Source organism: Bubalus kerabau, chromosome X (assembly GCF_029407905.1).
Source record: "Bubalus kerabau isolate K-KA32 ecotype Philippines breed swamp buffalo chromosome X, PCC_UOA_SB_1v2, whole genome shotgun sequence".
In the NCBI taxonomy this organism is placed as follows: Eukaryota; Metazoa; Chordata; class Mammalia; order Artiodactyla; family Bovidae; genus Bubalus; species Bubalus kerabau.
This window is the reverse complement of record NC_073647.1, coordinates 42,814,083-43,390,798: the sequence shown is the minus strand read 5'-3', so window position 1 is coordinate 43,390,798 and position 576,716 is coordinate 42,814,083. Positions and strand designations below refer to the sequence as shown.

The 576,716-nt window shown below is 45.0% G+C and overlaps 8 protein-coding genes, 3 long non-coding RNA genes and 4 pseudogenes across 16 annotated transcripts; 6 read left to right on the top strand and 9 right to left on the bottom strand.

Annotated features, from left to right (window-relative positions):
* Positions 1-129,958: 129,958 nt before the first annotated feature.
* Positions 129,959-134,346, bottom strand: LOC129639968 (melanoma-associated antigen 8-like). Its single transcript, XM_055565261.1, has 4 exons — positions 133,720-134,346; positions 132,457-132,501; positions 131,115-131,311; positions 129,959-130,160 (listed from the first exon to the last, which is right to left on the bottom strand). The coding sequence occupies exons 1-4, from the start codon at positions 134,344-134,346 to the stop codon at positions 129,959-129,961; spliced, it is 1,071 nt and encodes a 356-aa protein (XP_055421236.1).
* A 4,024-nt stretch (positions 134,347-138,370) lies between these two features.
* LOC129639665 (melanoma-associated antigen 9-like) lies at positions 138,371-139,591 on the top strand. Its single transcript, XM_055564814.1, has one exon. The coding sequence runs from the start codon at positions 138,371-138,373 to the stop codon at positions 139,154-139,156; it is 786 nt and encodes a 261-aa protein (XP_055420789.1). The 3' UTR covers positions 139,157-139,591.
* A 2,821-nt stretch (positions 139,592-142,412) lies between these two features.
* Positions 142,413-143,952, top strand: LOC129638965 (heat shock transcription factor, X-linked member 3-like; annotated as a pseudogene).
* Positions 143,953-144,984: 1,032 nt separating this feature from the next.
* On the bottom strand, positions 144,985-160,084 carry LOC129639967 (putative MAGE domain-containing protein MAGEA13P). The gene is made up of 4 exons (XM_055565260.1): positions 159,371-160,084; positions 157,908-158,094; positions 146,909-147,067; positions 144,985-145,190 (listed from the first exon to the last, which is right to left on the bottom strand). Exons 1-4 carry the CDS (start codon positions 160,010-160,012, stop codon positions 144,985-144,987), a joined length of 1,194 nt encoding a protein of 397 aa, XP_055421235.1. The 5' UTR covers positions 160,013-160,084.
* Positions 160,085-162,745: 2,661 nt separating this feature from the next.
* On the top strand, positions 162,746-165,340 carry LOC129639053 (melanoma-associated antigen 9-like). 3 transcript variants are annotated; one of them, XM_055563912.1, is made up of 3 exons: positions 162,746-162,807; positions 163,556-163,648; positions 163,998-165,340. In XM_055563912.1, exon 3 carries the CDS (start codon positions 164,018-164,020, stop codon positions 164,801-164,803), a length of 786 nt encoding a protein of 261 aa, XP_055419887.1. In that variant the 5' UTR covers positions 162,746-162,807; positions 163,556-163,648; positions 163,998-164,017; the 3' UTR covers positions 164,804-165,340. The 3 variants fall into 3 exon arrangements, with proteins under 3 accessions (XP_055419887.1, XP_055419888.1, XP_055419889.1); XM_055563913.1 differs by lacking the exon at positions 162,746-162,807 and adding an exon at positions 163,005-163,126; XM_055563914.1 differs by lacking the exon at positions 162,746-162,807 and having other exon boundaries at positions 163,455-163,648.
* A 71,422-nt stretch (positions 165,341-236,762) lies between these two features.
* LOC129640427 (uncharacterized) lies at positions 236,763-238,766 on the bottom strand. Its single transcript, XR_008708796.1, has 2 exons — positions 238,604-238,766; positions 236,763-237,138 (listed from the first exon to the last, which is right to left on the bottom strand). It is a non-coding gene; the product is annotated as an uncharacterized LOC129640427 (long non-coding RNA).
* A 9,813-nt stretch (positions 238,767-248,579) lies between these two features.
* Positions 248,580-264,514, bottom strand: LOC129640426 (uncharacterized). The gene is made up of 2 exons (XR_008708795.1): positions 264,319-264,514; positions 248,580-248,871 (listed from the first exon to the last, which is right to left on the bottom strand). It is a non-coding gene; the product is annotated as an uncharacterized LOC129640426 (long non-coding RNA).
* A 22,800-nt stretch (positions 264,515-287,314) lies between these two features.
* Positions 287,315-485,799, bottom strand: LOC129639966 (spidroin-1-like). Its single transcript, XM_055565259.1, has 5 exons — positions 485,712-485,799; positions 401,248-401,880; positions 321,089-321,176; positions 320,548-320,643; positions 287,315-289,009 (listed from the first exon to the last, which is right to left on the bottom strand). Exons 1-4 carry the CDS (start codon positions 485,797-485,799, stop codon positions 320,562-320,564), a joined length of 891 nt encoding a protein of 296 aa, XP_055421234.1. The 3' UTR covers positions 287,315-289,009; positions 320,548-320,561.
* LOC129640424 (pyruvate dehydrogenase E1 component subunit alpha, somatic form, mitochondrial-like) lies at positions 297,017-298,185 on the bottom strand (annotated as a pseudogene).
* On the bottom strand, positions 324,407-359,106 carry LOC129640425 (uncharacterized). Of its 4 annotated transcripts, none has more exons than XR_008708792.1 (4): positions 358,891-359,105; positions 347,389-347,510; positions 339,284-339,359; positions 324,407-324,928 (listed from the first exon to the last, which is right to left on the bottom strand). It is a non-coding gene; the product is annotated as an uncharacterized LOC129640425 (long non-coding RNA). The 4 variants fall into 4 exon arrangements; XR_008708793.1 differs by lacking the exon at positions 324,407-324,928 and adding an exon at positions 324,952-326,849 and having other exon boundaries at positions 358,891-359,106; XR_008708794.1 differs by lacking the exon at positions 324,407-324,928 and adding an exon at positions 327,864-328,668 and having other exon boundaries at positions 358,891-359,106.
* A 681-nt stretch (positions 485,800-486,480) lies between the features above and the next one.
* On the top strand, positions 486,481-488,186 carry LOC129639234 (melanoma-associated antigen 10-like). Its single transcript, XM_055564262.1, has 3 exons — positions 486,481-486,563; positions 486,710-486,771; positions 486,846-488,186. Exon 3 carries the CDS (start codon positions 486,905-486,907, stop codon positions 487,697-487,699), a length of 795 nt encoding a protein of 264 aa, XP_055420237.1. The 5' UTR covers positions 486,481-486,563; positions 486,710-486,771; positions 486,846-486,904; the 3' UTR covers positions 487,700-488,186.
* A 19,743-nt stretch (positions 488,187-507,929) lies between these two features.
* LOC129638694 (heat shock transcription factor, X-linked member 3-like) lies at positions 507,930-509,382 on the bottom strand (annotated as a pseudogene).
* A 33,715-nt stretch (positions 509,383-543,097) lies between these two features.
* LOC129638908 (melanoma-associated antigen 10-like) lies at positions 543,098-543,892 on the bottom strand. Its single transcript, XM_055563644.1, has one exon. The coding sequence runs from the start codon at positions 543,890-543,892 to the stop codon at positions 543,098-543,100; it is 795 nt and encodes a 264-aa protein (XP_055419619.1).
* A 5,507-nt stretch (positions 543,893-549,399) lies between these two features.
* On the top strand, positions 549,400-553,977 carry LOC129639965 (protein EOLA1-like; annotated as a pseudogene).
* Positions 553,978-554,356: 379 nt separating this feature from the next.
* LOC129639964 (melanoma-associated antigen 10-like) lies at positions 554,357-555,151 on the top strand. Its single transcript, XM_055565257.1, has one exon. The coding sequence runs from the start codon at positions 554,357-554,359 to the stop codon at positions 555,149-555,151; it is 795 nt and encodes a 264-aa protein (XP_055421232.1).
* The last annotated feature ends 21,565 nt before the right edge of the window (positions 555,152-576,716 follow it).

Sequence of the window (576,716 nt, the reverse complement as noted above, 5' to 3'; positions counted from 1 at the left end):
CCAATGGGTATTCACTAGAAAGTATGGTGGGACAATTGAGAATAGCAGATGAAACTGGGAGGGGTTGTACATTCTCTGATACCAAGTGAGTTCAAGGAACCTGTGGCAAAAAGGACTGAAGGGGCTGAAAAAACCTAGTCCTTATGCATTCTTAAAGTTGACCTGCCAAGGTTCCCTTCTAAGACAGAATCCCACTTTAAGGACAAACTGGTGAGAGTGAAACAAAAATTGAGCATTATAGTTTTCTTCTCCTGATGCAGCTGAGTAAACACCTCTTGATCCTGATCCTCCTGTAGGCAGCAACTATATACTCTGGGAAAAAAACATAAAGAAACCACATTATGAAGAGACTGGAGGGTGAACAGAAGCAAGCATATTCTGAAAGGCAGTTTACACAGTGTAAGTTACCCATTTTTACAGCTTTTAGACTGAGGGCAAATTAAAACTGCCAGTGGCTAAGACACCAATAGTAAACTCACAATATTGCTGATATGAGGAACCACAGGACAGAGCTCAAGACCACAACCATTGGAAAGGAAAGGGTGGATCCTGTAAAAAGAGACCAGACAGAGAGAACCCCAATTTCTGTCTATAGACTCTCCTAAATTCAGCTGACTCCCGAACTATACATACATGGGGAAGAACTAAATTCTTCCCCTAAAGCCCTGAATTAAGTTTATAATTTAAACCTAACCACATTGTCTGTCCACCAAAACAATAAAATCAATATTTTTGAAAGAATAAATCAGAATCCAGAGCATCCATAAAATAATATTCAAAATATCCAGGATACATTCCAAAGTTATTCAACATATAAAGAAACAGAAAACTTTGATCCACTTGAGAGTGATAAAGCAATCAACAGAAAGCAAACCTGGGATGACACAGATGCTGGGATTAATATAGAGTGATAATTATAACTATGCTCAAGGGAGTAAGAGAAAATATGCTCACAATGAATGAAAAGATAAAAATCACAGAGCAATAGGAACCATTTTTAGAAGAAAACCAAATAAAAGTTTCAAAATTGGAAATATATATCTGAAAAAAAAATCACGGGATGGGCTCAACAGCAGAATGGAAATAAAAGAGACAAAGTTTCAGTAATCTTAAGATCGAACAATGGAAATATCCAATCTTAAGAACAGAGAGAAAAATATTTTAGGCTACAAAAACATGAACGGAGCTTCTAGCACATATGGAACAATATCCCAAAGCCTATCATACTTGAAATTAGAATTCTAGAGGGAGAGGTAGGGCAGAATGAGGTAGAAAAAAATAATGAATGTGTAACAGCTTAAGTTTCCATCAATTTTAAAGACAGACATATATTTAAAGATTCAAGAAGCTCAGCAAACCCCAACAGGGCAGAAAACAAAACTCTGGAAATATCACTGTCAAACCACTGAAAACTAAATGTAACTAGAAAATCATAAAAACAGTTAGAGAAAAATAATCCTTTATATAAAGAGGGGGAAAAGTTTCAAATATGGTTGACATCTGAAACAATGAAGGCCAAAAGAAAGAAGAGCAACATCTTTAAAGTGATGGAAAAAAAAACCAACCCAGAATTCTATACTCAGCAAATATATTCTTCAAGAATAAAGCCAAAACAAAGACATTTTCAGATAAAACAAAAGGAAAAAAAAAAATCTTTGCCAGCAGGCCTCAACTGCAAGAAACACTACAGGTATAGGAGAACAGCTCCACCACATGACACCTCAATGACCTTTTGGTCTCTATATGGACCACTTAGTCAAGGCTTGACCACAATCTGATCTGGGTCTTGTACGAACACCCTGCAATTCCTCCTGGAGAGAGGCTGGGTATAAAAATAATCTTATTTAAGAGATATTGAGAAATGGACTTTAGCATATATGGAAATTTAGCATAAAACTGGCATTTAAAATCATCAATCTCAATGATGAGGATGGCATTTCAAGTCACTTTTTAAACAAACAGTGTAGGGACAAGTGGAAAACTATAAAATAAGATCCATACCTCACACCATACAGGAAAAACTAAAAATGGGGGATCTAAATGCAAAAAAAAGTGAAACAATGCAAGTACTAGAAGAAAACATATATACATTTCTCTTTATCTATGATGCAGGAACGTAGAAGGCAGTGGCACCCCACTCCAGTACTCTTGCCTGGAAAATCCCATGGATGGAAGAGCCTGCTGGGCTGCAGTCCATGGGGTCGCTAAGAGTCGGACATGACTGAGCAACTTCACTTTCATGTATTGGAGAAGGAAATGGCAACCCACTCCAGTGTTCTTGCCTGGAGAATCCCAGGGATGGGGGAGCCTGGTGGGCTGCTGTCTATGGGGTTGCACAGAGTCGGACATGACTGAAGTGACTTAGCAGCAGCATGATGCAGGAAAAGACTTTATAACTGTAACTAAAAATCCAGTGAAAAGAAAACAACCAATTACACTACATAAAAGCAAATAATCTTTGCATAACAGAAAACACTAAAAATAAATTAAAATTGATAAACTGTATTAGATGCATGCATGCTCAGTCATGTCTGACTCTTTGCAACCCCACAGCCTGCCAGGCTGCTCTGTCCATGGAATTTTTCAGGCAAGAATACTGGAGTGGGTTGCCATTACCTACTCCAGGGAATCTTCTTAACACAGGGATCGAACTCCCATATTGCATATCTCCTCCACTGGCAGGCAGATTGTTTATCACTATGCCATAAACTAGGAGAAGATATTTATATCATGTATCACAAAGGCTAGTTTCATAAAATATGAAGAATATTCAACAACTGAGGGACAAAGGACCAAAACCTGGCAGTTAAAGGGGGTGTGGCATGAACAGATAATTCACAAATATACACATATATCCCTTAACATATGAAAAGATGCTTCAACTCATTCAAAATTAGAAAAATGCAAATTAAAACAACACCATTTGAACTGTGGTGTTGGAGTAGACTCTTGAGAGTCCCTTGGACTGCAAGGAGATCCAACTAGTCCATTCTGAAGGAGATCAGCCCTGGGATTTCTTTGGAGGGAATGATGTTGAAGCTGAAACTCCAGTACTTTGGCCACCTCATGCGAAGAGTTGACTCATTGGAAAAGACTCTGATGCTGGGAGGGATTGGGGGCACGAGGAGAAGGGGACGACAGAGGATGAGATGGCTGGATGGCATCACTGACTCAATGGACGTGAGTCTGAGTGAACTCCAGGAGTTGGTGATGGACAGGTAGGCCTGGCATGCTGCGATTCATGGGGTCGCGAAGCGTCAGACACGACTGAGCGACTGAACTGAACTGAACTGAACTGAAGTTACCATTTCTCACCGATCAGATTGATGATAATTCAAAACGGTGAGAACACATTTGCGGGACTTCAGAGAAACATCAAACATTGCTGATGGAAATGCACATTGCTACATTTCTCATGGAGGAGAATTTGTCAATAGCTAACCAAACAAAACTAACATGCACCTACTTTTTGACCCAGCAATCCTACTTCTAAGAATTAACTATGGGGCGGAGGACTAGGATGGGGAGACCACTTTATCCCCCACAAATTCATCAAAAGAACATTTGAACACTGAGCAGACTCCACAAAACAACTTCTGAATGCTGGCAGAGGACATCAGGCGCCCAGAAAAGCAGCCCATTGTCTTTGAAAGGCGGTAGGACAAAATATAAAAGAAAAAAAGAGAGAGTCAGGGATGGAGATCCATCCTGGGAAGGGAGTCTTAATAGAGGAGAAGTTTCCAAACACGAGGAAACCCTCTCACCGGCCGGTCTGGGGGAAGTTTTCGAATCTCGGAGGGCGACATAACCGGGAGAAAAAAATAAATAAATAAAACCCACAGATTACGTGCCTAAGGGCAGCTCCCAGCAGAGAAGTACCCCAGACGCTCACATCCACCACGAGCAAGCGGGGACTGAATGGAGAGGAGCGGGCTGAATTGCTTAGCATAAGGACTGGGCCTGAATGCCCTGAGGGCAATCAGAGGGAGCTAACGTGAGATAGCAACCTAAACTGTGGGATAGCCAGAGAGAGAGAGAGAGGAAAAAAGAGAGAGAGAACTATCCCGCGAAAAACCCTAACCCAAGGCACTGCTGGCCCACTCACAGAACAAAGGACTGAACAAATACCAGAGAAGAGCTAGCTGGCTGCGGACTGGCCCATCCCCCGCCAGACACAGGGGACAGGCGGGTGCCAGTCAGAGCCGGAAAGGGGCAAACTCAGCCCCAGAGAGAGCATCCCCTACCAAACTGCAAACAGGCTTCCAGTTTCTAACCAAAGACTTCCTGAGATTCTGGACAGTTGACATTCGCCAGGAGGGTCGCAGCCAGAGATCAGCTCCCCAGAAGAAACACATGGCACACTGGAGGCGGGCACGCCCGGGAAACCGAGCGGCTGCAACCAGGGAGGTGATAAGATGCACTGCACCTGGGGAGAGTGTGCTCGCCAAGCACATGGTCGCCTGAGCTGCTGGGACCAGGGAAGGGCACAAAATGCAGGCCCAACCGAGTCTGTGCCTCTGAGGACTACCCGAGTACCTGAACCTGAGCAGCTTAGACCTGGGAAGTGCATACAACCCAGGGCCAGCCTCAGACAGTTCCCAGCAGAGCAACCTAGAGCCTAAGCAGTGTAGACAGGAAAGCACACATGCCGTGAGCAGGGCAAACCCAGTGTGGCTGAGATACTGTGAGCACACGCCAGTGTTATTTGTTTGCAGTGTCCCTCCCTCCCCACAGCACGACTGAACAAGTGAGCATAAAAAAGTGTCCACCACCGCCCCCTTGAGTCAGGGCAGAAATTAGACACTGAAGAGACCAGCAAACAAAAGAAGCTAAAATAGAGAGAACTTCCTTGGATGTTACAGGTGCAATAGATTAAAACCCTGTAGTTAGTACCGACTACATAGGAAGGGGCCTATAGATCTTGAGAAATGTAAGCCAGATCAAGGAACTATGTGAAATGAACTGACCCCACACTGCCCACAACAACACCAGAGAAAGTCCGAGATATATTTTTACTATTTTTACTATCATTCTTAAATTAAAAATTTTTTAAAATTTTAAGTCCTCTATTACTCCTTTAATTGTCATTTTTATAACCTACTATTATTTTGCAAAAAAAGAGACCCTATTTTTTAAAGCAAACTTCATATATATATATTTTATAATTTTTGTGACTTTGTTTTTTTTGTTTGTTTGTTTATTTAATATTATATATTTGAAAATCCAAACTTTACTGTAGATTTTTAATCTTTGCTTTTTGGTATTTGTTATCAATTTTGTACCTTTAAAGACCCAATCTTAAGTACCCATTTTTACTTGGGAGCAAGATTACTGGCCTGACTGCTCTCTCCAACTTTGGATTCTCCTTTTTCTCCACCAGGTCGCCTCTATCTCCTCCCTCCCCCTTCTCTTCTCTACCCAACTCTGTGAATCTCTTTGTGTGTTCTGGATGGTGGAGAACACTTAGGGAACTGATTACTGGCTGGATCTGTCTCTCTCCTTTTGATTCCCCCCTTTATCCTCCTGGCCACCTCTGTCTCCTTCCTCCCTCTTCTCTTCTATGTATAACTCCCTGAACATCTCTGAGCAGTCCAGACTGTGGAGCGCACATAAGAAAGTGATTACTGGCTAGCTTTCTTTCTCCTCTTTTGATTCCACCTCATTTCATCCTGGTCACCTCTATTTCCCTCCTTCCTCTTCTCTTCTCCATGTAACTCTGTGAACCTCTCTGGGTGTCCCTCACTGTGGAGAAACTTTTCATCGTTAACCTAGATGTTTTATCATCAGTGCTGTATAGATGGAGAAGTCTTGAGGCTACTGTAAAAATAAGACTGAAAACCAGAAGCAGGAGGCTTAAGTCCAAATCCTGAGACCACCAGAGAACTCTTGACTCCATGGAACATTAATCGACAGGAGCTCATCAAACGCCTCCATACCTACACTGAAACCAAGCACCACCCAAGGGCCAACAAGTCCAAGGGCAAGACATACCATGCAAATTCTCCAGCAACACAGGTACATAGCCCTGAGCTTCAATATACAGGCTGCCCAAAGTCACTCCAAACCCATTGACATCTCATAATTCATTACTGGACACTTCATTGCACTCCAGAGAGAATAAATCCAGCTCCACCCACCAGAACACTGACACAATCTTCCCTAACCAGGAAACTTTGACAAGCCACCCATACAACCCCACCCACAGTGAGGAAACTCCACAATAAAGAGGAGCCACAAACTGCCAGAATACAGCACCCCAAACATAGCAATATAAACAAGATGAAGAGACAGAGGAATACCCAGCAGGTAAAGGAAAAGGATAAATGCCCACCAAACCAAACAAAAGAGGAAGAGATAAGGAATCTACCTGATAAAGAATTCTGAATAATGATAGTGACAATGATCCAAAATCTTGAAAACAAAATGGAATCACAGATAAATAGCCTGGAGACAAGAATTGAGAAGATGCAAGAAAGGTTTAACAAGGACCTAGAAGAAATAAAAAATAGTCAATATATAATGAATAATGCAATATCAAAAACACTCTGGAGGCAATAAATAGAATAACAGAGGCAGAAGATAGGATTAGTGAGGTAGAAGATAGAATGGTAGAAATAAATGAATCAGAGAAGAAAAAAGAAAAAAATTAAAAGAAATGAGGACAATCTCAGAGACCTATGGGACAATGTTAAACTCCCCAACATTCAAATCATAGAAGTCCCAGCAGAAGAAGACAAAAAGAAAGACCAGGAGAAAATACTTGAGGAGATAATAGTTGAAAATTTCCCTGAAATGGGGAAGGAAATAATCACCCAAGTCCAAGAAACCCAGAGAGTCCCAAACAGGATAAACCCAAGGTGAAACACCCCAAGACACATAATAATCAAATTAACAAAGATCAAGCACAAAGAAAAAATTTTAAAAGCAGCAAGGGAAAAACAACAAATAACACACAAGGGGATTCCCATAAGGATAACAGCTGATCTTTCAATAGAAACTCTTCAGGCCAGGAGGGAATAGCAGGACATACTTAAAGTGATGAAAGAAAATAACCTACAGCCCGATTACTGTACCAAGCAAGGATCTCATTCAAATATGAAGGAGAAATCAAAAGCTTTACAGACAAGCAAAAGCTGAGAGAATTCAGCATCACCAAACCAGCTCTCCAACAAGTGCTAAAGGATCTTCTCTAGACAGGAAACACAAAAAGGATGTATAAACTCGAACCCAAAACAATAAAGTAAATGGCAACGGGATCATATTTATCAATAATTACCTTAAACGTAAATGGGTTGAATGCCCCAACCAAAAGACAAAGACTGGCTGAATGGATACAAAAACAAAACCCCTATATATGTTGTCTACAAGAGACCCACGTCAAAACAAGGGACACATACAAACTGAAAGTGAAGGGCTGGAAAAAGACATTTCATGCAAATGAAGACCAAAAGAAAGGAGGAGTAGCAATACTCATATCAGATAAAATAAACTTTAAAACAAGGACTGTGAAAAGAGACAAAGAAGGACACTACATAATGATCAAAGGATCAATCCAAGAAGACGATATAACAATTATGAATATATATGCACTCAACATAGGAGTACCGCAATATGTAAGACAAATGCTAACAAGTATGAAAGGGGAAATTAACAATAACACAATAATAGTGGAATACTTTAATACCCCACTCACACCTATGGATAGATCACCTAAACAGAAAATTAACAAGGAAACACAAACTTTAAATGATACAATAGACTAGTTAGACCTAATTGATATCTATAGGACATTTCACCCCAAAACAATGAATTTCACCTTTTCCTCAAGTGCACACGGAACCTTCTCCAGGATAGAGCAAATCCTGGGCCATAAATCTAGCCTTGGTAAATTCAAAAAAATTGAAATCATTCCAAGCATCTTTTCTGACCACAATGCAATAAGATTAGATCTCAATTACAAGAGAAAAACTATTAAAAATTCCAACATATGGAAGCTAAAGAACACCCTTCTGAATAACCAACAAATCATAGAAGAAATAAAAAAAGAAATCAAAATATGCATATAAACAAATGAAAATGAAAACACAACCCCAAACCTATGGGACACTGTAAAAGCAGTACTATGGGGAAGGTTCATAGTAGTACAGGCTTACCTCAAGAAACAAGAAAAACGTCAAATAAATAACCTAACTCTACACCTAAAGCAACTAGAAAAGGAAGAAATGAAGAACCTCAGGGTTAGTAGAAGGAAAGAAATCTTAAAAGTTAGGGCAGAAATAAATGCAAAAGAAAGAAAAGAGACCATAGCAAAAATCAACACAGCCAAAACCTGGTTCTTTGAGAAGATAAATGAAATTGGCAAACCATTAGCCAGACTCATCAAGAAACAAAGGGTGAAGAATTAAATGAACAAAATTAGAAATGAAAATGGAGAAATTACAACAGATAACATAGAAATACAAAGGATCATAAGAGACTACTATCAGCAACTATATGCCAATAAAATGGATAACTTGGAAGAAATGGACAATTTCTTAGAAAAGTACAACTTTCCAAAACTCGATCAGGAAGAAATAGAAAATGTTAACAGACCCATCACAAGCATGGAAATTGAAACTGTAATCAGAAAACTTCCAGCAAACAAAAGCCCAGGACCAGATGGCTTCACAGCTGAATTCTACCAAAAATTCAGAGAAGAGCTAACACCTATCCTGCTCAAACTCTTCCAGAAAATTGCAGAGGAAGGTAAACTTCCAAACACATTCTATGAGGCCACCATCACCCTAATACCAAAACCAGAAAAAGACACTACAAAAAAGAAAACTACAGGCCAATATCACTGATGAGCATAGATGCAAAAATCCTTAAGAAAATTGTAGCAAACAGAATCCAACAACATGTTAAAAAGATCATACATCATGACCAAGTGAGTTTTATCCCAGGGATGCAAGGATTCTTCAGTATCCACAAATCAATCAATGTAATACACCACATTAACAAATTGAAAGATAAAAACCATATGATTATCTCAATAGAGGCAGGGAAAGCCTTTGACAAAATTCAACATTCATTTATGATGAAAACCCTCCAGAAAGCAGGAATAGAAGGAACAAACCTCAACATAATAAAAGCTATATATGACAAACCCACAGCAAACATTATCCTCAATGGATAAAAAATGAAAGCATTTCCCCTAAGTCAGAAACAAGGCAAGGGTGCCCACACTCACCACTACTATTCAACATAGTTTTGGAAGTTTTGGCCACAGCAATAAGAGCAGAAAAAGAAATAAAAGGAATCCAGATCAGAAAAGAAGAAATAAAACTCTCACTGTTTGCAGATGACTTGATCCTCTACATAGAAACCCTAAAGACTCCACCAGAAAATTACTACAGCTAATTAATGAATATAGTAAAGTTGTAGGATATAAAAACACACAGAAATCCCTTGCATTCCTATACAGTATCAATGAGAAAACAGAGAAATTAAGTAAACAATTCCATTCACAATTGCAATGAAAAGAATAAAATACTTAAGAATATATCTACCTAAAGAAACAAAAGACCTATATATAGAAAACTATAAAACACTAATGAAAGAAATCAAAGAGGAGACAAATAGGCGGAGAAATATACCATGTTCATGGATCGGAAGAATCAATATATTGAAAATGAGTATACTACCCAAAGCAATCTATAGATTCTATGCAATCCCTATCAAGCTGCTGCTGCTGCTGCTAAGTCACTTCAGTCATGTCTGACTCTGTGAGACCCCATAGACGGCAGCCCACCAGGCTTCCCCGTCCCTGGGATTCTCCAGGCAAGAACACTGGAGTGGGTTGCCATTTCCTTCTCCAATGCATGAAAGTAAAAAGTGAAAGTGAAGTCGCTTAGTCTTGTCCGACTCTTAGCGACCCCATGGACTGCAGCCTATCAGGCTCCTCCATCCATGGATTTTCCAGGCAAGAGTACTGGAGTGGGGTGCCATTGCCTTCTCCCCCTATCAAGCTACCAACGGTATTTTTCACAGAACTAGAACAAGTAATTTCACAATTTGTATGGAAATACAAAAAACCTCGAATAGCCAAAGCAATCTTGAGAAAGAAGAATGGAACTGGAGGAATCAATCTGCCTGACTTCAGGCTATACTACAGAGCTACCATCATCAAGACAGTATGGTACTGGCACAAAGACAGAAATATAGATCAATGGAACAAAATAGAAAGCCCAGAGATAAATCCATGCACCTATGGACACCTTATCTTTGACAAAGGAGACAAGAATATACAATAGAGTAAAGACAATCTCTTTAACGAGTAGTGCTGGGAAAACTGGTCAACCACTTGTAAAAGAATGAAACTAGAACACTTTCTACCCCATACACAAAAATAAACTCAAAATGGATTAAAGATCTAAATGTAAGACCAGAAACTATAAAACTCCTAGGGGAAAACATAGGCAAAACACTATCCGACATAAATCACAGCAGGATCCTTTACGACCCACCTCCCAGAGTATTGGAAATAAAAGGTAAAATAAACAAATAGGATCTTAAATGCTTTTGCAGAATGAAGGAAACTATAAGCAAAGTGAAAAGACAGCCTTTAGAATGGGAGAAAATAATAGCAAACGAAGCAACTGACAAAGAATTAATCTTAAAAGTATACAAGCAACTCCTGCATCTCAATTCCAGAAAAATACACAACCCAATCAAAAAATGGGCCAAAGAACTAAACAGACAGTTCTCCAAAGAAGACATACAGATGGCTAACAAACACATGAAAAGGTGCTCAACATCACCCATTATCAGAGAAATGCAAATCAAAACCACAATGAGGTACCATCTCATGCTGGTCAGAATGGCTGCTCTCCAAAAATCTACAAACAATAAATGTTGGAGAGGGTGTGGAGAAAAGAGAACCCTCTTACACTGTTGGTGGGAATGCAAACTAGTACAGCCACTATGGAGAACAGTGTGGAGATTCCTTAAAAAACTGGAAATAAAACTGCCATGTGACCCAGCAATCCCACTGCTGGGCATACACACCGAGGAAACCAGGATTGAAAGGACAAGTGTACCCCAATGTTCATCACAGCACTGTTTATAATAGAGAGGATATGGAAGCAACCTAGATATCCATCAGCAGATAAGTGGGTAAGAAAGCAGTGGTACATATACACAATGGAATGTTACTCAGCCATTAAAAAGAATGCATTTGAAGCTGTCCTAATGAGGTGGATGAAACTGGAGTTTATTATACAGAGTGAAGTAAGCCAGAAAGAAAAACACCAATTCAGTATACTAACGCATATATATGGAATTTAGAAAGATGATAACGATAACCCTGTATGCGAGACAGCAAAAGAGACACAGATGTATAGAACAGTCTTTTGGATTCTGGGAGAAGGTGAGGGTGGGATGATCTGAGAGAATAGCATTGAAACATGTATGGCATCATATGTGAAACAGATCTCCAGTCCAGGTTCGATGCATGAGACAGGGTGCTCAGGGCGGTGCACTGGGATGACCCAGTGGGATGGGATGGGGGGAAGGTGGGAGGGGGTTTCAGGAAGGGGAACACATGTAAACCCATGGCTGATTCATGTCAATGTATGGCAAAAAACACTACAATATTGTAAAGTAATTAGCCTGCAATTAAAATAAATAAATTTAAAAAAGAATTATCTATGAAGATACGCTTCTAACAATACAAAAACACATATGTACCAGATATTTTTTTACTGCAGCATTATTATTTTAAAATGTGTAAAAAGACCCCGATGCCCATACCTAGAAGAATGTTTGAGTAAGCTATGCTGTATCCACACAAAAGTTCTAATGCTGCTGTAATAAAAGAATAAGGATTCCTATGAATTGAAATAGAGTGATTTCAGGATAAGTGATAAAAAGCTAATTATAAGAGTTTCTAATTAAAAGAGTTAATAGCATGTTACCTTTCATGAAAGAAAGTATAAGATATAAGAAAATTTACACATATCTGCTCATTTGCTCAAAAATACAGAAATGATAAACTGGAAGTGGATGAGCTTACTTACCTACAGGGGGTGGGCAGGAACAGGGTGAAAAGAAGGGAGGTGAGAACACTATATATTAAGATTAAGGGAAGAAGGGAGATTAGAATGAGCCCTGTGCTGTTAGGCTGGATTTAGAGAAATTAACATGAACTCATGGTGTTTAAAACAGATGGAGAGATGCAAAACTTAGTGGGCAAAAGCATAATGATAAGTAGAATATTTGACTAGTCTTAAAGTCTCTCCCCACAAGATTCTTATTAGCTACAAAGGGAAAAATAGTAACTTTAGGATGGAAAAACCTGGCAGACACAAAGTTAATATTACCAATAACGAGATACATAGATATCATGAACACCTAGATATGATGTCCTGAGAAGGGCACACATACTTCTGTGGTATTCTGACCAAAAAAAAGCATAAACTTAATAGAATCATAAGATAACATCAGACAAACTCAAATTGAAGGACAAAATAACTGATGAGCACTTTTCGAAAGTGTCAAAGGCATGAGAGCAAAGAAAGACTGGGGAACTCCTCCCAGATTAGAGTGGGACCATGAATTAGATCTCCAAACAGAAAAAGGAGAGTAGTAGGACAACTGATGAAATTTGAATAAGGTCTGTAAATTAGTTAATAATATTTTATTAGTGCCAATTTCCTGGCTTTGAAGTTTTACTATGATTATATAAGATCTTAACATTTGGTGAAACTGAATGAAGTGAACTCTATGTACTATTTTTGTAAGTTTTTAGAAGTCTAAAATTATTTCAAAATAAAATTTTTTGTTTAAGATTCTGTCTGAACCAGCACCCAAATCATTAAGGGTTCCTCAGGTTATTGTTCATGTGGAAGGTCAAAAATTGGACTGCAGCTTGGAAGATCTAAGGACCCCAAGACCTTTGCCTTTAGGATCTCAAACCAAGGGTGGTAAAAGAGGTAACTAATTACAAAGTGAGGGCCAGAGACCCTTCTAGTTTCTGGATGAGACTGAAAAGGAAGATTATAATTAATGAATCCTCTTTTAATGACTTTGGATAAATTACATAAAATACCCAAACCAATCTTAGTAAATAATAGAAAAAAATATGGGGGGCTTCCAAGAAAACACAATAGGAACTGAAATTTAAGCAATCCAATATTCCAGTTAGACAAGATTCTGACTTTCCTTTCTCAGAGGTGAGACTGTGCTGTGGCAAAAATTTGGGCAGAACAAAGGGAGTCAAAAATAAAAATTAAGAAAAAGGAAATTCTATGCAAGCACCCTAAGAGGAAGAGAAGTTTCTTTCCTACTTAGCCCATTCTCCTCCCAGGAAGGCAAAGAACAAATGAGAAAAGAAATGAGATTTTGGAGCTATTCATTGGTCTCTAAGCTACTGATCCTTTACTGACCATTCACTTCTTGTTATAGAAAACCCCCTTTCTCTTTAATTTTACAATCTGACACCTTAAGGTCAGGATCCTTCACTTACCATCTAAAGATCTCCACAACATGGTCCTAACATTTCTCTCCAGTCACTTGTTTATTTCTGAGGCACAAAGTTTAGTGGTGAAATGATGGATGTTAACTAAAATTATTCTGGTAATCATTTTGCAATATATACATAGATCAAATCACCATGTTGTACACCTTAACTTAATGCAATGCTATATACCAATTATATCTCAATAAAACTTGAAAACTGAAGGAAGCAGAAAAAGAACTTAGGCTTGGGAGCCCAACAGACCTGGTCTGAATTTCTGTTCTGCTATCTCTTAGCTAGTGACCAAGTTACTTAACTGCTGTGAGCCTAAGTCTCTGGATTTGTACAGTCGGGGTGATACTGCCTATAACCAAGGTGACTACTGTGAGTGGCAACTGTTGTTGTTGTTCAGTTGCTAAGTCATGTCCAACTCTTTGTGACCCCATGGACTCTAGCATGCCAGGCTTCCTTCTCTTCACTATCTCCCAGAGTTTGCTCAAATTCATGTCCATTGAGTCGGTGATGCCATCCAACCATCTCATTCTCTGCTGCCCACTTCACCTCCTGCCCTCAATCTTTCCCAGCATCAGGATCTTTTCCAATGAGCCAGCTCTTTGTACCAGGTGGCCAAAGTATTGGAGCTTCAGCTTTAGCATCAGTCCTTCCAGTGAGTATTCAGGGTTGATTTCCTTTAGGATTGACTGGTTTGATCTCCTTGTAGTCCAAGGGCAATTAAACATGACTCAATATATGGAGACTACTACTAGCCATAAATGGATCCTATAATTCTCACCTTGTTACTTTACCTAAGCTGTTCTTGCCTCCTGGAACACTTCCTGTAGCAATCCTATCTGCTGTTTAAGGCCAGCCTCCAAGGCCACCTTTTCAGGAAGTCTTTCCTTTTGTTCCACCAGGACATATTCTACCCTGTTTTGAATGTCTAGTTCATTTGCACTCCCACCCTAGCACTGCCTTCACTTGATAAGTGTATCCAGGCACTGCCCAAGCCTGAGGCTGAACTGAGAAGGTGCCCCATGACTGCTTACTGAATTATAGACAGAATGCCTGAAGAACTATGGACGGAAGTTTGTGACATTGTACAGGAGGCAGTGATCAAGATCATCCCCAAGAAAAAGAAATCCAAAAAGGTAAAATGGTTGTCCGAGGAGGCCTTACAAATAGCTATCAAAAGAAGAGATACAAAAGGCAAAGGAGAAAAGGAAAGCTATACCTATCTGAATGAAGCCTTCCAAAGAATAGCAAGGAGAGATAAGAAAGTCTTCCTCAGTGATCAATGCAAAGAAAGAGAGGAAAACAACAGAATGGGAAAGACTAGAGATCTCTTCAAGAAAATTAGAGATAGCAAGGGAACATTTCATGCAAAGATGGGCTCAATAAAGGACAGACATGATATGGACCTAATAGAAGCAGAAGATATTAAGAAGAGGTGGCAAGAATACACAAAACTGTACAAAAAAGATCTTCACGACCCAAATAATCATGATGGTGTGATCAATCATCTAGAGCCAGACATCCTGGAATGTGAAGTCAAGTGGGCCTTAGGAAGCATTACTATGAATAAAGCTAGTCGAGGTGATGGAAATTCAGTTGAGCTATTTCAAATCCTTAAAGATGATGCTGTGAAAGTGCTACACTCAAGATGCCAGCAAATTTGGAAAACTCAGCAGTGGCCACAAGACTGGAAAGGGCAGTTTTCATTCGAATCCCAAAGAAAGGCAATGCCAAAGAATGCTCAAACTACCGCACAATTGCACTCATCTCACACACTAGCAAAGTAATGTTCAAAATTCTCCAAGCCAGGCTGCAACAGTACTTGAACCGTGAACTTCCAAGATGTTCAAGCTGCATTTAGAAAAGGCAGAAGAACCAGAGATCAAATTGCCAACATCCGTTGGATCATCAAAAAAGCAAGAACATGTTCCAGAAAAACATGTACTTCTGCTTTATTGACTATGCCAAAGCCTTTGACTGTGTGAATCACCACAAACTGTGGAAAATTCTTCAAGAGATGGGAATACCAGACAACCTCACCTGCCTCCTGAGAAATCTGTATGCAGGTCAGGAAGCAACAGTTAGAACTGGACATGGAACAACATGGGGATTTCCCTATTTCCAAATCGGAAAAGGAGTACATCAAGGCTGTATATTGTCACCCTGCTTATTTAACTTGTATGCAGAGTACATCATGAGAAATGCTGTTCTGGATGAAGCACAAGCTGGAATCACAATTGCAGGGAGAAATATCAATAACTTCAGATATGCAGATGACACCACCCTTATGGCAGAAAGCGAAGAACTAAAGAGCCTTTTGATGAAAGTGAAAGAGGAGAGTGAAAAAGTTGGCTTAAAACTCATCATTCAGAAAACGAAGATCATGGCATCCGGTCCCATCACTTCATGGCAAGTAGGTGGGGGAACAGTGGAAACAGTGACAGATTTTCTTTTCTTGGGCTCCAAAATCACTGCAAATGGTGACTGCAGCCATTAAATTAAAAGATGCTCCTTGGAAGAAAAGTTATGACCAACCTAGACAGCATATTTAAAGCAGAGCCATTATTTTGCCAACAAAAGTCCATCTAGTCAAAGCTACATTTTTCCCCCTAGTCATGTATATAAGTGAGAGTTGAACTATAAAGAAAGCTGAGCGCTGAAGAATTGATGCTTTTGAACTGTGGTGTTGGAGAAGACTCTTGAGAGTCCCTTGGACTACAAGGAGATCCAACCAGTCCATCCTAAAGGAAATCAGTCTTGAATATTCATTAGAAGGACTGATGCTGAAGCAGAAACTCCAATACTTTGGCCACCTGATGCAAAGAACTGACTCCTTGGAAAAGACCCTGATGTTGGAAAAGATTGAAGGTGTGAGGAGAAGGGGACGACAGAGGATGAGATGGTTGGATGGCATCACTGACTCTATGAACATGAGTTTGAGTAAATTCTGGGAGTGGGTGATGGACAGGGAAGCCTGGCATGCTGCAGTCCATGGGGTCGCAAAGAGTCAGACACAACTGAGCAACTGAACTGAACTGAGCTGAACTGAATGCCCAAACTACTTTCTAGAATTTTTAGTAAGAATTCCAAATACCTGAGCTATAACTCAGTTAATTCCAGGAGTCAAGATTCTGCTAACAACTGCAACTTAACATTACCAAGAACTAAACTGAGGGTAAGAAAGCACAGAGCAGAGGATGGTGGAGGAACTATGCTGACATTTGCTGTTAAAGACAAAGTTAACCTCCAAGATGTGCATGTGTCATATATGTATTTTGGGGGCCTGCTACTGTCATGTTCTGTCTGTCCAGATCCCTTTCTGTTATTTTTTGATACATTTTCTGATACATAGCTGATATTTCTAAATAATTCTTCTTTATAACTTTATTCTTGCTTCATGTTACCAATATGCTCCCTTATCTCTTCAATGAGTCTCTAGTTTGTTTTTAATTATTGTTTTGAGTAGTTTATTAAGTTTGCTTTGTCTGGTAAGTTCTGTTAAGTTTACTGTCTTTCTTTTGGAATAGTTGCACTCCTCAAAAGTTATGCTAGTTAGGACTATCAATGCTCAGCAACTCCTAAGATTACCACAGCAATTTTTTTGATTGAGCAGATCACCTTGGTTATAACTTTCAATCAGATTTCTCAGATTAATGTTAGCGACTCCACTCTCATTCTATTATGTTTCAGTTATGCATTCATCTTTCCAGAGGTTTATTCATATCCATCCAAAGAGACAAACTTGCAACTAAGACAAGATATCACCAAATGGTAGTGACTGCCATGTTTGCATAGCTTGAAGTTTAAATATCACTTTTGTGTGTGGTTGCTTAAAACAGACAACAGAACTATGTATTGCCAGATATTGTTCTTTAAACTTGAAAATAACAGTGTTTTAAGAACTTTTAAACAGAACAACACCAGAATATTTAAGGATGGCACATAGAGAAAACAGATTTGATAAAATAAATTCCAAACAAAGTATATCTTGGTATTTTGCTTTTCATTGCAATTTTCTGTATCATGCTTAATATGTTAAGGTTTCTGAAAAAATTCCTCAGAGGCAGTTTGATTCATCCAAGGGGCTCTGCTCTTCATCTATGATAACCATTGACAGTCACGAGGGATAATATAGGGATAGAAGTTCGGACTCTCTTTGGGCATGGCTACACTAAGTAAAAAAGGTGGGGGTGAAAACAGCACTTTCCTGAGGAATGGTAGTCCTAAGCTCCAACCACAAGTCTGTCACATAAGAGCTGTGTGATCTGGGACACTTCATCTAACTCTCTAGGCTTCAGTTCCTTCATTTGTAAAATTAGGGTTGAACTACATCATCTCTAAGGTTTCTTTAAGCTGTACAAGTCTATCATTTAGTTTCACACAAATACACCATTCCAAAGGAACATCATATTTTATGTAGAAGATGCTTTAGAAACAACAAGCAAAAAAGTAAATAAATTTACTTTTTAAAAAAGACAACCAAAAGACAGGTCTTTTATTTCAAACTATTGATTGAACACTCCCCACCCCCGTTGTGCCCTTAAATCTTTGTTTGGAAATGTTTGAATCACATAAATATGAGAATCAGAATTACTCTAATAATCAGTTGTGAAGGTATAAGGTATTTTTAAAAATTTTCTACTTTTTATACAATTTTTAAAGGTTCCTTTCCACTTATCGGAGAAGGCAATGGCACCCCACTCCAGTACTCTTGCCTGGAAAATCCCATGGACGGAGGAGCCTGTTAGGCTGCAATCCATGGGGTCGCTAAGAGTTGGACACGACTGAGCGACTTCACTTTCCCTTTCCACTTTCATGCATTGGAGAAGGAAATGGCAACCCACTCCAGTGTTCTTGCCTGGAGAATCCCAGGGATGGGGGAGCCTGGTGGGCTGCTGTCTATGGGGTCGCACAGAGTTGGACATGACTGAAGTGACTTAGCATAGCATTCCACTTATAGTTAATACAAAATATTGGCTATATTCCCTGTGTTGAACAATACATCCTTGTAGCCTATCTTAACCCAATAGTTTGTACCTGTTAATCCCCTATCCCTTTGTTGCCCCTCCCCTCCCCTCACTGGTAACCAATAGTTTGTTCCCTATATCTGTGAGTCTGCTTCTTTTTTGTTATATTCACTATTTTGTTGTATTTTTAGATTTCACATATGATTGATATCATACAGTATTTGTCTTTGTCTGACATTTCACTTAGCATAATACCCTCCAAGCCCATTGATACTGCTGCAGATAGCATTACTGTGTTCTTTTTATGACAGAGTAATACTCCATTGTATATATGTACCACATCTTCATTATCTATTTATTTGTTGATTGACACTTAGGTAGCTTCCACACCTTGGCAAGTGTATATAATGCTGCTATAGGCAAATGGCCAACAGGCATGGTCAACATCGCGAATCATCAGAGAAATGTAAATCAGAACCATGATGTGATATCACCTCACACCTATTAGAATGGCAAGCATCAAAAAGAACACAAATAACAAATGCTAGAGGGGGTGTGGAGAAAAGGAAACCCTCCTACACTGTTGTCAGGAATGTAAATTGGTGCAGCCACCATGGAAAACAGTATGGACCTTTTTCAAAAAATTAAAAATAGAGTTACCACATGACCCAGAAATTCCACTCCTGGGTATATATCCAAAAAAATCCCCACCAATCTGAAAAGATATGGGCACCCAAATGAATTTGCTTTTATGTGTAAACCATGCATTCCCCCATAGAATAATCGAGAAAAGAAGAAAGTCTATATGCAAAGGATCCAATTTGCAACTCACTCTGCAATAAAGCTCAGTTTCTAACCATTTGAATTTTCCCTCATAGTTCAGTTGGTAAATAATCCACCTGCAATGCAGGAGACCCTGGTTTGATTCCTTGGTTGGGAAGATCCCCTGGAGAAGGGATAGGCTACCCATTCCAGCATTCTTGGGCTTCCCTTGTGGTTCAGCTGGTGAAGAATCCGCCTTCAATGTGGGAGGCCTGGGTTCAGTCCCTAGATTGGGAAGATCCTCTGGAGAATGGAAGGCAACCCACTCCAATTTTCTGGCCTGGATAATTCCATGGACTGTATAGTCTAACCATTTCCTTTGTCACTCTTACTCCTAACCATAGGCTGCTTCAGGGCATCTTCACAGCTTTCACCAATCTGTCCTCATTTATTTGTAGCTGCTAAATCTATAGACTTCATGTTAAATACTAGTTTAATAGGTCTTTCCTAAGACTTCCAATAGCTGAACTAGCTCTTGTGCTCCCAGCTTGATCTCTCTTGTCTTCCCAGTAATCAGCCTTTGCATAGTTCCCACATCTCAGCCCCTTTCTCCACGTCCCATTATTTTTGTTTCCTTCTTGAATCAGAGTTTGTGAGCTGCTTTTTATGCTAGAGGCATATGATGTCATTGTGTCTACCCCCAGCTGTTCTTAATTTTCTCTCAGATCAGGTCTCTTGAAGGACTCTCAGCAGGCACAAAGACACAAGCCCTCCCTTCTAGGGTGCAGATGAAAAGTTGGGATGGAGGAGGGGAAAGGGCAGTTCAGCAACCCATAATGCTAATCCTAGTGAAATAAAGGGCAGGGCCCTTTTAATAAACAGAACACTCCAGGAGAGGGTGGAACCAAATGAATAAGCCCCAGACTCTGAAGAGACAAGTGTGCTCCTGGAAGCTGTCAAAGCAACAGGAGTTTGATGTCCAAGATGTTGACCATCTCTATCTGAGGCAGTTCTCTTAGACCTGAGAATCGTGCTCTGAGGCCACCCTTGTTTCTCGTAATGCCATCTTGAATCACCTGGCTCTAACCATCCACAACGCCTGCCTCCTGCCTCCAACCAAGGACTGGCCTTTTCTGTTTAGAAAGAGACTTGAAATGGATTATGGGGAACTCTAGACAAATTTAGCTCTCTCCTCCACAGGCTGTTTTGTGGTATTGTAGAAAATGCCCTGTTACACCAAATTTCATGATTTATAATTCTTATTGAATTCATGTTCTAACAACCATAAGTGCTGCTTGAAAAATGATGATATAATGATGCTCTACACAAAGGAATGAATCTCTGAGGTGGAAATTCATACCATACAATGGGACCTGGCTAGAGCAGATAGAATACTATCCATACTAGTAACTTTGAAATGAGTTTCCCACTGGAATAGTGGTAGAAATATTTTCCCCTCATTCTGTCTAGGCCAGAGTCAGTTAAGAACAAATCCTTCCAGAGCCAGGGTAACTATGATGGAGGAGAGTGGAAACTCACAAGGTAGGACCAAATGGATGAGATAGCAGTGGTTCTCACTCCTGGCTACATGTTAAAATCTCCAGGCATGGGAGGTGGGGTTAGTTTTTATCTTGAAATAATTTTGAAATTACAGAAAATTTGTAAAAACAGCACAGACAGTTGCTACCCAAACTTCATTCAGCACTTCTCATGTCAAAATTTTACATAACCATAGTGCATTTATCAAAACTAAGAAGTGGGGGCTTCCCTGATGGTCCAGCGGCTAAGACTCTACACTCCAATGCCAGGGGCCCAAGTTCAACCCCTGGTTGGGAACTAGATCCCACATGCCACAGCTAAAGATCCTGCCTGCTGCCACTAAGACTCAGTGAAGTCAAATAAAGATTTAAAAAACTAAGAAATCACCTTAGGTACAATACTATTAACTGAACTGTGGATTTTATTTGGATTTAACTAGCAGTACTCCTGCCTGGAAAATCCCATGGATGGAGGAGCCTGGTAGGCTGCAGTCCATGGGGTCGCTGGGAGTCAGACACGACTGAGCAACTTCCCTTTCACTTTTCACTTTCATGTATTGGAGAAGGAAATGGCAACCCACTCCAGTGTTCTTGCCTGGAGAATCCCAGGGACGGGGGAGCCTGGTGGGCTGTCGTCTATGGGGTCACACACAGTCGGACATGACTGAAGTGACTTAGCAGCAGCAGCAGTTTTTCCACTAATGTCCAATTTCAGTTCCAGGATCAAACTCATGATATCATGTTACATTAAGTTGTCATCTCTTTAGTTTCCTCCAATCTATGACAGTTTATCAGTACTTTCACGTCTTTCATGATCTTGACACTTTGAAGAGCACTAAACAGTTATTTTGTATAATGTGCCTCACAAATTTTCCCACTAATGTCCTTTTCTGTTCCAGGATTGAATCTAAAATACTATGCTGCATTTAGTCATACTATCTTCCTAGTTGCCTCCAATTTATGGCAATTTCTCAGAGATTTTTTTTCATGACCTTGACAATTGAAATTAAAGCTTGTCATGTACTTTGTAGAATGTCCCCCAATTCGGGTTTGTCTGATGTTTTCTCACAATTAAATTGGGATTATGTATCTTGGGGAAGTAGAGCTCAGAGGTGAACTGACTTTCTCATCACATAGTAAGATCACGGCATCTTGTCCCATCACTTCATGGGAAATAGATGGGGAAACAGTGGAAACAGTGTCAGACTTTATTTTTGGGGGCTCCAAAACCACTGCAGATGGTGACTGCAGCCATGAAATTAAAAGACGCTTACTCCTTGGAAGGAAAGTTATGACCAACCTAGACAGCATATTGAAAAGCAGCGACATTGCTTTGCCAACAAAGGTCCATCTAGTCAAGGCTATGGTTTTTCCAGTGGTCATGTATGGATGTGAGAGTTGGACTGTGAAGAAAGCTGAGCACCGAAGAATTGATGCTTTTGAACTGTAGTGTTGGAGAAGACTGTTAAGAGTCCCTTGGACTGCAAGGAGATCCAACCAGTCCATTCTGAAGGAGATCAGCAGGACATAGCATAGTTTGTTTAACCAGTCGCATATTGAGAGACATTTGGGTTGTTACCACTTTTTTCATTACTGCAAATAGCTCTGCTATAAACTTCATGTTCAGGTTTTTGTATAGATGCAAGTTTTCATTTCTCTGGCATACATGTCCAGGAGTGCAATTGCTGAGTGGTATGATAAGCTATGCTTAGTCTTGTAATAAACCACTAAACTATTTTCCAGGATGGCTGTATTATTTTTACTTTCCCACTAGCAATGTATGAGAGATCTAGTTTCTTCATATCTTCACCAGCATTTGGTATTATCACTATGTTCATTCTAGCTGTTTGAATAGAGGTATTGTTGTTGTTCAGTTTCTCAGTCGTGTCTGACTCTTTGTGACCCCATGGACTGCAGCAGGCCAGGCTTCCCTGTCCTTCACTATCTCCCAGAGTTTGCTCAAATTCATGTCCATTGAGTAGGCAAAATAGTGATATCAAATCATGGTATTAATTTGCATTTCTTTATGGCTAGGGCTGTTAAACATCTTCTCATATGCCTGTCATCTACATATCCTTTTCAGTGAAATATCCATTGCTGTTTTCTGCTTATTTTCTAAATGGATTATTTTTTATTCTGTTTAGTTTTGAGAGTTCTTTATTCTCTGTTGGATATGTGGCTTACAAATATCTCATCCCAGTCTACAGCTTGTATTTTCTTCCTCTTTAACAGGGTTTTTCACGAGGCAAAAGTGTTTAACTTTGGTGAGTTCCAAGTTATGCATTTTTTTCTTTATATGGATCATGCTTTCAGTGTCAAGTCTAAGAACTCTTTGCCTGGCCCTAGATCCAAAATATTTTCTCCTATGTCTGTTTTCTGAAAGATTTGTAGTTTACATTTTGCAAACTTACATGGTCCATTTTTGGATAGTGTCTGCATAAGGTGTGAGGTTTCAGTTCTTTTTTTTCCCTGTGGATGTTCAGTTACTCCCATACCATTTGTTTAAAAGGATATCCTTCCTCCACTGACTTGTTTTTGCAACTTAGCCAAAAATCAGTTAAACATATTTAAATGTGTGGGTTTATTTCTGGGTTATCTATTCTGTTCCATTGATCTGTGTGTTTATCCTCTGCCAAACCCCACTGTCTTGATTAATGTAACCATATAATGTCTTCAGAGAGCCCCTTGGACTACAAGGAAATCCAACCAGTCCATCCTAAAGGAAATCAGTCTTGAATATTCATTGGAAGGACTGATGCTGAAGTTGAAACTCCAATACTTTGGCCACCTGATGTGAAGAACTGACTCATTGGAAAAGACCCTGATGCTGGGAAAGATTGAAGGCAGGAGGAGAAGGGGACAACAGAAGATGAGATGGTTGGATGGCATCATCGACTCGATGGACATGAGTTTGAGCAAGCTCCAGAAGTTGGTGATGGACAGGGAAGTCTGGCGTGCTGCAGTCCATGGGGTCACAAAGAGTTGGATACCACCGAGCAACTGAACTGAAGTCATAATGTCTTGAAACCAGGTAGACTGATTCCTTCCTTTTCCTTCTTTTTCAAACTTGTTTAGCTATTCCACAAATTGTGCCTTTTCATATACATTTTGAAATAGTTTTCTGATTTTAGCTCTGACAGGAACTTGAAAGTGATCGTGATCACTCCCATCCTTTCAAGAAAACTGGACAGGCCAGTTTCATCCAAAAAATCAATGACTTTTCTTGGACCTATCAAAGAACTGAGGTTGTAGCACAAACCACCACCCCAAAGTCTGAAACTTTAGGAACGTCCAGAGAGATACAGATGTAAATTTACTTACCTGGAGAAGACTCTGGAATCAAACTGGTAGGAACACCAAAAGTGATACTTTTGACAAATTGCTAGAGGATGAGTGTGGACTACTGGAAGAGTGGAAACTTCTGAGGACTGAAGGCACCGGGCTACACCCACCCCAATTTCAAGAAATTCACCAAATCCTCACAACAAAGATCTGAGTAAGATCCTGTTGTGAATCTGGAAGGGGGAGGAAAAGAAGAATCATTGTGAGATATGCCTAGAGTCTTCTCCACAACTCTACAAGGAAAAAGAGTTTGCTGGAATCTTATCCCAACTGGGGAAGGGCGTTTTTCTCACTCCAGCGTCCCTCTCACCAACTTTAGAAAACCAAATACAAAGACAGCATCTTTAAGGAAAACAGAGTTGGGGGAATACCTTACATAGGTGCAAGCATAAGAGTTATATCAGACTTCTTGTCAGAAACCATGCAGACAAGAAGAGAGTGAAGTGAAAGATTTGAAGTGTTGAAAGAATGATTGATTATCCATTTTAAATATAGCACTGTGGACACATCCATCCCGAACTCCCTAACTATCCCTTCCCCTCATCCTTTCTCTGCCAGCAACCATAAGCTCATTTTTCAAAGTCTCTAAGTCTGTTTCTCTTTTCTAAGTAAGTTCATTTGTATCATTTCATTTTAGATTCCACACATAAGGGATGTCATAGGATATCTCAGGAGAAGAGATCTTCCTAAGTTTGTTTCAGATTAAGAGATGAAAGAGAATGAGGAAAGTAAAAACAGAGAGGTCCAAGAAAGAAAATATATCTAAAATGCCATTTCTTCTGTCTTAGCAAGTTCAGTTCAACAGGTTCTCATGCCTTCCCTCTTGCCTCCTTTCTATTTTCTTTCTTTAAATCACAAAGTATATAGCTTCATTACTTTCATTAGATACAATCATTAATGTTAATCATAGGATCAAAAACCCAAGTGCCTATTGGGAAATACAACTTGACCAGGTTTTTTGTTCTGCACTCTCATAATATGAACACTAATGTGGTGATGGATAATTAGTCTATCCAAGATCATCAACCCCCATTGCACCTTTTAAACACCTATCAGAACTAGTGTTGATGAATGGAAGTATTGTCTTCAATTTTAAATAGACATTATGGCATAAATAATCTAACACTAGACATCATTCTAGTAAGCAGAGGCCAAGCCAAATGGGCTACACAAGTATAAAAGCGAGCCCTGTATTAGGGAGAGTTTGAATCACATCTCATTTGTGTGAAGGTTTTCCATTTGACAGAAATAGATTTAACACAGTCCATTCAAAATGGTCTCATTGCAATTCACTGGGGGCTTTAAGAAAGGGGAAAAACTTTTTTTTTTTTTTTTACCTTTACAATATTGTATTGGTTTTGCCATATATCAACATGAATCCGCCACAGGTATACATGTGTTCCCCATCCTGAACCCTCCTCCCTCCTCCCTCCCCGTACCATCCCTCTGGGTCGTCCCAGTGCACCAGCCCCAAGCATCCAGTACCGTGCATCGAACCTGGACTGGCGACTCGTTTCATATATGATATTATACATGTTTCAATGCCATTCTCCCAAATCTTCCCACCCTCTCCTCTCCCACAGAGTCCAAAAGACTGTTCTATACATGTGTGTCTCTTTTGCTGTCTCGTATACAGGGTTATTGTTACCATCTTTCTAAATTCCATATATATGCGTTAGTATACTGTATTGGTGTTTTTCTTTCTGGCTTACTTCACTCTGAATAATAGGCTCCAGTTTCATCCACCTCATTAGAACTGATTCAAATGTATTCTTTTTAATGGCTGAGTAATACTCCATTGTGTATATGTACCAAAGCTTTCTTATCCATTCATCTGCTGATGGACATCTAGGTTGCTTCCATGTCCTGGCTATTATAAACAGTGCTGCGATGAACATTGGGGTACACATGTCTCTTTCCCTTCTGGTTTCCTCAGTGTGTATGCCCAGTAGTGGGATTGCTGGGTCATAAGGCAGTTCTATTTCCAGTTTTTTAAGGAATCTCCACACTGTTCTCCATAGTGGCTGTACCAGTTTGCATTCCCACCAACAGTGTAAGAGGGTTCCCTTTTCTCCACACCCTCTCTGGCACTTATTGCTTGTAGACTTTTGGATCGCAGCCAGTCTGACTGGCATGAAATGGTACCTCATGGTGGTTTTGATTTGCACTTCTATGATAATGAGTGATGTTGAGCACTTTAAACAGGCACACTTTATTCTAAAATCCCTTTGCTGGATTCCTGTACACATATAAAGGCAACAGTCAATAACAAGAACAAAGGTTTTATCTCATTTCCACAGTACATTTTCCTTAATATGCCTCCAATCAGCAATGCTCTACCTCTGGAATTCCAAGCTCAACTTGCATCTAAGCACTGTCAAATGAAAAGGAGATAATAAAATTACTAGTGTGTTGCAAGGTAAGATTAAATTTACATAATGACACTGGATTTGATTAAATGCCGGATTCCCCCTCCAAAAAATTACCTATAGAGGCATTAAATCTTACAGCCACACACACACACTTCACTGCATTTACATTGCATCCATAGAAGCTCCAGTTTATCTAGCAGAGATTATTGCCATCCTTCCATAGGAACACAGCATGGAGGTAATGCCTGGGAGCTTATTCAGGGGCTCATGCAGCTGATTTGCAGAATAAATATCAGAAAAATGTGAGAGAGGTCGTTGTAGTACTCCTCCAGAGAAAAGACCATACATAGCACAGACTCAGAGGCAGACTCTTCTACTCCACTGAAAATGGAAAGACTTCTTTTTTTTTTTTTTTTTTTTTTTAAGATTTCTCCATTTTTCCAAACTATTTTAAAGTAGGTTTTAGGCATCATGACATTGTTCTCTCAAAACACTTTAGCATAAATTCAAGAATAATGACATTCTCCTGTGTAATCATAATACTATTATCACACCTAAGACAATCAACATGAATATAATAACATCTAAGAAAAAACTATATGAAAATTTTCCCATTGTTTCAAAATATAGTTTATCTTTTCCAGTCTGGGACCCAATCAACATTTACACTTCGGATTGGGTTATTGAATCACCTTTAACTTCTTAAAATGTTATACAAACACTTTCTCCCCAGACCCAAGGCTTTCCTCCCATTCACAAACTCTAAGGAGCTCACCATGGGCTTGTCCTTCCAGGAATACACTGATGAGGACTGAGGCCACCATGTGCCAGATTTGAAACCATTCCTGTCAAATTGGTAAATTATGCATGTTCTCGCCCCTTAAAGATTATCCCACACCAAAATTGCTTAATGGGGTATTTTCTCATTGCTCAGTTGCTGCACGACTCTGAGGATGGCAGTCTTTGAAATAAAAATATTCACACAAACAAGCAAAAAGCCAAAAAACAAACAAACAAAAAAAAAAACTCGAAACAATCATTACAGTTCTAAGAGGCACCAAAGCATAAGACACTATGATACAGATTTCAGAATATCTGCCATACCTGTGGATTACACACCAAAGTGCTCTTAAACATCATTTGCCCATAGACCAAGCCATTGGAAAGGGACTGGTACTGGCTCAGAAAAGAATGTGCCTTACCACTTTTCAGTGGAACATTAAGAAAAGGGACTATAGCATCAGCATATTCAGCATGTTTGCTGGGTCCAAACTCCTTCAGTCAGAGAAAATTGATTACTTCTCTACCATGACTGATGTGAACTAGTTGTTTCTCATATTTTTAGCTTCAGTTAATTGAGTCTTGGCTAGGGAAGTATAGACATCTAAAGTCTACCAAAACTCTTGGTGTTGCTAACTGTTCTACACATCCATCCCTCTCAAGGGATCCTACTGTTTGCTACCACGTGTGCATCAATCCCTTGTTAGTCATTTACCAAGATTTACAGATAGGCTTCCTCCATGGCTCAACAGTAAATAATCTGTCTGCAATGCAGAAGACACAGGATCCGTGGGTTCGATCCCTGTGTCAGTAAGAGCCCCTGGAGGAGGAAGTGGCAAGCACTCCAGTATTCTTGCCTGGAGAATCCCATGGACAGAGGAGTCTGGTGGGCTTCCAGTCCATGGTGTTACAAAGAGTCGGGCATGACTGAGCAACTAAGCATCGTGGTCTACCTACAGCTTACCTACAGTGTACCTGCACTACATTCAGTGAAGGTAAGATTCAGGTTTCAGGTCAATGCATTATTTTTAAGTTGTAAATAGTTAACCACAATTGTGGCAAGCAGGTTGCCTCAGCAACCTGAAATAGTAATTTAACATATGTCTGACCGACAGTACTTACAAAATAACCTTTTAAAAAGTGCCATTATTGGGCTATTTTTCAAGAGTACAACAATTTGAATATTAAAAGACCAAATTTCCAATTTTCAGCACAAAGTATGGTCTATAAACTAGTGGACAAACATTTTCTAGGCGTCTGTTATGGCCCCTAAAAATAGGCGTGAGCACAGTAAATAAATAGTTTTAAAGGACACCGGATGTCTTTTAGTATTTCAAAAAATCATATTTGTTAGTTTTATAATAATCACTTGGAAGGCTAAAACTAAAATTTGTTTTCCTGCAAAATGTTTTTTCTTTGTCACACCGGTTTATTATGAAAGAGTTGCTATGAGTCATGAAACTGCCTTGTTACATTTTTCTTAAAAAATAATCCCCAGGGAACTAGGGAATTAAATTCATAAATTTAATTTCAATATCTGGTAAGCTGTAAGGACAATTATTAAGGCAGTCATTTATGAGTATCTAGGGGAAATTCAAGTGATAAACAGTAGTCAATATGGATTCTTCAAACACAAATCATACCAAACAAAGCTAATTCCTGTTCATGATAGGATGACAAGCTGAGTAGGGAAAGAAGATGGAACAAAGTTAACATATCTTAGAGAGAGGCATCTGATATAATTTAAGCTGACATTCTTATAGGAATACCAGAGAAAGACAATAAATAGAGCTAGTAAAAGAGAAATTTGATGGAAAAACTAGAACAGGTTTAGGATAAACTTAAAGTGAATGGAGCCAATGACAGAGAAGGATAAATTTTAAACACAGTACCGCCCAGATCATGAGCAACCACTCTTGGGTTATATCAATGTGAATTGTAATCTTAGTCAATATAATCAAAGTATATGTAGCTACATACACTATCGGGGAGAGAAATAAATTAAATGCATTATTGATATAGTGGAGCTGTTTAAATCAATTACATGCGGTGTGTTTTATAAAGTCAAGTACTTCCCATATAGGGAATCTTCATCAAATGAATATGACTGTAACTGGAAGGTATCTGTCTGTACAAAGAGGCCACTGAGAAACACAGAGACTGTGATGATAGGGAAGAGATTCCTCTTTGTTTAGGGGAAGGTAGTAATTCAAAAATTCTTTAGTCTACAGAGCAAGTTCAAGCCCTTAGCCCAGTATCAAGGCTCTTCATAAATCATCAGACTCAGCTCTCCACTTGTATCTCCAGACCAATTACCATTCCCCTAGGTTTTCACACCCCAAAGGGTGTGTGGTTCCTCAGCCTAAGCTATCTTTTTAAAGTACCATTAAAATATCTTCCTGTAACAGCCTCATCAACCCTTTAAGACCAAGTTTATTTGAAACATAATATTTCCAGATTCCCTAATTAAATTTAGTTTTCACTCCTCTAAAACGCCCATAGCACCTTGTTTAAACCTCTGTATATACCTTTATCATTGCCTTCCTTGTATGAGAATTAACAGTGTACCTGTTGATTCCCCTGTTAGACTGTGAACTCCTGGAGGGTGAAAGCCATGACTTAGTCATTCTTTATCTTTTTCACAACAGGCATTTAACAAGTATCTGTTGAATAGAATTGGATTGGAACTGGAATAAACGCATCATCTAGTTATTTATTATTGAGAAAGTCCCACAATTCCAGAACAATTACTAACAGTGTTACACAGGAAGAACTGTGGGGCTTCATAACTCCTTTTCAGCTTGAATTGTAAGTGGGAAGTTCTTCCTCCCATCCAAAATCCCTCCCATGGTTTAACTCTTAAGACTATGTTATTCCAACATGAGGGAATTCAGCATCACCCTCTTGCACATAGCCTGGCATGCACATCTTTAGAAAGTGTCTGCTGTGGCCTGTCCTGAAAGAATCACAGGCTCACAGATAAACTAGGGTTGCTCTGCAATGACTGGCTAGCCAAGAAGTACTTGCTGACTTAAGGGAGACATTACATGTGCTGGATAAAAGCACTGCTTATAGGGTCAGATAAACCTGGGTTCAAATACCAGCTCTTCCACCTACTAGCTGTGTGACCTTGGACCATGTCCTTAACCTTTCTGTGCTTCATCTGTCATTTGGTAATAATTATTGCACATCACTCAAGAGTTTGTTATGAGGATTAGAGGAAATGAGACATATACGTATGATGTACAATAAGTGTATAAATAAGGGTGAGCTAGAATTAGAAATTCTTTGATTGAGTACTCAAGTTGCACATAAGCAAATGAAAACTAGTAAGGATCAGTTCAGTTCAGTTCAGTCGTTCAGTCATGTCTGACTGTTTGCAACCCCATGAACTGCAGCACGCCAGGCCTCCCTGTCCATCACCAACTCCCGGAGTTTACTTAGACTCATGTCCATCGAGTTGGTGATGCCATCTAGCCATCTCATCTTCTGTCGTCCCCTTCTCCTCCTGCCCCCAATCCCTTCCAGCATCAGGGTCTTTTCCAATGAGTCAGCTCTTCGCATGAGGTGGCCAAAGCATTGGAGTTTCAGCTTTAGCATCAGTCCTTCCAACGAACATCCAGGACTGATCTCCTTTAGGATGGACTGGTTGGATCTCTTTGCAGTCCAAGGGACTCTCAAGAGTCTTCTCCAACACCACAGTTCAAAAGCATCAATTCTTTGGTGCTCAGCTTTCTTCACAGTCCAACTCTCACATCTATACATGACCACTGGAAAAACCATAGCCTTGACTAGATGGACCTTTGTTGGCAAAGTAATGTCTCTGCTTTTCAATATGCTATCTAGGTTGGTCATAACTTTCCTTCCAAGGAGTAAGCGTCTTTTAATTTCATGGCTGCAGTCACCATCTGCAGTGATTTTATAGCCCCCAAAAATAGTCTGACACTGTTTCCACTGTTTCCCCATCTATTTCCCATGAAGTGATGGGACCAAATGTCATGATCTTCGTTTTCTGAATGTTGAGCTTTAAGCCAACTTTTTCACTCTCCTCTTTCACTTTCATCAAGAGGCTTTTTAGATCCTGTTCACTTTCTGCCATAAGGGTAGTGTCATCTGCATATCTGAGGTTCTTGATATTTCTCCCAGCAATCTTGATTCCAGCTTGTGCTTCTTCCAGTCCAGCGTTTCTCATGATGTACTCTGCATAGAAGTTAAATAAGCGGGGTGACAATATACAGCCTTGACATACTCCTTTTCCTATTTGGAACCAGTCTGTTGTTCCATGTCTAGTTCTAACTGTTGCTTCCTGACCTGCATATAGGTTTCTCAGGAGGCAGGTCAGGTGGTCTGGTATTCCCATCTCTTGAAGAATTTTCCACAGTTTATTGTGATCCACACAGTCAAAGGCTTTGGCATAGTCAGTAAAGCAGAAGTACATGTTTTTCTGGAACTCTCTTGCTTTTTCAATGATCCAGCAGATGTTGGCAATTTGATCTCTGGTTCCTCTGCCTTTTCTAAATCCAGCTTGAATATCTGGAAGTTCATGGTTCACGTATTGCTGAAGCCTGGCTTGGAGAATTTTGAGCATTACCTTACTAGTGTGTGAGATGAGTGCAATTGTGCGGTAGTTTGAGCATTCTTTGGCATTGCCTTTCTTTGGGATTGGAATGAAAACTGACCTTTTCAGTCCTGTGGCCACTGCTGAGTTTTCCAAATTTGCTGGCATATTGAGTGCAGCACTTTCACAGCATCATCTTTCAAGGATTTGAAATAGCTCAACTGGAGTTCCATCCACTACCTTTGTTTGTAGTGATGCTTTCTAAGGCCCACTTGACTTCACATTCCAGGATGTCTGGCTCTAGGTGAGTGATCATACCATCGTGATTATCTTTTTTGCTGTACAGTTCTTCTGTGTATTCTTGCCACCTCTTCTTAATATCTTCTGCTTCTTTTAGGTCCATACCATTTCTGTCCTTTATCGAGGCCATCTTTGCATGCAATGCTCCCTTGGTATCTCTAATTTTCTTGAAGAGTTATGTCCAAATAAGCAAGAACTTTATAGTCGATGAGGCCAGACCAGAAAACACTGGCTGAAGCTGAAGAAGAAACTCTCATGAAAAGGAGGAAAGGAACTGTCATCAAGTGTTGGGAAAAGTCCTGGAGACTGGTTTGGCAGTTTCCTAGGCCAGAGTGGATAAATGGTGTGTGGGCAGGGAAACTGATCAAGCTAATTTTGATTTCCCTGAAGCATTTTCAGGCCACTGGAATCCTTTAAGTATCAGAATGCATAACTGGGTAACACCCTCAATACAGAGAAGAGGTAAAAGAAACCTGAGGACAGTGAATGAAAACTGAGTTTATACATTCAAACTGGCCATCTTTAGTGCCCTCTATAGTAAACTCATCAAAACCCCAGGGCTTTCCTAAAGTCATGCTTCAGCCATGCAGCCTTAAAGGGAATCAGCAGGACTGCATGTGCTGACATGGCAGGCACACCAAGATATACATAGAAGTGAATTGACAAAACTGTTTCTAGCTCCAGTCAGTGTTTCCTGAAAAAGCATATATGTTATATATGAACCTATATGTATATAGATGCATAAATGTATGCCTACATACACTTTTATATGCATAGAAAAGTTCTGGAAGGATACACAAGAAATTGTTACTGATGAATATGCTTAAGGAGTGAGACTAGTGGCTTGAGGGGGCTCTTCATTTCACAACCTTTTGTACTGTTTGCATTTTTACCATGAATACGTATAACATTCATAATTTAAGAAATAACAAGACCAGAAAAGAATAACTAAAAACTCAGACAATTGTATGACGCTTTGCATGAAGTAGAACCCAGTAAATGCTTGAATGAATGGATGAAAGTCACTCAATTGTCCCATCAGTTGGTAGATGAGAAGGGAGAAAATGATCTAAAAAGAAAAGAAATAAAAGGGGAGAATATAGAGATCACAGAAGCAGCCTGGGGCAGAGGAGGAAAACTTGAAGGAAAGCTACCAAAGGAAAGAGCTGACAAGTACCTGCCCTACCCTAGGGGCACCTGTTGGCCAAGATTCCAATGTACTTGGCAAATACTGTCCACAGATCTATGCAAGGATGTAAACAGATGGCTCTTTAAGTAGCTGATCAAAGCTAAGCTGTGTTCCAAACAGGGACAGAGCAGATCAGAGGTTAAAGCCCTTCTTGGTAGCCATGAACAATGCTTTGCCATGAGGATGAGTCTCAATAAGGAGCCCAGGGACTCTGTGGAAAATGCATTAAAACATCCCATATTGGTAATAATATTAATATATGCTGTTTGCAGAACACTACATTCCCAAATATGAGGTTTTATTTTTAAATGCCATCCCACAAAGAATAGTACAAATTAAAGGTAGAAAATCCTACTAGGGGCTTACTTTGTGGTCCAGTGGTTAAGAATCCATCTGCCAATGCATGGGTTTGATCCCTGATCTGAGAAGATCCCACATGCCGTGGAGCAACTAAGCCCATATGCACCACAGCTGTTGAGCCTGCACCCTAGAGCCCGGGAGCCATAACTATTGAACCCATGCTCCACAACTACTGAAGCCCATGTGCCCTAGAATCCATGCTCTGCAACAAGAGAAGCCACTGCAATAAGAAGCCTTCGAACCGCTACTAGAGTGTAGCCCCCACTCGCTGAAACTAGAGAAAAGCCCCATGCAGCAACAAAGATCCAGCACAGCCAAAAAATCAATGAATAAAATTTTAAAAAGGAAAAGAAAACCCTATTAGGTCATCTGCTCTCTCCTAAAGGCCTAAAGCATACTATATTCTGCCATATAAATCTTAATGCTTTCAGTGATGTGTAAGGAGGATTTACACTTAACAAATCCCAAATGGAAAACACAAGCACAAAGTAGCAATCCTGAATGCAAAGGAAAGACAGTTATCTTTACTGACTCATCCTGAATTGCAGGCATGTTATTTCATTAATATTTTTTCAAGGAATTACAACTTCATTGTAGATTTAATGGATGGAGCTATCAGTCAAGTTAAAACAAATGAACACATATGCCATTTTCATTGATCAATTCAATTAAGTATACTCATGGGAGACAACTAAATTCCTCAGCAAATATAGGGAGAAACAGGGAGATCTGCTGAACTGTGATCCAAGTGTGCCTTTATTTTAACAAGGGCAAATACTCGGGTCAAGATGGTGAGGCGGTTGGACAGGGCCATGGTTTTCTTGTCATTAGGGAAGCCCCTAGAAAAGTTAATTTGCTCTTTAATGAAACTCATTTACACTCATTGTCTTCAGCTTTGTGATTGATCAGTGAGGGCTCTTATAAATGTGTTTTTCTATTTTATTTTCTTTTACTTTACCACTCAGACTCTTCTCTTTTCCTTCCTTCTTATCCAGCTGGGAAAAACATTTCCTAACGTTGGGACAATGACTGAACAAATGACCCATAGAAAAAGCACAAGGGGAATCTGGGCTTCTCTCTCCTTCTCCTTTCTTCCTTACGTGTGACAATCTGAACGCTCAGCCTGACTGCACCACCAGCTTGCTGTGTGGCCTGGAGAAGGGCTTCTCCTTTCCAGGGCTCATCTGTACCATGGCAAGCTAAACCAAATGAGTGGTAACTGTTGATGGCATTGACTCTGGTAAGTCTGAGTGAGAGGACCCTCAGAAGTCCCCTGACTCCCTTATCAGCCTGAAAGAGCTGGAAGCCCTCTCTAGTCAGATCCCTAACCCCTGGTAGAGGATGCCTGGCCTTCGGTGTTCTCCTCAGGGGAGTAAAACTTCTTGGGTGCAAACGTGAGAGCCTTTCAGTCAAGCTCTGGGTTGACCTGTCAGGGATCTGAGTTGATCACGGTGGTGCTGGCCATCCTCCAAGGCACAGTAGATACTCACTCAGCAGACACAGCAGAGACTCAATACTTTGTGACTCACTGACAAATTTGGTAAAAGAACTCACAATGGCAACTCACTTAAGGCTCTCAACGATCTTGCAACTGCTCTGCTCTAAGCTACTCTGCCATCTTTATGTGTCTGTTTCAGTCAGGATTCTCCAGAGAAAACAAACCGACAGGATAGGTAGATATTGATGTGTATATACACATAAATAAATATACACATGGAAACATATATATACATGTATTTGGCTTTATATGTGTGTATATGTATATTTATGTACATAGGGGGGTGATTTTAAGGAATTGGCTCATGTAATTGCAGGGGCTAGAAACCTGAAATTCATAGTGCAGGTCAACAGGTTAGAAATTCAGGTAAGAACTGATGCTGTGGTCCTGAGCTCAAAATCTGCAGGGCAGGCCAGGCATGTTAGAAACTCAGGAAATGTTTCTATGTTACAGTCTTGAAGCTGAATTTCTTTTTCTTTGGGAAACCTTTCTTTCATCTTAAGGCCTTCAACTAATTGAATGAGGCCCACTCACATTAAGTAAGGCAATTTGCTTTACTCGAAGTCAATCGACTCAAATTTAAATCACATATAAAAAATACTTTCATAGCAACAACCAGATTAGTGTTTGACCAAACAACTGGGCAGCACCAAGTTGACACATAAAGTTAATCATCACAGTGTTGAAATGCAGCCCACCTTTGTTGTTCACCTAGGACACTTACCATTCTCCTCTGAATTGGTTTACCTTGGGCTAGCTGATACCGGCCTTGTACCTTTCCCTGATCCCTAAATCCTGTCAAACCTTATAAGAATAATCCCTCACTTTTGGTCTGCTCTTCTTCTACCCTATCAACTGCTTACAAAATAGCTTCAGTCCAAGCTGCTAGACCAGCAACAGCAAGTGTTAAACAAAAAGAAGGCCGTTGGCCCTGTATTCTAGCTCAGGAAATTCCTCTCTTTCAAACTTCCCTGTGCATCAGCTCTTATGGCTCCTCAAAGCCCTCAGCTCTATATTGCCTCCTTAGTCTCCTCTGGCTCCACGTCAGGCCATTTGCCTTATTTCTGACCTGCTCTTCCCTCAGAACACTGATCTCAAGCTTTGCTGGCCACCAATGCTGGGCAAGAGGTTCCGTGTCTATGGCCCCCACCCATCTAGGAAGGAGGACCAAAAATCTGTAAGATGCATCATTGGTTCTTAAAACACTTTAACATCCACTGTCCACTAACTGATATTCTTGATGCCACCCTGAGAGCTTATGAATGAGCAAAGATATTAATATGATCTCCATGAAGCATCATTTGGTAGATGAGGAAACTGAGGTTCAGAAAGAATAAGTTCTCATAAGTAGCTAGCCAGTATGCATGTGCCTGCTATGGCAGCTGGGATTCTGGGCTATTTCATCAAGCCAGTTGTACCTTTGCAAGGAGTTGAATACTACTAGGCTGACTACTAATAACAATAACAGCCTCACCTTAAATTCACATGCAACTTTGCTTCTCAACAGATCACAAGGACATTTTCCACTTTTTACCTAATTATCTCTTCCTGGCTCAAAAATTCCCAATAGCATCTCTTTTCCCTACCATAGGCTACAGAGATTTCGAAATTCTCCCTCATTGTCCATCTCATAATTTTAACTTCAATTTATCCTACCAAGTCATTGACTGAAAAGTTTTATAAGGCTGTTTTTTAACTGGCACATACTGGTTGAATCTGGACACAATAGTTTCCATCCTGAGGGATGAGCCCATGTAGGAAAACCTGGCCCAAGAAATGCCCACACAGACTTTATAGGTTCTAACTGGACATCAACTGAGGTTGGGATAGACCAGTGTGGGGAGGTCCAAGACCTAGAGACCAGATGGGCCCAGGAAGGCTCTGAGGGTAGGGTCTCCAGTGACAAATGAGAAGTAAAGGCTAATAGTATCAGAAAGGCCCAGAAGTGGGTGAGTAACAGGGTGATATCCCCACAAAGCAAATGGAGACACCTTATGAGGGTCTTGTAATAAGCAGTAGTCAGAGGACCAGTCAACGCAAGTAGCAAGCAGCCTCAGTGAGGGCCAGTAGCAGGCAACCAGGGGCTGTGTGAACAGTAGGGAGGAGGCACAAGCTATAATCTCTGCAGGCGAATATCAAATCCAGAGAGTTCTGGCAGTGGCCAAGCTCAGACCTGAAGACTGAAAAAAGAACAACAGAATTATTTTAGGCAATGGCACCCCACTCCAGTACTCTTGCCTGGAAAATCCCATAGACGGAGGAGCCTGGTAGGCTGCAGTCCATGGGGTCGCTAAGAGTCAGACATGACTGAGCGACTTCACTTTCACTTTTCACTTTCATGCATTGGAGGAGGAAATGGCAACCCACTCCAGTGTTTTTGCCTGGAGAATCCCAGGGACAGTAGGGCCTGGTGGGCTGCCATCTATGGGGTCGCACAGAGTCAGACACGACTGAAATGACTTAGCAGCAGCAGCAGTGCATAGATATGGGAGAAGGCAATGGCACCCCACTCCAGTACTCTTGCCTGGAAAATCCCATGGACAGAGGAGCCTGGTAGGCTGCAGTCCATGGGGTCACTAAGAGTCAGACACGACTGAGCGACTTCACTTTCACTTTCAAAGGAAAAGGACACCAAGTATGAAGCTAAGACAGAGACCTCAGCTCTCTGATAAAAGAAGGGTGGATAACAGACAAGGAATGAGCTCTTGGGTGTGGAGAAGAAGCCAAGGGGTTAGTCATAGGAAGACACCAAGAATCTGTTTATTGTGACTAAGGCACGGGGTCTGAGAAGAACTTACAACTACACTGCCTCAGTAACCCGAGATCCTTTACATTTCCCTTGAATACAGACAGGATAGGGCTCAGGGCCTTACTCAGTGCAGTGACAGCAGTTCCCTGACCAGAGGAAAGCCTATAAGGAGAGCCCCAGTCATACATGCCACCACCTCATTGATCCAGGGATCTCACAGTGTGACTCGCTCTCATTCCACAGGATCTCGTCAGTACCCTCCAGAGCCAAAGTGGGGATAAACTTAACCCTAAATATCCCAGAAGCCTAGAATGGGAGAGCTGGAACAGTTCAGCCTTCCAGCACTAAAAATATGCAGAATCTGAGACCCAGAATCCCTTTTAAGACCTGACTACGATCACATCATGATTTTAATAACAGAGGCTGCGACTCTGGTCTCCTAATTCAGCTCGATATTCCAACAGCTGTGCAAATCTGAAGATAGCATTATGATAGCCCAATTTCCATCCATTCGGTGGACAATCAAGCTGATTTAGCTCATTTGATTTCATAACACACATTTATAGATGTAGATCAAGGGAGTAGCAGCCATTATATACAATAAATTAACTTTCTTTCCATTGCCTGACTTACATTGCCATTTAAAAAATAAAGGAAATACCTACAATATGCAACTCCCCACAAAGTGTGCTACATTCAGTAAATTTCAGTAGCATGTTAATCTCAAAATTCTAATATTTCCCTGTTGCTATAGTTATGGCATCTGGTTAAATCAAAGTTGAGGTGCTGTGGGCAATGCAAACCCTGATCCCAGCCAACTTTATGCTTTGTTTCTAATGTACTATGAGGAAAATGGGAGCAAAACAGTCACTTTCTCTCCTTACCCCTTTCCAGGAGCAAAGTACCTTGGCTTGTCTGGGTTAAACAACATGTTGACTCCGCAAGTAGCACCGATACAACTAGAGCCGGTGAGTCCAATGTACTGACTTAGGGATGGAGGCAGCTTCAGGTCTATAGCTGGGAGTTACTGGGCTAATATGCCAAAGCTGTACTTTGCTCAACTAGAGAATTTTTATGGCTAAGTGTATAATTGTCCCCCAGTATCCAGGTGGGTTGTTTCTAGGACTACTACCCCCACCTGTAGACACCCAAATTCAGGGATGCTCAAGTCTGTTATGTAAAATGGCAAAGTACAATTGGCCACTTGCATCCATGGGATCCACAGCCTCAGCAGATATGGAGGACTGACTGTGGCTGGATTTTTACAAACATGTACCATTTGAGGACACTGGGCTTCCCCAGTGTCTCAGCAGTAAAGAATCCACATGCAATACAGGAGACATAAGAGACACGGGTTCGATCCTTGGGTCAGGAAGATCCCCTGGAGGAGGGCATGGCAACCTACTCCGGTATTATTGTCTGGGAAATCCCACGGAGGGAGGAGCCTGGTGGGCTATAGTCCATGGGATCGCAAAGAGTCAGACATGCCTAAAGAGTCTGACAGAACAAGTGGGATTTTAAAACAGAGTCATCACTTTGAGCTACACAGCCTGCCATTTTTGAATTTTCATTTTGAACTATTATTTGAGAGCTTGTTTTGCTTTCCCTGGTGGCTCAGATGGTAAAGTGTCTGCCTACAATGCGGGAGGCCTGGGTTCGATCCCTGGGTCGGGAAGATCCCCTGAAGAAGGCAATGGCAACCCACTCCAGTATTCTTGCCTGGAAAATCCCATGGATGGAGGAGCTTGGTTGGCTACCGTCCATGGGGTCTCAAAGAGTCGGACACGACTGAGCGACTTCACTATCACTATCACTTTGCTTGCTTTACAAGAGAGTTGTCTTACAAAGGTTTCTTAGGTCTCAACACTGGGCCCATTAATGGGTGCTAACCTCTCTATGTAGACCTCTATTTCCCTTACTCTGATTAGTGACTTGGTCTCCAAATGTTATTCTGAACATTTACAGGCCATGATAAACATATGTGAGAGAGTATTTTCAAAGTGTGACAATAAAATCAGTATCGAATAATTTATGGCATGGATTGGTAAGGGTAGGCTCTCCTTTAAGATTGGAACAAAGAGGTAGGCCCATTTTTTTAAAGGCATTTAACAGGATTTAAAAAATTTTTTTTTCTCTCAAATGTTAATTTTATCTTAAAATTAGGTATGTTTCATGAGTACATGTTTTTCTGTAAAATAGAATCTATATCTATGTCCTCAAAATGGTCTCTCCATTCTCCTTCTTTGAGAAGGATGCCCTCTTGATGAACCAACATGCACTGCTTTCTGGTAAAATGATTACAGAGCTTCTGCACTACATTCATTCCTTCTGGGCTGGCAAACAGAACTATGATAAGTAACTCTGCCTTTAAGATTGAAGACTCTGGTCACGCTGCTAAGTCCTCACTTCGTCTTCAGGCTGCTAAATGGCTCTGAAGCCTATCACAGAGACAGAGCCAGGGGCTGGACCTCTTGACACAAGGCAGGTGGCTCCTCTCAGTTACTGTAGTTTCCACCAGGAAGCCCCTCAGCTTGATAGGGACCTAGCTTCATGGGAGGTCTGCTCCTGTGGCCTCTGGGGGACTACTAAGTATGAAATCTGGATATTGGCATGCTTTAACTTTTTTGAAAAAAAAAAAAAAAAAACCCACAGAATGCCTTCAGAGTGTGTGCCACATCTCCAATAGCCTAGACTCTTTGCAATAGCTCCCAATTTTGAACACTCGAAAATTCAGGTACCCTGCTCACGTGTCAGGAGGAATTCGACCATTTTGAATTTCTGTTTATACTGATACTGTAATAGTATGATTACATCAGTAGGTTCATCACACAATAATATGCATTATTGGCCAATATTTCCATTCTTACTTTAAATGTCTTATCAACACTCCCAATGTTATTAAAACATTCAGTGTACAAACTCTTGCCATAAAGGGGACTTATCCTCACTGATATTCACATCAATTCAAAACTAAAAGTGATGTGAACTTCTGAGTCTTTGGTGAATGTGGCAGGAATGCTTCGGAAAGCAATACAAGAATCTTCAAAACTTTCTCATATAATTCTATACCATTTGAATATATTTCAGAGTGAAATATAATTTGTTGACAGTGGTTAGCAAGAAGGTCATAAAAGAGCATCCTTTACTAGCTGGCCGTTGCTTGTGTCCCAAGTTAAGGGAACATGTGGTACAGTAGAAAAGCACTGAATTAGAAGCCGGAAGTCTGGGGTTAGTCTTTGCTCTGTTAGTGACCCACTGTGGAACACTGGGCATGTCTCTCACCTCTTCAAACCTCACTCTTTCCACCTGTAAAACAATGGACTTGGAATAGCTCATCTCTAATGGCCTTTCCTACTCCAGAGTCTGTGGTTTCCTAACATCTTCACTCCGCCCATCATAATGAGAGTGATCTCTAGTTTTCTAATAGCCCATGTTAATGGTATCACTACCACCCTTAAGTGGTTCAAGGCTTAAGCTTCTGAAATTATGTTACCAGACTGGTTCTCACTATTTCTTCCTCAAATACTTTCATATTATTCCTTTCCAAGTTGCTTTTAATATGAGATTCCTTTCGTTTAGCTTATCTGGACCAGTAAACGGAGAAGGCAATGGCACCCCACTCCAGTACTCTTGCCTGGAAAATCCCATGGACGGAGGAGCCTGGTATGCTGCAGTCCATGGGGTCGCTGAGGGTCAGACACGACTGAGCGACTTCACTTTGACTTTTCACTTTCATGCATTGGAGAAGGAAATGGCAACCCACTCCAGTGTTCTTGCCTGGAGAATCCCAGGGACAGGGAAGCCTGGTGGGCTGCCGTCTATGGGGTCGCACAGAGTCGGACACGACTGAAGTGACTTAGCAGTAGCGGGACCAGTAAAAAATCATGAGGGAAGAAATGGACACATTTTACTCCACCGGTAGCCTTTTGTGCCCTCACAGATAATAGATGGATAGAAAACGGTGTCATTTGATGGCCAGCAGAAGAAAATTTTAATGTTTACTCTAGACAAGAGAAGACATAGCAGTTTGTGAAATGAAAACTGTTTGGAAGTATGTGAAGAGCTTTCACATTGGCCTTTCACAGGATTGGCCTTGGCCCATGTGGCCCCAAGGAGTTTAATCTAGGATCAAGTAGTAGAAGATACAAACTGATAATTTCGGTGCAGCCTAAAGAACTTTCTCATAGAGCAACCTGTAGATGAAGTAAGCTGCCTTGGGCTCTAACTGGCGCCCTGTCACTGGAGGTGTTCAGAGAAGAGCCAGACTATCACCTGTTGGGATGAAACTGAAGGTACTTAGTTAGCTGAGGATAGTCTCTGTGGTGTCTTCCAGCTCTGAAAATCTGTGGCCTCATTTCCCACCTCCCTCCACTCCCCTTCCTCCATCAACCATCCTCTCATTTCTTCCACTTACCCTCCCCACCTACCCCAAGTAGTCACCCATCAGACAGGCCATCTAAATGCCCCCTCCTCTCTGCCTGCACTGTCCCTGCCTGGGCTCAAGTCCCCATCTTTTCTCACTTGGGACCCACAAAGGCAACAGCTGGTAACTGGTCTCCCACTTTGCACTGGTCTCCCACTTTACTGGTCTCCCTCTATCAAATTTCCACACTGCTGCTTCTACAAATTATTCAAAAATTTGAAAACTGGCACTTCCTTAGTGGTCCAGTGGTTAAGACTCCATGCTTCCACTGCAGGGGGCATGGGTTCAATCCCTGGATGGAGAACTAAGATCCCACATGTCACATGGGGCAGCCAATAAAAGTCTATGATAAGTTAATAAAATTTTAAAAATTGCCAACATCACTTCTATACTTAAAGCTCTCCAGGGCCCACCTGTTATTTTACAGGAAAAACAATCCAAATTTCTTAGCTTAGAATATGTTTTCCAAAGCTTGTGTTTCAGCTATTTTTCCAGCCATATACTTCATGCCTCAGTCAAAATGGACTCTTCAGCTTTTCAGAAAATGCCAGGGCAGTTCTGCAATTCTGCACTTTCTGATATTTTCCCTCTGCTTTAAATGCCTTTCACCTTCTTGTCCATCTGAGAAACTCCCAAACTCCCAATCATCATAGTCTAGCCCAATGTTCTATTGCAATTGATCACCTCCTCAGATAGAATTAGTTGTTCCTTTACCTGTATGATGCTATCATTTTCTAAATACCTCAAGACACCTTACTCTGTGAAGATGCATTTGGTGGACTGTGTATGTGGCCACGTGTAGGAACACAGAATTCAGATGGGCCCTAAATGAATTCCCAATCAACTAGATTTAATCTTCAACATGGCATTGCTCAGTTTATAAACTATTTAGTTTCTTTCATAATACTTCTCTGTGCTTTGGTTTCGATTCAATTTCTGGATGCTTAGGATGGAAAGGCTTTGATATTATGACTTTTTCTAAGAATTTTAAAACATTAGTTGCCAGAGCATCCTGAGGAGAAAGATGTTGTTGTGAAGAAAAATGCAAATGGCTTGCTCATGGAATACAGTGAGTCAGTAGCAGATGAACAGATGTAATTTAATTTTGCAGGGTTAGACAACATACAGTGGAAGCAGAAACTAAAAATGCTTTTCTTTTTCTTTCTTTCTAAATGATGACTCCTACTTCTTCCTGTTCCAGATCAGGATCTTACCAGTTCTGGGCAGCAGGTTGAGAGCAGATAAGAAGTAGGGAATGATGAAGCCACAACAGGGTGGGAGAGCTGGTTCCAGAGAAAAGAAGAGAAAGCAAAAGGACATAGCTGGCGAGCAGAATTAGAGGATAAGCCCCAAGTATATGCAGATATCTACATTTATGTTTATGCATGTACAGACTCACTCTGGAGGGAACCCCAAGAAGGTGGTTGTAGCACTTGCCTCTGGAGGAGGGACCTGGGTGACAGAGGATCACTAGGAGAAGGGGACTTACATTTCACTGAATATGCTTATTGTATTTGAATTTTTATCATGTGTTTCCTTTTACAACAAAAAAGCACATAATAAGTACCGTGTGTGCTAAGTTGCATCCTAGTCTTTGTGACCCCATGAACAATAGCCAACCAGGCTCCTCCAAGCAAGAATACTGGAGTGGGTTGCCATGCCCTCCTGCAAGGGATCTTCCTGACCCAGGGATTGAACCTGAATCTCTCTGTCTCCTTCACTGGCAGGCAGGTTCTTTACCACTAGTGCCACCTGGGAAGCTATAATAGCAATACAAGTCAACAACTATGAATAGTGAAAATGTTGAAGGAAAAGCCCAAGATGCTCACAGGCCAGAAAATCAGCAAGGTTGTCCTAGCTAAGCAAACAAGGCAGCCAGAGAACAAGTCAAGACCCTTGCCCTTGACCCTGATCATAAATAAATACCTGTGTTTATTCCCTTCCTTGTTGTTGTTGTTTAGTTGCTCAGTCCTGTCTGACTCTTTTGTGACCCCGTGGACTGTAGCCCACCAGGCTCATCTGTCCATGGGATTCCCTTCCTACCTTGTTGCAAATTAATTTCAAGCAAGCCTGATCTAGATGCCTACAGGTCTAACCGAAAATATCAGGCTAGGCAGAATATGAGGCAGGGAGAAAAATAGGGTTTCCTGGCAGTGTGATAGTTAATTTTATGTGTTAAATTGACTGGGCCATCAGATGATATCTGATTAAACGTGATTTCTGGGCTGGGTGTATCTGTCGAGGATGTATTGGGAAGAGATTAGCATCTGAATGGGTAGACTGAGTAAAGAAGATGGCCCTCCCCAATGTGGGTGGGCATCAACTGAGCCAATGAAGGCCTGACTAGAACAAAAAAAGTAGAGGGGCATTGAATTCAATCTTTGCTTGACTGATTGAACTGGGGCCTCAATCTTCTCCTGCCTTCAGTGTCCCTGGATCTCAAGACTTCAGACCCGAACTGAAATCTACACCACTGATGTTCTGGTTCTCAGGCCTTCAAACTACACCTCCAGCTTTATGCACATCTCTGACATGAATGCAGAAGATCATGGGACTCCTCCTATTGGTTCCATTTCTCTGAAGAGCCATACTACAGAATGCTTTGATAATTGGGTTCCTTGGTGTACATTATGTTCTTGCATATGCTATGGCAAAAGGTCTGATAAAATTTTCTAAAAATTTATTATTGTGACAATGCTGGCTTAAACAGTGATGGTTACTTATGCCCTATGTGTTAACTGAATCCCATCTTAGTGACAGATACATGTCATGTGACCAGAGGCCAGAGGCCCTGGTGGTGTGGCCAGGCCAGCCCTAGAAGCAAATCACCATCACCATCTACAGAAACACGTTAAACAAATGATGTGTTGAAAGGAAAGGCCTAAGTGTTTGCTTTGAATACAAAAGTCAACACACCATTATGGAAAATGGGAGGGAACTGCCTTTTTCTCGGCAAATACATGGCAGGCACTATGCTTAAAACAACTCTACCAGGTTGTGATTATTATTCTCATCTTTACAGCTGAGAAAATTAGACTCAGAGGGATAAAACTAGCAAGTATAATAGAAGACTCCCTTCAAAGCCAATTATTCCTGATTCCAAAGACTATTCCTTTTTTGTTCTGAGAACCTAGATCTAGAAATCAAATTCTGTGCAGGAAAATTCAATACTAGATGGAGAATGTAACAGAAAGGATCAATAGAGCTGTCAGCTAGATCCACCAGAAGATGGTAGAGGGCCAGGTGTGTCTGCCCAGGACAGGACTAGGTTACATGGTCCCTAGTTAAGGGCTGCCAAAAATAATTCCAAAGAACAGGACATGGGTAGCAGAACACTGAGGTTCATTCATCAACAGGGTCATGATAGCTGAAGTCAAAGGTTAACAAGGGAGAAGACCAAACCCTGATGTGAGAGGTACCTCCTTGCAGCTGCAGACATCAGACTGACCCAGGGATGAGCAGAGGCAAATATAGTCTGGCTGGCTCTGCCCCCATTGTTCCTCAAGGAACAAGATCATGGCCCAGCTTGGTAGAAATGGAGGGAAGACTCTAACAATAAGCAAAATGACATTCTGGTAACATAAGTTTATCCACATATTTAATACACCACCATCATTCATTCATGTACTTAATAAACATTTATGGAGGTGCTAGTATATACTGGAGAAGGCAATGGCAACCCACTCCAGTACTCTTGCCTGGCAAATCCCATGGACAGAGAGGCCTGGTGGGCTGCGGTCCATGGGGTCACTGGGAGTCGGACACGACTGAGCGACTTCACTTTATTTTTTCACTTTCATGCATAGGAGAAGGAAATGGCAACCCACTCCAGTGTTCTTGCCTGGAGAATCCCAGGGACGGGGGAGCCTGGTGGGCTGCTGTCTCTGGGGTCACACAGAGTCAGACATGACTGAAGCGACTTGGCAGCAGCAGCAGTATATATAACTAGGCATTGTGGCAGCAACAGGGACATTGGCACTGTCCCTGTGGACACATGTGTGGCTCAGAGTTGGGTATTTTTGGAACACTCAGTGCATTTGTAATGATTCTTTCAACAGTTGCCTTCACCTGGGAGAACATGTATGTAGGGAGAGACCATCTGGGAGTGGAGAGGCGGTTGAAAAGTCTGTCAACCAAATCAAAGAGTACAGTAAAATACAATGTGTCACAAGGATGGAGATAAGCCAGGGGGAGAGGTGGCTGAGGGGGTTCAGAAGAAGGCATCTAAATCCAACTGGGATAAGGATGATCAAGAAAAGTTTTCCAGGAAGGAGGGGTTCTTCACACTGAATTCAAAAGAGTAAGTAGAAGTTAGCTGTCCCAGTGGTCTGAACAGCAATGCCACTATTTTTACTGCATGTGCTCAGTTGCTTCAGTCATGTCTGGCTCTGGGCGACCCCATGGACTGTGACCTGCCAGGCTCCTTTGTCCATAGGATTCTCCAGGCACGAATACTGGGGTGGGTTGCCATTTCCTCCTCCAGGGGATCTCCCCAACCCAGGGATCGAACCCACATCTCTCATGTCTCCTGTAGTGGCAGGCAGGTTCTATACCACCTCTAGTACATATTCGTTACCAAAGGAATGAGGGACAGAGAGATGAATAAGAGAAAGCACTACCAGAAAAAGATAAACATGACTTACAAGAGGCAGTTGTTACACGTTTAGAGAACTTCAGATAAATGAGTATACTTTTCTAAATAGGACAGTACCTTCCATGGAAAGCTAAGCAGAATTGACCATTATTAATAACCATCCTGGGGTAGCAACAGGTGGTGATCAGAAAGTAACAGTGGAGTCTAACCATGTTCTCTATCATAAAGTCCAGCTGTCCAATGGCTTTCCCTTTATCCAAGATCTCTGATTTTTCGAGCTCTCATGATATGGCCCTAGTCCAGTGCAATTAATATGTTTTTCTATTTCTTCACTTATAAGATCTTTGCCCTTTCCTGGAAGTGATTAACTCCAAAAAGACAAGCTAGAAACTTGGAGCAAGAGATTAATTACCAACACGAACCACTTCCAAGTTTGGCTTTAGAACTAGACCCACCTTGCAAAGGATACACACAGACTCTGCCTCCCAGTGGAGAGATGTGGACTTTGATTTTAAATGTAAGTAGGTTTGACTTCCCTTACTTTTAATTGCCTAAAATTTAGCCAGAAATCCAATCAGGAGACTATTGCTTTCTGCTTCCTAGAAATCAAGTCACAACTGAAAGAACTGCTGGGGGAGGACTGGGTGGGGTTAGAAATCAGAATCTCGGCATGACTTTAATGAATCTTCTTGCCCATTTTACTCACCTCCTTCTGGCTCTGATATTATCAATAATTTCCTGAGGCAGAGAAAACCTAGACTTCCTCAAAGCGTTGGACTATATGCTTCAGCAAAATCCAAAATGGGGGGAGACTAGCTGAATGGGAAAGACTGGAGATCTCTTCAAGAAAATTAGAGATACCAAGGGAACATTTCATGCGAAGATGGGCACAATAAAGGACAGAAATGGTATGGACCTAACAAAAGCAGAAGATATTACAAAGAGGTGGCAAGAATAATACACAGAAGAACTATAAAAAAAAATCTTAATAACCCAGATAATCATGATGTTGTGATCACTCACCTAGAGCCAGACATCTTGGAGTGTGGAGTCAAGTGGGCCTTCGGAAGTATCACTATGAACAAAGCTAGTGGAGGTGATGGAATTGCAGCTGAGCTATTTTAAATCCTAAAAGATGATGCTGTGAAAGTGCTGCACTCAATATGCCAGCAACTTTGGAAAACTCAGCAGTGGCCACAGGACTGGAAAAAATCAGTTTTCATTCCAATCTGAAAGAAAAGCAATGCCAAAGAATGTTCAAACTACTGCACAATTGCACTCATCTCACATGCTAGCAAAGTAATGCTGAAAATTCCCAAAGCCAGGCTTCAATAGTATGTGAATCGAGAACTTCCAGATGTTCAAGCTGGATTTAGAAAAGGCAGAGGAACCAGAGATCAAATTGCCAACATCCGTTGGATCATTGAAGAAGTGAAAGAGTTCCAGAAAAATATCTACTTCTGCTTTATTGGCTACACCAAAGCCTTTGACTGTGTGGATCACAACAAACTGTGGAAAATTCTTAAAGAGATGGGAATACCAGACCACCCGACCTGCCTCCTGAGAAACCTGTATGCAGGTCAAGAAACAACAGTTAGAACTGGACATGGAACAATGGACTGGTTCCACGTTGGGAAAGGAGTATGCCAAGGCTGTATATTGTCACCCTGTTTAACTTATATGCAGGGTACATCTTGTGAAATGACAGGCTGGATGAAGCACAAGTTGGAATCAAGATTGCTGGGAGAAATATCAATAACCTCAGATATGCAGATGACACCGCCCTTATTGTAGAATGTGAAGAGGAACAAAAGAGCCTCTTGATGAAAGTGAAAGAGGAGAATGTAAAAGCTGGCTTAAAACTCAACATTCAAAAAACAAAGATCATGGCATCTGGTCCCATCACTTCATGGCAAATAGATGGGAAACAATGGAAACAGTGACCAACTTTATTTTCTTGGGCTCCAAAGTCACTGCAGATGGTGACTGCAGCCATGAAATTAAACTAGGCTTGCTCCTTGGAAGAAAAATTATGACCAACCTAGACAGCATGTTAAAAAGCAGAGACATTACTTTACCAACAAAGCTCCATCTAGTCAAAGCTATGGTTTTTCCAGTTGGCATGTATGAATGTGAGTTGGACTATAAGGAAGGCTGAGCATCATAGAATTGATGCTTTTGAAATGTGGTGTTGGAGAAGATTCTTGAGAGTCCCTTGGAGATCAAACCATCAAGGAGATCAAACCAGTCCATCCTAAAGGAAATCAGTCCTGAATATTCATTGGAAGGACTGATGCTGAAGCTGAAACTCCAATACTTTGGCCACCTGATGCGAAGAACTAACTCATTGCAAAAGACCCTGATGCTGGAAAAGATTGAAGGTGGGAGGAAAAGGGGACGGCAGAGGATAAGATGGTTGGATTGCATCACTGACTCAAAGGACATGAATTTGAGTAAACTCTGGGAGTTGGTGATGGACAGGGAAGCCTGGCATGCTGCAGTCCATGGGGTCACAAAGAGTTGGACACAACTGAGCAACTGAACTGAACTGAACTGAGCTGATCCACAGAAAGCCCCTCCTATATTTGTGTGAAAGGAGAGGCACACAAAGGCAGCACACTTGCTGAGTGCTTTCATATCTGCCTTCCTCTCATTGGCTAAGAAGCAAAGCCTGTGGTGATTCTGGGCAGCCCATCCAAAAACTGGAATGGACAGCACGTTCTTCCAGCCAATGAATACATCGCACAGGAGAGAGAATGCTAAGCTACTTCTGATGTTGTCAAGGCATGAGCTCTCCAGCAGCAACAAAACTCATGAGGTGCTATGCACAAGGCAGAGGAGAAAGCAAAGGAGCCTTATCTAAGGCTTTATTTCCAAATGGCACATGTGTTCAACAACCAAGCCTAGCTTTTTTTACCTAGCAGTGAACTTGGAGTCAAGAATCTTGGGTTCTAGTCCTGCCTAGGCTGTGAACTGATTCTGTTATTCCAGACCAGCCCCTTCCCCTCTCTGTGCTTAAGTGCCCTCATCTGCAAAACAGACAGCACAGACAGTGTTTAAGGACCAGAAATTACAAATGCAGTCAAAGGTTCATTACCCAGGAGTAGATTCTCCTGACTACAGGTTCTCTGTGGGTTGCTTTGCCTTCCACCTATGAACAGTGCCATTTCTGAGGAGTACCTTCCCTACTTAATTAAGGTTCTGCTGCCAGGTCAATGGGATTCCCAGGTGACACTAGTGGTAAAGAACCTGCCTGCCACTGTTTACAATAGCCAGGACATGGAAGCAACCTAGATGACCATCGGCAGACAAATGGATGAGGAAGCTGTAGTACATACACACAATGGAATATTACTCAGCTATTAAAAGAATGCATTTAAATTGGTTCTAATGAGGTGGATGAAACTGGAGCCTATTATACAGAGTGAAGTAAGTCAGAAAGAAAAACACCAATACAGTATATTGATGCATATATATGGAATTTAGAAAGATGATAATGATGGCCCTATATGCGAGACAGCAACAGAGACACAGATATAAAGAACAGACTTTTGGACTCTGTGGGAGAAAGCGAGGGTGGGATAATTCGAGAGAATAGCATTGAAACATGTATATTACCATATGTGAAATAGATCACCAGTCCAGGTTTGCTGCATGAAACAGGGTGCTCAGGGCTGGTGCACTGGGATGACCCTGAGGATTGGGATGGGGAGGAGGAGGGTTCAGGATGGGGGACACATGTACACCCATGGCCGATTCATGTCAATGTATGGCAAAAACCACTACAATATTGTAAAGTAATTAACATCCAATTAAAATAAATAAATTAATTTTAAAAAAAGAACCTGCCTGCCAATTCAGGAGATCTTTACTTTGTATTCATAAATGTCCTTTGAAATCCACACACTTAAGGACTCCTATGTTGTAGAAGTCTTAGAGAGCAATTCTTCTCACTTCAAAAGAACTAACAGATGAGGAGTATATATTCAAATGTAAGCACAAAAGCACAATCACCAAATAAGAGGGGCTGCATATTAAAATGACAAGACTTTACATGGCTCATTCTAGTCCTTACAATATCAATAAAGGTACCAGCTACAGTTGGTGATGAGAGTCACATGCTGTGCTGGACACTCTGAAATATATACTCTGTGACAGCAAAGCACATACTGCCTGCCAGGCCCTATTAAGTGCTCCATGTATATTAATTTCTTCAATACTCACACTAACTCCACAAAGGAAGAGATATTACTAACACTGGGCTACAGATGAGGAAACCAAGGCACAGAAAGTTTAGATAACTTGCCCAAAGTCATAAAAGTTAATATATAACAGAAAGTAAAAGTGTTAGTCGCTCAGCCGTCCCCAACTGTTTGTGACCCCATGGACTGTAGCCTGCCAGGCTCCTCTCTCCAAGGAGTTCTCCAGGCAAGAATACTGGAGTGGGTTGTTATTCCCTTCTCCTAGGGATCTTCCTGACCCAGGGATTGAACCTGGGTCTCTCGCATCGTGGGCAAATTCTTTCCTGTCTGAGCCACTAGGGAATCTCTAATAAATAACAGAGCTAGAAACAAAATCCAGAAAGTCTAATCCAAACAGCCTTTCACAGAAGATGATGTCCTATGCCCATAGGAAGGCTTTTAGCTGTCAATTAAATGACAAATGAACCTCAAAACTCCATTGGCTTCACGTGATAACAGTTCACGTCTCGCTAATGCTACATGTTCACTGCACTTTGATGAGGTTCTGTGCTCTGCATGGTCTCCTGGGGACCCTGACTCATAAAAGTTTACCATGAGGAGTGCTGCCTTCTGCCACAACAGGTGTGGAGAGCACATGGAGATGGCACTCGTGTTCCTCTCTGCTTCAGCCCAGAAGTGACACAGGTCATTTTCCCTCATAGCTCCTTGACCAGACCTAACCACACAGGCCTGCCTCACCACAAGAGGGCTTGGAAGTTAGTCTTTTGCATTCCCAGAAGGGGATAAACAGATGTTAGTAAACAGTAGTGACCACCACAAGCTGCAAGTATCAAAACACCCAGCTAAAATGTCCTCTCCATACCTTATGGAAATCAGCATTCTTGTAACAGAAGAAGAGAATGGCTATTGGACAGGTAACTAAAAGTATTCATAATATACCCTCATCTTAAGATGAAGAACCTGAGACTCAGAGAGGTTTAATAAATGCACTCAAGTGAAAGTGAAAGTGTTAGTTGCTCAGTCGTGTCCAACTTTTTGTGACCCCATGGGCTGTCCATGGTCCAGCCTCCTCTGTTCATGGGATTTCCCAGGCAAGAACACTGGAGTGGGTTGACATATCCTCCTCCAGGGGATCTTCTGACCCAGGGATTGAACCAGGTCTCCCGCATTGCAGGCAGATTCTTTACTATCAGGGAGCCACCAGGGAAGCCACTCAAGGTCATCCAATAAGAAAGTAACAGAGCCCGAATTTGGACCCTGTTTGACTCCAAAATCTGTACTGTTTTTACTCCAGCAAACTGTCTCACAAAGGAAGAAAGAAAATGTTTCACAATCATCCACTACTCAGGATTATCCACAGTGGGCCACAAAGTCAGAAGAGAGAACCAGAGCTGGAGCTGACTATGCACCAGCCACCACTGCATCAGGTAGAAGTGCAGATATCAGCACTGGAAGGGGCTCTTGGGCAGGAGACTAGACCACCTTCACCACCTAAGCACTTTTTCAGATACAGAAACAGTGACCCCTCAAGTGAAGTACTTTGTCCAGCAGTACCTGGATGACAATGAGATAGCTCTCCTCTAACATCTGTGTCAGCCAGGCTCCAGGCAGGAATCAGAGGACAAGTTTGAAAAGTACAGCTGAATGTCTGGGCAGGGTGAAGGGGACCAAGGCCTGAACCAGCAGCAGGGAGAAGCTGCTACCATCCTAGTCCTAAAGGGGGAAGGGGAACAGAATCTGGTCAAAACCTAGGCTGTCAGAACAGGACAACCCAGCAGGCGTGGCACACTATAGAGGAACATCATTGTTGCCAGATGTGACCTGACAGAGAAGAAGCTGGAGAAATAAATACCCAGAGCTCTCTCTCTCTCTCTCTCTCCTCCTGACTCTCTGATCCTCCTCCTTCCCCCCACCACCACTCGCAATGGATACCTCCCATTAGCCAAACCCCCTGGAAGCCAGAGGACAAGGGAACCTGGGTGATAACAGTCCATAGAAGTCCATTACCAGGGGCCCAGAGTAGGGGAAGTAAGGGTAAAAAGAGGATCTCAAGTGTTAAACTGAGACTATACATTAGAGCATATCCCCTTTTTGTTCATTGACTCATTCATTTACTTATTTACCATGTTCAAAACCAGAAAATGCTAAATACAATTCAATTTCCATCCAAATTCAAGACTGTCCTTGAAATTTGGTAGTGAAAGTATGTCACCTATCCAAGTATAATGCTATTTTCATTTAGAAGATCTCAGGTATATTTTAAGGTTATGGCTAGTTCAGCATGAGTTAAAGAAAATCGCATTTTAAGGCCATGTTTGGTTCAACACGAGTTACAGAAAACCACATTTTAGCACAGCTTGACCTCTGGTTAAACTCGGCAGATTGGCCACGTGTGATTCTTTCTCTCTCTGTATCTCCCCTGAAGCCCTATTAAAACAATGGTAAATGAGTTAAAACAATAAGAGAGAGAGAAAAGAGAGAGGTGTAAAAGTCCACACAAACTAAGAAATGGGAAAGGAGACCTTAGTGGATGAGAAGTGTCAACACATTTTTTGAAGATGGGAAGTCAGTGGAGGAATGTGTATCAGTTTAGAAGAGTGAAGAAAATGAAAAAGAAAAGTGAGCCAATTATCCTGAGAAAGTTCTAAGAAGGCTTAGGACTTAAAAACACCAGGTGCCCTAGAATTAGGGGTAAGATACAGGAAAACAGGGATTGAAGGTATGAACATGAAAGAGATTTCCACATTTCCCTCATTCCATGCTGCTAACCAGGCCACTGTTCCATTCACCCCTTTTGCACCCAGGACACAAAAGACATGGTCTCTAAAGACACAGCATGAGACACACTCAGGGCACTAGACACTGGGTATAGAAGAGGGTGGGGTGAGGCACGTGACAGAGAATGGAGGGATTAAGTGCAAGTCTATAATATGGATTGGCAGGAACCCATCCACATATCCCCCATCCCAAAATATCTGGAGGCAGACTAAAGGAAAACTTGACAAATAAAAATTAAGCAATTATTAACCCTGGGGAAAACACAATTTTAAAAAGGACATGTACATTTAATTGCATTGGCTTGCAGGGAACAATATTTACAAAGCTATAATAAACCACTAGACCATTCATGTATGATCTAAATCAAACCCCTTATGATTATATAGTGGAAGTGAGAAATAGATTTAAGGGCCTAGATCTGATAGATAGAGTGCCTGATGAACTATGGAATGAGGTTTGTGACATTGTATAGGAGACAGGGATCAAGACCATCCCCATGGAAAAGAAATGCAAAAAAGTAAAATGGCTGTCGGGGGAGGCCTTACAAATAGCTGTGAAAAGAAGAAAGTGAAAAGCAAAGGAGAAAAGGAAAGATATAAGCATCTGAATGGAGAGTTCCAAAGAATAGCAAGGAGAGAGATAAGAAAGCCTTCCTCAGTGATCAGTGCAAAGACATAGAGGAAAACAACAGAATGGGAAAGACTAGAGATCTCTTCAAGAAAATTAGAGATACCAAGGGAACATTGCATGCAAAGATGGGCTCGATAAAGGACAGAAATGGTATGAACCTAACAGAAGCAGAAGATATTAAGAAGAGGTGGCAAGAGTGCACACAAGAACTGTACAACAAAAAAGATAATCACGATGGTATGATCACTCACCTAGAGCCAGACATCCTGGAATGTGAAGTCAAGTAGGCCTTTGAAAGCATCACTACGAACAAAGCTAGTGGAGGTGATGGAATTCCAGTTGAGCTATTCCAATCCTGAAAGATGATGCTGTGAAAGTGCTGCACTCAATATGCCAGCAAACTTAGAAAACTCAGCAGTGGCCACAGGACTGGAAAAGGTCAGTTTTCATTCCAATCCCAAAGAAAGGCAATGCCAGAGAATACTCAAACTACTGCACAATTGCACTCATCTCATATGCTAGTAAAGTAATGCTCAAAATTCTCCAAGCCAGGCTTCAGCAATACATGAACCGTGAACTTCCTGATGTTCAAGCTGGTTTTAGAAAAGGCAGAGGAACCAGAGATCAAATTGCCAACATCCATTGGATCATCGAAAAAGCAAGAGAGTTCCAGAAAAACATCTATTTCTGCTTTATTGACTATGCCAAAGCCTTGGACTGTGTGGATCACAATAAACTGTGGGAAATTCTGAAAGAGATGGGAATACCAGACCACCTGACCTGCCTCTTGAGAAATCTGTATGCAAGTCAGGAAGCAACAGTTAGAACTGGACATGGAACAACAGACTGGTTCCAAATAAGAAAAGGAGTATGTCAAGGCTGTATATTGTCACCCTGCTTATTTAACTTCTATGCAGAGTACATCATGAGAAACACTGGACTGGAAGAAACACAAGCTGGAATCAAGATTGCCGGGAGAAATATCAATAACCTCAGATATGCAGATGACACCACCCTTATGGCAGAAAGTGAAGATGAACTAAAAAGCCTCTTGATGAAAGTGAAAGTGGAGAGTGAAAATGTTGGCTTAAAGCTCAACATTCAGAAAACGAAGATCATGGCATCCGGTCCCATCACTTCATGGGAAATAGATGGGGAAACAGTGTCAGACTTTGTTTTTTTGGGCTCCAAAATCACTGCAGATGGTGACTGCAGCCATGAAATTAAAAGACACTTACTCCTTGGAAGGAAAGTTATGTCCAACCTAGATAGCATATTCAAAAGCAGAGACATTACTTTGCCAACAAAGGTACGTCTAGTCAAGGCTATGGTTTTTCCCGTGGTCATGTATGGATGTAAGAGTTGGACTGTGAAGAAGGCTGATAGCCAAAGAATTGATGCTTTTGAATTGTGGAGTTGGATAAGACTCTTGACTTTTGAGAGTCCCTTGGACTGCAAGGAGATCCAACCAGTCCATTCTGAAGGAGATCAGCCCTAGGATTTCTTTGGAAGGAATGATGCTAAAGCTGAAACTCCAGTACTTTGGCCACCTCATGCAAAGAGTTGACTCATTGGAAAAGACTCTGATGCTGGGAGGGATTGGGGGCAGGAGGAGAAGGTGACGACAGAGGATGAGATGACTGGATGGCATCACTGACTCAATGGATGTGAGTCTGAGTAAACTCCGGAAGATGGTGATGGACAGGGAGGCCTGGCATGCTGTGATTCATGGGGTCGCAAAGAGTTGGACACGACTGAGCGACTGAACTGAACTGAACTGAATAGGGATGGGAAAATTGAGGGATTCTGGGGCAGACATGAGGGCCGGTTACAAATATTCCAGGGCACCTTCTTCCAGGAGGTGTCTTGTTAAGACTGCACTTTGTGGCCTTTAAAATTCACCGTGGCCCTACAATTTCCTTCAGTCAATAAAACAAGAGGGAGACTAACTTGTGACATGACTGGGCAGAAGCTTTGAGAATCAGTGTATAGTGACCCTGTTACTCGCCCCTATTGCAGAGATCATGGAATCAGGTGTTGTGATGGCACCTCCATCAGCCTTGAGGAGCAACATAAGCCAGAGGTTCCCTAACTACATAGGGTGAACATGTAGCAGGAGCAAGAAATAAACTTTTGTTGTACAAATCCACTGGTAATTAGGAATGGTTTGTTGGCAGCATAAACTAGCCAAGTATGACTTCGAAACAGCTGGATTGTCATCTACCATTACAAGAAGTCCACAAACAATTGAAAATAATGAGTCAAGTAATAGCAGTAAAAAATATAAAATATGAAAGTCAATGCCAAAGGCAAGAACTAAAACAGTTGAAAAGTGACTGTTCCAGAGGAATAAGCTGAAGAGGGAGCAGTGCTGGCCTGATTGTTTTTGTTGTCTGTGTTGTTATAAGCCTGCTTTAAAAACAAAAAATTGTACTAGTACATTGATAAAAAATAATTTTAAACCATTCTATGTATCTAGTGGGGATCCAGTATAAGAAACAAGATACTGGTGGCAGCAGGGTTGTATGTGAATTTCCTCTCCAGAGCTTCGAATTCCCAAGGAAGAAAATAGGGTCTAGTCTACATTGTTTTGAATAGAGAAACTCAGTTACCATGTGACCTTTAAGACATGTTCCTCTAGAGTAAACACTAACTCTACATATTTTGTAGGACTTTTACCTCCAAGATCATAATTCCAAAAGATGCAATGAAAAAAAAAAAGTAGATATGGATAAATGAAGAGTTTTGATTCTAACTAATCAGGCACACTTAGAACACGTTCAGAAGAACTGGGAGATTGTATTTTAAGACCATCGTGAAAGTGTGTATTTCTCCAAGGGCTGAGGAGCAAAGGGCTCTAGTTAGGAGCATCTCTGTCACAACAGGACACCAGCCCAAGTGGACCTTGATACCTCCTTCTAGGGACTTTTCTTCCTTAGACAGTTTCTTTGCTCATGTTTGGAGGAATTTGTACTGTACTTCCTTAAAGAAGTAATACCTCCTATACCCCAATAATGAATGAGGCAGAGCAGCCTAGAAAAGACCTGTGCATCTCACAGCAAAGTAACACAGAGATGAAGCAAAACAAATGAAGGCTCATGGTGACACCCATTTCATCATCTAGAAGAGACAGGAGACACATCCAAAACATTTAACTCATCCAAACATCAGGAGAGAGAAACCTCTAGTGAAAGCTGTGTTTCCATGTGTGCTGCCACATTAATCAGCCATACCGCCTGTTATAATATGATGCCCCCTTGGAAGAGGGTGTGTTGGGAATAGGGATAGTGCTTGTGTCTTTGGACCAGAGGGTTAGCTATGTATGCTTGGATCTGGGTGTACTGTGAACAATAGCTCCTATCCCTTAACCCCAAAGCCCACTGCATTCCTAAATGGCTCTATTGTTGGTTGTTCTGGCAAGCCCAGTCATTTGCTTATGGCTTCATTTGATCATGGCTGCTTGTGAAGTGGAATCATATAAATGAAACAAATTTGTCCTTTACATCTGAAGTGGATTGAAGTTTTCATGCTCACTTTTAAATATAGACTTCTGCATATTCTGGGGCATGACAATATTTCAAGATAATAATGAAATTAAACTATAAGTTTCTGACTGGAGATAGGTGTAAAAGTACCCAGCTCTACTGTCCTTCCTTCACAATCCTTCTTCTAAGACCAACTCTTCTCTCCCTTCCCCAAAAATACAGCACATACCTCTCTGACTGATGCAGAGCTGTACCTCCAAGCCATACTGGATGCTCTAACCTCTGTTTAACATGGTCCCTAGAGCTTAGGAGAAGGCAATGGCACCCCACTACAGTACTCTTGCCTGGAAAATCCCATGGACAGAGGAGCCTGGTAGGCTGCAGTCCATGGGGTTGCTAAGAGTCGGATATGACTGAGCGACTTCACTTTCACTTTTCACTTTCATGCATTGGAGAAGGAAATGGCAACCCACTCCAGTGTTCTTGCCTGGAGAATCCCAGGGACAGGGGAGCCTGGTGGGCTGCTGTCTATGGGGCCGCACAGAGTTGGACACAACTGAAATGACTTAGCCTAGCCTCTAGAGCTTAGGATCACTTTTTCAGCTTTAATAGCTTTCTCTTTCACCTCTTGCTAAACTAAGCAAAAGTTCTAAGAATGTCGATAGAATCATTACTTTGATCCAACATCTTGAGTTCAAAGGATACTAACATGTTCTGAAAGCCAAAAATCTCAACTCTTAAAAATCTGACCTAAATTTACTTTACCTTCCAGTCTTTTTTTCCAGTAGCTTCTTGCCAACAACCACACCACATTCCACTATTGTACATTACTTGTAACTCTGTGAACAGCACATGTTTCCCTTCATGTACAATAAATACATGTAATTAAGGACTTTTAAATTATGTGCTGTGGGTAATCTACATAAAATGGAGAGCTGGTTACTGTATAGACAAAATGCCCTTCGACTTTGGATGTTCACCAAAAAGTTTGCTGATATGTTACTTTTAGACATATTTTTTAACCCCAAACCTGGGGTTCTGAAAGAAAAATGACAGCTCCAACTCTAAATGGAAAGCAATGGGAGTCAGGGGTAGGAAAAGAAGTATAGGAGAGAGGGGCAGCACATTGGCAGCAGTCAACAATGATTTGTGCAACTGAAACTTTCTGCCTTCCTAAAAACCTTGACATAAACCCAGGCACCAGCTGATAGAAGAAATAGCAGTTCGAGTCCATTTGTCAGAAGGGCAAGGACAAATTCTATGGGTAAAGAAAGAAACATCACCTTTGGGCTGTCAAGAAGGACTCAGGCACAGTGACTGTTATGAAAACAAAAAGGAGAAAAAATTTTTAAAAAGATATATGACAGTACCTCTTTAATTATCATAATACTCTATGATGAAGGTGGAAGGTATTTGGAAAATAATCAATAACCTTCTCTCACAGTTTTTTCAGGGGAAATGGTAATAATCCTTTTGCTGTCTTCTCTTCAGCCACACACAAGTGACATACAGCACCTTCAAATTCCTCCCAATGAGAATTCACCCTGGAGAGTCTATATCACCTTGGACACAGAGGAAAGAGAAAATTGTCAAAAAGCTGGGGCAGCCAGATTTTGCTAATAAATCTGGACAGTTCGATGTTTGGTATTGAATAGCATTTTATTTCATGGGAGGCTGGCAAATCCTCTTGTGGCCACTTTGGTTAATACCTCTGGAGAGAGAAGGAGGAACTGTGGGTGGGTTCAGTTCCAAGTGAACTGTGAGTGGTGCAGAGTGTCCCGTGGATATATAACTGCATTACAGGATAAAGTAAGGTATTTCCCATATTTTACAGCAAAACTTTTCTAGTGATAATGGGGACTCCAAAGACTTCAGTGTCAGGAGAGCAGGAGAAGGTGAGTGAGCACAGGTCAAATGGAGGCAGAACTTGGAGAAGCGCAGAGTTGTCCCCAAGGGGCTGAGCAGCCCCCCATGTTACAAAGATCAGAAAACTACAATAAACACAAGTTGGGTATTTCGATAGCAATCTGGTTAGGAGAGATTGGGCAGCAGTGGCAATGCTAGTCATCAGGCAGGTGAAAGCGCTGTGTTCCCATAAGATTGTGTTTGAATTGGACCCTAGCTGGCATCCAGGTAGAGAGACAGAGCCAAGTACCCCAGGGAAAGGCCAAACCAAGCCTAGGATGGATGTCAGAGCCTCAACTAGGCAGGATAGGCTTCGGTGGGTTCCTGGAGCACGTGCTTGCCTCAGCCACACCCTAATGTCAAAAGGTTGTCAAAATGGTTGTCTGAGGAGGCCTTACAAATAGCTGCGAATGGAAGAGACATGAAAGGCAAAGGAGAAAAGGAAAGATATACCCATTTGAATGCCGAGTTCCAAAGAATAGCAAGGAGAGATAAGAAAGCCTTCCACAGCAATCAATGCAAAGAAATAGAGGAAAACAATAGAACGGGAAAGCCTAGAGATCTCTTCAAGAAAATGAGAGATACCAAGGGAATATTTCATGCAAAGATGGGCACAATAAAGGACAGACATGGTATGGACCTAATAGAAGCAGAAGATATTAAGAAGAGATGGCAAGCAGACACAGAAGAACTGTACAAAAAAGAGCTTCATGACCCAGATAATCACAAAGGTGTGATCACTCACCTAGAGTCAGACATCCTGGATTGCAAAGACAAGTGGGCCTTAGGAAGCATTACTATGGACAAAGCTAGTTGAGGTGATGGAATTCCAGTTGAGCTACTTCAAATCCTAGAAGATAATGCTATGAAAGTGCTGCACTCCATATGCCAGTAAATTTGGAAAACTCAGCAGTGGCCACAGGACTGAAAAGGTCAGTTTTCATTTGAATCCCAAATAAAGGCAATGCCAAAGAAAGTTCAAACTACTGCACAGTTGCACTCATCCCACACACTAGCAAAGTAATGCTCAAAATTCTCCAAGCCAGGCTTCACAGTACGTGAACCAAGAACTTCCAGATGTTCAAGCTGGTTTTAGGAAAGGCAGAGGAACCAGAGATCAAATTGCCAACATCCACTGGATCATAGAAAAAGCAAGAGAGTTCCAGAAAAACATCTAAGTCTGCTTTATTGATTATGCCAAAGCATTTGACTGTGTGGACCACAACAAACTGGAAAATTCCTCAAGATATGGGAATGCCAGACCACCTGACCTGCCTCTTGAGAAATCTGTATGCAGGTCAGGAAGCAACAGTTAGAACTGGACATGGACAATTTAAAATCAGGAAAGGAGTACCTCAATGCTGTATATTGTCACCCTGCTTATTTAACTTATATGCAGAGTACATCATGAGAAATGCTGGGCTGGATGAAGCATAAGCTGGAATCAAGATTGCTGGGAGAAATATCAATAACCTCAGATATGCAGATGAAACCACCCTTATGGCAGAAAGTGAAGAAGAACTGAAGAGCCTCTTGATGGAAGTGAAAGAGAAGAGTGAAAATGTTGGCTTAAAACTCCACATTCAGAAAACTAAGATCATGGCATTCAGTCCCATCACTTCATGGCAAATAGATAGGAAACAATGGAAACAGTGAAAAACTTTATTTTCTTGGGCTCCAAGATCACTGCAGATGGTGACTGCAGCCATGAAATTAAAAGATGCTTGCTCCTTGGAAGAAAAGCTATGACCAACCTAGACAGCATGTTAAAAAGCAGAGACATTACTTTACCAACAAAGCTCCATCTAGTCAAAGCTATGGTGTTTCCAGTAGTCATGTATGGGTGTGAGAGTTGGACTATAAAGAAGGCTGAGCATCAAAGAATTGATGCTTTTGAACAGTGGTGTTGGAGAAGACTCTTGAGAGTCCCTTGGAATGCAAGGAGATCCAACCAGTCCATCCTAAAGGAAATCAGTCCTGAATATTCATTGGAAGGACTGATGCTGAAGCTGAAACTCCAATAATTCGGCCACCTGATGGGAAGAGCTGACTAATTTGAAAAGACCTGGATGCTGGGAAAGATTGAAGGTGGGAGGAGAAGGGGACGACAGAGGATGAGATGGTTGGATGGCATCACTGAGTCAATGAACATGAATATGAGTAAACTCCGGGATTTGGTGATGGACAGGGAGTCCTGGCATGCTGCAGTCCATGGGTTAGCAAAGAGTCGGACATGGCTGAGTGACTGAACTGAACTGGGCTGAATGCCAAAAGCACAAGTGCAGAGTAATTAGTGCTCATGGGCCTCAGGTGGTGTTCCCAGGGGAACTTTGTTGTTCCATTGCTATGTCTTACTCTTTGTGACCCCATGGACTGTAGCATACCAGGCTTCCCTGACCTTCACTACCTCAGAATTTGCTCAAACTCATGTGATTGAGCAAGTGATGCCATACAACCATCCAATCCTCTGTCATCCCTTTCTCCCACCTTCAATCTCTCCTAGCATCAAGGTCTTTTCAAATGAGTTAGCTCTCTGCATCAGGTGGCCAAAGTGTTGGAGTTTCAACTTCAGCATCAGTCCTTCCAATGAATATTCAGGACTGATTTCCTTTAGGATTGACTGATTTGACCTCCTTGCTCTCCAAGGGACTCTCAATAGTTTTCTCCAGCACCACGGTTCGAAAGCATCAATTCTTTGATGCTCAGCCTTCTTTATAGTCCAACTCTCACATTTGTACATGACTACTGGAAAAACCATACCTTTAGTGTATGGACCTTTGTTGGCAAAGTGAGGTGTCTGCTTTTCAATACGTTGTCTAGGTTTGTCATAACTTTCTTCCAAGGAGCAGGGGAACTTAGTACTTGGGATGTCAGACTAATTGCAGATGTTATCTACTGGGCAGTGGTGGGGGTGGGTGGACTTCTCCTATCTGCTCAGTTCTTCATGCTGCAGGTCCAGAAGGTACTGAGTCTCCTGGCTGCTGATCACTAGTCCCCACCCATGATCGGGACTGGGGCAACTCAAGTCTGACAATCAGATGGCAGGCCTGGAACACAAGGTCTCTTTTACTGCTGTGCTCTGCCAAGGTCATCAATCTACTGTGCAGGGCTTCCAGTGCTGTGGAAGGGGATGAAATTCAGCCTCTGATTCAGCAGCTCAGAGCATTAGCTCCCATTATATCAATATCTAAAATGACACCAGCAGATAAAAATCTAGCATTAACATTTCAGTGTCAGTGGCCTCAGAGAGAGCATCAACATATGTACCAGATGGATTCACTCTTTTGGATTTAGTTCCCTTCTCTCAGTAAACTCCAACAACAGCAAAGGAATAGTTACTGCTCAGTGGAATACCATTCAGTGCTGGCCAAAAAATAAAGCCACATAAATTTAAACCAGTAAACATGAGTTTTTGGAAAGGAAAAGAAGGCTACTTCCAGAGGCAGTTATTTGTCTTTTCAAAAATGTTTGCCAATATGAAACCCCCTGCTCCCACCTGTGAAACTAAAGAACTGAGAACCACAGCAGTGCTTCTTCACTGCTCGCAGCTGCTGGAAGGCACTGGGTAGAGATGGCTTTGCACAGAGCCTTGTGCATTGCTAAGGGGAGGGCAGCTTACATCTAAACTCAGATGCCATGAAAAACACACTCACAGAGGAAAGACAGCAAATGGCAGGATGCTCAGCTATGCATGTTACACTTGACAGATGAATGATCACACTTTCACATCATTATCTCACTAGAGCCATCCAACACTGCTGCACAGCAAGCAGGCAAGAACTGTTAGTTCCATTAGACAGATGAAGAAGTTGAAGCATGATGGCAATTTAACGGACTTCACCTCAGACCTGCTTCTGTCCCATAACCATGGTACTATGCAGGGGGTGTGGATGCAAAATGGCATACTCTTCTCTTCACTGGCCACCTCACCCCAACCATGCCAGTCACTGCTGTTTATTCACAGAGGAAACTGGCTGTATCCTAGGTGTGGAGGCAGGTGTTCAAAACCCTTTACAAACACATCCAACTGTCTCCCACTGGAGACCGACAGCTGGTCTGGTGTCATTATGCACTAGAGGTGGCACCTCCACCATACATCTTCTGTAGAGAAGTCAACAGCTGTGTCTCCCCGGCTACTGAAGAGTGTGCTTGGAACAGTGTGCTCTGATTCCCTCTTCAAACAGTAATGGCCCCACCACTACTACTCCCCAGCACCACAAAGAGCCACCAAGGAACTGGCAGCCACTTAGTACCTCAAAAACTCATGAAGGACTCCCACCCTACCCCATTCACATGGATATTTAGAAAACAGCATCACACTTACACTGAGACAACAAGGTCACTGCCCATAGAGCAAGGAATCTATGGGGCTAAGGGGACCTGCCCACCCAAAGACTATGCTTCCCTCCTCTATGCCACTCTTAGACTAACCAAGACCTTGAAATTTCCTGCCCAGGTGCCCCAACTCTGTGTTCATGGCCTGGCAATCCTCTTCCCTAGTTTTGCCTTCCTAAGAATGGACAAAACCACAGATGGGCACAACGCTAGGCCTGAGTGGTGAATGAGGGGAGGGGTGGTCACTGAGCAGTGGTCACCCTTTCACCTGGTGATGATGAAGCTTGACCTGGTGGGCTATGACAGTACTTCTCAAACTTTAATGTGACTGTGAATCACCTGGGATCTTATTAAAGTCCAGACATTGGTTAAGGAGGCCTAGAGTAGGCTCTGTGGAGAAGGCAATGGCACCCCACTCCAGCACTCTTGCCTGGAAAATCCCATGGATGGAGGAGCCTGGTGAACTGCAGTCCATGGGGTTGCTAAGAGTTGGACATGACTGAGCAACTTCACTTTCACTTTTCACTTTCATGCATTGGAGAAGGAAATGGCAACCCACTCCAGTGTTCTTGCCTGGAGAATCCCAGGGACAGGGGAGCCTGGTGGGCTGCCATCTATGGGATCGCACAGAGTTGGACACAACTGAAGTGACTTACCAGCAGCAGCAGAGTAGGCTCTGAAAGTCGGTAGTTCTAACAAGTGCTTCGGTAATGCTGATGCTCTGAACTGGGGGGGCCCACAATTTGAGGAGCAAAGCTGGTGTCTATAGGCCTGTGTGGAGGGCCCCTCAGGGTAAAGGACAGAGCCAAGAGGTTGGAGAGAAGGGAGAGTTTACAGTAAGCCTGTATTTTGTGCCCTTACCCAGGCTCACCAAAGTTAGGGGTGCCTTTTATCATGTCAAGAAGTATCAAGAGTACATCAATGCATCTGAGCTCAAATTGTCAACATCCGTTGGATCATGGAAAAAGCAAGAGAGTTCCAGAAAAACATGTACTTCTGCTTCATTGACTATGCCAAAACCTTTGACTGTGTGAACCACAACAAACTCTGGAAAATTCTGCAAGAGATGGGAATACCAAACCACCTGACCTGCCTCTTGAGAAATCTGTATGCAGGTCAGGAAGCAACAGTTAGAACTGGACATGGAACAATAGATTGGTTCCAAACAGGAAAAGGAGTACGTCAAGGCTGTATATTGTCACACTGCTTATTTAATTTATATGCAGAGTACATCATGAGAAATGCTGGGCTGGAGGAAGCACAAGCTGGAATCAAGATTGCCAGGAGAAATATCAATAACCTCAGATATGCAGATGACACCACCCTTATGGCAGAAAGTGGACAGGATCTAAAAAGCCTCTTGATGAAAGTGAAAGAGGAGAGTGAAAAAGTTGGCTTAAAGCTCAACATTCAGCAAACTAAGATCATGGCATCTGGTCCCATCACTTCATGGCAAATAGGTGGGGAAACAGTGGAAACAGTGACAGACTTTATTTTGGGGGGCTCCAAAATCACTGCAAATGGTGACTGCAGTCATGAAATTAAAAGATGCTTGCTCCTTGGAAGAAAAGTTATGACCAACTTAGACAGCATATTAAAAAGCAGAGACATTACTTCGCCAACAAAGCTCCATCTAGTCAAAGCTATGGTTTTTCCAGTAGTCACGTATGGATGTGAGAGCTGGAATATAAAGAAAGCTGAGGGCCAAAGAATTGATGCTTTTGAATTGTGGAGTTGGAGAAGACTCTTGAGAGTCCCTTGGACTGCAAGGAGATCAACCAGTCCATCCTAAAGGAGATCAGTTCTGGGTGTTCATTGGAAGGACTGATGCTGATGCTGAAACTCCAATACTTTGGCCACCTGATGAAAAGAACTGACTCGTTGGAAAAGACCCTGATGCTGGGAAAGATTGAAGGCAGGAGGAGAAGGAGACAACAGAGGATGAGATGGTTGGATGGCATCACCGATTCGATGGACATGAGTTTGAGCATGTCCAACTCCGGGAGTTGGCAATGGACAGGGAGGCCTGGTGTGCTGCAGTCGATGGTGTCGCAGAGTTGGATACAACTGAGTGATTGAATTGAACTGAGCTGAGCACCAAAGGAAAACAATCAAGAGAGACATTCATACCATTTATCCCTCCTCCAAAGCCCCTATTCATCATCACCATCATCATGTCCCTCCCACCATCACCTTCCATGCTGGAAGCTGGAAGGTCACTTCCTGGGACCCATCATAATGATGCATGTCATCAGTTTGCAATATCAGTCACCCACTTCCGTGGACGGTCACCAGTGTTTTACTATGCCACTATAATATCTGGCTCTCAGAAGCTACCCATTCTACCTCGCTTACCACTGAAAGAAAGTGAAAGTGACTCAGTCATATTCAACTCTTTGTGACCCCACGGACTGTAGCTTGCCAGGCTCCTCTGTCCATGGAGTTCTCTAGGCCAGAATACTGGTGTGGGTAGCTGTTCCCTTCTCCAAGGCATCTTCCCAATCCAGGGATTGAACCAAGGTCTCCTGCATTGCAGGCAGATTCTTTACTGTCTGAGCTACCAGGGAAGTCCAAGAATACTGGAGTGGATAGTCTATCCCTTCTCCAGGGGATCTTCCCAACCCAGCAATAGAACTGGGGTCTCCTGCATTGCAGGCGGATTCTTTACCAGTTAAGCTACCAGGGAAGCTACCACTGGTCGCTTACCACTGGCCGCTTACCACTGGTCGGTGTCAAAGACTAGAGGTGTGGAATTCAAGTAAGCTGGAGAAAAGATACTAGATTCTTAAAACCAACACACCTTCCACCAGGAGGAACCATGTCCTCCCTGGCCTGAGAGGAGGGCAGGACCCTTTAGGTTGCCCTGATCCATCCACACTAACACACAGCCAAGAAATCATAAAAACCCCAGCATTGGGCACTGGTCCACCAACAAGTTACAATCTATGTTCATATTACCTACCACACCCATGGGAGCAAGCCTGGAGTTTTCTCTGTCCTTTATCATTGGAAAGAGATAGATAAAAACAAAAATAAACACAAAACCACAGAAATAGTTTAGCTGGAATATTCAAATGAGGGAGCAAACCACCAGTGCATTCCTGAGGCACAGTTTTCAAAACTTTCTTAACATGAAGTTATTTCAATTCAATGGTAGTGGTAGCCTGTATAAAACAGATGAAAACACAACTTCATATTGGGATGGGTATCCCAGAGCCCTGTTTACCTGGGACTCCATTGACTGATATATACAGAGGCCCCCAGGGCAGCTTCTAGAACCCTCTAGTGCTCACAAATGCCTCCCCTCTATGGCAATCACCACTGAAGCATAAGTCACCTTATTAAGATTAGACTTTCTTTCTAATCTCACTAATTAGCACTCAGGCATAAGAGAAGAAGAAGAAGAAGAAAAAAGAAGAAAAAAATAATGCCCTTCCCTTTCCTGGGCCTCAGACGTAGGACCCAGATGGCCTTTGTCCAGCTCTGACACTCTGGGATTTTATGATTATTGCAGGATCCCATATTTAAGTGAAGATTCATGGTCATATCATCCATCACAGATAGATGCTGCTGCTGCTGCTAAGTCACTTCAGTCATGTCCGACTCTGTGCGACTCCATAGACGGCAGCCCACCAGGCTCCCCTGTCCCTGGGATTGTCCAGGCAAGAACACTGGAGTGGGTTGCCATTTCCTTCTCCAACGCATGAAAGTGAAAAGTGAAAGTGAAGTTGCTCAGTTGTGTCCAACCCTCAGTGAACCCATGGATTACAGCCTTCCAGGCTCCTCTGTCCATGGGATTTTCCAGGCAGGAGTACTGGAGTGGGGTGCCATTGCCTCCTCTGAGATAGATGCTAGTGGAAAATAAAGAAAGGAAACCTTTATGGTGTTCTGCTGGCATACTTCTGTGCTTTCGTTAGGAAGCTCAAAACATTTTAATAGCTTATTCTCTTGGAACCATAGCAGAAAAACAAAATGAAATTAATCTGGAAGAAATCATAGATCTACAATCTTAGACTATCTCTTAGTTAGGTTCTAGCTACTTCTGTACACTGCCAGTTCTTCTTGACTTTTGGGAACAGAGAGGAAAGATAGTGTTTGACTTTTTTCAGGGAGAGAGGTAGTCTTCAGGCTACAATACCAGAGAGGCAGTGTGCCCAACAGGAAGCATTTGCAGGAGCCTAAATAAGGATTTTTACCGTCTGAGCCTGTGATGGTGATGAATCTGCCTGCAATGCAGGAGACCCAGGTTTGATCCCTGGGTTTGGAAGATTCCCTGGAGAAGGGAATGGCTACCCACTCTAGTATTCTTGCTTGGAGAATTTCATGGACAGAGTAGCCTGGTGGGCTACAGTCCATGGGGTTGCAGAGTTGGACACAACTGAGTGACATTTTCACTTCATTTTTTCAAATAAGTGATAGTGGGACCTGAATCAAAGTCATGTCAGCAGAAGTGGAAAGGACAGGACTGGGTGCTGGGGTTGAGAAGAGAAGGGGAAGAGTGAACACCAGGCGTTATTCTTGGATGATGACATACATGACAGTACCACTATCCAAGCTAAGACTCTGAGTAGGAAAAAGAGATTTGAGGGGCAAGCAGATGAGTCAAAAGGTTGGAATGTTGACTGGAGATGCCTGTGGATCATCAGGAGGAGACGTCCAGTATGCCCATGATTAGTCTGCTGTACAGTCCCACAGGTCTCCGCAGGATCGAACACGACCACGAGGTTGTTCTGGAAGTCCTCAGCATAGGAGATCCCCGCCCCTATATAATGTTTCCACATTACCTAGCTTACTCATTAAAATGTTTAAAGTCCCCTCCCTAAATATTCAAAGTCCCTACTTACTTGGGCAACAGGATAGATGGGTGAATAAAAATAGACTTGATCTCTGCCTTCATCTATCTTTGTAGTCTCTTTTAATACCTTGTCTTGCAGGAGAGAGAATAAACAAGAAAAAATAGTTATCATTTTACATTGTGATAAATATTATGAAGGAAACAAATGGGTGCAGTGATCAAGAATACCAGAGGGAAGAGGGGTACCTCTCGAAAAGGCCTTTTAACCAAGACTTGAAGAACATTCCTGGACAAGGTAAGAGCACCTGCCAAGACCTAGAAGTTAGGTCTTGAATTTAGTCAAAAAGCTAAGACACCCACCACCTTGGGTTCTGTGGTGTGCCTGGAATATTTGCTGCTGTTACTGATCTCTCAACAATAGTAATAACATAATATAATAAGGCATGCTCATAAAATTATACCAAAGCCGAAGCACTTGATGCATGTGACATGGTGTTTAACGATTTTATGTTGTCATTGATGGGACTGGCTGGATACAGTTGGCTACATTAGTCAGATGTAATATTACCTTAAACAAAACTTTAAATAAAATTGCCACAGAGCTCTGTATTCCATTACTAACAGCTCTGATTGCCTCAAATCATGCCAGCATATGGAAGTCACACCCTGGGCAAAGTCACCATTCTGTACAATTTCAGTCAAATACTGTTATTGAGGAAGCAATACTTAAAATAACATTCCTTTTAATGATTAAATAAAGGGTTGGCGCAAACTAAAGAATGCAAAAAAAATAGAAAAAAAAAATTGATGTAGCCACTGGAGAAAGGTTGTGTTTTGCAGTTCCTTCCTCGTGGGTACAATTATTCCACAGCATGATAGCTGAAATGCCTAAGAAATCGCTTACCTGAATCTCAATAATAATTACTTTTCTATCCTTTGTATGTTCACCATGAGCTCTGTTGACCTCGCCACATGGAAAGTCTGAGTTTACCTGTTTACAGTTCTAAGTATTCATGCCTGCGGCCAAACAAAAATGTGCTGGGCGGTGGGGGGATGAACAGTTCCTGGCCTACAGTGTGTGTTATAACTAGGATGTTTAAGATGCATCAGTTGAATAATTAATGCATAAATCTTAGCTGGCTGGGTAAGAAAATGAGAACAAGCTTTATTGGGTATAGACATAGATTTAGCTAGATTAAAGTCTTTCTGCTTTTAAGATGAGATGTCAAAAAAGGCAAAAGACAGAAAGACTCTTCTTTGTAGTGCAATTAAAAGGGAAATGAACAAACTGTGCTCATGTGTTTTACTTGTGATTGGGCTGAAAACTGTGGGGTTGCCATATTACAATTTATGTGCAGGACAGCATGAAAATGAGGAATTGGGCCTCACTTATCAACTACTCACTTATTTCTTCATTTGCAAAACTATTCAGAAATGTGTGGTCTGCCTGTGGTAAGCTATAACTAAGGCTACTCTTTTTGTAATTAAGGGCTGTTTTTAAACTAACATTTTAAAGTTCACTGGCAGCCCTTATGTCTTTTGTCTCCCATGGGTGGGACCCATGCGGGGGTGGCATTCAGAAAAGGTCCTCAGTCTTACCTCAGCCCTGAGCAAAGGAGCATGTGTGATTCTGGCAAAGGACTAAAGGTCTCCCGCTTGCCAGGGTGGGGGTGGGGGGTGTTTACGTCACTAGGAGCTGTCAGCCCCAGGGAGTCTCTGGAACATGGTGGCCCTCAGCTATAACACAGCATGTAAGCTTTTGCATCTGCAGAACTCTGGGCACTTTGCTTTGTTTATTTCCACAAATGCTAAACAGCCCAACAGAAAGACTTTCTTCAACAGCCCTGGCTCTGGCAAACAAGTTGGGGAAAGGATTTGACTATCTAGAGTTTGATTTTACTTTGGTAGTGCTGAGAGTTCATTTCTTTTTTTCAGCTCAAACAAGCCAAATGGCAAAGGCCACAAAATTCTTTCCTATGATTTAAAACTCACAACTGATGGATAAACTGTAGGTCTCTATACCAGTGAAGTCGCTCAGTCCTGTCCAACTCTTTGCACGCCATGGACCGTAGCCTACCAGTTCCTCCATTCATGGAATTTTCCAGGCAAGAGTACTGGAGTGGGTTGCCATTTCCTTCTCCAGGGTATCTTCTTGACCCAGGGATCCAACCCAGGTCTCCTGCATTATAGGCAGGTGCTTTACCATCTGAGACACCAGGGAAGACCCTACCTCAATGAGCCTCACTTCATATTAATATACAAGGAAACAGAGGCTCTGAAAGATTCGATGACTCACCGAAGGTTTCCTGGCCAATTACCAGTGGAGTTTAGTCCTTTCCTGGCAGGGCTTTTTCCGCATACTCCATCACCCCCAAAGCCAGCCTGCTAGAAAATGTAAGGCAAAGTGTCATATGGAGTGACTTATTGATATAGAGGTATCTATGAGGTGCAAGTGAATATAAACCCCAAGGCCCTTGCAGAATAGTCTGGTTAGTGAGCTGATCAGCGTGCATCTATAGTCAAACCAAAGCTTAACAACTTGCTGGGTCACCATGGCCCAAGCAGGGTTTGACAGGCTTAGACTTGAACTATATTCCATCATTCCCTCTATCTGTTACTCCTAACTCTGATCCATCTTCTGTAATTTGGCTTGTGACCTAATACTCCTTGGCTCCCCATTTTGACTTGTTAATAGATTTTCTCTCCTTTTTCCTTCCTACTAACTTCCACTACACCATATTCACTGTTCTTGAATTTTCCACCCCTACTGGTGCCCCACCTGGCCCTCTCACCTGAGGTTCAGGCCATCCCAGAGTCCTCACTCTCTGTTGGCCCAATGGTCCCTGTGGATGAGGACCTGGGGCAGGGAGTGAGGTGGGGGAGGTAAGGGTATTTAAACAGGTACTATTTAAAAAGATCAATTAGAAGCTTCTCTCCACCACCCCTTGGCATACCTACAGTGCAACGAAAAAGGATAATTAAAAGCTGACCCAGGGAGGACCTTACAAATTTCATGAAGGTCCTGCCAAAAAAAAAAAAAAAAAGACGAGATTCGGGTCTACTCACAATTAGGACTGAATGCATTTTCTTATATTATTGGCTTTTCAAAATTGTTCATCTACTTTTTACATAGCTATAATATTTGCTAGGTATGAAATTACTTTTATTTGGGAAAACTGTTTTGCCGATGTTTTTAAAAGAGCCAGGAAATCACTTAAACTATCAGAAAGATGATTCCTCATCAAACAGCATAACTGGAGACTTTCATTTAAAGAATCTCTGTGTAGAGAAAGTTAGACAGAAAATTTGGCCTCATTTAGAATATGTGTGTTACACTAGTGATTGGCAAAAAAAAAAAAAAAAAAATATATATATATATATATATACACACACACATATATATACATAAAATATAATTCAATTTGGTTCAGTTCAGCCCAATTCAATCACTCAGTCATGTCTGACACTTTGCAACCCTATGGAAACATGCCAGGCTTCCCTGTCCATCACCAACTCCCAGAGCTTGCTCAAACTCATGTCCATTGAGTCAGTGATGACATCCAACCATCTCATCATCCATCATCCCCTTTTGCTGCTGCCGTCAATCTTTCCCAGCATCAGGGTCTTTTCAAATGAGTTAGTTCTTTGAATCAGGTGGCCAAAGTATTGGAGTTTCAGCTTTAGCATCAGTCCTTCCAGTGAATATTCAGGACTGATTTCCTTTAGGATGGACTGTTTGGATTTCCTTGTAGTCCAAGGGACTCTCAAGAGTCTTCTCCAATTCCACAGTTGAAAAGCATCAATTCTTCAGCACTCAGCTTTTTTATAGTCCAACTCTCACATCCATACATGACTACTGGAAACACCATAGCTTTGACTAGATGGAGCTTTGTTGGTAAAGTAATATCTCTGCTTTTTAATATGCTGTCTAGGTTGGTCATAGCTTTTCATCCAGGGAGCAAGCGTCTTTTAATTTCATGGCTGCAGTCACCATCTGCAGTGATTTTGGAGCCCAAGAAAATAAAGTTTGTCACTGTTTCCATTGTTTCCCCATCTATTTGCATGAAACGATGGGACCAGATGCCATGATCTTAGTTTGCTGAATGTGAAGTTTTAAGCCAACATTTTCACTCTCCTCTTTCACTTCCATCAAGAGGCTCTTCAGTACTTTGCTTTGTGCCATATAGCGATGGTGTCATCTGCATATCTGAGATTATTGATATTTCTCCCAGCAATCTTGATTCCAGCTTGTGCTTCCTCCAGCCCAGAGTTCCTCATGATGTACTCTGCATATAAGTTAAATAAGCAGGGTGACAATATACAGTGTTGATGTACCCCTTTCCCGATTTGGAACCAGTCTGTTGTTCTATGTCCAGTTCTCACTGTTGCTTCCTGACCTGCATACAGATTTCTCAGGAGGCAAGTAATATGGTCTGGTATTCCCATCTCTTGAAGAATTTTCCACAGTTTATTGTGATCCACACAGTCAAATGCTTTGGCATAGTCAATAAAGCAGAAATAGATGTTTTTCTGGAACTCTCTTGCTTTTTCTATGATTCAATGGATGTTGGCGATTTGATCCCTAGTTCCTCGGCCCTTTCTAAATTCAGCTTGAACATCCAGAATTTTATAGTTCATGTACTGTTGAAGCCTGGCTTGGAAAGTTTTGAGCGTTACTTTGCTAGCATGTGACCTGAGTGCAATTGTGCAGTAGTTTGAGCATTCTTTGGCATTGTTTTTCTTTAGGATTTGAATGAAAACTGACCTTTTCAGTCCTGTGGCCACTGCTGAGTTTTCCAAATTTGCTGGCATGTTGAGTGCAGCACTTTCACAGCATCATCTTTTAGGATTTTAAATAGCTCAATTGGAATTCCATCACCTCCACTAGCTTTGTTCATAGTGATGCTTCCTAAGGCCCACTTGACTCACATTCCAGGATGTCTGGCTCTAGGTCAGTGATCACACCACTGTGGTTATCTGGGTCATGAATATCTTTTTATATAGTTCTTCTGTGTATTTTTGCTACATCTTCTTAATATATTCTGCTTCTGTTAAGTCCATACCATTTCTGCCCTTTATTGTGCCCATATTTGCATGAAATGTTCCCTTGATATCTCTAATTTTCTTAAGAGATCTCTAGTCTTTCCCATTCTACTCTTTTCCTCTATTTTTTTGCATTGATAACTGAGGAAGGCCTTCTTATCTCTCATTGCTATTCTTTGGAACTCTGCATTCAAATAGGTATATCTTTCCTTTTTCCCTCTGCCTTAGCTTCTCTTCTTTCCTCCAGTGTTTGTAAGTCATCCCCAGATAACCATTTTGCCTTTTTGCATTTCTTTTTCTTGGAAATGGTCTTGATCACTGCCTCCTGTACAATGTCACAAACCTCTATTCATAGTTCATCAGGCACTCTGTCTATCAGATCTAATCCCTTGAATCTATTTGTCACTTCTACTGTATAATTGTAAAGGAATTGATTTAGGTCATACCTGAATGGTCTAATGGTTTCCCCTACTTTCTTCAATTTAAGTCTGAGATTTTTAATAAGGAGTTCATGGTCTGAGCCACAGTTGGCTCCTGTTCTTGTTTTTACTGACTGTATAGAGTTCCTCCTTCTTTGGCTGCAAAGAATATAATCAATCTGATTTTGGTATTGACCATCTGGTGATGTCCATGTGTAGAGTTGTCTCTTGTGTTATTTGAAGAGGGTGTTTGCTATGACCAGTGCATTCTCTTGGCAATCTGTTAGCCTTTGCCCTTCTTCATTTTGTATTCCAAGGCCAAACTTACCTGTTATTCCAGATATCTCTTGACTTCCTACTTTTGCATTCCAGTCCCCTATGATGAAAAGGACATTTTTGGGGGATGTTAGTTCTAGAAGGTCTTGTAGGTTTTCATAGAACCATTCAACTTCAGCTTCTTCAGCATTACTGGTTGAGGCATAGACTTGGATTACTGTGAAATTGAATGGTTTGCCTCATAGACGAACAGAGATCATTTTGTTGTTTTTGAGATTGCACGCAAGTACTGCATTTCAGACTCTTTTGTTGACTATGAGGGCTGCTCCATTTCTTCTAAGGGATTCTTGCCCACAGTAGTAGATATAATTCAATTCAAACCATTGCTAAATTTGTGATAATTTAATCATGGGTTGGCATATTTACCTTTCCTTAATCTATTTAAGAAAACAACAACAACTGGTTTCTGAGTAAAATTTAAGAGTATAAATATGAGCTCTTAGGGGATGTTTTACCCAGTTCAGAAAACAGCCTGTTTCCAAGCTCTCTGACAACATACATTTGTATATAAATAATTAGCATACTGATTCAAATGATCTTTACCTACTCATCAGAGCATACTGTATCAAGACCTCTACTAGGTAATATTTTGTTTGTTGTTTCTAATACCATTTGTGTTTGTAAGTAATAAAGATCAGTCATTTTATTTTATTTATTTATTTATTTTTTTAAGATCAGTCATTTTAAAAGAAGGTATAATTTGGAATTGTCAAGACATCAGAATGCCCCACCACACCAAGTCTATTTTAGAGAGGCCTAACCAGTCCATCCTAAAGGAGATCAGTCCTGGGTGTTCATTAGAAGGACTGATGCTGAAGCTGAAATTACAATATTTTGGCCACCTCATGGGAAGAGTTGACTCATTGGAAAAGACCCTGATGCTGGGAGGGACTGGGGGCAGGAGGATAAGGGGATGACAGAAGATGAGATGGCTGGATGGCATCACCGACTCAATGGACATGAGTTTGAGTGAACTCCAGGAGTTGGTGATGGACAGGGAGGCCTGGCATGCTGTGATTCATGGGGTTGCAAAGAGTTGGACACGACTGAGCGACTGAACTGAACTGAACTATACTTGAGCAACTCAACTGAACTGAACTATACTACACAGATACATTTCAACATCTACAAAATCCTCATTAAAGAGCATTAGAATAGAACAGTCTTTTGGACTCTGTGGGAGAGGGAGAGGGTGGGATGACTTGGGGGAATGGCATTGAAACATGTATAATATCATATAAGAAATGAATCGCCAGTCCAGGTTCGATACAGGATGCTTGGGGCTGGTGCACTGGGATGACCCAGAGGGATGGTAGGGGAGGGAGGTGGGAGGGGGGTTCAGGATGGGGAACACGTGTACACCCATGGTGGATTCATGTTGATGTGTGGCAGGACCAATAAAATATTGTAAAGTAATTAGCCTTCAATTAAAATAAATAAATTTAAATTTTAAAAAATGTTGAAAAATGCCCCCATGCAATAAGACCTGAATCTGTTTACCTAGTTGTTGGGTATATAAACCAAGACTCCACTTAGGAACCAAAGCACCCAGGGCTTTAAGAGATTATTAAGAAAAAGAAATAACCATGTGTCTGTGTTATTTTTACAGTTAGAACAAAATCTAAGTAGTGTAAAAGTTTTCAAAGGAAAGGTAAAGAAATTTCCTAGTAACTCAAACACTATTTGAGTCAGGAAAGGGAGCACAGAGGTCATCCAAGGCAACTCCACTCTGACAACAAAACTCTCAACAGAAGCCCTAGGAATCCAGCCTCCACTTAAAGACTTCCAGAGCCTCAGAGCTTCTGGTCTCCCAGAGCTCCTCCCATCATCCAACAGCTCAAGGCATGGACAGTTTCCTTACATGGGGTCAAGTTTCCTTACATCTGCCTCCCTGTAATTCCTACGCATTGGTTCAAGCATCTGGGGAGTGGGGGAAGCTAATGTTTTTTATGGTTCTCTACATGGCATTTTTCACATCTGTGTTCTCAGTGGACCTCAATAACTCTGTGAGACAGAGGTTCTATGACTCTTGTCTTATCAGTGAAGACATAGAGGCTAGACAGACTCAGTTCTGTGCAGGGTGGTGAAGTGACAGAGGCAGGGCTTCAACTCAGCTTCCTTAAATCCACCTTTTATGTCATTTTCATTACTCTGTCTTGTTGAAACATTAAAAAAAAAAAAAAAAAAAAACCTTCTGCTTCCCCATGAGAACAAACCTTGAAGATAGAAAGGGGTAGAATAATTGAAGGTACACTTTTCACCAGTGTCCCAGAAAGATCTCTGCTACCCACGTGGCTTTAAATCCCCCAGACTGAGGGACCCGGTTCTGTGTTTCCAGCCATGAGCTGTGAACACACTAGCCAACTTCCCATCTGGATGTCCCACATGACCTCAAATTCAGCAGGTTCCAAGCTGAACTGATCACTTGCTCCTCAATCTCTCTCCACCTTCCACTCCTGATGTTGGTCAGAAATAGCACATTCTACCCAGGCAGCTATGCTAGAAACCCAGAGAATTATGCTAGACACTTCTCTCTCCCTTGCCACCACCCCCAAACATCATAAGGATTCCATGACTTTGAAATCGCTTTTGATCTGCCTCTCCCCTCCATCCCCACTGCTACACCCCTATTCCATTCACCATGGAATTTCACTTAGACAAATTCAGCTGCCTCCTAAATGGTCTCTGTGCCTCCAGAAGCAGCCTTCTCACACCCACCTGCCTCCATGTGGACCACCACCAACAGGGTGCAGTATGACATCCCATGTCCCTCCCCTGATACCCACCTGTAAGTGGCTTCCTGTTTGCCTCCAGAAAGTGAAAGTGAAAGTTGCTCAGTCGTGTCCAACTCTTTGCAACCCCATGGACTATAGAGTCCATGGAATTCTTCAGGCCAGAATACTGAAGTGGGTAGCCTTTCCCTTCTCCAGGGGATCTTCCCAACCCAGGGATCAAACCCAGGTCTCCTGCATTGCAGGCAGATTCTTTATCAGCTGAGCCACAAGGTAAGCACAAGAATACCCCAGAAGGCATCGTCAATGCCACCTGATCAAGAAATTCACTGGGACACAGATGTGATATCTTTATATTTTTTAACTTTCCCAAGTGATTTGAATGAGTCCGAAAAGTTGGAAAGTAATTCGTGTGAGGCCAAGTTGTTACCTTCAATGATCTGATTCCTCTCTAATCATCATTCCTGCCTCTTCCCCCTCAGCAAAGACCATTGCAGAGAATACATAGCATGCCAGCTCACACCTCTGTGCCCCTATTGAAACAGATCTCTCAGCCTATACTGTTTTTCTCCTCTTGGCCTACCTCTACTGAATCTTCAAAACCTAACCAAGATGTCAATTCTTCAAGAAGTATTCTGTGACCAAATCAGACTGGATTAGCCACCCCTCCCCATCACATCACACAGAGTTCTCTATCATAGTGCTTAGGACTTTGTTCTGAATCGATTTCTTTATGGGTCTGACTCCCTGGCAAGCCCATAAACTCCTCAAAACCAAGGACTGTGCTTGTCTATCACTGGCAAATGTCTCACATGATAGGTGCTCAGTAAATGTCAATCTGCATTGAGCCTGATTTCAAGCCAAGCCCCCACAGTGACTAACAAGACATTTGCGTTTTAGGAAATTCAGTTCACCTGCTTGGGCCTCAATTCACACATCTGTAAGTTAGGATAACAAATCCCAGGTTCATTCATACGCCAAACATGGGAATATCCACTAAGTGCCAGGTACTGGGTTATATGAAGAGTGAACCAATCAGATGGGTTTTGTAAACTGTTACACAACATTCCAAAAATATTTCTGCAATTTTAACTTCTGCTTAGTCTCTCTGGACCAGAAATAGCAATTTCCTTCAATAAAACAAAAGTCTACTAAGCTTTAGTTTCCATTAGGCTCACCAAGGCATCAGGGTAAAGTCACTCGGCCCAAAGGGAAGACACTGGCCTAACTGGGGGTGGAGGTGCACCCTAGAAAATCACATCATACAGAGAAGAATATGTCCCTGTCTCTGGCAGGGACAGTGCTAACCCCCCCAGAGATGGGACTCACAGCTGAGCACCCCTGAAGAAAGGTCACTGAGCCCGTCTTTCTCCCTGCTGACTTCAGTTTCACACTTGCTCAGGGTTCCATGGGAAAGGGTGTGGAGCCTGACCCCACAAGTTACACTGGGCTCAACCACCTGGCTTCTTGAGGCTCATCCAGGACTTCCTGAAGCTTGTCCACTCAAATTAATGCCGAGTCCCCTGAGATGTTCCTGGCAATGTCACTCTTAGGAACAACAGTCTCAACGTTCAGTCTCACAAAGCCCAGGGAAACCAAATTGATTTGCTGGACCTGAAGAATTTGATGCTAGAGCAGCGCTGGGCTATTCTCCACCAAGTTACACCCCTGTTCTTAAAAGCTTGTATCCTGCTGGCCCAGAGGGGAACATAAACTCACTCAAGTCCTTGGACTAGAGATTCTTGGACCTGTTCTAATCGCTCACTCTCTCCCATATAGTTTGTTCATCCTCAAGGGGGAAATTCCAGTCACCAATTGCTTCTTAGAACTCACAGCTCTGCAGGCATTTAGCAATGACAGAATGCGATACAATGTCCATCCCTTTAATGTGATCTAATCTCTCAATGGCTCAGAAGTAACTCCTAGCATGGCAGAGCTCTCAGAAGTTATGCCAAGAGCCAGGCAAAGAGGAGTCAGAAGCATTTCCATTATGAACAGAGCCCCCAGAAAGCATTTAAGTCCTCTTTCACTGAATCAGGTTCTTACCAAGCATTCCCTTTGGATACCAGCCAGGTGATCTTGCCTACCTCCAAGAAATCAAACAATTTGAGCTCTTGGACAAAGGAAGAGAATAAAAGATGAAACTTGTGTTATCTTTGTTATTGCACACTTGATGACACATGGAATTAGACTTTCAGGATCACATGAAGCCCAGGAACCATCTCAATCATTCATTCAATGAATATTTACTAAGCATCTACTCTGTATCTGGAAAATCAGCCAAAATCTGTCTTTGGAGACTCACTGTCTAGTAGTTCACTGATTCCTAACATGCTGATGTTCACTGGAATGGGCAAATTTAATTTAGATGACCATTATACTACTGTGGGCAAGAATCCCTTAGAAGAAATGAGGTAACCCTCATAGTCAACAAAGGAGTTCAAAATGCAATATTTGGGTGCAATCTCAAAAATGACAGAATGATCTCTGTTCATCTATAAGGCAAACCATTCAATTTCACAGTAATCCAAGTCTATGCCCCAACCACTAATGTTGAAGAAGTTGAAGCCGAACAGTTCTGTGATGACCTACAAGATCTTCTAGAACTAATACCCCTCACCAAACATCCTTTTCATCATAGAGGACTGGAATGTGAAAGTAGGAAGTCAAGAGACACCTGTAATAATTGGCAAGTTTGGCCTTTGAGTACAAAATGAAGCAGGGCAAAGGCTAACAGATTGCCAAGAGAATGCACTGGTCATAGCAAACACTCTCTTCAAATAACACAAGAGACAACTCTACACATGGACATCACCAGATGGTCAATACCGAAATCAGATTGATTATATTCTTTGCAGCCAAAGATGGAGGAACTCTATACAGTCAGTAAAAACAAGAACAGGAGCCAACTGTGGCTCAGACCATGAACTCCTTATTATAAATTTCAGATTTAAATTGAAGAAAGTAGGGGAAACCATTAGACCATTAGGTATGACCTAAATCAAATCCTTTACGATTACACAGTAGAAGTGACAAATAGATTCAAGGGATTAGATCTGATAGACAGAGTGCCTGAAGAACTATGAATAGAGCTTTGTGACATTGTACAGGAGGCAGTGATCAAGACCATCTCTAAGAAAAAGAAAAGTAGAAAGGCAAAATGGTTGTCTGAGGACATCTTACAAACACCTGAGGAAAGAAGAGAAGCTAAAGGCAAAGGGAAAAGGAAAGATATACCTATTTGAATGCAGCGTTCCAAAGAATAGCAATGAGAGATAAGAAAGCCTTATTCAGTTATCAAAGCAAAGAAATAGAGGAAAGCAATAAAATGGGAAAAACTAAAGATCTCTTAAGAAAATTAGAGATACCAAGGGGATATTTCATGCAAAGATGGGCACAATAAAGAGCAGAAATGATATGGACTTATGAGAGGGTAACAGGCAGGAAGGCCAGGGGTCTCCAAATGGAGGAAATAGCCTGCAAGTGTCAGACATTTTTATCTCTCTTAAGCGGCAGGAGGAAACAAACTAGCAATATTTTTTTCCTTCTCTATACAAATTTAAAGAGAGGTTTCTCTTAAAATACTGTGTTGCCATAATGACAGCTGGTTTCACCTGAAGTTAGCTATTCTTGAGCCTAGAGATAACCAATGCCTTTTTCTTATGGAAATGTTTGTCTTAAGCTATGCTAATGTACTACGCCTTTACCCCAAACTCGGTCTCCAAGTCGGTTCCGCCTCTGGGCCCAGAACCTACTTGACAAACCAGTATGTTATACTCAGAAATTGCTCCCCTAATCTATGTAAATGAAACTATTTGTATGGTGGTCTGCCCTTCTTTAATATTCAAGTTAATTATTTTATGGCCCAAGATAAACCCTTTGGTGCCAAGATTATCCCAAAATGCATCTTATGGGCGAGGGGCCTGGTGCTATTCTGAATTATAAGACATTCCTTTCTTTCATTAACAGACTGCTAGTGACTATATAACATCCAGCTGAAGACTAGCAGGGGGGTGCTCTTTCTGCCCCCTTCTGATGCCTATGTCAGAAGCTTTCTCTATCTCCTTTATACTTTAATAAAACTTTATTACACAAAAGCTCTGAGCGATCAAGCCTCGTCTCTGGCCCCGGATTGAATTCTTCTCCTCCGGGGGCCAAGAATCCCGGTGTATTCGCGTGATTCAACAACAACCTTTCACTTAACAGAAGCAGAAGATATTTTTAAAAGGTGGCAAGAATACACAGAACTGTACAAAAAATATATTCACGACCCAGATAACCACAGTGGTGTGATCACTGACCTAGAGCCAGACATCCTGGAATGTGAAGTGAAGTGGGCCTTAGAAACATCAGTACAAACAAAGCTAGTGGAGACAATGGAATTCCACTTGAGCTATTTCATATCCTGAAAGATGATGCTGTTAAAGTGTTGCACTCAAGATGCCATCAAACCTGAAAAACAGCAGTGGCCACAGGACTGGAAAAAGGTCAGTTTTAATTCGAATCCCAAAGAAAGGCAATGCCAAAGAATGTTCACACTACCACACAATTGCACTCATGTCACACTCTAGCAAAGTAATGCTCAAAATTCTCCAAACCAGGCTTCAACAGTACATGAACCGAGAACTTATAGATGTTCAAGCAGGATTCAGATAAGGCAGAAGAACCAGATATCAAATTTCCAACATTCACTGGATCATAGAAAAAGCAAGAGAGTTCCAAAAATACATCTACTTCTGCTTTATTGATTATGCCAAAAGCTTTGACTGTGTGGATCACAGTAAACTGTGGAAAATTCTGCAAGAGATGGGAATACCAGAGCACCTTACTTGCTTCCTGAGAAATCTGTGTGCAGTTCAAGAAGCAACAGTTAGAACTGGACATGGAACAAGAGACTGATTCCAAATCGGGAAAGGAGTACGTCAAGGCTGTATATTATCACCCTGCTTATTTAAATTATATGCAGTGTACATTATGGAAAATGCCTGGCTGGATGAAGCACAAGTTGGAATCAAGATTGCTGGGAGAAATATCAATAACCTCAGATATGCAGATGACACCAGCCTTATGACAGAAAGCGAAGAACTGAAGAGCCTCTTGATGAATGTGAAAGAAGAGAGTAGAAAAGCTGGCTTAAAACTCAACATTCAAAAGCAAAGATCATGGCATCCAGTCCCCTCACTTCAGGCAAATAGATTGGGAAACAATGGAAAAAGTGACAAACTTTATTTTTGTGGGCTTCATAATCATTGCAGATGGTGACTGCAGCCATGAAATTAAAAGACGCTTGCTCCTGCTATGACCAACATAGACAGCATAATAAAAAGCAGAGACATTACTTTGTTAACAAAATACATCTAGTCAAAGCTATGGTTTTTCCAGTTGGCATGTATGGATGTGAGAGTTGGGCTATAAAGAAAGCTGAGCGCCAAGGATTTGATGCTTTTGAACTGCGGTGTTGGAGAAGACTCTTGAGATTCCCTTGGACTGCAAGGAGATCTGACCTGTCAATCCTAAAAGAAATCCATTCTGGGCATTCATTGGAAGGACTGATGCTGCAGCTGAAACGCCAATACTTTGGCCACCTGTTGTGAAGAAGTAATTCATGTGATTTTTGTTTTTGTATTTTTTAAAATATAAATTTATTTTAATTGGAGGCTAATTACTTAACAATATTGTATTGGTTTTGCCATACATTGACATGAATCTGCCACGGGTGTACACGTGTTCCCCATCCTGAACCCCCCTCCCACCTTCCTCCCCATCCCATCCCTCTGGGTCATCTCAATGCATCAGCCCCGAGCACCCTGTCTCATGCATCAAACCTGGACTGGCGATTCATTTCACATATGATAATAGACATGTTTCAATGCCATTCTCCCAAATCTTCCCACCCTCACCTCTCCCACAGAGTCCAAAAGACTGTTCTATACATCTGTGTCTCTTTTGCTATCTCGCATATAGGGTTATCATTACCATTTTTCTAAATTCCATATATATGCATTAGTATACTGTATTGGTGTTTTTCATTCTGGCTTACTTCACTCTGTATAATAGGCTCCAGTTTCATCCACCTCATTAGGACTGATTCAAATGTATTCTTTTTAATGGCTGAGTAATATTCCATTGTGTATATGTACCACTGCTTTCTTATCCATTCACCTGCTGATGGACATCTAGGTTGCTTCCATGTCCTGGCTATTATAAACAGTGCTGCGATGAATATTGGGGTACACATGTCTCTTTCAATTCTGGTTTCCTGGGTGTGTATGCCCAGTAGTAGGATTGCGAGGTCATATGACAGTTCTATTTCCAGTTTTGTAAGGAATCTCCACACTGTTCTCCATAGTGGCTGTACTAGTTTGCATTCCTACCAACAGTGTAAGAGGGTTTCTTTTTCTCTGCACCCTCTCCAACATTTCTTGTTTGTAGGCTTTTTGATAGCAGCCATTCTGACTGGCATGAAATGGTACCTCATTGTGGTTTTTATTTGCATTTCTCTGATAGTGAGTGATGTTGAGCATCTTTTCATGTGTTTGTTAGCCATCTGTATGTCTTATTTGGAGAAATGCCTGTTTAGTTCTTTGGCTCATTTTTTGATTGGGTAGTTTATTTTTCTGGAATTGAGCTGCAGGAGTTGCTTGTATATTTTTGAAATTAATTATTTGTCAGTTGCTTTGTTTGCTATTATTTTCTCCCATTCTAAAGGTTGTCTTTTCACCTTGCTTATAGTTTTCTTTGTTGTGCAAAAGCTTTTAAGTTTAATTAGGTCCCATTTGTTTATTTTTGCTTTTATTTCCAATATTCTGGGAGGTGGGTCATAGAGGATCCTGCTGTGATGTATGTCAGAGAGTGTTTTGCCTATGTTTTCCTCTAGGAGTTTTATAGTTTCTGGTCTTACATTTAGATCTTTAATCCATTTTGAGTTTCTTTTTGTGTATGGTGTTATAAAGTGTTCTAGTTTCATTCTTGTACAAGTGGTTGACCAGTTTTCCAGCACCAGTTGTTAAAGAGATTGTCTTTTTTCCATTGTATATTCTTGCCTCCTTTGTCAAAGATAAGGTGTCCATAGGTGTGTGGATTTATCTCTGGGCTTTCTATTTTGTTCCATTGACCTATATTTCTGTCTTTGTGCCAGTACCATACTGTCTTGATGACTGTGGCTTTGTAGTAGAGTCTGAAGTCAGGCAGGTTGATTCCTCCAGTTCCATTCTTCTTTCTCAAGATAGCTTTGGCTATTCGAAGTTTTTTGTATTTCCATACAAATTGTGAAATTATTTGTTTTAGTTCTGTGAAAAATACCATTGGTAGCTTGATAGGGATTGCATTGACTCTATAGATTGCTTTGGGTAGTATACTCATTTTCACTATAATTCTTCCAATCCATGAACATGGTATATTTCTCCATCTATTTGTGTCCTCTTTGATTCCTTTCACCAGTGTTTTATAGTTTTCTATATATAGGTCTTTTGTTTCTTTATGTAGACGTATTCCTAAGTATTTTATTCTTTCCATTGCAATTGTGAATGGAATTGTTTCCTTAATTTCTCTTTCTGTTTTCTCATTGATAATGTATAGGAATGCAAGGGATTTCTGAGTGTTAATTTTATATCCTTCAACTTTACTATATTCATTGATTAGCTCTAGTAATTTTCTGGTGGAGTCTTTAGGGTTTTCTATGTAGAGGATCATGTCATCTGCAAACAGTGAGAGTTTTACTTCTTCTTTTCCAATCTGGATTCCTTTTATTTCTTTTTCTGCTCTGATTGCTGTGGCCAAAACTTCCAAAACTATGTTGAATAGTAGTGGTGAGTGTGGGCATCCTTGTCTTGTACTTGACTTTAGGGGAAATGCTTTCAATTTTTCTCCATTGAGGATAATGTTTGCTGTGGGTTTGTCATATATAGCTTTTATTATGTTGAGGCTTGTTCCTTCTATTCCTGCTTTCTGGAGGGTTTTTTTTTTTTATCATAAATGAATGTTGAATTTTGTCAAAGGCTTTCCCTGCCTCTATTGAGATAATCATATGGTTTTTATCTTTCAATTTGTTAATGTGGTGTATTACATTGATTGATTTGTGGATACTGAAGAATCCTTGCATCCCTGGGATAAAGCCCACTTGGTCATAATGTATGACCTTTTTAATGTGTTGTTGAATTCTGTTTGCTAGAATTTTCTTAAGGATTTTTGCATTTATATTCATCAGTGATATTGTCCTGTAGTTTTCTTTTTGGGGGGCATCTTTTTCTGGTTTTGGTATTAGAGTGATGGTGGCCTAATAGAATGAGTTTGGAAGTTTACCTTCCTCTGCAATTTTCTGGAAGAGTTTGAGTAGGATAGGTGTTAGCTCTTTTCTGAATTTTTGGTAGAATTCAGCTGTGAAGCCATCTGGTACTGGACTTTTGTTTGCTGGAAGTATTCTGATTACAGTTTTGATTTCCTTGCTTGTGATGGGTCTGTTAAGATTTTCTATTTCTTCATGGTTCAGTTTTGGAAAGTTGTACTTTTCTAAGATTTTGTCCATTTCTTCCAAGTTGTCCATTTTATTGGCATATAGTTGCTAATAGTAATCTTTTATGATCCTTTGTATTTCTGTGTTGTCTGCTGTGATCTCTCCATTTTAATTTCTAATTTTGTTGATTTGATTCTTCACCCTTTGTTTCTTGATGAGTCTGGATAATGGTTTGTCAATTTTATTTATCTTCTCAAAGAACCAGTTTTGGTTTTGTTGATTTCTGCTATGGTCTCTCTCTCTCTCTTTTTTTTTTTTTTTTGCATTTATTTCTGCCCTAATTTTTAAGATTTCTTTCCTTCTACTAACCCTGTGGTTCTTCATTTGTTCCTTTTCTAGTTGCTTTAGGTGTAGAGTTAGGTTATTTATTTGACTTTTTTCTTGTTTCTTGAGGTAAGCCTGTATTGCTATGAACCTTCTCCTTAGCACTGCTTTTACAGTGTCCCATAGTTTTTGGGTTGTTGTGTTTTCATTTTCATTTTTTTCTATGCATATTTTGATTTTTTAAATTTCTTCTGTGATTTGTTGGTTATTAAGCAGCGTGTTGTTTAGCCTCAGTATGTTGGAATTTTTAATAGATTTTCTCCTTTAATTGAGATCTAATCTTACTGTATTGTGGTCAGAAAAGATGCTTGAAATGATTTCAGTTTTTTGAATATGCCAAGGCTAGATTTATGGCCCAGGATGTGATCTATCCTGGAGAAGTTTCCATGTGCACCTGAGAAAAAGGTGAAATCCATTGTTTTGGGGTGAAATGTCCTATAGATATCGATTAGGTCTAACTGGTCTATTGTATTATCTACAGTTTGTGTTTCCTTGTTAATTTTCTGTTTATTTGATCTATCCATAGTTGTGAGTGGGGTATTAAAGTCTCCCACTATTATTGTGCTATTGTTACTTTCCCCTTTCATACTTGTTAGCATTTTCCTTACATATTGTGGTGCTCCTATGTTGGGTGCATATATATTTATAATTGTTATATCTTCTTCTTGGATTGATCCTTTGATCATTATGTAGTGTCCTTCTTTGTCTCTTTTCACAGCCTTTATTTTAAAGTCTATTTTATCTGATATGAGTATTACTACTCCTGCTTTGTTTTGGTCTCTATGTGCATGGAATATCTTTTTCCAGCCCTTCACTTTCAGTCTGTATGTGTCCCTTGTTTTGAGGTAGGTCTCTTGTAGACAGCATATATAGGGGTCTTGTTTTTGATCCATTCAGCCAGTCTTTGTCTTTTGGTTGGGGCATTCAACCCATTTACATTTAAGGTAATTATTGATAAGTATGATCCCATTGCCATTTACTTTATTGTTTTGGGTTCGAGTTTATACACCCTTTTGTGTTTCCTGTCTAGAGAAGATCCTTCAGCATTTGTTGGAGCACTGGTTTGGTGGTGCTGAATTATCTCAGCTTGTGCTTGTCTGTAAAGCTTTTGATTTCTCCTTCATATTTGAATGAGATCCTTGCTGGGTACAGCAACGTGGGCTGTAGGTTATTTTCTTTCATCATTTTATGTTGTCCTGCCATTCCCTCCTGGCCTGAAGAGTTTCTATTGAAAGATCAGCTGTTATCCTTATGGGGATCCCCTTGTGTGTTATTTGTTGTTTTTCCCTTGCTGCTTTTAATGTTTGTTCTTTGTGTTTGACCTTTGTTAATTTGATTAATATGTGTCTTGGGGTGTTTCGCCTTGAGTTTATCCTGTTTGGGGCTCTCTGGGTTTCTTGGACTTGGGTGATTATTTCCTTCCCCATTTTAGGGAAGTTTTCAACTATTATCTCCTCAAGTATTTTCTCCTGGTCTTTCTTTTTGTCTTCTTCTTCTGGGACTCCTATGATTCAAATGCTGGGGTGTTTCACATTGTCCCAGAGGTCTCAGAGGTTGTCCTCATTTCTTTTAATTCTTTTTTCTTTTTTTGTCTCTGCTTCATTTATTTCTACCATTCTATCTTCTACCTCACTTATCCTATCTTCTGCCTCTGTTATTCTACTGTTGGTTCCCTCCAGAGTGTTTTTGATCTCATTTATTGCATTATCCATTATATACTGACTCTTTTTTATTTATTCTAGGTCCTTATTAAACATTTCTTGCATCTTCTTAATCCTTGTCTCCAGGCTATTTATCTATAACTCCACTTTGTTTTCAAGATTTTGGATCATTGTCACTATCATTATTTGGAATTTTTCATCAGGTAGATTCTCTCTCTATTCCTCTTTTGTTTGGTTTGGTGGGCATTTATCCTGTTCTTTTACCTGCTGAGCATTTCTCTGCCTTTTCATCTTGTTTAGATTGCTGTGTTTGGGGTGGCCTTTCTGTATTCTGGAAGTTTGTGGTTCCTCTTTACAGTGGAGTTTCCTTGCTGTGGGTGGGGTTGGACGGGTGGCTTGTCAAGGTTTCCTGGTTAGGGAAGCTTGTGTCTGTGTTCTGGTGGGTGGAGCTGGATTTCTTCTCTCTGGAGTGCAATGAAATGTCCAGTAATGAGTTTTGAGATGTCAATGGGTTTGGTGTGAGTTTGCGCATCCTGTATATTGAAGCTCAGGGCTATGTTCCTGTGTTGCTGGAGAATTTGCATGGTATGTCTTGCTCTGGAACCTGTTGGCCCTTGGGTTGTGCTTGGTTTCAGTGTAGGTATGGAGGCTTTTGATGAGCTTCTATCGATTAATGTTCCCTGAAATGAGGAGTTCTCTGGTGTTCTCAGAATTTGGACTTAAGCCTCCTGCCTCTGGTTTTCAGTCTTATTCTTACAGTAGCCTCAAGACTTCTGCATCTATACAGCATCGATGATAAAACATCTAGGTTAATAATGAAAAGTTTCCCCACAGTGAGGGACACCCGGAAAGGTACACAGAGTAACATGGAGAAGAGAAGAGGGAGGAAGGAGATATAGGTGACCAGGAGGAGAAGAGGGGGAGTCAAAAGAGGAGAGAGCAAGCTAGCCAGTATTCACTTCCCTATATGCTCTCCACAGTATGGATCCCTCAGAGATGTTCACGGAGTTACACAGAGAAGAGGGAGGAAGGAGACAGAGGTGGCCAGGAGGATAAAAGGGGGAATCATAAGAAGAGAGACGTATCTAGCCAATAATCAGTTCCCTAATTGTTCTCCACAGCCCGGAACACACAAAGAGATTCACAGAGTTGGGTAGAGAAGAGAAAGGGGAGGGAGGAGATAGAGGCGATCTGGTGGAGAAAAAGGAGAGTCAAAAGGGGGAGAGAGCAATCAAGCCAGTAATCTCGCTCTCAAGTAAAAATGGGTACCGAAGATTGGGAGAACTAATTCATTTGAAAAGACCCTGATGCTGAAAAAGATTGAAGTCAGCAGGAGAAGGGGACGATGAAGGATGAGATGGTTGATGGCATCACCAACTCGATTGACATGAGTTTGAGCATGCTCCGGGAATTGGTGATGGACAGGGAAGCCTGGCGTGCTGCAGTCCATGGGAGTCGCAAAGAGTTGGACACAACTGAGCAACTGAACTGAACCGAACAGTCTAGTACGGAAGACAGATGTATAAACAGAAGAGTTGCAACAAGACACTGTATGAAGTACAGAAGAATTTCAGAGCTGGAAGCCTTAGAAAATGCTCTCCAGAGAGGGGACACCCGGACAGGGTTTTTGAAGGATGAAATGAGACAAGGCAGGAAGAATAATCTGAGCCAAGGTAACTTTTTAAACGTCCCAGAAGAATCTTGCTGGAGCCTGAGATAAGATGGGAGTGGGATGCAATGACAAATGACACTTAAAAAGTAGGCAGGAAGCACATGCTAGGTTGAAGACCTTGAATTACATGCTTTAGAAAAGTGACAGGCTACCAGGGAGACTCTAAACATTTTCATGTTTTAATTTTGTTGTTAGTATTGATGTTCTTGTTTTTGTTTGTTCTCTGTAATGAAATGAAAGTGAAAAGTGAAAGTTTCTCAGTCGTATCCAACTCTTTGCTATCCCATGGACTATACAGTCCATGGAATTCTCCAGGCCAGTATACTGGAGTGGGTAGCATTTCCCTTCTCCAGGGGATCTTCCTGACCCAGGAACTGAACACTGGGGTCTCCTGCATTGCAGGCAGATTCTTTACCATTGAAGTACCAGGGAAGTTCCCATGGTAATGAAATGACTGTGACTAAATTTTCAGTTTGGAAAGAACTTTGTGTTGGTGGACTGTGTAGAGACAGTTGTGGGGCCACGGTGAGAGATCAGAGACAGGAAGACAAGATTTAGAGTCACTGAAATCATCTCAATGAGAGGTGATAAAAACTCGAATGAAGAAGTAGCATGGAGACGCGAACAGCAGATTCAGGGGAATTTTATGATTCCCAGGTGGCACTAGTGGTAAGGAACTCATCTGCCAATGCAGGAGACCTAAAAGATGCAAGTTCAACCCCTGAGTCAGGAAGATGCCCTAGAGGAGGGCACAGCAACCTACTCTAGTATTCTTGCCCAGAGAATCCTATGGACAGAGGAGCCTGGTGGGCTCTGGTCCATAGCATTGCAAAGAGTCAGACACGATGGAAGTGACTTAGCACAGCACATTATTGAATAGATTTGGTGAATGTTTGGCTCTTGCAGAGAGGGAAAGAAAAGGAATGATGGCCAGGATTCTGTTCCATGAGCCCCAGCTGAGTGGTATTGTTATTGACTAAAAGTGGAGCAAGTTTGGGAGCAGCTGGGAGGAGACTAGTTCAGTTTAACCACACAGTCAGCCCTCTATATCTACAGGTTCCACATCTGCAGATTTAACCAAGTGCAAATTAACAATATTTGAAAAAAAAAAAAAAAGAGTCCAGAAACTTCCACAAAGCAAAACTTGAATTTGCCATACTTTGGTAACTATTTACATAGAATTTACATTATACTTACAAGCATTTCCATAGCATTTACACTGTATTAGATATTGTAACTAATCTAGAGCTTATTTAAAGTACACAGGAGGATGTGCAAATACTATGTCACTTGATATAAGGGACTTCAGCATCCTCAGATTTTGGTATCTGTGGGGGTCCTGGAGCCAATTCCCTGTAGATACCAAATGATGACTGTATTAAGTTTGAGAAGTCCATGAAATAGAAATGTCATACAGATAGTTGGATATACGTGTCTGAAGTTCTCAGGATATTTCAGAACTAGGAACATATATTTGGGAATTATGTGTGTACATTACAGGTCACACTTTGGAATTACATAAAAATAACCAAGACAGATTTACGATGATTAAACGTCAAACAATGATTGACGTCAAATGTCAAACAATGATTACGGTCAGAAAGGGGCAGTTCACTTAAGGTAAAAATAATATTTAAGGTAAAAATTAAGGTCACTTAAGGTAAAAAATAACCTGAGATAAAATAATAAGAGATAAGAGAACCAGGAGAATAAGAGACTGAGAAAGTTCAAAAGAGGTTAGAGATCAAGAAGGAGAGAATAAAGAGAAAAGAGATGCAAAATATTACAAAAGTAACAGAGAACTTGGTAATGAATCAACTCTTTCCTATCCCATTTCTCTTACATCTAGATATGATGCCATGTTTCAAGTTCAGGTGATTAGAAAAATAATAGTAAAATTAACAGAATTAGGAATACAGAAAGAATTAATAGCTTGGGAAGAAAGCAGATGAGTTTCACTTGGGATATACTAATTCTAAAATGCAATCAGGACACTAATCTGTGAGAAAATCTCAGAAGAAAGATCAGATTGTTCTCTATACAGATTTTCAAACTTTTATTTATACATGCTAAGTGTAATACTTATTTATACATGCTAAGCATAATTATGGTATACACATAATATAACAGTATCTGAAGTCTTTTGGTTTTATTTCTAATATCTTTATTCTTGCTGCTTCTCACTCATGGTACCTTGTTTCCCTGTGTGTTGAATGGTATTTTGCTGTGAGCTGTTCATTTCCCTTGAAATTTTTTTTTTCAATGAATTCTTTGAGAACTGGGGGAAAAAGTTTCCTGTAGAGAAGATTGGCCTTTGCTTCTGCCAGATTCCTGTATATCTAAGGCTACTTTGAATTCCTGGTATCATTTTGTATATTTGGTCTGTAATTTTTCATTTAACAGTATATCATGAAATTTGTGTTACTCTAGATAAATTCACCTACTCATTATGTTTAGGGCATTCTATAAAAATGTTATATTATAATTTATTTAATCCTTTGACTGTGTGGAACACAACAGACTGTGGAATATTCTTATATGGGAATACCAGACCACATTACCTGCCTCCTGAGAAACAAGAAGCAGCAGTTAGAACTGGACTTGGAATAATGGACTGGCTCAAAATTGGGAAAGGAGTATCTCAAGGCTGTATTTTGTCACCCTGCTTATTTAACTTATATGCAGAGTTCATCATATGAAATGCTGGGCTGGATGACTCACAAGCTGGAATCAAGATTGCTGGGAGAAATATCAGCAATCTCAAATATGCAGGTGATACCACTTTAATGGCAGAAAGTGAAGAGGAACTAAAGAGCCTCTTAATGAAGGTGAAAGAGGAGAGTGAAAAAGCTGGCTTAAAACTCAACATTCAAAAAATGAAGATCATGGCATCCAGTTCTATCATTTTATGGCAAATAGGGGAAAAAGTGCAAACTGTCAGATTTCATTTTCTTGGCTCCAGAATCAATGTGGATGGTGACTACAGCTAACAAAATTAAAAGATGCTTGCTCCTTGGAAGAATACCTGTGACAAACCTAGACAGTGTATTTTAAAAAGCAGAGAAATCACTTTGCTAACAAAGGTCCGTAAAGTCACAAAAGTAAAAGACGCTTGCTCCTTGGAAGAATACCTGTGACAAACCTAGACAGTGTATTTTAAAAAGCAGAGAAATCACTTTGCTAACAAAGATCTGTAAAGTCAAAACTATGGTTTTTCCAGTAGTTTTGGAAACTAACCATACATAACTAACGGAAAAACTAACCATAGTTTTGTATGGTTGTGAGAGCTGAACCATAAAGAAGGCTGAGCGCCAAACAATTGATGCTTTCAGACTGGTGCTGGAGAAGACTCTCAAGAGTCCCTTGGACAGCATAGAAATCAAACCAGTCAATCCTAAAGGTAATCAACCCTGAATATTCATTGAATATTTGAAAGGACTGTTGCTGAAGCTGAAGCTCCAATATTTTGGCCACCTGATGTGAAGAACCAACTTATTGGAAAAGACCTTGATGCTGGGAAGGATTTAGGGCAAGAGGAGAAGGGGGCCACAGAGGATGAGATGGTTGGATAGCATCACTGACTCAATGGACATGAGTTTGAGAAACTCAGGGAGATAGTGAAGGACAGGGATGCCTAGTGTGCTGCAGTTCATGGGGTCACAAGGAGTCAGACACAACTTAGCAACTGAACAGACCAACAATTTATCCTTCAACTGTTCACTTTTTAGGAGATATCACTAAAAATGTGTATCTTTATATACATAACTTTACATGCTTGCATAATCATCTCTAATTTTTATATACATATAAAATATATATACCCTCTAATCATATACATTCATTATTCAGTAACATATATTGAATGTATTCATTTACACATTCAAATATATGTAATACATACATTATGATATATACGTATATATATGTTCCAGAAAGTTGGACTGCTATGGCCAAAGAAAATGTGTACTTTAAAAATGTTTAAAACATGCTGCCCATGACCTTCTAGAAAGATTCTGTCAATTTGCAGCCCACCAGTGTATACCCATGCCCTTGACAATGCTAGATATTATCAGTCTTTGAATTTTGCTGATCTGCTGAGAATATTATTATTTTAATCTGCTGATATCTCACTACTAATGAGGCTGAACATATTTGCTTATATATTTGATGGCTTTTCTCTTCTATGTGATTGCTGTTTATTTATTTTGCCCATCTTTATAGTTTTTTTCTGAGTCGTTTCTTATAGATAGTCCTTGAACCTTACAAATTTTAACACCTTTCTTTTAAACATTTGATCCAGAAACAACTTTTACAATGTAAATATGAACTAGTATGAATTGGAATGGAAATGCTTTCATGATAGATACTGTTCTTGGGACAAAGCTGTGCAGTGAATAATTGTAAACGGTGTACGTGGTGATGGTCTGCTCCATCAGCTCTTTCATAGTCTCGGGTTTTACACCATGAATATTATAGTGCTCTTTGTAACTGCTTTTAGAATCTGTATTTTCTCATTTCCTGTTTTTGATCATTACCTAAAGTGAGTGCGTTACTTGACTAAATGGATATTTGAATTGAGGAAAAAGAAGCTACCAGTAGTGATTGTATATTTTATTGTTGAGAAAATTAAGCCTAATTGTTTCCTGAATCTTTGAAAAAGGTATTCGGCATTCATGTACTAATAGTCATACTTAGGGAGCTATTTCTGGTCAGATTTCTGATGGTTTACTAAAGATAAACTTATTTTCAGAGACCTTAATTTTTTTTAAATTTCAAGTGTTTTAACATGTAGCCAGTTTTCACCAGATGTTTCCATCATCATTGTTTATCTAAAGCAGTAATATTTATATTTAACAACTATTGTTGGAGGGAGATTACAGCATTGTTGTAATTTGAAGTTTTATTAATGCATATCTTACTGTTTTGGAAAATGTCTAGTATTTCTAATGACTGTTCAAATCTGTGTTTCTTATGAAATTCTTACTTGGTTTCTATAGTGAATTCTTTTGAGCTATGAATTTTTTGTAAAGTTATTGGAAAAGCCATTTTCTGACAATTATAAGGCATTGGCTCTAGCCAATGATGATTTTTATAAATGTTTATAGTGTGAGAGAAATTTGACTTTGCATAGTGAAATAAACTGAAAATTATGGAAAAAAAAAGAAAGATCAGCTATGGAAGTTAATATTTGAAAATCATCTATATCAAGGTGTTAGTAAAATCAGTGAAATTCTCATGGAAGAGAATATAAAAAGTGAGGAGGAAAAGAAGGTATGCAAAAGTAAAGAGGAAAAGAAGGTATGCAAATGGTCAATAAGCATATGAAAATGTGCTCAACATAGAGTCATTGGAGAAATGCAAATCAAAACACAGAGATACTACTTCATATCCACTACAACAGCTATATTCAAAAAGACTGACAATAGCAAGTGTCGGTGAGGATATGGGACAAAATGGAACCCCCTCCTCCCACATTGCAAGTGGGAATGTAAAATGGTACAGTTGCTTTGGAGAAGCCAGGCAGTATCTATGGAAAACAGTTTGGCAGTTCCTCAAAAAGTTAAATATAAAGTAGCCATACGACCCAGCAGTTCTACTCCTAGGTATCTATCCAAGAGAAATGAAAATGTATGTCCAACAAAATTTTTTACACAAATGTTCATAGTAGCACTATTTATAATAGCCAAAAGGGGACAACTCAAGTGTCCACCAACTAGTGAATGAATAAAAAAAATCTGGAATAGCCATTCAGTGAAATATTATTTAGCTGTAAAAATATATTTTATTCTTAAAAATTGTTTTGTGAAGGACATTGTCAGAAGAATGAAAAGAGAAATCACAGACTAGGAGAAATATTTGCAATATAGCTTGGATAAAAGACTTGTACCTTAAATATACAAAGATAACTTAAAACTCCATAAAAAGTAAACAATCCAATTTAAGAATGGGCAAAGAGTCTGAAGACTTTACCAAAAAAAGACATATAGATGGCAAATAAGTATATGAAAAGATGCTCCACATCATGTATAACTAAGGAATTACAAATTAAAACAATAATGAAATATTACTATGTATCATCTGTTGTTGTTATTCACTAATTCGTGCCTGACTCTTTGTGACTCCATGGGCTGCAGCATGCCTGGCTCCTCTGTCCTCCACTGTCTCCCAGAGTTTGCTCAAACTCATATCCGTTTAGTCAGTGATGCCATCCAACCATCTCATCCTCTGTCATCCCCTTCTCCTGCCCTCCGTACTTCCCAGCATCAGGGTCTTTGCAATGAGTTGGTTCTTTGCATCAAGTGGCCAAAGTATTGGAGCTTCAGCTTCAGCTTCAGCATCAGTCCTTCCAATGAATATTCAGGGTCGATTTCATTTAGGACTGACTGGTTGGATCTCCTTGCAGTCCAAGGGACTCTCAAGAGTCTTCTCCAGCACCACAGTTCAAAAGCATCAACTCTTCACACTCAGCCTTCTTCATGGTCCAACTCTCACATGCATACATGACTACTGGAAAAACCATAGCTTTGACTATGCATTACCAGGATGGCTAAAATTTAAACAGCTGAGAACAGCAAATGTTAGGAAGTATGTAGAGCAACTAGAACTCCCATTCATCACTTATGGGAATACAATATGGAACAGCCAATTTGAAGGAGAATTTGGCATTTTCTTACAAAACCAAGCATACACTTACTATATGACCCAGCAATTATGCTCCTTGGTATTTACCCAAACATGTTGAAAGCATGTCCACACAAAAACCTCCACACAGATGTTTACAGCAGCTTTATTCATAATTTCCCTAACTTGGAAACAAGTAAGATGTCCTTCAGTTAGTGTATGTATAAATAAACTGTGGTCTATCCAGACAAATGAATATTCGGTTCAGTTGCTCAGTTGTGTCTGACTCTCTGCGATCCCATGGACCGCAGCACACCAGGCTTCCCTGTCCATCACCAATTCCTGGATGTGGCTCAAACTCATGTCTATCAAGTCAGTGATGCCATCCATATATCTCATCCTCTGTCATCCCCTTCTTCTCCTGCCTTCAATCTTTCCCAACATCAGGGTCTTTTCCAATGAATCAATTCTTCACATCATGTGATCAAAGTTATTGGAGCTTCAGCTTCAGCATCAGTCCTTCCAATGAATATTCAGGACTGATTTCCTTTAGGGACTGACTGGCTTGATCTCCTTGCAGTCCAAGGGACTCTCAAGAGTCTTTTCCAAAGCACAGTTTAAAAGCTCAATTCTTCAGCACTCAGCTTTCTTTATGGTCCAACTCTCACATCCATACATGACAACTGGAAACCATAGCTTTGACTAGATGGACCTTTGTCGGCAAAGTAATGTCTCTGCTTTTTAATATGTTGTCTAGGTTTCTCATAGCTTTTTTTCCCAAGGAGCAAGCATCTTTTACTATTTAGTCCTAAAAGAGAAATGAGCTATCGAGGCATGAAAAGACATAGAGGAACCTTAAATGCATATTACTAAGTAAGAGAAAACAATCTGAAAAGGCTGCATACTGTATGATTCCAACTACATGACATTGTGGAAAAGATAAAACCATGGAAACAGTACAAAAAAAAATCAGTGGTTGCCAGAGGTTCTGGGGGAGAGAAGCACGGTATCAAAAATCCCCTGTGCTCCAACTACTCATCAAAACTTTTCCATACAATATTGTAATTGTGGACACAGTAGTGGCTCAGATGGTAAAGTGTCTGCCTGCAAAGCTGGAGGCCCGGGGTTCAATCCCTGGGTCGGGAAGACCCCTTGGAGAAGGAAATGGCAACCCATTCCAGTATTCTTGCCTGCAAAATTCCATGGATGGAGGAGACTGGTAGGCTACAGTCCATGAGGTTGCAAAGAGTCTGACACGACTGAGCAACTTCACTTTATGTATTTGTGAAAACACACAGAACTATACAACACACAGAGTGAACCCTCATGTAAATTGTGAACTTTAGTTAACAAATGAACCACACCAATGCAAGATGTTAGTGGAGAAAACTATGGTCAGAGGAGTCAGAAGAGAGGAGTATATGGGAACTCTGTACTATCTGCTCACTTTCTGTAAAACTAAAACTGTTCTAAAAATAAAAGTCTACTAATTTTACAAAAGTTAAAGAAAGACTGACATACTAGTCCATGTTAAAACAGAGTGAGCCTTGTAAACATTACCTTAACTGTGAGTCACAAAAGACTACATATCATATGATTTCATTTATTAATATAAGAAAAGTCCAGAGTAGGCAAATCTATGGTGACAAAAAGCAGATTAGTAGTTGCCTAGGACTTAGGCAGAATAAAGGGGACATGCAGAGTGACTGCTAATGGCTATAGAGTTTCGTTTGGGGATTTTGAAATTGTTCTAAATTTTTTGGTGATGATTCTGGTGATGGCTGTGAATATACAGCTCCGTGAACATACTACAACCACGTTAAATGGATGAATTGTATAGTATATGTACTAAATTTCAATAAATCTTGATACTGTTAATGAATTTGAAAATCTCAATAAAATGGATGATTTCCTAGGTAACTTAGCAAAGTAGAATCACAAAGATGTAGAAAACATGGGGGGAAAACTGTGCTGTTTAAAAACTTTCCTCCAGTGATTTTATAGTGTCCAGGTAGTTTCATGAACAACTTCTTTATAGTTTACAAGGGATAGGTAATTTCCATCCTCTAAAAGTAGTTTCCAGCATAGAGGAAAAGAAGAAACTAAGCCCCATTCATTTTATAAAGCTAAAGTTATCCTGCCCACAAAACATAATTAATACATGTACTAAACACAGAGAAAACTAATGTCAGTTAAGAACATAGATGCAAAAATCCTAAACAAAATACCAGCAAATCAAATTCATCAAGACAAAAACATACATAAGCATAGGATTATTTTAGGAGTGCAATTTAATATTAGAATATATAGATATATAATATAGCCCAACACTTAGCCAAAGGAGAAAACCTCCATGTATGATAAAGAATATCTTAAATTTCTGTATCAGAACAGAAAATTGGACAAGAGTTCAGTTCAATTCAGTCTCTCAGTCGTGTCCAACTCTTTGTGACCCCATGAACTGCAGGACGCCAGGCCTCCCTGTCCATCACCAACTCCCGGAGTCCACCCAAACCCATGTCCATCGAGTCGGTGTTGCCATCCAACCATCTCATCCTCTGTCATCCCCTTCTCCTCCTGCCCTCAATCTTTCCCAACATCAGAGGCTTTTCAAATGAGTCAGCTCTTCACATCAGATGGACAAAATATTGGAGTTTCAGCTTCAATATCAGTCCTTCCAATGAACACCCAGGACTGATCTCCTTTAGGATGGACTGGTTGGATCTCCTTGCAGTCCAAGGGACTCTCAAAAGTCTTCTCCAACACCACAGTTCAAAAGCACCAATTCTTCAGCATTCAGCTTTCTTTATGGTCCAACTCTCACATCCATACATGGCAACTGGAAAAACCATAGCCTTGACTAGATGGACCTTTGTTGAGAAAGGAATGTCTCCGATTTTTAATATGCTATCTAGGTTGGTCATAACTTTCCTTCCAAGGAGTAAGTGTCTTTTAATTTCATGGCTGTAATTACCATCTGCAGTGATTTTGGAGCCCGAAAAAATAAAGTCAGCCACTGTTCCCACTGTCTCCCCATCTATTTGCCATGAAGTGATGGGACCGGATGCCATGATCTTCGTTTTCTGAATGTTGAGCTTTAAGCCAACTTTTTCACTCTCCTCTCTCACTTTCATCAAGAGGCTCTTTAGTTCTTCTTTTTCACTTTCTGCCATAAGGGTGGTGTCATCTGCATATCTGAGGTTATTGGTATTTCTCCCAGCAATCCTGATTCCAGCTTGTGCTTCTTCCAGCCCAGTGTTTCTCATGAGGTACTCTGCATATAAGTTAAATAAGCAGGGTGACAATATACAGCCTTGGCGTACTCCTTTTCCTATTTGGATCCAGTCTGTTGTTCCATGTCTAGTTCTAACCGTTGCTTCCTGACCTGCATATAGGTTTTTCAAGAGGCAGGTCAGGTAGTCTGGTATTCCCATCTCTTGAAGAATTTTCCACAGTTTATTGTGATCCACACAGTCAAAGGCTCTGGCATAGTCAATAAAGCAGAAATAGATGTTTTTCTGGAACTCTCTTGCTTTTTCGATGATCCAATGGATGTTGGCAATTTGATCTCTGGTTACTCTGCCTCTTCTAAAACCAGTTTGAACATCTGGAAGTTCACAGTTCACGTATTGCTAAAGCCTGGCTTGGAGAATTTTGAGCTTTACTTTACTAGCATGTGAGATGAGTGCAATTGTGCGGTAGTTTGAACATTCTTTGGCATTGCCTTTCTTTGGGATTGGAATGAAAACTGACCTTTTCCAGTCCTGTGACCACTGCTGAGTTTTCTAAATTTGCTGACATATTGAGTGCAGCACTTTCACAGCATCATCTTTTAGGAGTTGAAATAGCTCAACTGGAATTCCATTACCTCCACTAGCTTTGTTCATAGTGATGCTTTCTAAGGCCCACTTGACTTCACATTCCAGGATGTCTGGCTCTAAGTGAGTGTGAGTGATCACACCATCGTGATTATCTGGACAAAGGTCTTCACCACCCAGATAATCACTTTGGTGTGGACAAGAATAAAAAGTAGAAAAAAGTTCAATTTTAATAGCAACCAAATAAATGTACATTTTAAAATAAGATGTTAATTCTTTGCAAATTGGGAAAAAATTCAGTGATATCAAGAATTCAGATAAATAAGGCATATTCTGCCTCTAATATGAGAATTATTATAGGGCAATTTAGCTATATTCATCAAAAGCCTGAAAAATGTGCCTATGTATGGAACAATTGCACATCTAGGTATTTATTCAAAAGAAGCAATCGGGGATTTTTGCAAAGATTTAGCCACAGAATGCTCATCTCTACATTTTTATATTAGGGAAAAATAATCTAAATGTCTAACAATAGCGAGTTAGTCAAATAAATTTTAGTTTCACACAATGAAATGCTATGTAAGCACTGAAGGTGTAGAATAATAAACTTTAAAGAAAATTCAGAATACATTAAGTAAAAAGCTTTATGAAAGAAAATGCAGAGTACAGAGAAAAGAGTGAAGGATTTTAATAAAACGTTAATAATGATTACCTCTGAGAGGTAAAAGTATGGGTGACATTTATGTCCTTTTTCATTCTCCTTTTTATGTACCTGTGATTTCTACATGGTCTATAAAAAATATATTACTTTGATAAAGAAAAATTCAATAAAAGAATAACTTTTAATGTTATACTGTTTAACTGTTTAACTGTTCCACTTCTAGAAATTTATTCTGATAGTCATACTGTCACCGAAAGATTCATGTACAAGAACATACATTATGATAATAACCAAAGAAGAAAAGGAGACCAATCAAATGTCTAGCAATAGTAATTATAAAGTATGACATAACTCTAGTTGTAGTTATAGAATAAAATACTGGGCACCTATTACAAATCATGAGGCAGAAGAATATTTAAATCATAAAAATTCAGTGAAGAGGGCTGATTATAAAACATTAAATACAATATGAAGCAAATTTGTTTAAAAACTATGTAGAAAAAAGACTGGAAAGAAATATACCCGAAATGAACATCAATTCTGGTTCTCTCCAAGTGATAGGACCACAGGTAATTTGTTTATTTTCATCTTCCTGCATTTTGTACTTTTGCGACAATGTAATTTTATTTTTATTTTTTAAATACTTCTTTATTTGGCTGTGCTGGGTCTTAGTTGTGTCATGTGGGATCTCCAATCGTCATTGTAGCATGAGAGATCTTTAGTTGTAGCATTCGAACTCTTAGTTGCTGCATGTGGGATCTAGTTCCCTGACCAGGGATTGAACCTGGGCTCCTTGCATTGGGAGCGTGGAATCCTAGCCGCTGGACCACCAGGGAAGTCCCTACAATATACTTTTAAACTCCAGAAAATAATTTAAATTTGCAGTTAAGTAGCAAGGAGAGAGAAAATGTAAAACAACGTAACTATTCTCTCTGCTGCCGTCATGCTGTGAGGCATTTAAGTTTAAGCATGTTGGTATTCCATAACTGAGTCCAAGAACTGGTCCTGTTATGAGTGGGAAAGAGATAGATTAAAATAAGTTAGAAAAGGGGTAATATATTAATGTGATATCTATGTAATTAAAAAAATTTAGAAAAATTACATATGACCCTTCATGAATCACAGCCTTGTTATGATGAAGGGGCTTGCATAATTTTTTAAAAGTATAAACACAGAAAACTTCAGAAACCAATATATGAACACATTGTTCAGTAGTGTACACCTTTGTGACCCTATGGACTGTAGCCTGCCAGACTCCTCTGTCCATGGGGTTTCTCAGGCAACAATACTGGAGTGGGTTGCCATTGCCTCCTCCAGGGGATATTCCAAACCCAGGGATCAAACCCGCAACTCCTGTGTCTCTTGCATTGCAGGCAGATTCTTTACCTGCTGAGTCAATATCAACACACTAAGAATAGTTAATTTCTGTTGGTATGAACATAGGTGGTTTCTTTTGTGGGTATGATTTTCTATTTTTTTATTTTTCAAAAATAAAACATAAGATAAAACCAAATGATAGAGCTACAGATATTTGAATTCGCTGGTTCGGGAACAGTGGGGACTCATCTGATCTGTTTTTGAGACTGTGGGAGAGCCCAGTCAGTTCTGGGACAGGAGGAAGCATCTGTGACCATTGCTTTCCTTTACGGTCTGTGGGGCTGAACCAAGGGGCACTGCTGGTGAAATAATGCAGTGACGCTAGCCTCTCCATTCCATTATCTGCCAGGGAACCCCTCACCCTGTGCCAACAGCCACACAAATCAGTCTCAGATCTCCAGGCCTTTAGAACCTCTAGTCACGCAGAGCTTCAAGTCAGAAGCATTTCCTTCCCTGCCATGGCCCCCTTCTCTAGCTCTTCTGCAGTCTGCCCCCTGTCCTGGCCCTGGCATCATTGACTGCAAACTCTGGGAGGGTTGGGACTGTGGCTTAGCTCAAATCTTGCCCCGTGCCTGCCATAGCACCAATTAACATTTATGAGACTTTGAAGGGCAGGCAGGTATGAAACAGCATCTTGGTGCCCAGTTTGTGAGTAGAGGGACAAGGATACCCGCACCGCATCCCAGAAGTCTTTCCTCCTCATAGAAAAGCACAATGCAGCCCACTACTGGTGATGGTATGGAAGTGAAAGTGAAGTCGTTCAGTCGTGTCCGACTCTTTGCGACCCCTTGGACTGTAGCCCACCAGGCTCCTCCATCCATGGGATTCTCCAGGCAAGAATACTGGAGTGGGCTGCCATTTCCTTCTCCAGAGGATCTTCCTGACCCAGGGATCGAACCCAGGTCTCCTGCATTGCAGGCAGACACTTTAACCTCTGAGCCACCAGGGAAGCTCGGTGATGGTATGGCTACAGTAATTTCATGGGTAAGTGTGCCACCTAGTGGAATGGGGCAGACATGGGCAGTGATAAAAGTAGGTCAAAATAGAAATTAAATGATTCAAACAGATCTCTGAAATAAAAATACACAACTCATCATAATAACTAGAGCAGTGGGGACCAGATATCTGTGTAAGGACAGGGTAGCAACAAAGTCAATATGGCATCAATACACAAACTTACCTGTGACGTGATAGGTTTCCTTTGATTCACAGTGAAGGAACACATCCCAAGGGCTTATAAATTAACCATAGGGGTCAAGATTCATGGTACTTGCTCAAGGTTTCTATGGATGCTATGTCACTCCCATAACTTAAGGATTATTCTACCATTTTCAGCATTGTTTCTGTTAGCGAGGAGATGATGGAATTAGTCTATCATAAGAAGTATATAAAGGGAGAAACCTCCTTGGCCAAAAGTTCATATAACAAAAGATATGCAAACAATAATTTATTCAATGAAACAAATCTAAATATTTTCTGGGTATCCCAAGCCACTGTGTCTTTAGTAAAAAAACTTCTAGGGGCAGAAAAACAAGTCAAAATTGCACAGCCTTTATATTTTCCTCTTCAAATATAAGTCAAATCATGGCTGTCAAATATCACAGAAAAATCCTCCATTTCCCCCCACATGAGAATGGACTGAGGCCCTACTTCTCAAGCTCACACATAGCACATCTGAGAGCATGCATGGAGGAAACTGCTCAGAGCTGGCCTGTGTGAAGTGATGCCCTCTCTTTCAAGGCAATAAACTGGAGATGGCCAAGCTGGACGTAGAGCTCCACAGAACTTCATAGACTTCATGACGCCAAAAGTACTATACACAGCTTGAGAAGCACATTCTGAACAAGTGCTTTTGAACCTCTGAAAGGTGAGGCAAAGCATTTTTTTTTAATTGAGCCAGGCAAAATCTAAGCCAGAAGGGCAAGAAAATCTGAGGAATTGAAGAGGCAACACCTCATATGTTTTTTTTTAATTATTATTATTTATTTAGTCTGTACCAAGTGGCTTACAGGATCTTAGTTCTCTGACCAGGGATTGAACCCAGGTCACAGCGCTGAAAGCTCTGAGTCAATCACTAGATCTCCGGTGAAGTCCCTGCTTTTAAACATCAGCACAATGACAAAGCCCACAGTCAAGTTGGACAACCTCCATAACAACTTTCATCGAGATCATTGCAAGACTGCTGATTGATCTCTCAGTCTTCCTTTGTTTCAAACTGGCCAAACCTACACATTCTAGCCATATTAATAGTCGTAGAATCTAACTCTGGCCATTTTAAGTGGCCATTTCTTCTCCAGCTGCTGTTCAAAAACTTCCAGTGCTTCCAAACTTCCTGTCAAAAACGTGGGAGCATCTCAGTATGTATTCAGTTCAGTTCAGTCGCTCAGTCATGTCTGACTCTTTGCGACCCCATGAACTGCAGCACACCAGGCCTCTCTGTCCATCACCAACTCCCGGAGTCCACCCAAACCCATGTCCATCGAGTCGGTGATGCCATCCAACCATCTCATCCTCTGTCATCCCCTTCTCCTACTGCCCTCAATCTTTCCCAGCATCAGGGGCTTTTCAAATGAGTCAGCTCTTTGCATCAGGTGGACAAAATATTGGAGTTTCAGCTTCAACATCAGTCCTTTCAATGAACACCCAGGACTAATCTCCTTTAGAATGGACTGGTTGGATCTCCTTGCAGTCCAAGGGACTCTTAACAGTCTTCTCCAACACCATGGTTCAAAAGCATCCATTCTTCGGTGCTCAGCTTTCTTTATAGTCCAACTCTCACATCCATACATGACCACAGGAAAAACCATAGCCTTGACTAGATGAACCTTTGTTGGCAAAGTAATGTCTCTGCTTTTTAATATGCTGTCTAGGTTGGTCATAACTTTCCTTCCAAGGAGTAAGCATCTTTTAATTTCATGGCTGCAATCAGCATCTGCAGTGATTTTGGAACCCAGAAAAATAAAGTCAGCCACTGTTTCCACTGTCTCCCCATCTATTTGCCATGAGGTGATGGGACCGGATGCTATGATCTTCGTTTTCTGAATGTTGAGCTTTAAGCCAACTTTTTCACTTTCATCAAGTGGCTCTTTAGTTCTTCTTCACTTTCTGCCATAAGGGTGGTGTCATCTGCATATCTGAGGTTATTGATATTTCTCCCAGCAATCTTGATTCCAGCTTGTGCTTCCTCCAACCCAGTGTTTCTCATGATGTATTCCGCATATAAGTTAAATCAGCAGGGTGACAATATACAGCCTTGACGTACTCCTTTTCCTTTTTAGAACCAGTCCGTTGTTCCATGTCCAGTTCTAACTGTTGCTTCCTGACCTGCGTACATGTTTCTCAAGAGGCAGGTCAAGTGGTCTGGTATTTCCATCTCTTGAAGAATTTTCCACAGTTTATTGTGATCCACACAGTCAAAGGCTTTGGCATAGTCAATAAAGCAGAAATAGATGTTTTTTCTGGAACTCTCTTGCTTTGCCATGAGGTAATGGGACCGGATCAAGACTAAAGACTTAAGAGCCTCTTGATGGAAGTGAAAGAGTAGAGTGAAAAAGTTGGCTTAAAACTCAACATTCAGAAAACTAAGATCATGGCATCTGGTCCCATCATCTCATGGCAAAGCAAGAGAGTTCCAGAAAAACATCTATTTCTGTTTTATTTATATCTAGATGATCCAGCAGATGTTGGCATTTGATCTCTGGTTTCTCTGCTTTTTCTAAAACCAGTTTGAACATCTGGAAGTTCACAGTTCATGTATTGCTAAAGCCTGGCTTGGAGAATTTTAAGCATCACTTTCCTAGCGTGTGAGATGAGTGCAATTGTGCAGTAGATTGAGCATTCTTTGGCATTGCCTTTCTTTGGGATTGGAATGAAAACTGACCTTTTCCGGTATGTATTCAAGATCCTTCAAAACGTGGTCCCAACCTAACTTCCCAAGTGTATTTGACATAATCACCCCATGAGTCTGTGCTCCAGCCAAATTAAAATGTTCACTGTTCAAGTGTACATATATTTTCTCACTTCTCTAACAGAGAAAAAATCAGGTCACCATAAAAGGCCATTAGGATAATTCCCAAGTGCTATGAAAAGCATGCCCAGAAGAGAAGCATCTTCAGATGTAACATCACATAACGCATTGCCTTCGGAAATAAAGAGTCAAGAATTTATACATCTCAATACCTGACCTGGATTATTTTCATTCTTCTTCTGGTACTCACTTCTTCCAAACCTCCCAGAGGTTTTGTACTTTTGATGTTTCATTGAAAGTGAAAGTCACTCAGTCATGTATGACTCTTTGTGATCCCATGGACTATGCAGTCCATGGAATTCTCCAGGCCAGAATACTGGAATGGGTAGCCTTTTCCCTTCTCCAGGGATCATCTTCCCAACCCAGGAATTGAACCCAGGTCTCCCACATTGAAGGTGGAATCTTTACCAGCTGAGCCACAAGGGAAGCCCAAGAATACTGGAGTGGGTAGCCTATCCCTTCTCCAGTGGATCTTTCAGAATCGAACTAGGGTCTCCTTTATCAAGGATAAAGGGGATTTATCAAGGATAACTGGGGATTCTTTATCAACTGAGCTATGATGTTTCATTGGTCCTACTTAAAAAAAAAAAATTGTTTTGTAAAACTCACTGACCCTAAACCTAAAATGCTGTTGTTTTTTTTTAATTAAAGCCAATTAAGATGGATTTGGTTTTGAGAATTTTAGAGCAATTTTGGGAGATCCCATGATACATCCTGGAACACCCCCAAAATGGAGTGGAGAATCTTGGTCTTGGCAAATATGTTTGCCTCTCCATACTGTATTATTTCCATATATAGAATGAGAACTAACGATGTCCCTACTCTCTACCAAGTCTCTCAGACTGGAAATTATGAGAATGTATACTGTATATAAAGAACTTTGTTTTCGCAGAATGAAGGAGTCATATATTATCCAGATAAAACAATTTAACTATAACTCCCAAATCCCCTTATGATAGTAAGCGTTCTAAATGTTATCAATAAAATATGAGACACTATCCCATTGTTTGATAACACAAAAGTATAAAATACTTTCCAACTGTGGAAAGACATTCATGTTACTGAACTTTCTGAATTTGGAACCCACAGTGCTTGTGAAGGTGGGCACCCAACATCCAAACAGAATTGTTCTGGGAAGGAAGCAGGCTATGGACAGCTTTAGCTTGTGAACAGAGGAGTTCCTTCTGAGGTACGGATGGGAGTTCAGGAACTTAAAATAACTTGTCTCAGTTTCAACTTGTTTCCCTGTTGAAATGTTTCTTTCTGCAGAGAGATTAGAAGTGAAACCCTGGGAGGAGACGCTGGAAAACAAACATAAGTTTCCCTTGACAGGAGCACATTTTGTCCCCACAAAGCTAGTTTTGTTTGTAGTCACAATTCAGCAAAATTTTTTGGATAGAATTCTTGTATTGCAACTGTCTCAAAGAGTTTGAATTTCTGCAAGTAGCACACTGTGGAGAATTCCAATATTAGACTATAACTGCGGCTATAAGAGTCCTACAAGTCACCAGTGAATCTCAGACCAAAGGAAGGTGACAGATCCTGCAAGCTACTGTCCTGCCTTCAGGCTGTACAAGAAGCCAGCCCCAAGTACACTGGAGAAGAGTCCAAGTCATTCTAAAAGGGTTACAAGAAGGAATCCAAAGACTGTAGACCTATCTTAAAGCCAAGAAAGAACTTTAGAGATCATTTCCTGTAGCCTTTTTGCAGATAGCAGAGGTTTCTGCTAATTTTATGTAGGCCAAATGTTAAGAAGAAATTACTTGGTAGCCTCAGATGAAAATAACTAATGTGAAATAAATAATACATGTGTATAATCTCAATAGGATTAAATAACTTTCAATGATTTTATAATATTTTTTACATATAAAAAAGTCAGCATAAATTAGTCAGCTCATCCGACAGCGCCAAACAGTCCCTCCTTCTGCTTCCCCATTCCTTACAGCAAGTGCTTAGGTGATTAGATGCTTCCAGCTCTTACCAGAATCACAAGTGATTTTGACCTTTCAGGGGAAGAAGCATCCCAAAGACCCAAAGAAGCCGTGAGGGGTGGACAAGCACTTGGTTTCCCTTAGGAATTCCCATGTGTTTAGAGAAGGGGGTCTAGTTTAAACCAAGCCCCTTTTCAGAGCTGACTGGACATCCAAACAGGAAGTTGCACATTTCCCAGACTGGAAGCAGGTCAGAACTAAATGCACAACAGAGCTCTGTGTTTCTGAAGACTTCATTGCTCTTCCCTCTTCGGTAATAGGAGAGCAGAAGTTCCAGGTATCCTGGGCCTCTGTGTATGGGCTGGCAGACAAGCATAAGGGAAACCTATCCCATCTCTGAAAGATCTCTGAATGCAGAAGCTCAAAGGCCATCTGTCTGGGACACTGAAAAGATTACTGTATTAGATGAAATGTGGGATTAGATCTCTTCCTGTCCCGGCACTTGAGACTAAAAGGGGGTGAAAAAATAGGGCTCACACCCATTTCTGATATGCTACATTTTGAAATTTACAAATGACTTTCTCTCCCACTATTAGAGTTGATCTTCACAACAGCCTTATGAAGCCAATGTTGTTAGGATGAGTGTAGAGATGAGGAAATTTATGCAGAGGTGAGTAGGTGGCCCAAGGTCATGTGGCTGGTGAATCATAGAGCTAAAATCCAAACACATCTTTTATGGAAACACATGGCCTGGGAACAGAAGATAGTCTTTTGTTTTTCTGAAGCCCTATCACACTTTCTGGAGAGCCTCTAGAGTGGAGACCTTGCAGAATACACAATTTAATTTTCTCTTGAAACATTCTGCACAGCTGTGCAAGATACACACAAGGGTGTCTGTGGCACTGTGACAGAAAGCATGATAATTAGCAGAGGAAATTATTCTCGAAGGGGTTCCTCTTCCCTGGTAGATTCCTAAGCATAAAGCCCTCTATCACCAAAGGACATGGTGCCTATGATTTATTGCGAGTGTCTATGTCTGAGTCCTTGAGAACAACACAAAGGATTATTTATGTTTTACTAGAAGAATGAATGGAGAAGGCAATGACACCCCACTCCAGTACTCTTGCCTGGAAAATCCCATGGATGGAGGAGCCTGGTGGGCTGCAGTCAATGGGGTCGCTGGGGGTCAGACACAACTGAGCGACTTCACTTTCACTTTTCACTTTTCACTTTCATGCATTGGAGAAGGAAATGGCAACCCACTCCAGTGTTCTTGCCTTGAGAATCCCAGGGATGCAGGAACCTGGTGGGCTGCCGTCTATGGGGTCACACAGAGTCGGACACGACTGAAGTGACTTAGCAGCAGCAGAAGAAGAATGAATATACCAAGGGGAAAGGATTTTGAGTAGCAGCTCTACGCTACTGCTACTGCTGCTAAGTCGCTTCAGTCGTGTCCGACTCTGTGCAACCCTGTAGATGGCACCCCACCAGGCTCCCCCATCCCTGGGATTCTCCAAGCAAGAGCACTGAAGTGGGTTGCCATTTTCTTCTCCAATGCATGAAAGTGAAAAGTGAAAGTGAAGTCGTGTCTGACTCTTAGCAGCCCCATGGATTGAAGCCCACCAGGCTCCTCCGTCCATGGGATTTTCCAGGCAAGAGTACTGGAGAGCAGCTCTATAGTAGGCTTCTAAAGTCCAGAAAGCAGTAGTGCCTCACTCATTCAGAGCCCAAATTACAGAAGTTAGGATTCATATTTGTCTTTGCACTATCTGTAAACAACTAGTTTCTAACCTAATTAGTCTGGTACTCACTTAAATAACTCCTTACCTTTGCCACCCAAAAACAGAGGTCGGGGAAATGATGTAATCATGTAACAGTTTCCCTGAATCTCAGTCATATATATTTATTTTCCTTTAAGAGAGTTTCTTCTTGAAAAGCAGTGATGAATCTATGTGAAAAGAAATCTCCTAAAATGCCTCCCTTCAGCAATTATTGCAGTTCATGAAAAAGTTTCATTTGAAAACACTTAGGGAACAGGTGGGCTTTGATTACAAATGTGATGGACTAGCTAGTAGTACACTAACACTCCCAACAAAAATAACTAAGAATTCCAGATAAAATTTAAAAACGTCTATTTGAAGACACCAGAGCATGATGAGGCAACTAGGGCTTGGGGGAAGAGAGGCAATGACACACTGTAGCAAATTTTCCCTCAGAGTATTTGCTGATTCTGGGCGTGAGGTAAGTGAGTATTGATCTGAGGAAGAACAAGGACTAAGGGCTCTCTGGTAAGAGGAGGGAATCCAGCAAAGCACTGGGTAGAAAGAAAGAGGGGGAACTGAGCCCACTATTCTGCCAGATTTTCCCTCCCATATATTTACTGAACTCTGAAACTGAAAGCCTTTGACTCTGTGGATCACAATAAACTGGAAAATTCTTAAAGAGATGGGAATACCAGATCACCTGGCCTGCCTCATGAGAAACCTGTATGCAGGTCAGGAAGCAACAGTTAGAACTGGACATGGAACAACAGACTGGTTCCAAATAGGAAAAGGAGTACCTCAAGGCTGTATATTGTCACCCTGCTTATTTAACTTATATGCAGAGTACATCATGAGAAACGCTGGACTGGAAGAAGCACAAGCTGGAATCAAGATTGCTGGGAGAAATATCAATAACCTTAGATATGCAGATGACACCACCCTTATGGCAGAAAGTGAAGAGGAATTAAAAGCCTCTTGATGAAAGTGAAAGAGGAGAGTGAAAAAGTTGGCTTAAATTTCAACATTCAGAAAACAAAGATCATGGCATTTGGTCCCATCACTTCATGGGAAATAGATGGGGAAACAGTGGAAACAGTGTCAGACTTTATCTTTTAGGGCTCCAAAATCACTGCAGATGGTGACTGCAGCCATGAAATTAAAAGATGCTTACTCCTTGGAAGAAAAGTTATGACCAACCTAGACAGCATATTGAAAAGCAGAGACATTACTTTGCCAACAAAGGTCCATTTAGTCAAGGTAGAAGGCAATGGCACCCCACTCCAGTACTGTTGCTTGGAAAATCCCATAGATGGAGGAGCCTGGGGGGCTGCAGTCCATGGGGTCGCTAAGAGTCGGATAGGACTGAGCGACTTCACTTTCACTTTTTACTTTCATGCATTGGAGAAGGAAATGGCAACCCACTCCAGTGTTCTTGCCTGGAGAATCCCAGGGATGGGGGAGCCTGGTGGGCTGCCGTCTATGGGGTCACACAGAGTTGGACACGACTGAAGTGACTTAGCATAGCATAGCATGGTTTTTCCAGTGGTCATGTACGGATGCGAGAGTTGGACTGTGAAGAAAGCTGAGCACCAAAGAACTGATGCTTTTGAACTGTGGTGTTGGAGAAGATGCTTGAGAGTCCCTTGGACTGCAAGGAGATCCAACCAGTCCATCCTAAAGGAGATCAGCCCTGGGTGTTCTTTGGAAGGAATGATGCTAAAGCTGAAACTCCAGTACTTTGGCCACCTCATGCGAAGAGTTGACTCATTGGAAAAAACTCTGATGCTGGGAGGGATTGGGGGCAGGAGGAGAAGGGGAAGACAGAGGATGAGATGGCTGGATGGCATCACTGACTCAATGGACATGAGTCTCAGTGAACTCCGGGAGTTGGTGATAGACAGGGAGGCCTGGCGTGCTGCGATTCATGGGGTCACAAAGAGTCAGACACGACTGAGCAACTGAACTGAACTGAACTGAACTAGGTTGGTCATAACTTTCCTTCCAAGGAGTAAGCGTCTTTTAATTTCATGGCTGCAAACAGCATCTGCAGTGATTTTGGAGCCTCTCAAAATACAGTAAGACATTGTTTCCACTGTTTCCCCATCTATTTCCCATGAAGTGATGGGACTGGATGCCATGATCTTAGTTTGCTGAATGTTGAGCTTTTAGCCAACATTTTCACTCTCCTCTTTCACTTTCATCAAGAGCCTCTTTAGTTCTTCTTCACTTTCTGCCATAAGGGTGGTGTCATCTGCATATCTGAGGTTATTGATATTTCTCCTGGCAATCTTGATTCCAGCTTGTGCTTCTTCCAGCCCTGCGTTGCTCATGATGTACTCTGCATATAAATTAAATAAGCAGGGTGACAATATACAGCCTTGAGGTACTCCTTTTCCTATTTGGAACCAGTCTGTTGTTCCATGTCCAGTTCTAACTGTTGCTTCCTGACCTGCATACAGATTTCTCAAGAGGCAGGTCAGGTGGTCTGGTATTCGCATCTCTTGAAGAATTTTCCACAGTTTATTGTGATCCACACAGTCAAAGGCTTTGGCATAGTCAATAAAGCAGAAATAGATGATTTTCTGGAATTCTCTTGCTTTTTTGATGATCCAGCAGATGTTAACAATTTGAACTCTGGTTCCTCTGCCTTTTCTAAAACCAGCTTGAACATCTGGAAGTTCATGGTTCACATGTTGCTGAAGCCTGGCTTGGAGAATTTTGAGCATTACTTTACTAGCATGTGAGATGAGTGCAATTGTGTGGTAGTTTGAGCATCCTTTGGCATTGCCTTTCTTTTGGATTGGAATGAAAACTGACCTTTTCCAGTCCTGTGGCCACTGCTGAGTTTTCCAAATTAGCTGGCATATTGAGTGCAGCACTTTCACAGCATCATCTTTCAGGATTTGGAATAGCTCAAGTGGAATTCCATCACCTCCACTACCTTTGTTCGTAGTGATGCTTTCTAAGGCCCACTTGGCTTCACATTCCAGGATGTCTGGAATGTGAGTGATCACACCATCATGATTATCTGGGTTGTGAAGCTCTTTTCTGTACAGTTCTTCTGGGTATTCTTGCCACCTCTTCTTAATATCTTCTGCTTCTGTTAGGTCCATACCATTTCTGTCCTTTATGGAGCCCATCTTTGCATGAAATGTTCCCTTGGTATCTCTAATTTCCTTGAAGAGATCTCTAGTCTTTCCCATTCTGTTGTTTTCCTCTGTTTCTGTGCATTGATCGCTGAGTAAGGCTTTCTTATCTATCCTTGCTATTCTTTGGAACTCTGCATTCAGATGCTTATATCTTTCCTTTTCTCCTTTGCTTTTCGCTTCTCTTCTTTTCACAGCTATTTGTAAGGTCTCTCCAGACAGCCATTTTGCTTTTTTGCATTTCTTTTCCATGGGGATGGTCTTGATCACTGTCTCCTGTACAATGTCACGAACCTCCATCCATAGTTCATCAGGCACTCTATCTATCTGATCTAGTCCCTTAAATCTATTTCTCACTTCCACTATATAATCATAAGGGATTTGATTTAGGTCATACCTGAATGTTCTACTGGTTTTCCCCATTTTCTTCAATTTAAGTCTGATTTTGGCAATAAGGATTTCATGATCTGAGCCACAGTCAGCTCCCAGTCTTGTTTTTGCTGACTGTATAGAGCTTCTGCATCTTTGGCTGCAAAGAATATAATCAATCTGATTTCGGTGTTGACCATCTGGTGATGTCCATGTGTAGAGTCTTCTCTTGTGTTGTTGGAAGAAGGTGTTTGCTACGAACAGTACATTCTCTTGGCAAAACTCTATTAGCCTTTGCCCTGCTTCATTCCGTATTCCAAGGCCAAATTTGCCTGTTATCCCAGGTGTTTCTTGACTTCCTACTTTTGCATCATAGTTTTGAATCTCCCTAAATTTGAATATCCCATGTAAAACATATAAAGTGTGAGAATAATACAACAAAACCCATATGCAATATGTACAACAAAGCTAGGTAGAATGTACCCCAATGAAACCCAAAATATAACCAGGTAGAGATAACCCATTAATAGCTACAAAAGTATAGTATTAATATCTGCTGAGAGGAAGCAGAAGCAGAAGGGATTTTTAAATACCTGAAAATAGGAACAGCCCAAAATGGTCAAGCACAGCAGAACATTTTAGGAGCAAAAGTCACAAGAAGGAGGCGTTCTGTGCAGTCCAATACATAAGTAACTCTAAGCGGTTTAAGGGGCTGAGCAGTTTGGTCTTAAGCAAATCTAAAATTTCATCTTCCACTCTGATATTAAATAAGGTGGAAGAAACATCATTTCCAGAGTTAAGATTAAAAAAAAAAAAGCCAAATTAACCAAATTCAAGAATTTTTCAATTGCATTGGAGAGTTGTCTGCAGAGAAGCACACTTGCCCAAAATTTAAGGAGATACAGTGCTTACTAGAGGAGAGGAGATGTGAGCACTCACTTACCTGGGTTATGCTTACCAGTAAGAAGAGTTCCATTAGAAACACTGATGAATTGGTGAAGGCAGATTATGGATGGGCCGGATAGTATGAAGCCTCTGAGGGTCTCAGAGACTGGGGGAGTCAGCACTTTATTGCAAGCTCTTTTTCCATGGATTCCACTGGGGGCTTTCAGAAAAGCTCAGAATGAGCCCTAAAAATGGACCACTGAGAGGCATATCTTGGAGAGAGGAACGTTAGCCATGCAGGAGGGATAAGAATCCACCCCATGCTGTTCCCCTATCTTGCCTAGAGGGAAAGATGCCTTTTTCCTGGGAAAAGGACAACACACTCTAGGGCAATTACAGAAATTCATTGTAGCTGGAAGAAGGAAACTCCTGGGGGAAGGGCAGAAATCTGTTGGGCACAGAATCACACAAGAGGCCAAAGACTTGAGAAGGCCATAACCCTGAGGCAATATCTCAGATTTAGCACCAAAGACCGAGGCTTAAGCAGAACAACAGAAAATATCACCCTCTCAATTCCCCATATCACTAACCAAACAAATCCAAGTAACTAGCAACAGCAGAATAGTACTGGGAAAGGGACAGAGGAGAGACAAGAGTATGCAAAGAGACTATCTGAGGCACAGTGTAAAGGGAAGACAAAGCTCAGTGTTGAAAAGTCATTGTTCTGAAAAACTAACTCTCATGTTAAGACAAGGAATCACTACAGGAATCTGAAGTCTGTCACAAACTGAGGGTGGACAGAACAACAACCCCAAACCCAACCCAACTCCTAACCAGGTTCACTCAAAACCCTAAAGACACAGCAAAAGGAAATGTGTGCACATTTTCTTACCTCAGTCTCCACTGTCCTACACAATATGTTTGGCTTCAAACAAAGTAAAAACACACAAAAAGACAAGAAAAATCACTCTCCCAAGAAACAAAGTGATCACCAGTACTGGAATCTGATACAACAGATATTGGAGCTATCAGACAAGGAATTTTAAATAATTATGGTTAACATGTTAAAGGCTCAAGTGGAAATGATGAAGGATTTCCCTGGTGGTCCAGTGGTGGGGACTTCATCTTCCAGTACCAGAGGAGTTGTGAGTTCAATCTCTGGTTGTTGAGCTATCATCTCACATGCTGCATGGCCAAAGACCCCAAACATAAAAGAAGCAATATTGTAACAAATTCAATAAGGACTTAAAAATGGTCCACATCAAAAAATCTTTTAAAAAATGAAAATGGTAGACCTTATGCAAGATAAACAGGTAGCTACAGTAGAAAAACAAACTAAGAAAGAACAAAACAGAAATGCTAGAAGTGAAAAGCACAGTAGAAGAAATAAAGAATACCTTCAATGGGCTCATCACTAATCTCAGCACAGACAAAGAAGGGATCAGTGAACTCAAGGATCCATCAACAAAAATTACCCAAACTGAAAGTGAAGTAAAAGTCACTCAGTCATGCCTGACTCTTTGCGATCCATGGAATTCTCTAGGCCAGAATACTGGAGTGGGTAGCCTTTCCCTTATCCAGGGGATCCTCTCAAACCAGGGATCGAACCGAGGTCCCCCGCACTACAGGCAGATTCTTTACCAGCTAAGCCACAAGGGAAGCCCACCCAAACTGAAACACAAAGAAAATTTAGAAGAATATCCAAGATAATATAAGACAGTTTAACATGAATGTAATTGGAATCTAAGAGGACTGAGGGATGAGAGATTAATTTTTTAATTTTTTATTTTATGACAGCATAATGGGTGAGAATTCCCCCAAATTAAATGACAGACAACAAACCACAAATACAGAGGTTAAGAGCCCCCAGTAAACCTCCCCTTGGCATATCACATTCAAACTAGTGAAAACAAAAGATAAGAGAAAAATCTTGAAAGCAACCAGAGAAAAAAGAAACTTTACATGGAAAGAAAAAAATAAGAATTACATCAAATTTCTCATCAGAAACTATGCAACTCAGAAGTCTATACCCAGAAAATATCTTTAAAAATATTTAAGGTTCCATTGCTGGTGCCAGTGTAAACTAGTATAGCTACTTTGGAAAACACTTTGTTAGATAGTTCCTTAAAATATAAAACATAGTGCACTTTACTTCTGTTCTAAAAGGTACAGTAATCTAATGAGTAGTTTCACATTTTAAAAAATCATCACCTTGAACAAAAATATATTCAATAATTATAAATAAGCACAGGAAAAGATATTTACTCAAGAGAAATAAAAACAAAACAACTTCTAATAAATATATACATGTAACAATTTTATTCATAAGATATAAAAACTAGAAAGAAACCAAATGTCCCTCAGTTGGTGAATGGATAAAGAAAATGTGGTACATCTACACCCAACAATATAAAGGAGTGACCTGCTGGTATATATAACCATATGGTCAAATCTCAAATACATTTAGTTAAGTGAGAGGAGCCAGAACCAAAAGACTACATACCATATGTTTCTACTTACTTGACAATCTGGAAATGGTAAAACTATAGGGATAGAGATCAGACCAGTGGCTACCAAGGCTTAGGAATGGGGGAAGGGTGAAATACAAAGAAGCAGACCAGGAAATCTGGGCAGATGAGGGAACCCTTCTGTACCTAGATTGTGGTGATGGATCCATAGCTCTGTGCTTAAGTCCAAACTCATGAAATTGTATAGCATAGAAGTGTGCTCTATGTAAGTAAATAGATAAACAAACCAAAATAAGATCCCCCTGCACATCATCCTAAGTGACAGCATGTGCTACCAAGGATGGTGAGTAACTGGAACTCATGCTGCTGGTGGTTATATAAACTGTTACAGGCACTATGGAAAGCTACTTGGCAATATCTGCTAAGGAAACATATGTACATCCTACAAATCATCAATTCCACCTCTAGACATATATGCAACAAAAGCATATATTTACCAATGAAATTCAATACCAGGCTATTCTTAGCAGCTTTATTTGTATTAGCAAAAACCTGGACACTATGCCAATATCCACAAACAGTGGAATGGATAATCAACCACACTGTAGTAATAAATGGAATACTATATGGCAATGAAAATAAGGGAAATACTGCTCACATGACACCCTCCATGAATCTCACAAGCAATAAGAGTATGTAATGTAGGATTACATTTACATAATCAAAGATGGTACAAGTCAGAACAGTGGGGTCTCAAAGAGTTGGAGACGACTGAGAGATGTTCACTTTCACGTTTAGGCAGAAGTAAAGACTTGGAAAAGATCACAGGGATTCTAGCAATGTTCTATTACTTTACATACGTGCTGGTTATTGGTGGGTCAACTTTGTGAAAAACCATTAATCTGTTACTTAATATTTGTGCATTTTTCCTGTTTGCAAAGTATACTTCCATTTTAAAAGTTTTAAAAGCAGAGTATATATATGTATCTTTTTCTTTCCTTTTTAAAGTTTAAGTTTGCTGATCAAAGATTCTTTGATTCCAGAGGAGAGGAGTGAGAATCGTACTGAAAACTTTTGTTCCTGATTGGATAGAAGGATTGAAGCAGCTTTTGACTACTTGCTTGATCATGAATGGTGCCAGAGGCTACACAACAAACAGTGGAGGTAGGAACTGTATTTCCATTTTTTAGAGGTGGGGAAGACCCAAGGACAAGAAGGTGAGTGGTTTCAACTATGACCTGTGATTCGGCATTTCTAGAATGACAATCTTTGGGAACATCAGAGAGGAAAAAGGCTTCTAAAGAGCATCCAGTCCAGCCTCTTTAGTTTACTAAAGGGAAAAATGTGCTCCAGAAGAGAAAGGGATCATTCAAGATTATCCATCTACTGAAAGAAAGGGGACTAGAGCTTCAGACTCCTCAGTATCATCCAGCGGATGCCCAACCTGTGTCATGACCAGCATTTACAGACAGATCATCAAAACTCTTTAAGGAAGGGAGGGAAAAGAGCATTAAACTGGGAGTTGAAAGACCTGGATCCTAGCCCGGTTTTGCCAAGTAAGCTTATCTTCACCTTTGGGTTTTAACGTCTCCACCTGTGAAATACAGGGTGACAATACAAAATCAACAAGAGATAGCAAGTTTGGGGTCCATGACAGAGGCAGATCCAGGTTGTGTGGGACCTGAAGCTTTATAATACTTGAGGCCCTCTTTGAGGATAAGAATACAAAATTACCAATGCAAAATTAGGAACAAAAGTGAATAATTAAATGAGAGAAGAAATATAATAGAGCACACATTTGAAAAACGTTGACAAATGCTAGACATATCTCAAAATTAAGGAAAAATGACATAATAAATATAAGCATAAATACCCGACACACCTCTGTAATAGTGCCACTTTTCTGTTATGGTTGGAGACTCAGTTCAGTTCAATTCAGTCGCTCAGTTTTGTCCAACTATTTGCGGCTCCATGAACCACAGCACACCAGGCCTCCCTGTCCATCACCAGCTCCCGGAGTTTACCCAAACTCATGTCCATTGAGTTGGCGATGCCATCCAACCATCTCATCCTCTGTTGTACCCTTCTCCTCCTGCCCTCAATCTTTCCCAACATCAGGGGATTTTCAAACGAGTCAGCTTTTCACATCAGGTGGCAAAGTATTGGAGTTTCACCTTCTACATCAGTCCTTCCAATGAACACCCAGGACTGATCTCCTTTAGGATGGTCTGGTTGGATCTCCTTGCAGTCCAAGGGACTCTCAAGAGTCTTCCCCAACACCACAGTTCAAAAGCATCAATTCTTCAGCACTCAGCTGTCTTTATGGTTCAACTCTCACAGCCATACATGACCACTGGGAAAACCATAGCCTTGACTAGATGTACCTTTGCTGACAATGTAATGTCTCTGCTTTTTAATATGCTATCTAGGTTGGTCATAACTTTCCTTCTAAGGAGTAAGCATCTTTTCATTTCATGGCTGTAATCACCATCTGCAGTGATTTTGGAGACTCAGAGGACTCAGCATACAGTCGCACTCACAACTAAGATGTAAGTACAGCAATGCAGTAAGGATGCAAAGGTGGATCACAGGGAGAAAGACAGGCAGAGCCTGGAAGAATCCATGTGCAGACTTCCTTATGCCCTCTCCCTCCCATGTGGGGCTACAGAGAGGATCCCCTTCCCTCAGCAAGGAAAATGCACTGGCAGGTGTGCAATGTTTCTGCCCAGGGCAGCCCAGATTCGGAGCCCACAGCTTTTCTTCAGGGCTGGTCACATAGACAGCACCTGCCTACTGTGCACCAGAATCCCAGACTCCCAGAAGGAAAATGGAGTTTGGCATAAAGCACACTGTATAAATGGTCTGAGCACAGTTTTCTGTTAACTGGGGACATTCTGAGAGCCACGATGCTAGACGCCAGCAGAAGGCCACTCTTATAAGCAGCCCTTTCTATGAACAGCAGTCTCAGGCCTGCTACATTAATTCATCTGCACACCCCCCTCAATGTTTCGGGTCTTGTTTCATGTCTGTGCCCACAATGTCAGGAATTCTGAAGAACATCTTTTCACACAAGCCCCATCCAAAGGGGAATATAAATATATCTTGTGTTTATAATTGCATCCACTGCACACTGAGTATATTCCTGACAGGACAGAACTGATGTTCATTGGCTTTACATATCTGATTCATGACTGAAAGACTTTCCCATAGACTAGCTTCTAGCTCCATATCGTGTGACCTGTGATGCTCCCTCACTGTCAGCGTTCTTCTGGTACCTAGTGCTGTGAAGCACAGTAACATCACAATGTTCCCTTCAGCCTCTCACCTCTTGTCCTGATACCGCACAGAGGCATGGTAAGTTTGAGTATTCCTGGAAGCTATTTCAATACAGGATGGCTAGGAATAACTTGAATGTGTACAGCATTTGTTGGGAGCCCCTAAAATATGTTTCTCGAAATCCAAACTACTTTCTCCTGATTTAATCTCCCCTTAGCCAGATTCCAATGTGCCCATGGTCACTGTATAGCCACCCAATACAAGAGCAAGAGGGATGCAGGCAGCAGAATGGACACAGAGGTGCCCTGAGCCAACAGTGGCTAAACCACCTTTCGTTGATTTTACAAACCAGACTCTGGCATATATCATAATGCTAGGGCCCCTTCCAGGCCTGGAAATTCCAATGACTCTGAAACTTAATCAACTTCATTAGCTTCGCTGTTCATCTCTGTCTGGTCCAGAGACTTACAGAAGGGAAACCAAACACAGAAAAGGCTTGTGACTCAGATAACAAGGCAGAGGGGAGGAGGGTGTCTAACCAAAAGCAAGGATAAGACAATCAGGACAAATTCCAGGTAACCAGAATGCAAAAGTACCTGGGAGTGGGACTTCCCTGGTGGTCTAGTGGTTAAGACTCCTTGCTTCCACTGCAGGGAAATGGGTTCGATCCCTGGCCAGGGAACTAAGATTCCACATGCCTCAGAGCAAGGCCAAAGTAAATAAATAAAAATTAAAAAGACATCTACATTTACTGAGGGCTCAAAAAATAAAAAAATAAAAAGTACCTGGGAGTGAGTGACTAGCATGTGACCTAAAGAATGGATAGCTTGAGAGGGGACATCATACAAGGACCCACACTACAGAGCTGTCTTTCCTCCATGGCTGAGGTGAGAAACGTGGCATGATGTTGGGTAGACACTGAGTGGTAGGAGGAAGAAGCAGTTCAGGGGAGGCGGGCTTCTTGAGCCAGCATCAGAGAAGAACCATGCCAGGCCAGCACAGAATCAAGTCAAGTAAGGCAGAAACCAAAAAGGGACAAAGACAAAGACAACCTTCAGAGTCTATCAAGACTGAATTCCCAGATGGTACAGCCATAGCATCCAATGTGTGCCGAGCTTGAAAGGACCTCCTATGTCCCATGTTCCAGGCCCCACCCTCTATGGGGAGAGGGAGCAGGTCACTAGTGTAGGGGTCAGGACTGGCCCCTGGGAGTGGACTCCTGTTTCTCTACCATCCACACCCCACCTACTCTGCAGTGTGCCACTCAGAGCCCGCCTCCCTCTTCTCACAGGGAGAGGCATCCTCGCACTTCAGATGTTTCTACAGAGAGTGGTCCTGCGTCCAATGAGATTACTGACATACTTGCCTTGTTTACCCGCCTCACACACACTGATGCCTGGGCAGGGCCCATCTCATCACCTGCTGAATCCAGAGTGGTACAGCGGAGTTGATGAGTGCCAAGTGACTTGAATATAAAGAAAGCTGAATGCAGAAGAATTGATGTTCTTGAACTGTGGTGTTGGAGAAGACTCTTGAGAGTCCCTTGAACTGCAAGGAGATCCAGCCAGTCCATCCTAAAGGAGATCAGTCCTGGCTGTTCATTGAAAGGACTGATGTTGAAGCTGAAACTCCAATACTTTGGCCATCTGATGTGAAAAGCTGATTCATTTGAAAAGCCCCTGATGCTGGGAAAGATTGAGGGCAGGAAGAGAAGGGGATGACAGAGGATGAGATGGTTGGATGGTATCACTGACTCAATGGACATGGGTTTGGGTGGACTCTGGGAGTTGGTGATGGACAGGGAGGCCTGGCGTGCTGCGGTTCATGGGGGTCACAGTCAGACACGACTTGAGCGACTGAACTGAACTGAAGTAACTCGAAGCCAACAGTCAGCATCTAGTCTGTGTCTCCTCTGGCAGAAGCATCTCTGGGGATAGTACCAAAGTAAACTGGGCGGGGTCTTTATCCTCAGAGGGATTGCAGTCTAGCTGGGGTAACAGTGCATGCATGCACATGTGCACACGCACACACACAGAAACAGAAACAGAAACCACCCAAGGTAACCTTGCACAAAAAGAGTACTATACAGAGGGTTCTGGAAGGTTGCACACACATGCACACACATGCACACAAACATATACACACAGAAACCACCCAAGGTAACCTTGCACAAAAAGAGTACTATAGAGAGGGTTCTGGAAGGTTTCACACACATGCACACACACACACAAACACATACAGACAGAAACCGCCCAAGGTATCCTTTCACAAAAAGAGTACTATAGAGAGGGTTCTGGAAGCTGTGGGGAGGAAGGAACAGTCCTGAAGTTAGCCTCGGAGGCTTCAGAAGGACATGGGAAGTGAGGAGGGAGGAATCTGCTGTGAGCAGCAGTGTGGAGGGCTGGGCACACTGGGAGCAGGCTGCGGGAGTGGAGGCGAGTCCATGACCATTGGGGAGACAGGGGGAAGTGCTGCTTCGAAGAAGGGAGGAAGGCCCGTGGTGGGGGTCAGAGCCCCGAGAAGCATGGAGAGCGATGGCTGATCCTGGGCCCAGAACTGTTTTCATTGACCTCATTTGACAGACGGGCAAGATGAGGCCAGAGAGCTGCAGGAACTCGAACACCAAGTTGTGGGAGTCAAGGGTTGCCTCGGGGAAAGCTGTGTTTTAAGATTTGTGCTTATGCTACCAGGGTGGCCTGGGTGGGAGGGGCTGGAGAAGGATTAGTAGTCTGCCTATGTCGTGTCAGCACAGGCCCCAGGTTAAGAGAGCTCAGGAAGCACTGGACAGACAGGGTATTCTTCCAGAAACTTCTTCTTAAGGATTCTATCTGAGACTCCTCTACTCCTAACTGCTGATTTTATGCCAGGGGGAACTGAGTGGGAGAGAGGTGGCTGGAAAAAAAGACTCTCATGCTTCATCAAAGGTGTGCAAGGAAGGCTCAGGCACAGGCCCTCCACATGTACCTGCGGTGACCCAAACGCTCTGGGGATGTGACGGGAAGGCAACGCACTCTGGATCGGTACCCCAGACACACACTGAGCTCCATGGCCCCCGGCAACCATCCCTGGCATCCCTCCTCAGAGATTCCAGATTCTAGGAGCTGCGCCTTTCTGTCTGCCTGTCTGGGGCTTGTCAGCAAGTTCCCCATCTTTCCCACCCTTGTAGACTCAATGCCAGGCACCAAGGAGGTGCTCACACACCAGAGAGTGAGGGGATTAATGAAGGAAAGAAGGTGACTGGTGGCCACTGACAGAGCTATTGATGGGCCAGTGTCGCCAGACTGTCAGCGTCTGGAGGAGGGGGCAGTTGGGCACACTCCATCTGGGCTTCCCAGGTGCCTGATGCTAAAGAAGCCCTTTGACAAGTCCTGGGAACACACATTCCCTAGACTGTTCTCTTCACTGACTGACCACCAAAAGAACACCTCTGTGCTTGGATCCAGCCTCCCTGGTGTTCAGTCTCATCTCACTTCCTCAGATGGTGCACATGCCACCTCCACCCCCATGGGAAAGTGGTCATCCTTCTTAATGAAGGGCTCGGGCAATGCCACCGAGCACACACTGTTCTCCTGCCATATTCCACAAAGGATACATGACATTTCAACACACTGGCTACTCTAGCAACTGGGCTTTTGTCTCCTTGCTAAGGTGAGTTCCCCACTTTAGCCATGATGTTACCGAATTGAAACAAAGACTGACAAGCAAAGCCCTACGGTCTGTCAAAGCAGCTGGTCTTCTGGACACACACCAGAGGAGTCCCAACAGAGTGCTAAAGACAGAACACTCTACCAACTCTGAACCTGGAGCACTCAACTCAGCAATGGACAGAAAGGGTGGAGGCCACTTACATGAAGGTATCTTTCTAGATGCCATGTCATTATGAGTATCAAGAAATCACATGGATACCAGACACACCAACAGCTGTCCACAATTCTGAGCCTTCACTTAGACATACAGTGTGGAGACAGGCCTCAGCCAGAGTCTGAAAGCAGATCACTTGTTTCTGTCAGAAATTCCCTTAGAAAAGTGTCCATTAGCTTACCTTGTGGCTCAGATGGTAAAGAATCTGCCTGCAATGCAGAAGACCCAGGTTCAATCCCTGGGTTGGAAAGATCCCCTGGAGAAAGGAATGGCTACCCACTCCAGTATTCTTGCCTGGGAAATTACATGGTCAGAGAAGCCTGGTGGATTACAATCCATGGGGTTGCAAAGTTGGACACAACTCATTGACTAACACTTTCGCTATGATCCAGACTACAACCAAACCAAAGTGGAACTCTTCTTGACAAAGTTGAACAGCTTCTTAAGCCAAATTGTGTTCTTCAGAAAATATTTTACAGATGTTTCAGACACTTGCAGTTGAGAAACAAATACTTTCTGTCTCCTTCATATCCCAGGTCAGTTTCCAGATCTGTATACTTGAGGATGTTGCCCATAATAGAAACATCCATTCAACACAGATTTTTATTTTATGACACAATCAGAATAACAGTAAGAACTCTGAATCAAAGGATGTGAAAGGTCAAAGGCAGTCTGTGATCAGACCCTTGCTTTTCAAAATGCTATCCATGGACCAGGCACTTAGGCATCAATTGAGATCTGTTCAGAAGCACAGAATCTCAGGTCCACCTCAGAACATGTGAATCAGAAGCCACATTTGACAAGATCACTGAGGGATCTGAATGCACACTGAAATCTCAGATCTAGTTTTCAAACTGTGCTCTCTGGCACATTTTGGGGGCCTCTATGAGGAGTGGGCCAGGAAGAGATTAGGAAGAAGTGGGATGGGGAGCAGGCCTCGCTTCAGCTGAGCAGCCTGCCTCTGATCTGTTTGGGAGGCTGAACCCCACACCACCTGCCAGCCAGATATCCCATGGACACAAAGGTTGGAGAATCCCTGTTCTGGACCAACCATCTCATTTTCTACATGCACAACTGACAACTTCCAGATAGTATAAGGGAATTTCACCAAGGTCACATTAGAGTCCCTTGAACACTGTTAGAGGATTCTGAAATTTACCAAGTCTGGGAATCAAGAAAAATCTTCATAGGCAGTGTGGCTGGACTAACCTCCCAACTGCAGAAGTAGAAGCAAAGACAGACCCTGAGCCCCAGTGGGAGACAACATGACGTCCAAGGCTGTGCCCTGGAAAAGCCCTGTGTCACGAGCATCATCTTGTGCTACCTGGTTTTCAACAGAGGAGAGACACCCAGAGATAGCAAGTGCCAAGGCTACACAGCAGGAGAAGAGCTGATGTCCAAACCCAGGTCCCTGGATCCAAAAGCCAGGTTCTGGATCATGTCATTCACATCATGAGAACAAATAGGCAGCCCCTCTGTGTGCCCTATGCACTGGCCCAGCCTATGAGCTACATGGACACACATCCACTCAAAAAAGGAGCCATCCACCCTCACGCACCCATGGGATACAAACAATGGGCTTCTGTGCCAATGCCTGAGCTCAAGGCACGGAACATGCAAATTCAGTTGTTATATCTTTGTGGTAATGAGAGTTAAGAATCCATTTTAATATCCGTTGCTATGTATCTGACATCTCCAAGGCTTGGGAAAGTTAAAAGGATTAAGATGGCAGAAATGGTCAGAGGAGGAAAAGGAAACAAAATACTTTACAATGTATTACATATTAGGTTTAGCACCTCATTTTTATATTCACACCCTCCAAGCACTTCCTGGAACTTTCTGCCATGGAAGCTCTTATTGCTAACCATGTTTAATTAAAACTGAAGCTGAAAAAAAAAAAAAAAGACAATCCAATCAAAAAATGGTCAGAACACCTGAATCGACATTTCTCCAAAGAAGACACAGATGGCCAAAAGGTACATGAAAAGATGCTCAATGTTCTTAATTATCAGACAAATGCAAATAAAAACTCCAGTGAAGTATGACCTTACACTGGACACAATGGCCATAATTGAAAAACCTACTAAGAATAAATGCTGGGGAGGGTGTAGAGAAAAGGGAACCCTTGTACACTGTTGGTTGAAAAGTAAATTGGTATACTCAATGTGAAGAACAGTATGGAGGTTCCTTAAACAATTATAAACAGAACTACCATATGATCCAGCAATCCCACTCCTGAATATATACCAGGAAAAGACAAAAACTCTAGTTTGAGAAGATACATGCATCCCAATGTTCATTGCAGCACTATTTATAATAGCCAAGATATGGAAGCAATGTAAATGTCCATCAACAGATAAACAAGATAAAGAAGATGTGGTGAAAACACACACACACACACACACACACACACAGGAATACTACTCAGCAATGAAAAATAATGAAGTAATACCTTTTGCAGAAACATGAGTGGACCTAGAGATTATCATACCGAGTGGAGTATGTCAGAAAGAGAAAGACAAATGTCCTATGATATTAATTATATATGGAATCTAAAAAGATGATACAAATGAAATTATTTGCAAAGCAGAAACAGACTCAGAGAATAAACTTTTGGTTACCAAAACAGAAAACAAGGGAAGGGATTAATTAGGAGTTTGGGATTAACAGATACACTCTACTATGTATGAAATAGTAGTACTGTGGTGCTGGAGAAGAGTCTTGAGAGTCCCCCGGACAGCAAGGAGACCAAGTCAGTCAGTTCTACAGAAATCAACCCTGAATATCCATTGGAAGGACTGAAGCTCCAATATTTTGGCCACCTGATGTGAAGAGGCAACTTACTGGAAAAGACCCTGATGCTGGGAAAGACTGAAGACAGAAGGAGAAGAGGGTGCTAGAGGATGAGATGATCAGATGGCATCACTGACTCAATGGACATGAGTTTGAGCAAACTCTGGGGGGGAGTGAAAGACAGGGAAGCCTGGTGTGCTTCAGTCCATGGGGTCACAAAGTTGAACATGACTGAGTGACTGAACAAAAATGTATAAAATACATAATTAAGGTCCTACTGTATAGAACAGGGAACTATAGTCAATGTCTACAATAACCTATAATGGAAAAGAATCTGCAAGTATTTATATAGTGAATCACCTTGATGTACACCAGAAACGATGGACACAGCATTGTTAATCAACTATGTGAAAGTGAGTGAAAGTCACTCAGTCATGTCCAACTGTTTGTGACGCCATGAACTCTACAGTATACAGTTCATGGAATTCTCCAGGCCAGAACACTGGAGTGGGTAGCCTTTGCCTTCTCCAGGGGATCTTTCCGACCCAGGAATCGAACTGGGGTCTCTTGCATTGCAGGCGGATTCTTTACCAACTGAGTTATGAGGGAAGTCCTGACTATACTTCCATTAAAAAAAAAAAAAAAAAAAAAGTGAAGCTGGACGAGCTGGCCAGCAGATGGCACAATGAGCAAGCAGCATATAACTGTCAAACTCTACTTTCATTTCAGACGCGAAGCTGGCCCCTTTCCTAAAGCCTCCTCCAAGTGCCATTTGGGAACACTAGGTGGGCAATACAACAGGCCAAGGCCAGCCTCCCATCTCATTTTGTCTTCACTGCCTGCACTACTCCTTCAAAGGCAGTAAGCGAGGGGCCCACACTGCCAAACTCCTCCTGGCGCTTGAAGCTGCCACAGCTCAGGCCACTGGGGAGCTGGTCTGGGCAAACCTGCACCACATCTTCCTTCTCTGCACAATGCATCAGCAGCAGCCACTCTGCTCAGCCTGGGGGACACTGGGTGCCACAGGGGGCAAATCAACCTTCTGCTGGGAGCCAGGAGAACCTGGGCCCAACGCCCTCACCTCTGTGTGTGTTTGGTCACTAAGTTGTGTCCTACTCTTTGTGACCCCATGGACTGCAGCACGCCAGGCTTCCCTGTCCTTCACCATCTCCCAGTTTGCTCAAATTCACGCACTCACCTGTGCGCCCCTCTTGTCTATCTGCTGCCTGACCCTGTGCATGGGAGGCACACAAAGCTTTGTCCAATCACTGTCTAACCAAATGACTGAATCAATGAATTCTTCTCAGGCAGAGAGGCAATGGCTTGCCTTTAAAACTGCAAGTGAGAGCATTGATCAACTGTACGCAGGGCAAAGGCCAGATGACTTAGAGTCGCCCCTGAGTGGGACCCAGGCTAGTCTCTCAGGCCCTTTCCCATGACCTTGATCCAGCTACACACCTGGGCTCAGTTCCCTCCATGGGTCTGACCCTTCTGGGGGCCCTTCCCCCATTTCCCAGCCAAGGAGACCCTCTTCACTATGAGACCCAGCCCAGATGACACTCCCATCTAAAAAGCCCTTGATGTGAGTCATTGTTTGGTTCCCCACTCTTCATGCTCCCCAACCTCTGCCTCATTTCAGGCTCTGCACTTTACAGATCTGCCTGGAAGATGTGCTCCAGCATCCCCACCCCCAAGCCCTGAGTGATGCAGGGGTGAGTGGAGACCTGACGCCCTGCACAGTGGAGGAGCCTCTTGCAGGACGGGTGTCTTGGAATTGAATGTGCTTTGCCTCGTGAGGTCTGGCACACAGACCTGCCCTCTCCCATCAGGCTGTGCTTACACCAGGTCTAGCTGATGGCCAGGTGGCCAATGCACTGGAAGCAGTTCTCCTGCCCAACCCAGTCTGATGAGAAAGATGCCAAGAGCCCCTCCCACCAGGCTGCAAGCAGGGCAGAGCGTGGTGCCACCCAGCCAAAGGCACTTGGTGTCCTGTGTGTACACACGGCCACAGCTCAGGCACCAATTCCTTTTGTCAGTTCTCCTGCTCAGTCAGTAGCGATCATGAGCCTCAGGCACTGTGAGGGCCCGACCACCGGGGCCCACTGTGGACACCTCCAATGCCTGTCTGTGCTCTGCACCTCCCGACCGGCTGGCAGGAACAGTTAGGTCAACACTGCAGGTGAAGGGATGCCATGCCCACCTCTGCCTGCTCCCTGTCCCCTTTGTGGTGAGTCCCCAGCCAGCCTCCGGCACCAACTCCCCCCCACCACCCCCCACCCCCGGGAATAGCCTCACGAAGAACCCATCCCGAGGAGGCTGGCCCTGGAGACGTCTGAGGAGAGGTGGCGAGATGGGGCCTTGGTATGAGGTTCACATTCCCTGCCCCACGGGTTATGAGGACCCATCCTGTGCATTCAGCCCTGGGCTCAAGGCCACAGCCCAGCTGCTAGAACTTTCACTGGGCTGGCAGTGGGAGAGGAATTCCCTGGCAAGTGAGAAGATCCAGAAGTGTGGGACAAGGGGGAAATAGAGGGAAGTGACTTCTTTGCTCTGCTGTCCACAGGGGGCTGAGCAGCTCAGGGTGAAGAACAATGAGAACTGGGGGCGGGAGAGCTAGAGTCTCCCCGGTATCTGACAAAGCTTCAGGCAGTGGACAAACATCAGCCCAGGATTCAACAGGATTGGCTGAACTTCAAAGACACTGAATGTTCCGCTAAGGCAGGCCTGACCCGCTGGCATCGGAGGTCCTCTTGGGAAAACCTGCATCTCTGACATGAAGGCCAGGGAGACTGGGAGGCAGGCCCCTGAAGACCAGGACTACCCAGACATCTCTGAACTTCTGAGCCTGCAGCAGCAGCCCATCCCCCCACCGGATAAAGAGTTGGTGCCCTCCCACCCCCACCCCCAAGGGAGCAAATGGGACTGGAGCCCTCCCTCCCAGGAAGCAGGGGAGCTCGCCACTCCAAGTTGTGGCAGGACCCACAGCACTACCAGCAGGAGAACCAAGGAACCATGAGAAGAGGTGGTCACCTACTGCTCGGCCACCAAGCAGAGCGAAGTCACCACACAACAGAGGCCAGGCTCGCCGGGCCTCATGATGGAGGAGACGGACGACATGCCCCACTCCCTGTCCCCACTGCCCGGGGATTGCAGCAGAGTTTGCAGGGTCGCACTGAGTGGCCAGGAGCCAGGGGCTATGATGAGGGCTGCCGCCACCCAGAAGACCGGACCCACAGAGCGGGGCAGGTGGTCAGTACAACACGGCCTCCTTGGGGCTCAATGGATGGGCAACGGATTAAGGTAGGCTCCACAATGACACTGAGGCCAAGGGCAGCCACCCCAGTAAACAGGTCAAGATTCCTCATCCAGGTTCGGCCCCCAAGCCAATTCTCAGATCTGGAACCGAGGAACAGGGATAGGGTGGGCCTCCGGGGGAAGGATGCTGCAGCACCACAGCAGACAAACAAGGGAATGACCCCAGCCCTTCAGGGACCTCAGGCTCTTGGTCAGTGACCCCATGTAGGGAGGTGGGACCTTCAGAGGGGTGGATGTTGCCAGACACAGGGTCAACTTGACACTGACGTGACAGACTAGTTAACTCTGACTCTGCAGTCACTTTGGGAGGACCCCCTGGGCTGGGCTTTCTGAGCAGAGAGGGTCAAAGGGCAAGGGACACAAGGCCAGTTCCAAGGAATCATCAGTTGGTCTTGAGCTGGGAGAGCCTGGAATGCAGTATCCCCCAGAACCACATGCAGGGCTTAGTGAGACCTGGGCGAACATGTGATATGAGTGAAAGATGGTAAGGCCAAACGGAAACCCTGTGTAAATTCCAGTGAGTAAAAGAAATGCACAGAAAAAGAGGAGGGGATACACGTCCCACTGATGAACTGGAGAACCTTCTCACCTCTGGTGGCGCCTCATGGGCATTCTCTGCTCCTGACTCCTCACACCCTCTCTGTGCTTAGCCAAGTTACCATGGTGTGCATGCAAGTACATAAAGGGTAGCCAAATGGGGCTCCTGCCCAGAGCACAAGAGTCCATTCACTGAAGTCTTCCCACCATGGGTATGGGATGGCAATGTGCCCTCCAGACCGCCCTCCCTGCTCCTTGATCTCAGAAACAAAACAGCTGGACCCATTCAGTGGGCTGCAACCTGGTGTCCAGAAGTCCCATCCAGTGCTGGGGGGCCTGGCACCCAGGTCATGGCCAACCTGTCCAGATAGAGGACAGTGAAGAGCACATAGTCCCCGGAGTGATGGAGACACGCAAACCAGCATCTCCCGCTCCCAGGTCAGGTGCAATAAAAAGGCCTGTGATGTGAATGTGAGCGGGGCAGTGCCAGAGGCTCACATAAACTCCCGAGGTCCCCCTGGGCGGTGCCCCATCCCCTGGGCAGGCAGCACCTCAAGCAGCAGCAGCAAAGTGGACACCTGTGTCCTCTCAAGGAACTGCAGTGAAACTGAGATGAAATCAGAAATGCGGTCAGTTCTCAGGCTGGCCCCTCGATCTGGGCTGCATGGAGAGGGGAAGAGCCAAGAGGAGCTGCCCTGGGGACAGAGGGGAAGGCTGGTTGATGTCCCAGAGCTACACGGCTGCTCCTGGGCTTGTCCTGTGGGAGTCCAAGGCCTGGAACTGAAGCTAGGCAGGGACCAAGGGACTGACATGGACGTGAAGGAGCCCTCTCTCACAGGCAGAGTGCTGGATGCCAGGGCAGTGTCTCCTTGAGGAGTGCTCACCCCAGGTGCCAAGCCTGGGGGTGGATGGCGGCCCCCAGCGGGAGGGCCTGAGGGACACGCACCGACCTCTGGGGCACTTACAGCTCCAAGAGACCAGGTGAATACTGAGTCTGCCACTAGCCTGCAAACAGAAGAGGATGAATCTGAAACACAACCAACCAGGGCAGGATGGGCACCCAGACCCAAAAGAAGTGCCCAAAACTCAGCACACAGAGGACACACAGCTCAGTGGAGAGATGGGCAACAGGCATTTCAGAGACCACATCAGCCAAGGAGGACACGAGGGAACCCAAGAATCTGGGTCGAGCCTGTTCCAGATCAGTGCTGCCCTCAAACACACAGCAGGAGCAATGTGGAACCCTCACCAAGCCTCAGAGACCCAGGTGGGGTGGGAGGCAGCACTCCCTGTGGCTCAGTCCCACATCTGGGCACGTGAGGAGAGCTGGGGTCAGCAGCAGGGAAGGAACTGCTGCTGCTACTGCTAAGTCACTTCAGTCGTGTCCGACTCTGTGCGACCCCATAGACAGGGAAGGGACAGGTGCAGAGAAATGCCACGGAGCAGGTCCTCACAGCTGCCCCATCAGCAGCCACACGTCATAGGTCTCCAGTTCACTGGGCAAGGTGTACTTCAAAACCAGGATTTGGGAGGAACAGCAGCAGCCCACCAACCATTCACAGGACCCTCCCTCATTATCTGAAACCACTACCAGGAGATTCTGGGGGTGTCTGGAGGCTGCTGGAGCAGGGCGCCAGCATGAGGGAGTTGGATCTGGTGACCACTCCGGATCCTGGCAGTGCTGAGGCCTCAAATCCAGGAGGCAGCCTCTGCCCCTCAACTTGTGGCTGGGAGGCTTCTGCAAGGAGAGAGCAGGCTGCACACTGGAAGGGAAAGCACTGCTCTGCTGACTCAACATTCCCACAGCACCCCGATCCTGCCTTCCTGGGATTCAGCTAACCTCGGAGGTGGGGGGCGGTCCAGACTTGTGCACAGCAGCCACAGCCTGGGAGGAAGAGGGGGGCAAAGGCAGGCTTCAGGAAGATGCAGGGCACCCCAGAACTCCCAGATGAGAGCACCTGACACTCGGGTGGATGGAGAAAGGGATGTTATGGTCCTGCCTGGAAGGAGGACAGTAGGTGGTCAGGACAAGAGGAGCCAGTGGTCCAGGGGCAGAACTGCATGAGAAAGTGTTGGGTCCTGGATGAGCTCTGAGCAGAGTGCAGGGCCAGCAGAGCCACCCAGAGTGCTGGGCGACGAGGGAGGAGACCTAGGACCACCGGAAGCCCCACCAGGGCACCATGGACACGTTGGGGCTGAAACAGGAGAGGGCTCGGCTGTGCTTTCCATCTGGGGCTGATGAGGACAGATGTGCATGCAGGGTGACACAGAACCATGGTATGTGAAACACCGGTGGGAGGAGGAGAGACAGGAGGGGTTCAGGCTGGTGGGGGCGCCTAGGCTGACAGCACCAGCCCCGGGCCAAGCAGTCTGAGCTCAGATAGTAGCATCGGGGACAGGAAGAGGAGCATTTACTCTGATCAGGCAGTTGGGAGGCAGGGACACAGCAGGGAGGGTGGCAGTCAGGAGCAGAATTAGGTGGCTGTCCTGGGTGGGCTGAGCCCCCAGACGAGAGGAAGAGGTTCGGGCCCTGTGGGGCGGGTTGTCTTGGGGGCCCGGATCTGGGTTCTCAGGTTGGTCCCACCACTTCTCCAAAGCCTCCTCTGAATCCACATTTGGATCTGGGTGACATCAGGGGGGTGCCCTGCTGTGGGCTCTCCATCAGTGGACAGGGCGAGCAGGGCTGCACATGGCTTGTTGGAACTCTGACTATCCATGGAGCCAGTCTAGTTCAGGAGCATTCTCTACCCAAGCAGTGAATGGTCAGGGCAGAAGGGCCTCAGAGCAGGGTGGTAGTGCCCAATAAATACTGTCTGGAGATTCTAGAATCTGGATCTTGGGCCAGGCAGCCAGTTAAGTGGTCCGCTTCCTTACTTGTCTCATGATATCACAGTGGTGATGTGGAGAGGCAGCCCTGGCCCAGTGTGGGGGAGGGGGTCTGGGGACAGAGATGTGATCCCCAGCTTGTCTCTTGTCTGAAAGTACAGAAAAGTATGTTTCAGGTTGCCTGCAAAGGCTCCCATCTGCTGCCATGCACCTTGTTTCAGGGGGCCAGGCCCTAGATGGGTTGACAAACACACCCCTGGCTCCACCCCTACCCTACCAAATACCAAGGCTCCAGGTATTCCTCTTGCATCCACACTTGGGTCAGCAGCTCCCTGGGCTCCCCAAAGACACAGTGTGCACTCCCAATATACACCCCCATCCTGCTGAGTGCTCCCAAGACTGCCTCCTCAGGGGCCAGGTCTTCATTCTGCATGATCAGGCTGAGGACCAGCACCAGGAGGCTGGCCTTGGGCAGGCTCTGCCCACTGCTCAGCATCTCATCACAGGTGAGGCCCAGGGTGGGGACCATGATGTAGGTGTGCTCCCCGGGGTGCAACTCCTTCACCTCCACGCCAATGACCACCTGTAGGCACTCTGAGGCTTGACTGAAGACCACCGGGAAGTGCTCCTGGTTATCCTTGAGGACCTTCTTCAGCATTTCCGCTTGGGAGGTCAGCTGTTTGGCCAGATACTTGAGGAGAAAGAACTTCATCAGGTTAGCCACCATCTCATTCAGAGCTTCCTGGGGCAAGGCCTCTGCAAGGGTGGAGCAGGAGACTGTGGGGGAGGAGGCTGAGGGGGATGCAGCCTCCCCTGCCTCAGCCCCAAAGAGCTGCGCCTCCACAGGGCCCTGGGCCTTGCCTGGGTCCTGAAGGTCTTCCTCGAGCTTGCTCAGCTCAGTCATCTAGACCACGAGCATGATGCCTGCTATCAAACCACAGAGTGAGGCATGGGGGCAAATGGGGACAGATGAGGACCACGGGCCTGGATGGTGGATAGAGGGGCTGTGAATGGCCTCATCTGAGAATCACACCCTGGGCAGCCACAGGCCACTTGCAGGTCTCCTCTTGGAAGGTGCTCTCAGACCTCACAGGGGCATGCCTCTGGAATGGCCAGTTCCCTGGCTACCTGAAGGAGGAATTGAGGTGGCTCCCTAGGGTGTGGTCAACACAGCCCGAGATTTCTGGGACTGACAAGGTAAGGGGATTAGGCCCTTGTGGGGCCCCCTCTGTTCTGGGATGGGGAGCCCTTGGTGTACACTCAGGGCACCCGCCTCACCTTGACTCCTGGCACTGCCTGGACCTCCTCTGCTCTCCAAACTCAGGACCTGGGCCTCAGATGTCTGCCTTCGCCTCCTGGTTCCTGAAGCTCCTGTGAGAGACATGGAGGGGGCACCTCGGTGGTATCCTGTGGCACAGCCCTGAGCATTCTCTGACGGTACAAGGGGTGGACTCTGTGAAGTCCCCTCAGTTGTGTGGTAAGAGGTCCCCTCAGGGCTCCCTTTTAGTGCTCACCTTTGCCCTGGCACAATCTGGTCCCTCCCCTCTGGGGGCCTTCAGGAAAACTCAGAACAAGACCTGAGACTGAACAGAAAGCGCTGAGGGGCCCCACATGTGGCAGCACCTGCCCAGGGTCTCCTGCAGCTTCTAGGCTGGGGAGATGCTCGGTCCTCAGCTCCTCCTCACGTCCTGCCTGGCCTCCCAGCACTGACCACAGGGGCGGGGGTCTGCTCAGTCCTCCATTGGGGTTGGGGAGTCCAGCCTCTGCTAACCTGAAGCCTCCGCCCTCTGCCTGAAAAACCTCACCTCCTGAGGTCCCTAAGCCAGAGGTCAAGAAACTGCTCACCTCACTCTGGGCCCTCCAAGACCCTCTTGCAAGGGCCAAGATCCCTCCCTGTTGGAGTCTAAGCACCTCAGTGCTTCCTTGCATGGAGCCTAGACTCCAGACAAGACCTGAAAGTGTACTGTCTGCCATTTGGAGGTTCCGCTATCAGCAGGTCCCAGTCTCTCTGACAGGGACGTCAGACAATGCGGCACAAGGTCGTCCTGCCCAGGGACTACCAGGGTTGCCTCTGGTCTGAGATCTGGCTACCCTCAGCCCTCCCTCAGGGTCCTCACCTTGACTTTTGGTAGGACCTGGGCTCTGTCCTCTCCCCACCGTAGTCCCTGCTCCTCACACCAGGTCCCGAGTCTCACAGAACTGGATGTCAGGAAATCAGGACAGACCTAGTGTGCTCTTCTCACCCTGAGGGCTCCCAGGGCCGATGGAAGGGACAGGGATCTGTGGGGTTCCATCAGCCTTACCTTGGAATCCCTAGAATCTCCACTTGAGGTCCCTTCAGTCTTCCCTCAGTGACCTCACCTTATCTCCAGGTACGACTTCAGATTCTTTCCTCTCCCCTCCCCTACTAACGCCCCAACCCTCATACCAGGACCCCAGTCTTTCTGAGATTCGGATGTCAGTAAGTCTGCTCTGTATACTAGGACACCAGTCTGAAATCTGGATATTAGGAAGTCAGACCCCTGTACTAGGTTCCCCAGTCTCTCTGAGACCCAGATGTCAGGAAATGCAGCATGTGCTCATCCACCCTATGTCCTCCAAGAGCCCACTCTGCTCTTGGGTCCAGGGTCCCCTAAGTCCTCCCTCAGAGTCCTCACCTTGACTCTCAAAAGAACTAAGATCTTTCCTTCTGCCCATCTGAGGCCCTGCCCCTTCTGCTGCTGCTGCTGCTGCTAAGTCACTTCAGTCGTGTCCGACCCTGTTGGACCCCATAGACGGCAGCCCACCAGGCTCCCCCGTCCCTGGCATTCTCCAGGCAAGAACACTGGAGTGGGTTGCCATTTCCTTCTCCAATGCATGTGAAAGTGAAAAGTGAAAGTGAAGTAGCTCAGTCGTGTCCAACTCTTAGCGACCCCATGGACTGCAGCTTACCAAGCTAATGTCTCTGAGAAACAGATGCGGAAGTCAGAACAGGCTGCCAAGTGCTCATCCTACCACCAGGGCGGCCCAGGGCTGACAGCAGGGTCAGGGGTCTGTGGGGTTCCTTATATCCTCCCTCAGGGACCTCATCTTGATCTCTGGCAGATCTGGGGATGCCCCTTGTGTTGACCAGAGGCGGGACTCTCACTTCAAGGCTCAGGGAGCACAGAGGGTGGATGAGCACATGCTGCATTTCCTGACATCTGGGTCTCAGACAAACTGGGGATCTGGGAAAGGGGGTGTAGCCTCAGGTGAGCCGAAGGAAGAAGCCCAACTCCTCCAGGGTTTCAATTTGAGGACCCTGAGGGGCGACTGAGGGGACCCTGGACCCCAATCAGAGGAGACCTCAGAGAAGCCTGTAGCTGCTGTTGGTCCTTGGCGTCCCTGGGATACGATGAGCCCAAAGTGCATGGCCGTACTTCCTGACATCCGGGTCTCTGACTGGGGACCTCGCATATGGGGCGGGGCCTCAGGGGGGCCGATTCCCAGGTCCTGCAGGGTTGAAGACCCTGAGGACCCTGAAGAGGGACTAGAGGACCCTGGACCCCTAATCAGAGGAGACCTCAGAGAAAGAAGCCCGTCTCTGTTGTCAGTCCAGGGCAACCGTGGGGGCAGGATGAGCGCAACAGGCATGTGCTGACCTCCTGACATCCGGGTCCTCAAGAGACCGGGGTCCTGGTATAAGGGGCGGGGCTTCAGTTGCGGAGAGACGAGAATCCAGGTCCTGCGCAGAGGAAAGGTGAGGTGCCTGCCGGAGGACTGGGGGGACCCTGAGTGAGGACCGACAGAACCCCACAGATCCCCACCCCTGTAGTTGGCCCTGGGAGACTTTGCGGTGAGAGCACACTCAGCCTGTCTGACTTTGTAACATGCGAGTCTTAGAGCGACTGGAGGCCTTGTGAAAGCGGCGAGGTCTCAAAATGGCGGACGGGACAGCCCCGGGTGCTGCCTGGAGTTCAGGCTCCATGCAAGGAAGGACTGAGGCGGTTAGACCCCAACAGGGAGGGCTCTTGACCCTTGCCAGAGGGTCTTGGAGGGCCCAGAGTGGGGTGAGCAGGGTGAGCAGTTTCTTGACCTCTGGCTTAGGGACCTCGGGAGGTGAGGTTTTACAGGCGGAGGCTTCAGGTTGGCAGAGGCTGGACTGAGCAGACCCCCTCCCCTGTGGTCAGTGCTGGGAGGCCAGGAAGAACATGAGGAGGAGCTGAACTGAGAAGCTCCCTAGCCTAGGACCCGTGCGAGGCCCTGGTCAGGTGCGGCCGCATATGGGGCCCCTCAGCGCTTTCTGTTCGGGCTTGTGTCTTGTTCTGAGTTTCCTTCTACTCCTCCAAAGGGGACAGTCCAGGCCATGCCAGGGGAAAGGTGAGCAATACAAGGGACCCTCCACACAACTGGGTGTACTCACAGAGTCCACCCCCTCCTACCAGCACAGAAGGCCCAGAGCTGTGCCACAGTACAGCCCTTAGCTGTCACCTCCATTTCTCTCACAGGAGCTCCAGGAACCAGGAGGCGAAGCCAGAGGTCTGAAGCCTGTGTTCTGAGTTCAGAGAGCAGAGGAGGTTCAGGCAGTATCAGGAATCAAGGTGAGAGGGTGCCCTGAAGTGAACCAGAGGCTCCCTATCCCAGTACAGAGGGGGGCCCCAGAAGGCCCCAATTCCTCCCACTTTGTTGGCCCCAGAAATCTCGGGCTGTGCTGACCGCACCCTGGGGAGCCACCTCACTTCCTCTTTCGGGTATCCAGGGGACTGTCCTCCCAGGAGGAGCGCTCCTGTGAGGTCTGAGAGCACCCCTCAAGGGGAGACCTGTAAGTGGCCTGTGTCATACCATCCAGGATGCGTTTCTTAGTTGAGGCCGCTCACACCTCCTCTCTCCCCGAGGCCCTTGGTCCCCATCTGTACCTCTGCCTCACTTCCATGTCTTGTTCAACCTCAGGCATTGTGCTCGTGGTCAAGATGAGTGCGCTCAGCAAACCCGAGGAAGACCTTCAAGACCCAGGCGAGGCCCAGGGCCCTGAAGAGGCGCAGCCCTTGGGGGCTGAGGTGGGGGAGGCTGCATCCGACTTGGCCTCTTACCACCCAGCATCCTCCTCCATTCCTGTGGAGGCCTTGTCCCAAGAAATTCTGAATGAGACGAAGGCTAACCTTTTGAAGTTCCTGCTCCTCAAGTATCGAGCCAAGAAGCTGACCTCCCCAGCAGAAATGCTGAATAAGGTCTTCATGGATAACCAGGAGTACTTCCCGGTGGTCTTCAGTCAAGCCTTAGAGTGCCTGCAGATGGTCTTTGGTGTGGAGGTGAAGGAGGTGGATCCCACAGAGCACATCTACGTCTTGGTCCCCATCCTGGGCCTCACCTGTGATGACAGGCTGAGCGATGGGCAGGGCCTGCCCAAGGCCGGCCTCCTGGTGCTGGTCCTCATCCTGATCATGAGGAATGGAGACCCCGCCCCTGCGGAGCTGATCTGGGGAGCACTCAGCAGGATGGGGGTGTATGTTGGGAGGGAGCACTACATCTTTGGGGAGCCCTGGGAGCTGCTGACCCAAGTGTGGGTGTGCGAGGGGTACCTGGAGTACCGGCAGGTGCCTGACAGTGACCCTGCTCGCTATGAGTTCCTGTGGGGTCCCCGGGCCTATGAGGAGACCAGCAAACAGCAAGTCATGGCATTTGCGCTCAGGATCAGACAAAGGGCTTTGAGGGCCTTCCCACGCCTGTCTGCAGAGGCTGCAAGGGAGGAGGAATAGGGGGCCTGGGCCAGAGCAGCAGCCAGCTTGATCCTTCCCTCTGTGATTGAAGAGGGAGTAGTCAGCCTTCAGTCAGAAGTGAGGGCCAGTTGGGAGAACCAGTGTGTGTAGCGTCTTTGGTTGCTGTTCTGTATGATAACATGGGGATTCATCTCTGTTTTCTTTAGAAATTTTTCAAAGTTTGGTTTCAGAGAAGGTTAAAGAAACTTCAGTATCTTAGCTTTGTGAATGATACTGAACCCAGTGTATTTTTGGTTACCCAGTTCAAAAACAAGAGTTTTGCTGTTTTGTAAAAGAGATTGGGAAGTCTTCCATTTTGTTTTGTGGTCCTGAATAGAATACACTGGGATAGGAATTAGAACTGTTTTGAAAATGTGAACTTATGTAGCAATAGTACTGAATGGAGAAGAATTAGACAATAAAAGTAATTATAGTGAATTCATGCTTATGTCCTTCTTGTATGTCATTCACAATAGCTAAATTCTCTCAGTTTATTGAATTTTCCTTGGTTATTAAAGAAAGTAGCAGACACTCTGCGACCCCTGCTCACTGGCGCATTTATTCCAAAGCCGTGTCCAGATTCTCTGCTCCGTGAAAGGCCATGTTAGTGGTGGACACACTAGGAGAAGCAGGACACCCCTGCACTTACAGCGATGGTCTAGGAGCTGCAGTCACATGAGGTGACAAAAGCTGGCCCAGGGAAGGAAGGGGAAAAGGAGAGTCAGAAGCACTGTGGGGCTGCTCTGTGCTTTGCTGAGAACTGACTCTGCTGGGGGCCTGCGTCTCTGTCCAGTCCCAGTGCCTCCCACGTGAGGGTGGTGCCCTGTCCCTGATGCTGCCATGGGGCCTCCTGCCCAACTGAACCTGCCAGGCTGACTAGCTCCACACTGAGCAGGAGGGAGGAGGGCCTGACTGTATGGTCCCAGTGCCCAATGGGATAAGGCCCCTACAGGAGCCTCCTTCAATATGGGAGGGAAGGTAACATGGGCAGACCCCCGAGGCTCCAGGTCTCCCCAGCTGCATTGAGCGTAGGGGGCAGCTGGAGGGCCTCTGGGCTGGGAACACTGGGGAGGGGACGCCAAGTGCAGGGGCAGGAGAGCGAGGCTGAGAAAGGCAGGTATTGAACGTCATGAGAGCTTGTGTGTGCACAGTGCAAGTGTCCTGAGCCAGAGCTGACAAAGACTCCTTGATGCCACGCAAACCCAGTGCCAGGGCCCGGGTGGTGCCTGGAGGAGGGGGACCAGAAAAGGCAGCTCCCTCAGGACCCGGGGGCAAGGAGGGACCCCGAATGGGGTGAGGATGGGAGCAGGAAAGGCCACCTAGCCAGGCTGCCACAGGTACCATAGTCTTTGGTCCCCTTCGGAGGAGCCACCAGGGGCCCCCACCAATGATCATAGCCTCCAGGTTCATGTCCCAGTCAGATGAACTGACCTGAAGGAATGCTCTGTCAGCCTGTTTAGGAGCACAAAGGCAAGGGAACAAGCACAGGTCAAGGCCTATGAGCTCCATTCTAGCCGCCAGACCTCAGACTGAAAGGCCCCTGGGAGAGCCTCTTCCACACCCTCTTAGCTCTCCCCTTTCAGACAGTAGGCTGTGCCCCTCACACAGGGCAAAGACCCTGCTGAGTGGCAAAATTAGAGGGACAGTCTCCCTAGGGGTACAGTGCTCTAGGGTCCTCACACATGGGCCTTTCCAAGGTGCCAGTCTGTCCCCTATATGGTGATGTTGAAGAACAGTGGCCCCCAAGGTCAGAGAACATGCATCTCCAAACCCACTGCCCTATTGCCCATGTGTGGTGAAGACAGGTGACTTTCCCTGGGGTTTCGTCCAGTCCCACACCCCGACTCTCATCCATTTTCAAATACAGGGAGACGGGGACTTCCTTTGGTCACATCTAGCTCAACAAGTTAGACATGTCCCTGGGAGTGAGTGTGTGTAAAGGAGGCCCCCTGAAAAGCACCTAACCTGTGAGCCAACTAAATAATTCTATGTACCTGCCATCTGGGTAAGGGAGAACTGGTCCACAGTGGTGGTGGGGACAGGGGCAGGGGCAAAGAAGACCAGAGCTGGCCTCACAGAAGACCAGTGAAATGCTTGTTTTCAACAGAACAAGCTGTACCTTGAGCCCCCAATCAAGTCCTTCAAAGGACAGGTACCCACGGAGACCTAAGTTGGACATGGCAGGCCAGGAACAGGGGTAGCAGAAGGCCATCCAACCCATTGACAAAAGGAAACAGGAATTTTGAGGTAGCCTCAGGGAGGCTGAATCCAAGGCTCTGAGAGGGGGACGAGAAAAGCACACACACACAGGTGTTCCCAAGTGAGCACTCTAGGGCCACGAGAGTGGTCTTTACGGGAAGAAATGGAAACTGAAGACAGCAGCCTGTGATCTCCAGCAGGATGACGTTTGGTGTGGGCAGAGCTCGGTGAGGCTGCAAGCTCAGCAGAGTGCCTGGCTGTGCGCTCTCACACTGTGTCATGAGTAGTCTGTGTCTCAGGTGTTTGGGGAACAGTCAAGTGGAATGTGAGGTTGCTCCCACTGTGCTCGAGCACAGCCCTACTCTGGGGAGAGCTCGACCTGGGGGGCAGGGGAGCAGGACAACAGGACTCTGACTTTTGGGCCATCTCAGCGGGACCTAGCAACCGGCAGCACCAGCCAGAAGAGACCAAGCCAGAAGAGGGGCAAGGCTGGGGCCGGGGGTGGAAATGTGGGACCACCAACTCAGGCTCGGCCAAAACAGCCCGTTACAGACCCCATTTTCTGGGAGGGGCACTTGCCAGGGGCCCATCGGACCCCTGGGGTCTCTCTCGGTGGTAGCCAAGCCAGGACTCGCCAGGACCTGGCCCTTCAGCAGAAGCCTGCCTATTGGTAGGGAGGGAGTGGAGCCAGGGGCACGTTTGTCAACCCATCCAGGGCCTGGTTCCCTGAAACAAGGGGCCTGGCCACAGATGGGAGCCTTTGCAGGCAACCTGAAATGTACTTTTCTGTACTTTCAGACAAGATACAAGCTGGGGATCACATCTCTGTCCCCATCCCCCACTCCCCCACACTGGGCCAGGGCTGCCTCTCCACATCACCTCTGTGACATCATGAAACAATTAAGGGAGCTGACCACTTAATTGGCTGCCTGGCCCAAGACACAGATTCTAGAATCTCCAGAGATTATTTATGGGGCACCCCGACCGTGGTCTGAGGCCCTTCTGCCCTGAGCATTCACTGCTTGGGTGGAGAATGCTCCTGAGCTAGACTAGCTCCATGGTTAGTGAGAGTTCCCACGAGGCACCGGCAGCCCTGCTGGCCCCATCAACTGATGAGGAGCCCACAGCAGGTGATCCCTGTGATTCCTCCCCAGATCCAAACGTGGATTCAAAGGAGGCTCTGGAGAAGCAGCATGACCAACCTGAGAGCCCCGATCCAGGCCTCCATGACAATCTGCCCCCACAGGGCCAGAACCCAGAAATGGCCAATGAGGAAGAGAACAATGCTGTCCTAGGGCTTTCCCAGGAAGCTCTAGTGGATCATGGAGGATGCGGCCTTCACCTCTGTGCACTGGAACAACGAGGGAGACACGGTGGGCATCAAGGCAGATCTCTTCCAGATGGAGGTCCTCCAGCACAGAGGCACAGACAGGATCTTCGAGACAAACAGTGTGAAGAGTTTCATCCATGAACTGAACCTCTATGGGTTCAGTAAAATCCACCCTCCGGGTTGCTCTGCAGGGAGGAAGAGGATGATGGTAATGTAGAAAGCCATTCCAGGGAGATTAGGCTAGGCTAGCCAAGTGCTGGATGGGTTTCATTTTCCAGGAGAACATTTTTCTTGTGAGAGGGTGGCTAATGAAAGAGGAGAAAGCAGGGCCTGTCGTGTTCCATGAACCCCCTTAGACAGGACCTGCAGGGGTGACTCCAGACCCTGAGGGGCCACTTAATGTCACGGAGGTCCAGTAACACCTCAAGCAAGGAGCGACATGCTAGGGCCTCATAACATGCCAGAAATGAAGAGACCTTATCTCCATACTTAGGCAAGGCCAGGACAGTGGTGGGGAGGAGAGTGGGGAGGAAGGGCTCCTCTCCCCAACCATGGTGAAAATGATTCATTTCCTTTCAGATCTATTGCACTCCAATTTTCAGAGAGACAAGCTTGTCCTCCTGCAGAACATCCAGAGGAAAGATGGCTCCAGAAAAACTGCTCAGCCCACCATCAGTTCAATAGGGACCCCAAAGAGAAAGAAGCGAGCAGTGGCAACCAGACACTCTCCTCAACTCCACCACAACCAGCGTTCCCAGGAGGCGGGCAAGAAAGTCCAGAAGAGAACCCCAACTGCTCACAGAACCCCAGCCGGCACTCATTTGTGCCCTCTTGCCTTTGGTCTACCGGCAGTGTAGCCGGGTGGGCCAGGGGAAACCATCTCCCCAGTGAGCAGGGCAGCCCCAGTGGAGAGGGTACATCCAGCAATGCCATGTCTGTACACCCAGCTACTGCTGGAAGGGACAGCCCAGGGGAACTGCCTGAGAGCCCCCCAGAGTACCCAGGTTATGAATCAGTGATGGCTTTGTACAACACCTGTTACTCCATCCTGACAGTGGCCCTTTCCGTCATGGCCCCAAACAAGGCCTCTGAGGCGGAGGAGGAGCAGGGAGAGTCCTCAGATTATGTGTGTCCTCTGTGAGCAGGTCAAGGACAAGCCCAATCCCTGAGCTCCCAGATTCCTAGGGAGACTCAAGAGCACTATCTTGTAATCAAAAATTGATTTCTGGCTCTAGTAAAGTAAAGCAAAACTCCACTGGACTAAATAAAGCATCGAACAAGAACTGCAAGTCTGTGTTCTTTCTATCTGTCCATGCTATTCACACACGGCACTGGGTGAGCCAGATGAAGCTGGAAGCCCATAGCCCAGGCAGGCTTCGGTCCTGTCCCTGTGGTCCTTTTTCACCTGAAGCAGCATTTCACATGCCCAGCCAAGGATCTGGTTCATAAGCCAAGCATTAAGGCGAGCCCAGGATGGGCTGGTCCCTGGGCCTTGCCTGCCACTCAACAGACAGCTCAGCTGGGCTCCTGATCTTGAGGGTGTCACCTCCCATGAGTCATTCACCCTAAAGTAAAAAGGGCTCCTTATGGGTCCCCCAATGATGCCACAAGTTTCTGATCAGCAGCTGAGTGTCTCCAGCTCCTGATTCAGAGGCCTCCCCAAGAGGGTCACCGGAAAACACAGTCATGCCACTGCCAAGGGCCTTGAAAACACATGACCCCAAACCCAAAGACAAGTACAAAGTTTCCACAAGGTGAACGCCAGCCCTTGTCGCTCTGCCCTCACAACTGTATTTAGGAGCCTGTCTTTGGACGTGCGGCCGCCAGGCACCATGTCCAACACACGTGCTTTGTGAGCCAAGGGACACTTTACAGCAGGACAAGGGTCACCTGCAAGGACAGACTGCTGCCTGTTTCTGGGCCTGCGGGCCTCTCTGCCTGCCGATGCTCACCCCAGCCCCCGGGCTCCCCCATCACCCTCTGGACACTGTTCCAAAATAGGGAGTTTGGACCAGAACACAGAGGGAAAAACACTAACCGGTTTCCTAACAACACATTTCTCTCAAGCACCCAGACCCAGCAGGGCCAAAACGACTGGTGATGCCATATTTTCATAAAGGTCAAAGTCCCAAAGACTCTCCCTGAGTCCAGAGCAGCACTGCATGAGGGGAGTCCCCGCCCCTGGCCTCACACCAAGTGGCCAGCCCACCCCAGGGCAGGACCGATTCAGACCCAACCAGATGGACATGCCTAGGGCGTGGCGGTGACTGGGCGGTGTCACCATGAGCTGATCTCTCCATCACCTTACTCTGGAGTGCTCAGTCTGGCAGGCCTCCCGCCCAAAGGGGATTAGGTGCTTGAGGATATCTACCTGGAAGACGTCTTTCCTGGCCCTCCCCGGGACAGGCTGCAGCAGCCAGCGGGGGTCGGCAAGCACAGTCAGGTACTTCTGTTGCAGGTTGGGTAGCAGGGCTTGATTCTCCAGCTCCTCCACCTCATTGGGTCCTAGGTTTTATGGGCACAGCAAAGTGTCCCCAACGTCCACAAGACCTGTGTGCAAAGACAGGACACAGAAGGAGAGCAAGGTGATTCAAAGTCATTCCTGCTAGAGACTAAGACCGTATCACAGAAGGGACCCGAGGTGAACTGGGTCCTCTGTCTGAGCCTTTCAGATGGTCTCACCTCAGCAAAGGGAATTTGGGACGAGGCCAATCGAGGGAGGGAGCAAAATGAAAGGGAGAGGCCTGGTGCTCCACGAACCCACCAGGCCACGGGCAGCTCTCAGTCTGCCCACTGCAGGCCGCAGGGACAGAGTAGGAGGGCCCCAGTGGGGAGCCTGTGGGCATCAGGTCCCCAAGTGACTCACCAGCAGAGAGGTGTTGCTGTGGGGCCTCACCCCTGGGGAGTCAGGGGACTTGCTCAGGCCCGGCTGCAAGCAGCGGGGGTGTGCAACCCAGGCTGGGTGCTGTGCGGCCTTCATGGTCTCTGCTGGGCAGACACACACACACACACACACATACATCCACAGACAAGTGCCACGTGCAGACCTGGACCCACCTTTGCCTCAGAGCACAACTGGGACTGAGGCCCAGAGTGTGGTCAGGCACCTCAGCTGCCATCTCCCAGCCCAGGGACCCTCGCTGTCCCAAGCCACAGCTGACAAAGACTCCTCAACTCCCGGGTCCCATCTCTGCCCATGCTCTGTAGATCCCACATCTGAATCAAGGGCTGCTGAGGGCAGACCCATGCTGACCTGTCTGGCCTCAGCCCTGGGGCCACCCTGGACCTCAGATGGCCCTGCCAGGAGTCTTCCCCTTGCCTTTGGGAGCCACCTTCCTCCCAGCCCTTCCTGCACCATGGCCTCCACTGTCAGCAGATGCCCCGGCCCCTGCCCAGAGCTAGAGAAAGAAGAAAGGAGAGCAGGAACTACTGGGGCAGGCACTCTCTGTGTCCTCGCCAGGGCCTGGGACAGCACCACACAAGGATCACAGAATTCAAACCTCAAATAACCTGCTAGGTTACTGTCACTCTGTTCTGCAACTGAGGAAGTGCTAAGAGATAGAGATAACGCATGAAGCAGGGGAGCTGACCACACACACCTCCATTCTCACTTCTTTCCTTGTACCTGGAAGGGGGGGGGTCCCTGTTCACTGGAGGTGGGTGAAGGCAGAAGAGCAGAGCAGCGGGCCTGAACCTCAGCAGGGTCTTAGCACCTGCAAGGGAGCCTCTGTTTCCACATCGATGTGAGGATGGGGACAAGGTCCCAGACGAATCCATTCCAGAGCCTCCTGGGCCTTTCCTTCCCCGAGCACAGCAGAGCCACAGTTCTCACAGGCCTATGAGGCCCCACGTGATCTGGCTTCTGCCCTGGCGGCCTTCTCTCCTCGCCCCTGGATTCACCCCTAGTAGCCATTAAGGCCATCCTTCCATCCTTGGAACATTCCAGTGTGTTCCTACCTCAGAACCTTTGTAGGGTGTGAGGAAAACATTGCATCCCCTCAAATCCAGGTGCTGGAGTCTCAATCCCGAGTACCTCAGTGTGACCTTACAGACAAAGGAAAGGTCTTCACAGAGCTGATGGAGGTCCAGTGAGCTCATTAGGATGGACCCTCCTCTAACAGGATGGCTGTCCCCATACAAAGGACACATTTAGAGACAGACAGGCACACAGGGGAACTGGGGTGAAGAGGAAGGTGCAACTCTTCAAGCCCAGACACACCCACCATGGCCAGCAATGCCCCCGGAAGTGATGGGGGAGAGATGGGACAGACTCTCTCCACAGCCCTCATGAGCATCAACATCAGCCGACACCTCGACCTTGGCTGCCGGCCTCCTGAACCCACACAGTTGTAGTGTGAGCCACCCAATCAATCCTGACGTGACTGCCGGCAAATGAAGACAGAAGGTCAGCCCTGTCTGTACATCTCTCAGCAGGGGCAAACGGGGAGTTGGGGGATGACTTCTTCACTCCCAGCATCTCAGGCACACTCCTCCATGTCTGCACACCTTCATGTGTCTGTTTTCACCTCCCAGTGTCAGGGGTCCCACAAGTTACTGACTCTTCCCTCCTGATGGAAGGGAAGGGAAAACTCATTGTGCCAATACAACCACTTGACGTGACCACACACTCACTGACTGAAGAACCATAGAGGAAGAGGCCTGGGGTACAGGGCACACACCGGAGGTGCTGGCACATGCCAGCAAATGCCCTTCTGCAAAGGCTCCCCAGTGTCCACTCCCCCAACCGCAGTCAAGCATGCCATGTCCTCCACACTGGCTGGCCCCGAGCATCATCATCCCGCTGAACCTTTACCTGCTGGGTGACAAAGGGTCACCCCTTCACTGGGTGAACATATCACAATGTTCCCTCCAACCTCACACCTCTTGTCCTGATACTGCACACAGGCACCGTAAGTTCGAGTATTCCTGGAAGCTATTTCAATACAGGATGGCTAGGAATAACTTGAATGTGTACAGAACTGGTTGGGAGCTCCTAAAATATGTTTCTCGAAATCCAAACTACTTTCTCCTGATTTAATCTCCCCTTAGCCAGATTCCCAATATGCCCATGGTCACTGTATAGCCACCCAATACAAGAGCAAGAGGGATGGAGGCAGCAGAATGGACACAGAGATGCCCTGAGCCAACTGTGGCTAAACAACCTTTCGTTGATTTTACAAACCAGATGACTGGCATATACCATAATGCTAGGGCCTCTTCCAGACCTGGAAATGCCAATGACTCTGAAGCTTAATCTTAAACTTCATTAGCTTCGCTGTTCATCTCTGTCTGGTCCAGAGACTTACAGAAGGGAAACCAAACACAGAAAAGACTTGTGACTAAGATAACAAGGCAGAAGGGAGGAGGGTATCTAACCAGAAGCAAGGATAAGGCAATCAGGACGAATTCCAGATAACCAGAATGCAAAAGTACCTGGGAGTGGGACTTCCCTGGTGGTCCAGTGGTTAAGACTCCTTGCTTCCACTGCAGGGAAATGGGTTCGATCCCTGGTCAGGGAACTAAGATTCCACATGCCTCACATCGGGGCCAAAAGAAATAAGTAAAATTTTAAAAGTCATCTACATTTACTGAGAGCTCAAAAAATAAAACAAAACAAAACAAAACAAAAAGTACCTGGGAGTGAGTGACTAGCACGTGACCTAAGGAATGGAAAGACAGCCTGAGCTGGGACAACACACAAGGACCCAATGTATGGAGCTGTCTTTCCTCCATGGCTGAGGTGAGAAATGTGGCATGATGTTGGGTAGACACTGAGTGGTAGGAAGAGGAAGCAGTTCAGGGAGGCGGGCTTCTTGAGCCAGCATCAGAGAAGACCCATGCTGAGCCAGCACAGAATCAAGTCAAACAACGCAGAAACCAAAAAGACAAAGACAAAGACAACCCTCTGAGTCTGTCAACACTGAATTCCCGGATGGTACAGTCATAGAAACTAATGTGTGCTGAGCTTGAAAGGACCTCCTATGTCCCATGTTCCAGGCCCCACCCTCTATGGGGACAGGGAGCAGGTCACAAGTGCTAGAGTCAGGACTGGCCCCTGGGGGTGGACTTCTGTCTCGCTACCATCCACACCCCACTCACTCTGCAGTGTACCACTCAGAGCCCGCCTTCCTCTTCTCGCAGGGAGAGGCATCCTAGCACTTCAGATGTTTCTACAGGGAGTGGTCCTGCGTCCAATGAGATTACTGACATACTTACCATGCTTACCCGCCTCGCACACACTGATGCCTGGGCAGGGCCTATCTCATCACCTGCCAAATCCAGAGTGGTACAGCAGAGTTGATGAGTGCCAAGTGACTCAAAGCCAATAGCCAGCACCTAGTAAGTGTCTCCTCTGGCACAGGCAGCTCTGGGGACAGTACCAAGGTAAGCAGGGTGGGGTCTTTATCCTCAGAGGGCTTGCAGTCTAGCTGGGGTAACAGTGCATGCACACACGCACGCACATGCACACACAAACAGAAACTATTCAAGGTAACTTTGCACCACAAGAATACTATAGAGAGAGTTCTGGAAGGTTCCATGTGAACGTGTGCACACACATACACAGAAACCGCCCAAACTAACCTTGTACACACACACACACACACACACACCAGAAACTGCTCAAGGTAACCTTGCACAAAAAGAGTACTATAGAGAGGGTTTTGGAATGTTGCACACAAACATACACACACATACACACACAAACCACCCAAAGTATCCTTTCACAAAAAGAGTACTACAGAGAGGCTTCTGGAAGTTGTGGGGAGGAAGGAACAGTCCTGAAGTCAGCCTCAGAGGCTTCAGGAGGACACAGGAAGCAAGGAGAGAGGGATCTGCCAAAGCAGCAGTGTGAAGGGCTGGGCACGCCGGGAGCAGGCTGTGGGAGTGGAGGCGAGTCCATGATCATCGGGGAGACGGGGGAAGTGCTGCTGCGAGGAAGGGAGGAAGGCCCGAGGTGGGGGTTGGAGCCCCGAGAAGCGTGGAGAACGACGGCTGAGCCTGGGCCCAGAACTGTTTTCATTGACCTCATTTGACAGACGGGCAAGATGAGGCCAGAGAGCTGCAGGCACTCGAACACCAAGTTGTGGGAGTCAGGGGTTGCCTTGGGGAAAGCTGTATTTTAGGATTTGTGCTTATGCTACCAGGGTGGCCTGGGTCGCAGGGGCCAAAGAGCGATTAGTAGTCTGCCTGTGTCATGTCAGCAAAGGCCCTGGGTTTAAGAGAGCTCAGGAAGTACTGGACGAGCAGGGTATTTCTCCAGACACTTCTTCTTAAGGATTCTATCTGAGACTCCTCTACTCTGAACTGCTGATTTTATGCCAGGGGGAACTGAGTGGGAGAGAGGTGGCTGGAAAAAAAGACTCTCATGCTTCATCAAAGGTGTGCAAGGAAGGCTCAGGCACAGGCCCTTCACGTGTACCTGCGGTGACCCAAACGCTCTGGGGATGTGACGGGAAGGCAACGCACTCTGGATCGGTACCCCAGACACACACTGAGCTCCATGGCCCCCAGCAACCATCCCTGGCATCCCTCCTCAGAGATTCCAGATTCTAGGAGCTGCGCCTTTCTGTCTGCCTGTCTGGGGCTTGTCAGCAAGTTCCCCATCTTCTCCACCCTTGTAGACCCAATGCCAGGCACCAAGGAGGTGCTCACACACCAGAGAGTGAGGGGATTAATGAAGGAAAGAAGGTGACTGGTGGCCACTGACAGAGCTATTGATGGGCCAGTGTCGCCAGACTGTCAGCGTCTGGAGGAGGGGGTGGTCCAGCACACTCTGGGCTTCCCAGGTGCCTGATGCTAAAGAAGCCCATTGACAAGTCCTGGGAACACACATCCCCTAGACTGTTCTCTTCACTGACTGACCACCAAAAGAACACCTCTGTGTTTGGATCCAGCCTCCCTGGTGTTCAGTCTCACCTTGCTTCCTCAGATGGTGCACATGCCACCCCCACCCCCATGGGAAAGTGGTCATCCTTCTTAATGAAGGGCTCGGGCAATGCCACCGAGCACACACTGTTCTCCTGCCATATTCCACAAAGGATACCTGACATTTCAACACACTGGCTACTCTAGCAACTGGGCTTTTGTCTCCTTGCTAAAGTGGGTTCCTCACCTTAGCCATGATGTTACCGAATTGAAACAGACAAAGACTGACAAGCAAAGCCCTACGGTCTGTCAAAGCAGCTGGTCTTCTGGACACACACCAGAGGAGTCCCAACAGAGTGCTAAAGACAGAACACTGTACCAACTCTGAACCTGGAGCACTCAACTCAGCAATGGACAGAAAGGGTGGAGGCCACTTACATGAAGGTATCTTTCTAGATGCCACATCATTAAGATTATCAAGAAAGCACATGGATGCTAGACACACCAACAGCTGTCCACAATTCTGAACCTTCACTTAGACATACAGTGTGGAGACAGGCCTCAGCCAGAGTCTGAAAGCAGATCACTTGTTTCTGTCAGAAATTCCCTTAGAAAAGTGTCCATTAGCTTACCTTGTGGCTCAGATGGTAAAGAATCTGCCTGCAATGCAGAAGACCCAGGTTTGATCCCTCGGTCAGGAAGATCCCCTAGAGAAAGGAATGGCTACCCATTCCAGTATTCTTGCCTGGGAAATTCCATGGACAGAGAAGCCTGGCAGATTACACTCAGTGGGGTTGCACAGAGTTGGACACAACTCATCGACTAACGCTTTCTGTATGATCCAGACTACAACCAAACCAAAGTGCAACTCTTCCTAACAAAGTGCAACAGCTTCTTAACCCAATTTGTATTCTTCAGAAAATATTTTACAGATGTTTCAGACACTCACAGTTGAGAAACAAATACTTTCTGTCTCCTTCATATCCCAGGTCAGTTTCCAGATTTGTATAGTTGAAGATGTTGCCCTTAATAGAAACGTTCATTCAACAATTTTATGACACAATCAGAGTAACAGTAAGAAGTCCCAACCAAAGGATGTGAAAGGTCAAAGGCAGTCTATGATCAGACCCTTGCTTTTCAAAATGCTATCCATGGACCAGACACTTAGGCATCAACTGGCATCTGGTCAGAAGCACAGAATCTCAGGTCCACCTCAGAACATGTGAATCAGAAGCCACATTTGACAAGATCACTGAGGGATCTGAATGCACACTGAAATCTCAGATCTAGGTCACTGGTTTTCAAACTGTGCTCTCTGGCACACTTTGGGGGCCTCTATGAGCAGTGGGCCAGGAAGAGATTAGGAAGAAGTGGGATGGGGAGCAGGCCTCGCTTCAGCTGAGCAGCCTGCCTCTGATCTGTTTGGGAGGCTGAACCCCACACCACCTGCCAGTTAGATATCCCATGGACACAAAGGTTGGAGAATCCCTGTTCTGGACCAACCATCTCATTTTCTACATGCACAACTGACAACTTCCAGATGGCATAAGGGAATTTCACCAAGGTCACATTAGAGTCCCTTGAACACTGTAGAGGATTCTGAAATTTACCAAGTCTGGGAATCAAGAAAAATCTTCATAGGCAGTGTGGCTGGACTAACCTCCCAACTGCAGAAGTAGAAGCAAAGACAGACCCTGAGCCCCAGTGGGAGACAACATGACGTCCAAGGCTGTGCCCTGGAAAAGCCCTGTGTCACGAGCATCATATTGTGCTACCTGGTTTTCAACAGAGGAGAGACACCCAGAGATAGCAAGTGCCAAGGCTACACAGCAGGAGAAGAGCTGATGTCCAAACCCAGGTCCCTGGATCCAAAAGCCCAGGCTCTGGATTATGTCATTCACATCATGAGCACAAATAGGCAGCCCCTCTGTGTGCCCTATGCACTGGCCCAGCCTATGAGCTACATGGACACACATCCACTCAAAAAAGGAGCCATCCACCCTCACGGATCCATGGGATACAAACAATGGGCTTCTGTGCCAATGCCTGGGCTCCTGGTATAGGCTCAAGGCACGGAACATGCAAATTCAGTTGCTATATCTTTGTGGTAATGAGAGTTAAGAATCCATTTTAATATCCGTTGCTATGTATCTGACATCTCCATGCCTTGGGAAAGTTAGAAGGATTAAGAAGGCAGAAATGGTCAGAGGAGGAAAAGGAAATGAAATATTTTACTATCTATTACATATTAGGTTTAGCACCTCATTTTTATATTCACACCCTCCAAGCACTGCCTGGAGCTTTCTGCCATGGAAGCTCTTATTGCTAACCACTTTTAACTAAAACTGAAGCTGCAAAAAAAAAAGACCATCCAATCAAAAAATGGTCAGTACACCTGAATAGACATTTCTCCAAAGACACAAATGGCCAAAAGGCACATGAAAAGATGCTCAATGTTCTTAATTATCAGATAAATGCAAATAAAAACTCCAATGAAGTATCATCTTACACTGGAAAGAATGGCCATCATCAAAAAACCTACAAAGACTAAATGCTGGAGAGGGTGCATAGAAAAGGGAACCCTTGTACACTGTTGGTTGAAAAGTAAATTGGTACACTCAATGTGAAGAACAGTATGGAGGTTCCTCAAACAACTATAAACAGAACTACCATATGATCCAGCAATCCCACTCTTGAATATATACCAGGAAAAGACAAAAACTCTAGTTTGAGAAGATACATGCATCCCAATGTTCATTGCAGCACTATTTATAATAGCCAAGATATGGTAGCAATGTAAATGTCCATCAACAGATAAACGGACAAAGAAGACATGGTATACACACACACACACACACACACACACACACACACACACACACACAGGAATACTACTCAGCCATGAAAAATAATGAAGTAATACCTTTTGCAGAAACATGAGTGGACCTAGAAATTATCATACCAAGTGGAGTATGTCAGAAAGAGAAAGACAAATGTCCTATGATATTAATTATATGTGGAATCTAAAAAGATGATACAAATGAAATTATTTGCAAAGCAGAAACAGACTCAGAGAATAAACTTTTGGTTACCAAAACAGAAAACAAGGGAAGGGATTAATTAGGAGTTTGGGATTAACAGATACACTCTACTATGTATGAAATAGTAGTACTGTGGTGCTGGAGAAGAGTCTTGAGAGTCCCGTGGACAGCAAGGAGACCAAGTCAGTCAGTTCTACAGAAATCAACCCTGAATATCCATTGGAAGGACTGATGCTAAAGTTGAAGCTCCAATATTTTGGCCACCTGATGTGAAGAGCCAATTTACTGGAAAAGACCTTGATGCTGGGAAGGACTGAAGACAGAAGGAGAAGAGGGTGCTAGAGGATGAGGTGATTGGATGGCATCACCGACTCAGTGAACATGAGTTTGAGCAAACTCTGGGGGAGAATGAAAGACAGGGAAGCCTGGTGTGCTGCAGTCCATGGGGTCACAAAGTCATATACAACTGAGAAACAGAACAACAATGTATAAAATACATAATTATTGTCCTACTGTATAGAACAGGGAACTATACTCAATATATACAATAACCTATAATGGAAAATAATCTGCAAGTATTTATATAGTGAATCACCTTGCTGTACACCAGAAACGATGGGCACAACATTGTTAATCAACTATGTGAAAGTGAGTGAAAGTCACTCAGTCATGTCCAACTCTTTGTGACGCCATGAACTCTACAGTATACAGTTCATGGAATTCTCCAGGCCAGAACACTGGAGTGGGTAGCTTTTCCCTTCTCCAGGGGATCTTTCCAACCCAGGAATCGAACTGGGGTCTCCTGTGTTGAGGGTGGATTCTTTACCAACTGAGCTATGAGGAAAGCCTTAGGTAGACTTCAGTTTAAAAAAAAAAAAAAGTGAAGCTGGAAGAGCTGGCCAGCAGATGGCACAATGAGCAAGCAGCACATTACTGTCAAACTCTAGTTTCATTTCAGATGCGAAGCTGGCCCCTTTCCTAAAGCCTCCTCCAAGTGCCATTTGGGAACACTAGGTGGGCAATACAACAGGCCAAGGCCAGCCTCCCATCTCATCTTGTCTTCACTGCCTGCACTACTCCTTCAAAGGCAGTAAGCGAGGGGCCCACACTGCCAAACTCCTCCTGGCGCTTGAAGCTGCCACAGCTCAGGCCACTGGGGAGCTGGTCTGGGCAAACCTGCACCACGTCTTCCTTCTCTGCACAATGCATCAGCAGCAGCCACTCTGCTCAGCCTGGGGGACACTGGGTGCCACGGGGGCAAATCAACCTTCTGCCTGGAGTCAGGAGAACCTGGGCCCAACGCCCTCACCTCTGTGTGTGTTCAGTCGCTAAGTTGTGTCCGACTTTTTGTGGCCCCATGGACTGCAGCACGCCAGGCTTCCCTGTCCTTCACCATCTCCCAGAGTTTGGTAAAATTCACGTCCATTGAGTTGGTGATGCTATCTAACCGTTTCATCCAGTATCCAGGCAATAACTCTCAAGACATCTCTCTAAACCTCTTTCTGGAGTCAGTAACAACAATTGGAAACCTCCACACAAGCCAGGAGAAGTCAGCCTGCAGAAGACGGTGCCCGTGTCCAGTTCAGCGAGGACAGGCAGCAGCTGCCAGAGCCACTCATCCTGGAAAGAGCCATGCTGGTTATTGCCTGACTCACCTGTGTGCCCCTCTTGTCTACCTGCAGCCTGACCCTGTCTATGGGAGGCACACAAAGTTTTGTCCAATCACTGACTAACCAAATGACTGAATCAATGGATTCTTCTCAGGGAGAGAAGCAATGGCTTTCCTTTTAAACTGCAAGTGAGGGCACTGATCAGCTGTATGCAGGGTATAGGGCAGATGCCTTAGAGTCGCCTCTGAGTTGGACCCAGTCTAGTAACCCAGACCCTTTCCCATAACCTTGATCCAGCTACAGAGCTGAGCTCAGTTCCCTCCATGGGTCTGACCCTTCTGGGGGCCCTTCCCCCATTTCCCATCCAAGGAGACCCTCTCTCCTACAAGTCCCAGTCCAGACGGCTCTCCCAACTAAAAAGCCTTCCATGGTCTCTTGATGTGAGTCAGTATTTGGTTCCCCACTCTACACACTCCCCAACTTCTGCCTCGTTTCAGGCTCTGCACTTCACAGGTCTGCCTGGAAGATGCACTCCAGTCTCCCAACACCCCAGCCCTGAGTGATACAGGGGTGAGTGGAGACCTGATGCCCTGCACAGTGGAGGAGCCTCTTGCAGGACAGGTGTCTGTGGACTTGAATGCACTTTGCCTTGTGAGGTCTGGCACCCAGACCTGCCCTCTCCCATCAGGCTGGGCTTACACCGGAGCTAGCAGATGACCAGGTGGCCAGCACACTGGAAACAGTTCTCCTGCCCAACCCAGCAGTTGTCTCATGCGAAAGACACCAAGAGCCCCTCCCACCAGGCTGCGTGCAGGGCAGAGCATGGAGCCACCCAGGCAAAGCACTTGGCGTTCTGTGTGTACACACAGCCACCGCTCAGGCACCAATTCCTCTTGTCAGTTCTCCTGTTCGGTCAATATCTATCACGAGCCTCAGGCACTGTGAGGGCCCGACCACCAGGGCCCACTGTGGACACCTCCAATGCCTGTCTGTGCGCTGCACCTCCCGACGGGCTGGCAGGAACTGTCAGGTCAACACTGCAGGTGAAGGGATGCCCTGCCCACCTCTGCCTGCTCCCTGTCCCCTTGGTGGTGAGTCCCCAGCCAGCCTCCGGCACCAACTCCCCCCCACCCCACCCCCGGGAATAGCCTCACGAAGGACCTATCCCGAGGAGGCTGGCTCTGGAGTGGTCCGAGGAGAGGTGGAGAGATGGGGCCTTGGTACAGGGTTGACATCCCCTGCCCCACGGGTTATGAGGACCCATCCTGTGCACTCAGCCCTGGGCTCAAGGCCACAGCCCAGCTGCTAGAACTTTCACTGGGCTGGCAGTGGGAGAGGAATTCCCTGGCAAGTGAGAAGATCCAGGAGTGTGGGACAAGGGGGAAATAGAGGGAAGTGACTTCTTTGTTCTGCTGTCCACAAGGGGCTGAGCAGCTCAGGGTGAAGAACAGTGAGAACTGGGGGCGGGAGAGCCGGAGTCTCCCCGGTATCTGACAAAGCTTCAGGCAGTGGACAAACATCAGCCCAGGATTCAACAGGATTGGCTGAACTTCAAAGACACTGAACGTTCCGCTAAGGCAAGCCTGACCCGCTGGCATCGGAGGTCCTCTTGGGAAAACCTGCATCCCTGACATGAAGGCCAGGGAGACTGGGAGGCAGGCCCCTGAAGACCAGGACTACTCAGACGTCTCTGAACTTCTGAACCTGCAGCAGCAGCCCATCCCCCCACCGGATAAAGAGTTGGTGCCCTCCCACCCCCACCCCCAAGGGAGCAAACGGGACTGGAGCCCTCCCTCCCAGGAAGCAGGGGAGCTTGCCACCCCGAGTTGTGGCAGGACCCACAGCACTACCAGCAGGAGAACCAAGGAACCATGAGAAGAGGTGGTCACCTACTGCTCGGCCACCAAGCAGAGTGAAGTCACCACACAACACAGGCCAGGCTCGCCGGGCCTCATGATGGAGGAGACGGACGACATGCCCCACTCCCTGTCCCCACTGCCCGGGGATTGCAGCAGAGTTTGCAGGGTCGCACTGAGTGGCCAGGAGCCAGGGGCTATGATGAGGGCTGCCGCCACCCAGAAGACCGGACCCACAGAGCGGGGCAGGTGGTCAGTACAACACGGCCTCCTTGGGGCTCAATGGATGGGCAACGGATTAAGGTAGGCTCCACAATGACACTGAGGCCAAGGGCAGCCACCCCAGTAAACAGGTCAAGATTCCTCATCCAGGTTCGGCCCCCAAGCCAATTCTCAGATCTGGAACCGAGGAACAGGGATAGGGTGGGCCTCCGGGGGAAGGATGCTGCAGCACCACAGCAGACAAACAAGGGAATGACCCCAGCCCTTCAGGGACCTCAGGCTCTTGGTCAGTGACCCCATGTAGGGAGGTGGGACCTTCAGAGGGGTGGATGTTGCCAGACACAGGGTCAACTTGACACTGACGTGACAGACTGGTTAACTCTGACTCTGCAGTCACTTTGGGAGGACCCCCTGGGCTGGGCTTTCTGAGCAGAGGGGGTCAAGGGGCAAGGGACACAAGGTCAGTCCCGAGAAATCATCAGTCGGTCTTGATTTTTTGTGTTTCAGATTTTCTGTCTTCTGTTTGCAGGCTAGCGACAGACTCAGTATTCGCCTCGTCTTGGAGCAGTAAGTGCCCCAGTGGTAAGTGCCCCACTGGGGACTGCAGTCCATCCCCAGGCTTTGTACCTGGGGCGAGCAGTCCCTGAGGAGACACTGCCCTGGCGTCCAGCACTCTGCCTGTGAGAGAGGGCTCCTTCACGTCCGTGTCAGTCCCTTGGTTCCTGCCTAGCTTCAGTTCCAGGCCTTGGACTCCCACAGGACAAGCCCAGGTGTAGCCGTAGCTCTGGGACATCAACCAGCCTTCCTTCTGGGACTAGACAAAAGCCTTGGGTGGGGGGTGCGCAGTCCAGACTTGTGCACAGCAGCCACAGCCTGGGAGGAAGAGGGGGGCAAAGGCAGGCTGCAAGAAGACGCAGGGCGCCCCAGAACTCCCAGATGAGAGCACCTGACACTCGGGCGGATGGAGAAAGGATGTTATGGTCCTGCCTGGAAGGAGGACAGTAGGTGGTCAGGACAAGAGGAGCCAGTGGTCCAGGGGCAGAACTGCATGAGAAAGTGTTGGGTCCTGGATGAGCTCTGAGCAGAGTGCAGGGCCAGCACAGCCACCCAGAGTGCTGGGCGACAAGGGAGGAGACCTAGGACCACCGGAAGCCCCACCAGGGCACCATGGACACGTTGGGGCTGAAACAGGAGAGGGCTCGGCTGTGCTTTCCATCCGGGGCAGATGAGGACAGATGTGCATGCAGGGTGACACAGAACCATGGTATGTGAAACACCAGTGGGAGGAGGAGAGACAGGAGGGGTTCAGGCTGGTGGGGGCGCCTAGGCTGACAGCACCGGCCCCGGGCCATGCAGTCTGAGCTCAGATAGTAGCATCGGGGACAGGAAGAGGAGCATTTACTCTGATCAGGCAGTTGGGAGGCAGGGACACAGCAGGGAGGGTGGCAGTCAGGAGCAGAGTTAGGTGGCTGTCCTGGGTGGGCTGAGCCCCCAGACGAGAGGAAGAGGTTCGGGCCCTGTGGGGCGGGTTGTCTTGGGGGCCCGGATCTGGGTTCTCAGGTTGGTCCCACCACTTCTCCAAAGCCTCCTCTGAATCCACATTTGGATCTGGGTGACATCAGGGGGGTGCCCTGCTGTGGGCTCTCCATCAGTGGATGGGGCGAGCAGGGCTGCACATGGCTTGTTGGAACTCTGACTATCCATGGAGCCAGTCTAGTTCAGGAGCATTCTCTACCCAAGCAGTGAATGGTCAGGGCAGAAGGGCCTCAGAGCAGGGTGGTAGTGCCCAATAAATACTGTCTGGAGATTCTAGAATCTGGATCTTGGGCCAGGCAGCCAGTTAAGTGGTCCGCTTCCTTACTTGTCTCATGATGTCACACTGGTGATGTGGAGAGGCAGCCCTGGCCCAGTGTGGGGGAGGGGGTCTGGGGACAGAGATGTGATCCCCAGCTTGTCTCTTGTCTGAAAGTACAGAAAAGTATGTTTCAGGTTGCCTGCAAAGGCTCCCATCTGCTGCCATGCACCTTGTTTCAGGGGGCCAGGCCCTAGATGGGTTGACAAACACGCCTCTGGCTCCACCCCTACCCTACCAAATACCAAGGCTCCAGGTATTCCTCTTGCACCCACACTTGGGTCAGAAGCTCCCTGGGCTCCCCAAAGACACAGTACGCACTCCCAACATACACCCCCATCCTGCTGAGTGCTCCCAAGACTGCCTCCTCAGGGGCCAGGTCTTCATTCTGCATGATCAGGCTGAGGACCAGCACCAGGAGGCTGGCCTTGGGCAGGCTCTGCCCACTGCTCAGCATCTCATCACAGGTGAGGCCCAGGGTGGGGACCATGATGTAGGTGTGCTCCCCGGGGTCCAACTCCTTCACCTCCACATCAACGACCACCTGTAGGTACTCTGAGGCTTGACTGAAGACCACCGGGAAGTGCTCCTGGTTATCCTTGAGGACCTTCTTCAGCATTTCCGCTTGGGAGGTCAGCTGTTTGGCCAGATACTTGAGGAGAAAGAACTTCATCAGGTTAGCCACCATCTTATTCACAGCTTCCTGGGGCAAGGCCTCTGCAAGGGCGGAGCAGGAGACTGTGGGGGAGGAGGCTGAGGGGGATGCAGCCTCCCCCGCCTCAGCCCCAAAGAGCTGCGCCTCCACAGGGCCTTGGGCCTTGCCTGGGTCCTGAAGGTCTTCCTCAAGCTTGCTCAGCTCAACCATCTCGACCATGAGCATGATGCCTGCGATCAAACCACAGAGTGAGGCATGGGGCCAAATGGGGACAGATGAGGACCATGGGCCTGGATGGTGGATAGAGGGGCTGTGAATGGCCTCACCTAAGAACCGCACCCTGGGCAGCCACAGGCCACTTGCAGGTCTCCTCTTGGAAGGTGCTCTCAGACCTCACAGGGGCATGCCTCTGGAATGGCCAGTTCCCTGGCTACCTGAAGGAGGAAGTGAGGTGGCTCCCTAGGGTGTGGTCAACACAGCCCGAGATTTCTGGGACTGACAAGGTAAGGGGATTAGGCCCTTGTGGGGCCCCCTCTGTTCTGGGATGGGGAGCCCTTGGTGTACACTCAGGGCACCCGCCTCACCTTGACTCCTGGCACTGCCTGGACCTCCTCTGCTCTCCAAACTCAGGACCTGGGCCTCAGATGTCTGCCTTCGCCTCCTGGTTCCTGCAGCTCCTGTGAGAGAAATGGAGGGGGCACCTCGGTGGTATCCTGTGGCACAGCCCTGAGCATTCTCTGACGGTACAAGGGGTGGACTCTGTGAGGTCCTCTCAGTTGTGTGGTGGGAGGTCCCCTCAGGGCTTCCTTTTAGTGCTCACCTTTGCCCTGGCACAATCTGGTCCTTCCCCTCTGGGGGCCTTCAGGAAAACTCAGAACAAGACCTGAGACTGAACAGAAAGCACTGAGGGGCCCCACATGTGGCAGCACCTGCCCAGGGTCTCCTGCAGCTTCTAGGCTGGGGAGATGCTCGGTCCTCAGCTCCTCCTCACGTCCTGCCTGGCCTCCCAGCACTGACCACAGGGGCGGGGGTCTGCTCAGTCCTCCATTGGGGTTGGGGAGTCCAGCCTCTGCTAACCTGAAGCCTCCGCCCTCTGCCTGAAAAACCTCACCTCCCGAGGTCCCTAAGCCAGAGGTCAAGAAACTGCTCACCCCACTCTGGGCCCTCCAAGACCCTCTTGCAAGGTCCAAGATCCCTCCCTGTTGGAGTCTAAGCACCTCAGTCCTTCCTTGCATGGAGCCTAGACTCCAGACAAGACCTGGAAGTGTACTGTCTGCCATTTGGAGGTTCCGCTATCAGCAGGTCCCCAGTCTCTCTGACAGGGACGTCAGGCAATGCGGCACGAGGTTGTCCTGCCCGGGGACTACCAGGGTTGCCTCTGGTCTGAGATCTGCCTACCCTCAGCCCTCCCTCAGGGTCCTCACCTTGACTTTTGGTAGGACCTGGGCTCTGTCCTCTCCCCACCGTAGTCCCTGCTTCTCACACCAGGTCCCCAGTCTCACAGAACTGGATGTCAGGAAATCAGGACAGACCTAGTGTGCTCTTCTCACCCTGAGGGCTCCCAGGGCCGATGGCAGGGACAGGGATCTGTGGGATTCCATCAGCCTTACCTTGGGATCCCTAGAATCTCCACTTGAGGTCCCTTCAGTCTTCCCTCAGGGACCTCACCTTATCTCCAGGTACGACTTCAGATTCTTTCCTCTCCCCTCCCCTACTAACGCCCCAACCCTCATACCAGGACCCCAGTCTTTCTGAGATTTGGGTATCAGTAAGTCTGCTCTCTATACTAGGACACCAGTCTGAAATCTGGATTTAAGAAGTCAGACCCCTGTACTAGGTTCCCCAGTCTCTCTGAGACCCAGATGTCAGGAAATGCAGCATGTGCTCATCAGCCCTATGTCCTCCCAGAGCCCACTCTGCTCTTGGGTCCAGGGTCCCCTAAGTCCTCCCTCAGAGTCCTCACCTTGACTCTCAAAAGAACTAAGATCTTTCCTTCTGCCCATCTGAGGCCCTGCCCCTTCTGCTGCTGCTGCTGCTGCTAAGTCACTTCAGTCGTGTCCGACCCTGTTGGACCCCATAGACGGCAGCCCACCAGGCTCCCCCGTCCCTGGCATTCTCCAGGCAAGAACACTGGAGTGGGTTGCCATTTCCTTCTCCAATGCATGTGAAAGTGAAAAGTGAAAGTGAAGTAGCTCAGTCGTGTCCAACTCTTAGCGACCCCATGGACTGCAGCTTACCAAGCTAATGTCTCTGAGAAACAGATGCGGAAGTCAGAACAGGCTGCCAAGTGCTCATCCTACCACCAGGGCGGCCCAGGGCTGACAGCAGGGTCAGGGGTCTGTGGGGTTCCTTATATCCTCCCTCAGGGACCTCATCTTGATCTCTGGCAGATCTGGGGATGCCCCTTGTGTTGACCAGAGGCGGGACTCTCACTTCAAGGCTCAGGGAGCACAGAGGGTGGATGAGCACATGCTGCATTTCCTGACATCTGGGTCTCAGACAAACTGGGGATCTGGGAAAGGGCGTGTAGCCTCAGGTGAGCCGAAGGAAGAAGCCCAACTCCTCCAGGGTTTCAATTTGAGGACCCTGAGGGGCGACTGAGGGGACCCTGGACCCCAATCAGAGGAGACCTCAGAGAAGCCTGTAGCTGCTGTTGGTCCTTGGCGTCCCTGGGATACGATGAGCCCAAAGTGCATGGCCGTACTTCCTGACATCCGGGTCTCTGACTGGGGACCTCGCATATGGGGCGGGGCCTCAGGGGGGCCGATTCCCAGGTCCTGCAGGGTTGAAGACCCTGAGGACCCTGAAGAGGGACTAGAGGACCCTGGACCCCTAATCAGAGGAGACCTCAGAGAAGCCCGTCTCTGTTGTCAGTCCAGGGCAACCGTGGGGGCAGGATGAGCGCAACAGGCATGTGCTGACCGCCTAACATCCGGGTCCTCAAGAGACCGGGGTCCTGGTATAAGGGGCGGGGCTTCAGTTGCGGAGAGACGAGAATCCAGGTCCTGCGCAGAGGAAAGGTGAGGTGCCTGCCGGAGGACTGGGGGGACCCTGAGTGAGGACCGACAGAACCCCACAGATCCCCACCCCTGTAGTTGGCCCTGGGAGACTTTGCGGTGAGAGCACACTCAGCCTGTCTGACTTCGTAACATGCGAGTCTTAGAGCGACTGGAGGCCTTGTGAAAGCGGCGAGGTCTCAAAATGGCGGACGGGACAGCCCCGGGTGCTGCCTGGAGTTCAGGCTCCATGCAAGGAAGGACTGAGGCGGTTAGACCCCAACAGGGAGGGCTCTTGACCCTTGCCAGAGGGTCTTGGAGGGCCCAGAGTGGGGTGAGCAGGGTGAGCAGTTTCTTGACCTCTGGCTTAGGGACCTCGGGAGGTGAGGTTTTACAGGCGGAGGCTTCAGGTTGGCAGAGGCTGGACTGAGCAGACCCCCTCCCCTGTGGTCAGTGCTGGGAGGCCAGGAAGAACATGAGGAGGAGCTGAACCGAGCAGCTCCCTAGCCTAGGACCCGTGCGAGGCCCTGGGCAGGTGCGGCCGCATATGGGGCCCCTCAGCGCTTTCTGTTCGGGCTTGTGTCTTGTTCTGAGTTTCCTTCTACTCCTCCAAAGGGGACAGTCCAGGCCATGCCAGGGGAAAGGTGAGCAATACAAGGGACCCACCACACAACTGGGTGTACCCACAGAGTCCACCCCCTCCTACCAGCACAGAAGGCCCAGAGCTGTGCCACAGTACAGCCCTTAGCTGTCACCTCCATTTCTCTCACAGGAGCTCCAGGAACCAGGAGGCGAAGCCAGAGGTCTGAAGCCTGTGTTCTGAGTTCAGAGAGCAGAGGAGGTCCAGGCAGTATCAGGAATCAAGGTGAGAGGGTGCCCTGAAGTGAACCAGAGGCTCCCTATCCCAGAACAGGGGGGGACCCCAGAAGGCCCCAATTCCTCCCACTTTGTTGGCCCCGGAAATCTCGGGCTGTGCTGACCACACCCTGGGGAGCCACCTCACTTCCTCTTTCGGGTATCCAGGGGACTGTCCTCCCAGGAGGAGCGCTCCTGTGAGGTCTGAGAGCACCCCTCAAGGGGAGACCTGTAAGTGGCCTGTGTCATACCATCCAGGATGCGTTTCTTAGTTGAGGCCGCTCACACCTCCTCTCTCCCCGAGGCCCTTGGTCCCCATCTGTACCTCTGCCTCACTTCCATGTCTTGTTCAACCTCAGGCATTGTGCTCGTGGTCAAGATGAGTGCGCTCAGCAAACCCGAGGAAGACCTTCAAGACCCAGGCGAGGCCCAGGGCCCTGAAGAGGCGCAGCCCTTGGGGGCTGAGGTGGGGGAGGCTGCATCCGACTTGGCCTCTTACCACCCAGCATCCTCCTCCACTCCTGTGGAGGCCTTGCCCCAAGAAATTCTGAATGAGATGAAGGCTAACCTTTTGAAGTTCCTGCTCCTCAAGTATCGAACCAAGAAGCTGACCTCCCCAGCAGAAATGCTGAATAAGGTCTTCAGGGATAACCAGGAGTACTTCCCGGTGGTCTTCAGTCAAGCCTTAGAGTGCCTGCAGATGGTCTTTGGTGTGGAGGTGAAGAAGGTGGATCCCACAGAGCACATCTACGTCTTGGTCCCCATCCTGGGCCTCACCTGTGATGACAGGCTGAGCGATGGGCAGGGCCTGCCCAAGGCCGGCTTCCTGGCGCTGGTCCTCAGCCTGATCATGAGGAATGGAGACCCCGCCCCTGCGGAGGTGATCTGGGGATTACTCAGCAGGATGGGGGTGTATGTTGGGAGGGAGCACTTCATCTTTGGGGAGCCCAGTGAGCTGCTGACCCAAGTGTGGGTGTGGGAGAGGTACCTGGAGTACCGGCAGGTGCCTGACAGTGACCCTGCTCGCTATGAGTTCCTGTGGGGTCCCCGGGCCTATGAGGAGACCAGCAAACAGCAAGTCATGGCATTTGCGCTCAGGATCACACAAAGGGCTTTGAGGGCCTTCCCACTCCTGTCTGCAGAGGCTGCAAGGGAGGAGGAATAGGGGGCCTGGGCCAGAGCAGCAGCCAGCTTGATCCTTCCCTCTGTGATTGAAGAGGGAGTAGTCAGCCTTCAGTCAGAAGTGAAGGCCAGTTGGGAGAACCAATGTGTGTAGCGTCTTTGGTTGCTGCTCTCTATGATAACATGGGGATTCATCTCTGTTTTCTTTAGAAATTTTTCAAAGTTTGGTTTCAGAGAAGGTTAAAGAAACTTCAGTATCTTAGCTTTGTGAATGACACTGAACCCAGTGTATTTTTGGTTACCCAGTTCAAAAACAAGAGTTTTGCTGTTTTGTAAAAGAGATTGGGAAGTCTTCCATTTTGTTTTGTGGTCCTGAATAGAATACACTGGGATAGGAATTAGAACTGTTTTGAAAATGTGAACTTATGTAGCAATAGTACTGAATGGAGAAGATTTAGACAATAAAAGTAATTATAGTGAATTCATGCTTATGTCCTTCTTGTATGTCATTCACAATAGCTAAATTCTCTCAGTTTATTGAATTTTCCTTGGTTATTAAAGAAAGTAGCAGACACTCTGCGACCCCTGCTCACTGGTGCATTTATTCCAAAGCCGTGTCCAGATTCTCTGCTCCGTGAAAGGCCATGTTAGTGGTGGACACACTAGGAGAAGCAGGACACCCCTGCACTTACAGCGATGGTCTAGGAGCTGCAGTCACATGAGGTTTGTGTTGGGGGTGAGGGGAATCTCTGAAACGGATCATTGCTGTGAGGTGTCCTTTTGCTTCTTGGATAAACCCCAGAGAGATCTCTTTCTAGGGCAGGAAGGAAGGGGTCCTGGCTATTGTCCCATAGCTGTTGACCACAGGGATGAAATAGGTGTCTTCTACCCACCATCTGCTAGGAATCCTAGAGAAATGTGAATCTTGCTCTTTTATGTATGGCCCAGTATTCCCTGTGCTGGCCCTCCTCTCTCTGCCCTGGGAAACTGATGACCAACTACATTGAAATAACAGTTTATTTGGTCATCTGGACTTCATTATTTTCACTTGTGAGCATGGTCTAGATTTCATTTGGATGAAATGAGGGAAGAGAAGCTGCAAAAGTGGACAGGACCTGCTGTGTGACTAGAATCTTGGGATCTTTGAGTGAGCTGTGCCCAGCTGGAGACACTGCTCTCCACTCCAAAACACACACAAACACTGAAATTGAATAATATATTCTCCGGGAGGAAAACACAGAACAGCAATTCTGAGTGGTTTTCTTTTTTTTTCTTCTAAGTAATATTTAGTTTATTTTCTCACTGCCTTTATTAAGAGTGACAGAGGTAGAAACTTAAAAAAGGTACACAAATCCTTCCATTTCCAATTGAGCTGCCAATTCTCTGAGGTGTCTTGAAAACAAAACAATTTCCAGGGGAGAGGGGGACGGAGTACGAGATCCGAATAACACAAGAAATAAGTAGTAGCCAGGAAAGATGCAACATCCGCCAGCGTCCCCAGGTTCAGGCAGGTTCAGAAGTGTGGAGGCAGCAGAGACACAGGTTAAGGCTGTGCCTGGCATCAAAAGGCAGGAGCGACTTCCAGGCCTAAGGAGGTGGTAAGGTCACTGCAGTGGGGGGTGCGAATGGGTGCAGGGGGCTGAGGGGCAGCTCTCTGTGCTGAGTGCTAGAGAACAACGGGAACAGATGTGATTCTGGCCACATACATGGCAGCTGCCAAATAGTCAGTGGACACTTGGAAAAGGTAGAGAATTTCAAGACCCATGTGACCTGCTCAGACTCTCCTCCCCAAAACAAGGGAGAATTTTAACCGCTGCTCTTTGTTGAGCATCTGCTAGGCAATATGGAATTGAAGAGATGTCAGGTGTTCAGTCACCTCTTGTCTTCCTCTCTCCCTGCACACATGGGGACACGACCCTGCCAGGCCTCTTCACTTAGGAAGGGTCATATGATGACCTGTGACCAGTGAATTTTGAGCAGAAGCATTTTTGTCATGACCATTTGTTTTGAAGGGACACAGGTGCCTGGGGGTTGATCCTCAAGTCAGGACAACACACAGACACACACCGTTCAGAGTGTGGTTCCTCCCAGAGACTAAAGTCCTGCACCTCTGACCCCTGACAGAGGCTGCCCCACAGGGAGCTGGCTGCAGGAATTCCTCCCACCTCCCCCAAAGACCCACAGCCCGCCCCCGTCCGCCATGAGCTGCACTGTCAGCCCCCTCGGGGCTGTGCTCAGTCTCCATCAGGAGGGCAGCAGCCAGCTGCCAAAGGCCCCTGTTGGGGTTGGGGGTGTCCTCCTTGTGGGTCCCAGCCCCGAGGCCCCCGACCCCTGCTGCCCACAGTGCCCCCTCTCCCCCGGAACCTGGCCTTGGGTTTTGTCCTGCTTGCCCCCCCCACCCTGCCCCACACACTGAGAGTGGATTAGGCCCTGGTACTGATGACCTCATGTGTGTAACTTTATTTGGAAATCCCACAGCAGCATCCCCTTCCACGGTGCTTCAGGTGGAGCCAGCAGGACTTGATGCAGCCCCTGGGCAAGTCTCCTCGTGGTGGGTTCAGTAGTAATCATTGCCATGGAAGTGCGGGGCACATCTCTAAGATCCTGAGGTATATCAGACCATTCCCTGTGGAATCCCTGTGGAACGTGTTACAGTAAAAGGATCTTTTGAATGTGACTGTGAGGTCCTGGCTTTTGAGCCTGAGTGTGAGAGGCAGAGGGGTTTCTGGTCAGCCACCTGCAGAGCCAGCTAGCACTTTGGTGCCCCCATTCAGGCTGTTCAAGCAGAGGACAAGCTCTAGCAGATGCCTGGGAGGACGCTCACCCAGGCGCCAGAGGCCCCAGACTCCAATGAGGATTCAGAAAGGAGCCAGGCAGGAGAGGAATCTGGGGTCCCAGGGGTGCAGGCTGCAAAGAGGGTCAGCAACCCCAGAGACATGGAAGCAGCAAGCCCCTGGAGATCTCATCAGACCTGCCCGGGGCTGGCCAGGAGAGGGAGTGGGGAGCAGATGCCGCTGCAGGTGAGCTGCCACCCTGGCCTCCATGAGGACATCTGTGCTCTGGGGCCAAGGCTGGGACCACAGCCCCAGGGGGCACTCCAGGATGTATATGTGACAGCTCTCATTACAGGTACTCCTCATGCGCCTTATTGGATACGACTGCTAAGTGTGGTTGGGTTCTTGCTCTGGGTACATAAGAACCTCAGGCCTTTGATTGCTAGGAGGCCCAAACTGCCCCCCGCCCCCACCGACTTATCTGGGGGTCATTTCCAGGATCCAGCATCTTCTGCAGCAGTCTCTGTGTGGATACATACCACCCTGTTCCCAAGCTAATCTTGCCTTGGGCATCACAGATTGGACAGGCACCTCCCCTGGGTTAAGGATTCTCAGTCAATGTTCTGTTCCTCTGAGAAGTCCCTGTGTTTCCTCATGGCTTCTCTGGAGGCTCAGTGTTAAAGAATCTGCCTGCAATGTGGGAGATGCAAGTTCGATCCCTGGGTGGGAAGATACTCTAGAGGAGGAAAAGGCATCCCACTCCACTATTCTTGCCTGGGAAATGACAGAGGAGCCGGGGTGGGGGGCTGTGCCACACTCCATGGTGTCACAAAGAGTCAGACACGACTGATCGACGGAGCACCCACATGTACGCACAGCTAAAGGTTTGCTCTGGACCCTTGTATCCTTGGCAAGACACCTAGATCTGCCTAGATCTTGACAGACTTCTGTGGCAAATAATACTGGCGGACGTCTTAAAGCGGTTTTTGAGCAAGTACAGGGTTCCAGGTCTACACCTGGCCTCGGTTGGTGGCAAAACATCTATGAGGTTGGATCAGGGCAGTGTTTGTGGGGCTTGAGAAAAAAGTGGATCCAGAGATGTTTCTGTGGTAGAAGAGGCCTGGTTAGTATATTATATGGAATTGGAGGTTAAGGGACAGGAAAAGCTGAAGGTAATTTAGCAAGGGTTGTTTCACACTTACAGGTTCTGTGTGCTTGTGTTTGGTTTCCTTTCTGTTTCTTTTTTTAACGTACTCAGCATGTTTTGCCCAAAATTTCCTTGCCTTTTTTATTTTGAAAACAGACTTTATTTTCACCTTTTCCTTTATAACCCTTTTAACCCTTGTAACCCTTTAAGATTTGAAAACAAATTGTGAAAATAGCAGAAATCTCTTATGCTCCTCACCCAGTCTCCCCTATTCCTAATATCTTACAGTAATATGTTATATTTATTACAATTAAGGAGGAAGTATTGATGCATTATTTGTTATCGACTAAAGCCCATGCTTTACTCAGATTTCTATAGGTTTTACCCATTCCCGGATCCTGGCAAGGAAACTACCCTAACATTTAGTTGTAATGTCTCCTTGGGTTCCTCTTAGCTTTAACATTTCTCTGCTTTGGATGATCTTGACAGTCTTGAGGAGTACTCGGTAGATGTTTTGCACCATGTCCCGTGACTGGTATTTGTCTGATATTTTACTCATGACTAGTCTGGGATGACAAGTTTGGGGGAGGAATTTTACAGATGTAAAATCCTATTCTCATCACATTGTATCAAGTGTATATATTATTAGCACAACGGATCACTGACGATGCTCTCATTGATCATGTGGCTGAGGTAGTGCTTGTCAGGTGTATGTGATAAAGTGATTGTTGTATGTCCCCTCTCCATCCTGTCCTCTTTGGAAGAAAGTCACGATGTGCAGTCCATGCTTCAGGGGTGGGGAGTTATGCTCCACTTTCTACAAGTGGGAGTGTCTGCATAAACTGGAATTTTTCTGTGTGGAACACTTGTCTATCCTTGTTTGTGTAATTAAGAAATTATTTATGTTTCTCAGTATGGAATCATGGTATCTTTATTACACTTTGGGTTAAAATCCAATACTGCTGCTGCTGCTGCTAAGTCGCTTCAGTCGTGTCCGACTCTGTGCGACCCCAGAGACAGCAGCCCACCAGGCTCCCCCGTCCCTGGGATTCTCCAGGCAAGAACACTGAAGTGGGTTGCCATTTCCTTCTCCAATGCATGAAAGTTAAAAGTGAAAGTGAAGATGCTCAGTCGTATCCGACTCGTATCGACCCCATGGACTGCAGCCTACCAGGCTCCTCTGTCCATGGGATTTTCCAGGCAAGAGTGCAACTTTATATATTTTAATTTTCAAATTGTTCTCGGATTGGCCATTGGGAGCTTTTCCTGTCAAATCCCTTTGTATATACCTTTGTCATACCCCTGGAAATGTTGCTTCCTCTTTTGAAAGTTTTTTGAGCACTTTTTTTTTGCACCGTACAAGATGCTTCAGGCTCATTTTCCATATTTCCTGTCCCAATTCTAGAATCATCAATTTTTCCATGGAGCCCTTGTTCCTTTTATTGCTGAATGGTATTGACAAAACTAGATCTGTGCACTGAGTGTGCTCATTGGTACTGAAGGGTCATTGCTTCTGGGCACCCGTTGGTTGACAGGGCAACAAATTATATGTGTACTTCTTATCCTGTGTTTATTTATATATCTATATTTTAGATGGTAATGATTTCATGGGTATGACACCAAAAACACAGGCCAAAAAAAGAAAAACATAGATAAATTGGACCTCATCAAAAAAAAAAAAAAAAGTCTGTGCATCAAAGAACAAAATCAAGGAAGCTACCATGTGATCCAGCAATTCCACTTCTGAGTGTATGAAAGTGAAAGTGAACGTGAAGTCACTCATGAAAGTGAAGTCACTCAGTCGTGTCTGACTCTTTGCGACCCCATGGACTGTAGCCTATCAGGCTACTCTGTCCATAGGATTTTCCAGGCAAGAGTGCTGGAGTGGGTTGCCATTTCCTTCTCCAGGGGATCTTCCCAACCCAGGAATCGAACCCAGGTCTCCCGCATTGCAGGCAGATGTTTTACCATCTGAGCCACCAGGGAATCAAAAGGAAATGAAAATAGGATATCGAAAAGATATCTGCATTCCTGCATTTATCGCAACATTGTTCACAATAGCCAAAATATGGATACAGCCTAAGCGTCCATCAGTGGATGAATGGATAAAGAAGATGCAACATATTCAGTATACGGCCATGTGAGAGAAGGAAATCCTGCCATTTGCAACAACTTGGAAAGAGCTTGAGGGCATTATGCTAAGTAAAATAAGTGAGACAGAAAAAGATAAGTATGGTTTGTTATCATTTACATGTGGAATCTAAAAGGACAAACCGGGACTTCCCTGGCAGTCCAGTGGCTAAGACTCTGCACTTCCAATGCAGGGAGCATGGGTTTGATCCCTGGTTGGGGAACTAAGATCCCACACTGTTGTGCTGTTATTGTATTATCTAACTACTTGGTCATCTAGGCGAATCCATTCAAGGGAAGTACACAACAGAGTGAGGAAACTAAATACCCCCCACTCTGTGTGAGAGGACCAGAAGGAGAGTCTCCTGGTAGCCAGAGTGAGGGCAGATAGTGGGGAAGAGCAAATATGAGCAAGGGATCCCAGCAAGTTGTAGGAACTCCTGAGTTCAACCTGAGCTGTACATGCAGGAATCGCACCAGAGACAGAATATCAAAAGCGTGGAGAACTGAACCATTGCCCAAGGGGCAGGCTGGGCCCTGTGTGATTCACAAATACTATGTATCACTGCATTAACCACAGCAAAATGCACATTTATTTCAAGCACATGTGAAACATTCAACAAGATAGAATCCTATATCCTCAAAACAAACTAAAAAAATTTAAATGATGCAGAGTATGTTCTCTGACAAGAAAAGAATCAAACTAGAAATCAAACAATATGGAAGGAGAAGAAAAATCTCAAAACACTTGGAAATTAAACAACCATCCACAGGTAAGAGAGAGATTCTCAAGGAAGTAGAAACTGCACTGGAATGAATTAAAATGAAAGGGCAACGTATTGGAATTTATGGGATGCATCTAAATCAGTATTGAGGGAAAATTATAGCATTTAATGTTTAGATTAAGAAAGAAGAAAGACCTCAATCAATAATATATGCTTCCACGTTAACTTAGAAAAAGAAGGAAAACTATACCCAAAGCAATCTGCAAACAAACACACCAAAAACAGAAGAGAAAAAAATTGAAATCAAAAATTAAAAAAATCATGGGAAAAAAAACTGCTTCATTGAAAAGATCAACAAAATTGATAAAACTCTAGCCAGATAAACAAAATCAAAAAAGAGAAGACAAATGACTAATATCAGAAATGAAATACTGACTATCACTACAATTCTACAAGCCCTACACTAAAGATGTTGGAAGGATAAAAAGGAAACACTAAGAAAAAATCTATGTACTGTACATAAATTCAAGAACTTAAGTGGAATTTTAAAATTACTCAAAATCCAGAAACTATTCAACTCACCCCTGATGAAATGTATAACCTTTATAGTACTACAACTATTAGAGAATGGATATCACCTTTTAAAATTTTCTAAAAAGAAAATCTTTAGAACCTCAGAAATATCAAAAAGCTCAAGCAGAAATTGTCAGAACCAACTTTATCAGAACTCTGAAAAATTGTCAAAACTTAGCAGCAACTAAGCTACCAAGATTGTGAGCTCCAATGGGTAAGGGTTACTTGTCATACTCTGTGGTCCTGGTGTCCACCATGGGCCTTGGCACTCAGTGGGAGATCAGAAAGTGTTCACTAAATAATGTCTTACTCGCGGCTCCTGCAATTTGGTTGGATCAAGTTTATTTGACCCCCAATACATTTAACCGGAGAAGGCAATGGCACCCCACTCCAGTGCTCTTGCCTGGAAAATCCCATGGACAGAGGAGCCTGGTGGGCTGCAGTCCACGGGGTCACTAAGAGTCGGACACGACTGAACGACTTCACTTTCACTTTTCACTTTCATGCATTGGAGAAGGAAATGGCAACCCACTCCAGTGTTCTTGCCTGGAGAATCCCAGGGACGGGGGAGCCTGGTGGGCTTCCATCTATAGTCTGACATGACCGAAGCGACTTAGCAGCAGCATCAATACATTTAACAGGTCAACATGACCATAAACACAAACAGGAGCGGTGACACAAGTATATCTCTGCAAACATCTGTAGGAGAGGTGCCTGACACTTACATACCCAACAGAGACAGAACTATTTTAGCCCATGGGTAGCTTTAAAAAATTCCTTTTTTTTTTTTTTCATGAAAATCTGATCACTGCTGTGAAAGAACAAAATGATGGCAAGAAAGGGCTCCTCACAGAATGACAAGCTGAGCCCGTGTCCTCCAAGTGCTGGGAGAACCAAAGTGGCATTTAGGAGGAAATGACCAACAAGGCACAATAGGAAGGCTATTTAGGTTTGGAGGAGTACAATATTCTGATGACTTCCAGAAGTATAAAACCCAGTCCTTTCCTGAAATACCCTCTGGCACACTCAAGACACAGAGACCTCTGACTCTTCTAACGGGATAAACGTTCTGGCCCTTCCCTTATAGTGTGTGTGTCAAATGTCAGTACACAGGAAACAAGTGCTGCACAGTGCAAGTTCCAGGCCTGGCCTTCCTGTCACTATTATCCAAGAGTGTATGAAACGAGTATTTATAATTCTGTTTCACTTTTGCTTAAGTCAAAAGGACCTGAGACTGTGTTTGGTTAGCAAATCCACCCTTCTAGCAACAGAGAGGTCAAGACAGTAAGGTGATAGATACCTAAGCACAAAAATAGGCCTAAGACCAAAATTCCGATGCAAATGCAATGGTGCACATGACCATAGGTTAGAGAGTGCATAATACACAGTGAGGATGCTCAGCTGGTGTTTTCAGCTCCTCATCAAGACTTCATGCTTTCCTGGGTTTGGGGCCATGATGTTGAGCAGTCACTGGATGGAGTTTGATCTGAAAAAATAGAGAGAACACAGGTGAACTGAAAGTGTGTCTTATTGAAACAACTTGATCTCAAAAAGAGCAAAGGATTGTTCTTAGATGGGAGTTTAAATGGTGCCCTTCTTTTGAGGTATTCATGAGTACATCCAAACTGAGAACATTTAAGCCTTTCTCATACCCAGTGAGGATAGTATATAAGAAAACAGATCCAAATCCCACTCCCAAGAGGAACTGAGGAAGATGAGACAGCCCAGGTGTGATCATGTCACTCTGCTGCTTATTTCTCTACCATCCATAAAATAAAAGCTTCCCAGGTGGCACCAGTGGAAACAAATCTGCCTGCCAATGCCAGAGACATAAGAGATGCAGGTTTGATCCCTGGGTTGGGAAGATCTCCTGGAGAAGGAAATGGCAACCCACTCCAGTATTCTTGCCTGGAGAATCCCATGGACAGAGGACCCTGGAGGACTACAGTCCGTAGGGTCGCAAAGAGTGTGACACGACTGAAGTGACTTAGCATGTCAAATAAGGCCCACACCCCTTCCTCTGATATTCAGGGTCCCTCGAATTGGACAGAAACCCCCATATATCCTCTATTTACACCATGATCCTATTTATTGTTTCCCATGTTGGAAGATTTCTGTTTCACTGCAGGAAATAGGGCTGAATATTTTTTGTTGGGTTGTAATCTGTGTGACAAGTTAGCCACAGGTAGCAGTGATTTCTGGCTGGTTATTTAGGAAATTTTTCAAGTGCTAGCTTCCTCTCTTCCTTATTTCTGCATCTGGGCTCAAGAGAGGAGAAAACCTGACAAACTGTACTTCAGCTAGATGATCAAGGTCAATATCAATGGTGATAAATCATGTTGATAGAATGTACCCTTGATATGATGTGATAAGAATGGCACTTTGCGTCTCTGCTCTTCCTCCCCAAAACTCATTACCCAGTTTAATACTTTGGACTAACACTTATTTTTACGATGACTGGGTGTTGATTTTTATTAGATATTTTTCTGTATTGATGTAGGTCTGATTTTTCTCACTCAATCTGTTACTGTAATAAGGCAATCCTGGGCTTATGCATTCCCAGATCCATCCCTCATTCCTCCTTGCTCTGTTCTAGATTATACAGGGGCCGACTCCAGCAGGCTGCAATCAAACTAGACAACAATTGGTTGCCATTTTGGTTCAGCTAACCAGAAACATGAGCAAAAGATTAGAAGCCTGGAAGACAGAGCAGTCAAAGATTTTTCTCCTTCCTCTGCATCAGGTGGCTTGTCCTTCAATGGTTCCATATTCTTCATGGCTCCAGCCATTCAACCATGAGGTTGACCCATCATGGCTCTGAATCCTGTTGAATCCAACACCCAGGTTCCAGTAACACTGTCTCCTTTCCTTGTCCTTCCATCCTAGGGGTGAATGATTTACTCGTGTTGCTAATAATTGGGTTTCCCAATTCTCTCCTGCTTGGCTTCCTACCACTTTTGTAACCAACCCCATGCATTAAGCTCCCTCCATGGTAAAAATTTACAGTGGTTTCTGTTTTCCTGGACAATCCTTGACTGTTACATGCAGCCAATTATAATGACTGATCTTCTAGTCTTAAACTCCTTTGCATTCCTGGTATAAACCCAGCTCTGTCACCAGAAGTTAAATGTTTGTCTCTTCTGTAATTAATAATAATAATAATAAAACAAAATACCCTGGGCTCTGAAACTTTCCCCAAATAATGTATCTTTCATCATCATCTTCACAGTCTTCTCAAAAATAATTTTCACACTCACTAGTTTTTGGGCATATATTGAAAAATTCCAACAGCATAAGTAATAAAGTGATTTAATGAACTTGTAAAAAATAATTCAAGCAATATACATGGAGTTAAATAGCATGGCTTGTGCAACAGAGGCAAAATGGTGCTCAAAGGGAAATATATAGCCTTAAATAGATGTATTAGAAAATAAGAGCTATTTAAATCACCCAAGAAATTCCAGAAGCTAGGTAATGAACATCATATGAAACCTTAAGTAAGAGAAGGTAGGAAATAATGAAGATAAGTATAGAAATAACACATGTACACCCATGGCTGATTTATGTTGATATATGGCAAAAACAACTACAATATTGTAAAGTAATTAGTCTCCAATGATAATAAATAAATTAATTAAAAAATAAAAATAAAATGCAATACAAAAAAAAAGAGAAAGCAGTAAGGCCAAAAAACAAATGCCAATTACTTGAAAATATTTATGAACAGACTTTTTTTTTAAAAATATGAGCAGATACTAAAGAAAAAAATAACATGTAAACAATATAAGTTAAAACTGTATAAACTATAGATGCCAAAGACATTTAAATGATGTAAAAGCACAGCAAATATGCTTATATTATTCCCTCAAGAGAAGCAAATAGTGGACAAGGAAAAGTTTCTACATGTAAAGTATTTCAGGTAATAAACTAAAACTGAATGAGAGACTTTGCAAATTACCCCTCTGCAACCCTCAATGGGTAAAAGAAGGAGAGGATCATCAGTGACTGCCAACTCAGCACAAAGGACAAGAAACATTATGCTCTTCTTAATGGAATTACATGCCATCACCTAGGTAGCAGTCTTGTAAATAAACAAGTTAATCAAACTTCTACCTGTAACTACCAATCTAAACAACTGCTGAGGGGCCAAACGTGTTAAATGACACCAAACTGTTTCATTCAACACAGTCTATATTATGGAAAACTTGAAAAACGAGTTGCCAGTCCAGGTTTGATGCACAATACTGGATGCTTGGGGCTGGTGCACTGGAATGACCCAGAGGGATGATATGGGGAGGGAGGAGGGAGGAGGGTTCAGGATGGGGAACACATGTATACCTGTGGCGGATTCATTTCGATGTTTGGCAAAACTAATACAATTATGTAAAGTTTAAAAAATAAAATAAAATTAAAAACAAACAAACCTGCTTTTTTCACAACAAAAGCTACAAGAAAAAAAGATGACGCAGGGGAAACCTATTGATTAAAAAAGACTCAAGGAACATAAAAAAAAAATCGCAATATATAGGCAGTATTTGTGATCCAAACAAACTAAAAAAAAAAAATTAATGTATAAGGTAAATGTGAAAAATTACTAGATATTTGCTCTTGTTAAAACATTTAAATTTTTAGGAATGATCATTGTTTTGGGTTTATGTTTTATAAAAGATTCCTTGTCTTTTAGAAATGCATGCTGACATACTTAGAGATGAATCATCCTGATGTCTTGGACTACCTTCACATTAGTCCACTGGCAGAGATGTGGGGAGGGTGAGGGTACATTGGAACCAGACCGGCCATGTACTGCAGACGATTGATGCTGGCTGCCAAGTATATTGTGTCCCTTATACCATTCTCTACTGCTGTATGTGTTTTATAGTATCTGTTATAATAATAAAGTTTTATTATAAATATCATGCAATTAAATTTGAAATTCTGGGTGAAATGGACAATTTTTTAAAAAGACCAAATCAGTCCATGAAGAAACAGGAAACTTTAAACAATACAAACTTTAACTGTAGTCAACACCCAAGGTACCTTCAAATGTTCCAAGACAGGCAGTTTGGGTGGGCAGTTCTACCAATGGTCAGGGAAAACTAATCTCCATCTTATGTAAACTCTTCTAAAGCACATACAAAAAAACTGGGAAATTAGTTAACTTATTCTCCCAGACCAGCTCTCCTTGACCATAAAACCAGATGAGTACTCCCACTCCTACCATGCAAAGAACACTTGAGCAAAATTCACCCACACAGTAGCAAATATTCTAAGCAAACTAATAGCATATTCAATATAGCAGTGAATTACATGAACAGACAGGTTATGGCTAAAGAATGAAAATATGATTCAAACTAGAAAATAGCTCAAGTATAATTCTCCACAATAACAGATTAGGGGAAAACATTGAAGCATGTCAATGGATGTGGGAATAGCCTCTGAAATCAATTCAACATGAGTACGACTTTTAACAAATTGAGATTAGAAAGGAACTTCCATTTCCTAATATCTACAGCAAACATACTTACATGTGAAATGTTTGATGCATTCCCATTAACGACAGGAACACATCAAAGATGCATGCTCTCCCTTGTAGTATGCAAAAATCCCCTGGAACAGAGAGTTAGGACTGTGAATGTCAAAGGAAATGAGAAGTATGAATATTGAAAAAGATAATGTTTTGTGACAATATGGTCATCCACATAGGGAATTCAAAGAAATGGATACATGGAATACTCAAATTAATAAGAGACGAGAAAAAACTTTGTATGGAAGATTACTACAGTAAAACCAAGAGCCTTGCCACATACACAAAGCACTATTTAGAAGATGTAATTTAAAAATTCCCCATTTGCAACACAAATCCAAAAATTACCTAAGAAGGCTAACAAAATATATAAAATCTTAATAGAGACTACAACACAAATTTATAGATAGATATCGGAGAAGGCAAAGGCCACCACTCCAGTACTCTTGCCTGGAAAATCACATGGACAGAGGAGCCTGGTGGGCTGCAGTCTATGGGGTCATGAAGAGTCAGACACAACTGAGTGACTTCACTTTCACTTTTCACTTTCATGCATTGGAGAAGGCAATGGCAACCCACTCCAGTGTTCTTGCCTGGAGAATCCCAGGGACGGGGGAGCCTGGTGGGCTGCCATCTATGGGGTCGCACAGAGTCGGACACGACTGAAGCGACTTAGCAGCAGCATGGGGAAAAAGTCTCAAATAAATAGTCTCAAATAAAAAGTCTCTAGCAGTATACCGTATTCATTTATGGGGGAAAACTGTTATAAAGATTTCAAGTCTGCTTAAATTATTTATAGATTTAGTGCTTTACCTGTAGCTCTCAAGATGGTGGTGAAGTGTAGGCTGCTGTCTCTGTTCCCAAAATCTACCCTGGCAAACTAAAGAAGAGAAAATGAAGCAAATGAGAAGTACAATATCGACCACAAAAGCTAAATAACAAAACATGAAAAGCCTCTGGAGGAGACTGAATTCTGTGCTGAACAGAATAATAAAATAAAATGCAGCAGGAGAGAGTTGGGGAGTTTCTGGGGTTAACAGTGTGAGAGATTCCTGCCCCACCATCACAGGGCTAACAGCCACCAGACCCTTTGAGCTCTGTCCTGTCCCTCAGGCCCATCCTGCAGCCCAACACACGGGGCTCTTCACCCCTGCTCGCCTCCCAGATGAAGAACTGAGGCCGCGGGCCTTGGGCATCTTCCCAGGACCACGTGCTAGGGAGAGCCGGGGTGGGCTCCGAGCCCTGGTCTCAATTCCTCTGGAGCTCCCGCCCTTCCCGTCCCGCCCAGGCTGCGGCCCAACCTTCTGACCTCTCACGCTTTCCTCTCTCAGTGCTACACGATGCCTCTGAGGTGAGAAAAAGCAGGCCCGTGGAAGGAAGGGGTCAAGGAGAATCAGAAGCACTGTGGGGCTGCTCTGGGGTTTGCTGAGAACTGACTCTGCCGGGGGCTGGCGTCTCTGTCCAGTCCCAGTGCCTCGCGCGTGAGGACAGCGCCCTGTCCCTGCTGCTGCCATGGGGCCTCTTGCCCAACTGAACCTGCCAGTCTGACCAGCTCCTCACTGCTGCCCCTTCTGAAGGCTGCACAGGAGGATCTCCTGTCCTTCCCTACACAGAGCTTTCCAACTCCCTGCAGAAGTCCTCTGGCTGTCCCAGCCCTCACTCCGGAACCCCTCCGACACCTACAGTCCCTTTGCTTTGGATAGTAACCTTTAGACACCTGGTAATCCTTCTGGGCAACTTCAACACATTCTCCAAATGTTTTCCTGTTGGGTGTGTGAGTACTCTGATGTGCCACATAATCAGCAGGTTCTTTGGATATAAACCTGAAGTTAAAGAGAGGGATTTTTAAAAACCACTGACATTTCCAGCCGGATTTTAATGGGGTGTCTTCTTTGAAACTGGCCACCGAACACATGCCCAGATGGATGAGCTTACTAGGTGGTCAAAACCCAAAGCCTCCATCCTACATGGTAGATGAGGAAGGGCCACAGAAGTGGAGCCAAGGTTTTCAAGGCTGAACTCTTGAAAACTGTGGGATCCTCCTCTGAGGTGAAGAAACAGTTCCTTGGTAGCTCAGATTTTAAAATAAAAAAATAATTATCCATCTTTCCTTGGCCTCTTGTCTGGTACCTGACCCACAGGAATGTCATGGTTGTCAGTGTGCCTAAGGGTATCTGGGCAGGTGCTCGGGCAAGTCCAGTTGTGTGGAGGCAGCTGAAACTCCCAGGAGAAGACAGCCTTGCATCAAAAGAGACCATTCGCAGTCGACTGACGTTACAGTCAGTGTTCAGTCAGGATCGCAAAGGGAAGTACAGAAATGTGCTACGTGGTAACATGCAAATCCACCTGACGGACATTTACATGCTTTTTGTAAGATTAATGCGATACTGTGTTTGGAAACAACTGACATATAGGAGGCACTTAAGTATCTGGAGGATATCAAGGCAAATCTGGCTTTCTCAGAAACTCTTCCAAGAAATGAAGAAGCTAGTCATAACAAATGATAATGGCTACTCTTAATTGAGCACCTACTGTGGATCACTATACGAGAGAGACTACAAGTGCTTGTCTGTATCTTGTCTTCCTTTCCTCCATCCCAGACACAGGGGACACTACATCGCCTGTGCACTTGTAGTTAGGAAGGGTCATGTGACTAGCCATTGCCATCGAGAGATACGAGAAGGAGCATTGTTGCTCACGTCTGGAGCCAGGATGCCATTTCTGTGCTTTCTCTTTCTCGCAGCAGCAAACATGGCTATCCAATGGTAGAACTCCAGAATGGAAACGGCATGGAACTGGGGCCCCCTCAGATCAGAGTTAGTGTTAGTGGCTCAGTTGTGTCTGACCCTTTGGAACCCCATTTACTGAAGTTTGCCAGGCTCCTCTGATATTCTCCAGGCAAGAATACTGGAGTGGGTTGCCATTCTCTTCTCCAGGGGATCTTCCTGAACTAGGGATGGAACCTGCATCTCCTGTCTCCTGCGTTGCCAGCGGTTTCTTTACTGTCTGAGCCACCAGGGAAGCCCAAGTTGAGCCATTTAAACTTCAGGTTTTGCCTGTTGTGTCAACTAGCAGTTACTTTAGCTGATATACAGCAACTATTTTGGCTTCCCTGATGGCTCAGATGGTAAAGAAAACACCTGCAATGCAGGAGACCCGGGTTCAATCCCTGGGTTGGAAAGATTCCTTGGAGAAGAGCATGGCAACCCCCTCCAGTATTCTTGCTTGGAGAATCCCATGGATAGAGGAGGCTGGTGGGCTACACCCCATGGGGTCTCAAGGAGATGGACATGACTGAGTGACAATAACTAACAAACGTGTTGTTAGAGTTATTTATGTATTGTAATTACAATGATAATGGTACATGCACTCTTGTTGAGAAAACTTATAAAACTTCAGACAAATCATTTTTTCCCTCTACAAAGTTTCCTCAAAATTCAGCCCTGCCTTCAGAAATAACCACATCTAACAATCTGGTGTATGAATTTTAAAGCTGACTCTAGACTTTCACACATAATTGTTCGTGAGTCTGAGGTATGGGGGCTGATTATGACCATGATATGGCAGTGCCATGTGACAAGCTTTATATGGGCGGTGCTTTGACAGGATGGCATGTGAAGGGAAGTCCCTCACAGCAAGAGATCTTGCAGAGATCATGGCAAAGACTCACCACCCAGAAGGGCAAGATGCAAGAGAAGTCCCAGTGGAAAGGGAATCGGAGGGTGATGGGGACTCTCTGGGTCAGAGCTCCGAAAGGCAGCAGTGGCTTGAAGTCTTATGGGTTCCAGGTTATAGTTATCTCATCTATGCCCAGTTACTGTTATCTATGCCCAGCAGGTTTGGGGTACAGTTTTTCAGAGTATGCCAAGAAAGCAGGCTCTAATTGGTGAAAATCAGTTTATTTGGACTACATTTAAAGTGATTAGATGTTTAAAAATTTGAGCTTCTTGGGGAATATTTTAGGGAAGGGCTCCATCTCACACTTCTGCAACCATTCTGTAGCACACTCCACTCCCAGCCCCAAGCTCCAGTTGCCTTCCTACTGTGCCTGATGGGCCATTTCCTCCTAATGTCACCACAGCTCCCCCAGCACTTGAGGGCACTGGCTTAGCTTGTCATTCTATGAGCTGCTCTCTCTTGCCACCATCTTGTTCTTTCACAGCACTGATCTGATTTTCCTAGAAAATGGGACTTTTTACAGTTACCCATGGGCTAAAATGGTTTGTCTATGTTGGCTGGGTAAGTATCAGGCACCTCTCTTACAGATGTTTGCAGAAATGTACTTGTGTCATTGCTCCTGTTTGTGTTTATGGCCGTGTTGACATGTATTGGGGGCCAAATAAAGTTGATATGACCAGATCATGTGATCTGTAAGTCATTTTCTGATTTTCTACTGAGTGCCCATGGTGGCCACCAGGACCACAGTGCATGACATGTGAACTCTGACTTGAGCATCTCATGATCCAATAGGCAATCTGGCCACATACACTTTACAGGATTCTCGAGGCAAGAATGGAGAAGACAATGGCACCCCACTGCAGTACTCTTGCCTGGAAAATCCTGTGGATGGAGGAGCCTGGTAGGCTGCAGTCCATGGAGTCGCTAGGAGTCGGACACGACTGAACGACTTCACTTTCACTTTTCACTTTCATGCATTGGAGAAGGAAATGGCAACCCACTCCAGTGTTCTTGCCTGGAGAATCCCAGGGACGGGGAGCCTGGTGAGCTGCCGTCTATGGGGTCACACAGAGTCAGACATGACTGAAGCGACTTAGCCGCAGCAGCAGCAGCAGCGAGGCAAGAATACTGGATTGAATTGGCATTTCTTCCTTCGGTGGACCATGTTTTGTCAGGACTCTTCACTGTGATCTGTCTGTCTTGGGTGGCCCTTCACAGCATGGCTCATAACTTCATTGAGTTATGCAAGCCCCTCTGCCTCGACAAAGCTGTGATCCATGAAGGGTACCTTGATGCTGGGAAAGATTGAAGGCAAAAGGAGAAGGAGGCTGCAGAGGATGAGATGGTTAGATAGCATCACCTAACCAATGGGTATAAATTTGAGCAAACTCTCCAAGATAGTGGAGGACAGAGGAGCCTGGTGTGCTGCAGTCCATGGGTCGCAGAGTCGGACACGACTTAGCAACTGAATAACAATAAATGGCCACATAACAAAGTTCCTTCTTTATGTTCTAGAAATACCAAGGCATATAGACAACAAAAATGGATAATCACAAATGTATTCGGTTTTGAGTGAGAATACTTAGTCAGACTTAGGTTTAAAGGAGTTGGCAAAGTACATGGCTATAAACAGGGACTCTGAATCCAGCCAGCCTGGATTTTAATCCTGACTCTTCCACTTCCCGGCTGAGTGATCTTGTGTAAGCTTTTGACCTCTCTGTGCCTCCGTTTTCTCATCTGTAAACCATGGATAGCAATAGTACCTAACTCATGGGGCAGTTTTGAGGACAAAACCAGGTACTATCTGTAAAGCACATTCAACAGCACCTGCCACATAGTAAATGCCAAGTGAGTGCTTATTAAACCAGCAAATTCTGACCTCACCAGACACTGCTGTGTAGCCTCAGGATTCTGTCATTCAGCTCGATAAACAGTACTTGGAAAGTCTGTAAAACAGGGCTAAAATGTGTGCTCCACTGAGATGTGATGAACCTGAAACACAGCCTCCTGCAAAGCATGGTGTATGGTTATCCTTATCCTTGATGGAGGCCTGGAAGCCCTCCGATCCTCCCATGCTCCAGAGGGTGTTATTGCACCTCTCGAATATTCTACATGGATGCCTCCCTTCCCATGACTTAAGCCTCCAATAGCTAAACTGCAGGGTATAACTTGCATCTCACTCTCCCAGTCATCTCTGTTGCCATTTCAGATCACAGAGGTCACAGAAATGATTTGAAACCAGATGACTGGTATTCCCTAGACTCTTCTCATTTAGATAAATAAGTATCAGTAGATCAACATCCTGACATGTGCTGCTCATCCCCACTCATTTATGCTTTTTCCACACCCTGTCATGGGCATGTGCTTTTGTTGTGCATCAAACACATCCTGCTGTTATAGCAGAGGTAACTGGGAGCCTTGGCCCGAGTCGGAAATTCAAATCAACAGGAATACTCATTATTTGCGATCAGCTTCTAATTAGTTCCATCATTTCTGTGCTCTTCTGAGCCCAGCTCTGGGTTTTTTCATATGTCTGCTCCCCTGGTACTTGAAGATGCATGTTGCTTTCTGGCACTGGCGGTCAGTAGCCCAGGCTAGACAAAATAACCCAGTGCCTGCAAAGACAGTTCCCTACAGGGAAGGAGTGCCAGTGAGAAGAGCCAGACAGGCAGCTTCCTGCCATGCTCTCAGAAAAACAGCCATTGTAGGGACCACATCTGTTATAGGGACCCCAAACAAATTGCTTTAAAATTATTTGTGAATACATTAAAACTGCCATTACTTAAAATTGCCCAGCACATCAAGAAACTTTGCAGACCTCACCTTGGGGCTTAATTCCTGAATCATGTCAAGAGCTGCCACACTTCCAGGCACGTTGGAGGGAGCCAATCGACCGTGACCCAATCTCCTGGGAGATGTCAGGCTGGTGGAGGAGCTGAAGGCATGCTAGTGGGTTTGTCCACACTTGTGTTTTCACTTATAACATAATGGAAACTGCTCCTTCTGTCTTCCCTGCCACCTTTGCTTTGCGATGTATGTGATGTTGAACCTGGAAAGGCCCTGAGGGATTTTATATGGCGGGAAAGGTTAGGTTATTCTGGTCCTCCATGACTGACTCTCTATGAGTTTTCTGATCTAATCTTCAGATAGTATGATGGTCACTCCTGATATATGTATATCAATACCAGTGTACTCAGTTCAGTTCAGTTCAGTCGCTCAGTCATGTCCGACTCTTTGCGACCCCATGAATTGCAGCATGCCAGGCCTCCCGGTCCATCACCAACTCCTAGAGTTTACCCAAACTCATGTCCATCGAGTCAATGATGCCATCCAGCCATCTCATCCTCTGTCATCTCCTTCTCCTCCTGCCCCCGATCCTTCCCAGCCCCAGGGTCTTTTCCAATGAGTCAACTCTTTGCATGAGGTGGCCAAAGTATTGGAGTTTCAGTCTCAGCATCAGTCCTTCCAATGAACACCCAGGACTGATCTCCTTTAGGATGGACCGGTTGATCTCCTTGCAGTCCAAGGGACTCTCAAGAGACTTCTCCAACACCACAGTTCAAAAGCATCAATTCTTTGGTGTTCAGCTTTCTTCACAGTCCAACTCTCATATCCATATATGACCACTGGAAAAACCATAGCCTTGACTAGACGGACCTTTGTTGGCAAAGTAATGTTTCTGCTTTTTAATATGCTATCTAGGTTGGTCATAACTTTCCTTCCAAGGAGTAAACGTCTTTTAATTTCATGGCTGCAATCACCATCTGCAGTGATTTTGGAGCCCAAAAAGATAAAGTCTGACACTGTTTCCACTGTTTCCCCATCTATTTCCCATGAAGTGATGGGACCAGATGCCATGATCTTCGTTTTCTGAACGTTGAGCTTTAAGCCAACTTTTTCACTCTCCTCTTTCACTTTCATCAAGAGGCTTTTGAGTTCCTCTTCACTTTCTGCCATAAGGGTGGTGCCATCTGCATATCTGAAGTTATTGATATTTCTCCCAGCAATCTTGATTCCAGCTTGTGCTTCTTCCAGCCCAGTGTTTCTCATGATGTACTCGGCATATAAGTTAAATAAGCAGGGTGACAATATACAGCCTTGACGTCCTCCTTTTCCTATTTGGAACCAGTCTGTTGTTCCATGTTAAGTTCTAACTGTTGCTTCCTGACCTGCATATAGGTTTCTCAAGAGGCAGGTCAGGTAGTCTGGTATTCGCATCTCTTTCAGAATTTTCCACAGTTTATTGTGATCCACACAAAGACTTTGGCATAGTCAATAAAGCAGAAATAGATGTTTTTCTGGCACTTTCTTGCTTTTTTGATGATCCAGTGGATGTTGGCAATTTGGTCTCTGGTTCCTCTGCCTTTTCTAAAACCAGCTTGAACATCTGGAAGTTTCACGGTTCACGTATTGCTGAAGCCTGGCTTGGACACTTTTGAGCATTACTTTATTAGCGTGTGGGGTGGTGGCTGAGAGCAGCTACCCCACGTCTGAGGTCAGAGGTGGTATCCGAGAGGAGCAACCCCACGTCCAAGAAGCGGTGGCTGCGTGGGCGCAGGAGGGCAGAAAGGAGCTACTCCACATTCAAGGTCAGGAGGGGTGACCTCATCCAAGGTAAGGAGCAGCGGCTGTGCTTTGCTGGAGCAGTTGTGAAGAGATACCCCAGGTCCAAGGTAAGAGAAACCCAAGTAAGATAGTAGGTGTTGTGAGAGGGCATCAGAAGGCAGATACACTGAAACCATAATCAGAGAAAACTAGCCAATCTGATCACACGGACCACAGCCTTGTCTAACTCAGTGAAACCAAGTCATGCCGTGCGGGGCCACCCAAGGCGGGCGGGTCATGGTGGAGAGGTCAGACAGAAAGTGGTTCACTGGAGAAGGGAATGGCAAACCACTTCAGTATTCTTGCCTTGAGAACCCCATGAATAGTATGAAAAGGCAAAATGATAGGATACTGAAAGAGGAACTCCCCAGGTCAGTAGGTGCCCAATATGCTACTGGAGATCAGTGGAGAAATAACTCCAGAAAGAATGAAGGGATGGAGCCAAAGCAAAAACAATACCCAGTTGTAGATGTGACTGGTGATAGAAGCAAGGTCTGATGCTGTAAAGAGCAATATTGCACAGGAACCTGGAATGTCAGGTCCATGAATCAAGGCAAATTGGAAGTGGTCAAACAAGAGATGGCAAGAGTGAATGTCAACATTCTAGGAATAAGCCAACTAAAATGGACTGAAATGGGTGAATTTAATTCAGATGGCCATTATATCTACTACTGTGGGCAGGAATCCCTTAGAAGAAATGGAGTAGCCATCATGGTCAACAAAAGAGTCTGAAATGCAGTACTTGTATGCAATCTCAAAAATGACAGAATGATCTCTGTTCATTTCCAAGACAAACCATTCAATATCACGGTAATCCAAGCTTATGCCCCAACCAGTAACGCTGAAGAAGCTGAAACTGAACGGTTCTATGAAGACCTACAAGACCTTTTAGAACTAACACCCAAAATAGATGTCCTTTTAATTATAGGGGACTGGAATGCAAAAGTAGGAAGTCAAGAAACACCTGGAGTAACAGGCAAATTTGGCCTTGGAGTACTGAATGAAGCAGGGCAAAGGCTAACAGAGTTTTGCCAAGAGAACGCACTGGTCATAGCAAACCAATGTACTAGTGCATACCAATATATTGGTATATACCAGTGTACCAATTTATACAGATATAAACCCAAATGTACAATAATTAATGAATAAACAGAATGTGTATCTATGCAGGGCTTCCCTGATAGCTTAGTTGGTCAATGACATATTATTCAACCATTAAAAAGGATTGAACTAAAAACTTAAGGGGAAAGAAAGAAGGATGTACTGATACTTGTTCCAACCTGAACCAACCTGTAACTATTTGAATGGGGTAAGTTCCAGAGAATGGCTTTTCTTTCTAGAGAAGGATGTGATGGGTAATTTCTAGCTAGTGATTTTCTAGAGGGGGGATTCAGATGTTGGGTAGGGCTTGGGAGTAGATGTATATTACACTCATATACACGTGAAAGGTTCTCTCTGGTTGAATTTACTGATACAACACCTAGAGGAGGATATAACATTTTAACAGGATAACTTTTGGAAGGATATGAAGAAAGTGCAACCTACAGCTTTAGTCATTTGCTTGTCTCTGATAACAGCTGCAACTCACCTACAGCCTCCAATCCATGACAGGGCAGCAGAATTCCCAGGGATCTTGCTGTTCAGGCTGAAGGGACATAGCAAAAAGGCAGGTATTCCAAAGGCCTGTGTGAGGCATCCGCTGATTGGTTGTCAGCTGCAGAGCCAAGAGTAACATCAGCACCCCAAACGTGTGGTTCCCTAGCACCCATTGTGTTTGTTAACTTCCCTGAATAAGCACCAGCAGATGGTAGGGGAGGCCAGCCTTGGATCAATACTGTAGGGTGATAACATCTGTGTGGGGCTTTGGGGTTGGGGGAGTTGAAGTTCTAAGCTCCCTGACCTGCTTCAGGGATTCCAATCCCCTGTCAGTGCTGCACGGCACAAGGTGATTCTCGAGGAGGGACTGGAAGAAGGAAAACTCCATAGTCCATGTCACACCCCAAGGTTTGAACACATAGTTGTAATTGGTTCAGAGGCTGTTCTTTAAGCTGAGTTAGGAGCTGGGGAGGCTCTGGTTTGCACAGTGGGGCAGGGACCTGTTTACGTGTACAAGCTGACTTTCACACATATTCTGGTCAATATGCCACAGGCTTTGCGTAGACCCCATCTGTGGGCACAAATAACTTTGCCAAGTGAGAACAAAGCCAGTGGCCTCTGCAGAAACCAAAGCTACAAGTGAAGCCTCGAGAGATATAACTACGCTACTGCTCTCTGAGCTCTTTCTCTGTGCCAGGCCCTTGGTTAGACACATTGGGCAGTAGGATGAGAGGAAGGAAAATCAAGGAGGCAATGTTATCAGGAGCCAGGAACACAGGCCTAGGGAACCTCTGTGCCCCAGGGCCCGTGACATGTTAATGAGGTCACTGGCCTCCTACCTGGCCAGAACTGGATCGGCTTTGTGTCTCCTCTCCTTCTCCCACCCACGCCAGTACCTAAGCCTCCACACTCATCCAGCCACCAAGGTCCCCCAGTTCTAAGTCAGAGATGTCTAGAACCCATTTTCTCCCATGGCCACGGGCTGAATTCAGGCCTTCATTCTTTCTGGTCTTCTAACTGCTCTCTACTCCCAGGACCTCAAATCTGTCCTCCACACTGCTGATGAGGAACTATCTAGAAGCACTGACAGGACCACTGAGATAGGCTGTGAGCTTTCTGTAGGTAAGGGGAGGAAGTCTCCAGTTCAAAAGCAGCCCACATCAGCAGCGTTGGACAGCCACTCTGGCGCTCTACCCTGCAGCCTAAAGGGTGGAACAACAGGCATGGAGTTGAACAACAGGCACGGAGTTGCCTGCCACTCCCGGGCAAGTGGGCAGTCAAGAAGTGGGCCACCCAGAAATGCGGATCTTGTGCCTCCTCTGCCCTCTATGCAAATGCCCAGTGCTTCCAGCCTGACTCTTAAAAATAGTCTTTGCACTTCGTGTAGCACCTTTCATCGGAGGATTTCACAAAAGAAACTCAAAGCAATCTGCTCACAGACCTGGATCACAGGCTTCCCTTTCCCAGCAGTGTCTGAGGGCAGGAGGAGAAGATAGGCGAGCAGGGCCCTGGCACTTCCTTGGAGACCTTCTTCTGCTTGGGAATTCCTTCCTGGCCCTCTGAAATCTAAAGTAGAATCCCATTTAATATGAAGAATATAAACAAATAGCACTGTGTGTTTGAGCATGAGACCGAGGGGCGGGGGGAGCAAAGAAAGTCAGGAAGAACTGAATGGTTACCAGTGTTACTTCCTCTGGGAAGGAGGATGGGGGTGGGCTATATGGAATGATTGCTTCTTTCACTTCTGGGCTGTATAATTTTTTTTCAAGAAAGTATATTTATTGCTTGGGTAATATTAAAAAAATCTCTTTGTAGTGTATCATGGATATTGGTGAAAAAAGTAATGAAGCATTTTGGTGGGGCAGTAAACCAGTACCATGCAAATCTCAAACCACTAAAATATTAAACAAGTAATGACCATTTATATTGAATATAAATATAAATGAATATTGCCCCTGCTTCTTCAAAACAAGCTTTAGATGCTGCTTTTCTTGGACTTAAAGACATGGAAAGGAAAATATTTTTAGTATTAGGCTATTAATAGAAGATACTCATATCCTGCTTGCACTGGTAGTTACACAGCTTAATGTGTTTGTCAAAACTTAGCATCGTATGCTGAAAATAGTGAATTTTACTCCATGTAACTTATGCCTCCAAAATAAGTAAAACAACAGGTTATCATTACAGGACGGTTGGCAGTCCACAAGAACTACCACCACTCATTGCAGATTTTCTCCATATAAGACTGTTTATCAGCTTAAATACAGTATTTCATGTATTCCTCTCAATGAGCCTGACACCATCATTAATTCTCTTCTACAGATAAAATAACAGATGCTTGGAGATGTAATGTGCGCAGTGGCACAGCTGGTAAGCAGCTGGTCTGGAATGGGAACCCAGCTCTCACACCATGCACCCGCACCACCCTACACATGTCCATCCAGAGGGCCCATTGGAGGTGCCGTACTCCTTCCTTCTGACACCCTTGGCCTCTCCAGGGAGAATCTGGAGTGAACTCACTTCAGGTCTCTACTCAACCGTGTCTTTGGGTCTGCCTTCATGTCTGAGTGATGCCAAGGGCACCAAAGGCAGCAGCCTTGCACTCCCTGCCCACGTTCCCACCTACTTCTCCCAGAGCAGCCTCAGTGGATGATGCCCCAGGGTCCAACTGGTCACGTTCTGACTAACCATCTGACCACAGATGGATCTGCCCCATCAGAAGAGCAGAACTAGAAGCGGTTGATCTAACTAGTGTGGTCCAGCTTCTATTTCTCCATGTCCACCAGAGAATTCATCCCTGGTGCACCCTTTAATCTCCCGGGCCATGCTCAGCCACAGTGTCAGGAACCTCTTTGTGGGACTGAATCTCATTCGAGGCAACTCAGGACACAGGAGTGATGTGTTGAATCACGACTTGCTTGCTGGTGTACAGGCTCAAGCAACCCCAGAGTTCTACTTGTGAGAGGGAGAACAGCACATCCATGCCAGGAACAAGCAGGGGCAGTGTGGAAAGGCTACAGGGTTGGGGGGGGGTAGGGACAGGAGGCCCCTGGCCGCCAGAATTCCCCTCACTGGCCTTCAGTCACCTGCTGCTCAGACACAAAATCCAACAGCAGAGTGGGAGGGGGCAGTGAAGTGAGCCTGCGTACCTGTCAGGAGCTAGAAAGGGGAGCAGGTACTAGGGGTGGGGACAGGGCTTGGTGGGGGCAGAATCTGGAGAAAGGCAAAGGACCCCAGGAAGGGCATAAACTTGGGAGAAGGCCCAGGCATCCTGGGAGGGTCATGAGACAGGGAGGCTCTGGGCCTGGGAAGGGATGAAGGGTGCTGGCCAGTGGGCTACAGGTTTCTGAAGAAAGACACTGGATTTCTCCAGGGTCTGGAGAAAGCTGAAGAGTGTGGGGTCAGAAGAGGATGTGGGGCTGTGGTGAGGAGTAGGGGCAATAAGCAGATTTCAGAGATAGGGAGAGGGCCTTGGACCTTGGGGGAGGGGAGAGTGCTCCAAGGAAGAGAGGGGGTTCCAGGGAGAGGGCTCAGGATTACAGATCAGAATGGAACCACAGGGTCTTGGGAAGAACATGGAGTCCTGGGGATTTCCCAGAGGACTCCGGGGGTCCGAGGAGGGCAACGGGGTGCAGGGAAGGGATGCCGAGCTTAAGAGAGGGTGCTAGGGTCCTGAGAAGGGGCACTGGGTCCAGGGGAGGAACTCGCAGGGTGAGAGGTAGAGCTTGGAATTGGGTCGTGGGCAAGGAATCTGGGGAGGGGCACCAGGTCCAGGGAAGAAACTCCAAGTACAAGGGAATGGCAAGCCGTCTGGGGAAGAAGCACGGGGTCAGAGATGGGGGCACCCAGAGTACAGGGAAGGATGCAGGACTGGGAGAGGGCTTGGGGTCCCGGGGAGCAACACAGAATCCATAGGAAGAGCTCGGGGTCCTGGGAACAGACACAGATTCCGGGGACAAAAGCGGGGTCATGGGGCTGGGGCCTCAGGGGGCTGAGGCAGAGCTTTACCTGCTTCGGATGTACTCATCGTATAGGTCCCGGCAAATGTACCACAAGATCACGCAGAGGATGAGCAGGATAGCGAAGAGGAATAGAGCCACGAAGATGGCCTTGGTCCCCGGGGAGACCAGGGCCTGCATGGTGCCGCTGAGGGGGTGCTGCGGGTCCTGAAGGAGGGACAGCGACGAGAGCGGTGTGGGCTGCCACCTGCACCCGTGGAGAGACACCCTGACAGGGAGGAAACTGCTGCGGGCCAGCACCCCTGGGGCGCCTGCTCGCTTGGGGCCAAGGGTGTGCCCGGTCTGGCGGAGACACCAGTCCCCTGAGGGAGAACGGTCAGGCACTGCGGGCACCTCCCGAGAGGACCCGGGGTCTCCTGAGGAGAGACTGGAGAGAGGTGTGGGGTCTCCTGCGTGTTCCCTAGGGCGTGCCTGAGAACGATCCCACTCATCTCTCTGGCACTTCGGGGAAGGACACATTGGGGAGGTCATATCTAGTCCCAGCCCGTCCCATCCCGTGCCCAACACTACACACTGACCTTTTCCTGCACACACTGACCGGTTCCAGGGCCGTCACCATCCTTTGGTGGATCTTTAAGGAAAAGTGAAAGTCGCTCAGTCGTGTCCGATCCTCTGCCAGTCTCCTCTGTCCATGGAAATCTTAAAAAAATTGAAGTATAGCGGCTATACAGAACTATATGTTATAGATGTACAATACAGTGATTTACAATTTTAAAGGTTATGCTCCATTTATAACTATTACAAAATATAGGCTATATTCCCCACCTTTTGGAATATATCATTGTAGCTTATTTTATACATAATTGCTTGTACCTCTTCCTCCCCTATTTCTATCCTGCCCCTTCCTCCCTCCCGCTCCTGACTGGTAACCACTAGTTTGTTCTCTGTGTCTGTGAGTCAGCATCTGCTAAGTTAATATTCAGTTATTGTTCAGTTGCTCAGTCACATCCTACTCTTTGTGACCCCATGGACTGCAACACGCCAGGCTTCCCAGTCCTTCACCATCTCCCAGAACTTGCTTAATCTTATGTCCATTGAGTTGGTGATGCCATCCAACCACCTCACCCTCTGTCCTCCCCTTCTTCTCCTGCAGTCAATATTTCCCAACATCAGGGTCTTTTCTGATGAGTCAGTTCTTTGCACCAGGTGGCCAAAGTATTGGAGTTTCAACTTCAGCATCAGTCCTTCAAATGAACACCCAGGACTGATCTCCTTCAGGATGGACTGGTTGGCTCTCCTTGCAGTCCACTGGACTCTCAGGAGTCTTTTCCAACACCACAGTTCAAAAGCATCAATTCTTCGGTGCTCAGCCTTCTATTCGGTCCAACTCTCATATCCATACATGACTACTGGACAAACCATCCATAGCTTTGACTAGATGGACCTTTGTCAGCAAAGTAGTGTCTCTGCTTTTTAATGCACCGTCTAGGCTGTTCATAGCTTTTCTTCCAAGGAGCAAGCATCTTTTAATTTCATGGCTGCAGTCACCATCTGCAGTGATTTTGGAGCCCAAGAAAATAAAGTCTGTCACTGTTTCCATTGGTTCCCCATCTATTTGCCATGAAGTGATGGGACCAGATGCCATGATCTTAGTTTTCGGAATGTTGAGTTTTAATCCAGCTTTTTCACTCTCCTCATTCATCTTCATCAAGAGCCTCTTTAGTTCCTCTTCGCTTTGTGCCATAAGGTTGGTGTCATCTGAGTATCTGAGGTTATTAGTCTGTTTTATTTTCTAAATTCAACATCTGAGTGAGATCATAAGAGTATTTGTCTTTCTCTGTCTGACTCATTTCACTTAACATATTGACCTCCAAGTCCATCCATGTTGCTGCAAATGGCAAAATGCCATTCATTTTTATGTCTATGTAGTATTCCATTATGTGTATATGTGTGTGTGTGTGCACATCACACCTTATTTATAGATTCACCAATTGATGGACACTTAGAATGCTTCCATATCTGACAACTGTAAATAATTCTACCATGAACATTGGGGAACATGTATCTTTTCAAATTAGTGTTTTTTTTTCAGATATATACTCAGGAATGGAATTTCTGGGTCACATAGCCCAATTTTAGTATTCTGAGAAACATCCCTACTGTTTTCCACAGTGACTGCACCAATTTACATTCCCACCAACAGTACACAAATATTCTCTTTTTGCCACATCCTTGCTATCATTTATTTGTGTTCTTTTCAATGATCTAATTTCTCACAGGTATGAGGTGACATCTCATTGTGATTTTGATTTCCATTTCTCTGATGGGTTAGTGATGTTGAGCATCTTTTCATGTGCCTGTTAGCCATCTGTATATCTACCTTGGAAAATTTTCTTTTCCGTTTTTCTGCCCATTTTCAAAGTGTGTTTTCTTTTTTTCCTGACGCTATGTTTTTGAGCTATTTATGTATGTTGGATATTAGCCCCAAATCAGTCATTTGCAATATTTTCTCTCCTTCAGTAGCTTCTTTACATTTTTCAATGGTTTCTTTTGCTGTGCAAGAGCTTTTAGGTTTAATTAGGTCCCTGTGCTAGGCTAAGTAGCTCTAGTTGTGTCTGACTCTTTGCAACCCTATGGACTGTAGCCCACCAGGCTTCTCTGGCCATAGAGCTCTCCAGGCAAGAATACTGGAATGGGTTGCCATGCCCTTCTCCAGGGTAGCTTCCCAACTCAGGGATCGAACCCTCATCTCTTATGTCTTCTGCCTTGGCAAGCAAGTTCTTTACCAGTAGTGCCACCTGGGAAGCCCATTTGTTTATTTTTGCTTTTATTTCCTTTACTTTAGGAGATGGATCCAAAAATAAGGCTGTTGTGATTTATGTCAAAAAGTGTTCTGCCCAAGTTCTCATCCTGAAGTTTTACATATTCAATCTTACACATAGGTCTCAAATCCATTTTGAGTTTGTTTTTGTATATAGTGTTAGATAATGTTCTAATTTCATTCCTTTACATGCAGCTGTCCAGTCTTCCCAGCACCACTTACTGGAGAGACTGTCTTTTTTTCCACTGTATACTGTATTCTTGCCTCTTTTGATGTAGATCAGTTGACCATAGGTGCATAGGCTTGTTTCTCTGATTTCTATCCTATTTCCTTGATCTGTAGGTCTGTTTTTGTGCCAGTACCATACTGTTTTGATTACTATAGCTTTGTAGTATAGTCTAGGGTCAAGAAGCTTGATTCCTCCAGCTCTGTTCTTTTTTTCTTTTTACTTTATTTGACAGCGTCTGGTCTTTGTTGCAGCATATGGGATCTTTGATATTCACTGAGGCATGTGGGATCCTCAGGTGCAGCATTCGGAATCCTCAGTTTCAGCACCTGGGATCTTTTTAGATGTGGCATGTAGGGTCTTTAGCTGTAGCATATGAACTCTAAGTTGTGGCCTGTGAATCTCTGGTGCACCATCCTAACTCTTAGTTGCTGCATGTGGGATCCAGTTCTCTGATCAGGGATCAAACCTGGGCCCCCTACATTGGGAGAACGGAGTCTTAGCCACTGGACCACCACTGAAGTCCCTCCAACTCTGTTCTTTTTTCCCAAGATGGTTTTGGCTATTTGGGGTCTTATGTGTCCATACAAATTTCTAGTTCTATGCAAAATACCATTGGTAATTTGAATCTATAGATTGCCTTGTGTAGTATAGTCATCTTACAAAATTGATTCTTCCAATCCAAGAACACAGTCAAGTTTTCCATCTTGTTGTGCTGTCTTCAATTTCTCTCATCAATATTTTACAGTTTTCCAAGTACAGGTCTTTTGCTTCCTTAAGTAGGTTTATTTCTAGGTAGTTTATTCTTTTTGATGAAGTTAAATGGGGTTATTGAATAGTAAATGGGTAATATCCTGAAGTTCTCTTTCTGCTATGTGCTGTTAGTGTACAGAAATGCAAATAGATTTTTATATATTAATTTTGTGTACTGTAACTTCACTGAATTCATTGACGAGCTCTAGTCGTTTTCTGGACCAGAACGCTGGGAGGTCTCTCGGCCAGAACAAAAGGGAAAATCAAGTTGCCATGGACAGCCAAGGGAAGCAGGGGTGGGTGAGCATCTCTCAGGAGTATGCAGGGGCAACCAGAACATACAGAGAGGAAAATGGGGGCCTAGGGGTTCAGCCATCGGCAGGGAGCACCCTGCCACAATCCTGAAAGCTGAGGAGGCAGCCGAGAGTGTTTGCAGGGTCCCAGACAGTCTAAAATGGAACTCAGCTTTTCAGGGGTCTGAGGCATCCTTGGGTCACATGAGAGGGCACTGAGTAGGGCTTCTGTCTAAGGGAAACACTGGGCAATGCTATCTAGCTCACCCGAGCTGTGTCTAGAAACATTTAATTCAGATGGTGTTTCAGCCCCCGGTTTGCAAGAATCGACAAGGAAGCCCACCCCTCAATGGTGACAGGAGGCTTCCAGCATGGAACCGAGGTCCACCGGGAGATCAGTGCTTACGCGCCTTAGATGCAGACTTGCTGTGAGACACAGCACGCTTTCCCTTAACCACGTGGCAGTCTTAAGTGTCAGCACCCTTGCCACCTCCTGTACCTCCTCCAAGTCCTCAGCACCCTGTGAGGCAGGTGCCCCTAGGATTACCCATGTGGGGAAGCAGAGTCTTAGATTGGGTGAGCCAGGCAGCTGGGGGTCAGAAGTGCTGTGGTGCCCGCCGTGGCATCTCCTCACCTGAGCCCTCTCTCTCACCCACTGGGCCGAGTGCCCGGGTCCCAGATGGCTGACGCCACAAGGTCAGAGGCATTTCTGATTCTGGAAGTCTCAGGAAGATTCTCAACCCCAGGAACAGAGTTGGGGTGTGGGGCATTAGTAGGGTGGGCTGCACGTGAGGGCTGCCCTGCATGGCCACCACTTTGATGCTAGAGCACCAGGCCCAAGAGCAGGATGGCAGCTCTCACAGCCTGGATGGAGAGCTGGACAGAGTTCCCGTGGACATCAGTCACAGGAAAGGAAACCACACGGCGCATGAAGGCCCAGGGTGACCACCCCCTCCTGCGTTCCTAGGACCATGGTGTGCAGAGCAAGGCTGGCCTGGGGTGGACAGGGGCAGGCTGCGGAGCCCAGAGGATGGTGGCCTGTCCTCCTTCTGTGTCCCTAGGATCTCACCCGTCACCTCCACAGCCCCCATCCTGGGGCTCCTGCAGACTGATGGCAGGTTGTAGGCGGGTGGCCGCTCCTGCAGCAGGGGCTCGTGTAGGGGACTTGATGCCCAGCCAGGGACAGTGCACAGAGTGCCGGGTGGCTGTACCCTTGACCGTGGACCCCCACCCTGGACGTGGCTGTGCTTGAGCACAAGGGTGCCATGCCGAACCCTCAAGGCACCTATGAACACAGAGGAGGGGCTGACTTTGAGGGTCACACGTCTGTTGGTGTGTGTCTCCCTGGCCTCAGGGCTCCAGGACCAGAAGGCCATGCCCGGTTTGCACGAGTGCTCAGCCTGAAACTTCACACCCATGCACAAGTGTCATGGTGCCTGCTGCCATGATGAGCGTGGACCAGGAGGCTGACACGCTGACCAGCCTGGGTGCAGCCAGCCCTTTATTAGTTCACTTAATGACTGCCTTGTGATGTCAGCCCTGAGGAAGCAGAGGCCTTTGGTGAGGGGCCGAGCACCCTTGTGAGCCTGGACTGCTCCTGGCCACTGCACTGTCCCATTTCGAAGAAGGAGGGATGCACCACCCTCCGTGTGGCTATGGACAAGGAGGGCCCCGTGATGAATGGGGTGCCCGGCTTCAGGGGGGCTCCCTTTCTTCCAAACACAGGGCCTCTGGCCCTCGGCTCAGGGAGATGCACCCCTCCCTGTGGACCTTTCAGCCGTCCTGGCCCAGCTCGTGCCCACGGGCCACTGCAGCTTCAGGCTGCTGCTGGAAGAGAGCACTTTTTACGCTTTGAGGGAAGAGCGTTTGTTGAAGAGGCTGCACACCGAGTGTGGTGCCCTGCCTCGGGGAGAGGGCAGCCTCCTCTCCCTCCCCTTTCCCAGGAAGCTGAGGACCACTGTCCAGTCACCACTTTGTGTCCATCTGGTGGGAGGAAAATGGCACTTGCATAGGCATCAGTGAGGAGCTCTTCAAGAACATTTTGGAGAGGGTGGACTCAGACAAGGTATTTGAGACAGACCTCATGAAGAGCTTTTTCCGTCAGCTTAGCCTGTATGGATTCAGCAAAGAGTGCCAGGATGTGCTCACCTCCCTCTGCCTGACCACCCTGTTCATGGAGGAGCCACCTGTGCCTTGAGCAAGGTAAAGGTGCCCGAGTACCTGCTGGGCCGTGGGGGTGGGGTGGGTGCCAACCTCAGGGCCGCCAGGGACAGTGGCCAGCCTGCAGGGAAAGCTGTGTGTAAAGACAGGACTGGGGACCGGCATGACTGCCGGAGCTGCCAGTGCTGCACTGGGGAGTTGTGAGGGGGAGAGCCTGGGTATTCTCAGCACCAAGAAGTCACTGCCCCTCCTCTCTTTCTCTGGTGGGGATGTCTGTGGGAGATGCCAGAGGTGAGCTGAATGCACAGTAGGGATCAGGGCAGGATACCCGGGGGCCAGGTGTCACTCTGTACCGCTGACCCATGGGCCCTTAGATCACAGTCACACCGGGGAAAGAGATGACACTGCTCAAATGCTGGGCCTTCCTCTCCTCCAGCCAGGGCACAAATGGGCCCAGGGCGGAGGCAGGCAGGGAGAGGGGTTTGTGTACCCCCATGACTTCCCACGGCTCAGACCAGAAAGAATCTGCCTGCAAGGCGGGAGACCTGGAGTCGATCCCTGGGTTGGGAAGATCTCCTAGAGGAGGGCACGGCAACCCACTCCAGTATTCTTGCCAGGAGAATCCCCACAGACAGAGGAGCCTGGTGCGCTATTGTCCATGGGGTCCCAAAGAGTCGCACATGACTGAGAGACTAAGCACATGCCTCCCATAGCTGTGGCGCAGTTTAGTGCAGGGAAGCACAGGTCCTTTCCTGGGAAGTGTCCTGCTCAGCCGAGGAAGTGCAGGCCAGGGGTCGACACCTGCATAGAAAGCAGGGAAGCTTCTGCAGTCTGCCTGCTGCAAATGCCAAGTCCCCTCTCTGGGCCTTGTGCGGATGCGCTTGGGCCACTCTGTTATTTTCCAAGGTCGAGAGATGATGAATTACTGAGTCTTGAGGATGGGCAAGCTGGGACACCGAGTCCCGTGGGACAGGGTCCCACTTTCTCCATGAGGCCTGGGGATGGCTGGGTGAGGGCACCCAAGGGCCTAGCTGGGAGGGTGCTGGTTTCAGTAAGCCTTCTGAGACTCGGATTTTGCTGTTCTCTCTCTCCTGGTGAACCCCTTTACAGTTCTGCTACAGTCCCCTTTTTAAGAGAGACAGCCCACACCTCCTTGGGAAGATGAAGAGTAGAGGGGGCATTAAGTCTGTGTCTCGGCAGGCAGAGGGCAGGCCGGTAGCCCTGGGCGTCCCTCCTGCACCCAGCACTGCGCAGCCACAGGCCAGCCTGTCACCCTGCCCTGAGGGTGCCCAGGAAACCGCAGGCCACCTGGAACTCGCCCCCGTCACCGCCCTGGCCGGGACCTATGCTGCCCCTTCTGCTGGTCCGGGATGGAAGTCCCTAACCCCTTGATGGGTCCTGATGCCTGGCAGCCTGAGTGCACACAGGCTCCAGTTTCTCTAATACCTGTCCTGATGGAGGTGGCCCTGCCCATCAAGGGCCTGTGAGTCTGCTTCACCTGGCCTCCTGCCCAGATGGCTCTTCCTGTGGTGGTGGTTGGCCCCACCACTGTGTCCACCCAGAATTTCAGCCGGCTCCCTGGGCAGCTCCCAGTGGCCATGCTGGTGCCTCTGTGTGCTGTCTGGATTCTCAATCGTGGCTCAGGCCCGGAAACCCTTCTATTACTGCTTAGGCAGCCCCTCTTTCCCATAATCTCCAGCCATTCTTTCCAGTAATCCCCACAGCCTTCAGGTGTGCCCCCAGAGGACCCCAAATATGCACCCTATTCAGACAGATAGAGGCGGCCCTGTGGTCAGAACACTGCATGGCAATAAGGAGCCTGAAAACACGAGGGATTTCCCGCCCGGCACACTTCTTCAGCGCCTCCATCCTGGGCCTGGCTGAGCATTTGAGTCCCCTCAGGCAGCTGCTTGCTCGGGAAGGCAAGACAGATGGCCGCCCACCCCTGGCACAAAGCAGGTACCTCGTACACACCCAGGGAAGCCCCTCAGGTGCTCTGCACCCACTCATTGAAAAGACCCGTCAAGGGCTTGACAAGAGCCTCGCAGAGTGGCTTCACAGAAACAGGGACACTGTCCAGCAGGCTCCTCACTTGACAGATGAGGAGAAATTACGCCTCCCTTTGTCAGGGGCCCCAAAAGAGCCCTTCCTGTCCTGAGACGCACAGGGCTGGAGCCCGTGGTCCCTGCCCGAGGCCTGCGGGTGTTTAGTCTGGGGGCTCACTGGTGTCTGGACAGCAGGCCCGAGGTTTGGCTTCATTGCAGAGCCTGCATCTGGTGACATTTTTTCATTTCTCTTTTCTTTTCCTTTTTCAGCTGAGCACTCCGAGGGTGTCACACCTCAGCACCCTCTGCTCGCTGGGGTGTCCAGTTTATAACACACTTTCTCTTAAAAGAGTATTTGTCCTGAGGAGCATAGTAAATAGCCCTCCAGGGTTGCACTGCAGAGACAAGGGCTCTGAGGTCAGGAGAGGGGAGCGCACACACCAGTTCACTGGAACCGGAAGGCCAGGTCTCCCTTGTTGGCAGTCTGGTGCAGGCACAGGAGGCCCCTGAGAAAGGACTTGGGGCGGTGAAGGCCAGGGCTCTGTCAGCCCCAGCACTGAGCTGCTGTGACGCCTGACCAGGCTGCTCACTTCCAAGACAAAACACAGCCCATTATGAAGGTTCACTGCCTGGGGAACACCTTAACTTTTCAGAAGGTTTCACTCGAGTTTTTTGTCTTGACTTCCATAGGCCTCCTGACCTGGAATCACACGCAGATGCTGCTATTTTTAAAACCACATTCCCAGAAACCTCAGCATGTGTGGCACCTGCTTACCTGTAAATCTATAGAGAAAGTGAAAATGTTCAGATTGCAATCTCAAGTCATCTACTTGTCACAAAAGGCAACTTTTATTTACAAAGTCAAGACTGCCTGACATCAAAAGAAGCCCATGTGGTACTTCACTCCCACCACTCAGTGCTTGGTAGATTCTGACTGAAATCTGCAGAATGAAGGGGCTAAGCATGGGTCTTCCTGGGCTGGGCAGAGGCGGCAGCCTAATAAGGTCACCAAGAGTGTAGGGAGGGAGCAGGGACTTGATGGGCTGGCCCTAGAAAGTCAAACTGTCTCGAGCCCCAGGCGTGCCCAGGTCACCAGAGGAGAAGCCAGGCAGCACCAGAGGCACAGAATTAGTTCTGTCCCCGGGGCCACACAGGCAACAGTGTCTAGGAGAGTGGAAATGCATTCAACCAGACAGGGTGTCTCAGAGAGGGGCCCTGCCTCACAAGTGCTCCAGCTAGGCAAGAGTGACCCTGGAGGCCCAACTGGGCAGACCCCGGGGAGCCAGTGATCCATGGCCAACTCACTTCCCACCAGCTCTGCCCTAGCCTCCCTCAGCCCAGTGCTCATCTTGGGTCCTCAGTGTCTCTTTCATCCTCTGGGCTCCCTTGCTCTGTCCCTTCACAAAGGGAGGTGCCATGGCCAAACAGGGAGGAGGTGAGAAGGCTGGAAGAGTTTGATTTCTGGATGGCAGAAACAAGGTTTAGCCTATGATGAGCAAACCTGGTGGTGCTCTGGAGTGCCAGCTCTCTGCAGGAGGAACCGCCTGGGACTCTGTGGGAACTGTCATGAGGAAATGCCCTGGGATGAATCAAGCTACAAACTGGCAGGGGAGGCTGATGAGACACATGACCTTGGTTTTGTCCACACCCAACCCCACAAACAAGGCCTGTGAATGGGCAGCAAGGTGCTCAGCCATCCGCTGAGCCTCTGGAAAGGGAGGGAAGGTCCCCATCTCCAGGGTCTGAGGTCCCAGCCAGGGGGCCTCCTGAGGCCCCATGCAAACCCCCCAGATGATGATCTCTGCATGCCCCTGCCCTCAGCAAACTTGGGGATGCCCAAGCCTCACTCAGGCAGCACCTCTGGCCTCTGAGTAGTGCTCTGGGGGTTCTAGGGGGGCTGGGGGCTGCCAGGCCATCATGGGGGCTGGGCTGGACTGCAGTGAGGCTGAGTCCTTGGCCCTCAGGGGCCCCATGGGCAGGGCGGGTCAGCCACCCACCCTCCCCCCGAATGTCTCTGCTTTCTGGTAGAAGAGTCTAAGGTCACCCAACCAGTGAGGACTTAGAACCCAAAACAAAGGAGTTCTTGGCCTCCAAGAGCCCCTCTGGCCACTATGCACAAGAAGGGCCCGTTGAGGGGCATCCATGCAGACCAGTGGAAGAGAGTCACCAGGAGACGACCCTGGGGATACCCCACAGAGGAGGAGTGTGAAGTCAGTATGAGCGGCCAAGGCCATCTCTAAGCTGCTGAATTCTTGCTAACTCACCTGCCACTCCTCACCCTCTTTGGCTAAAACAACATCTTTAATACAAAAGTTTACAAAGTCTAGTGACTGCTGAGGGGCCCCCATGGGAAGGTGAGCGGTTACCTGTGCTCCCCGACTGTCATGGGTGCAGAAGCCCCCCATGCAGCATCTGTGCTGGGACTTCAGCCTTCTCTCAAGGGTTAAGGAGGCCCCCTCCTGAGAGACGATGAGGGGGTCCAGGCACCCCGGAACAGAGGGCCCCATAGAATATAACTCCACCCCTACCGGGCCTCCTGGGTGCCCCAGTCTGGGCCATCAGGCTGAGACCACAAGCACCCTTACTTCCTCAGTGAATTCAGGGATTCAGAGGCTTGGTCTTTGGGGTGCAGTCATAGGTGGGCAGAGGGAGGTGCCCACGTCCTGTGGAGACTCGAGGTGAGGACCAGCGTAGGCTGAGGGTCCCCAGGGATGCATGTGCTGCCCTCCCGACAGCCCTAGGGGACCATGGGGTGTGGCGTCCAGATGTAACGTCACTCACTGATCCCGATGGGAGGGAAGAAGTGAGGGCCTGGGTCAGGTGCCTGGGTTCAGGTCAGCACAGTGAAGGAGCCCAGCTGTGCTAGGAGTCAAGATAGAATCCTGAGGGGGGCTCCGGGGCCCCAGGACATCCAGGGCATCACTGCTCTCAGCCCTGGGAGACCCTGGCAGGGTTGGGGTAATGAGCCCCCTACTCCTGCTTGCCTCTCAGGGGTCCTGGCTGGGGTGGGCCTGATTTTAAGGGGAGAAAAGTCAGGGTGAGAGGGTAGTACCCAGACCTGCTGAGAGTTAAAGTGAAAAGCAGAAGGAGGGTTGAGGATGGCCAGGGGCATCATCTCAGCTCTGGGAAACCCTGGGCATGGAGCCCTGATGTCATGCCCACAGACTTCCTTTTGGGGTCTCAGTGAAGTAATGGCTTGGTGTGAAGGTCCTGCCTCTGGTCAACACAAGGGGCATCCCTGGACCTGCCAGGGCTCAAGATGAGGACCTTAAGGGAGGACACAGGGAACCCCATAGGTCCAGGAACCTGTTGTCAGCCCGGGGCGACTCTGGTGGCTGTATGAGCACACGATCTCAGGGACATTGGAGACATGAGGTAAGGGGCGGGGCCTCAGAGATTGGAGGGGAGATTCTTAGGTTCTGAAGGAGTTTGGGTGAGGACCCTGAGGGAGGACTGAGGGGACCCCTCAAGAGGAGACTTTTAAGTGGCCTATCTCAGACCATTCCCAGGTACGATTCTCAGCCGAGGCCCATGGTCCCCATCTGTCACCTGCCTCACTCCTGTCTGTGGTTTGATCCCGGGCATCATGCTTGTGGTCAAGATGAGTGAGCCGAGCAAGCCAAGCAAGCACGAGGAGGACCTTCAGGACCCAGGCAAGGCCCAGGGTGTGGTGGAGGCTCAGCTCTCTGGGGCTGAGGCAGGGGAGGCTGCATCTCTCTAGGCCTCCTCTGCTCCTGGGTGGGGGGAGCAGCCACCCTGCTCACTATGAGTTCCTGTGGGGTCCTGTACAAAAAAGATCTTCACGACCCAGATAATCATGATGGTGTGACCACTCAACTAGAGCCAGACATCCTGGAATGTGAAGTCAAGTGGGCCTTAGGAAGCATCACTATGAACAAAGCTAGTGGATGGAGGTGATGTAATCCCAGTTGAGCTATTTCAAATCCTGAAAGATGATGCTGTGAAAGTGCTGCATTCAATATGTCAGCAAATTTGGAAAACTCAGCAGTGGCCAGAGGACTGGAAAAGGTCAGCTTTCATTCCAATCCCAAAGAACGGTAATGCCAAAGAATGCTCAAACCACCATACAATTGCACGCATCTCATACACTAGTAAAGTAATGCTCAAAATTCTCCAAGTCAGGCTTGAGCAATACATGAACTGTGAACTTACAGATGTTCAAGCTGCTTTTAGAAAAGGAAGAGGAACCAGAGACCAAATTGCCAACATCTGCTGGATCACTGAAAAAGCAACAGAGTTCCAGAAAAGCATCTACTTCTGCTTTATTGGGGAGAAGGCCATGGCAACCCACTCCAGTACTCTTGCCTGGAAAACTCCATGGACCGAGGAGCCTGGTAGGCTTCAGTCCATGGAGTCGCGAAGAGTCAGACATGACTGAGCGACTTTCACTTTCACTTTTCACTTTCATGCATTGGAGAAGGAAATGGCAACCCACTCGTGTATTCTTGCCTGGAGAATCCCAGGGACGGCAGAGCCTGGTGGGCTGCCGTCTATGGGGTCGCACAGAGTCGGACACAACTGAAGTGACTTAGCAGCAGCAGCAGCTGCTTTATCGACTATGCCAAAGCCTTTGACTGTGTGGATCACAATCAACTGTGGAAAATTCTGAAAGAGATGGGAATACCAGACCACCTGACCTGCCTCTTGAGAAACATGTATGCAGGTCAGGAAGCAACAGTTAGAACTGGACATGGAACAACAGACTGGTTCCAAATAGGAAAAGGTGTATGTCAAGGCTGTATATTGTTACCCTGCTTATTTAACTTATATGCAGAGTACATCATGAGAAACGCTGGGCTGGATGAAGCACAAACTGGAATCAAGATTGTCAGGAGAAATATCAATAACCTCAGATATGCAGATGACACCACCCTTATGGCAGAAAGTGAAGAAGAACTAAAGAGCCTCTTGATGAAAGTGAAAGAGGAGAGTGAAAAAGTTGGCTTAAAGCTTAACATTCAGAAAACTAAGATCATGGCATCCGGTCCCATCACTTCATGGGAAATAGATGGGGAAACTGTGGAAACAGTGGCTGACTTTACTTTTCTGGGCTCCAAAATCACTGCAGATGGTGATTGCAGCCATGAAATTAAAAGACGCTTACTTCTTGGAAGGAAGGTTATGACCAACCTAGACAGCATATTAAAAAGCAGAGACATTACTTTGTCATCAAAGGTCCATCTAGTCAAGGCTATGGTTTTTCCAGTAGTCATGTATGGATGTGAGAGCTGGACTATAAAGAAAGCTGAACGCTGAGGAATTGATGCTTTTGCACTGTGGTGTTGGAGAAGACTCTCGAGAGTCCCTTGGACTGCAAGGAGATCCAACCAGTCCATCCTAAAAGAGATCAGTCCTGGGTGTTCATTGGAAGGACTGATGTTGAAGCTGAAACTCCAATACTTTGGCCACCTGATGCGAAGAGTTGGCTCATTTGAAAAGACCCTAATGCTAGGAAAGATTGAGGGCAGGAGGAGAAGGGGACGACAGAGGATGAGATGGTTGGATGGCATCACCGAGTCAACCGACATAGGTTTGGGTGGACTCTGGCACTTGGTGATGAACAGGAAGGCCTGGAGTGCTGCGGTTCATGGGGCTGCAAAGAGTTGGACACGACTGAGCAACTGAACCTAACTGAACCGAATGGAAATCTGAGTTTTCATCACATATGTAACTCTACTGACAAGCCCACATCTTTAACAAACACTGATGATATAATTGCTGGATACATACTACTAGGCTGGTGACTCATGTCACCGAAAATGATATGGCAGGTTCTGAAAAAGAGATGAATTTAAACTGAGAACATCAAAACTGGGCTGGAGGTTTTCATCAGTTTAATACAGTCTAAAATCTTTAGAAGTACAAAGGGATCTGATTTGCCAAATTTGAAATGACGGTGTTTAAAACAAAGCAAGGATTTTATTTTCATGGTTAGCTATTTCACCTATGGAACTAGAAGTCCACTCAAGTGATCCAAAGCTAGAAAGGAAGTACACCCAGGGCAGCCTTAATTTTGTTTAGAGCATCAGAAATTTGTTATGGAAATGAACAGCTGGCTGGACCAGTGCCCTTGCAGGAATTCCGGCAGTAACAATTGCAATGCTTACAGCCAGCGGCAGGACAGGACGGTGAGAACCATGTGACTTCAGATGTGAACTGGAACGTCTGAGAGCTACCATGCATTAACACGACAGAGGAAGTTGAGGCCTGTGGTCAAGGTCTGTCAGAAAGAAAACCTCTTCAACCAACCGAGCCTGTGACATCCTTATCCCCATCGTTAGCTGGAAAGCTGACCTCCAGGGGGCTCTTCATCTTCCTTTTTTATTCTTTCTCTTCCTCTTCTTCACTATCCGTTTCAAACAAATAGTAATCTCCACTCCTGACCACTAAGTAAAACAAAACATTTACTTATTTCTTGAAAGAAATATGAGACAGTTGGGGGCATATTTATGAAATGCCCCCCAAAGACACATAAATTGTCCATCAAAGGCATCAGTGGGGAGGAGGAAACAGGAGATGAGGAGGCCTCACTCTGGGCTGAGCTACATGGTCTGCAGAGGCCATGGAGGGGACCTGGATGCTGCTGGGTTTGTCTGGCATTTTCTTCCTTCTTCACAGGAAATTGTACATGTATGCACCAGATCAAGCCTGCAGCAACCAGTTCTGTTACCAAGAGGGCCCAGAAGACTGAAAACTATCATCATGTCACAGTTCAGCACTTTGGGACCTCAGACAAGGTCTGAGCAAGTGGAAGCTTCATCGTTATCTGAATGGGTCCAAATTGTTATGGCAAAGCTAACTGGGGTGATTAGGGACCACGAGTCAGTGTCCTCACCTTCTGCTTCACTTTATACTGTGCAGACACAGGCCATAACACAGGCCGTAAGGCATCTGAAAGAGTTGTTTTTTGTTGTTTTTAATCGCACATTATCATGAGGAGGAAATGGGCAAATAACACAGAAAAGAAAAGAAAAGAAAAAAGCACAATCACAAAAACACCACCACCACACTCTGGCTGTTTCTACTCATAGGCTAGGACAGAAGGAGCCAGGTGGACATGATCCATACGGTTTAGCACTGTTAGGCTTCCGGTCAGTAAGGAGTCCCCCAGTTGCTTACTGAAATTTGAGGAGAAGTGTACTGACCACAAGACACAAAGCACAAACTGTATGGATGATCCTTGCTGGCATTTTCCTTGCAAAGACATACTGTGTCTTAAGCACAGAGGCAGTCTAGAGAGCTGAAATGTTCAGAGAGCTCAAGAAGTTTGACAATGGAATCTTTATCAGTTTGATGACTATTTTATCAGAGAAAAGAGACCCAGCATGTGCATTTCTGACGCTATAAGAACTTTACTGTCACTGCAGGAAAACATATGCGTATTTTCAAGTTATATTAGAATTTTCAAATGCTGAGGTGTCTTTTGGATGACATCATGTGATGTCTTTAGGTATCTTCTGGACTTATCCGTTGTAAGGTCACAGGAAGCCTTGGCTTGTTGAAAATTAGTTGCTATCACTAAACATGACAGTGAGAAATTTTGCCCATGTTTTCACACATATCTGAAACCTTCATCCATGAAGATGCAGAATGAATGATTTGGGCCTTATATCCTTGAACAGAAGCACTGTAATTTGTTATGTTTATTTTGAAGAAGGAACCAAGCCCAGAGGACTGGGCCCAGGCCTGAGGAAATAAATGCAATTCAACATAAGGTAAGAACAAGCAAGAACGAACCAAAAGTCATAGCATTATGTCAGACCGAGATGGAGACCATGAAAGTAATGCTTCAGATAAGCTAAGGGACTTGCTGGAAAGTCACACGGACTTGATGTCATGTGGTCATTTGGTAAACACCGAGATTTCCAGGACTGAATATTTTACCCTCATTATCGGCTCTAAAATCAACTATAGCTTCAACTGTATTCAATCATACCTTCAAGAATTTTTCTTCATGTGGCCACTGAAGTCAGTTTTCATCATGAGAAGTCGTACATTGATTTTTATTGTTTGAAAGACGCTGCCAATTTGTATGTGACATGTGCCATTAACACATTAAAAAAGGAAAGTGTTTTTAAAAAATCTCCTATTCCTTTATAAATTGTTATTGAAATGAAACTTAGATAATATTTTCTGAAGTTCTATCTGCTAATAGTAAGTAGGGAAACTGTTGTATTTATGTTTGTGAGTTCTGATAGGGATCCTGCCTCCAGCCTGGGTCCGTGTATGTACCATGGACACTGATGCTGACAGCTGGCTTTTAAAATCCCACCACCTATAACCCCAGGGACTTGGTCCTTTATTTCAGATATTTGACAACAAAGTGAGGCTTGTCACTGATTCTGCTGTACAGAACTGATGTGGAAACAAATGTGTTTTACCAGCATGGAAGGCATCATTGAACAGCAATGATGCGATGGTCTGTGTGCACATAGACGTGGAACTGGGAGGATGTCACCTACAGAACATGTTAAGAGCTCAGATGCTCACCAATAATGTGAACGACACAGCAACATTATTATATCATCAATAGGTTTGCCAAGGGTATTCCAAAGACATTTATTCTTAACTTGGCACCTCTAAGAAAGATTTAAAAGCCCAATGACTTAAGAGATTGGAAAATGGGCTTTCAATAAAGTGCTTCCAAATCTAAAGATAGGTTTTGGAACTCGTCATTGTCTACAAAAATAAGCCACACATCAATTCCTTTCCTTTCTTCCCCAGCTTGTAAAAAGAAATATCTGATTCCAAACTATCAATGACACACACCCCAGCATCATTGCACTGGAATTTTTATGACAAGGCACAGGTGCTGTACTCCCGGCCTTCAAGAACTTGATATAATGAGGGTGAAATGAATCAGAAACTAAAGTCAACAACATTCAGAAGAAGTTCTTTCAAGGATAACCAACTCATAAGGTGGTGATCGAAGACCATATCCAATTCCTTCCAAAATGCAATGTTTACATGAGCAAAGGAAAGACCCATGATGACTGCAGTGGGCATATACCCCCAGTTAAAGGACAAAACATCAGTATGACATCATTTCGAAATGGATAGGTCTCTCAAAACTAGCAAAGGCCCCTTTAAAAACAGACCGATTGGCACAGTTTACTGGTGATTTGATAGAAATTCGCACACAGCATCTGCACAGGAGACTGTTGGCATGACTGACACGCCAGCAGACAGTGGGTCACACAGAATTTCAGCTTGAATCTTTGTCTTTTGACTTAAGCAGCGGATGAAATGAAACTCTTTAGAACTCATGGATTTTTTCACACCATAATGCTAAATTCAATATTTGGGATTACATTTGATTACATCCAGGTATATGAAGCATTTTGAATATCACTCCTGAAATTGGCTTGCTGATTTTAGGAAATTACTTCTTGGGTGAAAGGCCAAAACCAGATCTAAATGATGGTAAGAATCAGGTGAAGGAAAGGATTCCGAGTGATTTCCTACTGATTTTGAATATCATCCTGTTGACATTAGGGACCTTGTGACATTACTTGTCTGGTTACAGAAGCTGCAGTAAACAAGACACAATACAAGACATAAAAGTCTGAAGACATTACGAGTAATCTGTAAGATAATTAATAATTATTCAATATTCTAACAAATTCAAAGTGGGCCAGGCTGAAATGGATCCTTCCATTAGAATGCCATTGCCAAGAGTAAGTGAGTGCTACATCCTTTGCTAAGTGGAGCAGGCATAGCCGCTGCATTTTGCAATTACTCATTCATTTTATTTTTCTCTAATAGGGTGAAACACACCAACTCTGTGTAGCTATAGAGCTCTGCTTTTCCAAAACCATTGTCTGACTTTGCTCTGAAGGGTCCTGTCTGAGCTCTGGTGACTCTGAGACCACCCACACACTGCATTGGATTTGGAGGGTAGTTTAGAGCTTTTTTGAAACTGAGGAGGCAGGATGAGAAAGTAACTGTCTTAAGGTATCCCCAACTTTGTGTTTAATAAATTGCCAACTACCCTTACATGAAAATGGAATCAGTGCTCTCAGAATGGCAGCGTGGGGTGGGCCAGGGCAGGAGGGGGAAGCTCATTCGCATTCACGCTCAATGCTTTTCAAAGAGGGTCACGGGCGTTCCAAATACAGTGGTTCTGTTTAAATTCAGAGTTCCAGGAGGAGCTGACCTCAGAACTGGATAACAAAACCATCAACCCCTCTTCTCTTTCTGAGCCCATGGGTGGTGCTCAGGGGCAAGTGAGCCACATGGTAGTCAGCTGACTGCTCTGGAAGATTCCATCGGCGGGCCCAGAGACCCACAGAAATCACAGTGTTTCTCCCCTCTGCCCCTCCTATCAAGTCACAATCATCAAACCGTGCATGGAACACACGGGTCACAGGGACACCTGAATTCTGGTCAAGGACGTAAGGGCTAGAATCGATGAAATTGTAAGAGGATTGAGAAAACCTACTGGAAACATGATCACCCCCAGGCCGCCACCACTGCTTTTTTTTTGCCCTTTGTTTTCTGTTTGTCTGTTTCTCCTAAAATACAATATGTCCAAATATTAATTCTCAGTAAATGAGAAAACAAACTTTGAAAACCATGCTTCAACAACTCAATTGTCAAAATCTAGACACATTGCAAAAGTACACCCGAGGTCAGGAAAAGAAATTCTACTGACTCTGAACAGTTAGGTGGTTCAGCAATCAATTTCACAAGGTAAATATTCAGTATTCTATTAACAGAATGCCACATTTTCACTCTCTTTTTAGTGACTGAGGGCATATAAAAAGTATAATAAGAAAAGGATTATCTGTCAAAAATGCATCCCACATTCAATTTTCCATAGAATTAACAAAAAGAAGCACCACCCAGATATTATAGAAGAATTTAGTGGCAAATAATTTGCTATAATATGTCCATTCCAATAACCAGAAATATCTCTTGTGATCATTTTAACGCATGGTTGGAAAAATATCAGTTTACTGTTGATAAATAGATGCTATGCACTGGAAGAATACCATGTATTATTTCTCCATTCCCTTCAAATAGAAAAGCATGCAAGCATCTTTAAGAACTTTTAAACTTAACTGGATATAACAAATCTATAATTAGATATAATAAATATGTTATTTCATCTCAAGTTTCATTGGAACAGACCATAATTGAATATTTTAACTACTGTTATTCAGAGGCCTATGTATTTAATTTTTGTATAAATTTTATAGAAATCAAAGACAACTGTAGACTACATATCTAAATATCTTCCCTAAAGGAACAAATGAAGCCAACTCATCCTATTTTCTTCAGAAGCTCATGTCCGTGAAAGAGAAGTCATCTTGCTAAATATGTCATCTTGCTAAATATGGGGCTATTCATAAAGTCATGGATTCATTAAATATGTATTCTGTGAAACAAACACATTCCACCCACAATTGGAACACAAAACCAGAATGAATAGTAATATTATTTCATAGCACTACCCTATATCATGCTTTTACCCAACATCAAGGTACTGAGTGAAGAAGGAAATATTTCAACATACTCTCGTCATCCTCTTCAGAAAGTTTTTGGAGGTCTTGGCCCTCCCCTGACTCCTGGGTCAAGTTCAGCATCCTCTCCTTACCCTTTTGGTATTTCTGTTGCCTGGGCTTGATGCGGTCCATCCTGCACAACAAAACACCAGCAGCAACGCCAAGAACACACCCACAGTTACCTACACACTTATGCACACAGCCTACACCCACAGTTACCTATACACTTTTATGCAGCCATGCACACAGCCTACACCCACAGTTACCTATACACTTTTATGCAGCCATGCACACAGCCTACACCCACAGTTACCTATACACTTTTATGCAGCCATGCACACAGCCTACATCCACAGTTACCTATACACTTTTATGCAGCCATGCACACAGCCTACACCCACAGTTACCTATACACTTTTATGCAGCCAAAATCGTGGATAGTGTGGCAACATTTGGGACTTGTGGATGGTTGCTTGTTAGCAACAAGTGTCTCCTTGTTTCTTTTATTCTCCCAGGTTTTGCATTCTTCTTTAAAAAAAAAAATGCTGCCTACCTCATATAGTTGTGAAGATCAAATGCAAAGACATATAAATGTGAGAACTGTTTTGTAAACAGTAAGTTGCTACTTCAATTTTCTAGAGTGTTGTATCAGACCCCGCACCTCTTCTGTGTGTCACATCTAATCCCTTATTGGATCTGGGAAAATGTCTTGTAGCTTTTTGTCTGTTTATTCAGGAAATCTATTCAGAAACTGCAGTGTTGAGCTTCATCTCCCACATATACCCTCTTGAAAAATATCATTTCCTTTTTTTAATTAAAAAAAATTGGCCTCACTGTGCGGCAATGTGGTACATATACACAATGGATTACTCAGCTAATAAAAATAATGCATTTGAATCAGTTCTAATGAGGTGGATGAAACTGGAGCTTATTATACAGAGTGAAATAAGTCAGAAAGAAAAAGACCAATACAGTATATTAATGCATATTTATGGAATTTAGAAAGATGGTAACGATGACCCTATATGTGATATAGCAAAAGAGACACAGATATAAAGAACAGACTTTTGGACTCTGTGGGAGAAGGTGAGGGTGGGATGATTTGAGAGAATAGCACTGAAACATGTATATTACCATCTGTGAAATAGATCGCCAGTCCAGGTTTGATGCATGAGACAGGGCGCTCAGGGCCGGTGCACTGGGCTGACCCAGAGGGATGGGATGGGGAGGGAGGTGGGAGGGGGGGTTCAGGATGGGTGACCCATGTACACCCATGGCTGATTCATGTGAATGTATGGCAGAACCACTACAGTATTGTAAAGTAATTCGCTTCCAACTGAAATAAATTAATAAATTTACAAAAAAACATTTTTGGGCTCACTGTGTGGCATGTGGGATCTTAATTACCAGATCAGGGATCAAAACTCTGCCCCACCCCTGCAGTGGAAGTCTGCTGGACCACTAAGGAAGTCCTAAAACATTTCATTTCCTGGTTTCTTAAAATTCTAAATGTATGGCCCAAGTTTAAAAACTGATTTAAGTGACATTTCTGCTTTGGGCAGCTTAAATATTTTCTTTATTTATTTGTATTTAACAATGATCATTGCCTTCATTCTTTTTTTGACTTCTCATTTGAGGAAATGGAAAAGTCCAGTGATGTAAATTATAGTAAGAGGTCTCACTTATGGGAAATTAGGAACACATACTACATGTGAGGTCAAATTTGCTATTTCTCTAGACCTGATTTAGATAGCTAGAAACAGCAATAGTAATAGCTACACCATATTGTACTTTCATTATATATATATATATATATATATATATATATATATATATATAAATATACCTCATACCTCTGATTATGAAAATAACCATGCCATGGGATAGTGTGATTCATATTGGCAAATATGTTTTGCACAGCGCAAGGAGCTGGGAGATGAGGTCAGGATGGAATGAAGTAGTCTTAGAAACGCAGGGAACTTTCCAGGTGTGCTGACAGAGTCTCTCCATTTTCCTGGAGAAAGTGGCTAGGTTTTGAATTCTATGGCCATCAGCTCTTAAACCTGGCCCCAGACATGTGAGGCACTAGCCTTCCTCAGAAGTTCCACTTATTGCTAGAGATTTCACTCTAAGAAAATAACTATTTTCAGTGGGCTAATTAAAAAAGAAAAAGACTTCTCAGATCTCCTGGGTGGAGTTAGTCCATTACTTGAGTTCTCCAGAATGGCCCGGTGGGACAGGAGGCCGTGAGCTGGACATGGAAATGTGGGTGTATTTTTAGTGCCACCTCCGGTTAGTTGTGGGTTTTAAGTCATCTACTACATGCGTCAGCAGCTTCTGACCAGACTGGACCGTATTATCTCTAAAGATCCTTCTGAAGTGAGAACCCATGTTCCTTCACTTCACCCACAGACATGATGGACTTCTCTCTGAGTTAGTGTTGCTGGGAACGACCCTGTCTCATTCACTAGCTTGTTTAATATTTACCAGGATCAGGCAGAACCGAGCCCTAATCTAAAACAGGAAACTGGAATTCAGAGAGTTTAGAGACCTGCTGGGGGCTCCAGAAGAAGCATCTAAACTAGGACCTGACACTGGTCTTGCCCATGGCAGCTCCTCCCCTCGCCCCAACTCCTCTGTGACCTCCTTCGGACAATTTCCACGACAGTCGGCACAGAGCAAAACACCTCGGTAGGTGTGAAGGTCACCACAAATGGCTTCTTCAGGGTTTGGGGCTCCCTGGGAGCCAGGATCTGGTGGGACAGGATCAGGTGTACCCCAAATGAAAGGGAAGTGTACTTACTGCTTCTTCAGCTGGTCCATGGACTTTTTCTCCTCCTCGATTTTGGCCTTTACAGCTTTTACAATGGTGGCATGGAAAAGCTCAACCCCTCTAAAGGAAAGCCAGAAACAGAATGAATGAGCATTTTTATCGGTATTGGCCACTTTCCCTGACAACAGATACTAAGAGAAAACATTTTGGGTGGGCTGCTGCCTGGAGTCTCTGGGCTGGGGCTGGGGGTCCCAAGTCCCGTCTAGAAGCCCCATCCCCATGAATGGGTTCACACAGCCCCCATCCTCCCCTGGTGAGAGGGGCTCCTCCGGCTATACTCTGAAAGGTAACAGATGAGTATTTTTTCTCCACCCTCCTTAAAATGGAGGGAGCAGGGGAAGATGGACTGGACTCTGGACCAACATGGTCTCTGCTTCTGTTCTGACTCAGGAGGCCCTAAGGAGCTACTCCAGGACTGAGGTCTGGACTGAGGAGCTCAATGTCCAATCTGTCTTTGAACTTCAAGAGTATCCTAGTCTCGGTAAGGTGTAACTCCCTCCAGAGTCTTCCTCTTTACTCTTCTGTTCTAGATCTTAAAGCCTTGGATCACTTGTCCTGGAAGGAATGTGTCTTAATTCCTTGTGGGCTCTACAGGCAAGCTCAGACAGCAGGCTGGGGGCTATGTCGCTTCCCGGCAGGTTTCTTAGGAGAAATCCCTGATTCCATAGCCTGACCCACCTGGATGCCAGGATCTTCTAGGCTTTTATATCCACCACCACATGCAAAAAATAGTAACTCATGAACACTCTTCTCTGTGGCAGGAGGAAGGCAGAGCATATGCTGTCCCAAATGATCCCCACCTCCCCACTGAGCAGTTTACATGATGAGTCGTCATCAGCTAGGGGAGGGGAAAAGAAAAAGAAAAAAATTAAAATGAATACTCATTTTCATTGTTATTTTATAAGCTCTGTGATACGATCACACAGACATACGAGCAAACTTCTGAGACACTGAGTCCCTGTGAACGGATTTATTCACAGCCAAGGGCACAAACTTCAAGTATGGTAACAGCACCAGTTCAGAAGGATGGCCACAAGTGAGCTCTGGATACTCTAGGGCTCAGGAGGAAAGGCCAGGGAGAAATCACATCTGTTTGTCCCAACACCAGAGGGAATCTCGGCACAAACAAGACATGTTCTGGGAACGGGCCCTTTCCAGGGTGACTAGCAGGGTAGCTACAGTCTACTGGAAGAAGAGGTGCCAACAGCATGTCTGACCCCCCAGGTCAAACAAGCTCTAGTGCCTCCTTCATCATCTGACTGGAAGGCAGGGCAGGGCGGGGGTGGGGGTGGGGGTTGGGGAGAGCCAGGTTCCAGGCCCTATGGAGAACAGAGGACAGTGGTGCTGTCCAGGGTGCGGACGCAAGAGGCACAGGGTGGGAATGGGAGTCCCGCCTCCATCAGGGAGGGAGTCCAACTACAGACATTCTGCTGCTCCTCCCAACTGTCCACCCGGTGGAGCTTCTCTGAGCTTCGGGGTGGGGGCTCTGCAGGCAGAGCTCCTCTGATGATCCACCCAGCAGTCATAGGTGTGCATGGGCATCTGTGACCCTTCCCATCATAAATACAGGAAGTTCAGGGAGTTGCTAAATATCTGCTTGGGAAGAGGGATGGGATGTTTGTAGAAGAAGATCAAAGATTATCTTAGGGGTGGGGGTGTCCTGACCACAGATGCCCTGGAGGCACCATCCCACAGCTCCATGAAGACATTGAGTTGGGCGTCCCTTCATCTCCTTCCTTCAGGGGCTTTGACCCAGATATTTAAATTAGAACACTACTTCTGCCCTCCCTTCTCTGTCCCTCCATTTCCAAATCTGCTTTTCATACTCATGCATTTGTGTATCCCTTGACTGCAGGCCAGGCTGAATGCTTGGATCAACCACTAACTATTTTGAACCAATTTTTCAATATAGCTACACGCTCCTATCTGAAAAACAAATGGGAAAGGAGTATCCTGAAACTCTGCACCCAGAAAACAAGGTTCATGTCTTGCAATCCCAACACATGCAGGAATTCCCCACAGCTCAGTGCTCTGATGGCTCCTAAAATCCAGGCCCACCCAGTGAAGTGCTTGGTGTTTCACTTCCAGGAGTTAAACCCAAGAAGCAAGGAGGACAAGCCTCAGCATGGTGCTCTTTGCACTGGGAAATACCTCTCTTTACAAAGAGGATACTTAGAGCGTCATAGGAATAAGCCAGACTTTGCAATAGCCAATGGGTGAGCACTAATCCAGGATTCATTTGGGCAGAGACAAACCTAGACAGCATATTAAAAAGCAGAGACATCACTTTGCCGACAAAGGTCCATAGAGTCAAAGCTATGGTTTTTCCAGTAGTCATGTATGGATGTGAGAGTTGGACCATAAAGAAGGCTGAGCACTGAAGTATTGATGCTTTTGAGTTGTGGTGCTGGAGAAGACTCTTGAGATGCCCTTGGACAGCAAGGAGATCAAATCAGTCAATCCTAAAGGAAATCAACCCTGAATATTAGTTGGAAGTACAGATGCTGAAGCTCCAATACTTTGGCCACCTGATATGAAGAGCCGATTCATTGGAAAAGACACTGATGCTGGGAAAGATGGAAGACAGATGGAGAAGGGGACAACAGATGATGAGATGGTGGGATGGCATCACTGACTCAATGGACATGAGTTTGAGCAAACCCCTTGGGTGATAGTGAAGGACAGGGAAGCCTGTTGTGCTGCAGTCCACGGGGTCTCAAAGAGTTTGACAAAATTGGGCAACTAAACAGCAACAACAGAAAAGTGAAGACCAGGTCTGAAACCTGGGTTTACAGAATGAATGAGTGAATGAATGGATTCCATAGTCACACACTTTCCAGGAACAGCTCTTGGGAGGGATCAGCTCCCAGGCGCCCGTCTCTGCCCATCGGACTGGCTTCAGGAGAAAGCATGACCTCCTGTCCTGCCTCACCCCCTGTCCGATAACTCTCAACACCACCCCACAGACAAACACACACTGCTAGAGTCCAACTGAGGAATAAAAATAATTTTTACTACCAACTAGAAACTTAACCATTCACATGGACTGGAGAAAAAATAAATTCTTCAAAGACACACTCATGGTTACATAGACTTGGCTTCCCCAGACCTCTAAACACAGCAATGCATGTGCATCCCCACACCCAAAGTCAAATGCTTTCCAGGAGAATTGCCTGGCGAGCTCATCTTCAAGTGCCAGGAAGGGGAGAAGCAGCAGGCAGTCATGTATCACTGTTCTTTTATTTTTATTTTAATTAATTTTTAATTGGAGGATAACTGCTTTACAATATTGTGTTGGTTTATCCCACACATCAACATGAATCAGCCATAGGTATATGCATGTACCCCCCTTCTTGAAACTCCTTCTCACCTCCCACCCCATTCCACCACTGTTCTTCTAACGCTCTGTCAGTTACAGTCATGAGCAGCAGGCCCTGGGATTGAGTTTAAATTAGAGCTAGAGGTGGATTAACTCCTTTAGCTCCTGAAAGGTCACTGTTTAATTTCTTGACAGAATACAGAGCTTAAAAGCTATCTTTGTGGCCTAAAATTTTCATGCGACTCTGGGATGACCCGGGGGCGGTTTATCTACCAGGGAGGGGCCACGCTGTGGCCTAGAAGGCAGAAATTTAACAGAGAACCGGCCACATTCTGTGGACAGGAGGTGTTGGTCTCAATCCTGCACCATCTTAGCTGTTTTTAAGTCAAGACGCCAGTGCTTAGGGCAGCACTGTGTCCACCCATGCATCAGGGCACCATACAACACCTGCACCTTTGGGGGCCCATCCCTCCCATCTGTACCCCACACCATGTGGTGAAAAACCTTGTCCATTCTATCAATATTTACACTTGCATGGTGCTTTCCCAGTAAGAGAGTCAGTTTCAGTCAACAGAATATAATTTGTGAAGACATCCCATGACTATTTCAACTCATAAAGGGCCACATGCAGCCTGTCCTGGAGTGATATCCAATTGTTCCTCAGAAGGGATAGATTTTAACTGAGAAAATACATTTTAGAGGGTTTTTTCTTTTCCTACAAATATATATCCTCTTGTCCTTGAGAGGGTAGAAGTGAGCAAAAAGGATTCTGCTTAAAAGGGCAAAACAAGGAGTAATAAATGGTCATTCTGAGTTTGCCAGCATCCTATTTGGGGCTTTTAAGAGAGCAGCATGAGGGGCTGAGGGCTTTCCATAACCACCCAACAGGTCATTTGCTCTGAGGCTGGGACCGCAAATGTGTTACACGGCACAAGCCACTTACTGACTGTTTTTCGTTGTGATCATGAAGACGTTGTAAGAGATCAGCCAGTCCCAGTAGCACAGGATGCTCTTGATGGGTTTCAGAAGCAAGTCGCCCCCGAAGATCAGGAAGTAGAAGCAGGCCACCACATAGCCCCTGCAAAAGATGCTGATGCGGGCCGTCCCAGTGATGAAGATGATGGTGAGCACGAACCAGAAGGGGTAGCTGAAGACGACCACCACGGATGTGTCCAGGTACAACCTGGACAATGAAACCAAGAGACAACACAGACTGCAGCACAGATGAAGTTGGGAGGGTCTAGTCGAGGAAGGGAATGCATTCACACATCCGCCTCCTGACTCGGCCTGGAGGCACAGGCCAGACAGGCACTTTGATCGCTGGCTGGTCCACGCGCAATCCTCACCCAGTTAGTGATGGACAGAGCAGTACTTTGTGAAAAGACCGTGTGCACTTTTATTATCATCAAACTGGGGCCAAACTTCCCACAAGAGCAACATTCTCTGTCTAGTACCTGAGGAGTCAGACATGACTGAGCGACTACCACTTTCACTTCTTTACACACCGACATGGAGTTTGCAGGCTCTGTGAGCACTCTCTCTGCACTTCCCTGGGCTGAGCCAGGATCCCTTCTGTGGGACCACTCCTCACTCTGCAGACAGGCAAATGCTCAGGCCCCATCCTCCCCCAGTGATGGAGCTCTGGGAGGTTCCCCCGCTGGGTATCAGCTGACAGACATCGTTCCTACAAGCCACGTCCTGTCTGGATTCATTTGCTCAGAGGCTCTCGGCTTTGGAGGCTTTGCTTTGGTTGTTTCTCTTCCCAAGTTTGGGGAGAAGCAGAGAAGCACCAATTGTGCTATCAGATACTTGATAAATCACTGAGTTGTTATTTTGTGGGAGCTCTTAAGTCATCTCTGATAAAATAGGTGCTATACTGTTCTCAGCGTGGTTAGAGAATAAGTGGTCCCTAGAAGAATGCTGGTGATGGACAGGGTGATGGAGGTGGTGATGGAGAGGGAAGGCTGGCATGCTGCAGTCTATGGGGTTACAAAGAGTCGGACATGACTGAGTGACTGAACTGAACTGAGAACACTGTCACAGAAGTGGACTTTTGGACTGTACTCTTCTTAGACTAAAATACTCAACACTTTTGAATAGTTCCATGACTTTTCTCTAAACTATGTTTCACTCATCCTTGATGTCACACATACTGGAAAGTGCATAAGATGTGAGTGTTTCTCAGCATCCCACGGTCACACAGGCAACGTCCGTGATTCAGTCCTGGTGGGATCTGAACACCCACAGTCCTCTTGATGTGTGTGACTTGAAGTTGGTGGAACTAAGCTGCTGGCATGTTTGAGTGTGGGTGTGTGTGTGCTTGTGTGCACATGTTTGTGTACTGTGGGCTTTCCATCCATTTCCCTTCCCTGCCTGCAGCTGTGAATCCCCTTGTAGGAACCCCAGCCCTCACTCCTCAGCCTGACCTGCTTTGGGTTCAGAAATCATAAAACTAAGCCTGTGGGAACAGCATGCAAACACCAGCCAACACGCAATGGGGAGAACCTCCAAGGCTGCTGGGAGCACATGAGGCCCTGGCTGTCCTGGGGTTTAGGGGCATCTGCTCCCCAGAACTGCCCTGGGCATGTTCATGGAGGACAGAGGATAACAAGGTTTGGCCTCCAGATCACCGAGCCATCTGGCCCTGGGATTCTTGGCTTCATGGTCCAATAAGCAGGTCAGTGCCCAGGAAAGGCAGAGGAGCTGGGGGCATGGACTTTGGGGTCACATCTTCTCAGGGGCTGCCCACGGGTGGCTGCTTTACCTGTAGTGGATGAAGTTGGGCACAGGGTTGTGCTGGCTGAATGAGGCCACGTCCAGGTTCGTGCAGATCTTTACGTTGTCACCTGCCAGGATCCATATGGCGGCCTTATTCTTATCCTTAAAGATCTATCATTGCAGTGAGGTGCATAGGAGCAGCATGAAATCATCTGGTGGAACAGCAGCATCTGTGGTCTGGCCTTGTCCTTTCAGCTACCCTGTCCAGTTTGTAGGTCTATGTCCGTGGTGGCAGCAAGAAGCAACTGCTTCCCCAAGACCAGGCCCATCCACCCCCGCAGCACCGCCCCCCAAGAAGGTGGGTGCATACAGGTGTGTGGGGCTGGATAGTGGGGGTATGTGGCAGGAGATAAAATTACTCAAGTGAAAAAAGTGTTTGGAATGCTAACATGTTATTAACTCTGCAGACATAACAGCCTGTCCAGACTGTATGTGCAGAGGTGCGGTGGTGGGGGGCAGGCAGGAACGCACTGCTAGGGGAAAGATGAGCAGGCGGGACCCCAGCTCCCCACTTACACAAGAGGAACACAGGGTTGGACCAAACGATGAAGTCAGGGAAGTACAGCCGCTTGATGATGTTGTTATTGAAGCTGGCGCCCTTGAACCTCCAGGGGTAGTCTTCTGGGTGTGGGGTGGGAGGAGCTGGTCAGGGAGCCCCTCATGCCCTTGAGTTCCCCTCTTCCCAGCGCTGGTGCTGGTGGTGGGGGACACACCCCAGCAGGGGGCAGGGGGGATGCCGATGCAGACGAAATACTGGAAGGTGATGATGCAAGCCAGGAAGTAGCAGTACTTGGGTGGGTCAGATCTCGGTGATGGCCTTCCTCCTGTGCCAGTACAGGACGACAATCACCCAGCAGGTGTGAATCATGGTGTAGAAGTCTATGCACTGGCCGATCACGTTAGCTGGCATGAGGAAACAGATCTGCATGAGGATGAGAGGCAAAAAGTCGGCTTTACAGGGAAGGGGAGTGGCATCAGTGGGCAGCCCCCAGGGGCGGTGGAGACCCGTGTTCCTGGGGCCAGACCCTGGATGAGTTCTTCACCTGCTCTGCCTCTGCAGTGTGTTTTCATCATGAAGACAGAAGACTGACCAGGTGACCATCAATAAGAATCACTGTTCCAAGTACTGAGGGCAGACCTTCCACACTATTCAGGTCAAAACAGTGTGCTCTGGCTGAGGTCATACATTCAGAAGGCACTAAACAGACACCCAGGCATCTGTAAGACTGGGCGTCCTGAGAAGCTGTGTCCACAGCCGCAGAGCAGGGGACAGGCACTGAGTCCTGGAGACTCTCCATCAGGCCACGGAACCCTGCCATGGAATTTCTCCCCCAGACCCCCGGATCCCAAGGAGACAGAAATCAGGGTGTGGAGACGTGCCACAAAGCCCTCGTGGCCACCTGGCTAAAAGCAGCTACTGGAATTTTCAGAGAAAAGAGGAAGAGAACAGGTCAGCAAGGAAACTCACCTCCAGACCAAACTTGTGGAAGAAGTACTTGATGAAATACTTGGCACAGTTAACAAGTCTACCATTCAGCTGGAGTCTTGTGATGTTGTGGAAGATGGTTTTAGACACAAGGGTTGAGAGGTTGTTCCATCCTTGGTAGTACTCCTGATGGCGGTAGATGGTGACCTTGAAGGCCAGAATGGCCAGCATCAGCAGGTTGTTCTAGAAAACAAGGGAAATACAGGTGATGCCACATGGTCATTTACAGTCTCCTCAAAAAGCCATCTCATTTCACTGTGGGTTTCTAAAGGGACAGCGTGTGATCAGATCCCACATCCATGAAACAGTCTTGACTTTAATGCTCATTTCCCCTGTTCTGTGGTAACAAGGGTGGAGTCATCTCCAGTTTGCAAATCAGGCTAATTTTCATGATAACAGGACTTAGAACCTCTACACCAATGACTGGCGATGGTCACACCAGATCCAGAAAAAGTACCACCGAACCAGACAGCTGGGTCCAGTTACTCGGAAGGGTTGTCCAGCCTTCTCTTCAACGAAACGTGAGAAACTCTAATTCAGCATCCTACAGCGACCCTGGGAAACAGACTGAGCTGCAGACTGGGGCTCAACTTGGCAAGTTTTGAACACAGTACCTCTGAAAGCTGGCTGGAGAGAGCAGTAGAGTGAAAAATATGCTGAGCATACTACAAAATAATAATATAAAATAGGTAATATTTATGTGCCAGACATTAATCTAATCACCCCTTGCAAATATGAGTTGGTTTTATCTTTGTAACAGCTCTTAATGGTAGACAGCATTTGTATGTTACAAACAATATTGGTCATATGAGCAAAAAACCAGAAATCTACACCAAAAGAGAGAAGAGGTGCTTAGTACACTTTCAGACTCCAGGAGTTGAGTACAAAGGCTTTAATTACATCATCAGCATAATCCATCAAAGTAAAATGCTCAAACTATCCATCATAGTAACATGTGAATAATCTGAACTATATTGCTTTCCTTAAGTTTGTTACAACTATTTGAAATCAGAATTCATTTTTCAAAGACATGCTGTTTATATGTGGCTACTTCTAAACATAACAGATGCCACTGATTAAAATATGTAGAATTTAGAGAGCAAACATTTCTTGTCATGCTACACTTACTTCTCAGAAATAATTACTCTGACCACTTGGTGTAATTTACTCAATATTTTTCCTTTGTGCCTACAAGACATCATTCTATGTATCCTGTTCTGAAGTTTGCTTTTCTTTTTCAACATTACAATATATTTTGGATATCTTTCAGTGTCTGATAATATCATCAATCTACCTCAGTCTTTGAGTGGTTTCATAACATTCCAGTGAATATATTTGTCATACTCTATTCAACGAATCTCAAATTACTCAGCTGATTTCTTTTCAGCACAATTCAATACCGATTTTAATATTCAGTCATGCGTTTTGGAGGTGACTGCAAACCCCATGTAAGAGGATGAGGCTGCTCTCAAAGGTGAGGTGAGTCGTCTCCAGGCAAAGGGCTGCAGACGTGAACTTGGCAGAGGCAATGCTAAGGATGAGGAAGCCTTACCCTCAGGTAGATGAGCAGAGGAGACGACTCCCTGAGGCCCATCCATTCCATGGGATCAAGGAGTGTGCTGTAGAGCAGAGACTTGTTCAGCTGGTGCAGGGGTATGTTCATCTGGTTTTCATTTGGCTGAAAAGAAGAAAGAAAGGAGTAAGAGATGGCCCCACAGTCAGGAAAGTTCAGACTAGTCTCCTTCAGCTTTGAGCAAAGGGACTCAGGGATGGGGAGGGAGGACCCACTTCAGAGGGAGTCAGCATCAGGAGAGACGGGACCAGGACACTTCTAACTCACTGAGCCGATGAAGGCCTGATGGCGAATGCTGGGGGACGTGGGTCCCCCGGGCTCTGCGTCCCTTCCCTGAAGGCCAGGCAAGGGGACCCCCGTCTCCGAGGCTCACCAATGAACAGTTCACAGAGGAGTTCTCAGGCTTGATGGTCTGCAGCTGGTACAGCATCTTACAGACGATGATCACACATGTCCAGACGGTGCCGACACTGGAGGCCAGATGGTGGAGCTTGGCGTATGGCAGAATGAAAGCCCAGGAAATCAGAAACACATAGTTGAACAGAGACACCTGAGAACACAAAATTGGAAATGCGGACAAAAATATGTCACATGGCACAACATCTAAAAACCTAGATGCTTTTAGGCAACTTGACTGATTCAGTTCCTCTGAGCTGAGCAAAGGCTGGCTGAGCTCTTACGTACAAGAAACGGTCGTGGGTGTTAAGATATACATTTTGTACGCAGACAAGTGTACAACCAGGTGATGTTAAGTAACATCACAACGGCAAACTACAGAGGTGAACAGGCTTCTGGGAGAACACTCAGGGGGTCCTTGGCCCAACCTGGAGCTTCAGGAACCTCTCCTGGGAGAGAACACACCTGAGCGGTGCCCTCAAGCTGTGAGGAATTCAGACATACCAATGGTGGGTGGGCACGCGGTGTACAACCACATCTGTGAGTCAGCGTCCATCTCTGCCCCATCTGCGCTTAGTGGGGGACCTTAAGTCCGAGTGGCCTGGGGCTCCAGCTGGAGCAGACACCTGGTTGGGTCTGGCCTGAAGACAGAACGGCAACACTTGCCTCCTTCACGGACACCCAGATGATGTAGGAGTACATGATCCTGATGATGTGCAGCTTCAGTATCCACCACAGGAACGTCTGCAGCTGGTAGAAGCCCTCCAGGAACAGCAGAGGCAGCACTGTGAGGTGGTCGGTCACCAAGTGCCAATTGTTCCTCAGATCTGCAAGGCAGGACGTGTGTGCAGCTGTGAGTGGAAGCCTGGCCTGTACAGATTGCTCCCACAGTTTCTAGCTCACTGCCTGGGTCAAGTATATACCTGAGCATATATTGAATATATATTTTATTATATACTTATATATTGAGTATATATTTTATTCACTTGGAGCAAGTCGGTGTTTTGTTTCCTCCTCCTGTGAGCCAGCATCCGAGCAGCTCCTGGGCGGGCAGCTTACCTGACATCTCCTCCTCCTCTTCATCCTCCTCGTCCTCATCCTCATTCTCGTCCTCGCTGTCCCTGTCAGGTTCACCCTTCTTGGCTTTTGCAGGGCATCCCCCCCAGTGTCTCCTCCCCAGGCCCAACCAGCTGCTTGACTTCTGCTACCTCCAGGCTGGCGGTCAGCTTCATCATGGCAAGGTCCAGAAGGCTTCACTCGGGGCGGGCCAGCCTGTTGGTAGAGAGCAGCTGAGTCAGGGAGGGAAGGGCATTGGGAGCTGAGAGTGAGTGGCACATGGAGGAGGATGAACAAAATGGAAGTCACCACACAGCCTGGCATGTGGGCTTGTTAGCATCTGGTTGCTTTCTATTTTTTTGAAGCTCTTTCTAAAAAATGAACTGTAAACTCGGGTTTGGTGAGCTCTTCCAATTCAGATTCTAGTGATAAGTCAGTCATGCTATCAACACCTAAACTTGACATTTTTTCCCACAGGAGAAAATGGTCAGAGTTTAGGATGGAAAAGCATGAAATAGCATTGTATAAAGCAAGCATTTCATGGCTTCACAGGGGGACTTACTCATTGTGGTGGATTGGTAAGTTTTTCTTGATGCTGCTCAAAGTAATGGAAATAGAAAGGAAAAAAAAGGAGATGAGAACAGAAGAGTTAGAAGGAGAGTCAGAGATAACACATCATGCTACAGTCATCTACTGTACGCTGGGTGCAGGGGCCCTAATACCACGTGCATTCCAGGATGGCGGCCACAGTGTGTTTTGACTGGGAGCCCTGAGCTGGGCAGCTAATCTGAGAATGGACGGCACTGCAGTGGTGAAGGGCAGGACGCAGAGACTGCTAAGGCAAGTCAGGTCATGCTTTCTCAGAAACATGGCAAACTATCCCCTAGGAATCAAGTCATTCACAGTTTAACGAGGGATTTTTGTTTTAATTCTTAAATAACGTGTAATGTCGGGCAACCTTTGCATGGACTAATCTCATCCTGTGGCCATCTGAAGCATATGTGGTGGATGCAAATGTTTCCAGGGATAAGAAGCCTGCAACACACCCCATCCTCGGGCACCAGGTGAGCTGCCAGACCAGATCTGCGAAGAGTGCGGGAGCCCGGCTGAGGGGGCTGTAGCCTTAGGGAGCTCAGTGACTCTCGGGGGTCCAGCTTAGTTCATAGCAAATAGTAATGAGTATGATCTTGCTCCTCAATTTTTAAAGAGCATATCTTTTTATTCATATTCAAATGAATGTTTGAAGGAATGTTATTGGGCAATAAAGTAGACATTAGGAAAAGGCCTATTACAGATAATGCAGGTAGTCCTCCTCATTTGCAATAAATTATTCATTTCAGCCTGATTGTCACAAGACAGACATCGACTAATGTTATTGTATCTGTAATACTGTGGGCTCTGAGTAAATTTCACATCTCTGGAATCTTACTTTTTTATATATAAAATGAAGAAGTTTAGCTAGATGAAAATATAAGCTCATGTGCAACTTGTTGGTTTTGTATTGAAAATGCCTGTGAAATTGGAGAACTGTGGTCAAGATTCTGTATTGCCGTTGGACTTTCAGAGAGGTTCTCCTTCAAAAGCAATTTCTTTTAGAGATGTCAAGCAGGTAGATCACCACAGAATGTCAGAAATGAGTTGCTAATTTAATGAACAAAGAATGTTCTGAGGTCAGTGGAATAGAGTGTGCTGACATGTACTTGCTTTTTTTTTTTTTTTTTTTTTTGGAAAGCACATTTAATTCACTGTTGCACAACTCAGACAGAGGAGGTGGTTAGGAAGTCAGGAAGGCATTTAGGTCAACCAGGAATACTTAACAAAGAGAAATATCTTGAAATCATGGATGGTCTAGGAATATCTGAGAGGTAAAGAACTTGACTCCTTAGGTGACAACTTGTCAGGAATCTTCAAAGTTTCCCATTTTTGTCCACAGACCCTGAGATTGAAAGTAAAATATCTCCAAAAGAGCTCAGAACAAATAACTTCTTTGGGCTGTGTTTTCTGATACTAAAATACTATTTAGGGGTTCACCCTGCTGCTGCTGCTAAGTCGCTTCAGTCGTGTCCGACTCTGTGTGACCCCATTTCCCCCTACATGACGTCAAAACTGACTGCTATCTGCTAGCTCATGAACACAGCTATGGTTTCTCCCCACATACAAATGTACTGATCTTCAAAGCCTGTAAGCCTTATTCCAGAAGCTCAGAAAGATTCCTACTAATTTTTTCCTCCTTAGAATACAGTTTTCTCCTCCTTTGGTACCGTTCCTTCATATAAACCATCTTATTTAAAGAAAATGACTGCCACGTCAATGGAGTCATTTCTCAGGAGCCAACAGTTAAGAGTTAGATTCTAAACTTTCTGGATTTATAATCGTCTCTTCCCATTTATCCCTCTACAACATTACCATTCCCTACGGGAAGGAGTAATCCATGAGTGACACCGGGCTCAGATATCTGCCCCATTCTTAGGAATGGATACAGAACACACATTTCAGCTAGTTCTTATGGATTCCTCTTCCCCAATACATGGATTAAACCATGTGCAGAACAACAAATAACACACAAGGGAATTCCCATAAGGATAACAGCTGATCTTTCAATAGAAACTCTTCAAGCCAGGAGGGAATGGCAAGACATACTTAAAATGATGAAAGAAAATAACCTACAGCCCAGATTATTGTACCCAGCAAGGATCTCATTCAAGGATGAAGGAGAAATCAAAAGCTTTTCAGACAAGCAAAAGCTGAGAGAATTCTGCACCACCAAACCAGCTCTCCAACAAATACTAAAGGATATTCTCTAGACAGGAAACACAAAAACGGTGTATAAATTCGAGCCCAAAACAATAAAGTCAATGGCAACGGGGTCATACTTATCAGTAATTACCTTAAACGTAAATGGGCTGAATGCCCCAACCAAAAGACAAAGACTGGCTGAATGGATACAAAAACAAGACCCCTTCATATGTTGTCTACAAGAGACCCACCTCAAAACAGGGGACACATACAGACTGAAAGTGAAGGGCTGGAAAAAGATTTTCCATGCAAATAGGGACCAAAAGAAAGCAGGAGTAGCAATACTCATATCGGATAAAATAGACTTTAAAACAAAGGCTGTGAAAAGAGACAAAGAAGGTCACTACATAATGATCAAAGGATCAATCCAAGAAGAAGACATAACAATTATAAATATATATGCACCCAACATAGGAGCACCGCAATATGTAAGACAAATGCTATCAAGTATGAAAGGAGAAATTAACAATAACACGATAATAGTGGGAGACTTTAATACCCCACTCACACCTATGGATAGATCAACTAAACAGAAAATTAACAAGGAAACACAAACTTTAAATGATACAATAGACCAGTTAGACCTAATTGATATCTATAGGACATTTCATCCCAAAACAATGAATTTCACCTTTTTCTCAAGCGCACATGGAACTTTCTCCAGGATAGATCACATCCTGGGCCATAAAGCTAGCCTTGGTAAATTCCAAAAAATAGAAATCAGTCCAAGCATCTTTTCTGACCACAATGCAGTAAGATTAGATCTCAATTACAGGAGAAAAACTATTAAAAATGCCAACATATGGAGGCTGAACAACACGCTGCTGAATAACCAACAAATCACAGAAGAAATCAAAAAAGAAATCAAAATTTGCATAGAAACGAATGAAAATGAAAACACAACAACCCAAAACCTGTGGGACACTGTAAAAGCAGTCCTAAGGGGAAAGTTCATAGCAATACAGGCATACCTCAAGAAACAAGAAAAAAGTCAAATAAATAACCTAACTCTACACCTAAAGCAACTAGAAAAGGAAGAAATCAAGAACCCCAGGGTTAGTAGAAGGAAAGAAATCTTTAAAATTAGGGCAGAAATAAATGCAAAAGAAACAAAAGAGACCATAGCAAAAATCAACAAAGCCAAAGGCTGGTTCTTTGAAAGGATAAATAAAATTGACAAACCATTAGCCAGACTCATCAAAAAACAAAGGGAGAAAAATCAAATCAATAAAATTAGAAATGAAAATGGAGAGATCACAACAGACAACACAGAAATACAAAGGATCATAAGAGACTACTATCAACAATTATATGCCAATAAAATGGACAACGTGGATGAAATGGACAAATTCTTAGAAAAGTACAACTTTCCAAAACTGGACCAGGAAGAAATAGAAAATCTTAACAGACCCATCACAAGCACGGAAATTGAAACTGTAATCAAAAATCTTCCAGCAAACAAAAGCCCAGGTCCAGATGGCTTCACAGCTGAATTCCACCAAAAATTTAGAGAAGAGCTAACACCTATCCTGCTCAAACTCTTCCAGAAAATTGCAGAGGAAGGTAAACTTCCAAACTGATTCTATGAGGCCACCATCACCCTAATACCAAAACCTGACAAAGATGCCACAATAAAAGAAAACTACAGGCCAATATCACTGATGAACATAGATGGAAAAATCCTTAACAAAATTCTAGCAATCAGAATCCAACAACACATTAAAAAGATCATACACCATGACCAAGTGGGCTTTATCCCAGGGATGCAAGGATTCTTCAATATCCACAAATCAATCAATGTAATACACCACATTAACAAATTGAAAAATAAAAACCATATGATTATCTTAATAGATGCAGAGAAAGCCTTTGACAAAACTCAACATCCATTTATGATAAAAACTCTCCAGAAAGCAGGAATAGAAGGAACATACCTCAACATAATAAAAGCTATATATGAAAAACCCACAGCAAACATTATCCTCAATGGTGAAAAATTGAAAGCATTTCCTCTAAAGTCAGGAACAAGACAAGGGTGCCCACTTTCACCATTACTATTCAACATAGTTTTGGAAGTTTTGGCCACAGCAATCAGAGCAGAAAAAGAAATAAAAGGAATCCAAATTGGAAAAGAAGAAGTAAAACTCTCACTGTTTGCAGATGACATGATCCTCTACATAGAAAACCCTAAAGACTCCACCAGAAAATTACTAGAACTAATCAATGACTATAGTAAAGTTGCAGGATATAAAATCAACACACAGAAATCCCTTGCATTCCTATACACTAATAATGAGCAAACAGAAAGAGAAATTAAGGAAACAATTCCATTCACCATTGCAACAGAAAGAATAAAATACTTAGGAATATATCTACCTAAAGAAACCAAAGACCTATATATAGAAAACTATAAAACACTGGTGAAAGAAATCAAAGAGGACACTAATAGATGGAGAAATATACCGTGTTCATGGATTGGAAGAATCAATATAGTGAAAATCAGTATACTACCCAGAGCAATTTATAGATTCAATGCAATCCCCATCAAGCTACCAACAAGTATTCTTCACAGAACTAGAACAAATAATTTCAGAATTTGTATGGAAATACAAAAAACCTCGAATAGCCAAAGCGATCTTGAGAAAGAAGAATGGAACTGGAGGAATCAACCTACCCGACTTTAGGCTCTACTACAAAGCCACAGTTATCAAGACAGTATGGTACTGGCACAAAGACAGAAATATAGATCAATGGAACAAAATAGAAAGCCCAGAGATAAATCCACGCACATATGGACACCTTATCTTTGACAAAGGAGGCAAGAATATACAATGGATTAAAGACAATCTCTTTAACAAGTGGTGCTGGGCAATCTGGTCAACCACTTGTAAAAGAATGAAACTAGAACACTTTCTAACACCATACACAAAAATAAACTCAAAATGGATTAAAGATCTAAACGTAAGACCAAAAACTATAAAACTCCTAGAGGAGAACATAGGCAAAACACTCTCTGACATACATCACAGCAGGATCCTCTATGACCCACCTCCCAGAATATTGGAAACAAAAGCAAAAATAAACAAATGGGACCTAATTAACCTTAAAAGCTTCTCCACATCAAAGGAAACTATTAGCAAGGTGAAAAGACAGCCTTCAGAAGGGGAGAAGATAATAGCAAATGAAGCAACTGACAAACAACTAATCTCAAAAATATACAAGCAACTCCTACAGCTCAACTCCAGAAAAATAAATGACCCAATCAAAAAATGGGCCAAAGAACTAAATAGACATTTCTCCAAAGAAGACATACAGATGGCTAACAAACACATGAAAAGATGCTCAACATCACTCATTATCAGAGAAATGCAAATCAAAACCACTATGAGGTACCATTTCACACCAGTCAGAATGGCTGCGATGCAAAAGTCTACAAGCAATAAATGCTGGAGAGGGTGTGGAGAAAAGGGAACCCTCTTACACTGTTGGTGGGAATGCAAACTAGTACAGCCACTATGGAGAACAGTGTGGAGATTCCTTCAAAAACTGGAAATAGAATCGCCTTATGATCCAGCAATCCCACTGCTGGGCATACACACTGAGGAAACCAGAAGGGAAAGAGACACGTGTACCCCAATGTTCATCGCAGCACTGTTTATAATAGCCAGGACATGGAAGCAACCTAGATGTCCATCAGCAGATGAATGGATAAGAAAGCTGTGGTACATACACACAATGGAGTATTACTCAGCCATTAAAAAGAATACATTTGAATCAGTTCTAATGAGGTGGATGAAACTGGAGCCTATTATACAGAGTGAAGTAAGCCAGAAAGAAAAACACCAATACAGTATACTAACGCATATATATGGAATTTAGAAAGATGGTAACAATAACCCTGTGTACGAGACAGCAAAAGAGACACTGATGTAAAGAACATTCTTTTGGACTCTGTGGGAGAGGGAGAGGGTGGGAAGATTTGGGAGAATGGCATTGAAACATGTATAATATCATGTATGAAACGAGATGCCAGTCCAGGTTCGATGCACGATACTGGATGCTTGGGGCTGGTGCACTGGGACAACCCAGAGGGAGGGTGTGGGGAGGGAGGAGGGAGGAGGGTTCGGGATGGGGAGCACGTGTGTACCTGTGGCGGATTCATTTTGATGTTTGGCAAAACTAATACAATTTTGTAAAGTTTAAAAAAAAAAGGTATAAAAATAAACCATGTGCAAAGTGAAAAAAGAAATAATAACTAAGTGGAGTTTAAGTGCTGTATCAGGAGATGTAACTGTTAACAAAAGTTGGAAAAGGGTGTTCTCAGAGAAGGTAGAATGAGGCTTTTTTTCATTGAGAAAGGTGATATGGGATGCCACCTGCTCTTGCCAGAGCCAGATCTCCCAAATGAAAAAACAAACAGTATCAACATCCCACAGAATCTTGACTGCCTATTTGATGCCACAGTAAGTCCCAGCATTATGGAATGTGGATACTGACAGAGACCTCCTAGATTGGCTAGGCCAAATCCATCACTTTTCAAACTAGAAAACTGAGCCCCAGGGAGAAGACTTGCCTTAATTAAGGTTAAAGCTCCTTAGCTGCAATACTGAGGTCAGGACCTAGATTTTCTGATCATCAGACCCCTGTTTTTATAGGCCCTTCCCTTTTTCTCGGGGAATGGTGGTGGTGGTGGTTAATGTGGAACAAATGTAAACACCAATGGAGCAACTGCTTTTGCTGCTGCTGCTGCTAAGTCGCTTCAGTCGTGTCCGACTCTGTGCGACCCCATAGGCAGCAGCCCACCAGGCTCCCCCGTCCCTGGGATTCTCAAGGCAAGAACACTGGAGTGGGTTGCCATTTCCTTCTCCTGTACTTGCTTATTTTCTTTTTGTTTTCTTCTCTTATTGGATATATGCATACATATAGCTGATTCATGTTGTTGTACAGCAGAAAGTAACACAACATTGTAAAACAACTATATTTCAAAATATAAATTAATTAAATCATATGATCCCCCCCAATTCACCTTTCAGTTTGGCTTTGATGATCCACATTAAATTCTCGAGGGCTCTACATGATGAATTCTTCAGACACAAGTGACACTTGCCTATAGGGCAGACACACGCCACACAAACAACAGACAAACAGGCAAAGGATAGCTGGCTGTTTACAGAAACAACAGGACCAGAATCAATTTAAGGAATAAAACATACTGATCATTCCCAGTTTCGGATTTTTTTTTTTTTTTTTTGGTGTAGCATCTACTAAGAGGGCAGGAACAGAGAAGGCAAAGCATGACAGTCAATCCAATTCTGAAGATCTCTTTCTTCATCATTTTGACTCTAATGTAGCCACTTACTAGGGCCCTAGGGATTAAAAGTCACTAGCAAGGAAAACACTACAATGGAAAAGAGTTGTGAAAATGATGGGATACACATCCCATGCTCCAGGTAGAACTTTGGGGACTTTTATATGAAACTCCTGCATGAAATCCCAAACTACCAAACTCAGATGAGTCCTTTGAACTCCTTGAGTTCCTAGAAAGCTCTTTTCACAGAAGCAAAAATGAAATCCCTTGACCCCAAACCATACATACTGCAGACATTACTCATTTTTGCCTCACCCTTTACGTTCTCTTACAAAAGTAACAGTTCAGAGGGTTCTAGGGGCTAAGCCTCAGCCAAAGGAGGGCCAGCCATGGCCTCAGACCGACCAGACCATGGATCTCCTTCCTGTCCAGACAGGTGAGGGGGTTACAGGCTGGCTGGACAGTGGAAGAAAACAGAAGGACACATCTTGCTAGGAGGCTGCTATCCTTTTTCAGAACACACATAATTAAACCATGTTTACGTACTTAAGGAAACCCTGTTCAACACACTCAGTTTTCCATAATTCCACCAGTCAATATTAAAGGAAGTCAACCTTGAATATTCATTGGAAGGACTGATGTTGAAGCTCCAATACTTTGGCCACCAGATGTGAAGAGCTAACTCATTGAAAAAGACCCTGATGCTGGGAAAGATTGAAGGCAGGAGGAGAAAGGGACAACAGAGGATGATACGGTTGGTGGCATAACTGACTCGATGGACATGAGTTTAAGCAGGCTCTGGGAGTTGGTGATGGACAGGGAAGCCTGGTGTGCTGCAGTCCATGGGGTTGCAAAGAGTCAGACATGACTAGGTGACTGAACAACAACAACCCCCTAGCACAGCAGAATGTTCACAGTCTGACATTTCATGAACTATGTCTAATGAATTACTGCTTCATCTTTCCATGGACTCACTGTTTCCCTTGATGAGCTCAGGGGAATTTTCACCTGTGGCGTCTGTGTTCCTCTGAAGGCAGCACTTTGCTCCCTCATCTATGCAACAAGGGTTTTCCAGGAGTTGAATCACACGCTATTATGTGAAGCAGAGAGGAAAATCTGTATCAAGGCTCATTTAGAAGAATGCCTGTAATGTTCCTGAGATCAAGCAGGCCTAGGGATGTGTGCTGACCCGCTATGGCTCCATGCACATGGCCAGGGCGAGACGGGTCCTATCAGCTACTTGGAAACACTTTGTATTAGTATTTATTGATGGAAGACAGCAACAGGGAACTGGTCACAGAAATCACTGCCTTCGCTCTTTCCTTAAATGTTACTCTGGTTACTCGCAGATGGCAGAACATTTCAGCCGAGGTCCTTTCTTCCCGAAACGAAAAGGAGAATTCTGTACTATGCTTTCACTTACAGAGACTTCCCTACTGCCTGTCAGTGCAACAGAAAACTCGCCCTCTGAATTAAGCCAGATTCTGTAAACAGTTCTAAAAATACCCCATCACCCCGGATACAAAAGACACATCACCATCACAAAGGAACTTCGGTCTGCACAACTCCTCTGGACCAACTCACACGCCTGTCAAGATCACCCATGAAATGTCATAAATCACTACCCACGTGCATGCTAAGTCGATCAGTCATGTCCGACTCTTTTCAACCCCATGGATTGTAGCCCACCAGGCTCCTCTGTCCATGGGATTCTCCAGGCAAGGATAGTGGAGTGGGTTTCCATTTCCTACTCCAGGAAATCCTCCTGACCCAGGGATCGAACTTGTGTCTCTTATGTCTCCTGCACTGGCAGGCAGGTTCTTTACCATGAGCACCACATAGGAAACCCAAATCACTACCTACTGTTTCATAAAGTGCCATCAAACACTCCACATTTCTTCTAATTTTTTCCCACTCAGAGGCTGACTGTCATGGCAAGTACAGGTAGTGAGAGGACGGGAGGGTCTGGCTGCACTTGCGTGGGCTCACCTATAGATGGCACTGTACTCCTTGCTGGGGATGGACTTCAGATTGGTGAGCTCTAAGAACCGGCCGTGGAAGTAGTACAGGTGCAGGATGCAGACCAGGAGGAAGGACGTGGGGATGAAAATGCACGTGAACAGCTCAACCACCCTGACCTGCTTCAGGCCAAGGTCCTCTAGCCTGTGAAACAGAGCAGGTTTCCCCTATGGGCTCACTCACCCAAAAGTCCACTGAAATTCAGCTATTTCTCAGTGATTTCACACTGAACATTTTCAAGACAGAAGTCTCCATTTCCCCACATTCCTGAAGCAGTTAAGCTGTTCTCGCCCCCTCCCCACTCCGGTCTTCCCTGGCACAACCGTCCACCTCGTGCAAAACGCCCAAGTCAGAATGCCCCCTCACCCCAACACTTTCCTGTCCCCACCATCCACATCCCTTCACTCTCATTTCCTGAATCTGTGCTCTTGTTTCCTCTCTAGTGCCTCCTATTCTAGGTGAGGCTGCCATCCTCGATCACAGGACTGCCCCCCACCCCCCCCCCCCAACTGCTGGCTGACCACCTGGCTGTGTCTACTATTCTGGTCCCCACACATCACTGTTTTCTCAGCAAGTCAAGGGTGCTTTAAAGACTTGTAGCCAGTTCACAGAGAATGAGATGCAAACCATCACCACCTAGGAGCCCTGCACCTCCAGGCACCTGGCTGACCTCCAGCCTCCCTGCAGGCGAGCCTTCATGCTATTCAGTGCACTCACTAAACTCTGTCCTGCCACAAGCCCTTTGCATTTGCTGTTCTCTTTTCCTGGAATGTTCTTCCACCTCTCAGCTCTCAACTCAGTTTTCTAAAGATAAGCTCCTTCTTATTCTTCAGGAGTTTAAATGACATCTCCTGGGACTTCCCTGGTAGTCTAGTGGTTCAGACTCAGCATTTTTACTGCTGAAGGCATGGTAAATGTGTGCTGGTCAGGGAACTAAGATTACACATGCCAAAAAGGTGGTGCAGCCAAAAATTAAAAATGATACCTCCTCAGGAAAGCCTGCCTGAACCACTCCATCTCTAGCTATTGTGCCCCCACTGTTCACTATCTCGGCCTGTTTTTGTTTCCTTCACAGATGTGTCTGTTTGTAATTTATTTGACATAAAGTAGGCTTTTTGGTTTGTCTCCTGTCCTAGAATGTAAATTCCACAGGACTCAGACTCCCTCTGGCTTCTTGTTGATATCCAGGTGCACAAGAGTATCTGGCTCAGGCAAGGTGCTCAGTTCTATGCCTCCTTCTCTGGACACTCAGTTCTATGGCTCCTCCTCTGGACACTATGCCCAGTTCTGGTTCGATTTCTAAAGGAATTTAGGAAGTTTAGAGGAGCAGAGTAGAAAAGGCTCGAGTCCTGTCTATTTCATGCATGAGAAAAAGCTCATCACTGCTAGTCTCCATGGCCAACCACTCCTTGAGAATCCCCTGGACAGCAAGGGGATAAACCAGTAAATCCTAAAGGAAATCACCCCTGAATATTCATTGGATGGACTGATGCTGAAGTTGAAGCTTAAAATCTTTGGCCACCTGATGGGAAGCCCCAGCGTACTAAAAAAAGACCTTGATGCTGGGAAGAATTGAGGGCAGAAGAAGGGGACGAGAGAGGATGAGATGGTTGATTGGCATCACCGATTCAATGGGTATGAGTTTTAGCAAACTCTAGAAAGTGGTGAAGGCAGGGAAGCCTGGCGTGCTGTAGTCCATGGGGTCACAAACAGTTTGACACAACTTAGCAGCTGAACAACAACTGCTTAGAATCTCAGCCCCGGCTCCATCAGGGAGGGAGGCTGATGCTGTGTGTTACGAGCCTCCAGTTAGGAATGGAGAACGTGTGACTGTGAGGAGCCAGGCAGGTGAGCTTCACATGAAACAGACACTAGAAAAGCCATAAGGGGCTGAGAATTCACTTTCCAGTCAATTTTTATTGAGTACCTATTATATGCCAAAAGCTCAGGCCTAGGTCATGAGAACACCAAACAACCGAGACCAATGAGTTCTGTTCTGGAGGAACTTACAGCCAGTGATGACATCAGGTTTTACTAAAACTTCCTTCCCGGAAATGTGTTTGGAACAACATGCCCTCGCAACTTCACCTGGTGGGTCACTTTCCACCCTGCTCTCCAGCACAGTTACTTTTCTTTTTTAAGGCCAGTCATGTTTTGCCACAAGCCTGGCAAGTTTTCAAATTGATATGTGTATATCAAGATGAGCACCAGCATCATGTAGATAACCACTGACATCCAGAAGTACTTCAGGATCTGCCTCCACCACTCATAGTGCACCTGTGAGTCAGACAGTGAACAACAAATGAGGAAAAAGCACGTTAACAGAAAATGCACAAAAATACCTGCTCCATTCAACGAAGACAGGTGATTCCATTCACAGATGTCTGAAAGCAAAGTCAAGTTCATTTTTAGTTTTTGAGGCTGTGTTGCTCATAGAGTTGGGACAATGTAGACTGGAATCTGAGGGCTTCCCTTGTGGCTCAGATGGTAAAAGCCCGTCTGCCAATGCAGGAGATGCGGGTTTGATTCCTGGATCAGGAAGATCCCCTGGAGAAGGAAATGGCAACCCATTCCAGTATTCTTGCCTGGAGAATCCCATGGAAAGAGGAGCCTGGCGGACTACAGTCATTAGCGTCACAGTCAGACACAATCGAAACAACTTGGCGTGCACGCATGTTGTGTTAGTTTCAGGTGTATAGCAAAGTGACTTGGCTATATGTGTGTATATATATATACACACTTTTCTTTTATAGGTTATTACAAAATCTGGGCATAGTTCCCTATGTTATTCTGTAGGTCTTTGTTTATCTCTTTTATAGGTACTAGTGTGTATATGTTTGGAGAAGGCGATGGCACCCCATTCCAGTACTCTTGCCTGAAAAATCCCATGGATGGAGGAGCCTGGTAGGCTGCAGTCCATGGGGCCGTGAAGAGTCGGACACGACTGAGCGACTTCATTTTCACTTTTCACCTTCATGCACTGGAGAAGGAAATGGAAACCCACTCTAGTGTTCTTGCCCGGAGAATCCCAGGGACAGGGGAGCCTGGTGGGCTGCCGTCTATGGGGTCGCACAGAGTCGGACACGACTGAAGCGACTTAGCAGCAGCAGCAGCAGTGTGTATATGTTAATCTCAAGTTCCAATTTTATCCCTAGTCTCACTTTCCTTTTAGGTTAACGATAAGTCTGTTCTCCATGTCTGTAGGTCTGTTTCTGTTTCGGAAATAAGTTCATTTGTGCTGTATTTTAGATTCCCCATGTAAGTGACAGCCTATGGTATGGTCTGATTTACTTAGTATGAAAATCTCTAGGTCCATCCATGTTGCTGCAAATGGCACTATTTCATTCTTTTTATGGTTGAGTAATATTACACTGTATAAATATGCCACATCTTTATCCAGTCATCTGTCAATGGACATTTCTAAGGTCGAGAACAAGACAAGGATGCCACCCTAACCAATTTTCTGACTTGTTAAGAACATAATATTTCAAATTAGTGAACAGGTGGAAGGGGCTCATTCCTCATTTTATGATTCCTAGCCTGTATTGTTTGAATCTCATCAACCCCTTTACACGATGTGTTAATGAGGTCACAGTAACACAGTGCCTGGCCAAAGGGAGCTCAGGCATACCCTTGGACAGATGTGAGGATGCTAAATGGTGGACACAAGCAACAAGCTGATATAGGGCCATATAGAAGAGGAAGAGCACCATGTAGATGATATTGTACATCATGATTTTACCCTCGAAGCTGATGAAGAAGAACATCCTGCTGCAGATGTAGATCCAGTACTTGATGAACGGGGACATCAGCAGGTTCCCCAGCACCTTCATCACATCTTGTTCATCCACTTCTTCCTCTTCCTCTCTCTGCTCCTGCTGCTCCTCCTTCAGCTCCTCTTCTTCCTCCTTCTCCTGAGCCTTGCTGTCCACCTGTACATCCTGTTCATAATCTTCAAGACAGAGGACTCTGCTGTTACAAGGAGCCAGTCCATGGATCAGAACCACACACTCTGACCCGTGATATATGGGTGCCACACAATTTAGGCATTACCATACAATTTAAATACTTTTAGACAGTTCTAATAAACAAGGTAGAATTTATAGAACTAATCATAGTCCACTGTCCTAATCATCCTGAAACATAAAAGAAACACATTTTATAATACTTTTATCCAAGCTTTTCATAACACCTATTTCACTTGCAATGTCCAATAGCTATAATTACTGCAGCATAGAGAGAAATAAACAGACAACAATAACACAAACTGAAATGAGCTATCACAATTTCAGATTCTAACTACAACGTGCCTCTCAGTTCAGTTCAGTTCAGTCGCTCAGTCACGACCGACTCTTCGCGATCCCATGGACTACAGCATGCCAGGCCTCCCTGTCCATCAGCAACTCCCAGAGTTTACTCAAACTCATGTCCATTGAGTCGGTGACACAATCCAACCATATCATCTTCTGTCATCCCCTTCTCCTCCTGCCTTCAATCTTTCCCAGCATCAGGGTTTTTCCAAATGAGTCAGCTCTTCGTATCAGGTGGTCAAAGTATTGGAGTTTCAGCTTCAACATCAGTCCTTCCATGAACACCCAGGACTGATCTCCTTTAGAATGGACTGGTTGGATTTTCTTGTAGTCCAAGACGCTCAAGGGTCTTCTCCAACACCACAGTTCAAAAGGATCAATTCTTCTCTGCTCAGCTTTCATTATAGTCCAACTTCCCCATCCATACATGACTACTGGAAAACCCACAGCTTTCACTAGACAGACCTTTTTTGGGAAAGTAATGTCTCTGCTTTTTAATATGCTGGCTAGTTTGGTCCGCACAATTGCACTCATCTCACATGCTAGTAAAGTAATGCTCAAAATTCTCCAAGCCAGGCTTCAGCAATATATGAACCGTGAACTTCCTGATGTTCAAGCTGGTTTTAGAGAAGGCAGAGGAATCAGAGATCAAATTGCCAACATCCGATGGATCATGGAAAAAGCAAGAGAGTTCCAGAAAAACATCTATTTCTGCTTTATTGACTATGCCAAAGCCTTGGACTGTGTGGATCACAATCAACTGTGGAAAATTCTGAAAGACATGGGAATACCAGACCACCTGACCTGCCTCTTGAGAAATCTGTATGCAGGTCAGGAAGCAACAGTTAGCACTGGACATGGAACAACAGACTGGTTCCAAATAGGAAAAGGAGTACGTCAAGGCTGTATATTGTCACCCTGCTTATTTAACATATATGCAGAGTACATCATGAGGAACACTGGGCTGGAAGAAACACAAGCTGGAATCAAGATTGCCGGGAGAAATATCAATAACCTCAGATATGCAGATGACACCACCCTTATGGCAGAAAGTGAAGAGGAACTAAAGAGCCTCTTGAAGAAAGTGAAAGAGGAGAGTGAAAACGTTGGCTTAAAGCACAACATTCAGAAAACGAGGATCATGGCATCCGGTCCCATCATTTCATGGGAAATAGATGGGGAAACAGTGGAAACAGTGTCAGACTTTATTTTTGGGGGCTCCAAAATCACTGCAGATGGTGACTGCAGCCATGAAATTAAAAGACGCTTACTCCTTGGAAGGAAAGTTATGACCAACCTAGATAGCAATTTCAAAAGCAGAGACGTTACTTTGCCAATAAAGGTCCGTCTAGTCAAGGCTATGGTTTTTCCTGTGGTCATGTATGGATGTGAGAGTTGGACTGTGAATAAGGCTGAGTGCCGAAGAATTGATGCTTTTGAACTGTGGTGTTGGAGAAGACTCTTGAAAGTCCCTTGGACTGCAAGGAGATCCAACCAGTCCATCCTAAAGGAGATCAGCCCTGGGTGTTCTTTGGAAGGAACGATGCTAAAGCTGAAACTCCAGTACTTTGGCCACCTCATGTGAAGAGTTGACTCTATGGAAAAGACCCTGATGCTGGGAGGGATTGGGGGCAGGAGGAGAAGGGGATGACAGATGAGATGGCTGGATGGCATCACCGACTCGATGGACGTAAGTCTGAGTGAACTCCGGGAGTTGGTGATGGACAGGGAGGCCTGGCGTGCTGCAATTCATGGGGTCGCCAAGAGTCGGACATGACTGAGCAACTGAACTGAACTGAACTGAACCAGGTTGGTCATAACTTTCCTTCCAAGGAGTAAGCATCTTTTAATTTCATGGCTGCAATCACCATCTGCAGTGATTTTGGAGCCTCCCAAAATAGTCAGCCATTGTTTCCACTGTTTCCCCATCTATTTCCCATGAAGTGATGGGACTGGATGTCATGATCATTGTTTTGTGAATGTTGACCTTTAAGCCAACGTTTTCACTCTCCTCTTTCACTTTCTTCAAGAGGCTCTTTAGTTCCTCTTCACTTTCTGCCATAAGGGTGGTGTCATCTGCATATCTGAGGTTATTGATATTTCTCCCGGCAATCTTGATTCCAGCTTGTGCTTCTTCCAGCCCTGCGTTTCTCATGATGTACTCTGCATATATGTTAAATAAGCAGGGTGACAATATACAGCCTTGACGTACTCCTTTTCCTATCTGGAACCAGTCTGTTGTTCCATGTCCAGTGCTAACTGTTGCTTCCTGACCTGCATACAGATTTCTCAAGAGGCAGGTCAGGTGGTCTGGTATTCCCATGTCTTTCAGAATTTTTCACAGTTTACTGTGATCCACACAGTCAAAGGCTTTGGCATAGTCAATAAAGCAGAAATAGATGTTTTTCTGGAAGTCTCTTGCTTTGTCGATGATCCAGCAGATGTTAGCAATTTGATCTCTGGTTCCTCTGCCTTTTCTAAAACCAGCTTGAACATTTGGAAGTTCACGGTTTACGTATTGCTGAAGCCTGGCTTGGAGAATTTTGAGCATTACTTTACTAGCGTGTGAGATGAGTGCAATTGTGCAATAGTTTGAGCATCCTTTGGCATTGCCTTTCTTTGGGATTGGAATGAAAACTGACATTTTCCAGTCCTGTGGCCACTGCTGAGTTTTCCAAATTTGCTGGCATACTGAGTGCAGCACTTTCACAGCATCATCCTTCAGGATTTGAAATAGCTCAACTGGAATTCCATCACCTCCACTAGCTTTGTTCGTAGTGATGATTTCTAAGGCCCACTTGACTTCATATTCCAGGATGTCTGGCTCTAGGTGAGTGATCACACCATCATGATTATCTGGGTCGTGAAGCACTTTTTGTACAGTTCTTCTGTGTATTCTTGCCACCTCTTCTTAATATCGTCTGCTTCTGTTAGGTCCATACCATTTCTGTCCTTTATTGCGCCCATCCTTGCATGAAATGTTCCCTTGGTATCTCTAATTTTCTTGAAGAGATCTCTAGTCTTTCCCATTCTGTTGTTTTCCTCTATTTCTTTGCAGTGATTGCTGAGGAAGGCTTTCTTATCTCTCCTTGCTATTCTTTGGAACTCTGCATTCAGATGCTTATATCTTTCCTTTTCTCCTTTGCTTTTTGCTTCTTTTCACAGCTTTTTGCAATGCCTCCTCAGACAGCCATTTTGCTTTTTTGCATTTCTTTTTCTTGGGGATGGTCTTGATTCCTGTCTCCTGTACAATGTCACGAACCTCATTCCATAGTTCATCAAGCACTCTGTCTATCAGATCCAGTGCCTTAAATCTATTTCTCACTTCCACTGTATAGTCATAAGGGATTTGATTTAGGTCATACCTGAATGGTCTAGTGGTTTCCCCCACTTTCTTCAATTTAAGTCTGAATTTGGCAATAAGGAGTTCATGATCTGAGCCACAGTCAGCTCCCGGTCTTGTTTTTGCTGACTGTATACAGCTTCTCCATCTTTGGCTGCAAAGAATATAATCAATCTGATTTCAGTGTTGACCATCTGGTGATGTCCATGTGTAGAGTCTTCTCTTGTGTTGTTGGAAGAGGGTGTTTGCTATGACCAGTGCGTTCTTTTGGCAAAACTCTATTAGCCTTTGCCCTGCTTCATTCCCTACTCCAAGGCCAAATTTTCCTGTTACTCCAGGTGTTTCTTGACTTCCTACTTTTGCATTCCAGTCCCCTATAATGAAAAGGACATCTATTTTGGGCGTTAGTTCTAAAAGGTCTTGTCGGTCTTCATAGAACCGTTCAACTTCAGCTTCTTCAGTGTTACTGGTTGGAGCATAGGCTTGGATTACCGTGATATGGTTTGTCTTGGAAACGAACAGAGGTCATTCTGTCGAGACTGCATCCAAGTACTGCATTTCGGACACTTTTCTTGACTATGATGGCTACTCCATTTCTCCTAAGGAATTCCTGCCCACAGTAGTAGATATAATGGTCATCTGAGTTAAATTCACCCATTTCAGTCCATTTTAGTTCGCTGATTCCTAGAGTCAACATACATTCTTGCCATCTCCCATTTGACCACTTTCTTGCCTTGATTCATGAACCTAACATTCCAGGTTCCTATGCAATATTGCTCTTTACAGCATCGGACCTTGCTTCCACCACCAGTCACATCCACGACTGGGTGTTGTTTTTGCTTTGGCTCCATCCCTTCATTCTTTCTGGAATTATTTCTCCACTGATCTTCAGTAGCATATCGGGCACCTACTGACCTGGGGAGTTCCTCTTTCAGTATCCTATCATTTTGCCTTTTCATACTGTTCATGGGGTTCTCAAGGCAAGAATACTTAAGTAGTTTGCCATTCCCTTCTCCAGTGGACCACATTCTGTCCGACCTCTCCACCATGACCCATCCATCTTGGGTGGCCCCACATGGTATGGCTTAATTTCACTGAGTTAGACAGGCTGTGGTCCATGTGATCAGATTGGCTAGTTTTCTGTGATTATGGTTTCAGTGTGTCTGCCCTCTGATGCCCTCTCTCAGTGCCTACCATCTTACTTGTGTTTCTCCCCATGTCCAAGGACTGGTGGCTGTGCGGGCACAGGAGGGCTGAGAGGAGCTACTCCACGTTCAAGGTCAGGAGGGGCGGCTGTGAGGAGATACCTCTCACCCAAGGTAAGGAATGAATGTTAGAGCTGGGTTTTTTTTGTTTCTTTCTTTCTCTTTTCTTTTTATTTTAAATTCAGGTAAGCAGTTATTAGGAAGATGAGTGCAATTTTCCATCAATATTAATATATAAAGTAACAATAATAGGAACTTCAGGTTTATTGTCAGACACAACGCAAGTGAGAAGACAGTGAAGTAACGTTTTTAAAGTAGTGAAATAAAAGCTGTTACCCTAGAATTCTATACCCAGCAAAACTATCTATCACCAGAAGGTCTGCACTACAAAAAATGTGAAAAATTATTTTATGCAGAAGAAAAACAATAATAAATGGAAATGTGGACATGTGGACTGAATAGGAAAAAAGATGGTACAAATTCTCTGAATAAATTAAATAGTTATTCTCTGCAATAAATTAAATAACATCATTACTGATTCTACAAATATTCAGGATGGGGAACACATGTATACCCATGGCGGATGCATGTTGATGTATGGCAAAACCAATACAATATTGTAAAGTAAAAAAAAAATAAAAATAAAAATAAATAAATAAATAAATTTATTAACCAAAAAAAGAAAATAAACTAAACATTATTAGCAACTTTATGCCAATAAATTTGACATCTTACATGCAAAGGCAAATTTCTTCAAAGACACAAATTACTAAAACTCATTCAAGAAGAAATAATCTGAGAATCTTATAATTATTAGAGAAATTGAATCTGTGCTTAAATACCTTCCCATAAAGAAAATTTAAGACTCACATAGTTTCATGAGTGAGTTCTTCTTAAGGAAAAATTAAAAAAAAAAATTCGACACCAACTCTTCTGTCATACAAATTCAATCCCAGCAGGCTTTGCTATAGACATCGACAGACTGATTTAAAATTCATATGGAAACATAAAGGACTTAGAATAGCTTAAACAACTTCAAATTAAAATTAAAAAAAAATAAAAGTCTGACACTGCTTAAATTCAAGACATTATCAAGCTACAAGTAATTAAGACAGTCACATAAAGATGAGGAGAAGGCAACGGCACCCCACTCCAGTACTCTTGCCTGGAAAATCCCATGGACGGAGGAGCCTGGTAGGCTGCAGTCCATGAGGTCGCTGAGAGTCGGACATGACTGGGCGACTTCACTTTCACTTTTCCCTTTCACGCATTGGAGAAGGAAATAGCGACCCATTCCAGTGTTCTTGCCCAGAGAATCCCAGGGATGGGGGAGCCTGGTGGACTGCCATCTATGGGGATGCATAGAGTCAGACATGACTGAAGCGACTCAGCAGCAGCAGCAGCACATAAAGATGAAGAGATAAATTGTACAGAATAGTCTATATATAAACCCAACCACATAATCATGGTCATGAGTTTCAACAAATGCAAAACAAAACACAGTCATTTCAATAAATGATTCTGTACTATTTAACATCAAAGGCAAAACAAAATCTGAGAAGAAGATATAGAGGAAACATTTGTGAATTTGGGCTTGGCAAATATTTCTTAGCTACCACACCAAAAGCATGATTCACAGAAGAACAGCTGTGAAGTATATTTCATCAAAACTAAAAACTCTGCTCTTGCAAAAATACTAGTAAAAGGATGAGAACCCACAGACTGGAGAAATATTTGCAGAAACATATACCTGATAAATGATTTGTGCCCTGGTTTTCTAAACAAATGTCAGAACTCGACTGTAAGAAAACAAAGTTAACATGATTTCTAAAAATGGGTAAAAGGTGAAAGATTTATACAATCTGAAGAGAGTGTGATGAAGAGAAAGTAGCATTGACAGACAGTCCACAAGGTTGCCAAGAGTTGGACACGACTGAAGCGACTTAGCATGCACGCATGTGTAAAATAGATAGCTGGTGAGAAGTTCCTATAAAACACAAGGAGCCCAGCCTGGCACTCTGCGATGACCTAGAGGGGTGGAATGGGGGTAGGGGAGGGAGGCTCAAAAGGGAGGTGATATATGTATAATTATGGCTGATTCTCACTGTCGTACAGCAGACGTCAACACAACATCATAAAGAAATTTCCCCTGAATTAAAAATAAATTAAAAAAAAAACAAATAAAAGTGGGTAAAATATTTTAACAGACACTTCATCGAAAGATATATGAATGTAAAATCAGCTCATGAAAAAGATCCTCAGCCTCATTAGACATTAGGGGAATGCATTAATTTAAAACCACAATGAATTGCCTCTACACAACAATCAGAATGCCCAAATTTAAAAAGATTGACTATACTAAGAAAGGATGAAGAAGAAATGAACTCTCACAGTGCAAAATGAGACCTGCCTCCTGCCCCCATGCAGGATAATAATAATATTAATAATAACAACAATAATAGCAACAATAACATTAAAAATTACATACTACATGATTTCATTTATAGAAAGTCCTAGAAAATGTATTCTAATCAAGTTAGGGAGAGCCATCAGAGGTTACCTGGGGATGGGATGAAGGAGGATGAAGACAGGAGAGAGATTACAAAAGGGATGGAGCCCTTGGGACAGATGGGTATATTCACTCCCTTAATTATGGTGATGGTTTCACGGGTATGATTATGTCAAAACTGATCACACTGTAAGCTTTAAATTATGCAGTTTATTTCATATCAATTATAAGTCAAGAAAGCTGTTAAGAAAGACAATTATATTACTTCCACCAAAAATGAATAACTAGCAAGTTTATGAAAACCATTGTTAAGTTTTCTCAGGAAAAATAGATTCTTTAGAGAAACTCTGAAGAGAAAAATCAAAGCCTCTTGGTTCGCATTTCCAGAGCTAATCTCTTACTTCTGGGTCAGTTTGTTTAGAACTAAAGTGAACATACTGCTGTATTTAAAATGGATAACTAACAGGGACCTACGGTACAGAACATGAACTCTGCTCAATGTTACATGGCAGTCTGGATTGGAGGGGGCTTGGGTAAGCATGGATACATGTATGTGTATGGCTGATTCCCTCAGCTCTTCACCTGAAACTACCACAACATTGTTAATCAGCTATACTCCAATACAAAATAAAAAGTTTAAAGTTTGGAAAAAGAAAAAAGAAAAAAATGAAGACAACAACAGCCACAGTCACTGCATAAATAACATTCTGAACTTCAGAATGCCAAGCAGTTATGAGGCAACATCCTTCTGTATATTTATCCTCAAAATACTTTGCAAGTCAGCCAAGTTGGCTTATCTACAGTCTAAAAAATTAATGAGGTGTTATTGCATTGAATTAAAATCCAGTCCATGAGAATCTTAGCTCTAATAAACAAGATGGTCACACCTTCCAACAAAACGTTTGATAGGAAAATAATTGTTTTGTTCCAAAATACCCTTTCTCAAAAGATCACTTTAATTTTTCTTCAGCTGTTATCTTAACTTGAAGGATTAGTCCATCTTCCCACCACAAGAAATTTTACCATCATTAATTTGCTATTAATTTTTACAGTTGAAAGCACTTAAATGTACCATCCAGGCACAGTTTGTAATATGTTCATTAATACTAATCATTTGGAGCAAAATGTAGGAAAAAAATAACTGCCAACTCTGCTTAATCTCTATTCCTCTTCATATTTTGAAAGATTAAATGTAAAACGAGTCATCTTTTCATCTGGCAAGGTTCAGTGGACCACACTTTATCTTTGAGAGCAGGGACAGAACTTGGGCAGAAAGGTCCTGACTTGAGGTGACCTATGCAGGTGAGCTGCTCTATGGAAACGATGGCTCCAGAGCAAGACTGCCCTCCAGGTCAGCTAGGACACCAGATTACAGGGCAGGGTGGGTTTTTCTTGGACACTGGAAGAAGACCCTTCCTGAGAGGCATGCTCAAGAGCAAAGGCAAGACAGAGCTGGTCAAGGCTGCACTTCCAGAAGCCCAGGCTAGGAGGTTTCCAGTTCAGGTTGGACAGATGTCCAGTGCAGAGGCTTGTCTGCCTGGTCAGGGGCAGTGGCTGCTTTATACATGATGCCAGGTGTCATCTGGGTGGCAAGGTGACACGCCACCCAGGGACCCCCTTTCCCAGGGATCTTGAGTCAATACCACACCCACTCACGGCCCCAGGTGACCATCAGGTTGTGGAGATTCCCTGAATGCACTTGGGGGTCAAGTATTTACACTCTATTGATTTTCCATTTATCTGTGGAAAATCAATTTGTTTCTCTTGGTTCCCAGTTTTTGCCTTTTAGATGAGCACAAATGAAGTGGGTCTGACATTGGTCACTTAATCCAAAAAGAAACAAGAGTTTTGTTGCTGTTATGTCACCTACTTACTAGACAAACTAAACCATCGGCTACCCGGTGGTGACACCCTTAACAAAAAGGGGAAGTGTTAACCACAGGTTCATTTACATTCCTCAGCGTGAAAATGACCTGCTTGACATTAATTTTCCTCACACTGGACTGCTTTCAGATGAAGTTCTCACTGACCTGCCTCCATTAAGAACAATTTTGTCTTTCTGTGCTGTTTCTGTGCTAGGCTCAGATGGCTCTGATGAGGGGGAAGCACCATGGCTGTCCCAGGTGAGGCTGCAAATGCACTAGAACAAGCTACATTAGACAACCACCTGTAAAGCTAACGGCACCAGAACCAACACAAGAGTGACTGCATTGTGTCACTTCCTGGGAGCCCACTGGCTTCTCCAAACTAGAAGAAAAAGACAGCATCGGGGCCATTATGACTCTTGATACACTACTGACATTTTAGTGACTAGTCTAAGAATAGGATAAATATAATAAATAATATTGTGCTTTTCATTTTTTTCCCTTTTTCTTATTTGTTACAGAATGGTTAAATATTGCTGAAGTTTGAGGCTTTGGCTTTTCTTTCTTATACCATTTTAACACTGGAATAAACATGCTTTTCCTTCACTAAACAAAATGCATTTTCTTATTGTGATTTGTTGAAACAGGACATGGAAAGGGCTACATGGGACAAGTTGTTGTGTATTTATTTAATAGAGAATGCTGCCTCCACAGGGAATGGTCCGAAAATCTCTCCCATTCCTTGCCACAATTCTTGTTCATTTTCAAATTGCAGGATCTAAGGTGAAAAAAAAAAGAAGCAAAACAACAAAATGAATTTGAGCAAAGAAGTGCAACCCCTGCAGTGTAGAGAAAGTGACTGTGACCGTCACAGAGAAAGTGCGGAGGTTGGAATGACAGTTGGTCAGAGATGATGAGACACGACTTTAAGGGCTATTCAGGCACCCCCATATGAGTGTTCACTGTGCACAAATGTTCATAACACACGAAGAATAAAACCTACAGGTTCCATCATTTTCTCTGTCGTGATTACAAAAACAGTAGACACTGATTCCCCTTCCAAGCCCTCCACCTGGCCCACGTCAGAATGTTCGCTGGGATTGTCCAGATAATTTTAGTGAGAAAACAAGGACCGCCCCCCTACCTCGCCTTTGTCCAGGACTGTTTTTACATAAGTTCACCTCAGAATTACCTGCATTGTCATCTTTGCAAGGAAACAGTTAACAGTGAGCTGACACTATTAAAATTGGCTTTTTGTAAAGTCACCAGCAAGTAGATGTTTGTTTATAACATTCAACACATTTCAGCTCACGTTCAAGGACACCACAGAGCAAGTCAGGTCCACCTACTTCGGTCCCATCCTCCAGCCAGTGCACATCCCACACTTTCGGTGCAAAAAACCCACAGGACACAAACTGGCTGGGACTGGTGGCTTTATCACAGAGAGGAACCCAGGTGAGGACTCTGAACCCTGACCCTTGCCTCCTGGCCTTCAAAGTGTAAGGTGTTTGCTGTCTACAGAAATTCCCAAGGAAACACAGAACCTTTGGAAAGTCCCATACTTGGGATTAACTGAGCCAAATTTTGTTTAGTCTGCCATTTTCCTTAGGGAGACCTGCCAGAATATGTTGGAACTGGGCTCTATTCCATTAAACAGACTGTGCTGAGTGGTATGTTATCTGTCTTTCGCAAGTTATGTGGATTAGCTTTAAAGCTTTATTTTGCTGGATCAACTTCACAAGAGGGGGCACTGAATTTTTATGGTTTATAACCATGTGAACCATATACCCCGGTGTCTCATATCCTACTCTCATTCTGCCTTAACCTTTCCATGTGTTACTTGCTCCAGCAATGTCCTACTGTTTGTGGCCCTATGGACTTAGTAGCCCACCAGGCTCCTCTGTCCCTGGGATTCTCCAGGCAAGAATACTGAAGTGGGTAGCCATTTCCTTCTCCAACGGATCCTCCCAACCCAGGGATTGAACCCCGGTCTCCTACAATGCAGGCAGATTTACCATTTGAGCCACCAGGGAAGCCCAACCTTCCCATAGGTAAGCTCATAACTATCAGAAAACAGCCCTGATCTTTGTTTTGGAGAATTTGGACAGTTCTGTGCACAAACAGGTGGGAATCACTAACTTTTCCCTGGGCAACCCTCCTCCCTGCCCCTTCTCTATGTCCTCCCAGTCTCCTGTCCGCCCCGTCCACTACTGGTCCCTGCCCACCTGCTCCACAGGCTTCCCTGGCTAGAACCTTTGAGGAACTCCACCCAGTTGTGAGTGGAGTTGGAAGGAATCATACGATCTCTTGGGACCCTTGGGTTGAAAGAAGATGTCATCTTAGAGAAACACGAGCCCACAGAGGTGTGCTCCACACAGGTGCCAGATTTCAGCTCACAACACCTGTGTGCAGACCTGTGGAGTAGGATTGTGTGGTCCCAGGACCAGGGAAACCTCCATGACCTCCTGCAGAGCAGAGCACTAGCCAGCCCAGCGGAGGCTCGCACACAGCTGAGGGACCCTGGGGCTGCTTCCACTCATTATGAATTTTTCCTAAGTTCATAAGTAACATGGATACTCAAGAGAGCAAAAATGAAGAATCTAAATATCCTGGGTCAGAAATCAAGGACTGACTACATTACAACACATCTACACAGTCAAACAAAATCAAAAGCTTTGCAGTCCATGAAAATCACACTTTAGAGGAACATTTCATGACATGAAGAGATGCAGAAGTTGCACAGAGCAAATTATAGAACAGCCTGTGCACCATACTGTGCAACAGTAAAGCATCATGATTCAAAATCTGTTTGTAAAAAGCACACTTATGCACAGGAAAAGCACTGGGAGAATACAGACCAAAAAAGGGACAGTATTTCTGGGAGTTATGATTTTCTTAAGTGTTTTTCCTGATTCTTTTTTTTTTAATTTATTTATTTTAGTTGGAGGCGGATTACTTGACAATATTGTAGTGGTTTTTTGCTATACATTGATACAAATCAGCCATGGGTTTACATGTGTTCTGATTCTTTTTTATACTTTTACAAACAATCACCAACAAGCATCCTAATGATAAACAAATCAATTCAATATTTCTAAAAGTATTCTAAATATATTCTAAAAATAAAGCTAATCTTCACCAGAAACCCTATTTGAAAGCTTACAAGAAGTCAAAAACGACTTGGATTGTTTTGAGTACTGCCACATCCGAAGCTAGATACATGGGCTGGAGTCTCTGTGGTTATGAAATTTGTGACAAACGCCCACACAGGATGACTTTTTCTTCCCCCTTGTTTCCATTTTGTTTTCTGCCAGCTCAGTTGGTGGATAGCAATGCATTAAAATTGTACCTTAAGAAAAAGCTATCATTTAAAATACATAAATTTCCAAGCTTCCAAAGGTTAAAAGGCAATGCCATATTTTCACCAAGTTAATGGAGGAAGAATCTACAACAAGGCAGCTTACATGCAAACATGTGTATACACTCATGTATATGTGTATATATAAATATATATATATATATATATTGCATTGTTTAGCTCAAACTATCTATACTCTGATAAACCACCCAGCTTCTAATGACTCTATGAGAGTATAGCGATGAAGCTTTTAAACTTTTTAAAGGTATTATCTTCAAAGTGTCTATCATAACTTACAACCATAATTTTAAGTTTGAGGCGATCCCTATGAAAGATAAAGATGGGAAGTTTTTACACTATTAGGACTGCTATTATCTACACACTTGGTTGGCAAATTCTGGTTTACCACCTGTTATAACTAGTGAGCTAATAATGGTGTTTATATTTTTAAGTGGTTGGGAAAAATCAAAAGAAAAATATATTTCATGAAATGTGAAAATATTTTGAAATCCGAAGTTCAGTGTCCACGAAGTTTTGCCAGAACCTAGCCAAAACCCTGGGAGAAGGAAATGGCAACCCACTCCAGTATTCTTGCCTAGAGAATCCCATGGACAGAGGAGCCTGATGGGCTGCTGTCTATAGGGTTGCACAGAGTCGGACACAACTGAGGTGACTTAGCATGCATGCATGTGTTGGAGAAAGAAATGGCAACCCATTCCAGTATTCTTGCCTGGAGAATCCCAGGGACAGAGGAGCCTGGTGGGCTGCCATCTATGGGGTCACACAGAGTTGGACACGACTGAAGCGATTTAGCAGCAGCAGCAGCAGCCAAAATCTTAAAATCTCGTCCAGGGATGCTTTTGCACTAAAATGGCTTCTTGGAAGAATTGTCACAGAGACCATAGGCCTGCAAAATCTAAAATATTTGCTCACTAATCCTTTACATAAGAGGTGTTTTCAAGGTGGTTCTGACTAGTCTTTGTATTTCCTATTGTCAGTCTCTAGATGGCAGAAAAGAGCCTTAAATTGGGGTATGTGGAGCGACCACAACCCCATAGAAGGTATACAACTTACATTTCCAATTAAATCATCCCCTAAAAGTCCAACAGTGCAGAACTTTTTGCTCTATGAGTTCAATAAAACCCAAAATTAAACTTATAGAACTGAAATATTCATTTAGTCTGGAACTAACAACCTTGCAGCAGTAAAAACATTTTTCTATATGTGTTCAATAAATGAAAAATTATATGTCTAGAAGAAACTAAGACTCATTTAGCCTAGAACTAATGTCTGCACTGAAATTTTGTATCTATCAAATTCTGCTTAAAATAAGTATTATGTAAATCTGCATTATTAAAGAGACTTCTCAGTTCCTCCAGCTTTACTGAGGTATAATTATATTTAAAGCGGAAAGCATGATGATTTGATATAAGTATAGACTGTAAAATGATGCATAGCATCTCAATCAAGTTAATAATCACTTCACACAGCTACTCTTTTTCTTTGCTTTTTTTGTGGTATGAAGGTTTAAGGTCTAGTCTCAGCACATGTCAGTACACTGTTATTACAATGCAGTGCTATTACTACCGTACCCCTGTAGATAGATCCTCTGCTGCTGCTGCTGCTAAGTCGCTTCAGTCACGTCTGACTCTGTGTGACCCCACAGACGGCAGCCCACCAGGCTCCGCCATCCCTGGGATTCTCCAGGCAAGAACACTGGAGTGGGGTGCCATTTCCTTCTCCTGTGCATGAAAGTGAAAAGTGAAAGTGAAGTTGCTCAGTCGTGTCCGACTCTTAGCGACCCCATGGACTGCAGCCCACCAGGCTCCTCCGTCCATGGGATTTTCCAGGCAAGAGTACTGGAGTGGAGATAGATCCTCAGAATTTACTAATCTCATACCTGAAAATATGTACCTTTTCCACCTCTGCTTATACTCCCCACCCTCCAGTGCTTAGCAACCATCACTCCACTCTCTGTTTTTTTAGGTTTGACTTTCTGTTTAGATTCCACCTAAGGGGTGAGATCATATAGTATTCATCTTTCTCTGACTTATTTCACTCAGCACAATGCCCACCATGTTCATCCAAAAAAATGAAGTCACTCAGTCATATCCAGCTCTTTGTGATGCCATGGACTGTAGTCTACCAGGTTCCTCTGTCCATGGGATTTTCCAGGCAAGCGTACTGGAGTGGGTTGCCATTTCCTTCTCCAGGGGATCTTTCCAACCCAGGGATCGAACCCAGGTCTCCTGCATTGCAGGCAGACACTTTACCATCTGAGCCACCAGGGAATTCCAGGTTGTTGCAAATAGCAGGACTTCCTTCTTTTTCATGGCCAAGTAACATTCCTTATATATGTATACTATATTTTCTTTTGTCATTTGTCCATCAACAAACACCTAGGTGTTTCCATGTCTTGGCTCCCCTGTTTTTCATGTTTGTGTATCCTAAAGAATTCACCCCGTATCTTCTAAAATAATGACATTTTCCCAGATATCCATATACAACCATGCACCTGAGAACTAACAGGTAGTCTGTACTATCAGTTAATAACCAGTGAATATTGAAATTTCCCCATTTAATCTCAAAAGTATTTGTCCTTAAACTGGGATGTGATCCAGAGTCGGGCTTCTCATCTATCTGCAGGCTTCCTTGCTTCTCCTTTGAAGTAGAACAGTCTTTGCCCACACCCTCCATACACACTTCTTTTTCAGAGTGCTGATTTTCAGAGACCAGGTCTCTTCCCTTACATTCTACATTCTGGACTTAATGACTGCTTCCCTGTGGAGTCAATTAAACCACATTCTTGCCCCTTATATTTCCTGGAAATTGGAGGTTAGGTCTAAAGCCTTAACAATACAGTGCCTCGTTCCCCACACTGCATCTAGCCTAGAAGTCTGAAAGGTCAAGGGACCCTACTCCAGTAAAATTTGTTTGGATCAACCGGTCAAGGTGCTGACTACCCCAGAAGGGGCTTTTCCCTTTGCAATTAGCAAATGATCAGCAAGCTTACACTGTCATCCTTGCAAACAATCTTCCTCCCAGGAGCCTCTTTAAGTCATGGTTTCAATTTGTGAACAGATTTAAGTATCTCATGAAGAACTGATAAATGGTGGTTTTCTAATTCTGTCACTCCTTTCCCTTCATTAGCTAGTGTCATCCTGTCAAGAGGAGTTTTCCCTCATTAACTGAGAATGGCCTAAAATTCCTTCTTAAAAGTCAAAGCAAATGCTGGGTTCTTTACCTTGAATTCTCATTTTCATAAAAGACTTTGGGATAATAGTCACCTTCAACTAAAGCCCATTAAACCCCCCCCCCTCACACACACACACACACCATGGATTCATGTATTTTTACTTTTACATTTTTATGATCACTCAGTTCTTTTTGACGCTCAGTTTGTCCTCTGTTTGCCCTTGAGAGCTCCCTCCCACAGATGCTCTGACATATCCTTCTTATGCTTTGCTGTAAAACATTCTCCCTAGTCTCATTCCTCAACCAAGACTATGTGTCTGCTCTTTGCTGCAAACAGCAGCTTCCCTCCACTTCACCCTAGCAGCACCCCCACCTGAAGCAACACCTCTTCCCTCCAGACTGTGCAGCAGGCAGAGACCGTGTCCCCATCTCCACCAAAGCCTGGCTGACCCACCAGTGGGCATCAGAAGAAACTTAGCAGATGCTCAGGGCCCAGTAGGGTCCTCTTGAGGGCTCGAGGATTATCTTATGGAATCTTCAAATGTCCAGCAATGCCTCTTAACCCAGCATAGTAGTCGTTGTGGGGAATGGCTTCATGGAAGCACTGGGAACTGGTACAGATAAGAGTCCAATCAGGTGTCCCGCGGTGAAGATGGCCAGCAGGACGCAGAGATAGCTGAACGGCAAGGGGTCGAAGGTCCGGCACCAGGACCACCAGGTGCATAGGCCCAGGAACACGAAGAAGTACACGGACAAGGTCAGAGAGGCCAGCATCATCCCGGTGGGGGTGGGAGGGGTGGTGCTTGTGTGAGAAATGCTGAGAGGAGGAAATCCCGCACAGCTCAGCCTCTGTCACTGTTGGGGACGAAGAGGAATTCCTCCTATGCTGGTAGTAAAATTCACCACACTCTCTTGATGAAATCAGAATTAGTGCTATTTGTATTGTGAAAAAAAGTCATATGTAAAGTGAAATTTGTAAATATGGGGAAATATCAGATGATGAAGAAATCTTACCTGTGGCACTTGAGCTCTATCAACGAACATTCACTTCTCCAACCAGTAGAATTGAGCATGTTTACTTGCCTGTTTCCATCTTTCTATTTCTCCCCCAGTTTTTCAGGAATACTGTATGTCCATTCTAATTGTCCACAATAAATTTTAAAATAATGATTTACTTTTGCTTGTCTCTTGACAAGGCTCCATGATAATATTGCATTCTGTGTCAGATAAAACCTCACTAAACCTTTGTCCTGCCCGACAAAATGTGATTGGCTCTATCACTAAAAGTGGAAAAGGTCAAATGAAATCATTCCTTCATAGGCATTTAAAAACTTTGCAGGGAGCATTTTGAAACAACTTCTCATTAAAGTCCTGAGTTACATTTCTTGAGAAATACTCTTCACTTTTCTATCTTTTAACTCTCCTATGGAAAAAGAGTTGCTTCATATCATGAAACTTCACAAAAGCAGGATGGAATAATTTTGCAGCAGCTATGGGGCAATGGGGACAGGGCAAAGATGGAGATAAGATATTTATGGAAGGAGCAGCCTGCAGCCAACAGGGAGAGGTAGTGGGCATGTGTGCTGGGAGATTACCATCTAACTGGGGAAGAAAAACCCTCTATCCTGAAGAGTTAAATTAAGAGACTTAATGACTCAGTGTAAACAGACAAGCTTCCGAAAGCCCATGTGTAACTCTGGACAGGGACAGAAAAGGGTCCCTTTTCACAGATCACCAGCTACAGGCTCTGAGGGAGGTGAACAGTGGTCCTGTTGGTCACGTAGAAAACGTCACCTAACTACTAAGGGAAAAGACTGCTTTACAGAGGTTAACAGAAACCATCTAATACATAAAACCTACAACTGAATGGCAAAAGCTGTGTGTGTGTGTGTGTGTGTGTGGTTTGTACATGTGGCCAGTTTCACAAAAGCTACAGTTACAGTTTTGTTGCTGTGGAATAGAACTGTTTCTTTCTTTCATCATTCACCAGCTCGCTCCCTGTGTGCCCCAGGACCCGGAGGTTCTCACCTGAGGAACCCAGTAAAATCTTCAAGACAACCTTCCCTGCAGTGGTTATCATGTTACCAATAAACTCTCTCAGCTTAGAGGCCAAGGAGGCTAGCCTGCAGAAGAGTTTTAATTTTGCGCTTTCCTCCAAGTCACCTTCAGTGCCATCTCCGTCATCTAAATCCTCTTCATAGATCAGGACCTCTTTAGAGTCTATTTTTTCTCCTTCAGCCTAAATAAGTGAAAAAAGAAAACATTGCAGTCTCTGCCTATCCACCCAGAATATTATATGGTTTGTAATTTACTGGTAGGTCAGTGAGGTGAATTTCAGAAATGAGGAAAAAACGCAGACTACCACTCAACCACGTAAGCCTCCTCAGGTCTCTGGTGGTCCCTGTGTGAAGCCCAAAGAACTTTGATCTTTTTCAAGGCATAAACAAGAAGCATCACTAATCATAAGGTCCCCAACAGCAGATCATCTCACCTACATGAGCTTTTTTTTTTCCTTCTTTTACACACAGAAGCCAAAATCGTCTGAAACATCTATTCATAACTCAGCTTTCATCAATCTGGGTTTGGTTCCTCAGATTTACTTAGTTTGCCACTAAGGTGATGGGAAGTTTGATGAATGGGCTTAAACAGAAAGGATGAGCCAGATCAGCACTGAGGAAATCCCTTTTCTTTCTGGAGTTTATCTTTGTTCACTATTTTAGTATTTCCTGCCTTTGGGAAGACGAGCGGCCCTGGCTTCTTGGCTAAATAAACAGTCGCTTCCTATCTCATCCTTTTAGAGAATCGTGCACAGGTCCAATCCCAGGCCTCATGGGACCTCAGGACCATCACTAGAGATTCAGAAGGAAACACATGCACAGCACATACACACTTCCATGGATTATTTGAAACTGTGTATACCATGGACCTTTTTTGTTCATTTTTAAAGACTACATAAGAATTTTTTTGATAATTACAATCTTTCCCTGGAAGGGTTAGGATTTTTTAAAGGAATTATAAACTATCCCCTTAGGACAAAAGGAGCCTGTCTCCGATTCAGGACATGCTTCAAGACAGCAGCTTCTGCAGAGTCATACAACTCTGAGACCCAGATCAGACATTGAGTCCAAGCAGTACCCGTTTGCTTCATTTTCCCATTTTAAAGTTTCTTTATTTTAAAAAAATTTCTATTGAATGAAAGATCCTTTCAACTCTTTGGTGCTTTAAAGTTTCAAAGATTTCACACATATGATTTCATCTAATTCTATAATAAGTCTTTTTCCCCCTACCCCACTGCTAACTACTAGTTTGTTCTCTATGTTTGCATGTCTGCTTTTTTTTGTTTGTTTCATTCACTAGCTTGTTGTATTTTTTATAATTCACATATAAGTGATATCAAACAGTACTTATCTTTCTCTGACTTATTTCACCAAGCATAATGCCCTTCAAGTCCATCCATGTTACTGCAAATGGCATTATTTCATTTTGTGGCTGAGCGCTGAAGAATTGATGCTTTTGAGCTGTAGTGTTGGAGAAGACTCTTGAGAGTCCCTTGGACTGCAAGGAGATCCAACCAGTCCATTCTGAAGGAGATCAGTCCTGGGATTTCTTTGGAAGGACTGATGCTAAAGCTGAAACTCTAGTACTATGGCCACCTCGTGCGAAGAGTTGACTCATTGGAAAAGACCCTGATGCTGGGAGGGATTGGGGGCAGGAGGAGAAGGGGACGACAGAGGATGACATGGCTGGATGGCATCACTGACTCGATGGACGTGAGTTTGAGTGAACTCCAGGAGTTGGTGATGGACAGGGAGGCCTGGCGTGCTGCGATTCATAGGGTCACAAAGAGTCGGACACGACTGAGCGACTGAACTGAACTGAACTGAATATTCCATTGTGTATATATACACATACCATATCTTCTTTACCCATTCTTCTGTAGATGAATGCTTGGGTTGCTTCTGTGTCTTGGCTGTCGTAAACAGTGTTGCTGTGAACACTGGGGTACCTATTTCTTTTCCAATTAGTGTCTTTTTTTCAGATATATATTTATATATACATTTCTTGATATGCTTAGTTCAGAATTACGGAATATTCACTGCTGGTGTCTGAGCTTCTATCTCACTGGAGGAGAGGCTGGTGCACAGCTCAGTAAGTGCTGAGTGACCTGAGGGCTCAGACCTGCTGTTTACCTAGGTGGGTACAGGCCACTTGGGACTTAAGTTGGCTGTTGATGAAGCCAAGGCTACAGGATGCACTCCCATCCCTGTGTGCACATACACACACACATACACACACACACACACACACAGACACGCATGCACATCATACATACATACACACAATACACAAACACACATACACACACGAGGATGTAATCCCAGGCTATTCAAGTCCATATAACCAAATCTGGTTTTGCATTATACTGTATTTCATCACAGCATATTTGTACTTTTTCCGGAACGGAGAAGAATGTCTCAGGCTTATGCATGAAGCCTGAGACAGTCTTCTCAGGCTGCCCAGTAGGCCTCAATGTCACTAGTAAGATACAGAAGAGCACACACACTAGCAAGAGATAGAAGTAAGTTAACAACTCAACATCTCACAGTGACACTCGCTATTCCAAGAATTAAAACAGAGTGATGTGATTGAGAGAGTCAGGGTGGCTGTTTTAGATTCTGAGTTCAGGGAGAGCCTCTCTGAGGAGGTGACATTTAAGCTGAGTTCTGACTGTCACAGAGCCACCAGCCATGTGAAAATTTTAGCCAGAGCCTTCCAGGCAGCAGGAAGGGCTGGTCAAGCCTCCATAACGCGTCCCCAGACCCACTTCCTCTTCCACCTGCTCCTCCTCCTGTCAGCTGATGCCCCTGCATCCCATGCTGTATAGACATGAGGGCTGAGCTCCAGTCAGTGCAACACCAGCAGCCCCACCTGTGTGCAGATGCTCGGCCGCTGCCTGGGTTGATAGGAGAGCTGCAGAGCCAGGGTACCAGGAGGAAAGCTTGCCACCTCCTGCCCTGCATCACCCACAGAGGGAGTTTCAAAGCAAAACTCTCCAAGAGGTGGCTGGACTCAGGGCAGGACTTGCTCAACACTTCACTTCTCTTGAACCCAAGCTAAGAGGACTCTCATGTCCAACCACTCCACCCGTGAGAGGGACAATGGGATCTCTTTTCCAGAGCGACTCCAGTGGCTCAGTGGAGGAAGAACAGGGGGGACCCCTGCATCCAGGAGGCTGTGCTGATGGAAGAGGGGGTGGGGAGTGGAGCTGGAGAGGGTTCACATCTTGGGTGAGCATCTTGTAGGTCCAGTCAGCACATCCTGGTTGGTAAATTTCACATGGTGTGGGGAGGGATGGAGGAGAATCAGAAGGAGCTCTTGTCTTTGTGGATGAGATCAGCACGACCAGCCATGGAGCAAGTTGGAAACCAAATGTACCCAAGTGAGGCAGAGGTATCACGGGGGCAGCTAGTGAGGAACCTGGAGTGTGGACAGAGGTGAGAATTGGAGAGGTCTACCTGAGGCTGACTAAGTGGGTTCTGATAAGGTGGCCTGGAGAGAGCACAGAGCTGCCTACCTGTTGGAGTTGCCACAACTGGGACCAGTCTCTCTCTCCATCTTTATCCTCAACTCTTGGCTCAGAAACATCACACACAGGGAACCATGTAGAGAACCTGGAATCCACAGGCTCTCTGCCTTGGGATGTGCTGTCCCCACACCGGGGAAGGCCCTCCCAGCGTCCAAGGCCCCAGCTCCCAGGCTAGCCTTCTTTCAACTTCTCCATCTCCCAAAGCTGAGTTGCTGTGGGGACTGATCCACTGATGCTGTTGCTATGACACCCACATCACCACACACACAGGCATTTGTTGCTTAATACTCCTTTCACAACAGGTGGGCAACATGCTAAAAATGCCTCTAGAGGAAGAAAATTAGTCCAAAACCTTCAGTCTCCATACTTGACCAACAAGACAGAGAGAGGGAACACAGCTAGGGTTGCCTGGGTCACAGTCAGAAACACACTCCTAACTTTCACAATAAATGACTTATTGCTCTATTACGGAATTGCTATGGATGTAGATTAAATTAGATAGAAATCTCTCTTCAAGAACCTTCTCAGATTTAGATGAACGTATTTCCCTGACCTCTCCTGGGCGGGACAGGGACCCTCTGGTTTTTATAAACAGACCAGTGTACTTGAGGTTTTTCAGCATTTTTGTACCGGAATCCCTGGGGCTTTGAGTTGAAAACACTTTCTAAACCTGCCAAACTGAGAGGGAGTCAAAAGTGAGCCCCACCATCCCGCCTGGGGCCAGAAGTGCCAATAGTCAAATCAGGCTGGTCTTCTCCCCTAAATGATCCATCTGGAGCAGCATAAACACCAACGTCCTGGAAGCCCCTCAGCTCACTCACCAGCAAGCAGGCTGGGTTGCTGGAGCTGAAATCTGTCCCCACATTGGAACGCAACTGGATCCTGGCCTTAGAGCTAAGAAGGAATGCATGCTAAGTTGCTTCAGTCCTGTCTGACTGTTTGTGACCCCATGGGGTGTAGCCTGCCAGGCTCCTTTGTCCATGGGATTTTCCAGGCAAGAATACTGGAGTGGGTTGCCATGCTCTCCTCCAGGGGATCTTCCCGACCCAGGGATTGAACTCTTGTTGCCTACAGTCTCCTGCACTGGCAGGCAGATTCTTGACCACTAGCGCCACCTGAGTAGGGCTTCCCTGGTGGTTCACCTGGTAAAGAATCCGCCTGCAATGCAGGAGACCTGGGTTCCATCCCTGGGTCAGGAAGATCTCTTAGAGAAGGGAATGGCAACCCACTCCAGTATTCTTGCCTGGAGAAGCATGCTTAAACTTTGTCTTTCAGTTTCTTCATAAGAAGGAGCAGCAGTAAAGATTTATTTCCCTGGTTCCTGAGCTGTCTTAGAGATGAAAGATAAAGAAAGCCGTTATAGTTCAAAAAGCCTAATAAAATATTACATATCAGCATTGTCCAGGTTGAAGTCTATAGCTTATGTAAATAAATGTAAGTGCTTTGACTCATCTTCTTTAAAAGTCTCTGACTTCAAAATGTGCCAAATGTACTCAGGTAGCATCTCATGTCATGTGAGGACACTCCCAGACTCCAAGTGCTATTGAGTCAACTGGGTGCAAGGTCATGGTTCCCTGAGTCTGGACCCAAGCCTCCATGCCTCATCCCATCACCACGTCCAGCCCTGAAGTCAAGCATTAGGAGTTGTTCCCACTCAGTTCTAGACCAGGAAGACACCCCCAATTACTTCTAGTAGAACCCAGGCATTCATTTTTCATTATACCCAAGCACTAAATGAGCCTACCTGTCTTGGACTAAATCCAAGGCTCACCTGGGGCTCTTTAAGAGGCTAGATTACCAGGCTCCACCTCACATTTCCTGCATCAGGAATTCTGGGAGCAAGTCCCAGGAACTTGTCTGATTAAAGGGCTACATGAGATGACCTGAAAGCAGTCAGCTTAGAATCCACACTCTTCCTGATACCTGCAACCATGGACCAACTCATCCTACCCGGAAGCCTTGTGTTTGAGTTGGATGCCAGGCAGACTCCCTTGACTGGAAAACATATTGAGGTAATTTATCTAATGGAATCTCCTTCCAATTTCAGACAAACTTTAGATGTAAGCCCAGAGCTCCTCAGACCATGGACTCCATCCTCCTCTTCCTTGTGACTTAAACCAAGCTCAAAAAGAGGCTATAATGGGAGAGCATCAGAGGAACAGATAATGAGCCAGCAGATCCAGAGGCTAAGGGAGCACTTTCCTAAAATGTTGCAAGTTATTTACTCATTGTTTACTATTGAAAGTTAACAATTTATCTTCATGGAGTGGAGTTACCTCAACAGAAGAGTCCATGGAAGGAAGAGGTAAGTGCTGTGACTCATCACTGAAGACAAATGTCCGCCATCCTCCACAGTGTCCCCATGGATGCAGCACCCAGAGAGCTCTGGAGCCATGCTGGCAGGGGTCACATGGGTCACATAAGCCTATCGTGACAGTATCATGCAGACGAAGCCAAGATTTTATTCTGTTACCAAGCTTGTTTTGGGAAGATTACTTTTCTAAATGTATCAGTTCAGTTCAGTCACTCAGTCGTGTCCAACTCTTTGTGACCCCATGAACTGCAGCACGGCAGGCCTCCCTGTTCATCACCAACTCCCAAAGTTTACACAAACTCATGTCAATTGAGTCAGTGATGCCATCCAACATCCTCATACTCTGTCGTTCCCTTCTCCTCCTGCCCTCAATCTTTCCCATAATCAGGGTCTTTTCAAATGAGTCAGCTCTTCGCATCAGGAGAGTTTCAGCTTCAACATCAGTCCTTCCAATGAACACCCAGGACTGACCTCCTTTAGGATGGACTGGTTGGATCTCCTTGCAGTCCAAGGGACTCTCAAGATTCTCCTCCAACACCACAATTCAAAAGCATCAATTCTTCTGCACTCAGCTTTCTTTATAGTCCAACTTTCACATCCGTATATGACTACTAGAAAAACCATAGCCTTGACTAGACGGACCTTTGTTGACAAAGTAATGTCTCTGCTTTTTAATATGCTGTCTAGGTTGATCATAACTTTCCTTCCAAGGAGTAAGCGTCTTTTAATTTCATGGCTACAGTCACCATGTGCAGTGATTTTGGAGCCCCCAAAAATAAAGTCTGCCACTGTTTCCACTGTTTCTCCATCTATTTGCCATGAAGTGATGGGACTAGATGCCATGATGTATAAGCACAGTTAAATTGTTCCCTGTTCCATTTGGCAGCGTGAGTATAGAGATATATGCTTTTGACCACCTCCTACAGAGCAATATGTTTAATAAAGGACAAGCTAAGACAGACCAAGTTAGTGGGCAGCGACCTGCCTCGGCTAGCCAGGACAGCAGGCCTGAGGAGCTTTAATAAAACAATCCTTGTACCACCACATATTCACCTGCCTCCCAGAGATTTTGACTGAACACATCTCGGGTGCAGTCTGAACCTGGACCTTTATAGACTCCCAGGTCAAGGTCAGTTCAAGGTGGTGATGAAGGAAGAGCCTGAACCCACCTCCTCCCATGGGCATGACAAATATGTCCATGGGAGGACATAACTAAAATATGCAGTTACACACAGGTCGATTCTCCCCAGACAGGACTTGAGAACTAGCTGAACACCTGAGCCACAGCAGAGCATAGAAGGGCCACACCTAGGCAGGTAGGGGAGGCATGAAGTTGAACTTGCCCCAAGAGAAGTGAAATGCCCACAGTGTGACACCTGTTGAGACTGTGTGTAAGGGACAGTCATTCGTGAATCCAAAGATGTCTACTGGAGGGTGGGGGAAGGAAGACACTGCCCAGAGACTGAGGCACCATTGTGCTCCTACCTAAGTCAAGTCATCCTCCTCCTGTCTTCCCAAAACAAGGGAGCAAGTCCAGCCCCCACACCTTCTGGCTGAGCCCAGCAGGAGCATACACAGTGCATGTGGGGACATGCCCTGGTGGCCAGTAGGACTGGAGACCCTGAGGCCCATGGGACAGTAACAACCAGAGAGAGAGCTCTTATCAGGCCACCACCCCCCAGGCACCACAGGACAACAGACAAACACAACCCCAAGCTTCCTGTGAAAGAGAACCATCTGTGGAACCAAGAGCCTCAGGTTTCCCTCATACCTGGAGGTGAAGGAGGGGCCCCCAGGGAAGTAAGCTGTGAGACATCATCCTCGAACCCCTATGGCCTTGGTGCCACTCAGCCAGACTCCAGAAGGAGCTTGTGTAGCCCTCAAGAGTCCCAATTTCTGCAACTGTCAGCCAGAGGACACCTCCAGACCTTACATCTGGAGAGCAGCAGGGATTACAACCATGGCCCCAGGACTGTATGTGTCTCCACACTTTAGAAGTTGCTGCTGCCTGAAGGCTTGGCTTCAACCTGAGTGCTGAAGGAGAATCTCCACCCCCTCAAGCACTGACAGGTCCCAACATGCCCTCAGCCACAGGGCCACTTCAGGGATAAATCAGGTGTTTAGACAACTACAAAGAATTGAGAAATAGCCCATCAAAGGTGGTTCTAATAGTAAAAAACCCACCTGCCAATGCAGGAGACATGAAATGCAGGTTCTACACCTGGGTTAGGAAGATCCCCTAAGATCCTTCCATTAGGAAGGAAATGGCAACTCACTCCAGTATTCTTGCCTAGAGAATCCCATGGACAGAGGAGCCTGGTGGGCTACAGTCCATGGGGTCACAAAGAGTCAGACATGACTGAAGTGACTTAGTACAGACAGTTGCGCTAAGTAAGGGTTGAAGAAGAAGGATCATCACCTACACAAGGCCACGCCTTCAAGACTGAGAGGCAGCAGTTTTGCCTACTTCATAGAAACAGACAGACAGCAAAATGAGGAAATATGTTAAAAAAAAAAAAAGGACAAAAACCTCAGAAAAAGACCTTAATGATACGGAGATAAGTAATCTCTCTGATAAAAAATTCAAGTGAAGTGAAATTTGCAGAGTAATGTCTGACTCTGTGACTACATGGGCTATAGCCTACCAGGCTCCTCTGTCCATAGAATTCTCCAGGCCAGAATACTGGAATGGATAGCTGTTCCCTTCTCCAGAGGATCTTCCCAACTCAGGGATCGAACCCAGGTCTCCCACATTGCAGGCAGATTCTTTACCACCTGAGCCACCAGGGAAGTCCAAAGAATTCAAAGTATTGGTCAAAAGATGCTCCCTGACCTTGGGAGAAGGATGAATACAGTGAGAACTTCAACAAAGAGTTTGAATATATAAAAAGAGAACCAGTTCGAGCTGAAGAAATTAAGAAAGCAATCCTGCTTATAATTGCATCAAAAAGAATAAAATACCTAGGAATAAATTTAACTAAGGAGGTTCAAGACTTATATTCTGAAAAGTATAAGACACTGATGAAAGAAAATTAAGATGACACAAATAAATGGAAAGATATACCATGCTCAAGGATTGGTAGAATTAGCATTGTTAGAATGGCCAGATCACTCAAAGCAATATGCAGTTCCAATGCAATATCAAATGGCAAAGAATCTGCCTGCAATGCAAGAGGCCCAGGTTTGATTCTGCATTGGGAAGATCCACTGTAGAAGGGAATGACTACTCCAGTATTCTTGCCTAGTCTTGCCTGGAGAACCCCATAGACACAGGAGCCTGGGGGGTTACACTTCATGGAGTCACAAAGAGTCAGATATGACGGAGCAACTAAGCGCACGTGCGCACACACACACACAAGTAGCAATGGGATTTTTCACAGCACTATAACAAAAAAATCCTAAGAGTTTTTATGGAACCACAAAAACCTCCAAAGAGCCAAAACAATCTTGAGATAGAACAAAAATGAGAGGTATCATACTCTTTAATTTTGAACTATATTACAAACCTACAGAAATCAGAATGGTACTGGGACAAAATACATACACAGAGATCAATGGAACAGCCTTAAAAAAATAGAAAGCCCTAAAAAGAAAAACCAAAAATCACCTATTTATGGTCAATTAATCTATGACAAAGGAGGCAAGAATACACAATTGTGAAAAGACAGTCTCTTCAGTGCTGTTGGGAAAACTGGACAGCTACCTGCAAAAGAATGAAACTAGACCACTCTCATACCATATGCAGAAATAAATTCAAAATTAATCAGACACGCATTCCACCCCAGAACTGGCACAGTGCTCAGAGCAGAGCTCAGGCTCTGTAAAAAAGTTCTGACTGGAGGGCGAAATGATGGATGGATGGACAGTGAGGTGGATGGAGGGATGGGAAAGGAAAGCAGTGGAATCCAGGGCAGCCACTGCACTGCTCAACTTTTTGACATTTTAATAACAAGGACATGCATTTTCTTTGCATCTTAGGTCGTCACAAGTAATTATTTGGGTCCTTAACCTTTACAGACACTTTGAAGCAACATGTGCCTTCAAAACTGTGGCTTTTTGTCATCACTCCCTGAATTCTTTACTTCTAGAGGGAGCACAGCAGTCAGAAGAGTTAAATTTAGCTGGTTCTGATCAGAGAAAATGGGCGGTTCAGGGTCAGTAATGATGTCTGTAACCAAAGACCAACAGAGAGGGATCACCGAGTCTGATCTGGAAAACCAGAATCTAGAGGATGTTAAGCAGGTGACTCTCGACTAGATCTCAGGTGGGGACTGAGCAGATGCCTAATGATTAATATAATTAATATATGGTATAATATATTAATTATGCTATATTCTTTATTAGCCATTAATAAAGAGATTGATTTCTTCCATTCTTTGTTTCTTGCTCTCAAAAAAATAGCAACTAGAGCTTCAAATCTGAAGCTTGACATGTAGGCCAGATAGCCACTTTCTGTGCCAGACACCACAGTAACCTAAATGACTTTAGGTATTATGAAGGGGTTGCAGCTTTGAGATTCAGAAGGAATGTCTACATAACATTAGTGAGATTTAAATGCTGCATCCCTGATTCTTAATGGATGGGTGATGTCTTACACCGAAATATTTATATCATTAATTTTGGATTTGTTAGACTATATAGAGAGGCCACTTGCAACAGACTAAGTCAAGACTAAAATTCCTATTTGAATAAACATTTATCATAAATTTGGTTTCATACTAAACTATGCCTCATTTTTTTAAAAATAAAGCCTGAAATCTGGCTGCTGCTGCTGCTGCTAAGTTGCTTCAGTCATGTCCAACTCTGTGTAACCCCATAGACAGCAGCCCACCAGGCTCCCCCGTCCCTGGGATCTCAAGGCAAGAACACTGGAGTCGGTTGCCATTTCCTGCTCCAGTGCATGAAAGGGAAAAGTGAAAGTGAAGTCGCTCAGTCGTGTCTGACTCTTAGCGACCCCATGGACTGCAGCCTACCAGGTTCCTCCGTCCATGGGATTTTTCAGGTAAGAGTAGTGGAGTGGGTTGCCATTGCCTTCTCCAAGAAAGAGCTAGAAGTACATAAATATGCAGATACTATCAACCTGGTGAAATTACTGATGTCGTTGGTGTTTAATTGCACAGATAACCTTTCTACACGATTTAACTCTCATAATGCAACTCATTTTTTTAAGACTTAAGAATCTGAATCTTTCAGTTATGATTTGTCAATCTGCTTCTGAATTAAAAGGAACAAATAAACAAGACCACAGGTATGTCAGCTGGCAAAGAATCTTTTATGGCACTTGGGGAGTTTGTTCTTGACCGAGGTCTGCTCTCTGTAAAATTCAAGAACAGGACAAAGCCCCCTCCTCCACTCCATGCCTGTTGGGTTTTTTTTGGGAAAATCCTTGGATTTGTGATGTCCTTTAAAACAGTGAACTTGAGCCTCATTATCAAGTCCATGGGGATTCGGGAAGAGGCCTGAGCCTTCTCCAGGGATTACTTGCTGCCCTGAATCAAAGCTGGATTTGAAAAGCAATTTTCCCAGGCACCCGAGGGTTGATCAATCTGCCATTTCTCCACCGAGGTAAATGAGAGAAGAAGCAATGCCAGCAAACACTGTCCTTTCAAAGATCTTCAAACACCAAGCTCTCTTGAACACAAATGGCAAGATTTATGAGTCGCAGGAAGTGTGTCAGGGACTTCAAAATAAAATAAATTCTCCTGGTGATTTTGGCCATGTATTTCTATTCTTTTCAGACTCCAGCCAGATGGTTCCCCAGTAAGAAAAATTTCCTCCTGGATTCATCTCTGGACAGTCACTCTAGCCTGCTCCCCTGGGCCACCTGGGGCTGGAATGTACCGAGACTATGGAAATTAGTATCTAAATTAGGCCCAAACAGTAACCTAGAGGGAACTCAACCTTATAGTAATGATATTTAGTATTTTTAATATTAAGGGCTTTTCTGGTGGGTCAGATGGTGAAGAATCTACCTGCAATGCAAGAGACCCAGGTTCAATATCTGGGTTGGGAAGATCCCCTGGAGGAAGGCATGGCAACCCACTCTAGTATTCCTGCCTGGAGAATTCCATGGACAGAGGAGCCTGGAGGGCTACAGTACATGGAGTTGCAAAGAGCCAGACATGACTGAGTGACTAACACTTTAATATTTTCATTTTCAAAGCTCCCCAAAAATAATGTTTAGAGAATCTATCCCTTTTTATCATTAAATAATGTAGTCAATAATATATAGGGTGCAGATATTTAAACAAATTTCAAATGAGAGAGAGGTATCATGATCCCATCTTGGAAAACCGAGGGGAATCAGGAAGGAAACATGATTTTAGTATCAGTCAGTGACATCGTGTCTCTTCCTCACCAGATGGGTGACCCTGACCTAACATTCCTTATCTGCCATAGTCAGTGCAGGTTTTCCTAGTTTTATGGCAAAACAGTGTTTGAACTGGAGACAGAAGTTCTTTCTGTAGGAAGCTTTGTAATGCAGTCATGGTTGTCCATTACCGATGGCAAGGAAGGAAGTCATTTACTGAGTGAGTTGGCCTCAAACACACCCTCCAAATTATCTTTCTCTCATTCTGAGACTCTGAATTTGACATTTTTGCGAGTGTTCTACTTCCTTTCAAACTGGAGAAGAGCAGAGGGAGGCAAGCGTGTGGCCCTTTATTAAGTCCTCAGGACAATCTCCACTTTGCAGAAAAAGAAAAAGGATAAACTATTTTCCCAACATCACACAGCTTCCAAGTCTGACTTCAGAGTCCACTCAGTTCCCAGTAATTATCCCTTACCCTCCATCTACAATATTAGGAGAACTGAAAACAAGCCTTGCCTTATAAATAATAATAATGAAAAGCCCTAAGTCCAGAGAGCTTGAGTTAATGGGTTTATTTTAACTGAATCTGGAATAAACAGGGTGATTGTTTCAGCCAGATGATTTTTCAAAACTGTAAATACTATAAAATAAATTTCAAATGTAAAAGCAGAGGTTAAAATTTTAAATTCTGCCTTAACCAGAAGAAGAAGCATCTTCATACAAGTGTTGTATAGTTTGTGAACTTGAATGCAAGAGATGGGTAGTTATGACCTTGCTGTAATGATTTTTTACACCATGTACCCTTTTTAACATTTACCTTAAAAACAGCAGAATATGCATATGCCACAGTAATGTATATTTTTTACTCACAAGGATTTTATGCGTAAACATCGTCTCTAGTATGCAGAGGTTTATGGAATCATATTCACTTTTTCTTCATCGTTATATTCCAATAAATATCAAAGGAAAATGCTGTTCATTTGTGAAGCACACACGTTATTTGCCATAACTGAGAACTTTCTTTCTTTGATGCCATCATGGTTACCATTCTAGTTGAAATAAGTAATTTCAACTAACTTCAGTTTTATAGGTTTAATTTCTTGCCAAAGCTTATAAATGAAAACTTCAGTCTTATGTCAAATGTCCAAATACAGTCTTTTAAGGATTTTTTCCCTGTAAATTTTATCTTTCAATTACTAGATCAATTACTTTTTAAATCACTGTCACCTAGACTCATAGGACAAAATATAATTATTAGAACAAACAGGTCAGGGACAGAGCGACAGCTGTCTCCCGTGCTTCCATTCACCATGGAGTGAAATCTGACGTGTCCCCTGATCCAGCTAAAAATTCACAAACATTTTACTCATTCTTACACTTTTCCAAATGCATGTATTTTTTCTCCGGAGTGCTTTAAAAACTACCTCGATGGAAGCATGCAGATTTAACCATTGACTCAGGATGGCACATGGCACCCCACTCCAGTACTCTTGCCTGGAAAATCCCATGGATGGAGGAGCCTGGTAGGCTGCAGTCCATGGGGTCGCAAAGAGTCGGACATGACTCAGAGACTTCACTTTCACGCATTGGAGAAGGAAATGGCAACCCACTCCAGTGTTCTTGCCTGGAGAATCCCAGGGACGGGGGAGCCTGGTGGGCTGCCGTCTATGGGGTCGCCCAGAGTCGGACACGACTGAAACAACTTAGCAGCAGCGGCAGGATGGCAAGGTGCACAGACTGGAAACTTCCTTCAAGGTAGAATTCTTTTTTTTTTCTCTGACAACTGCTGGGTGTTACTTCTCTAAGAATATTGCAGTAACTAATTATCTAGAGCATGGACCATGACACGAACTTGAAAGGCTTCCAGTGTGAATTAAGGGTGGATGGTAATGAAGAGACACCAGGTCAAGCCCAGGCCCTTAGGGTTAATGCCTCTCACAGGGTAGCCCTCGTGTCTCCGGACTTGTTTCCCCGTAGCCACATGTGGGTGAGAATGCACATGTGTGAGGACCCACGAGGTGTGCAAAGTAACCACACAAAATAAGAGAACATGAAGCTCTGTGCACACCCTGTTTACTGTCACAACGTACAAGGCCCCAGAAATCAAAGCAGGAAGATGCCCAGAGTCAGACTTACCGACTCATCGTTCTCAAACTCTGGGTTACACTGCGGCCTCTTCAGCCACTGGCTTCTGAACAATGTTCCTACGGACCAGTCACATGGTCAGGCTGACGATGAACATGTCCACGTCAGGCACAAACACTTGGATCCCACTGCCAGCACTGGCTCCCTTTAACCTATGGAGGGAAAAAAAGGGAGGAGGAAATTCAGTTGTTTTGATGTTGCTATGGTTAAACTGCCATTGAGTATGTTTGAATCTTCTTAGGACTTCAAGAATGCTCAGTTTCTGCCTGGAAGTTATCAGAAAGCTTTTCTCTGACTCCAGTATTACATAATTTACTAAGATTCAGGAAGCTTTCAGGGAGTTTCAGAAATAGCATGCAGAACCCGAAACCAACTCTTAAACCAACTCTTAAAATGTGCTGATGAACTAAACTGTTATTAAATAAGCCACGTGTCCAGGACAGAGGCAGGTGTTTGCAATCCAGTGGGAGCAGTTAAAGACTGGATGTACACAAGCAGTCCTGGAAGTAAATCCAAGTTTAGAGGGAAAACAGAGAAGACATTCAAGCCGTCCTTGAACAGGAGCCCTTCATTACTTTGAATGCTGAATCGATTTTGTTTTCCATCCTGTTCCAAGAAAAGGCAGGTCATTAACAGAGAGATTTGGTCCTGGTGTCAGCAGGACCTGGTGGCTGTGTTTCACTGGGACCTTCCCCTCATCCTGTGCTCCCCCGTGCCCCCAAGAGATAATGCTGTTCATCTTCTTTATTGCACGGGACTTAAATGAAAGTGACCCAATGTGTATCAGAGCTAAAACTTGTTTAGGGAAAAGCAGCAGAAAATAGGAAGCTATGTCATGCGAAGGTATGTATTTTTCAAATACACTTCATGTGATGAAATACATGCTGTCATCATTTACATCGGATATATGATGTATTTGGGTAAAAGCATAATAAACGGCAAGACCCCTATCACCTAGAAATAACCATGTTGATATTTTAGTGAATTAAAACAATCATGTGATATTGCTTCTATGTGGAATTAAAAAAATGATACGAACTATTTACAAAACAGAAATAGACTCATAGACAAAGAAAACAAACTTCTGGTTACCAAAGGGGAAAGGTGAGGGGAGAGGTATAAATTTGGAATTTGGGATGAACATAAACACAGCACTGTATATAAAATAGATAAACAACAAGACCTACTGTATAGCACAGGGAATTCTACTCAATAGTTTGGAAACTATAAGAAACTATATACTACACATGCAAACTTCAAATTAACAAAACTAGGCTCACCCTTTTTGTTTTTGAAAATAATTTGTTCATTTAATACATCACTCACATCTTGACAACTCACTGAAGATTTTTAAACCTTTTTTATGTAAATTTATTTTAATTGGAGGCTAATTACTTTACGATATTGTATTGGTTTTGCCATACATTGACATGAATCCGCCATGGGTGTACATGTGTTCCCCATCCTGAACCCCCCTCCCACCTCTCTCCTCCCCATCCCATCCCTCTGGGTCATCCCAGTGCACCAGCCCCAAGCACCCTGTATCATGCATTGAACCTGGACTGGCAATTCATTTCACATACGATAATATACATAAACCTTTACCACATAAACCTTTTACACACCAGATAGTAGTTACTTAACTAGTCCACTACTGTTGCACCTTTAGAATATTGCCATTTATTTGTTACCATAATATGAATGTAAGTCAAGTCTTCATTAAGTAAAGAATCTCCTAATCCAGGATCTTCTAGCAAAAATTCCCCAGACCAGTCCGACTGGCTTTTTGTAAAAACAGTCTGGACAAGGATCTGTCCATTAGAAGCCTGGGTTTTATACACAACTCTAAGCTTCTCTGAACAGAGAAACATGGAAGTGATGAGACATCCCTTTACCTCCATAAATAAAACACACATGATCATGCGAGAGGTTTTAAAAAATGGCAAATTCCTTGCATTTGGGTTAAGAGTAAGAGAAAACAAATAGGAAACCTTCATCGAAACATATAATACTGTGAAAACTTCATCCAGACTTTACAATTACTTATAAAATTCATAATCCAAATCCATAATAAGGAAATTTGATGACTGATTTCATCATAGGAAAACTGTAGAAGTTTTGCCTACTTGGCAAGTACAACTAATGTGATCAGACAGAGCAAATGAGGATTCACATCATCAGAATGAGAATTTGGAGATCAAGAAGACAGGCCAGGAGATGAAGGCCAGGCTGGGCAGGGAGGTGTTTCCTGGGTGGGGCTGAGGTCAGAAGAGCAGGCAGGCCCTCCTGAGTGGATATGGGGACAAATTATTGCAGCTCTTTTGCAGAAAACAAATTGACCATGGCATTTTGTGAGAAGCACAAACCAAGCCAACCGGAGGGAAAAAGTTCTCTGAGGCATGTACCCAGAGTCCCACCCGGCACAGTGGACCCAGGAGCCAGCTGTGCCTGCCCCCAACCCCAACCTGCACTCTGTACATGGCTCTCAATTTGCAAACAGTGGCTTCGAGCCAACAGCCTCAGCTTTGTGCTCCTAGGTCCCCAAGGAGACACTCAATCACCCACATACATGAAGAGAGTAAATGAAACCCAACTGCAAAGCAATTACTCCCCAGTCATAACAGAACGTGGCTCCCAGAACCAGGACTGGGCTGCAGGCCAGCTCAGAGTGGAATCCGTCAGCCACAGAGGTGCCAACCTGTTACCTGCTGCTCTCACCCGAGCTCACAAAGCAGCACATTCAGAGCACTGCCAGCCCATGGGCTCCATGGGCCTCCAGAAGATGACGGTGTGGGCCGTGGACAAGGACCAGGTCAGAATCCATATGATACATCCTATGGGGATCATATTATCACTACAGTCTCCATCTTCGCTGTCTAGACCAGAGTCTACTGAAGTACATTCATCAGAGTGCTGCTCCTGCTGCTGCTAAGTCGCTTCAGTCATGCCCGACTCTGTGACTCCATAGACAGCAGCCCGCTAGGCTCTTCTGTCCATGGGATTCTCCAGGAAAGAATACTGGAGTGGGTTGCCATTTCCTTCTCCAATGCATGCAGGCATGCTAAGTCGCTTCAGTCATGTCCGACTCTGTGTGACCCTATGGACAGAAGCCCACCAGACCCCTCTGCCCACGGGATTCTCTAGGCAAGAATACTGGAGTGGGTTTCCATTTCCTTCTCCACATAAGAGTGCTGGTCCTCAGAAATATTGCAAATTAAAACAAGACCAAAACAAACAAACAAACAAAAAAACTGCCTCTGGTCAAATAAGTGTTAGAAAAATCACAATGGTTATTATTACAGTAAAGAACTTGAGAAGTTCTGTAGAAAAACAATAAATTGGAGTTTATGTAAACCTCTGGACTTCCCAGGTGGCTCAGTAGCTAAAGAAGCTACTCACGACATTTCTCCCCGGTTATTTCCCTGTGCTGTTTCCCCCCACCTTCACCAGTCCCCCTAAGCCCCCCAAAACACACTCCCAGCAGTTCTGATTGGCCCGCACTTCTTTATGGCTCAGCTTCTCCTTTCTACAGAGACATGGAGCCAAGTAAGCAAGCAGAGGGTGAGCTGCTTAATTGTATTTACATGTGATGTACTTATTGTCCTCCATGTCCTATAGGGCTTTTAATAACACTTTATGCTAGTTTTAAATGAATCATTGAGAATGTGATGCTAGGTTCTGTAATCACAGTTTTTCTAGCTCAACTTTTGTCCAAGACCTATCGAGAAAAGGGATTATTGGAACTAGAACCACTTGATTAGAATATAAGCAATGATTTTAAAGCATTATTAATGTGTGATAACTGATATACATTCAAAACACTGAAACCTTGATTTTTGTAACCCCTTTGTATTCTGGAATGATGTTGGGATCAGAAGAGTGATACCTAAAATGATAATGTGCAGTGATATTTAGCCTTGTGCGTGATTTTGTGTTTTCAATGTACTGTGTACTTACAGAATTGTTAAAGTTGTTATTTCTGATATTTATACTAGAAAAATTGTATAGACACTTTATGATTTTAACCAGCATTTTTAATAACATTTGCACTTACTGTATTGTAATAAACTTCACTTTTAATACAAAAGTTAAAAAAAAAAAAAAAGAAAAACAATAAATTGGAGTTTATGTAAACCTCTGGACTTCCCAGGTGGCTCAGTAGCTAAAGAAGCTACTCACAATGCAGGAGACGCAGGAATCATGGGTTCGATCCCGGGGTCAGGGAGATCTCCTGGAGAAGGGTACAGCAACCCACTCGAGTATTCTTGCCTGGAGAATCCCATGGACAGAGGAGCCTGATGGGCTGCTGTCCATAGGGCTGCACAGAGTCGGACATGACTGAAGCGACTTAGCATGCATGCATGCATTGGAGAAGGAAATGGCAACCCACTCCAGTCACAGAAGAGTCGGACACACAAAAAAGAGTAGGGTCACAAAAGAGTCGGACACAACTGAAGCAATGGAGCTCACATGCAAATCTCTGCTTCCCAAATTTATCTGAGCACAAACCACTTCTTAAAGTTTTATCTAAAATCTATTACATTCTGCCGAGCTACTGTTCATGGCACAGGTTTTAGAAAATGCTGTTCGAGTCTCCTCATTGATCTAAATTTTTTATCACAATGAATGGATACTTTGGAAACTGTACTTAGATGTAGTTAATCCTCATATATTTGGTTTTGAATAAGCCCCTAATAACTACAGTGCCACCAACACCTTATTTCTTTCCCTCATTCCCTCTCCCAGCTGTCCACCCCATCTCCCAAGTGTCCACCCCATCTCCCAAGTGTCCACCTGCTCCTGGGACACACTGGAAGAGACTAGAAAATGCATGACAACTCACAAAGGTGCTCGTCCAGTCCCAGCACGTCCCCAAGACCATTCGCAGACACCCATCTTCCTACGAGATGTCTCCACCCAGTGCCTGACCATATCTCCACATGTCTCCCTTCACCACCTCCTCTTCTGAATGACTGTCACTTTGCCTCAGGGCGTCCCTCTGCCAACCAGGCCAAGCTGAGCTTTTAGAAGCACAGTTTGGACTTGCTCACCGCACCGCCGATGAGAAAGGTCCATATTCCCAAGCTCACCTACGAGGCCTCTGTATTGCAGACGCATGTGCCTTGACTCTTGCTATGACTTTCTCGGACCTCAGATTTCAGCCATTCTGGCTGCACATCCAAGCACAGGCAAGTGTTTGTCCCTCTGAGTCATGGCACAGTCTTCTCCCTTGGACCACAAAGCCCTCCTCACACACACTTACACGTCATCCTCATCAGTCAAGACTCACCTCCTTCATCTGCACCGCAAAGCCCACCCACCATCTGTTTCCTTTAGACCCCAACACTTTATATTGCTCGCTTATTTGTGAATCTCAGCATCCAAGAGGACTATATACACAGGTATATATTTGTATGTGTATATGTGTGTGTGTGTGTATGTGTGCGTGTACATGTGATATAGTGTGTGCTCTGAATACAGGCTGGCAGAATTAATGCCATCTCCAAATATTTACTCTTTCTTTCCTATGACAATAGTTTGTGCAAAGTTCTGCTGAAGAATTAGATCAGGTGTTTGCCATAAGATCAGATCAGATCAGATCAGTCACTCAGTCGTGTCCGACTCTTTGTGACCCCATGAATCGCAGCACGCCAGGCCTCCCTGTCCATCACCAACTCCCGGAGTTCACTGAGACTCACGTCCATCGAGTCAGTGATGCCATCCAGCCATCTCATCCTCTGTCGTCCCCTTCTCCTCCTGCCCCCAATCCCTCCCAGCATCAGAGTCTTTTCCAATGAGTCAACTCTTCACATGAGGTGGCCAAAGTACTGGTGTTTCAATTCAGTTCAGGGAAGAAGAAGTACAAAGGACAGGATAGTCACTAGTGTCTGCAGAGAGCCTGAGGATCGGAGGTTGATGAGTAACATCTTAGTTCTTTGGATGTGAGTTAATGGTCACAATTGGAAACTATAAACCATTAAAAATATATATGCATTTTTTGTATACACCAGAGAAAACATTTCAAGAACAAGAACTACTAATCATATCCAATGAACGTGAAATGGCTTGATTTGGTCAGATTTTTTATTTATTCCAAAAATAGTTATTATGCCTCTGTTGAGTGTCAGGCTCTCTCCCTTGGGCACTGAATGCTGGTTATAAAAGTGTGTCTTAAACACAGAGATAAAACAGGAAGAGGTGTTGAGGCCAGGTCCTCCTTGCTGGAATCAGACTCTGGCAAAGCATCTGCACAACCAGAAGGGCTGAAGGCTTTGGAGCAAAGAACTCCCCACCATCACCACAGAACCGAGACCACGGAGGAAGTCATGATCTTGTGGCAGGAAGTGGGGCTGGGAGGTAGCCTTTCCGTGGTGAGAGTGAGGTGTGGTACAGATATGACAGGTCACCCTGGAAGGCATGTGGGGTTTGTGCCTGAGAGAGGTCTTGACTGGAGGGGAAGAGCGAGAAATTTCTTCTCATGTATGTTGGCCAAAGTCCATGGAGTAAGTCAGATGTTTCAGGGAATGCACCGAGTATAAATATTTATGGGAGGCTCCATAAATGAATGGTCACTGTTCATTTCAGAGCATTTAATAACAAATTAAAATGTTTTAATAGCATAATTAATTAATTTATTTTAGGTGGCACTGAGTCTTTGTTGCTGCATGGGTTTTCTCTAGTTGCAGAGATCGGGGGCTAGTCTCCAGTTGCGGCAGTGCCCAGGCTTCTTATTGCCGTGGCTTCTCTTGTTGCAGAGCACAGCCTCTAGGGTGAATGGGCTTCAGAAGTTTTGGCTCCCGGGTTCAGTAGTTGTGGTGCACAGGCTTAGTTGCTTTGCAGCATGTGGGATCTTCCCAGATCAGGGATTGAAACCATGTGTTCATTGGCAGAATTGGCAGGCGGATTCTTATCCACTGAACCACCGGGGAAGCTCAACAAATTAAATTTTATTTCCAGTAAATTCTGCGTTTGAAATCAGGCTGACCAGGTTATGTGTAGAAGCCCTGTTCTAATAATTAAGGAAATCGATGTATGCATTTCCCCATAAAACGTTATCCTAGATCGCATGACTTTCTGGGCTCAGCTCAATTACATTTTCTGTATAGAAAAGCACAAGCTAAACAACTTACAACCTCATGTTCTTGTCAACAGTCAGACACTTCCTCTCCAATCCAGTTATAGTCACATGATTCTATTTGTGCAGGGTGATTATTCCTCTTGAAAGGGAGTCTAGGAAGCTGAAAACTAGGGAAAACCCTACTTATTCATCAAGAGGAGAGAGAACGTAGCCATAAAACACTGTGAATCAGTAAGTTAGTGCAAATGTATGAGCGACCTGGATCTATACCAATAAACATGGATGGATCTCACAAACAATATTGAGAGAAAAAAAAAGAAGTAGCAAGCATACAGAATATCGATTGCTTACGGACTCACCTGTAAAGAACTCCATGAAAGTGACAAACATGTTTCTGGACAGAGAGAGGGACACATCACTGGTGTTGCAGCACCTAGGTTCTTATCTTTGAAAGCTGGTTTGCATGCACAAAAGTGTATTTTTAATATTTCATATTGTTTTTTAAAATCAGAAGTGTCATACTTCTCAGAATTCCTCGTGTAGAACATATCATGAAAACACAGTCGATTACCTGCCTGGGAAAGAAAATGACCAACTGCTGCAGTCTCAGCCATGGTTATATTTGGTCAAACTCAATTACCATCCTCCCATCCAAGTCCAGGGAAGGAGTGAGGCTGGGGTGGATGTTCACAGGCTAACCACTTTGCTTTTGCAAGTCTCAGTTTCTCACTAACAAAATGACTTCTCAGGGTCTTCCCAACTGTGAGGTTTCATTTTGACTCAGAAAATTCAAAATAAAGACGCAGGGAAATTGATAAGGGGCTAGGAAAGAGGAAGAGTGTTGGAATTCCAGGTATGGCCAAAAGAAGAGCGCTGGAATTTCAGGTAGGGCTGAAAAGCAGACTTAGGGACAAACACAAATGCTGTTAACCTTCAGAAGCTGGAAAAGAACAACCCCATTCATGCCACTCCTTTGGGAGCCAGCCCTTTGGTTCAGAGTTGGTAGGAAGGTTAACTTCAATTGAATTCCAGTAAAACAATTAAAATGCAAACGAGCATTATTTAGATGAATATGAACTACTGAGATGGTTGTAACTGGTCTTCTGGTGGCCTCTGGAGCCCAGGGACTGATGCTTGGTCACCATCCCACAGGAGGGGAGCTGCACTGGGACAGAGCTGACCCAGGGACCCTCCCTGAGTCCCATCAGGACTCCACTTCAGCACCAGTGCAGACTGGTTCACCTCCTCTTTCCTCTGGGACCCCTCACTTCCCCGGCAGTGCCCATGATTGTCTTCAGTCTAGCTCCTGAAATACATCCTTTGTCTCACACTCACTCCCTCCACCAGCCCACCCCATGGGGATCCTCTAATTGGCTTGTATGGCCCTGTGAACAATCGCAACACAGGAGGTGAGTAGAATCTAGTCTAATCTCTCTGGAGCTGGGTGATTCACTCCAGATGACCGGAGGACACAGTCTCTGGGTTTCCTCTGCTTGACCTGAACTGCAAAGATTCTGAGTTGAACCTGCACGTGTGTTTCTGCAGTAAAGCAGGGATCATGTGTCACTGTGACAGCCCACAAATGCCATGACACATAAATGTCTGTCATCCCTGTGGGCCCGGGCACAGCGAGGCAGGCATGGACCTCCAGTCTCCCTCCTGGCTGAGCATCACCCATAGCTCATGGCTCTCTCAGCTGCAGCCACGACTAACCAGTTTGGAATCAAACAAAAGTAGTGGCACCAGCCAGCATTTTCTTTTTCATGAACACAGCAGAGGAAAAGAGGAGTACACTGCATGAAGAGGAGCTGTTGCTTTGGAAACTGGATGCATTTGCATTGTATTGGGTCATTGCATAAAGTATACAGGTGTAGTCACAGTGAAAAAAAAAGCTTCCGATTCACTCTCTAGCACAGCTCAGTTCTATCAAACAGCTAGGGGGCAGTTGTGCCAAAGACAGATGGCATAAAAACAGATCCCTCCTCAAATCTCTTGGAGCTGAGCGTATTGCAAAGTTCATACTTTTCCAGATGTTAGGAAGGTGCCTCACCAGATGATGTAACCGTGGCAGCAGGTTCGTGGGCAGTGTCCCCTCCCCCAGCACACACATCTCGTTCCTTCACACTCAATGCAATGCTCTCCCCTCAGATCCCAGGTCAGTTCAGGTCAGGTTTTTGCCACTGAGAAATTAGGCTAAAATACCGAGTGTTCAGAGCATACTGGAGTTTGAGATTGCAGGTGAAGGTTGAATATCCTTACTCAAGCACATCATAACAAACTAGAAACACTAAGCTCTGAAACAAATCAAAATTGCTCACCAATAAAATGTTAATCGTTTGCATATATAGATATATATATATATAGATATATATATATGGAATTTAGAAAGATGGCAACGATAACCCTATAAGCGAGACAGCAAAAGAGACACAGATGTATAGAACAGTCTTTTGGACTCTGTGGGCGGGGGGGGGGGATGATTTGGGAGAATGGCACTGAAACATGTATAATATCATATAAGAAATGAATCGCCAGTCCAGGTTCGATGCAGGATACAGGAAGCTTGGGGCTGGTGCACTGGGATGACCCAGAGGGATGGTATGGGGAGGGAGGTGGGAGGGGGGTTCAGGATTGGGAACGCGTGTACACCCGTGGCGGATTCATCTTGATGTATGGCAAAACCAATACAATATTGTAAAGTAATTAGCCTCTAATTAAAATACATAAATTTAAATTAAAAAAATAAAATGTTAATTGGATAAATTTTAAAAACTCTGAATTTTTAACTGTCCAAAGATATACCCTATGCTCAGTAAATCTAAGCAATGAAAAAAAAAAATTGTGAAGCACAACTTATAGTGTCTTGGTCCAAACTATGAATAGAATCGCCAAAGCATCTTTCTACACACACTTCTCCATGCAGCTAAAATGTGATTCAGTTTTCAAGGTTTGTTCAGAAAGCATTTCAAGTAATTTAGGGTCCACTAACTAAAAACAGGCTGAAGGCAGAGGACATAATCAAGGGACATATCACATACATTTGTCCACACAAAGATCTGTAGGCAAAGGTTTAGAGCAGCTTCATTCATAATCACCAACAGGTAGAAGTGAAAGTGAAGTCACTCAGTTGTGTCTGACTCTGCGACTCCATGGACTGTAGCCTACCAGGCTCCTCCATCCATCCATGGGATTTTCCAGGCAAGAGTACTGGAGTGGGTTGCCATTTCTTTCTCCAGGGGGATCTTCTGACCCAGGTTAACTCAGCCTAACCCGGGTTTCCTGCATTGTAGGCAGACACTTCTACCATCTAAGAAACCAGGGAATTCCTGGTTTTAGATAAGGTAGAGGAACCAGAGATCAAATTGCCAACATCTGCTGGATCATGGAAAAAGCCAGAGAATTCCAGAAAATCATCTATTTCTGCTTTAGTGACTATGCCAAAGCCTTTGATTGTGTGGATCACAATAAACTGTGGAAAATTCTGAAAGAGATGGGAATACCAGACCACCTGACCTGCCTCTTGAGAAATCTGTATGCAGGTCAGGAAGCAACAGTTAGAACTGGACATGGAACAACAGACTGGTTCCAAATAGGAAAAGGAGGACGTCAAGGCTGTATATTGTCACCCTGCTTATTTAACTTATATGCAGAGTACACCATGAGAAATGCTGGGCTGGATGAAGCACAAGCTGGAATCAAGATTGCCAGGAGAAATATCAATAACCTCAGATATGCAGATGACACCACCCTTGTGGAAGAAAGTGAAGAAGAGCTAAAGAGCCTCTTGATACAAGTGAAAGAGGAGAGTGAAAAAGTTGGCTTAAAGCTCAACATTCAGAAAACTAAGATCATGGCATCTGGTCCCATCACTTCATGGCAAATAGATGGGGAAACAGTAGAAACAGTGGCTGACTTTATTTTTCTGGGCTCCAAAATCAATGCAGATGGTGACTGCAGCCATGAAATTAAAAAACTCTTACTCCTTGGAAGGAAGGTCATGACCAACCTAGACAGCATATTGAAAAGCAGAGACATTACTTTGCCAACAAAGGGCCATCTAGTCAAGGCTATGGTTTTTCCAGTGGTCATGTATGGATGTGAGAGTCGGACTGTGAAGAAAGCTGATAGCCGAAGAATTGATGCTTTTGAACTGTGGTGTTGGAGAAGACTCTCGAGAGTCCCTTGGACAGCAAGGAGATCCAACCAGTCCATTTAAAGGAGATCAGTTCTGGGTGTTCATTGGAGGGACTGATGTTGAAGCTGAAACTCCAATACTTTGCCCACCTGATGTGAAGAGCTGACTCATTGGAAAAGACCCTGATGCTGGGAAAGATTGAGGGCAGGAGGACAAGGGGACGACAGAGGTTGAGATAGTTGGATGGCATCACCGACTCAATGGACATGGGTTTGGGTGGACTCTGAGAGTTGGTGATGGATGGGGAGGCCTGGCGTGCTGCGGTTCATGGGGTCGCAAAGAGTCAGACACGACTGAGCGACTGAACTGACTGACAGAAAAATGTCCTGTATAAACCAGCTGTATCTGTAAGTATGTAAACTGTTGAAAATGTACTGAATAGCAGAGAGAGTCCCAGGACATCTCAACATCCAGGAAGGAAGGTGGTCCACAAGGTCCCTGAATGTCTCTCGGTATTTACATGGAGCTGCTCCTTGGCCAGTTCTCCCAGGGGATTTCCCCACACAAATAATTTATAGCAGGGATAAAATTAACAATGTAGGTGCGGAGAAGATGGTTTCTTCTGAAAATCCCTGTGCTTGAAATTCTGGGAAATTATGTTTTAACAGTTCAAGACCTATTACAATATCGCTGATTTATGAGATTGGAGCTAGGTTATTAGGAGACTTTCTTCTAAACACAGATTAGTTATTTTTATAAATAATCAAATAAAATAAACACTCCTAGAGTGAGCCATGGCCACTGAGGTTTGCATGCCTGCAAATCTGAGCAGTGTATGTTTCTGTCCTATTCTCGGGAGGTGGGAGAGAGTAACAGCCCCGAGGATGCTCAGGAAGTTCCTGCTCACGGTCCTCGTGTCCCGTCTCAGGACCCTCCCCGTGCAAACACTGACCCCAGGATCCACCGCCCACACTGGGTCCCTATGCTCTGGTCCCCTGATACTGATGAACATAAGGCTGTCCCTGTTGACCTTGAGCGTTGGGGTGTCCACTGAGAGTGGGTCAGCAGTTCAGGATGGGGCATTTCTTACCCTCTTTTCCACTCTCTCCATGCCCCACCACCAGGTCTGCATGTATAAATGCTCCTTTCCTGACTTACTCGAGAAATCATCATTTTTTTATAGTAAATTTTGTGGCATTGAATGTTTCCATAAGGGCTCATGTTTAGGCTGGAATGAAGTTATCCTCCTGGGGCAGCGGAACAAGCCCTTCAGCGAAATGCCTGCTATGCGCTGGGCCCTGCCGGCCCCGGAGCTTCCTCTGGCACACGGCATGTTACTGTCCCATGTGTGTGGATTTCCAGAATCTGGGCCCCTCCTTGTGCATAGGAAATTGCCTAAGGGAGATCCGAATCTGGCCTGAGCACCCACCTGGTTCCTCCTCCCCTTCCCGGGCCTCAGCCAGCTATTGTTTGTCCAGAGAGAATGTGTGTCCAGAAACCTGGGGCTGCCCCGGCTTGTCTGGCAGAGAGCACCTGGACCTGGTGGGGCAGCTCCATCCTACTACGGAGCCCCCATGGAACCAGGCTGGGTGGTGCTGTGGTCATACAGTGGGCAGCCTCTGGCCTGAGTGGGACTGGGGATGTGGGGCCTGAGTCAGTTGGTCAGAGTAGGAAACACTCCTGGGACCCCACGGTGGGGGCAGCACTCCCTCAGACCCCATGCCTGGCAACAGAGGGAGTAGGCTTTGTTTCTGTTTGTCTGCTTTAGTTTTATTTTTCCCCTAAAAGTCACTTAGTCAATGTGTGGATAAGGACACACAGCCTTCTGGGGGTGCACGGGGGCAGTGAGGGGACAGACACTGACCAGTAAGCCCCTCAGCCCAGGGACCCTATTGCCAGTCAAGAGTCAACCAGAACAACATCTCTGCCATCTTCCTTCAGCTCTTACGCTCCTCTTTCTGGAATGTGCTGGAGTCAACCACTCCCAGGGCAAAACCAGTGCTGTACTCAGATGGCTGAGGACCAGGCTCTGCTGCCCACACACCACAGCGCACGTCCATCAGCGTCCCAACGGAAGACGCCAGCGTGTCCACAGAAACACACTCTCAGGATGGAAGTAGTGACGTGCCTGGATTCCTCAGTCACTGTATTTCGCCAGTCAGAGCAGAGGGTGGACATTTCAAACCTACCCACTTCCCCCAAGGACCAGGTGAGACAGCCTTCCCCCTATGTGGGGCAGGCGGGTCAGGACGGCCATGTGAGGGTCCCCCAGGCTGCTCCGTCTGTTCCCACCTGGTCACTACGATCCCTGGGCTGCTGGATTGCTCACCGACCAGCGTTTTCACTTGCTCTGTGGATGACAGGCCCCCAGGCCACTTCTCCATCTCCAGGGAGAGTGAGATGGGCATCAACCTCAATAGTGACCACAGGGAGGGTGTGAAAGGGGGACTTGGACATCAGAGCCTCCCAGAGGCAGGAGGGAGTCTGTCCTGGGTGAGGCAGTGGGTACAGGATGGTCCAGGGAGGGCGGGATAAGGGATTACTTATGCTCTTCTGGGACAAGGAGGAGCCTGGGACAAGTGGGGCCCTGCCTGACCACAGCTTCCCAAGCCCCCTTGGCACTGAGGGACGTGATCACCTGAGGCAACATGATTGCTCCTGTTGTGTGATAAGACCTTCCGAGTTCCGCAGAGCTTAGAGAAGAGGAGGGCACAGACATCTGCAGAGCTTAGAGAAGAGGAGGCACAGGCTTCACAAGCAGGAAGACTCGATACCACCTGGTCCTGCATGAAGAAGTCACTTAGTCCTCTGAAGCCGCATTTACACGTCACTGTGTGAATGAAACCACTAGACTCTAGAAGGTGTGTGACACTGTCATGTTTGCTACTTCCAAGATTTCATGTACATTTAGAAGTCTGTGTGGCTGTGAGCGTGTAGAGATAGCCTGGGAAAAAGAAGAGCCAGGAAGAACTGTTTCCACTTTCTTCATCGCGAGTGATAGGTTTCTGAGGATTCTGATGAAAAACCCACACAGCTCCTCTGAAATCTGCCTCATACAAACTGTTGCTTCACCCAAGCAAGGATGCTCAGTCGCGAGCTGAGGTGTTTAACTGGCTGGGCTGCGGGAAAGACATTTCACTGCAGTTACAGCTATAAAAGAACTAATTTCAGGCTCTCATGATGCAGAGAAAAGGAGAAATCTGAACCGAGGTTTGGGAGTGTCTGCTAGCACGATTCCCCAAAACATTCCATTCTACAGACTCAACATCTAGATTTTACCTCCATATCAAACAGCGTGAACTTCCCATTATTCATGGTGCTGTCTGCACCAAGGTTCAAAAAAGCTTTCAGAGATCTATTACGCAGTTCACTTGCTCACGTCATTAATGAAATATAAAATGTTCTGCCTTGGTACCTCACATTTTGTACAGAACAAGGTCCTAAGCTTACCACCTGGGAATTTGGGATTGTAGTTCATGAATGCACTATTCTCCATAGGACCTGATCTTTATCACTCATTCATTCAGAGCCTGTTTATATTAAGTCCTAGGGACCTGACTTAGTGAAGTTGGAGATTACAAATCAGAAAATCTTTCCTTCCAGACATATTTTGAGGGAAAAAGGATGAAGGATTACATTTTTTTTCTAGAAGAAAAATAGATCTGTTCACCAAATACTTATTAAATGAGGTCATTGTGCTAGAATTAAAAAAAAAGTTCCTTTCCATGTTGGAAGTCAAAGTCTTACATAAAGCTCTCAACAGCCTAAGAAATGGTAATCACCTACTTTTATTATACACACACACAGAGATGTGTGTGCATTTGAGTATAACCAAGGTATTTTGGCCCATCAAAGAAAACAGCAAAATTGATCAGCTACATGAGTAAAGTCTAATGAAATGGATTATGTATCACAGGATATAAAAGTCTCAGACATAAGATCGAACTTTTCTTTCGATTGTATGGGAGTTACTGACACGTGTTATGGACTGGATGTTTTCATTCTCTCAAAATTCACCTACTGAAATTCTAACCCCTCAATGAGACAGTATTAAAATATGAGGGTCTTTGAGAAGTGATCAGCTCACGAGTGTGGAGACCCAGTGAATGGGGTTAGTGCCCTCATAAAATGCTTGCTTATGAAACATTTATTAAACGCCTATCACTGGACAACCCTTGGGCTGGCACTAGCAGGTGTAAAACGACAAGATGCACATACTACTCTCAGCAGCAAGGGTCTAGAATGACACACAGTAAGTCCACACAAGATCATGAACACACTTGGTGGCTTCATGATAGGAGGTGCTGGAAGACAGAGGAAGCCTGAGGGTGGTGGCTGTGGGGCTGGTGAGGTTTGGGAAAAGACGGGGTTGTTGGGTACCAGCAGCTGCCATGTCCTGAAGGGACCACAGGCAGGAAAGGGGGAAACCAATGAAACACAGTTTACAGACATCTGTTAAGCTCCCAGACACTGCTGCCACAGAACCAGGTTCTCACGTGTCTCCCTCTATCTGATCTTTCAGTTTGCTCACCAGGACACATCTCATGGCAAGATTACTGTAAGGACAGGCTTACTTCCTAGGTCCCCTCCTTGCTCCCCATCACCGAATGTACAGCAGAGGACAACTTTGCTTTCTTTTTCTTGGAGAAAGCTTTGAGGTTTGGCTGACTCAGTCACTTTTTTTTTTCTTTTTTAGATGTGACCACTTTAAAATACTCTATTAGCAAATAGACTGATAGGAAATCTTCAAAGGACACAGCACTAAAAGGATCAATATCGCTTACAATAGCTCTAAAGGACCAGAAAGCTTCATTTAGGATATAATTGGAGTTCCCTTGAAGAGAAAGACGGAGTTGAACTTGAGAAGAAACCAAACAAGGCCGTGTTTAATAGCACTGCATGACACGGTCTTTGCAACTGTCAATGCACAATAACTCCATCTACCAATATCTATTCTGTAGATTTCAAGACACTTGATGCAAGGCAGAGACAACTCCTACCCTTACATGAGAAAACATGTGACAACACGTGAAAACATAGGGTGATGTTTTAAGATAATGTCTAAAACTGGGGATGTTCACCAGACTACAGTTCAAATATACAGCCTTTCACTTGATATATTATTTAATAATATTTTAATGTACAGATCTATTCAGAAGCATACCCATTTAGAAAGGCATTATGACATGCAAATTTTACTCCCTTTCTTCAAAATATTCATAAAATGAGAACAGCTGATAAGAGTTGAGACTAAAGACAATGTTCCCAGAGCTACAGGGATAGGAAAATAAACAACACAAAACCAAAAAAAAAAAAAACTACAATTCAAGTATTCAGTGTGGCTGGATGTAGAAAGCCAGGCAGACCTTCTCTTGAATGCAGGTCAATGTGTGTGGCTACAGCTCTCTGGGTAGCTGCTTGGTTTTCTTTACCTGTGAGATGGGGTCACAAAGGATGGCCAGCAAGCCAGTCCTACTAGCTTCCTTTTTTTTAAAATAAAGTTTTATTGGAACACAGCATGTTCATCACCTTCTGCTACCACAGAAACTGTATGGCCTATGGAACCTGAAATATGGCCTCTCCCTCTTTAGAAAAAAGTTTGCCAATCCCTGATCTGTGGGGCTACTGCACAGAATGGAAATGATGTGACACAGTACTTGGTCCACGGCAGTTGTTTTCATTATATCATTATTCAAATAGGCAAAAGGTTAAGGTAATGCAAACTAGAAAAAAAAAATGTTTCAATTGCCGAATCCTGCAGATCAATGAATCCTTAACCATCTTAGATGAACCTCTTACTCTTAGAGTTCCACTCAGGAGATGGCAAAGAACCTCAGCCTGAGCTCCACTCTACAAAAAAATGACTCAGGATTAATGAGGATTAGAAGGACACCGAGTTACCATTTCTCCCTCATCAGGCTGGCAAAAAAAATCCTTGAGTGTGACAACACATTCTGTTGGTGAGGCTCTGGGGAAATAATTGCTGAAACTGCTGCCAAAATTTTAGGGAGAGAAACTTGGCAATATTCATCAAAATTCCACAAGAATTTACTCTTTGATTGTACTCAGTAATCTACCCCTAGAATACCTGGCAAAAAATACAGGCGTGCACAAGTTTTTCATTACAAGAGCCAAAGGCTGGAAAATGCCTAAATGTCCACCCTCAGGACAGATGGTGGATGCCAGGTCCAGAACTCTAAATGGGCTTGGTACCTCCCGCTGTGCTAGAAGGACAGAAAAGAGAAAAGACCAGACAGCCATCGACAATGGACAAGAAGTCACCATGAAACTGTCCCCAACTGCCAAAGAGGAGCGATTTGAGTTTATGTGAATCAGAGGGTAGACTGACAAGGTAAATCAAGCCACAAACAGACACTCCAGACAATTCACTGGTGCTGCAAGACAGAGGAACTGGTTTCCTCAGAAGCTAGTGACAGAAAGAGAAACCCAACGAAGCTGGGAAAGAATTGGGGGACACAATCTCAATACAGAGGTGGAGATGTGGCAAAGGAAAAGAATCGGTGGTGACAGTGGTAACTGGTCCCACAGTGGTGACCATTTCATGACGTATAAAAATATCAAATCAATATGCTGTATACCTGAAAGTAATATAATATTGTACGTAATTATAACTCAGTAAAAATTTAAAAAAAATTTAAAGCTGAAAAAAATTTTTATAGTAAGTGTGGACTTTAGAAGCATGCTGAGATCAGGAAGTGTAAGCACTGACTGGTATTAGATGGCGCTAGGGACTGGCTGGTACTTGTATTCGGTATCAGTGTAGCATCATGATTCTGCAAGAGAACATCCAATTATTCACAGATGTACACTGACTTAGGTAGGGAGGATGACACAATATCTGAGGTTCTCTTTACAATATTTCAGTCCTGTCCCGCCCGCCCCCCACCCGCCAAAAAAATAATGCACAAAGCAAGTATGGTAATGTTTTCCTAAAGCCAGGAGACAAATAACTGATGTTCAACTTGCTGTCCTCTCTCCTTTGACAAGAACTTTGGGTCTTGAAAGACCTCTGTAAGTCTACAATAAACCTTGGTTTAGGGATAGAGTGAACAAACAAGCGGGCTTTCCTGGTGGCCCAGTGGTACCCTCCTGCCAATGCAAGAGACATGGTTTTGATCCCTGGGTCAGGAAGATCCCCTGGAGAAGGGAATGGCTACCCACTCCAGCATTCTTGCCTGGGAAATCCCATGGACAGAGGAGTCTGTCAGGCTATGGTCCAAAGAGTCAGACACAACTTAGCGACTAAAACAATAACAACAACAACAACAGCTTCTTTGTTTATCTTTGCATTTGTCGATACACAAAAGAAGAATCAAGAGAAAGATGCTTTGGGGAAGGTCTCACACACATGAAGCTGCCTGTGATATTTCAGCCTGAAATCTGGTCCACCAGAACTGCCTGCCCCAAACCATCTTCATCCAATAACCTCAAGGACCAACCACGAGAACTCACTGAGAGATCAACAGTGATGGTGTTGATGGCATGGACGAGTGTGTAGAGAAATAAACAGACTTTTGAGTCAATCACAAATGGTACCAGAAATGCCATCACAGTCAGCCTGGTGATGAGGTATCTGTTCTTACTCACTACTGGAGAAATAATGCATTTTAAAGTATTTTATTATTCCTTTCATATGCTCTAAGCACTCCATCAGCTTGATTGATACACATAAAGACACATTTTGAAAAATGAGTAATACTCCCCTGTTAAATATAATGAAACAGTAGCACATTGTAAGCTGCATTCTCCAGAATTCAACTCTTAACTTCATGTGGTATTTGGAAAGCTGGAGGGCCACTGACATTGCAATCACTGGACACCATGGCCTTACCTCCTCAATGCACAGGATTTACATTTACTTTCTAAGCTAAACATTTTAGTCAGAAGTCTTTTGAATGCAAAAATGCTATTATGATGAAAGTTTAGTTCAGTTCAGTCGCTCACTCGTGTCTGACTCTCTGCGACCCCATGAATCACAGCACGCCAGGCCTCCCTCTCCATCACCAACTCCCGGAGTTCACTCAAGTTCACGTCCATCGTGTTGGTGATGCCAACCAGCCATCTCATCCTCTGTCGTCCCCTTCTCCTCCTGCCCCCAATCCCTCCCAGCATCAGTCTTTTCCAATGAGTCAACTCTTCGCATGGGGTGGCCAAAGTACTGGAGTTTCAGCGTCAGCATCATCCCTTCCAAAGAAATGCCAGGGCTGATCTCCTTGCAGTCCAAGGGACTCTCCAGAGTCTTCTCCAACACCACAGTTCAAAAGCATCAATTCTTCGGCATTCAGCTTTCTTCACAGTCCAACTCTCACATCCATACGTGACCACTGGAAAAACCATAGCCTTGACTAGACGGACCTTTGTTGGCAAAGTAGTGTCTCTGCTTTTGAATATGCTGTCTAGGTTGGTCATAACTTTCCTTCCAAGGAGCAAGTGTCTTTTAATTTCATGGCTACAGTCACCATCTGCAGTGATTTTGGAGCCCCCGAAAATAAAGTCTGACACTGTTTCCACTGCTTCCCCATCTATTTCCCATGAAGTGATGGGAACAGATGCCACGATCTTCATTTTCTGAATGTTGAGCTTTAAGCCAACTTTTTCACTCTCCTCTTTCACTTTCATCAAGAGGCTCTTTAGTTCCTCTTCACTTTCTGCCATAAGGGTGGTGTCATCTGCATATCTGAGGTTATTGATATTTTTCCCGGCAATCTTGATTCCAGCTTGTGCTTCTTCCAGCCCAGCGTTTCTCATGATGTACTCTGCATAGAAGTTAAATAAACAGGGTGACAATATACAGCCTTGATGTACTCCTTTTCCTATTTGGAACCAGTCTGTGGTTCCATGTCCAGTTCTAACTGTTGCTTCCTGACCTGCATACAGATTTCTCAAGAGGCAGGTCAGGTGGTCTGGTATTCCCATCTCTTTCAGAATTTTCCACAGTTTATTGTGATCCACAGAATCAATAAAGCAGAAAATGAAAGTGAAGTTGCTCAGTTGTATCCGACTCTTAGCGACCCCATGGACTGCAGTCTACCAGGCTCCTCCATCCATGGGATTTTCCAGGCCAGAGTACTGGAGTGGGGTGCCATTGCCTTCTCCGTCGTTTCTAGGTTACCGCTGTCTTTATTTCAACATTGTCAAGTAATAATCATGACTTGTGCTGATATTATAAAGATACATAAATATTGCAGTGAACTGTCATTGTGCTCTTACAAATCAAGGCTATTTCTACTGAAACCTTACAACCAACTTCTGTCTGACTTTAATACATGGAAAGATTAAATGATCACTTACATCATGGCAACCTCCAGGATATTTCACAGCAATGCCAAACATCTCCACTTAGATGTTCACTGTACATTTTACACTACAGTATCCTTCATCTTCTAATGGAGAATAGATAGAAATGGTTGCAACACAATATAAAAAGGCTAATCTTTAATAAACCATAAAAAATCCATGTTTGCAAACACACTAGAAAGAAAGCATAGTATGGATTATTTGAGTGCCGAATTATATTTACTTCAAATAATCTCAAATCACATCATTATTAACAAGCATACATACGTTGCTAAGAATTGTAACTTTCTAACCATCAACCCTCATCTCATGATTCATGCTAATATATCCATTTTCTATGTGTTTTAACTATGGAGTACTCTCTACAGTCATTCTCCTTTAGAGAAACTTCTCAAAACAAGATTGATGAAATGCCTTCTAGTATGCAATCTCTGATATTTACTTCGATTTAACTTTTGGTTAAATACCTTTCTACATATTTGTTACATCATTTCCATAGGTTTCTTGTATAAACTCTTGTGTTTTCTGATGCATGTTTAGGGCAAACCTCTTCTATCACTTGTTCCATTCCTAGGGTTTCTCTCCAGTGTGTATTCTCAGATGTTTAGTGAGCCAACCACTAGGACTAAAGGCTTTGCCACATTCTGTACGTTTATAAGGCTTCTCTCCAGGATGAACTCACAAATGTGTAGTAAGAATTGAGTTCCGATTAAAGGTTTTGCCACATTCTGTACATTTATACGGTCTCTCCCCAGTATGGATTCGCTATTGTTTAGTAAGACTGGAACCCTCAATGAAGGCCTTGCCACATTCTGTACATTTATAACATCTCTGCCCCATATGAATTCAGTGATGTTGAGTAAGATCTGAGCACTGAATAAAGGCTTTGTTAAAATCTTCACATTTATAAAGCTTCTCTCCAGTATGAATTTGCTGATGTCGAGTAAGATTTGAGCGCTGAATAAAGGCTTTGTTACAACCTTTACATTTATAAGGTCTCTCCCCAGAATGAATTCGCTGATGTCCAGTAAGATGTGAGAGACGACGAAATGCTTTGTTACATTCTTTACATTAATAAGGTTTCTCTCTAGTATGAATTTGCTGGTGATAGGTTAGTTGGGAGTAACAGGTAAAGGCTTTGCTACATTCTGTACATTTATAAATGTAACGGAGAAGGCAATGGCACCCCACTCCAGCACTCTTGCCTGGAAAATCCCATGGACGGAGGAGCCTGGTTGGCTGCAGTCCATGGCGTCACAAAGAGTCGGACACGACTGAGCGACTTCCCTTTCACTTTTCACTTTCATGCATTGGAGAAGAAAATGGCAACCCACTCCGGTGTTCTTGCCTGGAGAATCCCAGGGATGGGGGAGCCTGGTGGGCTGCTGTCTATGGGGTCGCACAGAGTCGGACACGACTGAAGCGACTTAGCAGTAGCAGCAGCAGTACATTTATAAGGTCTCTCTGCAGTATGAAGAATAAAGCAGAGATAGATGTTTTTCTGGAACCCTTTTGCTTTTTTGATGATCCAGCAGGTGTTGGCAATTTGACCTCTGGTACACCAAGGAATCTGCAAATGGTAATGAGTGAGGAAACCACCAGGTGATGGAGTCCATTCCCCTGGAGGCTGGCTGATCTCAGGGGGCATTCTTTTGGTTGTTAGCCTCCGGGATCTCCTGCACCAAGTTCTCCCACAATCACTCGTTCTTCCACCTGTTAGCTTCCTGCACAGAGCCCTCCCACAGTCCCTCTAGGAAAACAATACATGTGACTTGGAAACAAGGCCTACCTTCTAGCCCACGGGACTCTGCCCTGTCCTTCCCTTTCACCTCTCTTTCCAGGAAGCCCAATTTGGCTCCAAACTGATTGAGCATCAGCCATGAACAGTCACTGCCTCCAGCTTCACGCTGGTGTGGACTCAGAGCCTCAGTCTGGGGTGTCTACACACTCCGGCGAGTGGTCCACGTACAGACTAAAGACCATCCACGTGTTTCATCGAGCTGTGTTCACATCTGCTCTCGGCGGGCATGAGATGTCCAGCTTTGCTGGCTTGGAGTCTTCCTGTCCCACTGGCCCAGCAGGAGAGACAGTTTGTATTGTTACCATCTTGTTCCCTTGGGGAACATGCACAGGTGACCATGACTAACTGCCTCGTGACCTGGTGTGTTTATCTCCCCAGCCCCGTGCTTACCTCTCTGGCTGCAGGGCTGTGGGCAGCCATCAGCCAGCCCTGATTCTCTTTGTTCTCTGCACGCTTGAGTCCTGGACACTAAGTCATCCACACAGGGGGCTAACAGGGAGAGACACAGACTGTCCTCAACTTCTCTCCCCAGAAAGAGCCCAGCACACTGTGGAAAACCAGCCTTTTTGTTAATTTTTCATCCAATGACTCCCATGGTATGTTTTCACCTACCTAGGAAACTAGCAAGAAGACAATGAAATTTCTCTCTGTAGATGGTACATGCCTGTCTGTCCCTTTGGCTCAGGCCTGAGATGTAATGTTTAGACCTTCATTGGTCATTTAAGCGGTAACACACACAGTCACTTCAGGGGTTCCTTGTCACAGGACCCTGCTGTGTGCACCTTGGTACTTGCAATCACCTTATTTATTTCTCTTATCACCTGATTCTCTCTCTCACAAACACAAGCACACGAGTATAAGGATCCTGTTTGCCCTGCTTGTGATCACTATATTTCTGATGCATAAAAGAATGCTGAGCAGGTAGTTAGCACAGAACAAGTATTGGTTGAATGAATGCACAGATGAAGGAATGCCACAGGTGAACTCAAGAAGTCATATGTTAATTTACAGTGGTTGACACAGGGTGAAGGACTGAGGGGAGGAGAACATTAGCGCATGACAATGAAGTGTCTCTGCAGAGTTCAACTCCTTGAGCTCAAAAAATTACCTAGTGTTAGCCTACTGGCCTGCATCCACACCCCAACATCTGCCGTGAAATAGAGAAGCCAAATTAACAAATCCTCCATCCCATCACTTTCAAGGTCATTCATCTTTTCCTTCCTTCCTTCTTAACTTCCTTTCTCTCTATTTCACACACACACAGATCTCAAGATGTGTCCCTTTCAGTTTCATAGATTACTTTTCTATTGAGCACATCTTCTTTGTATGAAGATCCTCCCCTAATGGTTTAGAAAGTGATTTTAAAGTATCTTTCTTTTTTACTACATTACCTATTTTTTTTTTATTTTAACCAGGACTTATATCATTTAGAAGATAAAATCTGTCCAGAGATTTTAAAAATGTCCTTCCTCAGAAATGAAATGGCAAACTGAATCCCCAGACTTAGTTCTAATTGACCCATTTATTAGGGAAAATCAACACATCTAGCTTCCATAGGTTACACATTTTTTGCATTAAAGCTTTAAGTCACTCGTCTAGGCTGCATACAGTGAGATGCATAGATGCTAAAAGTAAAGTGCAATGAGTTTTGGCAAATGTTTGCACGGGTGAAACCATTGCAACAAGACCCAAAATGTCCTTCATGTCCTTTTCAGCCAGTTCTCACCTTTAGAGAAATCTAAGGATCTCAAAGAACCCCAAGGGCAATAAAACAAAGGAAAGTCACCCTGGGATACATCACAGCCAGACTACTGAAAGTCTAAGAGAAGAGAAAAAGCTTAAAAGAGCCAGAAATAAATAACACATTATGTAAAAGTGGATAATGACAAGATACATGACTGACATCATCCAAAAACTATGGAACCAGAAGAAGTTGGAATGACATATTCATGGTGCTGAAACAGAGTTCTTCAACCAGAAATTCTGTACCTAGTGAAGTTGTCCTTCAAAAATGAAGGCAAGCATAAAAGCCATTTTAAGACAAAAAGTGAGAGGATTTTCAATCAACAGATTTTCTGTGTAAGGAATGCAGAAAGAAGTTATTTAGGGAAGGAAAATCACACAAAAGGCAACTCAGATCTATAGGACCCCAAATTATGCAGAAATAGCAAATACAGGAGTGAATATAACCTCCCCCAGCCCTCCTCCCCAGCAGAGTTCCCCAGTCCCTGACTGCATTCAGAAGCACAGCTTCCTCCTCACCTGGCAGGTGTGGAATGTATTTGACAAGTGGCCAATACCTGCATATACAGAAGAACATGTAAACCCAGGTCTCCTGTTACCCACAGCTTTCCCAGCCACCACCGAGTAGGCATCATACTCCCTGAATCTAGAAATGCTCCCTTCAGAAAAGGACTCCTTTTTCAGACCAGCTACAAAATGACCAAACTCGCTTTGCCTCCTGAGGCTGCAATGTGTTTAGCCACGGGGATGACCTGTGCTGGTCACTGAGTTGCTGTCCCTGCACTGGGATGGGCAGCCACACTAGGGCACTGGCATCTAGCCAACTGAGAGATGTCACAGCAATTCTCAAACATAGGCCTGGGACTTCCTAGGTGGTTCAGTGGTTAAGACCCCAAGCTTCCATTGCAGAGGCACAGGTTCAATCCCTGATCAGGGAACTAAGATCCCAGATGCCTCAAAGTGTGGCCAAAAAGTAATAAAAAGGAAACAAACACAGGCCTACCTCTTCAGGAGGTCATTCCACCAGTGACTACTGAACTCTTGCGATGGCCCCCTTCCTGGCTGCCTGCGTGTTTCATGCCCGCTGATGACCACTCCAGTCCTGGAACTGCCTGCCCATGCACATCTGTCTTTGCATACCTCCATCTCTCTCTGGTACACTGGCTTTTGACCATTGGTAACCGAAACCTCCGGACCACTAGCTAGCTCTGACCGTTGAGTTTCCACACTGCTTTGGTGGTTCAGAGTTCCATCATTCACGTAGCCCTTAATCATTCCCCATGCATTCTAACTCTTGATGGCTGCACACTTTATGCCAGCAATATATTGGTTGACGTGGTGACAAAGGTAAACAACACAAGGTCCCTTCACTGGAAGCTTTCCTGTTTCCCAGGGGGTAAGGGGACAGCTGATTGATTTAAGTATCAGAGAGGGTGACAAGGTGTTCTAGAGGCTTAAAGTGAGAGTCGCTCAGTCATGTCCAACTCTTTGTGACCCCATGGACTATATAGTCCATGGAATTCTCCTAGCAAGAATACTGGAGGGGGTAGCCTTGACCTTCTCCAAGGGATCTTCCCAACCCAGGGATCAAATCCAGGTCTCCCGCATTGCAGGCGGATTCTTTACCAGCTGAGCCATAAGGGAAGCCCTTAGTAACTAAAGTATGTGTTAAAACTGATATACAACTAAATCAAATAAAACTATTTTAAAGAAATAATTTGGAGGGTTAAGCAAACTATTACCTATTTTAGACCTATATAACTAAAATAACCTTAGGTGTGCAATCACCTCTTTTAATGCAACATTGTACAAACCACATGCAAACACTATCTTAATCTACACACCTTCTCTGTATGAGTTTTCTTCCTCGACAAAATTGAGAACACAAAGCATTCCTTACAGTTGCTGCCAAATATGCTGATGGTGTACATATCTCGCCTTAACTGATGGACTTAAACTCAATCCACTGGTTTGCACCCTGGACTTCAAAAGGTCGATCATTGCAGTAGATGTGATAGCTGAGTTCTTCCAAAGGTGGTTCAGCATCAGCGGTAGGAAACTGGGCAGCATGCTCAATTTCTTTTCTCACTTCCACATCAATGTCCTTTAATTTTTCAACAATGGCATGCTTGCTGTTCACCATCCTGTCCTTGAGGAGCATGATAGGGTCACTCTTACTCCTAACCTCCTGAATCTCTTCTCAGGTATGGTAACTCACTCCAGGATCACTCATGCTGTGTTCATGGTAACAGTAAGTCTGCAGCTCCATCAGTATAGGCCCTTTTTCAGATCTACAATAGCAGCTGCAAATTTTGTGGCCTTCTAAACACACAGGATATCCATTCCATCTACCCTCAGCCCAGGAATAAAGTCACCTATCTTGTAGTAATCAGTGCTGGCTGCTGCTCTCTCCACAGAGGTTCCCATCCCATACTGGTTATTCTCAAAGATGAAAATATAAGGCAATTTCCACAAAGCTTCCATATTTTAAGCTTCGAAGATCTGACCCTGATTAGCAGCGCCATCACCATACAAAGTCAAACAGACCTCATCTTTTCCATTATACTTACAGGCCAGAGCAATCCCAGCTCCCAGGGGCACCTGAGCTCCCATGATGCCATTGCCTCCATAGAAATTCTTGGCATACATATGCATCAATCCTCCTTTTCCTTTAGCACAACCACCTCTTCATCCTGTAAGCTCTGTGAGAATCTCCTGGACAGAGAGTCCACGAGTAAAGGTAAAGCCATGAGCCTGGTACTCTGTGATCAGATGGTCTGTGGTGTTGATGCCAGCCTCCAGGCCTATACGACAAGCTTCCTGACTATCACACAAGTGACAGAAACCACGAATAATGTTCTGTTTATACAGCTGATCTGCTTTTAACTCCCTTCGGTGAACAGCCTGCAACATCCTGTAGTATTTGAGTCCATCCTCCCTGGTAAGCACTATAGTGACAGGAGGGCCCTCTTCCAGCCAGTGAAGATCACATTTCTTCATTTCAAAAGTAGCATCATTTGCAAAATGACGGGATGCCACCAGCACTCTGCTTGCCGGCTTCTGGACGACGCCCAACAACATGCGAAGAGCGGTGAGCATCTTCCTCATGGAGCACAGGCAGTGGCTGTAGCTGCAAACCCCCAACGAGCCGAACACTATGGCCCAGGTGAGTCCAAGTCTCCTTTTCTAGAGGCTTAAGGCTTGAACAAATGTGCAGCTTTTCACCAGTAATTAAAGATTATCAGATAAACCAGAGAAAGACCAATACTGTATAGTATCACTTATATGTGGTATCTGAGAAAATACAACAAACTAGTGAATATGACAAATAAAGTAGCAGACTCACAGATAGAGATCAAACTAGTGGTTCACACTGGGCAGAGGGAGGGGTAAAATAGGGATCAGGGGGAATAAAGCTATTAAGGGATTAAATGAAACTGTTATCAGACACAAGTCCGTGTGCCCAGCACACAGTGAGACCAAACCAAAACGCTGAAGTTTGGAGCAGAGAAAGATGTATTGCAGGGCTCTGCAAGGAGGCATAAATGCATGCTAATTCTATTCATTTCGCAGTGTATTTATATTTATATACATTTAAATATCTCTTTTCCATTGCTACTGAATTCCTTATTACCACATATATTTGGATAATGTTTATTTTAAATATGCTAGTAATTGTGCTTTATGCTCATATATTAGAATTAGGATTCTACTTTAAGTAAAACTGAACACTTTGCAATGGGCGTTCCTATTTCTTTTCTATCATTTATTTTCTGTCATTCAGATGCTATAACTGCATAAGAAAGGGGACCCCATCCCAAGGCCTTCGAGGGAGCAGCCCCCTCCCCAAATTGCAGTTGGGTGCTCTTTGACTTGTATCTCCAAGAAAAGTTAAATCCACAATCCTCGAGAGAGAGAGATATATATATATATATATATATATATATATATATATTCACAAAAAATATATATATAAACATGAATATAACAAGTTCATTACCAATGGTTTCATTATTCTTGTTCTTTCACAAAAGGAAAAAAAAAAAGAAGTTCCAGGGGAGGCATTAGAGGGCTTCGCTCCATTCCTGAAGGTAAAATATTTTCAAGAGTGTATAAATCTGAATGATTGTTCCTTAGAATTTCAGAACATCCTTTCAGCATCTTCTTCAAATTCCTTAAGGGCTTCATGGTGACATCTAACTATCAGCTCAAAATGTCCACTCACAGTGTCTACTGATCAGGTTTTCTCAGGTACAACAGGTTCATGAACAAGTGTCCAGGGGTTGTCTGCTTCCTCAGCACAGAGCTCAGTCCTGGCAGATCCCATCTCTCATCTCCAGACACCGTGAAAAGCCTATTACACATCTCTAGAGTCTAACAATTTTCAATTAAGCTTGATTTCTATTTAATAATTAGACAGATGTGAATACTTCTGTGAGCAGTTTAAATATACATTTTTGATTTTCATGAGACACTCCAGGATGACAGTCCAGTTGGTGTTTTAGGTTGATGTTTTTATATTCTTCATTATGGCACCCCACTCCAGTACTCTAGCCTGGAAAATCCCACGGACAGAGGAGACTGGTAGGCTGTAGTCCACGGGGTCGCTAAGAGTCAGGCACGACTGAGCGACTTCACTTTCACTTTCATGCACTGGAGAAGGAAATGGCAACCCACTCTAGTGTTCTTGCCTGGAGAATCCCAGGGATGGCAGAGCCTGGTGGGCTGCCGTCTGTGGGGTCACACAGAGTCGGACACGACTGAAGTGACTTAGCAGTAGCAGTAGCATATGACACTATGGACAGAGGAGCCTGGTGGGCTACAGTTGATAGGGTTGCAAAGAGTGGGGCACAACTGAGCAACTAACACACACACACACACACACGCACGCACATGAAAACATCTTTAAACCAGAAAGTAGACAGCCATTGTTTTCTACTTGTTAGTTTATAAACAAACATAATATTTGTGCTTCCATTATATTGGTTATCAATACATTCTTTTAAAACATTAGGTTATTCATACATTCTAAACTTTTCTGATCAAATCTTTTGTTCATTATCCATTTGAAAAGTATCTGACATAATAATGGCCCCCAAAGATGTCCACACTCTATAATCTCTATCTAATCCCCAGAAGCTAAGAGCATATTTCTTAATATGGCCAGGCCTCGTGCTGGGCAAAATGTCCTCACTTTCCTGCCTGAGACACAGATGTGGGCAAGAAATGCTGATTCCTGATTGTCACTGAGATGTGATTGTTTATTATGCAGCAAAAGCTGCCTGATACACTTTCCATCTCAGCATCTTGTTGACTTTCTCCACAGCACTAATCACAGTCTGTAATGGAATTACTTCCTTGTTTACTACAGTCACTGGAGAGAGAATCCGTGAAGGCAAGAGGCATCTTAATGTGCCTAATGCAAGCCCAAAAAGTGCTGGTGCCACCAATGCAGGAACTCTCTTGAGGCCAAGTCGATCTGTTCTCCATCTGACCCAATATTGCTCTCTCTCTTAAAAAATGCTTCTCTATGAAACAAGTTAGAAACTTCAGTTCCCCAGTTTTCAAAGTTTGGGATTTGGGGACTGACTTAAAACCAAACAAAAGACAAAACAATTCTTCCCTCGGCAAGAAAAGATGACACAGGAAGAGGCCACTTGCTAAAAGATTAGATGTGACTTTTAGTTATATTCTGTAAAATATATACAAAATCTTAGTTATATTCTGTGACTTTTAGTTATATTCAGTTATAATCTATTTAGTTATATTCCCATAGTTTGTCATCCTTGACTCTTCTCTGCCTGACGGGTCCCATCAGTGTCTCAGCATCACTAACAGACACTAAGGCTCCAGGGAATGTGATGATTTAAATGTATGTCCCCTGAGGTTTCCTGCAGGAACATTCCTGCTTGGCTGAAACTAAGCTGGCACTGGGAATACAATAATGTCCCATCATTCGTTCAAGTAAAAATGCAAAATTAGGTATTTTTGATTCACACATTTGAAGACTCGCTTTTTTCCGGTCTGTGCCTGGCCCTAATGAATTGCTGGATTTTTCTTGAAAAATAAACTCTCACAGCTCTTAGGGTTGTGGGAAAAATTACGGCAGACAAACAGTATCTGAACTGCTCAATAACTGCAGAGTGGTGTTTTGAAAACATCAAAATCGCAGGTCTCTAGCTGTCTGCCGAGCACTAAACAAAAGTTAGCAAAAGGGACGCACAAAATGACCATTGATGTTTCACAAAATGAGACCTTTCTTTCTAGACAATTAATTGGTCTCACTAATCGAATCCTTTATTGAAGCCTGAGGGCTTACAGGCAACTTTAGAAAACTTGGAATTCATCATTTCAGAAGCAAGTTCTATCCTACAACTGGGTTCTTTCATCTTACACTTCAGATTAGTTCTTGTTATCTTTAAAACTGAAAAACAAGCAAACAAACCCAAACAAACCTAACCCAAAAGAAAATCAAAGAAGTCCAGCAGGTAAACAAGTAAGAAAGTGGATGGTATTATAAGCTTTCACCACCAGAAGTGGATATACTCACTTAGCCGAGATGCTCCAACAGCAATTTTGCCTCCAGGTGGATGTGCAACACACCCACTGCAGACACAGACTCTATCTTCCTGGAAGTAGGTCTAAGAGGGGTTTTTCAGGGTGGGGGGCCACTCCACACCAGTTGCCAGGTTCTCAGCTCCTTTATACAAGGGCGGTGAGAATCAGGCTCTCTCTGACCAGAGTCTCCATCAGCACAATGGAGATGACAACCAAACTATCTGTGTCATTTTCAGTTGCGATTAAAAGACATAACACTCTGGAAGGAGTGTCATTTAAGTAGTAAGCTATCTGTTAAATATTTGTGGGTTTTTTTTTTTTATTATTTTTGAGCCTCACAAATCTTACAGGAGATTAATAAGGCAGGATCAGCATTTGTTGTTTCAGAGGAAATATTTAGGGTTTGAGTGGACTGGCCAGGGATGCAGACAGACCACGCTGGGCCTTGCAGGCTGCCCCCTACCCCATGTGAAACACGCTTTTCCTGAATTCCTGGAGGCTCAGATGCCAATTTCTGTTTGTTTCCCCAACACCCTCTCCCAAGCCCTGCTACTATATTGTGTATTATGTATTATCTGTTGATGTATCCATCTCCCCCACTAACTGTAAGAGGCTTGGAACACAGACCACACATTCAGCTCTGGATCATCAGCTCCCAGACAGGATAGGGGGAGAAGCATCAATTAAATGAGTGTGGAGCCAAACCAGCCTCAAGAAAGAGAAACAGGAAAGACCTCTGCCCTGGAAAGAATTGTCAGAAGTGTCTCTGGAAGCCCTCAAGCTGATGGGAGCCCTTTCCAAGATCTGCCCAGGATTTATGGTCATTAGACTTGACTCTGCCTGACAGTACTCCAGGGCTATTCGGTGACATACGACCAACATGCAGGAAAGATCGCAGTGCCATCCACTGCTGAGCTGTGTGCAGAGCAGCGGGAGCCCCGCCTCACATTGATGATGGAGACAGACTCCAAACAACTAAAGCCAGTGCAGAATTCTCAGGGTCAGGGGGATCTGAACAGACCCAGGAGTGTGGGTGAGACTTGGAGAGATGAAGGGAACAGCATTTGGGAGGAGGGAACAGAAGGAGCAACCGTGACCCTGAGTTCCGGGCTCCCATTTGAGTGTGAGAGGGAACCCACCAGCCATGCAGACCCTGGGGGCTTCCAGGCAGTCATGGTCCTGCTGGGAGCTCCAGTAACGAGGTTCAAGAGGTCTAAAAAAAAGGAATCAAACTGAAAAAGAGACGGGAATTTTGTTGTTGTGCAGTCGCTCAGTCATGTCCAATTTTTTGCGACCCCATGGGCTCCACCACACCAGGCTTCCCTGTCCTTTACCATTTCCCACAGTTTGCTCATGGAGAAGGAAATGGCAACCCACTCCAGTGTTCTTGCCTTGAGAATCACAGGGACAGGGGAGCCTGGTGGGCTGCTGTCTATGGGGTCGCACAGAGTCGGACACGACTGAAGCGACTTAGCAGCAGCAGCAGCAGCAGCAGCAGCAGCAGAGTTTGCTCAAGTTCATGTCCATTGAGTCAGTGATGCCATCCAAGCATCTCATGTCACCCCCTTCTCCTCCTGCCCTCAATCTTTCCCAGCATCAAGGCCTTTTCAGTCCTTCAGTGAATATTCAGTCCTTTCAGTGAATATTCAGAGTTGATTTCCTTTAGGATTGACTGGTTTGATCTCCTTGCTGTTCAAGGGACTCTCAAGAGTCTTCTCCAGCACCACAATGTGAAAGCATAAATTTAATTTTCAAGATAATATAGGCTTTGCATGAGAACTACACCTAAAAGTCATCTGCAGTCACCAGCAAGTTCATATTTATTTGTATGGTTTTCTTCAGAAAGCAGTAGTGGTATCTTTTTAAAAAAACTGGAGCAAATTTAAACATCAGTCTTAGGTAATTGGTTGATAGATGAATGGGAGTTCAGTGGGGTTTGAGTTCCATGTCGGGTATCCTTTCACAATTACACTGTACAAATAAATGCAAAAATCATTTAAAAAGTAAAATATTATTTATGAAACTTCTCTTTATCACTGAAAGTATTTAATCACAAGATATATTACAACTTACCAGATTTTTCAAACTTGAGCTTACAAATATATAGCTTGCCTGTGTCTGCAAATACTGTTTGGTGCTGAGTGATGTTGTACAAAGAACTGTGCTGGGGGGTGTCTAGATTAGGATCTGAACACATAATTTCTTCTGAAAATAGTATTTTCAGCAATCCTACAAAGGTCTAAACAAAAATTAAATGTGAAATGCTAAAACTGGATTCCATTTTTCACATTTACAAATGAATTTACTGTATATGGAGGAGTCTCTCCTGTAAGTTATAGACGCAGACAATCAGAAAGACATACGGACTTAAAGCACACATACACATCATACGTCACACACACACACACACCACACATACACAGATCTCACACACACATCACACATCGTACACACACACATACGACAGATACATATACACATACATATACGACAGACAGCATCACACTTGGTTTTTATCAGCTCAAATATGGTAAGAGGTCCTTGGCATCTTAGCTTCTGTATAACTTTCTTCTCCGGATTTACTATAAAGCAGCATAGCCATAAAAACCATACCACCTATTCACATAGGATTCATCATGTTATATTTGGATAATGTAAAATACTTGCAGAGAAGAACCACAAGCCTTCAAACTGCTGAGCTGGCAGTATTATGTCTAAGGTGTATTTTCTTTCCCTGATTTTTAACTCAAACTTATTTAATGATAGGAAATTAAAAGGTAAGTATGCCCCTGGCAAGTGCAAGCCAGGGCCCTGATTTCAGACTCTCCATCCATTCCAAAAGTTTAGGCCCAATCCCATTTTGCCTTTTCCTCCACCATTTTCAGTACCCATGAGCTCTGGGATGTGGTTCCCTGAACGAAAACCTCCTACATGAGGACTGGACTGTACCTATGGGGTACGGGGCATCACTCTGTGGTTACCTAGCAACATGGTAGCTAAGGAAGAGCCCGGAATCAGAACCCAAAATGTGGGTGCCTCTGTTAGCTCTGCCACTTCTTATTGGTGGTGCTTTAAATGAATTAGGCAGCTTCAATTTCTTCATTTGTAAAATGCCATAGAAAAGAATTAAAATGAAATGAGCTCCATGCAACCCTTAGGTACAGTTGAAACAGACTAATTAGAGCACATACGATGCTTTTAAAAATTATAAACTTCAAAAACTTATGGTTACCAAAAGGGAAAGGCCAGGGATGGGATAAATTGGGAGACTGGGGTTAACAAATGCAAGCTACTATATATAAATAGATAGTGAACAAGGACCTCCTGTATAGCACAGGGGACTCTGCTCAATATTCTGTAATAACCTATTCAGGGAACAGAATCTGACAAAAGAATGGATAAGTGTATATGTATAACTGAATCAATCTGCTGTACACCTGAAACTAACACTGACACTGTCAATCAACTATGCTCCAATATAAAATAAAAAGTAAATTAAAAAAGAAAGTATAAAGGGCAATGATTAACTTTTCATTTTTTTTCCATTTCTTTTTTTTTCCCCATTTCTTGAAGATAATCGAGAAGACAGTAAGGATCATGACCATCACCACTGCAGCCTTGACCAGAAGTGGGTGGATAAGTGAGTCCTTACACAAAACACCAGACCCAGGGGGGCGCTGCCTATAGCACAACTAATTAACAAAATTAGTCCTCACAAGACTCTCACTGTCTGCAGGATTCCACAGTGAAGATGAAAAGAATGGAGGACGGAAGTTAAGAGAAGAAAGAAGGGAGATGGGAAGGAAATACCCTTGGACACTGAGAGTCATAAAGCACCAGGCACAGTCTGCACACAGGCACAGGGGCCGGGCTGCTGGACACGGATTAGGTGGCGGGAACACACGCTCTGTGGAACGTAACAGCCGGGCACTGACTGGACTTCTTCCCACAAATGAAGCTTTCTATAGGCAGAAGGGGGAAAAAGCAGTGCCAAGTTCCAGGATAGGGCAGAGACATCATTTTAACAGACTTCTTGAAAACCCAGGCTGCTTTGGGGAAGTTTCTGTGATGTCCCACAATCTGGCTTTATGTTACAGTATTTCTCTCCTCGCAAACATTCAGGTGAATGTTCTGAGTTCTCCTAACTCATTCTGTCCTTTCTTCTCCTCTCCTGGACATAAATAACTCCCTTCTGACGTTGGATCTATTGAAAATGCACACGAACACACTCCCACACACGCACACACACATACACTTTCTTCTCCACTCCATCACCACCCTCAGGATCAAAAATTAGCAAAAAGCAGCTAAAGTACTTGATATGTTAAGATCCCTCAAGGATATCTCCTCCTGAAGTTTTATTACAAACAATTGGGGGGAAATACAATTGCATTAACCCCTCAAATCCCCCCTCAAGACACACAGACTTGGACTCTTTAACAGAGAGCCTCACAAGTCCAACAGCCTCAGATAAACTGCTGCCTGGAGAGTCACATGTTCATCCCACCCAGATGTCATGGCCTTGCTTGCACATTTCAGAAGACATTGCAAAAACACACAGGGTTGTTGGCCAAACACTGTCTGAAAAATAGACTACCAATCAATGATACTCAAGTAAAATCACAGCTTTCAGAACTGCCCTCCCATCCTCTTTAGTTACAGAATATATAATATACATGTACATATCGTTTATATCATGGTGGCTCAGATAGTAAGGAATCTGCCTACAATGCAGGATACCTGGGTTCAATCACTGGGTCAGGAAGATCCCCTGGAAAAGGGAATGGCTACCCACTCCAGTATTCTTGCATGTAGAATTCCATGGACAGAATCTGGCGGGCTATAGTCCTTGGGGTTCCAAAGAGCAGGACACGACTGAGCAACTAACAAACTTAAGCTACTTGTGCTGTTATTCATCATATTCATCATATTATTGACATGATCTCACACTTATCCATCATAATATTCATCATATTATTGACATGATGTTACACGTAAGCACTGACTCTTAATTTCCAAGTATAATCTCAGGATTACATGGGAAACTCCTTGAATTTAGAGATGTTGACTTATTTACATTTCTTTGTGTCCTAACTTAGAAAATCTCCAGTGAAGACTTCAGAGATGTTGGGTATCCTGAGTGATGATAACAGTGAGAGGGTAACCATCATCACCACTGTTGATGAGATAATTGTGTTTCGTGTCTGTGGGGTCATTAAGTTAATTACTTGCCTGGAAGTTTTGCTGCCATTCCTGAGTGAGAGCTTGAGAGGACTTGACTTGGAACACTGAGATGCTCAGGACTGCATCATTCATATAGAAAGTGTATCATCTACTGTTACCTATGTAACCTATAGGTTACTTCCTAACTTTATACTTAGGATAGGGTACTTCCCTTTCTGAAATGTTTTCTCCTACCCTCAGAGCTCTACCCCTCAAATGAACCTCACTGTGGGGGTGAAAAGTGTGTTTTGGTTTCATCATTAAGTTCTTGCACTTAGTGCTACTTTCCTTTCTAGCATATTTGACTGGATTGCATCAGTCTCCTTTCCCCAAAATGCTTGTTTTTCATAACTTAAATTCAAATAGTACTCACAATAAAGGGTTACTTAAAATTATTTTTTATAGGAAAAAAGATATCAATGTGGCCAAGTAAGTGGGGTTAGTGGGAACTGCCTAAAAGGCCCTGAAATGCCCCAGTTGCCGCTGTTTTGGACAAAGTGGCTCCCTCTGGTGGAAACAGAACCTTCTCTGGATGGACTGGACCATATCACACAGCCCTGGGGTGTCTTCTGGAGATGTGAGAAGAGGGGGAGGAGTCGTCTGATGTTGGTATTTGGATGGTCCATGGCAGGTGGGAAAACTGAATCACTGAATGGTTTATCTTCAGTTAAATTTCTATGATCACTGCCCCCAATCCTCTGGGGTGACTGGCCAGGGGGACCCTGAATGGTGAGGTGCAGGCACATGTGGGCACTTGGAGATTAGATACAACTCATAAGCCTCCCAGATTCAATCCCGAGGCTCCAAGAAGGAGGAGAAAGAACAAGCCAACCAACTGCAAGAACTGAGAGGCCCACACAGATTAGAGGAGGGGTGACTGGGCTGCATGCCCTCGACCCACAGAGGAACAAAGATGCCATTTCAGAATGAACAGCACACAGAACCCCTCCTGAGATCCAGACACTCACTCTTGTTGTTGCTAAAGGTCAGTGGATTTTTAAACTAAATAGTTGGAACTGGAGAAATTCTGATGTTCGTCATTGTTTATTTTACCACATTATCTGTCCGCATCTGTGTTTTTTTGTGTCTTTGTGTTTGGACTAAATTTGTTCATTTTCCTGCTCTGTGAATTGTATGGATCTTCTTAATGTGAGAAACAGAGTACACATTACTTAATTGCTTGAATACCACTTAAAAATATATAACTGTTCTAAAATCTAGAGAACTGAGTGAAACAGCCTATAAGGAATTCATCTACTTGTTACATCTTCATGTAATTCTTGACACAGTAACATCTCTGCACTCAACATCTATATTGACACTGTGCAAAATTCAGCTGCATCAAAAATTATAACTTGCTTGTAGCAAGGGGAACTATACTCAATGCTCTGAGGTCCCCGAAATGGGAAGGGAATCCAAAAAAGAAGGGAAATATGCATACATACAGCTGACTCACTTTGCTGTACAACAGAAACTAACACAACACTGTAAAGCAACTATACGCCAATAAAAATTAATTTTAAAAAAGTTATAACCTGAAGCTGAACAGAAAGAGTGTCTCCTCCTCATTCCAACCAGGTCCCACTGTCCTGGTGGCGGGGCCATATTCTGAGCTCCTGGCAGATGGTGACCCCTGTTCACATATCTATGATCTCTCCAGGAGAGACTCAGTCCTTAAGGAGGAAGGCATTGCTGGGCATCCTGTAACCAACCACAGCCCCTGAGAGTCCTCATCTGTGATCATTCAGGTCAACCCTGAGCCTCACATTCCAGTGCAAAACATATGCATTTAACTCTCATCAGGGCTTCCCAAGTGGCACTAGTGGTAAAGAATCCACCTGCCAATGGAGGAAATGCAAGAGACATGGGTTCAATCCCTGGGTTGAAAGATTCCCTGTGTAGGAAATGGCAATACACTCCAGTATTCTTGCCTGGGAAATCCCATGGACAGAGGAGACTGGTGGGCTACAGTCTATGGGGTCGCAAAGAGTTGTACACGATTATATGACTGAGTGTGCATGCACACACACACACACACACACACACACACACACACCTCTTGTTGCTTGTGGCAGTGATGCTCAGTGATGATGCCCTGAACACTGAGTAGATAATACTGAACAATGGCCCTTGGGGAAACACAGTAGGATCCCAGAAGCCACTGGTTACAACATTTTCATCAACCAATCAATATGTAACCTGTTTAGAGACACATTACTCAATACCTATTGCACATTTATCAACACTGAACTCACGGCCAACAGCGCTGTGACTTCTGCTTGAATGTACTCTCTCTGATAAATGCATTTTCCCCACAAGGCACATCCCAGCCTCCTTTTTGTTTCATTAAAAGAAATTGAATTCAGATATCAGTTCAGTTCAGTCACTCAGTCATGTCTGACACTTTGCAACCCCATGGGCTGCGGCACGCCAGGCCTCCCTGTCCATCACCAACTCCCAGGGTTTACCCAAACTCATGTCCATTGAGTTGGTGATGCCATGCAACCATCTCATCCTCTGTCGTCACCTTCTCCTCCCACCTTCAATCTTTCCCAGCATCAGGGTCTTTTCAAATGAGTCAGTTCTTTGCATCAGGGGGCCAAAGTATTAGAGTTTCAGCTTCAACATCAGTCCTTCCAATGAACACTCAGGAATGATTTCCTTTAGGATGAACTGGTTGGATCTCCTTGCAGTCCAAGGGACTTTCAAAAGTCTTCTCCGATATCACAGTTCAAAAGCATCAATACTTCAGTGCTCAGCTTTCTTTATAGTCCAACTCTCACATCCATACATGATGACTGGAAAAACCATCACCTTCATTAGATGGACCTTTGTTGGCAAAGTAACGTCTCTGGTTTTTAATATGCTGTCTAGGTTGGTCATAACTTTCCTTCCAAGGAGTAAGCGTCTTTTAATTTCATGGTTGCAGTCACCATCTGCAGTGATTTTAGAGCCCCCAAAAATAAAGTCTGTCACTGTTTCCACTGTTTCCCCATCTATTTGCCATGAAGTGATGGGACTGATGCCATGATCTTAGTTTTCTGAATGCTGAGCTTTGAGTCAACTTTTTCACTCTCCTCTCTCACTTTCATCAAGAGGCTCTATAGTTCCTCCTCACATTCTGCCATATGTATCAATATAAATATTGATATATCATATTTTTATATTATTTCTAGTATATTCTATTATATTCTATTATTTTCTATTATAGGTTATCCCAAGATATTAAATAAATTTCCCTGTGCTATACAGTAGGTCTTTGTTGTTCATCTGTTTTATATATAGCAGCTTTTATCTACTAATCCCAAACTCGTAATTTATCCCTCCTTGATCCCTATCCCATGGTAACCATAGTTTTTTTTCCCAATGTCTGTGAGTCTTTTTTTGTTTTATAAATAAGTTCATTTGTATCATTTCTTTCAATTCTACACGTAAGTGATATCAGATGATATTTATCTTTGTCTGACTTACTTCATTTAGTATGGTAATCTCTAGGTCCATCCATGGTGCTGAAAATGGCATTATTTCATTGTTTTTTATGGCTGAGTAATATTACACTATGTATACATACCACATCTTCTTTATCCATTCATCTGTCAATGGACATTATGGTTGCTTCCACGTCCTGGCTACTGTCAACAGTGCTGCTATGAACATTGGGGTGCATGTATCTTTCCGAATAAGAGTTTTCTCCAAATATATGTCCAGGAGTGGGACTGCAGAATCCTATGTCCAACCTTCCTGTGCTCAGGAAGTGCAGTGCACTTCAGGACATTTTAGGCAGCAATATCACCAACACAAAGAACAAAATGTGGTATGTGTGGCACTAACTATTGCCCTGTTCACCGTCTGAACTGAACCCTGAAGGAGAGCCTGGTCTTGACATTCCTCAGCCACACATGCACAGCTGGTAACTCCAATTTCCTGCCCCTCCTCAAGGGTCCAACAATGACCATGAAAGCACTGAGAGTGTCACTTGGGGGTCACAAATGAATTTTAGCAGGTAGGTGAATTCACAGACACAGATCCTGCCAATGGTGTGGATCAACCTATTCTAAAAAATTAAACATCCTTTTGTATTACCAACTGGAGATAAATTTCTGGATTTTGGAGCTATGTTTACCTTTGTTCTCTGTGGTATTGCCAGTTCTCAACATGTCATTTATAAAGAGTAAATGCCTCACCAATATTTGTCAGACTACTGAGTGAATTAATGAGTGAATCGACACTTCATCTGGCCCCCCACTCAGTGTAGGTCTATCTTCCTGCGACAGGTGTCCCCAGAATTAATACAGCCTGACTTGTTAATTGAGACTCTAGTCGGAGCATTACACACAGGGTCCAAACAATAGCAAAATTCTGGACCACAAATATGTTTAATTCCCCAGGTAACTACCCCCACCCGTTTCCTTCAATGCAACAAGCCAGTGCCTCATTTCCAAACAAAAATCCAAGCCCAGCCCCACGTCCAGAAGCCTGGCCTCTGGCTCCCTTTTGCTTGTGCGGGGCCCACGACAGGCCTTTGTAAATGCCCTGGCTGCTGAATATTTGATGAGCACCATCTGGCTGAATGACAGAGCCATCCCAGCTATCTACAGACAGACGCAGCCCTCCAGCCCCCATCACGTTGTCAGCTCGTCTGATGGACAAGTGTTTGCTCCGCTCTCACCTTCATGAACAAGCAGCCAGCACAGCTGGCATACACGATCACACCTTTCCAATAAGCTGGCCATGGAATGAGCCTGGCGGCAAAGAGATGATTAATCCTCACCTACTGCACAGTCCTCAAGGAAGAAATTGAGAATCAGAGGAAAAGCAGAGCGGTACGGCACCTGGGGCTGGAAGACCTGGTCCTGCGGCTACAGTGCCCATCGCTGTGCTCTCCAGACCCAGCCTGGCCATTAGCCCTTCCTCCACTCGCCTCTGCATCTCCATTGAGATGAAGCAGTGATGGATCTCTGTGGCCTCGGGGTGGCTGGGTCTCTCTGGGGAGGTGAAGCAGGAACTTACAGGTTAACCACTGCCTGGGGGTCACTCAGGGCCCATCTCAAGGATGCTGGGGGGTCAGCAGTGGATTTGATGGGATTGTGTTGAGTAAACAAACAGGACTCATCTTCAGGAGCCTGTGTGTTGCTGTAAAACATGTATTTTCTGTGCTCTCTCCTTTTCCCTGCAGGGCCACTGCTGCTGCCTGCCCATGGGACCCCTTCCCCTGGAAGCACATGATCCTGTACTGGAGTATTTTTTCTCTTGGTCAGCAAAACAGGGGTCAGAATTCAGGTTTGACACACTCTTTTGTCCAGGACCCTTTGTCAGAGGCTCTTAGTGACCCGCCCTTAGATGTCTATAAACAACATAATCTATAGAAAGAGATAAAGAAATGGGAATGGTCTTTTAGTTAACTCAGAATAAATGAATAACTTTTAAGCATTCAGAAAAAAAAAAGCCTTGGGATCCTCTTCTCTGCTTAATGCTGAGAGAATATGCTAAATGATGTTTGCAGTGCAATAACCATCCACTTACATTGTCACAAGGCGGCTAGATTATATGCAAAAATCTCTCCACTTATTTTCACTCTGTATTAATTTTATAATGAAACCAGTAGAATGTGGGAAATGCCTTGGTCAGTAACTGAATTATTTATATTAGAAGCTTTCACTTATTGGACCAATTTTTTAAAACGTTAATTTCAGGAATTATTCATGAACCTCTGTGTGTTTCTCAGCTTCCTTTTCTGTAAAACATAAATAGTATGGATTCCTATCTCATGGGGTGTTGAGAGGACTCAATGAGGTATAGAAAGCTTGGAAGAGCCGCCTGGCAGACACAAGCCTTGCATGTGTTACCTAGTGGTTCTTTCAATTAGTAATTAGCACTGCTTGAAAGTTAAATGTAAGTCTTCATCTGAAAGGGTTCTTTTGTATGAATCTATAAGAGTCGGACACGACTGAGTGACTTCACTTTCACTTTTCACTTTCATGCATTGGAGAAGGAAATGGCAACCCACTCCAGTGTTCTTGCCTGGTGAATCCCAGGGACAGAGGAGCCTGGTGAGCTGCTGTCTATGGGGCTGCACAGAGTCGGACACGACTGAAGCAGCGGCAGCATGCAAACATACATGGGTCTGTTTAAGAGAAATAGTTATATGCAAAGCAAAGCTTAGACTCTAACAAGACAATCCATCAAAAATTAGTCTCATCCAGACTGTGAAGTAAATCAGCTTCAAAACTGAAGTAAATGTACTCCAGATATACACAGAAGCAAATCGAATCAGCTGAATCCTTTCAAAGGGAAGATACATTTTTCAAGTAAAAGGGATGACCTCCTCCTCTGAGCCCTTTAACCATTTATTCAGCACAAGCACGGGATGCGGTATCCATGAACTTGACTCCATGGCAGATGACTTAGTGTTCTGTCTAGGACTAGCATGTGGACTCAGCATGGGGGGATAAACCAGGACCCTGGGAACTGAAGGAACCTGCTGCCCAGGACCCGTGTTGTTAATGTACGTCCTGTGCTATTTCTAAGTGTTCAAATGCCCAGGACAGTGCTGGTACAGGGCACCAGTGTATGTCCATCAAGTGAATAAACAAAAGAAGAGTCATTTCCAGCTTGAATCAGCAAACTGACATCCAATTCAGCACCCCCGACCCCCGACCTTGTCATGATGAACAGCACCTAAATCACAGGTAAGCTCACACTGCAGATTTGGTTGATCACAGCCAAATAAAGTGCAAAGTTCAGGACTTCTGAAAATGACTCATATAATAATATGACCCCGTGTTTCCTGAGATGAGAATTATATGTGTTGTCTGAAAGTTCTATGTCACTGAATGCTGTTTGCCAAATTCAAAATAACCACTCCCAAAAAAGAACAGATAAAATAACCTAAAAGTCTTACCATTAATTTACTCAAAAATTCAAGAAGAAAGCATCTCATCATTTTGGTAGCATTCTGTTTTGTTGAGCTGATATTGATAATAAAGCACTTACCCCCAAATAATTTGCTCAATGAAATATTTCCTTGCCTTTTGCTTTATGATGACATAATAAACCACAGTAATCATAAGCTTAATGGTATAAAGAGTAACAGTGTTTTTAACAAAAACCAGATGCCAGCAGTTTAAAATATCTGCTACTATTTCCTCTCTGACATCTAAACACAGCTTTACAAGTTACAGACTGCTCTACTGCTTCACGTCAGCAAATGCAGCATCATTTTTCTTTTCTCAGGAGCCTTCAGTGATTCTGGTAAAGTGTTTCCTGGGTCAGAACATGAGGGTGAGGCCTTCCGGTGATTACACGTGCGCGCGCACACGCGTGCGTGCACACACACACACACACACACACACACACTATCCTATGATGATTACAATTTCCTCTTAAACTTGGACCCTGTTCAGAGCTGAAGAGAATAAAATATTTTTCCCTATTATCTTTGAATAACTTTGTCAACAGTTTACAAAAATGACCTGACCTGCTAAATTGCTCACCTTTGTCCTCAAAGTATAATGAAGCCTCTCCTTGACCTCCCTCTTCTAACTCTATCCTCCTCCCAAATGTTGAAAGAGATCTAAATTATGAGAAAAAGACCTTCTTAATGACTTTTGAGTCATTGTAAACATAGGCAAACACAGCGGGGAAATTGCTACCTTGCTCAAAATAACTCAGAAAAATTATGTAGAAAAAAGAAGATACTTTAGAAACCCACCCCTTTAACAAAAGGAGAAAATCTCCACAAAAACCACATGTTGAAAAATATTTGGAAGCCATATCCTGTAAGTTTGGTCCTTTTGGTTTCCTTCGGCAACCTGACCACCTCAGCCAGGTCTGGATCCTCATGTGAGCTTCACCTGCTTCAGAAGGACCTGGCTTCTGTGACTGAACAGGGAGACCTAGGAAGACCCACCCAGGTACCCAATACCCTTCCGTCCCCCTCCACCCCCCAGGGCTCTGTACCCACCTATGAGTCCTTCAGTCTCAGAGAAGGCTTCCAGTGAGTGAGGGTCCCTGAACCAAACAACATTTTTGCTGTTAGAAATAATTACCCACCATAGACGACCCATATCTCTGGTCCTTCAGCTTGTGTGTGTGTGTGTGTGTGTGTGAGAGAGAGACAGAGAGACACAACATTTTACCTGTGAACTGATTAGATGATGATGCTTCTAAGATATCTTCGCTGCAGGTCAATGGCTAGTATTGCCCCAAAAGCACTGTAGTCTTGACATTTAGAGAACTCCTTCTCAAACATCCCCCAATAAATAAATGACTCTCCCCGCCAAAAAAGAAAAGAATGGAGAAGGCCCTCTTACCCACCCCAGCCCACAGGAGGGCATGAGAACTAAGACAAGATGCTGGCAGGACTGAGCAAGGAGACAGAAGTGATTTACAGCAAAGTCCACATCCCACACCAGATTGTGGCTCTCACCCCAGACCCCGGACACTTTACTGATAAAGTGAGAGCTGTCCTTGCATACAAGGATGTAAAACTCTCTGTTTTACATCAACTGAAACCAACTGAAAAGGATTCGGGACTCTGAACATCTACAGAACCAAAATCTAAGAAAGTATGATCAGGTGTGTGGAACCTGATGGTGAATCCCAGCCTTATGGGGGAAGTGCTCCCTGACTGGTGGAAAGGCTGGTGAGGTGGGACAGGAACTGGTCAGGAGTCTAGACTGTCCTAAAAGTGACTGAGTTTCACCAATCTCCATGGCAGGAGCAGAGTGCAGTCACACCATCCCCTCACCATGCAGGTTCCTAGTTGGTTAAGTGGATTGATAACCCAGTGGGTTTTTTCATTCCAGAATGGAGGGAGGTTCATGCCATTTCAATCAATCATTTTTTGCCATTTCAATCAATCATTTTTCCATCCACTAATTAAACAAGGTTGTGTATAGGGAGCACTCACCGCAGCTCCTGACACATAGGAAACTGACCCCTCTTAGCACCCTGTCCCTAGGCCTCTGAAGACACTCCACCTGACTCTCTGGTCTGGGCCAAGTGGGCGCGGCCAGATGGCTGTGGTCAAGATTTCAGGGAGATTGAGCTAATCAGTACCTCCTTCAGGATGCTGCTTCCTGGTTCCCCATCTCACTTTGCCTGATGTTTTAGTCTCATACATCCACACATCCACATGAACCCATCTCAGAAAGATGTTCCATTTTTTGTCACTCATGTATATCATCCACGGTGCTCTCATTCCAATAAATCTTACACCTCCTCGTTGATCATGAGGCATGACCTTCAGACACTGTTTTATACTCTGGGTTTTATCTGTTGTTTCTTTTCTAAAATTGACGTAACTAATTCATCACCAGTTTTTTCCCCATCAAAGTTGACTCCAAATACTATCACATCAGACCCACGTTAAAAGGACAGTGACCTGCCACCATGGAGCCTGCATGTGTGCATGGTAAGTCACTTCGGTTGTGTGCAACTCTTTGTGTCCCTGTGGGCTATAGCCCGCCAGGCTCCTCAGTCTGTGGGATTTCTCAGGCAAGCATACTGGAGTGGGTTGCCATGCCCTCCTCCAGGGGATCTTCCCCACCCAGGGACTGAACCCATGTCTCCTGCATTGGCAGGCAGATTCTTTACTACTGAGCCACCTGGGAAGCCCACCATTGAACCTACTTAAGGCAAAGTCCAAAGGAGACTGCAGAGGATTAATCTGAGATACGTATAAAGAAATGACAACCTCACTGGAATAAGTCCGTGGCTTCCAAAGACAGCTTCTTTGACAAAACTACCCTTCAATAAAACACACAAGAGCCAGCATGCTTGGGAGACCATGCCAGTGAAGAACCATGCTTTCTTCTCATTCTTATCCTCCACAAACCCAAACATAGTGTTTTGTGAAGGGAAGTCTTTCAATTAACATTTGTTGAAAGAAATAAATAATCATTCTAAGATGTATTTTCTATATAATATCCACATATGTCATCAATCTGCACTGAAGCAAATTAAAATATCTCCCCTCAACAAACCCATATCATCTCTTCAGTCCCTTGTGCCCAGGGCCTGGTAACCTATCAGCCAACAAGTATTTATTCAGTGATTAGGCTTCCCTCTGTGCTTGCAATACTGAGAACAGTGTTCTGTCCTGGGCACGGTCAGACAACACAGGGGTTAAGAGCATGACCACCTACATGGTACCCGTGTGTCTTGGGCTTGTTAACAAGAAAGCCTGTATATAACACAATTCTTAGCTGATATTTACAGAGCACTAGGAAAAATCTTGAGGTTAGGACTAGCTATGAGATTGAGATTTCTAAATCTAGCTCACTCTGACATTCAAAGGAATAATATTATCCTTCAAAATAATAGTCATGTTATCATTAGTCAGTGTGTGCTGAGTATACACAGTATACGAACTTTCACATTCATACATTTCACCACTTATGTTCCATCCATCCAAACGAAATACCAATTGTTCCACCAAAATGGGGATATGCATTATGCATAGGCATAGGGAACTTAATACATACATGTCTAGTTACAGAACTCAATATCTCATCAACTTGGAATATTTGGGCCACCTGAAGTTAACTACATATTAATTCCTATTTAATGGAGTGAAGTCTCAATTTAAATGCAAAGCCCACTGATAAGCAAACAGCAAGTGAAGATTTCCTGACCTTCCTTCAGTATCTTAGGCTTCAATAAAATCCCTAAAGTTGTAAGGAAAGCATACAACATTCTGATCTCTTCAATTACTCATAATCCCCTGCTGCTGCTGCTGCTGCTAAGTCGCTTCAGTAGTGTCCGACTCTGTGCGACCCCATAGACGGCAGCCCACCAGGCTCCTCTGTCCCTGGGATTCTCCAGGCAAGAGCACTGGAGTGGGTTAATACCCAGTAAATCTAAAGTAGCAAACTCCCAGGACCTATTACCCCGCCCTGAGCTTCTGTCCCCAGAGGAGAGACAGGTGTGAGTGATCAACTGTCCTGCGACGTTGGCTCTCGTGGAGGTCCAGGGAAGCAGAGGCTTAGGGCTGGGTTCCTAGATACCAAGAACTCTAGACTCTGGAAACAAATGCACTGATTCATTCATTCTGTAAATATTGACAGACAGATGGCTAGATACCAGGCACTGTCCCTGGTCCTGGAAACACAGTCATGAACAAAAGAGCAAAACCCTTGCCATCTTCGAGGTGGTGCATAAGGAGGGACTCCATAAATAACTGCACTAAAGTGGGCTCTGGCTCAGCCTCTGGGGTGACCTGAGTGGACGGGGGAAAAGGAGACTGTCAGAGGAGCCAAGAGTTTGGAGGGTGGATATTCCCAGCCCAGGGAGACAGGCTTTGCTGAGACCACCCTGAGCCTGAACTACACTGACATCTGACTCCTGCTGAGAAATCCAAGGAGAAAGGAGAAGCAATTTACACACTGACTTACTAAGGGTTCCCATCCTCTGAGCCCTGACTGTGCACACCCAACTGTCTCTGTATGTGCGGGTATGTGTGCATGTGGGGGCATGTGCATGTGTGTGCAAATGTTTGTGTGTGTGCATGCACATGTGTGTGTATATATGTGGGGGATGTGTGTGCGCATATGTGGGTGTATATACATATATATGTATATGCAGGTGTGTGCATGCGCCTGTGTGTGCGTCCATGTGGCAGAGGCCCTGTATGGCAGGCAGAGTAGATGCCCTAGAGTTCTCTCCCAGATGACACTGGACCTTCCTACCCATTTGTGAGAAATGTGTGTGAACAGGAGCTTGAAAGGCCAAATGTATGTGACCCGGAGACCCTGCAAAGCTGCAGGGCACCACCCCTCCAGGTCCACCAGGTCCACCACCATCTGTGTGGATGCCACACAGGCATCTTCCTGGACCATGTGGTTTGAACCCTGGACTGTGGCCCCACCAGAAACACCTGGCCTAGGTGCCTCCAATCACAGACGTAGAACCGCCAGACTGCGAGTCCTATGACCAGACTGTGAGTCATAATAGACCACGTGGGGCCTCCCTCCCTCCGGTCCCCGTGCGATTCCAGACACAGCAAATAGATAAGGTCATGAGTCTTGGCCATGCCCCTCAGCGCTGAAACACAGGAAGGACATGAGGACAGGACACACAACCCCAAGTCCTGTCCCCAGGTACCAGCTGGAAAGATGCCTGCGGGCTCCCTCTGAGCTGCTAGTCCCCTGGCCCCGGGTGGGTGGGGTGTGTGTCTGGGGGGTGGGGGTGGCGGGTAGGCAGACATCTGTGCACACGATGCTGTCTGTGTTCTGACATGCAACACTCTGGGTATTCAGACATTTCTTTCCACACACAGAAGCTGCTCTGCATATCTGATCTCATGCTTCACCTACGTGTTTCCTGACCGAATCACCCCCTCTGTGCTCAGGCAGAGATGAGGGCCATGTCACACACACCCACCCCGACAAAAGGGGCTGGGTCACTTGGGAAGAAGCAAAGCCAGGTGTCATCACGAAGTGTGACAAGGAAACCCTGTGACCTGGTTCCAGATAAAACTGGGGACACCCTGACAGAAAAGCAGATCATTTAATTGAGGACAAACAGGTACTCATTTCTAAAGCACTTAATTCTAGAGGTGAAACCTTTCTTTAATACATGAGCTCCCAGCCATGAGGTAGGAGTTGCCTGTGTGTTATCATTCTGATTCCAAGGCCAGAAGCTATGATATTTAAATGTCTTTGTTTATTTTGGACTCTAGGAAGGAGACTGGGGTGGGTGGGGTCCTGTAAACAACATATTTTTGGTCTGATAAGGATTTATATAGACTCACATTTCTCTAGCCCTTCTTCACTGTGTGTATTAAGATTTAAGTGAATTAGAAGAGCTATTATTTAAATTCTTCCTAAGGCAGGAAAACCAACAGAGCATCTGCAGTCCTAACCATCAGGATGAACAATCAATTTAACAGTTGAGGGGAGAACGGGAAAGACAGAGTCATGATTTACTGCTCTGTTTACACCACGACTTTACTGCTTTTCCTGAGAAGTCAGCACTGTGAGCTGGTACCACGGAGCCACAGCCATTCCCACGTCAAGCCTGACTTCCTGTCTTTTGCTGTAAACACACTGCCATCATTCTCATCTAAGATGTGGGGCACAGTCCTGATTTCTTGTAATGGCATCATTTCAAAAACCAATTAATTCGATTAACTCAGTGCAGTTTAATTTCTCTCTTTGTGTAAGAACTTCAAACCAGACCAGCTTCCTCATTGGAGCCTCAGGAAACAGTCACTATTTCTCTGTACACCTTCAGGTTCCTGGAGAGCAATGGGGAAGGAGCTACAGGTTTGCAATCACCCACTTGAAAGCCTAGAACTAGAATCCATGTTTTTCTGTACCTGACTGAGGCACATGTGTCAGATCCCAGCTGACACGCGAAGCAGCCACGACTGCCAGCTTCCTCCCCAAGCCTCCAGCTCTTGTCCTAGCTGCACGTCCCACTGCCTACTCCCAGCACAGAGAACTTGCAGATCTGCTTCATTTTCATGACTACACGTTGAGTTCCAGAACCTTCCAGACCCTCTGCAAACCTACAAATGCAGGCCTGCTGGGGAACATGTACGGGAAAACAACTGCGAGTGACAGAAACACGTCATCACCATGTGCCCCAGCTCCCCACTGGAATGGCATCTCTCCCATCTGATAACGACACCCTGGGGACCCCCAGATGTACCCCGCCCTGGAGCAGAGAACAAGGGGCTCTTACCTTGCATGGTGGCTTTAGTTGGTTCCAAGAACAGGGGGATGAACAGGAGTTAGATGAGGTAGACAAAGGAGAGTCCGTTGTACCGGAAGGCGCAGGCTGTGGGGAGAGAAGAGGGCATTAGTGATGGTGATGGTGGCCTCTGGCATCAAGGAGTCTGGTGGCCATGTGGCCCCAGCGCGTCTTCTGTTAGGAAGAAAACACAGCCGCATCCATCTATGCCCATCATCACGTGCAGCATGGTGCGAGTTGGGGAATGACAGTGCACGGTCCCTGCTCCCATCACCTAACCAGGAGGCAGCACCAGCACCCCTGGAAGGAGGCGCGAAATCCATCACAGATGAAAAGTGCTGCAAAGACGCGGGGCAATGGACTGTGAGCACGTGAGGTGTTCAGGGGAGGCTGTGGGTGGAAGGACAGGTGAGACTGAAGGGAAAGATGAGAGGAAAAAAGGCTTTGTCAAAAGCTCTGCGGCCGGGCTCAACCCGTTATCTCAGGCACCTTGTCTGACAAGACAGGCTCCCAGGCTCAAGGCCCCACTCACTTGCTGGTCCGTTGAAGAGATTCACAGGATGGAGAAGCGTGGGGACGAACGTTCATCAGAGAGAATGTGGAGCTGACATAACTAGTCCCTGACCATGAGGAAAAGAAGACATTTCAGACAGATTACTCTGGAGACATGTGCCCAGGACACATGATGTGAGTTCACGTCAGTGTCAGCTCACACCAGCACCGCCCCGCGTGCATTACCTCTTACTCTTACCACCCTCCTTGCACGGATTCTGTTTTTATTCTCTCTACACATGACAAAGCAACAGAAGTAGGAAGCACAGCCAGCTGAGGATGGCGCTTCTGCATCTCCACCAGGAAATCTGGCAGCCTCCACTCCACATCCTCACCTCATCCAAACCTGAGGATGCAGGTTTCCTCACTTATCCCCAGGAAACCACTGGGGGCTCAGGGGGCCAAAACATTCCTTCCACAGGATGCTTGTCACTGTTTTGGTTTGATATAACCTCGTTCTGTAAGGTATCAAATCATTCACACTGAAAATGTGTACACTGAGGACATTCCCAAACACTAACACTGAAGAGGGAGAAATGAGCCCAATCCTGGGTTCTCAGGGCAGAGTCTTTAGTTCCCATTATTTATCACAAAGTCCCAAATGCTTAAGGAGAGGCAGGGACGACCCAGGGGGGTAGTCAGTTGAGTCGCTCAGTTGTGTCCAACTCTTTGCGACCCCATGGACTGTAGCATGCCAGGCTTCCCTGTCCATCACCAACTCCCAGAGCTTGATCAAACTCATGTCCATCGAGTTGGTGATGCCATCCAACCATCTTATCCTCTGTTGTCCCCTTCTCCTCCTACCTTCAATCTTTCCTGCTGCTGCTGCTGCTGCTGCTAAGTCACCCCAGTCGTGTCCGACTCTATGCGTCCCCATAGATGGCAGCCCACCAGGTTCCCCTGTCCCTGGGACTCTCCAGGCAAGAACACTGAGCTGGTTTGCCATTTCCTTCTCCAACGCATGAAAGTGAAAAGTGAAAGTGAAGTCGCTCAGTCATGTCCGACTCTTAGCGACCCCATGGACTGCAGCCCACCAGGCTTCTCTGTCCATGGGATTTTCCAGGCAAGAGTACTGGAGTGGGGTGCCATGGCCTTCTCCCAATCTTTCCTAGCATCAGGGTCTTTTCCTGTGAGCCAGTTCTTCGCATCAGGTGGCCAAAGTATCAGAGCTTCAACTTCAGCATCAGTCCTTCCAACGAATATTTAGGACTGATTTCCTTTAGGATTGACTGGTTGGATCTCCTTGCAGTCCAAGGGACTCTCAAGAGTTTTCCCTAACACAACAGTTCAAAAGTGTCAATTCTCTGGAACTCAGCTTTCTTTATGGTCCAACTCTCACATCCGTACATATGTGATCCCCTGCTCCCATGAATGGGCTGGACCTGGGGCTCCAAGTGACCAGAGACAGTGAAAGTACCAGGATCCCTCTTAGGGGCTTCTATCTTGGGTACCCCTGGTCCCTGAGGGGAGTCAGCCGCTGGGCTGCAAGTTGTCCCAAGGAAAGGGCCCAAAGGAAGGAGCCAAGGTCTCCAGCCAGCAGCCAGCCTGCACCAGCAAAGGAGGAGATAGGTGAGCCTGGAAGAGGGCCTCACAGGCTGCACCCTGACCAACCTTGACTGCACCCTGACTGACTTTGACTGCAGCCCATGAGAGCCTGAGCTGGAGGCGCCAGCTGAACCCCTTCCTGGATTCCCCACTCCTAGAAACTCTGCAGCAGGGTTTGTTGCTTTAAGCTGCTAAATGTTTGGGTAATCTGTATGCAGCAACAGATGACTAATACCCAAACTTTCATTTTAAAAAAATCAAGCCACTTTATGGATTCCTGTCAATGTATGGCAAAACCAATACAATATTGTAATTAGCCTCCAATTAAAATAAATAAACTTATATTAAAAAAAATTAAAAAAAAATCAAGCCACTTCTAAAAATCCACCTTTGTTTATTTTTGTCTGAAATTATCCAGTTTGATTGATGACAGTGGCCTAACTGCTTAATTTTTTGCTTTATTTTATGTGTGATGTTGCCACTCAGGAGTCACCTGAGCTTATGGGCAAAATATGCCTTTGAACTTGTCAGCAAGGCACTCTCAAGCTAGAAAAGCCTCAGCAGGCAAACAGCAATGCTCTTACCCAGTGTGATGTTGTCATGGTCCACGACCTGGAGTCACGGAGCACACCCCGTGCCTTTGTAAAAAGCTATCAGATGCCAGTACCCACACCTCTCAGAGGCCATGCAGGCACCTGGACCCCAGTCCTCTGCCTCAGGGATTTACTGTGGACACTACAAGTTTTTACAACACAGATCAAGGTGTTCTAGGGAAAAAAATTCTTCACTCTAGCTAAAAATGCACTCTTTCCCACTATTTCTACTTGGTTTCAACCATCCAAAATTATATGGAAATTTCCCTCAAAGAATGACACCAGGAATTTTCCCCAAAAGAGACCTTGCCAGGCTTAGAGAGCTCACAATTAGAAATTGCACGATAACAAGTTATCAAGTAAAGAGCATTATCAACATTAGTACAGCCATTTGAACTGTAGACAACAGGACTGGTCTCATTAACAAATTTCATTTTCTAAAGGTAAAAACAGATAGACAGTTCAGGAAAACTCTCTGAGTAGAAGAAAATGTAGATGTGACTTTGGCAACTTAAGAGTTTAATCAGTATACAAAAAGAGAAAATCTCTTGCAAATGTGAAGTTTTTAAGATGGCCACATAACATTTATAAAAAATACTTGTGTTGCAACGCACGTGTACTAGTTTACAATGTATTATACGATCACAAAGAGATTTATGCACACTTTGACTTCCACAATAATTGAAGGTAATAATCTCAGACTATGTTACTAAAAATAAGTGCCCTCAGAGCTGAATTTTTAGCAAAAATGTGTCCTCTCTTCCTCAACACCCTTCAGCAAGGCCAAAGAGGCCCTCACCACAAATGGTCTGCAAGATGACTCAGCTTAAATGTTTAGAAACTCCATGTCAACTAAGTACATTCTAAATATCCTTACAGCCTCAAAATACTTTAAGTTGCTAGACTAGTAGATACACATTATTCAGAATAAGCAACTTCACTACCAAGAGACAAAACAGTGCTGTCAGGTCAGTGATTCTAGAACTTCTTTTTGTGTTTACACTTTCAGTATTTTTCCTTCTGTCCTCTGAAGCCACGGATGGCTTTTAAAAGGATGTCCTCCATTGTGCAAAAGCCTTTAAGTTTAATTAGGTCCCATTTGTTTATTTTTGATTTTATTTCCATTACTCTGGGAGGTGGGTCATAGAGAATCCTGCTATGATTTATGTCAGATAGTGTTTTGCCTATGTTTTCCTCTAGGAGCTTTATAGTTTCTGGTCTTACATTTAGACCTTTAATCCATTTTGAGTTTATTTTTGTGTATGGTGTTAGAAAGTGTTCTAGTTTATATCATTTCGCATCCTCTTACCATCAACCAAGCATTCAAAATCTGACTCAGGTGCAGCCTCAGCCGATATTCGCACCCTGCACTGATCTCTCAGGAGCCCAGACCCAGCTCATGTTTTCTAAGGAGGAAGAGAGGGTGGGTTGGGATAGCAAAGCAGAGAGAGGGTTAACATTTCAGCTTGACAAGGACCATTTCCTTCAGCTTCTACAAAGTTTGCAGTTCAGGAATATGGAACTCTCTAAAGTAGATGTTGTCCTTAAGTGAGCAAAAAAAGAAAAGCATAAACAATCTCTTCTCCACCAAAAATTTTTGTTTTATTCTTTAAGTACTGCATGCCTTTCAGAAGGCTCCACATCAGCCATTCATCAGTGCCTCCAGCAAGAATAGTGCAATTCTTGGGGAAAAAAGAAGCAATTAAAAGTGCTTTCAGACACACAGATACAGAGAACAAACTAGTGGCCCAGCAGGGAAAGGGGTGGGGGTAAAATAGGGGAAGGGGATGAAGAGGAAGAAACTGCTGGGTATAAAATCAGATACAAGGGTGTGATGCACAGCACAGGGAATACATTCAGCATGTGAAATTATCAGATGATATTGGATAGTCTATAAAAATACCGAATACTAAATAAAATACTAAAATACTAAAAAAAAATGTGCCTTACTAATGAGGTGTCAAATAATTGTGATTTTAACTTTAGGATTTCTAGTGTGAATGATTCTAATTTTCTTGACTACCTAAATTAGAAACCTCTAGAGTATGGTGTCTTTAAAAATAGTTTATGACTACACACTTGTAAGCAAATATTTATCTCTTTTCCTCTTTCCCACCTCTACCTCCAGAGAAAAGTGTGTGTGTGTGTGTGTGTGTGTGTGTGTGTGTGTATTTGGGAGAGGAGGCTATTTAGTCATTGAATCTTAAACAATCTCAGTGCATCCAAGCCCCTTTCTAAAACACCTGACCACATCCATACTAAATTTTTAAGCACCTAATTCACACTGGTTCTACATCACCTAATGATAGAAATAAGAGATGTTGAGATAGTTTAAATGTTCCTTTAACAGAATCTAGAATTATTTTCATAAAAATGCTAATAACACTAAGGCATTCAATAAAATAGGTATAAATAAGGGAATATTCCAATGTGATCACAAATTACTTGCCATCCGGTCCTATTTTGAGCCCAGACATGTCAGCACATCTTTTTATGATCATGGTAAATTAGGTTATTTCGAGTCTTTGGAATTATTTTTTAATCTTTAAAACAAGTTTAGATGATGATAGAGATGTCTGGTTTTGAGATTTTGTAATTCTGTATTCTCCATTTTCCAAGCTGATATAATGTCGGGTGGACTTTTTAGCCTCAGATGTAATCATTTCCCTGACTTTCAAAAGTCCAGCTAGAAAGATCCTGCAGAGGTTTAAGCCCAGTAAGCTGGATGCTCTGAGAGCCAGAAAACATCATGGAGACACATATCATGGGCTCGAGGCTGGCTGAAGAGGCTGACGCATCAGCAGAGAAGCCAGGGGTGATGGTTTTCAAATGCGGTTCTGTTTTTGTTGCTCCTTGGAAATGAAGCTGTGAAACATGACTTGGAAAAGCAGCAGGTCTCCCCATATCTTTGCTTCTGCCATCTGTGCTTGAAGGACCCAACTGGCCCCTCCAAGCAGCTCCACACTCCATGAAGGCCCAAAACAGCACTGTCCACAACCACATGCCTGACACAGTGAGCCCACTGGGAGGTCAAACCTCGGGGTCAAAGGCCAGTGTTACCCCACCAGGCAAGCCACCCAGGCCAGCCGAAGTGCAGGTTGACAGCAGGGAGACCTTGGACAGGCCATAAAGGAGGGAATGATGACATTAACTAGGATATTAGCACCACTGTGGTGGCAGTGGAGACAGTGCCTTGGCGCCCAGACCCCTTTGAGGCCTTGGGACAGAGGACTACTGACCATCTCCTTTTTGTGGGAAGAGGTGAGGACATCTAGTTCCCTGGCTACTTCATCCATGAAGAGCAGAGATATGCCAGGATGTTAAATCAATTCTCCAAACGTGGGGGACAGACGGCAGCGGGTTTTCTTATGGGATCGGCTTTGTGGATGACAGTTTTCCCACACTCGAGTCAGTATGTCACAGATTGAAATATAAAAGGGAGGTCCATTGTGAAATAATGGGGAAACTGTGAGACCTTTACATGTCACACGAAACTTGTCCTTGGTTTCCAGACTCCTGGGGAAGTGGGGGTACTATGATGGGAAATTTGATGAGCAAGCCTTATGTCCTAGGCAAGCTAAATAATCTAAATGGGAAAAGAATCTGAAAAAGAATAGATACATGTATATGTATAACTGAATCACTGTGCTGTACACCTGAAACTAACACAGCATTGTAAATCAACTCAGTTCAGTTCAGTCACTCAGTCATGTCCGACTCTTTGCGACCTCATGAACCACGGCATGCCAGGCTTCCTGTCCATCACCAACTCCCAGAGCTTGATCAAACTCGTGTCCATGGAGTCAGTGATGCCATCCAACCATCTCATCCTCCGTCATCCCCTTCCCCTCCTGCCTTCAATCATTTCCAGCATCAGGGTCTTTTCTAGTGTGTCAGTACTTCACATCACGTGGCCAAAGTACTGGAGCTTCAGCTTCACCATCAGTCTTTTCCAATGAATATTCAGGACTGATATCCTTTAGGATTGACTGGTTTGATATCCTTGCACTTCAAGGGACTCTCAGGAGTCCTCTCCAACACCACAGTTCAAAAGCATCAATCTTCAGGGCTCAGCTTTCTTTAGGGTCTAACTCTCACATCCATACATGACAACTGGAAAAACCATAGCTTTGACTATATGGCAAGTAATGCCTCTGTTTTTTAATATGCTGTCTAGTTTGGTCATAGCTTTTCTTCCAAGGAGCAAGCATCTTTTAATTTCATGTCTGCAGCTGCCATCTGCAGTGATTTTAGAGCCCCAGAAAATAAAGTCTGTCACTGTTTTCACTGTTTCCCCATCAATTTGCTGTGAAGTGATGGGACCGGATGCCATGACCTTAGTTATTTGAATGTTGAGTTTTAAACCAGCTTTTTCACTCTTCTCTTTCACTTTTATCAAGAGGCTCTTTAGTTCCTCTTCTCTTTCTGCCGTAAGGGTGGTATCGTCTACATATTGGAGGTTATTGATATTTCTCCTGGCATTCTTGATTTCAGCTTGTGCTTCTTCCAGCCTGGTATTTCACATGATGTACTCTGCATATAAGTTACATATGCAAGGTGACAATATACAGCCTTGACATACTGCTGTCCAAATTTGCAACCAGTCCATTGTTCCATGTCCAAAAATAACTATTCCTTCTTGACCTGATACAGTGGTCTGGCATTCCCCTCTCTTGAAGAATTTTCCACAGTTTGTTGTGACCACACAGTCAAAGGCTTTCACATAGTCAATGAAGCAGAAGTAGACCAAATACACTCCAATAAAATTAAATCAATTAAATTAAAATTCAGTTCAGTTCAGTCTCTCAGTCATGTCTGACTCTTTGCGATCCCATGAACAGCAGCACACTGGGCCTCCCTGTCCATCACCAACTCCCGGAGTTTACCCAAACTTGTGTCCATTGAGTTGGTGATGCCATCCAGCCATCTCATCCTCTGTCGTCCCCTTCTCTTCTTCCCCCAATCCCTCCCAGCATCAGGGTCTTTTCCAATGAGTCAACTCTTCGCATGAGGTGGCCAAAGTACTGGAGTTTCAGCGTCAGCATCAGTTCTTCCAATGAACACCCAGGACTGATCTCCTTTAGGATGGACTGGTTGGATCGCCTTGCAGTCCAAGGGACTCTCAAGAGTCTTCTCCAACACCACAGTTCAAAAGCATCGATTCTTTGGCACTCAGCTTTCTTCACAGTCCAACTCTCACATCCATGCATGACCACTGGAAAAACCACAGCCTTGACTAGAGGGACCTTTGTTGGCAAAGTAATGTCTCTGCTTTTCAATATGCTATCTAAGTTGGAAAAGGACATCTTTTTTGAGTGTTAGTTCTAGAAGATCTTGGAGGTCTTCATAGAACTGTTCAACTTCACCTTCTTCAGCATTACTTGGGCATAGGCTTGGATTACCATGATATTGAATGGTTTGCCTTGAAAATGAACAGAGATCATTCTGTCATTTTTAAGATTTCATCCAAGTACTGTATTTTTGAACTCTTTATTGACTGTGAGGGCTACTCCTTTTCTTCTAAGTGATTCCTGCCCACAGTAGTAGATATAATTATCGTCTGAGTTAAATTCTCCCGTTCCAGTCTATTTGAGCTTGCTGATTCCTAAAATGTCAACGTTCACTCTTGCCATCTCCTGTTTGACCGCTTCCAATTTGCCTTAATTCCTGGACTTAACATTCCAGGTTCCTATGTAGTATTGCTCTTTACAGCATTGGACCTTGCTTCCATCACCATTCACATCCACAGCTGGGTGTGTTGTTTTTGCTTTGGCTCTGTCTCTTCATTCTTTCTGGACTTATTTCTCCAGTGATCTCCAGTAGCATACTGGACATCTACCAACCTGGGAGGGCTCATCTTCCAGTGTCATATATTTTTGCCTTTTCATAGTGTTCATGGGGTTCTCAAGGCAAGAATACTGAAGTGGTTTGCCATTCCTTTCTCCAGTGGACTACGTTTTGTCAAAACTCTCCACCATGACCCGTGCATCTTGGGTGGCCCTACATGGCATGGCTCATAGTTTCATTGAGTTAGACAAGGCTGTGGTCCATGTGATTAGATTGGTTAGTTTTCTGTGATTGTGGCTTTCAGTCTGTCTGCCCCCGATGGAGAAGGATAAGAGGCTTATGGAACCTTCCTGATAGCATAGACTGAAGGGGAAACTGGGTCTTGTTCTGATGGGCAGGGCCATGCTCAGTAAATCTTTAATCAAATTTTCTTTTGATGGTGGAGCTGTGTTCCCTCCCTGCTATTTACCTGGGACCAAACTATGGTGGAGGTAATGAAGATAATGGTTACCTCTTTTCAACGATCCTATGCATGTACTGCTACACTCAGTGCCCCCAACCCTGCAGCAGGCCACCACCAATCCATGCCTCCACTGGAGACTCCTGGACATTCACAGGCAAGTCTGGCTCAGTCTCTTGTGGGTCACTGCTCCTTTATCCTGGGTCCTGGTACACAAGGTTCTGTTTGTGCACTCCAAGAGTCTATTTCCCAGCCCTGTATAAGTTCTGGCAGCTCTAAGCTGGGGTTAATGGTGACCTCCTCCCAAGAGGGGTTATGCCATACCCAAGTCTGCTGCACCCAGAGCCCCTGTCCCTGTGGCAGTCCGCTGCTGACCCGTAACTCCACAGGAGATGGTCAAACACAGTTCTGTCTCAGTCTCTGTGGGATCCCTGGATCCTGGTGCATACAAGGTTTGTTTGAGGCCCCTGAGCATCTCTGGTGAGAATGGGGTTTGATTGTAAATATGAATTCTCCCCTCCTACCATCCTGCTGAGGCTTCTCTTTTGCCCTTGGATGGGGGTATCGCCACTGTTAACTGACATCAATCTGTTTATTTATGAAATTGTCTTTCCCTCCTAGACATGAGAATAGAGATTTCCACCTGTTTTGCTCCTGGTTACAGCAGACTTCCAAAGAATATCAAACAGAGATGAGAAAGTGTTCCTAAGTGGACAGTGCAAAGAAATAGAGGAAAACAACAGAATGGGAAAGACTAGACATCTCTTCAAGAAAATTAGAGCTCCCAAGGGAACATTTCATACAAAGATGGGCACAATAAAGGACAAAAATCATTAGGTTTCTGTTAGGTGATAGACCTAACAGAGGAAGGAGATATTAAGAGGTAGTGGCAAGAATACACAGAAGAACTATACGAAAAAGATCTTCATGACCCAGATAACCATGATGGTGTGATCACTCACCTAGAACCAGACATTGTGAGTGCTAAGTCAAGTGGGCTTTAGGAAGCATCACTACGAACAAAGCTAGTAGAGATAATGGAATTCCACCTGAGCTATTTCAAATCCTAAAAGATGATGCTGTCAAAGTGCTGTACTCAGTATGCCAGCAAATATGGAGAACTCAGCAGTGGCCACAGGACTGGAAAATGTCAGTTTTCATTCCAATCCCAAAGAAAGGCAATGCCAAAGAATATTCAAAGTACCAAATAATTGTGTTCATTTCACATGCTAGCAAGGTAATGCTCAACATCTTTCAAGCTAGGCTTCAACAGTATGTGAACTGAGAACTTCCAGATATTCAAGCTGAATTTAGAAAAGGCAGAGGAACCAGAGATCAAATTGCGAACATCGTTGGATCATCAAAAAAGGAAGAGAATTCTAGACAATCATCTACTCTGTTTCACTGACTATGCTAAAGCCTTTGACTGTGTGGATCACAGAAAAGAGTGGGAAATTCTTAAAGAGATGGGAATGTCAGACCACCTTACCTGCCTCCTGAGAAATCTGTATGCTGGTCAAGAAGCAACAGTTAGAACTGGACGTGGAACAACAGACTGGTTCCAAATTGGGAAAGGAGTACGTCAAGGCTGTATATTGTTACCCTGCTTATTTAACTTATATGCAGGGTACTTCACGTGAAAAGTCAGGCTGGATGAAGCACAAGCTGGAATCAAGATGGCAGGGAAAAATATCAATAACCTCAGATATGCAGATGACATATCCTTATGAAAGGTTGTGGTTGAATGAAAAAAGACACCGGGATTCTTGGCCCCCAGAGGAGAAGAATTCAATCCGGGGCCAGAGATGAGGCTTGATGGCTCAGAGCTTTTGTGTAGTAGTTTTCTTCAAGTATAAAGGAGATAGAGAAAGCTTCTGACATAGGCATCAGAAGGGGGCAGAAGAGTACCCCCCTGCTAGTCTTTAGCTGGATGTTATATAGTCACTAGCAGTCTGTTAATGAAAGAAAGGAATGTCTTAAAACTCAGAACGGCACCAGGCCCCTCGCCCGTAAGATGCATTTTGGGATAATCTTGGCACCAGATGATTCATCCCGGGCCATAAAATGATTAACTTGAATCTTGAAGAAGGGCAGACCACCATTTACACAGATTAGGGGAACAATATCTGAATATAACATACTGGTTTGTCAAGTAGGTTCTGAGCCAAGAGGCGGAACCGACTTGAAGACAGAGTTTGGGGTAAATGCATAGTACATTAGCATAGCTTAAGATAAACATGTCCATAAGAGAAATGCATTGGTTATCTCTAGGTTTAAGAATAGTTAACTTCAGGTGAAACCAGGTGTCATTATGGCAATATAGTATTTTAAGAGAACCTCCTTTTAAATTTGTATAGAAAAGGAAAAAATATTGCTAGTTTGTTTCCTCCTGCCAGCTTAAGAGAGATAAAATGTCTGACACTTGCAGGCTATCTCCTCCGTTTGGAGACCACTGGCCTTCCTGCCTGTTACCCTCTCACTTATGGCAGAAAGCAAAGTTGAACTAAAGAGCCTCTCGATAAAGGTGAAAGAGGCGAATGAGAAAGCTGGCTTAAAACTCAACTTTCAAAAAATGAAGATCATGGCATCCAGTCCCATCACTTCACAGCAAATAGATGGGGAAACAACGAAAACAGTGAGAAACTGTATTTCCTTGGGCTCCAAAATCACTGCAGCCAAGAAATTTAAAGACGCTTGTTCCTTGGAAGAAAAGTTATGACCCACCTAGACAGAATGTTAAAAAGCAGAGACATTACTTTGCCAACAAAGGTCCCTTCTAGTCAAAACTACGGTTTTTCCAGTAGTCACGTATGGATGTGAGAGTTGGACTATAAAGAAGGGGGAACGCTGAAGAATTGAGGCTTTTGAACTGTGGTGTTGAAGAAGACTCTTGAGAGTCCCTTGGACTGCAAGGAGATCAAACCAGTCAGTCCTAAAGGAAATCAATCCTGAATATTTATTAGAAGGGCTGATGCTGAAGTTGAAGCTCCAATACTTTGGACACCTGATATGAAAGGCAGACTCACTGGAAAAGACTCTGATGCTGAGAAAGACAGAAGGTGGGAAAAGGGGACGACAGAGGACCAGATGGTTGGATGGCATCACTAACTCAATGGACATGAGTTTGAGCAAGCTATGGGAGATGATGAAAGACAGGGAAGTCTGGTCTGCTGCTGTCTATGGGGTCGCAAAGAGTCAGATATGACTGAGCAACTGAACACCACCACCAACAGTCCTAACACTTAGAGCACAACATCATCCATATGAAGCATTCAATAGATCTTTGAAGAAGAAATGAACTGAGGACCTTAAATTTCAGAGAGTACTATGCCAACCTCACCAGACGACTGCTGCTCAAGACTTCAACTTTTTCTTTGCAGTCAGCTCAACTAAGGGACCCTGCTTATACCCCAGAGCTATTCCCCTCAGCTCTTCCATCATCCTCCCAGCTTCCAGCAGCAGTCCCTCCTCTTACCCCCTTGTCACTAAAATCCAACACGAATAACTTTCTAATATCAAACACTAAAGAGATGGTGACTTTGCAAATATCTTAAACAAAATAACAGTACCTGATGGTCACAGTCACTACTCATCTTCCCCTAAGAAATAATTAGTGCAGACTTGGTGACCGTTTCCAACCCAGCCAACTGTTTGACAATTATCTACACAATTCACACTGCACCAGAGAAGAAGCAGAAAATTCCCCACCCCCCAAAATCTCCCAACAGAGACTCTCAGCTCTGAGAGGGCTAAACAGTCAGTGGTGTTTAGTTTCAACAAAAAGCCCCAGGCAGCAATGCACAAGAGACATTACCTGGATAATAGACTTTGTTTTACACCAGTTAGGTTTAGCACAATTTCTAGAAACTTGAGTTTAACTGGTATCCCTACAAGTGTTCCCAGAACTCTCTTAGTGAAAATTCCTTCATGAGAATTAGTGTAATGGGTTTCCAATTAAGTCTTTTCAAATGAAGTCTTTCAAAATTAAGCTACCATACATCTTCCAGATAACAGATAAAACCCACATACTTTACTGAGGTTTTCACCAAAATACTTGTACCTCAAGGTTCAAGAGCAACCGGTATCATTTTGGAGTTGGAAAACTCTACTTCCTTTTCAACAGTGGAAGAAATTTCCTAGAATTTCAGGATGTAAAGCTGGAAGTATTTCTTACAGAAATATTATGTAAATAAGACCACTTTACATTTGTATATTGATGTAACTTTAAAAATGCACAAGTCCTATCTATGTCTGTCTCAATATTGCATAGCATGTTCACTGAGCTGCCAGGAGCTACCACTCCACACGTAACATGGTTCCTAGAGGAAAATGTGTTAAATGCATCCAACAGCCATAAAACAGACAAAAGTTTGGAGTCTAGTGGTTCAAGAGGTGTAGGCCATGAATAACTGGCACATGTTAATCCAGTGGCGGCGTCACGCATGACCTTCCATGCACATGTGAGCCAGCACCATCTTGGGCATGGGCATGTTGCACCCCGCAGAGGACGCTAACAATGTGAGACGTGGCCTCAGTCAGTTTCTATGCTAAGCTGCCATTAGTGCCACCACAGGGCCTGTCATTAGCTTGAGCGCTTCTTATATACACACTACACATCAACCTTCACCTCAGACAATCTAGACTGGGACTTAATGAAGGTGGGGAACACACTGTCTCCAAATCAGAATTCGGTCAGGAAGAGGGTGGCCCTGGGGATTGGGGCAGGCCTGTCCCTACCTCCCACCCTGAGCCAGGCTGCTGCTGCCCTGCCGTGTTTGGAAGGAGCTGAGGAAAAGCCAGGTTTTAGCAGGAATCTCAGATGACTCCAGCGAGAGGCTGGTGAAATTCTAGGCCATGGAACAAACCAGAACCAAGACAAACTATACAGGAATCTTTCAAACATGATTCCACAACAAACAGAAGATGCACAGCACACAAATATATGAAAAACAAAACCTACAGACTATTTAGTTGGCTTAGAAAAATCCATCTTTGAAATACTCTGCCAACAGAAGCAAGAGTCACTTAGCCTGATATGTGATTCAGAGGCGTCTTGGGAGAAGTGCTATCCAAGGTGAGGTTCTGGAACTTGGCAGGATGATCAGCACAGGGAAATTGGAAATGGTGAGAGGCAAAGCCAAGGCCAGGACAGTCAGGGCATGTCTGCTACTGCTAATGAGTTTGGGTGTTTGGCTGGGGTGTTTGGCTGTAAAGCAAACAGGATGGAAGCAAAAGTAAGAATACAACAGAGGGTGAGGAACTGAGCAAGCAGGCACAGGAAGTCATCAAGGAGGGGCAGGACCTGCAGCCCAGGCAGAAGAGTGAGTCTGGAGCAGAAGGGACTCATCCCAATCATGTCAGGAAGCAATGACTGGTCAGCTGGCAACGCCAGAATCCACCTTCTCCTGGACAACCCAGAGTCCATCCCATCCTTGTTGAATATCAGGCAACGAAAAACATTAGGGACCTTTCCCCCCACCCCCCCGCCCCAGAAATGTTTCCTGGGCCATATTTAGTTTTTTTCCTAAGAAACCATTGCCACCAAGTTCTCGACACCACAACAGAATGTTCTTCAAGGGGCACAGAGTCAATCTCTACCACATCCAACACCTACGGACCCCAAGAGGATATCTGACACTCAAGTACTATCCCACCTTAGATCTTCCCATAACACCTATAACCAGATAGGTCTATTTTGCTTAACAAAGCAAATTCCTATAACAAAAAGAAAGAGTGGGATGGTGGTTGTGTGACAATTGGATTTTATTTTTTTGAGATCACTGATATCATGAATACAAATACCTGTTCAAACTTCTCAAGAGAAGGTGACTTTTCATAGCATCAGGCTACTAGTTACGCTTATAGAGGAAATTTACCCAACAGGATAAAGCTGTGAATGTGACAGGTTTCATTAAGGGTCCAGGACATATAGCTACACATTCACCTAAAACTGAATAAAATATTACTGATGTCACTTTTTCACACTGAAGATTTGAGAACTAATGTTTACTATTTAATTAGACAGCTACATTTCAAATGTTGGCCCAAGCAAGCCTAAAAGTTTAATTTTTGTTAAAATTCCTATTCTATTCCTAAACTGATGTACTCTGATAGAGAAAAGCAGTCTGTTTCCACACCTGGAGCAAGTCTTATCTGTAAACAATGGAAATTTTAGAGGACTTAGTTTTTCCTTAGGAGAAGGAGTGATGAGTAATAACAAAGACTGAGAACAGCTGATTTCATAGCATTTTTTACCATGACCCTAATACAAAACTTATGCCAAGTTTCATCATGAAAAAAATTTTGAGAGATACTCAAAAAAGCTTTGTTTACTCATCCAGTACTTCGCCCTCTCCAAGGATCATAAAATGAGAATCTAATCAGAAAAAGTCAAGAATACAAAGTGCAGTTTGGGGAAGCAGGAATGCGGACTTGCAGTTGATCTTTCCAGTTAGAAGGTGTTAATCTGGCACCATCTCAGAAATGACGGATGCCAATGGATTTCTCGTGGTGCTTAAACATGTCAGATAAAAAAGGACAAGTTAGGCAGGATAAGGAGAATAAAGGGGTCAGAGGTGATGCAGGAATTGGTGGCGGTGCTATTATTATATAATAAAGTCCTCCGAGAAGACAGGGATCTGAATTATGGGAGTCATCACTGTGGAGTTGATATTAAAAATATGACTGAGTGACGGTGCATCCAGAGAGACAGCAGAAAAAAGAAGACTGAGCTCCAGACACTCCCTGCTTAGAGGTCAATGTTTCCAAACATGGGTTTTATATTATGCAGGTATAGTGAGGGCAACAGGGCAGGAGATGACAGCCATAGAAGTGACTGGCCAATATGGGGAGAATCAATATCTAAACAATATCGAATCTTCCAATCCATGAACATGAATAGATTCCCTACTTAATTCCTGATTTTTTACCATCAGGCTTATGAAGTGTGTGACATACAGCTCTTACACACTTTCTTAAGACTTGCACCTAAGCATTTCATAGGTTCTTTTTTGTGCCAGTACAGAGAAATGGGATTCTGTACATTGATCTTATAGCCTGCGATCTTGCTAAACCACTTATTAGGTCTAGTGGGTTTCTTGTGGATTCCTTGGGATCGTCTCTGTATATAATTTATGTTTATTATCAGGTCATCTACAAAGGAAGATGGCTTTATTTTTTCCTTCTAATCTGTACACCACTTCTTTGTCTGGCCGTATTGCACTGGCTCGTGTTGGAAACAGTGATAAAAGGCAATGTATTAGCCTTGTTCCCAATTTTAGTGGAAAAGTATTCAGTCTTTTGCTATTAAGTATGATGTAAGCCATATGTTTCATGTAAGGTTATACCAGATTGAAGAAATTCCCTTACATTCTTGGTTTTCTCAAAATTTTTTTATCATGAATGCTGAATTTTTAAAAATGCTTTCATGCATCCGCAGAGTTTGTCATATACTTTTGGTTTTCTTATGGATTATGGTGGATTATACTGTGATTTTTAGATGTTGAATCACCCTTATATTCCTGGGATAAATATCATTTTATGATATATTATCATTTTTATATACTGCCAGATCCCATTCGGCAATATCTGTTATAGTTTTCATGTTTACACTCAGTTTCCTTTTCTTAACTTTGTCATAACAACACTGGTCTCATAAAAGGCCTTCTGTTACTTACATATATGTGGTCACATCTCTTACAAGGCTTTAGCACAGTTATTAACACAAACCTGAGGGTACATGAATGTTGTTAAGTAAGTCACTCAGTGAAGAGTCTGGCAAGAGGGTGTCTTTTCCTAGACTCTCTATTTCTTGTCCCTTTTCCTTACCTGAAAACTAAGAAGAGCAAATTCAGTTACCTAGAAAATCCCTTTCCAGATATAAATGTTTATGAAGCTAAATTTACAGAATTTCAGAAGTGTTAGCCAAGTGTGACAGGTATCATGCTCAATAAAATCTTTATGTCCTGATAAAATTAATCTGGCTTCTTTATGTAATATTTGGAGACTGTGATTTACTTAACGTTCACATTCCCTGTCACTTAGCAGAGCTCTTTCTGTAGGACTAATGTCATAGACCAGTAGATTTCAACCTTGGTGTGCCTCAGCCTCTTCTTAAAAAAAAAAAAAAAAAAAAAAATACTGATATCCTCGTCTTACCTCTCTAACCCAAACTAGATTCAGTAGATCTCAGGTTGTATCTGCTTAATTTTTAAGGTATCATGGTTGCAAACCATGGTTTGCTTTCTGCCTTCAGTTCACGTTGCTGCCACCAAGTACAGAGGCCTGCCCTTTGGGCAAGTTACACAATATTAGTTCCTCATCTGTAAAATCAGAACAGCTCCAAATGTTGTAAGCATTAAATGAGTCACATGTAAAATGCTCAGAATGTGGTAAGTACATATAAGTATTAACTATTACTGCTATTTTTAAAAATTATTATTGTCACTGCTAGGTTAGGTTAGCCCAAGCCATTTGTTTCCCATTTTTAAGTAGTTGCGTGCTGTGCTCAGTCACTCAGTTGTGTCTGACTCTTTGTGACCCCATGGACTGTAGCTCACCAGACTCCTCTGTCTGTGGGATTCTCCAGGTAAGACTACTGGAGTGGGTTGCCATTCCCTTCTCCAGGGGATCTTTTTGACCCAGGGATCGAACCAACATCTCCTGTGGCTCCTGCACTGGCAGGTGGACTCTTTATCACTGAACCACCTGGGAAGCCCATCTTATTAGAGTGTGTGTGGGGGGGTCCCCTTTAACATAGAAATAGATCAAAGACACATAAACTCTGTACCTGTTGAGCAAATATATGACCAAAATATTACCGTGAATTCAAGTAAACTGTATCTACTTATTTCAGCAGCATCTATATACAGTTAAGTCATTCTCTTTATTCAATACAAAGATAATGCTTGGCTTCCCTGTAGATTTTCAGACCCCTGTAACCAATCTGAGCCTGCTCCCCACTCCTCTTAAGGTTCTGAGTTCCACTGGTTGTGACCTACTGCTCCAGACATATCAAGCTGCCTTGGATTGTCTCAACACGCCACGCATCTTCCTGACTTCCTGCTCTCCTTACTGTACCATCTACCTTCAACACCCACCCGTATGCTTCTCTATTTAGAACACGGAGTCATGAATATGAACAAAATCCTCTTAACCCACTGGCCTGAGCTTTCCCTACAGTTTGTTAGTGAGGAATTGAAGGTGCCATCCAATCAAGTGCTCTGCTCACTAAAAGGAACAACAATGAACAGGTATGATTTTTTAAACAGGATAGAGGGAAGGTCAGGGAGAGAGAGCAGAGGGCAGGTGAATGAATGGAGGTCTGTGGGCCTCAGAAGCATCAGAATGCCAGCACGCATCCAGGAGGGCACACTGGCCAGGACCACAGGGCACTGATCAAGCCCAGAGAGACAGACCCAATGCCAGGCCCTGGCTCCACAATAACAGCTCACCCAAGTTATACTCCAGGGTCACTAGGCAAGCTCAGTGGGCATGGGAAAGAGCCACCTTGACAGGAGAGCCCAGGGTCAAGGGCCCACAGCACCCACCATATCCCCAAAAGCTATCTTGCGGAGGAGCAAGGAGAGAGCACAGACAGACGGAACCATTTTACCAAACTATGCTCAGGAGCTAATCAAACAAGTTTTTAAAAATCTGCTTGCTAGAATAATTTTACTTGATTAGGCTAAAATTATGGGGCTTCTCTTTTCATTCTTTCTGGTGATCCAGCAGGACAGAGGCTCATGTGAACAGCAAATAAAGAGAAAAACAAAGTTACACTTTTCCTTACCTGCCTGAGTGCAGTGTGATTTAAATTTTAGCAGTCCTCTATGACTCTTTTAACAGCAGCATAAATGTTAGTTGCCCTGTAATTGGTAGAATACAGTTTTATGTATCATGATTCACAGACTCAGTTATTCACAGCACCACCACTCCCTCCCCTGGCAAGCTGGGAGGGCTGTAACACAGGTGCTTGAATCAAAACAGCCAAGATGACACACAGCCTAAATTCTCCAACGAGTCAGCGTTGAGAGAGAAACGTGTCTTACTCGTCCTGAAGGAATAACAGTGAGACTTCAGGATTCCTACCCTCCCCCACTTTTCCTCCCCCGCCCCAACACAAGTAGAAAAGAGTTAGAAAAAAAGTACATTCTGGTTGACTTGATTTGGCTTTCAGTTTGAATAAGTTACCACAACTGTTCTTTCTTCCCCCGGCCTTGACAACCAATGCACTCATTTCTTTCAAATGATCTACTCAGCTTAGATTTAAAAGTTATTTTGTATAGAAGAGGAGTTTTTTTTCTTCACATGAGACTAAAAACCTGCAATAGTTCCATTTTCCTTCCTGATTTAAACATTTTATTTTAATGGAAAAAAATCTGTTTCTTTTTAAAAAACACATTCTTAAAGAATAGAATTATATTTACATAGAGACAAGAGGTTGGAGAAGGAAATGGCAACCTACTCCAGTGTTCTTGCCTGGAGAATCCCATGGACGGAGAAGGCTGGTAGGCTGCAGTCCATGGGGTCGCACAGAGTCGGACACGACTGAAGCGACTTGGCAGCAGCAGAGACAAGAGGGAGTTTCCTCACATAGTGTTAAAGGGATTAGAGAGAAGACAGCAAATTAGAGGGACCGCAGTGTGGAACTGCACGGGCAGAACTTCAGAGCCTTCAGATATCAAAAAGGTACTGAAAAAACCACAGGACTGGGTTTTCAGCTTGTGGACATTCAATGTAAGTTAATGAGTCAAGAGGACTTTAGAGGGCATTTCACTAGAATGGGTAAAAATAAATGGATAATATAGTGGAATGGATACCATAGGATACCAAGCATGACACAGGAAAATGGAAAAAAAAATTTTGATACAAACAGCAAGAGCAGTAAAGTACTAAAAGTGAGGGCTTCACTGGCTCAGATGGTAACAAAACTGCCTACAATGCGAGAAACTCAGGTTCATCCCTGGGTCAAGAAGATCCCCTGGAGAAGGGGATGGCAACCCACTCCAATATTCTTGCCTGGAGAATTCCATGGACAGAGGAGCCTGGTGGGCTACAGTGCGTGGGGTTGCAAAGAATCGCACACGACTGAGCGACTAACACACACGCTCCATTACACAAGGCTGCCACAGACTGCAGACGTCACGGAAGCTCTGTGGTCAAGGTAGGACTTGGGCTCCCCCTTGAGGGGAGGGAAGAACCTGACCAGACAAGGAAACAGCAGAACTTTACAAGGGCATGAGGACATAAACAACCGTGGGATTCAGGCTACAATGAACGGAGATCACAAGATTGGAACAGAAGTTATGATGGGATCATATGCACTGAACCTTAGGAAGGGCTCTGACAACACAACTGGAAAAGGATGATGTCCCTGGACACCTTCCTTTTCTCTGACTGTAGTTCATTCTGAGTCTGGATCGTCTAATCTTTGATTAGGTTAAAAAAAATTTGGCCCAAAACATTTTACAAGAGCTTAGAAGTTTGCTTATACCTCCAGTACAGAGGGAAAAAAAGATATTTTCTCTCCAGAAGAGACTTGCAGTGGGTTCATTAATTTTATCTTTTCATAGTTTGTACTTATAATATGGGATTAAACAGGTCTATAGCTCCCCACTGCCAATTTTCCCAGAGGAATTACCATTCCCAAATGTACACGATCACACCAAGAGAAAAAGAATGTGCTGACAAGGCACGCTACAGTGACTGTCAACTCCACAGGCATGGCACTGTGTATGGTGATCGGAGTGACAAAAGACTGCCAGTAATATGCAGTTAATACCAGGAACCAAATTTTTTCAAATAGTTTCATTTTTAGAACCTGCACCAGACTTAGGGTGTCCCTGTAACAAGGTCCCCTCACTGGCATTCCAATCTGCTTCCTCAGTGGGGGAGAAAGGAGTGGAGCTAAACCATGAGGACTGCTTGCAAGTTTACTGCAGACCCCCTTATGCCCCCATTACTCTGGGTACACCCATCAGGACTGCACACACTTCTGAGTTCAGGATAGGAAACGGTTAAGAAGAGCTGCCGGAGAATGCCAGTCCACGGAGTCACAGAAAGTCACAACCACCTCTAGCTTAATTCGACTCCTTCTTAGAAAGCTTTTTAAAATTTGCTGAAAGGCTCCTTGACTTTTCCTGGGAAACTTCTGGCCTATATTAAAAGCATGTTACATTAAGGAAAAATTTCCATACTTAGTCGAATGATGCATCCTATTTGAATTTGCTTTACCATGGCAAGGTGTTCTGTGAACAGTGGTGGTGCCAGTGGCACTGAATTGTAACCATTTCAGAGTCAGTCTAACAATTTTATAGTTTCTGATTATCACATCTCAGAAGGGAAGCTAGAATGACCCCCATAACTCCTAGGCACACACTCTAGCAGGTGTTCAAAGTGCGGGTGTGAGAGCCAGACAGACATGGAACATGCCACACACCACATGTGTGACCTTAGATAGGTTACCTGATCTGTATGCCTCAGTTTCCTCACTTTAAAATAATAGAAACTGTTTTATACAATTCATCTGAAGATGAAATAAGAAATGCAGCACTGTTTATAATAGCCAGGACATGGAAGCAACCTAGATGTCCATCAGCAGACGAATGGATAAGAAAGCTGTGGTACATAAACACTATGGAGAATTACTCAGCCATTAAAAAGAATACATTTGAATCAGTTCTAATGAGGTGGATGAAACTGGAGCCTATTATACAGAGTGAAGTAAGCCAGAAAGAAAAACACCAATACAGTATACTAACGCATATATATGGAATTTAGAAAGATGGTAACAATAACCCTGTGTACGAGACAGCAAAAGAGACACTGATGTATAGATCAGTCTTATGGACTCTGTGGGAGAGGGAGAGGGTGGGAAGATTTGGGAGAATGGCATTGAAACATGTATAATATCATGTATGAAACGAGTCACCCGTCCAGGTTCGATGCACGATACTGGATGCTTGGGGCTGGTGCACTGGGACGACCCAGAGGGATGGTATGGGGAGGGAGGAGGGAGGAGGGTTCAGGATGGGGAACCTGTGGCGGATTCATTTCGATATTTGGCAAAACTAATGCAATATTGTAAAGTTTAAAAATAAAATAAAATTTAAAAAAAAAAGAAAAAGAAATATAAAGCACATCACATAGTTCCTGACACAAAGTGCATTCTCTAAAATCAACCTGTTAGTGTCTTATTCTGACATTTCTATCTTTTCTAAAAGCCTGTCTTAATTATTTTATTCCAGCTTCAGCTAAATCATATTTTTTCCCAATTCGGATCATCTACTCATATCAGTTCAGTTCAGTCACTCAGTCCTGTCCGACTCTTTGAGACCCCACAGACTGTAGCATGCCAGGCCTCCCTGTCCATCACCAACTCCTGGAGTTTACTCAAACTCATCTCCATTGAGCCAGTGATGCCATCCAACCATCTCATCCTCTGTCATCCCCTTCTTCTCTCGCCTTCAATCTTTCCCAGAATCAGGGTCTTTTCAAATGAGTAACAACTTCGCATCAGGTGGCCAAAGTATTAGAGTTTCAGCTTCAACATCAGTCCATCCAATGAACATTCAGGATTGATTTCCTTTAGGATGGATTGGTTGGATATCTCTGAACTTCAAGGGACTTTCAAGAGTCTTCTCCAATATCACAGCTCAAAAGCATCAATTCTTCTGCACTCAGCTTTCTTTATAGTTCAACTCTCACATCTATACATGACCACTGGAAAAACCATAGCCTTGACTAGACGGAACTTTGTTGTCAAGTAATGTCTCTGCTTTTTAATATGCTGTCGAGGTTGGTCATAACTTTTCTTCCAAGGAGTACACATTTTTAATTTCATGGCTGCAGTCACCATCTGCAGTGATTTTGGAGCTCCAAAAATAAAGTCTGACACTGTTTCCACTGTTTCCCCATCTATTTGCCATGAAGTGATGAGATGAGATGCCATGATCTTAGTTTTCTGAATATTGAGCTTTAAGCCAACTTTTTCACTCTCCTCTTTCACTTTCATCAAGAAGCTCTTTAGTTCGTATTTGCTTTCTGCCATAAGGATGGTGTCATCTGCATATCTGAGGTTATTGATATTTGTCCTGGCAATCTTGATTCCAGCTTGTGCTTCCTTCAGCCCAGCATTTCTCATGATGTACTCTGCATATAAGTTAAATAAGCAGGGTGACAATATACAGCCTTGACTTAGTCCTTTCCCTATTTGGAACCAGTCTATTGTTCCATGTACAGTTCTAACTGCTGCTTCCTGACCTGCATACAGATTTCTCAAGAGGCAGGTCAGGTGGTCTGGTATTCCCATCTCTTTCAGAATTTCCCACAGTTTGAAGTGATCCACACAGTCAAAGACTTTGGCATAGTTAATAAAGCAGAAATATATGTTTGTTTGTTTGTTTTTTCTGGAACTGTCTTGCTTTTTCGATAATCCAATGGATATTGGCAATTTGATCTCTGGTTCCTCTGCCTTTTCTAAAACCAGCTTGAACATCTGGAAGTTCATGGTTCACGTATTGCTGAAGCCTGGCATGGAGAATTTTGAGCATTACTTTACTAGCGTGTGAAATGAGTGCAACTGTGTGGTAGTTTGAGCATTCTCTGGCATTGCCTTTCTTTGGCATTTCTTTCTTTCTTGTTCTGCCCATCAAAACAAGACCCAGTTTCCCCCTCAGTCAGTCTTTCCCATCATGAAGCTTCAATAAGCCTCATATACTTCTCCAACAGAGAGCAGACAGACTGAAAGCCACAATCACAGAAAACTAACCAACCTAATCACATGGAACACAGCCTTGTCTAACTCAATGAAACTATGAGCCATGCCACGTAGGGCCACCCAAGATGCATGGCTCATGGTGGAGAATTCTGATAAATCATGGTCCACTGGAGATGTGAATGGCAAACCACTTCAGAACTCTTGCCTTGAGAACCCCATGAACAGTATGAAAAGGCAAAAAGATAGGACACTGAAAGATGAACTCCCCAGGTTTGTAGGTGCTCAATATGCTACTGGAGATCAATGGAGAAATAAGTCCAGAAAGAATGAAGAGATGGAGCCAAAGCAAAAACAATACCCAGCTGTGGATGTGACTGGTGATGGAAGTAAAGTCCAATGCTGTAAAGAGCAATACTACATAGGAACCTGGAATGTTAAGTCTCTGAATCAAGGCAAATTGGAAGTGGCCAAACAGGAGATGGCAAGAGTGAACATCAACATTTTAGGAATCAGTGAACTAAAACGGACTGGAGTGGGTGAATTTAACTCAGGTGATCATTATATCTACTACCGTGGGCAAGAATCCCTTTGGAAGAAATGGAGTAGCCATCACAGTCAACAAAAGAGTCTGAAATGCAGTACTTAGATGCAATCTCAAAAACGACAGAATGATCTCTGTTCGTTTCCATGGCAAACCATTCAGTATCACAGTAATCCAAGTCTATGCCCTGACCAGGAATACTGAAGAAGCTGAAGTTGAATGGTTCTATGAAGACCTCCAAGACCTTCTAGAACTAATACCCAAAAAAGATGTCCTTTTCATTATAGGGGACTGCAATGCAAAAGTAGGAAGTCAAGAAATACCTGGAGTAATGGGCAAATTTGGCCTTGGGAGTGCAGAATGAAGCAGGGCAAAGGCTAATAGAGGTTTGCCAAGAAATGCACTGGTCGTAACAAACACCCTCTTTCAACAACACAAGAGAAGACTCTACACATGGACATCACCAGATGGTCAATACTGAAATCAGACTGATTATATTCTTTGCAGTCAAAGTTGGAGACTTTGCAAAGGGCTGTAAAGAGTCAGACACCATTGAAGTGACTTAGTGTGCACATATCAATAGTGTATGTATGTATGTATATATATATATACATATTGATATATATATATATATCAATCTCAATCTCCCAATTGATCCCACCACTCCCCTATCCCCCTTGTGTTCTTTATGTCTGTGTCTCTAGTTCTCTGTGTCTCCAGTTATAAGAACAAAGTCTGCAGTTTGATTATTGGGATCTGTCTTTCTGGACAACTTCCTAACTGAAGACCCAATTTTTCTACCTGTAAAAAGGAATACTGTATTGAAAGGTCAGGATCAAATGCAAAAAAAAAAAAAATAAAATAAAAAGGGTTTGAATGCACTTAGGCAAATTGCACCCAGGTAGGCAATTGATCCATAGACTTGGCTTTTGCTGGATTTTCTGAGTAGACATCCTCTAACATTTGGTCTCAGATCTACTCCTTCAGAGAATCTATCTTCCTTTCAACCCTCTAGATATTTTACTTTTAATATTTCAACCATTATGAATGATGCAATCCCCTAAATAAACAAGCATCAGGACTTGTTAGCTCTTTCAATGGTTTTAGTAATATAAGAGCATTAAGTATATGACCTCAGCTTTGAAACAAAAATAGGTTTCATCTGAATTTTCTGTATTAATACACTCCTAACAACCACGATGAAGAATTAACTTTTCTGTGCAGTTCACTTTGAAAATAGGTAGCATTATACATGTTTCAATGCCGTTCTCCCAAATCATCCCACCCTCTCCTTCTCCCACAAAGTCCAAAAGACTGTTCTATACATTGCTTGGGGCTGGTGCGCTGGGACAACCCAGAGGGATGGTACAGAGAGGGAGGAGGGAGGAGGGAGGAGGGTTCAGGATGGGGAACACGTGTATACCTGTGGTGGATTCATGTTGATATACGGCAAAACCAATACAATATCGTAAAGTTAAAAAATAAAATAAAAGGAAAGGAAAAAAATATAATAAAAAAAAAGAAAATAGGCAGCATTGTCCACATCTAGCAGTGAAAGTAGAGGAATGACTAATCCTTAGGAAAACTATATCCCTTTGCTTTCTACATAATTTTTACAATTTTTATTTATTTATTTATTTATTTTTGACTGCGCTGGGTCTTCATTGCTGTCAATCTTCCTGACTTCTAATTCTTCAATTCCCTGGACTCAAAGAAAAGAGATATTCACCATCTATTTTAGTGTCTGTGCTAAGTCGTTTCAGTCATGTCTGACTCTTTGCGACCCCATGGACTGTAGACCACCAGGCTCCTCCGTCCATGAGTTTCTCCAGGCAAGAATATTGGAGTGGGCTGCCATTTCCTTCTCCAATTTTAGTGATTAGTTAACATCAATTTTCTTTTCTATTTAAACAGTTTATTTTCATAGATCGTATTTCTAGCTATTCATGATTCCTTATACAATTAAAATGGCATGTGCCTTCTATTCATATAGTCAGTTTCTGATGAGTATTCTAAGTACAGCAAGACAAATCACACATTTAGAGCAACTAACGATGTCCAGTGATCTTTTTAAAAAATCGTGAGCATCATTTTGAGTAGAGAAGAGATGGGGTGAGGGAAAGACTCTTACAGGTTGTAGTTAATGAATCAGCAAGTACCAAAAGGTGTGAGAAATAACAAAAGATGACCTGCCACTTTCACTTATCAGTTCAGTCGCTCAATCGTGTCTGACTCTTTGTGACTCCATGAATCGCAGCACGCCTGAGCTCCCTGCCCATCACCAACTCCCGGAGTTCACTCAGACTCAGGTCCATTGAGTCAGTGATGCCATCCAGCCATCTCATCCTCTGTCGTCCCCTTCTCCTCCTGCCCCCAATCCCTCCCAGCATCAGGGTCTTTTCCAGTGAGTCAACTCTTCGCATGAGGTGGCCAAAGTACTGGAGTTTCAGCTTTAGCATCATCCCTTCCAAAGAAATTTCAGGGCTGATCTCCTTCATTTATAAGAGAACACAAATATTTACCAGCAAAAACAATTTCCATCTTGATTATAATATCATCTAGAAAACCAAACACATTTTGGTCAGGCAGTTTAAGAGCTTCCGGATTCTGTGCCTTTAGAACACATACTACTAACCTGATGACAGAATTCCCATGTCCAGTAGGAGCTGCCAGACCCCTATGGCCATAGATCTGCACTGGACGAAAGGACAGTGTTCTAGAAGCTGGTCTACCAGTTCTGACCCAGTGCAGCTTCTCCTAGACAAAAGCAAAGCCATTCACAATAAGACATGGTTGCCACCCATTTGCCAAAAAAAAAAAAAAAAAAAAGGAAAGAAAGAAATTTAATACCATCCATTTTATGTGCTTTTTAGACAAGCAACTCAAGAATAAATGACATGCACTTCTTATTCATGTTTCAGATTTCAGCTCAAATATCACTTCCTTACAGAAGCTTAGAAACATATCCTCTTACACTTTTTCTTTACATCACCTAACATATAACAATATCCCATCTTTCCAGATGAATAATACTTGCTTTCTTCCCTTGAGAATAATTTTCAGGAGAACAGGGACTATGTACATGTAACTCATGACTAAACCCCAACATTAGAACAGTCCAAGCACACAGCAAGTTCTCTGAATACATACATTTGAATAAATTAAGGAATAAATTTAGCAGTCCTTTACTGAAAGACAATGTTTCTGCCTTGATAAGACAAGTGGTGATCAACTTTGTTGCAGCCATTTACACATTTTTATCTCCTCTTTTTGAGAACAAAATAATTCCAAGATTAGACCAAGTTACACCATTGTGAGGGGTAAAATGTTTTGTTTTCTACTTTTCAAACAGAAATTAAGCCTAATATCTGTCTCAAAGAACAATAAATTTGAATGTTAATATGGTCTAAGCAATTCACCAAGCAGCCTGGATCATAAACCCACAAACCTGGATGACAGATTATGCTAACCACCTGAACAAATACTTTCTGTAATCCATTGTAAAATACACAGCTGAATTCAAAGAATGCCCCAATCTGGGTATTACAAGCAGTATTTTCATGCCTACTTTTCCATCTTTAATCAGCCTCAGATGAAAAACCAAATGAAGAAAACTTTCTGAAATAAGGTTCTTCAATTTACAGAAATTTCATTGAAACCCACTCTCCCATATGAAAAAAGTCACACCAAAATGATTTTTTTAACACATGTATCATGTAAAAGACTATCTTTCTCCTATATTTTTTATTTAAGGACCAAAAGATGCCAAGATTTATTTGTATTTTTAGAACAGAAATACAAATTTATGTCTGGAATAATCACAAATACCTAGAAATCACCCAGTAACCAACAAAATGAAGAAATTCCATGAAATGCTTTATCTTCATGGATGATGGAAAAATAAGGTAGTAAACATTTCTGCTGAGATATCTGAACAACTATTCTAGCTTTAGTTAAAATATTACTTTCTTGGGTCAAGATTTAAAAGATACTCTGAGGTCATTAAGGCAATTCTAAGTTGTACCAACTGTACAATTCCAGTTGCAGGTTAGCAGTAAGACAAAAGAAAGATTAAGAGTCAAATAAATGGATTTTTTTGGAAACAACACAAGAAAACAGATTGCAACAGAACGGGCAACTAGACCAAACTGTCAATATTAACTTCTAATTCTATGGATGACTTTCATTAGCAAATGCTCAAAGTGTCAATCCCTCACACCTCCATCAATTAGCCAGCATCTTTGGGCTTGTAAAGCACTTTTATCATCTTAATCCTCATTCTCAGAACAATACATACAGCTCCTCTCCCTGTTCTGTGTCTGACACCACCTGGAATGTGGCAGGATACAACAAAACGTTTACTAAACAGACTAAACTTTCAAATTGCAAACGGTGACTAGACAGATGCACTGGCTGGTTTCTTCATGGGTGATCAGGAAGACGTTTCTCAGAACAGGACTTCCCATGTTTGTGTTGAGTGGGAATTACCTGGGGGGCCTTGTTAATATGATTCTGGTACAGCCTCAGAGCACTCACTTCTAATGGGCTGCCAGATGAGGCCAGTAACCCAGCCCTACCTTCTCAATGGGAAAGACTCGTGCTGTCTCGGGGGCAGGGAGGAGAGCAGGGTGGGCAGGACTGAGTCGATTTCCTAAAACACGGTAAAGCCATGACTGCTGTCATGTGTAGTTATTACTTAGTAATCAAGCTCCCGCTCTCAGAGTAAGCTACTGTTTCAGTTGTGCAAGATCTCTTTCTACCTCCACCTGCAATTTATCATACTGTGTTTCAAATTGCTTTTGACAATCCATTTGCACCAGGCAAAACATCATTGGGATAAAGATAAACACTGTCACTAATACCACCAATTCACCGACTCAATGGACACGAGTTTGGGCAAACCCTGGGAGATAGTGAAGGACAGGGAAGGCTGATGTGCTGCTGTCCACAGGGCCGCAAAGAGTCAGACACAACTTGGCAACTAAACAACAATACCACCAAAGCAAAGAAAATGAGGTGAGCGGCCACTGCTGTTAACCAACAACCTCCTTGACTTGTGGACCAGGTCAGCAACAATCCACTTTAAATCCCCGAACCTACAGGACTGAGAGGAGGGTGGTGGAGAAATCAGAGATGCCTGGAAGGGAGGAGTGTGAACATCCACAGCAGTTCTTACTCCCCACATATCTTCAGTCTTGTACTGAATCCAGAAGCTGTTCTAAGTACACGGGGATCTCACCAGTGCCCCAATGCTATATACAAACATTATGATACAGAGGTGATGGCTCCAAGGCCAGTATGATTGCCACAGCAAAACGTGAATTTTACTAATCTCTGAAGTTGAACACTTGGCTTTTCTTGGCCTCCTTCTGTCTCCAGTTACAGTTTTAGTAATCAGTTCATAGCAGTACAGACAGACCCTCATCTCATTCAATGGGACAGTGGTACTTAGAGACTTACATGAAGGCTCAAACAAGTAGTATGATTTTTCACATAGTACCAAATGAATGGAAAACATATCAAAATTGTGAAAGTAATTCTCATGTGATACTCAATTTACTACCAGACAAATGAAAATGACCCAGCCTAGGCTATCATGTTGGCCCTTTGTCTCTAAACCCAGAGCATTAATCAGTCCTTAGACTATAAACCCACGCTGTTGCCACATTCTACTCCTGGTAAACCCAAAGTATGCTCTTTCTTGGACAGATGGTTCTTTTCCATGAATCTGATTAATGGACATCTTCCAATTGTTTTTCAGTCTATATCAATCAGCAACAAAACTGAGAGCAAGGACCAGTCCAACACACAGCCTTATATAGGAGCAAAAAATAATCCTATCAGTCTGCTCACAACTAGGCCCAAAGACTGACACAGGTAGACCTCGTTTTATTGCCCTTTCCTTTGCTGTACTTCACAGACAGTATGTTTACCAACTGAAGGTTTGTGGCAAGCTGAATGCAGCAAGTCTATCAGTGCCATTTTTCCAATGGCATTTGCTCACTTTGTGTCTCTGTTTTTGGTACTTCTCACAACATTTCAAGCCCTTCACTAACAAAAAGATGATGACTTGCTGAAGACTCAGACTCATGAAGACCCTGACGCTGGGAAAGACTGAAGGTGGGAGGAGAAGGGGACGACAGAGGATGAGATGGCTGGATGGCATCACCGACTCAATGGGCATGAGTTGGAGTACACTCTGGGAGTTGGCGATGGACAGGGAAGCCTGGCGTGCTGTAGTCCCTGGGGTCGCAGCGTCGGACACGACAGAGTGAACTGAACTGCACTGATATTGTTTTTACACATAATGCAATTGCACACTTGATAGACTACAGTGAAGTAACTGTTACATGCACTGGGAAACACAATAATCCATGTGACTCACTTTATTGGGCTACTCATTGCACTGGGGTGGTCTGGAACCAAACCCACAGTATCTCTGAGGTATGCTTGTACAGGCAGTTTTAGCTTTTAAGGAAAAAAAATGTAGACTTATCTAAAGTTGATACCATCACCTATTAAAGAACAAAAAAGAGAGAGAGATTCTACATGAAGTAATGCAACTATCACCACAGCCCCCATCCCAGCCTGTTGCAACTACGTGACCTGGGCCCTAAGCTAGTGGTTTTCAGACTTAGGGGCTTCAATTCCTTATGGGAGGAAGTGGGTGGAGGTGATCTTGGAGCTTTTTAAAGAGATGCACATGTCCATGTACACAAAAGCATTGTTTCTCAACATAATAAATCATGTCTAACCTAAGTGGAAGGCGTCAAAATCTACATAAATACTAGTAAAATTAATTAGACATGGGATTATAAAGTGTTAATTCATTGTAGTTCTCTCATCTCCACTACGGAGTTGCTCAGTGGTGTCTAAGATTACAGATTCTGCCAAGTTTTTGATTAGAAACAAGTTGTCAGCCTGGGACAGTTACTGATGGGGATAGGAGATGAAGACATCATCTAGGGTGTGAAAATCCCCTAGATCTTCCTGTAGATAGAAGTCACATGAAAGTGAAAGTGCAAGTCGCTCAGTTGTGTCTGACTCTTTGTGACCCCATGGACTAGACAATCTAAGGAGTTCCGCAGGCCAGAATACTGGAGTGGGTAGCCTTTCCCTTCTCCAGGCGGTCTTCCCAACCCAGGGATTGAACCCGGGTCTCCCGCATCGCAGGCGGATTCTTTACCAGCTGAGCCACAATAGGTATGTGTAATAATTAAAAATTCATCCAGCTGTACCCTTAGATTTGTGCATTTTACTGTATGTAAACTATGCCTCAACAGAAAAGGGGAGGTCTTCTTACTCAAATAGGTTAGGAAGCACTATCCGTCCAAATCTAGGCCATGATGAAATTTTTCCCATCTGTGGCAAATGGAAAAAAAAGAAAACACCATAAGGAGATGGTGACAAAACTAAATTTAGTTCACTCAAAGAAACGTCTTTATTCTGAGAATCTTTCCTACTTTTTTTTGCACCATTTTTTCTGAATATTCTTTCCTATATTTCATGGTACTGTAGTCTCAATTCTGAAAAAACAAACAATGATAATAAATGATAGTGGTTCTTTGTTTATTTTTGTAGTTTTAGTATTGTTTGCTGGGGTTTAATACCTTTACTTGGAAAAATATTCATAAAAAGCTGGCCATTCAGGTTTGTTATTTCTCAAAATGGCTCCATGAAATGAAGACATGTGTCCTGAACTTTTTTTGTGACCATCTTCTTGGTCCAGATGTACTTTAAGCTGACCATACGCCCATCCATTGACTCTAACACCTCCACCCTTATTCGCCTGCCAAGGCAGAGAAGCGCCATCCCTACGCCCACCTGGCCCTCCCCCGCCCCCTGCAGCTCCTGAAGGGGCAGCTCACTCCCACCTGGAGAGCCAGAGAAGTGGCCCTCTTCCCCAGGGACCTCCAAAGGGTCCTTACAGAGCTCTGATAGAAGGGACCTGTATTTACAGAAGGCCCAACGCAGCACACACCCAAAAAAATCATTATAAAACATCACGTCTTGGAGGAAGCAGAGTGGAGACTCTCAGGAGCCTGTGCACACCTGCAGCTGAGCATTCCTCACCTGACCTTCAGACCAGGAGTCCAGCTGTCCAACACTCGGCTCCTTAAATTAAGAGAAAAGTCACAGCCAATCTCACAAGCAGACACTTCAAAGTGACTCATTTAAAAAGACCCTGATGCTGGGAAAGACTGAAGGCATGAGGAGAAGGGGGTGACAGAGGATTATATGGTTGGATGGCATCACCGACTCTATGGACAAGAGTTTGAGTAGACTCTGGGAGTTGGTGATGGACAGGGAGGCCTGGCGTGCTGCAGTCTGATGCAGCCCATGGTGTCACAAAGAGGTGCACACGACTGAGCGACTGAACTGAAGGTCCCAGAGCTGGAAATTTATACAGCCAGGGCTGGAGGAAAATTTTGACTGATTCCAAAGTCACCACTCTACTGTAACATGGTGCGTGTTACTAAATAATAAATGTGTTTGTACCGTGGGCTAGAGAGTGTACTGATTATTTTACATGTAACATACTGCTTAACTTTGGAAAAACTCTGAGGTATTATTAATCTCATTTTGCAGATGATAAAGTTAGACTTGAAGAGGTTAAGAATTTCACCCAAGTTTGCCACCCAAGCCTGTCTGTAGTTATTTTCCCATATATTTATCTTATAACATAGAATATGCCAATTTCAGAATCACATGACAAGCAAGCCTATATGACTGAATGAAGATGTCACAGATAGTTGTCTCTGCTAGATCCAGAGGCACTTAACCCTGGATGGAAATTAGAACCATCAAAGAAACTGAAGAAATAATCAAACAGCTCAGGTCTACAGAATTAGAACCTACAGGAGAGCAGTCTGAGTAGGATTTTTTCAAGCTCCTCAGGGTAGCTTTTAATGCACCCTGGCTTGAGAAAAACTAAAAAACAAAACAAAACAAAACAGTGGTTGAAACTCTTATCGCCCACCTCTGCTGTGAAGCTGGGCGCACTCCTCGACCATCTTCTCCCTCACATGCTCACCAGAGATTCAAACACAGCAGAGGTGCAGGCCATCCAAAAAATAGCCCTGAGGTCTGTGACTGAGCTTCTTACTCTGGTTTGTGTAGAACAAAGAGTCAGTGTCTCAGTAAACCACAATCTGCACCTGTTCTTATAGTGTGTGTTTTCTATCCACCCCATCCCAGACATAGCCCTAAGCCAAGGTGCCTCACGTCTGCAGAGCAGCATCCTACCTACACACCTTCTGAAAGGACATCCCCCTTTTAATGGCATCAGGAGCATTAGACTTAATTTCCATTTTCCACTATTGAGGATTATCTTCTAGTATAAACCTGTTTGCCCCACTTAAAAGCCAAAAGAGAAAATTAAAGTGGGGTCTAGTATTTATAAATATTTCACAATCTTGCCTGCCTAGGGAGATAAATCAGCAGGAAGAAGCAGCTTCTGGGAAAAAATATACAATAGGTACCATGGAAACAAACCCCGAAGTGTCATAAACTTGGTTTTTTTTTTCTTTCCTTGGAAAAGTATCTTTCTTTTCAGTGTGTGTACAAACAAGACCATAACTGCCTAACAGGGTGGGGTTCCTCAGTTAATGCAATCATAGAAAAGCCTTTACAGTTTAGGTAGCAGGTGACTAAAGATTTTGGATCAGCAGTTAAATTGGCAGCTTACTTATCTCCACTTGTCACTGAATTCCCTACCTTCAGTAACATCAACCCCCCAGTCACACCTGGACTCCAAGATGAACCCTTTTCTCAGCAGCCAATGTGAATAAGCTCCCACCTGCCCAATCCAGGACTTGAGCAGCAAAACAATGCAAGTATTACATTATACCAGTAGGAGAAACACCCAGGAGTCCAGACTGATCTAAATCACTGAATAAACAAACATGGGACAGAGGGCACAGTGGGGAAACAGCTCTTCCGTACAGAATTCTTTCAATTATTAAATGCAACGAGAAGAGGCAAAGAATATCATCATTAGGCAAAGAACAAAGTACCAAGCGTTGCAGGCAAGAATCATCAATGGATGCTAAAACGAGAGAACAAAAGTACTTCTGAGATATAGGACATCTGCATAGTGTCCAAGTGTTTCCCCACAAGCTATTAAGGAATAGAGGAAAAGAATAGGCACTTTTCAGCAGAGCTCAGCAGATCCATCTTAATTAAGTGATAAAAGTCATCACCAATCATGAGACTTGACATCACTTGCTTGCTATTAATAAGATGATATCCTGAAAAAGGCACTTTCAAGGTATTTTTTTCTCAAAAAAAAAAATGGTATGTATTGTGAGAAAACATCACACAACTCCAAACTGAGGGACATTCTTCAAAATAACTAGCTCGTACTCTGCAAAAATTGTCAAGGTTAGGAAAGACCAAGAAAAATCCTGGATTGGATGGAGAAGGCAATGGCACCCCACTCCAGTACTCTTGCATGGAAAATCCCATGGATGGAGGAGCGTGGTAGGCTACAGTCCATGGGGTCGCGAAGAGTCAGACACGACTGAGCGACTTCACTTTCACTTTTCACTTTCATGCGTTGGAGAAGGAAATGGCAACCCACTCCAGTATTCTTGCCTGGAGAATCCCAGGGACAGAGGAGCCTGGTGGGCTGCCGTCTATGGGGTCGCACAGAGTCGGATACGACTGAAGCAGGTTAGCAGCAGCAGCAACATCCTGGATTGGAGGAAAACACAGGGAACTGACAAGGAAAGACAATCCGATCCTGAGTGCCATCCTGGACAAGGATAAGGACCTTAGTAGGTCAGCTGGCAGAAAGTGAATGAGGTCTGTATTTGAGCTACTTTAGTGTCAATGCTGGTATTGACACGTTACATAAAATGTTAACATTTGGGGAAGCTGGGTAAAGGTTATAAGGCTTTCTTTGTAGTATTTATACGTTTAAGTCTGAAATCATTTCAAAATGAAATTAAAAAAATGTTTAAGTAATAGCCTCTTTCCTCCCCACAAACAAAGCCTCAAAAACCATTCAAATATTATTTCAAATACAGAATCTATTTCTGCATTAAAGTTGCTCTCTCTATAACATTATCATCCTGGGCTGCCCAACAGGATGACCCTCCTGGCCCCCTGACCATTCTGGCCTCTAGCACTTTCACACAGGTTAGATTAACCTCCCTAAAATGTCTCCTTACATACTACTTTTTTATTTAAAAATTTATTTTAAAACAGTTTATGCTCCTTATGCACTCACTGACAATATTCTAAGACTTGACCCAAGTGGCCAGTCTCTCAATGTCTACATAATCCTGGCTGCATGTCTCTTCTGCAAACTCCCCACTCTAGCCAGACCGCTGGTCTGATTTTTACTCTGCCAACAGTGGGTTATTTTCACCTCCATGCCCAAGCCTGTGCCATGACCCCTGACCCCCGTATTTCTTTTTATTTCCACATCCTGCCCTTCCTTCAACCCACACAAATGCTGTGTGAAGTTCACCCAAGTCTTGAGCCTCCTGTGACCAATCCACTGGTTGGTCCACTAAACACTTCTCAGTATTTGTCACTGGTGTGTCTCCTGGCTCCACCTGCATATGTAGCTCATCTCTCCTTAAACAGCCTTGTAAACCCCCAGAGGGACTTCCACCTTCTGTCAGTCTAGGACCTTCTACAGAGCACAGCAGGGGCTGGACAGCCAGTGGTGACTTCCTCCCACTGCCACATCACCTGGTGACCCAGACTCCCAGGCCAAGGAATAAGGCAGGACATTACCCCCTCAAAACCTATGAAACCCACCACCTTCCCAGCTTCCTTTCTCAAGTTTCTCAACTCTGTTGTAAGTGGTCACATATGAAAGACACACACAGACACATACACACATATATATGAAACATATACACATATACAGAATTTTTTTTTATACACTGAATAATATATGCTGCTGCTGCTGCTAAGTCACTTCAGTCGTGTCTGACTCTGTGCAACCCAATAGACGGCAGCCCACCAGGCTCTGCCATCCCTGGGATTCTCCAGGCAAGAACACTGGAGTGGGCTGCCATTTCCTTCTCCAATGCCTGAAAGTGAAAAGTGAAAGTGAAGTCTCTCTGTCGTTTCTGACTCTTTGCGACCCCATGGACTGCAGCCTACCAGGCTCCTCCGTCCATGGGGTTTTCCAGGCAAGAGTACTGGAGTGGGGTGCCATCTGCTTGCTTTAAAACTTAAAGATCCACTTGAATGCTAATTATTTCTTTGTAGCGGAAAAGACTTCAAAAAGTCACTTTGTGTGGAGTCTTCAAGAGGAAATAACGTTCCTTTTTCCTTTCCTACACTACTGCCAAGTCAGAAATGTGCAAAAGAAACACATCTTGGAGTAGGAATCTTCTCTTTGTTGGCTCTGGAAATAAAGTCTTTTTAATGTTTCTTGTTAATTTGTACACAAGTTTTTGAAAGCTGCAAAAATCAATAAAGGTGATAATGTACAGTCCTCTGGCAGAAGGAAGACTTAGAAACTAGTTCGAGTTTTTATTCTTCAATTACTCACCAAAGCCATCAAAGCACCTCAGAAATACAGTACCAGAAAGGACACCTGGAGGTCTCCAGACCATTCAACAGCCTTCATCTAGTGACCCGAGGCAGGAGGGCTCAGGGTTCACAGGCCAAACCCAGCTGCTGTGCCAGGTTCATGGTGATACTGGAACACAGCTGTGCCTCATGTACCTCTGGCCATCTTCCTGATAAAAAAATATTTAGTATCTGGCCTTCTACAGGAAAAGTTCACCAATCCTGGTCTAAACTATTAAATTTTACAGAGCAGGAGGAGCTCTGTAATCCCCCTAGCAATATAATACAGTGAGTAACTGGTTATCAGTAAGAATTTTTTTCATTTGGAACCAAATAATCTTTTGCTGCCATTTAAGATTATTTCCTTCAAAATTGTTTAAGACACATTTCCAACTTCACTGACATATTACATAAACACGAGAAACAGGTCAAAACAATTACTGGCTCCCAAGACTAAAATAAACAAAAGCAATTAGTTTCACTAACTACTTTTGACTAGGAATTACCAATCTATACAGTCATATAGAATATGCCTTGTTTCAAACATTTGAATCTTGCACACAATATCCTCTATGCCTGGAATCCCTTTCTTCTCATCTAAGTTTCCGTACAGTTTACGCTGTTTCCATACAGTTTATGGTTGTCTGAGGAAGCCTTACAAATAGCTGAGAAAAGAAGAGAAGCAAAAGGCAAAGGAGAAAAGGAAAAATATACCCATCTGAATGCAGAGTTCCAAAGAATAGCAAGGATAGATAAACCTTCCTAAGTGAACAATGCAAAGAAATAGAGGAAAACAATAGAATGGGAAAAATTAGAGATCTCTTCAAGAAAATTAGAGATACCAAGGGAACATTGTAACATGCAAAGGGCACAATAAAGGACTGTAGCCCACTAGGCTCCTCTGTCCATGGGATTTCCCAGGCAAGAATACTGGAGTGGGTTACCATTGCCTATTCCAGGGGGATCTTCCCAAGCCAAGGATTGAACCCACGTCTTCTGCGTCCCCTGCATGGGCAGGTGGGTTCTTTACCACTGTGCCACCTGGGAAGCCCTCTTTACATCTGAGGTCTACTGAAAGCCACACCAGGGTCCGTCACTTCCTCTTCTCTCCCAAAACGTTCTAACAGCCACACTGTGGAATCAGAACTTAGTTCACGTCTTGTGGGGATTTCCTTTCAGTGTTTCCAGTGATGACACCCTTCCCATCACTTCGCTGAGTGTGCTGACACAGCAGATTTCACCATGTGCAGGGTTCAAAACAGGGTCGCTTGCTCCCCAGGTTCCCTGTCTGTAATGAGCAGAGTCTAATGGGCCTTGTGCTGCATCGGTGCTGACGAGGTCAATTCCCTGACACTGATTTAGGTCTCCCTCTCTCTCCACTGAATCCCCTCCTTTCTAGTCCTCCTACCAAATTGTTTCATCTAATCTGTCTGGACATCGTTTCCTTTCTCTAACACATCATCAGAGTCTTTCCTCAAATGGTTTTCCTCCTCCCCTACAAAGTTCGACTCTAACACAAAGGCCCATGACAATCGCAGCGAACAGAACCAGTGATTCCTTCAGCCAGAACAAGACACAGAGCACACACCCCACAGCTCACCCAGCGGTCCTGGAGTTCAAGGGGATCTAGTTCTCTAGCTTCCCTCTGGAAATCCCCCTTTCAACATAAGAGGCATCAGCAACTTCCAATCAGCTCACCCGGCCCAGAAGGGAACCTTCTGGAAGGCTACTAAAACCACCTGGCAAGCATTCATCTTCCCCGGGCCCCAGGTCAGCAACTACTAATCCACAGTTAACTAGCTTGTTCTTCCACATGGTCTGTGCAGCAGCAGCGGCAGCATCACCTGGGCGCTTCTGGGAGACACAGAGTCTCAGGGGCCACGCGAGATGCACCTAGTTAGGAGATGAAGCTTAATGAGATCGCCAGGTGAATCACATCAAGGTCAAGTCTGAAAAGCATTCATCCACACCCCCTAGATACAAAATCCTGCTTCCACTACAAACGTTTTTAGACCAAGATATTAACAGTGAAAGTGAAAGTCTCTCAGTTGTGTCCAGCTCTTTGCGACCCCATGAACTATACAACTGATGCTTTTGAACTGTGGTGTTGGAGAAGACTCTTCAGAGTCCCTTGGACTGCAAGGAGATCTAATCAGTCCATCCTAAAGGAAATCAGTCCTGAATATTCACTGGAAGGACTGATGCTGAAGCTGCAACTCTAATACTTGGGCCACCTGATATGAAGAAGTGACTCACTTGAAGACTCTGATGCTGGGCAAGATTGAAGGCGGGAGGAGAAGGGGATGACAGAGGGTGAGACGGTTGGATGGCATCACCGACTCAATGGACATGAGTTTAAGTAAACTCCGGGAGCTGGTGATGGACAGGGAGACCTGGCGTGCTGCAGTCCATGGGATCGCAGAGTCAGACACGACTGAGGGACTGAACTGACTGACTGACTGACTGACTGAACTATATATAGTCCATGGAATTCTCCAGGCCAGAATACTGGAGTGGGTAGTCCTTCCCTTCTCCGGGGGATCTTTCCAACCCAGGGATCAAACCCAGGTCTCCCACATTGCAGGTGGATTCTCTACCAGCTGAGCCACAAGGGAAGCCCAGACATCAACAGAGGTCCTCCTAAAAAAGGATTAAACAGGCAAAATGAGTTTTGAAGATATTTCTTACTTTATTCTCCCTTCTTAAAGCTGAAAAGTGCCCGTAAGCAAATTAAAAATGTTCAATAACTCCTGGAGAGCTTCCCTGCTAGCTCAACGGTAATGAATCCACCTGCCAATGCAGGAGACACGGGTTCAATCCCTGATCTGGGAAGATCCCACATACCACAGAGAAAGCCCGTGTGCTCCAACTACTGAGCTCCTGTTTCAAGAGTCTGCGAGCCACAACTGCTGAAGCCTGCATCACCTGGAGCCTGTGCTCCATGACAAGACAAGCCCTAACAGTGAGAAGCCTGAATACAGCAACAAGTAGCCCCTGGATGCCATAACTAAACAAAAGCCCGTGCAGCAATGAAGACCCAGCACAGCCAATAAAAATAAATTAAAAAAAAAATTACTGCAGTAAATCAGTTCAGTTCAGTTCAGTCGCTCAGTTGTGTCCGACTCTTTGCGACCCCATGAATTGCAGCACGCCAGGCCTCCCTGTCCATCACCAACTCCCGGAGTTTACCGAAACTCATGTCCATCGAGTCGGTGATGCCATCCAGCCATCTCATCCTCTGTCGTCCCCTTCTCCTCCTGCCCCCAATCCCTCCCAGCATCAGGGTCTTTTCCAATGAGTCAACTCTTCGCATAAGGTGGCCAAAGGATTGGAGTTTCAGCGTCAGCATCAGTCCTTCCAATGAACACCCAGGACTGATCTCCTTTAGGATGGACTGGTTGGATTTCCTTGCAGTCCAAGGGACTCTCAAGAGTCTTCTCCAACACCACAGTTCAAAAGCATCAATTCTTCAGTGTTTAGCTTTCTTCACAGTCCAACTCTCACATCCATACATACTGCAGTAAATAAATTCTGTTTAATCCAACATTTCTCAAAAATATCTGACCAAGGAATTTTAAAAAATTATCTATTTTTATAGATATCTGTTGCCATCTTAAAGCACATTTACTGGTGTTAACAGAAAACTGTAAGTTGAGAAGCCTGTCCCAGGGCCTAAGCACTTCCACTTGATAAAGTGCTGCAGTGACTTCTCCAAGCCTCTCCTGCTGCCCTGCTGACTTTCAAGTGCATCTATTAATCAAGGTCAGAAGTGATGTTGCTGCCTATTTCTTGGCGGGGGAGGTCAAGCAGACAGCAGCCTTGACCCCAAAGGCGGGACATTATAAGGCCAAGATGAACAAAAGAAAAAGGCCAAATACCACAGCCACCTAACTGTCTGATTAAAGCAGCCTGTTACCATTCCAAACTTTTCTGGACATATCTTGACTCCTCTCTTTACTATTTTTTTCACAAAGAGGAAGACATTCAGAAACTGATTTACATGTGTTCTGCTATATAAGATCCAAAAACAACTCCAATTTTTTGTGTTCATCCCTCTTCTTGAAGCATAATTACTGTGAGAGGTACCTCATAAGGGATTCCATTTTTAGAACTTCCTCAATTTTTAGTTTTAATCAAATTCATTTTTTAAAACTTCATTTAAACACCTACAACTGGACTCTTTCTCCTTCACATCTGCATAAAATAAGGTAACAAACGATATCTTCTCTAACTTCACAGAGCTGAGATAGAGTCAATTACAGCCCTAACTTATTAAGAGGCTCTCTTCAAAGCGTGTTAACATTGATCAACTGTTTCTAGACTAAAGTTAATAAAGTGCCCCACATTCCAGAAGTAGGTGACTGCAGAGTTAACTGACACAACACATATGAACGACAAAGGAGGAGACGTTTCGTTAGGGTATTTTTTTACTAGTTGAAAGGGTTTTACAATCCCTGGTTATCTAAAAACTCAACATGCTCTGTGACTCCTCAACCCACACTCCCCTCCGCCTTTTAACAGTCCAGGAACCCAGCGAAATGTTATGAAGTCATTAAAAGCATTGTAAAGAACTTGTAATACAGTGAAGTATTTTGGTGAAAAGTGTTTTTTAAAAAGTAAGTAAAACTAAAGAGACAGTATGAGGTCAACAGCACTTAAGGAACAAATAGAAAAGAGTATATCAAAATGCTAATAGTAATGGTCTTCATGGGACTGGCTACTGGTAGATTTGTTCTTATCTTTTCAAACTTTCAATTTTTCTATATTATATTCCTTTTATAATTAGAAAAATATAAAACCTCTACTTCTATCACCATCCTCCACTTCTAACCCTAAAACAGAAAGGCAGTGTTACAGAGATGCAAATAGTGATTCTTTATATATACAGGATTCAGAAAATGTCTACAGTCAGAAAGAAATCCAAACTTAAATTAGCTCTAATATAAGTATGTTTGGGTTCATGAGAGGGAGATAAATCACTAGGTAGATAGTCAAGAAGATACGACAGATTAAAGATTCTACGAGGAAAGACGTTTCATTTGTTCCCCCTCTTTCTTCTCCATGGAGTCCACTTCACACCCTCCCTGGCTGCCCTGAAGAGGCAGGAGGCTGGACAAGACCCATGGAGAGAAAAAGGCAACAGAAGATGATGAGAGAGTGCAGCAGGGAGACTGAAAACCCACAGCGAGAAGAAACGGGGCAGCCCTTCCATTTCTGAATGACCCTTGGTGGTACGGGATGTAGACCAGGCTCTGCTCAGAGTTCCTATTCTAATAACATCAGTACTCGGTCAGTGTCTGTTTTGTGACCAACTTACGGAAGTGTTTAGGATCACTTTCTCATGCCATCAACCTCGGAATACTCAGAGCTAACAATATCTACAGGAAACAATGCAAGAAATAAATAGCCCAAAGTCAAATGTCAATAATTTTGAGGTTCCCCGTGTTTGAATTTAATCATGTATACACAGCCAGGTAAGATATCAGCTTCCAAGGGAAGAATGGGAGATATACAATGGGTTATGATGTGACAGCTACATTTAATACAGGATATGAAGCCACATGGTCAATGCAGTTTCTAGTAAAATCTAACCCCCTCCTCTGTCCCAGAGAACGGACACTGCATTCACTACTCTCAGGTATGCACATCAATTTTTTCATGAATTGTGATCCTCATGTACAGGACATTGTCATCAGAGCCATCAGCAAAAATGTGAGTTTTGGTCCTGGCCTCATGGGCTTCCTGTTCATCACACCCATCCCTGAGTCCTGGACCACAACTCTCTTGTTCAATCCAAAACAATGTCAGTAGTCAGACCTCAACATGCAGGCTGGGATGAGATCCTCAACCTGTAAAGAGGAAAAGGAGTTCTAAAAGCCTTTACATACATATCCCATTAACAACTTCCATGAAGAGCTTTCACTGAAGGTACGGTTAAATCACCAAGAGAGCTATTTGTAAAGCAGTTGCTAAGCTAGAATGAAAATGATTTTACAACTCATATATGGATGGCACATAAAACTGAATTAGACCAAAATTTTTGCAAAACAACACAAGATTTAAATCTTTTCATTTTTCCCAAGAGATATGCCCCTCTCCAGGGAATGAGTCCTACAGAAGAAAGTATTACTATTTCCACACCATTTTCAGTCTGAAATTTTGCATGTCTCTTGCAATAAAAGGTCATGCGTGCTTTCATTCTAAGTTGCTTCAGTTGTGTCCAACTCTTTGTGACCCTAGGGACTGTGGCCCACCAGGCACCTCTGTCCATGAGGATTCTCAAGGCAAGAATACTGGAGTGGGTTGCCCTGCCTCCTCCAGGGCATCTTCCCAACCCAAGGATCGAACCTATGTCTCTTAAGTCTCCTGCATTAGCTGGCAGGTTCTTTACCACTAGCACCATCTGGGAAGCCTGAAATAAAAGGTCAAGACTCCTTTAAAAATAATTACAAGATAAACTGAGTTGACCGAGAACTTGCAAGAAAGGAGTACATTCAGAGAGGGGATAGCAGTGAGCAAGTAACCGAGAATTTCCTTTTATTTCTATTACATATTTCAGAAGCATGAATTAAAAAACACTGGTGGAGTAACAGAAAAACTTAGAGTACTAAAACATCGTTAAAATCATAGAGTAAAAGCTTACTTACATTAAAGCTCTTATTCCATTCTGGCTTCAAACCCATGTATGATTCTGGGGTTTCCATGCATAGCAATGGAGTGTGCTTAACCCTATAGAAACGTATATTTAAAAATGGTAAATATGGGCTTCCCAGGAGGCTCAGTGGTAAAGAATCTGCCTGCCAATGCAGGAGACTTGGGTTAGATCTTTGATCCGGGAAGATCCCACATGCTGCAGAGCAACTAAGCCCATGCATGTGTACTCAGTCACTCCATCATGTCTGACTCTTTGTGGCCCTATGGACTGTAGGCTGCCAGGCTCCTCTGTCCACGAAATTTTCCAGGCAAGAACACTGGAATGGGTTGCCGTTTCTTTCTCCAGGGGATCTTCTCAACCGGGGATCGAACTGCATCTCGTGTGACTCCTGCATTGGCAGGGGGATTCTTGACCATTGAGTCATCTGGGACGCCACGTGCCACAACTACACAGCCTGTGCTCCAGAGCCCGGGAGCCGCAACTACTGAAGCCTGCACACCTACAGCCTATGCTCCACAACAAGAGAAGCCACGGCAATGAGAAGCCTGCCACCAGAACTAGAGAGTAGCCCCGGTTCGCCACAACTACAGAAAACCTGTGCAGCAACGAAGACCCAACACAGCCAAAAATAAATAAACAAAATTATAAAAATTAAAGTTAAAAAATGGTAAAGATGGTAAATTTCATATTTCATGTATTTTACCACAATGTAAAAAAAAAAAAAAATTAGGGCTTTCCTGGCGGCTCAGTGGTAAAGAATTTGCCCGCTAACGCAGAGGATACAGGTTCAATCCCTCATCTGGGAACATGCCACATGCCAGTGGAGAGACTCAGCCCGAGTGCCACAACTACTGAGCCAGCATTCTAGAGCCTGTGCTCTGCAACAAGAGAAGCGTGCACTGCAGAGTAGCCCCCGCTCACTGCAACTAGAGAAAAGCCTGCACAGCAACAAAGACTCAGCACAGTCAAAAACAAATGTTTTTTTAAAAAGTTTTATTTTTAAACCATATTTGATAGATTTTGAAATTCTAAATTTACTTAAAAATAACTGTCTCCAAAACTAAGCAAATAAACATATAACTAAAGCCATACAAAGCAGCTGAAGGCTTTCCTTGGGCTCTAACTTGGCCTGTGAATTGCCTGAGCCTCCAGGCCTTGGGCTGTCAACAGCCTGTCAAACCTACTTCTTAATTTTAATGAGGTTTTAAATGGCAACCTTAGAAATGTAATCACAAGCAAATAAAGCTTCAGAACTTAATTACCAGAACTGTGTGCCCTTATGAATGTATTTCAGTGCATCATGAGAGTCATCAGAGTCCTCGGTGTAAATAAAGCCTTAAATAGGAAGGTGAAAACCAGGCCTGTTCCACCTGCAGAGAACAGAACTTGACTCTCTCCACTCACCCACATTTCTGTAGTCAAGAGTCCATGCTAAGAGAAGGTTTTCAACGTCATTCCCTATTTCTTACTGCCAACTACATTGGACACACAGAGGGAAACTTCCTTTTGAAAGCTTTCCAATTATGAATTCACTCCAGACTCATGGCAGGCAATTCCTTTGACACAGCTCTCACCTAGGTCCTGTGTATCTCAAGCTGGACAACCAACACTTCACCACCATCACGGGCTATGATGCACTGGGTGATGCATTCCATTTAAACCACCTTCTCTCCGACTCTTTCTCACCCTTCTGTGCCGGAGGGAGCAACCCACTACAAGGTGAGCACAGACAAAACTGGAATAAGCTGTTTTTTTGCTTAATCATTGCCTTTTAAACTTTTCCGACTACAACCGACAGTAGGCAGTACATTTTATGTGGTGACCTGGGTCACATAAACATATGTGTATTTGCACATAATGGAAACAAAACACGTTTAATCATCTCCTTATACAGCCTGCCAAATGAGATCAAACCTGAATCCATTGTTATTTTACATATATTCATATTAAACGTTAACAATTCATTGTAATGATTCTACAACGTTCATGTTAAAGAGTCAATGAAAGAACTATTTAGCTATTTAAATCTTTAAAATGTTCAATAGATAAATAGTTGAGTACTCACATATTTACATAATCAAAAGCAGGCTGAACTGCATGACCATATACCTAGATATTATATATGTGTTTGTGTGGAGAAAGAGAGAGTAACCAACTTGGGACCCAAAACAGCATATTCAACACGTGGACTACACCAAGTCATTGACATTTTGCTTTTAAGTAAAGCTTCTCTATAAAAGGACTATGCCCTAGCTTGCCAAAGCAACCAACACTCTTAATAATTTTAAAGGAAAGATTCTTTCAATAAAAGGATAGATATAATTGTCTTTGAACAAAATCAAAGAGGGCAAAGAGTATTACAGAAACCTACTTTTAAAAATATTTAGTATGAATAATAATAATAAGCAATTATGATAATTATTAATGTGTTTATATATTAATGCCACACTTAAAAAAAAGACCCTATTTTTTTTAAAGCAAACTTCATATATATATATTTTATAATTTTTCTGACTTTTTTTTCCCTCTCTTTTTCTTCTTTTCTTTACCATTGTATTTTTGAAATTCCAAACTCTACTCTAGATTTTTAATTTTTGCTTTTTGGTATTTGTTATCAATTTTGTACCTATATTTCCTTTACAATTTTTGTGACTTTGTTTTTTTTTTCCTTTTCTCTTTCTTTTTCTTCTTCTTTTTTTTTAACATTGTATTTTTGAAATTCCAAACTCCACTCTAGATTTTTAATTTTTGCTTTTTGGTATTTGTTATCAATTTTGTACCTTTAAGAACCCAATCTTCAGTACCAATTTTTACTTGGGAGTGAGATTACTGGCTTGACTGCTCTCTCCCGCTTTGGACTCTCCTTTTTCTCCACCAGGTCGCCTGTGTCTTCTCCCTAACCCCTCTCTGCTCTACCCAACTCTGCAAATTTCTGTGTGTTCCAGACGGTGGAGAACACTTAGGGAAGTGATTACTGGCTGAATCTGTCTCTCTCCTTTGCACTCCCCCGCTTTTATCCTCCTGATCACCTCTGTCTCCTTCCTCCCTCTTCTCTTCTCTGTATAACTCTGTGAACATCTCTGAGCGGTCCAGTTGTGGAGTGCACATAAGGAAGTGATTACTGGCTAGCCTGCTCTCTCCTCTATTGATTCCACCTCATCTCGTTCAGGGCCTTCCTCCCTCCTCTCTTCTCCATGTAACTCTGTGAATCTCTCTGGGTGTCCTTCACTGTGGAGAAACTTTTCATCTTTAACCTAGAGGTTTTATCAATGGTGCTGTATAGAAGGAGAAGTTTTCAGACTACTGTAAAAATAAGAATGAAAACCGGAAGCAGGAGGCTTAACTCCAAACCCTGATTCCAGGGAACTCCTGACTCCAGGGAACATTAATTGACAAGAGCTCATCAAACGCCTCCATACCTACACTGAAACCAAGCACCACACAAAGGCCAACAAATTCCAGAGCAAGACATACCAAGCAAATTCTCCAGCAACACAGGGACACAGCCCTGAGCTCCAAGATACAGGCTGCCCAAAGTCACCCCAAAACCATAGACATCTCATAACTCATTACTGGACACTTCATTGCACTCCAGAGAGAAGGAATCCAGCTCCACCCACCAGAACACCGACACAAGCTTCCCTAACCAAGAAACCTTGACAAGCCACCTGTACAAACCCACCCACAGTGAGGAAACTCCACAATAAAGAGAACTCCACAAACTGCCAGAATACAGAAAAGACACCCCAAACTCAGCAATATAAACAAGATGAAGAGACAGAGGAATACCCAGCAGGTAAAGGAACAGGATAAATGCCCACCAAACCAAACAAAAGAGGAAGAGATAGGGGATCTACCTGATAAAGAATTCCGAATAATGATAGTGAAATTGATCCAAAATCTTGAAATCAAAATGGAATCACAGATAAATAGCCTGGAGACAAGGATTGAGAAGATGCAAGAAAGGTTTAACAAGGACTTAGAAGAAAAAAAAAAGAGTCAATATATAATGAATAATGCAATAAGTGAAATTAAAAACACTCTGGAGGCAACAAATAGTAGAATAACAGAGGCAGATGATAGGATTAGTGAATTAGAAGATAGAATGGTAGAAATAAATGAATCAGAGAGGATAAAAGAAAAACGAATTAAAAGAAATGAGGACAATCTCAGAGACCTCCAGGACAATATTAAACGCTACAACATTCGAATCATAGGGATCCCAGAAGAAGAAGACAAAAAGAAATACCATGAGAAAATACTTGAGGAGATAATAGTTGAAAACTTCCCTAAAATGGGGAAGGAAATAATCACCCAAGTCCAAGAAACCCAGAGAGTCCCAAACAGGGTAAACCCAAGGCAAAACACCCCAAGACACATATTAATCAAATTAACAAGGATCAAACACAAAGAACAAATATTAAAAGCAGCAAGGAAAAACAACAAATATCACACAAGGGGATTCCCATAAGGATAACAGCTGATCTTTCAATAGAAACTCTTCAAGCCAGGAGGGAATGGCAAGACATACTTAAAGTGAGGAAAGAAAATAACCTACAGCCCAGATTACTATACCCAGCAAGGATCTCATTCAGATATGAAGGAGAAATCAAAAGCTTTACAGACAAGCAAAAGCTGAGAGAATTTAGCACCACCAAACCAGCTCTCCAACAAATACTAAAGGATATTCTCTAGACAGGAAACACAAAAACGGTGTATAAAATCGAACCCAAAACAATAAAGTAAATGGCAACGGGGTCATACTTATCAGTGATTACCTTAAACGTAAATGGGCTGAATGCCCCAACCAAAAGACCAAAACTGGCTGAATGGATACAAAAACAAGACCCCCATATATGTTGTCTACAAGAGACCCACCTCAAAACAGGGGACTTATACAGACTGAAATTGAAGGGCTGGAAAAAGATTTTCCATGCAAATAGAGACCAAAAGAAAGCATGAGTAGCAATACTCATATCAGATAAAGTAGACTTTAAAACAAAGGCTGTGAAAAGAGACAAAGAAGATCACTGCATAATGATCAAAGGATCAATCCAAGAAGAAGATATAACAATATGGCAAATTTATAATTGTTATATCTTCTTCTTGGATTGATCCGTTGATCATTATGTAGTGATCTTCTTTGTCCCTGTACACGAGACAGCAAAAGAGACAGTGATGTATAGAACAGTCTTTTGGACTCTGTGGGAGAGGGAGAGGGTGGGATGATTTGGGAGAATGGCATTGAAATATGTATAATATCATGTATGAAACGAGTCGCCAGTCCAGATTCGATGCACGATACTGGATGCTTGGGGCTGGTGCACTGGCACAACCCAGAGGGATGGTATGGGGAGGGAGGAGGGAGGAGGGTTCAGGATGGGGAACACATGTATGCCTGTGGCGGATTCATTTCGATATATGGCAGAACCAATACAATATTATAAAGTTTAAAAATAGAATAAAATTAAAAAAAAACAATTATAAATATATATGCACCCAACATAGGAGCACCGCAATATGTAAGACAAATGCTATCAAGTATGAAAGGGGAAATTAACAATAACACAATAATAGTGGGAGACTTTAATACCCCACTCACACCTATGGATAGATCAACTAAACAGAAAATTAACAAGGAAACACAAACTTTAAATGATACAACAGACCAGTTAGACCTAATTGATATCTATAGGACATTTCACCCCAAAACAATGAATTTCACCTTTTTCTCAAAGCGCACACGGAACCTTCTCCAGGACAGATCACATCCTGGGCCATAAATCTAGCCTTGGTAAATTAAAAAAAAATGAAATCATTCCAAGCATCTTTTCTGACCACAATGCAGTAAGATTAGATCTCAATTACAGGAGAAAAACCGTTAAAAATTCCAACATATGGAGGCTGAACAACACACTGCTGAATAACCAACAAATCACAGAAGAAATCAAAAAAGAAATCAAAATTTGCATAGAAATGAATGAAAATGAAAACACAACAACCCAAAACCTGTGGGACACTGTAAAAGCAGTCCTAAGGGGAAAGTTCATAGCAATACAGGCATACCTCAAGAAACAAGAAAAAAGTCAAATAAATAACCTAACCCTACACCTAAAGCAACTAGAAAAGGAAGAAATGAAGAACCCCAGGGTTAGAAGGAAAGAAATCTTAAAAATTAGGGCAGAAATAAATGCAAAAGAAACAAAAGAGACCATAGCAAAAATCAACAAAGCCAAAAGCTGGTTCTTTGAAAGGATAAATAAAATTGACAAACCATTAGCCAGACTCATCAAGAAACAAAGGGAGAAAAATCAAATCAATAAAATTAGAAATGAAAATGGAGAGATCACAACAGACAACACAGAAATACAAAGGATCATAAGAGACTACTATCAGCAATTAAATGCCAATAAAATGGACAACGTGGAAGAAATGGACAAATTCTTAGAAAAGTACAACTTTCCAAAACTAGACCAGGAAGAAATGGAAAATCTTAACAGACCCATCACAAGCACAGAAATTGAAACTGTAATCAGAAATCTTCCAGCAAACAAAAGCCCAGGTCCAGACGGCTTCACAGCTGAATTCTATCAAAAATGTAGAGAAAGCTAACACCTATCCTATTCAAACTCTTCCAGAAAATTGCAGAGGAAGGTAAACTTCCAAACTCATTCTGTGAGGCCACCATCACCCTAATACCAAAACCTAACAAAGATGCCACAATAAAAGAAAACTACAGGCCAATATCACTGATGAACATAGATGCAAAAATCCTTAACAGAATTCTAGCAATCAGAATCCAACAACACATTAAAAAGATCATACACCATGACCAAGTGGGCTTTATCCCAGGGATGCAAGGATTCTTCAATATCCGCAAATCAATGTAATACACCACATTAACAAATTGAAAAATAAAAACCATATGATTATCTTAATAGATGCAGAGAAAGCCTTTGACAAAATTCAACATCCATTTATGATAAAAACTCTCCAGAAAGCAGGAATAGAAGGAACATACCTCAACATAATAAAAGCTATATATGACAAACCCACAGCAAACATTATCCTCAATGGTGAAAAATTGAAAGCATTTCCTCTAAAGTCAGGAAGAAGACAAGGGTGCCCACTCTCACCACTACTATTCAACATAGTTTTGGAAGTTTTGGCCACAGCAATCTGAGCAGAAAAACAAATAAAAGGAATCCAAATTGGAAAAGAAGAAGTAAAACTCTCACTGTTTGCAGATGACATGATCCTCTACATAGAAAACCGTAAAGACTCCACCAGAAAATTACTAGAAGTAATCAATGACTATAGTAAAGTTGCAGGATATAAAACCAACACCCAGAAATCCCTTGCATTCCTATACACTAATAATGAGAAAACAGAAAGAGAAATTAAGGAAACAATTCCATTCACCATTGCAACGGAAAGAATAAAATACTTAGGAATATATCTACCTAAAGAAACTAAAGACCTATATATAGAAAACTATAAAACACTGGTGAAAGAAATCAAAGAGGACATTAACAGATGGAAAAATATACCATGTTCATGGATTGGAAGAATCAATATAGTGAAAATGAGTATACATACTACCCAAAGCAATTTATAGATTCAATGCAATCCCTATCAAGCTACCAACAGCATTCATCACAGAGCTAGAAAAAATAATTTCACAATTTGTATGGAAATACAAAAAACCTCGAATAGCCAAAGCGATCTTGAGAAAGAAGAATGGAACTGGAGGAATCAACCTGCCTGACTTCAGGCTCTACTACAAAGCCACAGTTATCAAGACAGTATGGTACTGGCACAAAAACAGAAATATAGATCAATGGAACAAAATAGAAAGCCCAGAGATAAATCCACGCACATATGGACACCTTATCTTTGACAAAGGAGGCAAGAATATACAATGGATTAAAGACAATCTCTTTAACAAGTGGTGCTGGGCAATCTGGTCAACCACTTGTAAAAGAATGGAACTAGAACACTTTCTAACACCATACACAAAAATAAACTCAAAATGGATTAAAGATCTCAACGTAAGACCAGAAACTATAAAACTCCTAGAGGAGAACATAGGCAAAACACTCTCTGACATACATCACAGCAGGATCCTCTATGACCCACCTCCCAGAATATTGGAAATAAAAGCAAAAATAAACAAATGGGACCTAATTAACCTTAAAAGCTTCTGCACATCAAAGGAAACTATTAGCAAGGTGAAATGACAGCCTTCAGAATGGGAGAAAATAATAGCAAATGAAGCAACTGACAAACAACTAATCTCGAGACTATACAAGCAACTCCTACAGCTCAACTCCAGAAAAATAAATGACCCAATCAAAAAATGGGCCAAAGAACTAAATAGACATTTCTCCAAAGAAGACATACAGATGGCTAACAAACACATGAAAAGATGCTCAACAGCCCTCATTATCAGAGAAATGCAAATCAAAACCACTATGAGGTTCCATTTCACGCCAGTCAGAATGGCTGCGATCCAAAAGTCTACAAGCAATAAATGCTGGAGAGGGTGTGGAGAAAAGGGAACCTCTTACACTGTTGGTGGGAATGCAAACTAGTACAGCCACTATGGAGAACAGTGTGGAGATTCCTTAAAAAACTGGAAATAGAACTGTCTTATGACCCAGCAATCCCACTGCTGGGCATACACACTGAGGAAACCAGAATTGAAAGAGACACGTGTACCCCAATGTTCATCGCAGCACTGTTTATAATAGCCAGGACATGGAAGCAACCTAGATGTCCATCAGCAGACGAATGGATAAGAAAGCTGTGGTACATATACACAATGGAGTATTACTCAGCCATTAAAAAGACTACATTTGAATCAGTTCTAATGAGGTGGATGAAACTGGAGCCTATTATACAGAGTGAAGTAAGCCAGAAAGAAAAACACCATTACAGTATACTAATGCATATATATATGGAATTTAGAAAGATGGTAACAATAACCCTGTGTACGAGACAGCAAAAGAGACACTGATGTATAGAACAGTCTTTTGGACTCTGTGGGAGAGGGAGAGGGTGGGATGATTTGGGAGAATGGCATTGAAACATGTATAATATCATATATGAAATGAGTCACCAGTCCAGGTTTGATGCACGATACTGGATGCTTGAGGCTGGTGCATTGGGACGACCCAGAGGGATGGTACGGGGAGGGAGGTGGGAGGAGGGTTCAGGATGGGGAACACGTGTATACCTGTGGCAGATGCATGTTGATATATGGCAAAACCAATACAATATTGTAAAGTTAAAAAATTAAATTAAATTAAATTAAAAAATATTTAGTATGAATAATAATTAATAATAATAAGCAATTATGTTAATTATTAATGTGTTTAAATATTAATGCTACACTTAAAAAGGGGAGAGGACTCCTAAACCATTCTCAGAAGTAATATGGTTTATTGTCTATGGCAATCTCCATTTTGGCTGTTCTCTCTGAACAGAATAACAGGAGGAAAGAGTAAAGGGGATGTTAGTAATGACCATGAAAACATAACATCAAACAAAAGAACACAACTGGCAGAAAAAAAGTTGATTACACTATCGCTCAGGGTGGCCAAGTAAAACCGAAGCCCCAAATGTACAGACCATGATTTTTATGTGCTTCTGTTGTTAATAGTGTCCCAGAATCGATGGTTCTGAGGGAACAAAGAACTGAAACAATGTCCTTGAACAAATGTTTGGCCATCAGCGATAAGGGAGAAACTAGTTCCAGCAAAGAAACAGTTGGGGGCACAGAAGCAAAGCCTGCAGCCCAGAGAGCAATTATATTTACCAGCTAAAAGCCAAAATATATGTAGAGGTATGCACAACCTCAACTAGAAATGCATACTCACCAAACAATGAGATACTGTTTATTATTTGCCAGTCACTGTTTAAGTACTTCTTCCAAATACAGTGAGAATGCATTTCTCACTGACAGCTATCCCCGGAGGTTAAGAGATGTGTCCAGAGTTGTTTAGCTGGTGTGTGACAGAGAGACACAGGCTGGTTGTTCTTGACACTCATGCCTTTTTTTTTTTAAGGTTTTTTTTTTTTTTTTTTTGCATGTGGATCATTTTTAAAGTCTTTCTTAAATTTGTACAATGACAGTTTATGTTTTATGTTTTGGTGTTTTGGCCACGAGACATGTGGGATCTTAGCTCCCAGACTGGGGATCAAACCCTCAACCCCTGCATTGGAAGGTGAAGTTTTAACCACTGGACCATCAGGGAAGTCCCCATTCATGCTCGTGATTGTTTACATTCTATGGCTTCTTCTCTGGAAACATCCTTGGTTCCTGCCCCGTCGGAAGCCTACCTCTCCAGCCTTCCAATGATGCTGTAGGATGACCTACAACACCTCCTAGTAATTTCAGAGTTGGTTTCTCTTGTTTGCAATCAAAACCCCGATTGACTCGGTCCCAAATCCAATTACAGAGACAAGTGAACACAAAAGGCTCCTCTGGACTATGGCCCAGCAGCAACTCAATTACGTGAGGACTGAGGTGAGAGGGACGTAGGCTTGGAGGCGGGGTACACATATTTATGGGGCTCACATTAATGAGCCAAATTCTCATCCTACAGGGTGAGAAACAGGAGCTGTCAGGAAACCTATGAAAGCAAGAGAGGTGTTTGTTCTTCTCAACGTTAAGCAGATGGATTTTGAGAGGTCAGCCTTGAAAACATTTACGATTTTCTACCCGAGTCTACTGAGACAAGCAGCTATGGGTATCTTGAGGTCACAATTCCCTGGACTTCACAGAGAAATTTAAGAATTAAAAACAAGCAGGATTAAAGGACATACTTTCCTTTCTATGCTCTCCTACTTCACCTTCCTCCACCTGACCCAAGGTTGGGTTGGAGGGCAGCTGGCACAATGCTCAGCTGGCACTGAAGGTGGAGACCTGGCGCTAAGCAGATGCAGCCTGAGGTCAAGGCTGGGAGGGAGGGGAGGCAAGGAAGCACCCATTTCCATATGCCCAAGGTCACAAGGCAAGAGCAACTCTGAGAGACCCAGCAGAATGGGAACAGACTGCCCTTCAGCTCTTCTGCCCTAACCAAGAAGTGGAGATTACAAATTATGTCCTGAAGACACATGCTTCCACTTAGTCACTTAAAAAGAATCCCCTTTCCCTCTTTTTTCATCACAAAAGCTGACTTACACTCAATTTTTCATTCAAACACACGCACACATTCTCATAATTTCTAAGAGTCCTTCCGTATAGTATAGACACCACCTCTGGTCATGCTTTTGACAGTTATATTCCTTTCAACATGAGGAACTTATTCTGAGTCCTTGCTAATTTTTAGCTCCCCATGAAAACTGAGGAAATCACTGAATCCCAGCATCCTGACCTCCCCCCACCCTCAGACCTCTCACTCCCAACACCTCCATCTCACACCAGGCCCTTGGCTTCTGTTACCTGAACAACAGCCCCCAACAGATTCTGCTGCCTTCAACCTCTCCTTTCTCCATTCTGCACCCCATACACCTAGACTAAACTTCAAGAAATGTTTCTTTCAATAGACAGTGACCGCAGCCTTAACTGTTAGATCCCATCCACATATAGTCTCCACATTTTTCTGTCCCCAAACCCGTATGTGTACTGCACGGAGTGATTCTCAACCCGAAATTGGGTGCCTGACACATCTCATCAAGAGAATGGCCTTTGTACAAAGATTGAAGTAGGTGAATAGGTATCTGGAGAAAGAAGACTTTAGACAAAGAAAACACCAGGTGCAAAGGCCCTGAGGTGGGAGGATGCCCACTGTGATGGACGACCAGCAACAAGGCCAGTGGGGCTACAACAGTGAAAGAGGGTAAGGATGTGGCTTTATCAGATCTGAGGACAAGCCTGTCTCCTTCCGTCTATAAAGCAAATTCTTTACACTGTTAACACACCACTCACATTTATATCTAATGTAAAATGTGTCAGAATCTCTGGGCAAATCAAAGTACAGTACATGCAACCTCTGCTGCCTAATAACTAACCTTGATTGCTATTTTATACCTGCTTTGCTCTTTTCCTACTGTAACAGCAAGCTTAATTTTTGAGATCAAAGAACTGTCAGGAGCATAACAGCTTAGGAGAAGTAGAGTAGTGCTTGCGAGTCTCCATTAGAAGGACCTGTGTGTCACCTTTCATGGGAACAGGCAGATCTTTCCTCTTGCTGACAGCCTGCTTTCACTTTTTTCTTGAGGTCTTAAAGAAAAGATAAGCCTACTTCTTGGAGCTGTATTCCAAACGTTAGTTTCCCTGGGATGCAACAGATAAGATAAGGCCAGATACCACCCTCCAAGGTAAGGAGACCTCAAGCTAGCGAACAAAGCCCAGCCCTGATGTCGCTGCCACTGGAGGGTTTTCCCTCATCTCCAGCCCAAGGAGGCAGATGCCCTGCTCTTCTCTGTGCTCTTAGCTGCTTGCTGTTCTATCACAGTCATTACAATGCCAAATTGTAATTTGTACATTTTTATAAGACTATACTGTAATACTATGAACCTGTTTACCTCTCCAGCTGGACTGAAAGACTGGGATTATGCCTTTATTTGTTTCTGAATTCTCAGTTTCTGGAGCCTGAGGTAGCCATTCCTAGTACCTGTGCCTCCTTTCTCCTTCAAAGCTCCTGGGAAGAGGACACTTCCCCCATACCTTGAAGTGAATCAGGTCACATGACTTGCTCTGGCCAATCAAATGTCAGCAACACACCCTTCAGAGAGGTGCATTTAAATACCCTTGTGGAGTTCTCCATTCTTTCTTCATGTTTCGAAGTCATGGTGGAAGGCGATGATGATGCAGACGTTTCCTACGATGGAGGCAGAGCCACCACAAAGAGGACAGCTCCCCGTGGTGAGCACCCAGACACCAGACGGTCTTTCAGTGAGTAAGAAATAAACGTCTATGGTGTTATGCCACAAAGATTTTGCAGTATTTTTGTCAGTGCTGCAAAACCTAGACTATCCTGACAAATCAGATGATAGGTATCTTACACAGATTTTTAGAAGGAAGAAAAGATATCAGGAAATGCAAAAGTGAGGATGACTCACTGGACAGCAGTCTGGGATGGGAGGGGTGTATATGTTAGTCTCTCAGTCGTGTCCGACTCTTTGTGACCCCATGGACTGTAGCCCGCCAGGCTCCTCTGTCCATGGGATTCTCCAGGCAAGAGTACTGCAGTGGGTTGCCATTTCCTTCTCCATACAACTGCCTGTGTGTGTAAGTGCTGTATTATCATGAAGCTGCCTGTGGTGAAAGAACTAATTAACAAAACCATTAATCCATTTTTTCATCTGTCTAGCCTTGTACTCCCAAAGCTAATTGCTTAAATGAAGGTTCTACATTTATTACTGCCATTAAGGAATGAACTGATTTTGCATTTCACGACCTCAGTTCTCACCAGAGCAACATCTTCTTGTATACATCTTTTGGATCAAGATAGAAGTCTCTATTTAAAGGAGGTAGTTTTGAAAATGTAAAACTAATTAGAAATAATTGTTTGTAAACTCTAAATCCCCCAGTGCAGACCAGTGAGACAGTAGTTATCCAAGACCATGCAAAAGTTCTTCTCCGGGGAAGTTAAGGAAGAGACATATAACCGCTGTTTAGGAGCTTAAGTCACCTAAAAAGAGGGGACCTTTAACATGTAAAAGTGGGTTTGAATCACCCAGACTTCTAAAAGGAGTTTGGGGCATCCCTGTTTATATGAAGCAGCCCTCATCTGGGGCCAGGTAAATGGTAAAAGGATGAAGAAGCAGGAGGGCTGTGCAGGGAAACAAGGAGAGCAGACAATAGGGAGAGCTGATTCACAGAAGATGAGCTGCGAAAATGGCCCACCAGAACAGCCTTAGGGAACAAAGCTCGGGGGAGGAGGAGAGAAAAAAGGCACTGTGGAGCCAAAGGAAACCAAACCAATAATGAAAATGGCTAGCTCATCCCAAGTGAAGTGAGTAAGGAGCATGCATGTTAAGTCGCTTCAGTCGTGTCCGACTCTTTGTGACCCCATGGACTGTAGCCCGCCAGGCTCCTCTGTCCATGGGATTCTCCAGGCAAGAATACTGGAGTGGGTTGCCATTTCCTTACAGTATAGTCCATGGGGTTGCAAAGAGTCAGATGCGAGTAAGGAGATGAGTCCTCAAAACACCAGGAGAAGGCTCCCGGAGATTTCCTGGGGCCAAACCAGAGAGGGAGATACTAGCAAGAGAACAGCTCTTTCCCCAGAGAGGGGGATAGGGAGGATCCCTACTCAAGGAGGTGGAAACAAAGCAGATCAGCAAGAACCATCCTCACCCCAGGATCCGAGACTGGAAAAGAAGTCTATGATGGCGGCCCCCATCCTCCATGCCAGGCTCCTCCTTGTTCCCTGGACAGGATATGGCCTCTCTGAGGATCATCTGCACTAGGAATCCCCTTATTCCCTCCAGTCAATTTCCACTAACAGTTGACACTCACACATCACCACGTCAAGGCAGCCTTCATCCAGGAAGACACCATGGCCTTCCTGGTGGACTTGCAATCCACTCCTCTGTGGCTTGTCTTCTCAGGGTGTCCGGCCACCATGCACTCAGGATAAATAACCAGAAAGGAGGCAAAATTCAGGAGAAACAAAGGGCTCATGTGCCTGAAATGTGTGCCACGGTAACACAAGGTGATTCACCATGGTTTGCCTCAATTGTATAAGGTCACACCCCCAATTCCTTCACAAAGTCATGTTTTCTGACACAGAGGGATATGAAAACACAGAAAGAGAAAGAAAAATTTCAGAGTTCATTTCTCCTCCTCAAGAAATTTTCTTCTTCCTAAAGAACTGTAACAACAGAAAATCTGAGATCAAGGACCTGTTTTATCTTTAAAACATTTAAGAAAAAGTATTAAGACAGCCTTTACTACCCACCCCCACCAAAAAAATCTCTAAAAGCTGTTGAACAGTTTCAACCTGGGCATCACATTTCAATATAAAAGAACCAATAAACACACAGAATTTGTACGAGTCTGTGCTATGGTCCTGCTTCATGGCAAGGGTACTGTAGAGGGTGATGTAGCTGAGTACCGCAACCATGAACAGCATTTTTCATCTTACTGACATGCCCATCACTGGAACCCATGGGCAAAGGAACTGAGGGTGTGATGATTCTATTCAACTAGTTGTTACGTTGTGAATGTAGTTCTGGAAGGCACTTCAGAATATGTTCAATATACTGTGACAAAAGTGAGCAAGATCAAAGTGCCGCAAAAAGACCTTATGACTCTTGTGTAGAGACTAACAACACTAAGGGGTGTCTAGGGAAACGGCGGGGGCAGGAAAGAAAAAAAACAAACTGATAGGCAATTGTCGAAGAAGAATGTAAATTCTTCATAAAAAAGCTCCTCTGACTCTGAACCCTCGTCGTGCAAGTTTACGCTTAGGGATGACACTTGGGTCACATTCTAGCAGTTGTAGCTTCTCACCCAGGGACCTCTTGGGACCTTCTGAGATAAATTCAGCATCAATTTAAAGGCTAGACCCTTTTCCTGTACTCCTCACCTCTTCTTGTCTTATTCAGTCACCAAGTCATGTCCAACTCTTTGTGACCCCATGGACTGTGGCACGCCAGGTTTCCCTGTCCTTCACCATCTCCCGGAGTTTACACAAATTTATGTTCATTGAGTCAGTGATGCCATCCAATGATCTCATCCTCTGGCATCCCCTTCTCTTCTTGCCCTCAGTATTTCCCAGCATCAGGGGCTTTTTCAATGAGTCAGCTCTTCACATCTGGTGGCCAAAGTATTGGAGCTTCAGCTCCAGCATCAGTCTTTCTAATGAATATTTGGGGTTGACTTCTTTTATGATTGACTTGTTTGGTCTTCCTGCAGTCCAAGGGACTCAACAGAGTCTTCTCCAGTACCACAGTTCGAAAGCACCAATTCTTCAGTGCTCAGCCTTCCTTATGGTCCAACTCTCATGTCTGCACGTGACTAGTGGAAAAATCATAGCTTTGATTAGATGGACCTTTGTTGGCAAAGTAATGTCTCTGCTTTCTAATACACTGTCTAGGTTTGTCATAGATTTCCTTCCAAGGAGCAAGTGTCTTTTCATTTCATGGCTGCAGTCAACATAGAAAGTGATTTTGGAGCCCCTTGACATAAAAAAAAAAAAAAAAAATCACCACCAACACCCACTCCACTCATGATGTTCTTTTCATCCAAGGCTACACCTTCTACCACCAATCTTCCCATCTTTTGGGAGCTCTTCTTATCCTCCAGTATCAATCAAGGGTCTTCTCAAAACACAGCCTATCAAACCTATGTGGGTGAAGTTCTGAAACCCAGCATGAGAGGCTGCTGAACACAGGGGTTAGGAATGACAAGCCTTTAACAGCCACAGGCAGGAAGGACAAAGGAAGACACAGCTCTACTGGAGAGAGAGGAAGTGATGGAGGAGAGGCTTCCCCGTTGACGCTGGTAACAGACGGTTACAGGCACTGCCGGTACTACATGGAAAGGAGAAGCAGCAAAACGGACAGACACCCACCCCTGACTTCGCTCCTCCCCTGGCCTTCCACTGACTGAACCCAAACCAAAGCCACATGGAGGGAGCCCTAGTGATGAACATCCCGAGGGCAGGCTCCAAGGTATAGACTGGAACAAAACGGAGAGGACAGGGGATGGACAGAGAATCAGTAGGTCAGCTGCCATGGACCCTTTGTGCTTCAAATGCTCACGACTTTCTCAACTGCCAGTTACTTTGTGGAAACCAATCAAGGGGAGTTTCCAGTATTATTAATTCTAATAAAGATCTAGTCAATCTAATCACAGAAAACTAGTCAATCTAATCACACTAGGACCACAGCCTTGTCTAACTCAATGAAACTAAGCCATGCCCGTGGGGCCACCCAAGACGGGCGGGTCATGGTGGAGAGGTCTGACAGAATGTGGTCCACTGGAGAAGGGAATGGCAAACCACTTCAGTACTCTTGCCTTGAGAACCCCATGAACACTCGATGGACGTGAGTCTGAGTGAACTCTGGGAGTTGGTGATGGACAGGGAGGCCTGGCGTGCTGCAATTCATGTGGTCACAAAGTGTCAGACATGACTGAGCAACTGAACTGAACTGAACTGAATAAAGATCTTATAGTCATGGTCTTCCATCTTGGTTTGTCCTTCTATCATGGAGGGGGCAAACAGAACACCAGGTAGACTCCTGGCCTCAGTAATTTTCTGATACTGAAGGGAATCAAACTTTTGAGGCCCTTTAGACCAGTGTGAGTAAGTGTGGTTCATGTCCCAGTAGCATCGGCATCACCTGGAACTGCACAGAAATGCAGATTCTTGGGCCCCATCCATGATGTATGGAATCAAAGTCTCTAAGACTAGGGCCCGGGAATCTGTGTTTTAAAAAGCTCTCAGGGGTTCTAATGTATGTATATGCTGCAGTTTAAGGAGTCCTCCTTTAGACCCCATCTTTCATGTTTTAGGCAGGACAGAACATGGATACCCTATCATAGACCTGGAAGGGAGGTGTAAGGAGCCCTTGACCCTGAACTTCCTCGTTATGGTCTTTAGCAAGATACCAATGTCCGACCCTGGTCATCTTACTTAGTTGTGGTCACTATAGGCAATAAAATCTATTTGAGCTTTTCAAAGGGCTTGATCTTGAAATCCCTCAGATTTGTCATTTCAGGAGACGACAATGGCAGCAATGAGAGCAGCAGCAGCTCACACTAAGCCTTCTCCACACAACCAGCTTCACCTGCAAAGTGCTGTGCATTTTAACCTACTTCCTCTCCTACCCTGTGAGGTGGGCGCTATCTTTGCTTCACAGATGCTGAGCATGTGGCCTATGGAAAAAGTCACTAACTTGTTTTGTCTGTGTAAGAACGGAATACCTACTTCAGAGCTATGAAAACAGTATGAGCAAGCAATCTGCAAATATAAAGCCTTCTATAAATGACAGCAGTGTGAACAGCCAACTACTGATGAACTGACCATGTGGAGTTTCATTAAGCTCTAACTTCATGGGATATTCAAGGCAGATTAGAATATGACTAGCAGGCTGCTGCTGCTTTTTTTTAATAAGTCATGTGCCAAGAAGAGTGGAAATTCCAGTGTTTCAACAGGTGCTATTTGAAGATTTTTCATAAATTTGAAACACTAGAGGAAAACAAATACTGATGCTAATCCAAATATAAAAAATAGCTTTCCTTGATGACAAACAATAGCAACAAACCTCTTATCTAAAAGAAGATAAAACCACCTGGTAAGCTCTCCCCAGAGGCAAAGGGCTGCTGACACACGTTCTCTTCTGACACCTCTCCCCGAATTCTGTTTATGGCCAAACAAATGATTTAATCTTCTAGAAACAGATTCATAAGTAACACCATTTTTACTCTTTTGATATGATGAATTCTCGATTTAATCAAAATCTTCCTCCTCATTCAAATGCTCTTTCTATTAAAGCATTATCTTGCCCTCTCTAACTCCAGAGATGAGGTGAATATTAAGACCCATCTTTCCCTCTGTCTAAAATATGCCCCAAAGTGTCCTGGGGGTTGAGCTGGCATCTCAATGGAGAAAGACCTTGGCTGGACAGACAAGGGCCAAGAAATGAAAACCGGTCCCCTCTCCCACCATCAACTGCATGATAAAATACTAGTATTGCATTTTAGAAACAGAGACTCAGAAAGGTTATCTGACTTATTCACATAGCTGGTAAATGACAAAACAGAAAAAATTGTCTTTTCTACTATAACAAAGCCTAATTCTATTTCAATGCATTGAAACAGGCATCATACTTCCCCTGCTCTCTAAAAGCAACATCACACAGTTTATTTTCCCTACAAAACCGTTCATACCTACATATAAATTCACAACACAATATGATGGAGGTACCATCTGTAGTGTTTGTTCTTTACAGTCAACATTTAGAGTGTTAGACCGAGGAGAAGTGATAAGCTGTTCACGTCCCTGAACAGTAGCAGGAGAGAGTAAAACAAATTTACAGTTGGCACCAAAGGCAAAAGTGTTAGGCAATCACAAGTATTTGCATGTACCCCTCATAACAGCTGCAGGTAAATGATCTGACAAGCTCAAATTCGACTCAACAACATAACCACCAGCAAAATAGGGTTGGAGTGAGTTGCTAGACCAGTTAGGAAGAAATACAGGAAGACAACCAGCTCGATTGCAGAAGCCCTGGTTTTCTGGACTCTAACTTTAGAAAGGTTTGTTTTGCCTTTATTAGAAATCCCGAATTATGTTTTTCCTACAGATAATGCAAATGGTACAAGGAGCAAAGAAAAGCACTTTACAAGGGAGAAGCCAAAGCCTCATGAAAAAAGCTGATAAAACACAAAAAGCATTAATTGAGTCCCAGAAGGTAAGAAGGTACCCCTTGTCTTACATAAATACCACACACTAAGGGATTGTAGCACTGGAGTTCCTTGGGGCACCCGCTGTTTCAGTGCTCCCCATGTTATAATTACGTCCATGTCTTAGACAACAGGGTACAGTGGCTCAGTGGTAAAGAATCCGCCTGCCAATGTAGCAGACATGGGCTTGATCCATGAGTTGGAAAGATCCCCTGGAGGAGGAAATGGCAACCCACTCCAGTCTCCTTGCCTGGAAAACCCCATGGACAGAGGAGCCTGGCAATGTTAGAGTCCATGGGGTCACAAAGAGTCAGACATGACCTGGCGATTGAGTGTGCGTGCACACACACACACACTTAGACAATACAGTTTTGTGGAAAGGCCACAGATATTGGAATCAGATAGTCCTGGGCCCCACTCTGCCTGTACTATTTCTTAGCTGGGTGATCATGGAAGGCTATTAAACCTCTCTAGATGGTAATTTTCTCACAGTTGAAAATACTTTCTTCTTTTAGAGCACTACTGAAGTTTCAATCTGATAAAGGCATGCCAGAATCCACAATGTTGTCTCTGAACTCTCCCTTTTCCATGCATGCATGCATGCTAAGTCACTTCAGTTGTGACCAACTCTGTGCGACCCCATGGACAACAGCCCGTCAGGCCCCTCTGTCCACGGGATTTCCCAGTCAAGAATACAGGAGTGGGTTGCCATTTCCTTCTCCCTTCCCTTTTCCATACCCACTTATAAATGATTTATCATAACAATAATTAACCATGGGGGGAAAAAAAGCTATTGATTTTAACTACCTTGCCTTCCCGTAAAATCTTATAATCTCTCACAAACTACTCCTCGATAACATATTGTTACTAGAATGATCAGTATTTCTAACCAGGGTTGTTAGGCAACATTGAGGCCAAAAAAAAAAGTCACAAGCACTCAGAATCATCCCCAGTGACTTTTTTCCCACCTTTCCATCTATTCTTAGCTGCACAAGTTACTAATTACTGCCAAGTCCATTTAAGACAGTAAAAGTGGGAAACTCAGACTGTTTCGTTACAGTACCAGTATTTAGACACTACCTAAAATATTCACCCTATGTTAAGACACCACTATTTTTAAAAACTTGGAAACTGAAACTGCATACATGAGCAAATTTTTTTATGCCTAGATTTCCATAAATATGTCTATGAAAGTCTATTCACTGAGAATAAGCATCCAGCTGAGGAAGGAAACATTTAAGCTCCATGGTGCCCAAAGCTTCCCAGACATTGTCTCTTTTCTTGGAAAAACCTGACCCACAGTGTATCTCACAACAGCAGAAGAAAGTGAGGCTTCAAGAGCTCAGAGAATAATATGCGATGATAGAGAGTAGTAGCCCTGCAACTCCAACTTCAAGCTGGCTGGAAGTCAGTGTTTCTTAAATAAGACCAACACGTGCTGTTGTATCTGATCTGACTCACCTTTCCTGGAAGATGCATGCCTGCCTTAATGACCTTTATCTTCTGACAGGCTACCATAAGCAGATAAGTGTAAGGAGGATAAATTCACAAACTTTTTGGATTGATGCAGATGGGCCTGGGTGTTTTTTGCTTAGGACACAGTGAATGCAATCTTTAATCTTAGTCACTATTAGTTACCATACACACCTATAACCACAGCATTTCCCCTCCCACCTAGACCCTGACCTCTCCACCTCAATCCCAGAAGGAGGATCACAAGCCCGTGTGCCCCAATGAAAGAAAAGTTAATGTGTGGCATTATCAACAGCATGTACTCACCATTCTCAAGAGTGATAAGGAAATACCAGCGGGTACTAGAAAGGTTGTGGGCATTCATTGGAAAAGACCCTGATTCTGGGAAAGATTGAAGTCAGGAGAAGGGGACAAGAGAGGACGAGATGGTTGGATGGCATCACCACCTCAATGGACATGAGTTTGAACAAACTCAGGGAGATGGTAAAAGACAGGGAAGCCTGGCATGGTGCAGTCCATGGGGTCACAAAGAGTTGGACACAACTGAGTGACTGAAAATAACAACAATGGACATTTAGGCAAAAAAAAAAAAAAAAATAGACCCTTGGTCCTCAGTGCATTTGAGAGTCAATTCAGAACATGGACTAGGGAACCAGACTGGCGGGATTCAAAGCTCCTTCTTCCCACCCACCCAGTGATCTTGGGCAAGTTACCTCTAGGTTCAGTTTCCTCATCTGTGTGTGTGCACGCACATGCAGGCACACACACGTGTGCTCAGTTGTGTCCTATGGACTGTTGCCTGCCAGGCTCCTCTGTCCATGGGATCTTCCAGGCAAGAATACAGGAGTGGGTTGACATGTCCTCCTCCAGGGAAATCTTCCCGACCCAGGGACTGAACCCATTTCTCCTGCATTACATGTGGATTCATCACATTGCACCACCATCTGGGAAGCCCCTTTCTCATATGTAGAATGCAAATAATAGCATCTAACACAGAGGCTTGTAGTGAGGCTGAAAGTGTATACCAGAATCTGCAAGGACATAATTAAGTGGTATGAAGTGTTATCACTGATTTTAATTTAAATACAAGGAACAAAATCATGCTTTGCCTATGAGATATGTGTATAAAATGACTATAAGCTGGCCATACTGGTATAACTTGGAGTAGAATGTGTTTCTCAATCAACAAAGTCTTATTTCCAGCAGAGAAGGGTGTTAAGCCAGGCCTGAAGCATTTCAGGTCAGACGCAGGAAATTGGCAGCCTTGTTCTTTCATGAGACGGAGTCACCAGGGTGGGATTCGATCCCTGGGTTGGGACAATCCCCTGGAGAAGGAAATGGCAAAAACCCACTCTGGTATTCCTGCCTGGGAAATCCCATGGACAGATGAGCCTGGCTGGCTAGTCTATGGGGTCGCAAAGAGGCGGGGCATGACTGATCACACATGAATGCATCAGGGTACAGGCTGTAAATGAAAAAGAAAGAACTTCCAGTTTCTCAAATCTGAAGAGCCAATGAGACTCTGCTTGAGTGAAAGGTGGCTGAAGGGAAGAGGTCAAGGCAGAGAAGACTGATCCAAAGGCTGAGGATCACAGGACGACTTGGGTGAACAGTCAAACTGGCACAACCAATCATTCTGACTGCAGTAAATGAAACAGATTTCAAGGAGATGAAGAAAGTGGTGGAACACTGCAGAAAATATCCCAGCAGCCAAAGCCCAAAATAAGGCATCTCCAGCACTCTGACAGTCTATATAGAAAGAGGGAATGTAGCTACCAGTTATTTCATTAGAGGGACAAAATGACAGTCTTAGAAACAGCCTGATGAGAAGAATTTTAAATGAAACAAAAACTTAAGATGAAAGGCTTAAAAAGAAGGTTAAAAAAATTCAACCACTAAGAGAGGCAAAAGTTGGGGGACATGACTCATTTTCAGAAAAATCAGTACTCCTTGGGAAAATGGCTGATTTGGAGTCTGGACCAGGAAATAGAATAAGATACGCTTGGAACAACTTATGCTGGAAAGCAAGAAAGGTATCACAGACTACTAGGGCCTTGTAAGAAGTGTGCAGGAGATAAATATAAACTGAGCATGGAAAAGAATACTGCCTTCAATGGATTGAAACAAATACATTCAGATCTACAAGATCTTGCTGATACTTGAAAAAGGAAAAAAAAAACTCACTGGTTGTTAAGGCATTAAATCATAAATCAGAAAAATGATAAAAGGGAAAAAATCAAGCCTTTCCCCTCTCCTTCCTATACATTCTTTTTTTTTTTCCCCAGAAGACCCAAGTTATTTCATGAGGGTAAATTTATTTCTTCTTTTTTGAGAGTAAATTCTTTATAGATAGAATACCAACTGGTAAATGCAAGAGGAATGATAGATTTAGATCATCCTTTTGTGACCCCTAATGAAATAGATCTAGGTTACAACTCACAAGGATGCTACAATTATCAGGTGAAAGGTAGAAAGGTAAGTTGACCTCATCGGAACGCACTAATCACTCTTGGTATCTCAAAGAGGGACACATTCAGGCATCACGTCTCTAATGATGTGATGCAACAGATTATACACAGTAATACCTACCAAGAATGCTCGCTCTTAAGTCTGAATCTAATCAAGCTGCTACATTTCACTGCCAGATTACAGGAAACATGGAACATAAACGAATAAATCAGATAACATTACAAGTAAGAAGTGACCCCAGAAGTGGACATTCTACCTGACAAATGACCTGCTATCTCCATCACATCAAAGGCATGAAGAAAACAAGCAGGGGAAGGGGGTTGTTATAAAATAAAATAGATTTACAAACCTAACAACCAAACACAATGTGTGGACCTTAATTCCTGGTTGCAACTAATCATAAATGAAAAGACATCTCCGAGAAAAATTAAATATGGAAATTATGTTAAGGAATTGTTATTAAAATTTTTAGGCAAGAAAGGCACAACTTTTTTAAAGGAACAAAGTCCTTATCAGAGATGTAAACTGAAACACTAATGAATGAGATGACATAATATTTAGGATCTTGTTTTAAAACACACTGCTGCTGCTGCTAAGATGCTTCAGTCGTGTCCGACTCTGTGTGACCCCATAGACGGCAGCCCTCCAGGCTCCCCCGTCCCTGGGATTCTCCAGGCAAGAACACTGGAGTGGGTTGCCATTTCCTTCTCCAGTGCATGAAAGTGAAAGGGAAGTCTCTCAGTCATGTCCGACTCTTCACGACCCCATGGACTGCAGCCTTCCAGGCTCCTCCGTCCGTGGGATTTTCCAGGCAAGAGTACTGGAGTGGGGTGCCATCGCCTTCTCCAGTAAAACACACTAGTCCCCCACAAAAGAAAAGTGGAGAAAAAAGAAATAAGTCAAACAAAATTTGAAAATGTTAATAGCTGACTAAAGTAGGAAGGAATTATATTATTCTCTCATAATGTCCACAACACAAAGTTAAAAAAAAATTAAATAGTTTTGGTGTAAATTCAATCTGTGCTTTATCTTACCAGTGATTTTTTAGGAGGCAGTTAAGGTCCTCCCCTAAAGAAAAATCTAGTCATTCCACTTAGCCTAAAGAGGTGCACAGAGTCTTAATCAGCTTGCATTCTGAATTCAAAATGACAATAAGTGACTGAACCAAGGACCCCGGAGTTCTATGGTAAAAACCCAATGTCAGCTTACCTTTTCCCAGTAAGAGACAGCCTACAAGGCACCTGGGTTGGGCAGCACAACCCACAAAGAGCTCATCTGATGACAGTTGATGGCAGATGGTTAAGATCTGTGAGAGCCCAAGGCAGCATGGGCAAGGGCCAACCAGATTTCCTAAATCAGATCTTGGTCAATACAGAAGTTGCAAAGTTTCCTACCAACTTGTGTAATGCACAAAGCTACTTTCTTGCCAGTGGTAATGAATCTGTGCTAACTTGTCCCTATAATCACTCACCTGTAATCTGGAAGTACAGTTCATGACATACAATACTGAAGGTCCACAGAAAGAGCTACACCATGATTTACCTGCATTGGTATCACTGCCCTAACCAAGGAGCTAACCACATGACCCCAGGTGTTTACAAGTCACCCACTGGTTTGATACATACTACTTGTGTTTATCTCTTTCCTTCAAACACTTCTATTATGGACTGAGTATTTGTGTTCCCCAAAAAATAATATGTTGAAGCCATAAGCCCCAAGATGATGGTATTTGGAGGGCCTGTGGGAGGTAGTAAGGGTGAGACTAGGTCATGAGGGTAGTGTCTCCATGATGGAATTAGTGGCCTTATACGAAAAAGGAGAGAGATCAAAGAGTCAGAACAAAAAAATTCTAAAATTTATATGAAAACACAAAAGACTCCAAATAGTCAAAGCAGTTTTAAGAGAGAACAAAGCTCCAGGTATCACACACCCTGATTTCAAACAATTTATATCACAAAGTTACAGTCATCAAAACAGTATGGTAGTGATACTAAAACAGACACACAGATGCCAGTACCTATATCACAACAGTATGGTACTGGCACAAAAACAGAATAGAGAACTCAGAAATAAACCCATGCTTATTTGGTGCATTAATCTATGACAAAGGAAGAATACACAGCAGGAGAAAGACAGCATCTTCAATAAATACTGTTGGGAAAACTAGAAAGCTACAGGCAAAAGAATCAAACTGGACCACTTTCTCACACCATATACAAAACAAACTCAAAATGGATTCAGTGCAGTTCAGTTCAGTTGCTCAGTCGTATCCGACTCTTTGCGACCCCATGAATCGCAGCAAGCCAGGCCTCCCTGTCCATCACCAACTCTCAGAGTTCACTCAGACTCACATCCATCGAGTCGGTGATGCCATTCAGGCATCTCATCCTCTGTCATCCCCTTCTCCTCCTGCCCCCAATCCCTCCCAGCATCAGAGTCTTTTCCAATGAGTCAACTCTTGGCATGAGGTGGCCAAAGTACTGGAGTTTCAGCTTTAGCATCATTCCTTCCAAAGAACACCCAGGGCTGATAAAAAATGGATTAAGGACTTACAAACCTAAGATATGAAACCATAAAACTTCTAGAAGAAAACACAGGCAGTACACTCTGCTATCAGTCTTAGCAATACTTTTTTGTATCTGTCTCCTCAGGCAAGGGAAACAAAAGAAAAAATAAACAAAAGGGACTACATCAACCTAAAAGGCTTTTTCACAGTGAAAGAATCCATCAACAAAATGAAAAGGCAGCTTACTGAATGGGAGTGTGTAAACGACTTGCACATGATATACTCAACAAAGAGTCAATCTCATATATGCAAATAACTCATTCAACTCAACATCAAAAACAAAATAACCCCATTAAAAAAAATTGGGCAGAGGACCTGAAGGGACATTTTTCCAAAGAAGACATGCAGATGGCCAACAGGCATATGCAGGGATACTCAACTCCACTAATCATCAGGGAAATGCAATTCAAAACCACAATGAGACATCACCTCACACTTAGCAGAATGACTATCATCAAAAAGACAACAAACAACAAGTTCTGGTGAGGATACAGAGAAAAGGGAATCCTCCCATACCACTGGTTAAGGTTATAACTGGCACAGCCACTATGGAAAACAGTATGGAGATCCCTCAAAAAATTAAAAATAGAAACACCATATGATCCAGGAATTTCACAGGTGGGTATTTATCCAAAGTAAACAAAAGCCCTAATTGGAAAAGATATATACACCCCTATGTTCACTGCCATGCTATTTACAATAGCCAAGCTATGGAAGAAAGTGAAGTGTCCACTGACTGATGAATGGATCAAGAAGATGGGGCATACACATATAATGAAAGATTACTCAGCCATTCAAAAAAATGAATTCTTGCCATTGCTGACAACATGGATGGGTCTAGAGGGTATTATACCAAGTGAAATAAGTTAGAGAAAGCCATACTGAATGATCTCACTTACATGTAGAATCTAAAAACCAAGACGGGAGGAGGAGCCAAGATGGCGGAGGAGTAGGACGGGGAGAACACTTTCTCCCCCACAAATTCATCAAAAGAGCATTTAAACATCGAGTAAATTCCACAAAACAACTTCTGAATGCCGGCAGAGGACATCAGGCACCCAGAAAAGCAGCCCAACTCTTCAAAAGGAGGTAGGAAAAAATATAAAAGACAAAAAAAGAGACAAAAGAGGGAGGGACAGAGTTCCGTCCCGGGAAGGGAGTCTTAAAAAGAGAGAAGTTTCCAAACACCAGGAAACCCTCTCACTGCCGAATCTGTGCCGAGCTTTGGAAGCACAGAGGGCAACATAAAAGGGAGGGGAAAAAAAAAATAAACAATTAAAAATCGCGGATTGTGAGCCCTACGGGAACTCCCCCAGTGGAGAAGCAGCGCAGACGCCTGCACACGGCATTAGCAAGCGGGGGCTGGGCAGGGAAGTGCGGCGCGGGCTGTGTCCCTTAGAGTAAGAATCCGGCCGAATGTCCTGAGCGCTATCTGAGCGAAATAATTTGGGCTAGCAAACCAGACTGTGGGATATCTACCACGCGAAAAGCCAGCCCTAACCTAAGACACCGCCAGGCCCGCGCACAGAACAAAGGACTGAACAGAGATAGCCGGCTGCAGACCTTCCCCCTCCGGTGACAGGCAGCCAGAGCCGGAAGGGGGCAATCGCAGCCCCAGAGAGACACTATCTATAAAACTGTAAGCAGGATTCTTTGCTAACTAAAACTTCTTGGGGGTCTGGACGGTCAACATCTGCCTGAGAAGGTGCGCCGGTTTTACACCCAGATAACCGAGTGGCGGGGAGGTGATAAGTCGCAGCATTGGCGCCCGCCAAACACTTCATCACCTGAGCTGCTCGGATCTGGGAAGAACACAAAACGCAGGCCCAACCGAGTCTGCGCCTCTGAGGATACCCGAGTGCCTGAACCTGAGCGGCTTGGACCTGGGAGCTCAGCCCAGGGCCGGCCTCTGATTGTTCCCGGCAGAACAACCTAGAGCCCAAGCAGTGTGGGCAGGGAGGCTACACGCGCCGTGAGTGGGGGCAGACCCAGTGTGGCTGAGGCACTGCGAGCGCACGCCAGTGTTATCTGTTTGCAGCATCCCTCCCTCCCTCCCCACAGCGCGGCTGAACAAGTGAGCCTAAATTAAAAAAAAAAAAAAAAAAAATAGTGTCCTCAACCATCCCCTTTGTGTCAGGGCGGGAACCAGACACTGAAGAGACCAGCAAACAGAAGAAGCTATAACAGAGGGAAACGCCTTGGAAGCTACAGGCCATAGATTAAAACCCTGTGGTTACTACGGATTACATAGGAAGGGGCCTATAGATCTTGAGAAATATAAGTCGGACTAAGGAACTGCCAAAAATGAACTGAACCCACAATACTCACAACAAAACCAGAGAAAGACCTAGATATATTTTTACTATTTTTACGATCAATCTTTCTTTCTTTTTTTTTAATTAAAAAAAAAATTTTTAAGTCCTCTATTGTCCTTTAATTTTCACTTTTATAACTATTACTTTGCAAAAAAAAAAAAAAAGACCCTATTTTTTTCTTCTTCAGCAAACTTCATATATATATTTTATAATTTTTTGACCTTGTGTTTTTTTTTTCTTTTTTCTTTTTCTTCTTTTCTTTAACATTGTATTTTTGAAATTCCAAACTCTACTCTAGATTTTTAATTTTAGCCTTTTGGTATATGTTATCAATTTTGTACCTATAGTTTTTTTCATAATTTCTGTGACTTTTTTTTTCCTCTGTTTCTTTCTCTTCTTCTTTTATATAACATCGTATATCTGCAATTCCAAACTCTACTCAAGATTTTTAATTTATGCTTTTTGGTATTTGATATCAATTTTGTACCTGTATTTTCTTTATAATTTTTGCGACATTGTTTTTGTTGGTTTGTCTGTTTTCTCTCTTTATTTTTCTTCTTCTTTTTTTTTTTTAATGTTGTATTTTTGAAATTCCAAACTCTACTCTAGATTTTTAATTTTTGCTTTTTGGTATTAGTTATCAATTTTGTACCTGTACTTTCTTTATAATTTTCACGACCTTGTTTGTTTTTCTTTGTTCGTTTTTTCTCTCTTTCTTTTCCTTCTTCTTTTCATTAACATCGCATTTTTGAAATTCCAAACTCTACTCTAGATTTCTAATTTTTGCTTTTATGTATTTGTTACCAATTTTGTACCTTTAAGAACCCAATCTTCAGGACCCATTTTTCACTAGTGTACGAGATTACTGGCTTGACTGCTCTCTCTCCCTTTGGATTCTCCATTTTCTCCACCAGGTCACCTGTATCTCCTCCCTAACCCCTCTCTACTCTACCCAACTCTGTGAATTTCTGTGTGTTCCAGACGGTGCAGAACACTTAAGGAACTGATTACTGGCTGGACCTGTCTCCCTCCTTTTCATTTCCCCCTTTTATCCTTCTGGCCACCTCTGTCTCCTGCCTCCTTCTTCTCTTCTCTGTATAACTCCGTGAACATCTCTGAGCGGTCCAGTTGTGGAGTGCACATAAGGAAGTGACTACTGGCTAGTCCACTCTCTCCACTATTGATTCCACCTCATCTCATTTGGGTCACCTCTAACTCCCTCCTCCCTCTTCTCTTCTCCATGTAACGCTGTGAACCTCTCTGAGTGACCCTCACAGTAGAGAAACTTTTCATCTTTAACGTAGATGTTTTATCAGTGGTGCTGTATAGAAGAAGTTTTGAAACTACTGTAAAATTAAGACCGATAACTGGAAGTAGGAGGCTTAAGTCCAAACCCTGACTCCAGGGAACTCCTGACTCCAAGGAACATTAATTGACAGGATCTCATCAAACGCCTCCATACCGACACTGAAACCAAGCACCACACAAGGGCCAACAAGTTCCAGGGAAAGACATAACAAGCAAATTCTCCAGCAACAAAGGAACACAGCCCTGAGCTTCAAGATACAGGCTGCCCAAAGTCACCCCAAAACCATAGACATCTCATAACTCATTACTGGACATTTCATTACACTCCAGAGAGAAGAAATACAGCTCCATCCACCAGAACATCGACACAAGCTTCCCTAACCAGGAAACCTTGACAAGCCACCTGTACAAACCCACACACAGCGAGGAAACGCCACAATAAAGAGAACTCCACAAACTGCCAGAATACAGAAAAGACACCCCAAACTCAGCAATATAAACAAGATGAAGAGACAGAGGAATACCCAGCAGGTAAAGGAACAGGATAAATGCCCACCAAACCAAACAAAAGAGGAAGAGATAGGGGATCTACCTGATAAAGAATTCCGAATAATGATAGTGAAATTGATCCAAAATCTTGAAATCAAAATGGAATCACAGATAAATAGCCTGGAGACAAGGATTGAGAAGATGCAAGAAAGGTTTAACAAGGACTTAGAAGAAAAAAAAAAGAGTCAATATATAATGAATAATGCAATAAGTGAAATTAAAAACACTCTGGAGGCAACAAATAGTAGAATAACAGAGGCAGAAGATAGGATTAGTGAATTAGAAGATAGAATGGTAGAAATAAATGAATCAGAGAGGATAAAAGAAAAACGAATTAAAAGAAATGAGGACAATCTCAGAGACCTCCAGGACAATATTAAACGCTACAACATTTGAATCATAGGGGTCCCAGAAGAAGAAGACAAAAAGAAAGACCATGAGAAAATACTTGAGGAGATAATAGTTGAAAACTTCCCTAAAATGGGGAAGGAAATAATCACCCAAGTCCAAGAAACCCAGAGAGTCCCAAACAGAATAAACCCAAGGCGAAACACCCCAAGACACATAGTAATCAAATTAACAAAGATCAAACACAAAGAACAAATATTAAAAGCAGCAAGGGAAAAACAACAAATAACACACAAGGGAATACCCATAAGGATAACAGCTGATCTTTCAATAGAAACTCTTCAAGCCAGGAGGGAATGGCAAGACATACTTAAAATGATGAAAGAAAATAACCTACAGCCCAGATTATTGTACCCAGCAAGGATCTCATTCAAGGATGAAGGAGAAATCAAAAGCTTTTCAGACAAGCAAAAGCTGAGAGAATTCTGCACCACCAAACCAGCTCTCCAACAAATACTAAAGGATATTCTCTAGACAGGAAACACAAAAATTGTGTATAAATTCGAACCCAAAACAATAAAGTAAATGGCAATGGGGTCATACTTATCAGTAATTACCTTAAACGTAAATGGGTTGAATGCCCCAACCAAAAGACAAAGACTGGCTGAATGGATACAAAAACAAGACCCCTGCATATGTTGTCTACAAGAGACCCACCTCAAAACAGGGGACACATACAGACTGAAAGTGAAGGGCTGGAAAAAGATTTTCCATGCAAATAGGGACCAAAAGAAAGCAGGAGTAGCAATACTCATATCAGACAAAATAGACTTTAAAACAAAGACTGTGAAAAGAGACAAAGATGGTCACTACATAATGATCAAAGGATCAATCCAAGAAGAAGATATAACAATTATATATGCACCCAACACGGGAGCACTGCAGTATGTAAGACAAATGCTAACAAGTATGAAAGAAGAAATTAACAATAACACAATAATAGTGGGAGACTTTAATACCCCACTCACACCTATGGATAGATCAACTAAACAGAAAATTAACAAGGAAACACAAACTTTAAACGATACAATAGACCAGTTAGTCCTAATTGATATCTATAGGACATTTCATCCCAAAACAATGAATTTCACCTTCTTCTCAAGCGCACATGGAACCTTCTCCAGGATAGATCACATCCTGGGCCATAAAGCTAGCCTTGGTAAATTCAAAAAAATAGAAATCATTCCAAGCATCTTTTCTGACCACAATGCAGTAAGATTAAATATCAATTACAGGAGAAAAACTATTAAAAAATCCAACATATGGAGGCTGAACAACACGCTGCTGAATAACCAACAAATCACAGAAGAAAATCAAAAAAGAAATCAAAATTTGCATAGAAACGAATGAAAATGAAAACACAACAACCCAAAACCTGTGGGACACGGTAAAAGCAGTCCTAAGGGGAAAGTTCATAGCAATACAGGCACACCTCAAGAAACAAGAAAAAAGTCAAATAAATAACCTAACTCTACACCTAAAGCAACTAGAAAAGGAAGAAATGAAGAACCCCAGGGTTAGTAGAAGGAAAGAAATCTTAAAAATTAGAGCAGAAATAAATGCAAAAGAAACAAAAGAGACCATAGCAAAAATCAACAAAACCAAAAGCTGGTTCTTTGAAAGGATAAATAAAATTGACAAACCATTAGCCAGACTCATCAAGAAACAAAGGGAGAAAAATCAAATCAATAAAATTAGAAATGAAAATGGAGAGATCACAACAGACAACACAGAAATACAAAGGATCATAAGAGACTACTATCAACAATTATATGCCAATAAAATGGACAACGTGGAAGAAATGGACAAATTCTTAGAAAAGTACAACTTTCCAAAACTGGACCAGGAAGAAATAGAAAATCTTAACAGACCCATCACAAGCACGGAAATTGAAACTGTAATAAAAAATCTTCCAGCAAACAAAAGCCCAGGTCCAGACGGCTTCACAGCTGAATTCTACCAAAAATTTAGAGAAGAGCTAACACCTATCCTGCTCAAACTCTTCCAGAAAATTGCAGAGGATGGTAAACTTCCAAACTGCTTCTATGAGGCCACCATCACCCTAATACCAAAACCTGACAAAGATCCCACAAAAAAAGAAAACTACAGGCCAATATCACTGATGAACATAGATGCAAAAATCCTTAACAAAATTCTAGCAATCAGAATCCAACAACACATTAAAAAGATCATACACCATGACCAAGTGGGCTTTATCCCAGGGATGCAAGGATTCTTCAATATCTGCAAATCAATCAATGTAATACACCACATTAACAAATTGAAAAATAAAAACCATATGATTATCTTAATAGATGCAGAGAAAGCCTTTGACAAAATTCAACATCCATTTATGATAAAAACTCTCCAGAAAGCAGGAATAGAAGGAACATACCTCAACATAATCAAAGCTATATATGACAAACCCACAGCAAACATTATCCTCAATGGTGAAAAATTGAAAGCATTTCCTCTAAAGTCAGGAACAAGACAAGGGTGCCCACTTTCACCATTACTATTCAACATAGTTTTGGAAGTTTTGGCCACAGCAATCAGAACAGAAAAAGAAATAAAAGGAATCCAAATTGGAAAAGAAGAAGTAAAGCTCTCACTGTTTGCAGATGACATGATCCTCTACATAGAAAACCCTAAAGACTCCACCAGAAAATTACTAGAACTAATCAATGACTATAGTAAAGTTGCAGGATATAAAATCAACACCCAGAAATCCCTTGCATTCCTATACACTAATAATGAGAAAACAGAAAGAGAAATTAAGGAAACAATTCCATTCACCATTGCAACGGAAAGAATAAAATACTTAGGAATATATCTACCTAAAGAATCTAAAGACCTATATATAGAAAACTATAAAACACTGGTGAAAGAAATCAAAGAGGACACTAACAGATGGAGAAATATACCATACACAAAAATAAACTCAAAATGGATTAAAGATCTCAACGTAAGACCAGAAACTATAAAACTCCTAGAGGAGAACATAGGCAAAACACTCTCTGACATACATCACAGCAGGATCCTCTATGACCCACCTCCCAGAATATTGGAAATAAAAGCAAAAATAAACAAATGGGACCTAATTAACCTTAAAAGCTTCTGCACATCAAAGGAAACTATTAGCAAGGTGAAAAGACAGCCTTCAGAATGGGAGAAGATAATAGCAAATGAAGCAACTGACAAACAACTAATCTCGAGAATACACAAGCAACTCCTACAGCTCAACTCCAGAAAAATAAATGACCCAATCAAAAAATGGGCCAAAGAACTAAATAGACATTTCTCCAAAGAAGACATACAGATGGCTAACAAACACATGAAAAGATGCTCAACAGCACTCATTATCAGAGAAATGCAAATCAAAACCACTATGAGGTTCCATTTCACGCCAGTCAGAATGGCTGCGATCCAAAAGTCTACAAGTAATAAATGCTGGAGAGGGTGTGGAGAAAAGGGAACCCTCTTACACTGTTGGTGGGAATGCAAACTAGTACAGCCACTATGGAGAACAGTGTGGAGATTCCTTAAAAAACTGGAAATAGACCTGCCTTATGATCCAGCAATCCCACTGCTGGGCATACACACTGAGGAAACCAGAAGGGAAAGAGACACGAGTACCCCAATGTTCATCGCAGCACTGTTTATAATAGCCAGGACATGGAAGCAACCTAGATGTCCATCAGCAGATGAATGGATAAGAAAGCTGTGGTACATATACACAATGGAGTATTATTCAGCCATTAAAAAGAATACATTTGAATCAGTTCTAATGAGGTGGATGAAACTGGAGCCTATTATACAGAGTGAAGTAAGCCAGAAAGAAAAACACCAATACAGTATACTAACGCATATATATAGAATTTAGAAAGATGGTAACAATAACCCTGTGTACGAGACAGCAAAAGAGACACTGATGTATAGAACAGTCTTATGGACTCTGTGGGAGAGGGAGAGGGTGGGAAGATTTGGGAGAATGGCATTGAAACATGTAAAATATCATGTATGAAATGAGTTGCCAGTCCAGGTTCGATGCAGGATACTGGATGCTTGGGGCTGGTGCACTGGGACGACCCAGAGGGATGGAATGGGGAGGGAGGAGGGAGGAGGGTTCAGGATGGGGAACACATGTATACCTGTGGCGGATTCATTTTGATATTTGGCAAAACTAATACAGTTATGTAAAGTTTAAAAATAAAATTAAATTAAAAAAAAGAAGAAGAAAAAAAAATAAAAAATAAAAACCAAGACAAAATGAAAGTAGACAAAGATACAGAGAATAAACAAGGGATGGGGGTGGCACAAAACAGGTGAACAAGACTAAGAGATATAAGCCTCCACTTACAGAACAAATAAGCAATGAGAATGTCATATACAGCATAAGGAATATGGTCAATAATACTGTAATAACATCATATGGGAACAGATGGTAACTAGACTTACAGTCATCATTTTCCAATGTATGCCAATACCAATCAATCAGTATGTTGTACAACTGAAACTAACATCATGTTGTATGTCAACTATATTTCAGTTTAAAAAAATAAAACAGAGAGAGAGGGAGATCTCTTTTCTTCCACAGGCACTAAGGAATGGTCACATCACAACACAGAAGGAAGGTGGCTGTCTACCGGCCAGGAAGAGAGCTCTCACCAGAAACTAAATATGCTGGTACCTTGATCTTGCACTTCTCAGCCTCCAAAACTGTGAGAAAATGCGTTTCTGTTATGTAAACCACCAGGTCTATGGTATTTTGTTATGGTAGCCCGAAAAACTAACACATATTTCACCTATTTTTCTCTTTCCTTCAAACCCTTTCCAACTCCTTTGATGGGAAGGTTCCACAATCACAAAGGTGGTTCCAGTGCCAAAGGAGGGAAAACAGTTGAAAGTTATGGATTTCCAATGTTGGAAAATTTTACAATCTTCCCCAATTAAAAAAAAAAAAAAAACACCAAAAACTGGCCATGTACTTATGAAATGTGTTTGGAATGTCCCAAGGAGAGCTAAGGCAGTATTAGAACCAAAGAAGGGCTAATAAAGTACACCTTATTTTAAGTAACCATATTCAGAATAAATAATTAGAGTAAATATGTATATTTTGGCAAGGTACACTACAACATCATCCCAGGCACGGGGAAACACAAGCCTCTATGCAGATGAACACTCCAGATCAATTTACACAGAAACCCTGGGCAATCCTCCTCACAGACTGCCTGGCTGCCCTCATGGTGTCAGTATCCTGTGCAGTGAAAAAGCAACTGTCACGGATAACAGGAATACAATTTGACCTACTTTCCCCATAAACTCCTGGAAAGTCACTAAGTCAGATTTTTGTGTTTACTGAGCTATCACATTTTGGGGACACATTTCGTCCCTTTCTTTGCACGCAACCCTGTACTCCACACATTAAGGTCATTTTTGGGTAATTCCTAAACTCCCCTGGTCATTTGACCAAAAGATGTCCTATTACTGCTCAGCTAATCCACGAAACATCCTTCTGAGGTAGGTCATGGACAGTTATCTCTATGTGGAAAGAATTCTCCAGCCCAGAAAGGCCAAAGACTCAACGTCAGTTCAGACCCTTTCCTGCCCAAAGGAAGCCATACCAAACCCAGTGCTTCTCCCTAACTCTCAAGTTTCACAAACCTGTCTTTCAAGAGCTGAAAGTCCCCCAGCAAGATAATTTAAGGCAGACAACTAAGACTTCTTTTTTAAGTTACAGACCAAAATATCTACCTTGTGGCACTTTCATGGTAAAGTCTCCTTAATGATGCCAGATTTTTAAAAGCTAAGTAAAACCTCTCAAAGGTGCCCAAGGCCCTGGTGAGCAGGAACACCTGACAAGTCAGCAGGGGCTGCTGAGTGACTTATGATCCCAGGCTGTCCCGCTTTTCTTCACCACAAAACATGTCTGACCTTCTCAGGCCATTAGATGTACTTAGAACCAAAGGAGGGACACTCCTCCATCAGAAATGCTTCCGAACACACCAGCAGGAAGTCAATATTTAAGATTCTGGGGCGGGGAAGGGGTGGGCGGCGGAGGGGGGGGTGGTGGGGGGAAGGAGTCGGCGGCGGGGGGTGGGGGGGAAGGGGTGGGCGGCGGAGGGGGGAGGGGTCGGCGGGGGAGGGGGGAGCGGTCGGCGGGGGAGGAGGGGAGGGGTCGCCGAGAACTAAGTGCTGCCGACTGGGGAGCCCAGGAACTAGAGCTCGCCCCAGAACTTCCAACTCTGGCGTCTGTCCCTCGGCCCTAGCGGGGCAAGAGCCAGTGTAGGTGCCAAAGCTTAGTTCTCGGCGACGCCCCCAGAATCTTAAATATTCACTTCCTGCTGGTGTGTTTGGTAGGCTCCTGGTGGAGGAGCGTCCCTCCTTGGGTTCTAAGCCAGTGTCGGTGCCCAAAGTTGCAACTAGGCGTCCGACAGCAGTGCACACGTCTCCTGCCTCCTGCAAACTGAGGTCCCGCGCGTGGGGCCTTGGGCTCGCTGTCGGACAGGGCCCGCCCTTAGGCAATGGACATCTTCAGCTCCCCTTCTGGGGACAGGCAAACGGCCCTTCTTCGGGCGATGTTCACGGTCCCGCAGCTAGAATCCAGGCACGCTTGGACGAAGTCAGGTGCACCTATGGGCGAGGGAAACCGCCACTCCGCAGTGGGCACCCCACAACCCCATCTTCCCCGGCCCCTCTTCTGCCTAGGCCGGCACAAGGGCTCCACTCCCGGCACTTCCCCTACTTCCAGATGCCCCCCCTCGGCCGCCCCGGAGGGTGGGCGCGGACTCCACGCACGAGCCTCTCACGCCCAATCTGGCCGGGCGCAGGATCCGGCCACTCACCCGGCCCGCAGCGGCGCCGTGCTTCCTCCGCAAGGTGAGCCCGCTCCGCAGCAGCGCTGGCAGGTCCCGCAGCCGCGGCCGCGGAGGCACCGGCAGCTGCTCGCCCCCCGACTCGCGCGCGCTGGGGCTGCGGCATAGGGAGCCGTCCGCCGCCGCCACGGCCGCCACTAATGCCGGGACCCGGCTCTCCCACGGCGGCTGCATTTTGACGGAGCCCACGGCCGTCCTCATGCCCTGACGGCGGCTGTGGCGCCGGCGGCTCTTTCTCGCGCTCGCCCCCGCGCGCCGTCCGTGCCTTCGCCAGGAAGCAAAAGGGCGCGAAGGCGGCTCGGGCGCCGGGCGCGCTGCTAGCCGCTGCCCATTGGCTCGCGCCGCCCCGGCCAGGCTCAGTCCCGCGCACTTCCCCCGCCCAGCCCACGTGAGTCCGGCCCCGCCCCGCCCTCGCCGCGGCACACCTCAAAGTCCGGACCTGACCGCTGCAGCCACTCCCTGAGCCTTGAGCACCGTCTCTTCCATCGACTCGGGATTCCCAGAATCCACCACCAAACCCACTCGACGGCCTGGCCCATTCCCCTACTCCCTTTAGGCTGAAAAGCCCCGCTTCACCCCCTTTTCCTGTATGTGGGCCTCGACCTGAACTTAGACCAAGTAAGCTAGGAAGTGCAGAACACCACCACCCTGCCAGGGTACACAAGATGGTTTTTTTTTTGTTTTGTTTTTCCCTTTCTTTCATAACCTGGCCCCAAATCGTTATCACTCTTCCCAGAAATGGTTTTCACCAAAGAACTTCAAAATAGGCACTGTATTCTGCTACAAATCAAACATCACCGAACTAGAACTGCCGCCTCACTGTCCTCTCTTTGGCACATTCATCATTAAAGTCTAAAATTTTTGTTTATTATGATAGGTGCTAGGCAAAACAGATGCAAATCTGGTGACCTGGAGGTGATTCTCTGTGAACAAGTTGGAACCTGACCTTCCTTGAAAGCCTAATGCGTGTGATAATTGTGCTTGGTAAAGTGTAAAGGTCTACTGTGGTGTGAATCATTGTTCACACCATTCCAGGAGGCAGGAATAGTAGATCCCTGGCAGTGAGACTCTTCCAACAGGGCCTTAACCTTCACCTCCCAGATCAGTCTGTCTTCAGGAAGGGGCAGCCACTGTTTTTACTCCTTATCAGTAGAACACAGGACCCCTAACTTTGCCTAAGACTTGCAAGAACTCAATAAGCTTACTCACATTAGAGCATAGCAGGAATGTGTGAGCCAAAGAGCAGTGCCACTGTCTAGCTCATATCAAGCAATGTCCCACCCACCCCAGGACCTTTGCACTTGCTTTCCCCTCTGCATGGAATACCCCACCTCTGAAATGCTTTCCAGTACAACTCTCTGTAATGGTGGCAATGTTCTATATCTGGTTTGTAGCAACTAGTCATGGGTGACTTTTGAGCACTGGAAATGTGGCTACTGTGCCTGAAAAAGTGAATTTTCAATTTTATTCAATTTTAATTAATACAAATTAAGATAGCCACATATGGTTGTGGGATACTCTACTGGAAAGCAAAGTTCTAGAATTCCATGTTACCCTTTCTCTACGCCTTAAGTTTTTAACTGAAATGTCTCCATTTCAGTGAGGTCTTCCCTGACCATGTGATTTGAAATTTTAGCCCTTCCCATCTGACCCCTGTCCTGTCTGCTTTCTAGCCCTCCAATGTTGCCATCCATTAATCTATGTTATTTATCCATTTTCCCTTTGTCCACTAAATTCCACAAGAGCCTGAAAGTCTTTTCCCTTTTGTTCAGTATCTAGAACATATGAGTCAAAGAATTCAATGTTTCTACATATGAGGACCTAGTTTTTCAAAAGGAATTTAATCTGAATCTCCTGATTTTGCAATGAAAGCAAATCCTATATATGCTAACTTTGCAAAGGTCAAGCAAAACCACTGTGGATATCAGATCTGATTTTTACTTAGGAGAATGACATCATTAAAGCTAAAGTTTATGTAAACACCAATGTTAAGAAAGTTTCATTGGCTATTTGCAGTAAAGGGAAGTGGGATACCGGGAAGGTAACTCTAGCATTTACCTAACTACAAAAGGATGTGGGTTTGAATGAGTGGGGTCAGTGGAAACCAGGAGAGGTCAGATGTTAGATATTATAAAAGAAAGCTCCTCAGGCCTTGTACACGTGTTAGGCAGAATAGAAACATACTTCAGATGGTGATACAGATTGTATTTTACCAAGATGACCAACACAGTATCTCCTAACCTCAAGATCTTCTGAAATACAATCTTGCTACTCTCCCATGAAGAGAACAGGGTTTCTTTCTCCATCTTCTTGAACCTGGGCTAGCCCTGAGACCTCTTTGGCCAACAGAATCCAGCAGACCTAACAGTGCCAGTTTTGTAAGTTGCCCTTAATTGACTGGGTAACTTTCTGCTCTCTCAGGATGCTCCCACTCAGAGATGAGCTTCTTGTGAGAAGCCCAGTCTATACAGAGGAGCCCTGGCAACTGAGCTCTCATCCAACAACCAGCATAACTGCCAACCATTTGGAAGCTGTTTGGAACTTCCAATCCAGTCAAGCCTTCCCATGACCCCTGTACTAGCCCACGTCTGACCGTAACCACAGTGAGAAGGCAAGGCAAGGACTACACAGCTGAGCCCAGTCAACTCACCAAACTGTGAGAGTTAGCAACAAATTGTTTTAAGCCACCCAGTTTAGAGATATTTGCTGCAATCAGATGCGGGTTCGATCCCTGGGTCAGGAAGCTCCCCTGGAGGAGGGCATGAAAACTCATTCCAGTGTTCTTCCCTGGAGAATCTTGTGGACAGAGGAGCTTGACAGGCTACAGTCAATAGGATTGCAGAGTTGGACATCACAAGTGACTTAGCATGTGTGCACATTACATACTACTAAATGACCAGAATACATGGTTCAGAAAACTGAAAACTATACTCCTTTATGAATTAAAAAGAAAAAAAGGAAATTTATATTTCTATTTGCATGTGTGTGAAGAAACATGACGTTTCTTGCAAGTGGTTGAAATTGGCTACATGAAAAAAGGAAAGAAGAGATTTTTTTCAAGTATAAATTGTTTTTCTGTTTTTTTTTTTAACATGAAAACATACTACCTATGCAAAAACATTGTTTAAAAAACTGGCTCTAGATTTAGAAAAGTTAGGTGGTAGGGGGGAGCTGATTTGAGAGTTTTGTTTACACAGCAGTTAAACTCACTAAACTAGAAGCCCCCACACACACCCTGCCCAGTGAAAATCTGACCAGCAAGAACAAAGGATGAGCTGAAGCCCAAGAGAAATGACAGGAGTGATGGTGATGCTAGGGTCCAAATATCTGATTGTAACGGATGGAACTGGGCCAGAGTGCTCAGAGGACACAGAGGAGCAGAGACAGCCCACCCCTTGCTACACTGGGCCCTGGAGCACACACAGCGTGCCACTTTCCAGTCCTTGTTGGATGGAATTTGAAGCAATGACTCACCTTAGTTTTCCTCTTTTAATTTTTGTGGTCCATGTGATTATCCAGAATGCCAAGGAAAGCATCTATCAGCTGGGCTTTCCCTTGTATTTTCCCCCTCCCTGTGTACCTACTTATTTCCCCATATATGTATACCATGTCTGTTATACTCTATAGAGTCTCCTAACCCTTGGTGGGGAGAAGGCAATGGCAGCCCACTCCAGTACTCTTGCCTGGAAAATCCCGTGGACGGAGGAGCCTGGTAGGCTGCAGTCCATGGGGTCATGAAGAGTCAGACACGACTGAGAGACTTCACTTTCCCTTTTCACTTTCATGCATTGGAGAAGGAAATGGCAACCCACTCCAGTGTTCTTGCCTGGAGAATCCCAGGGACAGCGGAATCTGGTGGGCTGCTGTCTATGGGGTTGCACAGAGTCGGACACGACTGAAGCGACTTAGCAGCAGCAGCAGCAACCCTTGGTGAGTCTTTCTTGGTGCCCATCCCTTCCCAACATCCCTTGTTTTAATTTTGCCTGCATTTGAGATGTTGTGCATTTCTTTACCAGCTATTCAAAATAGAAAATTTAAGTACAGTTTTGCCTCTCTATTCAAGCCTGCTAACACTTTTATATATAATGAGCAAGAAGCATTGGATGGGACCTTCCCAAGGACTAAGGCTGAAGTGGGAGATCAGAGGCAGAGCTTGCACTTGAAAACCCAGTACTGCCCACCCTGCCTCTGCTGAGAATGCCACACAAAAGTTTGTGCTTGATATTAATACTATTTTTATGTTTGCTTATGGAATGAATATGCAATTGAAATAAAAGTCACAAAATAATAAAACATGTTTCAAACCTAAAAATGTTAAGCCTTTCTCATTTTATTTTAGTTTTCAAGGATCACAAACAGGACGATCTGCCATCAGAGGGTTCATCACAAACCTGTGTGATGCTGTGCTATTATTTGGTGTAGTTTATCACCTGCTATGCCTCATGCAGATATTCCCCTCAGGAATGACACATGTTTTTCTTACACTATTTGCCTTGGTGGCTCCAACCAGAGACTGGGTGATAAGGGTGGGTGCCCGTCTTTGTAAGTTTGTCTTCTATTCTTTACACTCATAATCTTTAAACAAAATCTGTCTGTTCATGCCTTTTCATATACCATTGACAATTATCATGCTGGAAATTTCCTTTTTCTAGGTCAAGTGTGCACGTTTACCAGGACCTTAAGTATTTAGGACACTGGTTAAAAAAAATTCTTTGTGGTCAAATGCCCAAGAAGACACAAGGAGAAGGCAATAGGAAACCTAACTTGACCAACAGACAGCAAGGAAGCCAAGCCAGTCTTGTTATGGAAATCTACTTCTCCTTGCACAGATTCACCAGTACCCCTCCTGGAGGTCTTGTATGCCCTGCCCATTGGGATTAATTCTTCCTCAGGTAAACCTCAGAGTTTACCTACAACTATGAATCTACTTTCACCACCTCTCTTATCACAGTTAGCCTTGTATTTGAATTGTGTGTGTGCTAAGTGGCTTCAGTTGTATCCAGCTCTTTGCAACCCCATGGACTGTAGCCCACCAGGCTCCTCTGTCCATGTGATTCTCTAGGCAAGGATACTGGAGTGGGTTACCATCCCCTTCTCCAGGGGATCGTCCCAACCCAGGAATCGAACCCATATCTCTTACGTCTCCTGCACTGGCGTGCAGGTACTTTACCACTAGAGCCACTTGTGCATATGAGACCTAGATGAGGTTGTAAGACTTGGAGGGCAGAGATGACTTATTTTTGTATTCCCCTCTACTGTCCATTGCACTGCCTAGCACATCATAGATGCTATGTCACAAAATGCATACATTAATGAATGCTGGATGGATTAACAAACGAATTAACAAAACTCTGATTAGCCAAACACTGTCATCCTAGGTTGAGGAAAGTCAGTCAGAGGCCTTAGCAGATGCAGACTCTCGAAGTCCTCAGGAAAATACATTACCCCAAGAGTGTTGGAGGCTATACATGGACTCCAGATGGAGGCATGTACAGATCAGTAGGGAAGAAAGATGATTTTAGCATCAGTATGTAGAGTGCTTTATAATAGGGAGACTCTGAAAGCTGGGCAGCCAGCAAAGCAGGCTACAGAATCCCAGGCATGAAGTATTAGCATGATAATCCATAAAATTGGGTTAACAGAAACTTCTGTGTTTTCCTTATACTATTCACATCTGTGCATTCTGAGCATAGACAGTGTATTAAAAAGCAGAGACATCACTTTGCCAACAAAGGTCCGTCTAGTCAAAGCTATGGTTTTTCCAGTAGTCATGTACGAATGTGAGAGTTGGACCAGAAAGAAGGCTGAGTGCTGAAGAACTGATGCTTTTGAATTGTAGTGTTGGAGAAGACTCTTGAGAGTCGCTTGGACTGCAAGGAGATTGAACCAGTCAATCCTAAAGGAACTCAACCCTGAATATTCATTAGAAGGACTGATGCTGAAGCTGAATTCCAATACTTTGGCCACCTGATGTGAAGAGCCTATTCATTAGAGAAGACCCTGATCCTGGGAAAGACTGAAGGTAAAAGGAGAAGTGGGCAGCAGAGGATAAGATGGTTAGATAGCATCACTGACTCTGTGGACATGAATTTGATCAAACTCTGGGAGATGGTGAAGGACAGGGAAGCCTGGTGTGCTGCAGGCCATGGGGTTGCAAAGAGTCAGATACAACTTAGCGACTGAACAGCAACATTCTGTGCAGAGTTTCCATGCTAATTAAATGAGATGATGTTTGTAAAGCTGTTTGCAAACTTCAAAGCACTATACTTAGAGCACTGCCTTTCTGCAGGGGTGAAAGAGAAGGGACAGATGAGATGATGCCTTGGAGAAAGCAGAGCCTGGACCAGAATGGCAGAAGGAGTGGGAAAGTAAATAGGGTGTCAGAGATCATGCCCAACCAGAAGACAGAGACCTTTGACAGTGTTTCTTCCCATCTTTGAATATGAAGCATTTGTAACCCTGATCTAACCAGGCACAGAGTAAGCCATGAGAAAATCTTAGTGCATTCTGGCAACATTGTATGAGTTCAAATTGTCATTTGAAGATCTGGATGAGAATATACAGATGTGGGGCTAGAGAACACTCAGAGCAGGAAGGTCTCCTAAGTCCTTAAACATAAAGGAGGTTTTCTGAAGAGAATGACAGCAAGCGACAAGGCTGTTGTTTTCATATATCTGGAATATACAGAGGAGAAATTGGATTCATTCTAATCAGAGATGGAAACTGCAGAGTAAAATTGCTTCTCAACATAACAAAGACTTTTCTATCCATTTAAATCTATGTTTAACTTAAACAGTCCGTGTGTGTGTGTGTGTGTGTGTGTATGAGTTGCTCAGTTGTGTCTGACTCTTTGTGACTCCATGGACTGCAGCCCGCCAGGCTCCTTTGTCCATGGGGATTCTCCAGGCAAAAAGACTGGAGTGGAGTGCCATTCCTTGTCTAGTATTCTTACCCTTGCAAAATGAGGGGACTTCATGCAATTTCATTTTTTCAGATGCATGGTTGGATTCAGTGAGCTAGACCGTTTCATCTGACTCAAACATTGGGTTTCTTCACTGGCCCTAGTGAATACTGAGGTGGTTATGTAGAGCAGCGTAGAAGGCAATGGCACCCCACTCCAGTACTCTTGCCTGGAAAATCCCATGGACGGAGGAGCCTGGTAGGCTGCAGTCCATGGGGTGGCGAAGAGTCAGGCACGACTGAGCGACTTCACTTTCACTTTTCACTTCCATGCATTAGAGAAGGAAATGGCAACCCACTCCAGTGTTCTTGCCTGGAGAATCCCAGGGATGGCAGAGTGAAGTGACTCCGCGATTGAAGTGACTTAGCAGCAGCAGCAGCAGCAATCTTGATTACAGCTTGTGATTCATCTAGCCTGGTATTTCACATGATGTACTGTGCATACGAGTTGCATAAGCAGTGTGACAACATACAGCCTTGATATACTCCTTTCCCAATTTGGAGTCAGTCCATTGTTCCATGTCTGGTTCTAACTGTTGCTTCTTGACCTGCATACAGATTTCTCAGGAGGCAGGTAAGGTGATCTGGTATTCCCATCTCTTTAAGAATTTACTACAGTTTTATGGAATCCACACAGTCAAAGGCTTTGGCATAGTCAATAAAGCAGATGTAGATGTTTTGCTGGAACTCTCTTGGTCTTTCTATGATCCAACGGACGTTGGCAATTTGATCTCTGGTTTTTCTGCCTTTTCTAAATCCAGCTTAAACATCTGGAAGTTCTCAGTTCACATCCTGTTGAAGCCTTGCTTGGAGGATTTTGAGCATTACTTTGCTAACATGTGAAATGAGTGCAATTGTGCAGTAGTTTGGAAATTCTTTGGCATTGTCTTTCTTAGGATTAGAATGAAAACTGACCTTTTCCAGTCCTATGGCCACTGCTGAGCTTTGTAAATTTGCTGGCATATTGAGCGCAGCACTTTCACAGCATCATCTTTTAGGATTTGAAATAACTCAACTGGAATTCCATCACCCCACTAGCTTTGTTCGTAGTTATGCTTCCTAAGGCCTGCTTGACTTCACAGTCCAGGATGTCTGGCTCTAGATGAGTGATCACACCATTGTGGTTATCTGGGTCATTAAGATCTTTTTTGGACCTATAGAAAGCTTTAAATAGAGGTCAGCTCTTATTATTGTTAACTGTTGTTCTAGGGTTTAGTCAGTGTGGGAGTTTGCCTTTGGGCCTCCAGTATAAGTCAGAAAGATCCCCTGGAGAAGGGAATGACAACCCATACCAATATTCTTACCTGGAAAAATGCCATGGCCAGAGACACCTGGTGGGCTACAGTCCTTGGGATTACAAAGAGTTCGACATGACTGAGCAACTTAACACTTTTTTTTTTTTTTTTCAGTTACCTCCCTTAGAAAACAGCGCTAATGGAGCCAAGGTTGTCTGTTTGGGGTATGTGGGGAGGCAGTTAGTTTTGCACTGCTCCAAAAGCACTTCTTCAACCCTGTCTCAGCCAGGCCATCTCACACACCTGTCATTATTCCAAAAGCGTACCAGGAAAACAGTCTGGAAAAGCATTCATTGACGAAGGAGTTGGTGGCATCTCTTTTGTAGACCAGGTACAACCATTTCTAAAAACAAACACAAAAAACCACCTCCAATCTCTGTTGTACTAAAGGATTTGTGCCCCGTGCACATGAAATCCAAACAAACTCTATTCTGTCTATCAGAGATTAGGTTGAAGACAATAAAATGCCCCTTCATGATAACACTGTAGATAAGATTAAGGGCAGGAGAGAGATATTAATACATTTACATACATGAATTTTATATTTATAGTTATAATTATTCTTCAGCTAATAATAACCTAAGTTAACATTCCCTGAACAGACGGGAACTAATTGCAAGAGAAGAGGAGGAGGGTGGTAAGGTGTGGGCTGCCAAGAATAATCCAGGAGGCATTTTTAGTTTGTACTGTGTAAATCCTACACAGGATGATGGAGATTGGTCTCCCTTCAGAACTGCATAACCACAAAGTGGCGAGACTCAGGGTGGCACCTGTCCTACTCCTTTCCCTGCTGTAACACAGAGGCTGGAAACAGGGGCCAGACCCCCCAGTTTCAAATTCCACATACAAGCAAGTCACTTAATTTATCCAATGTCAGTTTCCTCATGTGAAATTCCTCCTATCCAGGGTTGTTGTGAGGATAAACATATACAGGAAGTGCTTAGCAAAGGGCCTGACATATACTTAACACTCAAAGCTAGGCATTTATCAGTTCAGTTCAGTTCAGTTCAGTCGCTCAGTCGTGTCTGACTCTTTGTGACCCCATGAATCGCAGCACGCCAGGCCTCCCTGTCCATCAGCAACTCCCGGAGTTCGCTCAGACTCATGTCCATTGAGTCAGTGATGCCATCCAGCCATGTCATCCTCTGTCATCCCCTTCTCCTCCTGCCCCCAATCCCTCCCAGCGTCAGAGTCTTTTCCAATGAGTCAACTCTTGGCATGAGGTGGCCAAAGTACTGGAGTTTCAGCTTTAGCATCATTCCTTCCAAAGAAATCCCAGGGCTGATCTCCTTCAGGATGGACTGGTTGGATCTCCTTGCAGTCCAAGGGACTCTCAAGAGTCTTCTCCAACACCACACTTCAAAAGCATCAATTCTTCAGCATTCAGCTTTCTTTATGGTCCAAATCTCACATCCATACATGACTATCGGAAAAACCATAGCCTTGACTAGAGGGACCTTTGTTGGCAAAGTAATGTCTCTGCTATTTGATATACTATCTAGGTTGGCCATAACTTTTCTTCCAAGGAGTAAGGATCTTTTAATTCCATGGCTGCAGTCACCATCTGCAGTGATTTTGGAGCCCAGAAAAATAAAGTCTGACACCGTATCCACTGTTTCTCCATCTATTTCCCATGAAGTGATGGCACCAGATACCATGATCTTAGTTTTCTGAATGTTGAGTTTTAAGCCAACTTTTTCACTCTCCTCTTTCACCTTCATCAAGAGGCTCTTTAGTTCCTCTTCACTTTCTGCCATAAGGGTGGTGTCATCTGCATATCTGAGGTTATTGATATTTGATATTTCTCCCAGCATTCTTGATTCCAGCTTGTGCTTCTTCCAGCCCAGCGTTTCTCATGATGTACTCTGCATAGAAGTTAAATAAGCAGGGTGGCAATATACAGCCTTGAGGTACTCCTTTTCCTATTTGGAACCAGTCTGTTTTTCCATGTCCAGTTCTAACTGTTGCTTCTTGACCTGCATACAAATTTCTCAAGGGTCAGGTCAGGTGGTCTGGTATTCCCATCTCTTTCAGAATTTTCCAGTTTATTGTGATCCACACAGTCCAAGGCTTTGGCATAGTCAATAAAGCAGAAATAGATGTTTTTCTGGAACTCTCTTGCTTTGTCGATGATCCAGCAGATGTTGGCAATTTGGTCTCTGGTTCCTCTGCCTTTTCTAAAACCAGCTTGAACATCAGGAAGTTCATGGTTCACGTGTTGCTGAAGCCTGGCTTGGAGAATTTTGAGCATTACTTTACTAGCATGTGAGATGAGTGCAACTGTGCGGTAGTTTGAGCATTCTTTGGCATTGCCTTTCTTTGGGATTGGAATGAAAATGGACCTTTTCCAGTCCTGTGGCCACTGCTGAGTTTTCCAAATTTGCTGGCATATTGAGTGCAGCACTTTCACAGCATCATCTTTCAGGATTTGAAATAGCTCAGTTGACATGGAGAATACTTTGAGGAGTGCCTGGCCTGTGGTAAAGCTCATTAGTGGTGACTACTGTTATTATTATTTGACTTGCTTTGTTCCCACATGTCACCCTTGGCACACTTGCCTTGGGTCCCTTTCTAGAGGAAGCACAGTTTCCTTGGGGCACAAGAGGAGGTGCCACGTCAGAGAGGAAGGTTTGGGTTGGGCTTGTCAGTATTCATGCAGTTACAACTCCAAGCACAGCATGGGGTCATGGGGAGGCATACTGTACAAGACAGCACTTCTCTGAGGTGCAGGACAGATGTGGGGTCTCCAGGTCCTAGCCCTGGGCTTCCTGGGGGCCAAGGGCAAAGTGTCTCCATGTCAAGGAAAATACAAGTAGGGACCATCTATCTCAGGGCACACTCTTCCTTCCCATCAGGATGGCTGCACGTTTGGAAAATGGGCAGTATTTTAAGATGTAATTATCAGAACAATAGACCCTAAGCAGTTGGACAAGGTGAGAAATGTCATCACTCGCCAAGTTTCATGCTAAAACTGAAATTTAGCAAATTTCTACTTCTGCTCATGCTACGGGTTAATAAACAGCCACAGTCAGAGCTGATCACAGACTGAGGGAGAGAAAAGCCTTCCTCCAACCTGTCAACTCTGTACCTGGAGCAATTTGGAATGGCAGAGCTCCAGAAGCTGCAAGAAGCTGCCACTAACGGTGTAACTGTGGTCTTTTACACATACAGGAGACATGCTAGTTGGTGGCTTTTTTTGAAGCTACCTATATTTACAACCCACAGTGAATCCATTCTTTATTTTTAGGCACCAAACATGATCCTTTCTGCTCCCAGGATGGCATGAGATACTTCACCTGATGATTTAATAAGCCCAATCTCATAAAAATAGCACAGTTATCTATATTTACAATTCAGAAGTTTCTAGTGTCACCTTATGTTTGGAGGTGGTGTAAGCATTTACTGGATGCCCTCAAGCATAAATAAATGCCACCAATGAGGTAAAAAAAGCACAAGAATTCAAGTGAGACTACCTGAGTGTGAGGACCAACTCTAAGCTCAGGGTCTCTTTAGGGACATTTCTTGATCTCTCTGAGATGGCCTTTGGGCATCCCAGCCACCTCAGGGGTGTGTGGTCAAGAAATGAATGCTTGCACATTTTCCAGTGGCTCACCTCTATTTCCCAGCCAGCCTGAGGCTAGGTAGGGTCACGTGACTAGCCAATGAAGGAGAGGCAGAAGTGACCTCTGTGCCTTCCAGCCGAGGCAGTGAAAAACCCACGTGTGATTATGTCACCTCTCTCTGGCCTGGTCCAGGGGACTGAGAAGGCCACCTTCCTCTTCAAATGATGCAGTTTACAAGATGGTGGAGTTTCTTTCAGCCTGGGTCTCTGAGTGGCTTTGTGGAGGAGAGCATTCACTCCCCTTCACCATTCCCAATTCGTTATGGACCTTCAGTGAACAAACAGCAGCTTTTTTTTTTCAAGTCATAAAGGAATGTTACATATAAAAAATTTGAAGTTCAGTGAATAGACAGTTCGAGTAAGAATCATCTTCATTAACCTAGTAGCATGGAGATTTTTGTGTTCTTAAGGGACTTCTGTTAAGGGGTTCCCAGGCAACCTCCTCCATTCTCAGAACAACATGGCCCACCCTCACTAACAGCCAAGGTCACTGTGAGAGAGTAAGATGTAACGGTAAAGAGTGTGGGTTCTGAAGCTGCACTGCCTTGATCTGAAACCGTGCTGTCATTCATGAGCTTTGTGATTGCTCTGTGCCTCAGTTTCCTTATTGAGACATGGAATTCATTCTTCAGAGCATTGGTACACATACCAATAGATATAAAACCTTTGAAACCATGTCTTACACATAGTAAACACTCAGCAGACAGCAGCCACGACTAGGTAAACCGTCTAGCACGTGGCAGGTATTCAGCAAATATTAGTTTCCTGGATCACCTCTTCTTTCCCTTGGATCTGTGATTCCCAATTCTGGCAGCACGTTAAATAACTTAGGGAGATTTGAAAAAGGACCAAGCCTGGACTGCACCAGGAGAGTTCCTGATTTAATTGGCCATGGACACTGATTGAGACAGATGGGCTCCCCTGCTGGACCGGGCAGTACATTAGGCCTGTCTCCCCTCCACCTCATCCCTCCTCCTGGGCCTGGAGCCGTCTCAGCACTGCCTCCGGACTGCTCGGCACTGTCCTGTGCTCTGGGGCAATCCCACCCTCCAGGGGCAGGGATTTCTGAGTTTGAGCTGATGCTCAATCACAGCATCAGCTCACACTGGCTGCCTGCCTGATTCTGGTCTTGTGGTCCAGAAACTAACTGCTCTTTCTTTCTGAGGTTGAGGTCCTATGAGGCATTCCTGCCTCAGCAGATCCCAGAGCTGGGAGTGCTGCCTCCTGGGACGCGCCTGAGTTCAGATGCAACAATACACCTGGAAGAGAATGGAGGTTTTCCAGAACAGGATGAGGAGAAATCTGAGTCTCAGGAAGAGGGCAGGGAGGGGAGACAGAAGGAACATGGGTCAGCGGAGCAGGCCGGATGCTGGTGCAGTGGGGTTCTAAGCATGAGTGCATGGTGGAGGCTGGGACAGGGAGAAGATGCTGCTTGTATGTGTGTGTGTGTATGTGTGTGTGTGTGTGTGTGTGTGTGTGTGTGTGTATTGAGGGGGTGGCTCAGCAGGAGACAAGTGGGCTTGGAGGAGTAGCAGGAATAGAGGCCCAGGTACTAACTTCTCAACTGGGTCCCTTGTGCCAAGCCCTCACCCTGGTAAGCTGCAAGCCCTGGACCCTGCTGAGTCTTGGGTCCATTTCCATCCTGTCAGTCAGCCCTGCCCCAAACCTGGGGTTCACCTCAGGAGCCCTCCCTGGTGTCTGGCCCCTGCTCTCTGAGATACACTTCCCAGAGACAGCTGTCTGCCAAGGACCTCTACATGCCACTGAGACGAGGTGACACTGGACCAGAAACCTGAGGATGGAGCTGGTAAGCTATGTGGACATGTGGGGAAAGGGCCTTCAAGCAAAGCCAACAGCAAATGCGCAGCCTTAGGGCGAGCACACACTTGGAGTGCTCTAGGAATCTATGGGGTAGAATAGTCTGGGGAACGGGGTAACTTAGGGAGTGGGAGAGGTGGCCGAGGAGACACCACACAGGGCCGGACAGGCCAGGTAAGGAGTCTGGCTTTTACTCTGAGTGAAATGAGCAAGATACTATTCTCGAAAACTCACAAAACTTGTAACCTGAAACAGCTACGGTGACAAGGAAAAAGCAAAGATAATTTGAAGTTGAAGAACTAGGATGTGGTCCTGGTTTGAGCCCCCTCCTTGTGACAAAGCACGGTGCCAAGTTCTACTTCCCCTACCATGCAGCCAGGCCCTTCTCCCCAGAGGCAGTCCTGCCCCAGGAAGAACGCCCTCCTTTTCCCTGCCTCTGTCTACCTTGCCCCTTGTGCAGGCAGCCTGCCTTGCCTATGCCACATGTAGGAAAGGTTCATGTCCCCCTCCTCCTCAGTCCAGGGGAAGAGACAGGAGAGAGTGTGGATGCCAGTTCTGGCTGGGAAAGCCTCTTAACATGGGTGCTTTGTGTGTGGCAGGGGTGGGGAGGGGAACTGAGAAGGAGAAGCTGCTGCTACCTTTAGATGGAGGGTCAGAGAGGGACTGGCCTGAAGATCAGATGATCGGCCCATCTTCCCCACCTTCCCTCCATCCCTCATCTCTTGCTCTTTCCACCACAGGCTCCCTGGGTTGAAGGCTTTTTTCCTGTTCTGTTGTCAAGCCCAGTGGCTCTGACTGCATTCAAAGACAGGACACTCTGATCTGATTCAAAAAACATGCACTGACCTTGTCTCCTCAAGTTGCCCACCTCCCCACACTCTGCCCCACACTCCGTGGTGACTGGAGACTTCATCTGGCCTGCAGACAGGTGACAGTTATGACCAGGATTCCAGTAGCTCGTTATATTCTAGTTATAACTACTGTCGCCCAAAGAATAATTTGTGTAGCAAACCTCTGAACAATATGTCCATATTCAGTAAAGTTAAAAGGCAGCTTTGAAAATGATATAAATAATCTTTATCTATTGATCCATCCTTCCTGGTGACTCAGTGGTAAAGAACCTGCCTGCCAATGCATGAAACATGAGCTTGATCCCTGGGTCAGGAAGATCCCCTGGGGAAGGAAATGGCAACCGATTTCAGGATTCTTGACTGGGAAATTCCATGGACAGAGGAGCTTGGCGGGCTACAGTTCACTGGGTTGCAAGGAGTCAGACGATAACAATTGATCCATCCATCCATCCACCCACCCCATCCATCTATCTATCTGGGTCCCCAATAGAAAAATGCATAAAGGAGACAAAAGGCAACTAACAAAAGAAATAGAAATGACTAAAAACCTTGAGAACCTCAATGTTTCTAGAACTCAAAGAAATGTATATTAAAACATTGAGAACAGCCTGTGAACATGGACGGTAGTTAATGTCGTGTAGGAAAAGGGAAAACAGACTCGCTCAAGCACTACTGATGGTGATGCACATTGATCTGACCTTTCTGGAGGCGAATCTGGCAATAGGTAGGAAAAATCTAAACAGCCATACCCTTATACAGCAATTTCACATCCAGGAATTTATTGTTAGGAAATAACTGGACAACTCCACAAGGACATATGTACAGGGATTTCCAGGGAGAACAACCTAAACCTCCTCAGTAGAAACCTGGTTAAATAAGTTATGCTACATGGATATCATGGAATTGTCTTTAGCTACCAAAAATGATATAAAGCCATGTTTAGTGATATAGAAAGGAGCCCACAATATAATAAGTACAAAAGCTAGACTATAAAAGTGTACAGTGTATGATACAATTTGTTGGAGAATTCTGTGTGAAATGTATAAAAAAGTCTGATAAAATCAGTAATTCTGAAATGCTCTGAAAAGTGGAATGAAATGCTTGGTCAGGAGACCTCAGTAGAAAGGTGATCACTGTTCCCTTCCATTCCCACCTGAAGCCAGTCCATCAGGGCATCTCCAGATGGAATTATGCTTCAACTGTCTCAGGTAGATGAGTATGTATCCTGTCTCTAAAGCTCCCAGAAAAAGAAACTTCAAAACTTCTCATGATAATCCATTACAGAGTTTATCAAATCCATCTGAAAAAGAAATTACCCTAATGTCTAATCTGAAATACCTGTTCTGTGATTTAAAGCACTGCTTTTCTGCTTCAATTAGCAGTGAAATTAGGAACTGGTGGCTGCCGTTGGTCCTCAGTCAGCTCAGTTCAGTTGCTCAGTCGTGTCCGACTCTTTGCAACCCCATGGACTGCAGCACGTCAGGCTTCCCTGTCTGTCACCAACTCCCAGAGTGTATTCAAACTCATGTCCATTGAGTCGCTGATGCCTCCAACCATCTCATCCTCTGTCTTGCCTTTCTCCTTCCGCCTTCAGCCTTTCCCAGCATCAGGGTCTTTTCAAATGAGTCAGTTCTTCTCATCAGGTGGCCAAAGTATTGGAGTTTCAGCTTCAGCATCAGTCCTTCCAATGAATATTCAGGACGGATTTCCTTTAGGATGGACTGGTTAGATCTCCTTGCAGTCCAAGGGATACTCAAGAGTCTTCTCCAACACCACAGATCAAAAGCATCAATTCTTCGGTGCTCAACTTTCTTTATAATTCAACTCTCACATCCATACATGACTACTGGAAAAACCATAGCCTCGAGTAGACGGATCTTTGTTGGGAAAGTAACATCTCTGCTTTTTAATATGCTGTCTAGGTTGGTCATAGCTTTTCTTCCAAGGAGAAATTTCATGGCTGCAGTCACCATCTGCAGTGATTTTGGAGCCCCCCAAAATAAAGTCTCTCAGAGTTTCCATTGTTTCCCCATCTATTTGCCGTGAAGTGATGGGACCAGGTGACATGGTCTTAGTTTTCTGAATGTTGAGTTTTAAGCAAGCTTTTTCACTCTCTTTTACTTTCATTAAGAGGCTCTTTAGTTCTTCTTCACTTTCTACCATAAGGGTGGTGTCATCTGCATATCTGAGGTTATTGATATTTCTCCTGGCAATCCTGATTCCAGCTTGTGCTTCTTCCAGCCCAGCGTTCCTCATGATGTACTCTGCATATAGGTTAAATAAGCAGAGTGACAATATACAGCCTTGAGGTACTCCTTCCCCTATTTGGAACCAGTCTGTTGTTCCATGTCCAGTCCTAATCATGAGCAATTATTTTCCAGAATATCTGAAATTGTATACATCCTGCAAGCTAAACACATGTACCTACATACACTCGCAAATGCAAGTGTGCATGCAAGCACACACACACACACACACACACACACTCTCAGGAGTTTATGAACTGGCATTTTCACATAAGCAAACATTAAATTCTGAGCATTAGGGTCAGTTGAAGAAGCCATTTGGAAAGCCCCAGCCCATCCTCAGACAGCTCAGAAGCACGGATTTCAGCCCCAGGTTATCTGTCTGTGTGTTCAATAATGACACGGTCAGGAGGGTAACCTTGAGCAGGAATGAGAACTAGAGATGCTGCAGGAATCTATCTCAGTCTTGTTCTGGTTGATAAGAAAGAATACCATCCCCCCCACACACACATTGAGAAGAGGAGAGAGAAGAGCAGTTTGCTGATGCTGACAGCCCACATGAACGGTACCTTGTGACAACAGATTTCTGTCTGTCTGTCCCTTAATCCCTCCTCTGTTTTGCTCTCTCCCTCCTTGTCCTACTGTTCCTTCCCTTCATCATCTCCTGCCCAATCTATTGTCTTCAACCACACCATGGCTCACATTTATTGTCCATTTACCATGCCTCAGACAGTGTTCCAAGAAATCAGCATGTACTCATTCCATTCTCACAACCACCCTAGAAAATGGATTCCACTACCCCCATTTAAAGTGATTCAATCCAAGAGCTCTGCCCGCTACTTGCTGGGCACCAGATAGTCTCTAGATGCAACCCTTAGTAACGATGGGGGTTTCTGTGACCCCAAAGGCACTCCAGGAGGGAAGGGCAGATGTGCCAAGGAGCTACCAAGGCTCAGAGATGGAGGGAGCTGAACAGGGTAGAAGTGGCGGAGACCTCGGGCTTAGGAGCCTGGAACAAATGCTGTCATGCCTCAATCCACAACCTTTGGGCATATGTGCTTTCCAAGATGACTTCCAATCACCAGGCTCTGCCTCTGTGCCTGAGGGCACTTATTCCCCAAACCAGATAGGCCACTCTGCCCCTGGGAGCAGTCTTCAAACTCAGCTGTTGGTATATTAATACTCCAACTCCCTCAGCCCTTGAGTGGGATTGTTCTGGGTCATGAGTTTTGTCTCCAGGGGATTAAACCATGGCCATAATGATAATTATATGACAGTAATCCTTTATTAGCTGCCTTCCTTCTCCTGAATCACTTCCCACTGCTCAGTATATAAGGGCTTCCCTGGTGATGCAGGGGTAAAGAATCTGCCTGCCAATGCAGGAGACAAAGAAGACTCGGGTTCGACCCTGGGTCTGAAAGATCCCCTAGAGGAGGAAATGGCAACCACTCCAGTATTCTTGCCTGGGGAGTCCCCTCGATAGAGGAGACTGGTGGGCTCTGGTCCATGGGGTCGCAAAAGAGTTGGACATGATTGAGTGACTGAGCACACATGTACACCCAGTATACTACTTGTATTTGACTCCTTATCACCTTCTTGGGAAAATGTAATGCAGGGTTTCTGACAGGCCTGGTTTGAACGCCAGCTCTGGTCCTTTCCTTCTATATGAACTTTGTTGAGCTTTGACTCTGGAAAGGGGGCGATATGTTATATTATATATTAATACAAAGTTCTGGCACACAGGCACTGAAGAAAAGCCATTCTTATTGTTGCTGTGAAGAGGGTTCTGTTATGTGGTCACTGTTCCTATCCCTAAACAAAGAAAAAACATCTTTTCCATCCTTACTAACACTTCTGGAAATGTTAACACCAAAGGCTTGCACCTGACTGCTCTGCAGTCTTGGATAACGAAAGATAACAGCAAATCTGACCTGTTGTATACACTTGATATTAGATGTAGTTCCTGAGAGTTCAATTTCTATTTCAAAGAAATAATTGCAAGCAATTTTCCAAGAATGAGCCTTCCACCCACTTGCTAATTTAGACATGCCAATTCCTTCCTTAGGTAGAGTGCTTTAATGCTGACAGAACATTTCCATCCACAGTGCATAGCAGCTTTGGAGTCTCGCCACTGAATCCTTGTGTCAGTCAGTACAGGACAGCTCGTGCTCTGTAATGAACCCCACGGTCTCAGTGCATTCACACAACAAATATGTATTTCCTGCTTGCTCTCCCATGCCTCAGCTGGGAATCTACCCCATGCCACCTTCTCTGCAGTGTCCACACTGACCAAACAACCGTCATTTGGAATATGGCAAGCATTATGGCCAAGGAAAAAGCCACAAGGAGCGTTCTATTCTAGTAGGCGACAGGGAATCATCAATGTAGAGAAGTAATGACTGTGTGTGTGCTCACTTGCTTCAGTTGTGTCCAACTCTTTGCGACCCCATGGACCATAGCCCACCAGATTCCTCTGTCCGTGGGATTTTCTGAGCAAGAATAGTGGGGTGGGTTGCCATTTTCTTCTCTGGTGGATCTTTCCAACCTAGGGCTCAAACCCAAGTCTCCTGTGTCTCTTGCATAGCAGGCAGATTCTTTACCACTTGACTCATCAGGGATTTCCAATGAAAGGAATGACTACCATCACGTTACTCTACCCATTTTATTGGTGGGTTCAAGTGTTTTCTTAAAGTCCCCCAGAGAACTAGGGCAGAGCAGGGGCCAGGATTCTGGTGGTTGCTTCTCCCTGAGATGCCCAAAGAAGACAACATTGGGAGACAAGGGCCCCACTCCTCTACTATCTCTCTCCAGGCTCAGCAAACCTGAACCCCGTCTTTGTAATGCTACCCACCAGCTATCTCAAGGTCAACGACTGACTGGTGAAAGGTCAAAGAAACTGACCTTCTGAAGTCTTTCAGATTCCAGGTGATCAGGGGAATTATGTTTTTAAGCAGTAGGGAAGGAAAGATGTCCCTCCCTCTGGTTTGATATAGGGAACTGGCTCCCCTGGTGGCTCAGAGGTTAAAGCGTCTGCCTGCAATGTGGGAGACATGGGTTCGATTCCTGGGTCAGGAAGATCCCCTGGAGAAGGAAATGGCAACCCACTCCAGTATTCTTGCCTGGAGAATCCCATGGACGGAGGAGCCTGGCGGGCTACAGTCCACAGGGTCACAAAGAGTCGGACACCACTGAGTGACTTCACTTTCACTTTCTTTCACTTGTTCCCAGAAGCAAGCAGCAGTCTCCAGACAGGACAATGCTAATGCCCTTTGTCCACATCACCAATATGAGGTGTTCTTTAGAATCCTGCAGCTTCTACTCAGGAGTGTCCTGGAGCCCACTCCCATCAACCTGCAAGAACCGATTGTGTGTGTTTTTCCTGGTTCCACAATCAGCACAACAGTGGCTTCAAACAGGCCACAGTAGGAATATTTATGCCACAGAAATTGGAAAGGCTGCAAGTCAGGGCTTTTTTACTCCCAGATTGCTGGTTGTTTAACAACAGCTTAGCACATCCTAGCACACTACTCAATTCTTCACTCAGGGTCGTCTTTCCCTCATGTTGTTGCATGCCTCGTGGGCATACGTAGAACCCTGAGGATCAGAAAGTTTCTCTGAGAAAAGGGGCTCTGCTTCATCCCTCTGTAAAGTTCTTTCCCCTTCCCTGGTATATACTTACATGGCCTTTGCTGGTTGCTGGGCCTGTTCTAGTCACTATATGTATAAAGTCTCTAATCCCTGTGAGGTAGGTACTATTGTTTTACAGATGAAGAAACTGAGGCACAGAGAGGGGAGGTAACTTGTCTTAGGTCATAGAGCAAGCAAGAAGGAATGCCAGGATTTCCACCCATGAAAGTCCAACTCCAGCATCCCTGCTTGTAGAAACCACATGCTACTGACCCTCAGAGCACATAACAGAAGAAGAGGAAGTTCTTAATTAAGAAATCATGTTAAACAACATTTTTTTTGAATATCCATGTGAATTACATCTAGCAACCACACAGTAAAAGTGGACTTTTTCCCACTCACTTAATATTCATTTATTGCATGCTGGCTGTATGCCAGGCTCTGTGGTTAAGTCAGGAAAAGTACACAAGGACGTGGCCAGTATGAGGTACCACTTACTGTGCTCTCATTAAATAGGCCGACCCACTCTTGCCTGGAGAATCCCATGGACGGAGGAACCTGGTAGGCTGCAGTCCATGGGGTCGCTAAGAGTCAGACATGACTGAGCGACTTCACTTTCACTTTTCGCTTTCAAGCATTGGAGAAGGAAATGGCAACCCACTCCAGTGTTCTTGCCTGGAGAATCCCAGGGATGGGGGAGCCTGGTGGGCTGCTGTCTATGGGGTCACACAGAGTTGGACATGAGTGACACGACTTAGCAGCAGCAGCAGCAGCAGCATTAAACAGGCACCCTGGCAGGTCCCAAGGGGTGACCAAAAGGTGACATGACAACTGATGATGGTGACAGCAATGGGATTTACTGTCATTTAAATGCTTAATGGCTACATACTGTGCTGAGTACCATTACATTTCAATTTTGCTATACCTTGTGAGACAAATATTTTACACTTTGTGCCCATTTTACAGTTGAGGAAACTGACGGCCAAGGACATGTCAGAAGCCATGTGTGTGCATGTTCAGTTGCTCAGTCATGTTCGACTCTTTTGACCACATGAACTGTAGCCCACAAGGCTCTGCTGTCCATGGGATTCTGCAGGAAAGAATACTGGAGTGGGTTGCCATTTCCTTCTCCAGGGGATCTTCCCAACCCAGGGATCAAAGCCAAGTCTCCTGAGTCTCCTACATTGATAGGCAGATTCTTTATCACTGAGCCACCTGGGAAGCCTGTCAGAAGCCATACAGCCTTTCAGAGCTCATTCAGGAAACTCGGACGACACTCTGTCTATAAATGCAGGAGAGTCAGTTGGATTCTGGGGTTTCTCTCCACTACCGTCTGACCATAGCCAGGTAGTTCTGTCTCTGCTCCAACTCAGTTCCGAAAGTTTACATCTCAGCCTTCAGGAGATCTTTAGTGTTTTCTAACACTCCTTGAATATAGATATAGTGAGAGGAGGCCCAAAAACCAAAAAAAAAGAAGACTTTTCCAAGCATTTTTGTAAGAAACATGAATCATTAGCATTCCGAAGAAGCCTACAGTAAGCACAGATGTGCTTGATATTCATTGAGTTCAACACACGGTGCCAATGAGACCAGAAACTCATAACGTGCTCAGTAGGGAGCTTCAAACCAAAGTAAGGGCCTCTTCTTACCGGCTTTGTAATTAGAACCTCCTATGGGAAACAGTATGAATAAAACTTTGAACTTGGAATTATCCAAGTTACCTTTGAAATGAAGTGTTACTATCAAATAGGGGTATAAAATTTTAAACGAATATGCTATAACTTATATAACTCTTTGAATGTATTTTCTTTAAAGATATTACTGTAGAAGATTACTCTCTTGTTCATCAAATAGTGTTATCACTTAAAAGTATATTGGTAACACTATTTTTTAGAAGGTTTTTTTCTGGTTTAATCTAGGAAATACACACATAATGCAACCGTGTGTGTGTGTGTGTGTGTGTGTGTGTGTGTGTAGGGAGTGTTACTATGCAGCCCAAATTTCTGGTTCAGTTCAATTACTTGCTCTACTGAGAATGTTTGGTTCCAGATGACTTTATGCTCTGTCTAAAAACAAATGTCACCTGCCACAGACATTGTAATCACTTAGGAGAGCCAAAATAATATGCCCGAAGTGCCACAGGGCAACTCACAAAGAACAGTCCTCCAAAATGACTTGAGGAATCACTTCATCAGTTTTGATTCATTCACTCCAGGTGAATGCTTTGAGAATAAATATACTCAAATGCATGGTTTTTCTTAAGTACTTTTATCCCACTACTTTCAAAAAGATTTGAAGCATCTGTTGATAGTTGAAATTGTCACATTAGTTTATCCTGGCATTTCATTGACTTCATTTCTGGGAAATACTTGCTTTGCTCAAATGAGAAGTAAAAAGAGGAAGTTTTGTATTGAAGGGTATGAAAAGGAAATAGTGGGAGAAAAAAGATCATTAAAAATCATTCATTTAAGGGACTTCCCTGGCGGTCTAGTGGTTAAGATATACACTTCCACTGTGGGATGTGGGTTTGATCCCCTGGTCACGGAATTAAGATCCCTCACGTCATGCAGCACAACCAAAAAATAGAAATTAAATAAAATAATAATTAATTTAAATATGAATTGAATATACTAAACTAATATATAAAAAGACACGACAAATGGAGTAAGGGGAAATTACTTTAAATACTTACCTTACATTAAAGAGCAAAACAAAACAGAGACAAAGGAAGGAGTGAAATATGAGTAGGCTGTAATTACAATGACAGCATATAATTACAATATGCTAGACAGCATATTAAAAAGCAGAGACATTACTTTGCAACAAAGGTCTGTTTCCTCAAGGCTATGGTTTTTCCAGTGGTCATGAATGGATGTGAGAGTTGGACTGTAAAGGAAGCTCTGCACCGAAGAATTGATGCTTATGAACTGTGATATTGGAGAAGAGTCTTGAGAGTCCCTTGGACTGCAAGGAGACCCAACCAATCCATCCTAAAGGAGATCAGTCCTGGGTGTTCATTGGAAGGACTGATGTTGAAGCTGAAGCTCCAATACTTTGGCCACCTGATGCGAAGAGCTGACTCATTTGAAAAGACCCTGATGCTGGGAAAGATTGAGGGCAGGAGGAGAAGGGGACAACAGAGGATGAGATGATTAGATGGCATCACCGACTCAATGGACACGGGTTTGGGTAGACTCCGGAAGTTGGTGATGGACAGGGAGGCCTGGCGTGCTGTGGTTCATGGGGTCACAAAGAGTTGGACACGACTGAGCAACTGAACTGAACTGAACAATGACAAGTGTTGGAGAAATGGGAACATTGCTGATGAGATGTAAAACAGCACAACCGCTTTGGGAAATGGTTGTTTCTTTAAAAGTTAAGCATAAATTTACCAACTGACCCAGTCACTCCACTCATAGATATCCACTCAAGACAAATAAAAATGTAGGTGCAAAGACTTGTATATGAATGTTTATAGAGGATTTTTCATAACAGTCGAAAAGTAGAAACAACCCAAATGTCCATCAAAAGATGCATGGATAAATAAAATGTGGTATGCCCATCAATGGACTTACTATTCAACCTTAATAGGGAGCAAAATACTGATACATGCTACAACATGGCCAAACTGAGAACAGACCAAGTAAAAGGAGCCAGTCATGAAACATCACACAATGCATAATTCCATTTACATGAGATGTTGACTATAAGGCAATTCATAGAGGCAAAATGTAGACTGTGCTTGCCCAGGACTAGGGGGCAGGAATGAGCAGTAACTGCAAATGAGCATGAAGTTTCCATTGGGTGATAGAAATGTTCCAAATTTAGATTTCAGTGAGGTTTGAACAACTCTGTAAAACTGCTAAAAGTCACTTAAGTAATAAATGTGTGATATATAAATTATACCTCAATAACACTATTGAGAATAAACATTATAATTAATTACTTTACCTTCTATTTCTGGGTCCCAAGCTTAAATGCAATATAAAAATTAACAAAGGGATGATAAATATGATTACATAAAAATGTAGATATTTTACACATCAAAATAAAAATAGAATGCAAATAATTAGCTGGTAATAGCATTTATCATACACAAGACAAAAATTTATTTAATTAGTGTATAAAGATTTCGTGGACTTCCCTGGTGGCCCAGTGCTTAAGACTCTGTGTTCCCACCGCAGGGGTCAGGGTTCAATCTCTGGTCAGAGAACTAGCGCCTACATGCCCCAACTAAGAGTTTGCAAGGTGCAACTAAAGATCGTTCATGTGGCAATGAAGACCCAGTGCAAATAAATAAATATATAAATAAATATTTTTTAAACAATTTCATGCAAACCTCTGATAACAAATGGTGAGATCCCAAAATGTAAGTGGGTGAAGGGTACAAACAGACTAGTTCATCCTTCCCTTTGGAAAATAACGAGCAAACTTACCAAAAAATTGTATTCAATCCTAGGACTAGTCAGAAATGTAAATTTTAAAAACTACAATTTTCACTAATTCAAATAGAATTTTTTAGAAATGTAATATCCCATTTTTGCCAGAATTACATAATACTGGTCTATGTACCAAGAGAGAAATCCTCTTGTGTCCTGTTGGATTGGATATAAATAAGGACACTCCTTTAGGAAAACAATTCTGCCACTTGTCTCAGAAGACTGAAAAATATCTATAACCTTTGATTAAATAATTCTACTATAATTATATGATGCTAGCTTAAGAAAATAATTTAAGATACAGATAAAAAAGTTTATGTACAAATATGTTCAGCTAAACAGTATTTATAATAATAGATAACAATAAAAAACAGCCCAACTGTTCAATAGTAGGAGAATGTATAAGTAAACTATTCTGGGACTTCCCTTGTGGTCCATTGGTTAATTATCTGCCTGCCAATGCAGCGGACATGGTTTCGATCCCTGGTCCTGCAGGATTTCACATGCCACAGGGCAACTAAGCCCCTGGTGCCTCAACTACCGAAGCCTGTGCTCCCTGGAGTCTGTGTCTGCATCAAGAGAAGCCACTGCTATGAGAGGGCCACGCACCACAACTAGAGAGTAGCCCCCACTTGCCACAACTAGAGAAAAGCCCAGGCAGCAACAAAGACCCCCGGTAGCCACAAAGACCCCGTGCAGCCAAAAATAAATTAATTAATTAACAATTAATTAAAAAAAACAAAGCTATTCTGCATTCATACAATGAAATGCTATGTACCATTAAACTATTTATGGAAAACTAATAATATCATAGGAAGTATTTGAGTCATCATGTTCAGGGGAAGAAAAGCCTAACAGTATACAAATTAAGTGAAACAAAATCACACCAGGATACAGTATCATTTCAATTAATAAAAAATGTATGAAAAGACTGGAAGGAAATATACTAAAGTGCTAACTGTCACCACCTCTGCTGCTGCTGCTGCTGCTGCTAAGTCGCTTCAGTCCTGTCCGACTCTGTGCGACCCCAGAGACGGCAGCCCACCAGGCTCTGCCGTCCCTGGGATTCTCCAAGCAAGAACACTGGAGTGGGTTGCCATTGCCTTCTCCAATGCATGAAAGTGAAAAGTGAAAGTGAAGTGGCTCAGTCGTGTCCGACTCCTAGCGACCCCATGGACTGCAGCCCACCAGGCTCCTCTGTCCATGGGATTTGCCAGGCAAGAGTACTGGAGTGGGGTGCCATTGCCTTCTCTAGGTGAGTGAAATTTCCAAATTTGCATTGTAATAATACTTTCAAGGCTAGAAAACATAACTTACTGCTGTTCCTACAAAGGGAATCTTCAAAGGTAGTTATCCCAGGATACCTCACTGCCTATAGTTTGAAAGTCATCATAGCCTTATCTATCAAAAATTGGTACTGGATTGACTGACCCAATGCTTTGATGTGATACATTAAAATTGAATTCAATGGACAGAATACTGCACTGTCTATTATTCACATACATTTTAAACCAACTTACTGATAGGTTGGCAGCCATAAGTCATTTTGCAAGAAAAAAGTTAGAAAGTCATTTGCCCACTGGGGCTGTCCACTATTACTCATGACCTATTTGCTGCATTCGATGATGACCCAGCAGAGCAATCTCTATCTAGCATATATCAAAAGCAATCATGTAATTAAGTCAATTCAGGACCCAACTCAGTCAGTTCAATGAGACAAATAAGGATTTTTCTTTTAAATATTATTTGCGATCACATGACGCAAAACTCATTGACTGAAGATCTCAGTTATCAACTGATTTGCAAAGTACTCTGAGCACTCCAAACTTGCAGCCATTTTGTTTAAAGTACAGCCTGTTTTCAGCAACACTATCTCACCAGAGCCAATAAACATTTTTTTTTCATCTACTCTAACTATCAAGGTATAAATGTTTCCATGCTGACTGGAAACCACCCTGGGTGCAGCCTAAATGAACTGCAGGCACTGAAAGGAGACGGCCTCCAGCCTTACTTCAGAGCAGACATTCTGAGGAAAATGGGGCTTTCAGATCTGACTTCTAAAGGGAAAGCAAAAAGAGGAGCTTCTGACAAAAGCTACCCTGCTGGCATCAGCCACAAGTCCCACACCTACTTCCCATTACGCATTTACAAGTGGCTATTACAACCCTCAATGCTGACAACAGTTTCCTTAGAACTGGAGACCCTTGTGTTGTGATTATTGTTTTTGTTCCTTTCTACCTTCTCTGACTATAGACATTAAGCTAGAAGTATCTGCTCTATTGGGCTTCCCCAGTGGCTCAGAGGGTAAAGCGTCTGCCTGCAATACAGGAGACCTGGGTTCGATCCCTGAGTCAGGAAGATCCCCTGGAGAAGGAAATGGCAACCCACTCCGGTACTCTTGCCTGGAAAATCCCATGGACAGAGAAGCCTGGTAGACTACAGTCCATGGGATCCCAAGAAAATAGGGGACAGCCCCAGTCCAAGGTGGACGTAAAGCACTCACCACGGTCAGGTGAGGGATCAGGGGTCTGCTCTCAGCGATTCCATTTACCATAGGAGCTTGGGCAAGTCACTCCTCTGGGTTGCTGTGCAGGGCACGAAAAACGGCAGTTTTGATGAGTTCCCGATTCAGTACTACTATAAGCCAGGTCGCCTGAAATGCAAAGGAAAATAAAGAAATCATTGGTAGAAATGCATAACTAAGAAAGTAAGGGAAATCCTCTGAGGACCCCTCCCTCAAATGAAGTGAGAGAAGGAACTCAGAATTTTTAAAGAGCCAAAGTTGCCTGGGGTTGTTTCCTGATATTCACTCATCAGAAAGATGAATGTGGCCTTGGGCCCTTGAAAACTATCAAGTCAAAGGCAGATGCTCCCTTTGGCCGCCCCACTTCTATGAATTAAGTTAGATCTCCAAAGGGCTACCAACACTTTCAGGAAAAGGGTGAATGACAACAATAAAAACAAGAATAAAACTGCTGCATGAAGGCAGAACTATGGCTATGGGTCAAAGGGGAAGTGGTTTCTCCTGAGAACTTGTCACTTAAAGCTAACCTGTACTCCCTCAGTCACTCATTAAATATTTCTTGAACACTAAGAGCTAGTGTTCTAGCTCAAGCTGTGAGCTAGATATTGCAGACACAGCAATGAATAAAACAGATAAGCCCTGCCTTGAAGGAGATAATATTGCAATAGTGGGAGACAGACAATAAACAAACATGCTGATCAGACAATGACAAATGCTAGAAGAAAAACAAATAAGGAAGGGGAAGGAGGATAATGAGTAACTAAATAGGGGAGAAATTTTGTCTAGTTGGGTGAAGAAAGTACCCTGAGAAATATAACACCTAAGTAATACCTGAAAGGAGTGAGGGAGTGATCCATGCAGACATTAAAGCAAAGTGCTCTCTAAGCAAAAGGAACTGAAAATGTAAAAGTCCCTAAGCCAGGCCTGAGGAAGACAGGTGGGGATCTGGGGCAGAGTAAGCGAAAGAAGAGTGTAGAAGATGGCAGGGGGAGGGGGACAGACAGTGGGGGGCCAGTTGACAGAGAAGCTTGAGGGCAAACTGGTGACTTGGAAATTATTCAAAAAAGCTGGAAAGACACTGAGGGGTGAGTTAACATGTAGAAGGCTCACTAGGGTGCTGTGTGGAGAACATACCATAGAAAAGCAAGTCTAGAAGCTGGAGCATCAGTTAACACAACAGGTCTGATTCATGTGAATGTATGACAAAAACTACCACAATACTGTAAAGTAATTAGCCTCTAATTAAAATAAATACATTTTTTAAAAAACACAAAAAGTCAAGCAAGAGGTAATGATGACCTAGGCAACTTGGAGCCATGGTCTGAATGTTTGTGCTCCTCTAAAATTCACATGTTGAAATCCTGCCCCCCAAATCTGATGATATTATAAGATGAGACCTTTGGGAGGTACTTAGGTCATGAGGGCAGAGTCTTCATGAATGGAATTATGTTCTTATCAAAGAGACCTTACAGAGCTCCCCCAGCCCCTTCTACCAAGTGAAGACCCAGGCAGGGGATGCCATCTACGGACCCAGAAGAGGGCTGGTTCACCAGAAAACGATCAGGCTGGTGCCTTGATCTTGGTCTTCAGCCTCCAGAACTGGTAGAACAAATCTCTGTTGTTCATAAGCCACTCAGTCTGTGGAATTTTGTTGTAGCTGCCTGAGCAGAATAGAACACTTGGTGTAATGAAGATGGCAAAAATGGCCACACTCTGGAAAGGAAAGGACTTCCAGGTTGATTGGAAGTGGGTCAGGAGAGAAAGACAGGCTCAACATGACTTCTAGATTTGTGGCCTGGTTAACAATAAACAAACAACAAGCCTTAGCACTCAGATGGTTACTTTAAATATTAATATTATTTCCCAGAATTCTGGAGAAATGGCTGATTCCAAGGCTGTGACATAAAATGTATAAAAAAGAATCTAGCACTTCTTGTCACACTAGAAAATTAAGAAGCTTTTGGAAAATATTACAGATAGGTAAAAGGATGCAAAAGTGAAAGTGAAGTCGCTCAGTCGTGTCTGACTCTTTGCGACCCCGTGGACTGTAGCCTACCAGGCTCCTCTGTCCATGGGATTTTCCAGACAATGGTACTGGAGTGGATTGCCATTTCCTTCTCCAGGGGATATTCCTCACCCAGGGATCGAACCCAAGTCTCCCGCATTCTAGACAGACGCTTTACCGTCTGAGCCACCAGGGAGTCAAAGGATGCAAAAACCAAATTAAATAGGCTCCCTATGGCCAAAGGTGGAGCAATTGGGCATCAACAGATTTTAATAGCTGCAATGGATTGAAAGATCAAATACATTTTAAATGTGATAATAAATTTCAAAATTCACTGGTCATATCTAGAGGACACAGGGTATCAATGTGTCCCCTGGAAAACTAGTAAGTAAAAGGACCAAATCAAACAAACTGAATCTACTTACAAAACTGTATCTTGGGATGCCAAATAGTTGATGAGAAGAAGGCTTTCTTTATAGAAGTATCCTAACTAATAAATGAAGTGGGAGCAATAGAATTTTAATACTGTAACACCATAATTAAATAATGAATCTAGGTAATATCATTAATGGCTGTTATTAACATCAGTTAAAAAAACAAGTAACTGGATATTATTAATATATGGTCTCTGATGGATGGAAGTACAATACACTGCCTGATGCATTCTTGTCAAAAAATTGAAGCTAAATGTGAACAGCTCTCTAGATCTTACCACCAATTTACAGGAAGTAGAGGGTTCTGTGAATCATGCTGATTGACACGTTGGAATGCAAGCAGGAAAAACCAGACTGTGAAAACTATACAGAATAAATGACCTGATTTCTTCAACAAAGACACTGTAAGAACAAGACGAGAGACAGAGAGGAATTCCATATAGCAAGAAAAACTTCTGAGTTGTATCAAGCAATTGTAATCTATGAATCGTAATCGAATATGGATTTGAAATAAATAAACGCAATTATAATTTCTGGCATACTCAGGGAAAATAATGTTTTAATCTGCCAATACCAAGAGTAAGCAAGACTGTGGTATAATGAAAACCCTTCTACACTGCTTGTGGGAGTACAAACTGACACAGCTACTTACTAGTCATCAGCTAGGGCACTCGAGGCTGTACACGCCCTACAGATGAGCCACCTACTCCAAGATCTAGACCCTGGAGAAACTCTTGCCTGTGGTCACCAAGAGACAGTATGGGAATGGACACAGTAGTAAAGTTTGAATAGCAAGAGCCCCCTATCCAAATGTCCAGTCACAACAGCAAAACTGAAGTATGGTATATTCATAAAAAGAGATACCAGAGATCAGTGAAAAATGAGTCAACAGTTACCTGTATCAACATGGATAAATCTCACATCACATTGCATATTTTAGAATACTACATACAGAATAACACCATCTATATGAAGTTCAAAAGCTTATAAATGGAAACACTGTATTAAGATTTTAAGTGTATCTGATGGGCTTAAAAGGCCTGACGCAGGCTGGACAGGTCTGTAAATAAAAGTTTATAGGCAATAAAACCACACGAATGACAAAAGTGAAATGCAGCCAAGGGTCTACCACAAGGACAGAGAGTGTGAGGTTCTGGATCAGGGAAGTGATACACAGCACCTTCAGGTACCACTTCTCAAACCGATTGTGGACATATGTGCATTTGCTGTATTATTTTTTATACCATATACATATATATTTAATTATCTTACATGTAGACAACATTTCAAATTTTTATAGAGAGGGTGAACCAAATGACTAAAACGCTTCCTAACACTTAAAATTCAACTCATGTGATGTCTCTTTTCCCTCATCTTCCTCTTGGGAAAAATAATAGCAACTATCTCAAAGGATGTGGTGAATATTAAATGAGTTAATGCATACAAAGTGTTTGGAATAAAAGCGTGGGGAAAAAAAGAAAAAGATTTAGGGCTAGTGAAAGAAAGAAAAGTGAAAGTGAAAGTCGCTCCGTCGTGTCTGACTCTTTGCGACCCCATGACCATACAGTCCATGGAATTCTCCAGGCCAGAATACTGGAGTGGGTAGCCTTTCCCTTCTCCAGGGGATCTTCCAAACCCAGGGATTGAACCCGACTAGTAATGAATATATAAATGCTCCATTATTTATGAAGAAAGGGTGACTCTAAAATTCATAAATCTGAATAAAGTGTGCATGAACCTTCTGGATGTGTTTGAAGAGATGATTTGTGTGCACCAGTGCCATACAACTTTAATATACAAATAGTATCAATTATGTCCAATTAAATCCTATCATCTCTTAATTTTAACCCCTAAATAAATAAATAAATAAAGTGCTTGGATGAGAGCCAGACATATATGAAGACACATTTAGTGCTCAATAAATATAACCCTAACTATTACCACTAACCTCCTGTTCAACACCAGAGATGCCAGGAGAGTGCATCTTTAATCTTAAGATGAAGGAGAGGAATTTTTAAAATCCCAAACAAAGGAAGATGTGGTGGAAGAATATTTTGTATCGCTGCTTGCAGCAGCCAAGCAAGGGCCAGCCATGGAAGCCCTCCTCGTCCTTTCTCCGCCCCTGGCTGGCCTGACAGAAACCAAGGGCTGGGTCCAAAGGCTTACTCCCTGAAGAGTCATGAAGGGCCATGCTGAGAACACAATTGGCCAAGTATTCTCAAGATACCTGGAGACAGCCCTGTCCTCCTGCTTAAAGGTGATGTCCGCATTCAAAACCGTCTGTTCAACCTGCCCCAGAGCCAGTCAGACAGACACACTCACCACTGTGACTGGGCATTCCCCATTACTCCTGACCTGTACTTCACTCAGTCTTGTCTGTACCAACCATGAACTCTTGACTCCATGATTCCAGCTTGCCCCAGGCGTTCTGGACTTGGTCCTGTTCTTAGCCTCCCTATCATTCATGATACAGTTTTTCCAATCAAACTACAGCTTGTCTGCTCTGTGGTGCTTCCCCTTCTGGAATGCACTGAATAGAAGAATATTCTCTTGTGCCAGGCCCACCACTAGTGGCTTTGGTAAAATGCTTTTGGTCGCAAGTAACAGAAATCCCAAGTTGATGTAAACAATAAAAAGATGGTATTGGCTCAGTGATTAAAAACTAGTCCTACAGTGAGTTTTGGTGGCCAAATGATGGCACCAGATTCACAGTTTCTTCTCATCTTGTCTCCTGTGGTACCTCATTAAAGCTGACTCCCTGCATGTTTGCAAACTGGCTGGAAGCAGCTAAGGTTGCAAACTGGCTGTGTGTTCCCTTGTCTATGTCCAGCAGTAACAGAAAAAAATCTCTCCCAGTAGCTCTCTTAAAAATAAAGTGTCTTCTTTTCTAAAAGTCTCTAGGAAAAAAAAAAAAAAATTGGCTCATTGGCCTAAATTGGATGGTGTGTCCTGAACTAGGCACTGTGACCAAGAGTGGATCTTCTGGCTGGGGATTAGCTGACAGAGCCTGAGGAGATGTGTCTGGGGGTGGAGGCTCCTCTCCTAGAGAACAGGGGCTGCTGGGAGAGGCATGATGCCTGGGCCCTGCTTCACCCTCACCCCGCATCCGCCTCTGCTCTGCTCTGTGCCCTCAAGGGCACACTCTTCACAATGCACACCACCCCAGCTGTCCTGTTTCCTGGCTTCTAGTTGGATTTGACCCCAGGAACACCAGCGAAAGATCCAAAGGTAGGCAGAGAACACGGCGGGGTGACCGTCCCCCCAGCTCACTCTGCTGTGCTGTGTTCCTCTGGAGGGACATCCCCTGGAGGGCGCCCCACCCTTCCAGGTCTGGCCGTTCCCTTCCTAACCCCCAGGCCCAGGGGTGGTAACAGCTGCCACTGTTACCTGCCTCCTAGTGCTCCCCTGCCCCCTGCCCACCCCGTCTGTGTAACCAGCCCCTTCACTAAACCCTGGAGTGCTGCCATGTGTTTCCTTCCCAGGCCTTGGCTTCCACAGCATCTGAGTGAAGCCTGGGAAAACACTCCCAAGAGGAAGGGAGGACAGATGCCAGGCAGCCCCGAACCGCAAATACCCACAACTCTTGTTCCCCCTTCCCCCACCCCACTAAGGGAAAGAAGAAACTGTCCCTTCATGATTTTCAATGGACAAGTCACTATTCTAGCTTGTTATTCTGCTATGGATTACATATTATATGAACCTCATTTACATACACACATACACACACAATGGCAGCTTTCTCTCTTTCTAGAGAAATGCTCTCATCACTCCCTGAATGCTAAGGACTTCGGGTTGCTTCATGAGCTCTGACATAAAAGTGCTTCAACCGTCAGACCTGCTGTTCCTGCCAACAAATGCTGCCAGATGGCTCAGAGCATATTTCAGTGATCAATAGGAGGATGGAAGCCAGAAAAACAGGAGAGGAAGGGAAGGGAACCTCAGAATACAGAAAGACCTAAACGAGTTATTCCTGGTGAGGACAGTGAGGGTGAGCCAGTTTCAGTTCAGTTCAGTCACTCAGTCATGTCCGATTCTTTGTAACCCTATGGACTACAGCCTGCCAGGCCTCCCTGTCCATCACAACTCCCAGAGTGTACTCAAACTCATGTGCATTGAGTCGATGATGCCATCCAACCATCTCACCCTCTGTCGTCCCCTTTTCCACCCACGTTCAATCTTCCCCAGCATCAGAGTCTTTTCAAATGAGTCACTTCTTCACATCAGGTGGCCAAAATATTGGAGTTTCAGCTTCAGCGTCAGTCCTTCGAATGAATATTCAGGACTGATCTCCTTTAGGATGGACTGGTTGGATCTCCTTGCAGTCCAAGGGACTCTCAAGAGTCTTCTCCAACACCACAGTTCAAAAGCATCGATTCCTCAGCACTCAGCTTTCTTTATAGTCCAATTCTCACATCCATACATGACAACTGGAAAAACCATACCTTTGATTAGATGGACCATTGTTGGCAAAGTAATGTCTCTGCTTTTGGGGAGGGGAAGCTTATGTAGGAAAGAGGGCACAAGTTGTGGGTATCTGGGGCCTGTTACACAGGAGGATTCCTACTGAATAGAAAAGGTGTCCAGATACAAGAGCAAAAGATGGGCTCAGGGCTGTGGAGAAATCTCATTCCCCAAAATCACCCACCTCTACCCCTTCAGGAAAAGTGAGCCCTTAGAATTGGTCTAACTAGTTGTCAACTGGAGAAGGCAATGACACCCCACTCCAGTGCTCTTGCCTGGAAACTCCCATGGACGGAGGAGCCTGGTAGGCTGTAGTCCATGGGGTCGCTAGGAGTCGGACACAACTGAGCGACTTCCCTTTCACTTTTCACTTTCATGCATTGGAGAAGGAAATGGCAACCCACTCCAGTGTTCTTGCCTGGAGAATCCCAGGGATGGGGGAGCCTGGTGGGCTGCCGTCTCTGGGGTCGCACAGAGTCGGACACGACTGAAGCGACTTAGCAGCAGCAGCAGCAGTTGTCAACTGAGATGAATTGAAAAGGAAACACTCTGGGCTTTGTCATGGTGAATGTGTGTCTACATGCACATATGCGTGTGTGTGTGTGTGTGTGAAAAAGAGAAAGAAACAGACAGAGAGACAGATCCCCCACCACCCATCAAGTTCTCCTCTCCCCTCTCTCTCCTCTGTTGCAGCTTGAGTGTGCTTTCCTGGGGGAGCCCACCTGCATCCACCGGCCCCCATCCTGATAGCTCATGAAGGACACCACCCACACCTAGCATCCCGCCTCACAACAGCTGTTCTGACCACGTAAGAAGCATGGGAGTCACCCACCGGTCATTCTCCACAGGAACAAAGAGCCAAGGATGCAGAGATAATTGTATCAAAGGGGTTCAACTTCCTGGATGACCTCACTCCACAGATCTGCAGAGAATAGATAAGCATCTCAGGGCCCTGGCAGTGGTCCCTCCAGGGAAGGAAAGGGCTAGGAAGCTGAGTTTCTGCAGTTTGTCCTTCCTTCCTTGACCCAGGGACAGGCCACCTGTGGCCTCCAAAGTCAGGATGCCCCATGTCAGCTCCTGCCAACTCCACAAGAAAGGTGACTAGGGCCATGCTACCACCAGGGTAAGGCCTCCACTGAACCCACATGGGCCCTCTGGGGAGCCTTTCTTTCTGTGTCCCCCCAACAGAGATTTCTCATATTTTCATTCAAATGAATTTGTATTTCATTTTTGAACTTTTTCTTTCTTTCATGTTCTCAGAATACAGAGCATAAAAAAAAGAATAGGTTAAAAAAAAAGGTATACCTCAGAATATAATTTGTGAGCCTAATAGTTATAATTAGCAACAGAAGAAATGAAATGATGTTTCCAAGCACTTATTTATTCATTATCCCAATTTTTTTTTTTTTTTGAGTCCTTTCTGCACCAGATACAAATTCAAGCCTGGGAGACAGAAGGCTAACACGCGTCCCCTGTTCTGGAAGAACTCACAGCTCACAGATTTGTTAGAAGTCATAGACACTTAAACAAAGGGCTATTTAAGTGCTCAGAAGTCATTTTATCCCTAGGAATTCTACTAACATTATAGTGAATTATAAATCAGCCAGAGGAAGAATTTGTTATCAAAGCTTTGTTTTATAGTGCTCAGTGCTGGCCCAGGATTTGTTAATTAATCCAATACTCCTGCCTACAATCAACCGCCTTGTAGTTTCTGGAAGGATGCAAAGATTCTAAATCCGTGCTAACAGGGTAGCCGCTCACCACCTGTGGCTACTGAGCGCTTGAAATGTGACGAATGTGGCTGAGGAAGAGAAATTTAAATTTTATCTAATTTTAATTAATTTAAATAGTCACCTGTGGCTGGTGATTTCCAATCTGCATATCACAGTTCCAGAATTCTAGTCCTATTTAGTCCCATCACTTCATGGGAAATAGATGGGGAAACAGTGGAAACAGTGTCAGACTTTATTTTTGGGGGCTCCAAAATCACTGCAGATGGTGACTGCAGCCATGAAATTAAAAGATGCTTACTCCTTGGAAGAAAAGTTATGACCAACCTAGATAGCATATCGAAAAGCAGAGGCATTACTTTGCCAACAAAGGTCCGTCTAGTCAAGGCTATGGTTTTTCCAGTGGTCATGTATGGATGTGAGAGTTGGACTGTGAAGAAAGCTGAGTGCTGAAGGATTGATGCTTTTTGAACTGTGGTGTTGGAGGAGACTCTTGAGAGTCCCTTGGACTGCAAGGAGATCCAACCAGTTCATCCTAAAGGAAATCAGTCCTGAATATTCATTGCAATTGCTAATGCTGAAGCTGAAACTCCAATAATTTGGCCACCTTATGTGAAGAAGTGACTCATTTGAAAATACCCTGATGCTGGGAAAGATTTAAGGCAGGAGCAGAAGAGGACGAAAGAGGATGAGATGGTTGGATGGCATCACTGACTCAATGGGCATGAGTTTGGGTAAACTCCGGGAGTTGGTGATGGACAGGGAGGCCTGGCCTGTTGCAGTCCATGGGGTCGCAGAGAGTCGGACATGACTGAGCGACTGAACTGAACTGAGATATATACTTTGACAATTTTCAACCTATCTGAAGATTCTCCTTAGGTATTCCTTGACCAGCCTTGCCGTTGGGGGCTTTTCACAAAGGGATGCTATGATGATAGCACTCATAGCCAGCGAGGTAACATATCCCAGTCACCCAAACAGTCCAAGTTTATGCTTGGTGTCCCATGTAGTTTTTGGCATTTGTCCTAGATGCTTTATTTTTCTGTAAACTACTGTTGGTGATGACTGTGTTAAAATGTGTTGGGGAGGGTGCTTCCCTGGTGTCACTAGTGGTGACGATCCTCCTGCCAATTTCAGGAGATGCAAGAGACAAGTGAGTTCGATCTCTGGGTCAAGAAGGTCCCCTGGCGGAGGAAATGGCAACCCACTCCAGTATTCTTGCCTGGGATATACCCTGGCAGCTACAGTCCATAGGATTGCAAAGAGTCATAGACATGACTGAGTGACTGAGCACACAGGCACATGTTGGGGAGGGAGAGTTTGGTGGGTGTCCACTTTGTCTTTCCAACTTCCTGCAAGTATGTAAGGTCCACAGGCAGTAAATAGGGTTCTCACTCTAATACATGCTGAAATCTGAAAGATGATCAGCCATAAACTGTCTCTTTTCCTGAACTTTTCTAGATGAAAACAAGAACATGTGATAGAACTAACATCTCCTTTTCAAGGACAGCACACAGGGCACTTAATGTTGATAAAATGAAGTATGTATATAATGTTTCCTGGTCTTGGAAAGCTGGGGGTGAACTATTGGGCACCACGGCTCCTGCCAGCCATCTGGTGCACCCACCAGGTGTGTGCTGGCCAGTGCAGGGGCCTGAAAGATGCACAAAACCACCAGGCATTCAGTCAGTCAAGTCTTTGGAAAGTAAGAGAAATTAAATATTTTAGGCTCTTGTGTAAAACATATAGGAATTAGAGACTGAGCTGTTGCTGCTGCTGCTAAGTCGCTTCAGTCGTGTCCAACTCTGTGCGACCCCAGAGACGGCAGCCCACCAGGCTCCCCCGTCCCTGGGATTCTCCAGGCAAGAACACTGGAGTGGGTTGCCATTTCCTTCTCCAATGCATGAAAGTGAAAAGTGAAAGTGAAGACGCTCAGTCGTATCTGACTCCCAGCGACCCCATGGACTGCAGCCCACCAGGCTCCTCCATCCATGGGATTTTCCAGGCAAGAGTACTGGAGTGGGTTGCCACTGCCTTCTCCTACAATGAAGAGTACAATGAGTAATCTGAATATTCTTGCTGTAGAGGGATTTTCCTTTAAATATGGATAAAATTACAACTATTTATTCTACTATTTGGTAACACTTCTCAAAATTTGGCAATCAATGTTTTCAGCAGCAAGTCAACAAAAAAATCTGCATGTTAAATTTAAAGTTAAATTTAAGTACTGAAATTTCATGTATCAAGAGAACTGATGAAAATGCAACTTGTACAATATCTTTGATAAAATTAACCACCCACCACCAGATCCTGGTAACATCATGGACCACACAAAAACCAAACACGTATCTACTAAAGAAGTTCCAGCTTCTACTTCAAAAGTTAGAACTACTTTAGGAAGGCTGTGCTCTCAAACAATAATTTCACAAGAGCAGCTGCAGAAGGTGTGTTTACCAGTGAAGCATGACTTTTCACTTAGATCAAACTACTCTTCTCAATTAACTTTGCCCATTTGTAAAATTTTATTTTATTTTATTTTTTTAATTTTATTTTATTTTTAAACTTTACATAATTGTATTAGTTTTGCCAAATATCAAAAGGAATCTGCCACAGGTATACATGTTTCAAGTCTGTACAAGCAAAAAGTGAACTGATAGCTGCATGTGTGTTGGTGATATTAGTAAAAGAACTGCCAAACAGTTGCACAAAACCCTTTTTGTATTAGTCTTCAGACACTCCAAATAGAAAATCAGTGAATTCCAACTATGGTGTGATTTTTTCCCCCCACACAGTTCATGAAATCAAAGTAAAATTGTCTGCAGTTTATTCTCAGGTGAAACAGCTGATGTAGTTGGGAATACTGCTATAAATTCAGTTCAAAAATTTGACCCTGAAGATAAGATGTGTTTGTAGTAATAATATGAATACAAATTTAGGGTAAAGCTTAGATTCAGGGAAAAATAATGTTCTTACCAAATTAAGAAAGCTGCAGAGCAGAATGTACTTGGAAAGTTGTAGTTGAGTACATAATTCATGGTTGTCTGCAAAGAACTGTAATATTCCACCAAAGGAAATAGAAACTGTGGTTGTCGAAAATTACAAATGTTTTTACATGTAAACAAAGTAACCAAAGTACAAAATTCTTATGTACTTTGAGCTTATATTAAGCATCCAGTCGCTCCTCTCAAAACAAAGCCCTTGCATCAACAATAACAATAAAACTTCAGCTTGGCAGTGCCCATTTTCTCACTTTCTCTGTTGCCTATCAGCAAGCTAACTTTAGAAATGTTTGACCTTTGAATGACTATTTTGTAAATCAACCTACATGCCCTAAAAATGAGAGAATTATTTTGGAATAGCTCATTAAATGCTGGTTGCATTTTAATGAAAATCAATTGGAATATTTTAATAAATTATTCAATAAATGGAGCACAATAACATTGAGGTTGCAAAGCTCTTTAACAATTATAATTATCCAGGGACACATTGAAATGGTCTCTACCAAAGCAAGGAAGGAAATGAAGAAATTAAAGTGTGGAACTCAGAGGTATATAATACCTTGACTTGTACGAAGGGCCTTTTGACGAAGCTCTTATTTTTAATTGGATCAATTTATATTCGGGACTGAAGTGGAAAATAGTTGAAAAGGCCTGCAATTTTACAACATCTATCTTTAGTGAAATATTCAAAAGCATCATAAATATTGAGAAATTATTTGACAATTTGTGCCTGGTAAAGTATTCATTTTTAAAGGTGCTCTGAGTGGGGGAAGTTATTTTGGCTGAAATATTTACAAAGTCCAATTTGAAAACATTAGAATCAATCAAACATTAGAATCTCTATTTAGCTGCATTAGCTCTGAGCTTACTAAATAATTCAGCAACTGCAGAGAGAATATTTTCTCAGTTAAAAATACTTGGGTTCACAGAGAAAGTTCAGTTTCAAGTTTACTAATCATATAATGCAACTGAAAATGATACAATGGTAAATCAAAAATAAAAGGACTGAAATAAATACATTCTGCAAAAGTGTCAGGAACTTGCCTCAAGACAAACATACATGACTGAAAATTGGTAAAGTTGTGAATGTGTATGTATAGACAATAATGTACAGTATTACAGGCATAGGGACTTCCCTGGTGGTCCAGTGGCAGGGGACCAGAGCTTGATTCCTTGTCAGGGAACTAGATTCCTTATGCTACAACTACGATCAGGTGCAGCCAAATAAATAAATAAAATACTTAGAAAACCCAGTATTACAGGCATAACTCAGAGATATTGCAGGTTTGGTTCTTGACCACCTCAATAAAGGATATATCACAGGAAAGTGAGTCATACTAATTTTTTGGTTTCCCAGTGCATGTAAAAGTATGTTTATACTCTACTGTGTCTATTAAGTGGGTAAGAGCATTATATCTAAAAAATAACATACATACCTTCATTCAAAAAGACTTAATCGCTAGAAAAAAAAAATGCTATCACCTAAACCTTCAGCAAGTAATAATCTTTTTGCTTGTAGATGGTCTTGCCTCACTCAGTGTTGTAGGCTGCTGACTGATCAGAGTGGTGGCTGGTGACGGTTGGGGTGGCTGTGGTAATTTCTTTTTTTGTTTTGTTTTGTTGTCGTTGTTGCTTTTTTGGCAATTTCTTAAAATAAGAGAACAAAGATGTTTGTAGCATCAATCGACTCTTCCTTTCATGAATGATTTCTCTGTAGCATGCAAAACTGTTTGACGGGATCTACCCACAGTAGGACTCCTTTCAAAACTGGAGTTAGGCCTCTCAAACCACCACTGCTTAAATAACTAAATTTACATAATATTCTAAATCCTCTGTTGCCATTTCAACAAAGCATCTTCACTAGGAGTGGTTTACATCTCAAGAAATCACTTTCTTGGCTCATCCATAAGCAGCAACTCCTTATCCATTAGAGTTTTATCGTGAGATTGCAGCAATGCAGGCATGTCTTCAGGCTTCTAACTCTAGTTCTCTTGCTATTTTCCTTTACATCTGAAGTTACTTCCTCCTGAGGTCTTGAACCCCCTTCAAGTCATCCATGAGGGTTGGAATTAACTTCTTCCAAACTTCTATTAACATTGATATATCGACCTTTTTCATAAATCACCAATGTTCTTAAATGGTATCTGGATGGTAAATCCTTTCTAGGAAGTTTTCCATATTTTTGCCCAGATCCATCAGAGCCATCGCTATCTATGGCAGCTACAGCACTGTGAAATGTGTTTCTTAAATAATAAGACTTGAAAGTTGAAATTATTCCTTGGTCCATGGGCTGCAGAATGGGTATTTTAGCAGGCATGAAAACATTAACCTCGTACATCCCATCAGAACCCTTGGGTGACCAGGTGTATTGTCCCTGAGCAGTACTATTTTGAAAAGAATCTTGTTTTCTGAATGGTAGATCTCAAGAGTGCCCTTAAAATATTCAGTAAACCATGTTGTAAACAGATGTGCTCTTACGCGAACTTTGTTGTTCCATTTACAGAGCACAGAGAGAGTAGATTAACCATAATTTGTAAGGGCCCTAGGATCTTCAGAATGGTGAATGTGTACTGGCTTCCAACTTGAGCTCTCCAGCTGCATTAAACCCATAATGGGAGAGTCCTGCTGTCCTTTGAAGCTTTGGAGCCAGGCATTGACTTCTCTCTAGCTAGGAAAGACTTACTGGGTATCTTCTCCCAAAATAAGGCTGTTTTGTCTACATTGAAGATCTGTTGTTTAGAGTAACCACCCTCATTAACAATCTTAGTGAGATCTCCTGGATCATGTGCTGCAGCTCTTACATCAGCACTTGCTGCTTCACTTTGCCCTCTGATTTTATGAAGATGGCTTCTTTCGTCAAACCTCATGAAACAACCCTCTGCTAGCTTCCAACTTTTCTTCCGCAGCTTCCTCACCTCTCTCAGCCTTCAAAGAATTGATGAGTTAAGGCTTGTTCTGGATTAGTCTTTGGCTTAAGGGAATGTTGTGGCCAGTAGGATCTTCTATCATTGTTGTTTAGTCACTAAGTCGTGCCCGACTCTTTGTGACCCCATGGACTGTCACCTGCCAGGTTCCTCTGTCCATGGGATTTCCCAGGCAAGAATACTAGAGTGGGTTGCCATTTCCTTCTCCAGGGGATCTTCCGGACCCAGGGATCGAATCCGTGTCTCCTGCATTGGCAGACAGGTTCTTTACCACTGAACCACCAGGGAAGCCCCATGACCTTCTATCCAGACATCTAAAATATTCTCCATATAAGCAATAATGCTGTTTCACTTTCTTGTCGTTTATGTATTCACTGGAGTAGCACTTTTAATTTCCTTCAAGAACTTTTCCTTTGTTTTCACAGTTTGGCTAACTAGTACAAGAGGCCTGGTTTTCAGCCTGTCTTGGCTTTCAACAGGCCTTCTTCATCAGGCTTAATCATTTCTAGGTTTTTTGGACACACTCTGTGGCTTGTGGGATAGTAGTTCCCCAACTAGGGATCTCACCGGCACTCTCGGTAGTAAAAGCCAGGGAGTTCCCTCATTTCCAAGTTTTGATTTAAAGTGAGAGACATGTGACTCTTCCTTTCACTTGAATACCTAGAGGTCATTGTCGGGTTATTAACTGGCCTAATTTCAAATTTGCTGTGTCTCAGGGAACAGGGAGGCCCAAAGAGTGGGAGAGAGAAGAGGAAATGGCTGGTCAGTGAAGCGCTCAGAAAACACACAGTATTTATCGAGTTCTTGGTCTTACATGGGCGAGGTCCATGGAGCCCCAAACAACAATTGCATCAAAGATCACTGATCACAGATCATCATAACAAATATAGTAAAAATGAAAACTTTTAAAATGCTTCCAGAGTTACCAAAATGTGATACGGAGACACAAAGTGAGCAAATGCTGTTGGCTAAATGGTGCTGAATAGATTTGCTTGCCACAGGGTTGCCACAAACCTTCATTTTGTCTAAAAAAAAAGCAGTACCTGGGAAGCACAATAAAGCACAACAAAGCCATAAAACAAGGTATGCCTGGATTCTATTTTGCTTATATTTTCTTAATCTGTATAAAATTGTTTATTTAAAAATTTGGTTTGCACACATGAGCAACATTCTATCTTTTAAAAAGAATTCTATTCATATAATCATTTTTGAACAGCACTACTTATTGTTGAGCACTATGTTGAAACTAAATTGCTAGTCAATAAATAATTTCAAAAACAATATAATTTTCATTGTTCTGCTGCTGCTAAGTCGCCTCAGTCGTGTCCGACTCTGTGCGACCCCAGAGACGGCAGCCCACCAGGCTCCCCCGTCCCTGGGATTCTCCAGGCAAGAATACTGCAGTGGGTTGCCATTTCCTTCTCCAATGCAGGAAAGTGAAAAGTGAAAGTCAAGTTGCTCAGTCGTGTCCGACTCTTAGCGACCCCATGGACTGCAGCCTACCAGGCTCCTCCGTCCGTGGATTTTCCAGGCAAGAGTACTGGAGTGGGGTGTAACCCTCTAATGCAAAAGCATCGCAAGCTGGATAAGCTCTACGTTTTCCAGCCAGAGCTTACAGCAGCCTTCGTCTTGTCTGTGCCCAGCTACTTCCGCCTCCAACCACACTGCCTTTAAAGCAGGGATTTGATGTTACAGATCCAGTACCCTTTTAATTTCCTTACCATGTGCCAGGCACAGACTGTTTAACTCTTTTAATCCTCATGAACCTCTGAGATGGACGTTCTAACTACACTCCTTTACAGGTGAGGAAACTGAGGTGGGGAGAGGTGATACTGGATCGACTATGCTCCCAGGCAATGATTGGGCTGGGCTTTGAGTGCAGACAGGCTGCCTGCAGAGCCCATGGCCCTAACTGCAAACTCATGTGATTGATTCTCTCTCAACAGATGTCTGCAGATGAATGAATGAAGGAAGAAAGGAAAGGAAAAAGACTATGGCAACCACTCTAAGTATGATGGGTAAAAAGACTGCAAAGAGAGGAAGTACCTAACACACCACTTCATATTCACAACACAGTTGATAGGTTTGGAGTTGGAACCAGCACTTTTCAAGGGAAAGCAATCTACCTTAAGTAAACAGGATTGTCTCCTCAGTGCACCAATGGCCAGGATGCAAGGACTCAAGTTAACAAACGTGCTTTTCCCCCTGCTGATAACAAAGACTTCCTCATTTTGTTGTTTACTCAGACCCTGAGAACCAGACACTCTGCCTAAAACAAGGGTGCTGTCTGCCCTGTGCTGATGGGCTCTGGATGTCTGATCCAGCCCCACCAGGCTCTGGCCTGGCCTGCCGCAGGTGCCTACAGGTCAGGAGTAGAGCTTTGAAGAGCTCTTTCTCAAACGGTGGGACTGAAGGTGCTGGATGGGATGTCAGAGGCATCAGGAGAAGAACCAAGAGTGAAGCTGAAGAGACTGCTAGGTTTTCAGCTGCAGGACCTGACAGTGTCCACGACAGAGTTGGAAACTTAGGAGAGAATATTGTCCTGGAAAGGAATACACTCTGGAGAGACTTGAACTTGTTGAGTTTGAGTCATTAGAAACCAGCTAGAGAGAGACTGGAAAAGGCAGTGGCAACCCACTCCAGTGCTTTTGCCTGGAGGGTCCCATGGACGGAGGAGCCTGGTGGGCTGCAGTCCATGGGGTCGCTGGAGTCGGACATGACTGAAAGACTTCACTTTCACTTCTCACTTTCATGCATTGGAGAAGGAAATGGCAACCCACTCCAGTGTTCTTGCCTGGAGAATCCCAGGGACAGGGGAGCCTGGTGGGCTGCCGTCTATGGGGTCGCACAGAGTCGGACACGACTGAAGCGACTTAGCAGCAGCAGCAGCAGCAGAGAGAGACTATGACAATGGTGAGAGAGGACCACTGTGTCCTAGGCCGCCTGCCCTCCCAAGGAGGAGATCTCAGAGGTGATGGAGAGAAAGAAGGTGCATAGGTGATGGAGACACGGGTGGCCCTGATGGAAGAAACATGGGATGAGAGGACACGGCCTCGAGAAGGAAAAGCAATTGGCATCGTCACTCCCAGATCATCTCTGCACCCTTCCCCTGACTGTGTGGAGGTGCAGCATCCAGATCCTGCTTCAGGGAAGGCCTTGAAATCAGCTGACCGGCCTCCAGCCAGGGGAGCCACTGGGCCTCACACTCCTGCCTATCCCTCCCTTTCCTCTGGCCTTGTCAGATATGCAGAGTGCTCTTCCCCACCCCACCCTTCTGCCTCCTGTTTTACTTTTCACAGGTGCCCCCACCCCCGTAAACCTGCACTTTTATTTTTTTAATTTTATTTTATTTAACTTTACAATATTGTATTGGTTTTGCCATATATCAAAATGAATCTGCCACAGGTATACATGTGTTCCCCATCCTGAACCCTCCTTCCTCCTCCCGCCCCATACCATCCCTCTGGGTCGTCCCAGTGCACCAGCCCCAAGCATCCAGTATCGTGCATCGAACCTGGACTGGCGACTCGTTTCATATATTATACAGAGTGAAGTAAGCCAGAAAGAAAAACACCAATACAGTATACTAATGCATATATATGGAATTTAGAAAGATGGTAACAATAACCCTGTGTACGAGACAGCAAAAGAGACACTGATGTATAGAACAGTCTTTTGGACTCTGTGGGAGAGGGAGAGGGTGGGATGATTTGGGAGAATGGCATTGAAATATGTATAAAACCTGCACTTTTAATTCCAGTGACTGCTTCTTGCAAGACCTCAATTGACACACATCACAAACGTCTGAAAGTACCATTCCTCTTTTTAAAACCCAGAGAAGATCCTAGTGTCATGCTCTTTGGTTAACTTTGGGAATCTAGGACCCCCATCAGTGGTTCATGGATTCACTGATTCGATTAGCTATTCAATGAATGGATGGCTATTAAGTGGATGGGTATTAATTAATCACCCATCATATGCTAGGAGCTGTGCTGAATCCCAGGGATATAACAATCAACAAGGAATAGAATCTTGTCTAGGTGACTTGGAAAATAGAAAAGCCGTGAGGAATCCAGAAAGGAGAAGCTCTTTCTGAAACTTACAGCCTTATCTGCCATCTGATGAAAAGCATACATAGTGGTTATCCCACCAGACTGAAGAGATCTTCAGTCCCATGCAGTATAACTTCGGCCACGGCCATGCCCCTTCCACACTGTGCACGTTTGGTCCCCACCACCAGCACCCACTGAAGAAGGGCAACTGCACAACGCAGATGACAACTGTACAGCATCACTGACCTCCATGGTGGTCCGGGGTGGGGGAGAAGGTATTTGCCAGCTGCCTTTTCTGCTTTCAGCTCCCTCTTCCTGACCCACCCCATTGCAACCAAGAGTTGGGCAAAACACTTCCAATGACATGAGCCAGCACGAATTGAATTCACATAGAGTGTCCCCAGAGTCACCCCAGTTGCACAGCTCCCAGAGAGGGAGCTGACCAGGAGCCCTCGTCCAGTGGAAAGCGGCAGGGTATGTGGGCACCTGCAGGAATGGGACAAGAGAGGCCTTGAGGAGCCCTGGGCTGGCCCAAGACGCTATGCCTAGAACAGGCTCTCAGGGGGATGCCGAGCCCCACCTCCCTGCCAGCGGGATGCTAGGAAGCGCCTGCAGCAAGAAGAGCTCCTAGGGGAGATCAGCCTCTGAGCCGGGGAGCCTGGGCGGAGCCCTGGAGGGCCTGGGCTCCTGGGGAGGGAGTGGCTGGAATGCCAGCTCTGCCACCCCCGTCCATCCAAGCAAGCCCTCCTGCTTCACTAGGCCTCAGTATCCTCTGCTCTAAAAGAGGGAGTGTAGCTGCACCTACCTCCTTGGACAACTGGGAGGATTAAAAAAGCATCCAGAAAGCGCTCAGCACTGTGCAGGCAACTGGAGAGTGCAAGCTAACAGTTGGTTATTGTCATTCCCATGTGCCCAGCTCCAGCCCTTACACTGACTTCAACTGCCTCTGCCTCTATCATTCCACTCTGATCCACTTCCCCTTAAGAAAAGGAAAACTAAAGTAAATTATTACCCTGCTTATTTAACTTCTATGCAGAGTACATCATGAGAAACGCTGGGCTGGAAGAAGCACAAGCTGGAATCAAGATTTCCGGGAGAAATATCAATCACCTCAGATATGCAGATGACACCACCCTTATGGCAGAAAGTGAAGAGGAACTAAAATAGCCTCTTGATGAAAGTGAAAGAGGAGAATGAAAAAGTTGGCTTAAAGCTCAACATTCGAAAACTAAGATCATGGCATCTGGTCCCATCACTTCATGGGAAATAGATGGGGAAACAGTGGAAACAGTGTCAGACTTTATTTTGGGGGGCTCCAAAATCACTGCAGATGGTGACTGCAGCCATGAAATTAAAAGACGCTTACTCCTTGGAAGGAAACTTATGACCAACCTAGAGAGAATATTGAAAAGCAGAGACATTACTTTGCCAACAAAGGTCCGTCTAGTCAAGGCTATGGTTTTTCCAGTGGTCATGTATGGATGTGAGAGTTGGACTGTGAAGAAAGCTGAGCGCTGAAGAATTGATGCTTTTGAACTGTGGTGTTGGAGAGGACCCTTGGATGGCAAGGAGATCCAACCAGTCCATCCTAAAGAAGATCAGTCCTGGGTATTTATTGGAAGGACTGATGCTGAAGCTGAAACTCCAGTACTTTGGCCACCTCATGTGAATAATTGACTCATTGGAAAAGACCCTGATGCTGGGAAAAATTGACAGCAGGAGGAGAAGGGGACAACAGAAGATGAGATGGCTGGATGGCATCATCGACTCGATGGACATGAGTTTGGGTAAATTCCAGGAGTTGGTGATGGACAGGGAGGCCTGGCCTGCTGCGATTCATGGGGTCGCAAAGAGTCGGACATGTCTGTGCGACTGAACTGAGCTGACTGAAAATATAAATTGCCTTCTGCATTCAGGAAGGGTTCCTGAAATTACACCCATTGTGAGGCTTCCAGGTCCCCTCTTTGTACAGATAGGATGCTAGTCAAGCTCATGGAGAAAACAGCCCACCAGTCCCCGATTTGGCTACAGAGGGGCCTCCACTTGGTCCACACACAGTGACCCTGGGCCGAACAATAGGACAGCCTATGTCTCCTGCAGAAATTCCATCTGTGGCTCCGAGTAATAGGCTTTGATCTCAGGCTCACTGCCAGTTAGGAGGTGAAGCCTTTTCTGGAATATTTGCTGTTTTCTTGGTTTTCCCCTGGAGAATTAACAATTTCACCTAGAAGCTGTGTGCTGAGAAGCTGTGTATGGAACACAGCCCTGTAAATACTGAAAAGGTGTTTCATGATCTCCCTAATCTTTACTCTTCTGCACGAGTGGGGTCAATGGCCCCGCCTCTGAAACCCCAAAGTCACCTGAGCAAATGGGGCTGTCCACCTGGCCCAATGTAACTACCCTGACGGCTGTGTTACCTCCACCTTCTTTTGTAACCCAAAGGCCTAAACCAAGGATGTGAGAGAAAAAGGGCCATTGTTTCTGCTGACAGGTTTGCATTAAGAATCTGGAAGAGGATGCTGGTTTCCAGGTGAGGACTTCTGGGCAGGGCTGGGCATTAGAAGCGGGGACTGAGGGGGCTACATGGACCTGCCTGCCCCGATTATTGCCAAGAATGATTACAAGCGAGTTCTGCAGATGGTGGCGGGGCCTCCCCATGGTGGGCTTCTCTTGAGCAAACGGCTTGTTTTGGAGCCCTGGAAGAACAATGGGAAATCTTTTCCCATGACCTTCATTTCTCCCTCTTGGAGATCCCATTGTGACTGTAACCTCAGCTGTCTGGGTCTAATGTCTGCAACTCTTCAGGGAGGCCAGCTGGGCCTCCTCCACCTAGCCTGCCGACCTTCCCCTGTCTCGTCAGCAGCAGGCTGGGCTCCTTGGGCAGGAACCAGCCGGCCGAGGAGGCTATAAATACTCTTCTTGGCCGCGGGCTTCCCTAGGGAGCACAGCTGAGGGGCAGGGGAACCACCTGCATCTCTTCGGGACGCATCCACCACTAGCCAGGTTTGCTGGCCCTTGACCTCTGAGTGCACTTTCCGTGGTTGTTTTCCAGCTCTGAGAAAGCCAGCGGCGACCCTGCTTCCCAGATAAAATCCAAGATCCCAGTGGCCACCCCCTTTAAACTCCAAGCCTGAGCTGAATTTTCACTGGGGCTGATGAAACTGAATAGCTGCAGGTAAAATAAGGAAGGAGCAGAGGAGAAAGGAGAGGAGACTCTTCAAAGGGTGATTTTCTTCTCCCGATTCCACTTACGTGGGGAAGCATGAAACAGCACCTCATCAGCCAGGCCTCTTTCCCCTGACAAAGAAGTGGAAACTGGACAACTGAGAGGTTTTTTCTTTTTAAGTCACTATTTTTCTTTTTTTGTTTTTATTTATAAAGCATGACTAAGAGATCCCTTATGGGCATTTTAAATAAACCGGAAGACAAGTTACAACAACCACAAATGGCCAGTTGTGTGGTTGTCACTCAAAATGAGATGAAATTTAACAGCCAGGTTGTGTATGAGATGAGGCAGGTTAAAAATCACCCAGATGACTGTTCTCACACTTCAGTGAGCTGAAGAATCACCTGGAAGACTTGGTTAAAAGACAGATTCCCTAGTGCCCAGCCCCCAAGACTGATCCTGCATTTGAGCCTGCTTTTGAGTTCCTAAGTAATTCTGAACTGAAATACTCTGGGCGGGAATTACATTTTGAGAAACGATGCCCTGAGACAGTAGTTCACAAAGTGAGGGCCCTGACCATCAGCACCAGGAAATGTACTAAAAGTGCAGATTCTCAGGCCAACTCCAGGCTTAAAGGATCAGAAACTCTGGAGGCAGGGCCCAGAAATCTGTTTGAACAAACCACCAGGTGATTCTGAAAGTTGAGAAATCTGCTCTAAGAGCTCTCTTACAAGTCAGGAGTGTGAACCCTCGAACAGGTGATTTTAACATGCAGCCAGAGAACTGCCGCTCTGGGCCTGTGGATACATAAACACTAACATTACCTCCACAGCTCCTATTTTTTGAGTGTCCATCTTCCTGAGCCAGGGTCAGAGTTAAAGGCATGAAGGGGGAAAGAATGCTTTGTTTCAGACAGACATGGACTCATGTTGTGGTGCTGAATTTAACTTCCCTGAACCTCGGTGTTTTCACTGTGAAATGAAAGGAACGACACCCGAGCCACAGTGATGCTGTGAGAAACAGTGAGATGAGATCTGGGAAAAGTGTATGTTTGGCACACTGCGAGACCTGGATCCTCCTCTCTGTTTCTCTGCAACCATGATCTCCTTTAGTTTAATTGGGGTCTGGAATAAGATCTTAATCTTTATAGAAATGTGGCTTGAGGGTTTACTCTCTAGAGAGCATCAAAAAACTCATTTTAAAATTCATCACTCCTATTAGGTATAAATGTATTAAGAGCTCAGTGAGCAGTCCTGATTTTAAAGGCTGGTGACGCCAGTGTAGAAGCAGCTCTAATGCCACTTAACCTGATTCGACTCTGCAACCACAGGCACGTTCCTTTATTCATCAGTGTTTCAGCAATAGACAAAATCTTATCTTTTTTTAAATTTAAATGTATTTATTTTAATTGGAGGCTAATTACTTTACAATATTATTAGGTACTTGGGACAAGCATTTAAATTTCTCAGTTGATCTCCACTGTTGACAGTATGTCAGGTGAACTACCACTAGTTTGGTGCCAGAGAGCTATAAAGAAATCATCTTGTGTGTGTGTGTCTGTGTGTCTGTGTGTATGTGTGCGTGCATGCACACGTGCTGCTCACTTTGTAATTCAGTTGGTTGGAACGTCAGCCAGTACTGTACACTCCCCCAAGACAGCAGATTCAGGAAACACTCTGGCATGAAACTATGGTGTCTGTGTTTTACAATTTATATAATACATGGAAATGCTTGAGTGTGACCACTTTCATAGATTCTATAGGTGAACTAGCTGCAAATGTGTCTCCCCCTGAGGCAAGGATGAAAACACATGCTATACGTAGTGGGAAGCTTAGAACCACAGCTGTGGAAGTGAAGGGGGAGTACCTCCATGTGTGACCATCAAATGTTCCACATACTTGCCTTAGGATGGAAGGTCCCTGATGTGATCAGGACCTGGAGCAGCGTGCAGCCCTAAATGGCCAACTAGTTTAGTTCAAGGCAAACTGACAGGCAACCCTTAGGGCAGGAAGAGGTGGATATACCAGGGTTCACGGCCACCTGATATTTCAGCATTAGCTTCAACGTGTACTGATGGCTTATAATGTGCAAAGCACATTTACATGCATGCTTTCATCTAAGGCTCACTGTTATCACCATTCACTTCTTACACATGAGGAGACTGAAGTGGAGAGACGTGAAGGCATTTGACAAACATCATGCAACCAGTTACTAGCAAACCATTACATCAACACACATCTTCTTTTTCTAAGACAGTTTTGTTCTATTAAGCCACAGGTGTATCCCTCCAAAAGATAAAATGAATATTCCAACTGTCACTCATTTGAAACTTCTAAATCCACTGCACAGATGAAAAAATAAAAACAAGATACTGGGCTTTAAGGAAAGGCATTACAAGTCATTCAGTCAGTCACAGGTCATTCTAAAATGAAGGCAAACGAGAGACTTGGGCTGGCTCCTGATCTGGGCTCCCATATCAGGGCCATGTTGGCCTTTTCCATTTTCCATATGCATATTTCCCCAAGTGGAGAAGCTGAGAAACAACCTGAGCAGAGAGATACAGAATGTTGTTCCTATTTATCCTAGGAGGGACTTCTGCCTTTCAGTTGCTGATTCACTTATTTGTTCCTTTATTCATTCACCCAGTCTTCCTTCATTCATGATTTATTATAAGTGAGGCACCTATGTTTACTCATGTATCTCCTCAAACATTTCTGGAAAACTATATACTCTCTTAAACTTTTCAAAGATGAAATCTAAAGTTTCTCATCTCTCTCTCATATATATATATATATATATATATACATATACATATATATACACATATATATGTTCATATATTTTTCTCTATGAAATTATAAAGTTTCTTTTTGCCTAAATTGTTGTAAAGAATGTAATTCTAGCATGTAGTCAATCTAGAACAAAAAATTGTTTAATGCTTTTATATGCATCCAAAGAATTATAGATACCATAGCAATATTTACCACCACCCCAAATTTTAAAACATGTGAATGATCTTTTAACAGTAGGAACACTTAATGTTCTTTTCCCTCCTTAAAGTCATATTTCCATTCCATTTCTCCAAATTTACCCTTCATAATGTGCTTCATGCTTGAAAATCTCTTATAAATCATCCTAACATTATTCTATGTAACAAGAGTAAAATATAAATCAAAATGATTTTTTAATTTCCTGTAATCTTAAGGCCAAGAAGCGTCCAAGGAACGGTGGCTTCCTGGGCGCAGGAGGGCTGAGAGGAACTACTCCACGTTCAAGGTCAGGAGGGGTGGCTGTGAGGAGATACCCCTCGTCCAAGGTAAGGAGCAGCGGCTGTGCCTTGCTGGAGCAGCCGTGAAGAGATAGATACCCCACGTCCAAGGTAAGAGAAACCCAAGTAAGACGGTAGCTGTTGCGAGAGGCATCAGAGGGCAGACACACAAACCATAATCACCGAAAACTAGTCAGTCTAGTCACACGGACCACAGCCTTGTCTAACTCAATCATTTTGATATTTGGCAAAACTAATACAATTATGTAAAGTTTAAAAATAAAATAAAATTAAAAAAAAAAAAAAGAGAGAAACTAAGCCATGCCGTGTGGGGCCACCCAAGATGGGTGGGTCATGGTGGAGAGGTCTGACAGAATGTGGTCCACTGGAGAAGGGAATGGCAAACCCCTTCAGTATTCTTGCCTTGAGAACCCCATGAACAGTATGAAAAAGCAAAATGATAGGATACTAAAAGAGGAACTCCTCAGGTCGGTAGGTACCCAGTATGCTACAGGAGATCAGTGGAGAAATAACTCCAGAAAGAATGAAGGGATGGAGCCAAGGCAAAAATAATACCCAGCTGTGAGTGTGACTGGTGATAGAAGCAAGGTCCCATGCTGTAAAGAGCAATATTGCATAGGAACCTGGAATGTCAGGTCCAGGAATCAATGAAAATTGGAAGTGGTCAAACAGGAGATGGCAAGAATGAACATCAACATTCTAGGAATCAGCAAACTAAAATGGACTGGAATGGGCAAATTTAACTCAGATGACCATTATATCTACTACTGTGGGCAGGAATTTCTTAGAAGAAATGGAATAGCCATCATGGTCAACAAAAGAGTCTGAAATGCAGTACTTGGATGCAATCTCAAAAAGGACAGAATGATCTCTGTTCGTTTACAAGGCAAACCATTCAATATCACAGTAATCCAAGTCTATGCCCCAACCAGTAATGCTGAAGAAGCTGAAGTTGAATGGTCCTATGAAGACCTGCAAGACCTTTTAGAACTAACACCCAAGAAAGATGTCCTTTTCATTATAGGGGACTGGAATGCAAAAGTAGGAAGTCAAGAAACACCTGGGGTAACAGGCAAATTTGGCCTGGGAATACGGAATGAAGCAGGGCAAAGGCTAATAGAGTTTTACCAAGAAAATGCACTGGTCATAGCAAACACCATTTTCCAACAACACAAGAGAAGACTCTACACATGGACATCACCAGATGGTCAACACTGAAATCAGATTGATTATATTCTTTGCAGCCAAAGATGGAGAAGCTCTATACAGTCAGCAAAAACAAGACCCGGAGCTGACTGTGGCTCAGATCATGAACTCCTTATTGCCAAATTCAGGCTGAAATGGAAGAAAGTAGGGAAAACCACTAGAACATTCAGGTATGACCTAAATCAAATCCCTTATGATTATACAGTGGAAGTGAGAAATAGATTTAAGGGACTAGATCTGATAGATAGATTGCCTGATGAACTATGGAATGAGGTTCGTGACATTGTACAGGAGACAGGGATCAAGACCATCCCCATGGAAAGAAATGAAAAAAGCAAAATGGCTGTCTGGGGAGGCCTTACAAATAGCTGTGAAAAGAAGAGAAGCGAAAAGCAAAGGAGAAAAGGAAAGATAAGCATCTGAATGCAGAGTTCCAAAGAATAGCAAGGAGAGATAAGAAAGTCTTCCTCAGGGATCAATGCAAAGAAATAGAGGAAAACAACAGAATGGGAAAGACTAGAGATCTCTTCAAGAAAATTAGAGATACCAAGGGAACATTTCACGCAAAGATGGGCTTGATAAAGGACAGAAATGGTATGGACCGAACAGAAGCAGAAGATATTAAGAAGAGGTGGCAAGAATACACAGAAGAACTGTACAAAAAGGATCTTCATGACCCAGATAATCACGATGGTGTGATCATTCACCTAGAGCCAGACGTCCTGGAATGGGAAGTCAAGTGGGCCTTAGAAAGCATCACTACGAACAAAGCTAGTGGAGGTGATGGAATTCCAGTTGAGCTATTTCAAATCCTGAAAGATGATGTTGTGAAAGTGCTGCACTCAATATGCCAGCAAATTTGGAAAACTCAGCAGTGGCCACAGCACTGGAAAATGTCAGTTTTCATTGCAATCCCAAAGAAAGGCAATGCCAAAGAATGCTCAAACTACTGCACAATTGCACTCATCTCACACGCTAGTAAAGTAATGCTCAAAATTCTCCAAGCCAGGCTTCAGCAATATGTGAACCGTGAACTTCCAGATGTTCAAGTTGGTTTTAGAAAGGCAGAGGAACCAGAGATCAAATTGCCAACATCCACTGGATCATGGAAAAAGCAAGAGAGTTCCAGAAAAACATCTATTTCTGCTTTAGTGACTATGCCAAAGCCTTTGACTGTGTGGATCACAATAAACTGTGGAAAATTCTTCAAGAGATGGGAATACCAGACCACCTGACCTGCCTCTTGAGAAACCTATATACAGATCAGGAAGCAACAGTTAGAACTGGACATGGAACAACAGACTGGTTCCAAATAGGGAAAGGAGGACGTCAAGGCTGTATATTGTCACCCTGCTTATTTAACTTAAATGCAGAGTACATCATGAGGAACGCTGGGCTGGAAGAAGCACAAGCTGGAATCAAGATTGCCAGGAAAAATATCAATAACCTCAGATATGCAGATGATACCATCCTTATGGCAGAAAGTGAAGAGGAACTCAAAAGCCTCTTGATGAAAGTGAACGAGGAGAATGAAGAAGTTGGCTTAAAGCTCAACATTCAGAAAACGAAGATCATGGCATCTGGTCCCATCACTTCATGGCAAATAGATGGGGAAACAGTGGAGACAGTGGCAGACTTTATTTTTTTGGGCTCCAAAATCACTGCAGATGGTGATTGCAGCCATGAAATTAAAAGACGCTTACTCCTTGGAAGGAAAGTTATGACCAACCTAGATAGCATATTGAAAAGCAGAGACATTACTTTGTCAACAAAGGTCTGTCTAGTCAAGGCTATGGTTTTTCCAGTGGTCGTGTATGGATGTGAAAGTAGGACTGTGAAGAAAGCTGAGTGCCGAAGAATTGATGCTTTTGAAATGTGGTGTTGGAGAAGACTTTTGAGAGTCCCCTGGACTGCAAGGAGATCCAACCAGTCCATCCTAAAGGAGATCAGTCCTGCATGCTCATTGGAAGGACTGATGTTGAAGCTGAAACTCCAGTACTTTGGCCACCTGATGCAAAGAGGTGACACATTTGAAAAGGACCTGATGCTGGGAAAGATTGAGGGCAGGAAAATAAGGGGACAACAGAGGATGAGATCGTTTGATGGTATCACTGAATCAATGGACATGGGTTTGGGTGGAGTTCGGGAATTGGTGATGGGCAGAGAGGCCTGGTGTGCTGCAGTTCATGGGGTCACAAAGAGTCGGACACGACTGAGTGACAGAACTGAACTGAACTGAGGGAGGCTCACAGAGGTTGGATGAAAGAGATGAAGGTTATTAAGAAGTACAAACCTCCAGTTAAATAATAAATATGTCCTGGGGATGGAATGTATAGTATCATGAATATGGTCAATAATACTGTAATAACATTGGGGGTCAGATCCCCACTAGACTTACCATGGTATAATTTTATCACGTATGTAAAAATCAAGTCATTGTGTAGTACACCTGAAACTAACATATTTCAATAAAGAAGTTACCTCTGGCACCAAAAAAGAATTCCTAATGCACTTAAAATAATTGTTTTCCCTTTCATCTCCCAGTTTAATCGTTGAAGTCAGATTTTTAAAGCTGAGGAAAAGATTCAGGGTTTGACTTTATTATGGAATGCTTCTGTGAGATCATTTGGATTGCTTCCTCAATTTCTACGAGAGACATCGTGCTTAAAAAATCAGCAGCAGATTTTTAAAAACAGATAACCAGCAAGGGCCTACTGTACAGCACAGGGAACTCTGCTCAATCTATGTGGCAGCCTGGATGAGAGGGGAGTTTGGGGGAGAATGGTGGTGGTTTATTTGCTAAGTCGTGTCTTACTCTTGTGACCCCTTGGACTGTAGCCTGCCAGGCTCCTCTGTCCACAGGATTTTCCAGGCAAGAATACTGGACTGGGTTGCCATTTGCTTCTCCAGCAGATCTTCCTGACCCAGGGATTGAACCTGTGTCTCCTGTGTTGCAGGCGCATTCTTTACCGACTGAGCCACCAAGGAAGCCCTGGTGGGGAGTTTGGGGGAGAAGGGATACATGCACATTTATGATTTAGTCCTTTGGCTGTGCAGCTGAAACTATCACAGCGTTCTTAATCAGCTTGACACCAGTATAAATTCAAAAGTTTCAAAGCAACTGTAACAGCAGGAATCAACAACAGGACTGTGCCACTTCCAAGCACTCCAGGGGCACCCACCCCTCTCCCACCCCTCCAGTCACAGCGCTGTATGCTAATACCCCTGTGCTTTGTATCTGTCCCCTTCTCAAGGGTGAGTTCCACGAAAGCAGGAATCAAGCATTCTTACTCGTCTACATAAGCCGAGGGCTAGCCCAGGAACTGGTGTGCCCTCTGCACTCAAGAAACATTTCTTGAACGTCTTGACTGAAGTATAGCAATCATCTATTCCAGGTGCGGGATGAGACACAAACTGGGTTTTTACTTTTGTCCACTTATAACTGACGTCAGGGCTGATGGTGGTTAATAAGGAGAAAGATGGGAACCTAGGAGACAGGTCTGATTACCCAAAGCATGAAAAATGGGAAATGGGAAGCTCCAGATCAGTCCTCTGGAGATGGGAACTGTCAGAGTGGGAAACAGTCTGGTTTAGAGCAAAACGAGATTGGAAGGGACCTGATGATGTAACGCAGTAGGGATGGCTGGAAGAGACAGAGCAAAGTGTTGGGGCCAGTTAGAAACCCCTCTGCAGGCCCCAGTTGCCAACTCCAGCTTCATGTTAGACCTGTCAGAGGAGACTTAAACCATACCAGTGCCCCAGCCCCACCAAAGAGCAGCGGATTTAGAATGTAGGTAGAGCAGGCATCCGTGTGCTTTTTAAAAAAGTATCCCAGGTGATTCTGTCCTGTGATGAAGATTGAGAACACCCACTCCAGAGCAAAGTGAGAATGGAGGGCTTCTCTCCAACCTTGACCCGGAAGTCTGTGTCAAGACAGGGCTGATTTCCCTTGTGTGCCCTGAGGATGCCACACCTGTGGTAAAGACATCTTAGCAATGACAAGGTTGAGGCCAGAGCATGGAGGGCCTCCAACGTCAAAGTAAGGAAAGTGGATGCTTTACACCGATGGGGTGCACCAGGCACAACTCCACAGACTGGGGAACCAGTTCCTGGTAAGTGGCTTCACCAGTGAGTCAGCCTCAACTCTGAAAGCCCATTGTGGATTACATTATTGGCAAGATCCAAAGGAAGTACTAGTTATTTCTGAATATGAGATATCTTCACATATGTCTCGCTAATGCCAGCTTGCATTAGTAACTCACATTTTCCATGTGAGTACAACTGGCATTTGCTGGCCGAGCTTAGGTTGAGTACAGAGAACAAGCAAACTAATGGGGAAGTTTTAAAAATCTGAGGCTTAGAAAGTACACAGTCAACTGCAAGATCCAGCCTGCCTATATAATGACATGGTATTAGAAAAAGCAAGTGCATGAAGTTAGCAGGCATTGTAATTAGTGGCACTGCCCTACACTGAAATCTGGGGGTTTTGTGGCACAAAGAGCCAGCTAGAGAAACTAGCTCTCCAGCCATTTCCTATCCTGACCAAACTCTCTCCCAGCCAACCTTCACAGCTCATGACCAACAAGTACAGATGAGCCACTTCAATAGGTTATTTGGATAAGTCTCACTGCTAAGAACAGTAGACAATATAATCCAGCTGAAGGAGAAAAAAAAAATCCCTTATTTTGGCAAGGGAAAGCTACTCTTACTCATTCCATAAACATGGATCAGGTAATAACTGTGTGCCAGGCACTGTGCTAGGTGCCAAAAACTCAGAGGAAAGCCTGTGATCCCTGACTTCATGGAGGAAGAAACAGATGTAGAAATGGAAAAGTATGTCAGTGTACAAAAGGGTAATGGCAGAGAAATGTGGAGTGTGTCATGAGTGCGGCCAGCAGGCTGCAGTCAGAGAAGGCTTCCTGGAAGATTTGCTACTCAAGCAGATAAGTGGAGTCAAGGGTGGGCTGAGGCCACTCACACTGGCTTGCAAAGCCAATTACATACATTTCTTCCCAGTTCTGCACTTAATGATGCGATTGGTAACCTGAAATCAGCAATGGTTTGAGTATTCACACCTCAGAAATCAGCAAGCTCTACAAACCAAGCCTTTTCTCTCCTGGAGAGAGAGTGGTTAAATCTTTCCCAACAAACCCCCAGGTAGGATGTAGTCAGGGTAGAGGGAAGCACATTTCAGGAAAAGTGCACACCATAGAGGCAAAGGCCTGGAAGCCAGGGGAAAAAAAAGGCAGAGGGGGATACATGCCTTTAATTTTTATAGACTATAAAGTGCACAGCTGTAACAGCAGGAGATAAGACAAAAAGGGAGGCAAGGGCTAGGTAATGGAAGGCACCAGAAGCTGTGCAGAATTTCTACTTTGCCCAGTAAGAGTTGGTAGGCCAAGGTTTAAGGTAGGGTATAATAAGCTAGTATTCTGGAAGCACCCTAGTTACAACCACTGAAGCTTCTTGACAATTAACATCTTATACAACATGAATTGAGATTAGATTGAAGAAAATTTGCTCTTAAAACCACCCTCAGAGCCAAAAATAAAATTAAAAAGCAAAATAAGTTTTAGAAAATACAGAAGTTTTGTTTTAGCACCCATGATATCATAATTTGGTATCATGATGGCATAATTTGGTTCAAGTACGCTGTCCTATGGCAGGTTTAGCAGGTTTAGGTCTAGTCAGATGATTAAAAACCACACAGTACAACTTCCCTGGAGGTCCATGGTTGAGAATCCACCTGCCAATGCAGGGGACATGAGTTTGACCCCTGGTCCGGGATGATTCCACATGGCACGGAGTAACTAAGCCTGTGCACCACAGCTACTAAACCCTCCTCCTGTGGAGCCCATGCTCCGCACCAAGAGAAGCCACGGCAACGAGAAGCTCGTGCACCACAACTAGAGAAAAGCCCTAGTGCAGCCAAAAATAAATGAATAAGGAAATGTTTTTAAAAGGCACAGCGGGTTAAATAGGGAGTTAAACATAAAGAACTATGAAAAATGACTGGAAGATACAAGGAAACTCCATATGAGGCCCTAGGGCTGATGGGGAGTACCCAAGGAAGAACAAACTGGGAGGGGTTCACTCATTGGAGAAGCGGGATTCAGCCCACCATGTAGCAAGAGAGTTTGCTGCAGAGCTGGTCTGAGTTGCCTGGCAATAATTATGATGTGCCACACTCTGGGGTGCAGGCTGGGGGAACAGACCAGCAGAACTTGTGGCTGAGACGTGCAGTGGGTGTCCAGGGTTGTTGGGGTCTGTGGGAGGCACTGGTTTTCATAAGAGACAGTGGCAGAAAAGTGATTGCCAGGCCAAGGCTGCAAGGGTGCAGAAGGACCAGGTTCTGGGCCTGAGGCTGGGATAGGCTCTGTCAGGTGACCTCATCCATGCTTCTGGCCCACCCGGGAGCCACAGGAGACCCACCTCCTCCTGAGAGCCCCTCTGGCTTCCTCTACTAAGTAAGCCTTACACTGCAAGGTCACTTATTTTTTAAATTGTTTTTTACTCTATATATGTGTGTGTATATTATAAAAAAATATTTTTACCTATTTTATTATTCACTTTAAAGGAGAAATACTTAAAGGAATCCCATTATTTTTCAGACAGCATGTTGAAGGGTGTGTTTGTGGCTAAGGGGCAATAAAAGGAGGGGACACAGGTCCGATGTTTCAGGGGAAACTGAAAACTGTGGTCATTCTCTTGGCTGTTTTAGCTCCATGGCCCAAAGAAGCGAGCCGTGCCAGGCTCTTTAGCAGCACTAGACGTTGAGGAACTGCTTGCCACTCATTCTGGGTGTCACTTTGGGGCCCTCAGCTAAAGTGCAGCTCTAAGGAGGCTCAGCTCCTCATCCACTGGGCTCACGCCACTGGCAGCCCCACCAGCTCACAGCACTGTCTGGGACACTCACATTTCCTGCAGTTCCAGACCCCTGGGTCACACTACATGTTCCACTTTCCACCATCTCTCTTTGGGGAAAGAAGAAAACCATGTTGCTGTGGCTGCTTAATTTTCTTGATGGTGCAAACAAGCTCCTGTCATCAGAGACCATGGTTAAGAATCCAGGTCCCAGGATCAGGCATGTCCCAGTCTCAATACTTAGTTATCCATTAAGCCTGGAAACCTCAGTTGTCCCAATCTCTAAAACGGGGATGAACAGCACCGATCATGCAGTTGTTAGAGGCACGAGATGAGATCATCTGTATAAAGCACAGTAAATACGTGGTAATAGTCACTGCTTTTATGCTGCACAGAGAGCCAAAACTCAAACTCCCGAGAAATGGTCAACCATGCCTTGTCTTCCTCAAAATGCTAAAAACTTAATAATCGTTTATACTCATTTTCATTTTGACTATCATCATTACCTAACTGAAAAAGAAATGTTTTGCTGAAAAATTTTTTACTCTCCTGGATTCACTCCCAGTGTAGAGAATGTTCGAGGACTTGCCTATGACTTTTCTCCCTCTTTTTAATACAGTTAATGGTATTGTTCACTATCCACTTGAGATGGCATTAGAATAAATTAATATTAAAATATTTACATTTAGAACAATGAGTTTGAAATGCCATTAGGAAGATTTGTCACCTACGATGAGAACTCGGCACCATTTGCTACAGGCCCCTCTCCAGTAAGTCCAGAGCCCTCTCTCTGGCCTAGATCGATACCTGGGGATGCCCTGTGGATATCTGTTCTTGGGTTCACTGAGGGTTTGATCCACTGATTCACTTTGGACCTCAGACACCTGTATCCAACTGGGTGCTCTTTAATATCATCTGCTTAGATGCCAATCAACACAAGGAAGGGCAAAATTCACTTGCTTCACCAAGTGCTCAGGATAACACGACATATACTTCAGAAAAGTGAAACGACTAATAACGCTATGTCCAACTAGGAGAAAAGAGCTTTGAAAGGGGATCCCACCAAATCTGTGAGGCTGTAGGTATGGCTGTTGAAGGCCCACACTCTGGAGCCCAGCTGCCTGGGTTCAGATCCCAGCCCTGCCACTCGCTGGCCTTGAGAACTCCAGCAGGCTGCTATACCTTTTTGAGCCACAATTACCTTACCTGAAAAATGGAGATGATAGCAACACCTCCCTCGCAGGGGTGCCCTAAGGATTTCACGAGTTAATAAACATAAAGGGCCTCAAACACCTAGCACAGGGATAAGGCTATGGAAGTATTTGCTGTTATCACCTGGCCTTTGAAAAAGACATAAGAGGAAATATAATAACAGGTTCTTTCAATCTATTAAGCGCCTGCCAGCATTCCAGAAGACCCTTATTCATAAGCTCTCTTTCCTTGGCTTGGACTTGTCTCCCTTTGCTAATCTTATTCAAAAGAATAACGACCTACTTTGAAGTAGAAAGCTCTGAGGAAGTCACTTTGAGAGGAAACTTCTCAGGAAATCCCCAAGTAATCTGCTGGGGGAAAAAGAGCAGCATCCTAATCCGCTTAAAAGCCAGCCAGGCTTGAACTCTTGCACTGCATTCCACGTCAGGACAGCGGCTTGGTCATGTGCTGTTCTGTGATCTGAAGCCAGTCCCTGGGTTGCATACCGGGCGAAAGTGGATCCAGCCAAGCACTCATGTTTTCTGCACCACTCAAAAACATATATATTCAACTTCAACACAATTCGACTTAAAGCAAATACCTAACAGAAACATCCCTCCAGATCACCCAACAACCTCTGAATATGTTCTCCCCTTTCTTTGTGGATATTTGAACATTTTGGCAAAGAGCTCTGATCCTTTTGGACCTATGCTGAGGTCTGAGAATAGGTAGCCTCTAAACAGAGTCCCCAAAACATCAGATAAAGAGTTTTCAGTATAAATATGTTCCAGGTAATCCTGGGGACATATTTATACTAAAAAATACTTATTTACATGAAATTCTGATTGAACCAGGTATTCTATTCAGTTCAGTTCAGTTCAGTTCAGTCGCTCAGTCATGTCCGACTCTTTGTGACCCCATCGACTGCAGCACTCCAGGCCTCCCTGTTCATCACCAACTCCTGGAATTTACCCAAACTCATGTCCATTGAGTCGGTGATGCCATCCAACCGTCTCATCCTCTGTCGTCCCCTTCTCCTCCTGCCCTCAATTTTCCCCAGCATCAGGGTCTTTTCAAGTGAGTTAGCTCTTTGCATCAGGTAGCCAAAGTAATACTGCTAAATTCAAATTTTGAGTCTAGGTAGTTTACTTTAAAAATCTGATAATACAAAGCGCTGGCAATGATCCAGATCAATTGGAAGTCTCAAATGCTGGTGGTAGAAATAGCAAAATGGCATAGTCATTTTGGAAAATCATTTGGCAGCTTCTTAAAAGGTAATATACACCCACCATATGACACTACCTACAACATCATCTACCAAAAGATTTGGAAATGTTTAGATTGGATACTGTGAAACTAAAGTCAAAAATAAGTGCACACACACACACACACACACACACACTATACTCTAGATGATAAACTTGTTTGTCACAGAGTCTGCTGCTGCTGCTAAGTCGCTTCAGTCGTGTCCGACTCTGTGTGATCCCACAGACGGCAGCCACCAGGCTCTCCCATTCCTGGGATTCTCCAGGCAAGAACACTGGAGTGGGTTGCCATTTCCTTCTCCAATGCGTGAAAGTGAAAAGTGAAAGTGAAGTCGCTCAGTCCTGTCTGATTCTTAGCGACCCCATGGACTGCAGCCTACCAGGCTCCTCCATCCATGGGATTTTCCAGGCAAAGTACTGGAGTGGGGTGCCATTGCCTTCTCCGGTCACACAGTCTAGCATTAGGAATTTCAAAATTGTTTGTATACTTAGAGGAAATACTAGCTAAATATATTGCAAATAATTACAGCTAATTTCTCAGTTTTAGAAAAAAATTGCAAATAAAGAAAGGAAGAGGATTGGAATGAATCCTCAGGTGACAGATTAGAATCAGAAGTATCGATACTGACTTAAGTCTTAAAAAGATACACATACACAGAAAAATAGAGAAACAAAAATAGAGGTGTGTATATGCATGAACTAGTATACATATATGTATAGATTACCTAATTCTCTCTCCTGAGACAGGCCAGAAGCTAATTAGTACACCCACTGCCCAGATGTTGGTTTCTCATACCATTCTCCAGGGAAAGGAACCAAGGCTCCTTGGAGAACTGGTTGACTCTAGGGTTGGAGCAATAAATAAATAAATAAAGATGAGCCTGGAGTATTGTGTGGTGCCAGAAAGTAAGTGCTATTGTTGTTTAGTCACTCAGTAGTGTCTGACTCTTTGTGACCCCATGGATTGTAGCCCACCAGTCTCCTCTATCCGTGGGATTTCCCAGGTAAGAATACTGGAGTGGGTTGCCATTTCCTTCTCTAGGGGATAGTCCCAACCCAGGGATCAAACCCATATCTCCTGCACTGGCAGGTGGATTCCTTACCACTCAGCAGCCAGGGAAGCAAAGAAGTACTAAAAATTATATTAAAAGATGGGTCTCAAAAATATACAAGCAACTCTGACAGCTCAATTCCAGAAAAATAAATGACCCAATCAAAAAATGGGCCAAAGAACTAAATAGACATTTCTCCAAAGAAGACATACAGATGGCTAACAAACACATGAAAAGATGCTCAACAGCACTCATTATCAGAGAAATGCAAATCAAAACCACTATGAGGTTCCATTTCACGCCAGTCAGAATGGCTGCGATCCAAAAGTCTGCAAGCAATAAATGCTGGAGAGGGTGTGGAGAAAAGGGAACCCTCTTACACTGTTGGTGGGAATGCAAACTAGTACAGCCACTATGGAGAACAGTGTGGAGATTCCTTCAAAAACTGGAAATAGAATCGCCTTATGACCCAGCAATCCCACTGCTGGGCATACACACTGAGGAAACCAGAATTGAAAGAGACACATGTACCCCAATGTTCATCGCAGCACTGTTTATAATAGCCAGGACATGGAAGCAACCTAGATGTCCATCAGCAGACGAATGGATAAGAAAGCAGTGGTACATATACACAATGGAGTATTACTCAGCCATTAAAAAGAATTCATTTGAATCAGTTCTAATGAGGTGGATGAAACTGGAGCCTATTATACAGAGTGAAGTAAACCAGAAAGAAAAACACCAATATAGTATACTAACACATATATATGGAATTTAGAAAGATGGTAACAATAACGCTGTGTACGAGACAGCAAAAGAGACACTGGTGTATAGAACAGTCTTTTGGACTCTGTGGGAGAGGGAGAGGGTGGAATGATTTGGGAGAATGGCATTGAAACATGTATAATATCATGTATGAAAAGAGTTGCCAGTCCAGGTTCGATGCACGATACTGGATGCTTGGGGCTGGTGCACTGGGACGACCCAGAGGGATGGTATGGGGAGGGAGGAGGAAGGAGGGTTCAGGATGGGGAGCACATGTATACCTGTGGTGGATTCATTTTGATATATAGCAAAACCAATACTAAAAAAAAAGAAAAAAAAAAGATGGGGGCATATCAAACCTGAAGGCTTTCAAGGACCAATGATGGAACCATGTGACCAATAAAGTAAGTGATATGATGGATTATAACTGAAAGAATCAAATAAATGTCCAACAATCCATACTGTTATAAATAAAAACTGAAAAAATATGTGAAGGAGAGTAGACAAGTCGACTTTAACAGAATTCCAATCAACAAACATAGAAAGAAAGAAGGAAGCAGAGAGTCACTATTGGACTACCACTGTGATTACTGCTGAAAGCAAGACCCACTGAAAGATGTTAAAATCAGGAGGCAAGTGATAAAGAATGAAATAATGCCATTTGCAGCAACATATATTGACTTAAGAGATTATCACATTAGGTGAAGTAAGGCAGATACAGGGAAAGACAAATATTAATATCATATGATATCTTCCCTGGTGGCTCAGAGGATAAAGCCTCTGCCTACAATGTGGGAGACCCAGGTTCAATCCCTGGGTCAGTAAGATCTCCTGGAGAAGGAAATGGCAATCCATTCCAGTATTCTTGCCTGGAAAATCCCATGGATATAGGAGCCTGGTAAGCTACAGTCCATGGTGTCGAAAAGAGTCGGACACGACTGAGTGACTTCACTTTCACTTTTCACTTTCATGATATCATTTATATGTGGGACCTAGAATATCATACAAATGAACTTATTTATAAAACAGAAACAGACTCACAGATATAGAGAACAAATTTATAGTTACTAAAGAGGAAAGTGGGGTGGTGTGGGAGGGATAAATTAGGAGTTTGGGATTGGCAAATGCCAGCTACTGTGTATAAAATAGATGAACAAGGTGCTCCTGGGAACAGGGAAGTATATTCAATATCTTCTAATAAACTACAATGGAAAAGAAAAAGTCAGGGGGCAAGAGTTTAAGCACAAACAGGATATTTGCATAGGCTCAAAGTATCTCTCCTCAAATGTTTAATAACTGCAAGAGGAAAAAGAGTGTGTTTATGGTGGAGAATCCTGACAAATACCACCTTTGCCAAGTGATCAACATTAACATCACCAGTAACACATATAAAAATCATGTACCCCTAATATGATGCATGGAACAGGGCACCCTTTTGTGTATCATTCCCCAAACTGCATAACCTCAATCTCATCACGAGGAAACATCACGCATACCCCCAGTGGAGGGACTTCAATAAAATAACTGACGAGCACTCTTCAAAAGCATCAAGTCCATTAAAGAGGATGGGGGAAGGCTAAATGAAATGTGGAATGCTGGAATAGGAAAAAAAAAAAAAACAACAACAGTAGTGGGAAAAGTAGTGAAGTACAAACAAACTCTGTAAATTTAATGTATTGTACTAAGGTTGATTTTCTAGCTTACATAATATTCAATAATTTTTAGATGTTAACAAAAAAGGGAGTGGGTAAAGCATACACAAAATCTCTATTTTTGCAACTCTTCTCAGTCTAAAATTACCTAAAAATAAATATATTACCCCCAAACCATAAAACCCTCATTTCTCCCACACAATACCTTACTTTAGCAACAGAAAAAAGCTATTAAAGAGACAATTTTGCTGCAAGAACAGGCTACCACATTTTAGACTACTAAATCATTTCCCAAATCCTCTTTTCATCTTTAAATTGGGTCAGGAATCCTGGAGTCCCTTTTTCCCCCTCTCCTTCCTTCTTCAAATTTCTAAATTAGGATTTCCCACTGACTGCATGCAGCTGGCGCTGTCTCCCGCACAGTTCCACACCCTGCCGAGAGGCAAGGCTCAAGTTGGGGGGCTGTGCCCCTTCTCTGCCTCCACTGCAGGTCGGTGGAAAGTGGGTTCCCCCAGAGGTACTACAGCTGTTAGGATGTCTGCAAACCCTCCTAGAAATTTTGTTGAGTAAAGCAATGCAGAGGAATCTCACCCAGAGCAAGACTTGTGAGGCTTCATGTTAAGGACCCCCAGTAGTCTCATTTTTTGAGGAAAATCACTCCCGTCCCTGAATGCACAAATAAACTATTAATGGTTAACAGAATTAAAGCCATCTGCTGCTGTGTGAACAAGCTGCCAAACTGCGACATTTCATAATGCTGTCTACATCCTTCTATCTTCCCACAAGGCAGAGTTATTATTATTTTTTTAATCTGAAGGCAGATATTTTACCTCATTAAGGTGTTGGTGTTAGCTGCTGTGTGAGGAGACTGTCCTTGGCTTTTCAGTTAGTGCACAAGGGAAACGCCAATTTTTGATTAATATAAAATGCTTGCTGATTGATAATAAGAATCATTGGAAATGATAACTACTCTAAAAAAATAGTCAGGGGAAGAACAGGCTACTTACCGAAAAAAGAGGGACTGAGTGGGTCAGGGCGAGAACCCACAAACCACGAAAACTAGGTACTCAGGCAGACACCATCTAGGTGGGAATACTATTAATAGACTCAAAACACTTTGGAAATATTTATCTTGGAGGCTCAGGGATTCCTGAGACTTTGGGGATGAGAGAATTAGCATCACTGTCCCTTTCTCCGGGCCTTAAGTCAGCTTCTTACAGCATCTGGGCACCCCTCAACCTGGCTAGTCAGCTCTGAATGCCTCTGCCCAACAGCTCAACGCAGAGGCTAAGTCCCAAACCAGTAGCCATCTGAACTTTTGCCCCAGGGGATGACAGACAGCTTGTAATTGTGGATCTGAATCCAAATGAGAACGCTCTCCTGACAGTAAACCACTAGTTACAAAGGCTTCGAACAAACTATCATATCTGGATATAAGATCAGCTCCCTGGTACCTGCCTGTGATTGTCCAGCAAGCCTCTTAGTATCCCCATCTCTCATGGCAGGAGGAAAATGTACACCTAAGCCCTCCAGGCCCGATAGCAGGGCTGTACAATCCCTCAACTCACTTCACCCCCACCATGACCCCAAGAAGTGGCTTCCTGTCCAGGGCCTTGTGCTTCTCCTACTGGGCACCTGGCCATCTCCATGGCCAGCGAGTGGGTAGTGGAGGTGGGAGTGGGGGGCTGGACTGGGCTTCCAGGTTGCCATCACGTGGGGTCTTGAGTAGCTACATCTCGATGCCTCTCTTCAGGCAGCTAGGGGAAGCCTCGCCTAAACTTCAGTGCGTTAGATCTCTGCTGCTACAAGTCACCACAAACTTGGGGCATCAGCAATGCCCATTTATCACCTCTCAGTTTCTGTGGGTCAGGAGTCTAGGCACGGTTTGGTTGGATCTTCTCCTCAGGGTCCAAAGGATACAAGTAGGCTGTAAGTTGGGCTGGGTTCTCATCTGGGGACTTTACTGGAGAAAACCTGCTTCTGAGTTTACTGAAGTTGTTAGCAGTACCAACCCTGGTGGCTATGCGACTCAGGGCTCTGGGCTATTGCTGGGAGCCATGCTCAGCTCCTAGAGGTCACACACTGCCCCGCCATGTGGTCATCTCACATCATGGCAGCTTACTATTTCAAAGCCACACAGAGAGTATCTTTCTTCAGTCTTCTAAGTTACCTAAGTTACCTGCTAACATCTAGCACTTTCGCACATACTGTAACCCAGCCAAGAGAGTGACATCATAGCCTCTAACATCTTCCATTGATTGGAAGCAAGACACAGGTGCCACCTGCATTGAAAGGGAAGGGATGTACAATGGTGTGATCTGGGGATTTCTGTAGTTTTTGTCTCCCACACTCAGACACTTCCTTTTGTATTTGATTCAGATTATAGGATTTGATTTCCTTTTCGATCCACCTTGCAGAGTCTGAACTTGGCCTAGATTTCTGTTACTGATCCCTAATTGCTTACCCCCTACACTCTCTCCTTCCAGATGCTCTTATACGATGTAACTGAACATGTCAGTGGCAACCAGCTTTCATGAGTGAATGCCATCTCCAGTCTAAGGTTACCGACTGAGAAAGGGTAAGAGTGAGAAACCAATCATCTAAGGTCACACAGATTACAATACAGGTGAAATGTGACCTGGGTCCACTTTGATTCCAAATCCAATCAATGCCTATTAGGATAGCGATAATAATTCCACACATCTCCAGGATCAATAGCAAAATAACGCATTAAATTGCAATTAGTAAATTCAACCATACTATGGAAATATCAACTACAATTTTCATTCACTGAGTTGCCATATGATCCACCAATTTTACACCTGGGCAAAGGGAGGATGAAAATATAATTGAGGGAAATACGCACACCACTATGTTAATAGTAGCAGTATTCCCAACACACAAGAAATAGAAAAAAAAAAACATAAATTTAACAACAAAAGACGGATGCATAAAGAAGATGTGGCACATATATACAATGGAATATACATGATATTGACTAATAGGATTTGGAGAAAAATGGATGAATAATAATTAAAACTAAAAGTGAAGTCAGAAAATCAAACATCATATGATACCATGAATATGGTATCACTTTTGCCATGTGAGAAAAACGTGTCAGCAATGAGGCCACCCGCACTCCCTATCTGTGTTATTTCAAATCTCTTTAGGAAATGACAATCTCCACACCAAGGCAGGCCTTGAACCAGGAAACAACACAAGTGCACCCAGGGACGGGGGACAGATTGGGCTGGAAGAGCTTTGAAAAGTCACCCGGTCTGCACCTCTCCCCGTGGGGGGTTTCCCACCTCCAGCCTCTGTCTTTAGAGTTGCCTTACCTTTGGACCACAGCACCTTCAGACCAGCAGAAAAGAGGGGTGGGATTGCTTGCTGGGGCAGAGGATATTGGGAAAAAAAGGGAGGAGACACAGCCCCCACGCAGTTTGTTCTGGCTCTTTACACACTCATTTACAGCCATGGAAGGCAACTTTCATGAAGGTTCTCATTCCCCAAGAGACACGTGTACCCCAATGTTCATCGCAGCACTGTTTATAATAGCCAGAACATGGAAGCAACCTAGATGTCCATCAGCGGATGAATGGATAAGAAAGCCGTGGTACATATACACAATGAAATATTACTCAGCTGTTAAAAGGAATGCATTTGAATCAGTTCTAATGAGGTAGATGAAACGAGCCTATTATACAGAGTGAAGTAAGTCAGAAAGAAAAACACCAGTACAGTATATTAATGCATATATATGGAATTTAGAAAGATGGTAATTATGACCCTATATTCGAGATAGCAAAAGAGACACAGATATAAAGAACAGACTTTTGGACTCTGTGGGAGAAGGTGATGGTGGGATGATTTAAGAGAATAGCATTGAAACATGTATATTACCATATGTGAAATAGACCACCAGTCAAGGTTTGATGCATGAGACAGGGCACTCAGGGCATTGGGACGACACTGAGGGATGAGATGGGGAGGGAGGTGGGAGGGGGGTTCAGGATGGGGGGCACATGTACACCCATGGCTGATTTACGTCAATGTATGGCAAAAACCACTACAATATTGTAAAGTAATTAGCTTCTACTTAAAATAAATAAATTAATTAAAAAATAACCCAACATCTAAGGAATATAAGCACTCCTTAAGAAAATCACACTGAGTGAACTGTACTGAAGAAGGCCAAATTAAAGAACCATACAGAACAAGAATTTAAAGTATGTTTATTATACATCCTCAGTGTGATAAGAATTTTTAAAACATGAAGCTTCAGTAAGTTGCTATAATAAAAGAATCAAGTACAAATATTGAGCATGAGAAAGAAAATTTGCCCCAAATCTAGTCAAAGAACGTTTTGTGTCATGTAATTAAAATTTCATATCAAACAAGAAAAAAGAAAGAGTCAGAGGCTCTTCCAGGCTGAGAAACTGACACCTTCACTTTCACAATTATAGAATAGATAGCTAATAAGGACCTATTGTATAGCACATGGAACTCTACTCAATACTCTGTAATATTCTCTATATGGGAAACTAATCTAAATAATAGAGGATATGTGCATATATATATATATATATATATATATATATATATAAAACTGATTCACATTGTTGTACACCTGAAACTAACACAACATTGTAAGTCAATTGTACTCTAATAAAAATTCAAAAATAAACTGCACCTGAAAAAAAAAAAAAGAAAATCAAGAAGTGCTGCCACCTTGTGGGCATTTCTCCCAAAACCACAATTCAAATCCAGGCTTCTGGGAACTGAATCCTCCCCAGGCCTTAGGGGCTGTAAATGACACCTGCTCTCAAAAATGGGCCTTGAGAAGGATACTCAAGGAAAATGATGAAAGGGACAGGTTGTCAGGAAGCCTATTTCAGCCAGGAAATTTTACTCACCCACATTATAAGAGGAAAAGTGTAGAATCACAGGAAATCATCCCACCTAGCATCTCTTTCCTGACAAATGCAAACAAAAGGTCATAGGAGGAACCACCTGCTCCCAGGCAAGGCGTCCATCATCACTGAGTCTGCACACAGGTATACTTGGGAGGGCCGACAGCAAGGGGAACATTCTAGCCCACTGGCGTGGGTGTAACTGGAACCAGCCACAGTGGGGACATCATGAGAGGACATAACGCCAAAAGGACCAGACCTAGCATATGGTGCCACACTCTCCCCATGGGGTGTACGCGCTCCACTGAAAAAGGCGTGCATCCCGATGGTCCCTGCTGCACTATTTTAAAGAGGCAAAACATGGAGGCAACAAATTATCTCCTGGACATGACTGCATCCAGGAGATGCGATGCCCAGTTACAAGCTCATGTTTCTCGGCCATAGATCAGAAAGAAATCTTTGAGCTACAGGGATGGGTCCAACTAAATGAAGGAATGCACAAGTGGGAGACAAAAACCTCACCATGGAACCATTCATAGGTGAACTCGACCACCTGAAACAGATGGACTTATTTAAAAAGGAGGAACAGACACAGAGTTAGCAAACAGACCTAGTGTTACCAAGGGGACAAAAGATGGAGGCATAAAACAGGAGGATGCACTTACCCTACACACACTCACATATGTAAACTAGGTCACCAAAGAAAACTTACTTATATAGCACAGAGAACTGTGGTCCACGGCACTGTGTAATACCCTGTCCACGCAAGGATCTAGAAAAGACCGGATATACCTCCACCTATGCTTGAATCAAGGTGTTGTACAAATGCAACAAGCACATCATTGTCCATCAACTATACTCCAACGTGAATAGACAGTATTTAACTGCTGTAAAAAACGACTACATTGCAAGAGGAGAAGGGGACGACAGAGGATGAGATGGCTGGATGGCATCACTGACTCGATGGACATGAGTCTGAGTGAACTCCAGGAGTTGGTGATGGGCAGGGAGGCCTGGTGTGCTGCAATTCATGGTGTCGCAAAGAGCCAGACACGACTGAGCGACTGATCTGATCTGATAAATATAAATGATATGTAACTACGTGAGTGTGAATTGACTTGTGGTTCATGTGTTGACATAACTATATGGTTCTAGACATTTAATTAAAAATTTATTAATTTTGAAAAAAAAACGACTACATTGAAATATGTATAATATCAAGTATGAAACGAGTCGCCAGTCCAGGTTCAATGCACGATACTGGATGCTTGGGGCTGGTACACTGGGACGACCCAGAGGGATGGTACAGGGAGGGAGGAGGGAGGAGGGTTCAGGATGGAGAACACGTGTATACCTGTGGCGGATTCATGTCGATATATGGCAAAACCAATACAATATTGTAAAGTTAAAAAAAAAAAAAAAAAGACTACTCTAGTCCCCTCAGGCCTGGGGAATCAGACTTGGGTCACATCGCTGGAGCCTGAGCAGCTTCGCCTCCCTCGGCTGGACGCTCCTGGGGCTGAGCACGATGTGCACCCATGATCCTCTCACCTTAGACCTGTCTGTACTCCCTTCTGGAGCAAAGCACAATCTCCAGACCCAGTTTGTCCCCGCAGGATTCAAATAATCCTAGGGCAACCAGAGAATGCAGGACATATTGGGATGGAAGAGCTTTGCAAAGCTGGCTGGTCTGCACTTCTCCCATTGTGGGGGTTCCCACCTCTGGCCTCGGACCTTAGAGTCACCTTACCTCTGGAAGGCAGCACCTTCAGAGGAGCAAATAGAGAGGTTAGAATTGGTCTCAGAGTGGGGATGGATTGGAGGGGCTGAACAGTAATGAGGATACTACAAAGAAAACGCAGCCCACTGGCAGTGTGCTCTGGCACTTATCGCTCACATTTACAACCCAGCAAACCAATTTTCAGGAAGGTTCTCCTTCCCCAAATAGAGGGTTGAAAATCAGGAAGTGCTGCCGTCTTATGCCTGTTTCTCACAGCAACACCACTCAACCTGGGGCTTCTGGGAACGGAATACTCAGAAGGCTTAAGGGGTTGTAAGTAACACCTGTCTTCAAGCATGGCACTTGTACTGGATACAACCACAAACTCCAGGAGGGACAGGCTTTCAAGAAGCGCTTTTCAACTGGGAAATTTTACTCACTCTAAGTATAAAAGGAAAAAATATAAAATCACAGGGAATTAGGGCAGCCAGAACCCAACACTTGTCTCTCCACGATGCAAAGAACATTCCAAGGAGGAATCACCTGCTGCCAGTCAAGGTGGCCTACATCAAACACTCTGCACACATTTCATGTTGGGGAGGAATAAAAGAGAGGGATCGCTCCTAGCACACTCTTAGGTGGGAAACTGGAATCAGCCATAGTGGGGAACAGCATGGGGAGACTTAACGCCTGAATAACTGAGGTAACCTTTGATGCGGCACTCCTCCCCACTATATGTATGCTTGAAGACACCTCTGGTACAAAAGACATGTGAACCCCAACAATCCCTGCCACCCTTTTTAAAAGAGGCAAGCTGTGATTCAACCATAATGTCTCTGACAGATGATTGCATCCAGGAGATGAGATGCCCGGTTATAAGTGGGTGTAACTCAGCCGTAGGTCAGAATGAAATGAAACCATCTGCAGCTACAGGGATGGGTCCCACTAAGTGGAAGAAATCAGACAGAGCAAGACAAAGACCCCACGCTATCATTCAGAGGTGAACTCGACCACCTGAAACAGACAAACTCATTCAAAAAGGAGGAGTAAACACAGAGGTAGCAAACAGACTTAGTGTCAACCAGGGGACAAAAGAGTAGGGATAAAACATGAGGATGCACTTCCCATGCACACACTCACATATGTAAACTAGGTCCACTTTCTTTAAGGTCCAGCTCTCACACCCATACATGACTACTGGAAAAACCATAGCTTTGACTAGATGGACCTTTTTAGGGAAAGTAGTGCCTCTGCTTTTTATTATGCTGTCTAGGTTGGTCATAAGTGGCAGGAGGAAACAAACAAGTGTCAATTTTTCCCTGCATTGGGGTCTTTTCCAATGAGTCAGTTCTTTGCAACAGGCGGCCAAAGTACTGGAGCTTCAGCTTCAGCATCAGTCCTTCCAATGAGTATTCAGGGTTGATATCCTTTAGGATTGACTGGTTTGATCTCCTTGCGTCCAAGGGACTCTCAAGAGTCTTCTCCAGCATCAATTCTTCCATTCTCAGGCTTTTTTATTGTACAGATCTCACATCCATACATGACTACTGGAAAAACCATAGCTTGACTATACGGATCTCTGTCGGCAAAGTAATGTCTCTGCTTTTTAATTCGCTATCTAGGTTTTTCGTCCAAGGAGCAAGTGTCTTTTAATTTCAAGTGAAAGAGGACAGTGGAAAAGTTGGCGTAAAACTCAACATTCCAAAAACTAAGATCATGGCATATGGTCCCATCACTTCATGGCAAATAGATGGGGAAACAACGGATACAGTGAGGGACTTTATTTTGGGGGGCTCCAAAATCACTGCAGATGGTGACTGCAGCCATGAAATGAAAAGACGCTCGCTCCTCGGAAAAAAGCTATGACCAACCTAAACAGCATATTGAAAATAGAGACATTACTTTGCCAACAAAGGTCCGTCTGTTCGAGGCTATGGTTTTTCCAGTAGTCATGTGTGGATGTGAGAGCTAGACCATAAAGAAAGCTGAGCACTGAAGAATTGATGCTTTTGAACTGTGTTGTTGGAAAAGACTCTTGAGAATCCCTTGGACTGTAAGGAGATCAAACTCATCCATCCTAAAGGAAATCAATTCTGAATATTCATCGGAAGTACTAATGCTGAAGCTGAAACTCCAATACATTGGCCACCTGATGCAAAGATATGACTCATTGGAAAAGACCCTGATGCTGGGAAAGATAGAAGGCAGAAGGAGAAGGGGCCGACACAGGGTGAGATGGTTGGATGGCGTTACCGACTGGATGGTCATGAGTTTAAGCAAGATCCAGGAGTGGTGATGAACAGGGAAGCCTGGTGTGCTGCAGTTCATGGGGTCACAAAGAGTCGGACATGATTGAGCAACTGAACTGAGCTGATACTTTCCTGTGTACATACACAGGCAGGACAAGCTACAATTATGTTGATGCCCCCAAGGACTTCCCTGTAGCTCAATTGGTAAAGAGTCTGCCTGCAATGCAGGAGACCAGAGTTCGATCCCTGGGTTGGGAAGATCCTCTGGAGAAGGAAATGGCAATCCACTCCAGTAGTCTTGCCTGGAGAATTCCATGGACAGAGAAGCCTCATGGGCTACAGTTGGTGGGGTCGCAAAGAGTTGGACACGACTGAGCGACTAACACACACACACCACACACACAGATAAATATATAGTTTATTATGTGTGATAGTGTTAATCAGTTCTTTTAAGGCCAGTTCTTGGAAGTATGCTAGGCATAGACTCGGGACTGAGAGGGTAACGGGCAGGAGGGTTAGAGGGTCCCCAAGCAGAGGAAATAGGCAGCAAGTGTCAGAATTTTTCCCCCCTCTCTTAAGCGGCAGGAGGAAACAAACTACAAGTGTCAGACTTTTTTTCCTTCTCTATACAAAAGTAAAAGGAGGTTTCTTTTAAAATTCCGCATTTCCGTGATGATACCTGTTACCACCTGAACTTAACTTCTCTCAAACCTTTAGCTAACCAATGTGTTTTTCCTATGGAAATACTTCTCTTAAGCAATGTTATTGAACTTATTTCATTATTTACTTTAAACTCTGTCTTTCTTCAAGTAGGTTCCACCCAAGACTCAGAGGGGATAATGGCTCAACAACCCAGTATGATTTACTCATGGAAATGTTCACTTAAGCTATGTTAATTAAACTATGGATTTGCTTGGAAACCAGCCTTTCTTCAAGATTCATGTCAATTGTTTTATGGATCAGGATGACTCACCTTGTGCCAAATGCATGTTGTGGGTGAGGGGCCTGGTGCCACTCTCTCTGTTTTGAGGCATTCCTTTCTCTAATGAGCAGCTTGCTGATAAGGCTTCCCTGGTGGCTCAGAGGTAAAGCCTCTGTGTGCAGTGCGGGAGACCCGGGTTTGAGCCCTGGGTCAGGAAGATCCCCTGGAGAAGGAAATGCCAACCCACTCCAGTACTCTTGCCTGGAAGATTCCATGGGCTACCATCCATGGGGTGGCAAAAAGTCGGACACGACTGAGCGACTTCACTTTCACTTTTCACTTTTCAATAGGTATATAACTTCTTGCTCTAAACAAACAAGGGTACACTCTTTCTGCCGCCTTCCGATGTCTGTCAGAAGCTTTTTCTATCTCTTTCATACTTTAATAAAACTTTACTACACAAAAGCTCAAGCGATCAAGCCTTGTCACTGGCCCTGGATCGAATTCCTCTCTGCAGGCCAAGAATCCTGGCGTCATTCATGGCTCATAGGGACAACCTTTCAGTATTGGCTCAAGATGAAGCATTTTATGGCATGGCTGCAGTCAGGTCATCAGGCAGTTCGCCTTTTCCCTCTGGGGCAGTTACAGTATCTGTAAAACTCAGAAATGTGGGACTTCCCTTGTGATCCAGTGGTTAGGAGTTTGCCTTCCAAGACAGGGACATGGGTTTGATCCCTGGTCAGGGAAGTGAGATCCCACAAGCTATACAGCAGCTAAGCCTGCGTGCCACATCAAAAGATCCCACATCCACAACAAAGATCCCATGTGCCACAACTAGGACTTGATGCACTCAAATAAATATTTTTCAAAAAGAAAAAAAAAGAGGAAAAGGGAAAATGGTAGGGAGAGAGATGAAAAGAAATGGGTCATGAGTTAATAACTGATGAACTTCAGTGATGAGCACGTGAGTTTTATTATTCTCTTTTCTTTACTTTTGTGTATGCTTGATCAATTACCACAATCAAAAATTTAAAATATAGACTTAAAAAAACAAAAGGATGAGTGAACTATAATGTCATCTAGCATAGCAGGAAGTCAGCAGAGAATGTCTAAAGTTGAGAACTACATTAAAAAGTTAATATAGATATAAGCACAGTATTTACAAAGACTGAGGCAAATTATTAGACAAACTGAAACTAGAAATGCTGAAAATGAGAAAGGGATGCTGATGGGAAGTGCATAGGACCTTTGATTTGTATTATGTGCCTTTTGTTCTCCCTGACTTTCATTCCGGGTTGAATTGTGTCTGCCCACAACCCGCTGCCCCTAAAAAGATTTGTTGAAGTCCTCATCCCTAATACTTCAACATGTGACCTTATCTGGAAATAGGGCCTTTACAGAGGTAATCAAGGTAAAATCAGGTCAGTAAGGTGGGATGTAATCTAATGTGACTGATGTCCTTATAAAAGGGGGAAATTTGCACACAGAAGGCAGGCACACACAGAAAGAAAATGTCGACCTGAAGATGGAGGATTGGAGTAGTGCATCGAGAAGACAATGAATAGCAAAAAATGCCAGTGAACCACCAGCAGCTGGATGGGGTAAGGAAAGATCCTTCTCTTACTGGTTTCAGAAGGTGCGAAGCTCTGCAAATACCTTGATTCCAGACTTCCTGTTTCCATATAGTGAGAGAATACATTTTTGTTGTTCTAAGCCATCTAGTTTGTGGTATTTAGTCACAGTAACCCTGGAAAAGAAATACAACTTAAAAACATTTCAAAATGCAATGAGATTGATGAGCTATGCTGAAGGTAGGCTAAAATAGAAAATTACTTGCACCAGTTGGCATAATTCTCTTGGTTTTGTTATTATTCGCTGGGAAGTAGCAGCAGAAGGACAAGAGTGAGAGCAAATGCAGGGGCTCATGAGAGAGCGGCCAGGGTGACAGTGGTTAAGAGCGAGGGCATGAGAGAACTGATTGTAGTCAGAGTGGGATCCCAAAGTTTAAGATGTTTGAGGGGGAGCAGATCATGAGAATGAAAAGTCGAGAATGTGGCCGTGCAGGTGGGGAGCTGAGGTGCAGAGAAGAGAGGCTGTCAGAGGCAGGGGAGAAGTCAAGGAACTATGAGTAGCGTGGGCTGCCCAGGTAGACACTAAAGTCACCCAGGATGATGGCAGGACTCAGGATGCCAAGGGCACCAGTGAGCCAGGTGCCTGAGTCTTCAATGAATGAAGAAGGACCAATAAGTGCTGTGTAACCACAATCTCAGTGGCTGTAAAGACCACCCATTTATTACCTCATAGCTTCTTTGGGCCAGAAGTCTGGGTGCAGGTTAACTGGGTCTTCTGCTCAGGGTTTCACAAAGCTGCAGTCGATGTGCTAGCCAGGGCTATGTTCTCATCTGAGGCCCTGGGTTCTCTTCCAACTGATTCATATTGTTGACAGAGTTCAGTTTCTTGGGGTATAGGACCGAGGTCCTCATTTTCTTGCTGGCCATCAGCCAAGGATTGCTCTCAGCTCCTAGATACCACTTACAGTTCCTTGCCACGCAGCCCTCTTACAGGTGCTCTCACATGGTAGTCTACTTCATCAAGGCCAGCAAGGGGAATCTGTCCAATGCAGGGAAAGCCTGGCCCTCTTTTGTAAGGATCACCTGGTGAGGTCAGAATCACCCAGGATAATCTCCCTTTTGATTAAGTGAAAGTCATCTGATGAGGGACCTTAATTATATCTGCAAAAATTCCTACACCTTCCCCACACACTATTGTTGGCAAACAAGTAGTCCATTCCACCCATACAACATACATTCAAGGAGAAGGGATTATACACGGACATATATACCGGGGGCGGGGGGTGGGTAGAAAACTTGGAGGCCATATAGAATTTGACCTACCACAAACGAGCCCTATCTGGAACCTCGACTCCACCAGAGAACAGACATCTTAATTCCACGTTGCTCCAGTTACTTCTTACTAGTGACTAATTATTGCTATCCAGCAACTTGGGATTTTCTCCTCCTAGCAGGCTATCACCTAAATTCTGTGAGGCTTAGTTTCCTGGCGTCTGGAGAAACAGAGAATCTGGCCCCTGTCACTGGCCACTGTACGCGCCAGCATCCACTGGACTGTGATGTAGCAGTACATCCCATGTGGCCCTCAAAGACAGCACATCTTCATGCTGGCTTCCAATGAGGTGTCATCATCCTAGCCTGGTTCCTAGCTACACCGTCCACAGCAACATCCTTTGGAGGGTGACTTTTTCTTTCTCTGCCACAATCACTACTTCTTCTTGGGGGCACAGGTAAATTCAGCTGCTTTCCTATGCTACTTTAGTGCCACAGGAAGCACAGGGGGCTGCCTCCGGCAGCAGAGCCATGCTGGTGGGAGAGGACTTCTAAGACTGAACACTGCTCAGGGTACAGTCCAGCGAAGGATCACAAGTTCCTCTGACCCGGGATTTCTATCATCCTCCCACCTTTGACCCTAACTCCTGGGGTGAGGGCATAACACATGGGTCTGCTGGTCAACATCCCCCAGATACCCTGCCACAGCCGAAGGATGAGGATTCAGGGAGAATTCAAGGTTTGTTTCAATCCGATCTGGGATCTTCAGATGGGCACTCCATAAAGTCAACCTCTGCCTCTTCCATTCACTGCTGTATGCACAGGGCTGGCACAATTTCTTGGATTTCGAGGAATCACTGGGATGAGCAGCACAATCAGAAGTACTTGAGTGAGAAGGCAGAGCAGCCAAGATTGTGCTCAGCATGCTGCCAGTGAGGGCTCTCATCCTGAACAGAGCAGCAGGCAGCACCCTTGTCTCTGGGCACATGAACTGAATCTGAGGAGCCCGATGTGGACTGCAATTGCTACCACAAGTGCTGGGCACCGAGGGCCCCGTTCCAGGCAGTGACGGTCTCAGGATGTGCTAGACGGGTCTCTAACTGCCTGGGGAGTGGCTGGTGCACGGATCTGGATCTGGGCCGCCAGGAGGTGGATGATACAGCAGGACTAGCCTGGTTTCTGCAGCTTCCCAGGTGGCACTAGTGGTGAAGAACCCGCCTGCCAATGCAGGAGACATGAGAGACGAGGGTTTGATCCCTGGGTCAGGAAGATCTCCCATGGAAGGAAATGGCAACTCACTCCAGTTTTCTTTCCTGGAGAATCCCATGGACAGAGGAACCTGGTGGGCTACAGTCCATGGGTCACAAAGTGTCGGACAGGACTGTAGAGACTTAGCACACACACAGCCTGATTCCAACTGCGGACTCTTGGAGGGAGTGAAAGTGAATTGAATCACAACCGGAACCTGATACTGCTGAAGTAAAACCCAGTGGAACACGAGGGCACAGAAGAAGGACTGGGCATCACTGCAGCCTTGACATTTACTAAGCTTCAGGCTTCCCTGGTGAACTGATGTTTTTGAACTGTGGTATTGGAGAAGACTCTTGAGAGTCCCTTGGTCTGCAAGGAGATCCAACCAGTCCATCCTAAAGGAAATCAGTCCTGAATGTCCATTAGAAAGACTGATACTGAAGCTGAAACTCCAATACTTTGGCCACCTGATGTGAAGGACTGACACATTGGAAAAGACCCTGATGCTGGGAAAGATTGAAGGCGGGAGGAGTAGGGGACGACAGAGGATGAGATGGTTGGATGGCATCACTGACTCGATGGACATGAGTTTGAGTAAGCTCCGAGAGTTGGTGATGGACAGGGAGGCCTGGCGTGCTGCAGTCCATGCGGTCACAGAGTTGGATACGACTGAGTGACTGAACTGAACCGAACTGATTCCTGAGTCTGTAAAAATATCCACCTGATACACCAGCCAGCAAATGCCTGACCTTTCTTTAAAAAGTACTATCTCAACAGATACAAAGAAGAGACTAAATATAGGACTGGAGTATGAGATAGATTGAAACATAAGAATAGCAGATACTCGAACAATTTAAGTATATATATGATGGCTCAATGGTAAAAGAATCTGCCTGCAATGCAGGAGATTCAAGAGACTGGAGTTCAATCCCTAGGTCAAGAAGATCCCCTGGAGAAGGAAATAGCAAACCACTCCAGTATTCTTGCCTAGAGAATCCCATGGACAGAGGAGCTGCTGTGCTACAGTCTGGGCTGCAAAAAAGTTGGACACGACTGATGCAACTGAGCAAAAGCAGTGTAGCCCAAGAATTAATATATAGCTAAAAATCCAAACATACACGCACATATACATGTTGAGTGCATACATTGTGGTTTGTTCATGTATGAGTATATAAGCACTGCTGCTGCTGCTAAGTCCCTTCAGTCGTGTCCGACTCTGTGCGACCCCATAGACGGCAGCCCACCAGGCTTCCCTGTCCCTGGGATTCTCCAGGCAAGACCACTGGAGTGGGTTGCCATTTCCTTCTCCAATGCATGAAAGTGAAAAGTGAAAGTGAAGTCGCTCGGTCGTGTCCGACTCTTAAGCGACCCCATAGACTGGAGCCCACCAGGCTCCTCAGTCCATGGCATTTTCCAGGCAAGAGTATAACCATTTTTCTTTTTTAAAGTCACTCAGTCGTGTCTGACTCTTTGTGAACCCATGGACTATACAGTCCATGGAGTTCTCCAGGCCAGAATACTGGAGTGGGTAGCCTTTTCCTTCTCCAGGGGATCTTTCCAACCCAGGGATCGAACCCAGGTCTCCCGCATTGCAGGTGGATTCTTCACCAGCTGAGCCACCAGGGAAGCCCAAGAATACTGGAGTGGGTAACCTATCCCTTCTCCAGCAGATCTTCCCAACCCAGGAATTGAACCAGGTCTCCTGCATTGCACATAGATTCTTTACCAACTGAGCTATGAGGGAAACATATAATCTACACACATATATACATACAAATCTGACAGACACCTCATAGACATGTGAAATGTATTCACCAATATGAATGAGGATTAAACAGTGAAAAGGACAGCACTCCCACAGGATCAACTCTTATGGCTGAATGGTGAAGAACTGATGCTTTCGAACTGTGGTGTTGGAGAAGACTCTTGAGAGTCCCCTGGATAGCAAGATCAAATCAGTCAGTCGTAAGGAAATCAACCCTGAATACTCATTGGAAGGACTGATGCTGAAGTTGAAGCTCCAATACGTTGGCCACTTGATGTGAAGAGCCAACTCATTGGAAAAGACTCGGATGCTGGGAACAATTGAAGGCAGGAGGAAAAGGGGACAAGAGAGGATGAGATGGTTGGATGGCATCACAAACTCAATGGACATGAGTTTGTTCAAACTCTGGGAAAGAGTGAAGGACAGGGAAGACTGGCACGCTGCAGTCCATGGAGTTGCAAAGAGTTGGACACGATTGAGCAAATGAACAACCACCAACAGGTAATATTATCTAATCATCAAACCAAGGGTTCCCCTAAATCACCTGCCATGACTCAGCCTCTTCACCTAAAACCAAATATTTTATACAAAATGTTTTCCAAGTATGGTGACTGCTGACGGGCCCCCACAGGAAGATGTGTGGTTCCCTGTGCTCCCACATGGTCATGGGCACAGCAGGCCCCCATCCAGCATCTGTCCTGGGACTGTAGCCTTCTCTCGAGTGTTAAGGAGGCCCCCTCCTGAATGAGGATGAGGGGGTCCAGTCACCCCGCAACAGAGGTTCTCATAGAATACAATTCCATTCCTACTGGGACTCCTGGAGACCCCGGTCCGGGCTGTCAGGCCAAGCCACGCCTCCTCCACTACTTCCTCAGTGACTCAGGGAGTCAGAGTCGGTCTGAGGGCACAGTCTCATGTGGACAGAGGGAGGAGCCCACATCCTGCAGAGACTCGAGGTGAGGACCGAGGGTCCCCAAGGGATGCATGTGCCGCCCTCCCGACAGCCATGGCGGACCATGGGGTGTGGCGTCCAGATGTGACGTCACTGACCCCGCTGGGAGGGGAGAAATGAGGGCCTGGGTCACGGAGCTTGCATTTAGGTCAGCAGAGTGAAGGAGCCCAGCTGTGCTAGGAGTCAAGGTAGAACCCTGAGGGGGGCGCTGGGAGTGCAGGACATACAGATCGTCACTGCTTTTAGCCCTGGGAGACCCCGACAGGCTTGTGGGAACGAGCCCCCTCTCCTGCTTGCCTCTCAGGGGTCCTGGCTTAGGGGGATGCTGGCTCTAAGGTGAGCAAAGTTGGCAGCTGAGGGCGGTGCCTAGGTGAGCTGGGAGTCAAGGTGACAAAGAGAAAGATGGTTGAGGAACCCCTGTGGGATCATCTCAGCTTTGGGAAGCCCTGGGCTTGGAGCCGTGATATCATGTCCACAGTCTCCTCCCAGGGTCTCAGGGCAGTGAAGGCCTTGATGTGAGGGTCCTGCTTCGGGTCAACATAGGGACATCCCCGGACCTGCCAGGGCTCAAGATGAGGGCCTTGAGGGAGGACACAGGTAACCCCACAGGTCCTGGCACCTGCTGTCAGCCCTGGGAGAGCCTGGTGGCGGCATGAGCACAGGGTCGCAGAGACACTGGAGACTTGATATAAGGGAGGGGCCTCAGAGGGTGAAGGGGAGGATCTTAGGTTCTGAAAGAGTCTGGGTGAGGACCCTGAGGGAGGTCTGTGGGGACCCTGGCCCTGGGATAGGTTGAGCCCAGCATGCGTGGTCTCACTTCCTGATATCCGGGTCTCAGCCTGGGGTCCTGAAATAAGGGGCCGACTTGCTGACATCCGGGTCTCAGACTGGGGGCTTCGCATATGGGGCCGAGACTCAGGTGGGCCAATTCCCAGGTCCTGTGGTGTGTCAAGTTGAGGACGCTGAGGGAGGAATAGGGTATCGTGGACCACAATCAGAGGAGACCTCAGAGTAGCCCGTCTCTGTTATCAGTCCGGGGTGTCCGTGGGATAGAATGAGCGAAAGAGGCGTGGCCTGACTTCCTGACATCCGGTTCTTGGAGAGGCGGGCCCTGGTATAAGGGGCCGGGGCTTCAGTTGGGGAGACGCGAGAATCCCAGGTCCTGACTGGACGCAAGGTGAGGTGCCTGAAGGAGGACTGCGGGGGTCCCTGCGTGAGGCCCGACGGAACCCCACAGATCCCCGCCCCGGTAGTTGGCCCTGGGAGCCCTTGTGGTGAGACGAGCACACTAAGCCTGTCACACATGCAGGTCTCAGAGAAAATGGGGACTTGGTGTGAGGAGCCGGGCCTCAGGTAGGGAGAGGACAGAGCCCAGGTCCTACCGGGAGTCAAGGTGAGGACACTGAGGGAGGAGGGGAGCCCGACCCCAGAACAGAGGGGACCCTGGTAGTCCCCGGGCGGGATGACCATGTGCAGGATTTCCTGACACCCGGGTCTCAGAGAGCCTGGGGTCCTGGTGAATGTGGCGCAGTTCCAACATGGCGGACGGGACAATCGCGGGTCCTGCCTGGAGTCTAGGCTCCATGCGGGGAAGGACTGAGGCTGTTAGACCCTAAGGCAGGGAGGGATCCTTGCTCTTGCCCAGGGGGCTGGCACGGGGGCCGGTCTTGGAGGCCCCAGAGCGGGGTGAGCAGCTTATTCACCTCTTTCTTAGGGGCCTTAAGGTGAGGTGTTCTGGTGGAGGGCGGAGGCTTCAGGTCTGCAGAGGCTAGACTCCCCGGATACCGAGGGAGGTCTCAGCAGACACCCGCCCCTCTGTTCAGTGCTGGGAGGCCAGGTAGGACGTGAGGAGCGGTGACCCAGCATCTCTCCAGCCTAGGAACCGCGGGAGGCCCTAGGCAGGTGGGGCCACATATCAGGCCCCCTGGAACTTTGTCCAGATGTGGCTCTTGTTCTGAGCTTCCCTGTAGGCCCCCAAAGGGGGAAGGTCCAGGCCATTCCAGTGGAAAAGTGAGCACTACACGTGAGCCCCAAAGGGACTAGCCACCCCAGATCTGGGGGGACCTCACAGAGTCAACCCCTCCTACCAGCACAGAAGGCCTAGGTCTGTGCCACAGTCTACCCCTGAGGTGCCCCCTCCATTTGTCTCACAGGGGCTCCAGGAACCAGGAGGAGAAGACTGAGGTCTGAGGTCTGTGTTCTGAGGTCACAGGAGTACCAGGAGTCAAGCTGAGGTGGGTGTCCTGAGTGTGCACAGGGGTTCCCCATCCCAGAACAGACGGGACCTCAAAAGGCCCTAATCCCCCCACCTTGTCAGCCCCAGAATCTCAGGCTATACTGCCTGCACCCTGAGCCGGAATTTGTCTTCCTCACTTGACAGGGGACTGACCACCAAGGAGGAGCGCCCCTGTAACGCCCAAGAGCAGCCCTCAAGGAAGACCGGTAAGTGGACTCAGTCAGAGCCACCCGTGGCGCATTTCAAAACTGAGACCATTTACACTCTCTCTCTTTCCCAGGTCAGTGGTCTCCATTTTCCCCCTGCCACACCCGCACTGGGCACAAGACCCCAGTCATCATGCCTGTGGTCCCAACAAATGAGCTCTGCACTTCTGAGGAAGACCTTCAGGGCCAAATCCAGGCCGAGGGCCCAGTGGAGGCGCAGCTCCTGGGGGCTGAGGCGGAGGATGCCTCAACCCCTCTGGCCTCCTTGCCTCCAGTCTCATCTTCCTCTGCCGCTGCAGATGCGGAGACCTTGCTTATGCAGGCTCTGAATAGGATGACGACTCAACTACTGGAGTTCCTGCTCCTCAAGTATGGCACCAAGGAGCCGATTTTCCAGGCTGAAATGCTGAATATGGTCCTCAGGGATAACCAGGCCCACTTCCCAGTGGTCTTCCGTAAAGCCACACAGTACATGCAGCTGGCCTTTGGCCTGGATATGAAAGAGGTAGACCACAGAGAGCACATCTATGTCATGGTCCCCACCCTGGGCCTCACCCTCAATGAGATGCAGAGGGATGAGCAGAGCATACCAAACGCTGGCCTCCTGGTGATGGTCCTGAGTCTGATTTTCCTAGCAGGGGACCAGCTCAGTGAGGAGAAGGTCTGGGGAGTGCTCAGCAAGATGGGGGTATTTCCTGGGGTAGAACACTGCATCTTTGGGGAGCCCAAGGAGCTGCTGACCCAAGTGTGGGTGCGGGTGGGATACCTGCAGTACCGGCAGGTGCCTTACAGCCACCCTGCTCGTTACGAGTTCCTGTGGGGTCCCCGGGCCTATGCAGAGACCAGCAAGCAGAAAGTCAAGGACTTTCTGCGCAAGATCAAAGGAAGGGGTCCCAGGTTCTTCCCACCCCGGTTTGCAGAGGTGTGAGGGAAGAGGAAGAGGGGCCCTGAGCCAGAGCAGCAGCCAGGCTCCTTTCAGGCCCACATCCAGCAGCTTGTCCTGGGGGTAGGAAGGGAGGCTGATCCTTCCCCCTGTGTTTGAAGAGGGAGCATTCAGCCTTCTCAGTCGTGACGGCTGGGAGAGTTGGGGGAACTGTTGTGTAGCATATTTGGCTTCCTGTTCTCTATAGTAACATGGAGATCCGCTTCTGTTTCCTTTAGAAATTTTTCAAATGTTATTCCTTTTAATAGAAGGCCTAATGAGCTTCAGTGGCCAGCTATGTCAGTAACGTTGATCACAGTGTGTTTGTGCTCACCAGTTCAAGAACAAGAGTTTTGCTGTTTTGTAAAAGTGATTGTGAACCCTTTATTTTGTCACTCTGAACAAGATTACATGGACTTGGAATGTAACTATTTTGGAAATATGATATTACTTAGTAAGAATTAAGAAATAAAATGTATTTGAGGTGAGTTCCTCTGTACTTCTTGTCTGTCATTTTATACAGCTAAATTATCACTGTTCAATTGGAGTTTTTCAAGTTACTATTTAAGAAATTACAAAAAGCCTGATTTGACTTAATAAGTGTCCCTCTCTGGCTCATTTATTCCACAGACCTTCATGGAGCCTGTGCTCTGTGGAAGGCCCTGTGTTAGCAGTGGGAACACTAGAAGCAGGACACCCCATCACCTAGAGCGATGATCTAAGAGCTGAAGTCACATGAGGAAGGTGGACAGACATCCCCCAGTTCCTCAGAACAAGGCAACCAGGGGCAGGGTCCAGGAGGAGCACTTGAGTGTCGGTGCCTGGGCCAGGGTGGTTTGGGGCTTTGGGAAGCTGGGTTCATTCTGTGGGAGGTGATTGTGATGAGGGTGGATGGTGGCAGCAGCCAGAGTTATACACAGTGTCTTATGGGTGAGAAGAAAATCTGAAATGGGACATACAACACTAGAAGATCCTCTTCTGTCCTAGATAAATTTCCTGGGGCAGGAAGGGATGTTACACTGTGGTCAGAAACAGACACCTGTCTATGCTGCTTGATCTAGGTACACCAAAAATTTGCAAAATGGGGAGGGGTGAGTGGACTTTGGTTTGCTGCACAATCTACTCAGTCTTGGAGAATATAGTTGAAGACGACTTGGTAAGCAGCCCCAAACTTTTGGTAGGCTTTTAATGGAGTGTCTTCTTTGAAACTGGTGGCTGTGCACTTAAGCTAATGGAGGAGCTTATCCAGGTGGTCAGGCCCTAAAGCCATAGATGAGGAGGCGTTATGGAAACCACAGTGGCAAAATCTGCACTGAACCTGAATTCACACACCTCAGAATTCTCCTTGGAGGTGAAAAGTGCGGCATTGTGCGTATCCTAGCTAGATTTTATGAATAAAACTCCCACTGCCCTTGTTCTCTCACTGTCGCTTGTCTGATATCTGCCCTCATGAAGCGCATGGCTGTCGGGGAGCCTAAGGGCACCTTGCAGGTGCTCAGGCAAGTCCCATCGTGTGGAGGCAGCCGGGCCTCCCGGGGGAGACTGTGTCTGGCTCAGGAGGCAGGGGCACATCCTCAGCTCGCTGAGACTGGGCAGCATCACTGCAGAGGGAAGGGCAGAAAGAGCACTGGAGGGAGCTGGGGGGACCCCTCCCTGACATTGCCAAGACCCTTGGAAACTAAATCAAATCTTGCATTTGAAAGTGCTGATGATACAGAGTTTTGACTAGAAACAGAAGGAAATTCAAGGCACGTTGGGATTTCTCAAAAACTCCTCAACACACAAAGGGAATCGTCTTCATCGCAGGCTACACCCACTGGCTGCTGTCTGTTGAGCACCGAGCACACGGCAGGGCAGGGGAGAGACTCCAGGTCCTTGTTCAGGTCTCTTCTCCCTCTGCTTCCTGGAAGCTGCCTGCAGGGAACATGGGATCCTAGGTAAACCTCCAACAGTTTGGGAATAAATACATGACCAACTCACGAATTTAAATACAAAGAAAAACACTTTCTATATAGTAACAATAGCATGTTGTTTGGGAAAAAAGCATCCCATTTGTGCTGATATCTGGGGTGGAAAGATATTCTGGAGGAAGGCGGTGCCACTTCATGGGTGCCACTTCATGGGGCTGAGGTCCCAAGAGGCTGGAAAGGCTCCTTCCTGACTGACTGATGGAAGCTCTGTCCAGGCGCCGTCCATGCAGGGCCAAGGTGAGGACCTGGGCTCCTCCCAGTGGCACTGATCTCGTGAGGCAGCAGTGAGTGGTTGAGTGAAGTGACATCTTAATTCCCTGCCCAGGAATTGAACCTGGGTAGCCTGGATGAGAGCCCGGAATCCTAGCCAGGAGACTAGCAAGGGCTAGAGGCTGAACGCTATTGTTTCATGGATCATTGCCTCCAGTGAAAAATGCATTTATCACAGAAGCAGAAACTGTAAATGCAGGCACGAGGTTTATTATTAGAAACATAGCACGACAAGTGGGAGAGCACATAAAGAAATGGCTTAGTTGAGACAGAAGCAGGCAGAGACGCAATCCTGGAGAGAAAGAGTGTGGATGTCACACCTGGTGAGCAGGAGCACAGTCAGGAGGCGGTAAAACCATTTATATGAGGCAGTCGTGGATTTTTGTCTTCCTTCAGGCCTATCATCTGGTTTCTTTCTCTACACCTGACCTCCCTGGGACACTCCCCTGCGTTCGTACATACACCCCTCAGCCAAGACGGACCTCGAAGTGAAGGTTTCCCTGAGGAGCAAGACGCATTATGGTCTGGCATTATCCCTTGACTTTTGAGCCACAAGGAGCCTTGCTTCACATGTCTGATGTCTCCCTTGGTACAAAACATGGAGGAATGGAGATCCTTTTATCCTTTACTCAAACAAGGTTTTGCCCCTCTTTGTCCTTGCCATGACTGTTACATTTAGGTATTTATAAGAGACAAACACTGGCTATTTACTCTGTCTATATTGTTTTATTCATTTCAGAGAGCAAAGAGGAGGCTGACTGTAAGTGCCTCAACTGTAGGCATACTATCTCTTGGCACAGGGAATACTAACATTTGTAAGTATCCCGCATGAAGCCGACTTCTTTGTGCCCCATGAAATGCAAACTGGAGGCCAGTTGAAAATGTCTAACTTGGAGCCCATCCATCCATATTCCTCTGCCTTACCGTGTGATGCATAAATACTTTCTTCTTTTTTTTTTTTTAGCTGTAAATTCTATACGATTTTATTTATTTATTTATTTATGTTTTACTTTACAATATTGTATTGGTTTTGCCATACATCAGCATGAATCCGCCACAGGTGTTCACGTGTTCCCCATCCTGAACCCCACTCCCACCTCCCTCCCCATACCATCCCTCTGGGTCATCCCAGTGGTAAATGGTTACTAATTCTGTTCCATTTATTCACTGGGACAAGATGATCTGACTTGCCAAAATAGCCATCAAGGCACAGAAGCCTTGAGATATATATAGCTTTGTGATTGAGTCCAACACAAATACTTGGAAGTCATACTCCTTGAACTTCGGACAGGGCACAGGGATCCCCCATGCCCATGACTTCAACCTCCAAAGGCTAAGTCTCTGTGCCTAACTTGCCTTTCATTCGGTTGTTCACTTCTGGTGCCATTTCAGAGCATGATGATCATAGTAATTTTAAGAAGGCAGACATGAAAAGGGAAGACACTGCAGAGATCAACCTAATCAAGGTGAGGGGGTCAGGCAACTGTATGCTCCCCACATTGATCCCATGAGTAGTCTCTCACAATGAGCTTCCCCCAGGGAGGCAGCTCCTTCAGTGGAGGCCCATTCCAGAGAAGACTTTTGCTCTGAGTCCTCCTCCACCAACACCGGTGGCCCTGAGCAAATGAGTGGGCTAGTGACAAAGAGGAGATCTGGGTGGCACCACACATCCACTGTAATCCACCCCTCCTGACTTTGACATGCACTCCCTTCATCTGGAGAGATCACCTCATCTGAGGACAGCTCCTTGAGCATTCTGGTTGGCTTCCTCTCCTCCTAAAGAAGCTCAGAGAGAAAGACTGGACAAATGCTGGGCCCTCACAGATGCAGCAGCTGCTGCACCACAACTGATGGTCACTCTCTCTTGCCCGAGATCCGTTCTACATCCCCTGTACTCTCAGCCAGGACCTCGGCCATTTCCAGTGGCTTCCCTGGTGAGGTAATACAGACTTTGTCCCTCAGGGTTCTGAAGCCCTGGGCCCCATGCCCTTCTCAGACCCTTGCTCTTGGGCTTGTCAGTTCACCACTGAAACACAAGAGAAGACTCTTGTCTTCGCTGCAGGAACACAAGACACATCACCTGGCTGTTAGAGATGTCTCCTCGCTGTTCCCCTGTGCCAGAGTAACCCGCACACTCCTTAGGATCACGGTCACCACTGCCTGCCAGGATGGGGACAATTCTCTGTGTGTGCTGGTCCCCTAGCAGGAGGAGCCCAAAGTGCCCAGGTGGCAACCACGGCTCATGGGTCAGTAGGACTGCTATCGTGTCTCCTGGGGGAACCTTCTTGCTTTGGAAACAGCCTGTCATGTGTCACCACCTGCAATAGGGTAACCAGTAGTCACATGAGGCTGGGTATTGTAAACTCAAATGAGCTTAGTGTGTCCCAGGGCCCGGCCTTCTACCTTAACATAATGTGAAGTGAAGTCTCCCAGTCGTGTCCGACTCTTTGCAACCCCGTGGGCTGTAGCCCACCAGGCTCCTCCATCCATGGGATTATCCACGCAAGAATACTGGAGTGGGTTGCCATTTCTCTCTCCAGGGGATCCCCCTGACCCAGGGATCGAACCCAGTACTCCCACATTGCAGGCTGTGGCTCAGCTAGTAAACAATCTGCCTGCAATGCGGAAGACATGAGTTCAATCCCTGGATCGGGAAGATCCCCTGGAGAAGGGCATGGCTGCCCACTCCAGTAACATAATGTGAAGTCAAATGTAAATAGCTACATGTGGCTACTGCGGAGATCTGTGCTGTGGAACTACAGAGCTTACTCTTAAGAACTGGAAGCAAAACTTCCCTTGTGGGTCACTGGGAGTGGTGGCAGGTGGGGTCATGAGTCACTGGGAGTGGTCATACGGGGAGTCATAGATCTCTGGGAGTGGTTGTAAGTGGGGTCATGGGTCAGTGGAAGTGATGATCAGCGGGGCCACTCTACCCTCTGGTTCAAGGACCATGCATCTTAACTCGTGGGGAACTAAGGATGGCAGATGTGGAGCATGTCCAGTCCCTGGAGGGTGACACCCCAGTACCACGGGCTCTCATATCCCAGTGTGCACCCCATGTGTGCTTTGTAGAGGTCATTCCATTGCTCCAGAAGACCAACAGCTTCTGGACGGTGGGGGCTGAGATAGCGACTTTGGATCCCATGGCCACTTGCCCTCTGAGCCCCTGGTGTGCTGTTAGAGGGTCTCTTGGTCTTGGATGGTTTTGTGAAATACCCTGTGTCAGTCAGTTCTGCTTTCTGTGAGCCCTCAAATAGTGGTGCCAGACAAGGTGCTGCAAGCAGGAAAGCGAAACCCACATCTAGAATGTGTACCTATCGATTTCAGTAAAGATGAACCTCTCCTCCTACAAGGATGGAAGTGAGATGTTGTGATCAACTCACCATTAGTGGCTCAATGATCTGGAGGGACGGTGCCACTGAGGGATCAGCATCACTGTCTGTCATGGTGGGGCAAACCCCTGGTAGGTGCCGTAGCTCTTCTGGCCTGCTGGTGGCGCCTGTGCTGCTGAGCCCAGGTGCAGCATCATCCTTGGCCCCACGGCTCCTCCACGCATGAGAGCACTGTGCAGCCCTGAGGGACCACGGACAGAGGCTGGGCGCTCTCACTTCTTCAGGCACTGGGTCTTCAGTGATGTTTCTTGCCTCTTGTATGCTGCATGCTTTTGTGAGTAGCAAGAGGCAATGCAGGTATCTTCCTTTTTGGTGTCCCTTCCTATAGGTTCATTGATGTACCCCTTCTCCAAACCTACTTGTGGCAATCTACCAAAATTTCTCATTCTAAGTACCTGACTGGCTGGCTAATCCATTTTCCATCGTCTTTAAGCCCATGTCTATTCTTGGCTCGGGCCATTTCCTTTATCCATATATAGTGGATCCCTAGAGTCACCATCTGAAGGTGCATCCACTGGGAGCGGATTTCTGCTCGCCCCTGTCTCTATGGCCAATGTGGTGGAGGTGGTATTGCAGCAGGAGTCCATTTCCACCTGCAGTTTCAGTTCAGCCAACCCACCCCTCATCTACGCTCAGCATTTCTACACCCCCAGCAGCTGGTCAGGAAAGAACTTCCTGGCCCATTAATCTCCAGGAATAAACTGCGGCAGAGGTGCTTGTGACACATTTGCAGGTCATATTGGCGTTTAGCTCACCTTCTTGTAATCTATGGCCCTGCTTGGGTCTGATCTCCTCGGGGACGCCACTTCTGTTTTGCGGTGGATTACTGTTGCAGTCGCCTCCCTTTGTGGGTCTGACAGAACCTAGCTCATGAGGACCAATGGCTGCATGCTGTATGCCGAGGAGGTGGCCATGTGTTCCAGCAAAGATAACAAACCTGGCAAAGCAGTTGCTATCGAGTGGATGGTGGTCCAGTGTCCTCCTTAGGAGCCTAAAGGTTTAAGTAGGGTCCAGACCGCTGAGGAGGTTCGGTGGGGACCACCTCCCTGCATCCTTTTGGTGTTAAGGGTGTCATTAATGTTTCACATCTCCCAAAGCAGAGGGAATCTTGGTTTGTATTTACTCTCACAGTCAAGGTGCAGGGAGTGCACTTGGTCTCCCTGCTCTGATAGCTTCTATACTAATGGGCTTGTGTGCATTCAGGGCTTGTGCCCATCATCAAGCACGTCTGTTCTAATCACACATCTGGAGGTGGCAGGCAGGAGCTCTCTGGGTCAGATCTAGGCCAGACCTCCATATGTTCCTGGTGCACACATGCTCCCCCTCCACTGCGGACATTGACGGAGTGAAGGCCTGACTGTCACTTCCCAGAGCATCCCGCTTCTAGACGTCCTTACAATGTTTGCGTCTTTCCTGTCTCGCCCGCGTCCAGTCACCAAGGTGAACGATGTGGGTCTCTTTGTGGGACAGACTTGGGGAATGATGGCTGCATACGTCTGCCAGGGTGTTGCAGAGTCTTAACTCATTAGGATCCCTCCTTCCCTTTGGTCAATGGATTCTGTGTCTGGCAATTGACTCAGGTCTGGGAACTGGGGAAGACGTCATGACTCTTTTGGAGCACTCTCTGCATCCTCCTGCTCACTCATCCTTGTTGTCTATCAGACAGTAAGGAATCTGCCTGTAATGCAGGAGACCTGGGTTTGATCCCTGAGTGGGGAAGATCCTCTGGAGAAGGGAATGGCAACGCACTCCAATATTCTTTCCAGGAGAATTCCATGGACAGAGGAGCTTGGTGGGCTACAGTTCACTGGGTTGCAAAGAGTCAGACAATAACAATTGATCCATCCATCCATCCACCCACCCCATCCATCTATCTATCTGGGTCCCCAATAGAAAAATGCATAAAGGAGACAAAAGGCAACTAACAAAAGAAATAGAAATGACTAAAAACCTTGAGAACCTCAATGTTTCTAGAACTCAAAGAAATGTATATTAAAACATTGAGAACAGCCTGTGAACGTGGACAGTAGTTAATGTCGTGTAGGAAAAAGGAAAACAGACTCGCTCAAGCATTACTGATGGTGATGCACATTGATCTGACCTTTCTGGAGGCGAATCTGGCAATAGGTAGGAAAAATCTAAACAGCCATACCCTTATACAGCAATTTCACATCCAGGAATTTATTGTTAGGAAATAACTGGACAACTCCACAAGGACATATGTACAGGGATTTCCAGGGAGAACAACCTAAACCTCCTCAGTAGAAACCTGGTTAAATAAGTTATGCTACATGGATATCATGGAATTGTCTTTAGCTACCAAAAATGATATAAAGCCATATTTAATGATATAGAAAGAATCCCACATTATAATAAGTACAAAAGCTAGACTACAAAAGTGTGCAGTGAGATACTTTTTTTTTTTTTTTGGAAAATTCTATGTGAAATGTACCAAAAAAAAAAGTCTGGAGAATATATAGGCCAGAAAAAATATTTTTGGTTACCTCTGAATTATAGGATTTTGTTTGAGTTTTACTTTTTCATATGTTTCTGCATTCTCTGAATTTTAGGTAACAAACATGTATAACTTTTGAAATCAGATAAAATCAGCAATGCTGAAATGCTCTGAAAAGTGGAATGAAATGCTTGGTCAGGAGAGCACTGAGCACTGAAGCTCAGGTCAGGAGACTTCAGTAGAAAGGTGATCACTCTTCCCTTCCATTCCCACCTGAAGCCAGTGCGTCAGAGCATCTCCAGATGGAATTATGCTTCAACTGTCTCAGGCAGATGAATATCTATCCTCTCTCTTAAAGTTTCCAGAAAAAGAAGCTTCAAAATTTCCTATGGCAATCCATTCCAGAGTTTATCAAATACGTCTGAAAAAGAAATTTCACCTAATGTTTAATCTGAAACACCTGTTCTGTGATTTAAGCCACTGCATTTACGCTTCAATTTGCAGTGAAAATAGGAACTGGCGGCTGCCGTTGGTTCTCAATCAGTTCAGCTCAGTCATATCCGACTCTTTGCAAACCCATGGACTGCAGCATGCCAGGCCTCCCTCTCCACCACCAACTCCCGGAGTTTACTCAAACTCATGTCCATTGAGTGGGTGATGCCATGCAACCATCTCATCCTCTGTCATCCCCTTCTCCTCATGCCTTCAATCTTTCCCAGCATCAGGGTCTTTTCAAATGAGTCAGTTCTTTGCATCAGGTGGCCAAAGTATTGGAGTTTCAGCTTCAGCATCAGTCCTTCCAATGAATATTCAGAAGCGATTTCCTTTAAGATGGACTGCTTGGATCTCCTTGCAGTCCAGGGGATTCTCAAGAGTCTTTTCAAACACCACAGCTCAAAAGCATCAATTCTTCAGCGCTCAACTTTCTCTATGGCCCGACTCTCACATCCATACATGACTACTGGAAAAACCATAGCTCTGACTAGACGGACCTTTGTTGGCAAAGTAGTGCCTCTGCTTTTTAATATGCTGTCTAGGTTGTTCACAACTTTTCTTCCAAGGGGCATGTGTCTTTTCATTTCATGGCTGCAGTCACCATCTGCGGTGATTTTGGGAGCCCCCCAAAAGTCTCTCGCTGTTTCTATTGTTTCACCATTTATTTGCCTTGAAGTGATGGGACTGGATGCCATGATCTTCGTTTTTTGAATCTTGAGTTTTAAGCCAGCTTTTTCGCTCTCCTCTTTCACTTTCAGTAGGAGGCTCCTAAGTTCCTCTTCTCTTTCTGCCATAAGGGCGATGTCATCTGTATATCTGAGTTTATTGATATTTCTCCCAGCAATGTTGCTATGCCCCCAGGAAGCTTCTTAAAAACAGTTCCCTGAACCCCAGAGGGACACGACTGCAGGCTGGAGACAAGGTGGCATGGAGCACTTTTTTCTGCCCTTGTCAGCCAATGGTAGGTCCCAAAAGCAGATGAAAGACCCTGGCATAATTTTCCTGGTTCCCGTCCCCATAACATCTTTGCGCACCAAGTTTATCCCAGCCTTTCAACTCATGGAACCCTCCCTGCTGTCCCAGCGACTGTGCACTGTTACTACACCCAGCATACAGATGTGAAACCTGAGGCTGGAAAAGGGTCATCACTGGCTCAAGATCTTAAACCCTGGCCTCTGAGCCACGACACCACAATGTCAAGGACAAACCCAGGCAAGGACACTGATCTGGGCTGCTCAGCCCTGTGCTGTGAGGCTGATGACCATATACCCTCACGGGTAACCGGGGTACCTGGAGGGTGACCAGGGCACAGAATCCAGGGTGAGTGAGCAAGAGACAGCTTCCAGATCATGGGCTGACAGAAAACCACAATTTTGCTCAGGGAAAACATGGCTTTTGCAATTTTGGGTCCAGGTCAATCCTAAGAATATGATTAGCTACCAAGCATGTTGCAAGTGAGGGCCAGGTGCCACTCCCTGAAGGCAGCTTTCCATCCTGTCCAAAGTTAAAGCACAGGTTTCTCCGAGACAGAGGGGGCCGCCCAGCAGGGCAAGCAGCACCAGCAGCAGCACAATGCCATTTACGCCATCTCCTCTACCTGCGTTTCCTATCAGCGCTTGAGAAGTGTGCTATGAAAGCAAGTCAACGAGGCGAGCTTAATGCTGCTGAGCTTCCAGTGTCATTGCCTGTATCTCAAAACCAGAGACTCCTGAATCACGTTAACACCCGAGAATTGTGTGGCTGGACCCAGGTTTTGTGAGGCTGTAGTGGGAGACCGCACCAGGCTCCAGATGTCCTGAAACAAGATGGTGTATAGGTTTCTGGAATTACAACCTAGTGAATACACGTGCTTGCCAAGGGTCCCTCCTCTTTTTAGCTCTGCTAAGTCACTTCAGTCGTGTCTGGCTCTGTGTGACCCCATAGACGGCAGCCCACCAGGCGCCCCCATCCCTGGGATTGTCCAGGCAAGAACACTGGAGTGGGTTGCCATTTCCTTCTCCAATGCATGAAAGTGGAAAGTGAAAGTGAAGTCGCTCTGTTGTGTCTGACCCTCAGCGACCCCATGGACTGCAGCCTTCCAGGCTCCTCCATCCATGGGACTCTCCAGGCAAAGTACTGGAGTGGGGTGCCATTGCCTTCTCCCTTTTTAGCTCTAGGTTCCTCCCATTTCTACCACAGAAGACCGTGGTTGGTACCAAAATATTCCACATCCTGAGGCAGTTTGGCAGATGGTGGGGTGTGTAGTCATCCAGGTTGACCTGGGGCTGGCCCTCAGTCCTGCCTGTCCCAGGAAGGGCATCCCTGCAGGCCGAAGGCTGGAAGAAGGTAATGCATCCAATATCCCTGGGTCTCTGTCAGTCCTCTGAAAGTGTTGGCTCTTATTGGGGCTGGGGTCACGTGTGCCTAATGTTTTGTCCAAAAGCCTTGGGGGCCACGAGAGTTTAGAGATTTAGAAATCATTAATAGGGACACAAAGATCATCAGCACCCAGGCAGGGGCTGGCAAACACACTGACATGGCTGCAGTGAACCATGAGACTGTTAATACCAAGTGGGATACGTAGAGAAAATTCAGGATACTATAAATAGCTTCTTGGTATCATCCATTTTTGGTGGGACTACCAAAAGGGTTTAGATCAAGTTGCTGAAAACACTTGGCTGCTGAAGTGTTCTGGGTGATGAAATGGTGAACAGCAGATCATGGACCTGAGGCAGCAGGCAGATGTTGACTCCTGCACAGTTCAGGGAAGAGGCTTCCAGCTTTATGGATTCCTGGTCATGGTACAGCCCCTAGTTCACAAAGCCTGTCAGTTTGACTCAGCTCACACTGCCTTCTGTCCCCAGGGGCCACTATATACATCTTTGCTCAAAAACCACCAATGGTCTTCAAGTCCCAATCCAGGCCACATCCTATAGGACCTTTGGCTGGGAGCTGATGGTGTCCATGTTCTCCTCCTTTCCGAGTTGGAGGCTCTTCACTGTCTGCCTGTCTCCCAGCTGCAGGTTTCAAGGCACAAGCCTGCATTCCCACTCATTCTGGGGAAAGTTCTCTTGCGAAAAGAGATGCCTCTTCAACCGCTATTCGTAGTAGGTGCTTTCTGGCTTATAGATTGCTTTCATGTGCTTTCATCTTGTGACCTCCTCACTCCTATCAGATGCACCAACAAATAGGATTACTCCTAATGGGGACATTTCACGCTGTGCTCATCCTTCAGATAAAGAAAGGGAGTCTCAGAGAGGGAGTGATTTGCTGAGACTCACACTCCAGCAGTGGTGGAGCTGGGGACAAATCCAGGTTTGAGATGGCAGAACGGAGTGTCTGCTTCCTCCCACACTGCCTCTGTGGAGGACCAGAGCCTGCCCAGCCTTCCTGGGTAGTGCTGCACATACCAGCACGTAGCCTTGCCTCTGCAGGCAATGGATGCAACTTCACAGCACATCAGAGTCTCTAGAAATCCTTTGCCAAAAATCCCTTGGGGGACCTGAACCGACGGTGTCAGCCTGGCGACCCTACACAGACTTGCCTGTTCCAGCCACACACCTGGGCTCAGTTCCCTCCATGGGTCTGGCCTATCGGGGGGGCCTCCCCCTATTTCCCAGCCAAGGAGACCCTCTTCACTACAAGGCCTGATCCAGATGGCCCTCCCATCTAAAAACCCCTCCATGGTCCTTTGATATGAGTCAGTGGTTGGTTCCCCACTCTTAATACTCCCCAACCTCTGCCTCGTTTCAGGCTCTGCACTGCACAGGTCTGCCTGGAAGATGCACTCCAGTCTCCCAACACTCCAGCCCTGAGTGATGCAGGGGTGAGTGGACACCTGACACCCTGCACGGTGGAGGAGCCTCTTGCAGGACAGGTGTCCTTGGGCTTGAACACGCTTTGCCTCGTGAGGTCTGGCACACAGACCTGCCCTCTCCCATCAGGCTGTGCTTACACCAGAGCTAGCAGATGGCTGGGTGGCCAGTGCACTGGAAAGAGTTCTCCTCCCCAACCCAGCAGCTATCTGCTGTGAAAGACACCAAGGGCCCCTCCCACCAGGCTGCATGCAGGGCAGAGCGTGGCGCCACCCAGGCAAAGCACTTGGCATCCTGTGTGTACACACAGCCACCACTTAGGTACCAATTCTTTTTGTCAGTTCTCCTGCTCTGTCAGTAGTGATCATGAGCCTCAGGCACTGTGAGGGCCCAGCCACCAGGGCCCACTGTGGACACCTCCAATGCCTGTCTGTGCTCTGCACCTCCCGACCGGCTGGCAGGAACAGTCAGGTCAACGTTGCAGGTGAAGGGATGCCCTGCCCAACTCTGCCTACTCCCTGTCCCCTTCGTGGTGAGTCCCCAGCCAGCCTCTGGCACCAACTCCCCCCCCCCCACCTCACCCCCAGGAATAGCCTCACGAAAGACCCATCCCAAGAAGGTTGGCCTGAGTGAGAGGTAGTGAGATGGGGCCTTGCTACGGGGTTGACATCCCCTGTCCCACTGTTTATGAGGACCCATCCTGGGGGTAGTCAGTGTGTACTCAGCCCTGGGCTCAAGGCCACAGCCCAGCTGCTAGAATTTTGCTGGGCTGGCAGGGGGAGAAGAATTCCCTGGCAAGTGAGAAGATCCAGGCCTGTGGATCATGGGAGGAATAGAGGGAAGTGACGTTTTTGCTTTGCTGTCCTCAGGGGATGAGCAGCTCAGGGTGAAAAACAATGAGAACCAAGGGGTGGCCCAGGGTCTCCCCGGTAGCTGACAAAACCTCAGGCAGTGGACAAACATCTGCCCAGGATTCAACAGGAATGGCTGAACCTCAAAGATACTGAGCATTCCACCAAGGTAGGCCTGACCCGCTGGCATCAGACGTCCTCTTGGGAAAACCTGCATCCCTGACATGAAGGCTGGGAGACCGGGAGGCAGGCCCCTGAAGACCAGGACTACCCAGACGTCTCTGAACTTCTGAGCTTGTGGCAGCAGCCCACCCACCCCACCCCACAATGAGCTGGAGAACCCCTCACCCCCACCCCCAGGGAGCAAATGGGACTGGAGGCCTCCCTCACAGGTGCCCTCCGTCCCAGGAAGCAGGGGAGCTCGCCGCCCCGAGTTGTGGCAGGACCCACAGAACTGCCAGCAGGAGAATCAAGGAACCATGGGAAGAGGTGGTCACCTACTGCCCGGCAACCAAGCAGAACGAAGTCACCATACAACATAGGCTGAGCTCGCCAGGCCTGGTGATGGAGGAGATGGACAACACCTCCTTCCCACCATTCCCACTGCCCAGGGACTGCAGCAGAGGTCAGGGAGTTGTAATGAGTGGCCAGGAGCCAGGAGCCATGACAAGGGTTGCCACTGTCCAGGAGGCCAGATCCACAGAGTGGGGAAGGTGATCAGTACAACATGGCCTCCTTGGGGCTCGATGGGTGGGCAACGGATCAAGGTACAGTCCAAAACAACACTGAGGCCAAGAGCAGCCGCCCCAGTAAACAGGTCAAGATCCCTCATTCAGGTTTGGCCCCTGAGCCAGTTCTCAGATCTGGAACAGGGATGGAGTGGGTCCCAGGGGAAGGACCACAGCAAACAGACACTGGAACAATCCCAGCCCCTCTCAAAAGGACCTTGGGCTCTGCGTCGGTGACCCCACACAGGGAGGTGGGACCACCAGAGGGGTGGAAGTTGCCGGACCCAGGGTCAACTTGACACCGATGTGAGATACCCAGGTAATTCTGACTCTGCAGCCACTTCGGGAAGAACCCCTGGGCTGGGGTTTCTGGGCACAGGGGGTCAAGGGGCAAGGGACACAGGGCCAGTCCCGAGGATTCATCAGTCTGTCTTGAGCTGGGAGAGCTTGGAATGCAGTATCCCCCAGAGCCAAGTGCAGGGCTTAGTGAGACATCTGTCGAAGAGTCCTTCAGAACCTGGGGGCACATGTTATGTGAGGGAAAAATGGTAAGGCCAAACAGAAACCCTGCGTGAACTCCAGTGATTAAGAGAGAAACGCACAGAAAAAGAGGGGGAATACATGCCCCACTCATGAACTGGAGATCCTTCTCAGCTCTGATGGTGCCTTATGGGCATCCTCTGCTCCTGACTTCTCTCATCCTCCTGGTGCTTCGCCAAGTCACCATGGTGGGCACGCAAGTACTCAAAGGGTAGCTCGATGGGGCTCCCACCCAGAGCATGAGAGTCCACTGACTAAAGTCCTCTCACCGTGAGTATGGGATGGCAATGCACACTCGAGACCAGCCTCCCTGCTTCTCGATCTCTCAAACAAAGCACCTGGACCCGTTCAGTGGCCCTCAGCCAGTGTCCAGAAGCCCCCTCCAGTGCTGGGAGGGCCTGGTGCCTGGGTTGTGGCCAACTTGCCCAGACAGAAGACAGTGAAGGGCCCATAGACTCCAGAGCTTGGGTGTGATGGAGATGCACAAACCAGCATCTCCAGGTCCCAGGTCAGATGTGATGTAAAGGCCTGTGATGTGAATGCAAGCGGGTCAGTGCCAGAGTCTCACAGAAGGTCCTGAGGTCCCTCTGGGGCAGTGTCCCATCCCCTTGGCAGGCAGCACCCTGAAAAGTGGCAACAAAGTGGCCACTCATGTCCTTTCAAGATACTGTGGTAAAACTGAGATGAAATAAAAACATGTCCAGTTCTCAGGCTGGCCCCTCGATCTGGGATGTATGGAGAGGGATGCAGCCAACAGGAGCTGCCCTGGGGACAGAGGGGAAGGCTGGTCAACCTCCTGGAGCTACATGTCCATGCCTGGGCTTGTCCAGTGTGTGGGAGTCCAAGGCCCAGAACTATAGCTGGGCAGGGACTGAGGGACTGACATGGATATGAAGGAGCCCTCTCTCATGGGCAGAGTGCTGGATGCCAGGGCAGAGTCTCCTCGGGGACTGCTCGGCCCAGGTTCCAAGCCTGGGGGTGGATGGCGGCCCCCAGCGGGAGGGCCTGAGGGACACGCACTGACCTCTGGGGCACTTAAGGCTCCAAGAGACCAGGTGAATACTGAGTCTGCCACTAGCCTGCAAACAGAAGAGGATGAATCTGAAACACAACCAACCAGGGCAGGATGAGCACCCAGACCCAAAAGAAGTGCCCAAAACTCAGCACACAGAGGACACACAGCTCAGTGGAGAGATGGGCAACAGGCATTTCAGAGAGGAAACCACATCAGCCAAGGAGGACACGAGGGAACCCGAGAATCTGGGTCGAGCCTGTTCCAGGTCAATGCTGCCCTCAAACACACAGCAGGAGCAATGTGGAACCCTCACCAAGCCTCAGAGACCCAGGTGGGGTGGGAGGCAGCACTCCCTGTGGCTCAGTCCCACATCTGGGCACGTGAGGAGAGCTGGGGTCAGCAGCAGCGAAGGGATGGGTGAGGAGAAACACCATGGAGCAGGTCCTCACAGCTGCTCCCATCAGCAGCCACACATCATAGGTCTCCAGTTCACTGGGCAAGGTCTCGTTCAAAACCAGGATTTGGAGGAACAGCAGCAGCCCACAATCTGTTTACAGGACCCTCCCTCATGATCTGAAACCACTACCAGGAGGTTCTGGGGTTTCTGGAGACAGCTGGTAACCACTCTTGGGGCGAGGAGCAGGTTGCCACCATGAGGGAGTTGGGTGTGGTGATCGCTCGGGTTCCTGCAATGCTGAGGCCTCAAATCCAGGAGGCAGCCTCTACCCCTCAACTTGTGCCTGGGAGGCTTATGCAAGGAGAGAGCAGGCTGCATGCTGGAAGAGAAGACTGCTTCACCACTCAACATTCCCATGGCAGCAGTTGTGTGGGTGCCTGGCTAATGGGAACCAGGGAGACACTGACCTTGCCTTCCTGGAACTTGGTGACCCTTGGGGGGGTCCAGACTCGTACACAGCAGCCACAGCCTGGGAGGAAGAGAGGGGCAAAGACAGGCAGCAGGAAGATGCAGAGTGCCCCAGAACTCCCAGATGAGAGCATCTGGCACCCGAGTGAACGGAGAAAAGAATGTTACCGTCCTACCTGGAAGGAGGACAATAGGTTGTCAGGACAAGAGGAGCCAGTGGTCCAGAGACAAAACTGCACGAGAAAGTGTGGGGTCCCGGATGTGCTCTGTGCAGAGTGCAGGGCCAGCACAGCTACCCAGAGTGTGGGGTGATGAGGAAGGAGACCTGAGACCACTGGAAGCCTCCCCCCAGGGCACCACAGACAGGTTGGGGCTTAAACAGGAGAGGGCTCCGCTACACTTTCAATCCGGGGTTGACAAGGACATAGTGTGTGGTTTGACACAGAACCGATGGTGTGCGACTGGAGGAGAAGAGACAAGAGGGGTCCAGGCAGGTGGGGAGACTAGGCTGACAGCACTGGCCCCAGGCCATGAGGCCTGAGCTCAGCTAGTAGCAGTGGGGACAGGAAGAGGAGCATTTACTCTGATCAGGCACTTGGGAGGCAAGGAGACAGTAGGGAGGGCGGTGGTCAGGAGCAGAGTCAGGTGGCTGCCCTGGGTGGGCTGAGCCCCCGGATGAGAGCAAGAGTTCAGAAAATAGTTTTGAAGGTGAAGCTGTCTTTCTCTGAGACATCTCAGGTTCCAGGGGCAGCAGGAGACACAGTGAGGATTTTCCTTCTCATCTGCCAAAAAGACAAAGAAAAAAAAAAAAACAAAAAAAAACCAGACTGTTGCTCAGCACTGGGCCAGCAGCCCCAGGGTGGCTTGGAGGGGAGCTGGCCTGGGCTTTCAGCCCTGAGATGGGGGATTCCACCCAGAGGCCGTGCCTCTCATGGCTTCCCTGGCCCCTGGGGTCCAGTCTGAAGCTCAAATGTGATCGCTGTCACTTTGACTCTCGCCAAGTCTCAGGGAGTAGACACCTATGGCAAGGGCTCCAAAGAGCACGGTCTGGCGTCCTCCAAGGAACTGGACAGGCCCAGCCTCCATGGGTTCCCCGGGCCCACAGCTCCATCCCTGTCAGCTCTGCCCTGCTCTACCCCAGCCCAGCTCCCCAGGGGCACCACCCCGCCCTACCCCAGCCCCGCCTCCTTCTCCAGAATCTGCTCCTCACCCTGGTCTTTCTCACACTTCAGCCCCAGACTCCTTGCCCTGCTCCTCCCACCTCCGTCTTTCTCTTCTGCCGGCTGCTCACTTCCTGATCCTCCTCCAGGTCTCTCTCCAGGCTGCGGGTCTCGAGGCTCCTTCAGGCCTAATCTTCCAGGCTCCTCAGAGTGTGGAGGCTCCTATTTTGTCTCCTAGCAGAGAGGGCGAGCAAGGGAATGCGCCTTTGTTCCTACGTGCATGCCTACATGAGTATGGGAAGACATACACACTGGAAATCAGGGGCTTCAGTGTTTGTGGGCAGGACGTGACCAAGGCCAGCTTGCGCTTTCACCTGTCAGAGGTCTCAGGTGTCAGTGGCAGATCACTGTCCTGCCTGGTGGCTGCATCCTGGCCATCCCAAAGCGCCCATGACTCGTTCTGCTTGCAGGAAGGCAGGACCTGCTTCATATGCAAAAGGTACCTCCTGGCAGGCTTTCCAGGCTCTGCGGCCAGGAGCGCCTGCCAGGCAGCCAAACTGCACCTTCTGGTCCCCTCCACGGCCACAGTCCCTGCCCACCATCCTTCTAAGCGTGTGTCCTGGCACTGTGTCCTCGACTTCCTTCCAGCCTCCTGCTTGTCCCTGGACTGTGACCTCACGCAAGCGCCACCTGACCACGGTGAGCCAACCCCACCAGGCCCTGACCCTGTAGGGCTCAGCTGCTTGTCCATGGTTCCCCTCCTGGTGGGGCCCAACCACGAGTCCATGGAGGACGACGGCCCACTGATTTGGTGGGCCCTCAGATCCTTCCAGAGTGGCAGTGTGAGGGGAGAAGTCATTTTCTCTTGTTCCTTGTGGAGTCTCCTGGGCTGTAAATCTCCATCACTCCTGGGGGATGGGTTTCTGTGCTGTGGGCTGAGACATCATGGGGTCCCTGTCCCAGCCACATGAGGACAAGCCAGCTGCTGTGATGAGCAGAACCAACCCTGAGGGAACCTGCACGTGTGTTTCACATTCGTTGGGCCCTCCTGGGTCCCCATGGTCTGAGGCCACTGCCCAGAAGAAAAATGTGGTGGCTTGTTGTCCAACATTGCTGTCTGGTCACAGGTGATTTTCTCCCTGTTCCAAGGGTGCAGGTGAAGACGCCCAGACAAGCAGGAGGAAGAGTGTTTTCTCCTCTGGCTGCCAAACAGGCACCCTCTGCTTTGACAGGTAGGAGCACTTGCAGCCCCTTCTTACTCAGGGATCCCACCCATGCAGTTGAGATTTGGTGGCACCCAAGAGGAAGGGGTTGGGTTGGCTGAGACACTGAATGGTGGAAACTGGGCAAGCCAGGGATCCAGTCACATACCCCAGTAGAGGACATAGCAATGGCTAAACCCCTGGCGAGAACAGGGAGCGCTCCCTTCACAGAAGTTCCTATTCTCCTTCGTTCTTTCTCTAGGCTCTGGGCAGGGCCCAGGGCATCTGCTGACAGTGGAGTCAGTGGTGTGGGAAGGGCTGGGAGGAAGGTGCCTCCCAAAGGCTTAGGGAAGACACCTGGCAGGGCCGTCCAGTGTGGCCCCAAGGCCAAGGCCAGATTGGTTAGCACAGATCTGCCCTCAGCAGGCCTAGAGTAACATGGGGGATCTTCAGAGCATGGGCAGTGATGGGGCTGGGACCTGAGGAGTGGGGTGAGGGTCGGGGGGAAGCCAAGCCCAGGACTGTGCCTGTCTGTGCTGAGAAAGGACCAGAGGCAGGCTATTAGGCTGCAAAGCCAGCGGGACCCTTGCCCCCTCCTCAGTGCTCCCAGAGTTTCAGGACCCTCTGTCTTGGAACTCACCAAGTGCCTCTGTCCACCTGTCCTGCCCTCCTTCCTGACTTCCCCACAGACTGCATGTGATGGACGGGTCCTCTGGGTCACCACGCCCCTGTCAACAGACAGCATGGAGACAGACGGAAAGAGCCAGACCTCTGTGATCCCCTCTTCAGTGTTACCAGGCTTGCAGGATGCTTGGGCACTTGGGCCTATGTCCGGACCAAGGGGTGTGTGTTGGACATGGTACCTAGATCCTAAATACAACTCTGAGGGCAGAGCAACAAGGGCTGGTATTCAGCTTGTGGAAATCTTGTACTTGTCTTTGGGTTTGGGGTCATGTGTTTGCAAGGCCCGTGGCAGGTGGAGTGACCCTGCTTTCCAGTGGGCCTCTTGGGCATGCCCCTAGATTGGGAGCTGGAGACACTCAGCTGCTGATCAGAAACTTGTGGCATCATCGGCGGACCCAGGAGGATCCCATTCTGCTTCAGGGTGCATGACTCATGGAAGTTGACACTCCCATCATCAGGAGCAGGACTGGGTCTTCTGCTGTGTGACAGGCAAGGCCCAGGGACCCACCTGTCCTAGGCTGGCCTTAGCGCATGGCTCGGGAGCCACACTCTCAGCCAAACGTGTGAAATGCTGCTGCTTCAGATGAAAAGGGACCATGGGGACCAGACTGAGGCCTGCTTGGGGCGTGGGCTTCCAGCCTCACTGGGCTCACCCAGTGCCGTGTGTGAATAGCATAGACAGACAGAACACAGACTCACACTTCTCATTCAATTCTTTACTTACTCCCGTGGAGTTTTGCTGTACTTTATTAGAGCTAGAAATAGATTTTTGCTTACAAGAGAATGCTTTTGAGTGTCCCTAGGGACCTGGCAGCTCAGGGATTGGGATTGTCCTTGAACTGCTCACAGAGGGCACATGTGTAATCTGAGGACTCCTCCTCCTCCTCGTCCACCTCAGGGGCCTCATTTGGGGCCACGACTGAAACGGCCACCTTCACGATGGAATCATAGGTGTTGTACAAAGTCATCACTGAACCATAATCTGGGTACCTTGGGGGACTCTTGGGCAGTTGCCCTGCGCCGTCCCTTCCAGCAGTAGCCGAGGATACAGACATGGAATTGCTGGACATGCCCTCTCCACTGGGGCCACCCAGCTCACTGGGGAGATGGTTTTCCCTGGCCTGCCCAGCTACACTGCCTATAAACCAAAGGCCACAAAACAGAAATGAGCACTGGCGGGGGATTCTGTGAACAGTTGGGGTTCCCTTCTGGACCTTCTTGTCAGCCTCTTGGGTGGACTCATTGTGATGAAATCGAGGAGAGTGTCTGGTCATCACCACTTGCTTCTTTCTCTTTGGGGATGCTGTTGCACTGGTGGCGGGCTGAGCAGTTGTTCTGGGGTCGCCTTTCCTCTAGATGTTCTGCAGGAGCAAAGGCTTGTCTCTCTGAAACTTGGAACTGCGATAGATCTGAAAGGAAATGAATCACTTTAGCCACCGTGGGGGAGAATGGCCATTCCTCGCCGCCCTCCTCCCCACCACTGTCCTGGCCTTGCCTAAGTATGGAGATAAGGTCTCTTCATTCCTGGCAGGTTATGAGGCCCTAGCAAGTGCACTCCCTAGAGCTCCCCCAGTGCTGGGCGCACTTGATGTGTTACCGGCACTCCCTGACATCAAGCGGCCCCTCAGGGTCTGGAGTCACCCCTGTGGATCCTGTCTAGGGGATGGTGGAACACGACAGGCCCTACTTTCTCTTCTTTCCTTAACCACCCTCTCATGAGAAAAAAATCTCTCCTGGGAAATGAAACCTGTCCAGCACTCAGCTCCTCGAGTCTAGTCTCCCCAGGGCTTTCTACATTACCATCATCCTCTTCTTCCCCGCAGAGCGGCCTGAAGGGCAGATTTTATTGAACATACAGGTTCAGTTTGTGAATGAAAGTCTTAATGCTGTCTGTCTCGAAGATCCTGTCTGCACCTCTGTGCTGGAAGACCTCCGTCTGGAAGAGATCTGCCTTGATGACTACCGTGTCTCCCTCATCGTTCCAGTGCACAGAGGTGAAGGCCGCATTCTCCATGATCATCCAGAGCTTTCTTGGGAAGGACAGCCTGAGGAAGGCATTGTTCTCTTCCTCATTGGCTGTTTCTGGATTCAGGCCCTGTCGGGGCAGGTTGTTGGGAGCCCAGATCTGGACTTTCAGGTTGGTCCCATAGCTTCTCCAAAGCCTCCCCTGAATCCACGTTTGGATCTGGGGAGACCTGCTGTGGCCTCTCCATCAGTTGATGGGGCCAGCGGGGCTGCACATGTCTCATCAGAACTCTGACTAACCATGAAGCCAGTGTAGCTTAGGAGCATTCACTACCTAAGCAGTGAACGCTCATGGCAGAAGGGCCTCAGACCACGGTCAGGGTGCCCAATAAATACTGTCTGGAGATTCTAGAATCTCGGCTGTGGGCCATGCAGCCAATTAAGTGGTCAGCTTCCTTAATTCCTTCCTGATATCACAGAGGTGATGCGGAGAGGCAGCCCTGGCCCAGTGTGGGGGAGGGGGGATGGGAAAGGAGATGGGATCCCTAGCTTGTCTCTTCACTGAAAGTACAGAAAAGTATGTTTCAGGTTGCCTGAAAAGGCTTCCATCTGCTGCCAGGTGCCTTGTTTCAGGAGGCCAGGCCCTGGATGGGTTGACAAATGTGCTCCTGGCTTCACTCCCCTCCCTAGTAATGGGCAGGCCTGTGGCTGGCTTTTCTTGAAGAGCCAGGCCCTGATGAGTCCTAGCTCGGCTAACACCAAGAGAGACCCCAGGAGTCAGATGGGACCCTGGCAGCTGTCCCTCCCAGAAGATGGGGTCCGTAGTGTCCTGGTTGGCCTAGCCTGAGTTGGTGGCCCCCCCATCCTTCCTCCTCTTCTGGCTTTGGCCTCCTCCATTTGGTGCTGCTGATTGGCAGGTTGTGTTCAGATGGCCCCAAAGTCAAGAGTCCTGTTGTCTTGCCCCCACCGCCCCTCAGGTTGAATTCTCCCCAGAGTAGGGCTGTGCTCGAGCACAGTGGGAGCGACCTCACGTTCCATTTGACTGTTCCCAAGCACCTGAAACACAGACTCCCAAGGAGGCCGTGTGGGAGGGCATAGCCAGGCACTCTGCTTAGCTTGCAGCCTCCCGGGCTCTGCCCACCCCCAAACTTCATCCTGCTGCAGATCACAGACTGTTGTCTTCAGTTTCCATTTGTGCCGGGGTCCAGCCCCGGCTGATCCAGGGTATTCGAAGCGGGGACGGCGTCGGCGACCTATTTATATTTATTTATTCATCAAAGATTCAAAGAGTAATAGAATGAGGATAGCTCAGTGAAGAAATTCAGTGGAGAAAAGCGGCTGAAATAAGGATAGCTCAGTAGGAAAATTCAGTGGAGAAAAGAAGCTGAGTGGCTTGGTTTACGCGGAAAATCAATATAACCCGTGACACCAGGTTAGCTCTGACCACGGAGGCCGCAGGCGCCCTCTCGAATAGCGGAAGGTGCCCCACCTTAGACACCTTTTCGAGTGGGTCTTAGAAGCCCAGGCAAATAAATGGTCGCAGAGGACATCCGCGCTCCAGATGGACACTCAGCTGGAATTTGGGAGAGAGAGTGACATGGGGAGACCAAGTTTCAGTGAACAAGGCCCGCACTTTATTTTCCAAAGTAGTTTTTATACCTTAAGTTATGCATAGAGGATAATGGGGGAAGGGGTAGAGTCATGCAGCAAGCCAGGCTTTCTTCCTGCAAACTTATCATATGCAAAAGTTCAGGTGATTGACATCATCTTCTGGCCCGGAGGCCTGTTAACATTTTAAGAAACTTATCTTTCTCTAAAGGTGATTATTCCAAAGTCAGGCGCCAGCCTTCCAAAAAGCATTGGACAAAGCGGCATTTTACATTTCTATACACCCATTATATCAATCAATACACTGTCAAGGACACAGTAGGTAAGGAGTATGGAGACTTAGCAGCAAACATTGGCCCAACAAGTGAAAAACCCTTCACCAATACATTTTCTAATCAATCTTTTAACTACTCAAAGGAATCTGTGTTTAGGCAGTTTAGAACATCTCCTGCCTCTCACAGTTGGGAGGCTCTGAACAATCACATGTGGCCGGAAAAACCCATTCAGGCAGGCTAGAGGATTTCCAAAGGAGTTTGTAGGTTGAAACACTGTCACATCCAGGAATTATTAACTGGAGCTGTGAGCTAACTCTTTTTTCAGAGAGAGGTAGTGGGGGACAGCCCCCCGTAAAGTCAGAGGTGTAGGTGAAAGCACAAAGCAGAAAGTAGGCAGACTCTGGTTTTGGGGGTAGATGCTCGAGAATTTCCAGGGGGACTCCTGAGGCTCGATCCCGCCTTTGCGTATGCCGAGCCTCTTTCCTCATGACCTTTGTCATGGGTGGAGTGCCGCACGCTGGCTCTCAGCAGTGATAGAATTCCAGTTGAGCTATTCCAGATCCTCACTCAATATGCAATATGCCGGCTCCCAGCATCTCCCCCTTTTTTATTTCTTAAAACAGCCAGATGCAGCTCAGTCGCGAGCTTCTGAATGTTCTGCCGAAGAATCCTGACAATACAAGGAAGAATGAATATGAGAAGCAAAATTAAAGCACCAGCAGCGATGTATCTAAGGATATTAGACAGAATGTTTTTTCCTGAAATGAAAGTTAGAGAAGGTGTGAAAAAAGTCATTAGCTGCGGTAAAATCCAGTCGAGAGTGTTTCAGGGTCTAGATTTGATTATGAAGTTTCCCTAAGTCCAGGCCAATGTCAGGGCTGTTCCAAACACCTGAGATATGATTTTTGATTTTTTCCCATTCATAATCTGTCTCATTTATCTTTAAAGATGTCACGCATATCCACCGGTAATCAGCGTGGCAAGACAAAGCCATTTTCACTTTTAAAGCCTGTAAATCAGTCCCAATATGCATTATTGTCTCTTCTAAGGCGTCTACTCTCATCTCTAATTTCCTATCTATAGCTTCCTGTGTTGTTAGAGTTAGTGAAACATTTTTAGACATGGTATCAACATATTGGGCAGTATGCACTTGTTGAGTCAATGATATTGCTGCCACAGTAACAGAAGTAATTGCGGTTATTAAAGCTGATATTCCTAAAATAAGTAAGCCCACAAATCGTCGCAATCACATTAAATCCTGAAGTTGTTGTAATACAGCAAGACTATAGTTATATCAATAAGTGGTTACATTATAAGATAAGGTGGACATTGTAACACTACAAAGGAGCAAACATTATATTGAGGGTTTAAACAAGATGAGAGCATACATTGTTCACAGGTCACTACATTGGGTCCACCAGTTTAAAGTCACATGTACATTAAGTTTTCCAGAATCATTGGTAAAGAGAAAAACATAAGAAGAGGGTAGACAAGCCAAAACAGAATAAGTAGAATTATTTTCTGGTTGGAGTTCGGGCTGCAGCAGCCCCGTCAGTCCCGCCGGGATCTCGATGTTTATCTTGCCTCCCCTTCTGGCGGGCTCCTCTTTTGTGATCGAAGCAATGGGTGAACTGGATGTCTGGGGGTCTGCAACACGGCGAATCAGCCTGTCTAAATTGGAGAATCTGCATTCTGTGGAAAAATACACGCACATCCTCGACCGATAGTTAATAATGGGTCAGGACCCTTCCATTGTCCTGAGAGGGCCTTCCATTTGACTAATGGTTTTGCATTTAATTGTTCCAGGCACCAATGACGAAGCATTGCAATAGTTCTGGCTGAAATCAGTATTTAAAATATTTATTACGAAAAGAGCATGTTGCAAGATTTGATGGGGAGAACTATACTTAAACTCCCCTTCTTTTAGTTTTTGAATTTGGATTTTTAATGTTTGATGTACTCTTTTAACAATGGCTTGTCCCTGTGGGTAATAAGGGATGTCTGTATTATGTTTAATTTGAAACTTTATACAAAATTTTTGAAAAGACTTAGAAGAGTAAGCAGAAGCATTGTCAGTTTTCAGAGCTTTTGGCAGGCCCAAATATGAAAAACAAGTAAAGAGATGTTGTATCACATCTTTAACTGTCTCTCCGGTATGAGCAGTTGCAATAATAACGTGATAAAAGGTATCTACAGTTACATGAACAAAAGACAGTTTTCTAAATGAAGAGACATGAGTTACATCCGTCTGCCAGAGTACGTTAGGTTTGAGACCATGAGGATTAACTCCCATAGGTAGATTATTATAAACAGTGGGGCAGTGTAAGCAAGAACGCACAATCTCTTGAGCAGTCTCTCTGGGAATTTGGAATTGATATCTTAAAGCAGTAGCGTATTGATGATGAAGTGAGTGAGAGGCTCTGGCCTCCTCAATCACAGTAGCCACTGTATTTTTGGTTAACAAGTCAGCCAAATCATTAAAGGCATTTAAAGGGCCAGGCAATCCGGAATGAGCCCGAATGTGTCCAATGAAAAATATTTTATTCTTTTTTCAAATTTGTTGCTGTAATTTAGTTAACAAATGAAATATGGTGGTTTTATTTTCAGGCAAAACCGCAGTTTCAATGTGTGGAAACAACCTGACAATATACTGAGAATCAGAATAAAAGTTAAATTTTTTATCTGTAAACATAGCAAAAGCCTCTATGACTGTTGTTATTTCAGCTCTTTGAGCTGAAGTTTTTTGTGTTTTTAAAACTTTTGTGATTTTTAGTAACTATGGAGGCTTTACCGTTTGTTGTCCGTCAGTAAAGGCTATCTGAGCATTTGGAATAGGAGACTGTTTACATCTGACAGGAAAAATAACTGGATGTCTGGATATAAAATTCAGCAAAACATGTGAAGGTAAACGATGTAAAAATTTTGACCAAAATAGTTTCCTATAGCAATCTGTCAATTTTTAAACATTAGAAGCACATCAAGTTGTTTTTTATTATATGGAATTACAATTTCTGATGGCTCTTTAAATAATTTAATGTTCCGCTTTTTTTTTTTACTATCAAAGTAGCTATCAATCCTGGATAAGAAGCCGCTACTTTTTTAGTTTGAGCGGGAAGATGGACCCACTCTAGGGGGCCGTTTTGCCATAAAACCAATTTTTTGTCTGGCTTCCCCAATTACACCTATGGGGGTTTTATGGCAAAGGAATTGTCAAGCAGTTGTCAATTTAATTTTTTAAAATTTACATTTTAACAACATGAATTTAAAGATATGTTAATTTAGGTCTAATGTTTAGTTTAGGTCTCTGTACAAATTTAAATAATAAATGTATAACCTCCTTATCTCATTTTAGTATACAGATATACCTAAATGCAAAATGTATTTATATATGTATTTATATATGGCAACAAGTATCAACTTATTGACATATATATAAATCAATATACTTGAATTAATCGTTATAATCAATATATTAATTAATATATATACTACAGCAATACAACATGTACACAGCTAATACCAACCAACACAAACCAATGCACTGCAATAATACATGTCACACATATATAATAATACAGTATATAGAACATATATCACAGTACATCAATCCATACCAATTAATATCAGCCATTTACACATTACATTACTGCAATATATATTCAATTATACAGTATATATATAATATGCATATATAGTATACATATTAATTTATATACAAATTAATCAAGTATAGATCTATAAATAGAATTAGGTATACCTTTATTATATTTTATCTATACCCATACCTAACTAGGCAAACTGTAATTATGTAAATATATTTATATTATGTATTTATAACAACATATAAAGTCTTGTTAATTGTACCTCCTGTTGATAACTAAGAAATTGAGAAAACTCCTTCTCTGAATATCTCTTATTTGAGATAGCATGTCCTTCCCCCATAGGGTAAAGGGGAGCGTAGGAACTACATAGGGTTGGAAAGTTCTACAGGTATCTTCAAATTTCCAATCTAACATTTTTGAACTTTTAACTACTGTGGGGGCTTGAGGGCAAATGAAACAAAATTTGACTCCTGAAATCTATCAGGGCAACTTGCCAATCATCACTATTTTGTAAAAGACTTGCAGTTGATCCTTATTGAGTGAAATTATTATATTTGTTACTTGTTTTCTAAAAAGTTCTACACTTTTTTTTTCTTCTTTTTATAATTAATTATGCCACCGAGCTGGGATAAGATAAAACTATTTTTCTTGGAGTCACTGGTAGATGGAACCAATGGGCCTTTTTGTCACAAGCATCCTGTAGGTGTATGTTTTGGGGCAAGAATAATTTAATCTCATCTTTTGGTAATATTAATCCTAATTAACTAATCATTTAAAGTCTCATCTACTTTAACAAGAGCTGACTCTGTCTCATTTAGTCAACTTTTTCTTAGAACTGGAATTAGGATTGCTTTTTAAGTAATCAAAGGCTTTAAATCTGCAGTAGTCAGTTTTAAATGTGGGCGTATCCAATTACTGTCCCCTAATAACCCCTAATAATTTTTGGAAATCATTTAAAGTTAGTAAACAATCTCTCTGTAGCTTCAAATGGGCATTATCAATTTTTAAAACTTTTGGCACCTAAATATGAGAAGCAAATAAAGTGGTGCTGCACAACATCTTTATAAGTTTTTCTAATTATCGTTTTGTAAACTAAATCTGGTCTATAGCTTTTTATATGACAAGTAACCATCTAATCTTTGTTTGAATACTTCCAGCAACGGGGAACTCACTACTCTTTAAGGTTTTAAACTCTCTCTCACCTTTTTTTTTACAGCATTCCCACCCCGCATACCACTTTCTCTAATCCCACCAACTCATTTTCAGTAGTATGTGTTGGCCAGGAGCTGGGCCAGTCTTTTTCAGCAATGTTAAGAGACGTCTGTTCTTGTTTTTAATAGCCCTGACATTTTACTTTCTTGAATTAAAAGATCTTTTAAAGGCCTTGGAGCTGTAATTTCCTGCACCCCAAAAGCTAGATCACTAAATCTAAATACTCTGTGGCTCCTAGCCTGAGAAGTCAAGTTTTTTTCCTGTCTGATACTAAGGTAAAAAGCAAAAACTGTGTTACTCTTTGACCTTTATTAATTTGTACAGTTTTAGTAGGCGGTGAGGTCAAAACTTTAATTTCTCAATATAATCAGAATCTACTACACCATGTACCACCGAAATTTTTCTTTTTTTTCTTTTTTATTTTTTATTTATTTATTTATTATTTTTTTTTTTTTTAAGAAAGCGAGCTACGCCCTAGCACAAGTCCTACAATGCCCTCAGGTAGGGGGCCAGCCACTCCCATTGGAATTGGAGTAACCAGCTAGTCAAGGGTTAATATTGTTGCTAAATCCCCTTACGGTTTTTCTCTTAGCCTGGGTGAGACCCCCCTGAGGGGATTTTCTCCAAGGAGCACGCTCTGCATATTGTGCATGCAGTCTTGTTTTAAAAGCTCCACTGTTTAAAAAAACTTTTTATCTTTTTCAGGCTTAGGCAACACTTTGAGAGGCTTTGGGGGCAAAGTGGGGAACTCTTGGGCCCTAGAAGGCGCAAACGGAGGTGGCGGCGATGGCCTTAAATCAGAAAGTGGTGGATAAGTTTTTTGTTTTTTAAAGGTTTGCGCAGAGCGGGAGGGAGCTCACCAGGGCACCTGGTCACAGGGTCTCTTACTGTCTCTCTCTTCCTGCCTTTTTCACTTTTTTCTCACTCTTTTTTTTTCGCTACCCTTCTCTTTCCTTCGTTTCTTTTTCTTTACCCTCTTCCCTAATTTTTTTTTTTTATCTTTTTCTCTGTATCTCCTTTTTTAACTTCTTTTCTCTATCTTGATGTGTTCCCTGATTCCTTCTTTCTCTGTTCCTCTCCTTTTCACTCTTTAGCTCTTTTTCTAGATCTTTCTCTATTTTTTTTTCTTTTTTTTTTTTCACTTTTTTTTTTCTTTTTTCTTTTTTTTTTTTTTTTCCGCATGGGTGAGGCCCCCCTGAGGGGGTTTTCTGCAATGAGCAGGCTCTGTATATTGTGTATTTTTTAAAAGTTCCTTTGTTTAAAAGGATTTTTTTTTTTTTTTTTTTTTTTTTTTTTATCTTTTTCAGCCTTAGGTCTGGGAGGCTTTGGATGTAAACTGGGGAATTCTTAGGCCCTGGGAGGTGTAAGCGGAGGTGGGGTAGTCGCCTTAAATCAGAAATTGTTGGATAAATTTTTAAAGGTTTGTGTAGTAGAGGGGGAGGGGGCTTGTCAGGGCGCCCGGCCGCAGCGTCTTGTAAGCCCTCTCCTTTGTCGGGAGGTAGAGCACAGTCTCCCTCCTTTTCTTCGTCAATGGCAGAAAATATGATCTGCGCAGAAGGTGGAGACCCACTACCATCTACCGCTATAGCCTCTCCCATAGGCTATCCCACAGCCTCATGACGAGGGTCCAGAACATTTTTAATCATATTTATAGCATAAGTTTTTAGTTGTTTTTTACCTTCACCCAAGTATCTAAATTAACAGTAGCCTCTTTAACAGTTTCAAGATTACTTGTATAAAGAGCTGCCATTCTTAGTTTCAGTGTTACCCATGTCAGAAAATTAAGTATAATAGAAGATAAAGCTTTTAGCTTTTAAAAGATCAGGCTTTTCTTTGGCCTTTTAACTTCAGAAACCGTTTTTTCTCTCTAACTCTTTAACACTTTCAACACTTCCCACTCCTACTCGCCCTGTCTATCCTACAGGGGGGTCCGCGGCACCCTGAGTGGGGTCCTATCCGTCCCTAAAATTCAACACTGGGGGAAAGGGTTGGGGACCTACCTTCGAATGTCCCTGTTCGGGCGCCACCTGCCGGGGTCCAGCCCCGGCTGATCCAGGGTATTCGAAGCGGGGACGGCGTCGGCGACCTATTTATATTTATTTATTCATCAAAGATTCAAAGAGTAATAGAATGAGGATAGCTCAGTGAAGAAATTCAGTGGAGAAAAGCGGCTGAAATAAGGATAGCTCAGTAGGAAAATTCAGTGGAGAAAAGAAGCTGAGTGGCTTGGTTTACGCGGAAAATCAATATAACCCGTGACACCAGGTTAGCTCTGACCACGGAGGCCGCAGGCGCCCTCTCGAATAGCGGAAGGTGCCCCACCTTAGACACCTTTTCGAGTGGGTCTTAGAAGCCCAGGCAAATAAATGGTCGCAGAGGACATCCGCTCTCCAGATGGACACTCAGCTGGAATTTGGGAGAGAGAGTGACATGGGGAGACCAAGTTTCAGTGAACAAGGCCCGCACTTTATTTTCCAAAGTAGTTTTTATACCTTAAGTTATGCATAGAGGATAATGGGGGAAGGGGTAGAGTCATGCAGCAAGCCAGGCTTTCTTCCTGCAAACTTATCATATGCAAAAGTTCAGGTGATTGACATCATCTTCTGGCCCGGAGGCCTGTTAACATTTTAAGAAACTTATCTTTCTCTAAAGGTGATTATTCCAAAGTCAGGCGCCAGCCTTCCAAAAAGCATTGGACAAAGCGGCATTTTACATTTCTATACACCCATTATATCAATCAATACACTGTCAAGGACACAGTAGGTAAGGAGTATGGAGACTTAGCAGCAAACATTGGCCCAACAAGTGAAAAACCCTTCACCAATACATTTTCTAATCAATCTTTTAACTACTCAAAGGAATCTGTGTTTAGGCAGTTTAGAACATCTCCTGCCTCTCACAGTTGGGAGGCTCTGAACAATCACATGTGGCCGGAAAAACCCATTCAGGCAGGCTAGAGGATTTCCAAAGGAGTTTGTAGGTTGAAACACTGTCACATCCAGGAATTATTAACTGGAGCTGTGAGCTAACTCTTTTTTCAGAGAGAGGTAGTGGGGGACAGCCCCCCGTAAAGTCAGAGGTGTAGGTGAAAGCACAAAGCAGAAAGTAGGCAGACTCTGGTTTTGGGGGTAGATGCTCGAGAATTTCCAGGGGGACTCCTGAGGCTCGATCCCGCCTTTGCGTATGCCGAGCCTCTTTCCTCATGACCTTTGTCATGGGTGGAGTGCCGCACGCTGGCTCTCAGCAGTGATAGAATTCCAGTTGAGCTATTCCAGATCCTCACTCAATATGCAATATGCCGGCTCCCAGCACATTTGTTCCCATAAAGACTGCTCTTGTGGCCCTAGAGTGTTCAATATGGGAAAACCTGTGTGTGTGCTTTCCCCATCCCCTTCCCAGAGCCTCGGATTCAGCCTCCCTTGAGGCTGCCTCAAAAGCCCTATTTCCTTTTGTCAATGGGGTGGTTGGGCTTCTGCTACCCCCAGTCCTGGCCTCCCATGTACAACTTGGGTCTCCATGGGTACTTGCCCTTTGAAGGACTTGATTGGGGGCTCAGGGTACAGCCTGTTCTGTTGAAAACAAGCATTTCACTGGTCCTCTTCTCTGCCCCTGCCCCTGTCCCCACCACCACTGTGGACCTGTTCTCCCTTAGCCAGATCCGGGTCCATCAAGTGATTTTTCTGGCTCTCGGGTTAGGCGCTTTTCAATGGGCCTCCTTGACATACACTCAGTCTCAGGGACATGTGTGACTTGTTGAGTTAGATGTGACCAAAGGAAACCCGTCTACCTGTATTTGAAAATGGGTGAGAGTCTGGGTGTGGGACTGGAGGAAACCCTAATGAGAGTCACCTGTCTTCACTGTAAGTGGACAGTTGAGCAGTGGGTTTGGAGATGCGTGTTCTCTGGCCTTTGTGGGCCACTGTTCTTCAACGTCACCATGTAGGGGACAGACTGGTACCTTGGAAAGGCCTATGTGCAAGGACCCTAGGGCACTGTCCCTCAGTTCTTCCACTCAGCAGGCTCTTTTGCCCTGTGTGAGGGCCACAGCCTGGTGTCTAAAAGGGGACCGCTAAGAGGGTGTGAAAGAGGCTCTCCCAGGGGTCATCTGGGCTAAGGACTGGCAGCGTGGATGGAGCTCCAGGCCTTGACTTGGGCTTGCTCCCTGGCCTTCTTGCTTCTAAACAGGCTTACAAAGCATTCCTTCAGGTTGGTTACTCCGGTTGGGACACGACCCTGGAGGCTGTGAATATCAGTGGGGGCCCCTGGTGACTCCTCAGAAGGGGACGGAAGGCCATGGCATCTGTGGGCAGCCTGGCTAGGTGGCCTTTCCTGCCACTGCACTGTCCCACCCCCACACTCGGGGCCCCTCCTTGTCCCCTGGGTCCTGAGGGAGCTGCCTTTCCTGGTTTCCCTCCCCGAGGCACCACCCAGACCCTCGCAGTGGGTTTGTGTGTCACCGAGGGGTCTTTGTCAGCCATGGCTCAGAACACTTGTGTTGTGCACACACAAGCCCTCACGACGTTCAATACCTGCCTTTCTCAGCCTGGATTTCCTGCCCTTGTGCTTGGTGGCCCAGCCCCGGTGTCCCCAGCCCAGAGGCCCTCCAGCTGTTCCCCTCCCTCACTGCGGCTGGGGAGACCTGGAGCCTCAGGGGTCCACCCGTGTTACCTTCCCTCCCGTATTGGAGGAGGCTCATGTAGGGGCCTTATCCAAGTGGGCACTGGGACCATAGAGTCAGATCTTCCCTTCCTCCTGCTCAGTGAGGAGCTGGCCAGCCTGGCAGGTTCAGTTGGGCAGGAGGCCCCATGGCAGCAGCAGGGACAGGGCACCGCCCTCATGGGGGAGGCGCTGGGACTGGACAGAGACGCAGGCCCCCAGCAGAGTCAGTTCTCAGCAAACCCCAGAGCAGCCCCACAGTGCTTCTGATTCTCCTTGTCCCCTTCCTTCCCTGGGCCAGCTTTTGTCACACGGGCCAGAGGCATCGTGTGGCACTGAGAAGAGGAAAGTGTGAGAAGTCGGAAGGTCAGGCCTTGGCATGGGGTGGGCGGGAAGGGCAGGGGCTCCAGAGGAATTAAGACCAGGGCTCTGAGCCCACCCCAGCCGTCACTAGCACGTGATCCTGCAAAGAAGCCCAAGCCCCAAGGCCTCAGTTCTTCATCTTGGAGGTGAGCAGGTGTGAGGAGCCCCGTGTGTTCGGCTGCAGGATGTGCTCGAGGGATGAGACTGAGCTCACAGGGCCTGAAGGCCATAGACACTGTGATGGTGGGGCAGGAATCTCTCAGCACTGTTGCCCCCAGACACTCGTCCACTCTCAACTGGATGGGGTTGGCATCTTTGTGATCCAGGGCGTGTCAAACAATATGAACCTCAATAGGATGTGGAATAGCTAATTGCTGGGAGCCGGCATATTGCATATTGAGTGCATATTGCATATTGAGTGAGGATCTGTAATAGCTCAACTGGAATTCTATCACTGCCGGGAGCCAGCGTGAGGCACTCATGAGGCACTCCGCCCATGACAAAGGTCATGAGGAAGGAGGCTCGGCATATGCAAAGGCGGGATCGAGCCTCAGGAGTCCCCCTGGAAATTCTCGAGCATCTACCCCCAAAACCAGAGTCTGCCTACTTTCTGCTTTGTGCTTTCACCTACACCTCTGACTTTACGGGGGGTTGTCCCCCACTACCTCTCTCTGAAAAAAGAGTTAGCTCACAGCTCCAGTTAATAATTCCTGGGTGTGACAGTGTTTAACCTACAAACTCCTTTGGAAATCCTCTAGCCTGCCTGAATGGGTTTTTCCGGCCACATGTGATTGTTCAGAGCCTCCCAACTGTGAGAGGCAGGAGATGTTCTAAACTGCCTAAACACAGATTCCTTTGAGTAGTTAAAAGATTGATTAGAAATTGTATTGGTGAAGGGTTTTTCACTTGTTGGGCCAATGTTTGCTGCTAAGTCTCCATACTCTTTACCTACTGTGTCCTTGGCAGTGTATTGATTGATATAATGGGTGTATAGAAATGTAAAATGCAGCTTTGTTCAATGCTTTTTGGAAGGCTGGCGCCTGACTTTGGAATAATCACCTTTAGAGAAAGATAAGTTTCTTAAAATGTTAACAGGCCTCCGGGCCAGAAGATGATGTCTATCACCTGAACTTTTGCATATGATAAGTTTACAGGAAAAAAGCCTGGCTTGCTGCATGACTCTACCCCTTCCCCCATTATCCTCTATGCATAACTTAAGGTATAAAAACTACTTTGGAAAATAAAGTGCGGGCCTTGTTCACTGAAACTTGGTCTCCCCATGTCATTCTTCCCTTTAACTTCCGGCTGAGCGTCCATCTGGAGCGTGGATGTCCTCTGCGACCATTTATTTGCCTGGGCTTCTAAGACCCACTCGAGAAGGTGTCTAAGGTGGGGCACCTTCCGCTATTCGAGAGGGCGCCTGCGGCCTCCGTGGTCAGAGCTAACCTGGTGTCACGGGTTATATTGATTTTCCGCGTAAACCAAGCCACTCAGCTTCTTTTCTCCACTGAATTTTCCTACTGAGCTATCCTTATTTCAGCCGCTTTTCTCCACTGAATTTCCTCACTGAGCTATCCTCATTCTATTACTCTTTGAATCTTTGATGAATAAATAAATATAAATAAGTCGCCGACGCCGTCCCCGCTTCGAATACCCTGGATCAGCCGGGGCTGGACCCCGGCAGGTGGCGCCCGAACAGGGGACATTCGAAGGTAGGTCCCCAACCCTTTCCCCCAGTGTTGAATTTTAGGGACGGATAGGACCCCACTCAGGGTGCCGCGGACCCCCCTGTAGGATAGACAGGGCGAGTAGGAGTGGGAAGTGTTGAAAGTGTTAAAGAGTTAGAGAGAAAAAACAGTTTCTGAAGTTAAAAGGCCAAAGAAAAGCCTGATCTTTTAAAAGCTAAAAGCTTTATCTTCTATTATACTTAATTTTCTGACATGGGTAACACTGAAACTAAGAATGGCAACTCTTTATACAAGTAATCTTCAAACTGATAAAGAGGCTACTGTTAATTTAGATACTTGGGTGAAGGTAAAAAACAACTAAAAACTTATCCTATAAATATGATTAAAAATGTTCTGGACCCTCGTCATGAGGCTGTGGGATAGCCTATGGGAGAGGCTATATCGGTAGATGGTAGTGGGTCTCCACCTTCTGCGCAGATCATATTTTCTGCCATTGATGAAGAAAAAGAGGGAGACTGTGCTCTACCTCCCGAGAAAGGAGAGGGCTTACAGGACGCTGCGGCCGGGCGCCCTGGCGAGCCCCCTCCCCCTCTACACAAACCTTTAAAAATTTATCCAACAATTTCTGATTTAAGGAGACTACCCCACCTCCGCTTGCACCTCCCAGGGCCTAGGAATTCCCCAGTTTACATCCAAGCCTCCCAGACCATTGCCTAAGGCTGAAAAAGATTTAAAAAAAAAAAAAAAAAAATTCTTTTAAACAAAGGAACTTTTAAAGAATACACAATATACAGAGCCTGCTCATTGCAGAAAAACCCCTCGGGGGGCCTCACCCAAGCAAAAAAAAAAAAAAAAGAGTAAAATAAAAAGAGAAAAAGAAAAAGAAAAAAGAAAAAAAAAGTGAAAAAAAAAAAAAAAAAAAAAAAAAAAAAAAGGAAAGAAAATAGAAAAAGATCTAGAGAAAGAGCTAAAGAGTGAAAAGGAGAGGAACGGAGAAGGAAGGAATCAGGGAACACATCAAGATAGAAAAAGGAAGTTAAAAAAGGAGATACAGAGAAAAAGATAGAAAAAAAAAATTAAAGAAGAGAAGAGGGTAAAGAGAAAGAAACGAGGGAAAGAAGGGTAGCGAAAAAAGAAGGGTGAGAAAAAAGTGAAAAAGGCAAGAAGAGAGAGAGAAAGACAGAAAGAGACGCTGTGACCAGGTGCCCTGGCGAGCTCCCTCCCGTTCTGCACAAACCTTTAAAAAACAAAAAACTTATCCACCACTTTATGATTTAAGGCCATCGCCGCCGCCTCCGTTTGCGCTTTTCAGGGCCCAAGAGTTCCCCACTTTGCCCCCAAAGCCTCTCAAAGTGTTGCCTAAGCCTGAGGAAGATAAAAAGTTTTTTAAACAGTGGAGCTTTTAAAACAAGACTGCATGCACAATATGCAGAGCGTGCTCCTTGGAAAAAACCCCCTCAGGGGGGTCTCACCCAGGCTAAGAAAAAAACCGTAAGGGGATTTAGCAATAATATTAACCCTTGACTAGCTGGTTACTCCAATTCCAATGGGAGTGGCTGGCCCCCTGCCTGAGGGCATTGTAGGACTTGTGCTAGGGCGAAGCTCGCTTTCTTAAAAAAAAAAAAAAAAAAAAAAAAAAATTCGGTGGTACATGGTGTAGTAGATTCTGATTATATTGGAAAAATTAAAGTTTTGATCTCACAGCCTACTAAAACTACAAATTAATAAAAGTCAAAAAATAACACAGTTTTTGCTTTTACCTTATCAGACAAGAAAAAATTTGACTTCTCAAGCTAAGAGCCACAAAACATTTAGATCTAGTGATCTAGCCTTTTGGGTGCCAGGAAATTACAGCTCCAAGGCCTTTAAAAGATCTTTTAATTCAAAAAAATAAAATGTCAGGGCTATTAGACACAAGAACAGACGTCTCTTAACATTTCTGGGAAAGACTGACCCAGCTCCTGGCCAACACATACTACTGAAAATGAGTTGGTGGGATTAGAAAAAGCGGAGTGGGAATGCTATAGAGAAAAAGGTGAGGGAGAGTTTAAAACCTTGAAGAGTAGTGAGTTCCCCATTGCTGGAAGTATTCAAACAAAGATTAGATGGTTGCTTGTCATCTAAAAAGCTATAGACCAGATTTAGTTTACAAAACGATAATTGGAGAAGCTTATAAAGATGTTGTGCAACACCTCTTTACTTGCTTCTCATATTTAGGTGCCAAAAGTTTTGAAAATTGATAATGCCCATTTGAAGCTGCAGAGAGATTGTTTACTAACTTTAAATGATTTCCAAAAATTATTAGGGGTTATTAGGGGACAGTAATTGGATACGCCCACATTTAAAACTGACTACTGCAGATTTAAAGCCTTTGATTACTTAAAAAGCAATCCTAATTCCAGTTCTAAGAGAAAGTTGACTAAATGAGACAGAGTCAGCTCTTGTTAAAGTAGATGAGACTTTAAATGATCAGTTAATTAAGATTAATATTACCAAAAGATGAGATTAAATTATTCTTGCCACAGAACATACACCTACAGAGTGCTTGTGACCAGTGACTCCAAGAAAAATAGTTTTATCTTATCCCAGCTCGGTGGCATAATTAATTATAAAAGGAAGAAAAAAGAAGTGTAGAACTTTTTAAAAAAGAAGTAACAAATATAATAATTTCACTTAATAAGGATCAACTGCAAGTCTTTTACAAAATAGTGATGATTGGCAAGTTGCCCTGATAGATTTCAGGAGTCAAATTTTGTTTCATTTGCCTTCAAGCCCCCACAGTAGTTAAAAGTTCAAAAATGTTAAATTGGCAGTTTGAGGATACCTGTAGAACTTTCCAACCCTATGTAGTTCCTATGCTCTTCTTTACCCTATGGGGGAGGGACATGCTGTCTCGAATAAGAGATACTCAGAGAAGGGTTTTCTCAATTTCTTAGTCATCAACAGGCGATACAATTAACAATACTTTATATGTTGTTATAAATACATAATATAAATATATTTGCATAATTACAGTTTGCCTAATTAGGTATGGGTATAAATAAAATATAATAAAGGTATACCTAATTCTATTTATAGATCTATACTTGATTAATTTGTATATAAATTAATATGTATACTATATATGCATATTATATATATACTGTATAATTGAATATATATTGCAGTAATATAATGTGTGAGTGGCTGATATTAATTGGTATGGATTGATGTACTGTGATATATGTTCTATATACTGTATTATATATGTGTGACATGTATTATTGCAGTGCATTGGTTTGTGTTGGTTGGTATTAGCTGTGTACGTATTGTATTGCTGTAATATATATATTAATATATTATAAAGATTAATTCAAGTATATCGATTTATATATATTATATGGTAACAAGTATAAACTATAAATACATTTTGCATTTAGGTATATCTGTATACTAAAATGAGATAAGGAGGTTATACGTTTATTTTTTAAATTTATACAAAGACCTAAACTAAACATTAGACCTAAATTAACATATCTTTAAATTCATGTTGTTAAAATGTAAATTTTAAAAATTAAAAAATTAAATTGACAACTGCTTGACAATTCCTTTGCCATAAAACCCCCATAGGTGTAATTGGGGAAGCCAGACAAAAAATTGGTTTTATGGCAAAACGGCCCCCTAGAGTGGGTCCATCTTCCGGCTCAAACTAAAAAAGTAGCGGCTTCTTATCCAGGATTGGCAGCTACTTTGATATTAAAAAAAAAAAAAGCAGAACATTGAATTATTTGGTAAAGAGACATCAAAAATTGTAATTCCATATAATAAAGAACAACTTGATGTGCTTCTAATGTTTGAAAATTGGCAGATTGCTATAGGAAACTATTTTGGTCAAAATTTTTGCATCATTTACCTTCACATGTTTTGTTGAATTTTATATCCAGACATCCAGTTAATTTTCCTGTCAGATATAAACAATCTCCTGTTCCAAATGTTCAAATAGTTTTTACTGATGGGTCAACAAATGGTAAAGCCTTCATAGTTACTAAAAATCACCAAAAAGTTTTAAAAACACAAAAAACTTCAGCTAAAAGAGCTGAAATAACAGCAGTCATAGAGGCTTTTGCTATGTTTGCAGATGAGGAATTTAATCTTTACTCTGATTCTCAGTATGTGGTCAGGTTGTTTCCACACATTGAAACTGCGGTTTTGCCTAAAAATAAAACTGCCATATTTCATTTGTTAACTAAATTACAACAACAAATTTGGAAAAAAAATAAAATATTTTTCATTGGACATATTCGGGCTCATTCCAGATTGCCCGGCCCTTTAAATGCCTTTAATGATTTGGCTGACTTGTTAACCAGAAATACAGTGACTACTGTGATTGAGGAGGCCAGAGCCTCTCACTCACTTCATCATCAATATGCTACTGCCTTAAGATAACAATTCCAAAGAGAGATAACAATTCCAAAGCAATTCCCAGAGAGACTGCTCAAGAGATTGTGCGTTCTTGCTTACACTGCCCCACTGTTTATAATAGTCTACCTATGGGAGTTAATCCTCATGGTCTCAAACCTAACGTACTCTGACAAATAGATGTAACTCATGTTTCTTCATTTGGAAAATTGTCTTTTGTTCATGTAACTGTAGATACTTTTTCTCATGTTATTATTGCAACTGCTCGCACAGGGGAAGCAGTTAAAGATGTAATACAACATCTCTTTACTTGTTTCTCATATATGGGTCTGCCAAAAGCCTTGAAAACCGATAATGCTCCTGCTTACACATCTAAGTCTTTTCAGAAATTTTGTATAAAGTTTCAAATTAAACATAATACAGGCATCCCTTATTACCCACAGGGACAAGCCATTGTTGAAAAAACACATCAAACATTAAAAATCCAAATTCAAAAACTAAAAGAAGGGGAGTTTAAGTATAGTTCTCCCCATCAAATCTTGCAACATGCTCTTTTCGTAATAAATATTTTAAATACTGATTTCAGCCAGAACTATTGCAATGCTTCGTTATTGGTGCCTGGAGCAATTAAATACAAAACCATTAGTCAAATGGAAGGACCTTCTCTCAAGACAATGGAAGGGTCCTGACCCATTATTAACTAGCAGTCGAGGACGTGCTTATATTTTTCCACAGAATGCAGATTCTTCAATTTAGACAGGCTGATTCGCCATGTTGCAGACCCCCAGACATCCAGTTCACGCATTGCTTCGATCACAAAAGAGGAGCCCGCCAGAAGGGGAGGCAAGATAAACATCAAGATCCCCGCGGGACCGACGGGGCTGCTGCAGCGCGAACTCCAACCAGAAAATAATTCTACTTATTCTGTTTTGGCTTGTCTACCCTCTTCTTATGTTTTTCTCTTTACCAATGATTCTGGAAAACTTAATGTACATGTGACTTTAAACTGGTGGACCCAATGTAGTGACCTGTGAACAATGTATGCTCTCATCTTGTTTAAACCCTCAATATAATGTTTGCTCCTTTGTAGTGTTACAATGTCCACCTTATCTTATAATGTAACCACTTATTGATATAACTATAGTCTTGCTGTATTACAACAACTTCAGGATTTAATGCGATTGTGACGGTTTGTGGGCTTACTTATTTTAGGAATATCAGCTTTAATAACTGCAATTACTTCTGTTACTGTGGCAGCAATATCATTGACTCAACAAGTGCATACTGCCCAATATGTTGATACCATGTCTAAAAATGTTTCACTAACTCTAGCAACACAGGAAGCTATAGATAGGAAATTAGAGATGAGAGTAGACGCCTTAGAAGAGGCAATAATGCATATTGGGACTGAGTTACAGACTTTAAAAGTGAAAATGGCTCTGTCTTGCCATGCTGATTACCGGTGGATATGCGTGACATCTTTAAAGGTACATGAGACAGATTATGAATGGGAAAAAATCAAAAATCATATCTCAGGTGTTTGGAACAGCTCTGACATTGGCCTGGACTTAGGGAAACTTCATAATCAAATCTAGACCCTGAAACACTCTCGACTGGATTTTACCATCGCTGGAGCAGCTAATGACTTTTTTCACACCTTCTCTAACTTTTATTTCAGGAAAAAACATTCTGTCTAATATCCTTGGATACATCGCTGCTGGTGCTTTAATTTTGCTTCTCATATTCATTCTTCCTTGTATTGTCAGGATTCTTCGGCAGAACATTCAGAAGCTCGCGACTGAGCTGCATCTGGCTGTTTTAAGAAATAAAAAAGGGGGAGATGCTGGGAGCCGGCATATTGCATATTGAGTGCATATTGCATATTGAGTGAGGATCTGTAATAGCTCAACTGGAATTCTATCACTGCCGGGAGCCAGCGTGAGGCACTCATGAGGCACTCCGCCCATGACAAAGGTCATGAGGAAGGAGGCTCGGCATATGCAAAGGCGGGATCGAGCCTCAGGAGTCCCCCTGGAAATTCTCGAGCATCTACCCCCAAAACCAGAGTCTGCCTACTTTCTGCTTTGTGCTTTCACCTACACCTCTGACTTTACGGGGGGTTGTCCCCCACTACCTCTCTCTGAAAAAAGAGTTAGCTCACAGCTCCAGTTAATAATTCCTGGGTGTGACAGTGTTTAACCTACAAACTCCTTTGGAAATCCTCTAGCCTGCCTGAATGGGTTTTTCCGGCCACATGTGATTGTTCAGAGCCTCCCAACTGTGAGAGGCAGGAGATGTTCTAAACTGCCTAAACACAGATTCCTTTGAGTAGTTAAAAGATTGATTAGAAATTGTATTGGTGAAGGGTTTTTCACTTGTTGGGCCAATGTTTGCTGCTAAGTCTCCATACTCTTTACCTACTGTGTCCTTGGCAGTGTATTGATTGATATAATGGGTGTATAGAAATGTAAAATGCAGCTTTGTTCAATGCTTTTTGGAAGGCTGGCGCCTGACTTTGGAATAATCACCTTTAGAGAAAGATAAGTTTCTTAAAATGTTAACAGGCCTCCGGGCCAGAAGATGATGTCTATCACCTGAACTTTTGCATATGATAAGTTTACAGGAAAAAAGCCTGGCTTGCTGCATGACTCTACCCCTTCCCCCATTATCCTCTATGCATAACTTAAGGTATAAAAACTACTTTGGAAAATAAAGTGCGGGCCTTGTTCACTGAAACTTGGTCTCCCCATGTCATTCTTCCCTTTAACTTCCGGCTGAGCGTCCATCTGGAGCGTGGATGTCCTCTGCGACCATTTATTTGCCTGGGCTTCTAAGACCCACTCGAGAAGGTGTCTAAGGTGGGGCACCTTCCGCTATTCGAGAGGGCGCCTGCGGCCTCCGTGGTCAGAGCTAACCTGGTGTCACGGGTTATATTGATTTTCCGCGTAAACCAAGCCACTCAGCTTCTTTTCTCCACTGAATTTTCCTACTGAGCTATCCTTATTTCAGCCGCTTTTCTCCACTGAATTTCCTCACTGAGCTATCCTCATTCTATTACTCTTTGAATCTTTGATGAATAAATAAATATAAATAAGTCGCCGACGCCGTCCCCGCTTCGAATACCCTGGATCAGCCGGGGCTGGACCCCGGCAGCTAATCAGCCAAACAAGATGTTTCATAGATAAAACTATGTAACTTTTCCAGTTAGACCATTGTGGACCATAGTGTTAGTCCCTCGGTCGTGTCTGATTCTTTGTGACTCTGTGGACTGTAGCCCACCAGGCTCCTCTGTCCATGGAATTCTCCAGGCAAGAATACTGGATTGTCTGCCCTCCTCCAGGGGATCTTCCTGACCCAGGGATTGAACCCAGGTCTCCACATTGTGACCCGATTCTTTATTGTTTCAGCTACCAGGGAATGCCCATTTGCAGTCAGAGGACCTGTTAAATTTGGGTGTGGAAGAATGTTCCAGCAGGACATGACAAGATGCTCCAGGAAATAGAACAAGAACCTCTCCTTGCCTCTATCCCAACTGATTTTCCATCCAAACCCTTACTTTCCGTAACTTCAGCCCCAACCAATGTCAAGTCCTTGATTACAATGGCCAGTTACAGTCTATAATTAAAAACTAATTAACACCTTGGGTTCTGGCTCCCTGGAACCAGGAAAGAGAGAGTCAGTCTATGGATTTCTGGGCATCACTTCAAGGGAGTGTGACCGGAGTTCTGCAGGTTTCCTAGCAGAAAGCGGGTAGAGAAAACTCCTACTTTGCCCCTGGGGTCAACAGCAATGTGACAAGAGCCAGGACCCCTTCCTCCCCCAGAAAGAGATCCCTCTGGGGTTTAACCAAGGCGCAAAAGGACGCCACACAGCAGTGTCCCATTTCGGTTTCTCCTCACCCCTAAGACACAATTCACGTGATTCTGGCTCCTAGACCAACATCACTCTAGGTGTGGGGGTCTTCTGATTCCCCTAGTGTCCCCACTGCTAACACAAGGCCTTTCACGGAGCAGAGGCTCCATGAAGGTCTTGGGAATTAAGGAGCCAAGGAATAGGGGCTATTTGACCCAAATTAATTGTCTGCTATTTCCTTAGATATCCCAGGCAAATCCAAATAAACAGAGATCCCTTAGCTTTACAACATGACATGCAAAAAGTCTAAGAAGCAAGAATTCCAACTATCACTTTTTATTTTCTAATTCTTCCAACAACCAATGTGCTAAGTAAGTTCACATTTCCAAAATTGTTCTAATTACATACTATGCTGTGCAGGACCATGAAATAAAATGAAGAGTCCCCAGTCTCTTTTATAAAACAGCAAAAACTCTTGTTCTTAAACTGGCTAAGTACAAACACACTGTGATCAATGTCACTGAATTGTTAGATACTGGAACGCACTGTCTTCTATTAAAAGCAATAACATTTGAAAAATTCCTAAAGAAAAGAGAGATGAGTCTCCATGTCATTGTAGAGAACAGGAACACAAAGACGCCACACACCGAGTTCCCCCAATGGGCTTGGGCTCTCACTGCTGAGAAGGCTGACTGGTCCCTCTTCAGTCATGGAGGAAAGGATAAGCCTCCTTTCTTGTCCCCTAGGACAAGCTGCTGGACATGGGCCTGGAAGGAGCCTGGCTTCTGCTCTGGCTCAGGGTCCCTCTTCCTCCACCCTCAAGCCTCTGTGGGTGGGGTGGGTGGAAGGAGCTGACCCTTTCAACCCACTCTTTCCAGATACTCCAATACCTTAAACTTGCTGGTCTCCACATAGGCCCGGGGACCCCACAGGAACTCGTAGTGGGCAGGGTCGCTGTCAGGCACCTGCTGGTACTCCAGGTACACCTCCTGCACCCACACATGGGTCAGCAGCTCCGTGGGCTCCCCATAGATGTAGTGCTCCCTCCCAGGACACAACCCCATCCAGCAGAGTTCTGCCCAGACCTCCTCAGGGGCACAGTCTTCATACATGACGATCAGGCACAGGATCACCACCAGGAAACTGGCCTTGGGCAACCTCTGCCCATCCATCAGCATCTCATTGAGGGTGAGACCCAGGGTGGGGACCAGGACATATCTGTGCTCATTGGGGTCCACCTCCTTCACCTCCAAGCCAAAGACCACCTGAAGGCTCTGCCCGGCTTCAAAGATTACCAGAGGGAAGTGGTCCTGGTAATCTTTAAGGACACTATTCAGCACTTTTGCCTTTGAGATCGGCTCCTTGGTGATATACTTGCTGAGCAGGAATCACACCAGCTCATTCATCTTCACCGTAGTGTATCTTGGAGTGAGGACCTGGCACCTTCCTGGTCACACAAGGTGCCTGGCACTTCATCTTGCCTGCTGAGACTGTGCTCTTTCGATTGGCTCTCCAGAGTGGCAGCCAAGGCCTGGGAGACGAGCAGACACCCAGAGGGTTCTGGGGGAGACTGGCTGTTGCAGCCGCAGCCACCTCCCCCAGGGTGCCCCGGACCAGGAGAGAGGAGAAGGAGGAAGCTGCATCTCCTTCCTCTACCTGCTCCTCCTCCTCCTCCACCTACTCCTCCACCTCCTCCTCCTCCTCCTCCTCCTCCTCCACCTCCACCTCCTCCTCCACCTCCTCCTCCTCCTCCTCCACCTTCTCCACCTCCTCCACCTCCACCACCTCCTCCTCCTCCAGCTCCACCTCCACCTCCGCCACCTCCACCTCCGCCACCTCCTCCTCCGCCTCCTCCTCCACCTCCACCTCCACCTCCTCCTCCTCCACCTTCTCCACCTCCTCCACCTCCACCACCTCCTCCTCCTCCAGCTCCACCTCCACCTCCGCCACCTCCACCTCCGCCACCTCCTCCTCTGCCTCCTCCTCCACCTCCACCTCCACCTCCTCCTCCTCCACCTCCTCCTCCACCTCCACCTCTTCCTCCTCCTCCACCTCCTCCACCTCCACCTCCTCCACCACCTCCTCCTCCTCCAGCTCCACCTCCACCTCCGCCACCTCCACCTCCGCCACCTCCTCCTCCTCCGCCTCTTCCACCTGCTCCAGCTCCACCTCAACCTCCACCTCCAGCTCCACCTCCACCTCCTCCCTCACCTCCACCTCCTCCTCCACCTCCACCTCCTCCAGCTCCAGCTCCACCTCCACCTCCATCTTCACCTCCATAACGTCCTCCACCTCCACCTCCTGCACCTCCACCTCCTGCACCTCCTCCTCCTGCACCTCCACCTCCTGCACCTCCACCTCCTGCACCTCCTCCTCCTGCACCTCCACCTCTTGCACCTCCACCACCTCCACCTCCTCCTCCTGCACCTCCACCTCCTGCACCTCCACCACCTGCACCTCCCCTTCCTCCTCCACTTGCTCCTCCTCCTCCACCTCCTCCACCTCCTCTTCTTCCTCCTCCACCTCCTCTTCTTCCTCCTCCACCTCCTCTTCTTCCTCCTCCACCTCCTCCACCTCCTCTTCTTCCTCATCCTCCTCCTCTTCACCCCAAAATAATTGTGCCTGTATCAGGTCCTCATTCGCTCTTGGATTCTGAAAGACTCTCTCAGGCCGGCGGAGCTCATGCATCCCAGGCATGATGACTGGGATCAAACCACAGAGAGGAGTGAGGCAGGAGGACAGATGGGGACCACAGGCCTGCAGGAGAGAGTGGGTGGGAATGGCCTTAAATGAGAAACGCACCCTGGGCAGTCTGATACAGGTCTCCTCTTGAGGGGTGCTCTTGGGCCTCACAGGGGTGCTCCTCCTGGGCAGGCTGTCCCCTGGCTACCCCAAGGAGAAAGGGCGGTGGCTCCCTAGGGTGCGGTCAGCAGAGCCCTGAGTTCTGGGGCTGACACGGTGGAGGGATTTGGGCCTTGTGGGGTCCCCTCTGTTCTGGGATGGGGTAACCCTGGTGCATGATCACGGCACCCTTCTCACCTTGACTTCTGGCACTGCCTGGACCTCCTCTGCTCTCTGACCTCAAGACAAAGGCCTCAGAACTCCACCTTTGCCTCCTCGTTCCTGAAGCTCCTATGAGAGAAATGCAGGGATCACCTAGGGTACACACTGTGGCAAAGCCCTAGGTCTTCTGTGCTTGTTGGAGGGGTAGACTCTCTGAAGTCCCCCAGCTGTGGGGTAAGAGGTTCCCTAGGGGCTCCCTTGTAGTGCTCCCCTAGTGCTGCCAGGTCCAGGGTCCTGGCACGGCCTGGACCCTCCCCTTTGGGGGCTGCCCAGGGCCTCCTGCGGGTCCTAGGCAGGGGAGATGCTCAGTCCTCAGCTCCTCCTCACGTCCTGCCTGGCCTCCCAGCACTGACCACAGGGGCGGGTTCTGCTCAGGCCCGGGAGTCCAGCCTCTGCCGACCTGAAGCCTCTGCTGTCCACCTGAAAACCTCACCTCCCGAGGCCCCAACACTATAGGTGAATAAACTACTCACCCTGCTCTGGGGCCTCTGAGACCCCCAACAAGGGCTAGCAAATCTCCCTGCCTTGCGGTCCAATCGCCTCAGTCCTTTTTCGTGTGGAGTCTGGACTCCAGGCAGGACCAGGAATTTTCCTGTCCGCCACTTTGAGGCCCCGCCACTCTCACAAGGTCCTGAGTTGAGGCCCAGATGTCAGGATATGCTGCACGTGGTCTTCCCTCCTGGGGACAACCCGGGTCGCCTGTGTTCTGGGGTTCAGCTCCACTCACTCCTCCCTCAGGATCCTTACCTTCACTCCCGCTAGGACCTCGGCTCCGTCCTCTCCCCAACTGAGGCCCTGCTCCTCACACCAGGGCCCCAGTCTCTCTGAGACCCAGATGTCAGGAACTCCGCCTCCTGTACCAGGACCCCAGTCTGAGACCCAGGTGTCAGAAACTCCGCCTCCTGTACCAGGACCCCAGTCTGAGACCCGGGTGTCAGGAACTCCGCCTCCTGGTGACCCCAGTCTGAGACCCGGATGTCAGGAACTCCGCCCCCCGTACCAGGACCCCAGTCTGAGACCCGGATGTCAGGAACTCCGCCCACTGTACCAGGACCCCAGTCTGAGACCCGGATGTCAGGAACTCCGCCCCCTGTTCCAGGACCCCAGTCTGACACCAGGGTGTCAGGAAGTTAGACCATGCCTGTTGCGGTCATCATATCCCAGGGTCTCTCAGGACCGACAGCAGGGATGGGCTTTTCTGAGGTCTCTTCTCATTGGTGTCCAGGGTCCCCTCAGTCCTCCCTCAGGCACCTCACTTTGCCTCTAGTTAGGACCGGGGATTCTCTCCTCTCCCCAGACGAGGCCCTGTTCCTCTTAACTGGGTCCACAGTCTCTCTGAGACCCGAATTCCGAAAGTCAGGACCAGCCTAGAACACTAATTCCACACCAAGACCTCCCAGACCACCCGAAGGTAGGGGGTGGGGGTCTGTGGGGTCCCCTCAGATTGGGGTCCAGGATCCCGCAAATACATCAGTGTATGCCCTTTGAGTCCCATGAGGACCTGAACCCTTCCCTCTGCCCACATGAGACCCCACCCCTTATCCTAGGCCCCCAGTCTCTCTGAGACCCTGATGTGGAAGTCAGGACACGCTGCCAAGTGCTCATCCCAACGCCAGGGATGCCCAGGGCTGGCAGCAGCAGCGTGAACTGTGGGGTCACCTGTGATCTCCCTCTGGGTCCTCATCCTGAGCCCTGGCAGGTCCTGGGATGCCAGACTCCTCGGCAGAGGCCAGACCCTCACACCAAGGGCCTCACTGCCCTGAGGCCCCAGGAGGAGGCTGTGGACATTGCAGCAGGGCTCCAAGCCCAGGGCTTCTTAGTGGTTGAGGACGCCATGGCATGAGATGATGTCCCGGGAGTCACTCAGCCTTCCCCGTGTTCTTCGCCTTGACTCTCAGCTAGTCTGGGCACCACCCTCTGCCCACCTGACTTTGTTTCCCTTGAGACCCAGGCCCTGTCGAGCCAGCACACCCGAGAGGGAAACCGGGGTGGGGGACTCATTCCCACAACCCTGCCAGGGTCTCCCAAGGCTGAGAGCAGTGATGACCTGTATGTCCTGGGGCCTCAGAGCCCCTTGCCCCCAGGGTTCTACCTTGACTCCTAGCATGGCTGGGCTCCTTCACTCTGCTGACCTGAACCCGAAGTCTGTGACCCAGGCCCTCACTTCTCTCTCAGAGGAACCAGTAATGTCACATCTAGACGCCATGCCCCGTGGTCCCCTATGGCTGTCAGGAGGGCAGCACATGCATTCCTGGGAACCCTCAGTCTCCTCTGGTCCTCACTTCGAGTCTCTGCAGAACGTGGGGCCCTCCCTCTGCCCATCTGAGACTGCACCCCACAGACCAAACCTCTGGCTCCCCGAGTTCACTGAGGAAGTGGGCATGGTGGACGGGTTCTTAGACTGACAGCCTGGCCCGGGGTCCCCAGTAATGGTGGAGTTGCATTCTATGGGACCCTCTGTTCCGGGGTGTCATCCTCACTCAGGAGGGGGCCTCCTTCTCCCTTGAGAGAAGGCTGAAGTCCCAGCACAGATGCTGGATGGAAGGTAGCTGCACCCATAGTAAACACGTGGTGTTTACTAAACTTGATTGTGTGGTGGTTATTGTCAAAGCTGGGAAATGGACTCACATTGTGCTTTGCGTGTGGGGGGAGAGGTGACGCTTTGTGAGTAATAAATCGTCGAACCAGGAAAGAATTCTTAATCTGTAGGTGTCCTCTAGTTCCATTAGGTGTTCCTACTTTTCAGTCAGGGAAAGCAAGGGAATTGGACGTTAGAAAAGTACGACAATATATAGATGCCAACTTTATTTTTTTTAATTTATTTTAATTGGAGGCTAATTACTTTACAATATCATATTGGTTTTGCCATACATCAACATGAATCCAACTTCAAAAAACTGAAACAAGCAGAAAAGGGTTCTGAGCTGCAGAATGGTTTCCAGAGTGTCATGTGGATGCTGTATCTGAGCCAGAAGAGACAGCATCACCTATGGGACGTTTAAAATTTCACTCACACTGAAAACTGTTTCTTCCTGAAATCTGGAAGCATCACATGGGTGGATGACACTACAATTGCAGTGAGGGTTACTCCACTAGAAGAGAAGCCTCACTAGCAAGAAGGGATGGAGTTCAAACAAAAATCTTGCCACGTTGATATGATACATTTATAAATGGTGAAATGATTACTGACACAGTATTAGCTACCACCTCCATCCTATCACATTTCTTTTCTGGGGTGAGAATGTAGAAGTTCTACTCTCTTTGCAACAGTCAAGTATTTGACAAAGAATTGTGAGCTATAAGAATCCTGCTGTACATTGGATCCCCAAACTTGTTAGTATTATAAGTGGGGACTAGTACCCTATGAACAATCTCTCCCTATTTCCCCATCCCTTAATTCTTGGTAAACACCACTCTCTTCTCTGTTTCTCTGACCATTTTACTTTTTAAATTTATTTTTATTTATTTTTAAATTTTTGGCCTTGCTGCTCAGCATGTGGGATCTTAACTCCCCAACCAGGGATCAAATCCATGCTCCCTGCATTGGAAGTGCAGAGTCTTAGCCACTGGACTGCCAGGGAAGTCCCAGTTTGTCCTTTTTAGACTCCACATATAAGTGATAACAAACCGTATTTATCTTTTTCTGTCTCCCTTATTTTACTTAGCATAATGCCCTCAAACTCTTTCCAAGTTGTAAATGGCAGGATTTCCTTCTCTCACATGGCTCTATACTGAATATGTCGCATCTTCTTTATCCATTCATCCACTGACAGACACTCAGGTTGTATCCATATTTTGTATATTGTGAACAATGCTGCAATAAATGTAGGAGTGAAGATATATCTTTTCCATATTCTATTTTCATTTCCTTCTGAATATACACTCAGAAGTGGAATTCCTGGATCATATGGTAGCTTCCTTGATTGTATTCTTTGATGCACATAGTTTTTTTTTTTTTTTTTTTAATGAGGTCCAATTTATTTATTTATTTATTTATTTTTGGCTCTGTTTTTGGTGTCATATCCATGAAATCATTACCATCAAAGTATTTCTAGAGATATAAATAAACACAGGATAGGAAGTACACATATAATTCTTTGCTCTGACCACCAAGAGGTCTGAGAATCAATGACCCTTCAGTACCAGTGAACACACTTAGCGTACAGATGTAGTTTTGTCAATATCATACGACAATAAAAGGAACAAGGGCTCCATGGAAAAACTGATGATTCTAGAATTGGGACAGGAAAGATGGAAAATGGGCCTGGAGCATCTTTGTAGGGTGTGAAAAAAAAAGTGCTCAAAAAATTTCAAAAAAGGAAGCAAGGTTTTCAGGGGTATGACAAAGGTATATACAAAGGGAGCTGACAGGAAGAGCTCCCAATGGCCAATCTGAACAATTTTAAAATAAAAATATATAAAGTTGTATTGGATTTTAACCCAAAGTGTAATATAAATACCATGAGTCCATACTGGGAAAAATAAATGATTTCTTAATTACACAAACAAGGATGGACAAATCTCCCACCGAGAAAGATTCCAGTTTATGCAGACACTCCCACTTCTAGAAAGTGAAGCACAACTCCCCACCCCTGAAGCAAGACTTTCTTCCAAAGAGGACAGGATGGAAAGGGGGCATAAAACAATCACTTTATTGCACAGATACATGACAAGCACTATCTCAGCCAGATGATCAATGAGAGTGTCATCAGTGATCAATTGTGCTAATAGTATATACACTTGATATGATGTGATGAGAATGGGATTTAACATCTGTAATATTCCTCCCCCAAACTCATAATCCCAGACTAGGCACCAGTAAAATATCAGACAAATGCTAATCAAGGGACATTGTACGAAACATCTACTGAGTACTCCTCAAAACTGTCAAGATCATCGAAAGTAAAGAAATGCTAAAGCTAAGAGGAACCCAAGGAGACATTACAACTAAATGTTAGGATCCTGGAGCGGGTAAAACCTATAGAAATCTGAATAAAGCATGGGCTTTAGTTGACAATAAATAATGCATCAATAGTTACTCATTAATTGTAATAAGTGTATCATATTAAGGTAAGATACTAGGAACAGCAGAAACTGGGTGAGGGCATATGATTCTGCTATTTTCACAAATATTATTCAAATCTTAAAGGGTCACAAAGGAAAAGGTCAAAATAAAGTCTATTGACAGTTTCAATGAAAAAGACAAGGAAACTCTGGGCAAAACATGCTGAGTACGTTAAAAAAAAGGAAACAGAAAGGAAACCAAACACAAGCACACAGAACCTATAAGTGTGAAACAACCCTTGCTAAATTAGCTTCAGCTTTTCCTCTCCCTTAACCTCCAATCCCATATAATATACTAACCGGGCCTGTTCCACCACAGAAACACCTCTGGATCCACTTTTTTCTCAAGCCCCACAAACACTGCCCTGATCCAACCTCATAGACGTTTTGCCTGGATATGGCAAAAGCCACCAACCAAGGCCAGGTGTAGACCTGGAACCCTGTACTTGCTCAAAAACCGCTTTAAGACGTCTGCCAGTATTATCTGCCACAGAAGTCTGTCAAGATCCAGGCAGGGGTAAGTGTCTTGCCAAGGATACAAGGGTCCAGAGCAAACCTTTACCTTGGTGTGTGTCTCAGCGTGCTCAAGTCGCTCAGTCGTGTCTGACTCTTTGCGACCCCATGGACTGTAGACCCCCTCCAGGCTCCTCTGTCGATGGGATTTCCCAGGCAAGAATACTGGAACGGGCTGCCATTTCCTCCTCCAGAGTATCTTCCCACCCAGGGATCGAACTTGCATCTCCCACATTGCAGGCAGATTCTTTAACACTGAGCCTCCAGAGAAGCCGTGAGGAAACACAGGGGCTTCACAAAGGAGCGGAACGTTCACTGAGAATCATTAAGCCAGGGGTGGCACCTGTCCAGTCTGTGATGCCCTGGGCAAGATCAGCTTGGGAACATGGTCGTGTGTTTCTACACAGAGGCTGCTGCTGAAGATGCTGGATACTGGAAATGACCTCCATATAAGTCGGTTGTGGGGAGCAGTTTGGGCCCGCTAGCAGCCAAAGGCCTGAGGTTCTTATGTACCCAGAGCAAGATCCCAACCACACCTAGCAGTCATATCCAATAAGGTGCATGAGGAGTACCTGTTATGAAGGTGTCATGTATCCATCCTGGAGTGGCCCCCAGGGCTGTGGTCCTGGAATTGGCCCCAGAGCACGGATGTCCTCATGGAGACCGAGGCAGCAGCTCACCTGCAGAGGCATCTGCTCCCCCCTCCCTCTCCCAGCCAGGTCAGATAGGATCTCTAGAGGCTTGCTGCTTCCACCTCTATGGGGCCGCTGACCCCCCTTTGCAGCCTGCACCCCTGGGACCTGGTTACTTTCCAAATTCTCATTGGAGTCTGGGGCCTGTTGCATCTAGGAGAGCGTCCAGGGTACCAACCCTGCCATCTGCTAGAGCCTGTCCTCTGCTCAAACAGCCTGACTGGCTCCTAGCTGGCTCTGTGGATGGCTCATAAGATACCCCTCTGTCTCTCACACTCAGGCTCAAAAGCTAGGACCTCACAGTCACATTCACAAGACCCCGAGTTTCCTCCAACACGTGGGATTCCACAAGGAATGGTCTAATACACCTCAGGATCATAGACATGTGCCCTGCACTTCTATGGAAATGAATACTACTGACCCACCACAAGGAGATCACCCAGACACTGTGTCAAGTCCTGTTGGCTCCACCTGAAGCACTGTGGAAGGGGATGCCGCCCTGGGACTTCCAGATAAAGATACACACATGAGGTCATCAGGACCAGGGCCTAAGCGGCTCTGAGTAGGGGGCAGGCAGGACAAATCCCAAGGCCAGGTTCTGGGGGAGGGGGGGTGCTGTGGGCAGCAGAAGTGGGTGGCCTTGGGGCTGGACCTCACAAGGAGGATGCCCCCAGCCCCAACAGGGAACTTTGGCAGCTGGCTGCTGCCCTCCTGATGGAGACTGAGCACAGTCCCGAGGGGGCTGACAGTGTGGCTCAGGGGGGGCAGCAGGGGTGTGACTGTGGGTGTGGTGGGAGGAATTCCTGCAGCCAGCTCCCTGTGGGACAGCCTCTGTCAAGGGTCAGAGGTGCAGGACTTTAGTCTCTGGGAGGAACCACACTCGGAGCGGTGTGTGTCTGTGTGTTGTCCTGACTTGAGGATTAACCCCTGGGTGCCTATGTTCCTTCAAAACAAATGGTCCTGACAAAAATACTTCTGCTTGAAATTCACTGGCCATGGTTCATCACATGACCCTTCCTAAGTGAAGAGGCCTGGCAAGGTCGTGTCCCCATGTGTGCAGGGAGAGAGGAAGACAAAGGTGACTGAACACCTGACGTCTCTTCAATCCCACACTTCCAAGCAAGTGCTCAACAAAGAACAGTGGTTAGAATTTATAATGACAAAATCTCCTTTGTTTTGGGGAGGAGAGTCTGAGTAGGTCACATGGGTCTTGAAATTCTCCACCTTTTCCAAGTGTCCACTGACTATCTGGCAGGTGTCACATATGTGAGCAGAATCACATCTCCTGTTCCCATTGTTTCTGGCACTCAGCAGGGAAAGCTGCCCCTTCAGCCCCCTGCACCCATCTGCACCCCCTACCGCAGTGACCTCACCACCTCATTAGGCCTGGAAGTCGCTCCTGCCTTTTGATGCCAGGCACAGCCTTAACCTGTAAGTCCTCTGCTGCCTCCACACTTCTCAACCTGCCTGAACCCAGGGACGCTGGCAGATGTTACATCTTTACTGGCACGTACTTCTTTCTAGTGTTATTCAGATCCAGAGTCTGTCCCTCTCTCCATAGGAAACTGTTTTGTTTTCAAGACACCTCAGAAAATCGGCAGGTCAATAGGAAACAGAATAGAAAACCAGTCAAAATTGCTGCTCTGAGTGTTTTCCTCTTGGAGGATATATTATTCAATTTGGGCATTGTGTGTGCTTGGGGGTGGGGAGCAGTGTCTTTCCCAGCTGTGAAACTTATTCCCAGGATTCCAGACACCCAGCATGTCCTGTCCACATTTTCAGCTTCTCCTCACACATTTCTTCCCACTGAAATCTAGACCATGCTCACAAGTGGCTGAAATATAGTCCAGATGACCAAATAAATTGTCATTTCAATGTACTTGGTAATCAGCTTTCCCAGGGCAGAGAGGATGGCTAGCCAAGGGAATACATGGAAATACTTCAAAGAGCAAGATTCGCATTTCTTCAGGATTTGTAGCAGATGGGGGGTGGTAGAAAACACCTCCTTTGCCCCTGTGGTCAACAGCAATGCTTCAGGAGCCAGGAAGGACCCCTTCCTTCCTGCCTCAGAAAGAGATTTCTCTGGGCTTTATCCAAGATGCAAAAGGACACCTCACAGCAATGATCCATTTCAGACTTTCCCATCAACCTCATGACACACTGCCTGTAAGTCTGAGGGCTGCCACCAACCAGCCTCATCACAATCACCTCCCACAGAAGGAACCCAGTTTCTCAAAGCCCCAAACCACCCTGGCTCAGGCACTGACACTTGAGTGCTCCTCCTGGAGCCCCACCACCCCTTCCGGTGTTGCCTTGTTCCGTGGGACTAGGGGACATCTCTCCACCTTCCTTGTGTGACTGCGGCCCTGAGACCATTGCTCGAGGTGTGGGGGTGTCCTGCTTCTGCTAGTGTCCCCACTGCTAACATGGCCTTTCACGGAGCAGAAGCTCCATAAAGGTCTTCGGAATAAATGAGCCAGTGAGCAGGGGGCTCAGATGAACTGTCTGCTACTTCCTTAAATAACCCAGGCAAATCCAAATAAACAGAGAGAATTTAGTTTTTGAGAATGATACACAAGAAGGACAGAAGCATGAATTCACTACGATTACTTTTATCATCTAATTCTTCCCCCATCAATACGACTGCTCAGTAAGTTCACATTTCCAAAACAGTCCTAATTCCAATTCCACTGTATCCTGTTCAGGACCACAAAACAAGATGGAAGAGTTCCCAATTGCTTTTACAAAAGAGCAAAACTCTTGTTCTTGAACTGGGTAAGCACAAACACATTGTGATCAACATCATTCACAAAGCTGAGACACTGAACTTTATTTAGCCTTCCATTATGACAATTCAAGTTTGACAATTTTCTAAAGGAAACAGAGATGAATCTGCCTGTCATCATAAAGAACAGGAACCCAAAGACGCTACACAATGGCTCCCCCAACTGGCCCAGGCCCTCAGTTCTGAGAAGGCTGAATGCTCCCTCTTCAATCGCAAAGGGAAGGACTACCCTGGCTGCCGCTCTGGCTCAGGCCTCCTTGTCCTTCTCCTTCACAGCCTCTGTAGACTGGAGTGGGAAGGCCCTCCAAGCCCTTTGTCTGACCCTGAGCACAAATGCCATGACTTGCTGTTTGCTGGTCTCCGCATAGGCCCGGGGACCCCACAGGAACTCGTAGCGAGCAGGGTCACTGTCATGCACCTGCCGGTACTCCAGGTACCCCTCCCGCACCCACACTTGGGTCAGCAGCTCCCTGGGCTCCCCAAAGATGCAGTGCTCCCTCCCAACATACACCCCCATCCTGCTGAGTGCTCCCCAGACCACTTCCTCAGGGGCGGGGTCTCCATTCCTCATGATCAGGCTGAGCACCAGCACCAGGAGACCAGCCTTGGGCAGGCCCTGCCCATTGCTCTGCATGGCATCACAGGTGAGGCCCAGGGCAGGGATCATACCATAGGTGTCCTTCCTGGGGTATACCCCCCTCACCTCCACACCAAAGACCAGCTGCAGGCACTCCAAGGCTTGTCTGAAGACCACTGGGAAGTGCTCCTGGTTTTCCTTGAGCACCGTCTTCAGCATTTCCGCCTGGGAGGTCAGCTCCTTGGCTCGATACTTGAGGAGCAGGAAGTTCATCAGGTTAGTTATCATCTCCTTCAGAGCTTGCAGGGGCAAGGCCTCCCCGGGGGCTGAGGAGGACACTGTGGAGGAGGAGGCCGAGGGGGGTGCAGCCTTCCCCACCTCAGCCCCCAAGAGCTGCACCTCCACCGGGCCCTGGGCCTCGCCTGGGTCTTGAAGGTCTTCTTCGAGCTTGCTCAGCTCACTCATCTCCACCAAGAGCACGATGCCTGTGATCAAACCCCAGACAGGCGTGAGACAGGGGGACAGATGGGGACCACGAGGCTTAGGGGAGGAGGGGGTGGGACTGGCCTGGGCTGAGAACCCCACTGCCCCTGTGGTCAGTGCACAGAGGCCAGATGGGACATGAGGAGCAGCTGAGGACCAAGCATCTCCCCAGCCCAGAACCCACGGGAGACCTTGGGCGGTCTGATACAGGCCACTTACAGGTCTCCCCTTGAGGGTTTCACTCAGACCTCACAGGGGCGCTCATCCTGGGCGGCCAGTCCCTTGGCTACCTGAAGGAAGAAGTGAAGTGGCTCCCCAGGGTGCAGTCAGCACAGCCCGAGATTTCTGGCACTGACAAAGCGAGGCGATTAGGGCCTTCTGGGGTCCCCTCTGTTCTGGGATAGGGAGCCCCACTCAGGAAACCCTCCTCACCTTCACTCCTGGTACTGCCTGGACCTCCTCTGCTCTCTGACCTCAGGACACGGGCTCAGGACACGAGACTTCCGCCTCAGCCTCCTGGTTCCTGGAGCTCCTGTGAGAGAAATGATGGGGACACCTTGGGGGTAGAGTGTGGCACAGCCCTGGGCCTTTTGTGCTTGGAGGAGTGGACTCTGTGAGGTCTCCCCAGTTGTGGCGTGGGAGGTCCCCTCGGGGCTCCCTTGTAGTTCCCCCCTTTCCCTTGGCACGGCCTGGACCTTCCCCTTTGGGGGCCTGTAGGGTAACTCAGAACAAGACCCGAGTCTGTACAGAACGTGCTGAGGGGCCCCACATTTGGCCACACCTGCTCAGGGCCTCCCGGGGGTTCTAGGCTGGGGAGATGCTTGGTCCTCAGCTGCTCCTCATGTCCCGCCTGGCCTCCAAGAACTGACCACGGGGCAGGCATCTGCTCAGTCCGGGCAGTCCAGCCTCTGCCAACCTGAAGCCTCCACCCTCCACCCGAAAACCTCACATCCCGAGGTCCCTAAGCCAGACAGAGGTCAAGAAACTGCTCACCCCACTCTGGGCCCTCCAAGACCCTCTTGCAAGGGTCAAGATCCCTCCCCGTTGGGGTCTAACAGCCTCAGTCCATCCTCGCATGGAGCCTGGACTCCAGGCAGCACCCAGGGCTGTCCCATCTGCCATTTTGAGACCTCGCCACTTTCACAAGGCCTCCAGTTGCTCTGAGACCCGCATGTTAGCAAGTCAGACAGGCCGAGTGTGCTCTCACCGCAGTCTCCTAGGGCCAACTACAGGCGCGGGGATCTGTGGGGTTCTGTCGGTGCTCACTCAGGGTCCCCCCAGTCCTCCTGCAGGTACCTCACCTTGCCTCTGTGCAGGGCCTGGATTCTCACCTCTCCGCAACTGAAGCCCCACCCCTTATACCAGGACCCCGGTCTCTTGAGGACCCGGATGTCAGGAGGTCAGCACATGCCTGTTGCGCTCATCCTGACCCCACGGTTGACCTGGACTGACAACAGAGACGGGCTTCTCTGAGGTCTCCTCTGATTGGGGACCAGGGTCCTCTAGTCCCTCCTCAGGGTCCTCAATTTGACACCCTGCAGGACCTGGAAATCGGCCCCCCTGAGGCCCCGCCCCATATGTGAGGTCCCCAGTCTGAGACCCAGATGTCAGGAAGTGCGACCCTGCATGTTGGGCTCATCCTACCCCAGGGTAGCCAAGGGCCAATAGCAGCTACAGGCTTCTTTGAGGTCTCCTCTGACTGGGGTCCAGGGTCCTCTCAGTCGTCCCTGAGGGTCTTCATCTTGAAACCCTGGAGGAGCTGGACTTCTTCCCTCTGCTCACCTGAGGCTACATGCCTTTTCCCAGGTCCCCAGTTTCTCTGAGACCCACATGTCAGGAAATGCAGCATGTGCTCGTACACCCTCTGTGCTCCCTGAGCCTTGATGTGAGGGTCCCGCCTCTGGTCAACACAAAGGGCATCCCCGGATCTGCCAGGGCTCAAGATGAGGTCCCTGAGGGAGGATATAAGGAACCCCACAGACCCCTGACCCTGCTCTCAGCCCTGGGCCGCCCTGGTGGTAGGATGAGCACTTGGCAGCCTGTTCTGACTTGTGCATCTGTGTCTCAGAGACATTAGGCAACTGTTAGAAGGGGCAGGGCCTCAGATGGGCAGAGGGAAAGATCTTAGTTCTTTTGAGAGTCAAGGTAAGGACTCTGAGGAAGGATTGAGCGGACCTTGGACCCAAGAGCAGAGTGGGCTCTGGGAGGACATAGGGCGGATGAGCACATGCTGCATTTCCTGACATTCGGGTCTCAGAGAGACTGGGGTCCTGGTAGAGGGAGTGAAATTCTTGACATTCCGGGTCTCAGAGAGACTGGGGTCCTGGTATAAGGGCTGGGGCCTTAGTAGGGGACAGGAGAGAATCCAAAGTCCTACCTGGAGACAAGGTGAGGTCCTGAGGGAGGACTGAGGGGACCCCAAGGGAGGACTGACGGAAGCCCACAGATCCCCGCCCCTGTTGTCCACGCTGGGAGCCCCTGGGGTGAGAAGAGCACACTAGGCCTGTCCTGACTTCCTGACATCAAGGTCTATGAGAGACTGGGGACCTGGTGTGAGGAGCAGTGGCTCAGGCGGGGAGAGGACAAAGCCCAGGTGAGTTGGCTCTTCCCATCAGGTGGCCAAAGTATTGGAGCTTCAGCTTTAGCATCAGTCCTTCCAATGGATATTCAGGGTTGATTTCCTTTAGGATTGACTGGCTTGATCTCCTTGCTGTCCAAGGGGCTCTCAAGAGTCTTCTCCAGTGCTGCAGTAGTACTATTTTATACATAGGAGTGTGCATCTGTTAATCCCAAACTCCTAATTTATCCCTTCCCCTGTGTTTCCCCTTTGGTAACCACAATTTTGTTTTCAGTCTTTCTGATTTGTAAATAATTTCATTTGCATCACCTTTTTAGATTGCACCTGTAAGTCTTACCATAGAATATTTGTCTTTCTATTTCTGACTTATTTCACTTAATATGATACTCTCTAGGTCCATCCTTGGAGAAGGCAATGGCACCCCACTCCAGTACTCTGGCCTGGAAAATCCCATGGGCAGAGGAGCCTGGCAGACTGCAGTCCATGGGGTTGTGAAGAGTCAGACACAACTAAGCGATTTCAGTTTCACTTTTCACTTTCATGCATTGGAGAAGGAAATGGCAACCCACTCCAGTGTTCTTGCCTGGAGACTCCCGGGGACGGGGGAGCCTGGTGGGCTGCCGTCTCTGGGGTTGCACAGAGTCGGACATGACTGAAGAGACTTAGCAGCAGCAGCAACAGCAGCAGGTCCATCCATGTTGCCACAAACGGTATTACTTCGTTATTTTTCATGGCTGAGTAGTATTCCTGTGGTGTGTGTGTGTGTGTGTGTGTCTGTGTGTCTGTGTGTGTCTGTGTGTGTGTGTGTGTGTATACCACATCTTCTTTATTCAGTCATCTGTCAATGGACATTTAGGTTGCTTCCATATCTTGTCTGTTGTAAATAGTGCTACAATGAATGTTGGTGTGCATCTATCTTTTCACATTAGAGTTTCTGTCTATCTAGGTATATATTCAGGAATGGGATTGCTGGATCATATGGTAGTTCTTTTTGTAGTTGTTTAAGGAACCTCCATACTGTTCTTCATATTGAGTGTACCAACTTACATTTCCACCAACAGTGTACGAGGGTTCCCTTTTCTCTGCTCCCTCTCCAACATTTATTCTTCATAGGATTTTTGATGGTGACCATTCTGACCAGTATAAGGTGATACTTCATTGGAGTTTTGATTTGCATTTGTCTAATAATTAAGAATGTTGAGCATCTTTTCATGTGCCTGTTGGCATTCTGTGTCATCTTTAGAGAAAGGGTCTTGTCAGGGTCACACAAGCTGGGTGGCTCAAACTACAAACCATGTTGGTTCAGGAGGCCAGCAGCCAATGTGGAGGTGTCAACTGACATTGGCTTTTGTGAGGGTTGTGGAGAGAGTCTGTCCCATCTCTCCCCTCTCACTTCCAGGGCATTGCTGGCCATGGTGGGTGTGCCCAGGCTTGGGCTTCCTCTTCACCTGGAGCTGTCTTGTGTGCCTGTCTGTCTCTAAATGTGTCCTTTGTATGGGGACAGCCATTCTGTTAGAGGAGGGTCCATCCTAATGAGCTCACTTGACCTCCATCAGCTCTGTGAAGACCTTTCCTTTGTCTGTAAGGTCACGCCGAGGTACTTGGGATTGAGACTCCAGCACCTGAACTTGAGGGGACACAATGTGACTCCTTACACCCTACAAAGGCTCTGAGGTAGGAACACACTGGAATGTTCCAAGGATGGAAGGATGGCCTTCATAGCTACTGTGGGTGAATCCAGGGGCGAGGAGAGCAGGCTGCCAGGGTAGGAGGCAGATCATGTGAGACCTCGTGGGCCTGTGAGAACTGTGGCTCTGCTGTGCTTGGGGAAGAGAAGGCCCAGGAGGCCCTAGGCTGGGTGCCTCTGAGACTATGTCCCCATCCTCATAGTCTCGTGGAAACGGAAGCTCCCTGCTAGAGGTGCTGAGAATCTACTGAGGTTCAGGCCAGCGGCTCTGCTCCCCTGCCATCACCCCACTCCAGTCAACAGGGACGCCCTTCCAGGTACAAGGAAAGAAGTGAGGAAGGAGGTGCATGTGATCAGGTCCCCTGCAGTCATGGGCTATCTCTCTATCCCTGGCACCTCCTCAGCCATGGAAAGACGTGAGAGTAACATAGTGGGTTATTTGAGGTTTGAATTCTGTAATCCCTGCATGGTGCCATTCCAGGCCTTAGCAATGACACAGAGTGCACCCGTCCCAGTAGTTCCTGCTCTCCTTCATTCTTTCTCTAGGCTCTAGGTGGGGACTGCGGCATCTGCTGACAGTGGAGGCAGTGGTGTGGGAAGGGCTGCAAGGAACGTGGTTCCCAAAGACATGGGGAAGACAACTGGCAGGGCCGTCCAGGGCCAAGGCCAGATTGGTTTGCATGGATCTGTGCTCAGCAGGCCTGGGCTAAGATGGGGATTCTGCAGAGCATAGGCAGGGATGGGGCCAGGGAGTTGGGAGGTGGGGTGGGGGCAGTGTTTGGGCCGGGGGAAGCCAAGCCCAGGACTGTGTCTGTCTGTGCTGAGAGAGGACCACAGCCCGGCCACTGGGCTGCGAAGCCAAGGGGCTTGCCCTCCTGCCTCAGCGCTCCCAGGGTTTAAGGGCCCTCTGTCTTGGAACTCACCACGTGCCTCTCTCCCACTGCCCCGCCCTCCTTCCTGACCTCCCCACAGACTGCATGTGATGGATGGGTCCTCTGGGTTGCCAACCCCTGTCAACAGACAGTGTGGAGATGGATGGAAGGAGCCAGCCCTCTGTGACCCGTTCCCCCCCCCCCATTCTGTATCAGCAGGCTTGGAGGATGCTCGGACATGTGGAGCTGATGTCCGGCCCAGGGCTGTGAGCTTGGAGGCTGCTGTGTCAGGCTCCTGGTCTTTGTGGTTCTGTGTTTCCACACCCACGTGAGGTCCTGGGAGCCCTGGGAGATGAAGTTCGGCTGTCTGTCCTTCTGACAGCCTTACGGCGTCAAGACCGTGGAGATGTGGTGGCGGCCCGTGCTATGTGGACCCAGCACTCTACTCTGGCTGTCCACATCGGGCACTGGGACTGGGAGGACGTGGACTGGCAAGAGCTGCTAGAGCAGAGGCTGGGGATGAGCCCTGTCCAGATCCAGGCCTTGCTGCGAGACAGGGAAAAGTTCGGCCACGGAGTGATCGTCGGCAAGTGACACCCTGCCCCGGGCTGCCCGCATGGCCCCTGGTGCTGCCCTGGATCTCAGCCAGCTTGTGGTCATTTGTTTTCTGTTGAACCGGTTGGTAGAGGGAGGAGGGGTGGGGCTGAGGTTTCTTCAGAGGGGCAGAGAGGGTCCCTGGGCTGGGAAATGGTGGCCCGAGGTGTCTGACCCCCACTCTGGGCCTCAGTCCCCATTTGTGCTCTGAAAGGCAGAGGCATATCCGGGTCTGCATGTGGCACTTGCCTCTGTGTGTGTGTGGGGGGAGGGTGTGCCCAGCAGAGACCATAAGAGGTAGAACAGCACCCAGCCTGGGTTCCCCAGCCCTAATGCCTGCAGCCGGGCCTGAGCAAGTCCCCTGACTCCCCAGGAGTGAGGCCCCACAGCAACTCCTGTCTGCTGGTGAATCGCTTGGGGACCTGATGTCTGCAGGCTCACCGCTGATGCCCCCCTGTTCTGTCCCTGCAGCCTGCAGTGGGCAGACTGAGAGGTGCCCATGGCCTGGTGGGTTCATGGAGCACCAGGCCTCTCCCTTTCATTTCACTCCCTCCCTTGCTTGGCCTTACCCCGAGTTCCCTTTGCTGAGGTGAACCCGCCTGAAATGCTCAGCCAGAGGACCCAGCTCACTCTGGGTCTCCTCTGTGATGCAGTCTTAGTCTCTAGCAGGCATGACTTTGAATCGCCTTGTTCTCCTTCTGTGTCCTGTCTTTGCACACAGGTCTCGTGGATGGGGGTCACTTTGCTGTGCCCAGAAAACCTAGGTTGTGATGAGGTGGAGGAGCTGGAGAATCAAGCCATGCTGCCCGACCTGCAACGGAAGTACCTGACTGCGCTCGCCGACTCTCGCTGGCTGCTACAGCCCGTCCTGGGGAGGGCCAGGAAGGACATCTTCCAGGTGGACATCCCCAAGCACCTGACCCACTTTGGTCAGGAGGCCTGTCCAGACTGGGCTCTCGAGAGGAAGGTGACTGAGAGACCAGCTCATGGTGACACCATCTGGTTGCCACCATGCCCAGGACATGCTGGTCTGGTTCGGTCTGAATCCGCCCCACCCTGCAGTGAACTGCCCACATGGTGCGGGGCCGGGGGCCGGGACTCTGGACTCAGCAAGAGTCTCCAGGCCTGTACCTTTTTACAAAAAGATGTCACCACTCGTTTTGGCCCTGCTGGGTCTTTGTACTTGAGAGAAATGTGTTGTTAGGAAACCGGTTAGTGTTTTTCCCTCTCTATTCTGGTCCAAATTCCCCGATATTGGAACAGTGTCCAGAGGACTGATGGGGGAATGCCGGGGGTGAGGCTGAGTGTCAGCAGCTGGCTAGGCCTCCAGCACATGGAGAGGCCTGCAGGCCCAGAAACCAGCCGTGGTTTGTCCTTGCAGGTGACCCTTGCCCTACTGTAAAGTGTCCCTTGGCTCACAAAGCATGTGTGCTGGACACGGTGCCTGGCTGCTCCATATCCAAAGTTAGGCTCCTAAATACAGCTGTGGGGGCAGAGCAACAAGGGCTGGTGTTCACCTTGTGGAAACTTGTACTTGTGTTTGGGTTTAAAGTCATGTTTTTGCAAGGCCCTTGGTGAGTGGGGTGACCCTCCTTTCCAGTGGGCCTCTTGGGGATATCCCTGGATCAGGATCTGGAGAGGCTCAGCTGCTGATCAGAAACTTATGGCATCATCGGCGGACCCAGGAGGAGCCCATTCTGCTTCAGGGTGCATGACTCATGGAAGGTGACACCCCCATGGTCAGGAGCCAGACCGGGTCTTCTGCTGTGTGGCAGGCAAGGCGCAGGGACCAGCCCATCCTGGGCTGGCCTCAGCGCATGGCTCGGAAGCCACACTCTTGGCCGAATGTGTGAAATGCTGCTGCTTCAGATGAAAAGGTACCATGGGGACTGGACTGAGGCCTGCCTGGGGCGTGGGCTTCCAGCCTCATCGGGCTCACCCAGTGCCGTGTGTGAGTAGCATGGACAGACAGAAAGAACACAGACTTGCAGTTCTCATTCAATACTTATTTATTCCCATGGAGTTTTGCTGTACTTTATTAGAGCTAGAAATAGATATTTTTATTACCAGAGAGTGCTTTTGAGTGTCACTAGGGACCTGGCGGCTCAAACTGCTTACAGAGGGCACACTTGTAAACTGAGGAATCCTCCTGCTCATCCACCTCAGGGGCCTCATTTGGGGCCACAACTGAAACGACGACCATCACAATGGAATAATAGATGTACATAGTCATCACCAAACCATAACCTGGGTACTCTGTGGGGCTCTAGGGCAGTACCCCTGCGCCGTCCCTTCCTGCAGTAGCTGGGGGTACAGACGTGGCATTGCTGGACATGCCCTCTCCACTGGGCCCACCCTGCTCGCTGGGGAGATGGTTTGCCCTGGCCCCCCCAGCTACACTGCCCATAGACCAAAGGCCACAGAACACAAATGAGCACCAGCCAGGGGTTCTGTGAGCTGTTTGGATTCCTTTCTGGGCCTTCTTGTCAGCCTCTTGGGTGGACTCATTGTGATGGAATTTAGGAGAGCGTCTGGTCACCACAGCTTGCTTCTTTCTCTTTGGGATTGCTGTTGCGCTGGTGGAGGGCTAAGCACTTATTCTGGGGTCACCTTTCCTCCAGATGTCCTGCAGGAGGAGAGGTGTCTCTCTGAAACTTGGAGTTCCGATAGATCTGAAAGGAAATGAATCACTTTAGCCACTGTGTGGGAGAATAGCAATTCCTCACCGCCCTCCTCCCCACCACGTCTGGACCTTGCCTAAACATGGAGATAAAGTCTCTTCATTCCTGGCAGCTTATGAGGCCTTAGTGAGTGTTCTCCCTAGAGGTCCCTTGGGGCCAGCCTCGCTTGAGGTGTTACTGGCTCTCCCTGATTTCAAGTGGCCCCTCAGGGTCTGGAGTCACCCCTATGGATCCTTTGTAAGGGGGTTGGTGGAACATGACAGGTCCTGCTTTCTCCTCTTTCCTTAACCACCCTCTCACGAGAAAAAAGTTCTCCTGGGAAATGAAACCAGTCCAGCACTCAGCTTGTCTAGTCTAGTCTCCCCGGAAGGGCTTTCTACATTACCATCATCCTCTTCTTCCCCACAGAGTGACCCGAAGGGCAGATTTTCCTGAACCCATCCAGGTTCAGTTTGCAGTTGAAAGTCTTGATGCTGTCTGTCTCGAAGATCCTGTCTGCACCCCTGCACTGCAGGACCTCTGTCTGGAAGAGATCTGCTTTGATGACCACCATGTCTCCCTCGTCATTCCAGTGCAGAGGTGACGGCCGCATCCTCCACTATCACCCAGAGCTTCCAGGGAAGGACAGCCTGAGGACGGCATTGTTCTCATCCTCGTTGGCCGTTTCTGGGTTTGGGCCCTGTGGGGGCAGGTTGTCTTGGGCTCTCGGGTTGGTCACCCTTCTTCTCCAAAGCCGCCCCTGAGAATCCATGTTTGGATCCAGGGAGGAATCATGGCGGTCCCCTGCTGTGGGCTCCCCATCAGTTGATGGGGCCAGGGGGGCTGCAAGCGCCTCATGGGAAGCCAGTCTACCTCAGGAGCATTCTCTACCCAAGCAGTGAACACTCAGGGCAGAAGGGCCTCAGACCAGGGTCTCAGTTTCCAATATTGTCTGGAGATTCTAGAATCTGGGTCGTGGGCCAGGCAGCCAATTAAGTGGTCCGCTTCCTTACTTGTTTCATGATGTCACAGAGGTGATGTGGAGAGGCAGCTCTGGCCCGGTGTAGGGGAGGGGAAAGGGGATGGAGATGGGATCCACAACTTGTCTCTTATCTGAAAGTACAGAAAAGTATGTTTCAGGTTGCCTGTAAAGGCTCCCATCTGCTGCCAGGTGCTTGTTTCAGGGGGTCAGGCCTTGGATGGGTTGACGCACGTGCCCCTGGCTCCACTCCCCTCCATACCAATGGGCAGGCCTGTGGTTGGCTTCTGCTGAAAGGCCAGGCCCTGGTGAGTCCTGGTTCAGCTACCACTGAGAGAGACCGCAGGGGTCAGATGGGCCCCTAATGACTGTCCCTTCCATAAGATGGGGTCCATAGCAGGCTGATTGGCCTAGCCTGATTTGGTGGTTCTACCCCTTCACCCCCTGTACCTGGCCTTGCCCCTCTTCTGGCTTTGGTCTCTTCCAGCTGGTGGCTGCCGATGGTAAGTCCTACTCAGATGGCCCCAAAGTAAAGTCCCGATGGGACTACCTACCCCAGATCTGGGGGGACCTCACAGAGTCAACCCCTCATACCAGCACTGAAGGCCTAGGTCTGTGCCACAGTCTACCCCCGAGGTGCCCCCTCCGTTTGTCTCACAGGGACTCCAGGAACCAGGACGCAAAGGCGGAGGTCTGAGGTCTGTGTTCTGAGGTCACAGGAGTGCCAAGTTGAGGTGGGTGTCCTGAGTGTGCACAGGGGTTCCCCATCCCGGAACAGAGGGGACCTCAAAAGGCCCTAATCCCCCCACCTTGTCAGCCCCAGAACCTCAGGCTGTACTGGCTGCATCCTGAGCCGGAATTTCTCTTCCTCATTTGACAGGGGACTGACCACCAAGGAGGAGCGCCCCTGTAACGCTCAAGAGCAGCCCTCAAGGAAGACCAGTAAGTGGACTCAGTCAAAGCCACCCGTGGAGCATTTCAAAACTGAGACCATTTACACTCTCTCTCTTTCCCAGGTCAGTGGTCTCCATTTGCCCCCCTGCCACACCCCCACTGGGCACAAGACCCCAGTCATCATGCCTGTGGTCCCAACAAATGAGCTCTGCACTTCTGAGGAAGACCTTCAGGGCCAAATCCAGGCCGAGGGCCCAGTGGAGGCGCAGCTCCTGGGGGCTGAGGCGGAGGATGCCTCAACCCCTCTGGCCTCCTTCCCTCCAGTCTCATTTTCCTCTGCCGCCGGAGATGCGGAGATCTTGCTCAAGCAGGCTCTGAATAGGATGACGACTCAACTACTGGAGTTCCTGCTCCTCAAGTATGGCACCAAGGAGCCGATTTTCCAGGCTGAAATGCTGAATATGGTCCTCAGGGATAACCAGGCCCACTTCCCAGTGGTCTTCCGTAAAGCCACACAGTGCCTGCAGCTGGCCTTTGGCCTGGATATGAAAGAGGTAGACCACAGAGAGCACATCTATGTCATGGTCCCCATCCTGGGCCTCACCCTCAATGAGATGCAGACGGATGGGCAGAGCATACCAAAGGCTGGCCTCCTGGTGACGGTCCTGAGTCTGATTCTCCTAGCAGGGGACCGGGTCAGTGAGGAGAACATCTGGGGAGCACTCAGTAGGATGGGGGTATTTGCTGGGATAAAGCACTGCATCTATGGTGAGCCCAAGGAGCTGCTGACCCAAGTGTGGGTGCGGGCGGGGTACCTGAAGTACCAGCAGGTGCCTTACAGCCACCCTGCTCGTTACGAGTTCCTGTGGGGTCCCCGGGCCTATGCAGAGACCAGCAAGCAGAAAGTCAAGGACTATCTGTGCAGGGTCAATGGAAGGGGTCCCAGGTTCTTCCCACCCCGGTGTGCAGAGGTGTGAGGGAGGAGGAAGAGGGGCCCTGAGCCAGAGCAGCAGCCAGGCTCCTTTCAGGCCCACATCCAGCAGCTTGTCCTGGGGGTAGGAAGGGAGGCTGATCCTTCCCCCTGTGTTTGAAGAGGGAGCATTCAGCCTTCTCAGTCGTGACGGCTGGGAGAGTTGGGGGAACTGTTGTGTAGCATCTTTGGCTTCCTGTTCTCTATAGTAACATGGAGATCCGCTTCTGTTTCCTTTAGAAATTTTTCAAATGTTATTCCTTTTAATAGAAGGCCTAAGGAGCTTCAGTGTCCAACTATGTCAGTAATGTTGATCACAGTGTGTTTGTGCTTACCAGTTCAAGAACAAGAGTTTTGCTGTTTTGTAAAAGTGATTGTGAACTCTTTCATTTTATTTTGTGATCCAGAACGAGATTACATGGACTTGGAATGTAACTATTTTGGAAATACGATATTACTTAGTAAGAATTAAGAAATAAGATATATTTGAGGTGAGTTCCTCTATACTTCTTGTCTGTCATTTTATACAGCTAAACTATCTCTGTTCAACTGGATTTTTTCAAGTTATTATTTAAGAAAGCACACAAAGCCTGATCTGACTTAGTAAGTGCCCCACTCTGGCTCACTTATTCCACAAACCTTCATGGAACTTGTCCTCTCTGGAAGGCCCTGTGTTAGCAGTGGGGACACTTGAAGCAGGACACCCCAACACCTAGAGTGATAATCTAAGAGCTGCAGTCACATGAGGAACGTGGAGAAACGTCCCCTAATTCCACAGAAGATGGCAACTCGGTGCATGGCAGTGAGGTCCAGGAGGAGCACTTGAGTGTTGATGCTTGAGCCAGGGCGGTTTGGGGCTTTGGGAAGCTGGGTTCATCCTGTGAGAGGTGATGGTAATGAACCTGGGTGTTGGCCGCAGCCAGAGTTATACACAGTGTCTTATGGGTGAGAAGAAAATCTGAAATGGGACATACACACTAGAAGATCCTCTTCTGTCCTAGATAAATTACCTGGGGCAGGAAGGGATGTTACACTGTGGTCAGAAACAGTTAGACACCTGTCTATGCTGCTTGATCTAGGTACACCAAAAATTTGCAAAATGGGGAGGGGTGAGTGGACTTTGGTTTGCTGCACAATCTACTCAGTCTTGGAGAATATAGTTGAAGACGTCTTGCTAAGCACCCCCAAACTTTTGGTAGGCTTTTAACGGAGTGTCTTCTCTGAAACTGGTGGCTGTGCACTTAACCTAATGGAGGAGCTTATCCAGGTGGTCAGGCCCTAAAGCCATAGATGAGGAGGCGTTATGGAAACCACAGTGGCAAAATCTGCACTGAACTTGAATTCACACACCTCAGAATTCTCCTTGGAGGTGAAAAGTGCGGCATTGTGCGTATCCTAGCTAGATTTTATGAATAGAACTCCCACTGCCCTTGTCCTCTCACTGTCGCTTGCCTGATACCTGCCCTCATGAAGCTCATGGCTGTCGCGGAGCCTAAGGGCACCTTGCAGGTGCTCAGGCAAGTCCCATCGTGTGGAGGCAGCCGGGCCTCCCGGGGGAGACTGTGTCTGGCTCAGGAGGCAGGGGCACATCCTCAGCTCGCTGAGACTGTGGGCAGCATCACTGCAGAGGGAAGGGCAGAAAGAGCACTGGAGGGAGCCAGGGGGACCCCTCCCTGACGTTCACAAGAGCCTTGGAAACGAAATCAGGTCTTGCATTTGAAAGTGGCAACACAGAGTAGCGACTAGAAACAGTTGGAGAGATTCAAGTCACGTTTGGCTTTCTCAAAAACTCCTCAACACATGAAGGGAATCGTCTTCATCGCAGGCTACACCTACCGGCTGCTGTCTGTTGAGCACCGAGCACACTGCAGGGCAGGGGAGAGACTCCAGGTCCTTGCCCACATCACTCCTCCCTCTGCTTCCTGGAAGCTGCCTGCAGGGAACATGGGATCCTAGGTAAACCTCCAACAGTTTGGGAATAAATACATGAGCAACTCACCAATTTAAATACAAAGACAGAAAAACACTTTTCATATAAGTAAAAATAGCATGTGGTTTGGGAAAAAAAGCATCCCATTTGTGCTGATATCTGGGGTGCGGTGGAAAGATATTCTGGGGGAAGGCGGTGCCACATCCATGGGGCTGAGGTCCCAAGAAGCTGGAAAGGCTCCTTCCTGACTGACTGATGGAAGCTCTGTCCAGGCGCCGTCCATGCAGGGCCAAGGTGAGGACCTGGGCTCCTCCCAGTGGCACTGATCTCGTGAGGCAGCAGTGAGTGGTTGAGTGAAGTGACATCTTAATTCCCTGCCCAGGAATTGAACCTGGGTAGCCTGGATGAGAGCCCGGAATCCTAGCCAGGAGACTAGCAAGGGCTAGAGGCTGAACGCTATTGTTTCATGGATCATTGCCTCCAGTGAAAAATGCATTTATCACAGAGGCAGAAACTGTAAATGCAGGCACGAGGTTTATTATTAGAAACATAGCACGACAAGTGGGAGAGCACATAAAGAAATGGCTTAGTTGAGACAGAAGCAGGCAGAGATGCAATCCTGTAGTGAGAGAGTGTGTGGATGTCACACCTGGTGAGCAGGAGCACAGTCAAGAGGCGGTAAAACCATTTATATGAGGCAGTCCTGGATTTTTGTCTTCCTTCAGGCCTATCATCTGGTTTCTTTCTCTACACCTGACCTCCCTGGGACACTCCCCTGCGTTCGTACACACCCCTCAGCCGAGATGGACCTCGAAGTGAAGGTTTCCATGAGGAGCAAGATTCATTATGGTCTGGCATTATCCCTTGACTTTTGAGCCACAAGGAGCCTTGCTTCACATGTCTGATGTCTCCCTTGGTACAAAACATGGAGGAGTGGAGATCCCTTTGTCCTTTACTCAAACAAGGTTTTGCCCCTCTTTTTCCTAACTGGCAAGGAAATGACTGTTACATTTAGGTATTTATAAGAGACAAACACTGGCTATTTACGCTGTCTGTATTGTTTTATTCGTTTCAGAAAGCAAACAGGAGGCTGATTATAAGCGCCTCAACTGTAGCTGACCTATCCCTTGTCACAGGGGATACTAACATTTGTAAGTACCCAACCTGTAGCCCCTTCCTTGTGCCCCATGAAATGCAAACAGGAGGACCGTTGAAAACATCTAACTTGGAGTCCATCCATCCATACTCCTCTGCCTTACTGTGTGATGTATAAATACTTTAACCATAATAGTAGTGGTTGCTGCTGCTGTTACTGCTAAGTCACTTCAATCGTGTCCAACTCTGTGCAACTCCATAGACGGCAGCCCATCAGGCTCCCCGGTCCCTGGGATTCTCCAGGCAAGAACACTGGAGTGGGGTGCCATTGCCTTCTCCAATAGGAGTGGTAAATGGTTACTAATTCTGTTCCATTTATTCACTGGGACAAGAAGATGATCTGACTTGCCAAAATAACCATCAGGGCACAGAAGCCTTGAGATATAGCTTTGTGATTGAGTCCAACATAAATACTTGGGAGTCATACTCCTGGAATTTCTGACAGGGCACAGAGATTGCCCCTGCCGGTGACTTCAACCTCCAAAGGCTAAGTCTCTGTGTCTAACTTGCATTTCATTCTGTTGTTCACTTCTGGTTCCATTTCAGAGCACAGTGGTCATAGTAACTTTCAGAAAGCAGACATTAAAATGGAAGACCCTGCAGAGATCAACCTAATCCAGGTGAGGGGGTCAGGCTGCTGTACGCTCCCCACACTGATCCTGTGAGTAGTCTCTCATAACGAGCTGCCCCCAGGGAGGCAGCCCCTTCAGTGGAGGGCAATTCCAGAGAAGACTTTTGCTCTGAGTCCTCCTCCACCAACACCGGTGGCCCTGGGCAAACGAGTGGGCTAGTCACAAGGAGGAGATCTGGGTGGTACCACAGCATCCACTATAATAGACACCTCCCAACAAGGAACATACACTCCCTTCATCTGGAGAAAGCACCTCATCTGAGGACAGCTCCTTGAGGACTCTGGTTGGCTTCCTCTCCTCCTAAAGAAGCTCAGAGAGAAAGACTGGACAAATGCTGGGCCCTCACAGATGCAGCAGCTGCTGCACCACAACTGATGGTCACTCTCTCTTGCCCGAGATCCGTTCTACATCCCCTGTACTCTCAGCCAGGACCTCGGCCATTTCCAGTGGCTTCCCTGGTGAGGTAATACAGACTTTGTCCCTCAGGGTTCTGAAGCCCTGGGCCCCATGCCCTTCTCAGACCCTTGCTCTTGGGCTTGTCAGTTCACCACTGAAACACAAGAGAAGACTCTTGTCTTCGCTGCAGGAACACAAGACACATCACCTGGCTGTTAGAGATGTCTCCTCGCTGTTCCCCTGTGCCAGGGTAACCCGCACACTCCTTAGGATCACGGTCACCACTGCCTGCCAGGATGGGGACAATTCTCTGTGTGTGCTGGTCCCCTAGCAGGAGGAGCCCAAAGTGCCCAGATGGGAACCACGGCTCATGGGTCAGTAGGACTGCTATCGTGTCTCCTGGGGGAACCTTCTTGCTTTGGGAACAGCCTGTCGTGTGTCACCACCTGCAATAGGGTAAACAGTAGCCACATGAGGCTGGGTATTGTAAACTCAAATGTGCTTAGTGTGTCCCAGGGCCCGGCCTTCTACCTTAACATAATGTGAAGTCAAATGTAAATAGCTAGATGTGGCTAATGTGGACAGTCCTGCTGTGGAAATATAGAACCTACTCTTGGGAGACTGGAAGTGCAAGTTCTCTGTAGGTCCCTGGGAGTGATGGATGGTAGGTGGGGTCATGGGTCAGTGGGAGTGGTGATCAGTGGGGTCACTCTACATGCTGGTTCAAGGTCCATGTATCTTACTTCGTGGGGGAACTAAGGATGACAGATGTGGAGTGTGTCTGATCCCTGGAGGGTGACAACTCAGCACCATGGGCTCCCATATCCCAGTGTGCACATCACATGTGCTTTGTAGAGGTCATTCCATTGCTCCAGAAGACCAGCAGCTTCTGGAATGTGGGGGCTGAGATAGCGACCTTGAATCTCACAGCCACTTGCCCTCTGAGCCCCTGGTGTGCTATTAGAGGATCTGTTGGTCCTGCATAGTTTTGTGAAATATTCTGTGTCACTCAGTCCTGCATTCTGTGAGCCCTCAAATAGTGGCACCAGACAATGTGCTGCAAGCAGGAAAGTGAAACCCACATCGAGAATGTGTACCTATCAATTTCAGCAAAGATAGTCCTCTCCTCCTTCAAGGATGGAAATGAGATATTGTGATCAACTCACCATTGATAGCTCAATGGTCTTCTTGAGGAACAGTATGACACTGAGGATTCAGCAGTACTCTGTGATGAAAATAATACAAGTTTATATATAGAAATAATATATATATGTGTATATATATAATTTAATATGTCTAGAATTACATATTTATATACATAAACACATTTTTATATATACTATAGAAAGGCAACCACTTCAGGATGGGTAAGCTGGGAAGACTCATGGTATAGTCAAGAGCCGTACCCTGAGTGGGCAATGCACGCACAGTAGGATAATCACCACTGCAGATGTTCTTCCCAGGAAGTGAGGGGTCTGAGCCCCACGCTGGGCACCTAGCTTGCAGGTCAGGCACCTGGACAACATGCCCACAAAACATTGGTTTGAAGGAAAGCAGGTCTTACTCTAAGGAGAGCCAGGCAGCTTTAGCAGCTAGAGACTCCGCTTTTCAAGTACATACAGAAAATCTCACCCACTCCAAGACTCTGTGTGAATGCAGAAATTTAAAAGAGCCTGCGTGAGACCTACCTGCTCATCTCTGAGAGCTCCTGGAGAGGCAGTAGGCAAATGGAGCTCACCCTGGGGCAGAGCTACTGGTGGCAGCCACTTGAGGGGTTCTACCAAAGGACATGGGTGCTGGCAAGTGCCATTTTAAAATCCTCCTTCTCACTTATTAGCAAGACGTCTCAGCCCCACCAGGCGGCTTGTTGGCATCAGTACTGGGAAGACTCAGACCAAACAGATAGGTGAGCATGGCCACAGCTCCACCCATCAGCACGCCAGTTGCATTAGGATCCTTGGAGTCCCCTGCCCACACAGGACCTGGCCCTGCCACCAGGGTGCCCAGGATGGTGCTCCACCCACCAGTGTGCCCGCATAAGCCCAGGGACCCTCAGCTCTGCAGCCAGAGGCCCAAGCCCTGCCCCATCCACCAGTGGGCTGGCACCAACTTCAGCAAACCAAGGCTGGCAGTCAGAAACCCTGGGACCGGCTCCACCTACCAGATGGCTGGCACCCATTCCAGGAACACATGCTCTGTAGCCAGGGTCGCCAGGATTGGGTTGCAGCCAACAGTGAAAAAGCAGCAGCCCCAGGTCCACTGTAGCCCTACAGCCTGCCATGTCAGGTCCAAGCCCACCCACTAGCAGGCAAGCAGCAGACCCGGGACCCCATAGGAGCTGGATTTCCAGATGAGAAGGAGGATCCTTGATCCACCGACACCCTGCACCCTGAAACCAGCTGTGTCAGGAATGAGCCCCACACAACAGCAGGCTAGCACTAGATCTAGGAACCCTTGGCTGTGTAACCATCCACCCCAGGACACTGCTCCACCCACCAGTGGGCCGGCACTAGACCTGGGACCACCCAGGTCTCAGCAGCCAGACACCTCATGAGCCAACCGCACCCACCAGTGATCATCAGCCTCTGCACAAGGCAAGGCCTGGCAACCAAGCAGACCAGGGGTCAGCCATGCTTACCAGGCTGCCCAAACCAGTCAGCCTGCCTCAAGAGAGGGGACCATGCAGTCCTCACAGGGGCAACACTAGAGCATATATCTCTGGTGACAAGAGGGCAGGGGACTGCTGGGATACATAGGCTGTCTCCTTCTAAAGACCACTATCCCAAGATCAAGAAATAAAACCAACCTGCCAAAGATATAGAAATAAAAATAGCCAATGAGGAAAAATGAGGGAACAGAAGAATATGTTCCAATTGAAGGAATGAGATAAAACCCCAGGAAAAAATGTAAGTGAGATGGAGAAAGCAATTTACCAAACACAGAGTTCATGGTAATGATCATAAAGATGCTGAAAGAATTTGAGAGAAGAACAGATGTACATAGTGAGAAGTTACATAGTGAAAGTAGGGAAAACCGCCAGACCATTGAGGTATGACCTAAATCTAATCCCTTACAATTATACAGTGGAAGTGACAAATAGATTCAAGGGATTAGCTCTGATAGACAGAGTGCCTGAAGAACTATGGACAGAGGTTTGTGACATTGTAAAGGAGGCAATGATCAAGGCCATCCCCAAGAAAAAAGAAATGCCAGTGGGCAAAATGGTTGTCTGAGGAGGTCTTACAAATAGCTGAGAAAAGAGGGAGGAGGGTTCAGGATGGGGAGCACGGGGATACCTGTGGCGGATTCATTTCAATGTTTGGCAAAACTAATACAATGGGGCTGGTGCACTGGGACGACCCAGAGGGATGGTATGGGGAGGGAGGAGGGAGGAGGGTTCAGGATGGGGAACACATGTATACCTGTGGCGGATTCATTCTGATATTTGGCAAAACTAATAGAATTGTGTAAAGTTTAAAAATAAAATAAAATTTTTAAAAAATTAAAAAAAAATAAAATTAAATTAAAAAAAAAGATAACACCAAAAAAATAAAAATAAAAAAAAAGAAGCAAAAGGCAAAGGAGAAAAGAAAAGATATACCCATCTGAATGCAGAGTTCCAAAGAATAGCAAGGAGAGATAAGAAAGCCTCCTCAGTGATCAATGCCAAGAAATAGAGGAAAACAATAGAATGGGAAAGACTAGAGATCTCTTCAAGAAATTTAGAGATACCAAGGGAACATTTCATGCAAAGATGGGCACAATAAAGGACAGCAACAGAACGGACCTAACGGAAGCATAAGAGATTAAGAAGAGGTGGCAAGAATACACAGAAGAACTATATAAAAAAGATCTCATGACCCAGATAAGCACGATGGTGTGATCACTGACCTAGAGCCGGCCATCCTGGAATGTGAAGTCAAGTGGGCCTTTGGAAGCACCACTATGAACAAAGCTAGTGAAGGTGTTGGAATTCCAGTTGAGCTATTTCAAATCCTAAAAATGATGCTGTGAAAGTGTTGCACTCAGCATGCCAGCAAATGTGGAAAACTCAGCAGTGGCCACAGGAATGGAAAAGGTCACTTTTCATTCCGATCCCAAGGAAAGGCAATGAAAAAGAATGTTCAAACTACTGCACAATTGCACTCATCTCACAGGCTAGCAAAGTAATGCTCTAAATTCTCCAAGCCGGACTCCAACATTTCATGAACCGTGAAACTCCAGATGTTCAAGCTGCATTTAGAAAAGGCAGAGAAGCAGAGATCAAATTGCCAACATCTGTGGACCATCGAAAATGCAGGAGAATTCCAGAAAAGCATCTACTTCTGCTATGTTGACTACACTAAAGCCTTTGACTGTGTGGATCACAACAAACTGTGGAAAATTCTTCAAGAGACAGGAATGCCAGACCACCTGACCTGCCTCCTGAAAAATCTGTATGCAGGTCAAGAAGCAACAGTTAGAACTGGACATGGAACAACAGACTGGTTCCAAATCAGGAAAGGAGTATATTGTCACCCTGCTGATTTAACTTATATGCAGAGTACATCATGAGAAATGCTGGACTGGCTGAAGCACAAGCTGGAATCGAGATTGCCATGAGAAATATCAATAACCTCAGATTTGCAGATGACACCACCCTCATGGCAGAAAGTGAAGAAGAACTAAAGAGCCTCGATATAAGTGAAAGAGGAGAGTGAAAATGTTGGCTTAAAACTCAACATTCAAGAAATTAAGATCATGGCATCCAGTCCCATCACTTCATGGCAAATAGATGGGGAAAGCATGGGAACAGTGACAGACGAATTTTTCTGGCCTCCAAAATCACCGCAGATGGTGACTACAGCCATGAAATTAAAAGACGTTTGCTCCTGGGAAGGAAAACTATGATCAAACCAGAAAGCATATTAAAAAGCAGAGACGTTACTTTGCCAACAAACATCTAGTCAAAGCTAAGGTTTTTCCAGTAGTATGTATGGCTGTGAGAGTTGGACTATAAAGAAAGCTGAGCGCCAAAGAATTGATGCTTTTGAACTGTGGTGTTGGATAAGTCTCTTGAGAGTCCCTTGGACTGTGAGGAGATCAAACTCATCCATCCTAAAGGAAATCAGTCCTGAATATTCATTGGAAGGACTGATGTTGCAGCTGAAACTCCAATACTTTGGCCACCTGATGCGAAGGACTGACTCACTGGAAAAGACCCTGATGCTGGGAAAGTTTGAAGGAGGGAGAAGAAGGGGACTGCAGAGGATGAGATGGTTGCATGGCATCATTGACTCGATGCACATGAGTTTGAGTAAACCCCAGGAGTTGCTGACGGACAGGGAAGCTTGGGGTGTCGCTGTCCATGGGGTCGCAAAGAGTCGGACACGACTGAGTGACTGACTGAAGTGAAGTGAGAAGTTCAATGAAACTGAGAAAACACAACGAAGAACCAACCAGAGCTGAAGAATGGCACAGCTGAAATTAAAGTTACACTAATAAGGATCAAGAGTATATTAGATGATCCTGAGGAACAGGTCAGAAAACTTGAAGAGTGAGTAGTGGAAATCACCCAACCTGAACAGATAAAAGAAGCTTTAAAAACGAGGACCATTTAAGAGACCTCTGAGACAACAACATCGCACACTCTCACCTTTGCATTATACGGGTCCCAGAAAGAGAAGAGAGAGAGAGAGAGAGAAATGGTTAGATAATATAATGGAAGATGCAATACCTGATAAGTTACCTATCCTGGGAAAGGAAACAGACCTCCAGTTTCAGGAAGCACCTAGAACCCCAAGCAGGATCAACCCCCAGAGGGCCACCTCAATGACACATTGTAATTAAAATGTCCAAAATAAAAGATAAAGTGGGGATACTGCAGCAGCAAGAGAAATGCAGTAAGTTACCTGCAAGAGAAATTCAACTAGGCTATCAACTGAGGTCTCAGCAGACATGCTGCAGGCCACAAGGAGGGGCACCTTGCTTTTAAGATGCTGAAAGGAAAAAAAAAAACTGCATTCCAGAGTGTTCTATCCAGAAAGCATATTGTTCAGATTTGAAGGAGAGTTCAAAAGTTCTGCAGCAAAGCAAACTGAAAGAGTTCAGCACCATGAAACCAATTTTACAAGAAATTTTAACAGGACTTCTCAAAGTTGAAAAGAACAGGCCACAGCTACAACTATGAAAATTACAAAGGGAAATCTCATTGGAAAAAGCAAGTAAACAGTGACAGCAATAATCAACCACATATAAGCGTGGAGGATGGGCAAATGATAAAATGAAAATCATCTATATCCACAAAGAGTAGGTGAGGGATAGATAAAGCAAAAGGACCTATGATGCCCAACCCATTAAACGTGGGGCAGAGAGTACAATGCAGTGTTGTTAAAATGCATTTGATTTACTAACTCAGCAGCTGAAAATAACTATAAATGCATAACCATATATACACATATGTGTGTGTGCACACACACATATAAACATACACCATGCATCAATCATGTATATGTATACATATATACACATATGTAAACATATAGCAATGTGAAATGTTAGAGGTGTTCTTGCTAGGGACAAGTCCTAGAAGTATGTTATCTATCCCGTCTAATTTTTGAAGCTGCCCTGAAACAGAAAACCAGAGCTATATAAATATAATATCTTTATATTTTGCAATATAAATTTATACTGAAAAAATAATATTTAATATTACAATGTGAACATCTATCTAGCAAATTCAAAGGAATGAGCCCTTGGAATAGTCAAATAAATAAGAGACTTCAGAAAAATAAGGGATGGAATATTACCACAGCCAAATCCAGTGCTTTGCCCAGCAAGAGCAAGAGCTATGTAGAACATGTAATAGAAAATGCCTCATTTTAAAACTGCAATAAATTGCAAAAGTTATCTAAAAAGAATCCTAACAAATATGTAGACAAGATCCCTATGGAGGCATTACACAAGCTTACTGGTAGACGCAAGTTCAAGAGTTCCCCAATAAATAGAGCAGTAGAGCAGATCCAATGATGGGAAACAGAATTCTGTGACGATCCCAATGTTCCTTTTTTTTTTTGTTTTTTTCATAGATTTACAAGATTAGTGCTATAAACTTATCTACCAAAAGGACAGTGAATCTTGAGCTTCTGTCCTCCGTTCCCAAAAGAACTCTCGAGAAACTAAGATGGGAGAGTGAATGAAATTAAATGTATTTATATCTATATAGCTGTAGCCTGCATAGAAGCAGGTGACAGGATGGGTAACAGGAAAGTTTAAGCTTCTGCCCATATTTCATTGTGTAAATTGGGAGACAATGTCTCAGGCCACAGATGCCAGAAGCCACAGGGTAAGATCAGGACAGCACCAAGAATGGGGCGATTGGGCCAGTAGGGCTGCAGCGTCTGTGCTAATAACCACTTGAAATCACCTCACCTTAGGGTGAGGACTGGCCTTTCCGAGACGTACGCTTTAAATAGCAGATGAAGATTGGACTAGAAATAAGAGAATAGCATTGAGCACCAGAGTGAATCAGGCAGCGTAAGAGTGGATGCTCTTTTCTTAAATTTGGCAAGATGTAAAATATATTTCTGACTCTGAATGTGGCTTAAGAGAGTGAAAATCAGGGCTCTGAACTACGAAAAGTTAGAAAACTTGATTCAAAAGACCTCCCCAGACCGCGCTGCTCAGCCTCTTCCGTGCAGAGAAGGACTCTTAGAACAAACGAAGTCTGGCTGCGGGCAGGGAGGCAACACTGGAAGGTGTGCTTTCTCGGGGACCCTCCTCTGCAGTCAGGGGCGCTGCAGCCCCCACCCAGCTTCCAGTCTGGGACGCAGAGTCACTCTGTGCTCGGGGTGCAGCTGGACAGAGTCACAGACCCGACTGGGAGGGAGCCCGTTGCAGCCAGCATTTCCTCAAGGTCTCCCAAGTGACGACCCTCAGGCGTGAGTTTTGGGGAGGGGGCATCTGCCCAGGGGGTCCAGAGAATCCAGCTCCACTCCCAGCTCAGCCCTGGCAGTCCCTGAGCCACGGGTCCCAATGTGATGTCACGCAACTTCTGTCCGCCTCAGAGGTCTGAGAAAGCGTGGGCCTGGGTCTGGGAGGAGGGTCCAGTCTGGCAGAGAGGAAGCCAGCCCTATGGGGGGGTCACAGGAAGAGCCTGAGAGAGGACTAAGACCCCACAGGATCTGTGTCCTCCCTGGGAGACCCTGAGCAGGCGCTTCAGAATTCAGACCAGATAGGGAGGGCTTGGTCTCAGGGCAGAAAATTCAAGTGGGCAGAGGGAGGAGCCCAGGTCCCGAAGGGAGCCAAGAGGAGGAGCAGAGGCAGGAGTGAGGGGCTCTTGGAGCCCTGAAAAGTGGGGCAGTAGGAAAGTGGGGTGTCCAGAGAAGCCCACCCCTGCCGTCAGGCCTGGGAGGCCCCAGGCGGATGGGCACGCGGCAGGGTGTCCTGACATTCGCATTAGGTCTCAGCCAGACTGGGACTTGTTGCAATGGGGGTGGGAGTGGGGGCTCAGGTGGGCAGATGAGAAGCCTAGGGACTACTGGGACAGAAAGTGAGGACCCTGAGGGTGCACTGAGGGGACACTGGACTCCAGAATATGGGTGAGGGTGGAGTGTCCCAGGGAAACTGGCCCTGCGCTCAGCTGTGGGAGGCCCAGCACGAGATAAGCAGCCTGTGCTGACTTCCTCATCTGGATCCCAGAGAGACTGGGCGCCTGGGATAGGGGTGGGCACTCAGGTGGGCAGAGGGGAGGATTACATGGGACCCAAGTGAAAGTGAGGACGCTGAGGGAGGATTTAGGGGGCCCCGGGCCCCAGAACAGAGGCGACCCCAGCAAAACCCGCCCCTGCCTCCAGGCCTGGGAGACCCCCAGGTGAGAGGAGCAAATGTGGTGCGTCCCAACTTCTGCATCTGGGTCTTAGAGAGGCTGGGGTCCTGGTGTGAGGAGTGGGCTGTCTGCATGAAGATGGGCCACCCAGGACCTGCAGGGACATTAGGGGGAGACCCTGAGGGAGAGTCGGCCCCTGGACCCCAGAACCCAGCGTCCCCCTCTCCGCCTCTGCTGTCACCCTGGAGCCTGGGCGTGTGGCTCCAGGTGCTGCCCCCTGAGGGCAGCCTCTCCATTTGGACCAGCTGCAGGTCTGGGTTGAGGGGTCAGGAGGCTGCAGGTGGGCAGAGGGAGGGGCCCGGGCCCCATCAGACAGTGAGGCAGGACCCGGAGGAGGTCACCTGGGAAGGTCCTTAGGAAACATCCCCCTCCCAACTGCAGCACCTCGGGGTTTGGGGGGATGCGGCTGAGTTTGAGGGGCCCCAGGGTGATCTTGGGCAGGAAAGACCTGAGGCTGCCCTTGGGGAGGACTGCCGGGTCCCCTGCTCAGAAAGAGGGGAATCCACCTGCAGAGCGGTCCTCTGTACCCTCGCGGGAGCCCAGCACGGAGGCCGGGGTGATGCACTCTTCCTGCCAAGGTGCTTGAGGTGGAGCTTGGTGGCGGGCGGTGGGGTTGGGGGGCTCTGGAGGGCTCAGGCTTCGGGGGGAATCGATCAGCATGGGTCAGGCCAAGCTGCACGGCAATCAGAGCAAAGGTCCTGAGGATGGCCTGAGGATCAGCTTCCCCAAGAACAGTGGGGACCCTGTGTGGTGGGGGGTGGGGGAGCGCCTGTGGTGGAGGCGGACCCAGAGCGGGAAGACTGTGCTGGGGCAGCCATCTGCGGAGCATGTCTGCTCGGCAGCAGGAGGAGTCCCAGAGTCACCAGGAGTCAAGGTGAGGACCCTGAGGAGAAGTGGGGAACCCCAACTCCCACCACAAAGAGGGGGCCACAGAAATCCCTCCTGCCTGCCCTAGAAACCACCGGAACCCTGAGGCCCACCTTCTCAGCCAGATGGTTGGTCAAGGCCAGGGGGCCTTCCTCTGAGGGTCTGGACTCCGGCCCCTGCAGAGGTCAGGGGGAGCACTGGGGAGACCCCCTCCTCACACACAGTACTGGGAGCCCAGCCTGCCGTGCCCCTTTGGTGACACTGGGGTCGCCCAGAATAGGAGGGTGCATTGGTGCTCTCACTTCCGGTGTCATGCATGTTAAGGCCTTTGCTTATGGAGATGGGTCACAGTCAACAGAGGGCACTGCCCCCGTCCTTCCAGGGTGTCAAGGAGGAGACTGAGCCGACTGCCCGTCATCCCAGCACAGAGGGACTCCATAGAGTTTGGCCGCCCCTTGTTGTCCCTTGTGAGCCCTGTTAGCCCTGGGCAGGCGTGACCAGTATTCAGGGCTCCTCTCTCATCTCATACTGAAATTTCCTTTCAGTACAGGGGATTTGTCTTGAGAATGTTGCCTCAGGACCACAGACAGGAGGGCCCAGACACTGCCAGGAGGAAGTGGAAGGCCCTCTGTGAGCACAGGGGGGAACCACTCACCTCAGGACAAGGGGAACCTCACCGAGTACAGCCCAGGCCTCCGTCAGCACCAAGGGCCCCAGTGCCATGCCACAGTCTACGGCCGAGGTGCCCCCTTGTTTCCTCTCACAGGGGCTCCAGGAACCCAGAGGTGAAAGCACAGGTCTGAAGCTCATGTCCGCAGGTTGCAGAGCAGAGGCGGTCCAGGCAGTGCCAGGAGTCTAGGTGAGGTGGGTGCCCTGAGCGTGCATCAGAGGCTTCCCATCCCAGAACAGACGGGACCTCACAAGGCCCAATTCCCCCCCACCGTATCAGCCCCAGAACCTCGGGCTGTGCTGACTGCACCCCTGGGTGCCACCTCACTTCCTCCTTCAGGTTAGCAGAAGACAGCCTGCCCAGGAGGAGCGTCCCTGTGAGGCCCGAGAGCACCCCTCAAGAGGAGACCTGCCAGTGGCCTGTGTCAGTCCACCCAGGGTGGACTGAAACCCTGGATTCAAACCCTGGACTCAAACTCAAACAGCCAAGGCGGCTCAAACCCCCTCTCTCCCGCAGTCCCGTGGTCCCCATCTGTCCCCCTGCCTCACTTCTGCCTGTGGTTTGATGCCTGGGATGAGCGAGCTCCATGAGGAGAGTGAGGCCAACCTTCAGGACCCAAGGGAGGCTGAGAGCCCAGTGGAGGGACTGTTCATTTAGGGGGAGGAGGTGGAGGAGGAGGAGGAGGAGGAGGAGGAGGAGGTTGCATACGTTTCTCCCTCCTCCTTGCTTTCCTCCTCCTCCTCTGTCCTGTTCCTGGGCACCCTGGAGGAGCTGGAGCTGGCTGATGCTGAAGCCCCCATCCCCCCTGACCTCGAGCCCTCAAGGTGCCTTTCTCTCCCCACTGCCATGGCTGCCGCTCCATGGAGCCAATCCAAAGATGAGGCCTCCAGCAGCCAAGACTAGGTGGGGCCGAGAGCACCCAGTGGGAAGGTGCCACGTCCACGTTCCCAGACCCACTGCACTGCTGGTGGTGGAGCTCATGCACTTCCTGCTCCTCAAGTGTCACACCAAGGAGCCAACCACGAAGGAAGAAATCCTGAACATGGTCCTCAGAGGGGACGGGCACCACTTCCCTGAGGCCTTCCGCCAAGCCTCGGAGGGCCTGCAGCTGGTTTTCGGCGTGGATGTGAGGGAGGTGAACCACACGAAGCCCACCTACATGCTGGTGCGCGATGGGCACAGCATGCCCAAGGCCGGCCTCCTGGTGGTGCTTCTAGGCATGACCCTCCTGGAGGGCAACTGCGCCCACGAGGAGGAGATCTGGGAAACCCTGAACGACATGGGCGTATACACCTGGAGGGAGCACTACATCTATAGGGACCCCAGGGGGTGCTGACCCAAGAGGGTTCAGGAGGGGTACCTGGACTATCAGTAGGTGCCCCACGGTGACCCTGCTCGCTACCAGTTCCTGTGGGGTCCCCAGGCCTATGCAGAGAGCAGCAAGCGGCACGTCCTAGAGCATCTGCTCAAAATCAATCAAGGGGCTTCCAGGTCCTTCCCACTCCCATCTGCAAAGGCTGAGAGGGAGGAGGAAGAGGGGCCCTGAGCCAGAGCAGCAACCAGACTCCTTCCAGGTCCACATCCAACAGTGTGTCCTGGGGGCAGGAAGGGGGGCTGATCCTTCCCTCTGTGATTGAAGAGGGAGCGGTCAGCCTTCTCGGGCTTGAGGGCCTGGGTCAGTTGTGGGGACATGGTGTGTAGCATCTTTGGGTTCCTTCTTTCCACAGTGACATGGAGACTTACCTCTGCTTTCTTTACGAATTTTTCAAATGTTTTTTTTTCAGCTGAAGGCTTAAAAAACTTGAGTATCTAACTTTGTGAATTACAATGATCACACATGTATAGGTACTTACCAGGTTTAAGGACAGGAGTTTTGCTGTTCCATAAAAGAGCCTGGGAATTCTCCTATTTTATTTTGTGACCCTGAGGAAGCTAACATTTCATTGGAATAGGACTTTTCTTGGAAATGGGAAAGAACAATATAATTTATGGAGTCAAGAAATGGGGAAATTGGGAATTCTTCGACAGTGCGGTGGTTAGGACTCAGCGCTTTCACTGCTGGGGCCCAGGTTCAATCCCTGGCTAGGGAACTAAGATCCCCAAAACCATCAGGTGTGGGGAAAAAAATGAAAAGAGAACAAAAAATAAATGTTAATTCTAAAATCTTTTGTCATCTGTTATTCTACAAAACTAAAATATTTATGTTTATTTGGATTTGCATTAGTTATTAAAGACAGTAGGGTAAAATTGGTCGGAGTTAATAAGTACCTTGCTCACTGGCTTATCTCACCCAGAGTCTCATGGAGCCTCTGCTCTGTGGAAGGCCGTGTTAGCAGAGGGTTCAGTAGAAGAAGCAGAACACCCCCACGCCTAGAGCGATGGTCTAGGAGCTGCAGTCACATGAGGACGGTGCAGAGACGTCCCCTAGTCCCACACAACAAGGCAACACAGTGTGAGGCGGTGAGGCTCCAGAAGGAGCACTCGGTGCCTGAGGCAGGGTGGTCTGGGGCTTTGGGAAGCTGGGTTCCTTCTGTGGGAGATGGGGGAAAAAAACCTGGAAGTTTTGGATCACATCCCCTTCAATTCAGCAGGTGGCACTTAAATTTCAAAAGGAATGTGATCTCTATTATTGTAAAAGCAGCAAAACTGATGTGGCAGAAAGAGGCTATGATCTGCCAAGGGGTATAGAGCTTGCTAACAGGACACGGTGTTCTTAGGGTCAAGAGAGATGGGCTGTCCACAAATCTGTGCCTTAATTAGTGTAAGTGAAAATGTTCATCACTCAGTCATGTCTGACTCTTTGCGACCCCATGAACTGTAGCCCGCCAGGCTCCTCTGTCCATGGAATTCTCCAGGCAAGAATAGTGGGTGGGTTGCGATTCCCTTCTGCAGAGGATCTTCCCCAGTCAGGGATCAAACCCAGGTCTCCTGCATTGCAGGCAGATTCCTTACTGTCTGATACATAGCAAAGATGAGTGAGCAGGAGGATGCAGAGAGTGCTCCAAAAGAGACATGATGTCTTCCCCAGTTCCCAGACCTGAGTCAATTGTGAGACACAGAATCCATTGACCAAAGGGAAGGAGGGATCCTCATGAGTAAAGATCCTGCAACACCCTGGCAGACGTATGCAGCCATCATTCCCCAAGTCTGTCCCACAAAGAGACCCACATCGTTCACCTTGGTGACTGGACGCGGGCGAGACAGGAAAGACGCAAACATTGTAAGGACGTCTAGAAGCGGGATGCTCTGGGAAGTGACAGTCAGGCCTTCACTCCGTCAATGTCCGCAGTGGAGGGGGAGCATGTGTGCACCAGGAACATATGGAGGTCTGGCCTAGATCTGACCCAGAGAGCTCCTGCCTGCCACCTCCAGATGTGTGATTAGAACAGACGTGCTTGATGATGGGCACAAGCCCTGAATGCACACAAGCCCATTAGTATAGAAGCTATCAGAGCAGGGAGACCAAGTGCACTCCCTGCACCTTGACTGTGAGAGTAAATACAAACCAAGATTCCCTCTGCTTTGGGAGATGTGAAACATTAATGACACCCTTAACACCAAAAGGATGCAGGGAGGTGGTCCCCACCGAACCTCCTCAGCGGTCTGGACCCTACTTAAACCTTTAGGCTCCTAAGGAGGACACTGGACCACCATCCACTCGATAGCAACTGCTTTGCCAGGTTTGTTATCTTTGCTGGAACACATGGCCACCTCCTCGGCATACAGCATGCAGCCATTGGTCCTCATGAGCTAGGTTCTGTCAGACCCACAAAGGGAGGCGACTGCAACAGTAATCCACCGCAAAACAGAAGTGGCGTCCCCGAGGAGATCAGACCCAAGCAGGGCCATAGATTACAAGAAGGTGAGCTAAACGCCAATATGACCTGCAAATGTGTCACAAGCACCTCTGCCGCAGTTTATTCCTGGAGATTAATGGGCCAGGAAGTTCTTTCCTGACCAGCTGCTGGGGGTGTAGAAATGCTGAGCGTAGATGAGGGGTGGGTTGGCTGAACTGAAACTGCAGGTGGAAATGGACTCCTGCTGCAATACCACCTCCACCACATTGGCCATAGAGACAGGGGCGAGCAGAAATCCGCTCCCAGTGGATGCACCTTCGGATGGTGACTCTAGGGATCCACTATATATGGATAAAGGAAATGGCCCGAGCCAAGAATAGACATGTGCTTAAAGATGATGGAAAATGGATTAGCCAGCCAGTCAGGTACTTAGAATGAGAAATTTTGGTAGATTGCCACAAGTAGGTTTGGAGAAGGGGTACATCAATGAACCTATAGGAAGGGACACCAAAAAGGAAGATACCTGCATTGCCTCTTGCTACTCACAAAAGCATGCAGCATACAAGAGGCAGGAAACATCACTGAAGACCCAGGGCCTGAAGAAGTGAGAGCGCCCAGCCTCTGTCCGTGGTCCCTCAGGGCTGCACAGTGCTCTCATGCGTGGAGGAGCCGTGGGGCCAAGGATGATGCTGCATCTGGGCTCAGCAGCACAGGCGCCACCAGCAGGCCAGAAGAGCTACGGCACCTACCAGGGGTTTGCCCCACCATGACAGACAGTGATGCCGATCCCTCAGTGGCACCGTCCCTCCAGATCATTGAGCCACTAATGGTGAGTTGATCACAACATCTCACTTCCATCCTTGTAGGAGGAGAGGTTCATCTTTACTGAAATCGATAGGTACACATTCTAGATGTGGGTTTCGCTTTCCTGCTTGATTTTTGCTTTTTAGCTTTGTCTGGCACCACTATTTGAGGGCTCACAGAAAGCAGAACTGACTGACACAGGGTATTTCACAAAACCATCCAAGACCAAGAGACCCTCTAACAGCACACCAGGGGCTCAGAGGGCAAGTGGCCATGGGATCCAAAGTCGCTATCTCAGCTCCCACCGTCCAGAAGCTGCTGGTCCTCTGTTGCAGTGGAACGGCCTCTACAAAGCACACATGGGGTGCACACTGGGATATGAGAGCCCGTGGTGCTGATATTTATAATTAAACTTTATTATTATAACAAATCTCTAAGACACATACAGCAGCAGAGAATGATATGAGGGACCCAATATACTTGGCAGTCAGCATCAATCATCTGCAGTACATGGCCAGTCTGGTTCCAATGTACCCTCACCCTCCCCACATCTCTGCCAATGGACTGATGTGAAGGCAGTCAAAGACATCAGGATGATTCATCTCTAAGTATGTCAGTAAGCATTGTAACAGACAAGGAATCTTTTATAAAACATAAACCCAAAACAATGATCATTCCTAAAAATTTAAATATTTTAACAAGAGCAAATATGTAGTAAATTTTCACATTTACCTTATACAGTACATTTTTTTTTTTAGTTTGGATCACAAATACAGTGTATATATTGTGATTTTTTTTATATCCCTTAAGTCTTTTTTAATCAATAGGTTTCCCCTGAGTCATCTTTGTTTCCTGTAGCTTTTGTTGTGAAAAAAGCAGGTTTTGTATTTTTCAAGCTTTCCATGATATAGATTATGTTGAATGAAACAGCTTGATGTCATTCAACACGTTCTTTAAATTGGTAGTTACAGGCAGAAGCTTGGTGAAGTTGGTTATTTACATGACTGCTAACTAGGTGACGCCAGGTACTTCCATTAAGAAGAACATAATGTTTCTTGTCCTTTGTGCTGAGTTGGCAGTCATTGATGATCCTCACCTTCATTTACCCATTGGGGGTTGCAGAGGGGTAATTTGCAAATTCTCTCATTCAGTTTTAGTTTATTACCTGAAATACTTTCATACGTAGAAACTTTTCCTTGACCACCATTTGCTTCTCTTGAGGGAATCATATATCATATTTGCTGTGATTTTACATGATTTAAATATCTTTTGCATCTATAGTTTACACAGTTTTAACTTATTTTATGTATTATTTTTTTCTTTAGTACCTGGTCATATTTTCAAAAAAATATGCTTCATAAATATTTTCAAGTAATTGGCATTTGTTTTTTGGCCTTACTGCTTTCTAATTCATTATTTCTACACTTACCTTCATTCTTTCCTACCTTCTATTACTTAAGGTTTCATATGATGTTCATTACCTAGTGAAAGGTTGTTGTTGAATCACGCGAATACACCGGGATTCTTGGCCCCCGGAGGAGAAGAATTCAATCCGGGGCCAGAGACGAGGCTTGATCGCTCAGAGCTTTTGTGTAATAAAGTTTTATTAAAGTATAAAGGAGATAGAGAAAGCTTCTGACATAGGCATCAGAAGGGGGCAGAAAGAGTACCCCCTTGCTAGTCTTCAGCTGGATGTTATATAGTCACTAGCAGTCTGTTAATGAAAGAAAGGAATGTCTTATAATTCAGAATAGCACCAGGCCCCTTGCCCATAAGATGCATTTTGGGATAATCTTGGGCCATAAAATAATTAACTTGAATCTTAAAGAAGGGCAGGCCACCATACAAATAGTTTCATTTACATAGATTAGGGGAACAATATCTGAGTATAACATACTGGTTTGTCAAGTAGGTTTTGGGCCAAGAGGCGGAACCGACTTGGAGACCGAGTTTGGGGTAAAGGCGTAGTACATTAGCATAGCTTAAGACAAACATTTCCATAAGAAAAAGGCATTGGTTATCTCTAGGCTCAAGAATAGCTAACTTCAGGAGAAACCAGGTGTCATTATGGCAACACAGTATTTTAAGAGAAACCTCTCTTTAAATTTGTACAGAGAAGGAAAAAAATATTGCTAGTTTGTTTCCTCCTGCCGCTTAAGAGAGATAAAAATGTCTGACACTTGCAGGCTATTTCCTCCATTTGGAGACCCCTGGCCTTCCTGCCTGTTACCCTCTCACTAGCTTCTTGAAATTCTTGGGTGATCTAAATAGCTCTTGTTTTCTAATACATATATTTCCCTTTGAGTACCCTTTCGGCTCTGTTGCACAAGCCATGCTATTTAACGTCATGTATATTGCTTGAATTTTTTTTCACAAGTTGACTAAATCACTCTATTACTTATGTTATTAGAATTTTTCAATATATGCCCCAAAACTAGCGAGTGTAAAAATTATT

Excerpts from the sequence above, each read along its gene's own strand:
- LOC129639053 (XM_055563912.1), top strand. The coding sequence starts at position 164,018 with ATGAGTGCGCTCAGCAAACCCGAGGAAGACCTTCAAGACCCAGGCGAG.
- LOC129638908 (XM_055563644.1), bottom strand. The coding sequence starts at position 543,892 with ATGAGTGAGCTGAGCAAGCTCGAAGAAGACCTTCAAGACCCAGGCGAG.
- LOC129639964 (XM_055565257.1), top strand. The coding sequence starts at position 554,357 with ATGCCTGTGGTCCCAACAAATGAGCTCTGCACTTCTGAGGAAGACCTT.
- LOC129639966 (XM_055565259.1), bottom strand. The coding sequence starts at position 485,799 with ATGGTCATCCCGCCCGGGGACTACCAGGGTCCCCTCTGTTCTGGGGTC. Across the intron at positions 401,881-485,711 it reads TGTCCTCACCTTGACTCCCG|GTCGAGGCCCACATACAGGA; the intron begins GTAGGACCTGGG and ends GTCTAAGTTCAG. Across the intron at positions 320,644-321,088 it reads TCTCTTCAACGGACCAGCAA|CCTGCGCCTTCCGGTACAAC; the intron begins GTGAGTGGGGCC and ends CTCTCCCCACAG.
- LOC129639665 (XM_055564814.1), top strand. The coding sequence starts at position 138,371 with ATGAGTGCGCTCAGCAAACCCGAGGAAGACCTTCAAGACCCAGGCGAG.
- LOC129639234 (XM_055564262.1), top strand. The coding sequence starts at position 486,905 with ATGCCTGTGGTCCCAACAAATGAGCTCTGCACTTCTGAGGAAGACCTT.
- LOC129639968 (XM_055565261.1), bottom strand. The coding sequence starts at position 134,346 with ATGACTGAGCTGAGCAAGCTCGAGGAAGACCTTCAGGACCCAGGCAAG. Across the intron at positions 132,502-133,719 it reads ACCTGGAGCCTTGGTATTTG|GCTGTGGCTGCTGTGCACAA; the intron begins GTAGGGTAGGGG and ends TCTTCCTCCCAG. Across the intron at positions 131,312-132,456 it reads GACCGCCCCCCACCTCCGAG|GGCAGCTCCTCTTGGCTCTT; the intron begins GTTAGCTGAATC and ends CTCTGTCCCCAG.
- LOC129639967 (XM_055565260.1), bottom strand. The coding sequence starts at position 160,012 with ATGCTCATGGTCGAGATGGTTGAGCTGAGCAAGCTTGAGGAAGACCTT. Across the intron at positions 147,068-157,907 it reads TCAGGGACTGCTCGCCCCAG|TCACGTCAGGATTGATTGGG; the intron begins GTACAAAGCCTG and ends ATTTGCCGGCAG. Across the intron at positions 145,191-146,908 it reads CGGGGGCATTGCTGGCCATG|GACCCAATGAGGTGGAGGAG; the intron begins GTGGGTGTGTCT and ends CATAAAACCTAG.